The sequence below is a fragment of the Balaenoptera physalus genome (genome assembly GCF_965194825.1).
Source record: "Balaenoptera physalus genome assembly, chromosome: 2".
Classification (NCBI taxonomy): Eukaryota; Metazoa; Chordata; class Mammalia; order Artiodactyla; family Balaenopteridae; genus Balaenoptera; species Balaenoptera physalus.
Genome location: NC_138883.1, coordinates 145,749,791 through 146,208,083, shown reverse-complemented (window position 1 = coordinate 146,208,083; position 458,293 = coordinate 145,749,791). Strand labels below are relative to the sequence as shown.

Sequence of the window (458,293 nt, the reverse complement as noted above, 5' to 3'; positions counted from 1 at the left end):
GTTCTTCTCTTAATGATTTCCAGAAAGCTTCTGAGGCTCATACACTGGACTTTTAAAAAATCTATGCTCCTAATATATGTGTGTGTGTGTGTGTGTGTGTTCAGTCCACTTAAAGCGGCTGGCACCAGATTGGTGCTATCAAATTGTCAATAAACAAATACAGTCGTCTCTCGGTAACCGCAGGGGATTGGCTCCAAGACCTCCATGGATAACAAAATCCGAGGATACTCAAATCCCTTACAGTCTGCCCTCTGTTTCTGTGGGTTCTGCATCCGGGAATTCAACCAGCCTCTGATTGTGTGGTATTTTCCATCCGCGGCTGGTTGAATCTGCGAACACAGAACCTGCGGATATGGAGGGCCAGCTGTCCACCTGGCAGAGCAGCCTGAGCATCCTAGGTCAGTGTGCAGTGGAAGACACATGGCCCCTGCCCTCAAGAAACTTCACCTGGAGGGAGAGGTCACATTTGTACACTCATTCAACAGCTATTGTTGGGCACTTGCTCTGTGCCGGCGCAGCACAAAGAGGAGCATAAAGGAGCACCGTGGGGACCCGGCAGTCCTCACGCCCAGTGAGTGGTGTGGCAGAGCTCCCAGGGCAGGGAGGAATTACCAGCTGCAGTGGTCAGGGGTCAATGAGCAGAGGTGGGAGTGGAGTCAGCCTGGGAGACAGGGTCAGACGAGGGATGGGGCCTTTTCATAAGAGGCACAGCCTGCGGGCCAGGAAAGTAACCAGAGGTGTGGACTTGAGGACGGCCGGGCATAAACCAGAGAGCAATCCTGAGAGGGAAGGTGGGTTGGCCAGACATTGGGCAGGTTTTAGGGACCCCTGGATTTGACTGTGGGAGGGGGTCCCTCGTGACGCGTCAGCCAGCAGTTTCGCTGCTTGAGTGAGTGCACAGCCCACTGGTTCAGTCGGTGAAGTCGAAGAGGCATTTGGGAGGATTGGGAGACCAGGCTCAAAGGAAGTGTTGGTTGAGCAACAGGAGACTGTAGCCAGCTCAGCACAGGGCGCACGGAGCAAGAGACAGCCCAGAGTGGAGAGACAGGATGGACTTGGGGGCCCCTCCCACACTTGTCTCTTCAACAGTCACCAGACGCCCAGGGGAGTCACTGCCAGGCTGTTACGTGACAAGGTGAGCACACCTAGCCCCTGTCTGCATGGAGACAGCCATAAAGATATGGACGCAACCTAAGTGTCCATTGACAGAGGAATGGATTAAGAAGATGTGGTACATATATACAATGGAATATTACTCAGCCATAAAAAAGAATGAAGTAAAGCCACTTGCAGCAACATGGATGGACTTAGAGATTATCATACTGAGTGAAGTAAGTCAGAAAGAGAAAGACAAATAGCATATGCTATCACTTACAGGTGGAATCTAAAAAAACAGCACAAACGAACTTATTTACAAAACAGAATCAGACTCATAGACACAGAAAACAAATTTATGGTTACCAAAGGGGAAGCGGCAGAGGGATAAATTGGGAGTATGGGATTAACAGATGCACACTACTATATATAAAATAAACAGCAAGGGCTTACTGTATAGCACAGGGAACTGTATTCAATATCTTGTAACAAACTATAATGGGAAAGAATTAAAAAAGAATATAGATATATACATATATATGTATAAACAAATCACTTAGCTGTAGACCTGAAACAAGCACAATATTGTAAATCAACCATACTTTAATTTAAAAAAAGAAACAAAATAGAGGAAGATAGGAAATTCAGAAGAGTGGAGTATGCTATGGGGGTTCCCCTCTCTTAAGGGCTCATCCCTAAGCAAGTGAGGGGGGCCAAGAGAACCCCTCGTGGGGAGATTGGGAGTATCTGCAGGAAGAAGAGACTGACATTTTACTTCTCAGTGCTTACTGAGCCCCTAGACTCACAGGCCACCGGACCACTGCCGGAGCTGGGGATGAGAATTCTCTGGTGTATAACTTCCCTGTCATTTGGGAGAGTAGAGGCTGAAGGTGCCTCTGCTCTCGTCCTGGGGTGACAGAAGGTGGATGCAGGCTGGAGCTGCCCAAGGTTCCCAGGAGAACAGCCTCTGGGTAAATGCCCCTCCACCCGCTGGCTGGGTGAGGATGCATGAGGTTTCCATGCATCAAGAGCACATCATGGAGGGACTTCCCTGGTGGTCCAATGTTAAGACTCCGAGCTTCCACTGCAGGGGGTGTGGGTTCGATCCCTGGTTGGGGAACTAAGATCCCACAAGCCGTGCAGCCAAAAAATGAATAAATAAATTTTTTTTTTTTTTTTAAAGAGCACATCGTGGAGCTTAGTGCAAGTGAGCTAGCTTGAAGGGACCCTGCCCCAAACAGCTGCCTGCTCAGGTGAAGGGATACCTGGCAGAAAGAGGCTATGGGGCATCTCCAAAGGCAGGAGCTGAAAAAGGAAGAGGCGCCACCCGTATTCAGCTGGGAAATGTACTGCTCAGATCCAAGTGGGTAAGGGAGCATTTGGGAAGAAACCAGAAGACATCCGGTGCCAAAGAGCCATAACACCTGCCATAACAGAGGGCACTTAAGGACAGTTTGCAATAGCACAAATTACTGAAGACTTTTTACCCCTTTTCCCCTAATCCCCCCCTCTGTGCCCCAAACCAGTAGGAGCCAGCAGGAATGGGGAATGATGGGAGAAGTGGAGTGGGAAGCAAGGCGGAAGAAGAGAAAAAATAGCCCCACTTCTCCACCCCCATCTCCCCTGCAGGGGCTCAGACAGGGCCCAAGTAGGTGGAGAACAGGTAAACTCACTTTAAGGAGCAGGAGGAGAGAGCCCTGGTTTTTAGCCTTTGCTGATGTCCATGGTGTAAATACTTTCATCGGCCAATTTCCAGCTACAGTGGTTTAATAGCCAGATCCCAAGATTCCTGTCTATTTAACCACTGGTTCTGCAAGCTGGTACTTGCTGGCTTCAGCGAAGGCTCAGTCGACAGAGGGGAGTTGAAGGCGGCGCTGAGAAAAAATACAGCTCTGCTAGTTTGTATCCTTCAAAATCATCTCCTTCAACAAAACAATTACAAGGAGTGGAAGGGAAGAGTATAAGGATTATACTCCCCTGGAAAGTGTCATGTCAACTCCCTAGAAGAAGGAAGCTGCTCAAATAGAGTTTTGCTTGTTTATAGCTTTTAAACAGATCTTTTTTTCCCCTTCCGACTCTAGAGGGAAAACACTACATCAGGTTGAATAATGCTACAATGTTGGGTATGGAGAACGCTCTCCTAAGCAAAACCCCAAAGGCGAAATCACCAAGATTTGTTCATAGGATGACATAAAATTATTAAAATTTAAAATTGTAAAAAAATAAATTGAGGAAATGAGTTTAAAAAGACCAAAAAACTCAACTGCCACTTTTGAAGAGCCTGGAGCAAAAGCAGGGTACTGCGCATGCCCCCTGCACACAACACCACCTAAGGGGTGGGCAGACTACCTAAGCCACCCCCCTGGCCTGACCCCTGGACACACCCCTACCCTCACCCCATACAAGAAAGAAGCTTGCCCTCCCTCGGGGAGCGAGCAAGCAAGGGCACCTGTTGTTTGTTCTCGCTCCCCAGCCGCAGCAGGGGCCCCAATAAAGCCTTGCCTGAGTTGCTTGTCTGGCCTCTGGTCAATTTCTACTGTTTGGGGAAGGCCAAGAACCCTGGTTGGTAACACACGTTTGCAAGCCCAGGATTATGGCACGATTATCCTCCTTGTTGGGGTCCCTAAACTTTATTCGCATAATTTGCAAATGGTCCCTTCATTAAAGGATTGGTACGATGCCATCTGCTTTCTACTGGGACTCCGCTGATATTTTATATATGAGACACTCTTACAAAGCAGTAAAGGGAGGGTGGGGAACACCAAAAGAAAACAGGAAGGCGTCAGTTCACAGAAAAAATATTTAAATGGGAAATAAATATATGTATTTATATAATTTTCTTTATATAATTTATATAAAGAAAGAAAGAAAGAAAGAGAGAAAAGAAAGAAAGAAAGAAAGGAAGGAAGAAACTTTAGTCCGGGGCGGGGGGGAAATAAAAAAATAAAATAAAAGAGTCTCTAGTCAGAAAAAAAAAAATTCAGCCTCATTGGTAATTATAAGATGCAAACTGAAACAACAGGGAGATACTATTAATCACCTATCAAACTGAAAATATTGCAAAGAATGCTACAAGGCAAGAAGAAACAGACATTCTTAGATGAGGACAGAAAAATAATTTGGTGCATCTTTTCCATAAAGCAATTCTGTACTATGTAAAAGTGAATTGAAAATTTGTGCAGACTCTGGCTCCAAAATTCTGCCCAAGAATTTATCTCAAGAAAGAGCTGGGACTTCCCTGGTGGCACAGTCATTAAGAATCTGCCTGCCAATGCAGGCGACACAGGTTCAATCCCTGGTCCGGGAAGATCCCACATGCCATGGAGCAACTAAGCCCATGCGCCACAACTACTGAGCCCACAAGCCACAACTACTGAACCTGCGTGCATAGAACCCATGCTCTACAACAAGAGAAGCCACCACAATGAGAAGCCCACGCACTGCAACAAACAATAGCCCCTTCTCGCCGCAACTAGAGAAAGCCCGCGCACAGCAATGAAGACCCATCGCAGCCAAAAATAAATAAATAAAATTAATTAATTAATTAATTGATTTTTAAAAAAAGAAAGAGTTTACAGTAGTGCACAGCATTTGTGACAAGGATATTCACTGCAGCATTTTATATGATAATGAAAACTTTGAAACAATCTAAATAGTCAGCAATCAGATTGGCTACATCGAGATACAGTCCCTTTCCCAAAATGAAGATTAAAAATGACTGTTGAGGGCTTCCCTGGTGGCGCAGTGGTTGAGAATCCGCCTGCCAATGCAGGGGACGCGGGTTCGAGCCCTGGTCTGGGAAGATCCCACATGCCGCGGAGCAACTAGGCCCGTGAGCCACAATTACTGAGCCTGCACGTCTGGAGCCTGTGCTCCGCAACAAGAGAGGCCGCGATAGTGAGAGGCCCGCGCACCGCGATGAAGAGTGGCCCCCACTCGCCGCAACTAGAGAAAGCCCTCACACAGAAACGAAGACCCAACACAGCCATAAATAAATAAATAAATAAAATTTTAAAAAAGACTGTTGAAATGTTGATAATTATGAATGCTGGCTGATAAGGAACGGGAATTCATTATACTACTCACTCTAGTTGCATATTTGTGTGTACATTTAAAATACTTCCTTAATAAAAAACTTCTGAAAATTGGAAATAACTATTTAGAAAGTACTTAGCATTACGGATCAAGAGCCTTAGAAATAGTCCTTTTCATTGACCTACTAATTATTTATCTGGGAATGTAGCCTAAGGAAACAAAGCTTAGGTATAAAGATGTTCTTTATGGCATTATTTATAATCATTTGACACGTTCAAAGAACCTAAACGTTTGACTCCACGGGAGTGACTAAATAAATTACAGTCTCATTTGATGAACTATTACACCTCACTGAAATAATATTGACAAAGAGTTTGTAATAACAAACTGCACATTTGCAAAGTCAGTTGCAAAATCGTTGTGGGTTCTGTAAGTCACAGAATATTACAGGCTAAAAGACCTTGGAGCTCAATTGGCCTGGCATTCTGCAAGTGAGAGATGTTCTCAGACATACACACACACACACACACACACACACACACACACACACACACGCACCCCTCCAGCCCTGCCACCTCCACCAAGCCCACACTCGCGTTCCTTCTGAGGGTAGCAGTTCCACAGCCTCCACGCTGGTCCCTCCAGCCTTTGTGCCTCCTCCTCCCTCCCCTTCTCCCTCTTTCCTGATCCTGCCTCTCAAAAGCCCAAGGAACTAGCTTGCGATAGCAAAGTCCTCCTCGGTGGCCGCTTCCCTTGGTTAAATTCCCTTGGTGAGAGCTGTCTGGTCCATCTGAGGTACAGAGAGGTGATCCATTCTAGCCCGGGGCATACATTGATTTAAAACTAGAAGTAGGAGCCTAAAGGCAGAAAACGCCATCTTTGCCCAAGAGAATTTAAAGGAGGAGCAAAGACCTTAGGGCATTTGGAAAGAAGCTTCTCTACTACGGGTTCAGGGACCTCCTTGGCACTGGAATGAATTCCTCTAGTTCAGTTTCTTCCAGACCTTGGTATGTGGATTCCAGGCCTGGCAGAACTTGTCACCCCTGTTTATAGAAGAGGTGAGGCCCAGGGACATCAAATTGGCACTCAAGGTCATCCAACGTGGGCTGCAGCAGGAGGCCGGGATCAAAGGGGCCTCAGTGTTTCCAGGCCCATCACTGAAGCCTCGCTCCCCACAAGGAAGAATGCCGGTTGGCGGGCCCAGCGGATGCAAAGCAGGCCAGATGTCCCTGGAATTCCTGACATTCCAGGAGGGCAGCCCTCCTTGCGGCCCCAACTCCAGGCCTCAGATTTGTGGGCTCAGAAACTTCACCCTGGCAACTTCGGCAGACTTCTCTGGAGGAAAAAAAAAAAAATTGCTCTGAGTGTGCTAGGGCACTGTGCACTAAGATCTAAAAATCCTGCAAGGGGGGCTGCTCAGATCCAGGGTTTGACAGAACTTGAGTGATGGGCTCATTGACAGGCTTGAATCAATTCAACAAGATCTAGGGAGAGTTTACCACGTGGTCCCGGCTGCCAGCTCAGATTTCCCCAGATGCTGGGCCAAGTGGAAAGGGCCCCGGAGTTCCTGGCTTATGACACTTGGATGAGACCTGAAATCTGCCCCCTGGAAATTTCCTTGTCCTAGCAAACGGCACAGTCAGCCTGCAGTCCATCCTGGACTAGGGCAGCTCTGCCCCTAGTCATTTTCAGGGTGACGCCACATGACCTAAGCGTGAAGGTCCTCAACCATGCAAGTATCTGGGAGTGCAGTGCCAAGGAGGTGGGAGCGGTGGATGTTCCCGCCTGAACAGAAGGAGACCCACTCTGCTCTTGCATACACTGCACTGGGCAGATGGCCACTCTTCCAGAACAATCTCTGCAGCCCATGCAGACTTCTATCCCATCCCCCTCCTTAGGCTGTGGTGCTCCAGTGAATAGAGCACTGCCTCCAGAAGGGAAGGATGCCATTCCTTCCTTGTTAGCAGTGACCTTGGGCCAGAGGCTTAACCCTATGAGTCTCTGTTTAATCATCTAAAAAAACAAAAAAGGGCTTCCCTGGTGGCGCAGTGGTTAAGAATCCGCCTGCCAATGCAGGGGACACAGGTTTGAGCCCTGGTCCGGGAAGATCCCACATGCCGCGGAGCAACTAAGCCCGTGCGCCACAACTACTGAGCCTGCACTCTAGAGCCCACGAGCCACAACTACTGAGCCCGTGCACCACAACTACTGAAGCCCGCGCGCCTAGAGCCCGTGCTCTGCAACAAGAGAAGCCACCACAATGAGAGGCCCGTGCACCACAACGAAGAGTAGCCCCTGCTCGCCACAGCTAGAGAAAGCCCAGGTGCAGCAACGAAGACCCAACGCAGCCAAAAATATAAAGAAATAAAATGAATAAATTTATAAAAAAAGAAAAATACAATAACAGTTAACACGTACAGGATGCTGTGTTAAGCACTTCACGTGGATTCACTCATTTAATCCTCACAACACGTCTATGAGGCAGGAACTTTTATTAGTGCCCATAGCCTTAAGCGAAGAGCTTAGATGATGTGCCCAAGATGATACAGCTCCTAAAATGCAGGACCTGGCAGTGCAACTCCTAAGCTGTGCTCTAACGGGCCTCACACTAACAGCTAACGAATTGCAACCCTGCAGGGCTGTGGAGAGTAAATGAAATAAAGTATGTAAAGAGCCTGCACACAGTGGATGCTCAATAAACGGAAAGGGCCATTGAGCATCTTTTAATGCCGTTTGTAAACACCAGGAGGGCAGGGGCTTTACTGCCTTGTTCGCCTTCACCCCCATCACCGGCTCAATTCCTGGAACTTGTAGGTGTTCAGTAGGTACATACTTGGCGAGCGGGTGTGCAATGAGGCCAGATGGACAGGAACAGCCCTCTTTCCAGGCAGAGCCCCACGACCCGAGTTCAAGTGCTGGCTTTGACACTCCCTAGTGGTGCGACCGCGGAAGAAATACTTAACTTCTCTGTGCTTCAGTTTCCCTGTGTGTAAAATGGGGATGATACTATAGTATCGACTGCACAGGGTTGCTAGGAGGATGACGTAAATTAATTTATGTAGAACAGGACACACGGAGCAGATAATCTTTTAGGTTTCAAAGAGAAATCCAGAGAGAGGCGTATGCAGATGTTCACAAATATTTGGCAAGCACAGATTGAGTGATTGGTTCATTAAAATAATAGCTGAAGAATTCTGCCCGAAGGGTGGGTGGCAAAGTCAGAGCTTCGAGCAATGTGGATGCCGTGAAGCATGCCGGTCTCTGCTGCCCCCTAGTGGGCATGTCCCTTAACTTTTTTTAAATTAATGAATAAATGAAATTTTATTTATTTATTTTGGTTTCTTTGTTTTTTTTAACTTTTCATTTTATATTGGAGTATAGCCGATTAATAATGTTGTGATAGTTTCAGCCATACATATACATGTATCCATTCTCCGCCAGACTCCCCTCCCATCCAGGCTGTCACATTAACACTGAGCAGAGTTCCCTGTGCTATATAGTAGGTCCTCGTTGGTTATCCGTTTTAAATATAGCAGTGTGTACATGTCAATCCCAAACTCCCTAACTATTCCTTCCTTCCACCCTTCCCCCCTGGTAACCATTAGTTCATTCTCTAAGTCTGTATGTCTGTTTCTGTTTTGTAAATAAGTTCATTTGTATCGTTTCTTTTTAGATTCCGCATATTAGGGATTTCATACGATATTTCTCTTTCTCTGTATGACAATCTCTAGGTCCATCCATGTTGCTGCAAATGGCATTATTTCATTCTTTTTTATGGCTGAGTAATATTCCATTGTATATATGTACCACATCTTCTTTATGCATTCCTCTGTCAATGGACATGTCGATGGTGTCCCTTAAATTTTTGACTTATTTTCTTTCACAGGAAGATGCTAATGGTCTCTTCAGGGGGACCCCTGTTCTAGAGGGTTCTGGCCAAATCACTTTCCCCAGCTGTGCCTTGGTTCTCTGGATGGTAAGGTGGAGAGAATGAACATTTCTACCTCACCTGATAGGGGTTTTATGAAACAGGCAGAGCACTGGCTGGTCCTGTGATCAGGGGCAAACCCCCTCCCCCCCCCCCCCCCCCCCGTTTCACCTGTGAACAGGGACCGCCCACACCTCCAAGGCAGAGCAGGTGTGAGGTTCACACGTGGTGGATAATAATGGGAGGCCGGTGGAAGTTCTCAAGTCCAAAACGTGTTTGTTGTAGTCATTACCATCCACATCTTCCTCCTCTGCTCCCCAGCTGAGTTCAGCCTGGCCTGTTCTTCGGGACTTTCCTCCCAGACGTCCACCCTCAAGGACCCCCGAGTGAAGAGCCCAAGCTTTGGCTACTGTAAAGGCCCCTCAGCTTCAAGCCCTGGCCTCACCCAGCCTGGTCAACAAGGTACCTCACCGCATCATCACAGGAAAACATTTTTTTCATCAGCTTTCAGTCAAAGGGTTAATTTCTATGTTTAATAAGGAGCACACACATTACTAAAACTGGAGTTGAAAAAAAAAATTGGAGTTGAAAAAAAAAATTGGAGTGGACAAAGACGCCCTCCTTGAGCAAACTTGAGTCAGGTTCCTCTGAAGCCTCATCTCAACTAGGCCTCAACCTCAGCCTGCTGAGCCCTCTTTTAGCAAAGAATCCTCCCAGGTCAGGTTAATCCTCCCCCGCCTTGAAAGCTCAGCCTTGGGCCAGTCTTTGGTAAGAATCCAGTGAAGCCAGTTTAGCAAGCATCCCCCTACCCTTGATAGATAATCTAATTCTCCATCCACTGACCCTCTCACTCTGCTCTTTGACTAACTGCATTCAGACTTGAATTCAATCTCTTTCCCCTTTTGCAACAGTCGTAAATAAAATCTTCCTTGCCATTTTTAGCAAGTGTCTAGTACAAAATTTTCTTTAACAGAGTCCACCAAGAGATTGAGAAGCATGCAAATTAAAATAAATTAACATTTTATACCTCGAACTATGCCTGCCATGTAGATGATCAATAAATATTTCTGAATGAATAAATACATTAATGAATTAAAAATAATGCCCAATTCTAGTGAGTTTTTGGCAGAATGGATGGGTCTGCTCATATACTGCTGGTGACCGTGCAAATTGATATAATCCTTTTGGAAGTAAAATGACAACATATAATAAAAACATGTCCTTTGTTCCAGTAATCTTGAAAACACTACTAAAGGAGTCATCTTAAGGCAGGAGAAAAACTAATTTCAATGAAATTGACAATTGTGGGTAACTAAAAAGAACCCAAATATTCAACAATATAGGAAGAGGTCAAGAGAGTGGCGATACAGCACAGAACGAGGGTCCTGACATCTTTGCTTTGTTTCATACCTTGTTTAGACAGATAAAAACAGAGAATAAAAAAAGTTAGAGTGGGGAGATCAGACCAATTGCAGAAACTTCTTCAAAGTAGCTCTAGTGAAAAGCTCATAAGGATCTAGAGCTCTCAGAATCCAGAGCTCTCAGAATCCAGGAACAACCAGAATAATCAAGACCCAGGAGGTCAGAAACTCAGGGCAAGTCCAGAAATTTCACCAACAGAAGTTCTGAAACCTTCACTCTAGTTGTCCCACTGCTGATGACTCAGCTACCAAATCATTCAATCTCTAGCCGAGAGGATCTGATTTGCCAACCAGGTGTGTGCCCAGGGTGAGGTGCCCACCTCTGGTCCAAGTGACTGTGACCATCCAAGGTGGGTGGGATAGGGGAGTAGGGTCACTCCTGGGAACAGGGCAGCCTTGGGATGAAGCAGACGCTCCTGGAAGGGGATGCGGATGAGACACAGATTAGACTCTTGCCCTTGTAAGTAGCAGTGCCACGTCTGACGCTGCGGTCTGGCCCAACTTTCTCTGCAGGAAAAGGATGGGACAGTTACTCAGCCACTGAAATGTTAAATGTGAAGACCGTATAGCAACAGGGAAGCTTCATTATGATACAAGGCTAAGTGGAAAAAGCCGAAAACAAAATTCTATTTCTGCTATGATGACAACTACGTGATTTTAAAGTTCAGGGATAATAACCTGAAAGGAAGCTTGGTCAAATGAACAAGGCTTGAATAGCTGGGAGGCTGTGCAGGTGGGTGAATTTCTTTCTTTCATGGAGATCTTGTAACATCTGTACAATAAGGCTTTCAAGTCTTATTCTGAAAGCACGAACCTGGTAAGTCAGGGAATATGAATTCTTAAAATATGAAGAAATACTACTTAAAGACCGCTGGTTTAAGACCTTAGATTCGACCCCATACCTGCATAGCCTCACTGTCTCACCCTCATCCTTGCTCTGACTGCTCCTGTTTTTAACATTTTCATCTTTTCATCATCAGTTTTTTTTTTAACATTAACTTGATTTTTTAAATACAGAATTAAAATATTATTTCTCTTTACTGAGTTTTGTGATGCCCCTTACATCACGTGCCTGTAGCAAGTGCTTCACTGTCCATGCCTAGCCCTTCCCTGGCCAAAAGCAGCATTTGGCATGGCCTTTCCTCCTTCTACAGGGGCGGGAGAAACATGGTTATTAGATAGAGAGGAACACTCCAGCCTGACCCTCCCAGAGGGCAGCCAGGGCTCCGAGGTCCATTGCTAATCAGAGGGACTCTCCGAAGGCTGGACAGGAAACCTTCTAGGAAGAGTGTTACTCCCCACCCCACACTGACCCCACCAAGGTCTAGGACATTTGGTAAAAATCACAGGAGGGCACAGCCTACTCATCAAGCAAGGCCACACAGCCTGAGCCCCCTCCCTTTCCTGTTAGGTTATAGAAAAGCTGAGAAAAAGCAATACTCAGGCCTTGAATTGCAGCTCCAGGAAAACAAACAATGCTCAGATAAGGAGGGAAGGGAGTCAGGAGAATTCACCAAAGACAGATGGTCTAGGCCAAGGTCTGGGAAAGGCTGTGTCTACAAAGCATGAACAAGAGGGGAAAAAACAAAGACGTGGTATCTATCCAAACATGCTGCAACTAGAAAACAACCACCACAAAAGAATATATGTACAAATATAGAAAAATATTCTATTCTGGGAAAAAATATAACACAAGGTGTAAATCAACTATACTTCAATAAAATTTAAGAAAATAAATAAAAAGCAAACATGAAAAAACATGAGATACAAAAACAAAGTTGGCAGTTTCTTGCAGAAAAGCAAACAAACAAACAAACAAACAAAATCCACAAGGTACAGAGTCTCCATTTGGACTTCCTGAATTCACAGAATTTAATAAAAACTCAGTTTCTAATAAAAACAGCTCAATAAAAACAGATTAAAAACAGAACGAGATTTAAAAAAACTCATTTCAGAGCTAAGAAAAAAATTGGTGCCCAAAACACCAACACAAAACTGAAAATAAATTAACAATAGAAGATAATTTTTTTTTCACATGATGGGAAAAAAACCACCTAAATTGCAGTTGGAAATGACACACCATATTCTAGGAGAATAAAAAAAGATTTTGAAAAATCTTTTTAGCAAAATTACTGAATGATAGGAATGAGGCAGGCAGGATCCCCAGGATCTGATCGAAAAAGCAGTCGCTTCTAAGAGGAAAGATAAGGCTGGCCTCAGACCACTCCAATGGATGTATTACACAACTTGTCAGTGTACAAATAACACTCTTAAAGAAGAATCAGGAGACGGAAGGAAGTTTGAGAATTCCTCCACCTTGATGAGGGATTAATACATACTAAGTTGGTTTAATTTAAAAAGAAAAAGAGGTTTAACATTATAAAGGAAACAAGTACTAAAAACCACAACCTAACTATCAAAAACCAGGGGGGTGGAAGGATGTCTAATTATTAAGTTCTCATGTTTCATAGTTTATAGTCAAAGATGTCATGTGAATGTATTAAGTCAAGAGACATGGAAACAAACATGAAAAAGTAAAATTGGGGACTTCCTTGGTGGTTCAGTGGTTAAGACTCCTCGCTCCCAGTGCAGGGGGCATGGGTTCGATCCCTGGTCGGGGAACTAAGATCCCGCATGCCGCGCAGCTCGGACAAAAAATAAAAAAATTTAAAAAGTAAAAATGAATTTATATATGTGCATGTGTACATGTACTATATACCCCCCGCCCCTCCCTTAAACATGACATTTCTCTTGTTCATGAATCTGCAGACTGGGCGTGGCTTTTCTGCTTCCTGCATGGCTGGGACGTCTTGAGGGCTGGAAGCATTTGAAGGCTCACTTGCTCACCTGTCTGCGCCTGGGCTGGGATGACTCCTAGCTGGGGTTGGAACAGGTGGGGCTCTCTGAGCATCTCTCTCTCTCTGTGGCTCCTATACGTGGCCTCTCCACTAGGGTGGCTTCAGGGTAGCCAATGAAGATGTGGTTTTCACGTCTATTAAATTGGCAAGTGTAATGCCCAGTGCTGGCCAGGATTTGAGGTCTACCGTTAGCAAAGCTAAGTTAACAAAACCACATTGGAGGGTCATTTGGCAGTCTACATGGGAAGGTTAAAATTTGTTTCTTCTAGCAATTCCACTGCTAGGAATTTGCCCCTCAGATATAAACACAAGTTTACCAAAATAGTTGGTAATATCTGTTAAAATGTCCAGTGCAGCACTGTACGTACTAGCGAGACCCTGAAAACTCAATGTGCATCAGCAGGGACTGTGCAGGGGAACCGTGGGTCAAACCTCACCACCACCCAGCTCATCCTGCGCCACCTTCAAGCAAGGCCTGCACTACTCAAAGACCCTCCCAACTTGCCTCTCACACCAACCACTGCCCGCTTCCAATCAATTCTCTGGTGTAGCCAGTGCAAATCAGATTACCGCTCGAATCCACCCCACCACAGCTAACATCCTTCAGTCCTCCTGAATCTCTACCAGACCCTGTGCACCCGACACAGATGCTACAGTTCCAGCTTTCATCCTCATTACTGGAACGTACAAGGTCTAGGGCTTCCCAGGGGGAGCGGGGGAGGATAGCCAGGGAGACAGGAGTCAGGACAGCAGGCATTTAGCTTTATCGCCTGGTAAGGCAGTTCCGTACCTTAACAGCTGGCTTGCAGAGGTGGATTTTCTAAGTGAATGGGCCCCTCTTACATAGGAATCTTCCAAATAAATCTTTACTTTTATAATTCTTATTCATAAAGGTGTACTGTTTCTTTAAGAGATCCCACAGACTTGTATAAGCTCTCGGCCCCCATAAAACCTCCATAACTCACCTGTCCAGCCTGGTCCTGTGCTGTGCCCCAGCCTCTTCATTGGCCTTCCCGCTGTCCCTCCTCTGTTCCATCTAACCACAGGGCCTTTGCATGGACTGTTTCCTCTGCCTAGGTTACTCCCTCCTCCTGCCTCAGAGAGGTCCCCTCTGACTATCCCAAGATTCCTCCACTTCTTGGCACTGTACTTCTTTCCTATTTCAACGGTTGCCATTTCACTTTGTATAGGATTAATATTTGTCTTTCCCCACCAAATCACTGTTTCACGATGGCAGGGGCTGTATCCACACTGTTGCTGGCATCTAGTGGTGCCCAGCATGTAACAGAAGCTTAGTCAATACAGGCTGATGTGGCCGCATACCCCATAGGAAGCAATGAGACAGACGTGTACACTGTGACACGGAAAGCCAGCTAAGTGGAAACACAAGGTCCTGGGCAGGGTGGAGGGTGTGCGCCCTTCTGTTTAATGAAGACAAGCATCCAATCAGGACGGCTGCCCTATATACGAGGCCATCACGGCTACAGATGACAGAAACCCAAAAAATCGCCCAAGTAAAAACTGAAAAAACCCAGGGACAGGGCTGGTTTCAGACGAGGCTGGATGCAGGGGCTTAGGCGATACCACCAGGACTCGGCTCTCTCCCTGCTTCTCCCCACTGCCGGCTTCATCCTCAGACAGCCCTCCCCTGGAGGGGGCAAGAGGGCGGCAGCAGCTCCAGCCTCACTTCCCTGGGTTCAGATTGTATGAGAAACACAGAACGCCTCTTCCTGAGGTGGCTCAAGCAGACTCACCCTGGGATTAATTCCTCCCTGGAGTGGGGGGCCTGCAGGGCAAACATCCCCTTACAGCACAGAACAGAAAACGAAGAGGGCGTGGATCACCATGGGGAGATCTGAACAGTTACCAAAAGAAGGGGAAATAGAGGCTGTAAGGCCAAAACAAATACATATCACTATAAACCAGTAAGTGTACCTTTCTTTTTTCTTTGAAAACAAATTAACAGTAGCTTCCACTGGGACAAGGCAGTGGCAGCAGGGGAGGCCAAGGCTTTTTGCTTTGTACCGTTCTTTAACGATGACGTTTTCTAACCGTGTGCGTGCTGTTTTTAATTTGTTAAAATCACAATGGGAGACTTTTTGAACAAATAATTTTAGTTCTTAAAAATGACACCTGTGTATAAATTCTGTAACTCTTAGAGTAGGCTCTGATGTATGAATAGCAACATCAGACAGTAACAGGTAGCACATCATATTAGTACCACACAAAAACACCACAAATTTAGGCACTTTATCAAAGAAAAATGTTTAGAAGTGAATGAGGTTACTGAGTCTTCCGCTACACTCTGCAAAGAACTCTGCTGATGCCCGATTTACACCCTTGAAAATCATCACATTAAATGGAACACACAACTCTCAACACCGGCATTACTCTTTCCTAAATAAAGTTCTATTCTGACAGAACCCCTGGCCTTACAGACCACGTGAAACCTGACAGATACCAAGAGTTCTCTATAACTGACGAGAGGGATTCAAGTCCAAGAAACTCAAAGTGAATACTTAGGATTTCCAAGTTGCATTATTTTCTGTTCTCTGCATTTTCTGCACAGATTTGGGGTTCACGCATCCTGGCGTCCTGATTGTATGTTGAGATACCGGAGCTCTGTGCAGTGCTCCTGTGGAGCGTTTTTAATCTCACAGTAATGAAGTGATGTCTGTGGCATGGAGAGCCTGATTCAATTAAGTCAGGAGTCTTAAGTTTGTCCGATGAGAACCTGGTATCCTTTCAGTTAACAGAAATAAAAAGCATGGATATAGCAGGCTGCCGGATGAGAGCAGGTGCAGCGAAGGGAGCGGTGCCACAGTCCGGCCAGAGACTCCCCACATTTATGGGAAAGAGCAACACCGCCAGGTTTCCATTTAAAGTGATTTTATAGTAAACGTGAATTTGTCAGTGTCCCATGTTAATTACAAAACCTCTGACTTGAAGCCTTTTCAACAGTAATTCTTACACTGACCAGAAACTGGTCATGTGGCAGACCTTTTCCAGCAGAGAACTCATGGTTTCCCACGCCCGCCCCCGGCCCAGGCGCCCTGGCTGAGCTCCCCGCGCTCCTCTGCAGAGCCCGCAGCTGCCCTGCTACAGCTCTTCTCTTTCACTCCCAGCTCGATTGCCTTCCTTCGAAGCCCGGGGTTTCGGCTCTCCCCCCTCCTTCTTTTTGCCTTTCTCTTGCTTGGTTTTATTTTTCTCTTTGCTTCCTCTTCCTTTGCCAGGGTACACCTGTCCCTCCAGAGTTACATCGGCACACCTGTCTTGACTGACCAAGAAGTCCTTGATCTCCCAGGCGTAGCTGCCGTCACGCAGCATGAAGATGGCACGGTCTGACCCCACGATGAACCTTGACAGAGAGACGGGACCACAGTCAGCTCACCGCTAGTACAGGGCTAATGGGTCAGAGTGGTCCTGTGGCACTTAAGTGAGAAAGCTTTTTCAAATTCTACATGAATACAGAACAAAACATTCTATTTTCGAAGGTCTGACAGTCACTGTTTGAAAATACTAGCTGGCTGAACTATTTAACACCTTGGCTCAGATCAAAACAAAGGAGAACCTGGGGGGAGGTGTGTGATGTAGAAGTGGCTGCTCACATGAAGGGCGGGATTAGGAAGAGGGCCTTGGGAGGCTGCAGACGGGCTCAGGGCCTCCGCCGGGGCAGCGAGGGGGCGGCTGCCATTTAGGTCCGTTTTACATCCTGAAGGGTCCAGCTAAGTTTTCATTTGACAAAAGGACTCTGCTGATAAAGGCTGAAAAACACCAGTTTAGATCAGGTCATAAGAGGCCCATGAAGGGTTCAGGAGGATGCTCGGCTACAGGACAGAAATCCTAACCCTGGAAGTTGCAGCAAGCGTCCAAGTACGTCCACACTCACCAGGCCCCGAGGAGCAGAGAGGAACAGGATGGAGCCTGGGTGGATGGACCACTAGTGCGGCCAGTGGGCACAACCCTTCTGTTCCCGAGGGGCTACACCTACGACACCACCCTTCCGTTTGTAACGCCCCACCACTCCAGAGATCGGTGAGAGCTCTGGACCAGTAACCACCACAGCACTGATTTGTTCCCCTAAGTGTCTACTTAAGCTAACAAAAGCATTCTGCCATCCTAGACACGCTCTGAGTACTCCTTCGTTCCTTTTCATTCCTTTTACATTTCCCGAACTAAGACATTTGAAGACCCTAAATTTCAGAACTGTTACTGGGGAAGAAAAAGGAAATTCCTTAAAATTGCATCTTAGGAGTATATTGACCTCTGACAACTGGGCTCCTTCACTTTAAAGTAACAGTCTGGTCCAAGTTTATGTGTAAACATAGCTACACAGAAAAGCATTCTCTGACAACCAGAGACTTCTAAAGGAAGAGGCACACTACTGTCAAACTGCAACTAATTTGCCCCCCACAGAGGCTAAGCTATACAGCTTCTTACTCAGATAAAAGAAAAGTTAAAGACACAAACATAAATAGCTTTAGGATCAAATGAGATATTAAAACAAACAAATAAATAAATTTACTGGCTTTGACCAAAAATGAATGCTCTTCTTCAAAGAAAAGAAAAAAGGTAAATAAATAAATGTAAAAGAAGACAGACTAGATAGGAAAGGTCCAGGGCCCTTATAAGTACTGCCAGGAAGGATATGCCATTACACAGACACAGAAAAAGCCCCAGCACAGCCCCCATTTTCTCGGCAAGGCTGTTGCTGCTTTACCTCTGGACGTCGTAGTTGGCGTTGAAAAGACTGCCCTGCCAGAGGCTCGTGATTCCCTCCGTCTCCTTCTCCGTGGGGCTTCCTGATACAGTGACAAACATCATGAGAGTCTTGCCCTTCTTTGTCATCTTCAATATGCTCTCAGGCTTGCCCGGGTCTATCCGTGAGAAGTCTATAGGTGCAGAGGGTCTTTTGTGCTCTGGGAGATCTCCTTCTTCTATGTCGTCATCTTTCTATAAGGATGGGGGAAAAAAAGCATCACGTAAAGTGTGCATTTCAACTGGCAAAGGCAAGAACATCTGCGTATGATGTCGGGTGTAGGTTTATGATCTAAATTGTAACAGAAAGAAGTAAACCCAGGGGATTCCCTCCTCCACTTGACTTTCAAGCAAAGTCTAAATTTCAGGCAGCACTCATCACTCCAGGTCACCAGTCACAGAGAACCCCACGCAATGGGTTTCTAAAGCTTTTTCACCCTCAAAGAATCTACCCAATATGGTAGATTATAAGAACGGCCACATTCGGGTTGGGTCATACAATTAAATACTACACAGCGACGAAGAAAAACAAATACTGATACATGCAACCAATCTCAAAAATACTGTATTGAGTGACAGAGCCGGGCACAAAAATCAGACACGTTATACAATTCATTTATTTGAAATTCAAGAACAGGTAAAATTAATCCAGGACGACAGAAGTGAGAACAGTGGCTGCCTCTGGGGGAGAGGGTTACAAGGTGGGACGGACTGAGAAGGGACACAAGGGTGCTTTCTGCAGTGATGGGAATGCTCTGTATTTTCACAGGGGTGTGGATAACTTAACAGATGTATCCATTTGTCAAAACTCATGAATTTTCACTGAATACTGAGAATCTGCATTTCATGTACATCAATTCCACCTAAAAAATAAGAACCATAAACAAATATTCAATTCTAGGTAGTAGGTTTGGTTGTTGCAGTGGTGTGAGCTAGCAATTCTGTGCCACAATCTGTGAATTCTAGGCTTGAGCAAAGGAGTAACTGTATTGAGACTAATGAGAACCAGGTTCCTCCCTTTGGGGAAGGGAGCTACAAATACAGAAGGGGGAAGAATGCACCTGAGGTACTGGGCTGGCATTGGAGGCAGCAGAAGGAACTTATGATTTTTGATAGACAGATAGATAATAATATTTAAAAGAACCACGGTTCCGCAGAGAAAAGGCTAATTCCAGCAAAGAAAACAGAAGATGAGTCTGGAATATCGTCTTGTATCAGAAAGTGAAAAAGTGCTCGGAGAATTATGGGATGTGCCAGAATGACACAGAAGCCAACATGAAACAGAGCTCATGGGCCTAATCTGAAATAATCTGAAAATCAAAATAATGACAGAATGATTTATAACTCCCAAATAAAATAAGAACCACTGAATCCAGACCCATATAAACAAACAAGTGAGTTAATTGCTAATGGTAGAATGCCAACCAATAAATAGAAGATAAATGAATTAAAACCACGTAAAAGAACCTGTGTTCGTTGGAGAAAAGGCTACTCCCAGCAGCAAAAAGAAATGCAGGGACTTCCCTGGTGGCACAGTGGTTAAGAACCCGCCTGCCAATGCAGGGGACACGGGTTCGAGCCCTGGGCCGGGAAGATCCCACATGCCGCAGAGCAACTAAGCCCGTGCACCACAACTGCTGAGCCTGCGAGCCACAACTACTGAAGCCCTTGCGCCTAGAGCCCGTGTTCCGCAACAAGAGTACCCACCGGAATGAGAAGCCCACGCACCGCAAGGAAGAGTACCCCCGCTCACCACAACTAGAGAAAGCCCGCGCGCAGCAACGAAGACCCAACACAGCCCCCCCCCCCAAAAAAAGGAAGTGCAGTACTGCTCGATGTTATCACATGGATGACCCTTGACAACATTATGGTAAGTGAAAGAAGCCAGACACAAAAGACTACATACACATTGTATGATTCTACTTATATGAAATGTCCAGAGCAGACAAATCTATGGAGACAGAAAGATTAGAGGTTGCCTAGGGCTGGGAGGAACTCAGGGAGGGGTGACTGAGACTACGGAGTTTCTTTTCGGGGTGATGCAAATGTTCTAAAATTGACTGTGGTGATGGCTGCACAACTCTCTGAATATTATAAAAACCATTGAAATGTACACTTTAAACGCGAACTATATGGCATGAATTATATCTCAATAAAGCTGTTATCAAAAAAAAGAAAAAAATCACACGAAAAAACCCAACCTAAAATGAAACAAAAAGCTCCTATATACTACTTGGGCCTCTTGACAAATCATTGAAGGGCCAAGGCTTAAGACACAACAATAATGTACTGTAGTAAACATATTTTTAATAAAAGATGAGAATGAAAGCATTCTGAAGCAGTGTTTGAAGGTGACCCATATTTGTATCCGGCCTAGGCTCTGACTTCAGCTCCACCTAACTAACCTGTGTGGCCTTGGACAAGACTCCCTAATCCTCGAGGCCTGTTTCCTCGTCCGTAAGAGGAAAAGCAGAACTAGGTGATCTCCAAGGCCCTAGCAGTGTGAGGCCAGCCTTTTCCTCAACTCCGCCACCCTCTCAACTGACCCACTTCTTCCTCATTTTGCTCTGAAAGAGCTGCTGGTGACCTGCAGGCAGGAGCATGGGCTGCACCGTCACAGGGACCTGGGTTCAGCTCCAGGTCCCACCCCTATAGCTTGGAGAAGTGGAAAATCACTTTCCTCACCTATAATGGGGGCAGAGGGTAATGACGGCATCTCCCTCCTAAGCTTGTTTGGGGGATTTAATGACACAAAGGCAAGCAGTAAATACTTAATACATGTTGCCTATTACCACCTGGCCCTCTGTAACCTGGCCTCAAGCCGACTATGGAAATCACCCTCTCAAAGTACACAGGAGCTCCCGGTGGCCAGATTCACAGGCTGTTTCTGACTGTATTCTCTTCTATTTCTCCATAACATCTGTTACGGTTGCCTTAAAATACTTCAAGACGTCTAGTTGGTTCAATTACCTAGAATATTTTTATTTTTCAAGCTGATCCTACTAATGGTCATGACATTCACTCAGTAGGTCACAAGCACCATTTCTTTTTCATGAAAATATAATTAAATAATCAGAAGTCTAGTGCATACAGCCAAGGTAAGGATCGTTTCAAGAACTTTTAATTTCCATTTTATATGTTTGAGGGTGAGCTTCAGTTACAAAAGGAAAAGAAAACCAGTACCCTAGACGCAAGCAATTGTCCAGGTCTATTCTTAGTTCCACCGCTTCCCTGAGTAAGCTTACCTGTTCTATCACTTTCCCTAAACCGAAAGCAATCAAACGCTTACCCCCAAGCAGGGCTGGGGCTGGGGTGGGGGGGGGAACGACCAAGCGGCCGGCCCTCCCCACACCCTACCCAGGCTTGCCTCTAGGCCAGTCTTGCATTTCTGACTGGCTTCACCACTTCTCCACTGCTGTTTGTCAAATTAAACAGCTACAGAGCTGAACTCCCTTTTCCTGTAAATCCTTTTCTTCCTCCCAGGGTCCTTGATAATAATACCAGCTACCATCTACTGTGTAGCTACTGTGTCTCAGGCATTTGTTATTTCCCACCTCAGGACAATTCTGCAAGATCCCCATTGAATAGAGAAGTGGATGAGGCTCAGAGAAGGTAAGTAACCTACTCGAGGCCACAGGCTTGAAGGGGTTGATGCTGAAGTACAGACTCACAGTCTGGCTCTGGATCCCTCCCCACCTACCCCTCCGCGGCACCTGGTTACAGTAATGTAAGAAGGAATCACCTTCGGTTTTCCTATACCAACCGGGACTCAGCAGTAGTTGCAACACGGTGGAAGTGGAAGGAGTTCTCCCCTTCCTGCCCCACTCCACCCCCGAGGCAGGCCTCTCGCTGCGGGTATGACGCTCACAGTAGCAGAGGAGTGCGGGAAGAATTCAGGGATTGCCAGCAGGGGAGGAAGCACTGCTTCCTTCAAAAAAGCGACCAGAGATGGATCTGCTCTCCCACCGAAAAAAATCACTGCTACTGGGGAAGGGCGCTCACGCTTGCAGAGCGTCTGCAAACATGAGCTCATTTCATCTGCAAGGAACCCTGCGAAGTGGGATGTTCTCTGGCTTTACGGATAAGGAAAATGAGGATCACACAGTTACCAAGAGTTAAGGCTGAGTTCAAAACCTCTGTCCTTTCACTGCATTATCCTTGTCACCTTCCTGGTTATGCAGTCAATCAACTGCCAAGTCGTGTTAAGAGCATAAAATCTCTCACATATCTTTCTCCCTTCTAATCCATTACTGCAGCTTCTAGCTTAACCCAGGTCCTCCTCATCTCCCTTGTTTGCACTCTGTTCACCAATCTGTATGGCAGTGTAGTAAAATGGTGAAAAGAACAAGCTTTAAAGTCAAGTGACTGAATTTAAAATTAAGCTAATTTGCTGTGTGCCTTTGGGCAAGTTACTTAACCTCTCTGTGCCTCAATTTCATCATCTAGAAAACAGATAAGTACCTCCCTCCACAAACAGGTAAGAGGATTAAATGAGATAAGAGTGTTTAGCCTTGTTAGCTAATGAACACTCAATAAATATTAGGCTGTCTCTGCCTTCAGAGTTTCTCCTCCATCTTAAACTTTGCTGACCAATTAATTTTCCTGAATTTTAGCCCTAATCATGATATTCCACTATTCAAAAACGTTTGACAGCTGAAACAACCACTCTAGGGCATACTCTGAAGCCTTTTAAAAATATTACAAGGATTATGCAGTAACCTGGGGAAATGCTTAATATATAGCAAAAGAAAAAAAGAACAGCAAAAAATTCTATTGATGCTATGCTTTCAGCTGTAAAAACTATGTCTGAATACAGAAGCGGAACCAAAAGACTACAACACGTGTTCTGGGATGAAGTTATGGATGATTAAACATGCCAGTATTATAACATTTGGGTAACACAACTTTTCAAACTCATCAGGGACTACATTTTTCCTTCTAAATAAAGTCCAAACCCCACAGGATTCAAGGCCTAGCAGGGCTTGGTTCTCACTAACCTTCACTAACCTCACTAACCACCCTTACCTCTCACTATGTGGCTTCAGAAAGTCTGTTCCAGCCAACCTAACCAATTATTATATCAGCGTAGCTAATAGTTAGAGCTGCACTATTCTAGGTTCTTTCCAAGTTTTCTCAGTTAATCCTCACAACAACTCTGAAGTGGGTACTAACACCTCTATTTTGCAGGTGAGGAAACTAAAGTCCAGAGAGGCTCTTTACCAGTCCAAATTTCCAAGCTGAAGTGGTCTGAACCCAGGCAGTCTAACTCCACAGCCTGGGCTATTAGTATTTACACCATTCTGCCCAGTCCCCTCACGTCCCATCCACCTCAGCTCATGCTACTGTTAGTAATGCCATTCTCCCACATTCCCTGGTCTACCTAAAACACCATTTCCTTCCTGAAACCCTTTGAGATTCCCATAGCACTTTCTTTTTATAGCACTCAGCCATTTCTACTGTGTACTGCAGTTATTTTTACTGTTAACTGCTATTCCTGATGGTTGGATCCCTTGTACATCTCTGCAGCACCCTTTTTTGTCTCGCTCAGGGTCCGAGTATTTCCAGGCTAGGGTTTCTGCATGAGATGCGATTCTCACTTTGGTGGATCAAAAACTGCATTTGCCAGAGTCCAAAAAGAGATTGGGAGATTGCAAGGGAGATGGAAAGTGGGGAAGGAACTGCTGCACCAAGTTCCTTTTTCCTTAGTGGTTGGCAAACACCCAGATCGACCCCGAGCTTTCCTTCAGCTGCAGGTCAACATAAAAACTGCTTTCTTCCAGTCAAATGCATCAGATGGTACTTTAAACTCATGTCTGAAAGCCTCTATCCAATACAAACACACACAGATAAACCACAAAATAACAAAACATCAGTGTTGAAAGAAATCATCCAGTAAAATTTCATTCTGCACATAAGGAACCAGAGGTCTAGAGTGGAGACCTACTTGCCCAAGGTTACACAGTGAGCAGAACCCAAGCTTCTGACTCTGGTTCGCCAGCTGTGCAAATGAACCAGGACAAGACACCCACCTCTGGATGCAAAACAGGCAGCAACGTGGTTTTGGTTAGTCAACCTTACCTAAAAAGGTTATTACCCACTCCCTGTAATGACACACTCCAGTGCATTCAAGTAACAAATCAAAAAACTGACTCTCACAAAAACAAATCATTGCTCCCTTAAGCGAAAAATGTGAGCTCCATGAGAGAGCGCCACTAGCCTCTGCTACCGCCTCCCACACCACTCCCCCCTCAAATTAAAGCCACTCACAAAATTACAAAAACTCTCAGCAGGGACATATAACCAAAATGGGCACTCTGAATTCCTACTAATTTAGAACACGGGAGAACTATGAAAGCTGAAACGGCCCTCTTGAAAGATAATCCTCACCATGCCCCTCTCCCATCCACTCGTCCCATTCTTCAGGAGTGTAATGGAAAAGGTCTCCCTCCCCATTAGCAGGGCGCACTGACCACGGGGAGCAACGCGGCGGCGACCAGGGCACAGAAGGCAAAGTAGGGCTGAATAGGGAGAGGCTGACCCGTGATTGGAGTGGCCCGGGGAATGGTGGAAGAGGACACTGGGATGAATGGCCTGGGACGGGGGTCGGCAGGGTGATCGGGGGTCAGAGGAGGCATGAAGATTAGCGGTGGCTGGAGTGGGTCAGTAAGGGCTCATGGCATGCGTAGAGAGGAGGTTAGTGGGTCGGAAGATTCCGAGACGGAGGTCTAAAGGGTCCCAAGACGGAGAAGGTAAGAGGTCACTGGGAAGGGGCCCGGCACAGAGAAGAGCCTAGAGGGTGTGCGCGCGCCGCGGACCTCCCACTGTTCCAAAAGACGAGCCATGTCCGCATCATTGTAGTCGCGAATATCCTTCTTCTTCTTCCGGAGAGGTGGGGTGGCCTCGCCGGGCGTCTCGGCTGGGCCCTCAGCGGCGAAGGCCCTCAGCGGCAGCAGTAGAAGCAGCAGCAGTTCAGAGGCACAGAGAAGGACCACGGCGGCACGGGCCCAGCCGGAGGCCGCCATCTTCGTCGCGCAGCGCCGTGCCGCCGCGGGGACCGGACCTGCGCGAACCGCCGGCCCCGCCCCAGGCCACCACTTTCCCGGGCCCGCCCTCTGCCGTCGCCTGAGCGGGACACGCCTCCAGCCCCGCCTCTACAGGCTGGAGGCCCCCGTGGCTCCGCCTCCCAGCCCTCGGTAGCCTACCAGACCCCGCCCCGGACCATTTCCTCCAGCCCCGACCTCCTGAAGCCCCGCCTCCTCCGCCATCTTGGCCCCGCCCCACGAGTTTCTCCCGCTGGTCCGGCTGAGGCTCTCTGCTCGGGCTGGTTCGGACCCGGGTGCTCGTCTTCATTTTCCGCCAGAGGCCGACGTTTTTCTCTCTAACACGCAGGCCAGGTCCAAAAATTCCCTCAGGGCCTCTAGGAATCTTCAAACAGCGCTTCACGAGGCCTCAGGTTTTCGCCTGTGAAATGAATTAGAGCTGGAACTTCTAGGAGCTTCCTTTGCTCTAAGAAAGCCGGTTTCACGAGGTCACACGTTTCCTCCCAGTCCCCTGCAATTTCCTTTGAAAACAGCCTGTTGAAAAGGAGTGAGTGGCAGGTAGAGCAACTTTCTTAAGAGATCGTAAATAGATCGGGCCCAGGGCTTTGCTGCTCAGCAGAGAGTTCAATTCGTCTCTCAATATTACTGTCATCTCTTGAACTTGAAAAAGCTTCTTAAAAAATCATTACTTCTCATCTGTAAAACAGCTTCAGTATCTCTTCTGATTTTAACGTAATACTGTCGGCTCTGTTTAATCCTTTTCAAGGTTGAATCATTCTGTTTTTTGTTTCTTACTTAAAAAGATTCAGCCCAGAGATGCTTTAAAATTCCACGGATTTTAAATGGCTGATCTGCTGACTTCTTTTAAACTTTTAATTGGATAAATAAGACACGAATCACTTACTGAAGCTGTAAAATATTCGACCATTGTACAAAAACATTCTACTCTATTCCACACCAGTCACAATTCTGTTTCACACCAAACAGTTATCAGCCTGTCGAATACTGTATACATTTTTCTATACATTTACAAACATCAAAGTGTCTCTAGAAATGGTTTTGTTGCATTTATATGTGTGTTTATGGCAGCACACTACAAATCAGTATGCGTATTAGCTCTTTAAGGGTTTTCCACTTACCAGTATGACGTGATGAACTTTCATTCTTTATACTGCAGTATAGTATGTTTTGGTATTAATATGCCAATAGTTTATTTCCTTATCACCCTACTGATGGGCATTTACTACCAATTCTTCTGCTATTACCAAAAGAAAAAAAAGAGCCATAATAAACCTCTTTATTCATGCCTTGTGTTATGGGCTGAATTGTATCCCCCCGAATTTCATATGTTGAAGTCCTAACTCCTCAGGACCTCAGAATGTGACTGTATTTGGAGATAGGATCTTTAAAGAGGTAATTAAGTTAAAATGAGGTTGTTAGGGTGGACCCTGATCCAATATGACTGGTGTCCTTGTAAAAGAAGAGGAAATTTGGACACAGTCATGTATAGAGGGGAGACCATGTGAAGACACAGGGAGAAGATGGCCATTTACAAGCCAAGGAGAGACGTCTCAGAAGAAACCAACCCTGCTGACACCTTGATCTGGGACTTCTACCCTCCAGAACAGTGAGAAAATAAATTTCTGTTGTTTAAGCCACCTGGTCTGTACTTTGTTATGGCAGCCCTAGCAAGCTAATATATCTTGCTTGGATAGGATTACAGGCTACATATAAGAGAAAACTGAATTTGTAAAAAAGTGGCTTAAACAAGGCAAGAGAGTGTTGTTGTTATTGTTTGATTTTTCTTTCACAGAAACAGTTGGATACTAAGCATCTAGGGCTGGTATTTTGGCTCTTTGGTCATCTGGCACCTAGTCTCTTTCTCATCCTGTTCCATCATACTGGCCTGTGGCTTCCATCCTCAAGGTCACAAGTTCCTAAATAGCTACTGGAGCCCTAGCCATCAAGATGACGTTCATCCAGAGGAAGGAGGAAGGAAGGAAAGCCAATAGGAGCACACCTTTTAATGGAGTCAGCTTCTTTTCAGCAGCCTACTTGGATGTTCCACACAGCACTTCTGTTTACATCTCATGGGCTGGAACCTAGCCTTCTCAGGGAGGCTGTCTTCTGGCTGTCTACATTGTCACTCCAAATAAAACTGGGATTCTGTTATTAAGGGAAAAGAGGAAGTGGACGTTGAGCAGGTAACTATTAGTTAACAATGTCTGCCTCACCTTCAAGCTTAGGACCACTGAAGTTTAAAGCCCTCCCACTGTAGGGTGGCTGAGATTGTGCATACATCTATATGTACACACGCTATGCCATTTCCTATTGACGTTGAGCAGAAACAACTCATAAGGAAAAAATCGTTTTTTTCTTCTCTTTTCTTTTCTGAAATCATAGGGGAAATGTCATAAGCTTTCTCCCCAGAGCGCATTGCTCCACCCAGTGGCTCAGTGCCCTGTCCTGGTGCAGTCATGCTAAAAAACATGCACAGCTGTGGCCGATCATGTGCTCTGCTGGGAGGGGTCACCCTGGTCATTTTGCCAGCTGCCAAGTTAAGGTGCAGAAGTGCTGGGATTCCTGGTCCATAGTATCTAGTGATACAGAAAAAAAAAAAAAAAAAAGGCGTTTAGTGTTTTACAGAAATTGTTGGAGTTGTGTAAAACAAAATTCCAGGGCTCCTTTCATCTAAGGAGGAAATCAATTCAGTTTATTATCCAGTGATGTGCAAACATCTGGATTGATTGCATTTTCACCAATTTGAGGTTTGGAACTTGATTCAGTTCAACCCTGCGAGAGTGTAGTTTTACTAAGGGTCTACTGTCAATCAAGAACCACATGGGGGCACTGATGGAAAGATTACTATAAGAAGGTCCCTGCACTAAAGAGCCTGCAAACTAGCAGAGGAGATAAACAATACACAGTAAGTATAATGCAGATTGCAGGAGGTCAGGACCTGAAGGGATAATACGATGATAATAATATCCTTATTTTAAACAAGAGGAAACCCTGGTTTTGGAATGGCATCATTTGTCTGAAGTCACACAGCTTGTGAAGTGTCAGGCAAGAAGCCCAGCCCAGGTCTATTGGATGACAAGGTGTATCTCTCTCCCAGCGTAGCACCATCTCCATCTGGGTTAATTGTCGAAGCACTCAGGAGAGTTAAAGTGGAGGCCAGATGGAAGACCCGTTGAAAAGGAGCCTGGAGGCGGGAATGCTCAGATGGGATGAGATAAGAGTGTGAACCTGACCTGAGGCCGTGTAGTAGGGCAGGAGAGGAGGGGACAGAAGTGAAAGAGATTGTGTGGTCATGGCTTAAATGCGGCCACTACTGCCCCGGGGTTTAATACTAACCGGACCTCTAAGTGGTTCAGTGACTGCAGATGGTAAAATCAAGCCCCCATCTACTCTCCATCTTAGGTGGCCTCAGCTGGGCTCCTCCTGGCTTGTGTCATGCCACAGCACACAAGGATGTCTAGCAATATCTGTAATCAAGCAGGGATGATATTCAAAATACTGAAAAACTGGAATGGCACAGTTTCCAGCTATTCAGAACTGAGTCCTACGACCTGAAGGGTACAGCTCGGTTCTGGAGGCTCTGGGGTGCCAAATATTAACCCTTTAAAGACTGAATCATGGGGAATCATGGAAAGAGGGTCCTGAGCTGGGGACTGAGGTGGAGACAGGGGAGGCCATGACTATTTATCATTCTTTACTTTAGTACTTTTTACCTCGGTGCAAGAAGAGTCACCACCTATCTCCTGAGCTTTATATTTACTCACATGTAGCAACTAATTGATTATCTTTTGACTACAATTAACAGATTTCCAGGAGAGGATGTGATTGGCCCAGGCTGGGGTGGGTGTCTGTTCCTGGTCACCATCATTACTTGTGAACAGGAGAACAGGACTCGTATCATTAAATTTAACACTTAAAACTTGTGTTTGCAAGAGGGAAAGGGGGGGTGGGGTGGGAGGAATTGGGAGACTGGGATTGACACATATATATTATTGACACTATGTATAAAATAGACAGCTGATGGGAACATACCTATAGCACAGGGAACTCTAGTAATGCACTGTGGTGACCTAAATGGGAGGGAAGTCCAAAAGGGAGGGGATATCGGTATGTGTATCGCTGATTTCGTTTTGTTGTGCAGTGGAGGCTAACACAACATTGTAAAGCAACCATACTCCAAAAACAAACAAACAACAATACTTGTGTTTGCCAAACACCATGAAGAAAAGTTAAAAGGCAAATGGTAAATTGGGAGGAAAACTCCAACATGGCAGAGACAAAAATAGCTTACAAATCAGTACGAAAAAGATGAACTCCTTGATTGAAAAATGGGAAAGGAGATGAATAATATTTTTATTTCTCCAAAATAAATGAAACTATTTATACATAAAAAAAAGTGCAGAAGTGATATCTCACGAGATATCAAAGAAACGCAAATTCAAATAAGATATAATTTTTTGCCTATCAGTGGGGCCAGAATAAAAATAAAGATACTGTACATTGTTGGCAAGGCTCAGTAAAAAAGCATTCTCATTCACTTATGGGGATGGGGACTTTCTGTGTGAAAATTAGGTGAAATGTATCAAAACTCTAAAAAAAATGCGTAATTCCACTGCCAAGAATGATTCTGCGGAAATAGACAATGAAAACAATAGAAATGGTAATAATACAGAGCACTTACTACGTGGCAGGCACTCTTCTGAATGCTGTACGTGTATTTCTTCATTTACGCATTGTAACAATCTTATGTAACACTCTCCGTAAGAGGAGAAAGCAGGAATCACCCTAAATGTTCAGCCATAGTAGGCTGTAAAATCCACATTTACAAAGCAAAACAAAGCAGTCGTTAAATATGATGTCATAGATGTATATTTGTTGATATTAAAGATGTTTATTTTATATTATTAAATGACAAAATGTTATAACATGGTATTAAAATGATATAGATATGTATACGTATGTATGGGAAAGTAGCTGCAAACATGTACATCGTGGCTGCCTCTGAGCATGGGATTTCAAATCAGTTGTATTTTAAAAGGGGTGGGGGACCCACATAAATGCACCGATGCTCCTAAAATACTGATTGATACTGTTCTCTTCACCAACATGTAAGAAAAAAAAGTCTAATTTCAACTGAAATTCTCAGAATAATACACTTAATTCAAATTGTCTATAATACTGCAATTGCCTTGAAAATTTAGGGAAGTGATTTGAATTCCTCTCCTAAGAGGAAAAGGTAGGAATTTTATCTGTGTTATCTGAAACATCACCTATACGTTGCAGCACAGATATATGCAATTACGTTTAGAGAACTCACAATCTCTGTTTCCAGAGAATTAGCTTCCTGGACCCTCCAAAACAAGCTGGTAAGAGAAATGGGGTGAACACACTTGCTAAGCAAAGGCCAAGCATTCAATCTTAGAGCTGTGAGCGGTAGATCATGATCACACACAGGCCGCGCCCCTGCTGTGGGTTCATGAATGTCCATGACTCTCTGTTCATTACTGAGTAAGAGCTGCGGGCAACAGGATTTTGGTTCAATGAAAGGATGCCTTCCTTGCAGAGAACTTCAAATGAATTAATTCATTAATTTATTACTTCCACAGACATTTATTGACAACCACACAATGCACTGAGTGTGGGGAAGAGATGAACAGATCAAATCCTGTCCTTAAAGAGATGACAGGGTGGTGGGGAGAGAGTTAAGCTGACAGTTACAAATACACTATGCTCATGGCCACACTGAAGCTGGGCACACAGCACAGTAGGCACAAGGGGGCAGAAATGCCTGAGTATGTCTGGGGGTCAGGGAGGCTCCATGTAAAGGAGCAATAAAGCTAGTCAGTCTGTAGCTATTGACTAATTATGTGCTAGGCACCATGAGAGATATCAAAAAATGGTTAGGCATAATTAGTGTTAGGAGTCTGGGGAGCCTAGATCTCAGTACTTATTTTTTCTCCCCTACAGAATTCTGGAAAATGGAAGATACATCCAAAGATCATTAACCAGTAGGGAAATGGGGTAGAGAATTTATCTGTGAAAGCAACCTTCACCTCCATGTAGGGCTCCGTGGTAAACTAGATCACAGAAAGTTCCAGATCTCCCAGACCTTGGGACCTGAAGGCTCAGGTGTGCCTACCATGCTATGACTGGCCCTGCACACAGGCCTCTCTCGCACACTCAGCTTCAGGTGAACAGAGAGACATCACGGAGGGAGGGAGGGTGGAAGGTGGGAGGGTGGGAGGTTGGTATCTGGGAGTGATGGATGAGATCCTGCCCAGGTGCTCTTACTGTATGGAAACAAAATACACCAGAGAGAAAGTGGACATGCTGGGTTAGGAGAGTGACCTGTCACACAGTGATCCTGCTTCTTAAATGAACTGTGGTCCAATGTATGTCAGACTGTCATTCATCACCTGTGGGGATGAATGAATCAGGGAAAAGGAGGGTTAGGGGTAAATTTTTGCAGATATAAATTTCTCTCCTTTAGAAGAGACATTGAAAGGAAGATATTAAGGATGATGCTTGGCCACGTGTAAGAAAGAATGCCTGAGAATGAACTGGCCCACCTAGGAGCACAAAAACAAAACAGAGCGACACTGCTGCAAAGGAAAGATACATTAGGGCAGAGAATGCCCCTTACTGACCACCAGGTGGCACCGTAGACCAGACACAGCTTGGTTGTTAGTCTGCTAAAGTCTGGAGTGCAGTGTGAAAGTTGGGTATCAAAACCCAATAGGGCTAGATACATACAATGGAAAATTATTCAGTCTTAAAAGGGAAAAAAATTCGGACACGTGACAGTATCAGTGAACCACGAAGACATTATTCTAAGTGAAATAAGCCAGATAGAAAAGGACAAATATATGATCCCACTTATATAAGTTACTTAGAATAGTCACATTTATAGTGATAGAAAGTAGAATGGTGGCTTCCAGGGGAATGAGGAGTTAATTGTTTAGTGGGTTCAGAATTTCAGTTTTAGAAGATGAAAGGTTTCTGGAGATGGATGGTGGTGATGATTGCACAACAATGTGAACGCACTTAATACCACGGACCTGTGGCTAGGTTCACAAAAATGGCCAAATGGTAAATTCTATGTTATGAATATTTTACCACAATAAAAAAAAAATCAGAGACTCATACTGTTGTTTTATACCTGCTTAAAGTCCAGGTGGAAGATGCACCTACTGGAATAGGCAAAGAAGGAAGGAAAGGATGTTTCCCTAATCTGGCCTTTGTCATTTCCACCTTTCCTCCCCAAATCCTCAGTCAGCTCTCTATTTGCATCTTGTTCATTCATTTATTTATTAAATGCCTACTACGTGGGCTTCCCTGGTGGCGCAGTGGTTGAGAATCTGCCTGCCAGTGCAGGGGACACGGGTTCGAGCCCTGGTCTGGGAAGATCCCACATGCCACGGAGCAACTGGGCCCGTGAGCCACAATTACTGAGCCTGCGCGTCTGGAGCCTGTGCTCCGCAACAAGAGAGGCCGCGATGGTGAGAGGCCTGCGCACCGCGATGAGTAGTGGTCCCCACTTGCCGCAACTAGAGAAAGCCCTCGCACAGAAACGAAGACTCAACACAGTCATAAATAAATAAATAAATAAATAAATAAAAGAACGTGAATTTCTTTAAAAAAAAAAAAAAAAGCAAACTGGGCTATTCATTTCAGTAACAGTCAAGTGGTCTTAGTTTGCATTCAAAAAAAAAAAATGCCTACTACGTGTTGGCCCTGAGCTGGGCACTGAGAATACATTCTCCAGTGGCCAAGCCATTTTCTGTACAGCCCCCAGCTTCCTCCTGTCTGTTCTATTCACCTTCCCCCAGCCAGTCCTTCAGCCCACAACTTTTCAGCTTGCTTCTGTCAATTTTCACTGTAATGAAAAATACTTTGCATGGTACCTTTGGTTCATATCATATTTGAATTTTAAAAGAGGATTAGAAGAAGTACTGGGTGGCGTTTTCTACAGAAAAAGCCCTTACTGCTGTGAGTCTAGGGATAGATGCTGCCTTCCTCTGTTAACCCAGTTAGACGAAAATATGCTTCAGCAACAAACAACCCTCAGATCTCAGTGGCTTCACGGTTGAGTTTACTTTTTGCTCATGTTACATGTTCCACACAGTCAGTAGAGGGTCTGCTCCACGGTCACCTAGGCTTATGGCGGCTCCATCATCTTTCAGCTGCACCACCTAGAACAGTCTCCCGAGTAGCTGCAGCAGGGGAGGAGAGTGGACAATTACGGATTGGCTTTCCACAGCCTCCGTCCGAGATAACGCACATCACCACCACTTACATTTCATTGCTCAGAACTGATGACGTGGTCCTGCCTAATTGCAACTGGACTATCTGGTGAGCACCACTCTCTCAACTCTAGTTTCTGGACTCTGTGCTCTCACTGTACCAATAGTGAAGCTGTGGTGACCTGTTCTCCCTGTTGCTCTTTCTGGACTCTACTCTTCTGAAGGGGTAGAGCCCTCACATTACTTATTCTCTAACAGGGCCTGGCACATGGGAGGTGCCCAGTGTTTGTAGAGTGGATGAAAGATGGCAGAAAGTAAAGGTGACCTAGAGGAAGGTGGAGTCAGTATCTGGAAGGATTAGTTTAGGAAGAGATGCCATATCTGAAAAATGAAGCAGGGAGGGCCAAGAAACCAATCCTATCCGATTTTAAAAGCTAAACCAAACGTCACTGAATATAGCGAGACATTTTACGTGTCACACAGCTCATGGTTGGGGTACAAGATTTCCAGCAACACCAACCAAAGAAAGTGCCTATGTAGAAGAAAAGGAAAATAGGACCCCAGGGGCACCAAGTGGCTTTGGAAAAAAAATCCCCTGATCCCAGAGCAGTTTCATGAATAAACTAGGCATGGAGGGAAGGGTCTGACTTTCTCATAAGTTTTCAGAGCTAAGTCGGACTAGGATGCTACTCCGGGGTTACCATGGGAAGACCTTGACTTATCCAACTGTTTTTCTCTGGTAGAAAAATAAAAGGGATTAATCCTACAGGAATTGCTACTAGTTTAGCAAATCAGCAGTATTATTGGCCTTGGTTTGCAAAATAAGTGGGTTCATTTAGATTTTAGAAGATATATAAGGACCCTTTAAGTTACTGATATAAGCAGGGTGACTATCCATTTAGGTTTGGATCTGTTGTTACCGGTTAATTTATTAGTAACATGTCTCACAGGCACTCTCGAAACTGTTTCGGGTTGGACAATAAATTGCAAGGTCATCCTAGTTACAAGTGACATTTACAACGGGTTGAAAAAAGGTGACACCAGGTCCGAGGAAGGGGCAGAAGAACAAACATTTCCGTTGGCTGTACACACCCAGCTTGTGCTGGGCTGGGCAGCTAGACGTGTTTCAGGACTAAGAGGTGGGGGGACCCCTGGGTGGGGGGAATGGGGGAAGCCTAGATGCTTCAACCACTTCCTGAAGAGTAAGGACTGGGTAAAATGAAAATGAGGTTGGCGGTTGGCTCCCTGCTCATGCATTTGCTCTCTTCTTGACCTTAGGAAGGCACTTAAGGCACCTGAGCATCACTTTCCTTATCTGTAAAATGGGAATAATAACGTTTACCTTCAAGGGCTGTTTCTCTTATTTCACTGTGGCCACTATCATTCCATTATACAGCTGGAGACACAGAAGTTATGAGAGGGCAAACTGTGCCGGTGAAGGCTCACAAGTCTAAGAGCTACATTTATGAGCCAAGTACTCAGGCGGTCAGTGCACAGTATCTGATTTCGAAAGGAGAAAACGGAAACTTGGAGAGATAACTTGCATAAGGTCACACAACTCATAAATGGCTAGGGGAAGACTGACCCCAGGAAGTCTGGTTCAAAGTTCGCGCTCTAACTATACAAGGGCTATTCAGTTAAAGGACGGAAGCGGGAAGCGTCTAGCCCGGCTCTGCGGGCTCCATCTCTCATCCCGCACAGCCCCTCCAGAATCCCACCGTGGAAGAGGAGCAAACACGACAAAGGGCGGGGGAGAGCTTGGCAAACCGGTCGACGTCCCGCAAAAAGCGATGACCGGACCCCAGCAAACCTCTAGGGGATGGTATCCAGTGTCCTCCTCCCTTCGGTCCAGAACACAGGCCACCTTTTAGACTTGCTCCCTGGGCGGGGAGGAGGCGTGGAGCCCCCCGGTTGGGCTGAGAGTTTACGTATGGCCAACTGGCGGCTGCGCCCCGGTCTCCCAAGGGTGTGCTCCGAGCCCCCGGCCCGGGCGGGCCTGCCTCCGGTCCGCTCCCCACGCCTCTCCGCCGGGGACCACCGGCCGGGCGCCGCCGGCGTCCGCGTTGGGCGGGGGCGTCCCCCCGCTGCCACCCAGCTTCCCGGGGGAGGAGCAGCGCATCGCGCAAGCATCCGGGAGCGGCGGAGGGGGCGGGAGGAAGGGCGAGAGGAGGAAGCGGGATTTAAACGAAAGGCGGTGACGCCACACAAAAGATTTCTATAGGCTCCAGGGAGGTTACGGCCGAGGCGGCGGCGGCGGCGGTGGCGAGCTGGGGGGCGAGGCGCGGCCGGGAAGAGGAAAAGCCTCCAGCAGCCCCGGCGGGCGAGCGGGCGGTGGCGCACCCACGGCCGCGCTCAGAGGTGAAGCCGCGCGGGGAGAGGAAGCGGGTGTTTTCCCCTCTGCTTTTCGGCCCCCGCCCTTCCTTTCAGTTTCTCCCGGCTCGCTCGGAAGTTGGAGGTTGACAAAAATGGCAGGAGCCGGGGCCCGGGCGAGTTGCCGCAGCGCCGCGGGGACCTTCTGAGTTGGCCGGGCCGCCGGGGAGACGCGCGCGGCGACGTCCGATGCGCAGGGCCCGGGGTCTCGGGAGAGCTCAGCCGCTGCGGGCCCAAGGCGAGGAGGAGGCGACGGGGATGGACTCGCGCCGACAGCCGGCGGCGGGCCGCGGGGCGCGCGGTCCGGGAGGGCGTGCCGCCTCGGCGCCGGGCCGCGCTCTGTGAACCGGCGAGGCGGGAAGGGGCCGCCGCGGCTCCCGGCACGCCCGGGCGTGGCGGGCGGGCGAGAGCGCGAGCGGGGCGGCCGCTGAGCGCAATCAGTGCAGGCTCCCGCCCGACTCTGACTCGGCCGCGCCAGCATCGGCCACACCCTCGGCCCTGCCGCCGCCGCCGGCGCCGCTTCCCGAGAGCGGGAGGCAGGAGATGCCCACGGGGTGGCCGCGCGTCCCAGAGGGCCAGCCCCGGCCGCCGTCGCGGGGAAGTGCCGCCTGGCGGTGTCTGGGCGCCTGAAGCCCACGTGCGCCGCCGAGCCCGAGGTGGCTGACAGCAGAGCCCGCCTGAGACGCCGCCCGCGCTCCTCCCCGAGGAAAGGATTTTGATTTCAAAGGAAGGAAGGAAGGACAACTCCCAGCTTCCCTCTCCCGCCCCACTCCCCCCCCCCCCGCCCCCCCGCTCGGGCGGTCGGACCGGGCCATGCCCAGGAAGGCGGCGGCGGCGGCGGCAGCCCAGCAGAAGGGACTTTCCTGGCAGTCCGGCGACGAGGAGCGCGGTCTGTGAGTTTGCTTTGCTCCGGTTCATGGTTCCTGTAAGCCCTCCAAGAGGCCGAACGCTGCGCCCCCTCCCCGCGCCCCGAAGAGCCTCCTGCGTTCTTTGGCCCCCGGGCCCGCTCCGCGCCGCCCGGGCTCCGGCCGCCGCAGCCCAGTGCCCTCTGCCCGCGGCGGTGGATGGCATGATGGTGCGGGGAAGGCACCGCGGCCTTGGCCAGCTGAGTCGCGACGGCCGCGGGGGCGGCGGCATCGGCAGCGGCGGTGGTAGCGGGCTCCCCAGCGGCATGCCAGTGCCCCCCGGGCGCGATGGCTAGCGGCAGCGCTGGGAAGCCCACTGGCGAGGCGGCTTCTCCGGCTCCAGCGAGCGCCGTCGGCGGGGCTTGCTCGCAGCCCCGGAAGAGGCTGGTGTCTGTCTGCGACCACTGCAAGGGCAAGATGCAGCTGGTGGCCGACCTGCTGCTGCTGTCGAGCGAGGCGCGGCCCGTGCTCTTCGAGGGCCCCGCCTCCTCTTGTGCCGGTGCCGAGTCCTTCGAGCAGTGCCGGGACACCATCATCGCGCGCACCAAGGGGCTCTCCATCCTCACCCACGACGTGCAGAGCCAGCTCAACATGGGCCGCTTTGGGGAAGCGGGGGACAGCCTGGTGGAGCTGGGCGACCTGGTGGTGTCCTTGACCGAGTGCTCCGCCCACGCGGCCTATCTGGCGGCTGTGGCCACGCCGGGCGCGCAGCCCGCGCAGCCGGGCCTGGTGGACCGCTACCGCGTGACACGCTGCCGCCACGAGGTGGAGCAGGGCTGCGCAGTGCTGCGCGCCACCCCGCTGGCCGACCTGACCCCGCAGCTGCTGCTGGAGGTGTCGCAGGGCCTGTCGCGCAACCTCAAGTTCCTGACGGACGCGTGCGCCCTGGCCAGCGACAAGTCCCGGGACCGCTTTTCGCGCGAGCAGTTTAAGCTGGGCGTCAAGTGCATGAGCACGAGCGCGTCGGCGCTGCTGGCCTGCGTGCGCGAGGTGAAAGCGGCGCCCAGCGAGCTGGCGCGGAGCCGCTGCGCGCTCTTCAGCGGGCCGTTGGTGCAGGCGGTTAGCGCACTGGTGGGCTTCGCCACCGAGCCGCAGTTCCTGGGTCGCGCGGCGGCCGTGAGCGCCGAGGGCAAGGCGGTGCAGACCGCCATCCTCGGCGGCGCAATGAGTGTGGTGTCGGCCTGCGTGCTCCTGACCCAGTGCCTCAGGGATCTGGCGCAGCACCCCGACGGGGGCGCCAAGATGTCGGACCACAGGGAGAGGCTGAGGAACTCGGCCTGCGCCGTGTCTGAAGGCTGCACCCTGCTATCTCAGGCTTTAAGGGAGAGGTCTTCGCCCAGGACTTTACCGCCAGTGAATTCCAATTCTGTGAATTAGCACCCTCCCACCCTCATCCCATTCTTCCACCCCCCCACCCCCAGGCTAAAGGAAGATACTTATTCTCTGCCCCTCTCCATTTATACCAAAGAAATCAAAAGTGAACTCCCCCACCCTATGTTAAATGCTCGAGAGGAATCTTCCAGAAGGCAGGGCCATGCAGACCATTTACACGCGCACTCGCACTCGGAGGGCCCCCGGTGCCCAGCAGCCCACGCCAGGAGATGGAAGATGTGTCATCTGCTGGGTGCGGTATTACCCCTGCCCCCTACCCCGGCTCCTCTTCCGGAATTCCTCCACTAAATTTTATTATTAATTGGGCAGGAAGGAGGTCATGGGTTCATTTCTTTTCTGGTCTTTTTTTTTTTTTTTTTTTCCCCTAATTAAGAGAAAGGTTACCTCAGTTTTCACTCCTTAGACATGGATGTAGCTACCTTTTTTGTATGTTGTTATTTTTTTAAGCAGTCGTGATGGGTTAGGCGTATACTTGGTGTGGAAAGAGTATGACTTTGCCATGTGATTTGCAAATGGGGGGAAAAGCTACTGTGAGTGTGTGTTTTATTTTTTAATTTACACTATAGAATGATTTCCCCCCCGCCCCCAATGTCAAGTTTTTACCTTGCATGTACTGGAGTATTTATTTCATCTATTAATAAAATGTTATGTTTCTCAGATGGCTTTTTGCAAGTATTGTTGACTTTTAATCATTGTAATGTTGCAGGCTGCATGTCATCTGTGGAAAGGCGCCCTGGGAAGTTTGCTTGGGAGCAATGAGGTGGGTTCCCAATCTTCAGCCCTTTCTGCTTTTTCCTCAAGAGTTAACTTCTTTGAGCAGCCTAGAATTCAAGAAGAGAGAACTGTGTGTAACACTCTCCTTGTAGAGGCAGGGGACACATATATGGTTGGATTACGTATAGTGCTAGAGTGGGTTTTTTTTCCTGTTTCTCCTGGAAAGTAGTTTTGCTTCCTTTGTCCCCTCTGATTTTTCTGTCCTAACGAACAGGGTTCAGACTGACTGCAGTCTGATTTGTATTCCGCCTGTCTTTTTCAGGGTAAGGCTCTTCCTAATCCTGTGTGGAATGCCCGCCTTCCCAGGTCAGAGAATCTGTGTATGGACCTGCAGAAGTACTGTATATCAAGCGAGAGTATGTAGACAGGTCTGTTCAGACAAGATCCAGTTGCTCATGATTTTAGGAGAAAAAGACAACACAAAAACGTAGAGTGTTCTAGACTGTTTTAATAGAGGGAGAGGTATTCTGGAAAGTGTGAGAAGAACTTTCTAGACCCACAGCATGATTGCAGGCAAAGGGCTTATTTTTGTGACCTTGATCTGATATGCCCCAGTTGATTGTATGTTGGAAGGATGCTTTGTTCAATGAAATTTGGAGTTATTTTAAGGTAGTTGGTCCCTTCTGCAGACAATTATAAGAAAATCTTTTGGGGGAGGGGCTGTATGGTTTTGCTGACCCTAGCTGAGTTTTGAACATTTTCCCACTGAAAGAACAACAAATGTATTTGCCGTGCTTATCCTGAGAGAGCCACATGGATAAAACTCATACATGCTTTAAATTTGCTCCGTTTACATTTTTCTTGGGATTTGTTGTGCCTAAGCATTTGCAGTTCGCACAGATCTGAAAAGAAAGGTTTTTCAACAGTGATATGTCGGAGAGGAAAGTTGTAGTGACTGGTTTTACTTGAATGGCTGTATTTATTATATGAACATCATGTTCAGCCTATAGAACCTCTTAAACCTGTGTTGGGTTTACTACAACTGTTGAGCTCTGAAGTTTGAAAAAGTCTTCCAAGTGGTCGAGTGTATACATTCTTAAAAACGGTCAAGGGAGCAGTTGTTTTGCTCTCTTAGGTCCTGGTAGATTTAAGTTTCTGAAGTCTTTAAAAGATGAAAATGATCTTGCATGTTTATTCCTCTCCCCCTGCCCTTCTTTAAGTCTAGATCAGTCAGGTTCAGGAAGTATTTGAGGGAAGGAAACCTACCTAACCCGCGTGCCAATGACAATCCTGCTTGCATATAGAAATTTTTACTTATTTTTATCCATTGAATTTACATAAGTAATGCTGAAGTTTATAATTGTATGGTTCCTTTAGCCTATGCAGATCACAAAGAGTCAACTGAAAGGAACAAAGTAAAATACAATCAGAGCCAGAAATCTGCAAATTTGGTATCTGATTAGGAAAAAAAGAATTGCCAATTGTTTCTTGGACTCATTCCTTGCAGAAGCAATTTTCAGGACAGTGCAAGCCAAAAAAATCACTTTTCCTATCTACTTGGATGCAGTTAACTAGCTAGTCACCAAATTAATTTTGAAACTCTTCCTCTTAGCTAAGTGGTAGTTGCTTTTAACATTTCTGTATATTAAAGGTTTTTTGACTTGTAGTCAAAATCTCTGTCCTCTGAAGTTAAAAGGTTCAGTGATGTGTTGACCTCTTTTTTCCTCCTTCTGTCTCTAAGATAAAGCTTAGGATTTTTCATCCAGCAGGTGGCTTGAAGTGAATTCTGCTTGTGTGTTTTCAGCAGGCTTCAGGAAAGCAGAGTGAGGAGTGCACAGTGTTTCCGTGTGTATCACTCACTTAGCTGGGCACAGGTCTTTGACATTTTAACTTTTCTCCCAGTGTACCAGGTGGCTAAACTTGTTTTTGAAATAGCCCTGATTTTGTAAAAGGAACATCTCAGACCTATTTCATTGGGTTTAATAAGGGCAGCAGAGATACTGTTTCCAGGAATAAAATCAGAGTGGCCTGATTTTTGTTGTTGTTGTTGTTAAATTAAACCACACGGGTTAATTTAAGACATCTATCCTTGGGCTCTTCTGACTTCCGAGGGCAAGTTTTCTTACGCGGGCTTAATGGGCACCATCCTGACCAGGGATGTTGAAAAGCTTCCTCTGAATGGTCTTGAGAGAAGGAAATCATTATGGCTGTGTGTTCTTGGAACAAAAGCCATTATTTATGACAGTCCACCAAAGTCAACGGGACAAAAGGCTTTCAAACACAAGGCTTAGCTAGAAAAAGCACAGCTCTGTCTTTCCTTGGCTGTTTAAGCTTGGCCTTTTTCTGTTATTCATTCTGGGTTGATTTTAGGAAATGCAAAAATTATGTGTGTGTGTGTGTGTGTGTCTGTGTGTGTGTCTGTATGTGTGTATGTTTCTCCCCCATCCTCATCTCCACCCCAGTTTTTTTTGTTTGTTTGTTTGTTTTTCTAATTTCGGGTCATGTTTCTCAAAAATTATCTAAAGAGTTTGTAATTCTGGGAGCATCACTTACACCTGATTGGTTATTTTACAAATACTTTTTTTTTTAAAGCTGGCATAGGGATCTAAAATATTTGACAGTTTGAAACGGCTAATTTTAACAGAAACACCTGTTTTTGTCGGAATGAATGTGACTATGGTAACATGCCAGTCAGGCAGAGGATTTGAAAAACGCCTGCCAAAGCCCCTTCTGAGCTTTGCTTGGTAAACAGGAGTTAGAGAAGAAATCTGTGAAGCCTTAGTAGTGCTTTCACCTATGGGGCGGTGCACTGGCTCCTTGGTGCCTAGGTTTCCAGCTCCTGGAAGAGCCCTGAAGGAGGCCATCTCTGGGTTTCCAGCGTGGACACAGATATTTGTGTTCCCTCCAGGCAAATTCTTGTCTTGATGAAAAAAAAATATTTTTTTTTTTGCATGAGTATGTGTGAAATGAATTGGCTTATTTTACTGAAGTAGGGTTTTTCTTTAGGGTCGTTTGGATAGGTGAGTTGTCTGGCTCCACCTCAGTGGCAGAGGCTCAAAGATTGAACTGTTCCCATAGTATAGGGGAAAATTGTGTTACTTGTATCTATGATTGGAATTGATTTAATTGAACTGTAAAGCCCCTTCAGGTCATGGGCTGTCATGCCTTTCACATGTGTAGTTTTTTTTAAATGAATGTGTGTACAAGATGCCTGCAGCAAGTGTACTAAGCAAGTAGTCAAATTGTTTCTGGAAATGAAAGTTATAATGGGCATTCATTCAGCAACTATTGATTGGGGGCCAGCCACTGTACCAGGCCCTGGGGTCCAGATGTGAGGGGGTCATGTCTCCTCCCCTTGCAAAGACTCGGTGCTGCTCCAGACTTGGTCAGTGGTCTGGCAGTAGCAACCACAGCGTAATCCTGGACCCTACCTCAGGCCTATTTCTATCAGAAACACAGGGTGTGGGAGCAATCTGAGTGTCATCCAGCCCTCCCAGGTGATTCTGCTGCAGACCCAGTCTGCAGAACCACTGGTCTGCAGGGCCTGCTGGTTTCTTTGTACTCCCTACTGCCTCTGTAAGACCAGAGAGCTTCTGTGTCCAGAGGCAGCAGCATTTCTGCAAGTTGCTTGTTTGCTCAGGTGTTTTTTTTCTCCTGGATATTTTGAGCCCTTTTCTTCAGTTAGAAAAGATAATTTAGTCTCTCCTGCCAATTTGGAATTGGCAGGTTTTTCTTTTGTGTATGTGTGTGTGTGTGTGTGTGTGTGTATTTATAAGTACAGTGTCCTCCTTCTCTTACCTCCTTTTTGAGATGAACTGAAGTCATATACTAGTAAACTGGCAACTTAGCTTTCTATGTTTTTGCAATGCTGTTGACTCTTGTCCTAGAAAACTGGAACTAGCAGACAACCTAATTAAAAACCAACCCTTTAGCTCTTTGGCTGCCCAAGAAAGAACACTTTGCTGTTGAGTTTGTAAAGTACTCTATTCAGATCCAAATGAAGCATACAGACTTATTTGCTTATTCCAAAGCTCATTTTAGGGATAACCAAAGTTTGTAATATACTCAGGAAATGTGTCCTGTAAGGCCAACCGTGCACCAAGGATTAGGATGGTCTTTTAGAGCCTCCATACTCACGCGGGTGGTTCCGGGAGCTGGCATTGGCATCGCCTAGGAACTTGGTAGATAGCAGAATCTTGGCCCCATGCCAGACCTACCCAATAGAATTTGCTTTGGCAAGATCTCCCTGTGATTTCTGGGCACACTTCACTTTGAGAAGCACTGTTGGAGGAGATGCTGTGTAGTAGTTATGACCAAATCATTGCTTTACTCTTTACTGTGGGAACTTAGGCATTTATTATGCTTATTTAGATCTTTTCCGTTTATAAAGTGTGTTCATGTATGTTATGTAATTGGGTCCTTAGAGCAGTCTTGTGAAGTAGGCAGGTCTTACTCACTGTGCATGTCATCTAAACATTTGTACTTCTGTTTTCCCATTGTAACAAATATTTATGATGAATTCCCATGAAGTGCAAGACCTTGTGATGAGCTCCATAGACTAGACCTATCCACTTACAAGATCATCAAAAGTATTATCTGAAACACTTTATGTTAAAGTCAGTTTCCCCTAATGATCTTGCTTTTACCCTTCCGGTAACTTGACACAGCAGCTGTATTGTGATATCCTCAAGGATGGCCCAAATAAAGAGCATAGCCCTGTCTTCTAAGTCTTCTGTTATTCCATGTGGCAAGCCTATCCAGGTTCTTGGAAACATTGGATGTCTTAAGTTCTTCAAAATGTCAAACTTCCGGGAAGCATTTAAATGCTAATTTAGATTTTATTTTTTTTAACTTTTTTTTTTTTAATTTTATTTATTTATTTTATTTATGGCTGTGTTGGGTCTTCGTTTCTGTGCGAGGGCTTTCTGCAGTTGTGGCAAGCGGGGGCCACTCTTCATTGCGGTGCGCGGGCCTCTCACTATCACGGCCTCTCTTGTTGCGGAGCGTGGGCTCCAGATGCGCAGGCTCAGTAGTTGTGGCTCACGGGCCCAGTTGCTCCGCGGCATGTGGGATCTTCCCAGACCAAGGCTCGAACCCGTGTCCCCTGCATTGGCAGGCAGATTCTCAACCACTGCGCCACCAGGGAAGCCCCTAATTTAGATTTGTTAGCGTAGTTTAAAAATGAATCCATGTACTAATTTCAAACTTTTCTAAGTATTCACTAATAACATACATGTATCCTGATTTATGCTGAAGTGGGACACAGAGAGGGAGCTTTAAAAAAAAAATGCTCTGTTTCGGGAAGGGAAATATATATGCTATGCATGCAAGGTTAATGAGCATATTGCCCTGAAAAACTTATGCCACAATTGCAATGCATCACCTCAGTGTTAATATTTAATAGTTTCTGACTTTTTTCTAATTTGCCTAAGTTTTAGATGGCAGTCAAGATACTGATCAAGTGAAAAATCACAAACTGGTGGCCTTGGGTATAGGAGACCTGGATTGATGTCAGACCTCTAGAAATCAGTAGAGAGATATTGTAGGAAACCTGGGTCAGTTTAGTGCTTACTGATGCCCTTTCCATTTCGACTTTTTTTGATGACCATCAGCTTCCTGTTCTAAAATGAATAGGTAAGTCATTCCAGTACCTTCCTTCAGATAGAATTTTGGTATAAAAATTTTCCTAAAAGTTCCCTTGGAGGCTGGGTTTTACTTAAATATTCCTTCTTTGGTAAGTTCCATGATAAAGATAGTTGTAAAAACATGAATATGATTCTAGTTTTATTATCACTTGGAACTTAATTTTTAAGGTGTGTAGGCATTTTGTGTCAGTTAATGCTATGGAAAGTTGTCCATAGAACTGACAAAAATAGATCATCTGATATTTCACCTGTCTTGATGGAGTCCTATACTCCATACCAATTTCCTTGATACCTCCTGTAAATTTAAGTGGAGTCTCTGCAATGGACATTGGGTAGATGAGGCCAGTGACCAAACATAGTCCCATGGAGATGGCTTTAAATCCAATGTGGCTCAGCCACAATGCTCTGATAATTCAGGACAAAATAGAAGTTTTTCCACCTAGATTACTCACATAACTGAAGTGGAACTGAATGGATATGAAATCTGAGATAATTTGAAACATGCATCCTTGCAGGTGGCTCAAGTGTTCTAGTTCCTTCGTCCTTCTCTTTCTGGAGCTCAACTCAAACCTTCTTGCCCACCATGGTTTTTAGGAACAGGCAGTTCTTGACCTCACTAGGACTTCTTGCTTCATCCCGGACAACCACAGAACACCTGATAGAGCCGCAGTAATAATAGATGAGGGTGTGAGACCATTGTCACATAGGATCAAGTTGTTGATGATGGCACTCTCATTAGTTGGGTCTAGAATAGTGTCAGGTTTAGCAAGTCTGATGGTAAAACATTCCTGATTTAGTAGACGTTGACTCAGCATCTGGGACAGTATTTAGGCACATTCTTTATATTACCTTATTTAAGAGGAATGACTCAAAGCCACACAATGTTAGAAACAGACCCAGAAGCCCCATCCTTTGTCATCCTCAATAAAATCTATTTGTGATGTGGTTTGTCTTCCAACAGAGATGTTTTCCAAGTCCACCATCCTTTTGTGTTACATCTATATAACTGCAAAAGACAAGCCTGAGAAAGCATGGCTTTCAGAGGACTCATTGTTTGGATGACTGAGGATTAGTATGTAGGTGCTGCCGTGATTCACCAGAGCATCTTCCCTTTCAGATACAGTAAATGGTTTTGGTATCACGGGGGTTGATTCCTTCCTGGGTATCTGAGGGTTATTCACTTTAAATGCTCCAATAAAAGGTTTTAAATACATATTAAAAATGAGAGGCCTTTTGATCTTTTCCCATGTAAACATGTTCATGAAATTCCATATGGTGTGCATGTCTATGGATTGTTAAATATCAGGGCTGAGACACTTTAGATGTTTCTATCCTCCTAATACTTTGAGAAGTGAATTCTGCAGTGTCTATTGGGAATTCATTTAGATTTTTTGAAGCACTTCCTAATTGCCTAACCTAGATTGTTCCTCCTACACTGTTTTGACCCATTTTTTTTCTGGCTGAAAAGAGAATGTCTCACAAACTCCTCACAGAGGACAAGACATTAATTGGTGCCTCGGGGGATGTCAAGATACTGGGAGCCTTTCTCTGGATTTTTCAGCCATCTCCAGTGGACATTTCTTAAGACTGATTCTGTACTGGGAGCTGGGAATATGGAGATGAGCTTAAAATGTAGTACAAGTGATAGAAAGGGAGAACAAATTACATGAGACTGGGATAAGCATCATAATTAATGTTAATGAGGATCCTCTAGTCTAGGTCTTCGGCTGTTTGGGACCTTTGTAGTTCCTAGAGTTGATCAAAATAGATATATTGTCGTGGCGAAGGGGGAATGATGTTGGCATCAGAACTGGTCTTTCCTACTCTCGGGTGCCAGGTGACTGAATATAATTTAAGTGGGAATTTCATTGAATTTATTTTTGGTAGTTTTCACCAAAAACTACCAAAACCGGAGGGTAGTTTTCAGTTAGAGATTGCAGGTGCCTTCAAGTGTGGGCCTTATTCCAAGGCTTAAGCATCATTTTCTTTTTCTGCTCATTAATTTTGAGTAGTGTTGATGCAGGGTGTAGGGCTATTCCTGGACTAGCTCTGCTGTACCGGAAGCAGAACAGCTTTTTCTCTCTTCATTAAGCTGCTGGCCTGGCCTTGGATCAGGAGCCCTGGGTGGGGCTGCTGGGACCAGCTTACCTGCAGAGGAGTCCTGGGCCTGGCTGCTCATCACCTTTGGGGATCACCTAGAGCTCAGATGGGGGTACCTGAAGATGTGTGTGGTCGGGAGTAGGGGCTGGCTGATAGACTTGGGAGTCTTCCAAGGCAAGAACCGGGGCTTTTTCATCTCTGTCGTCCCTAGCAGGTGGCCAGCGTACTCAATAAATGTTTGTCCAGTGAAAGAAAAGCAATAGCCGACATTTTTTGAGCCCCTGTGTATGCTAGGAACTTTACATTGTGTCTCTTTAAAGCAACCCTTCGAGGTATGAAGAGTTGTTCTCATGTTACAGTTGAGAATGCTGGACTGAAATCACTTGCCCAGAGTCCCAAAGCTAGGAAGTAGTGGGATAAGGGTAAAAATCAAGGTCTGTCTCATGGAGCCTAGTATACTTCGCCACTTGGCTACAGTGAATGAATGAATTTCTAGGATGGAGTCCCTCTGCCTTTTGAGGTCGAAATGCTCCCCCCCATTTTTTTTTAAACTGTATGAATGACAATTTGTGCGGGTTTCCTCCTGAGCCTTTGGTCCGAGCCCTTCCTTGGCCTTTTGCAGTGGGCCCTAGATGCCCACAGCTCCCTCATAAAGCCACAGACTTTCTACCTGCCGCATGATCCTGGTGTCCTAGAGAATGCTTGAAGATCGACCTCTGGTTTGTCAAGTAACCTCCACTTGGATTTCTAAAATGCAAATATCTTTGTTATTTGCCCACTTGCAACACTCCATGGTTTCCCCCTTGACTTTAGGATAAAAGCCAAACGCCTAATTGAGGGATTTCTAGCTAGTCTGGTCCCTCACAGCTCCCCGCATACTGCATTCCACCCGCGATGGCACCTGCACTGTCCCTCCCGTTGCCGTGCTTGCTTTTTCACCTGAGCTCTATGCACAGCTGTGTCTTCTTGGGCAGCTCATCCTGCACCCAGCTTTTCTCCCCACCTCCCCTGACTCCAGCCTGGGTGGCAACCCTTCCCATGGGTCCCTGTAGTACCCCTTACTTCCTTTATATGAGTACTTACCAAGTTCTTGTAACCCTCTGTTTACTTACCCACATTCCCAGTCTGTATCCTCATGGGGGCGGGGGGGGGAGAGTCATCTTTTTGTCTCCAGTGACTAATGGAGTTGCCTAACACATAGTAGGCCCTAATAAACATTTCTGCATGAACAGATGTAGTGTTCATGAGTCATATCAAGCTTTTAGAGAGGAAGAGCCCAGAGGTAAAAGATATCATTAGCCTTTCCCTTTGTCTAGGTCCCCTTAAGTTAGTTACGAAGTTCATCCAAATTCTCCCTTCTAGTACCCTCAGTTTCTGTTCCTTTCCCCCAGTCCAGGTCCAGTCCACTGGCCTCCATCTGGACGATGCTGCAGAATGAATCTCACTGGAGATTGGCTACAGCTTGGACCGTGCAGCCAAATTGGGCCTGCTTTTCCTCATCTCCCTGCCCATCATTCATGCCTTTGGTGCAGCAAATTTAGACCCTAAACTGCGCCTTCAAGTAGCCAATAGCTCAACACATTTCTTGAGTACCAATGGTGTGCCACTGGATGGCTCCCACAGCGGATAGGACCAGGCCTTACTCAGGCTGTGGCCCTCATCTACCACCCCCAACTCAAGCCACTGTCCTAGCATAAGGAATCTCAGGCCATCCCACGCACTCTTATTCCTAGCTCTGTGCTTTTGCTTTTGTTGGCCTCTACGCGAAACGTCTTTCCCATCCTTCTGAACAGTTACTGACCCCTTGAGTGCAGACCGCTTCCAGGGTCCTAAGATTGGTGGTACTCTTGACTGCTGTATGGGTTGGCCCAGACATATCTGGCCTTTTGGAGACCCTCCAGGGATTTGTGTGGATTCCAGAGGGGTGCTTGAGAGGCCCTGGATGGACCAAACTCTCTTCTCTCTCTTACCTCAGAGCCTTAGCTAAGTTTGGGCTCTGGTTTGTGAGAGGCAGGAGTGGGTGCCGACCTGGTGAGGATTCTTGGAAGCCTCCTCAGGGTGGTGCTGGGCCCAGCGGGGATGTGGAAATGAGGCACCGCCTGGAGAAGTGAGTTTGTTTTTTTTTTTTTCCCCTCCCCCCCACAAATGGACTTAGAACCATATTCCCTGGGGAGCCCTTGAAGCCAGCGTGAGAATTGACTGAGGGAGTGGGTTCTGGCTTTCAATCCCATAATTGTTATAATACAAAAATTACTCACGGCTTTCCATAATCAGGTTTGGGCTGTAATAGTGTACTTAAGTAGAGCTCTGGGGTGAGCGGACGCTCAGCGGAATCCTCTGCCTACGTCTTTCCTGCCCAGGCTCTTGTGAATGGAGAAAAAAAAGCTGAAGCCTTAGGGAGGAAAAAGGAGGTGCTGCCCCAAAGCCCCCTGGAAATGGGGGCCACTAAAAGCCTCAAGGGCCTCAATGTCGGCAGCAAACTGGCACCTGGGCCTTGGGGTTGAATTGCTATTTTATACCTGCCCTTTGAGTAGCTACATTAAATTTGATTTGTTTTGCATTTGATTGTTGACACTACCTAAAAAATATAAAATGATGGTTGTCTTATCAAAATTAAAGGAATTGCTTAAAACAAAGGCATTACATCTACTTACTTAACTTTTCCCTTCCACCATTGACATTCCAGTGTCAGTGGAGTAATAAGCAGGTAGGGTTACCGTGACCACAGTGAATTGCCGTGACAGTTTCCACAAAAACTGAACTGAGTTGCTCGTGTCCTCTTTCTGGTGACGCGACACGGATCATAAGAGCATCGGGCATGGCTGGGGACACTGGGGTGTGCCCGGAAGCCTTGCTTTTGTCACAAGCTGAGCGGCTGTGGTGTGGAGCCATGGTGTGAGGGTCACCAAGTGACCCTGCTTCTCTCAGATGATGGGGTCAACTTTGAAAAAAATGCTGAGAAGACTAAGTGAAAAGAAGAACAATTTTAATGGTCCCACACACAGAAACTTACCAGAGGGCTCAGGCACAATCTAGGGTCCTGTTCCCCCAGCCAAAGGAGGAATCACCATTCACAGTATGAAAGCGTGATTGTGATCGGTGAAGTCTGTGCTTTCTGTCTTTGCACCGCCCTGCCCACTCCCCAGACACTCCAAATATTTCCTATCCTAGGATGCCTGCTTCCTGATCCTTAGAGATTAGCTCCTAGCAGCAGAGCCAGGCCCACCGACCTTCTCAGAACAACCCCGCCTTTAATTTCTTGGAGGGAAGCTCTTCTCAGCTCACTGCCTGACTACCTAACACATGACTGCCTCTCTTTCTATCAAGCGGGTCCTTCTAATATACCAGGCGCCTCTCCACTGCCAGCCTGGATCTGCTTGAGTCATGTCAGCCAGCAGCTCCCAGAAACCTACTCTGGGGTCAGGCATCAATGATACAAAAGTAAGACTCACTCCCTATGCTCAAAGAAGAATGAATGCTGGTACAACATAACTTGCATTTCGGTAGCAATCCCTGAAACTCTCAAATCCTGCAAGCCTCAGAGGAATAAATCTGAGGTGGTGTTTTTGGGGGCAAAACATATTGGAATGGAAATCTGGACTCAGCAACCCTTGAATTGCTCAACTGACATCTCTCTGCCCTCCCTTTATACTTACAAACTCATCTCTGAGCATCGATTTCAGGGCCTGACCCCCTCCCCCCGCCAAAAAGGAGGATGTCATATTTGGTTCCCAGACAATCCACCAACTCATAACTGAAAGTGATTAAAAAAATGATTGAGATTGTACTTGGTGACTTGTCCCCTAGGAGAGATGTCCTCTGTCCCTTTAGTGGTGGTGTCTTCCTGGGGTGGCAGTGAGGAGTTGGACTGAGCATAACTTCTGTCTTTATAAATGGGCCTTACTTATGGACATTCTTATCAACATGCTCTGACCTGGTCATTGTTTTCAATATTGAAGATTGGGGAAATATGTGAATTATGCCATGGATGAAATAGCTAAGCTTTGAGGCCTACACAGAACAGGGGCATGGGAAGAAACAAGAATTTGAGAATTGTAATAATTTAATGCTGAAGGTTACAGCAATGCTTAGACATTTCAACTTCTGGTACCATTTGGAAGGCTTTGGATGTTACATAACGTCCTGAGGAATAGAGAGTTGGCCTTAATTGTCTCCTAGATCAGTGGTTCCAAGATGCTGGTTGAGGAGCAGAGCCTGCCTGTGACAAAGATTTCACCAGTCTGAGCAAAATGGAAAAAGAGGACAGTGAAATGTAAGGTTCCTAATAGGACTTCCATTGACTTTTCTCTATTCTGAGATTATATCCTTCCTTTGTCTTTATTGTCAAAATGTCATCTTATGAAAATAATGGTGGTAGGTGGTGGTAGTTGCAATTTTAAAAAATATTCTTGCATTGCAAAATTAGCCATTAACCTTATTTTGGTCCTCCCAACATTAAAAATATATATATTGTGTGCTCAAAAATCTCAAAGTCTGAGAACCACCGACCTTGACCACCCATGCAATATTTTGAGTTCTAGGGTTTTTCTTTAGCAACATGTTTGAGTTAGTGCAATCATTTTTGAAAAAGTATATGCAAAAACACTTTCAAAGGTAAACCCAAGCAAAGAAGCACTTCTGAAGAGCCACGGCGTACCTTGTTATAACAAAACAACTACTTAATTTTATTAATACATTTATTGTCATTTAACCAACTTGAGGAAATATGACTATATTACTCAAGACCAAGGGAACCAGGCCACTGGTCCTCAAACTTGGGCATGCAACAGAGTCACCTGGGGGGCTTGTTACACATGAGTTGTTGGAACCCGCCCCCAGAGCTTCTGAATCAGTAAGTTCAGATGGCGCCTGAAAATCTGCACCCATAACGAGTTCCAGGGAGATGCTTATGCTGTGCTTGGGTCCACATTTTGAGAACCACTGGAGCAGGCCCCTGATTCTCAACCTTGGCTGCACATTGGATTCACTTGGGGAGTTAAAAAATAATAACAATGATGATGCCTGGGTCCTACCCGCAGAGATTCTGATTTAATTGTTTGAGATACCTCGGGTACTGGGATTCTTAAAAGGGTCCAAGTGATTGGCCAAGTTTGAGAACCACTGGACTGGGTAACAGATGTAACTCTAAAAATCTTTGTGACTTAACCACAAAAGTTTATTTCTCATCCTGTGCATCCAAATAGGATGTAGAGAAGAGGGAAGTGTTCTGATTCACACAGTCCCTCAAGTACCCGGGCTAGTGTGGTCTACACCACCGGGAACTAATGCTCTCTGTCCCTGCAGCAGAGAAAGAAGTAGGCTGCTAGTTCCTCGGTGATTCAGCCCAGGAGTGACACAAAGTGGCTGAGCAGAAGTCATCATGTGCCCTAATCGTAAGAGATCTGGGAATATAGAGGAGCACGTGGCATTTGGGCAGGAGTAAGTTTCTCTGGTGCATTGGTAGTTCCCTGGTAGAGTGAGACCTGATGCACCTACTCTTCTAAAAGCTGGCTTCTCGATTGTTACTTCTACAGTGACTTTTTTTCTGTCGTAAAATGCTTACTTACTGTAGACAATTTAGAAGACACCAGAAAATCTAAGGAAAAGAAATCCCTACAGCCCACTACCTAGGGATAACCGCTCTTTGTTTCTGGTGTGTATCTTTCCAAGAATTTTTTTCTATACACATTCTTTAACACGGGTAATTGTTTTAAAAAAATTATTTTGTAACTTGGTCTTTTAACTTAGCATTTTCCCGTTTTGTTAAAATTAAGTTAAATAAAATATGATTTAAATACACTATCATTGCTATTGCATGGATATACTACCATATAATTGGTCGTTCCCTCATAGTTAGATATTTTGGTTATTTTTTGTCAATAGTGTACAATTACAGGTAGTACTTGCATGGACATTTTTATGAGTGACTTTTTTTCCTTCATCCTTTTGGTCACTTGGATAGATTTCTAGAACTAAATGAACAGCTTTATTTTAATGATCTGTTATTGTACAGAAACTGTCTCTACACTTAGCAACATGTATTTAGTCAGTACAAGGCACTGGTGGAGAAATTATTGAACTTGCTTCCTGCCTTCAAGTAGCTCAGAGTCTAGGTAGAGATACAACCAGCTCTGATCTCAAAGAGAAGGAGAACTCTAGTTATCTCTACAAGCGGTTTCCGAAAAACCTTCCTTCTTAGGGCACATGAACACCTAGAAGAAGAATTCAGGGCTCCCTGGGAGTCAAAGACAGGGGTTCTAATCAGGGCTTGCCTTCACAAGACTACGTGACCTTGGGTGAGTTGTCTTTTCTAGGCTTTGGTTTTCTCATCTTTAAATGAGGTCATTGGATTAGGTCACTTCTGGAGATGCTGTTTTAGGCCCCTTAAATAGTTGAATGGTGTGGGTAAGCATGAGTGTATACTTTCCTTTTTTAGGTATCTAATTATGTCTAACAATCTGGGACAGTTTCCATGGGACTTGCTGGAAGGCATTGAAGTTGCCCAGGGTCCATTTCTGACTTGGGCTGTCTAGCATGACACCTTTGTACAAACCAAATTACTGATGAAGGAGCACGGTCCAGGCTTCTTGCAAAGAGGAGCTGAGAAATGAAGAGCTTTTAAAAGGAGGAATTTTTATTTATTTATTTATTTATTTATTTATTTATGGCTGCGTTGGGTCTTTGTTTCTGTGCGAGGGCTTTCTCTAGTTGCGGCAAGCGGGGGCCACTCTTCATCGCGGTGCGCGAGCCTCTCACTATTCGCGGCCTCTCTTGTTGCGGAGCACAGGCTCCAGACGCGCAGGCTCAGCAATTGTGGCTCACGGGCTTAGTTGCTCCACGGCATGTGGGATCTTCCCAGACCAGGGCTCGAACCTGTGTCCCCTGCATTGGCAGGTAGATTCTCAACCACTGCGCCACCAGGGAAGCCCAGGAGGAGCTTTTTAATGAGGAGCAATTTAGTTGGCATTGGAAATGGCTATTAATGGTAACAATATAGCTCTTACCAGCTGTGTGTGAGGTATATCCAAACTCATTACATACATTATTTCATTTAAACCTTCTAAAGCTCTGGGAGGTGTTTTTTTTTTCCACATAAGGAACTTGAAGCTCAAAGAGGAGACATGAACTGCTTTAGGGTGTTGCCCCAGGGAAAGTGAGGTCATGGCCAAATGCAAAGAAAAGCAAAAGAAGCTAATTTTGGTGTTCTGAGTCTGAAGGCTTAGGTCAAGGTCTAATAAGGGTATTTTATGAGATTTTTTTAGAAAGATAATTGTGTTAATAAGAGCTTTAACCTTGGTGTTGTGTTTATAAAGTAAAAACCTCCCCCCCCTCCCCTACCACCTCCTCTTAACACCAGTACATTTTTTTTCTTCTGTCACAAACTTGTATCTTTTCCCTCCTGCAGTTTTTTGTTTTCATGGGGATGCTTTAGGATGAGACAAATGAGGCCTTGACCCACAAAAATCACTGGTAAAAGTTTGGAGTCTCAAGTACATTTTGCCTATGGAAAATGTACAAAAACAACTGCTAAGGATCCTGGGGCAACCCTACACTCTTGTTCCCCCAAATGTGACCGAGCTGTAGTAGAGGAGCCCTTCCCTGTGTTGACAGCAAAGAACTATGGAAATGGAAATGGCCAGGTTGCAGGGAGGAACAGTGATTCTGGCCAGGCCCCAAGTTTGGAAATGGAAGAAATTTGTCTTTGGCATCATCTTGCTTGTCCCTCAGTAGCTTTTGCCCCATATTCCCTAATTTCTTAATAATAACCAATCTGTCTATGATACTTACTATATTCTAGGCTCAGTTCTAAGCATTTATATATAATAACTCATTTAATCTTCATGATAACCCTATGATCATCATTCCCATTTTATGGATGAGGAAACTGAGCTCCAGAGAGTTCAAGTAGCTTTCCCAAGATCACAGTTGGCAGTGATGAAGTTGGGATTTGAACCTGAGCAGTGTGGTTCCAGAATCCACAGTCTTAAGAATGCTGCTACCCAAAGTCATTCAGGGCAAGCCCCATCTGGCCCAGTCCTACCCCTCTGAATGGTCTGTGTTCCTGAATTAACCACAGCCTTCAGCTCCCAATCAAAACCCTGAGTCCCTTATTGTAGCAGGTTGCTAATTTGCCACTGGTATGTGAGTGATGAATACAGAGACTTCAACTTCATAAAAGGGCTTCTATTTATTTATTTATTTATTAAAAACGTTTAATTAAAAAAAATTTTTTTTTAATATTTATTTTTATTTGGTTGCACTGGGTCTTAGTTGCAGCAGGTGGGCTCCTTAGTTGAGGCACGTGGGCTCCTTAGTTGTGGCTGGAGGGGTCCTTAGTTGTGGCATGTGAACTCTTACTTGCGGCATGCACGTGGGATCTAGTTCCCTGACCAGGGATTGAACCCAGGCCCCCTGCATGGGGAGTGCGGAGTCTTAACCACTGTGCCATCTTCACTTTCCACTGAACATCTGAACCACTGAAACATCTTCACTTTCACCTCCCAGTTTTCATAGGGGCTTCATCGTTTGCAAGGATGCAGGGCAAAGGAAGCAAAAAGTAATGAGGGAGGTTTTGTACATAGAGTGTTAATAAATTAAAGATATCAGGACTTCCCACAAGCGCATAGGACATAATAGCTATTTACTGAGCTCTTGCCTTGTGCTAGGCTCCTTATTCTCATTCTACACAACACCTGTATGAAATATGCACATTGTTATCACCATCTTTCAGATGAGCCATCAGAGTCTCAGAGACTTTAGGCAACTTGTCCAAGATCACACAGCAAGTGAATAGCAGAGCCAGAATTGTCCTGACGCCAGCGTTTGCATACTTAAGGACCCTTTCTTTCACTGTCCTTTTTCTGGCTTGTGGCTGTTAATTACATTCTGCGGAGGAGCATCTGTGCAGGATCAGAAATTCTGTTTTGACTCCTATTGTTTGCATGCAAATTACGGCTTGCTGCTGTTGATTTGCTTCCTTTCAAGCTCAGTGCTGTGACTGCAACCGGGACAGAGTTTTTTTCGTTGGCTTCCTTGGCAGCTGCCCTGCCAGCATTGCCTCATTCGAGTCCTACTGCCGCCTGACCTGGGAGGGAGGGCTGAGAAGTGCCCAGCCCAGCTCCGCAGGCCAGGAACTGCCTGGGCAGTGACTCTAGCTTCGGTTCTCTGAAAAAGCGGGGTTTTCTCAGAGAGGCTTAAAGACCCAAGAGGAAGGAAAAATATGGCAATCGAGCTTCAGCTGCCCTTAAACCCTGTGATCTTAGTCCCTGTCATTTAGTGAATTCCACACATTACTCAGCTTCTCCATTGTGTAGCTGGAGGAAATACTCATGCTGTGTCATCTTTAGTCGTCAGTGGGCAGTTTTCTCCCTGCTGAGTTTACTTTTTTGTGTAGTTTGAGGTTTCAGGACCAGATTGGGTGTCTGGGTACAAAAACAGTTCAGAAACTGTTTTCTCTCCAGCCCCTTTTCAAGGAGTAGCCCCTGAATGGTTTGGGCAAGTAAGTGGGGATGGCCGACGCTCAGGGGAGAGAGGGATTAGATGAGGCTAAGGTCAAGTTCTCACCAGGAAGGTTAAAGAAATCTGAGTTGGTGCTTCTGGGAAGAATGAACAAGGTTCTGGGCTTTTTCTACTTGGAATGTAGGCAGCAAACACAGGAGGTGGGGAGACAATGAGGAAACCATTTGGCTGGAGAATTGGTTCATTAGGGAGCAGAGGGTGGACTAAGTTGGAAGGGACCTCGTGGCCTGATTTTATAAAGAGGATGGACTTGGGTGCCCCGCAGAGGGACTGGGTTTTATCCCGGACTCGATGGTGGCGCGGGCACCGCCGTTTTGAAAAGGAAGGGTCGTGATGAAAGCAGGGATGTAGAACAATCACTTTGGAAGTTGCTGGAGGGAGAGACAGGAAGCTGGGAGGCTAGCAAGGCAGCGATTTCATTCATAACAGGTCCGAGGGGCTGAGGCCCCGGCGGGGGAAGTGGCTGTGGAGTAGGAAGCGAGGAGACAAACGCCAGTCACATGGAAGAGTCCACAGAGAGCCGGACTGTGGTGAAGGCAGGGGAAACAGGATTCGGATGCCTTCCAGCGGCTGCTTTGAAATCATTCACAGAAAGGAGGTTTTGATTTAGAGGGGAATGCGCAGCTTTTTCTTCTTTAAAGTAAACTTTTAAATTCAAATATAACATCTGTCCGTGGAAAGTACACATCCCGTGAGTATACACCTTGATGAATCTGCACAGTGAACACACTTGTGCAACCAGCATCCAGATCGGGACCCTGAGCATAGCCAGCACCCCAGCACCCTCCCCTCTGTGCCCCCTGCCTTTCCCCCTCCCCTCCTGCCGAGGAGACCACCATTCTGACTTCCCACATCTTCAGTTATGTTTGTCTATCACTCCATAGTTGTGAAATCCATTTATATGGTTGCATATAGTTATGATTCAGCCAGTCCCAATATTCCACTCTATAAATTTAGCACAGGGACTCCCCTGGTGGCGCTGTGGTTAAGAATCTGCCTGCCAATGCAGGGGACACGGGTTCGAGCCCTGGTCCGGGAAGATCCCACATGCCGCGGAGCAACTAAGCCCGTGCGCCACAACTACCGAGCCTGCTTTCTGGAGCCCTAGAGCCACAACTACTGAAGCCCATGTGCTGCAACTACTGAAGCCCGTGCGCCTAAAGCCCGTGCTCTGCAACAAAAGAAGCCACCGCCATGAGAAGCCTGCGCACCGCAACGAAGAGTAGCCCCTGCTCGCCACAACTAGAGAAAGCCCGCGCGCAGCAACGAAGACCCAACACAGCCAAAAAAATAATAATAAAAATTAAAAAAAAAAAAATTTAGCACAATGCAGTTAGCTCATCTACTGTTGCTGTGTCGACGTCTGAGTTGTTCCCTGTTCAGAGCTATCAGGACTAGGGCTCCTAGGAGCAGCCTTGTTTGTGTCTTTTGTGCACACGAACACATGACTTGCTGGGTCATAGGGCATATACGTGTGCAGTTTACATAGATGCTGCCAAACACGTGCTTGGGTTTTGACAGGTTGAATTTTAAGTGGCAGCTGTAAAACAAGTTGGGAGGTGGCATTAAAGCTGCAGATTAGAGATGAGTTCAGATGTAGTGTCATGAAAGAAAGCCATAGCAACATCTTACTTTTGAGATGCAGCTCAAAGCCACTTTTGTCCTTGAGCAGAGTATTGGAGCTGTCAGGAGAGGGGACCACACCCATCCCAGCAAAGAACTGCCAACAGTCCTTTTAGGTTTCCTAGACTCTAAGCTAAGAGTATCCCTAGGCCAAGTTTCTTTGCCCACCCCACCACCCGTCCCCTCTGGAATATGTGCAAAAAAAATTTTTTTTTTAATTTTTGTTTTTCCTGAAAAGTTGGACTTTTCCCTGGGTTTATGACATGTGCTCCATTGTACTAATCCATTCCTCACAGTTCCATCTCTCAATTTGCATAATTGCTGTAATTTTAACATTTTGGAAATCATGCCGTGGGGGAGGGATGTGAAGAGATCAGACAGTTTCTGCTACAGCTTAGCTGATGACTGACTGATCAGGGTGCCCACAGATCAGTGCAATGACACAGAGAGCTGGGGAGTGCAGAACAAGCTCTGGAAGAAACAGGGTCCGGCAGGAGATGTCTTCTGTCTCCAGGGAAGCTTTTGCTTTCAGACCAGAAAAGGAATTTTCAAACTCCTTTGCATCTTAGGGAAAAAAAAACCAAAGAGTTGTGTTCTGTACAACTAAATACTTATGTAGCCCAGATGTTAGCTGGAGGCCTCCCTACCCCACAAGAGCTCTGTAAAATTAGCTCAAACCTCCACAAATTCCATGATCCACGAAAGTCAAAATCCCTCCCTAAGACTGCTCCTAAGTCTTGAGGAACCAAAGCTCTCAGGGCCACGTTGTCCCCTAAAGTTTTGTTATCCAAGCTGGATCTGGAGACAGGCAGCATCGACATCACCTGAGAGCTTGTTATGAATGTGGCCTCAGTTCCAACCCTAAGGTTTAGACCTACTGATTCAGAACCTGCTTTTCCACAAGGTCCCCAGGTAATTTGTGTGCATGGTACAGTTTGAGAAGCCTGGCTATAGGGGAAGAGAAGGGGCTCTGGAGTCTAACAGATCTGGGTTCAAATCCTACCTCTGCCATTCACTGTTAGGTGACCTTGACCTTGAGCCTGTCACTGAGTTTCAGCTTCCTCCTGAAGGAAAGGAGGAGCATGATGATTCCACCCCCAGTGCCACAGCATAGGTAATTCACCGGATTGCCAGTTGTGCACAAAGCCTGGCACATGGAGATTCTCCAGAAACATTCTCCCTGCTTCCCAGAATCACCCGGCCCCAGAAGCAATGGAATGCCTTCATTCTCCCACATCACAAGGCTTCTAGTGGAAATGTTTTGGAATATGACCCAGAGATGCCCTCTTGCCTGACTTCAGCAAGGCAGGCGTTTGAATTGTTCTGGAGATGGTGACAGATGCGCAAAGCTGCTCACACACTCCTGCTTCCCCAGCTCACTTGTCTTGGTATCTAAGATTGGAGAAGGGACAAAGCTTTTCTTCCCTTAATTTATGGATGGGTTAGTCCCAGTACTAGCATCAGCATAGGAATGCAAGTTGTCATGCTTCTAATTTCCACCGTGTTTAAAATGTTCCAATAATATCACATGTTATAGTGAGGGTAGGGGCCTATCCAGAGAGGAGTGCCTAAGGAAGGAGAGGTGAGGCCTTAGAGAATGACTTTGGTCTCTTGGTTCCGGGCAACAGAAACCAAGCTTGAACGAGTTTGTACAAAAGGGGGTTGGCTCATGGTCTCTAAGAAAGGGCTGAGTCCAAAAGCAGATGGGTAACTAGGCCTCAGGAATGATACAATCTTGGAGCCTCGAATGTTAAGGAACTTTCTCTCCATTGTACGCTCTGCCTCTTTTGGTATGTTGGTGTCATTTTCTTTTTTAATCTTGGCTGCACCACTCGGCTTGTGGGATCTTAGTTCCCCAATCAGGTATTGAACCGGGGACCATGGCAGTGAAAGTGCCAAGTGCTAACCACTGGACCACCAGGGAAGTCCCGGTGTCATTTTCACTGAGCCCTGGATTTTTCCACATGGTGAGAAACATGACCACCATTTACAGTCCACATAGTGGGAAACATGTTCTATATCCATGTATGAATAAATATCTATATCTATGTCTATATTTATATCTCTACCTATGACAGTATAAAGTTGTTCTTCAAACCAAAAAATGAAACAAGCCTGGCAATTAGAAGTGCAGAGGGCAGCCCTTCCTTTGCGAGAAATCTGTTTGCCTTTCATCTGTTCATTTGGGATTTGTTCCCAAGTTGCCCACGGCTCAGATGTCTCTCAATGCCAGTAGAAAGTAACCAACCCAATGAAAGGGTGAAGAATAGTTTGTAAATTTGGGGTTGTGATCTCTTAAAATGAAGAAGAGTGATGGTACTGAGACAAGGGCCACCTGTGCGGTGTAGAGAAAGGAGACCTGGGGAGTTGGCAAAAAGAAAGTTTGGAATTTGAAAGTGACAGAACAAAATGCTATAACCTCTTCAACTTCAATCAGCTAGAGCAGGATGGATAGTTTGATCCTGACACCTCCAATGGTAATTTATTTTTATTTTAAAAAATATTTTATTTATTTATTTTTTCATTTTTGGCTGTGTTGGGTCTTAGTTGCAGCACATGGGATCTTTGTTATGGCATGAGGGATTTTTCATTGCAGCGCGTGGGCTCTTCATTGTGATGCACCGGCTTCTCTCTAGCTGCTGCATGTGGGCTTAGTTGCCCCATGGCATGTGGGATCTTAGTTCCCCGACCAGGGATCGAACCAGCGTCCCCCGCATTGCGAGGCAGATTCTTTACCACTGGACCACCAGGGAAGTCCTGGGAATTTATACTTCAGCACGTAAGGGCTAAAGAGGCAAGTGGACCTTGGGAAGCCATTCCAATATTTGCACTTTTACTAAAATGCAACACTAAATTAGGAGAATGTCAGTAACATTTGGCACACGTCATAATCAGCAATGATAAGTGTTACATAAGTAATTCCCGTTGATTTTTTCCTTACTTGGTAAAAACTTTTCAGGATTTCTTTCCTCCCTGGTTTTAACAAGGTGCTTGTAAATTCATTGTGTTTTGCTGCTGAAAATATGTATATTATGCCAGCACCACTGATAGTCTTCATACCCTGTGACCGTTTAATACCTCTTTGTTTTTGAGGTGTGGGGTTGTTGAATTCTGTCTGCTAGTTCTCACTGAGACTCAAAGATCTTTTCCAGGGAACTCCCTGGTGGTCCAGTGGTTAGGACTCTGCTTTCATTTCGGAGGGCACGGGTTCAATCCCTGGTTGCGGAACTAAGTTCCTGCAATCTGCACAGCACAGCCAAAAAAAAAAAAAAAGTCTTTCCAGGTCTTTCCTCCCAGCAGGTGAAGTCCCTGGGGAATATAGTTAAAATGCAGATTCTGGGACTTCCCTGGTGGCGCAGTGGTTAAGAATCTGCCTGCCAATGCAGGGGACACGGGTTTGATCCCTGGTCCGGGAAGATCCCCCATGCCGCGGAGCAACTAAGCCCATGCGCCACAACTACTGAACCTGCGCTCTAGAGCCTGCGAGCCACAACTACTGAACCCATGTGCCACAACTACTGAAGCCCGCGTGCCTAGAGCCCGTGCTCCGCAACAAGAGAAACCACCACAATGAGAAGCCCGTGTGCCGCAATGAAGAGTAGCCCCCACTTGACGCAACTAGAGAAAGCCTGAGCGCAGCAACAAAGACCCAACGCAACCAAAAATAAATAAATAAATAAAATTAATTCTTAAAAAAAAAAAGTAGATTCTGACTCAGCAAGTGTGGGGTGGGGCTGAGATCCAGGTAATGCAGGGGCAGCTGGTGCAGGGACCACCCTTTGGGCACCTAGGCAGGGCTCCAGCATGACACTTTCCTTTCCTTAGTCTGCTTTCTCTCTCCCCATCCTTCAGCAGAAGCCTCTACTTCTTCACCATCTGCTTCACTTCTCTTCCTAGCCCCCACATTCTTGTCTTCTAGTTATCCCCAACAGGGCCATCTTGCTTGAATCAAATTTCACTCAAATTTACCCAAAAGGATATTCAGGAATAAAGTCAGAACAACTAGAGTTTCTCACCATTGAGGATAAGGAGTGAAGAAGGGAAAGTCTGGGAGTAAGTGGACATAGAACACAGCTCTTAGGAAAGGAGAGTCAGCAAGAAATAGGTGTGGTCCTAGGGTCAGGGGATCTCAAGTGGTCCAACTGCTTAAGGACTGGGAGGGTCTGAGAAATGAAATTCTAATTGTGTGATTGTGACTCAGCCTGTGGTATGAACTTCTTGCACTCACCCGTAACTGCTCTCTTCTCCTTGGTACTCACTCCCACCCCCCACCCCACACAGTGACATGGAGCCAGGTGGCAAGTTCCGTCCATCGGTGTGTGAGTGGAAGTGATGTGCATGCATCACACCCCACTGCTGCATTTACCTGCTGGCGTGAGACCCTCAAATGTTCTCCTCCCCTGCTTCATTGATGAAGAGACCACATTGTCCCAGTGGTGCAGAACAGGACAGTGAACCTTTGTCAGCCTGTTTTGCTGAGTCATCATTGGCCCAGTGAACAAGAATTAAACCACTGCTTGTTGTTGCTTTTAGACATGGGTGGTGTTTGTTACTGCAGCAAAAATGGGCTTAACCTGACTAATCCCCGTCACAGTAAGAGAGGAAAGGGAAACTGGTGCGGGGCACAGAAGCTCTCCCTAGGCATAGATTTAGATCAAAGATAAAATGTGGAAGTGGGACGACCTGCAGAAATAGAACTGGGGAGGAGCAGAGGATTGGGGAAATGCTGAACTCATCAGAAGGGGCTTTTTAAGGCTCTGCCTAGATTGTGAGGAAGAATAAGACAAGGAAAATCTCATTGCGTAGAGGAAATGATGTAAAATGGTCAGGGGACAAAGAGGAAGCAAAACCACTCAACTCCTACTTTGATTCCATTTTCCACAGCAGGGGGAATCATCTTTAATCTAAAAAGGATGAAACAAACGACACGCAAAGGAAATGATGTTTATGACATTAGACCACGAGCTTTGTCTTGCCATCATCTAGCTAACACTGTACTGGCGTAGTGGTCTTACTCAAGAATATTTGTTGAATGAATGAATAAAGGTATCTGATGGCGTAGGCAAAGAGTGTCTAACTACTGTAATTGGATTCAAGCCTTTGGGCTCAGATGCATTAAATTCCAATGGCTTGAGGGGAAGCGCAGCTGTGAAAGCAGAAGCAGTGTTAGTGATCTTCCAGAAATCAAAGGCAGTGGGAAAGGGAGGGGTCACATTAGAAATTAGAAATGGTCAACGTAGCTCTGAGTTCTTTTAATAAAGAGAGAAGAAAAGGGGGAATCCGGAATCTCTCTTAACAGTCAATTACTGTTAACTTCTGGCACCTTTCTAAAAGGGTCTATAAAATTGATGGCTTATGAATAACTGGGAAATAAAATAGATATTACTGAGAGGCTACATGTATTTAGAAATTAGAATAGTTTATTTTTATTGAGGGCTTACTTGGTGTCAACCAGTGTACTGCGTGGATTGAGTCAGTGTTCATCATTAAGTTAACGAGGAGGGTACCCTTGGTCACCCATTTCTGCAGTTGAGGACATTGATCATAAAGAAGACCAGGGTTGGGGCTTCCCTGGTGGCACGGTGGTTGAGAATCTGCCTGCTAATGCAGGGGACACGGGTTCGAGCCCTGGTCTGGGAAGATCCCACATGCCGCGGAGCAACTAGGCCCGAGAGCCACGATTACTGAGCCTGCGCGTCTGGAGCCTGTGCTGCGCAACAAGAGAGACCGCGATAGTGAGAGGCCCGCGCACCGCGATGAAGAGTGGCCCCCGCTTGCCACAACTAGAGAAAGCCCTCGCACAGAAACGAAGACCTAACGCAGCCAAAAAGAATAAATAAATAAACAAATGTGGGGTTTAAAAAAAAAAAAGGGGGGGGGGATGAGAGCCAAAAAATTAAAAAAAAAAAAAAGAAGACCAGGGTCCACAACTGCTCTAACTCCAAAGATAGCACTCTTTACCCTGATGCCACCACCCTTCATATGTCCAAACTCACCTCATTTCCTCGGGCTCCCCAGCTGGCAGAGGAGCCTTTGGGAGAGGGGAGAAGACTGGGTAGAGGGTGAAAGTAAGTTAAAGTTTCTCCACCCGTGGCCACGGGGACCACCGTAGATGCTGCCCTAGACCTACTGAATCAGAGAGGCCCAGGAATCGGCGTCTGTATACAGTCTCCCTCTTGACCAGGATGTTCAGAACTGCTGGAAGAGGATGGGAAAGGCCGTCCTCTCAGATCCATTTGCGTGAAAGGGGAAAAAAGGAAAATATGTTAGCTTCAAATAGCCAGTTTCCCTCTTGTTGATTATTGTCCGTCTGTTTTCTTCCCTGTAGCCTTTTTCCATTAAGGCAAAAGCATAGGGCTTATTTGCCCAGAGGGAGGAGAGGACAGATACATAGCCGTTCATGGGGCAGGGAAGGAAGAGTGGGAAATTACTATCAAGCAGAAATGGAGCATAAAAGCCCTTTGGTGCTCAGAGGAGAGAAAGATGGGCAAAAAGGTGAAATGCAAGTGTCCGGCCAGTGGCTCCCCCTCCCTCCCCATCCAAAAACACGACGAGGGTCTAATCCTTGAATAGCATGGTGGAGAGGGGGCAGGTAGACACAGACACAGGTTTGAGAGAATCCCAAAGCTATTTGCAGCTTCCCAGGCCATGACCTGGACAATCCCAAGCCCTTTAAGACCCACCCCTCGTTCCCCAAAGCCAGTGACATATTAACATCTGGTCATATATAAGATGTATAGCAAGCGTTCCAGAAGCCTCAGTGCAGTTCTAAGCTTTAAAAACTTCAGAAGTATAAATTTAACAGATGTATCAAAGAGATGCAATGATTTACAGATGTAATGATTTAAATTTCATTTACACTTAATGAATTTGTGAATTTGGAACAATACATTTTAAAGTTAGAAATTAGAAAAAAAAAGAGAGAGAGAGAGATTGGTCCTTCCTGCAGCTGGTAAGCATTGACTGAAACAAAAAATTTTAAGTGCATTGTTCCAAATTCACAAAACTAAAAAGGTTTAAAGGAAACTTAATTAAAAATTCAGATTATTTTGTGGGGGGAGGGGGGTACCTTTGCAGCATTTATTGACACTTCTGATAAGATAAAAGCTTAACACTGCTCTAAGACTTTGGGAACACTGTGTCAGAAGGCAGTTTCTCATCTTTCATTCTGAAGTTATGTTGCAGTCTGTGTCTGGAGGGAGCTACAGGGCTGGTTGCTGTGTGTTGCTTATCAGTGATCCACCAGGACTCTGAACTTTAAAATTCTATAATTACCGCCAAAGCCTCATACGTATTTGGGCTTTTTGTTTCTCTGGCTTTTTTGTTTTTTGTTTTATAAATTTTGGGTTGTTTTGTAACTTCTTATAAGAACTCTGAGTGCTAGGTAAACCTATTCCCATAGTGAGGCAAAGGACCTTTTGGGTTTGTTTCTTAACCGAGGAAGCTTTAAAAAATACAAAAATACAACGAACCCCTGTCACCCAACTTCTATCTCTACGATCACTTTTCCTTTTTCAGTTTTTTGCTAAAGTGTTCAAAGCTAATCCTAAATGTGAGATAAGTGAAGTTTTGTTGGGCTTAAGAAGACAGCTTCAACTGGGGAAATAGAATCAAATAGCGTTAGGGTAATTGGCAGGGAGAGAGAGACAGAGACAGGGACAGAAAGAGCAAGGGAGGGAGAGAGCAGAGACTGAAATAGAAGAGCATCTAGAATGAGATCACTATATTTATCCCTGTGCTCTTCTCCTGCCCCATTTCCAGTTTTCTCTACTTCCCACCTACTCTGTTCTTTGCTTTGAAACATCAATGACCGGGGTGACCAGAGGCATCTCTAAGTAGAGGGCTTTCTATTAGAGTAAAACAGAAGGGAGTCTGCACCCTTTCCCACCTCCTATTCCTCCCTCCCTCCTGTCTGCCTCCCCTGCAAGTTCACAGCCTCGCTGCCAATCCTTCAAAGGACTGGGTAGCTTCCTTCTCCTTTTCTGCACAGAAGGAACTTGACTCTTAGTCCTGGAATGCAGCCATTTTTCCTTTGCGAGCAAGGCTTGGGAACACGGAGGGAAAGGAAGGGATAGAGAGAAAGGGATCTGTTACTCCTTAGGGACACCTCACCCTGGAACAACATTTCCCCCAGACTCTCGTTCTACAAATGTCTAGAATTTTGAGTAATGAAACTAGGATTTCCACAAATAAAGATCCTCAAATTAGTGTGGGGCATAATATTTACAATAAATAGTAGCCTATTAAAAACTCTGAGATGATTTACAATGATGATAACTTGATTTAACTCTGCCTTATCCACTTTAGTAGCAGAACTTTTTTTAGATTACCTATTAATATCTCATGGGATGCCAGCATTGTATAACATGCAGTTTGGGGAAGGCTGAATGTCCTGAAATGATTCCTTCCAATCTGAAATCACAGGACGGGATATATTGCCTCTCCTAGCTTGTTGAGGGATAGCTCATTCCGTTTGGAGGGTCAGGGGAGATGGAATATCAGAAAGAGAGTCAGAGCAACTAAGGGGATGGCGGGGTCAGGCTAGCAGGAGGACACATGGTTCCTGAGGGCCATTGTGGCTACTGGTTAATGCCGGCAAAGTTATCAGACAAAACAGAAAGAAGGGGTTACCTGGGTCCTGGGTGACAGCTCTAGAGCTCATGTAAGATCCTTTAGAGACCTGAGATAGGGCCATGCAGGCCATTATTGGTGGTTTAGGACACAGGCTTCTCAGCTAGGGTGACCTCAGACCTGCTCCTAGAGCAAAGACAACGTCACTCCCGATAAAGGAATACAAAGACCACCAGCCCAAGGGAGTTACTCATTGGCCCAGGAGTTAGAAAAGCAAAAGGAAAAATAATCCAGCATTTATATATGTACGTAATAATTATTTTTACAACAAGCATCGTCTTTAAAGAACTATCTCTTTACCTTTGCCAAAAGACAACTCAACGTTTAAGTGATTTCATTGCTCACTTTTAGTACTTTCAAACTATGTCTTTCCCATAGATCTGAACTTTGATTCATCCTCAGAATTTTGTAAACACCACTCTGTTCCCCGCTACATAATTTCTTTTAAAAACCTAGATTCCAAAAATAAAAAAAGAATAGATAAATAAATAAAGCCTAGATTCTTATAGAAAAATTAAGAAAAAAATTGAAAACGTGTTAAACTTTTAATTTTGAAATAATTATAAGTTCACAGGGAGTTGCTAAAATAGTACATAAACTACAGTGTATCCTTCACGCAGCTTCCCCCAATGGTGACATCTTTTATAACTATAGTACAATATCAAAACAGGACATCAACATTGCTACAGTGCTGTTAACTAGACTGCACACCTTATTCAGTCACCAGTTTTTATATGCATTTGTGTGTGTGTGTGCAGTTCTTTGCAATTTTAGATTAGACTCCAATGTTTTACAAACCCTTTCCTTCCTTTGAGCCCTGTAATCGTTGCTTGAGTTCAGATCTCAGTGTTTCTCGCATGGAGGATTCCAGTAATCCCAGCATCCTCTACACTTCCCTGTACTCTCTCTCATCTATCATACACTCTGCTGGCAGAATTATCTTTCCAAACTATAAACCCCATTTATCTTCCTGCTTTAAAGCTTTCAAGAACTCCCCTGTTCTTCCAAAGATAAAATCTAAACTGATTTCTGATTTTGCCCTTGGATGTCTCTCCCTGGCTCCGTCTCTCTCTCACTCATAATCTGCACTCCAATCTCACTCCTTGCTGCATTCTCACTAGGTCTGTGCCTTTGCACAGGCTGTTCCTCCATCCTGGAGTGCCCTTCTTGCCTTTGTGCATCTGAAAAATTCCAACTGCTCCATCAAGATTTGCTCAAATGGTACCTCTTTCTGCGAACCTTCCTCTTCTTTGCTCCCATAACTTGCTTTTCTTGCCTCTTAATTCAGCACTTCTTGCATAGCTGTTATACTTATGTAGGTATATGTCAAGAATATATTCAAGCCATAGACTCCTGACTATAAAAAGTGGCTTAAACTAGTGGGGGTTATTTTTTCATAATAAGATATGAAAAAGCAGGCAGTTCATGGATGGGAAGTACATGCAACAATGTCGTCAGGAACATGGAAACTTTCTAAATGACTCTACCATCCCCAGAGTCTGGCTTGTCCTCTCTTCCTCACAAGGTGGCTGCTGCATCTTGCCTACATTCCAGACAGAAAGCAAAAAAGTTCTGTCTGTATCTTTTCATACAATGGCAAACGCTTTTCCAGAACACTGTTCAACAGACTTTTGTTTATATTTCATTGACCTTAACCGTATTACGTAGCCATTTCTAGCTAGAAGGGAGGGTAGATGAGTGAGTATTTAGCTCCCCAATCTCTATAACAGAGGAAGGCAAAGGGAGAAAAGAGTTGGAATTAGGTGTATAGTGAGTCAACCTATAAAACAGTACCCCCAGTAGACTAAGGACCATCTCCCAGAAGACAGGAATATTCTATTAATTTTTGTCCTGAATCCCTAGTGCCTAGAACAGTATTTGCCCTTGGAATACACTTATTCAAACTCTCACAGTATTTGAATGAACACATGCATGCAACATACCAAGGATTAAGGAAAACATTTAAGAGTTGTCATGTTTTTTTTTTTTTAATCAGGCAAAGAAGGTTGTTTCCCACCCAGCAATCTAATGCAATGCAATGCATGGGTATACAAGCACAAAGAGGCAAGGATTTGTGCTATAAGGAAGAGTTCCAGCAGCAGTCAGGGCATAAAGTCTCAGGTCCATTCTCTGCCTTTCTCTGTAGGTTACTGTGTCTTACTAGTGGGAGGAAAAAGGAGGGCAGATTATAGGGCAAAGCCAACAACGTTTTAGAGTATCCAGTGAGGGTTAGAAGCATGGAGGAGAAAGGAGAAGAGTAAACTCAGAGAGGGGGAGCAAGCCTAGGAACTGGCATGAAACACTGGAAATTTCTTTCTCTACATTTTAATTCCCTTTAGTTACCCAAGCTCTTCAGTAAAATGCACCTCGCATATACAACCCTATGAGATGGTGCTATGGGGGCCTCTGGGGTGAGTCTCTACGGGAAGGTTGGGGTTCCCACATCAACCTCCAGAAGGCCGGCATGGTAGTAGTAACACTGCATGGACATGGATAAACCTGAACTTGCTGGGGCTGGACCAACTGTGAAGGGAGTGATGGCCAACAGCAGCACTGACAGAAGCAGGATGGTGCACCCTGCCAAAAGGATGACTAAGGACCAGACTTGGGACTTACGGCAAACCCTATCATCCCAAAATATATTGAAGAAGGGAGTCACTGGCGTGGGGAGTAGGGGTGGAAAGAGGGATGCTAGAATTCAGCTCTGCATCGTGACCTTCAGCAAGTTACCATCCTTTCTAAACCCCACAGGACCTATATCCTAGGGCTATTGTGAGGAGTAGATGAAAAAATGCATGAGAGACACTTAGAATATATTTTGTGCTCAAGAGTTACAACTACTGTCTTGGAAATATCTTAGAGAGTTCTATTGCTATTCTTACCCTCATTATAAACAAGGGGAAACTGAATGAGAAAGGTGTAAAGGTACAGCAAAATATTGCCATAGTACTCTAGGATAGCTCTGTATTAGCCCTTATCATATTATTCAAAAATTTTTTTTGTATCAGTTTCCGCCACTAAGACCATTATGTGGAGGTAGAGGGCTGGCTAAGCCATCTGGTATACCCAACACACACAGCACAGCGCACAGCACACAGAATTGTCCAACCAAAGTTTGTGGAACTGCATTGTCACACAGCTAACCTCTTCACACTGCCTCTCTTACTGACGTGACCTCTCCCCAACCTCCAACCTCCCTTCTGGCCATTTGGAGTGTCCTGGGAGCCCTGGAGCTGGCGTTTTCATTAAACAAGGACTTCCAAGGGACAACCACCCTTTCCCTTCCTGTCCATTCTTGGGCAAGCCAGAAATTCTCAGTTCACAACAGGAAACCAATAGCTTTGTGCTATCAGAAGACATTTCCTTCACAGCACAAAACGTCTGAGTAATAATTTTGAGCCAGGCTTCACCCATTTCCTGTGGAAGGAGGCAAATTTGCCTATCCCTGTCCTGCAGAGCCCTTACTTTCCAGTCCTGCAGTGATGCAATGCCTTCTGCACTGGGAAGATGGGCCTCTCTTTTCCTTTTGCCACACCAGATCCAGCATCCTGTCTAGCAGACTCATTTGGGACGGTTTTTCAACATTCATGCAAAACAGAGTCACTGTGACTAATTTGTACTGTTGCCTGAGTATGCTTCATAGGCAGCTTTGGGAGTAAAAACTCCTGGTGTAACGAAAGTCATCGCTGGGACTTCCCTGGTGGCACAGTGGTTAAGAATCAGCCTGCCAATGGAGGGGACACGGGTTCGAGCCCTGGTCTGGGAAGATCCCACATGCCGCGGAGCAACGAAGCCCATGTGCCACAGCTACTGAGTTGGCACTCTAGAGCCCGAGAGCCACAACTGTGGAGCCTGTGTGCCACAACTACTGAAGCCCGCGCGCCTAGAGCCCATGCTCCGCAACAAGAGAAGCCACTGCAATGAGAAGTCTGCACACCGCAATGAAGAGTAGCCCCCGCTCACCGCAACTAGAGAAAGCCCGCACGCAGCAACAAAGACCCAACACAGCCAAAAATAAATAAATAAAATAAATAAATAATAAAAAAAGAAAAAAGAAAAGAAAGTCATTGCTTTCTCTGAAAGTCAAGACCCAGTTTGGCAACCAGGAATTCACAGATGTTGGAGGCCACGAAACGTCTGTGGGATGATTCTCAGTAGCTCCCTTATTACTGATTTGGTCTGTAGGGGAAAGTGACCTTTAGACTGTGGGGGAGAAATTAGCTTTGTTCATCCCACTGTCTCGGGGCAGGGGTTAGAGCACCTGGCACAGATGACACTGTATAGTCTAAAACCGCTAAAAGAGAAGACTCTAGTCCTCCTTTGTGATCACATTAGATCTTTTAATATTAAGGCTGGAAGAGTTGAGACATTCTTGTTCAGTTGCCTCCATTTTACAAAAGGGAACACTGAGGCCTGAAAAGGAAAATAACTTCCCCAAAGCTGCAGAGCAAATCAGTGGCCAAACCAGGTTAGAATTCAGGTTTCTTGATTTTCAGGACCATGGCATCCCCAAAGATGAATATTTTGAATCCCTTTCTTCTAATACTGTCTTACAAACTTCTTATGTGGACGCCAGGGGCTCACTTACAAGGTAACAGAACTCTGCGTGTTTCTAAAACGAAAAACCAGCAGGAGCTCCCAGGTTCTAGAGAGAATTTAGACCAACCTCTTTCTTCCCACATCATCTTAGGCAGGAAGCAAAGGAGCAGTGGTATGGCTCTGGGCTTCTTCTGAGTATCCCTCGCTGGAGATATTTAATGTTTCCTAGGAAGTGCTAATGACAAGGATAGTTATCAGTGAGCTCACCTGGTAGAAGGTGACCCTGTCAGAAGGCAGTGAAAGCATCCCTCCTGTCGTGATACCAGTGGTTCACCACATTGATGAGGGTTCAAGTTGGAAAGACAGAGCAGGAGCGTCGAGCAGCCCATTTATTTGTGCGAAAATCAGCATTGGAAACATTTAGTGTAGATGGCAAGGATGCAGAACCTGTAGAAATCAATTGACTTAAAGAAGCACATTGGGCAGTGCAAGAGCCAAGGCTAAAAGTCCATGATAAGTTCCCTGAAGCAAAAAGGGGATGTCCCACACCTGGTGGGACAGTGATGGTGTAGAATGCACAGGCGATCATATGGACTAGATCAGAACCATTCTTCCCAGACTGGTTACAGGTTCTCACCAGTCCCCTAGGGGAAGAAGCTTGTGCCACGGTTGGATATAGGTATGTACATACATTTTCTCTAGTTTTCAATTCATACAGTGGGCTTCACCATTGTCTTTCATTTTTTTCTTTTTTTTGGCCACGCTGCGAGGCATGTGGGATCTTAGTTCCCCAACCAGGGATTGAACCTGTGCCCCCTGCAGTGGGCTTCACCATTTTCAACATGTGCTTTTGCCTTTACATAAAGTCCAGAGATAAACGCCCATCCAGGTATTATTATTGATAAACACTTTATCAAGCAGGTTCCCAAAAGGGAACGAATGGCACACTCAAATTTGGATAATTTGAGGAGGATTTGATAAAGGGAGTGATTATATAGGGGTGGAGGTTAGGGGAGTGGTGCAGTGATCTGGGGCTTGTACAGCTCAAAGGGACAAGGAAAGATATCAGTCACAGGAATTGGAGGGAGAGGGTCTTATACAGAAGATGCTTTGAGAGGAGCAATGACTTTTGGTCAAGAGACACAGTCAATTGCAGGCAAGTTCAAAGGGAGAAACCTGGAGTACAAATACACTGACCTCACTGTCTTCCTGGGGTCTCCCACTGGCCAAACCCAGGAGGAAGGTAGAGGGCCAGGGGGCGTATTGATGCAGTGCATACAACTCAGCTTCCTGGGCACAGATGAGGGTGGGGAAGGGTGGAGGGCAGATCAGAAGGGCCAACAGGGACTTCCCTGGTGGCACAGTGGGTAAGACTCCATGCTCCCAATGCAGGGGGCCTGGGTTCGATCCCCGGTCAGGGAACTAGATCCCACGTGCATGCCACAATTGAGTTCACATGCCACAATTAAGGAGCCCACCTACCACAACTAAGGAGCCCATGTGCCACAACTAGGGAGACCGCCTGCCACAACTAAGACCCAGTGCAACTAAAGCAATAAATTAAAAAATAATAATAATAAAAAAAAAAAGAAGAGCCAACAAGAGGCATCTGGCATAATCACTTGGACTGGACAGTCTCTAGCTGACACTAGCTATTAGCTGTCACATCTGCCATGCCTACAAGTCTTTTAGGGAGATTTGTGCAAGAAGGATGAGGCCAGACATGTTTCCCTTATTTTCAGTGAGGACCTTGGACCCAAATCCCTCTGTGGACCCTGGGGCCCTGGCGAGCTACCCAGGCCCACATGTGAGCCACAGAACTCTCCTGGCTCCTGTGCTCTAAGCCAGAAGTAAATAAAGGCTGAGTAGCCTCTTTGGCCCCTTTCCCCAAGGCCCACACCCTAATCTTGGCCCTTGATATCCAATGGTGAGAAGAGGCAAGGCAGAACAAGGAGGAACGTCTCATTAAGGGGGAGAGAGTGTTTCATTTCTTCCTAAAGTTTGGAGCAGCTGGCCTAAGCCGCCCACTGCTGTTCTTTCCTGGGGTGGGACCCCTCCCAGGTGGGAGACAGCCCCAGGCCTGTCATACTCCAGGTGCACCAGAGTCAACTTCTCCAGCGTGGAAAGCCCAAGAGAAAGACCAGGTCATTACAGAAAGTTTAAAAAAAAAAAAAAGATTGAGCTAGTTTTATAAATTATAAAAGTAATACATGCTTGAGGTAAAATTTTCAAAATTAAAAATACAGAATGGTCTAAAACAGAAAGAAAACTTTTGCCTCCCCATCCTCCCGTCCCCAAGGCCCACTCACCGTCTTCATTTCTTAGAGTTTAAAACTGTCCTAGGTTCTTATGTTTCCTTCTGTAACTTTATATATGATTTTAAAAGTTTTAAACATTGGCAGGATCATGTTATGCATGCTCTCCTGCATATTGTTTTGTTTCATTTTAGGCACCCGACCAATATCTAGGCTGCTGTTAGGCTGCTAGAACTATAGTCACTTTCTTTCTTTTTAAATTAATTAATTAATTAATTGATTGATTTTGGCTGCGCTGGGTCTTCGTTGCGGCGCGTGGGCTCTCTAGTTGCGGCGCACGGGCTTAGTTGGCGGTATGTGGGATCTTAGTTCCCTGACCAGGGATCGAACCCGGGCCCCCTGCATTGGGAGCGCGGAGTCTTAACCACTGCGCCACCAGGGAAGTCCCCCTATAGTCACTTTCCGAAGATGGTCCAGTCTTGGTGAGGTCAGGACTGCTGTGGTCCCCACTTCCTCATGTAGTCGTCCACTAGCACCTCCTTCCTCTAGCTGACCTCCGTGGGTCTTTATTCTTTGGAACTGAAGAAAGCCCCATTGATAGAAATTCTTATGTATCTTCCATCATCAGGTACAATCCATTTGCTTGCCTACTCAGTCCACAAGCTTGAATGTTTGCTACGGTTCAAACACTCTTCTAGACAAGGGGACTACGGAGGTAAATAAAGCATAGTCCCTACTCTGGGCTTTGTCTGAGGAGGGAACCAGACAAGTACGGGTAACTCTAATCCAGTGTGACAGATGCCTTGATAGATGCCCTGAGTGGTCTACCACTATCTTAGTGATAGTGAATAAGATAATATGAAAAACCAGATGTTGAGCACCTTATCTAGGTTGGGGAGGAAATCAAGGAAGGCTTACTGGTAGAGGTGATTCTCTGCGTTTTCTCTTAAAAAAGTAAATAAGAATCAGCTGCAAGAGGGAAGCGGTGGAAGGGTCAGCCCTGATAAAGGGGTCAGCAGGAGCACAGGCCTGGAAGCAAGAAGCAAACCTATTGATGTTGGAACATAGTGTGTGAACTCGAAAATAGCAAAAATGAGTTAGAGAGGTAGGCAGGGGCCAGACCACAGTGGATGTTATAGGTCATGGTAAAGAATTTGCATTCTAACTAGTAGGTAATGAGGGAGATATTTAAGGATTTTCTGCAAAATAAATAAATAAATAAATAAAATAAACATAATGGTCAGTATATTAGTCAAGGCAGACTTAGGTTATCCTATAGTAACAAATTAACCCTGACCAAGTCCCAGTGAGGTAACACAACAAAGGTTTACTTTCTGTTCTTGCCACTTGTCCAGAAAAGATCATTTGGGGGCTCTGTGCCATACAGTCACTCAGGGATCTAGGTAAAAAGAGGCACCGTTGTCTCGTAGCAACACCATTTGGAACATGGTGGTCACACTGACAGGGGAAGAACAACTAGGCTTTTCAGTGCCTGGAGCTGGAGCTGACTTGCATTCCTTTGACTCGCATTTTAAGAATTAAAACTAGTCACATAATGCTGCCGCCTCAACTGCTGAGAAATCACTGAGGAGCAAATGGAACAAGGAGGAGAACCACCAATTCTGCCACAAAGAGAATCTGGAATTCCTAAAACACGGTGATCAGAATACATGGAAGATGGATTTCAATGGTTTAAACCCAGTGGGGGAGGAATTTGTGGCAATAACCCAGGAAAATGATGGCAATGTCCTGAATGAGGGAGGCAGTAGGAGGGATGGAGAAGAAGGGAAGGAATAAGGAAATATTTAGAAGGTACAATTGACAAAACGTGGCATGTGATTTAATGTGCAAAGGTAAAGGAATTGAGGGTGACCTGCGGGTTTCGGTCCTGGGTAACTGGGATGGGAGTGAGGCCATTCCACGTTGCTAGGGAACACTGAGATGGGGCCAGCTGGTGGGAAGATGAGTTCAGTTTTGGGTATGTGGAGTGTGTGGTACCACTGGGATGTCTGGTGGGAGGCGGGCTTTCTAGCAAAATTGGATATATGGTTCCAGAGCTCAAAAGAGAGGTCTAAAGAGGAGCTATCTAGATGTTGAAATCATGAGTATAAGAACTGGTATAGGGACTTCCCTGGTGGTCCAGTGGGTAAGACTCCATTCTCCCAATGCAGGGGGCCTGGGTTTGATCCCTGGTTGGGGAACTAGATCCCACCTGCATGCTACAACTAAGCAGTCCACATGTTGCAAGGAAGATCCCACGTGCCACAAGTAAGACCCGGCACAGCCAAAAAGAAAAAAAAAAAGAACCGCAATACACGACAGTGGGTGAAAAATACATACGCACTGAGGATTTACTGCGTTGCTGATCTGCATATTTTGTATGTATTATTTTATGCAAACTTAAACAATCCTAAAAGGTATGCATTATTATTATCCTCATTTTAGACTTGAGGTAACTGAGTCAGAGAGGTTAAGTAGCCTTCGCAAAATCACCCAGCACAGCAGAGCTAGGATTCACACCCTGGCATGTCAAACCCCAGAACTTGGACCCTGGGTTTCCTGAAGGGAAGGAGATTGATCTCGGTTGTAGCTGACAAACAGAGGACAAAGAAAGCCTTTTCAGATTGGAGCAATTGCATCAATAAAGGCCAGGAGCTGGGAATGAGAGTGGCAGGGGTGGTGAGCTGGGGATATATGACTGAGGCTGCAGTTGAAGCTTCATCTTGATTTTAGGCACATAGCACTGCTTGGCCTGAAACTCTGAACAGGGCCTCCGCTCCTCCAGCCATGAGCTTTTCTCATCATATATATAAGGCACGGTTCAACATCTCTAGCTTGAGTGCATGTGCCAGGCAGTCTGTTGTTAGGTGTTAGAAATGCAAAGAATGAAGTAAGATACCTAGTCAGGTGTCCTGCCTTGTATTTGAATCTAGATGCCGAAGTTTGTGTTCCCTGCCTCTCATGTAATTGGTTTGAGGCTGCATCCGGGTGTGCTACGTGATACAGTCACCCTCAGTCCAGCGAGTGCTAGGAGCGGGCCAGCTACAAGCTCAATGGCTGGCAGTAGACATTCTCTGCAGGATGTATCGGAGGGACTTTTAGGTTTGGAATTAGGAGATGTGGCTCCCCCGAGACACTCTACTCCTCAATAATCATGTGACCTTGAACAAGTGAGCTAATTTCTCTGCCTCTCTACCTTTGAATTGGGCATAATCGCACTTACCTAAAAAGTACCGTTGTGAGTATTGGATAGGATGGTGTGACAACCAAAGCAGGGTGCAAAGAAGCCGGGGCGGGGGGGCTTCCCTGGTGGCGCAGTGGTTGAGAATCTGCCTGCCAATGCAGGGGACACGGGTTCGAGCCCTGGTCTGGGAAGATCCCACATGCCACGGAGCAACTGGGCCCGTGAGCCACAATTACTGAGCCTGTGCGTCTGGAGCCCGTGCTCCGCAACAAGAGAGGCCACGATAATGAGAGGCCCGCGCACCGCGATGAAGAGTGGCCCCCGCTTGCCGCAACTGGAGAAAGCCCTCGCACAGAAACGAAGACCCAACACAGCCATAAATAAATAAATAAATGAATGAATGAATGAATGAATGCATGCATGCATGCCAGGGGAATCGATTAAAGTTGTTGTTCTGCTCTTTTAATTCCGTACGCAGGCCTCATGTGGGCTACTTGAGACCTTTTGCTTCTCTTGGTTCTCAAATCAACACTCTGCCTGCCCAGCTGATGGTCTTGCCTCCTAGTGCATGTCCAGGCGTGAATTACAGTTTATAAACTTACTGTAGCACCACTGAAAAATTTAATTGGAGACTGTTAAAAAAAATGATGGAAGAAGACAATTTTGGTGATACAAACAAACTTTATCTAAATTTCGTGAAGCAGACAGTCACCATACGGAAAGCTGCAAAATGGGGCGGAGGGTAGGAAGCTTTTACAGGATAAAGAATAAAGAACAAGGAAAAGAAAAATAGAAAATATCTAATTGGCTGGGGCCACATAGCCCACCTTGTCTGGGATGAGAAGGAAGAAGGAAATAAGCAAACAGTCCAGAGTTGGCTTGGCGTTTGGGGGCTGGCTGACTGGATATCCTGCGTTTCTGGTCAAGCGGAGCATTTACAGGGACACGAAAGTCACCTAAGTTTTGGTTTGCTGAAGTGGCACCCTAGGCAGGAGCGGCTCCAGCTTGGTGGTAGAAATTTATTTCAACAAGATGGTGCTCTCAGGGCCTGCCACGATTTACCCAGAATCACATGTCCAGGAAGTGGACCAGGACTAAGCCCCCATCTGTCTGATGTCCAGCCTGTTTTAAAACAACTGAGGTATAGCTGATGTACAATTGACATCTAGCCTTATCCTTTCTATACCTCATCTACCTTGGCTTCCAAGTCCTCAGTTTCTTCTTCCTTTTCAGAGACAAATGTGTTCTGCTGGCTCTAAATTTCATCTCCCCTTGCTGACCCAGATCTGCTGAGTAAGTCTTCAAACTCCTTGGTCAGATATTCAAGACCTTTCAAACATCTACCCTCAATTGCCCTTTCTCCCACCATCACCTGCTATTTCCAGGTACACACCCTCTTCTTTCAGGCTCAATTCTCGATGTATCCAGGGACAGTGGCCAAGGCTGGCTTCCAAGGTGGCCCCAGGTGCTGGGATGGTATATTCCCTGCCAGTGCCCTTCAGGGAAGAGCTCTGTGGATGGGCTGCCCACAACCTGGGATAGTGACCATTTTCATCTCAGAATAGAGAGGCATGTACTCCAGGCAGCTTTGCAGACCACCCATGGGCATATGAGACAGTCTCTGAGGACCCTCTGGCAGCTCAGTCAGAGGACAGGGTTGGGGTAAGCTCTGGACTAAGATTCAGGAGTGTCCCTCGGATTTGTTAATAGAGCAGCAGAATAGCAGAGCTGACAGGCCCCTCAGACTCTCCTGGTCCAACATCCTTATTTTGTTTTTGGCAAAAAAGGAAAACCAGAGAAGTAAGAGCCTGTTGTTTTTCAAAAGTTATTTTTGAAAGTCCGTTTATTTTTGCATTTATGAAATTGACCCTATTTGGAAATGACCTTCCTGGCCCATACCTGCCTTGGTGTTTTGTGTCAGTTAATTCCTTGGGACATTGAAACTCTTTTCTGATCTCAGAGTTTGGAGACAGACAATTTGGTCTAGACACAGCTGCATTGTCTGTGTGGGAAGCTGAGCTCAGTTCTCTCTACCCTGAGGCTTATGTTCTGGCTCAGTTAGCAGCTTTTGCCATCACCAGCGTCTTCAGCTGTCTTTGGTCAGGTGAATCCTTACATGTAAGCACCTCCTAACAAGCCACCTAAGGAAGATCCTTCATGAAAACAAGTTGGGCAAATGAAGTGTTTAACTAATAACTAAACAGAACCTATTTTTCTTGGACATTTCTCCATAAAGAATTTAAAAAGGACACCAATCTGACAAACGCTCCTATAGCAATGCCTCTTTTGGGGTATGTGCATCTCTATTCTGAGATGAAAACGGTCACTGTCACAGGTTGTGGGCAGTTGACAGGGGCAGTGCATCCCCACAACCCTTTCTGAAGGGTACTGGCAGAGAATCCGCGAGGACAGCCAGTGGAGAACAAGATAGCTTTTAGAATAAATAGCTTATTTTTAGAATAAATAGCTTAATTAAAGCTTGACTTTCAAATACATTTATGGACTTTCAGGAGGCGAGAAATTTAAGGTACCTCTTAAAGAGCCAAGAAACCCATCTTCCTGTCATTCTCTATGAATCCAGTCCATGGAGCATGGATACCAGATGCCCCATTTTCCATTTCAGCAGGTACTTGAATTTGATGCCTGGTTATGCTTTTTCTTTAAATAGGTGATTTTAAAAGATTGGCCAAATTATTAAACAGGATTTAAAACATTACATCTGGTACCATCCCCATATTGTTTTCTGGTGGTAGACTGTCAAGGAGAAACCATGATACAATTTACAAAAATTTGCTTTGAAGACAAACTAGCCAATAAGAAGTATGCATCTCTTGGAGTTTGATGGGAGATTCTCTGGATGGGCTCCATCAGAGGCTCTGTGATTACAATGCAGGGTTTGTCCCTACCCCCGAGCTCCTAACATATGTGGTGTTGGCCAGAAGGCCTGCAAAGGAGGCATCCGCCAGCTGAGTTTCTTTTCTGTGAAAATGAAAAGGGAAACAAGTGCTCTTGTCAAGCAGACACCCTTATTACTGATGCCAGTAAATAGGGGTTAAAGGAGGGTTAGCTGTCTGGACAATAAACAATTTAAGATCATGTCAGAATGTAATAGTTTTGGGGAAAGGCCAAGCAAATAATAGGAATAATGGTGTTGCCTTAAGATTGTTTATAACATCTCTTAGTTGTTTTTTTTTTAATTACAGGAAAGTAGAAAATAAAAAGTATGGCTTTAGACATACCCCCCACACATGAACAAACTCACAAAGAATAACAAATAAAAATCTCGGAGCAGATGGAAGAGTGTGGAGTATGTGCAAAGGTCCAGGGGTGGAGGTAACATTGTGAGTTTGAGGGAGTGAGATTGAGGCTGGAGTCCCGCTCAAGATAAGCCTGGTGGGGCAGGTAGACCACTCTATGGCAGCATCTTATAGACCATGGTAAGACGTTTGAGTTTTATCTTGGACCAATGGGAAGCCTTTGAAGAGGTACCAAGCAGGCTGCATGTGGGTGTAAAACAATCAGAATTTTCAAAATTTGCATTTTGAAAAGATGTCTCTGGCTGCAGAATGGGGAATGGACTTGGGATTGGAGGGGTGGGCAGGAACAAGAGAGGGTACATGAAGTACCATTTAGAGGGACTTCCCTGGCAGTCAAGAGGTTAGGATTCCGCACGTCCACTGCAGGGGACATGGGTTCAATCCTTGGTCAGGAAACTAAGATCCCGCATGCCATGCCCCAAAAAAGAACCATTTAGAGGCTCCTGAAAAATTCCAACCAGAGGTCATGCTGGTCTGGTTCAGGAAGACATAGTGTGAATTATTTAATCTGTTCCTTGCAGCTGGATTCTTTGGTTGTTTCCATTTATTTTGTCTTGCTTTTGCCTTGTTCTCTGTTATAACCGACAGCACTGCAATGAGCATTCTTACACACATATCTTGGTAATCTTTGGTCTGTGTAATTGTAGGGCAAATTCCTAGCTGCAGGACATGCATGTGTTTCACAAATAAGTGAAATGTGGTAGCTATTGCAAAAGTGCCATTCCAAAATGTTGCATCAGTTTATGCACTCGTGATAGGAGTGCGAATGTTCTCACACCCTCGCTAGCATTTGTATTTTCCCCAATCTGAAGGATGAAAAGTGGCATCTCTTTTAAAAAATTTTCCTTTTTAAAAAAAAATTATAAATGAGGTTGAACACTTTTGTATGCTAATTTGGTCATTTGTATCTATTTTTCTGTGAAGTGTCTCTTCACACCCTTTGCCTTCACACCCTTTGCCTTTTCAGTCAGATTGATAAGCTTTTTAAAAATTGATTTGCATTCATACTTCATAAGTGAAAAAAAATTATCTCTATTTCATATGTGCTCCAAATATTTCGCCCAGTTTGTCATATATTTTGTTTTATTGGTAATTTTTCTTTTTGTTATATGAAAATCACACATTTTTACATAATGATATGAACCAGTTTATTTTTTTCTTTCTTTATGGCTCTGGACTTAGTAGGTGTTCATCACTTCGCGAATATAAGACAATTCCCAATACTTTATTTTAAATCTTATGGTTTAGTTTTTGCTTAAAGCTTTGATCTGTCAATTATTTATTTTGATATAAAGAGTAAAGTAGGGATTCAGCTTAATTCTCCCCAAAGACTTAGTTATCTCTACATCATTTTTGGAATAATTTCTAATTTCCCCATTAATTTGAAATACCAATTTTATTGTAAATTAAATTCTATGTGTAAAGTCTATTTATGAACCATTTGTTCTAGTCTTTAGTAAAAATATATATATATATATATATATATTTATTATCATAGCTTGATAATATATCTTAGGGATAGTTCTTTCCCTTCCCTCTACCAGTCTGTTACTCTTCTTTTTCAGAAATTACCTGTGTTATTCTGCATGAATATTTTTCCAGATACATTTTACTTCTTAAGTTTCGAAATAATCTTTTTGATATTGCATTTGGAAACTCATGACCACAGATATAACTCTAAGAAAAGAATAGAAATTTTCAGTCAAAGAGCAAGATGTGTCTTTCCATTTACTTGTATTTTATTTCATTATATAGTTTCTGCACAGTTCCTGCCTAGTTTATTACTAGGTATTTTATCTTTTTAGCTGGTATTGTACATGGGAGATTTTCTCCCATTATAGTTTATTATAGGCTATTATTTCCACAGAAAACTACTAATTTTTATGTATCAATTGTGTAACTAGTCATCAAATTCTATTTTTTTAAAAAATATTTATTTATTTATTTGGCTGCATCGGGTCTTAGTTGTGGCATGTGGGATCTTTTGTTGTGGCACACAGGCTCTTTGTTGCAGCGTGGGCTTCTCTCTAGTTGTGGTGCACGGGCTCCAGAGTACGCAGGCTCAGTAGTTGCAGCGCGCAGGCTTAGTTGCCCTGCGGCATGTGGGATCTTAGTTCCTCAACCAGGGATTGAACCTGCATCCCCTGCATTGGAAGGCGGATTCTTATCCACTGGACCGCCAGGGAAGTCCCATCAAATTCTTTTTTTTTTTTTTTTAATTAATTAATTTATTTATCTTTGGCTGTGTTGGGTCCTTGTTTCTGTGCGAGGGCTTTCTCCAGTTGTGGCGAGCGGAGGCCACTCTTCATCGTGGTGCGCGGGCCTCTCACTATCGCGGCCTCTCTCGCTGCGGAGCACAGGCTCCAGACCCACAGGCTCAGTAGTTGTGGCTCACGGGCCCAGCTGCTCCACGGCATGTGGGACCCTCCCAGACCAGGGCTCGAACCCGTGTCCCCTGCATTAGCAGGCAGACTCTCAACCACTGCGCCACCAGGGAAGCCCCAAATTCTATTTTTTAAAATTAATTTTCTTATTAAGATATGGTTCACATACTACAAAATTCACCCTTTTAAAGTGTATAATTAATTCAGTACACTTTAATATTCATAAAGTTGTGCAACTATCACCACGATCTAATTCCAGAACATTTTCATCACTCCAGAATGAAACTCAGTACGCATTAGCTCCACACCCACCCCTCTATCCTCCCCAACCCCCGGCAACCACTAATCTACTTTCTGTCTCTATGTCTGTGCTGGACATAATAGAATCATACAACATGTGACTCTTTTTAAAAATTTTTTTTTAACATATTTATTGGAGTATAATTGTTTTACAATGGTGTGTTAGTTTCTGCCTTATAACAAAGTGAATCATCTATACATGTACGTATATCCCCATATCCCCTTCCTCTTGCGTCTCCCTCCCACCCTCCCTATCCCACCCCTCTCGGTGGTCACAAAGCACCGAGCTGATCTCCCTGTGCTATGTGGCTGCTTCCCACTAGCTATCTATTTTACATTTGGTAGTGTATATATGTCCATGCCACTCTCACACTTCGTCCCAGCTTACCCTTTCCCCTCCCCATCTCCTCAAGCCCATTCTGCATCTTTATTCCTGTCCTGCCCTGCCCCTAGGTTCTTCAGAACCACTTTTTTTTTTTTTTTAGATTCCATATATATGTGTTAGCGTACGGTATTTGTTTTTCTCTTTCTGACTTACTTCACTCTGTATGACAGACTCTAGGTCCATCCACCTCACTAAAAGTAACTCAATTCCGTTTCTTTTTATGGCTGAGTAATATTCCATTGTATATATGTGCCACATCTTCTTTATCCATTCATCTGTCGATGGACACTTAGGTTGCTTCCATGTCCTGGCTATTGTAAGTAGAGCTGCAATGAACATTGTGGTACATGACTCTTTTTGAATTATGGTTTTCTCGGGGTATATGCCCAGTAGTGGGATTGCTGGGTCGTATGGTAGTTCTACTTTTAGTTTTTTAAGGAACCTCCATACTGTTCTCCATAGTGGCTGTATCAATTCACATTCCCACCAACAGTGCAAGAGGGTTCCCTTTTCTCCACACCCTCTCCAGCATTTATTGTTTCTAGATTTTTTGATGATGGCCATTCTGACTGGTGTGAGGTGATACCTCACTGTAGTTTTGATTTGCATTTCTCTAAAGATTAGTGACAACATGTGACCTTTTGTGTCTGGCTTCTTTCACTTAGCATAATATTTTCGAGGTTCATCCATGTTGTGGCATAAATCAGTATTTCATTCCTTTTTTATGACTGAATAATAGTCTGTTGTATGGATTGACCACTTTGTTTATCCATTCATCTGTTGAAGGAAATTTGGATTGTTCTCACTTTTTGGCTATTATGAATGATGCTGCTATGAAGATCTGTGTCCAGGTTTTTGTGTGGACATGTGTTTTCATTTCTCTTGAGTACATACCTAGGAGTGGAATTGTTGGGTCTTCTAGTAACTCTGAGTTTCACTTTTTGAGGAACTGCCAAACTGATTTCCAAAGTGGCTACACCATTTTACAGTCCCACCAGCAGTGTATGAAGGTTCCAATTTTCCACATTTTTGCCAACACTTTTTATTGCCTGTCTTTTTGACTAGAGTGGGTGTGAAATGGCATCTCACTGTGGTTTTGAGTCTCATTTCTGTAATGACTAATAATGTTGAATATCTTTTCATGTACTTAACTGCTATTTGTAGAAGTGTCTATTCAGATCCTTAGCCCAGTTTTTAATTGGGTTATTTGTCATTTTATTATTGAGTTTAAGAGTTCTTTATATATTCTAGATACAAGTCCCTTACTAGATATAGGATTTACAATATATACATGTGTCCCAAGCTAAGTCAACTAGAATCCACCTTGGAACTTTCCTACTAAAACTGTGGGGAGAGACATTCTTTCTTTTTCTTGCTACTCACCAACTTAATTAATTAATTTATTTTGGCCGTGCCACGCCTTTCAGGATCTTAGTTCCCTCACCAGGGATTGAACCCGGTCCCTTGGCAGTGAAAGTGTGGAGTCCTAACCATGGGACCTCCAGGGAATTCCCTCTTACAAACTTTAAATATGAATTAGGTGAGAGCTTCTTGCAGTCATCTTTTCTAGCTACAAGGAGAAACCCACATGTAGTTGGAGAGAATGAGGCCAACATGAAGAGAGTAGAGGTGTCATGGCAAACTAGTCAGTTCTGACCTGTTTAAGCTCTGGTTTCCAGCCAGGCCTAAAGCAAAGATACACCTGGACTTTTCACATATGTGAGTCAATTAAAAAAAAAATTCCTTTTATGTGTTTTTCTTACGATACTGAGTTGGGTTTTATCTCTTGCAATCAAAAGTCCCAAGCAGTCTAGGAAATCTAAGCATTTCTGTTCTACTAAGGGTTATTTTTGTTTTAAAAAATCAAGAATGTATATTGGAGTGTGTCAAGTGCCTATTGGGGTAGTCTTATGCTTTCTCTCCTTTGATCTGTTAATATAATGTATTATATTAATAGATTTCCTAATACTGACTAGATATTTATTCCAAGTATGGGTCCACTTGGTCATTTAAAATTATTCTTCTAATGTACTGCTAAAACATATTTGCTGATTAAAAAAAATACTTTAGGTCAATATCTGTAAGTACAGTTTGTCAGTGGGGAGGGATTGGAAAACTGTTAGATCATGATTCACATCCAGGTGGCTGATAAATTTTGTTTGGCCTTTAATATTTCAGAATTGGGGGGTTAAACATAAAAATCCAGCTCTTCTTGAAAAACCAGGTCGATCCTGTGAACCTGAGTCTCTGCATGGAAAAGACTGTCTGGGGATTGGAGTGGTGGCCACCTTTAAAGTGGACATCCTCTCCAATCCCTGCAGGACCCAGCACTCACAAGTGTGCGCTCCGTATTTTCAGTCAGTCAGTGTCACCCATTTTAGTCACCTGTCTGGTCTGTGAAGTCATTTGAATTTGTGACTCCTCCGTTTTCTTTTTGTTCTGTCCTTTTCAGGTATTCATGGCTCTGGAAGGGAATGATGTGTTCTTTGGAAGGGTGACAGAATTCACCTGTGCAAATATTGGGCGTTGATGCTTATTATTAGTACCTCTTTTATTCTTTCCAGAACTTTTTCCCCTTCCCAAATTGTCTGAGCCCGTTGGCCTACCCATCATAGCTACAGTCTGAGAATAGCTCACTGTATCCTCTGCCTTCCTGTGGCCTGAGGGCGCGGCGTGGGGAGGGAGATGTCAGTTTGTGGGCAGCCTTGCCCCAAGGCCTGGACTTGACTTTGATCTGAAATGTTTACTGGACCTTTCCAGGGCTCACTCAGCAAGCCGGAGGGTGTGCATCTGTTTCCTGGCGGTGGGAGACCCATCTTTGACCTTCACGTCATTTTCCCAACTCAGCTCTGCGCCTGGAGACTGTTTTGGCAGCCTTAGACCTCTTTCCAGCTCCACTGGCTGCCCAGGTGGTAAGTCAGGGCTCCTACTGGCAAGGGTTTTGCACATTTTCCCCAGGCTATGCAATCACCGGCTTAGGTGAACTTCACTCCAAGTTGGAGGATATTAGTGAGAATTCCCAAGCTTCTCTGCAACCCACCCAGCTTTCTCTCTTTCCCACCAGCTTGGAAGGCAGAGGAGAGAAGTTGGGATTTATGCCTAATTGCTCCAGCATCTTCCATTTTTTCCCTTTGTCATCATTTTTGGAAGTTTGCGCTTTCCAAAGTTAAGGAAACTGAGTTTGTGGAAGTTAGTGTAAAGGCAGCAAATGATCATAAATGCTCTTCATGGCAGAGATGCTCCTGCATTGGTCTGGAATCAGTGAAGGAACGTTGACTTGTAATCCATAGCGATGACTTTTAGTCATCCTGTAACCACCTGAAACAATTTGTTTAGATAAAAATTCAGCATCCAGACAAAGTGTTTTGTAAAAAAATGACTCAGTTGTATAGATTCATGCCTGCTTGAGAAAGGACTCATGAGTCTCTGAGGATGGAACAGAGATGAAGGAATCTTGGATATTTACGAGATTGGACCCAGATCTTATGCTTCTGTGGCCACTATAGCCAGAAAGTACAGTTCAGGGACCAGTGACTGTATAAACATGGGCTGTGACTGCAGGGAATTGTAGTGGACATCTACTGCTTTTGTCTGCTCAGCACTTTTCTTCATCATATGCTAACAGAACTTGACCTCCTGCCCAAAAAGTTGAACACATGATCCAAGCCAGGGAAAACACAGTCCTCTTATGGGGTTTTTCAAATGGGATCTGGAAGAGAGAAGCCTGATTTTCTTAATGTCAGAGTGCTGTGGTCAATGTGAAAAGTGAATCAGAAGGGGATGAAACCAACATAATAAGCCACGAGAGGAAAAAAAGAGTTCAGGGTTCCACTAATTTCTGAAGCTGGCTCCACCCTGCCTTTCCCATGATTTGACCATTGACTTGATAGATTCCAACTTTACTAAGCTCATTTGAATTGGGTTTGGAGAATCTGCAGAGTCCTGACTAATGGACTACTCCTTGGGGACAGATGTGAGGGGTTGCATGTAATCACAGATTTTCACATTGGCTCCACACCTCTGAGTCCTAAAGGATTTAAGTCATTGCTTTGTCATGGAAGATGTTAGAATAGATTCTCTGAGTTAGAATTTCAATGTGACTCCTATTGCTTTAGTGAGCATGGTTTTTATTTTTGGTATTTGAATTTAAAAAATGGTAATTAAGGTGGATGCTTGAGAGAACAAGGAGCAGGTGAAGGAAGGATTCATTCAGAGTTCCCTTGCAGAGGAGGATCCCAATATGCATGAAGGGTTGGCGGCGTCAGGATGCTGTGACTAGCAAGAGCCATGAGGAGCTAGTCTGCTTCTCCTCAAAGCCTCTGCAAACCATCCATGGGGACCCAAGCCAGTCCTGGTCCTCGTGATTGGTTGAGGAATCAATCCCTCAAGGTCCCTCGGGCTTGTTCACCTTGCCTTTTTTTCCTTGCCATGTGTATCTTTACTTGCTATTCCCCTAGATCTTAAGCCATGTGGACAGTAGAGGCTCATTTATTGAGCTTATCACCAACAGCATCGAGTCACATGACTGGGCAGGGAAGTGTGGATGTGGCACCGCCTGAGAAATACCGTTTTTTTTTTTTTTTGGGCGCGCCACACGGCATGTGGGATCTTAGTCCCCTGACCAGGGATCGAACCCGTGTCCCCTGTATTGGAAGCATGGAGTCTTAACCACTGCACTGCCAGGGAAGTCCCACAAATACCCTTTTACTAGAGGGGATCTGGGAAGAGATTTCTTCCACTGCCTGATTCTCCTGACCCAGGAGTGGCATATGACCCTTTAGCTATTGGTAGGGAAGCAGTCATTAACGGATAGGATAGTCCAACCAATTTGGGGAAGGTAGAGTCATGCAGTCCCTCTTCTTTATTATTTGCATTTTTTAAAAGTTTTTATTTATTTACTTACTTATTTTATTTTTTTATTTTTGACTGCTTTGGGTCTTTGTTGTTGTGTGCGGGCTTTTCTCTAGTTGCAGCGAGCGGGGGCTACTCTTCGTTGCAGTGCGCGGGCTTCTCATTGCAGTGGCTTCTCTTGTTGCAGAGCACGGGCTCTAGGTGCACGGGCTTCAGTAGTTGTGGCACTCGGGGTCTAGCTGTTCCGCGGCATGGGGGATCTTCCCGGACCAGGGCTCGAACCCGTGTCTCCTGCATTGGCAGGCAGATTCTTAACCACTGCGCCACCAGGGAAGTCCCTATTATTTACATTTATTTCTACCTTATCTCATTCTAAAAATACGCAATAAAAATAGTAACAGCCACCATTTTTGAACATCCACTATATGCTAGGCCCTTTATATGTATATTACTACTCTTCATTATGGTCTTGAAGAGTTGTTTTGCAGTTGAAGAAAAGTGTGAAAGCTTACCCAAAGTCTCACTGTAGGAAGCTTAAAAGCTTAAAAGTGTGAAAGCTTACCCAAAGTCTCACTGTAGGAAGTGGCAGAGCAGGGATTTGAACTCAAGTGGTCTGATGCCTAATCAGTGTTCTTTGTACTCATCCAATGGTTCTCTCCTTTGGGGAGCTTTCAAATAACCCCAGTGCTGGGGCCCCACCCCAGACCAATGCAACAGATTCTCTGGGAGGTGGGAGCAGGCACTGATAGGTTTTGCAAGCTCTCCAGATGATTCCAATGGGCTAGCTGGGTGGAGAGCCATTGTGTTATGCCATGCTGTCTTCCCTCAATGCCATTTCCAGTTTCTCAGAGTCATCCTCATCTTTTCTCTTTTCCTCATACCCCACATCCAACCCCTTAGCATGTCCTGTTGGCCTTACCTTCAAACTTGTGCCTAGAATTGCATACTGCCCGCAGTTTCCACTGCTACCCTCCCGTATGCATCTTCTGGCTGGACCATTCAATTGCCTCCTTTCTGACCTTCCTGCTTTTGTCTTTGCCTTCCTCCAGGCCATTGTCAACACAGCAGCCAGAATGGTTCTTGTAATATATGTCAGATCATTCCATACCTTGCTCAAAACCCTCTGATGGCTCCCTTCTCTTCAGAGTAAAACCCAAAGTCTTTTCCAGAGTCTACAACATCCTTTCTGATCTGGCTCGGCTACTCTCTGACCTCAAGTCCTACCAATTCTCCTCCTTACTTATTTACCTGCAGCTAAATTGGATTCTTAGCTGGTGCTGAAATATGCCAACGGTTTTTTGTGATAGGGCCTTTGCACTTATTCTTTCCTCTGCTCAGATCAGTCTTCCTCCAGATAGCGTTGATGCTCACTGATTCAGTCCTCTTGTGCCTTTGCTCAAATGTCCCTTATCCAAGAGGCCTTCCCAGACCACCCACCTAGGATAGCTGCCTCTTACCACCTCCTTCACTCTGCATCCCCTCCCCCTACCTCATGACACCTGACACTACCTAATGCATTTATTATTGTTTTTTGCTCTGACTTTCCTCACTAGAATGCCAGTTCCATGAAAGCAAGGACTTGGTTTTGCTCATTTTCCCATCCCTAGCCCCTGAAAATGTGCCTGTTCAATGAATATTTGTAGAATGAATGAAAAAAAAAATAGAATGCAACATTTTCTAATGCAAGAAATTAGAAGAGGCAATAAGACTAAGAAAAAGAAAATAAAGCTGTGGGTAAAGATAATGTCCAGAATATGTGCCTTATATCTTGTATATTTTGCTCGAAGGTTGAATGCAAATTTGACTTTTGGTCTCATAATCAACCAATGCAAAAAGGAAAACAGCATTAAATATCCTTAAGAAACCCAGAAGCCTGCTACACAGGTGGAACCCAGATATTCCTAATACTAAGATCTAAGAACAAATGACCAATGCAATCCTCATCAAAGGATACAGTGTGAGAAAGTGGACAATAGACCTACAATAAATACAAGGAACTTCACAAATTCTCTGAGCTAGAATTTCAGTGTTACTCCTGTTGCCTGTTTGAGGGAAATGCTCTACTTGTTGTTGACAGTACTGAAATATTTACATTAAATCTTTATCTAGCTTTTTCTAGCTGCTATTTTTTCAAGATTCCCATGATATCCAGGCCTTTGTCCAATTAATCACCAAGCCCTTCTGAGCATCATGACGATGCCCTATCTTCCTGCCAGAGGATTTTGGATCCTCCGCAGCGTGACCAACTGTTCTGGTTTTTCTGGAACAAAAGGGGTTACGGAGATGTGGGACTTTGGTGCTAAAACCAGAAAGCCTGGGCAAACTGGGACAAGTTGCTCAGCCTGCCTGTTTGTCTCCAGACTCTTGTCTGTGTTCTTCTCTTGTGAGGAATTCACAGAGTTAAAGAGGGGGTTACTTTGATCTCTGTGATGCAAGGTATGTGATGCAGGTAGGCAGAGTTGTTGTTTTCTTTTTCTGACCTAGAAATAAATAAAAAGAGCAGAGTTTGAAATGTGGGATGACATTCCGGAACTCATGATCAAGAGTTCAAGGAAGTGGGTAAACCGAAGGGGTTTTCAGGAGGGTTTGAGGTGCCAAGGCCTAGAGGTCTGCTCCAGTTAAGGAAGACGTACAGCGCGTGGTGACCGGACAGCAGGGGAGAAACAAGGATTTAGGAAGCCAAGGAGGAGAGAACACAGGCCCCAGAAAAAGAGGCCACCGATTGGTTGTTGGTGGCCGACTGGGGAGCTCTGGGGAAGGAAGCAAGCCTCCGTTTGAGGGCCTCCAGGCCATGGAGACATTGCCTTTCTTCCAGCTGTGAACACAGATCAGCTTAGAGAGGCCTGTCTTTTTTTCTTTTTGTTAATCGAAGTATAATTGACATATAACATGATGTAAGTTTAAGGTATACAACATGTTGACTTGTTTATTTATTTACTTGACTCGTTTATTTATTGCAACATGCTTAGCTTTAGCTAGCCCCTCCATCACTTTATATCATTATCGTTTCTTTTTTTGTGGTGAGAATGCTTAAGATCTAGTCTCTTAGCAACTTTGAAGTTTATAGTAGTCTGTTGACTATAATCTCTATGCTGTGCATTAGCTCTCTGGGACTTATCTATTAGTTGAAAGTTTGTGACCTTAAACACCATCTCCCCATCCGCCCCCGACGCCCCTCTCCCCACCTCCCAGCTCCTGGTAACCACTCTTCTAGTCTCTGCTTCTCTGAGTTCGGCTTTTTTAGATTCCACATATAAATGAGATCATGCAGTATTTGTCTTTCTCTTCCTGACTTATCTCACTCAGCATAATGCCCTCGAGGTCCATCCGTTTTGTTGCAAATGGCAAGATTTCCTTCTTTCTCAGGGCTGAATGATATTCCATAATATATAGATAGCACATTTTCTTTATTTACTCATCCACTGATGGACACTTAGGTTGCTTCCATGTCTTGGCAGGATGGGCAGAGGGAAAAACTGGGCTGTGAGTCATTCTCAAGAAGCCCCAGCCAACCCCACAGAGGCCTCTGAAGCTAGGAGGACCCTTCAGAGTTGTGAGTTGGGGTCAGTGACATACCTCTGCATCTAACAGTCATTGGATATTGAGGAGCCCGAGAAAGGGAGTATGGCCTTGGACAAGGCAGCTGTCATCAGCCAAGCCTCTTTCAGAAGAGGGCTGATCACTGGCAGCATGTCCAGCAGCTGGGGGACTCAGTCCATCCGTCTTTAAGGGGGATCTGGGCTGCCTGTCTCAGCGTCCACTGCTTATCTTGTTATTTTTACTTTTCTTGTTAGTTGTCTTTTTATTTTACTGCCTAGAGAATCAAGCACTTTCTGCAATTTTCAAGGGAAACTTTGCCATGGATGGCTCTCTCCTCCAGCCCCTACTCATCCAGGCTTGGGGTGTTTGTATGTCTGCTGCAGATTTGATCTTCTTCCATCCTGGGAGTGCTTTTTCACAGGTTCAACACGATTTGGCCCTATCTGAAGTGTAGATTGCAAGAAAAAAAAAAAAAGACACTACTGGCATGTAAATTAATTGACTCATTCATTTGTTCCTTCATAAATATTTATTGAGCACCTACAGTGTGCCCAGGCATGGTTCCAAGAGTTGCAGATACAGTACTCAAAACTTACATTCTAGAGGGAAAGGCAGACAGCAAATGAACACACAAATATATAATATAGTGATAGATAAGGATACATTAAGTGGGAAAAAAGTCAAATCAGGTTAAAGAGAGAACGGGGGAAGTAAGGAAGGGAATATTATTTTAAATAGGGACCTTTTCTGATAAAGTGACATTTAACCAGAGACAGAAGGAAATGAAGGTGTAATAAATATGAGTCTCTGGGATAAGAGTGTTCTAGGCAGAGGACACAGCATAGGCAAAGGTCCTGAAAGCTTGGCATGTTCAAGGAACAACAGAAACATCAGTATGGCTGGAGTGAAGGGAGGGAGGGATGGAGGGAGGCATAGCAGGAGATTAGGTCACAGAGGTAGCCAGGGTCAGATCAGGTGGGGCCCCATAGATTCTCATAAGAAGTTTTGTCTTTCACCCTGATCAGGATGTGAGCCATCATTGAGTTTGAGGAGGCAAGTGAGATGATCTGACATGGGTTTTAGAAGGAGGGGAATGTAGGGCGACCAGACTGGAGGCAGGGATGGCAGTCCAGGAAGACAGGAGACCCATCTGGGATGACGACTGCATCACATATAGAGCCCCAGGGCTGGATAGTCAGTATTGACTAGAGAGTCAGTATTGGTGGTAAAGGGGTTGGGACTGAGCCCTACAGCTCTCCAGCATGTAGAGGTTTAATTCACTGGATGGAATGCTGCTAAGAGCTCACCTTTCCCAAGGTACTACTGCTCATGTGGTATTTCCCAGATTAAAGCAATGTTTTTTGTCGTTTCATTGAAATTTGGGGGAGTAGGAAAATTAAACACAAACTCAAATCTTGTTTTTTTTTTTCTCATTAGTTGTCTATTTTATATATAGTAGTATACATATGTCAATCCCAATCTCCATTTCATCCCACGCCCCACTTCCTCTCTTGGTATCCATACGTTTGTTCTCTATGTCTGTGTCTCTATTTCTGCTTTGCAAATAAGATCATCTATACCATTTTTCTAGATTCCACATATATGCGTTAATATACAATATTTGTTTTTCTCTTTCTGGCTTACTTCACTCTGTATGACAGTCTCTAGGTCCATCCACATCTCTGCAAATGACAAAATTTCATTCCTTTTTATGGCTGAGTAATATTCCATTGTGTATATGTACCACATCTTTATTCATTCCTTGGTCTTTCTTTTTATTGAAGTATAGTCAATTTACAACGTTAGTTTCTGTTGTACAGCAAAGTGATTCAGTAGTACATATATATATTCTTTTTCATATTCTTCTCCATTATGGTTTATTACAGGATATTGAATATATTTCCCTGTGCTATACAGTAGGACCTTGTGGTTTATCCATTCTATATATAATAGTTTGCATCTGCTAATCCCAAACTCCCACTCCATCCCTCCCCCAAACCCTTCCCCCTTGGCAACCGCAATCAAATCTTGGTCTTGACTGGGATGGTTAAATAAGATTGAAATGAATTGAATTACTTATTTTGAAGAAGGAGGTCAATGTACTGGGCTTTTTTTCTTTTCTTCAGACCCTTCCAAGGATTCTACATGTCGGTTTCAAGGCTAGTCCCTCCCACAGCAATGCCTGCCTTTCCATTTGGAACGTTTACAGACTCTGCCATTCCTTCATCCTTCTGGCTGCACTTGTTCGTGGCGTGGCTGTTTTCCTTTGCTACGAACTACCTGTGCTCAATAACTCTGTTGTTCCCATCTTCACATCACTCATGGCTGGAGGCCAGTTTCCCGTCGTCCGTGGACTCTCATTTTCTGTGAAATGTAAAATTTTCTATTCCTGAACATAATTTTTTACTTTATTAAAATACTGTCTAATCCAGTTTTTGGCAGAGGATGCTCTGGGCTGTATTTATTGGCAATATTATTATCTACTTAAGCAAAGGAGAAAGAAATCAGAGCTATTTAATGAGGTCCAAAGCCAAGGCAGTCCCTGGAGTTCCCTTTGGTCTCTGCCTTTTCAAATTACAATCGAAACTATTATTGTGTGTAAAGAGAAACAGAACACAGGATCCCTTTGAAGAAGGGAATTGCTGTGTTTCTTTTGGGACGTTGATTAGCCTCTGTCATGTGGGAGTCAAGAGCTCCCCTGTGTCCTGTCAGGTGTTAAGTTCAGCCCCTGAAGTATTTGGAAGAGTTTGTCTCTGTTTGGAAGCCAACACTAGCCTAACTCATCCTAAGTCTGGGGCCTAGAGTCGCGTTTATCCAGATCACCCCTCCTACAAGATTTCTTTGCAAAGAAGTGTTCCCATAAGGTTCAATTTATTCTGTCTGGTCAAACTGCGTAGTTCCCTGGCAGGTTAAGAAAGGGGGAGAACAGAGCTTCAGGACATGGGGAAATTATAACATTAGACTTTGAGAAAGTGACTGAAACCCTCCATATACATATACATATACGTTACTTTATATTTTTGTAAAGCTCACCAGTGCTCTCCTGCCCTCACATTAGGAAATATATTGGTTTCCATTTAAGACAAAAACTGTCTGCCTTCTTGGAGAGTGAGTGGCATGTTTCATAAGAAGTCATGATTGGGACTTCCCTGGTGGTCCAGTGGTAAAGAATCTGCCTCCCAATGCAGGGGACACGGGTTCAATCCCTGGTTGGGGAACTAAGATCCCACATGCCGCAGGGCAACTAAGCCCGCGCGCCACAACTACTGAGCTGGTGTGCCTCAAATAGAGAGAGAAAACCCACACGCCACAACTAGAGAGAAGCCCACACACTGCAAAGAAGAGCCCGCATGCCTCAACGAAGATCCTGCGTGCCACAACTAAGACCCGAAACAGCCATTAAAAAAGAAAAAGAAGTGATGATTTCTTTTGAGGAAACACCTTGATGAGATGAGGTGGAGAAAGACAAAGCCCTCTGAGCACAGCCTGGGTGGCAGGGATGAGTTGAAGGAAGCACTGAATTGCTCTGCCTGATCATGTGGGAGAAATTTGGGTTTCCTAAGTTATCCCCAGAAATAGAGAAGAGCAGGGGGGCTTATGTATACCTGCAGGATTCCTTTGTCTTGTTCTCTGCTTGAATGTACTTGGCACATAGTAGATGCTCAATAAAATGTTTGCTGACTCCACGGAAAGAAGGGGGGGATGTGAAGAACTCTTGGGGAAGGCCCTGATTGATTTCTCATAATTTAGGGTCTGGGAGCTCAAGCCATTCAGCTTGAATATCAGAGGAATGAGGGACCCAGAAAAGTTGGAAAAGACTGGAATTGGAAACCTTTGGCTTACATTCATTTTACAGATATGAAAGCTAAGCTCAGAGAAATTAAATGATCTGCCTAAAGTTATTATGAAATTTGAGTAGGAGCATTAGGACCTGACCCAAATCACCCTTCTCTGAGTTTTGTCCTGATTATTTGTTGCACAGGTGGTCACCTTTTGTCTGTCCCTTCCTAGGCTCTAACTACTTTTTTTTCTTTTCCATTATGGTTTATCACAGGATATGGAATATAGTTCCCTGTGCTACACAGTAGGACCTTGTTGTTTATCCATTCTATATATAATAGTTTGCACCTGCTAGTCCCAAACTCTCAATCCATCTCTCCCCTACCCCTCCTCCCCCTGGGCAACCACAAGTCTATTCTCTATGTCTGTGTGTCTGTTTCTGTTTTGTATACGTTCATTTGTGTTGTATTTTAGATTCCACTTATAATGATATCATATGGTATTTGTCTTTCTCTTTCTGACTTGTTTCACTCAGTATGATAATCTCTAAGTCCATCCATGTTGCTGCAAATGGCGTTATTTCATTCTTTTCTATGGCTGAGTAGTATTCTATTGTATATATGTACCACATCTTCTTTATCCATTTATCTGTTGATGGACATTTAGGTTGCTTCCATGTCTTGGCTATTGTAAATAGTGCTGCAATGAACATAGGGGTGCATGTATCTTTTTGAATTCTAGTTTTGTCGGGATATATGTCCAGCAGTGGAATTGCTGGATCATACGGCAACTCTATTTTTAATTTTTTGAGGAACCTCCATATTGTTCTTCATAGTGGCTGTGCCAGTTTGAATTCCCACCAACAGTGTAGGAGGTCTAACCACTTCTTTTGGGGCCATAGTCTCACTTAATTGAAGAGTAAAAGGAAATGGAACCATGCGGTGGGTTCCAAAGTGACTGAACTGTTGTGAACGCTCTGTTCTCCAAGAAAACTGTATGTTTTAGAAGGGAGTAAGGTATCAATAAAGTCAAGTGGCCATGGATTGCCCAATGATCTATTTCAAGGGGACTCTTGGCATGAAATATAGATCCACACCAGCCCCTGCTTATGGTTCATTCGTCTCCCTAATAGTCTCTCAGTCTCAGTGACTGTTAGTGAATAATAGGTGTTATTTTCATGCCTGGTAAGTGATTCCACCAGATCTCAGGGCCGTGTCCTACCAGGAGAAAGGAACCAACGTGCTTCTCAAAAAGTACATTCACTGGGGCAGTGGATAAGAAATGAGAGGAGTGAAAGTTAGCTGTGATTAGGAAGTTGCTCAGAGATATGGCCCAGAAACTATAAGGAATAAAAAGTAAGCGTGTTGACTTGTGCAGTTGTCTCATTTGCCTCTGGCTGGGTTCTTGCTGGGTGAAGGAGCAGAGGTGGCAGACGCTTCAGCTGGTACCGATGTGGGCTCAGCAGTTCCTGATGAGCGAGCTGGTTGTGTGGTGAGGAGAGGGCTCCAGCAGGCTAAGGAAAGAAGTGACGCCTAATGGGAGCTCTCGGGGCCCCATGGTCTTGGTGGGAGAGCTGGTGGGAGAGCGGGGAGAGCTGAAGAGGAGGGAGGGAGTGGTTTGGATTCAACCAGAGAGAAAAGAGACAAAGTCGGTGAAAGGGAGCAACTGGAGGGCGGGATGCTGGAGGGTGGGCACTGGAGAAGAGGCAGGAGGGAGGGATGGGGAGACTGGCACAGAGAGCGAGGAATTCTGAAGTGGAAGAGGGGAGACGGTTGGAATGCTGCCAGATGGAACCCCATGGTGGATGCATTCAGAAGGCAGGATGGCCAAGCAACACTGTGGGAGCGCCCAGCCAGGCACTGGCCAGTGTTCAGATCCGCAGCGCATCGAGACAACACTGTGGATTTCAGCGGCTTTTCCCATACCCTGAGGTAGCCTGAGAGAGGTGCAGAGAATAAACGTGGTTAGAAGATCAGAGAGGCTGGGACAAGATGGCAACAGGGTCCCTTTGCAGGAACTTTTCGTGCGTGGTGCAGTCAAGCCATTTTCCTCCACCCTTACCGTGTCTGGCCTTCCTCTAGGGCCTGTTCTTTGTATTGACAGAGACGAGCATGGAGGAGCCTCCAGAGACTTTTTTTTTTTGGACTTTCCGAGCGGCACGTGGGATGTCAGTTCCCCGACCAGGGATTGGACCCGCAGCCACTGCAGTGGAAGCGTGGGGTCTTAACCACTGGACTGCCAGGGAAGTCCCTCCAGAGACTCTTAAGATCAAGTACCCAAGGAACAGATATGGCCAAGCTGGGTGATTCTTGTTCTCCAGACCTTTTGGCCAGATCAAATTGTTAGGAATAAACATACCATGGATTCTAACTGGCTTCCTTTAATGGATTTTTTTTTTTTTTAGGAGAGGAGCAGATGCTTCACACAGCAAGAAAGAATGCTTAAGGTTGTTTGCAGGTGGAAAGAGATTCGCGTTTGGGCACTTAAGGGCACTCTTACAGAAACATTCACACACGTATGTTCCACCAAATTTTTGTTTGATGCTGACGTGGCATCTGAGGGCTTCCTGCATCGCCAGGTTTCCCAGGTGTCCTCTGGGTGTTGCCCAGCCCTTCAGCTTTGCAGGGCTACTCTTTAATGTGATATCTGTCTTAGTTTGGGTTCCAGCAGAAGTCGATCCCGAGACAAGGATTTTGGTGCAGGTATTTTATTTGGGAGGTGAAGAGAGGGGCGTGGGGAAGTGAAACAGTGAAGGGAAGAAAGCCAGTGAAAGGTGCTTTCTCAAGCCCATTGTCACCAAGAATGACCAAGACTGAATCCAGCAGGAGACTCTGGAAGCCAATGTAGAAACACACCTCGGAGTTATCCCCTCTACTAGGGGCAAGGGAGCTGGGGTATTTATGCCCTGGCTCTCCTCACTCATTAGATGACGGTTATCAGAGGGGCAGGAGGGTGTACATTAATTTCCCTTGTTCTTCCATGCTGCTGCCATGTTGGTCACAAAGGCCACAGTGATGAGAGAAAGCCCTTAGGCAAAAAATGCAGGGCTGGCACTTGGAAGTCAGCAGGTGGTGTCCACGGAAGTGGTTAGGGTGAAGGTCCCACCAACCTCTGCTAGGATAGCCAAAGAAAATAGCTGGCACCCACCTTTCCTGCAGGCTGTGGGGAGTCCTGTGGGAAAGTCTCGAGACCCTGGGGAGTCTCGAGGGTCCTGGCTGGGAGGAGGGATTTGTATGCTGTCAGTCACTTCTCACACCTGATGTACTTTCATGACTCTGTTTGCCAAATCTCCTGCAATGGGTGTTGTAACTGCTGTTGTCTTTGATTCGCTTTATCAGACTTATGGGACAGCTCCTTCCCCTGCATCCCTCAAGCCACGGATGACACCTGTATCTACAAGAGCCATTTACAAAAGATGTGGGGATGATAGATGGGATCAGAGGACAGCACAGAAGAAGTAATAACTGCCCCACCATGCCCCGCACCCCGGCCCTCCTCACAACCATTTAACCCTCTAGATTCTGGACCGCTAGCTCATAGCTGGGATCCATTCTCCGCAGAGATGGTTCTCTATCTTTCCTCTTCTCTACAACTTGGGGCCCCCATAGGCCCTGTCTCTTGCGCGAGGGAACAACCCCAAATTCCTTCAGTAGGTTATACAGCTCAGTTTCTCTCTAGGCTCACCTTTCGTAGCTGAAGAAGACCCATCAAAGTGTTTTTATAAACAAAAAGAATCACCTTCTCCTTATAAAGCACATAAACAAAAATGGCTGAGATTGCAGCCAGCCTTTAAGGCAAATTTTTCCTCCCCTGCCACAGGTGGCATGTTGCCGGGTGATGGGTACATTTTATCAATAATACTATTGCTATCCCTGGTCAACCACACCATGAAAGGCATCATCCTTCACTTTCTGCTTTTTTCTATTTCCATTTTTCTTTTACTTTGAAGGTTAAGTGGGTTATCATGGGAGCTACTTAAGTGAATGCTGAGGCGCAGTTTCTGTTTGCATGGTGCATGGCTTTTATACTCATTCTTTTAACATTTTCTGAGCTTCCACTCAACGCCAGGGACATTGACAGGTGTGGTACACAAATGTGAAAAGACGTCATCACCATCCTTCAGAGCCTACAGACCAAGGCCAAGAAGAGACGCACGCCATATAGGAATGGCCGCTAAAACAGAGGTATGTGCAAATTCATTTGGAGTTAGAAGACCCAGTTCTGAGATGTAGGTCTGCTTCTCGCTAATCTGGAAACCCTGGAGAAGTCATGCACCTTCTTTGAGACTGGGGAAAGTCTTTGCCAGAGAGGCGAAAGTTTATGCTTGACAGCCGACAGGGTAGGACCTGGAACGCAGGTATACCAAGGACTGGTTCACCGCCCCTTTCACTGGACCATGTGGCCTCTCACTGTTTGGACGTTCAAGAGAACTCCAAAAGGAGGAAAAGATCATTGCACGTCTGAACTTCCTGCTATGTATGGAAGGCTTATGTATGATAAAAGTTAGAAGCACCAATTTTCTTAAGCACCATTTTTTATGACTATCACTCTGATGAATAAACCAGAGATTTGTTAGAGAAACCCTTTTCCACTAACTGGGGAACTCATTAGACCAAAGATAATAGTGACAGCTTTGTGCCAGCACATCTGTGGGATGTGGAGGAGAACAGAGAAACCTGTTAGAAGGATGATTCTTGTCCCACAGCAGATTTCCTAATCTGTTTTTCCTAGTTCTTCAAGCTTATGAATAATTCACTGAACAGTCTGAACTTGCTGTAGAGACAATTTTTTAAGAACCTCCACTCTTTGCCTTCAATTGTTCTATGACAAATTTCTCATTCCTTTTCCTTAGTGGCATATCAGGCAGATCTGAAGCCTTGGTATAAAACTTCATGATCATGTTAAATCGAATGCCCACTCCCCTCCTTGCCCAGCCTGGCTCCAGCCTGAGCGACCTGGAGTGGATGGGATTGGGCTTCTCTTTTACACACCTCTGCTCCCTCTTCGGGGTCACTTTCTCCTCCAGTGCATTGAGGATTGATGCTACTAGGGCCCTCTCTCTGTTGATGGTTGTTTCTCCATCATGGCTGTCTGGGTAGCAGGTGCTCAGAGAATGGCTCCTCTGTGGGGCCCATGTATGAGTCTTGTGGAAGGTCCTTTTGGAAGGGGCCTCTGACCTTCACAATTCCCTGATATAGGAGATCCATTCTGGCCTGGCCTGACCTCTTTTTATTCCCCTAAGCTCCGACCTTGATGATCTATCCAGAGATTCCCACTGATGAGGTTCTTCTATCTGCTGGCCATCCCTTTTGAATGACATACAAGCAAGAAGACGGTCTTGACTGCTCTTGTTGTGTCTGCCCCTCTATTGGAAATCCATGTATCCTTGACCCTCCAGACTGTGGGAATTCAAACAGCCACTCCCCACCCGCTTTCCATCTGCCATTCCTCTCCAGTTCTCTTTCCCTCCCACTCCAATAGGCATGGAAGCATGTCACCACTACTCTGACTAAGCAACCATTCAATGGGAAGAAGATGTCAATTTCCCCCTTTTCAAGCCCCCCAGGCACTATGTGTGGTGCTCTGGGACCACCCAACATTTGGCATTGGGAGTGGAAAACCCCCAGAACTTCCCAGATAGTTCGGTGACTTCTGATTCCACCCAATTTTCCAGTTTCCTTCCCTGTCCCCTGGTCATTGTCTGCTTGATAGATAGAGTGGGGGGAGGGTGGGTGATGGGACTCAGCTTCCTCTTAGTCATCTCTGCAGGGGGGATGATAATTATTTGAATTGCAAACTATGTTTTTCCTCAGCAGAATTTCTCAGTTGCAATAAAAATCAAGTTCCACGGAACATCCTACTACAATTAAGGTAATTAAACATTCTCACTATATCAAACAAATGTATGAATTAATTCAGAGTAATGCACCGATGAAGCAAATGAAGCTTCAGCCTCAGGTACTCTTCCTCCCATGGACCCCTTCCAAGGCCCTAGGAGGAGCCCTGGAAATGTGTTCGCATGGTCATGTGTGTTTACACAATTTAAACAAATATGACATTTTAAACCAAATTTGGGTAGAATGACTGTCTCTTTCCACTTTATCTTCCTCTCTATTCATTTCCCCTTGTGTCACTTGGCGTTAGAGTGACAGGTCTACTTGGGATCTGTAATTGACTTAGAGATACAAGTAGTTTGGGTTTGGTGGGATACATTTTTGTGATACACAGTCCTTCCAAGTAGAGTTAAATCGGTTGCTCCCCACCCTCTGTAGAAGAATGGCTTTTAGGAACACTCATTGTCTGATTCATCAGCCCTATGTTGTCACCAAGTGTAGGGCCAGGGGTTGTACCCCATGTGAATATACCCTACAGCCACCAGCACAGGACGTATCTGGGTATCGGTAGAGAAACAAAGTTTGACATACACTCAGACTCGGCCTAGATTATTTTCCACATGCAACTGTAAAATACAGTCAATTCCAAGGGATCTGCCCAAATCAGGAAAATAAATTCCGGTTTAAACTTATGATAAAAGCAGCATCAATTAATGAAGATGAATTTTTCTCATATTCAAAAGAAATTGGACCAAGAGGTTTTCCCAAATTTTACAATTCTAAAACTCTATGTGATATTGCTTTATTTATTTATTTATTTATTTATTTTTGGCTGCATTGGGTCTTCGTAGCTGCGCGCGGGCTTTCCTCTAGTTGTGGCGAGCGGGGGCTACTCTTCTTTTTGGTGCGTAGGCTTACCATTGCGATGGCTTCTCTTGTTGTGGAGCATGGGCTGTAGGCGCAAGGGCTTCAGTAGTTGTGGCATGCGGTCTCAGTAGTTGTGGCACGTGGGGCTTAGTTGCTCCGCAGCATGTGGGATCCTCCCAGACCAGGGCTCGAACCTGTGTCCCCTGCATTGGCAGGCGGACTCCTAAACACTGCGCCACCAGGGAAGTCCTGATATTACTAATAATGAGTTGTGAAGCTGAAAAAAACTTTTATAACCCATTAAGAGTAATAAACAATTTTGATCAGCCATGCCAGAGGAAAGACTGAATTCGTTTTCTATTCTTGCTACAGAAAAGGATACTGAAGATGGTCATCATATGAAGAAGATACCAAAGAGCATGCAGCCAAAGACATAGGGAAAAAGGTATTAAAGAGGGGTGTCAGGCAGTTAATGAGTGAAAACTGTGTTATTTTTTTCAGTGTTGTGAATTTGTTGCATTTTTGCCCTTTAAACAATGATGACTTGTTTTGATTCCCACTCCTCCCCCCGTTTGAAAAGGTCACTTTCATACCTAGTTTTGTTTTGGTGATTTCATATTCTTTCTCTTAAAGATGGTTCCTTAATTTTAGCTTCAGGTGTCACGAGCCTGGATCAGCCTTGGTTATCTACTATGTGTTTGGTGTTGCAAGACATTGCTGGAGGTGCCAGACTTGGTCCTTGCATACAAGGGTTTTACAGTCTTGTTAAAATAGTCGTTTTCCTTGCCTGAAGAGTCTTATAGTGAAATGGAGTCTCCTCCTTGCTACAGGTAGGAGTATCATTGGTTGGAACTCTTTCGGGTTTGACTCAAAACACTGCCTAATCTTTGACCTACACTCCTGGAAATTATCCTAAACAAATAATTTGTAAGGAGAAAAAGCTCCACCTTCATCATTGTTTTACTATGTAAAATCTGTGAGGAATCTTAAATATCCAACCTTCAGGGAATTATTTAGAAAATGATGGTGCCTGCATTTTCATCTTCTCTTCCAAGTTGGGCAATCAACTTGGAAAAAATGCTTATACAGTTGTCCCATATATATCCTCAGGGGATTGGTTCCAGGATCCCTGTGGATACCAAAATCCACAGATAATCAAATCCCTTATATAAAATGTCATAGGGACTTCCCTGGTGGCGCAGTGGTTAAGAATCTGCCTGCCAATGCAGGGGACACGGGTGTGATCCCTGGCCGGGGGAGATCCCACATGCTCCGGAGTAACTAAGCCCGTGTGTCACAACTACTGAGCCTGTGCTCTAGAGCCCACAAGCCACAACTACTGAGCCCGCATGCCACAACTACTGAAACTGCTGTGCCTAGAGCCTGTGCTCCACAACAAGAGAAACCACCGTAATGAGAAGCCTGCGCACCGCAAAGAACGGTAGCCCATGCTTGCCACAACTGGAGAAAGCCCATGCGCAGCAACAAAGACCCAACACAGCCAAAAAAAAAAAAAGTCATAGTAGTTGCGTATCACCTAGGCACATCCTCCCATATATTTTAATACCTAATACAATATAAACGCTAGGTAAATGATTGTAAATACAATGTAAATGCTATGTAAATAGTTGCCAGCACAGGGCAAAATCAAGTTTTGCTCTTTGGACCTTTCTGGAATTTTTTTCTTTTCAAATATTTTTGATCCTTGGTTGGTTGAATCTGCAGATGCGAAACCCGTGGATACGGAGGACTGACTGTATCCCATATTGAGTAAACATATATTATGAAATGATTTGCACACCGTGACAACAATGTGTGAAAATGTCTGCGTTCAGACAGTGATTGGAAGGGAACAGGAGAGTGGTTGTTACATCAAAGTGATAGGACTACGGGGGATTTTGTTTTCTCTTTGCTTTTTCTTCAGTGCAGCCATGCTGTTTCTTACATTTGTTTTCCAAGGGAAGAGAATCCAAATGCCTTGGGCGCCTGCTGTCTGGGCTCTTCCCATTTGACTCTTTTCTTTCCTCTGCACATTCTGATCTCCCCAACCATGCCCACAGGAGCACACTCGTGTGCACACACACACACACGTACACACACATTCTCATACACACTCACATGCACTTTCTAGCCACTTTAGTCTCTCCAGGCCCTGGCATCTACAGTGCTGGCTCCAGAAATCAAAACCCCTCACACCCACCCTCCCACCCTGCAAGGGCTGACTTTTCTGGCCTGAGCTGAACCGTGTCCTACTGGGCATGGCCCAGGTCTTCCCAGAACAATGAGAATGCAGGCTGCCCTTGCCAAGAGTTGCCCCTACTTCCATTATTTTCTTCCAGAAACTTCTGCCTAACTCTGCCTCATTGCCCACATAGCACCTGTACATGCTAGAAATGCTTTCCTGTGTCTAAGTTTCTAGAAGGCTCCATTCATTTCTTCAGGTTACTAGAAAGGTGACCAGCATATCTGGTATCATCCCAGCATATTCCTTAAAATGATGGCTTCATAGCTGGAGGGAAATCAGCTAAAAACATACCTTGCTGCTTGCTTGCTGGGTGACCCGGGCAAATCACTTTCCCTCAGTTTCTTCTTTGAAACATGGAAAGAGCTGGGCCAGACAATTTGTAAGATTCTTTCTGGCTCTGATTCCATCACTTACGATCCGTGAATACTTCTTATTAGTTCCGTTTTGGGATTGGCTGCCACGCTGTGCCATGTGATGACGGATGACCCGTTGGGGAAGGTTTCGGATGCTATCGGGACAGCAGTTTGGGGCAGATCGGGGGAGTGTGTATTCCTGCCTCGTAAAGTGCATGGCTCCAGGGAAACCACTTTCTATACAAGGAGTTATTACTCATTTTGTTTCTTGAGTGCAGAGCAGAATAACAAAGCTAGAGTTCTGCTTGTGGGTAAAAATCACATGCTTAATGGAACAGCTCAGGGCTCTTGTGATGAAGGGGCAGACTTCAGGATGGAGGCAGGGATGGTGAGACAAGGAAAGGAGACTCCTTTTCCTCTTACTGAGCAATGAAGAGAACCCAAAGCATGAAATCAGGGAGCCTATGGGAAAACTGTTAAAGATATTGGGGAAGATGAGGGCTTAGTGAAACTTGCAGTTGATGAAAGGGTGCCTTTTGCTGATGGGATTATGGTTCTAGAAACAACATTAAGAAAATGGAAGATTTTCTTTAAGGAAGTGACACTTCCTTTATTTTGTGGTCAGTACAGTCCATTGAGCTGGGTATACAAAGTCAGCCTCTGACAGAGACAAAAGAAAAGGTGGTGAGAGGGGCCTCAGGGAGAACGCAATTGTGATTACCTGAAAGGTGGGTACCCAGGTGATGGGACAGTTGAGGGTGAGTCTGGGACAGCCTACAGTTAAATGACATTGGACAACTTCAGTAGGTGGTATTTTCCCCCTCTGGAAAAACCCAAACGAACTTTTTGGCCAACCCAATATTTAAGGTGAGGGCAGGTCTTGATCATGGGTCTTAAGAGGATGTGTCTTGGCTCAGGACCAGGAAGGCAGTACCCTTGTTTATGGGAAAGGAGGAGCCAATGCTTTGGGAGAACTTATCTCTCCTTCTTCCCCAGATGGAGTCAATGTAGCTTATTGATTAATTTATTTATTAGTCTTTTTTTTTGTATGTATTTAAAAAAATATTTATTTATTTATTTGGTTGCACTGAGTCTTAGTTACGTCAGGTGGGCTCCTTAGTTGCGGCTCGCCGGCTCCTTAGTTGTAGCATGCAGCTTCCCCAGTTGTGGCATGTGAACTCTTAGTTGCGGCACACATGTGGGATCTAGTTCCCTGACCAGGGATCAAACCTGGGCCCCCTGCATTGGGAGTGCAGAGTCTTAGCTACTGTGCCACCAGGGAAGTCCCTATTTATTAGTCTTTATTGAGCCAGGCCTTATGCTGAATGTTGGGGATGTAGAAATGAAGTGTCCTTCAAGAAGCTCTTGAGAACACTGTGAGAGTTCTATGAGGTCATAGCATGAGGTACATGCAAGAAAGTAAGGCAAGACTCACTGTCCCTGAGGGGAGAGACAGCACAGATGAGCCCAGGTGAGAGATGCCCCCAAGGAGGTACCACTTGCTAATGCACACATGCTTTCCACTGGGAACAACTGAGTTGCCCAGGACACACACATGACAAGACTCAAGAACAGGACCAGTCACTGGTAGAATTAAAATTCAAACCCAAGTTAGTATGCAGCAGTTATGACATACTACACGTTCAGTGCTAAATTTTTCAGAATGGATGTAGAAAATCCCTGCCCAGTGAGCTCACAAAATTAAATTTAAGGAGCTTTCACATTGAGTTACTTGCACTATCGACCAAATGTTCAACAGCCTCACTGGGGAGAAAGCATGAAGAAATGGGCTTGTGTTCTAATGAGAAAAACATTCAGGTTAATTGTAGGATGAAGACTCATTATTAAGTAACTAGAAGGTTTGCAGACTTTGTTCCAGGAGATCTGGGAGGATGGAATAAAGAACTCTCAGGGGTACCAGCCTCGCTTGTGGCAGGAAACATGTTAAATGGCTTCTAACTTGACAATATAACAGGGATCACTGTGGCCTTGAGTTCCTTTTCCACATTGTGGGGTCAGGAGATGGAGGCTCATGAATTAAGGGTCTTTTCCACTGAGCCCCAAAAGATGAGGTCTGGACAAGTGTAATGCAATGGAAACCACCTACTGAAGGGCCAGCAATAAGCTGAGGGTGGGTTAGAATCTTCTCTGTCTCCCAGACACCACGTTGCCATCTATTTGAAGTTAAGAACCAGAAAACTAAGCTATGATGATAGAAATCAGAACTGAGGTGAGGACTCGGGGGACGCATTGGAAGTGGGGAGGGGGGCACATGATGGAATTTTCTGGGGCCGAGGACATGTTCTTTACCTCCATGGGGATATACATGCTTTTCAAATTCATGAAATCATACGCACAAGAGGTGTGCATTTCACTGTATGTAAATGTGACCTCATTAAAAAGATACAGAATTAGTAGGGAAAATTATTTAAAAATATGCCTGATGGCTCATACCTCAAAAGGGAAAGAATATATCCTCAGGCTACAACCCTAACCTTGAGAGGGTCACAAGACAGGTAACACACAAGACCAGATGCCAGAGACGCTGGGTCGATGCCCTGGCTCTGCTGGCCATTCACTGCGGATAGCTGTGCTTCGCTCTCTTTGCCTCTGCCCTTGTTTATAAACTAAGGGAGTTTTACAAGGAGGTGGCTCAGCTCCGACCATCTGAGACTTCCTGTCCCCACTTTCTGAGACAGAGGCTGGGCTGGATGAGCCATGGGTGTAACCTGATTTGGTGATTCCTGTGATCTGAATCTCTTCCACATGTCTGGTCAGCCCAGTGCAGGGAGCGGGGAGAGCACCAGCAATCTGATACCTCCAGGAAGTCCAGTGCTCCCTTGTTGCTAAAATTAGAACGCGGCTGCAGCTCAGATCAAGGCCATTCCTTTCCCAGCCCCTCGGTGAGCTAACACTTCTCCCTCCGCCCTGAACCACACAAATGCGCTCATAATTAGAGCAACCATCATGTGAGCGCCAGATGACCCAGTGCCCGGGAGAAAGCAAGCAGCAAGGGAGTTCTAGCCTCGCAGAGACCCTTTTAGACAATTAGGAGAGGAGTAGGCGGAACAAGAAAAAAAAAAGAGGGAAAGAAAGAAGGAAAGAAGACAAAAACCATACTTAATGCCTTTGCTGCTGTGCTGTGTGTACCTCTCGGCTTCCCCAAAGACAGCAGTGCATCCTTTTTTTTTTTTTTTTAAGAAAAAAACTCAAAAAAATGAAATTATGATCTTTCCTGATCATGCATTTCAGTAGCTGGCCTCTATCTGTGTGCCAGCCAGGAGCAGGTGATCAGGCCGGGCTTGAATCCTAGCATTGTTATAGATTAACCAGGATCTTGAGCAACTTACTTAATTGTTTGTACCTCTGTTTCTTTATCAGCAACACAGAGAAATCTAACTCAAAGGGTATTGGGAGGAGGGAACGAAGTGAAATATATGAGAGCACGTTGGAGGTACTTGGGTAGACTGACTGAACCCAAGTCTAGCTGGAAACAGTTGTAGATGATTTTCTGGTCTGGCTGGTTTTGGATTCGGCCTTAGGGGATCTTACTTCATCATAAGCTGCTCTAAGGGTAGTTTCTTTATTCCATATTTTCCCAATCATCCCCTAGGTTCGCATGCGGAGAGCAGCACGGAGGGTACCTCTGACCGGTACCTTTCTGGTTGACCACGAAATGATGACAAGTAGCTTCTTAAGAGCTGCTTAACTTACCTTGGCCCTGTGGTACCCAAGCTCTCAGTGCCATTTCCTCTACAGTGAGAGGGGCTAGATCTGGCCTGCAGAGTTGTTGTGGAGATCAGAGGCAGTCTCTATGGAAAGTGCCTAATAGAGTGGTGGGCACACAGTGGATGCTTAAGATGATAGTCATTTAACGGGATGAGTTATTAAGGAGTTTTTTTTTTAGGAAACATTTAATCAATTGATTAATTTGCTGCTCTGGACTTTTCAGCTGAATGAAAACATAATCTAATTTCTTTTGGGGAAACACATGCTGCAGTTTTGTACTTGACTGCCAAGCTGTTCAGACCCATAACACCACTCTTACGTTGCTGCCGTCAGCAGTGGTAATGACAATGGCAATGATGAGAATGAGAGGTCGGGGTCTGCACTGAGTTCTAGCTTTGGGCTCAACTGGCATCGCATCTTCAACCTTATCAACCACACACTGTTGAATACAATGGAATCAGAACTGCCCTGGCGTGGCTGCAGAATGTCCACACCGGGGCTACCTGGGATAAAGCTACAACACATACACGGGAAGAGGAACACAAGATTACTTTTCCTTCTGGGCATCCTGGTGGTCCCCTCCTTGGACCTTTCCATGCTCTGCCTCTGAGCTCTCCTTTTCCATGACAGCTACTAATAAGGACCACAGGAAGTCTATCTTTCCCAACCCCGTGATGTCTGTGGTGGTCTGAGGTGACCACGGGGTTTCGATTCTCAGGTTTTACTGGAGGCAAATATACTGAGAGACCAGCCCTTCTTCTCATCCAGAGTGCCTTCAGAGAGAAGGGTCCAGGCCTCTGGAGTCACGTGAGTGAGAGGGACTAAGCCCACCTTTCGGGAGGTGCTCTAGCTGCAGTAAGCACAGAAAGGAAAGAAAAAAGATAGAGACAGTTCCTTCTAGACATACAAATCTCAACCTGAAAACCCTAGTGGTGTCTCAGCTGTGGACTTATGGTGAGGCATTGCCGTTCCTCAGGTGCAATGAGGCCCCAGAAGGCAAATACTCCCCTCTTTATGTGGAGACAAAGCAGCCAACTTAGGATTGAAGATGGTAAGAATTTTCTCTGTGGTAGCCACAGATGGGAGCACTTAGATTTTAGTTTCTCTGGGCCTCAATTCCTCCCATACAAAGTAGATAAGGAGGTGAGTTGAAATGGTCAACTCCCACCTCTCTTTCCCGCCTGTGAAACTCACAGATGGACACCCCAATGCTCCCAGCCTCGCCTAAGGCAGGAAGTCGGCATCCGTGTCCGCCATGTTGGTGGTCTCGCATTTAATTGTTCCCTGGGGCTGGGTCCTGGTGTTACTGTCCTTTTCTTTCCCCAGGTCTCTTTTGTTGCCTGTCATGACATCTGTGTGGCTCCTAGATTTCTCTCGAGTCTCCTTTGAGGTTAACCAGGGTGGGGCATGCCCTCCCGATGAACAGTGTGGGTCCCTTGACTTCATCCATGGAGGGACACATACTGTGTGCTTGAACACAGAGCCGTGCCCACTCAGTGCATAACTGCCCCTCTGGAGTCTGCCCCCTGAGGAAGGGGTGGGTTTCTTGTCTGAACTCCTGGCTCACTCCCTGCTTCTACCAGCCTTGAGCTGTTGCAAGCTGGCCACCAAGTTCTTTAAGATGGATCTAGGTGGGGTCTTTGAGATCTGATATTAAACGGACTCATACCAACTTTTCTTTTCTCTGAGTTCTCAAAACTTCTACAAATGTAGGGAAAGCCCTGGATATGGGCCACGCTAACTCATTTTCTCGCGGAAATCCCTTCTCTCTTTGAACTGCATTCGAACACAGGAATTGTCCATCTGAGGACATTTGTGTCCTTTTGCAAAAAGCCAGTTGGAGCTGCTGCTCCTTGGGTTACCTCATGTCTGTTATATAAGGACTCACTTGATAAATTTCTCCTTGAACATGGTGCCAGGAAAAATTTCTCTTTCCAATCTGATTCCAAAGCTTTTGTACAATGCAAAATACACGAGCCAGTGCGTTTCCCCTTTCATCCAGGAAACTCAGAGATAAATCCAGCAATCAACTGTAGTAAACAACTCCTCCCAGGTGCCTTTAAACACATTGTTCTCTTTTACTCTAGCTTTTGCTTTGAGTTGTGTTCTGTTTCTAAAGTTTCCTTAGATTCTTTGAGGAAATAACGAGGTGTAAATGTCCCCTCAATAAATCCATGCATACATACACATGTACATGACACAGATGTACCCCACCCCCCATCCCTTTCTTACCATCACCATGCCAGGCCCTGGGAGTGCAATGATGAAATGGTGCCGCCTGTGAATTGCTAACAGTTGGTCTATTGGGAAGATAAGCAGATGGACAGAGAACTTGAATGTAAGGCAGAATAGGGTCAACGCTGACATCAAGGGACGAAGAAAAGGTTGGAGGTGGAGTGACTCCAGAAAAAGATACCAGAATGGGAGAAGGCTTCTGGAAGGGAGGAGGGCATTTCAACTAGATTGGGAATGATGGAAAGGATTTCAAAGGCATAGATAGAGAAGGAAGAACATTTCTGACTGAGCGAACAGTTTCAGCAAAGACCAGTACAGGAAAAAATAAATTGCACCTCCCACATTTGGCAAAAACATCAGGAATCTAGTTCAGTTGGCAGGTAAGACCCGTGAAGGAGGCGGTGGGAGGGAAGGATAATATTCTTGTACAGTGATATGTACTTTGCAATGGATAACCAAAATTTGGCTTCAATATATCCTTTCTTTTAAAGTTTCACCTCTGGAAATACAGGAGGAGGGGTTCGGAGGGCCAGGCTCGTGAAGTTTACCTTGGACATAAGAACCAAAGTTTTGTTGCGTTTTTTCCTTAAGGGGTGGGTGGGGGTGTTGATGAGGAGGAAAAGGAGGAGCCCGTGAGTGTAAATTACAGCAGCGGTTCCCTTAACAACGCCTGCAGATGGGTGAGTTTCCGCGCAGCCGGGTTCTCGGTTCCTTTTCTGTTGCTGAAGAGGAACCATGAGGGAGTGAGGGATAAGCGGTGATGTTTATCTTTCCAGCTCTGAAATTTCAAATGCTGGAATCCCCCAGGGTTGGGAAGAGTGGGTGTGGTCACTTCCCACCATTGCTGAAGGCGGGGAGATGCAGCCGCTCCGCTGGGGAAGAGGGGGTGTGATTTCCTCCCAAATAGGAAATTTATCTCCCGAACGGGAGGCTGCAGAGAGTCATCAAGGACTTATCTCCAGAAGCAGATGACCAGAGAGGAGCCCTGCCCAATCCTTTACCCCAAAGGGAATGAGTTAGCCGGAGGAGGGAGAGTGAGGGTCACCAGCTGAGGACCAGTGACATGGAGATCACCACTTTCATTTGTGTGTTAAAGAAGAATTCTTCCTGCCAGACTCTTCCAGCACCCTCAGCAGGATCCCAGCAGCCCCTCTCGAGATACTCGATTACATTGGAAGTGGAGGACGAAGGTCACTTCTGTAATTGAGAGCAAAGGGGAATTTTGGTCCTTTCTTCCGACTGAGTCCAGAATTCTGGGACAATCATCTCAGGTCTTAGAAATCAAGCTCTGGAGACTCCAAAAGCTCCACAAGTCGCCTGATGTGCGTGGCTGCTGAGATGAAGCATCCTGTCCCTCTCAGCACCCTTAGAACATTACAGTGGGGGGGCTTCCCTGGTGGCACAGTGGTTAAGAATCCGCCTGCCAATGCAGGGGACACGGGTTCGAGCCCTGATCCGGGAAGATCCCACATGCTGCGGAGCAACTAAGCCCTTGCGCCGCAACTACTGAGCCTGCAAGCCACAACTACTGAACCCACGTGCCACAACTACCGAAGCCCTTGCGCCTAGAGCCAGTGCTTCTCAACAAGAGAAGCCACCGTGATGAGAAGCCCCCGCACCACAATGAAGAGTAGCCCCCGCTCGCCGCAACTAGAGAAAGCCTGCGCGCAGCAACGAAGACCCAACACAGCCAAAAATAAATAAATAAATAAGTAAATTAAAAGAACAAAACAAGACATTACAATGGGAAGGAAGTCCCATCCCTTTTGACAGAGGAGGAAACTGAAGGCCAGAGGGGCTAAATGTATGTTAAGTCAAACTTATTAATGATACCATTTCAAAAATCCTTACTTTTAAAAATCTATTTTATTAGACATAAAGGTATGTCTCCTGCCCTCCTCATGTCTGTCATATTTCTAATTTTTTTCCTTTTATGCATACAAGTAATACACTTCTGTGCAACCATGTTGTCATCTATGAAATGGGGGTGATCTTTACCTCATAGATCTGTGAGCTTCAACTAAGTAAGACAACACACACAGGTAAAGCATTTAAAACAGTTCTCGAACATTCAATAAAAGTCATCACAGGGGAGAAAATTTCCATTTTTAATTTCTTTCACCTCTGCCTGCCTCCCAGGTTTTTGGTATAGTCTGGGATTCTTGACTATGAAAAAAAAATTAAAGGTTAATGCTTATTATTATTAAGTATTTCTTCTTCAAGAATGATGTAACAGGACATTGTTTTGTCACTCTATTCACTATAATTATTTCATCTTAGTTCTATGCTTAAGTTATTTTATGCTTATATAATACATATTCTTTCAGTGTTTCTATAATAAGTCCCTTTGTAAAACAGCCTCCCTGTTATTGAGTTCTTTAACTTGATTTATAGCCCAATTGCATAATATTTTTCAGGAAAGTTACCTAAGAGGCGTTTTCTGAACTGATACATACCTTGGAATGCCTTTCTGTTGCTTTAAATCATGAACAACAACTTGCTGGGTTTTGAAATCTTGCTTTCCAGACTTTTCTCCGCTCAGAGTTTTATTGATCCAGTAGACGAGGAGTTTCAGGCCAGCTCCCTTTTTATTCCTTTGCCTACAAAGTTTTATATGCCTAGATGATTATAGACATCTTCCCTTATCCTTGAATTTAGAAAAAAGTCTCCACCTTTTCTTTCTTAGGAGTTCTCCTTCTTACCAAAAAGAGGTTTAAGTTGGCCAGGTATTTTCTCCCCAGATATGCACTTGTGATCCCCCTGGGCCCCCAGTTGACTTGTCCTGGATGTGGATGTCTCTTGTTTTTTCCCATGGTGGAGGGCTGGCTGATCAAGTCTGTGTTACAAGTTCAAGGATTTGGCCCCTAGCTTGGATGGCTTGAGGATGGAGTTTAGGAAATCCTTAGATCTGTATGTTTTGTTTTTCGTAATGCTTACTTTACTGGAGAAAAGTTTCCATATCAAATTTCTGATCCATTCACTCTTCCTTTTGTGAACCAGTCCAGCCAGGGCTGGTAGCCAATATATTGACAGCCAATATTTAACAGCCTGCCCTGACCAATCAGAAAGAAGCAGGTAGTACAGTGGCAGAGGCCTAGGGACCGCCTCTTATGCTAAGTATTTATCCTTAATTGTTGATTAATGGTGGTGAGGGTGACGTTTGGGTGGCCTGGGCGGGGGGGGGGCGGGGCGGTCTGGAGAAGCCACTGCAGCAGAGGGGCACTAAGGCACTTTGGGGTTAACAGCTATTTGCCAATCAGTATGGAAGTGAATCAATGTGATAAAACTGGTATAGCAATGCCAGTCCATGCCCAACCCCTAGCGTCAGGGATGACTCCTTTGGTCTGTTCCCCCAGGTTCTCCGTTAGTGCCTCTGCTTCCTTGGGGCCCTTCTGGCAGGGATGCTTTGCGATGCTTCTTGAATACCAGTAGCATCCTCCCAAGCTCAGAGTCAGGACAGACAATGATTGGACTTTCTCCAGGAATCTAAGCATGTGCCTGAACCGAGCCCATCACACTGCAGCCGGTACCCCTGCTCTCTTCCGTGATAAAAGGTGTAACTCTGAGGGTAGTTTGGGGGATGGCAAGGACCATCTGGATATTGAACGGAGATTGGCATTTAACCGTTACTGAATCTCATCCTACCCTAAACTGAGCCAGAGAATGGCTCTGTCACACCGCAGCCAAACTGTCAGGAGAATGGTGCCAGGAATTACAGATTTATTCGACAAAAATAAATCCTCACCCAGGGAGAGGGTCAGAAAAATAGTGGCCATAATCTTGGCACCTAAGCTTTGGGGTGAAGGTTGGGTCGGAGAAGGTGCTGGGACTTGGGCCATGGCCAGGTTCTCTAGGCCAGTTCCTGCACAAGACCTTTTGCAGGAAACATGGGAGGAGATTGTCTCTGCAGAGTATTACATAAACCCAATATGGGGGCTTCCCTGGTGGCGCAGTGGTTGAGAATCTGCCTGCCAATGCAGGGGACACTGGTTCGAGCCCTGGTCCGGGAAGATCCCACATGCCGCGGAGCAGCTAAGCGCGTGCGTCACAACTACTGAGCCTGCGCTCTACAGCCCGCGAGCCACAACTACTGCAGCCTGTGTGCCTAGAGCCTGTGCTCCACATCAGAGAAGCCACCACAATGAGAAGCCTGCACACCGCAACAAAGAGTAGCCCCCACTCGCTGCAACTAGAGGAAACTCGCGCACAGCAACAAAGACCCAATGCAGCCAAAAAATAAATAAATAAATTTATTTTTTTTAAAATGTTTTAAAAAAAATACCCAATATGGAATTGGCCCCCAGAAATTCTGTAGGCATTTGGGTTGCTTCTGGAGAGGGCAGGCTGCTGTCTTTGGCAGGCCAACCCAAAGGGACACTGGTTTATGCATGCACGTACTCCAAGACCCAGGGCTGATAGGCTAGGACATGTGATGGGTAAGGGATGCAGGTGGTGCTGGATTCTTAAATTGGGTATTAATTCAGGAGGGAAGAATTGGGATCTATGGGATTGAGGAAATGCTGTAGGCATGGAACATCCCAAGGGTTGAGAATAAACGGGGATTCCTGAGAGTTTGCCAGACAGGCCCTCAGAGAGTGCCTGGGTTGAAGAACCAAAAACCTCAGTTTACCCGCAGGACTGTTAGCTGGAGGAAGGGAGGACAGAGGAAGCATGTCCTGATGACGGCGATGGTGATGTTGCAACAGGCAACGTTTATTGAGCGCTTAGTGTGAGCCTGGTACTATTCAAATCCATTGACTCACTTGTTGGAATGAGTGGACAAAAAGGTAGTGTTACTATCCCATTTTGTAGATGAGAAAATAGAGGCATAGAGGGAGGCCAAACCCTGCTCAAAGTCACCAAACATATACGTGATGGAGTTGGTTGTCAAGTCCTTTTCTTCTGGTGAAGAATGGGCGATCAGAATGGGCAATCCAGTAATAAAAATCAGGCATTTTTCTGCAAAGCAGAGAAAACAATAGAATTTAGTATGAAAAATGGGGATTGGCTCAATCAAATACTGCCAGGGGCATCCAGAGACAGGAGCTTGTAGCCAACTCCCTCTCCCAGCTCTTTATTCTCTCACGAATGCAGTGCATCTGGGTGGCCAGAAAGCTGTGGCAGGGGCATGGGGCAGTGGACGCGGCTTCATGGACGTTAATCCAGTTTTTTTGGCAACTGAACAGAGGCAGGCTGAAGTGCTGGTGGCTACTTTCAAGACAGGGGATTCGGAACCCCTTAGCGGAGCAGGTAGGATTGAAATGAAGTTTAAGGTCACCCACAGTGAGGTACACCCATATTTTGTTACTAGTGTGGAAGAAATGGCATGGGTTGGCAACCTGAAATCCCTCAGAGAATCTCTCCTCGGTGTGGACAAGTCATGCCTTTTAGGAAAGAGTTGCAGATCATGGGCTCTGGCTGGCTGGAGTCATAGCCCATTAGGTCCAGCTCTGCCCAGCTGCTCCAGATTCCTCTCACACAGCAGCTGCCCGGGGAACCTAAGCCCTTCCCACTGGGGTAGGCAAGGCTGTGGGCAATGACCCAAGAACAGATGGAGATACTTGCCAGGCAGAGCCGGACTGTAGGTCATTTCCAACTCAATCTGTAGGAGGTCATTGGTCCATGTTCCCCGAGAAGAACTTACCGGGAAGGTATATGTTGGTGAATCTAGAATTTCTGGACAAGTTGTGTGAGTGAGAGAAATACTGGGCAGGTTGTGTATGGGCTTGGTAGGAGTAGCTGAGTACTCCTCTCTGGAAATTCTAGACATGCTGTTATTGCCAACAGGCTGTGGAGTTGGGATCAGCCCTGCTGCCAATTCCTGCTTCCAGGGCCAGCTAGGGTGTGAGGTCAGATTGGAGCTGAGGACAATGGGAACTGGTTCCCTCTGTTCCCTCCTTGGGGGTGGGGTGAGGAAATAGGTTTAGAGAGCCCTAGCCTGAGCCGTGGAAAGTCTCAAGGCATGGAAGGAGACATACAAAGGGAAGCTGGAAGCTACAGGGAAGGTGTTGTCTCCCACAGGTGGGCCTTAAGCTGTGCCAAAGGGATGCAACCCATGAGTTACAAGGCACACTTTTGACCATCTATGGAAGGTTCTAGAATGATTGCTTTTGGACCTCACACACTGAGGAGCCATATAAAGGAATTCTTTCCAAATGCCTTATATTGAAGTCTTACACTTTTCCAGTCTGGAAGTTTGGAAAAGTTAAATCCGCCCACCGTGACCCCCAGTCATGGGCTAGTGAGGATCTGATGATTTTTAGTGTTAGGTTGAAGGGCGGGGTGTATTAGCTGTTGAATCCAAGGGGGCTTGGGCACATAGACTGGCCAGAGGGCTACTCACCAGGAAGGATGCAGTGGGATCAGGGCCTTCCACCAGCCCACGTGGGGGTCGGGAAGAGTAACTTGTTGGGAATATGAACTTTGAAGATGGAAGGATGTTAGAAGTGTGAGCAGGATAGGGATAGGCTATGCTGGCATGACCCGCTTCTTCCCTTGACATCCAGACATCATCAAGGAGTCACTAAATTCACAAGAGGGTTAGAGTTGGTGGATTCTTTTTTCCCTAACACAGGGCAGAACTGAGAAGGCAAGCTCAGGGGACCCATAAGTGTTTTCAGACATCCCTCTAAGCTTCTGTACATGGGTATTAATTTGTATAAAATTGTGCATAAATAGTGTCATACTGTATATGATGTTACTAGTTTGCGATTTACATGGTGGATTAGTTTCCTACGACTGCTGTAACAGATCTTCATAAACTCTGTGGCTACACGAGAAGTGTTTTGCCCCACAGTTCTGGAGAAGCCTGAAATCAAGGTGTTGGCAGGGTTGCTTCCTTCTGGAAGGTCCAAGGGAGAATCTGCTCTGTGTCTTTCTTCTAGATTCTGGTGGTTTCCGAAAATCCTTGGTTTCCCTTGTCTTGTAGATTCATCACTCAAATCTCTGTCTCCATCTTCACATGGTGTTTTCCCTGTGTGTCTGGATCCAAATTTCTCTCTTATAAAAATACCAGTCTTTGGGCCCCATTTTGTAGTCTACTGGAACACAGTTCAAGTGTTTCTTGGATCTGTGTCTCCTGGCCTTCAGTCCTAACAAACCCCCAATAAACTCATTTTTTGGCCTCAAAAAACCCCCACAAACAAACAAACAAAAGCAAACACTGGTCATTAGATTAGGACCCTCCCTAATCTAGTATGACCTCTTTTAAACTTGATTACATCTGCATAGACCCTATTTCTAAATAATGTCATACTCATAGGTACTAGGTAAACATGAATTTTGGGGAGACAACATTCAACCTAGTACACATGGGCACGTCTTCATGTAAATAAATATAGATACTCATTATTATTATTATTATTATTATTAAAATATTTATTTATTTGGCTGTGCCAGGTCTTAGTTGCGGCATGTGGGATCTTTTAGTTGCGGTATGGGGGATCTTTTAGTTGCGGCATGCAAACCCTTAGTTGCAGCATGTGGGATCTAGTTTCCTGACCAGGGACTGAACCCAGGCCCCCTGCATTGGGAGCATGGAGTCTTAACTGCTGGACCACCAGGGAAGTCCCACTCATTATTATTTTTAAGGGCAGTATAATATTTCACTGGAGATGTGTATCATCATTTACTTAAACCAATCTCCTAAGGATTGATATCTAGGTTATATAATTTTTCTTTTTGGCTATTTTCAGCATCTGTTTGATATACACTCTTACGCATAGATTTACACTTGTATAGTTATTTTTCTTAGAGAAATACTGTAAATAAGTTTGGTGATCCAAAGGGCATGCACTTTTATTATCTTGCCATCACTCCTTTTTTTTTACATTTTTATCTTGACATCTCTTGACCGAGATTCTCACGGAGATAGCCCCAGCGATGGATGAGAGGGACCGTAGGCTGTGGGAACTTTGCTCTTACACATGGAGTGTGGGAGCCTCCAGAGCATTCCATGGCCTCACTGGAAGCTCATTTCAATGCCACAAAAACTTCTGTATCTGACACAGAGCAGGCATTTCATCAATGTTTATCAAATGAACATGGGTATTTATGGAAAACAGACATTTTCCAGGGAAAAACTAATAGACTTTTTTGAGTGCTGCGTTGGTAGAGAGAGGACATTTCTGTATGTTCGACAGTGAGTTTTCTTTGGGAACTAAACACACGGGGAGGATGGGAGAGCAGATGTTTCGGGAGGCGGGAGCCGGGTCCTGTTCTGGCACTGTCGTTGTGGTGGGGCCTGTAACCAGCATCTGTGGGGATGCTCTGTAAAGAAAACAGCTCCTGCTGTGAGATGTGTTCTGACTTCCGTTCACAGCACGGGGATCTGACCGGGGCGGCAGTCCCATCTAGGGCTCAGCGTGGTTTTCAGACTGGATTGGGTCACAATCTCTCCATCTGCTCAGCCTGTCCCAGGGCACTCAGGTTACAGGAATGGAGACATGCATTGATCAAACAAACACCAGCCACCTTCTGCCCCCAGAGTCGGGTGGAAGGAGTGTGTCTTGGTTTGTGGGTGTGGGGAGAGGGCCTACTATGAGCCTTGGAAGACATCATGGGTCTTCAGGAGGTGAGAAAGCAGCGAGCACAGGACGGGGACTCTGGAAGCTGGCTGGCAGAAGTGAAGGAAAACAATTCACCTGGGACGAACAGGAGAGGGCTTCCTGCCCACCCCTAAGATTCAGAGCATGCGCTGAGTAGGAGAGGAAGGAATCTTATCAATCAGGCCATGATGCTGGTGGGGAAACCGAGGCCTGCCTGATGCCTCAGGGATCTCATTCCAGGGTTCATGTGGGATCTGGGTGGACAGTCTTTCAAAGACAGTAGCAGACAGGAGATGGCCAAGTCTGTGTGCAACCAGTCTCTGTGTTGGGTGAGTGTTGGGTGGGTGTAGCTGGGTATTTTCAGTAAATAACATTTATGACTGTATCTAAGGGTAAGCGTGCTTGTGCTGGACTGTACTGAAGATGGCCCCAAGGGAGCTGGGAAGGGGGAATACGTAACCGAACAATTCTTTGATTAACGTGTACTTTTGGATGCCTATGTATCAGGCATTGTGCTAAGTGCTAAGGATACACCAATGAAACAAAAAGCCACCGTCCTCATGGAGCTTACACACTGGTTCAAATTGCCCATTGCCAATAAAAACTTCTAATCATAGCAACTTGCAGAGAAAATACAAAGTGCGTTGAGAGCCAGGAGAGGGGTGACTGGCTTTGTCCAGTCTGGGGATGTTATTGAGGGAGATGACCTTTGGGATGGTCTTGATGAATGAGTAGAAATTACATGGGGAAGAAGTGTCTTGAGTAAGGAAATTCAAATAGAGGAAACATCAAGGGCAATAAAAACATCCTGTTGGAAAGCCTCAAATATCTTGATACTCTTAGAACATACTGTAAAACAGTATTATTTACAGGAGGGGAAGCTGAGACTATTATAAGTAGACAGTGATTTAATAGGCTTTTGACATTTGAGTGGTTCTTAACCTCAATGTTTATCACTTCTAGGGAGATGCATTGTAATTTCTAGAAGCCCAACTTAACAACTCCCTTTGGGAACAAAGACCCACTCGTAAACTGGGGTCTACAAGGGGTCTCCTGCCTTGAGTCCATAGTTTCCTCGTTACGGACAAAAAGCTGTACCCAGGAGGTGCCACACGAGGGCGCAATTGCCCAGTTATCTAATCCAATTCACCTCCAAAGAAAGGTCAGAAAAGACCTTGTCCTCGCAAGCTCTTCTGGCTGACAAACCACCAATGAGCACGAGAAGTGGACCACAGTGATTATATAAAAGCTGCCAACATCTGCTGAGTGAGGTGCTTGGAGGAGTTCGAGCAGAGAGTTGGCTCCCATTCTTGGTCCTAACTTCTCGAGCCACTGAGACCTTTTATCCACTAGTCCTGCTGTTGGGACACAGATCAGAGCTTTAGTTTAGGTGTGGATTACCCCTGGGCCAGAATGTCTTCAGAGGGTTTTCTTTTTTTATTATTGCAAAAAATTGCATGCTCATTATAGAAAAAAAAAAAAAAAAGCATTCTCATATGCAAAGCCTAGGCAGGGACTTCCCTGGTGATCCAGTGGCTAAGTCTCCACGCTCCCAATGCAGGGGGCCCGGGTTTGATCCCTGATCAGGGAACTAAGATCCCACATGCCGTAACTAAGAGTTCGAATGCCGCAAATAAAAGATCCCGCGTGCCGCAACTAAGACCCGGAGCAGCCTAATAAATAATTAAATATTAAAAAAAAAAAAGAAGCCTGATGCCCCCTCCATATCAGCTATGTATATATATGTGTATAGATTATATATGTACAGATTATGTAGATTATACATGTGTATGATTTTATATGATATTATATATTGTATTATATATAGCATGTATGCATATTTTACATATAGATGTACAAATAGATCGTCACGCATGTTTATAAATTATATTATTTTTCCTATGAACATATATAATAAAAATACACATTTTAAACGTAAAACGGACATCTTACATTATAAACTCTTTTGTAATCGCATTTTAATTCACAATGTTATGAACATCTCCCAAATCATTAAATATTGCTCTTATATCATGATTTTTAATAGTCACATAGCCTTCCAAAGCACACATGCTCTGTAATTTACTGAAACAACCCATTATTATTGGATACTTGGGTTGTGTGTTCTTTGCAATTTTTTCCTGTTAATATACACATCTCCTTGGTATAATATCCTTAAAGTGGAATTTAGAGATATCTAGTATATTTATTTTTAAGGCTTTTGATGATGTAATGCAAAATTGCCTTCCAGAATCATTGTTGCTGTTTTCCTTCTCAACAGCAGCAGATGAGAGTGCTTCCCAGAAATTCTCAGGGTATTTATCAGATTTTGATAAACAGAATAACCCTACCCTAGTTGAAGCTACAGTTTAGTGCAGCTCACAGAAGTCCCTAGAAGGATATTTGAAGGAGAAATTCAACAACTCAAGGATTGTGGTGTGTGTAATTTCTCTCCCCGTTTCTTAGAGGGTGTGCTAGTTGTATGATCCAGGGAGCACTGGATTTGGAGGCAGTGGGTCCAGGGCTCTACCCAGGCGATGCACTGGCACTGCCTCTGTGCTTCTGGGCAGTTCAGACCATCCTACTGGCCCACAGAGCTCACCCTAAGAGAAGGGAGAATGATACCTTTATAGGTAATTAACTCCCCATATGGAATTTTTCTACCACACAGAGCCATAATATTAAACATAACCACCTTTACTGTCTATTTGGGAATTATGTACTGAAGACATGCTTCATCTTCTAGCTTCTTACTTGGAACCTTAGCGTCTAACAGAAGAAATTAGTAGGAGTCCTGGAGTCACTAGCTGTGTGACTTTAGCCACTTCTCTTCCCCTGGCTGGGTCTTTGTTTCCCCATTTGTAAAATGAAATATCCCTTGAACTTGAAACTTGTGAATCTTGCAAACAGAAAACTCCTTGGTCCAGCCACTCCTGATGTCGGTCTTTCCAGTTCAATAAGCAGCAGTAGCTACTGACCGCTTGCTCTGTCTTGGACACTCTCATTTATGCCTCCCAATAACCATATGAAGTGGGTTTTATTATTTCCTCATTTTACAGATGGAGAAACTGAGCCACAGAGAGGTCGTGACTTTACCTGAAGGTCACACAGCCTGCCAGTGGTTAGTTCTGGGATTTGAACTAGGAATGTTTGACTCCAGAGCTTGTGTTTTAAACCACAGAGCTAGCCATAGAACATAGAATTATTTTCCAACTTCCTGTAATGGTAATGCTCAAATAAAATGTTGTGTGGAAAGCGGTGTAACACCTGGGGATGCTATGAAAATACAAGGCCCTATTTTTCTCTGTTTTCTCTCCTTTCTTTCTTCCTCCTCTCTTCCTGCATGCTTGTGGTAGCTTTTAGTTACTGGCTCGGATGCTAACTTGGGTATTCCCCATAACCTCTCTGTGCTTCCGTTTCCTCATTTGTGAATCGAAGGGACATTCTATCTTTTCCCGTCACATTAAAGGAACTGGAAATGCTGACCGCTTGGGGAAATGTGTCTTTGCATTGACACCCTCCAGAATTTCCTGGAACTGGTTCATTTCTCCACTGTGTCCTAGGGTACTGTTAAGTGTTTGCATGGTTGCCTTGCTTTCAGAACACATTTGTAATTACTGGCTTTCATATTGCAAAAGAACAGGAGAAATGGACCCAAACGGATTTATCCTTGTTGCATTCTAAATCTTGCCTTCAATGTGTAAAATGCTTCTATGTATATCTTTCTGGAGCAATAAAGGCCAGAACTTTCTTTTGACCAGAAAGACAAGATTAACGGGTCAGTGGTAAAAAGATGAGTGGTCCCTTGGGTGGGGACCTGTGAGGGCTGAAAAGTAGAAAAAGCCCTGGACTGAGAGAAAAGTGGCATCGATTCCAGCCGCTGCTTTTCTTCCTGAAGAACTCCTGGCACTGAGTCCCGCTCTGTAAGCCTCACTTTCATCACCTGTAAAGTCAGGCATGAGACAAAATAGATCAGCTGTTTTCTTTTTTTTTTTTGAACTCAGATCACGTGAGACTTTAATCGTTGAACAAACAGACAATTAATAGCAGTTATACCGTTGAAATGTCGTGATCCAGCATCAAGGTCATAAACCATATTGCCCATATGAACTCCAGAATACAATTACACTGTTATCCCTAGTAAAACTTGTTCCATTGACCAGTGTTTTAGAAGAACAGGTGATAAAGCATTTTGACTAGCTGGCCTAAATTTTAATCACTCAGAAGTGGTTTTATTCTCCAAAAAATAAATGGCGCACGGGCTCAAGACACAACGGCTTCAGTAGTTGTGGCGTGCAGACTCAGTAGTTGTGGCCCACTGGCTTAGTTGTTCCGTGGCACGTGAGATCTTCCCGGACCGGGGATCGAACCGGGTCCCCTGCATTGGCAGGCGAATTCTTAATCACTGCATCACCAGGGAAGTCCCAGATTCGCAGTCTCCCTTTTAATATACCTTAAGCCCAAAGAATCCATGGAAAATTGTTACAGAAAATAAGACAATAAAATATTGTAAGGACTATAACAGAAGCATATAGTACACAGTTCATATAGACACATCCCAAGCAGTTACAAAGTATATTAAAAGGGAGGCTGCAATTTTAAAAGAATAAGAAAAATTATACCCACAAACTCCCAATCTTTCCTGAAACGTTGCAATGATCAGCTGTTTTCAAACTAGGCTCTGTAGACTCTCGGTGTCCTCCAGGGCGACAGGGTGGACATTTGGGGCTCGTCATTTGAGTCTCTCTGTTTTCTGTAATTCAGTTCCGTCTTGCTTTGGTTGGAAAAGGGGGCTCCTCTACTTTAAAAAGGGAGAAAGAGTTGGAAATGAATTTCTGGTACTTTTAAAACAGAATGACACTCCTAGAAGCTAAACATCCTCCTTGTGCTTTGAGATCTAGAAGAGACAGCTGGCAGCCTTGCTTCCATGCCTGTGGAAAGTGCAGAGTCCTGCCCAGGGAGCTTCTTTTCTCCTGGGCACCCCTTCCCCTGGGTGCTGGTGCTTCTCCAGACTTCCCCGCCCCGACGGGGAAGAAACTGGCTTTCTTCTTGCTCTCTTAGGCAGGCCATTTGGTTTTTCCTATCTCCTGCCGCCAAATCCTGCCCTTGGCATTTCCAAGCCCAGCAGGGAGAGGAGTAGAACAGAAGGGCTTCCTCTTCATAGGGTACACCCTCCTCCTTCTGTAAACAGAAGGAAATTTCTTCTGCTTCCAGGACTTAAGAGTACATGCAAGCCTGTCACCCAAGAGGTCAGCCTAGATGGAGGGGGACGGCAGGTTTTCTGCAAGATTGCCAAGGGCAGTAAAGAGGGACTGAGAGACTTTAGTCCCGCAGGTTTGCCCCTGGGGTGAAGGCTGGCTTCTGGTGCTTGCATCTGGACAGGGAGAATTACAAGTGCATTGTGGGTGGTCTTTTCCCCAGGGATCTGGTGCAACCAGAAGGGAAAACAAGAGGGGGAGACACTTTTCTGGTCACACGCCACCCTGTGGTCTTTGGAGAGGATAGAGTAAATGACGCACCAACAAAATGATGATGTATTATAGTTCCATCAGGACTTTCAGTAGCCTGCCTACTTGTCCAAGGATGGTTATTTGCTGATATCCTTTCGGAGAAGTGTTTCCCGCACTGACCCTCTGGCACCAGGCCTCCCATGTGTACTTATTTGCTCAGAATTGTGTCCTCCTTTTGACTCTCCACGAAGGCAGGGCCCATGATTTCCTTATTTATCCCTGAGCACAGGGCTTGGGGCTCGGTGACTCTTGGCTGGGTGAACAAAGGATTCTGCCACTGCACAGTCGTTTTCCAAGAGCTCACCGTCCTGACTTGAGCTATTTTATCATTCCTTTCTACCTCTCTACTTAAGCACACCCATCACTTCTCCCCAGGCTGTCTCCTAACTGGGACCCCTGCCCCCTACTTGGCCCATCTGCCTGAAATCCACAGCCTATAGTCCCAGCAAATTTCCAAAGCTCGACCCTGCCCTTTGTCAATTTCCTCTTCGGAAACTTTCATGGCTCTCTTTGACTTAAAGAAGAAAATCCACAACCCTTGCCTCTGTACCACAGGTTCCCCCCCCCCCCCCACTAGCTTCTCCCCACTCATGTTCATTACTGTGTGCCCCTTTCTGACCCCTAGAGATTCCAGCTTCTTTGCCCTGCTCCATCCTGTTTCCTCTGTCTGTCAAGTGCTTACCTTGATTCTTTTATCTACATGTCCAAATCCTACCCGTTTTACATAGTGTTATATCATTTGAGCCGCACAAAACCTCTTAAAAATTATTGTTGCAAGATGATTCTTTTTTTTTAAATTAATTTATTTTATGTATTTATTTTTGGCTGCGTTGGGTCTTCGTTGCTGCGCGCGGGCTTTCTGTAGTTGCAGTGAGCGGGGGCTACTCTTTGTTGCGGTGCGCGGGCTTCTCACTGCGGTGGCTTCTCTTGTTGTGGAGCACGGGCTCTAAGCGCGTGGGCTCAGTAGTTGTGGCTTGCGGGCTGTAGAGCACAGGCTCAGTAGTTGTGGCACACGGGCTTAGTTGCTCCACGGCATGTGGGATCTTCCCAGACCAGGGCTTGAACCCGTGTCCCCTGCATTGGCAGGAGGATTCTTAACCACTGTGCCACCAGGGAAGCCCCAAGATGATTCTTTTTGGGTTTTTTTTTGTTTGTTTTTTTTTAATTAATAGATTTTACTTTTTTTTTTTTTAAAGTATTTGTTTATTTATTTATTTATGGCTGTGTTGGGTCTTCATTTCTGTGCGAGGGCTTTCTCTCGTTGGGGCAAGCGGGGGCCACTCTTCATCACGGTGTGCGGGCCTCACTATCGTGCCCTCTCTTGTTGCAGAGCACAGACTCCAGACGCGCAGGCTCAGTAATTGTGGCTCACGGGCCCAGTTGCTCCGTGGCATGTGGGATCTTCCCAGACCAGGGCTCGAACCCGTGTCCCCTGCATTGGCAGGCAGATTCTCAACCACTGTGCCACCAGGGAAGCCCCCCAAGATGATTCTTTTTAAAAAGTATTCCACAGTGAACTTAGCTTGGGCAATGCCGTATGTATCATCTTTCTGTGGGTTTATAGAGAGCGCCGAGACGTTCAAGGCTCTGGGAAGGACTACAATAAGGATGCCTATTTAACCCAGCCTTTCTCAAACTGATCTACAACAGAACTCTTTCCCTCTCCACAGCTGTTAACATACACAGCGTATTTTGGAAATGCTTGCTAGAGAGTTAGCTGTAAAATTATCCTTGACTCGTTTTTATTGATGGAGATGCTGAGGCTCGGAGACAAAAATGGTTGCATAAGCTGAGTGAAAGGAACTTCAATCCCGTTTTTTTCCTTTAGGACACAGTGATCACTTACAATGTTTCTTGCCCAATGAGGACTTGTAAACTTATTTTCTGCAGCCTGGAAGTTACTTGCTTCTAAGATGATAACTCTCATTTCTCTTTCTCAATATCTGAACTTTATCCTAAAAGTTCTAAAAATGACCTTTTCTTTTCTAAAAATGATCCTGTCCAAGTATTTCTTTGGCTTTTGTTTTCCTGCCAGATGTTTCACAAGTAAGTAACAAAAGGCTCCAATTAACTTTTTCCAAGAGCCTCATCAAATCGTGAAAAAGAAATAGCAAATGAGTTTTCCAGTATATACCTGGTTTATGTCAAAACTATAATAATTCTAAAAGGGAGGGAATGGTGTCCTAATTTAAACAGATATTTATTGCTACACCATGAACTGAGTAAATTACTCAGAGTCTAGCAATGTATGTGTGCATTTCTGTTTTAATAGTAGTTTTGAGCAGTTTTGAAGAATATAAATTTAAAATACTCTATAATTGCAATAAAATGAAGATTTCATAATTTTTCAAAAATAAAAGCAAAAATCAGTAAAAAGCTCTTTCAAAAAACTCCTTGTATGTTTGTTTATAGTTTTGTTATTATCACCTGGCTTTTAAATCCACCTGTGTTGTAAGTTGTGAGATGCTTCTTTATGTTACTTTATCATATTAAGATTTATTTAGGGGGTCAGGGGACCTTGTGCATGTTCAGGGCTATACCCTTGAAGAGTGACATCAGAGGGCTGCACCCTGTTGGGGAATAGACCTTACCTAACAAGTCTAGCCAGAGTCACTAAACAGATACACAAGTGGATAAGCAAACAACAGCAACAGGCACTGGGGGTGGGGAATCAGTACCCAGAGTTCCTACAATATGTCATCTAAAATGTTCAGGTTCCAACAAAAAATTGTGAGACCTGCAAATAAACAGGAACACGTGATCCATCCACAGGGAAAATAACAGGCTTTGAGAGGGCCCAAATGTTGGACGTAGTAGACAAAGACTTCAAAGTAATTATTATAAACATGTTCAAAGAACTAAGAGAAACCAAGGTTAATGAATTTAAGGAAGGTATGATTACAATGCCTCCTCAGATATAGAATATCAATAAAGAAATGATAAAAAAAAAAAGAGGCAAGTGGAGATTCTGGAGTTGAGAAGTATCATAACCAAAATGAAAAATTCACCAGATAGATGGAATAGTAAATTTGAGCTGGCAGAAGAAGAAATAAGCAAACTTGAAGATAAATCAATAGAAATTTTATGCAATTTGAAGAACAGAGAGAAAAAAGAAGGAAGAAAAGTGAATATGGCCTTACAGAAACAAGGACATTATTAAGTGCACCAACAATAAGGAGTTCTGGAAGAAGAGGAAAGAGAGAAAGGGAGCAGAATAGTATTCAAAGAAAGAATGGCAAATCCCAAATTCTATTTAAAAAAAACAGTAATCTACCCATTCAAGAAGCTCAACAAATTCCAAATAGGATAAATGCAAAGAGGGTGCCACTCAGACCATGGTCAAAATGATGAAAGACAGGGCTTCCCTGGTGACGCAGTGGTTGAGAGTCTGCCTGCCGATGCAGGGGACACGGGTTCGAGCCCTGGTCTGGGAGGATCCCACATGCCACGGAGCAACTGGGCCCGTGAGCCACAACTACTGAGCCTGCGCGTCTGGAGCCTGTGCTCCGCGGCAAGAGAGGCCGCGATGGTGAGAGGCCTGCGCACCGCGATGAAGAGTGGCCCCCGCTCGCCACAACTAGAGAAAGCCCTCGCACAGAAACGAAGACCCAACACAGCCATAAATAAATAAATAAATAAATAAAATTAAAAGAATATTAGCTAATTGATAAGACATATTGCATGACTTCTAGGGAAAAAAAAATGATGAAAGACAAGGAGAACATCTGGAAAGCAGCAAGGGGCTGTACAACACACTTAGTAGACAAACAAGGGAACCCCAATAAGATTAATCATTGACTTCTTATTAGAGACAATGGAGGCCAGAAGGCAGAAGGAGGGCATATTTGAAGTGTTAAAAGAAAAAACTGTAACCAAGAGTCTTATACCCAGTAAAACTATCTTACAAGGATGAAGGTGAAATAGGCAGACAGGTAAAAACTGAGACAATGTGTTGTTAGCAGACCTGCTTTACAAGAAATACCAACAGAGACTCTTCAGGTGGAAAGCAAGTAATACCAGGCTGTAATTGGTATCCACATGAAAAAATAAAGATAATTATGTATGTAATTTACAAAAGAGTATAATTGCACATTTTTAATCCTGACTGATTTAAGAAGCAATTGCATAAAGCAACATGTATGTAATGGTATTGTTGATCCTGTAACATACAGAAGTGTACAATGCTTGACCATAATAGCACAAAGAAAATAGGTGAGAGCAAAGCTGTCTTGGTGTAAGGACTTAAGCAAATAACTGAATCATTAGAACCTTAATAAATCATATGGAGACCAAAGTTGCCTTATCATACTCCCAATTTTGCAGGGAATATGGAAACAAAGAGAAAAAACATGGACTTTGGAGTCAGAAAATCTGAGTTAAGTCCTTGCTTTGAGCAACTGTTAGCAGTTTGAACTTGGATACGCCACCAGCATCTTTGAGTCTCAGTTACTTGATTTATCAAGTGCAGTTAGTGATATAATATCTGACCTACCTTCTTTGTCCCATTTATCCTTTTGAAGGATGCTAGCATGTGATGCTGTACTGACAAAGCTCATGGATTCACAAATGTGTGAGAATGTTCCTATTTGTATCCCAAGCTGCAGCCTGCCAGCTCAAATCCAAGTTCTTCTCCAAAGTCCCCCTTCCCTCAGTTACCACCCATAGATCTCCTTACTCTCATTCTCACCATCCCCCAAGGCAGAAATGAATCTTTCTTTAAGTGCCTATGGCCCTTCATTGGCACATCTTTAATTGCACTCATTCCATTCTTTCTGAAGTAATTTGTTTTCATGAACTCTCTTCTCTTTTAGACTGAGGTTGCTGAAGGGAAGAAAGGTCCCTGTGTCTTTCATTTCTGTCCTCTCTTAGTAGACACTAAATAAAGGTGAATTACTGAATACATTCAATCAGCATCAAGCCCTGGGGAGTCCTGCAGTAACTGTTCACCCTTCCTACTCATAAAATTATATTTTGTTTTAAAAAAGTTGGCTCCAGTATATTCCAGTTTTATCAAGACTTCTTGCAAATCATAGGCTTGTCCTTGCACTTGGTATCTGGGGGAGGGAGGAGGAATGCTGTAAAGTCTATGAAAATAAGAACCACCTCAGAAACATATAAACACAAATAGGCTAGCATGACATATTTCTTACTTTGGAGACAGTGAAAATTTTGAGTAATTTTCTCTTCCACCTTCTTTCTATATTATTTTGGTTTCCAAATTTCTACATTGAGCCAGTATTATGATTAGGATGAAATGGCTGCTTTCCGATAATAAAAGTAGGCTGCAAGGAAGCTATGCTTCCATTTCAAAGCTCCTCTTTGCTGCCCCCCAAAGCAAGGGATACTCTACTTAAAAGCAATTTTCGTTTAGATTCTAAAAGAAAAAAAAAAGTTAAAAATTTCTCTCTAGCGAGCATTTAGGACAGTGAGGTCTGTAGGCTCGAGTTTTTTCTCTTGCCTGCTTTGCAATTAAACTCAAGAAAAACCTAAGAGGGGAAGTGAGGCGCAGGGTGCGGGGGGCGGAGAGGGGGCGGTGACAGCCCCTGAGATGGGGCCGCACCAGAGCCCAGCGCAACTCGTGTGTCGTCACTTATTGGCTAGCAGGGTCCCGGACCTTGGCCAATCGCAGGGGACCGGGTCGTCATGGCGACGGGGAGGCTAACACAGGCGCTGTGCCCCGGAAGCTTGTTTGTGGGAGAGCAGGGGACGATGGCTCAGAACCTGTACGGTCCAGGAGTCCGGATGGGCAACTGGAACGAGGACGTCTACCTGGAGGAGGTACGGAGGGAGTGGCCGGGCACGGCCCGCCCACTGCCCGGGGACTCCCACCCCTGGCCTAAGTTCGGGCCCCTACACTGAGCATCCCAAGCCTCCTTTCGCACCCAGCACACACCCAATGTCCCTAAAATCCCAACTCCCTCTGAACGCCCTAAGAATCTCACTGGCTGACCCGCAGGTCTCACGCCCTTCTACTCTTTACCCGCGTCTCTTGGCCTCCCAAACTCTCAAGGCCCCTGCCTGTGTCTCTCCCTTAGTCTAGAGCCCCACTAAATTCCCTCTGTTCCGCAGAGACTTACAGTCTCCGAAGCTGCGGTCCAGGTGAGCAGGTAGACTCTAAGCAGAAATACTGCCCCCATCCGCCACCTTGTCCCACATCCCCTCCCGAGTGTCCCTGTAGCATCCCTTTTACTGACCTTATACTCATTGCCCTGAATTGTCCTGTGGCGGTCTTAACAAGACCCTGGGCCATCCTTTAATGGAACTAGTTGGGTGGGGAGACACTTTCGGTGTCCATCATCATACAACTAGCAGAGACCTCAGTAGGAGGGGATATATGACCTCCAAATGTTACTCATCATTGTCACTGGTTGGAGTAATTACAGGTGATGTTTCTTTTTTGTGTCTTTCTCATTTTTCTAAACATTCCACAATGAAACAGAAAATAAAGTAATGCTAAAAATGTAATGCTAAAAAAAGTCCCCCATTCCCATTATGCTCACATTTCTTTTTACGTTCTCAAAGTTTGCTTTTACAACTTGTCGTGCTTTGGACCTAAAAGCTCTCAGTATCTCTATTATTCAGGACTATTGTTGACCCTTTGGGTTTCATTCATTTTTCTCTTTAACCAGGAGCTCATGAAAGACTTCTTAGCAAAGAGGGATAAGGGACAACTTCTCATACAGAGAAACAGAAGACTGAAAGAGAATCTTTTGAGACCGGTAATTTTAAATTCAAGCGTTGTTTTCAAAAGTCTATCAAATTAAATGTGAGAATATGTTAAGCAAGCAAAAATTCCATAAGTGAGTTGTCATTTGGAAAATACCAATTCTTCTCTTTAGATAACCACAATGTTTAAAATTCCCTAAGATTTTAGAAACATGAGAAGTTTGCTATTATGTTCACCTGCATTTTCCAAATTAAGAAATGAATAGATTGATACATGCACGAGTAAGATGCCCTTTAGTTGGTGCTCAAGAAAATTTCTAGGAATGTTGAATAAATCAATAATGGAATCAACCCATGTAATTTTTCATCAGCTTTATTTTACTTCGTTTGGGATTATCAGGGGCATTGATGTGGCAAATTGGGAGCAGATTGGTGGCAGGAAAAGGAAGAAGAAAGATTTCAGGAAATTCAAGTCAACCCCTTCTTAAAATAGGGTACATCTGCAGTGGCCTCGGCACTGGCTGTGAAGGAATCGCATGGTTTATCTGAAAAACTCCTATTTAAATTGTAGATGCAGCTTTCCATATCTGAAGACGGATACATTCGCTATGGCGACAAAGTGATGCTTGTGAATCCTGATCACCCTGAGACAGAAGCTGATCTGTTTCTGGGTGGGGACCTGAGCTTGTGTATGACTCCAGATGAAATTAAAGCCCATCTGAGTGACGAATTAGAGGTGCCCTGTGGCCTGAGTGCAGCTCAAACCAAGATCCCGGTTGGCAGAAACACTTTTACCATTTTGTGGTAAAGATACTTTAATTTTAGGCTCATTTTCATCATAAATATCTGTTTTCACTTGCAGTTTAAGGATGCCCTGGGATTAGAGCAGTGCTGATTGGAGGCAAAGGTTATGTGAATATTCTCTGTGATTCTCATCTTGCTTTCCTATCTTGAGAATGATTGTCAAGGGGCCTTTACAATCCTGTTACCTTAAACATCAGGATAATGGGTAATTTGATTTCAATTCACATCAGGATAATGGATAATTTGAATTCAATTCAAAATGCTTAATTCAAAAGTATTGGATCCAGGGAATTAAATTCAGAATCTGCCCAGAAGCAAAGTGGGTTTTCCAAATAACATTTCATAATGCTTTGAGCTCATTTGAGTGCTTTCATTGTTTTTAATGCTACTCTGTTATTTCTACGTCAGAAATATATAGTTAAATGCAAGGTAGCAGTACATGGGGATTTGCTGTTTTAAAATTAATTGTCCACTAAAAATGTGCTTGAATTTTTGGAGATGAGCATTTAAATCCTTAGAGAATAGATACATAATTACAATTAAAAGTCATTGCTTTCAGTTTGTTACTAAACTATGATAGCAAGTTTATATGACAGGGATATAACTAGTCCTTTAAGTCTTTAGATTTTTTGAATACACATAATTTATGTTAAAACAGCTAAAAATTGATCACAATTTCTGTTTCCTGGAAGATTAAGAGGGAAGAGTGTATTAAATGTCTACAAATTTGTTACCTTGCTTCTCTCTAAAGTTGTCAGTGTATGGGGATGTCATATATAGAATAGGGAATATAGTCAGTAATAGCATAATAATTTTTAATGGCAACAGATGGTAAGTAGATTTATTGTGATCATCCAACGTGTATAAATATCAAATCATGATGTATACACTTAAAACTAAATATAAGATTATATATCAATTGTACTTCAGTTAAAAAAAAGATGTCAGTGGACTTGGACCAATTCATTTGTGTAGGACAGTATGACTTGCTCAGTCTACCCTAGGCTCACAAAGTGGGAACACTGTGTGTTCCGAGTGTGTTGGAAGACAGTGAGTAAGGTGCCAGCAAGACTTGAAGGCCAAAAGAAAAGACCTTTTGGTAAGTGACTTATTTCAGTTATGGTACATGAATAGACATTACTGAGAAAATTATAAACAAAAGTGCATACACAAAAAATAGAGCTGTAGAATGATCCTAATACAGAGAATTTACGTTCTATTAATTCTCCACTGACAGTGCAGCTGGAGAGGTCATTGGTCAGGTCCTTAGATACGGGCAGAACTTTCGCCTCGGGATAGCAGGAGGATTTGCAGACAGAATGGTAAGTCGTAACACTGCACGTCTACTTTGGACCAGTCATTTTTGTTTCCATGTAGGCTAATGGCTACTTACTGAAGTGGACAGAGAACTCTATGGGCATGGGCTCCATCTCTGGCCTCATTATGGTGTCAGCCTGCAGCTTTTCCAAGGCAGTTTGGGGCCAATTCTTTCCTTCTAACCTCATGAATTACAAAAATACATCCTTAAAAGCTAAAGAGTAAGGGGAAAAAAAAACACCTCTTTGCAATGCAGCTGGTAAAAAGCAAAAATTTATACCACCTCCACTTGCAAGTTAAATGATCAGATTATGTAATAATAATCTGACAGCTGTTTAATGTCACCAATGCTAACACATTTGCATAAATCGGGGAGCATAAGTCTTTGATCTTTACCTCTACCTTGGGAATTAGGCAGTGTAATAGAACCAGACAAATATGGATTTGAATTCCAGCTGAGATGCATAAGGGTTGGGACTTTGGGTAAGTTATTTAACCTTTTTGAGTCTTTCTATAAAATGGAGATTATTTACTTACTACGTGTTTAAGAGCTTCACATATGTTAACTCATTTATTCCCCCCAACAAGTCTTTAAAGTAGGGACTATTTTACCCCTGTTTTACTGATGGGGCAACCGAGGCACAGCAAGTTGAGTGACTTCGCTCCAAGTCACTTGGCTACTAAGTGGCAGAGCTGGTAGTATATATAACATTTTTCATTGAATCAGAGATTCCATTATTGTATGATGTGGCATCATCACCAGCAGCATCATTATTATTTTCATACTACCAAGAAATCAATGCTGGCAATTAAATTCTGACACACCGTAGATGGTAAGCTGTAGCCTGATTTTAAATGTGAAAATTAGAGGAAATACCCAGTTGTTGAAAGAGGAAGTAAATCATCACTGTCTCATCCAGAGAGTAGCCCTACTAACATTTTAGCTTATTTTATAGAGGGAAAATCTTAAAATATAGGGAAAATTACAAGCATTACAACATTTAGATATTATTTCTTTTCTTTTCTTTTTTTGTTTCTCTCTTTCTTTTTATTTACCTTCTTTTCCCACCTCTCCCTTCCATCTCTGCTCTCCTTCTCTTTCCCCTAAATCATCTGCTCTTTGCCTGTTTATTGACTTGGGCTTAAATATCTGCTCTTCCACAGATGATAAACATTTGTCATGTTTGTTGTTAATATTTCCTCTCATTTGTTAACTTGGCTTTTAAATTGTAGTTGTTCTCATCTATTTCTGAGTAACATCTATCAGTGCTTTTCTCTGTAATTCCTTCCATTGCTCAGAGCCTTTGAAGTCTGCTCCAAAGATATGATAAAAAGAATAACTTGTATTAATTTTTAGATGTCTAAACTTGAACTGTTGCTTAAGTTTATTCTTTCCTCCACTTGGGATTTATTTTGATAAAGGCCTTGATGTGAACATCTAAATTTCCCCCAAATGACTGGTCAGTCATATCTGTGTTATTTTTTGAATAATTATTCCTTTCTTCACTGACACATGCTGCATGCATTAAATTATTAGACATGGCTTTCTATTCGGATCCTTTGAACTGGAGTTGTTTATTTTTATTCCAGGTCACTTTGATGACTTTTAGGACTAGTTCTTTATCATTACACTTCTTTGTCTGAATTATGTTAGGAATTAATCTTTCAGTTAAATGCAATAATAATTTTTTTAAGTCCCTCTGCCCCTGTTGGGGGGAAAGTCACTTGGTATTTTGATTGGCATTGTAAAATTAAGTAAGTTCACATATTTAGTAGCTTTACAATATTTGTTCTTCTGAGATGTCTCTCTATTTCTTCAATTATTCTTTTCTATCTCTCAGTAAAGTTTTGTGTTTTCCTTCACATGGATCTGACACTGATCTCGTCAAGGTTATTCCTTGGTATCTTCTATTTTGGAAGCTATTGAAGGTAGGTCCTTTTGACAGTTGCAGCAAAAATAGAAGATAGACATTGATTTTTATACTCACCTTGGATGAAATCACTTACTCTTATGAATTCTACCTGATTCTCTTAGGACTTCTAGGTAGACAGTCATCTCATCTTCAAATTATGACAATTTTATCTCTCCTCAAATTCTTATACCTCTTATTTCTGTTTCTTGTCTTTGAATTAGCAAGCTCTTTCAGGGTATTTATGAAAAATCTGGTGATGGTGGCCTTGCAGAGGCCTGATTTTTGTTCCTGATTTCCTTATTGTTGTTCTTTATATGAACAAAGCTACGTTTATGGTTTGAGATAGACATTATTTTCCATTTGCTCTGAATGGCATTGTCATTCTCCCAATCAGCCAGGCCAGAGCCGCAGTGCATCTTGGACCCATCTTCCTTTCCCACCCACATCCAGCTCCAGCGATTGTCAGGTCCCACGGCTCTTCCTTCACGGTGCAGTTTGGCCCATCTTTGCACTCCCAGTGCCGGTACCTCAGTCCACGCCCCCATAGCTTCATCCCTTTAGTCTATCCTGACTTCATCTCATACTCGCAGCGTGCTGTCAGGTCGATCTTTTAAAAGCTCAGATTTGCTCACCTTCCACCTCCACTGAAAAGTCAGTAGCGGTGCCCCCATTGCCCTCTGCACTAAGTGCTGCTGTTCACTGTGGCATTTAAAGCCCTCCCTATCCACACTCATCCTCTCGGGCTCCCTGATACCACATCACCTCCTCCTCGGAGTCTTTCCTGATCCCCCGGGAGAGCATGTGTTCCCATGTCTCCCCTCCTATAGCTCTTTGCATCCCTGCTGGACGCCATACCTTACAGACGCTTCCAGTTTCTATACTCAATCATCTCTCCTGTTAGTCGGAAATCTTCTTGAGGGCAGTACCTCATTTCTGCCTTCCCCAGAGCGCTTCATGGCATAGCTTTGTATAGAAAAGGTGTTTAATGAAAACCGATCAAGATATGCAGAAATGACCTCCAGGTGCAGGGCGAAGGCCAATCAGTAAACGGCTAACGAGGAACTAACATTATGGACCTTTCAGCAAGATGGCGTGCTCCTTGGCGAAGTTATAGGCAACCAGAGAGCTGACAGAAGTTCCAAGTGTGGACATCAATTCCAGAGGGGCTGAGGCCCCCTTGGAGGCTCACGTATGAATATCAGCTGTGCTGGTATTGGTTTTAAGAGGACTTCACTTCATGCAATAAGTTTCATGCAACATTATTTATAATGAATAAAATATTGCTCCAGGCCTGATGCCCTGAAAAAGAGGAGGAGTCGGAATGGGAGAAAATATTTGCAAACGAAGCAACGGACAAAGGATTAATCTCCAAAATACACAAGCAGCTCGTGCAGCTCAATATCAAAAAAACCAAACAACCCAATCCAAAAATGGTCAGAAGACCTAAATAGACATTTCTCCAAAGAAGATATACAGATTGCTAACAAACACATGAAAAGACGCTCAACATCACTAATCATTAGAGAAATGCAAATCAAAACTACAATGAGGTATCACCTCACACTGGTCAGAATGGCCATCATCAAAAAGTCTACAAACAATAAATGCTGGAGAGGGTATGGAGAAAAGGGAACCCTCTTGCACTGTTGGTGGGTATGTAAATTGATACAGCCAGTATGGAGAACAGTATGGAGGTTCCTTAAAAAACTAAAAATAAGACTACCATACGACCCAGCAATCCCACTACTGGGCATATACCCTGAGAAAACCATATTTCAAAAAGAGTCATGGGGCTTCCCTGGTGGCATAGTGGTTGAGAATCTGCCTGCCAGTGCAGGGGACACGGGTTCGAGCCCTGGTCTGGGAAGATCCCACATGCCACGGAGCAGCTGGGCCCGTGAGCCACAACTACTGAGCCTGCGCGTCTGGAGCCTGTGCCCCGCAACAGGAGGGGCCGCGATAGTGAAAGGCCCGTGCACCGCGATGAAGAGCGGTCCCCGCACCGCGATGAAGAGTGGCCCCCGCTTGCCGCAACTAGAGAAAGCCCTCGCACGAACCAAAGACCCAACACAGCCAAAAATAAATAAATAAATAAATAAATAAAGTAAAAAAAAAAAAAAAAAAGAGTCATGTACCACAATGTTCATTGCAGCACTATTTACAGTAGCCAGGACATGAAAGCAACCTAAGTGTCCATCGACAGATGAATGGATAAAGAAGATGTGGCACATATATACAATGGAATATTACTCAGCCATAAAAAGGAACGAAATTGAGTTATTTGTAGTGAGGTGGATGGACCTAGAGACCGTCATACAGAGTGAAGTAAGTCAGAAAGAGAAAAACAAATACCGTATACTAACATATATATATGGAATCTAAAAAAAAAAAGCGTTCTGAAGAATGTAGGGGCAGGACAGGAATAAAGACACAGACATAGAGAATGGACTTGAGGACACGGGGAGGGGGAAGGGTAAGCCGGGACGAAGTGAGAGAGTGGCATGGACATATATACACTACCAACTGTAAAATAGATAGCCAGTGGGAAGCAGCCGCATAGCACAGGGAGATCAGCTCGGTGCTTTGTGACCACCTAGAGGGGTGGGATAGGGAGGGTAGGAGGGAGACACAAGAGGGAGGAGATATGGGGATATATGTATATGTATAGCTGATTCACTTTGTTATAAAGCAGAAACTAACACACTCTTGTAAAGCAATTATACTCCAATAAAGATGCTAAAAAAATAAATAAATAAATAAATAAAAAAGAGGAGGAGTGCATGAGATGGAGAGGGAGGCTGGGTTTGGTATCCCAAGGAAGGGAAAACAGCTGCAGGTGATGTGAGGGCGGGTGGTCTCAGCCTCTGAGATGGCCTTTCTGAGGGAGAGGAAAGTTGAATGTTCTTGTACAATCCGTAAGAACAGGGTTTTTGAAAACTGCTTTTGAACACACTGGCCGTCCAGCCAGTTGACTGCTCCCTGCTTCCCCAGCCTCTCGGATAGCTGTGAGCTAGTCCATCTGCTGGCTGTCGTTTGCAGTTATATTTATCCAGTGACCACAGGACCCTCACGAAGTCATCTAAGAGGTCTTGGCTCCAGGAGGTGTACCTGACGGATGAGAACTCCTACCTGAACTGCTGGCAGGCGGCCTTCCCTGACCCCCAGCTACGCCTGGAATATGAAGGCTTCCCCGTCCTGGTGAGCGCGGCCTGGGGAAGACGGACGTGTGCGCGGATGCTGTGAAGTGGGTGCGATTTACTCCTGTGTGTGAAATGGAGGCTCGTCAGGGCTCCGATGCCTTATATGCCTCACACACTTTCACTCTCTCTCTCTTTTTCATTTCTTTCTTTTTTTTTTTTAATATTTATTTATTTATTTTTATTAAAAAAAAATTTTTTTTGGCTGCACCGTGCAGCATGCAGGATCTTAGCTCCCTGACCAGGGATCGAACCTGTGCCCCCTGCAGTGGAAGAGCAGAGTCTTAACCACTGGACCGCCAGGAAGTCCCGCTTTTTCTAACTCAAGTTTGGGAGGCACCATTTTGCCTTGTGGCAGCATCCTGCCTTGGTGTTTCTCGACTCTGGTGGTGCACAGAATCACCTACAGAGCTTCATAAAGATACCGAGGCCCAGGCTCTGCCCCTGAGATCAGGCTGAGAACCACTGCCCCGAGATGGTAAGGGTGATGACACTGCTTTCTTTCAGGCCTCTGTTAAGTCCTCATTTCTAAAGAGACTGGGTAATCTGGGGGAAGTGCAGGACAGGGCAGGGCAGACGCACAGGTGAACACATTGCTGGACATTTTCTCAGGAGCCTGGGCCCTGTGGACAGGAGCACAGTTCTGGATGGGAAGGCAGGTCTGGTGGGCACAGAGCTGTTTTGAGGACCAGAGGCCATGCTACTTGCTTGTGAGACATCCAGCAGACGGAGACTAAGGAGTTGTTGGAGGTTATTGGGAGAGTTACTGGATTTACAGCCAGGAAGGACTTAAAGAGTTGGCCATCTAGGAAGGGGCCCCCAGTTACCAGGTACTCTGAATCCACCTGATGCAGTAGGCTTCTCTCCCGAGCTCTGCAGGCAGACCCAGGTTTGCAAGGGTCTTTCTCCCAGCACGGAGAATATACACGTGGTCCACAATGATGCACGCTTGACAGATTTCCTCTCTTCCACTGGTCTTTGCCAAGCTTTGTTCTCCTTGGAATTGCCTCTCATTCCCATGATTTAAACTGTCAGTATCTCAGCTTCATTGTCTGTAAAATGGGGACAGACGATGATGCCTAACTTACGAAGTTTTGTGAGGATTAAGCGGTTAGTACATTTACAGTGCTTATTAGAAAAGCGCCTGGCCCAGACAGCACTCCCAAGCATTCACTGTTGTTAATTTAACGGTGGTTGTTCTATTGTTGCTGTCATTAGGTCAGAGAGGTTGGGGAGTTCAGGCACCAGGAGCTCGTTTCTCTGTTGCTAACTCAGTCCACAGCCCGAGACAGGTCTCTGAGCCACATTCAGACACATCTGCAGAATGGGACATTTCATACCCGTCCAGCTGCTGCCCACATGTCAATACCCTCCAGTCAGAGACCATCAGGAGGACCTGAGGTTGAACGAGTCGGCTTTATTACTTGTTGCAGTGATGGAGAATGCGTGCCATGGAAAACCGTGGGGCGTCTCAGTAAGAGGCTGTTATACATGGTCCGAAAGGATACACGCACCCCCGTGTTCATAGCAGCACTGTTTACAATAGCCAAGACATGAAAGCAACCTAAATGTCCATTGACAGAGGAGCGGATAAAGAAGATGTGGTACATATGTACAGTGGAATAGCACTCAGCCATAGAAAAGAATGAATTAATGACATTTGCAGCAACATGGACGGCCTAGAGACTGTCATACTGAGTGGAGCAAGTCAGACAGAGGAAGAAATATGATATCGCTTATATGTAGAATCTGAAAAGAAATGATACAAATGAACTTATTTACAAAACAGAAACAGACTCACAGACTTAGAGAACGAACTTACAGTTACCAGGGGGAAGGGTGGGAGGAAGGGATAATTAGGGAGTTTGGGATTGACATGCACACTCTGCTATCTTTTAAATGGATAACCAACAAGGACCTACTGTATAGCACAGGGAACTCTGCTCAATGTTACATAAGAACCTAAATGGGAAAAGAATTTGAAAAAGAAGAGGTACATGTATATGTATAACTGAATACGTTTGTTGTACACCTGAAACTAACACAACATTGTTAATCAACTATACTCCAATATAAAATAAAAAGTTTTAAAAATAAAATAAAATAAAATAGAAAGAAAGGACAAGTTACAGAATTGGGGCTGTGGTTGGGAGATTTTAGTGAGGGTCTCAGGAAGTGGGGCTTTGCCCTGGATAGGAATCTGTCAGGAAGCAGGGCTGTCTCAGTACATCTTATCTATAGAGGGCAGGCCAGAGCACGGCCAAGGCTGTCATGAGTAAGGAAGCAGAAGTCACTCCTATTCTCTAGGAGAGGAGGACATTTGGTATTTTGTGGCTTGGGCAATGCTCATGTCTTTGCTGTGTTCAGACATGATCACAAAGTGGTCTTCTTTTTGTCTTGACCCATCGTGGTCACAGCGTGGCCTTGTCTGATGTGCGCACTGTGTGAAATTGATTATATGCCACAGGGGAACACTAAGGCAGAGCCCTGGGTGCCAGGCCAGTTCCCAGATGTCAGGGGCTGCTTTTCACCATCTCACACTGCTTTTAGTTTACATGAGTCAGGATTTTGAAATAATATGTCTTTTATTTTCTGATTGTAAACAATATATGTTCACTTATGGAAAGTCAGAAAAGTACAAAAAATAATATTATGATTACCAGTAGTTCCATCTTCTAGAGAAAGCCACTGTTATCATTTCTTTTTCACTCATATGTTTTTTTTTAAAATTTAGTTTTAATTAAAAAAAAATAGGACATCAGGAATATTTTTATTTTTTCCACTTAACACCACTGACCGTATTTCAAGTTGTCAAAGATCTTCTCCAATATGACTTTAAATGATTGTATAATGTTTCATCATATGTGTGTCTATAATAATGTATTTATTAATCTATTATGGCTTGGCTTCTAGGTTATTCCATCTCTTTCTCTCTCTCTCTTTCTCTCTCTCTCTCTATATATAAATGAATATATACTATATTTCCAAATTTTTGCTTTTAGGAAACTGGAGGCCTTAATTCATAATTCAAATAACATACTCTCTTTATCTTTAAAGGCAAATGCAAAAATTCTTATCAATCACTGCCACACGAATCGGGGGCTGGTGGCCCACCGGCATCTTTTCTTAAGGTATTGTATAGCAGGGTACAAGAAAATGCCATGCCAGAGGGCAGGGGCTGAGAATATAGGCCAAGAAGTTCAATTTAAAGTGGATGGCCACGCACAGAAAAAGTCCTTTGATGACGAAATATCGCCACATAGAACTTTGATGATGTGAAAACTCCTATTAGAGCCCCTTCTATTATACACGTCCTTCCCCACAGAGGACTTTAGCTATAACGGGATCCTATCTCCCTGGTCCTTGCCCAAATAGGATGAGTCTTGTTGGCAAACACACAGTGTTTTAGAGACGCCCCCCCAAGAGCTTTATATAGCAGTGTGTTGAATTAGGTGCTTTGAGATGAACTTAACAGCTTACTGAGGGTTGTAATTCCATTTCCAACCAGTGTTAATTCTTTCTTGCCCCAGTACCTATTTTGGAAAGGAAGCAGAGGTCGCTGCACACACATATCTGGATTCACACAGAGTCGAAAAGCCAAAGAACCATTGGATGTTGGTGACTGGGAATCCCAGGAAGGACTCGTCCACCATGTTGGACCTGCCTAAACCGCCGGCGGAGGACACCCGAGTCCTGGAGCCGGTGGCGGAGCCGGGGGCCAGGAACGCACCTGGTGCGCATGCGTGCACTCGTCCGATGTAGCTTTACAGGAAATCTATCTTGGTCATGCCTCAAGCTATTCTTAAGGAAGGCACAGAACTCTCTGAACATTGTATTAAAACAAAGGCTGTATTCAGATTATTGAATTAACGGTGGAGGTCTAGGACACAGGAAAAAACAAACAAACAAAAAACCTTGCCTTGGGCCATAGCTCAGAAATGGTCTTTGAAGGTGACAGATGATATTCCTTTGTTGATGACCAAATTCTGAAGACTCAGCTTCCTATATTTAGATCCTACAGCAGCAGCTTCTATAAGGACTGTAAAAAACTCGTTACTTTTTAAAAATGTTACTTTTTAAAGCTATGTCTGTGTAATGAAGCTATCGGAACTTTACTGAATTTCTGGCACCATTCTCTTTCCCCCGACTCTGTACAATGTACTAAGAAATCAAAAATGGGTAGCTGTGGACTGTGGCCTTACTTTAGAGTTGAACATTTTCCCCCTTGTATTTTTGTGTCTCCTTCTGGCTTGCGAGGGTGGGCTCAAGACCTCTATTTGACCTCCATTATTTTGTAATGATTTTCATGTTGCAGAATCTCCTTATTTCTACCTTATCTTTGAAACCAGTACATTAGTTGTGGCATTCACATCATCAGACAAAATACATATATATCCTTCCATGTGTTTGTCCATCTACTCATTCTTTGTCGAGTACGGAGCACCTATGATGTGTAAGGTGTTGTAATGGGATGAAGAGATGCCCAGCCCAGGAAGTAAAGGTCAGGGCTAAGGCTGGTTCGCTTTTAAATACCGTTGGCCCTCCGTTTCTGCGGTTTCGCATCCGTGGCTTCAACCAACCGCTGAATGTGTAGTATTATGTTTATGATCTGCGGTTGGTTGAATCTGCGGCTACGGGACCCGCAGATTCGGAAGCCATACTAAGGAATTTGAGCATCCTAGGATTTTGGTATCCTCGGGGGCCCTGGAACCAATCCCCGCGGATACCGAGTGACGACTGTATACCCAGAGGCGGAAAGTAAGTCACGGGTTATGTAAATGCATTTTAAATAGATGCGGCTTCAAGCCATTGTGGCTTGAGCCTCTTCAAGGAGACAGGCATTTGCCCTTCACGTGCAGTAGGAGTTAGGGCGGTGGTTCCTGCCCTTGGCTGTGCACTGGATTCAACTGGAGAACTTTAGCAATTACTGATGCCTGGCCCTAGCCCAGAAATTCTGAGTGAACGGTCTGGGGTGCAGCCAGGGCAAGGAGCATTTTCAGTGTCTTTCGGTTGGCTCTAATGTACTGCCAGAGTTGGGATTCACTGCATCAGGAGAGAAGGAAGCGACGGTTCCTTGGGGGTGGTCAGGAAAGGCTTTTCTGAGTGGGCATTAAATCAGAATTTCTGGGGTGGGGCTTTAAAAAATACAGATGCTTGGACCTACCTCTGGAGATTCTTATTTAATTGAATTGGATTGGAGCCCAGGTATCAGCATTTTAAAAACACTCGCTACTTTTTAAAAAATGTGCCGCCTGGGTTGAGAACCGCTGACTTAGCTGAGCAGAATTTGGTTTGCCTGTGTATCTCCAAAGGGTGTAACCAGGACTGGAGGCAGGTAGATTTGGGCTCCATATGGTGAAAGAATTTCTTGAACAGTTTAAACAGTCTGCAAGCGTCTAGACCCGTTCTGGTGCATTCTTGTCCCGCCATGAGGTGCCCACGGAGAGCTTTCAGACAACATGGGGACTCACATTGCTTCCTTGAGCCATCTTTCAATGGTTCCTTGACTGAATCGCCAAAGAGTTTTAGTCCCCCAGGAATACTGACCAAGTTTGCAAGCATATAGTTAGTGACAACTATGGTGTGACTTCCACCTGGCTGATGGCAACTGTAAGGCCCAGTCATTTTAATTCAAAGATGTTAAAATATGAAAAAGAAATCCCTGTATATCTTAGAATAGGTGAAAGACGATCAATCACTAGAAAGCTAGTGCTATTGAACTGAGCAAGCACTCTCACCTGTATATTACCTTGTGTGATCACATCAGAGGTGCTGCCTTGGGTCTGCTGAGTGCATTCAAAACTAGTAAGGGGTTTTTATACTCATTTCCTTATTCTCGCTATTTTCTGGGCTTAGATTGGATTTTGTTCATTGCCATAACCCCATTTCTTTCTTTCTTTTTTTTTTTTTTAAGTATTTGTTTTATTTATTTATTTATGGCTGTGTTGGGTCTTCGTTTCTGTGCGAGGGCTTTCTCTCGTTGCGGCGAGCGGGAGCCACTCTTCATCGCGGTGCGCGGGCCTCTCACTATCGCGGCCTCTCTTGTTGCGGAGCACGGGCTCCAGACGCGCAGGCTCAGTAATTGTGGCTCATGGGCCTAGCTGCTCCACGGCACGTGGGATCTTCCCAGACCAGGGCTCGAACCCGTGTCCCCTGCATTGGAAGGCAGATTCTCAACCACTGCGCCACCAGGGAAGCCCATAACCCCATTTCTTGAGGAATATCTGTTGACTGAATGAATGAATCCATATCCTTTGCAGAGGTGACAATAGGCTTGTAGAAGTTAAGTGATTTGCTCAAGGTCACATAGCTCATAAATAGCAGAATTGGGCAGGACCAAGTCAGATCTTCCAGACCTTCTTCTAAACCAAAGTTTTCTAACCGCACACTCTCAGTCTTTGGGGGTCCAGATAATTCTTTGTTGTGGGGGACTGTCCTGCGCCTTATAAGATGGTTGGCAGCCTCCCTGGCCTCTACCTACTAGATGACAGTAACACACCTCCACTTGAGACAACTAAAAATGTCTCTTGTCGTTGCTAAATATTCCCTGGGGAAAAAATATATGCCACTTGAGTACCACTGCCCCTTGGTCTTCTAGATCTTCTTTATTTGCCATTGACAGAGGATGCTGTAGAGGGTTTTTCCTTTCTATTTTTTTAATAGAGGTTAGAATATATGGTGTCTAGGTAGCTTCCAGGTTTACTAATAATCTGCTTTTAGCAACTGGCCTGAGCTTTGGTGGAAACCTAGAATTTTGTGTAGGTTGGGCCTCCAGGATAAGGTTGCTATGTGGACCTATGCATAGTTCACCTTGATACACACAGCCAAGAGTGGTATTTAAATTATTAAACAATCTGCACAGTTTTTCCTGAATATCACTGGGCACCAACCTAACAAAACAAACTCCAGCCACACTGCTGGGGTAGCGTCCTCGAGGCACCCTGCTGGGCCAGACATTTACACTCTAGTTTCTGAATTGCAGGGAAGTCCAAGGGTTCCCACCCCACCAAGGAGGTGCCAGGGTTGCCAGGGGCATCTGAGGAACTTGGGTCAGTAGCTGTGTGAGAGGCACACAGTTCCTTAATAGTGGTCTCCAGTGTGGGATACACAAGCTGGCCCATTGAGATGTGAAAGGAAAAGTTTAGAACTTCTATGTAAGTCATTATTTTACCCTGTAAAATACATTAATGTGTGTTTCCTACTGTTCAAAATGTTAGTTTTTTTTAAATGCACATATAGTTTAGTAGGCATGAATAAAATTTGTAAATATAAGTGTGTGTGTGTGTGTGTGTGTGTGTGTGTGTGTGTGTGTGTAGTTAATGCTCAAAACTTACCAGGAAGGGTGTACAATAACACAGTGTGGAGACCATTCTGTGTGCTGTGTGTCGTCGTTTGTTATACAGAATGTGCCACGGAGTCAGTGTTGCTGTGTAGCTCTGTCCCCAGTCATGGACTACAGGTTCCCCCTGCCCAACCCAAGGTTCACTTTTGCTCAATTGAACAGATTTCTATCCATCCTCCACTGTGTGCCATTTCTCTTACTAGGATGGTGGAGACAGCAACAAATAAGGCAAAGACCCTGCAACTGGGGGCGAAGGGAGAGGGAAGAAGAAACCACCAGTGATTATGCCCCGAGCCTTCTACGATCCCTGTGGGAGAACAAGGAGATGCTCGGGGACCAGGAAAGGCTGCCCTCGGATGACACTTGAGTGAGAAAGGACACCACAGAGAAGAGCATTCCTGGCCAGGGAGGCCCGAAGTGGGGGGCGTTTGGAGCAGTGGTGAGAGAGAGGCACTTGGCGAGGGGCCAGTTCACAAGGGGCTGTGTACAGAGCTGCTATGCAACAGGTCCACCCAGTAAGTCTGCACTGGCTGTTAAGATAGTGTATCCCTCTGTATTGGTTGGAAAATAGCTACTGACCCAAGTCCCTGAGATGCCCCTGGCAACCCTGCCACCTCCCTGGGGGGGACCCTCAGACTTCCCTGCAATTCAGCAACTACAGAGTTAATGTCTGGCCCAGCAGGGGACCTCGAGGACCCTACCCCAGCACTGTGGCTGGAGTTTGTTTCGTTAGGTTGGTGCCCAGTGATATGCAGGAAAAACTGTGCAGGTTGTTTAATAATTTGAATACAACTCTTGGCTGCGTGTATCAAGTTACTGAATTTTAATTTTATCTGGAAGGTGGTGGTCAGCCTTCGAAAGAGTGTGAGGAGGAAAGTGGCATGATTTTGCTTTAGAAAGAGTATTACGGAAGCAGCAGGGAGGTAAAGCGGTCCCTGGGGACAGATGAGCCTCTGAACTAAGGCAGTGTCAGGGGCCATGGACAGAAGGGGATGGGTTGGAGAGAGATCAGAGAGAGAGAGAGACAGGACTCCAAACCTGGTGTATGTAAGACCAAGAGAGGACGAGGAGGTGGCACGCAGGTTTGGGGGGGCGTGCCCATCCCTGAGACTCAGGACCCAGGAGGACCAGCAGTTGGGCAGGGAAGTTGAGTGGTTGCCTGGAGACAACGTGATGTAGCCTGTTTGTCTGTGGGTCCAGCTGCAACCTTGCTACAGTGCCTTCCTCAGCCTGGTGATGTCCTCTGCCAGGCTGGTTGGACCCACCAAAACCCCAGCTAAATCCTTGATAATTGGCAGCAAATAAAACTTTAGGATTGAGTATACCTATAACTCCCTGCCAGGGGAGCACGGAGGAGTCCGGCAAGCCTGGTGGCCAAGACTGGCCACTTCCCAGCTGCAGGGATGTTATCTCTCTGAGAATCAGTGCATCAGCTGTGAAATGGGGAGGGTACCGGCCCTTGAGGGCTGCTGGGAGAACGGGATATGTTCAGTTATGTGAAATCAGGTGCTCTGCGTGTGTAAGTGCTTCCCTGTTTCCCCTCTGCCTTCAAACGTGAGTTTAGTACGTGGACATCCAAGTCAAGGAGTGAGTTTGTCTCCATCTCCACAGTTGGTTCCAACCTGGGATTGGACCCCTTTTCTTTCCCACACACAGTACACCTTTGTGCATTCAATCAAATCCAACAGACCTCATGACTTTTTTATATCAGGTACTGAGCTAGACCCTGGAAAGTATAAACGTGTTCTTACCTTCAGGGCCTCAACTGGGAGATGATGCTTAAGAGATGAAGAGAGTTTATTCCTGTTAAAGAAAAGAAAAAAAAGGCATAAGCCAAAGCCATTGACTTGGGGGAAATGCAAGATGCATTAGGAAAGCAGACGGAAGTTCACTTTGATTGGAGCCTTGAGTAAGAGACAGGAGGTAAAGCCTTAAAAAGAAAGGCCAGGAGCTTCCCTGGTGGCACAGTGGTTAAGAATCTGCCTGCCAATGCAGGGGACACGGGTTTGAGCCCTGGTCTGGGAAGATCCCACATGCCGTGGAGCAACTAAGTCCGTGTGCCACAACTACTGAGCCTGTGCTCTAGAGCCTGCGAGCCACAACTACTGAGCCTGTGTGCCACAACTACTGAAGACCATGCACCGCAACGAAGAGTAGCCCCGGTTCGCCTCAACTAGAGAAAAAGCAACACAGCAGCAAAGACCCAATGCAACCAAAAATAATTAATTAATTAATTAATTAATTAATTAATTAAAAAAAAAGAAAGACCAGAGTGTGGAAGTTTGCATTTAATACAGTATGTAAGGGGGAGCCACTGCAGGTTTTGGAGCAGGGGAGAGATAGGACAAGAAAGGAAGGTTAATCTGGGAGGGACAGGTACAAGGTAAGTTAAAGGCAGAGGTCATTTCTGAATCCATAATCACAGATGATGAGACCACTAAGGCTTGAACCTATGGAGAGCAGAGCCGATGTTCTTACTGATGGGTTTTAGCAGATGAATTAATCTTTTTCTATTATCCCTTCACCAAAGGCAAAAATAGTAGAAACATTGCTTTTTCCATTAGTAAATTCGCTCAACATCTCTCAATATTATCTGGAGCTTTTAAAAAGGAAAATAGCTGCTTTATTTTTAAGAATAACCACTTAGAACCATTTATAGATTTGATAATAATTCAGCAGAAGTTCAGTTATTATGGTTTAACATAAGGAGAGTCAATTAAATTACTGGCTTTGATTCCTAAAGGGAGACCATGTTGTAAAGAATACAATTGGTTAATGTATAAAGAACTCTTATAAGTGAAAGAGAAAACCACAATCATCCCATTAGAAATACAAGGTGCTGGGGCGGAGTCAAAATGGCGGTGTGTGAAGACGCCTAGTTAGTGTCTCCCCACAACTAGGGCACCTGCCAGCCGCTGGTGGGGACCCTGATGCCCAAGGAGACAGGAGGAACCCCCAAGTGAACTGGTAGGATGTGGGGGGACTGAGCGGGGAGGAGAAGTGGAGGCCAGACAGGATTAGTGCCCCTGTGGCCAGGGATATCAGGAGAGGCAGGTGGGAGGGGCCCTCCAGGAGGAGCAGGGGAGGAGAGGAGGGTGTTTGCCCTGCCCACTCGAGCCCAGGAAGCCTGCTGGGCTCCCAGGTGAGGTCCCCCGCTCTCTGTGACCAGGGGTGGGGGTACGCCTGGGCCCCTTCTGTTCTGCTGAGTCTAAGCCCCACCCTCCCATGGCCCCCAGGGCCTTTTCCAGCCCTGTGGGTCCTAAGCATAGGCACCACCCACCACCCAAACCTCGCCCTTGCTTAGGCCCCACCCTCCACAGCCAAGGCATTTCCCCCCCTTTTTTTTCTTTTTCTGTCTTTATTTTTTGTCTCTTTTTTCTTTTCCCTCCTCTTTTTTACTATTGTGGTACTGTTGTACCTTCCTGTTGTTGATTCATCTATATTTTTATTTTTATATTCTTTCTAACATATCTGTTAGTTTCCTAGTCTAATTTTATTTTTTACTTTATTGTTTTCTCTCTCTCTCCTTTTATTTTTTGCCACCCCATGTGGCTTGTGGGATCTTGGTTCATGAACCGGGGGTCAGGCTGAAGCTCGTGTGGTGGGAGCTCCGAGTCCAAACCACTGGACTAACAGAGAACCTCAAACACCAGGGAATATTCATTGGCGTGAGGTCTCCTGGAGGTCCTCATCTCAGCACCAAGACCCAACTCTACCCAACAGCCTACAAACTCCAGTGTTGGAAGCCTCAGGCCAAACAAGTAAGACAGGAACACAATCCCACTGATAAAAAAAAAAAGAAAATGAGACGGCAAAAAATATGTCACAGATGAAGGAGCAAGGTAAAAACCTACAAGAGCAAATAAATGAAGAGGAAATAGGCAACCTACCTGAAAAAGAATTCAGAGTAATGATAGTAAAGATGATCCAGAATCTCAGAAATAGAATGGAGGCACAGATTGAGAAAATAACTGACGAGGAGCAGAATAAAGAAAAAAGAATGAAGAGAATTGAAGACAGTCTCACAGACCTCTGGGACAACACTAAATGCACCAACATTCGAATTATAGGGATCCCAGAAGAAGAAGAGAAAAAGAAAGGGTCTGAGAAAATATTTGAAGAGATTATAGTTGAAAACTTCCCTAACATGGGAAAGGAAATAGTCACCCAAGTCCAGGAAGCACAAAGAGTCCCATGCAAGATAAACCCTAGGAAAAACACACCAAGACACATATTAATCAAACTAACAAAAATTAAATTCAAAGAAAAAACATTAAAAGCAGAAAGGGAAAAATAAAAAATAATATACAAAGGAATCCCTGTAAGGTTATCAGCTGATTTTTCAGCAGAAACTCTGCAGGCCAGAAGGGAGTGGCAGGATATACTTAAAATGATGAAAGAGAAAAATCTATAACCAAGATTACTCTACCCAGCCAGTATCTCATTCAGATTCGATGGAGAAATCCAAAGCTTTTCAGACAAGCAAAAGCTAAGAGAATTCAGCACCACCAAAGCAGCTTTACAACAAATGCTAAAGAAGCTTCCTTAGGCGGGAAACACAAGAGAAGAAAAAGACCCACAAAAACAAACCCAAAACAATGAAGAGAATGGTAATAGGGACATACATATCAATAATAACCTTGAATGTAAATGGATTAAATGCCCCAACCAAAAGACACAGACGGGCTGACTGGATACAAAAACAAGGCCCATATATATGCTGTCTACAAGAGACCCACTTCAGATCTAGGGACACATAAAGACTGAAAGTGAAGGGATGGAAAAAGATATTCCATGCAAATGGAAATCAAAAGAAAGCTGGAGTAACAATACTCATATCAGATAAAATAGACTTTAAAATAAAGACTGTTATAAGAGATAAGGAAGGACGCTACATAATGATCAAAGGATCAATCCAAGAAGAAGATATAACAATTATAAATGTTTATGCACCCAACATAAGAGCACCTCAATACATAAGGCTAATGCTAACAACCATGAAAGGAGAAATCGACAGTAACACAATAATAGTAGGGGACTTTAACACCCCACTTATACCAATGGACAGATCATCCAAACAGAAAATAAATAAGGAAACACAAGCTTTAAATGACACAATAGACCAAATAGATTTAATTGATATTTATAGAGCGTTCCACCCAAAAGTGGCAGAATACACTTTCTTCTCAAGTGCACATGGAACATTCTCCAGGATAGATCACAGCTTGTGTCACAAATCAAGCCTCAGAAAATTTAAGAAAATTGAAATCATATCAAGAATCTTTTCTGACCACAACGCTGTGAGATTGGAAATCAATTACAGGAAAAAACTGTAAAAAACACAAATACATGGAGGCTAAACAGTGCACTACTAAATAACCAAGAGATCACTGAAGAAATCAAAGAAGAAATAAAGAACTACATAGAAACAAATGACAACGAAAACATGAGGACCCAAAACTTATGGGACGCAGCAAAAGCAGTTCTAAGAGGGAAGTTTATAGAAATTCAATCTCACGTCAAGAAACAAGAAAAATCTCAAACAAGCACTCTAACCCTACACTTAAAACAACTAGAGAAAGAAGAACAAAGAAAACCCAACGTCAGTAGAAGGAAAGAAATCATAAAGATCAGAGCAGAAATAAATGAAATAGAAACGAAGAAAACAATAGCAAAGATCAATAAAACTAAAAGCTGGTTCTTTGAGACGATGAACAAAATTGATATAAACCCTTAGCCAGACTCATCAAGAAAAAAGGGAGAGGACTCAAATCAATAAAATTAGAAATGAAGAAGGAGAAACCACAACTGACACCTCAGAAATACAAAGGATTATAAGAGACTACTACAAACAACTATATGCCAATAAAATGGACAACCACGAAGAAATGGACAAATTCTTGGAAAGGTACAATTTTCCAAGACTGAACCAGGAAGAATTAGAAAATACAAACAGACCCATCAGTCAAAGTAATGAAATTGAAACTGTAATTAAAAATCTTCCAACAAACAAAAGTCCAGGACCAGATGGCTTCACAGGTGAATTCTATCAAACATTTAAAGAAGTGCTAACATTGATCCTTCTCAAACTCTTCCAAAAAACTGCAGAGGAAGGAACACTCCCAAATTCATTCTACGAAGCCACCATCACCCTGATACCAAAACCAAAAAAAGATATCACAAAAAAAGAAAATTATAGACCAATATCACTGATGAATATAGATGCAAAAATCCTGAACAAAATGCTAGCAAACAGAATCTAACAACACATTACAAGGATCATACACCTTAATCAAGTGGGATTTATCCCAGGTATGCAAGGATTCTTCAATATATGCAAATCAATCAATGTGATACACCACCTTAACAAATTAAGGAATAAAAACCATATGATCATCTCACTAGATGCAGAAAAAGCTTTTGACAAAATTCAACACCCATCTGTGATAAAAACTCTCCTGAAAATGGGCATAGAGGGAACCTACTTCAACATAATAAAGGCTGTATATGACAAACCCACAGCAAGCATCATACTCAATGGTGAAAAACTGAAAGCATTTTCACTAAGATCAGGAACAAGACAAGGATGTCCACTCTCGCCACTCTTATTCAACATAGTTTTGGAAGTCCTAGCCATGGCAATTAGAGAAGAAAAAGAAATAAAAGGGATACAAATTGGAAAAGAAGAAGTAAAACTGTCACTGTTTGCAGATGACATGATACTATACATAGAAAATCCTAAAGATGCCACCAGAAAACTACTAGAACTAATCAATGAATTTGGTAAAGTTGCAGGATACAAAATTAATGCACAGAAATCTCTGGCATTCCTATACACCAACAACGAAAAATCAGAAAAAGAAATTGAGGAAACACTCCCATTTACCATTGCAACAAAAAGAATAAAATATCTGGGAATAAACCTGCCTAAGGAAGCAAAAGACTTGTACTGAGAAAACTATAAAACACTGATGAAAGAAATCAAAGATGACATAAACAGATGGAGAAATATACCATGTTCTTGGATTGGAAGAATCAATATTGTGAAAATGACTATACTACCCAAAGCAATCTACAGAGTCAATGCAATCCCTATCAAACTACCAATGGCATTCTTCAAAGAATTAGAGCAAAAAATTTCACAATTCGTATGGAAACACAAAAGACCCTGAATAGCCAAAGCAATCTTGAGAAAGAAAAACGGGGTTGGGGGAATCAGGCTCCCCGACTTTAAACTATACCACAAAGCTATGGTAATCAAGACAGTATGGTACTGGCACAAAAACAGAAATATAGATCAATAGTACTGGATAGAACGCCCAGAGATAAACCCACACACATATGGTCACCTAATTTATGACAAAGGAGGCAAGAACATACAATGGAGAAAAGGCAGCCTCTTCAATAAGTGGTGCTGGGAAAACTGGACAGCTACATGTAAAAGAATGAAATTAGAACACTACCTAGCACCATACACAAAAATAAACTTCAAATGGATTAAAGACCTAAATGTAAGAACAGACACAATAAAACTCTTAGAGGAAAACATAGGAAAAACACTCTTTGGCATAAACCACAGAAAGATCTTTCTTGACCCACCTCCTGGAGTAATGGAAATAAAAACAAAAATAAACAAATTGGACTTAATTAAACTTAAAACTTTTGCACAGTAAAGGAAACCATAAACAAGACAAAAAGACAACCCTCAGAATGGGAGAAAATATTTGCAAATGAAACAACAGACAAAGGATTAATCTCCAAAATATACAAACAGCTCATGGAGCTCAATATCAAATAAACAAACAATCTAATTAAAAAATGGGCAGAAGACCTAAATAGACATTTCACCAAGGAAGATGGCCAAGAGGCACATGAAACGTTGCTCAACATCACTAATTATTAGAGAAATGCAAATCAAAACTACAATGAGGTATCACCTCAAGCTGGTCAGAATGGCCATTATCAAAAAATCTGGAAACAATAAATTCTGGAAAGGATGTGGTGAAAAGGGAACCGTCCTGCACTGTTGGTGGGAATGTAAATTGATACAACCACTATGGAAAACAGTATGGAGGTTCCTTAAAAAACTAAAAATAGAACTACCATATGACCCAGCAATCCCACTACTGGGCATATACCCTGACAAAACCATAATTTAAAAAGAGACATGTACCACAATGTTCATTGCAGCACTATTTACAATAGCCAGGACATGGAACCAACATAAATGCCCATCGGCAGATGAATGGATAAAGAAGATGTGGCACATATATACGATGGAATATTAGCCATAAAAAGAAACAAAATTGAGTTATTTGTAGTGAGGTGGATGGACCTAGAGTGTGTCATGCAGAGTGAAGTCAGAAAGAGAAAAGCAAATACCATATGCTAACGCACATATATGGAATCTAAAAAAAAAAAAAAAATGGTACTGATGAATCTAGTTGCAGGGCAGGAATAAAGATGTAGACAGGGAGAATGGACTTGAGGACACAGGGTGGGAGAGGGAAGATGGGGTGAAGTGAGAGTAGCGTCGACATATATACACAACCGAATGTAAAATGGTTAGCTAGTGGGAAGCAGCAGCATAGCACAGGGAGATCAGCTCGGTGCTTTGTGTCCACCTAGAGGGGTGGGATAGGGAGGATGGGAGGGAGGCTCAAGAGGGAGGGGATATGGGGACATATGTATGCACATGGTTGATTCACTTTGGTGTACAACAGAAACTAACACAGTGTTGTGAAGCAATTATGCTCCAATAAAGATATTAAACAGAAAGAAACATAAGGCAAAAGGCTTGAAATGGAAATTATATAAGAAATAATTCAAGCATCCAATAAGCATTTCAAAGCAAGTGCAAATGAAGATAATGAGATGCCATTTTTTCATAAGCAAAATGGTCAAGAATATTGTAATAACTTTGTATGGGGACGGATGGTTACTAGACTCATTGTGATCATTCCATAATGTATGCAAATGTCAAATCATGATGTAGTACACCTGAAACTAACATAATATTGTACATCAACTATATTTCAATTGAAAGAAAAAAAGAAAGAAAGAAAGAAGGAAAGAAGGAAAGAGAAAGAAAGAAAGAAAGAAAGAAAGAAAGAAAGAAAGAAAGAAAGAAAGAAAAAGAAAGAAAGAAAGAAAGAAAGAAAGAAAGAAAGAAAGAGACAGAGAGAGAAAGAAAGAAAGAAAGAAGGAAAGAAAGAAAGAAGGGAAGAAAGAAAAGAGACTGCTTTCTCTCCTGCGGATTTGGTCTTGCAGTTTTCCAAAGCGGCCACAAGATGTCAGTATTAAAAATGCTAACACGTCAGTGCTGCCATTGCTCAGCTGCTGAGCTTAATTTCAAAATACTAGGGAGTTTCCAGTTTTCAAAATGTACATTTTAAGAGGGGAAAAACCATAAAGGCCCTGCAGTCAGGGTATCAGTTCATTTTTTTTCCTTGTAAAAGAAATGGTGTATTAGGTGAATGTAAAGGCTGCTTACCAGATGTAAAACAGATAGCTAGTGGGAAGCAGCCGCATAGCACAGGGAGATCAGCTCGGTGCTTTGTGACCACCTAGAGGGGTGGGATAGGGAGGATGGGAGGGAGACGCAAGAGGAAGGGGATATGGGGATATACGTATATGTATAGATAATTCACTTTGTTATACAGCAGAAACCAACACACCATTGTAAAGCAATTATACTCCAATAAAGATGTTAAAAACAAACAAACAAAAAACCACACAGCATTGCAAGGGGTTGTGCCGAGGGGCATTCAGGTTAGGGCACAGCCCCTCTGGGACTCTTCATAGGCATTCCATCTGAAGTCTGGAGTTCTCCCCAGGAAACTGTGCTTGGCACCCAGGCCCAGGACCCTGGGCTCTGCAGCTGCCCTAAGTGAGAGTAGCATGATTTCGGGGGGGTGATTCCAAAGCCCTCTCTGTTCCTTTCCAACCTTGCCTAAGTCCTCCTCATCGCCAAGCCTTATTTTTCTCTGCTGGGTTACTGACTTCCTCTCAGACTTGTTTATAAGACTGAATGAAATGACAGAATGTATTCTCGAGAGAGGCAAGAGGGGATAATGGTTAAAAGCTCCCCTCTGGGGTCAGACAACTCAAGTGAGGATACCAGGCACTTCTTAGGTGTATGACTTTGGAAATCACTGCACCTCTTTGAGCCTCCATTCTCCCATAGGTTAAAAGATGGCTAACATGTCTCCCATCTCACAGGCTTGCTGTGGGATTATATATACTAAGCATTCAGCACCCCATCCAGCACCATGTCAGTAACAATACTAATTATCATTATGACTTGGGTATCTCACACAGATCTCTGCTGTCTGTGTGCCGCCTGGCATTGCTGCATCCTGATTTTTTAATATCCGTCCCCTCCACGTGACTGTGAGCTCTTCAAATACAGAAGCTGCACGTATGCATACATGATCTTCATCTCCGTACCCTCAGCGTTCACACTACTCAAATGCTCGCCCTCTCTTCCCCCTAATTTCCAGGTAAATCAGTGAAAGCTTGGAGAGGTAAACTGTGTTGCCCAGCATTGCACACGAATTAGCACTCCCTCTGCACAGCACTTGCCACTCTGAGTTGTCACTGTGTGTTTACGCCTCCACGTGCCATGCCTGACTGCAGGCTCCCTAAGGGCAGGAAAACCGATCTGGAGTTCCATCCCTAGTGTTACAACATCATCATCATCATCGTAGCTAACGTTTATGGAGCACGAGGTGCCAGGCACTGTTGTAAGTACCTTTTCATGTATTAATCAATTGAATCCTCACATATGACTTGTGAGATGGGCGCCATCATTATCCGAATTTATAGGAGGGGAGACAGACATAGAACGGTTAACTTACCCGATGCTGTACAACGAAGTAGGGGAGCCAGGCAGTCTGGAACCAGAGCCAGAGCACTTAATCAGTGAGTGGTGCTGCCCCTCAGCCAGAAAGCTTTTGATCCATTTCTGTTGGATTGAACTGAATCAGTAAGACTGGAAATTGAGCAATATTATAGTGCATTATGGGGAGCCACCGTAGGTATGCCTTCGAGTTCTGCATTCAGAGCTGCTTTAAAGGTGTCAAACAAGGGGGCCCCGGGAGAGCCGTGCCGGCAGGACTCGATGGAACGCGTGGGAGGGAGAGTGTAAGGAACCTGGCGGCTCCAGAGCCATTCAGTCCCGGCGGCAGCAGGGAGCAGTGGCCGGGGTGTGGAGGAGACTGGGAGCGGCCACGAGTCCACGGCGGGACCACAGCGGGCTCTTCTCAGCAGAAGGCAGTGCTCGGTTCCCTGGGCACCCAGGCTGCCTTGGCACACCTGGAAGCTCAGTCACCCAGCTGCATCCTGCAAACCTGGAGGCGTGGTGTGAGGGCTTCATCTTGGGTACCAGCTCTGGATGAGTCCAGGCTGGAGCCCTGTGCTGAGCAGGACTGGGGACGTGTCCAGTCTCAGGGGAGAGAGCATTCCAGCCATCCCCGTGTGTCCAGGAGGGGGCCGTGGGCCATGCTGGGCAAACCTTCCCTCTGATAGACCCAAATTCCTGCCGCTTCTCCAGGCCCCCCAGGGCAGCCAGGCTGCCTGGTGTTGAGGCTGTGGGTTCTTTCAGGGGCGCTGAGCGCATCAGGCTGACCCACCTAGGGCTCTACCCCAGAATGCTGACACTGTGGGCTCCATACTCTAACTCGCTGCTGGCAGGTCACGCACGAACTCCCTCCCTCCCTCCTCCCCCAGAGGGAGATGGTGTCTCCACGGTGTCCCCAGCTATGGGGCAAGAACCATGTCCCCTCCTCTCTCCCTGCAACATCGTCTCTGTGCTGTGTTATTGTTGGCTGGTGTGAACAAGGTTGAACATCTGCCAAACATCTGCTCATGTCTCCTGTGTGTGCTCCCAAACAGACGGGCAGGAAGCAGCACCACCCCTGGACCAAAGTGCCAGGGGCTGTGAGCCACCGCACAGGCGCACTGCCTGGCTTGTCTGGGGCTGGTGGAATCCCCTGGGGTCTCTGGGGGCTTGCCAGGTGGTGGGAGAGCTCTCGTTCTACGTCCTTCCCCTCTTTCCCGGAAGGGACAGTACTACGGTCAGGGATATCCAACAGAAGAGAGGCCTGTTGGGGATGGCTGGGGGTAGGGAGAGGGGGGATATGTTAGAATTCCCCCCACCCTGGGGAGGCAAAGACAAGGGTGGATGTGGGAAGGAGAGTGGCTTTCTGGGTGCTCCAGGAAAGAGACCTTGAGAAAAGATGTGAGCGCAAGAAGTTTATTTGGTGTGATTCTATTTGAGATGATGTGAAACAAGGAGGAGAAGAAAGTCAGTAAAAGGTGCTTTATTAAGCAGTTATCGTTGGGGGCACCTGGGACTCCATCCCACTGAGGAACCTGAAAGACAGCCTCATTCCCCCACCTGGGAGGTGGGCACGTGGGGAGATTTCTTCTTCACCTCCCCTCTGCTGTCTGGAGAGCGGCCCCGAGGGCATCAGCTTCCTGACTTTTCTGCCTGCTGCAGGGAGTGGGCTGGGAGCAAGCCTGCAGGTGCAGAGGCCCCCGTGCTTGCAGCGGGAAGCCACCGAGGGGGGTGGGCAGGACACGGAGGGTCCCTCCCACCAAGGGAGAAGGAAGGTCAAGGATGAGGCTAGCTGGGCATTGACGGAGTGGTTGTTCCTCTTCCCTCTCTCCTCTTTTTCTTTCTCACTCTCTCTACCCCTTTCACTGTGAGTTGCCCATCTCCTACCCTCTCTGCCTCTCTCCCGCTCTCTCCTGTGGTCCTCTCCCTTCTCCCTCTCTCTGTCATCTCTCTTACTCTCTCCTTTTCCATTTGTACCTGCCTCTCCTCTCTCTTTTACTTATGTAGCCCTAATCCTGAACAAGGAAGGGATGGCATCATAAAGGAACTTCATTCTAGCTCCCAAGGAAGGGCCCTTCCTCCTGTTCTATGGGACTAGGTAGTTCCTCCCTGTCTGCTGGATGAGTACTCAACTAGCCCCTTCAGTGGTAAAGTGTCCTTTAACTACTTTATGTTGCTAAACACTTAAACGTGAACTGAGGTTAGCAATTAAAATGTCATTTTCCCATGTAATAATCAAATTCTGGACTTGATGGAAAATTGAGCCTTCCTTCCTCCTCCAGCTCGGCCCCCTGCTGGCAGGAGGTTTCCCTGGGTAGGTCTTCTCCCCCATCTTACCCACTGCACTTTCTGACCCTTTTGGGGTTGGAGCTTGGGGGAAGAAAAAGAGATCAGGACATCAGGAAAGTTCTTTGCTGACAGGCAGCGCTGGGAGACCCAGCTTCTGCCTTCTCCCATCTTGGCTGATGGCCATGGTGAGTGTCTGTCTTTTTTTTTTTGGCCGCACTGCACAACATGTGAGATCTTAGTTCCCCGACCAGGGATCGAACCCGCGTCCTCTGCAGTGGAAGCACGGAGTCTTAAGCACTGGACCGCCAGGGAAGTCCCAGTGAGTGTCTATCTTGAGGGTGCTGCTGAGTCCTCTGGGCATATCTCCCACTCCTGGGATCTTATCTAGAGTTTCCTGTGGAAGACAAATGCTCTTCTTCCTTGTTGCTTGCTCTCAGCCCCTGGGCATCCCCCATGTTTCTGGGTTCTTCCTTCTGAGGTCTGTTTACTCTTCCAGGACACCTTCTGGACAGAACCTAGGATGCCCACATTCAGTCTCTCTTACGTGATTCACATCTAGCTTACAGGAACAGTCATGCATTCTTGGAATCCCAGCAAATTCTAGGTGGGCAGATCCATCCCAGGGCAACCACCTGTTTAGTCACCGGAATAGCATCTCTTGATCTCCCGGGCAGAGGTGGTCCTTTTGCCCTCCCCCCCGCCACAACAGACCAGCTCCCTGGGAAGCCTCACTCTCCCTGTCCGTGGCCCCTGCAGGGATCTGGTGAGGACGCACCGCCGGACTGCTCACCTCCGTGCCCCTAACCGGCATTGCAGAGCCTGGCATTCAGCTAGTGTGGAGTCAGTGTTTGTTAAGTGGTTGAGCGAGTCCTTTGGCTTTGGGCCGGGCGGGGGGCTCTGGGTGTGCTGGCTGGGCAGGCCCTTGGCACAAGCGCCTTAGAGGAGTCTCTTATTGAGGCTGGTGTTCAAGGTCAGATCCAGCTCCCATCTGCTCTGTGACATTAGATGCCGTCTTTAGCAGAGAGGGGGAGCGTTAAGGGCTGCACCAGGAGACCCGAGTCTGGAACAACGGGAATGCCCGTGACAGCTTTGCCTCCTTTTGGTTTGCTTTGTACCCAATGAGCCATTGAGAGAGCTGGAAGAGCTGAAGGAGAGAATGAAGGCTCAGACAGTCTTTTGCTTCGGTGATTTGTACGGCACACTCAGGAACTGGGACGGCTGGCTTCTCTCGGTACTGCTGTTCATCTTTCACTTGACACAGGGTTGGTATGACACCCTTGTGCAAATTCTGCTTCTCAGAAAGCTGAGGTTTCCTCCTGTCATGGTCTCTTTGCCCCCTCACCGTTGCCAAGTCTTCTTCAGTCCCCTGAGCCTTCTCGCACCTGTTTCTATAGTTTTCCAAGAAAGTTGATTTTCAAGGAAAAACCTTTGGCTAGAAGGTTGTTGGTTCAATAGAGTCCATCACTGTGACTTCTATTGCTTCCCCCTTTGCAGCGAGCAGGGTGGTCCAAGAGAAGAGTCTTAAAATGAAGTATGGTATGAACCTGACTGATACCAATATGTTTAAAAAACATTGGGGCAATTTCCACAAAGGGAGATTATATACTGGGTTGAACCTATTTTTTATAGGCAACCATGGCTCAAAATTGGTAATTTTATATAGCTCAATCTAATATTTTGGTGCAAAGTATGAGCTGGGCATCATGGACTCTTGTCATACTTCAGTGACGAAGGTGTTGTTAAACTTGATCGAGCCATGTCACTTTTCTGGCTCTCAGTTTCTTTGTCTCTTTGATGTTGATACTGAAATAAACTATTGATTCCAAAAAAAAAAAAAAAAAAAGATAGGGGCAAAACAGCTGTTTCAATCAAATGCTTCATTATGAGGTGTGTTCATTTTACTCATTCATTCATTCATCAAGCCCCTGGTTGTGGCCCAGGTGTTGGGGTTAGATATTCCTTGGCTGGCACAGTCCTAAAAAAAGGTTTCATATAGTCATCACCACGGGCCTGCACGCCATGCATGAAGAGGGAGCGCTTGGCCCTCATCATCTCTGGCGGACTCCTTCATTCCACATCCCTGCTCGCACCTTGCTTCACACCCTCAGGCCATTGCCTGCGTCGCTGGCCCTGCTGCTCTTCTTGTCTCTTCTCCATGCCTGCCTTTACTCTTGGTTCCTATCCACAAAGAACCTTCTCAACCTTCCTGTCTTCTTGCCCCTCCCCGGGGTCTCCCAGGACTCATCACTTCTGGTACTTGAGGCTGAAGAGTTCACAGTTTTGTGAAACAAAGAAGTAAATGTGACAGGGTTGGGACATCTACTCACAGTGCAATTTGAATGTGCAAAACAAAGGACTCTTTATTTTTTAACAAATAAAATTTTCCTTTAAAAATATTTCATTACTTAATAAAATGCAGCAGAGGTAGTAGTATATGAGTAACAATATAACTTACAAAGTGCAAAAAAGATTTTTGGTGCTGTACTTTTATATAATACAATAAATAATAATGCTTTCTCAATGTGATATCTTGATTAAGCATGATTTTGTGTCTTTCTTTTATGCAAATTCATTTAAAAAGTCATTAAAATGTATACCTTTAGCAATTTTGTTTTATTTTATTTTATTTAACTTTGTATTTTATATTGGAGTATAGTTGATTAACAATGTTGTGATGGAACAAAGGACTCTTATACTCTGCAGCTACCATGATTTTCTTCACAAAGCCCTGCCTTTGGGTAAGGAGATGATGGGGAGGGGGCTCATTAGATCTAGTGCAACCCTGGGGTCTTATTCCAGTGCAATAACTCAAACAGACCCTTTAGGTAAAATTCTTGATCTCTTATGTTTGTCATCATTGTCTTTCTCTACCCCTACATGGCATGTGGGGTATGCAGAGGGCTTACCAGGTGTGCATGGCAGCAGGGGAGAAGGCAGGTCCTCCAGTCCAAGGTCTGTCCTGTTGGATCCTGGCTGAGCTCTGCCCTGGGACACCTGGCCTGGTAACTGCTGAGGAGTGACCAGCTCCCTCCCCTGGTATTTGTGGACCCTGATGATAGGAGTCTGTGGTTGGAACGATTAGTGATCGGGCCTCTCCTTTGGCCTGGTCAGGACTTCTTGGTCTTTCCTGGTTGGCCTAGCATCACCTCAGTTCTCAGTGCACTGTGGCTGTCTTTTTTTTTTTTTTTTTAACACTTTTTATTTTATATTGGAGTATAGCCGATTAACAATGTTGCGATAGTTTCAGGTGCACAGAAAAGCGACTCAGCCATACATATACATGTGTCCATTCTCCCCCAGGCTCCCCTCCCATCCAGGCTGCCACATCACATTGAGCAGAGTTCTCTGTGCTATATAGGAGGCCCTTGTTGGTCATCTATGTTAAATATAGCAGTGTGTGCATGTCAATCCCAAACTCCCTGACTATCTCTTTTCCCACCCTTCCCCTCCGGTAACCATAAGTTCATTCTCTAAGCATCACCTCGGCATCACCTGAGTTCTCAGTGTGCTGTGGCTGTCTTGATGCCTTCAGGTATGGGCTGCTTTGTCCCTGCAGCAGGGACCTGTCTGGTAAGCTCTCCAGCAAAACCCTCAGCTAACTTCTATGTATCCTTTTTGACAAATTGGAACTTCTCGGTCATGTGTACAGCACAAGGGAATGGGAAGCACCTCGTTAGTGCTAAACTTAAGGGTCTCCCTCCCTAGTCCCACCGTATCTCAAGTTCACTTTGATGTGATTTCCCTCCGGGTTGTTTGGGTTGTAATTACCTGAGAGGTGAGTCCAGCTTGAATTGGGCAAAAGTATATTCCTCAACTTCCCTAAGACATCAGGATCAAGGTATCAAGAGGGAATGTATCCCCTGTCCCTTCTTTTGCCAATCTCTCCTCCTGTCCATTATCCTTTGGGGTCAGAGGTGAGGCTCCAGTTTCTCTACTTCTTCTGCATCGTACCTGCTCCCTCTTGGTCAGCATCTTAGGCCACAGTCTCCCTCGTAGGCCAGAGGAATTTTCTCTCTATTATGGAAAAAACTAAGAAATTTGGTAACCAGACCTGCTTCCTGATAATCTGGGGGGAATGGGGATGAAAAACTTATTGGGGAATCCTTTTCTTGCAACAAATCTAGCTTATAGAACCACTGTGTAACTGGAGATCCAAAAATCCTATGTGATGCGTCAGAAGCTGAATCAGTAGCTTTGCCTTCCTGCTTTACTGGTCCCTATCTGTTTGCCTTTCCTTCCATCTCCAAGCACGGGTGTGTGCCTTAGGCTGTCTAGGAAAAGCACGGAAACAAATATGAGAGAGAAAAGCACATTAGTACATTTAAAATATTACTACCATATCTAAATGTTACCATTAAATACATAGGACTGTGGGAGAACAGAAGAGGGAAGGACTCTAGGATGCTTTATGGGATTAGAAAGACTTCTCAAAGGAAAGGCTAACTCAGGAGAAGGAAGGGCCTGTACACTAGTGCATCATCTTGAAAGAGATTCTTGAAAGACCTATACAGAGAATGCAGATTTCAAATGATCAAGTCAGGTGAACTGTTAAGAACTGTTATCTCCCAAGCAACTGAATTGCCTGTTGATTTAAGTATTTGTAGTTTTCTTCTGATTACAAAGTACTAAGTACTCATTGTGGAAAACTGAGGAAAATAAAATAAGTATCCCTAATTTTTAGGGTGTTCCCTTAACATATATTTTGTATGCCATAGATATGCTGCCAGACTTATCTCAGTCTTTATGTGAGCAAGCAAGTGATGTGTTAAACCACTGAATTTGGGGGTTAATTTATGACCATAAAATACCCTAGCTTGTTCTGACTTATTTAGAAATTGATAGTAGAAGTAAGGTGCTGCAGTAACAAAAACCTACAATACCTGGCATCGATATATTGGTTAGGTAACCAACAGTGAGGAAACAGGAGTGGAGGAAACCACCAGCCCCTCTCATGCAGTGGTGAAATATTTGACTAGTCTCCTGTTATTCCTTGGAAGGCACATTTGGTTCCTACTGAACTTGTAGCTCCAGGAAAAGTGATTGGAACATAGAATGTTGGTAGTCATGTTGGTTGTTACTGGCTCTGTTTAACAAGGTATTACAAGGCAGAGATGCACACAGAAAAGAATCGACTCATTTCCAAGAGTAATAAGAGGGAAAGGAGCAAGGCCAGAAAAGAAGGTTGGAAAAATTAACCGCCTCTAGATGATACAGTCAGAAATGGGATTGAGAAAGACTTCTGAGTGGCCAAAGGCAAATTTAGATTAAGGGTGTGGTACCCAATGTGGTGTCCAGTTGGAATCAGGGCAGAAATCAAATTAAAGGTGTGGGTCTGACACCTATTATTAAAATTTCGCTCTGGTTGTTATGTCTCAGAGTAAATAGAAGAAGGATGTAAACTTCACACTTGCTGCTGTAGGTTACCTTAAGGTAGCCACTGTTGTATTGAGTGAAAGAGGCTTGGGGACGTGAAATAAAGAAATAAAGCAGATCTAGGAACCAAGTCTTGAAAAAACAACGGGTGTGGTTCCTGGAAGATGAAACTGGAAACTGACTACTGAGTCTGAGAGTCACACTGCCAAAAAGAGAACCCTGGTCTTAAAAATCCTGTGATTGTTTGAGACCTTTAACCCTGAAGCTCCAGCCATCTACAGGCAGCAAACAGGCTGAGAAAGCTATGCAGCCCCCAAGGAGGACATACTTTCCAAAGTCTACTTCAGATGTGGCCAAGGAGGCAATGGAAAATGAAGAACTTTCCAAAAGGGGTCCTTCAAGAGCAGTAAATAATTGCAGTGCCCTCCTGAGCGCAGAATAGAGGGCTAGTCAGGGAACAACCCCCATCCTCAGGCTGGAAGTCTTCACAATGGCTCTCCAGTAGGATTTCAGAATTTCTATGGACCAATGAGTACTGGGTTCCTCCCATTTTTCTCCTCTTTGAATGGGAACGCTATGGCTATTGAATACTAGGTGTGTAGAGGGCAGCTAAATTGACTTTTTAAATCAGCATTTGGCAAAAGCCACTGGTCAGATCCAACCTGCTGCTTGATTTTGTAAATAAAATCTGATTGGAGCACAGCCATGCCCATTCATTTACAGATAGTCAGTGACTGCTTTTGCGCTACAACGGCAGAGTTGAATACTTGCAACAGAGACCTTATGGCCCACAAGCCTAACATATTTACTCTCTGGCCCTTAAGAAAAAGTTTGCTGACCCTGCTCTAGAAGGATGCTTCTCTGGGCCGAGGGCAGCCACATCTGGCTCGATACAAGGACCTCTGTGCATCTGCGGATTGGGAGGGTTTTCTTGTTGGGGAAGGAGGGAGAAAAAGGATATTGGTGACCAGACTGTGGCTGAGACATTGAATGCTCACTGAATATCCTTGTGTTCTTTCTAGCTGCCCGCCAGCTGGGCATGGTCAGAGGGTAAGTGCTAGGCAATAGATCATGAATGAAAATGACATGTGTCACGTCTGGCCTGAGGCATTGAAAAGCCCATGTGAAACAGGAGGGAAGGGGGCAGGGCACAACCTTTCAAAGAATGACATAGCCATAGTACATGAAGAAGATAGTGAGAACCAACTAGGTCCGAGAAGGTGGAAGATTTGACTTCTGGTGGACCTTGAGTCTCATTATACGCTCATTGTAATATATTAGCATAAGCTAAGTGACACACCCACCAGTGCCATGACAGTTCTGAGGCCGACCATAAAAGGCCAAAAAGTGGGCAGTGGCCCAATTCCTGGGAATCCCTGCCCCTTCCCCCAAATAATTGGAATAATCCTGCCACTCATTAGCCTACGAAATTACCCAGCCCATAAAAATTAACCAGGCTATATTTTGAAGCCTCTTGCCTTTTGCCTCTTGCCTTCCAAAATGGCCCACCCTCTGTCTGTGGAGTGTTTCTCTCTAAATAAATCTGATTCTCATCTATCACTTCGTCTCTGAATTCCTTCGCGATGAGGAAAGAACCTTGAATTCACTGGGAACCCATGTATAAATCTCTATGCCCTCTTTTTTTTTTTTAATTTTTTTTAACATCTTTATTGGAGTATAATTGCTTTACAATGGTGTGTTATTTTCTGCTGTATAACAAGGTGAATCAGCTATATGTATACATATATCCCCATATCCCTTCCCTCTTGCGTCTCCCTTCCACCCTCCCTATTCCACCCCCCTAGGTGGTCACAAAGCACCAAGCTGATCTCCCTGTGCTATGCGGCTGCTTCCCACTATCTGTTTTACATTTGGTAGTGTATATATGTCAATGCTACTCTCTCACTTCGTCCCAGCTTCCCCTTATCCCCCACCCCCATGTCCTCAAGTCCATTCTCTACGGTTGTGTCTTTATTCCTGTCCTGCCCTTAGATTCATCAGAACCATTTTTTTTAGATTCCATATATATGTGTCTGTCAGCATACGGTATTTGTTTTTCTCTTTCTGACTTACTTCATTCTGTATATAACTCAGCTGTCCCACTCCTGGGCATATACCTTGAGAAAACCATAATTCAAAAAGAGTCATGTACCACAATGTTCATTGCAGCTCTATTTACAATAGCCAGGACATGGAAGCAACCTGAGCGTCCATCGATGGATGAATGGATAAAGATGTGGCACACCTGTGCCCTCTGGTCCTCTGTTCTGGAACTCTGCACACGTCATGTTGAGATGGTGGAGACGAAGGAGACAGCCAGGGTCCCCCCCCAAGTCACCACTTGGAAAGTACTGCCTGGAGAGGGGCCTGAGTTGCATCAGATTTTGTGTTGATGAGAAATAAACTTCCACTGCGGTTAAGATACTGAGAGTTGAGGATTGATTTTGCTATTGCAGCTGAAACTGCTATTCTTTAAAAAAAATTCTTTTTATTAAGGTACCGTTGATGTACAACATTAGTTTCAGGTGCACAATATAAGGATTAAATATTTGCATATATTGTGAAATGATCACCACAAGTGAAATGATCACCACAATAAGTCTAGTTAACATCCAACATCAGACCTAGTTACAGAATTGTTTTTCTTGTGTTGAGAACTTTTGAAATCTAGTCTTCGTAACTTTCAAATGTGCAATGCAGTGTTATTAACCTTAACCACCACGCCGTACATTACATCCCCATGACTTATTTATAACTAGAATTTATACCTTTTGACTCCCTTCACTCATTTTGCTCCTCCTCCCTGCGCCGCCCTGGCTGCCCACCTCTAGCAACCACTAATCTGTTCTCTGTAACTATGAGCTTGGGGGTTCTTTTGCGTTGTTGCTGTTTTTTCAGGCTCCACATATAAGTGAAATCGTACACTATTTGTCTTTCTCTGTCTGACTTATTTCACTTAGCATAATGCCCTCAAGGACCATCCATGTTGTCACAGATGGCAAGATTTCATTCTTTTTCATGGCTGAATAATATTCCATTGTGTGTATGTATATATATATCTATATATATCTCTCAATGAAATGAAATACATATGTGTGTAATATAATATATATAAAAACATAGCATTTTCTTTTCTGTATCCATTCATCCATCGATGGGCACTTAGGTTGTTTCCATATCTTGGCTATTGTGAATAATGCTGCAGTGAACATAAGGGTGCACATATCTTTTCAAATTAGTGTTTCTGTTTTCTTTGGGTAAATATCCAGGAGTGGAATTGCTGGATCATATGGTAGTTCTACTTTTGATTTTTTGAGGAATCTCCATACTGTTTTCCACAGTGGCTGTACCAATTTACATTCTCACACACAGTGCACAAGTGTTCCCTTTTCTCCATATTCTCACCAACACTTGTCACTTCTTGCCGTTTTGATACTAGCCATGCTAACAGGTGTGAGGTGATATCCTGTTGTGGTTTTGATTTGCATTTCCCTGATGATTAGTGATGTTGAGCACCTTTTCATATACTGAAACTGCTATTCTGTCTGATATAATATACATCACACCTACATAATATTGATAATTTAAATAAAATTGAGTTTATGCTTGTATTTAATTATCATTCAATTATACAATTTTATATTTATATAATTAATAGCTTTCCATACTATGTAAAATAATCTTTGAAACATGGCTTTTAATAACTTCCTAATATTTCATTGTATTATTTCATTGCTAATGCGCAACGCTTAGGAAAGTATGGTGAGAAAGACAAGTTTCTGCATTGCGTGTAAAGGGGTAACTTCGTGCAATCTTTCTGAAATGCAATTTAACAACATGTTTATCTCCTGTGATCCATTAATTCTGTATCTGGAAACTTATCATCGGGAAATAATAAGAGAGGTGGACGAAAACGGATAAACAAAGATTTTTGTTTTAGCTTTATAATATCAAAGTTGGAAATAATCTAAACATTCAACAGTAACCAAAGAGTTACATAAATGACAGTGCCTCTCCAGGCGTTGCCTGTTTGTTGATGTGGCTTGTTTAGCATCAGATGCTTCCAGCTTGAGGCACAGAACATAGATCTGATCTAATAACTGGCAGGTTGGATGCTGCTGCCTTTCACATTGTACCTATTCATTCTCTGCTGACTGCCTTGGATCAGGGATGGGGCTGGCCAAGGCTTGTCTCCTTTTCATTTCTTTGGCAACTGATGACTTCTGGCTGCAAAGATTCTTCAGATGGTCTCTTGGACATCAAACAACGACAGCCCAACATTTGGTTACATAAAGTGCAAATGAATCATGAACACGTGGATTATATTTCCGTTCAAATACACAGGGATTTCAATTTATGGGAAATGGGCTGTGGGCTGCACAGATTAGCACTAGGTTTGGGAAATTGGTCAAATCCCTGACCAGATCCTCAGTTTAGTTATGTCCATCTGTTCCTCCCACCAACTCCCCTCCTTAGCACCCTAGAAAGGACAGCTGTTTGGTTCCAGGGGATGCTAAAAGCTAGTCTTTCTTCCAAGAAAGATGGAAGGCCAACTTAATTTGCCAAAGGTTCCTGAAGTTTATTTCTTTTGTCCCAAAGCCAGCGAAGACTAAACAAAATACAAAATGGACCCTCCTTTCCCCTTGGCTTCTGTGTTGGAACTTTCTTAATTTTTATTTCTCTCTTTAGTTTCTTCTCGGCCTTGATGTTGCATGTCTCTTCCATTGCTGATCCCTTAAATGTTGGAATTTCCCAAGGCTTCCTCCTGAGCCCATTGTTCTTATTGTATTTTCTAGGTTATTTTAAACCTGAATCCTTGGCTTTGACTACTTTCTCTACACCTATGATGCTCGGATTTCTATCCCCAGCCCAGATCTCTCTCCTGACCCTTGATTCCTGCATCTGTAATGCCCACCAGGCATATCTACTCTCTGTAGCCAACAGATGTCCAAATTGCACTCATCCTTTTCCCCCTCATTCCAGCCATTCTCTCTGTCTTCACTCTTTTAGTAACCGGAAGTGCCATTCAATCACCAATGCCGTGATTTGATTAGTGCAGAAAACTTTTGAGTCCTCACTGTTTGTCAGCCACTGAGTTAGATAAGGGGACGCAAAGATGATTAAGACCTAGTTCTTGCCCTCAACCTACTCATAACCTCGTGGGGTAGGTGGACATATAAACGAATAATTATAGGACACTGGAAAGCACAGCGTTAGAAATATGCAGAGGCTCTTCCACAGCATGGGAAAGAGGCACCATCACATTGATGCCTGAGCTGAGAATCAAAGGGTGAGTTAGGTGAAGTCGGAGAAGGGGAGAAACAGCAGGGTGGGAGCAGACAACGAGCGCAGTTTCAGTACCGTTGGAGTTTGGAGTCTGATGCAGGTAAGGGCTTGGCTGAGGCTGCAGAGGTGCACAGGGGCCAGATAATGGAGGTCTTACATCTCTTGTTCATAGGTTTGGATTTTATCAGCTAGTTTATGTGGAATCTCAGAGGAGTGGTTTTTTTTTTAATCTTTTTATTTTACATTGGAGTATAGTTGATTAACAATGTTTCAGGTGTACAACAAAGTGATTCAGTTATACATATACATGTATCTATTCTTTTCCAAATTCTTTTCCCAATTAGGTTGTTAACAGAATATTGAGCAGAGTGCTATACGGTAGGTCTTTGTTGGTTATCTATTTTATATATAGCAGTGTGCGCATGTCAATTCCAAACTCCCTATCTGTCCCACCCCCGCACCCTTGCCCCCTGGTAACGATAAGTTCGTTCTCAGAGGAGCATTAAGTAGAGAGTATAACAGTTTGATTTCTGCGGCTGTGGGAGAGTATGAATTTGAGGAGAGTAAGACAGAGGAAGGTGGAGAAGTTGAGATGCCAGAAGTATCCTGGCTACACGTATGAGAGTCCAATCCAGGGAGCATTTGAGAGATGTTTGGAATGTACACTGGCAGGACTTGAATTGAGAGTAGAGATAAGGAAAAGGAGTCAGGGACGGCTTGTAGATCTGGCTTGGGCGATGGGGAATCTGCTGATGGTGCCAGGAGAGAAAACACAGACGGTTTCACAAACATTCTCCATATGCTGGATCATAATTCCTGAATCTCTCCTGTTTCATGTCTCCGTACCACGGTGCGTGCCGGTTCCGCTGGTGCAGACGGGCTCAGCGTCCTGACTCACCTGAACTCACCTGATGAGAGTGAGCTCATCGGTCCAGAGCCTCTCCAACCTGGCTCTGCGTGGTCTGCGCCCTATTCTGTGCCCCCACGTCTCCCAGGACTAGGCTTTATCCCCGAACCCACCCCACGGCAGTGTACCTGTCTCGGTCCCCGCCATCACTCTCCATCAGACAGCCCCTGAGGACGGCAGCTCGGCACCCATCCAGTGGCTGCTTGGCGGATGCTGACTGCATCTTGGGAAGATATGAAAGCCGCTCTTTCTGGTTATCAGATTAAAACTCAACGCATCGGCAAGAGGAAAACAGCATGGGGGGCGTCTGAGCTTTGATTTTATGACTGTTGTTCTGGCGTGGGCTCAGGGAGGTTTGCAGCATGGTGGTGACCATCTGATGGTGTGACCTGGGGCTGTAGCGACTTCTTTGGGCCCTATCTGCCTATTCGGTGAATAGGAAGTTTCACCTGTGCAAGTGGTTGGCCGACCCCTTGGAGGCAGAATCCACTGACCATGGGGTGTGGGCTCAGGCCGTTCAGAGACCCACGTGGGAGGAGAAGGGCTGGTGGAAACAAGGAGCAGCTGAATGGACAGCATGATGGCAACAAGAGGCCACAGAGAGGGGAGCCCAGATACGGGCCCTTCCCTTGGTTCCTTAGCTGCAAATGGAATCCTCGCAGACGACGAGGTCAGCAAATGATTAAGGAGTTGAGGACACAGAGTGCGGCGGTCAGGCTAGAGCAGTGGAAGGAAGAGGACAGGGGACAACTGGCCCTAGCGGAGCAGTGTGCTGTGCCCACCGCAGACAGCACAGGCCTGGAGATAGCCACCAAAAGGCAGGGGGACCGATGGCCTCCCTGGTAGTTCTCCTGACTGTGTGGCCCGTGTAGGGGGAAGGCGGTGTGAAGTGGCCTGAGAGGAGTTGGGAGGGCACCTTGGAGGGACTGAGACTGCCTTTGAGGTGATGCTTAATGCCACCTCCTCCATGAAGTCTAGTCTAGTATGTTGCTATCACTGGGGCTCCTGTCCCCCCTTGAGCTCACTGCAGACCCTTAAGCCAGTCCAGTCTGCCCCCGCACTGTGTCCTCAGCTCCCGATGTCCTCCCACTCTGCCCTTTGGACACTGGCCTGGGGTCTGGTCTTGGCAACTTGGCTCTTGGGCTTCGCTTGAAAATAAGCTCTGGCCTTTGGTGCCAACTCTCTGTACTTCAGACTGCCTCGGAGGGGACACCTGGCCTTGGGTGGAGGCTGGGGCTCTTTTGGGTTGGCGTCCATCCAAGCACATCCAGTTCCCCCTGGAGAGGTGGGATTCAGACAGTGGTCCTTTGTCTCCCTGGCTTAGCGCTCTGTCAGCCTCCGTCTCAGCATCCCCAATGAGCCGCGGCCTCCCCCAGGTTTCCCCAGCTGGACCACTGAGTAATTTCTCCACTGCAAGACTAAACTCGCTCGACCTTCCAAACGGTGGGCTTATTACCTATCCACCCCTTCAAGGGAGAGCAAAGACATGACACCCCTGGGCTTACCACAGGGCTTTCATGTTGGTTCTGGTTCCCAAGTCATTCCTATGTCCCCCTCCTCCCCACTCACTGGGTCCCCTATTGCTTCCTGCATCCCTGCCTGGGCTGGTGCTGGAGTGACTGTCCTTCTTGCTCCCTGTGCTACAGCCGACCGCCTGGCTGAAGCTCACTGGTCAGTCAGCCAGGCAGAGAGTGGCCGCTAGTATCTGTCGATAACTTGTTAGTTTCTTCCCTACCTTCTCGTCTAGGTTGGAGGAGATAATCAAGCTTTGATGAAGCATTCTGCAATGTGATGCTGACCACGCCTGCCTGAAGGACCTACTGTACAGCACAGGGAACTCTGCTCAATATTCTGTAACAACCTCAATGGGAAAAGAATTTGAAAAAGAATAGATACATGTATACGTATAACTGAATCCCGTTGTTGTACACCTGAAACGATCACAACATTGTTAATCAACTATACTCCAATATAAAATAAAAAGTTAAAAAGAGAAAAAGAGCTTTAACAAACAGAAAAGGGAAAAAAAGACAGGTCACAAACGTAACGTGACTAGTACAGTGCCTGACACAGAGTGAAGACTCAGGAAGTGGTCACTGTCATCGTCACCACCATCACCATCCTCACCATCATCATCTCTGTCATCACCACCATCCTCCTCCTCCTCCTCGTTGTTCATTACAATTACTTGCATATAATCTCTCCATTTCCCACTGTCCAGGCCCAGTCTAGGTGATCATACCATCATATGGAACTCAATCAGGACAGCTGGCAGCCAGTGTCTTGAAGTGAAGGGTCTGCTCCCAGAGCAGAGTAAGCATGCTTTATACCCAGAGAGAGAGAGAAGACAATCTGTAGACCAGGGAGTGAAGCCAGGGGCCCTGAAGCTTGGGGGTCACTGAGTTCAGTCCATCCATGGTCAGTCTTGAGTTGGGGAGGGATTACAAAGAAAGAGCAGGACGGGAGCCACAGGGGGCAGAGCTTGTGGGGAGGGAGACAGGAGCAGGAGCAGGCGGAGGGTGGCCTCGTGAATGCTGGTGCCCGCTGAGATGATGATCATGTCCCACCAAGAGTTGGCTTGGGTCAGACCTGTGAGGATGGAAGAGGATGTTGCTGGAGAGAAGGCATATGAGTCACCTGTGCTGGTACGCCCGCAGCCTGGTGTCTGGATCAGCACAGGTGCCTTGGAAATCCTGGCTGCCTTGAACTGACTACCTGATGCCAGGTATCATTGTGAGTTTCTTCCCTGTGGCCTGTGCTTGTTTCTCAGTTGCTCTTGGGGACTCATATAGAGTCAACTTAATATTTGTGGAATTTTGTGTATCGGCTGTGGGTAAACATTGATACATATGTATGTGTGCGTGTGTATACGTAACACACACACACACACTGCAAAACCTTTGCAATAAGATAGGAAAAGTCTTCCAGAATAAAGCCTTTATACCTCTGGGTCTGCAGAAAATATTTTATGATAAATTAAAAATATAAGATGAGATAAGATATTTACAGATGTGCTTTCACAAGGACCATGTGTGTGAAAGATTGCCAAAGCGAGTTCTATCCATCTCTGTGATTGCTGGGATGTCTCCCTGCTTGGGGAGCTCCCATGGACAAAGGAGACTGACCAGGGCATCAATGGGCTTCTCTAGATCATCTTAGTGTGCAGTAGACTGGTCACTAAGGGTGGTTGAATGGGATTCTGGGGGCAGAGGAGTGGTGGGCATGGGTGGCCTGAGGACTCTCACATTTCTGTGATCCTCTGTCCTTGAGCCAGTCCTTTCTGCTCTAGGTCTCAGTATCTCCACGTGTGTGATGAGGGGGTTTCTTTAGGACTGCTGTTTTCCAGATGTGCTCATCAGAGCTCTAGCGGGCTGCTGAAGAGCAGTAAAGGGGGAGGCTGGGGGCCAGGATCACCCTGCTTTCAACCAGAACAACTGGTGTTGCTCTGATCTGTTTTATCTACTGATGTTCCATGTAAGATATTTGAAAAAAGGGATCTGGTCCTCCTAAAATGTGGATTAGCTCATCCCCAAGCCCTTCCACCTCCGACTTTCATGGTTCCATGACTATCCCACCCAAGGCTTGGAGTGGGTACTAAAGATCACTGCCTTCCCATCTGGGGACATGAGGGATTGGTCCTTTTTGCTGATGCAGTTATCTATTTAGTTCTTGATTGAGAAACTGTAATAGGTGTATTTCTTTTTAAAAATATTTTATTGAAGTATAGGTGATTTGCAATGTTGTGTTAATTTCTGCTGTACAGCAAAGTGATTCAGTTATACATATATATGTGTGTGTATATATATATTCTTTTCCATTATGGATTATCAAAGGATATTGAATAGAGTTCCCTGTGCTATATAGTAGGACCTTGTTTTTTATCCATCCTATATATACTAGTTTGCATCTGCTAATCTCAAAGTCCCAATCCTCCCCTCTCCCATCCCTTCTCCCCCTTGGTAACCACAAGTCTGTTCTCTATGTCTGTGAGTCTGTTTGTTTCTTGTAGATATGTTCATTTGTGTCATGTTTTAGATTCCACATATAAGTGATATCATATGGTATTTGTCTTTCTCTTTCTGACTTACTTCACTTAGTATGATAAACTCTAGGTCCATCCATGTTGCTGCTAATGGCATGATTTCATTCTTCTTTATGGCTGAGTAATATTCCATTGTATATGTATATACCACATCTTCTTTATCCATGTAGTAGGCACATTTCTGGCCTTTACATGAGAATACCGGACACCTCACCTCCATTGTTTCTCAGTTCTGTGACCCCAGGCAAGCCTCTCAACTTCTCTGTGCATCCATTTCCACCTCTGTAAAAGGTGGGGGAACAATGAGGATTAAAGGATGCTATATGCTATAGGGTAGTTCTTTCCAATCTGAGAATGGGTGTGGACTGCCATTGTTAGGGGCTTAATAGTTAAGCAGGCTCTGTGGTTTCCAGCTCTGTCACAGGTGACCTGATGGAATTTCAGCACTTTTTTCCTGAAATTTTTGATCACCCAATCTCCCAGTTTAGTCTGTATGTTTGCTCTTCTTTGAATGTTGTAGGAGGTTCAGTTTACCCTTAAAATGAATGTTTAAAAATTATAAAGCATTGTAAATATCAGAAATTGTCACAATAAGCCATCTCTATAATTTTCTGAGTGCAGAAGTAAAATTTAAATGCAGTAAGTGTTTTAAAGTGAATGGGTTGGTTGAACAAGAGAATTGATTTTTAGCTGCATTTACCATCCACAGGGATAAAGGCATTCGGGTTAATGATTACACATGAGATTGAAAAATAGTTTACTGGCTTTCACTGAGCCACCCCAAGCTCCCTTGGGGTCACTGTCATGCAGGCTGTCACATGTCCCTCCATGCAGTGTGGCAGCCCCATCTGTGGGCACGTGTGGAGACAGTGCTGACCTCATCTGAGGATAGAACAGGCCACTTGCTGCTCTGGCCCTGGTGGAGAATGAAGAGGCAAAGCCTTAGAGGTTTGTGACCTTGGGGTGATGCCAGCAGACAATGGCTCAGCTTGTCCTTCGGTGTTAAATGTGACTTGACAATATCAGCAGGGAACCCAGATGCCCAGGCAAAGGGGAAGGGGAGGATGAGGGCTGTGGAAGTTGGTGCCTGGGCTGCTTCAGGCCACGAATCCATTATGTAATAGGGCTCGGGGGAGCTGGACTTGGTTTGGGCTGTTCCCCTTTGGGAAGGGGCCCATGCTGGAACCTGGTGGCGGCAGTGGCGTGTGGCTTGGAAGAATGGAGCAGGGACAGGCCACAGGCCAGTCTTCAAGCTAAAGGCCCCTAAATTTGATGGAACATACAGTCAAGGGTAGGCTCCAGGTCCAGCAGGGAGTGGACAGGCCAGTCAACAGAAGCAAGAGGAAGGCTTGACAGACCTGGCCGATACATGGGGTCTGGGAAGACCCAGGGCTCATCCAGGCATAGCAGATCCTGCATCCACAGCAGTGAGCGTCCTCGTGGGCTCACCAGCCCAGCTCTCTGAGCCTCCGACAGCCTGGCTGCCTGGTCAGAATTGGCTCAGGACGGGGTAGGGCTCACTCTGTAACTGGAGGTGTCTTTGTCTATAACCCTGAGGGGCTGGGGGACACAGGGACCAGCCAGGGAAGGCGACCCTATCCTCTGAAGTAAGCGTGATCCAGAGGGCTTATTAAAAATGTGTGTGTGTGGCGGAGGTGGAGGGCAAAGGGCAAAGGCCTAGGGTCCTAGTACGGGGCCACTGCAGGTAGAGGCAGAGGCAGAGGCTAAGAGGAGGACAGAGAGCTGGAACGTGGGGGTGAGGTGCCATCTCTCCCCAGGTGATTTGACCAGTAGGAGATAGGACCCTCCCATTCTTTGTTGCAGACCCTAGGCAACAAAAAGATATCCTCTCAGTCACCTTATGCAGGGGAAGGATACCAAGAACAAGGCTTTATTTATGGGAAGAGGCCCCCATGAATGTGAGACCCCTCCATTATATTCCCTTATACTTTGCAGTTATATCTGCGATTGTGCCATTCGACCCCCTCTTCATTCACTTGGGCTGGGGGTATCTTCTGAGAGTAAGGAGCTGTAAATATATATGTGTGTGTGTGTGTATATATATATATATATATATATATATATATGTTCACGAAACGTGTTCCTTTTGGAAAAATAAATTAGAAAAGAAATGAAAAGCACTCATAATTGTTCTCACTAGCCAGAGATAACCTCTATTTACATCTTGGCATCTACTAATAGACTATTTTCAGACAAAAGTCATGTATAAACATGCAGTCTTCCTTATTTCTCTGTTGTTGAACTTAACTCTTAATCCCCCATGTCTGTGGATGATAGAAGATTGATTTTGCCAATCCAAAGTAAATTTAGTCATTCCTGGTTTACTCCTGATTTTACTCAGGTCTCCTCTGGGTACCTACTCAGCCAGTTGAGGGTCTCCCTGACTGGTTTCTACGTGATACGGTGGCGCTGGGGAAGGTGCACACGGTCCTTGGTCCCCTCGCTGAGACATTCACGGTAGAGGGAACCGGCCAGCCTCTCCTTTGTCCGAGAGGTTCCATCCCCACCATGCTGGCTGCCGAGGTATCTGGTTCTCTCATCACAAAGGTCACTCTGCTTCCTCCACACCCAACTGTCCAGAGCTCCTGGGTCACCTGGGGCATTCAGGCATTCTGGGTACCTCTTCAAGGCACAGGGAACTTTCAGCTACACTCTCTCCTACCCAACTCTCCACCCTCTCATGGGAGACTCAGGGGACTGTCCCAGGATTTTGGTCTAACTCTCCCAGGTGGACATTTCCACTCCGAGTTGGCTCAGGACAGTCAAAGGAGGCTCTTTCCTCCCAGTATTTCAGGTAGAAAGTGGGACACAGGTCTCTGTGCTAGGTCTTGGCCCCAGTTTGTACTACCTGTGTGTGGCTCAGTGCCAGCCAGGAAGGGGCAGAAATGAGGGGCTCCTTCTCAGGCCCCAACCTGCAGTCTTTGAAACTCATCCTCTCTTCAGTTGGGCAGACTTTCATCATCTTTTAAATAAGAAAATAGCTTCTCTTATGTCTTCATACGTTTTCCCCAAATCTGTGGGTTTATGGTATAAATTTTGCGCTTTGTATCCTCCAGGCTTTGCTCTTTGTAACCAAAGCCAAGCTTCTGGCATTGAAGAAACAAACAAAATAAAAACAAATCCAAATGTGTTAGGTCCTATTGCTGCTGTAACCAATCACCACAAAATTAGGAACTTAAAACAATACAAAGTATCTTATGTAGTTCTGGAGGTCAAAAGTCCAAAATGGGTCTCCCTGAGCTAAAATCAAAAGTGTTGGCAGAGGGCTTCCCTGGTGGTGCAGTGGTTAAGAGTCTGCCTGCCAGTGCAGGGAACCGGGGTTCGAGCCCTGGTCTGGGAGGATCCCACATGCCGTGGAGCAACTAGGCCCGTGAGCCACAACTACTGAGAACGTGTGCTGCAACTACTGAAGCCTGCATGCCTGTGCTCCGCAACAAGAGAAGCCACAGTAATGAGAAGCCTGCGCACCGCAACGAAGAGTAGCCCCTGCTCTCCACAGCTAGAGAAAGCCTGCGCGCAACAACGAAGACCCAACCCAGCCAAAAATAAATAAATTTAAAAAAAAAAGTGTTGGCAGAGTTAACATTCCTTTCTGGAGACTGGAGGGGAGAACCCTTTCCCTTGCCTTTTCTAGCTTCTGAAGGCCTCCTACATCCTTGGCTTGTAGCCCCCTTCTCCATCATCAAAGACAGCAGTGTAGCTTCTTCAAGACTCTAACTCTGACCTCCTCCTCTGCCTCCCTCTCCCACTTTTAAGGACCCTTGTGATTTTATTGGGCCCACCTGGACAATCCGGGATAATCCCTTTATTTTAAACTCATCTGATTAGTAACCTTAATTCCATCGGCAACCTTAATTCCCCCTTGCATGTAACATAACAAGTTCACAGGTCCGTGAGAACAGCATGTGGACACCTTTGGAGGGACAATTATTCTGCTTACCAGTCAAATAATAACTCCTTTGTCAAAGGCTTAATTCATATGATCAAAAGCTATGACTTTCAAAAGTATAGTTTTTGTTATTGATTTAACAAAGTCTACTTAGGAGTTCCAAAGCCAATGACTTGACTTAAAAAAACAATTTTTTTTTAAATTTAAAAATGTTTCTATCATCCTATAGGTGATACAAATTGGAAGCTATTACTGTTCATTGACCTGTGGGGATAACATAATGGGTATTGGAAAGCTCAATGGATGTTGGGAAGCTCATGAAGAAAAAAGAAACCCCTCAATTTTAGGTCTCCAAATTTAATCTTGTTTCATATATATGGATTATACTACACTATCTGTGTTTGTAACCTGATTTAATTCACTTGAAAATGTAAAGCAGATATCTTTCTATGACAATAAATCTTACTTTATTACATCATTTTAATTTCTGCAAAGTAGTCCCCTATTTATCTAGCCGGCTTCCCATTGTTGCTGCTACTGGGTACCACTAGAATGCAAGGCCCGTTTCTGACCCTCATAATTCTGCATGCATAGTATAGCTGCAGCATCCTGCAAGTTCATGACCTAGGCAGTTAGGTGGTTATTCAAAGCGAAGTAGAGCAGGCAGCAGAGAAGTGCCAGCTCTGGATCCCAACCCTCATCCTGGGGTAAGGATGACTCTCAGGGAGCTGTTCTGACTCCAGGTGCTGACAGCAGAGGTTTTTCTGGCACCTGCAGCACTGCCCTGAGAAATGATTATTTAAGGGATGTGAGGGGTGAGGAGGTGGGGGAGGGGTAGAGTGGTCACAGTGACCTGGAGGTGCTTTGATCAAGTGACGGTGATTCGAGACTATGAATGGTGAGAGTGACATTGGTCAGGGGGCCAGAGGCAGCCATGGCAGGGACCCATCCCTGGAAGACCTGGGCCACTTGGCAGGTGACAGGTAACCCAGGCACTGGACCAGGCTCTGTCACGCTTGCTTCCCTGGTGACTTTTTCCCTCTCTATCAAACAGAGCAGCCTTTCCCCTCAGTCTGCTCTCACGTTGCTGCGTCCCAAAAACCATCACATTCTTCTGCAGCTTTCAGCTCTGAGTCTTTGCCCACTTATTGTATATTCTTTTGGTCTTTTTGGTGGGGGAATCCAAGGATTTATTTAACCCAGCAATCAAACTGGTCATTTAAAATAATAGTACATCTTGTCCAAGTCTAAAAATAAATCCCCGTGGTATGGGAAGGCTAGCAAGGGGAAGTTGGGTAGAGCAGGCTGCAAACGTTTTATAGCCCAGTTACCCAGGGCTTGAGCCCACTTTTCTTTCATCCCTCCTTGTCCTGACGTGGGCGGGAGTCAGAGCACCTTCTGTTTGTCTTGATTATAGACTCAGCCTCCACCTTCCCCCAAGCCCAACTGCCCTTCTCAGGACACAGGCTGCATTCACCATGCCTCGCCCTGCCCCAGCCCTTTGCAGATTTTATGAAAGGCGTTTTCACTTGGATTAAACAGGCACTGTGTTTCTGTGCGGCGTGTGTAAAGGAGAAAATGAATCACTTCGACTTCGGGCAAAAGGACTGGAGGTGTTGTGTTTGTCCTTCGCAATTACATAAACACACCAGAACCCATTAAAAAGAAAAAAAGATGTAGGGTGGGGAGGGGGAAAGCCGCGCTGAGGGCTTGGGATGATCTAACAAGTTTAGCACATTTCCCATACATTCGATCTTAGAAAGCGTCGTGTTCTGCCCGCTCACAACAGACTCCGAGGCCAAGGGAAAGTTTGAGGTTTTACATTTCTGTTTGTGGTACCGGAAAAGGCTTATGATCTGAGGGCTTGATTCAGTGAAATAACATCGCCTTCTACACATTTGCTTCGCAAGGAGGGCAGGAGTTGGAAGCGACCGTTTGGAGATGTTAGAGATTTGCTGGCAGAGGGAAAGGGATTTTTTTTCCTCCCTCCCTGCCGAGGAAAAACAGTTCTAACGAGGAGTTACTTTGTAATTTTAACTCCCATTCAAATACTCCCAGCCCTAGAAGCTGCCGTTGATCCCCGGCGACTTCTTGATCCAGACTCAGGAGGGACCGGTCACGGCTCTCCCTCATCCCTGGAGCCCCCGTCATGAGTTTGCAGAAGAGACTCTTCCCTCGAAGGGAGAATGGTGAGTGAGGCTGCTTCTCAGGGGCTTCACGGGGAGGTGGGGATGGAGGGTTTGACTTTTTTTTTTGACACCCTCTCCGAGGGGTAGAAACCTAGGGAAGCATAATTTTGGTTATGCCGTGTGGTGTGTTGTGTGTGGTGTGTGTGTGTGTGTCTGTGTGTGTGCACGTGTGTGGTGCAGCGGGACACAGTCCCTCCCAGTCTGTCTGTGTTGTCCTCACAGAGGCTGGCTGAACGCTCACTAGGCTGCTTGGTGGAGGGGTGAGAGGTGGGTGTATCACAGGACCCCCAAGGGGGATGAGGGTGAGCCCTGGCCAGGGCAGCTGCTTTCTACCTGCCCATTCTTCCTCTGTGAGTGGTCCTGGCAACGCCCAGGGGTGGGGAATATCAATATCTAAATGCCCAAAGCTGTCAGGGTCCCCATGGCAGGGCTCCGCTTCTAGCAGGATGCAGAACAGAAGGGAGAGCTGCTCAGCACCTGGGGGAGACCGGGAAGCAGGTCTCTGGAGCAGGGGGCCCCCTGAGCCTCATGGATCTGAGCCCTGGGAGGGGCGCCAGGTACCCTGGCCAGACTCCCTGCCTTGCTGCAGGTACAGCCCCGTGGATCAGATCGTTACTTACGACAACCTCCTTCTTTTGCTCCAGAAGCATAAACAAACAGGCATCAGGGAAAAGGATTTTAACCCCTCAGCCCAGCTTTTAAAGTCAACACTTGGCAAAACTTCAGCTCTGTCGTAACTTTGGCATAAGAGAATAAACACGTGGTTTTCTTTAAAAAGGAGAGTAAGGCAAGTCAAAGGCACATTCTGACTTTTTCTGCTCCAGGAAGAGATGGCAGAGATGACTAGAACCCTGGGATCCATTTGGTTAGGTTCTGTTAAAGAATTCTCTGAATTCTGAAGAAAGGCAGTGGAGCACAGGGGCCAAGAACCCAGGCTGTGGGGTCTGGCTACCGGTGACGGAATCTTGGCTCTGAGATGAACAGGCTAGTTGGTGTGGGGAAAGGTATTTAACCTCGCTATGGCTCAGTTTCCTCCTCTGCAAAACAGGGCTCATGAATTCCTACCACACAGGACTATAGAAGCAGTAAATGAGATGAAGCTGGTGAAATGGCCCGAGCGGCATCTGTGCGATACAGAGAACGTTTCTACCCTGAAAGCAGCTCCTCCCCTGTTCCGCTGTCATGACACAGGAACCCTCACAGAGCACCCAGCCCTTGGGGATGAAAGAAGGAGTTCTCTAGGGCCCCAAGTGGCCATGGCCTCCCTCTCTTGCAGAAGGTGGGCCAAGCTTCGGAGATAAAGTACAGGATGCATTTTCTTACACTGGGGAATCTTTGAGGACTGGACTTGACCTGGTATTTAGTAGGTGCTTGATGTTTGCCGAAACCATTTTATTCATTTTTATTTCCATGGGGTCCTGCCACTTCCTTTCCCTGGCTGCATCACCATCTTTGGTTGGGTTTCCCTGGTATGTGTAGGAAGTTCACTGGAGAGTGTCCCTGGGCACCTGGGAGGGGTGAGGGAAGCAGGACTGGACCGAGGGAGGAGCTGGGCTGTGACGCTGCTCCAACACAAGCCTCAGCCAATGCAGCCGATCCCATGGGGCTTTGTACCCTTGCAATGACCCATCACTGCATGTGGGCTGCCCTGGGGAGAGGCCGCTGCCTTCAGCTGAGGGTAAGTCCTGGAGAGAGGCTCCGCTCTGAGCTGTCCCAGGCAGCCTGTGTGCCAGCTGTGGGAATGAGTACTCAGTCCTGGGGCAACAACCTACAGCATCACTCCTCGACGGTGATCAAGTCCCTTCTTTCCTCTGAGTTCAGCAGCTGGAAGGTTGGGGGTTCAATGCACGGACACCTGTTCAGTTACATTCTTATACACCATTGCGACCTTGGATAAGCCCCTTCCCGTAACCAGGACTCACTGTCGCTGTCTGTAAGGTGGATGGAAGGTGTTAAGGAGAGACGGTCTCTAAGAAACCTTCCAGCACTGCCTTTCCCCATGTGCAGATTCTGAGCATGTGACAAGGTGGTTGGTTGTACCCTCAGCAATAGTTGGGTCACGTGGTCTCCTCCACAGGTGCCTACGTTCCTTCCGGCAGAAAATGGAATCAAGATACCTGGGGGCCCTTGTGAGTGCCCATGGCCAGCTGTCAGCAGGGAGGGGCTGAGCCTGTGAGATGCAGAGGGAGGGTCTGTGTAGGGCTGGAGGGCAGGGGGTGGGGTTTGAGGAGAATTCTGCTGTATGCTTCTCCCGCCTCACCCCTGCTCTTCTCCCCCAAAGCAAAGTAAAACCACATTGGACGCTGCCATCCATCTTTAATGGTAAAGAGCTATATAATGTTGCCTGGGACAGGCATGGATGTAGCTGGCTTTATTTTATTGCCTTTCCCACCCCACCACCAATTTTCTATTTATTTTTCAATCTACAAAGAGTGAAGTCACTATCTCAAACACTTGGAATTCATTCTCAACAGATTATTTATTTAGAGCAGCAGTCTGTGCTTCAGGCATCGTGCTGGGCTCTGATGATCTGACGGGAGACTTGAGATAAACAATCATACAGGCATCAATATAATGACAAGAGGGTTAGTTTTTTTTTTGGAGTATAGTTGCTTTAAAATGTTGTGTTAGTTTCTGCTGTACAGCAAAATGAATCAGCCACACATATACATATATTCCCTCTTTTGTGGATTTCCTTCCCACTTAGGTCACCACAGAGCACTGAGTAGAGTTCCCTGTGCTATACAGTCGGTTCTCATTAGTTATCTATTTTATACATAGCAGTGTATATATGTCAGTCCCAATCTCCCAATCCATCCCACTCCCACTTTCCCCCCTTGGTGTCCATACGTTTGTTCTCTACATCTGTGTCTCTAGTTCTGCTTTGCAAATAAGTTCATCTGTACCATTTTTCTAGATTCCACACACATATGCGTTAATTTACAATATTTGTTTTTCTCTTTCTGACTGACTTCACTCTGTATGACAGACCAAAGAGGGTTAGTTGCTATGAGAGGCTCTAACCAGGGAACCGGCCTAATCTAGTGGTCAGGGCGGGCCTCTCTGAGGAGGTGCCCTTTGAGCTGTGTGCAGGTGTGTGGGAGTGAGGTCAGGTGCAGAGGTAGGGAAGCAAGCTCTAGGTAAAGAGGGCAGCAGGCTGAAGAATAAGGATGAGAAAAGAGAACTGTCTCAAGTCTTACGAGCTTAACTTTGTCACTGTGAGCTTTGGAAGCCTCCTTCCATCCAGTCTGTTTTCCTTGCAGAATCTTTTAAAAAATCATCCTGGTGGCTTGTTAGCTCAGGGGAAAAGAGATTTTGCTGGTGAGGTCAGGTCTCAACAGCCCTGTCTCCGTGTGTCAGCCGGTTCTCTCTGTTCCCCACATCTGGTGGCCAACCCCCGAGGGTGCCTCCTGGAAATCTCTCTGCAAATACTAGCACCTCCCTCCACCTGGGCGCTTTCAGCGCCAGGCGCTGATTTAGGACCCTGATGGGCACTGACTCACTGCATCTTCCCCCCACAACCCTATGAGGCCAATGCCTTGTCTTTATCGCACAGGTGAGCAGAAATGAGGCCTGGGGAGCTTATGCAAATGGTGAGTGGCAGGACTGAGATTTGAACCCAGGGCAGGTCTGTTTCATTCTAAAGCTTGAGTTCTTAGCATGTGGCTGAAAAATAACAATAGTGATCCTGAGGTACATACAGACGGATTCCCGTGCTGTCGTCTCCACCTGGGGTTAAGGTTCTCAGTTCCTGCAAAGTTTTCAGAACCATCACCATTATGGCCCCCGCATTATCGACTCTTTAGCTTGCTTTCAGTTGTATTTTTTCCAAAACCTTATTATTAAAAACGTTCAAGCATACAGGAAGGTGGAAAGAACTGTAGTCAACAAGCACATACCCACTATCTAGCTTCTACAAGTAACACTTCATTTGCCTTCTCACATGACCATCCACCCCTCTATCCATGCACCCATGCATCCATCTTATTTTTTGAATCCATTTCCAAATAAGTTTCAGGCACCGCTGCACTTCACTTCTAAACAGTTCAGCATGTATGTAATTAAATCAAGTTCAGGATTTGACTACTCTTCTTCTTTTAGGTAAAATTTACACACAGTGAAATGTACATATCTTACGTGTACCATTCGATTAATTTTGACAAACAGATACACCTGTGTAAGACAAACTCTTAGCATGGTGGGAACATTATTCTCACCCCAGAAAGCTCTTCCATGCCCCTTCTCAGTTGCTTTCAGTTTTTCCTGGTAATATATAACATGTCACTAGATTTAAGGGCCTGGTTTAATAAAGTACAGAAGCTGCTTTGTCCTGCCTTGGCCGTGCGGGCAGAACCCTTGGTGGTAAAGGCCCCCAACTCTGCTGGGGAGGCCTCACAATGGGTTCAAGTGCAGATTTTGGCTGGGGTTTTGGGAGAAGGGACCAGCACCAAGCAGGTTTTGGGGGGCTGAGGGGAAGCAGATATAGTTAGTGGTGCAGACTGGGCATGGGCTTAGGGTCTGTCAGTGGGTTTAGGCACAGGCCAGGATGGAGGAGATGGAGCAGGTGCCCTTTCATGGGAACTGGACCCTTGGGTGGCGGGGAGAAACATGCCAAGGCTCTGTATACACTCGTGTGTCCTAGGGCCTCACGGGGGGTCCCCACGGGGTCAGGGTGATAGGGACCAAGCTGTTTTCACTGGGGCTGCCGTATATTTCCTGATGCAGTCCAAATGGGTCCAGGAATTGGAGCCAGTACGTGCATCTGTCACTGGGAAAATGGACATAGAAGCAACCAAAATGGGTACCGTGCAGTGTAGGGAGGATACGTTTCGAGTGTCTGAACAGCTGTGATGGAATGAGATGGAAATGGAGAGGGTCCAGATGCAGGGACTTCTGGCTCCTGCACCCTGCATTCTGTCCTTCCCACTGTGGATGGCGTCTGGGGCATCGCGGGCAGAGTGCTGCTGAAGGAAGGCAGCGCTGATACTTGTGGAAACACCACCGCACGTCAGGCAGTGACAGCATTCTTATTTAAGTTTTATAATCACACATGTTACAAAGGAGACATCTGCAGCTCAGAAGGGGGCGTGGCTTACCCCAGGTCACACAGCCAGTCAGCGGCAGCCTCGTGGTAAGAGCTCAGGCCTCTGGACCCCTGGACCAGTGCTCTTCCCGCACATACCCTGCGGTGGTGCGCATATGCATACCTGGGCATGCAGTCAGTTATATCCATCTGTCTCTACGTCTATATTATATCTGCGGCTATGCATCTGACCACAAAGATCCCTCTCTCCCTCCTTCCTCCTGCCTTTTTGCCCTGTTTCTTTTCTTCTTCTCATCTCTTCTTCTAACAGGTATTTAACATCCACTTTGTGCCAGGGACTGTGTAGGGCGAGAGAGAGAGAGAGAGAGTGAGGAGACCCAGTCCCTGGCATCAAGGATCTCACAGTTACCGGGTAAGACCCAGATGAGAGAGCTTTGAGTGTACAGAAGGGCAGCTCCTTTTTCCATTCATCTGTTGATGGACATTTAGGTTGCTTCCATGTCCTGGCTATATGTGGTACGTATATACAATGGAATATTACTCAGCCATAAAAAGGAACGAAATTGGGTCATTTGTAGAGATGTAAATGGACCTAGAGAGTGTCATACAGAGTGAAGTAAGTCAGAAAGAGAAAAACAAATATTGTATATTAACGCATATATGTGGAATCTAGAAAAATGGTACAGTTGATCTTATTTGCAAAGCAGAAATAGAGACGTAGAGAACAAACATATGGATACCAAGGGGGAACGTAGGGTGTGGGAGGAATTGGGAGATTGGGATCAATACATATACACTCTTGATACCATGTATAAAATAGATAACTAACGAAGACCTACTGCATAGCACCGGGAACTCTACTCCATGCACCGTGGTGACCTAAGTGGGAAGGAAATCAAAAAAGAGGGCATATATGTATATGTATAGCTGATTCACTTTGCTGTACAGCAGAAACCAACACAACATTGTAAAGCAACTATACGCCAATAAAAATTAATTAAAAAAAAAAAGAAATTGCATTCTCCTCTCCACCGCCCCCGCCCCCCCAAAAAGAAGGGCAGCTCCTGATTCCATCAGTGAGTTGGGAGGGAGGTGTCAGGGAAGACTTCCTGGAGGAGATGACTCTGAGCCAAACCTTGAAAAACACAGGAGAGCTGGCCGGGAAGCAGGGGCTCTGGGGGTTAGAAAGCGCAGTGTGTGCCGAGGCGCGGAGGTGGGAGAAGGCACGAAGAGTCTGGAGGAACTTCAAGCCCAGGGAGACAGACGAGTCTGCGACCTCGGGCAGGGACTGAACATTTTTACTTATTGAGTCAGTCATGTCACGACAATAACAAATGAAGAAAAGAAAGCAGGGATTTCTTCAAATTTAAAAATGTTGCTTTCTGATGCAAGGCAGGAAGCGGCGTTCCTCAGATAACTGTGTGGGCAGAAGGAGTGCAGGAGGGGTACTGGCAGCCTCCCGGGCTGGCCAGTCTTGTTCCACCTCGGCTCGCCCCTTGTCCTGTGTGAACACGCTCTGGAGGGGGCCGGGCCCCCCCGGCTGGGGGAGCTCCCGCATCCTGTAAGAGCCAGAAAAGACGGGGCGCTTGACTGTCTCTACAGCCTTGGACTGAACACACGGTTCCTGCCAAAATCTTACTGAGTGGAAACATCCCCAGCGCCCTCTCCTCCCCCTGGGCGTGTCATTCATTAATACCTGGCCTTTTCTTGTGGCCTGGTGGAGGGGAAGCATGCTGTGCAAACCTGATCCTGGCCTTGAAAAAGCACTGCCCAGACACCAAACCTTCCCTCCTGGTTTGGTGTTTAACCCTTTCTCAACCTCCCACCCTTGTGACTGCACTGCCGCGGATGGGTAGGGATTTCCAGGTTGCCCAACTTGGCATGGTTTGTTCATTCAACGTTTATTCCAAGGGCCAGGATTGCCTGGATTTTGTTGTCAGATAACCTTGGGTTCAAAGGCTGGCTCCGTGCCTTGGGAAAGCCGTTTTACGGGCCCGTGCTTCCTCTTTCTCCCTTCCTCGTCCGGAAAATAGGGATAAGGAATGGCACCAACCCTACGATTAGAGCCGGGAGATAGATGCTGTGTTGTCAGTACTTAGTGCAGTGTCTGGCTCACAGCAAGTGCTGCACAAATGACAGTTGGTACTATTATTATTATTATTATTATTACTCTTTTTGTCCGCACCACACAGCATGAGGGATTTTAGTTCCCCAACCAGAGATCGAAACTGTGTCCCCTGCAGTGGAAGCTCAGAGTCTCACCAGTGGACTGCCAGGGAAGTCCCAGTTGTTACTATTATTCATCAGTCAAGGTTCTGTATCTCCAAGTGTTTTTCTTCATCCCACAGCTATGAATTAAACCACGTGACTCCACTTGTCCAATCCAAAGGGTTATTGGTGCTCTCAGAAATAAACTCTTTTCCCTTGCAGAGAACATTCTCACTCTGTCCCCATCAGTGATGTTGAGGAACTAGGAGAGAGGGTGTGAATATGTTTTTTAAGTTCCATCTAAATCTGAGCCTAATCACATAAATTAGATGAAGAAAATGTCTGCCAGAGCTCTCTGTAAATGCTAAAATACAAACGAGTGTAGAAGCTCATTACATGGCATTAGTCATTTATTTATTCATTCGGTTTGGGGTTGATTCATTCAGTAAGTGTTTACTGAGCCCTTCTGGAACATGCATGTCCAAGGGCTGGAGACCCTGCAGTGAACAAAGCTGGTGAATTCCTGTTTGGGGTGCTTGACTGTAGATGGGGCACAGAGGTACAGACTAGAGACCGAATAGACTACAAGACACCTTCAGATGGTGACGAGTTCTATGAAGAAAAGGAAACGTGATGGGGAGTAGCTGAGGCCTAGTGTAGACTGGGTGGAGAGGAAAGGCCACATTTAGGATATCAAGGCAGGAAGGAGACAGCCATAGGAAGATCTGGAAGTGGGAAATTCCTGGAAGAGGAAACAGCTTGGACAAAAGCCTTAGAGGGACATGGGCTTGGCTTGTTCAGGAAAGGGAAGACTAAGAGGGGCAAAATCATGTAAGTCTTTCCGGACACGGTAAAGAATTTGGACTTTATTTTGAAAAAGCAATGCAAAGCCTTGGGGAGGAGTAGTGGGCGGTGTCCAGGGCTTTTAAGGGCAGTGACACACTGCTCTGCATGCCACCATAATGGTAGATACATGATGTGATGCATTTGTCAAAGCCCATAGAATATGCAACCCAGAGAGCGAACCCTGATGTAACCTGTGGAATTTAATCACAATGTCTCAGTATTGATTTATCAATTGTAAGAATGTGCCACATTAATGCAGGATGTTAATAATAGGATAGACCGTGAGTGGAGCCTACAGGAACACTCTGTACTTTCTGGGCAATTTTTCTGTAAACTTAACACTGCTCTAAAAAAAATAAATCCTTTTTTTTTTTAAATAATAAAAAAAAATGTTTCAAAAAGCAGTGCAAAGTCCTAGGAGGGTTTTATGTAGGTGAGTGACCTGATCCATTTTATATTTTCAAAAAACCTACCTGGTTATTGTGTGGAAGTGGATTATGGAGGCCCAGTGAGAAAGGTGAGTGTGGTAACCGGGCAACAGGGAATGGTGGTCATGTTAGGACGGTGGCAGTGAAGATGGAGAGAAGAGGATGGACTTGGGATATCTTCTGGTAGGGCCAATGGGAATTGCTGATAAATCGGATGTGATGTGAGAAGAGAGAAGGAGGAGAGAGAAGGGGCGAATCGCGAGAGAATCAGAGAGGAGGAGGAATCCAGATCGGAGGGCTTATCCTGGCAGGCACTTTCCTGAAAGCTTTACAGTTATTACCACACTTAGTCTTACAGCAACCCTGTGAGGTAGGTCCTAGCGCAATAACCGTCCAATGGATGGGTAAGCCAGTCCACAGAGAGGCGCCCCTTCTTGCCCATAATTATGCACCTGGCCAGGGACAGACGTGAGACATGAATCCAGGAATTCTGGCTTCAGAGCCTGTGTTCCTAACTCCTTGATACGGGTTTGTTTTGTTTTGTTTGTTTTTTTCACTTGTGCAAATGAGTGGGTGATGATGGCAGCTACCAAAGTATGGAAGCCTGGGAGGAATAGATTTTATTGGGGGGAATCAAGAGTACTGTTTGATGGCATAAATTCTGAAATACCTGTTAAACTGTCAGAGGACATGTTAAGCAGATGGTAGGAAAAAAAAGAGTTTAGAACCCAGAGGAAAGTCCAAGGCTGGGATGGGAATTTGGGAGTTGTTGGCACATGGGCTGCTCATACACGCCCATGGGACTGGCTGCCGTGGCTTGTTAGAATCGTATAGTGTATTAGTGATGAAATATTACTTTGAAAGGATACAAGCCCAGAATGGACACAGTGTGAGACAGGAAGCCCAGAGGAAGAGCAACATGGCCTATAACAAAGTCAGCTAGACTTGTCATATAAAGCAGAACCTTTGGTTTGAATCTGCATGTGATGTAGGGTGGCGGGAAGAAAGGAAGGGCTCTGGCGGAGCAGTCAGGAGACCAGCAGTTCCTGACTGCCTGACTTTGGCCGTGGCCATGCAACTTCCCCGGGCCTCAGTGTCTGCGTCCATAAACGAGGGTGGATGACGAAACGGTAGAGTCCTGCCCTCAACCTTGTGTGATGTATGTTGAAAGTGCTAAATAGGTCGAGGATATATTATCATTACAATATGGTGTTCCATTTCTAGTTGGAACTGTTCAATTATATTCTGCATCATGACAGTACAGTTCTCCTGACCTAAAGTTCACAGCATAAGGAATACCTGAGGATTTTCAAAGAATGCTAGATGCCCCTGCTCAGAACTCTGAGCAGGCCGGTCAGTTTGTTGGATTCTTGTTCCCATTTTATGCAGGAGGAAAATGAGGCTCAGAAAGGTAAAGGGACCTGCCTCAGCTGGCAGAGCTGGCTTGTGCAGAAGCTGGGGTCTCAACCCTGCTCTGACTCCAATCCCTGCCCTCTTTACCTTGCTGCTAGTTGATCAGAATAGATGACCCCGTTGTGGTGTTTTAAAAAGAAAGCACTTTTCCTTTTGCCTTCTGACTATTCTGACTTGCTACAGCAAACATGTATTACTTTTGTACTTGAAGAAAAAGGGGGGGGAAGAAGTATCAGAAGAAAATATAGACATACTTAAAAAAAAATGAAAACATCACCGTATAAATAGAACTCTTGGTATAATCCCAGAATATTCTGGCTCTCCAGGGGGGACACGATGCAGGAAAGGTCTCCTGATCACATGGCACTAATCCAATCCTGATGGGACATGCAGAAGTGTCTTGGCACTTTATGCCATGATTTCCAACACGCTCTATGTATTCTAGTTTAGGTCATTGGTTATGAAACTTTAGCAAGCCTCAGAATCCCTTGTTAAAAAGATTTCTGGGCTCCATGAGCTGGAAGGACCAACACAGTGAGTGGCCTTTCCCCTGGAATGTCCACTTCCTCCCAGACCTCGCAGGCAGCTTGGCCTGTGGCTACGTCCAGGGGCTGTGAGGCTGCTCTCACACCAGCTGCTGTGCGCCCCAGGAAGGCAAGCCGCTTGCCCTAGTCGCTCCACCTCTAAAATGGGTATAAAAATAGCACCTAGTTCATGGAGTTGGTGAGAGGATAAAACCAAATAAAGCGCTCATCAGAGTGTCTAGTACACAAAAAGTTATCTGCATATGATAGCCCTTCTTTATATAATTGAGAATGGAGACGCGTGCGCGTGTGTGTGTGCACGCATATGTGCAGGTATGTGGGGAGATCACATGGAGGTGAAGTTTGATTGATTTTCATGCAAAGGCAAAACAGATAATGCTGCAAAGAGCACATGGCTATTTCTTTTTTATGTTTTTACTGTTTGATAATTTATGAAACATTTTTAGATACTTTATTACATTTTTGCAATATGTTGCTATGTTACTACATTTTTACAATATCTGTGTTGAAAACAACATTAATGAAGAAATCCATGGATAATCGAAATTATTTTGATAGAAACTTGAACCATTTCCCTAAAGAAGTAGATATAAGAATAATTATCAGGGAGTGATGTTTTAATTCATTTAAAGCACACATTGAGCTGTGACAGATGCATGAAGGTGCCAAGGTGAGGGAGACATTTGCCCAAACCCTCAATCTCCTTGGTGTCTTGTATTCCAAAAAAACAAAGCAAAAGCATGTGGTTACTTCTAACAGCCAGAATTTGCAGAGCTGTTCACAGGGGCTCCCTCTCCTGTTGTCTCCTTCCCTCTAACACCCTGCGGTGGGAGTTTTTAATTTTTTTTATTTTTTGCTTTTTTGGCTGCGTTGGGTCTTCGTTGCTGCGCGCGGGCTTTCTCTAGTTGTGGTGAGTCGGGACTACTCTTCGTTGCGGTGCACGGTCTTCTCATTGCGGTGTTTTCTCTTGTTGCGGAGCATGGGCTGTAGGTGCTCGGGCTTTGGTAGCTGCGGCATGCGGGCTCTAGAGCGCAGGCTCAATAGTTGTGTCTCATGGGCTTAGTTGCTCCGTAGTGTGTGGGATCTTCCCGGAACAGGGATCGAACCTGTGTCCCCTGCATTGGCAGGAGGATCCTTAACCACTTTGCCACCAGGAAGGTCCCGCGGTGGGAGTTTTTAATTCCATTTGGCAGATGAGTAAACCAAAGCTGAGACGTGACAAGATCCCATAGGAAGACCTTGGCCGAGCTTGGCATGTAGCTCGGGTGGGCCCCATTTCTCACCCAGGTGGGGCTCTCCCAGCTGCATCTTTCCCCCTTTCTTCAGGCACGAAATGAGCTCACCTATGGAGACTGTCAGGGCACAGAGGGAAGACTCCTTTTTCTGGAAGAGGTCCTGGAGGGCACTGATATGATACAGTCTCCACCACGAGGGAAACCACCCTGTGTCCGTAAAGGTCTGGGCAGGAATGAATTCACCTTCTGAGAGTGAGCAAGCATGTATCATCTGAAAATGGAGAGGCAGGGGACTTCCCTGGCGGTCCAGTGGTTAAGACTTTGCCTTCCAATGCAGGGGGTGTGGGTTCGATCCCTAGTCAGGGAACTGGGATCCCACATGCCTCAGGGACAAAAAAACAAAACATAAAACAGAAGCAATATTGTAACAAATTCAATAAAGACTTTAAAAAAAATGGAGAGTAATATTCCATTGTATATGTGGCACATATATACACTGGAATATTACTCAGCCATAAAAAGAAACAAAATTGAGTTATTTGTAGTGAGGTGGATGGACCTAGAGTCTGTCATACAGAGTGAAGTAAGACAGAAAGAGAAAAACAAATACCGTATGCTAACACATATATATGGAATCCAAAAAAAAAAAAAAAGGTCATGAAGAACCTAGGGGCAAGATGAGAATAAAGATGCAGACCTACTAGAGAATGGACCTGAGGACACAGGGAGGGGGAAGGGTAAGCTGGGACAAAGTGAGAGAGTGGCATGGACATATATACACTACCAAACGTAAAATAGATAGCTAGTGGGAAGCAGCCGCATAGCACAGGGAGATCAGCTGGGTGCTTTGTGACCACCTAGAGGGGTAGGATAGGGAGGGTGGGAGGGAGACGCAAGAGGGAAGAGATGTGGGGACATATGTATAGGTATAACTGATTCACTTTGTTATAAAGCAGAAACTAACACACCATTGTAAAACAATTATACTCTAATAAAGATGTTAAAAAAAAAATGGAGAGGCAGGAACTGGATTCAGGTATAGGTGACAAGGTATAGAAGGGAGGCTGTGGGATCTGGGAAGGGCAAGGCTGGCCTCCTCACACCTGGGCTGCCAGATCGCCCCTCAGCCTTTCTGCCAGTGAAACAGCCTGGGCAGTTGATCCCCAGGCCCCAGCCTTGACTACACTGCGGCTGTGAGCAGAGCAGGCAACACTGACCGAGGCCCAGGCTTCCTGCACTTTAGAAGTTACTCCACTGCACCCCAGACCCAGCCCTGGCATGTGGAACTGCCCCCCACACCCACTGACAAAGGCAGCTTTATCCCCAAAGTGCCTCCCTTGTGACCGTGGGCCTTGTTCCCACAGAGTGGCTGGATCTCCAAAGCCTTGCATGGAATTCCCGGGGCTTCCTACGAGTTGCACCTACACCCTCATTAAAGCCCCCAGTCAGCCCTGAAACATTTGGTGGTGAGCAGAGGAAAGCATTCCATTTGTTAGAAGAGAGGGCCACACAGAAGTCCCAGCCCAGCACGTACAAACAGCTCACAGAGACCGTGCTTAGGAGAGATGTGTGGGATGGTCATTAAGGGGCAGATGGGTTAAATGTCACCCTTAGATCAGGCTCTCCAAGGGGACATGCGGGGGAAAAGCACTCTGGTCATGCAATGAGAATCCGGATAGGACACACAGAGTGCCTTGTCCCTTTGTGCTGTGGTTCTCCACATGCTCTACGTAAGTGAAGTCCTCGGTTCTCAAACTTGAGCAGGCACCAGATGATTCTGGAGGGCTTGCAAAAGCAGAGTGCCAGGCCCCACCCCCAGAGTTTCTGATTCCGCAGGACTAGGTGCAGCCTGAGAATTTGCATTTCTAGCAGAAGTTTCTATGGGCTCAAACTTGTTACATAACTTATTTTTTCCAGTGTTTTCCTGGAGGCGTCCCTTTTGATGCCCACAACTGGCTTGGGGACCAGACTGGCTCCTGAGAGCCAGTTTCTTATTTTAAGGACAGCCTGGCATAGAGAGGCAGCGTGATGCCATGAAAAGAGCCTGGGCTTTGGAGTTGGGTGGATCTTGATTAGACTCCCGACGTGATACCTTGCTAGCTAGGTGACCTCTGGGAAGGCGCTGGATTTTGCTGAACCAGTAGTGAGCTATGACCCAGGGTCACCAGGTCTGGCACATAGTAGGTGCTCAGTGAATCTCCGTGCAGTGACCTTTTCACCTGTAAAATGAGTATGGTAATATTTACAAGATCGACGGCGAGATAGTGTGAGCTGACGTCATGCCAGGCCCTTTGGAGGCGCTGAGTAGCGTTTGTTACCTTCCTGCCCTCCCAGCCACTTTCAGGTTATCCAAGGACGGCAGGGGTCAGCTGGGGCCCCAACGAGGAGCCTCGCTGGGCTCTGGGACTCTGGGCGGCGCTGGCCTCCTGGGTGCCTTCTGCCAGCCCAGCAGATGGTGGACTTTGTTCTGAGCCGAGCTTCCCAGCGCTGGCAGCCCGGCCTTTTTGCACCAAGCGTCTTCACACAGAGAAGTCAGATGGCTCAGGTCAGGAGTCTCCAAGTGAGCCGGTGCCAGGTTGGACACATTTGCCCTGAGTCACCTGTCCAGAGCAGGTTGTGAGCGCGTTGTCCGACTCACAGCATCCCAGCCATCAGCGCCTGAGATCTGATTTGAGACCAGCCTCTGAGTGAGAAAGGAGCATCCATTTCTCATTCTTTGCCGGCTCTGACCCAGGCCCGGGCCCTGGCTTTCCCGGGATAAATGGTTCCGTGGTCCCGGCTGGGCAGTTGGAGAGCAAAGCCAAGGAGGGGGCAGCCCCAGGGGCTGTGAGCAGAGAGGTAGGTGGGCCCGGGTGAGAGAAGGTCCCTCAGGCAGCGGTTCTGACCAGGTGGCAGTTAACGGACGCAGGAGGCTGGCTTCTCTGACCTGCATGGGGACGGGGCTCGGTTGCCGGAACTTGGGTTCCTGTTTGGAGGCTGGGTTGGGCTGGGCAAGAGGGGAAGCGGTCACTGGGGTGGGAATCGGGTGCCACCTTTGGTTGCAGAAGGAGGGGGGGAAGGAAGCCGTTCGGGAGGTTGGCGTGGGGAGAGGGCTGTTACTTGTCCTCGCTTTGTAGCCCCGGGAGCTTCTGGTTCTAGGATTTCCGCCTGAACAGCCAAGGCCTCATCCTTGGGACTGGGGATATGGGAGGCGGCGGAAGGAAGGATGGAGAGGAGGGGGCGGAGGCGCCAGAGGAGGCCTCCCCCGCTGCTCGCCAGGCTTCCCCTCTCCCAGGCAGACATAGCGCGTGGGCAGCTCTGCCACTGGCCTTGGGAAGACTGTCAGTCACTCCACTTGCTTTAGGTGAGGGTCCACTTGCTTTAGGTGAGGGTCCACGTGCTTTAGATGAGGGTCCATGTGCTTTAGATGAGGGTCCACGTGCTTTAGGTGAGGGTCCACGTGCTTTAGGTGAGGGTCCAGTTGCTTTAGGTGAGGGTCCACGTGCTTTAGGTGAGGGTCCACGTGCTTTAGACTAATTCCGCGTGGTTTCAGTTGCACGGCTGGCGCTCTTTTGGCTGATAAACCGCTTGCTTTCTGTTGTCGGAGGACCCAGCAGATTCCTTGCTCCGTGAGGACACAGGGCAGCAACCACTTCCTTCTCTTTTTTAAAATTTGAATTAATTAATTAGGCCACGCAGCTCGGCATGCGGGATCTTCCCTGACCAGGGATGGAACCCGCTCCCCCTGCAGTGGAAGTGCGGAGTCTTAACCGCTGGACCACCAGGGAAGTCCCATCCACTTCCTTCTCTTGCCAAGTGAAATCCTCCCGTCTGTGGCAGGACCCGTCAAAGGAGCCGAGCGCCAAGCCTCCCTTACTTCCCCAAGCAGCCCGGGGTGCTGCCCTGTGGCTTCTTTCCCTTTCTCCAGGCTGCTGGGAAGGACAGCATAGCTCCATTCCTTTCCTCTCCTCTGTTCTCTTTTTCATCCTGCAGTTAAGTGGCGGTCAACATTTATGACCACAGTTGAGGGTACCTCCTATATTCCATGCATGATGAGGGCATGAGCTATCAGGGTGCACCAGCCCCCTCCCCTCATTTATTCACCTCCACTGATGCTTATTAATCATACTTAATACCCAATCATTTCCTGTGCACTCTTCCTGCCCCAGGCTCTGTGCTAAAATCTTTTCCTGCATCATCTCATTTAAGCCTTACAGCAACCCTGAGTGAGGTAGTGTATCCCCGCAAACTGCGAGACGAGGTGACTCGCCCAGGGTCACTCAGCTAGAAAGTGGCACCGAACCCCAGCCTGTCTGACTCCAAAATCTACAATCTTAACTGCTCTGCTACATGCCTCAACAGATATTTCTATTTCCTAAACACAAAGATGGTCATATATCCACAGGGTAAAAACCAAAATCTGAGTTGGATTATAATTACCTACAGCAGATGTTTTCTAGTTCTTTTTATCCATGGAAACCTTTTTAGAATTGAAATCTTTCATAAAAATTCATGTGTAAACAGTTTGGAGCAGAATTATTCAGACTGAAGGCAGGCTAGGAGTTTGAGACCTGTCCTCTTGCCAAACTCCCCACTCCCCTTTCTGGGCCCCAGCTGTGGTACCCCCGGGGTTTGGAGGTGAAGTGGGGAGGGTGCACTTTGAAATGAAAGCCACTCACTAGCAGGATAGTGTCTTCATTCCTTAAGCACGACTGCTCAGCTACCTGAATTGGTGATTTGACCCTTTCCCCCCTGCTCACACCCAGACTCCAGTGTTGCCAAGAGATCTGCTCTGATCTGAATACAGGGGGGTCTTTTAGAGCTCTGTGCCTTTGCTTGTTGTTCTGTCTGCTGGAAATGCTCACTCTTCTGTCTTTCCTTCCCACGTGGAAAACCCTCATTCAGCTTTCAAGCCTTAGCTCAGGGGCCGATTCCTTGGTGACACCATCCATAAAATCACTTCAGATGGTGGCACTTGATTCAGACCATTATTATGAAACTTCCCACACTAGGAATATTATCCATGTACACATCTGTCGTTTCTCACTGGCCGTAAAGGACCATGTCTTCATCCTTTACATCATCCTTGCCTGGCACACGACGAATCTCAGAATATAGTTGTTGCAAAAATGAATGAACAATATCAACATAACAACAACGCTAACTCTGACAATAGCACCTTATATTTGCATTGTCCATTTGGGCTGGCAGCCCATTTTAATATATAAGATGTTTTTGATACTAAGACACAAATCAGTGTGAATAGCAACATACTGTTACATGCAGGGAGAAAAATACCCCCCAAGGCAAAATAAACAAACTAAGAGCTTGGACTTTGGCTAGGAAGGCAGCCTGAAATTAGGAATTTACTTCAAGTTCTTCTCCTGGATCCCAGTTTATATAACGACAAATCTATGTTGGTCCTGTAAGCTAGGCAAGTTATGGCAGAAGGATTAAGTGGGTCTGCATGAAAGAATGCAGAGCAGGGTGCTGAGGAAGGCTTGTGGAGGAGCAGGATGCCTGGGTGGAAAGGCAGAGCCCATTGAGAGCTGCTATGCTTGCACCCTTGGAGATGCTGGAAGAGAGTGTGTGCCTTGCGTGGGAGCAGCTCATAAGTCTGGCAGTGCCTCTGTGCAGTGCCCCAGATGCAGGGGACCACCCAGGGTGGGGATCTCCACTGGTCTTGCTTCTGGCTGAGACTTGGCATGCACATCTGGGCCAGAAATGTTTCTCAGGCAGACAGCTCCAGCAGCTAGGACAGGGCTGCCCTACCTGGTCGACGGGAGGTGCCCCCCACCACCTCCCGCAAACGTGCTCTCCAAATGATCCAGAAGCCCTCCTCACTCCTGGGATGGCTGGCACTAGGGCTTCCTCCCTGCTGCTCACAGCAGCTCTCATCTGGCAAGGGAAAGCTCCAGTCAACCTGAGCCCTTCCTCAGTCTTCCATCTGCATATGAAAGATTTGAGCAGAAAATTTCAGGGTCAATCCCACCTCTCAGATCTGGAGAAGCATAGGTCTCTGAGTAAGGACGAGCAAATGCACCCAAATCAACGTACACGTGAAAAGATTCAGAGGCTCAGAAGGGACCTAAATGAGGAACCAAAGCAAATACCCTCAAATGAAAGTACTGTGGGAAATCAGAGAAAACTTTAGAGTAGTGGTTTTCAAACATGACCCATTAGTGGACTGAAAATCAGTTTTGTGGGTTGAGACCAGCTTTTTTTTTTAAACAGAAAAAGAATAGAGTTTATCAAAATGCATCAGGTTCTTAGCGAAATCATTTTAAAATAATTTTTATTGAAGATTAGTTGATTTATAATGTTGTGTTAATTTCTGCTGTACAGCAGTGTGACTCAGTTATTATTCTTTTTCATATTCTTTTCCATTATGGTTTATCACAGGATGTAGTTCCCTGTACTATATAGTAGGACCTTGTTGTTTACCCATCCTATATATAATAGTTTACATCTGCTAATCCCAAACTCCCAATCCATCCCTCCCCCACTCCCTCCTCCTTGGCAACCACAAGTCTGTTCTCTATGTCTGTGAGTCTGTTTCTGTTTCATAGATATGTTCGTTTGTATTGTATTTTAGATTCCACATATAAGTGATATTATATTTGTCTTTTTCCTTCTGACCTACTTTGCTTAGTATGATAATCTTCAGTCCATCCATGTCACTGCAAATGGCACTATTTCATTCTTTCTTATGGCTGAGTAATATACCATTGTATATAGGTACCACACCTTCTTTATCCATTCGTCTGTCAATGGACATTTAGGTTGTTTCCATGTCTTGGCTATAGTAAATAGTGCTGCTATGAATATTGGGGTGCATGTATCTTTTCGAATTATACTTTTGTCTGGGTATATGCCCAGGAGCGGGATTGCTGGGTCATATGCCAACTCTATTTTTAGGTTTTTGAGGAACCTCCATGCTGTTCTCCATAATGGCTGCACCAATTTAAGAAAAATCATTTTTATATTATCTTTGTCATGTTTTCACCTTATTATACCATAGTAAGTGTGTTGTTTCATAAACCTTTTGTTTTGACTATTTGTATTTATTTATATATTTATAACTATTTATATACATAGACATCTTATGTGTTTATGTGGTACATACTATGATGTAAAATGTAAATTCTTACTGTAAGTCAAGATTTACAAAGTTTCAAGAACAGTACCGTAGAAAGAACATTGGGTGGGATTTGGAACGGCAGAGATGTGTTAGGAGAGCATTTTCAGCCCCAAGTATTCCTGATCTTCTCCTTCAACAAGATGGTCTTGTCATCCAAGGCAGGGATTCCAGACCTAAGTCAGCTATGAGGTGATCTTTCCCTTTTCCTATCCTCACCTGTCCTTAAATCGATTAGAGGGGTTTAAGCAAGGGAAAGAGTTGGAAAAAGTGGGAGGCACTCTGGGCTCATGTGCCTTCCCTCTTCTCCTTGCTTCTTCTCATCCTCCAAGGGTGTTCAGAGTCAATTCCATCCACACTGCAGTCGTCCGAGCACCTGGGGCAGCTGCTGACAGAGGGAGGAGACCCATAGCCTTGACTAAGCAATGTCTGGGCACACACTTCCCCTGCACTGAGCTCTTTGTCAAAAGCAAACAGTAAAAGTGTGTGTGTGTGTGTGTTGTGTGTTGAGAGAAATAGAAAATAATATTGAAAGAGATGATATATAATCTCTTACCAAAACCCAAACCCCAAACAATCGTACACACACACACACACACACACACACACACTCACACACACAGACAGACACACACACACACACAATGGCAGCAGTTGGACCACAAAGTCCAACAGTTCTTTTAGGCCAAAGACTCTATGATGATTTGTAGCTGTTATTTTGTTTTTCTTTGAATCTCCTTTCAGTTCGAGTTAAAGATCATTGGGTATCAGTTTAATGCCCCTGCAATTCCTTCCCCAGGAAGGGATCTTTGTTGTTTATCCAGGGGTATGTCTTGAGCATCTTTCTCAATCCAGGTCTTTTAGCAAGTAGGTCATATTTTCAGTTTGTTTGTTTTAAATTTGCTTTTTTTTGTTTTGATCTTTTTTCTTTTCTAGATTGTAATTAAGTAATGTATACAAATTTATCACCAATTTATGATATTGCCACTTTGCACACAGAAGGGCACCTGGGACAGCCCTAGGTCTGGATAAGGGTGTGGTTTTAATTCAAAGAAGTGTTATCTAAAAATGAGATCTGAAGAGTGATGAAAATTTAGTGTCACCTAGGGTTATAGAGAGCAGGTGAGGCATTGGGAAGTGCCTGTGCCTTGGCCGGCGGGTTAGAGAAAGCCAGGGCTGCTCAGGAGGCGAAAGAGCTTAGTTGTGCAGTGGACGGAGTTCAGGAGAGGAGCAGAGCTGAAGAGGGTGGGCGAGGAGGACCCTGCTGACGGAAGAGAAGACATTTGGGCCATAAAAGGAGGCTATAAGTTAAATCTCAATCATTGGCGGTTCTCAACAGGATTTGAAGTAAATGATAAAAATAATTTTGAAAGAGATAATATATAATGTCCCACAAACAACCGTTTGCTCTGAACTGAGAGGTTGGAATCAGGAGGAAGTGAGAGAATTCTCAGCACCTGTAGGGAGAGGCATCAGATACAGTGTCTTTCTTGGAATGGATGAAGAGGAAACATCTACGCTCAAACATCACTTTCAAAAATTCTTTATGGAGCCATCCATAATATAAAAATAGAACGTGAAACCTCTAATTCATTAAGGACAAGAAGGAGTGAATGGCTTGCCTGGAAAGCAAGAAAAGGAGGCAGTAAGAAGCTACATAAAGAGAGCAAAACAAAGCATATCAGAAGGAAGATGTCTCAATTAAGATATGATATAAGGTTGTATATCAAATGTGTTTAAGATATACAAAATATAGTATAAGATATAAGGTTATATATTAAAATAAGAAGTCTCCCAGATTCAGCTTAAAAAAGGGAAATTAAAAAACCCAAAGAAACAAACTCTCCCTCCCACTCCTATTATATCCCACTTGTAAGAGACACGTTTAAAACTAAATCATGTGAAGTTAAAAATAAAGTGATGGGCAAAAACCATGCAAATGCAGATTAAAAGAAAGTGGGGTAGCAATGTTAATTCTGTCAGGCAAAATAAAAACTAAGGCAACTGTTAAATAGATCAAGAAGTACTTTTTATAAAATGATAAAAACACACAAGGGAGATAGGAAAATCAGAGAACTTTATGCACCTAAGAAAGGCATTGAAATATGTAAAATAAAAAATTTTTGAAATATATTACAAATATGGTACCAGATTTCAATGCACACAACTCTAAGCTTTTTCAGATTAATTAGACAAAAATATAAATAGTTGATGACTTATAAGATTGAAGATATACACATATTTTAATATCACATTTGAGTATATACATATTTGAAACTCCAAACAGAGGAGAATCATTCTTTTCAAATGTGCACTGAACATTTAAAACATTTAGTTACATCACATACTGGCTTACAAAATAAACCTCAATAAATTCCAACAAATAAAAAGTGTCCAGGGCACATCCTGTGGCCTTGATGCAATTAAATTGGAATTTTCTAGTAAAAAAATTACAAGAACAACAAGGCTAAATCTTGGAAATTTAACCACAAGAAATTAACAATAGCAACAGCAGTCTTCTAAAAAACTGAGTTTAAATTGGAAATCAAAGCTGCAATTAGAGACCATTTCTAAAATAACAACAATTAGAGCATCATGTTTCAAAATTCATGGGTTGTGGCCAAAGGGATATTCAGAGGAAAATTTCTAGCTTTTTATAATAATGGTGATTATGACAATGGTGGCTATCATAACTAGCGAACAAACTGTGCTAAGAGATTTACATCCAGTATTTCAATTTATTATCTATCACAAAGTTGCTGTGAGGCAGCTCCTACAATCATCCCCATTTTGCAGATAACAAAACTTGAGTCACAGAAAAGTGAAGTAGATTTTCAAGGTCGGACCCTTATTGGACTGGGATTTAAACTAAGACCTAGTTGGGCTCTATGCCAGACCAGGTAATCACTGCATGGTATGCTGTTATTTCTAAAATAGAAAGAATGGATTTGGGGGAACTAAATATTAAACTCTAGAAGATGGAGAAAAGAATAAAACAAATATCAGAAAAACAGGAAGGAAAAACGAATAAAACTTAAGCCGAAATAAATACGTTGGAAAGCAAACTGAAAAGAGTAGATGTTTTTACTAATTCTAAGAATGAGTCCTTTGAGAGGACCAATAGAATAGCTCTCTTCAATCAGGTAAATCAAAGCAGAGAGGACGGAGGACCGGAGGACCAACTGAAATGTACAACACTGGCCATGAGAGACAGAGCATATGTATATAATAGTTCCAGAGAAAAAAATTTAAATTGTGAATATGTAATGGACAGCTCTATACTAATAAATTTGAAAATCTTGATGAAAGGGTCATTTTATGAACAAGGTAAGTGATCAAAATTGACAAAGGAAACGATTTTTGAAAAATTGAATAGACCAATAACCAAGGAAACAATGGAAAGTTTCAAAAGTGATGCCAGGACCAAAAGATTTTATGGAAAACGATTTCAAACTTTTACTGGATATATTTTAAATTAGTAAACTATTTCAGACCCGGGCCCTCGGCAGTGAAAATGCAGAGTCCTAACCACTGGACCTCCAGGGAATTCCCCCAATTCCTTTTATAATAACCTAAGACAGCCCAAAGTGGGATGATAGACCATTTCTTTTTGTGAGCGTAGATACAAAGATCCTAAACAAAATGTTAGCAAACTAAATTCAGTTCTCTATGTAAAGAATTGCACACTGAGATCCAATAGGATCAAAATATTGGGGGCTCAGTCTTAAGAATGCCAGTAATATGTTTCTTCACACTGAGAACTCAAAAGAACGATACACAACATGGCCAAGGAGCTGAAAAAGCATTTAATAAGCAACACCGTTCTTGGAGAAAATACTTCCCAAATTAAAACTAGTAGAATATTTCCTTAATATAATAAAAAATAATTTTATCTCAATATAGCCATCAATATGCTACTTAACTAGAGAATTTCCATTAATATCTAGAAAAAGACATGGAACTCCTCTATTGTAGCCATTATTTACTAAAATTCTGAAAACTTTAGTCAGTAGACTTAGAAAATAAAATGAAATAAGTGGTATAAATATTTTAAAATGAAGCGAGCTTATTAATATTCAGAGATCACATGATTGGAAATGCAAGAGAAACTTGAATAGTTTCTAGATAAGAGAGATCTGTAAGGTTGCTGGTTATGAAATAAATGTGCGAAAGCCATAACTTACATATAAGCAATAACCAATTAGAAAAAATACTTTACAAATGGTCCATTCAAAATAAAAACAAAAGTGCTGACGAATAAATGTTATTAGAGATATTTAAAGCGTATATGAAGAAGAATATAAAAGTGGATTGAAGGTCTGAAAAGAAAAGCTGAACAAATATAAAAACAAAACAAGAGTTAAAAAAATGGTCCTGGATGGGAAGACTTTCTCCCCAAATTCATCTGTAAATATGAGGCAGTGTCAAGAAAAATTTCAACTAGATATTTTCAAATCTGAGAAAATTATTATAAAGTTAATCAGAACTACTAGTTAACAAAAATTAGCCATAAATTTCAATTTTATTCTTCTGAACAGAAACCTTTATTTTTCTGGTTATAATTGTGATACATGATTGTTGTCCAAAGAAATCAGGAATAGGAAATTATTAAGTAGAAAGGAAAAGCTCCTTGTAAATTCCATCTCCCAACATCTTACTTCACCTTCTAGAAAAAATTATTAACAGTTGGGTTTTTATTCATACAAGTACACTTTTATAACCCAAACTAGTCGATACGTCTACTTTATGGTGTTTCTTACAGTATACTGTGGACCTCTTTCCATAGCCATATATTTTATTCTTGATATCGGTCACATAATGTTCCACTGTGTGAATGTTCCATAATATATTTAATAAAATCTCTCATTGATGTACATTTAGATTGTTCCTACTATTTTACCTTTTTCTTTTTCTTTTTTAGTCCATCTATGTGTCAGGCACTCAGTTGAGTCCTTTTCAGAACTATCTGCTTTCGTTCCCACAGTGGGTAGCGTTGTCACTGCCAATTTATGAGTGATCAGCAAGTCATAAGAGAGTTCAACACTTGGCTTGAAGTTGCACAGGTAAGGGGCAGACCTGGCATACAAACTAAGGTCACCTCCAGAGTCTAAGCCCTTGGCCAGGACATTTGTGTACCTGCTTGTCACTCCTCCCAATTACAAGCATCCTTGGGGTAGCTCTGGGCAGCTGACTGCTTATTTCATGGCAACAACATTATTTTTTACCTTTTTTTGCAAACATTTTATTTATAGGTAGATAACATATGGTGGTTTTTTTCATTGAAGTATAGTTGATTTCCAATGCTGTGCCAATCTCTGCTGTACAGCAAAGTGACTCAGTTATACCCATACAGACATTCTTGTTTTTATATTTTCCATTATGGTTTATCACAGGATATTGAATATAGTTCCCTGTGCTATACATTAGGACCTTGTTGTTTATTCATTCTAAATGTAATAGTTTACATCTACCAACCCCAAACTCCCAGTACATCCCTTTCCTCCCCACCCCCGCGCTTGACAACCACAAGTCTGTTCTCTATGCCTGTGAGTCTGTTTCTGTTTTGTAGATAGGTTAATTTGTGCCATATTTTAGATTCCACATATAAGTGATATCATATGATATTTGTCTTTCTCTTTCTGACTTACTTCACTTAGTATGATCATCTCTAGTTGCATCCATGTTGCTGCAAATGGCATTATTTCATTCTTTTTTATGGCTGAGTAGTATTCCATTGTATATATGTACCACATCTTCTTTATCCATTCATCTGTTGATGGACATTTAGGTTGTTTCCATGTTTTGGCTATTGTGAACAGTGCTGCTATGAACATAGTGGTGTATGTATCTTTTTGAATTATAGTTTTGTCCTGGTATATTCCCAGGAGTGGGATTGCTGGATCATATGGTAATTCTATTTTTAGTTTTCTAACGTACCTCCGTAGTGTTTTCCATAGTGGCTGCACCAACTTACATTCCCACCAACAGTGTAGGAGGGTTCCCTTTTCTCTACACCCTCTTCAGCATTTGTTATTTGTAGACTTTTTAATGATGGCCATTCTCACCAGTGTGAGGTGGTACCTCATTGTAGTTTTGATTTGCATTTCTCTAATAATTAGTGATGCTGAGCATCTTTTCATGTGCCTGTTGGCCATCCGTAGGCAACAACATTTACTGAGTGTCTCCTATATGTGAAGCCCTCTTCCGATCACTGGGATTTAATGAAGAATCCGCCTTAGCCAGTCCCTCCAGAACAGTGGTGGGTGGATGTGCCCTTCTTGAATTTGTCTAGGTTCTTTTTGAGGTTAATTATATTTTCGGCCTTTTGCGTCTTGGAGGGAATGCATGCTGAGGGGGAATAGTCCTGTCCATCTTCATCCTTTGGCTCAGAGGCCTGGGTTTTTGAGGGGCATCCTGGTGATCTGACTTGTGCCTGCACGTTGATGGATTTGATCACCTTCCAGGATGCTGAACGTGCAGAGGCCCCTGTGAGGGCCTCCTCTTAGGATCTTCCACACGCCTTCAGGATTTTCCCGAGGAGCAGATTCCAGAATGTCTTTCCAATGGGTCTGACTTGTCATCTACTCTCAGGTGCAACCCACTACGACTCCTTATCACTCTGATGTCAGTCGGTTACCTGGAATCCTTCCTTCTGTGGTACTAGAGGGGATGTTTTCCCTGGTGTTTAGTCACAGTTCTGCAGAGAAGCAGACCAATAGGAGGTAGATAGATACATGGATGGATAGATAGATAACAGATAGATATAAGGAAGGAGATTCATTATGAGGGATTGGCTCATGTGCATATGCAGGCTGAGAAGTCCAAAGATCTGCTGTCTGCAAGTTGGGGGCTCAGGAAAGTGGGTGGTGTAGTCCAGTCCAAACCCAAAGGCCTGAGAACAACGGGAGCCAGTGGTGTAAGTCCTGGTCCGAGTCCAAAGGCCCAAGAACTTGGACCACCGATATCCAAGAGCAGGAGAAGATGGCTGTCCCAGTTCCAGCAGAGAGAGTGGCTTTGCTCTTCCTGCACCTTCTTCTTCTAGTCAGACCCTCAAAGGATTGGATGATGCCCACTCACTTCGGTGTGGGCAGATCTTCTTCACTCAGTCTACCGGTTCAAATGCTAATCTCTCCTGGAAAACCCTGACAGACACAGCCAGAAATACTGAAAACCCTTAGCCCAGTGGAGTTGACACATAAAATTAACCATCACACCTGGGATCATTTCACCTTATATTGGTGTGGGAAAGGTCAACTGAAGGCAAAGGAACTTTTCTTTTTTCTTAATTTATTTTATTTATTTATTTTTGGCTGCATTGGGTCTTCGTTGCTGTGAGCGGGCTTTCTCTAGTTGCGGCAAGCGGGGGCTACTCTTCATTGCTGCACGCGGGCTTCTCATTGCAGTAGCTTCTCTTGTTGCGTGTAGAGTACAGGCTCTAGGCACGCAGGCTTCAGTAGTTGTGACACACAGGCTCAGTAGTTGTGGCTAGCGGGCTCTAGAGTGCAGGCTCAGTAGTTGTGGTGCACGGGCCTAGTTGCTCCGCGGCATGTGGGATCTTCCTGGACCAGGGCTCGAACCCGTGTCCCCTGTATTGGCAGGCGGATTCTCAACCACTGCACCACCAGGGAAGCCCCGGCAAAGGAACTTTTGAGATGTTCATCCACCATTCCTTCCTTCCTTCCTTCCTTCCTTCCTTCCTTCCTTCCTTCCTTCCTTCCTTCCTTCCTTCACTGGACATGCAAATGCCCCTACTCTGTGCTAAGCCCTGTCAAAGGTCTGCAGGCATAAAAAGAGTGAGATATGGTCAGAACAGAGGAAGAAAGACCAAGGGTATAAAACTAACTTCAACACCACCTGCTCACTTTACCAGTTGGGAAAGAGGCTATGAGGTGCTGTGCCATTTGTCTTGTCCTGTGACCAATGTATACAGACATACACACCACCAGTCCCAGCCGCATGTCCCAGGGAATCCTATTAAAGATACTCTTTTAGAAAGAAAAGGAGCCATAAATTTCCTCCCTTCATTTCTTATCTCTGAGTCACTCTTTAGCTGAAGACAAAAAATACCCCCTGGGCAAGACTGACCAAACTTTAAAAATTGCCTTTGATATAGAACACTGTTGGAGAATTCAGAAATTTGAAACACATTTTGTCAACTAGTTCCCCTTTCTCCATATGGTTATTTACCGTCTCAGAGTTCTCCGGCGAAGTGAGTGTATTCTAACCAGATGGAGGTACCTTTCCTCCAGTGGGTTAGCTTTGCCCAACAGATAACAGGCACAGAACAGTTTTGCTCAACGAGTGCTTTCCGAGTGAACAAATGAAAAGGAAGGAAGGAAAGAAGCAAAGAAAGAAGGAGAGAAGGAAGGACTTAACTGATCCTGCCCCTCCCCCGCCTCCAGTCTGGAAGTTTTTCAAGCCCCTTGAAAGGAAGAACCGTCCATTTCTGTGCACTTCAGCTTTATGCTTCTGGCTCTGCATTTTCTGTACAGATGACAGCTAAGCCAAGGTGGGTGTAAACATACATTGGGAAGTGTGATGGTGAGTTGGTTCGTATCCCTTCTGGCCACACGATTTCCTCACACGTGTGATGGGGAGACCCCTTCTGGCCCGAGCATCTGTGGAAGATCTAACTAAAGAGAATGCTATCATGGTTTTGATGGGGAAAGGCCCCTCCCAAGGAGCCGGTTCCTGGGGTGAAGTGGATCCTTTGGATTTTTCTTCTGGGAAGGGGAAGCAGCTGGTCCTTTTAGCTTAGCCATGTTGCAAACCTCAGCTGTGTGCCCCTGGGAAGCCTCTGGAAGAGACCCACAAGACAGTCTCATGGAGGACCCACGGGGGGCAGAGCACATCTGACAAGAGTTTGGCAAATGCTCCTGAGGCCCAGGGTAAAATCAGAGAAAGCTCATTAGTTCCGACCTTTTGGAGATGGCTGGAATCAGGGAATGGCACAGGCTTGCCCCCCAGCTCTGCTGACATTTGGTTCCATTAGGGGGCAAGGGCTGGTTCCAATGTCCTGAGAGCAATTACCAAAGCTAAGCTGAACACGGTGCTGTGTTTTCAATTATTGTCTCTCTCTCTCTCTCTCCTCTCTCTTTCTCTCTCTCTATGCCAGGCCTAGAGGAAACACAGTCTCCCACAGAAGTCCAATCCTGGCTTGTCCTCTACAATCCTTTTGCAATCGTTCCCTTTCTTTTTTACATTTTCCATAATAACAAGGCTCATTTTGAAAACCCTCTTTGCTCCGGACCGAAGGGTTAACCCCTCGTCCCCTGTGCATTGCCCATCCCGCGGCTTCTGTCATCCCACACGACAGCCAAGGCCGCAGAAGTTGCGGTTCTCTCTGGAAAAGCTTATTTTAAAAAACTGACAGTCCTCATCAGACACTCCTGCAATGGTCCCCTGGGATTAGCCCTGTCTCCACCAAGGAATATTATCCCTCTGCTCTCCTAAATCCTACATGCAGCCAACTTTTCCACCACTGAGTGCAGCGCACAGTCTTGTACCTGGTCCCAAAGGACCCCAAATGTTTGTGCCCTGGAAAATGCCCAGTGAGTGAGCTCGCCTTTGCTGGGACAGCTATTGTGGGTTAGGAGAGGACATGGGGGAGAAAGGGAATTGGTTTTGCAGTCTAAGAATCCATGCAGACGGTAGCAATGCTTGGTGAAAAAAGAAGGCAACAGGCCTTTATACCAGAGCCAGGAACTGAAGGGGAGAAGAATGTGGGCCTTGACTGGGGGTGACTGGCTTCTCTCCTAGGCTTGGGATGGGATAAAAGACAGTTTGAAAAAGCCCCTTGGCCCTTGAATGTCACTGTTTTCCGTAACTTATGCCAGTGGCATCAGAGAGAAGAACAACTGTGCCAGCAGGATTTTTTTTAAGCAAAAAAGAAGTTTTATTCGTTTGTCTAAGCGAATAGATAGTGTGGCTTCAGGCATGGCTGAATCTAGGTGTTCATATTGCATTACCTAGGCTCGTCCTTCTCACTCTTTCTCTCTGTCCTCCTTCCTTTCTCTCTTTTTCTTCCCCTGTGTGTTCTGTACCTTCTGTGTTGGCTTTGCTCTCGGGCAGCCCCGTCCATGTGGTGGCATCGGCAACTCTGGATTTATATCCCCTCCGTATAGCACCAGCAAAAGTCCAGAAGGATTTTAAACTTTGATTGTCTTTCAATATTTCAAATACCTAATGGACCAGTGCTGGCTGTGACCAACACACACACACACACACACACACGCACACACACACTTCCTTCTCCATGAGTCCCAGGTGAACTATGGGGAATCCTCATGAGGTGAACAAAATGCAAAGAAGTTTGGATATATTAATCCCTGCAGAGGTGCTCGTGTTGAGAGCTACAAGTTCTGGGATGTTGAATTGGCAGAATGCAAAGGAACGCCGGTGCTGGGGAATGGTGGCAGGAGGAGAACATTTACAATTTGGATTTGAAAGATGACATCCGGAGGTAAAGGCTAGTGATGAGAAGAAGGAAAAAAATTTTTAAAAAGAACTACTCTAAAGGCTTGAATTCTCTGTATTATTCAGCCAATAGATCTGAGCATTGATATTCAGGTTAACGAATCCTCTAGAAATGAAGCAGGTTTCGAGCAAGCAGACCATGCCCTCTGGACTTGGGTTCATGACTTTGGTAAAATGCAGAACTGATTAAAAAAAAAAAAAGAGTTTCAGTGGTTTTCGGGGAAGGAAGCAGACTCTGTGAGCTGTGGCTCAAAGAGGAGGTGAGCCTGAGAACAGAAGGTACAGAGTGTAAAACGTTTGTTCCGGAAGATAGGAAGGACAGAAGAATGGTCCATTGTCAGCACTGTGTCTGTTGATAACAGCATTGGGCTGTACACTTAACAATCTGTTAAGATGGTAGATCTCATGTTAAGTGTTCTTATCATAATAAAAAGGAAAAAAAAAGATATGAAGGGGATAAAAGAGAGGCAGGTAACAGGAGGATAGGGATTCAACACATAGTTTTTAAAAGACAGACAATTTGAGTATGTTTACACGCTGATGATAAAACCCAGAACAGAGGGAGAGAATGAGGTGAAAGAAAGATGCTAATCAATGGCGGTGTGGAGCCGTAGTAAAGATGCAGGCTCCAGAGTCAGACTGCCTGTTTGAATTCCTGCTTTCACTGCGTTCTAGCTGTGTGATCTTGGGGAAGTGGCCTAACCTCTCTGTGCCTCAGTTATCTTTTTTTGTAAAATGAGGATATTGATGGAACCTACAGTAGATTTTGTGAGAACTAAATGGTAAAGCAATTAGAACAGTACATCATAAGCACTAGATAAATGTTAGCAATTATCATTTCTATTGTTGTTAAGTCTGAAGAAACTGAGTGGGATCCCGAGAACAGACGGGTGGGTTGACCTCAATAGGAGGGCAAACGTTTCACTACGAAGGGTATGGACAGGTATGTATGGATGGCAAATGGATTTGTATATTCGATGGTGGAAATTTGGGAGGGATTTCTATCTGAAAACTTCTGTTTCTATGAAGCAGAAGGTGACATTACCTGTTTATGATGAGGAGAGAGGTAAATCTAGTTTTGAAGACAGTGAAGTCTTGAAATAGTCATTATTGAGAATGGATGATCAAGCTAACCATGGAAACACAGTACAGTTGTTGGCCAGAATGTTTCATGGCACCAATCTTCTCAGGAGTGGGAGTGTCCCCTGCAGGGCTCAGAAACCTGCAAGCAGCCATGGAACTTACTGGGGGATTGGATTCATCTGTGCTTGGGGTTTTGCTATTACAGTAAGTCCCCTACAAACAAATGAGTTCCATTCCGAGAACGCAGTCGTAAGTCCAATTTGTTCTTTAAGTCCAACAAAGTTAGCCTAGGTACCCAACTAACACAATCGCCTATATAGTACTGTACTGGAATAGGTTTATCATACTTTTCCCACAAATAATACATAAAAAACAAACAAAAACAAAAGATAAAGAAAACAGTTTTAATCTTACAGTACAGTACCTTGAAAAGTACAGTAGTACCAGCTACATCACCACTGCTTTTACGCTTGCTTCCGGACATCCTGGGCTTGAGATAAAAATACTGTACTCTATACAGTACTGTACAGTAAAGTACACAAAAGCACAACCACTTGTAGAGGATGCACGCACGTGACAGTGTACACCAGACACGTGAACTCACTTATGTGATTGGACAGGCGAACACATGTTTGCGTCTTTGAAAGTTCGCAACTTGAAGGTTTGTATGTAGGGGACTTAGTGTGTTCGAGATGGAAGGACACAAAGTACAGGACTTTGGGATATTGGCCAGAGGGTTCTTGATGAAATGGACCAACACTGAGTTAATTTATACTAAAGCATCAAGAAGAGTGCCTGATGTATAGAGTAGGCTCTCAAACAGTTATCTATTCATTCATTTTAATTCATTGCTATTGGCTGCTATAGATGATTGGTGGATAAATTGATAAAATTCAAAGGCTAATACAGAAAACAATAAAATGGTGCAACTGGGTATTGAAAAACATTGTCTTCTTTTAAAAAGAAGTTCTCTTTGGGGGGATTATATAATGTGAAAGGGCTCCTACTTGATGAAATGCTGGAAGCCCTCTGCTTTTTCTTATTCAATACTAGCTGTGCACAAACAGCAGTACCCATGGTCCAAGAGCATCCCACAATTTGTTATTCTGGCAACAGGCTTGTTTTGTGGCTTGGGCCTGAGTCAGAACTTCTTTGGATGCAGCATCAGGACCCCTTTCACCACCTGCCTCACGGAGACTGAATCCGTGGCAGGCCCCTCAAGGTGAAGTTGAGCTGGGCTGGGCTGAAGTGATGCCGTTGACCTGATGGGTGAAACCAGTCTTTGATCCATCAGCCTGTGAGAGTTTGATCCCATGGCAATAGGTGACAGAGCCAGAGACCCTCAGCCTGGCTGTGATACCGGCCACGTGTGACCTTGGTCCCAGGGAAGGGCACACAGGTTTGCCAGGCACCTGTTGTGTGCTAAGCCTTTTGGCACGAACTGTCCCTGATTCACCTTGTTTTACACTCAAAACAACCCTGGCGGGTCAGCGTTTGGTGAGACTCCCAACCTTCCTGGTTTGTAGGCTCTTCATCTGAGAACTGAGCACATAGACATCAGTGGTCTTCAGCCTGGGCTCTGTGAATTCTCAGGTTTCTGTGGAGAAGATACAGATGCTACCAGGGGTAGCAAAAAGGGACTGACAGGGGCAGCTTAGTCTTCCTCTTTGCCCTGACCTGCTCTAGAGTCTGGAGTTCCCTGTACACTTCTGTCTGAAGAATGGCTTTTACATTTAAAAATCTCACAGAACACAGGTCTCTGTGATCTCTAAAATTCTTCCTGGGATCTGATCACCGCCTCTCCTGCAAATGCTCTTTGTGGCTTTGCATTTGAGCCTCCTTCTCTGTGCCTTGGTGTCCCTGCATGCAGAAAGAAGGTTTGGATAAGAGAAGCTCTGGCCTCCGTGATCCTGGGAGTGCAGGGCGTGGTAAACACTTGGGCTCACTGAACCCCGTGTGGCCGGCACCCTGGAAGGACCAGTGATACTGAAGGATGATCTCTCCATCTGTCCTGTCTCACGGGCACTGCACCCGGCACTCGCGGCTCAGTTCCAGGACTCAGGTCTCTCTCCACTTGTCCACATCAAGTCACATTGCCTCTTCCTATTTTCTCTTTCCTCCAGGGACCCATGAAGTGGTGGCGAAACCCAGTCTGGTCGCCACCCGTCCACCGAGGGCCAGAGATCAGGAAAGGAAGAAGGGCAGCTTTACTTCCTCCCTCAGGATGGAGCCTCACAGCCATTCTGGAAAGAGCAGAAAATCCACAAAATTCCGGTCCATCTCCCGGTCCCTGATCCTGTGTAATGCCAAGACCAGTGACGATGGCTCAAGCCCTGATGAGAGATATCCTGATCCTTTTGAGATTTCCCTGGGCCAGGGCAAGGAGGGACTTTTCCTCTCATCTGTGCAGCTGGCAGACACGTCAGAGGCCGGGTCCGGCAGCGTTCCTGATCTCACGCTGTCCTCCGAGGCCGCTCAACTGCAGGCAGCTGGGAGTGATGGAGGCCAGAACTGTAGGAGGGTGTTCTTCATGAAGGTACGCCCAGGATTTGTGGGGCTGGAGGAGCCTGCGGCTGCCTTCCGGTGCTGTGAATGCAAGTCTTCGCGTCTTTTTATTCCAAAGTCAGGAAGGCACAGAGTTCTCATTCTGAACAAGAGCAGGGAAGAAGTTGAGGCAGGGCCCTCTGGAATGATGACAAGGAGCATGGCAGTGAATCAGGCTCAGTTAACCTTCCTGCTTGAGACATTCTTTGAGATACTGTGTCAGCCCCAGGTAAACTGAGCCTGGGTCCCTGCTGGAAAATGCCAGGTGCAATACACTGGGAAGGGCTCATCTCCAGACAGACAGTATCCAGCACACCACAGGCAGCTCAAATCAAATCCAGTCGAGAACCTGATAGAAGCTGACTTATAGGGCCTGGACTGAGAAGGAGCCGGAAGGTCGAGCAGGGCAAGGAGTACAGCCTGAGTGAGTTTGCACTTGAATGCTGACCGAGAACATTCCCCAGGTGCCCCTTGCCAGTTCCAACACAGGTGTGAGTGAGGGCTGGCAGCAGAGCCGTAAGGGAAGGGGGAGAGGGAAAACAAAGTAGGGTTTGGAGACTTGCCAAATTTCAGAATGTTTTCTCTTCTGTTAGACCATATTTCAATTTTTGTTATTATAGCAAGGTGGAAATTGCAGGGTACTGTGAAATAGAGGCTGATTAAAGAATTTCACTCTCAAATTAGTCTCTATAAGTCCTATGCCCTCAGCCTTCCATCAAAGGCAGGATTTCTCAAGGGTCCAAACAGCCCTGAACCTTGGAGCCAGTGCGGCTCACTCAGGGATGGGCCAGCCCCGAGGGCCTTCTCCCACACCTTACTGCCAAGACCCGCTGGGCACAGTCACGTGACTGTCAACAGCAAATAGGGAAGGTGTTCCAGTACCTTTGGAGGAGATGCAGTGCTTTTGCATCCTTCCTTGAGGAAGAAAATCATTGCTTAACACATGAATAGTAAACACCATCATGTAACATTATATAACAGGTTAGCAGGTCAGGCCCAATAATCTCCAGACACAAGCAGCTACCTCAAGGGACCCACCCAGCCTAGGTGGCTCCATCACCCACAAGGTGGCTTCTGTTGATATGACCTGAGCTCACCCGATAGGGTAGAAGGAGGGACCTGCAGCTCAGTGGGTTTGGGGGAGCCTGGCCAGGCTCCTGGTTTGCCACCAATGATGTGACCAGTATACAATCCACCAACTGAGAGTCAAATTTATTAATGACAATACCAATTTATCCAGGTTAGAGTTCACGTAAATGAAATTTAAAAATCATTTGGAGATTCCAGCGGACTTCAGAACGAACTTTTCACTTGCTTCTATTTAACTGAAGAAGCATTTCCTGAGCACCTGTTACGTGCCAGGCACAGTAGGGATCCAGCCCCTGCCTTCAAGGAACTTGTCTCAAGTGGAGGAAAAAAAATACACTCCCACAGGGCTGTACGAGGCTCAAAAGGAGGCGGCACATCTCTAGGGGTGGGTATCCGTACATTTAGTCAATGTTTACAGAGTACCGACTCATGTCAGACACTGTTCTAGGGAGTAAGCCAGACTCAGTCCCTGCCCTTGGGCAGCTTTTATTCTCGTGGGGGGATACAGATGTTAACGACTTAGCATCTGCTATAATGTTAGAGGGTGAAGGGCTCTGAAGAAATATGAAGCAGGATAAAGGGATAGAGAGTGATGAGGAGGGGTCGCTGCCCTTTTTGAAAAGGTGATCACGAAGGCTTCTCTAAAGAAGTGACATTTGAGCCATGACCTGAACGAATGAAGCAGAGAAGGGAGTCATATGAACATCGGGGGGAAGAGTGTTCCGGGCGGAGGGAACAGCATGTGCGAAGACAGGAAGAGAAGAGTGTGCTTGTGGAATGCTGGAGGAGAATAGGGTGCACGGGCCGTTCAGGGAAGGGGAGAGCAGGGGAGGATGGAGTCGGGTGGTAGCCAGGCACCATACGTGGAGTTTTACTCTCAGAAGGATGGGGAAGCCTTGGAAGACGGAGCAGGGGAGCGACCCGATCCTTTCAAGGAGCACTCTGGCTGCTGAGCAGAGAATGGAGTGTAGGGAGGCCAGTCAGCAGAGCTACGACAATAACCGAGGCCGGAAGTGACGTGGCTGGACTGAAAGGGTCGTGGGAAAGGCACTGAGGATGCTCAGGGTAGGCATTTACTTTCAAGGCAAAGCCAACGGGATTTGTCGATGGAAGGATGGAGGGGGGCAAGAGGCAGCAAGTTTAACTGCAAGTTCTGACCTGACCTACCCCGGGGAAAGGAGGTGGCTTGTTCTAATATGGGAAATACTCAGGGCTGCAAAAATGATCAGGAAAAGGTGCGATGTTGCCAGAAGGACGCAGGACCTGACAAAGCAGGGGTGGGTGGAAGAGAATCCTAGGTGGAGGGAACTGTGTGAGCAAAGATGTGGAGGGGAGGAGGCACCGAGGGCTTATGCGTGGGCCACCGTGCACAGGAGAGGGTGTCTGGAGCTGCGTTTTGGGCGCCTGTCCAGTGACAGGAGGCTGGAGACCCGGGGAAGCTAGATGAACAGGCATAGGACAGGAAACTGGCAAGGGGTCAAGGATAAGCTCCACCTTTTCATCTCTCTGTGATTCACATGTGCACCATAATTTGGTTTAGAAAATGTTTTCACAGCTCTATCTCATTGTCTCCTTCCTGGGAGGAAGGAAGTCACAGCAGCATTTGTATTTCCGGGGGCGAGGTTGGGCAGTATGGCACAGGGGCTGGCGGTGCGGGCTCATTAGTCTGACTGCTTGGGCTTGAGTCCAGCTTTCCCAGTTGTGTGATCCTGGAAAATTCACTTTAACTTTTTATTTTATATTGGAGTATAGTTGATTAACAGTGTTGTGATATTGATAGTTGCAGGTGTACAGCAAAGTGATTCAGTTATATGTATACATGTGTCTATTCTTTTTCAAATTCTTTTCCCATTTAAGTTGTTACCTAATATGGAGCAGAGTTCCCTGTGCTCTACTAGGTCCTTGTTGGTCACTTTACCTTTTTGTGTGCCCATTTTCTCATCTATGCAATGGAGAATGTTAATAATGATATATGAGTTTTCTTAGGATAAAGTTATAAGTATTTACATAAGAAAATCCACAGTGCAGTGCACATAGTAATTGCTTAATAAATACTATTATTATTATTTCTGTTTTAGGATGGGGATACTGACTGGCACTGAGTAATTAAGTAATTAATGAATTCAGTAGCATATATTAAATGTGCCAGGCTGTGGGCAAGACTTGTAGCTTTGCAATGCTCATGGGCTAATGAGGAAGACAGGGATGAAACAGATGATTCCTGCTTCAGGGCGTGGCTACAGATCTGGAAGGGAAGTCGTGGGGCTGCTGAGGAGGAATGTGCAGCTCTATTTGGGGAAGGGCATCCCGGAGCGGGTGAAAGCAGGATCTCCAAGTAGACAATCCAGATCACAGCAGTGCGAACAGGCAGAGGGATGGGTCGGAGGAGGCTGGAAAGAGGTTTGTTTGCTGAGGTGGGGGGAGGAGTGATGGGCATTTGAGTCAAGTTCCAGGCAGGGATGAACTGGGAAGGCAGAGCGGGGTATTGGCCAGCTCAGTACCCAAGACTGTTTTTTTTTTTCTTTTTAAGGAGCACAGGTGATCTTTAACTATCCATTAATGAGTTCTAAGCAAGTAAGTGTTTCAGTTGTCTGTATCAAAAGTGCCAGGGCAGAAAGGTCAAAGGTGACAGCTTGTCCCAATATCCTTTTCTGGAGGAGCCTCTGTGTACTCAATAACACCCCCCTCCCTCTCCCTTCTCACAGGGACACTCTAGCCCCCGCCCGGCTCCTGCCCTGCACCCAGGCATGACTCAGTTGGCCCAGATGGACTCCTCAGCTTCCAGCAATGCCATGGTTACACTGATTTCAAAACAACATCTGGAAAGAGGCCCTGTGACATCAGCCTCTTCTCTAGAAACGCCTAATATGAAAATTAAAAAAGAGGAAGTTAGATAAACAGCCAACTGAAAAAAAAAAAAAGCCTTATTGGATGTGTTGTGTTTGGCACAATTAGGATTAAGTAAATCATCACCCAGGGATGTGACAAAGCCGGGCAGGGATGTGCAGAATCTGGCGTAAGCATTTGGATCTGTGCTGTGCGTTAAGGGACTGGCACGGTCCTTTTTCAGGAGGAGCTTCCAGACCCCTGGGGAAGAATGTTCAAAGCCAGATTCCCCAACCTAATAAACAAAAACGCAATGTATCAGACCTAGACTTTTCAAAGGAGGGAATGCACAGACTCCTTGGCTACTCCAGACCCGCTGTCTTTTTCCAAATGGCAAGAGTATTTTTAAACGCCCTTTAAGTAGGATGTTGAGGCCAAAGGGGAGGGAGCCCACTCAGGTGGGACTGAAGCTTACCTAAACCACCCTGTTTCCTCTCTCTTCTCCTTTCTCCTTCATCCCTTTCCTTCTGTTTCTCAAACATTGGCAAAGCACCGGCTATGAGCTCTCCTCTGGGGATAGAGAAACACATTTGATACTATTCCTTCCCTCAGATTGCTTGCAGGTGTGAACATAATTAATCCTGTTCCCTGTCCCCTCCCCTAAGCTATGGCTCTGCTGGTTCAGTTTTCTTATGGAAAGGGTCCCATGTAGGGGATGAGTAGTCGGGGAATTACATCCTCGAAGGAGCATTCAAGGTTACCTTTCATTTTCCCAGAGCGTTCTACAGTCATAGGATTTATGTCCTTCATTATGGAACCTCCCTAGAGGCGAATGGGCCCAGGTCAATCACTGTGACATCTAAGCAATCTCAAAACAAGAGAATGGCTTAGGTCAAGCTGACCTAAGGGACCTGCTTGTCCCTCCAGGAGGCTCAGCATGTGTGGACGAATGCTGTAGGTAGTGCTTCCTTGGAGGGAGCCAGAGCGGTGGGGTGTGTGGGTAGGATTGGGGCAAAAAATGCAGAGGGGGACAGTGGAGGGAGGGGGGAGAGAGGAGGTGGTGGGAATGGGAGAGAGATACCACTTCTGCATCCCACAAGTCGAGCTTGACTCCAGATTTACTAGGGGTCCTTTTAAAGAAATTTTTGTCTATTGCAAAGTCATAAAGATATTCCCCCGTGATGCTTCTAGAGGCTTTGTGGTTTTATCTTTCACATTTACATCTTTAATTCATATGAAGCCGATTTTTGTATACCTTGTGTACACATTAAAAAATTTTTTTCCTATATAGATATCCAATTGATCCAGCACTATTTTTTGAAAAGCCCGTCCTTGCCCCACTGTACAACAATGTCATCTTTTTTATAAGTCAAGAACTGTATCTGTCTATCTATTTCTGGCCTCTCCATTCTAAGTATTTTTTCTTTTTCTTTTCACTGATATCACACAATTTTAATGATGATAGTTTTAGCACAAGTTTTTTGATATCTGGTAATACAAGTCCTCTAGCTTTGTTCTACAAACTAGAGTTGATAATTCTGGTGGGCTTTTTACTAGAATTGCATGGGCTCTATAGATTTATCTGAAAAGAACTGACATCTTTACAATATTGAATTTTCCAGTCTGCTGATATGATGTGTTTCTTCAAAGTTTGGCTGAAGTTTTTTTGGTTTTCAGCATACACAATTCTTTTTTTTTTTTTTTTGCCATTTTTGAATAATCATAGCTCTATTTCTTCCTTCTAATTTTTATACATTTCCCCCCTTTATTTCACTGGGCTAGGGCCTACAGTATAATGTAAAATAGAAGTGGTGATAGCAGTCATCCTTATCTCATTCCTGAGCTTAAGGTGGAAGTTTCATTATTTTGCAAATAAATATGTTTGCTGTAGGGTTTTTTGTGTGTTTTTGGTTTTTTTTTTTTTTTTGTAGATACTCTTTATTGGGTTGAGGAAGTTTCCTTCTATTTGCAGCTGGAAAAAAAGTTTTATTTTTCCCCTCATGAATTGTTGAGTTTTATCAAATGCCTTTTTTTCTGCATTAATTGAAATAATCATATGGATTTTTCTATTTTATTCTTGTTAATGTGGTGAATTACATTGATTTACTTTTTTAAATGTTAAAACAACGTTGCATTCCTGGAATAAACTCAATTTAGTTCTGGTATATTATCCTTTTAATATAACTGTGGATTTGATATGTTAATGTTTTGTTTGTGATTTTTGCCATTTGTGTTGTGAGAGAGATTAACCTAAAATCTTCCTTTCTTGTAATGTCCTTGTCTGATTTTCATATTATGAGTATGTGGGCCTCATGAAATGAGTTAGGAAATATTTTGTCTTTTCCGTCCTCTGGAATAGTTTGACTAATACTGGTGCTATACGTTTTTATTTTTAAATTTTATTTTACTTCTTATTTATTATTTGTTTATTTATTTTCAGCTGTGTTGGGTCTTGGCGGCACGCAGGGTCTTTCGTTGCGGCACACAGGCTTCTCTCTAGTTGTGGCATGCGGGTTTTCTCTTCTCTAGTTGTGGCGCGTGGGCTCCAGAGCGCGTGGGCTCTGTAGTTTGCGGCACGTGGACTCTCTAGTTGAGGCGCATGGGCTTAGTTGCCCTGTGGCATGTGGGATCTTAGTTCCTGACCAGGGATCGAAACCATGTCCCCTGCATTGTAAGGCAAATTCTTTACCACTGGACCACCAGGGAAGTCCTGGTGCTATACTTTTTTAAATGCTTGGAAGATTCACCCATGAGCCATCTGGGCCTGGAGATTTCTTTGTGGAAAGGCTTTAAACTACCATTGAATCTATTTAATAGATACAGGAATGTTTTGATTTTTAATTTCTTCCTGTATCAGTTTTGATAAGATGCATTTTTGTTCTAGGATTTTTTTATGAGTTTATTCGCATAAAGTTGTTCATAAACTATTAGTACATTTTAATTGAAAAATTTATTGAGATAATTGTAGATTTACACGATGTTGTAGAGAATAATACAGAGAGATGCTGTGTATCCTCTCCCAGTTTCCCTCATAGGTAATATTTGTAAACTGTAGTACAATATCACAGTCAGCATTTTGACATTGATAAACCTACTCATCTCATTCAGATTTCCCCAGCTTTATTTATACTTTGTGTGTGTGTGTGTGTGTGTGTGTGTGTGTGTGTGTGGACATGGATGTGTGTTTGTACTGTAGTGATGTCCATTTTTCATTCCTGATATTAATACTTTGCCTTCTCTCTCTCTTTTTAAAAATTCATCTAACATTCCAGTGCTATATCTATTTTATGTCTTTTCAAAGCTTTTGATTTTGTTGAATTTCTCTGTCCTATGTTTTCTATTTAATTAATCTCTACTCTCATCCTTATTATTCCTTTCTTTTACATTCTTTAGGTCTAATTTTTTGTTTTTATTTTTCTAGCTTTTTGGAGGAAGCTTGGATAATCGATTTTCAGCTTTTTTCCTTATCCAATGCTATAAATTTCCCTCTAAGTTTAGTAGTTTCATCCATAAAACTTGATATTCTATATTTTCATTATTTTAGATAAGTAGGTAAATAGATAAAGATGTGTATATTTTTCTCTTGTGATTTCTTGTGTGACTCATGGTTTATTTAGAATTGTATTGTTTCATTTCCAAGTAGTTGAGGACTTTCTAATTTTTCTTTTTCTCTCTCTATTCCTAGATTGATTATTCTGTAGTCAGAGAAGAGAACATATTGTGGATAACTTTACTCAGTGGGTATCGCTGAGACAGAATATATATATTGTTATTGTTGGATGCAGTGTTCCATATATGTCAATTAGGTCAAGTCCGATAATCACATTTTCCAGATCAGCTTTATCTTTATTGATTCCATTCCTTTATTAGCTACTGAGAGAAGTGTGTTAAAGACTCCAGTTATGATTGTAGATTTACTTCTCCTTTTAGTTTTGTCAATTTTTGCTTTATATATTTTGAAGTTATATTTTTACTGTGCATACACATTTAGCATTTAAAAATATTTTCCTGGTGGATTAACACCTTTATAATTTTGGAATAGTCCTCTTTAGTCTATCAATTACTTTTGCAGAAAAATGATCTGATATTAGTATAGCTTAGCCTACTGTCTTTTGGTTAGTGTTTGCATTGCATATCTTTTTTCCTCTTTTTATCTACAACCTGTGTTCACCTATATAAGGAATATTTCATGTAAACAGCATGTAATTAGGTTATTTTTCTTCCATCTTACAATCTTTATCTTATAATAGTGAGTATTGATACCATTTACATTTAATGTCATTGCAGATGAGTTTGGGTCTATATCTACTCTCTTAATTTTTGGTTTCTAGTTGTCCCCAAAGTTTTACATTTGTTTTTTTTATTCATCTCTTCTTGCCCTCTTTTAGATTAATACATTTTTTTTTTACTGCTCCATTTGCCCTTCTATTAGCTTCTTAGTTATACATTTTTTACTGTTTTTTAACCATTAAAATATACAACCTATGTTCTTAATGATTTAGTCTCCTATAAATTTGTACTCTTATCAGTTCTCAGACAACACTTAGACCTTAGACACACAGCTCCATTTACATGTCCCACTTCTTTTTTGGATATTATCGTCATGCATCTCAAGTCTACAAACATTTAAAACTCAATACTAGATAATTATTATTGTTCTGTAGAGTCAGTATTCATTTCCATTAATTCACATGTTTACCGGTTCCATCATTCTTCATTCATTCCTGCATTTCTGTGCCTCTCATTGCGATCGCTTTCCTTCTGCCTGAAGCAGGCCTGCCTCTAACACGGGCAGGATCTGGGACAAGAGAACCAATGGAGATCTACATGCCAAATATCTCCATGTTTAAAAGTTATAAATCAAGGTAAAAATATGTTTAAAAATATATGTTCTGTCCTCCTCCCTTGACAAACGTACCTTCATAAGTACTTGGACAGCCAAGTTCAAGTAAGTTCTTGGATTTCTCAGCATTTTGCACTGGAATGTGGTGGCACAGGGAGAGACTTTTCTTGGCTCTTGGCCACCGGCCATGCTTCCCTTCTTCTACTACCCACAGCACAGTCCAGTACCACACGAGGTCTTACCTGCAAGAATGTGGACACCTTGCAATTCTCTAATCATCACCCCCCAACTCCAGCAAACAGCCACCCTGGCACCCCTCCAGCCTAGGGCTGTACACATGAGTGGTGTGATTTGCTCTTGATCTGATAGACCCAGGGGAGAGAGACGGGTTGGGGGCGCAAGGTCCTTTGATGCAATCTGATGCCTCCCACCTCATTTGTTTCTCAGTTTCTCTCTAGCTAAATATTAGCAGATCACCAAAGAAGCCTGAAGCCAGTATTTATCTACCCTGGAGCTGGCACTCTTTTTATGGCACTGGATGAGATTGGGTACTGGCACATAGTAGTGGCTCTATAAATATTTGTGGGAAGAACGGTTGTTGCATAAATGAGTATAATGAGGCCACCCTTAAGGCCTAGAGTCTATTGACATAGCCTGAGCTGGCATTGGTTTTTTTGAGCCAACACATGGGTTTACATTGGACATTGCTTTGGGCATTCCCACTGGTTGGGGTCTGGAGTCACTGGACACTCGATCTGGGAATAGGAGAGCAGCAGATGAGGCCAGACGTGTGGGAGGCCCTCCCTCTGGGGCTGCCTTCCTAAAAGGATGCAGAATGCTTTGATGCACATGGGAATGGCCTCTGTAGTGTGGAAAACCCTGCTTTTCTTTACAAATTCAAATTATCGGTTAGGCAAAGTCACCACTCATGCAGAGTGACTCAGGATATGATGAGGTCAGATCAACCGTCTGAATCTCTGGCATGTGCTGTTGCGGGGAGAGAGGGTGGTCAAGGCCCTCTCTGAGCAGACAAGTTTCTTCGTCTTGCTGCCTGCGAGCAGCTCAGCCTGTGGCTTTGAGGCCCAGCCTTCCTTGGCAAGTGGGAAACCCAATCCTTTGGCCGCTTGCCTCTTCCTGCCACAGAAGAGCAGCTTGTGGAGGCTGAGAGCAGCCCCTGGGAGGGAAGCTTGGGACTCCAGGACTCCCACGGAGTAGCCACATCCCCTGTGTGTGGGGAGGGAGCCTAGGGTGGTCCACGTGCAGGAAACGGGAGGGCCGGCCCACAGGTATGTTTAAGGAGCCCTTGCTGTCTTCCAGACATCGCTACACGTGATTTCTAGTTGCTCTTTCCATAGTCAAAGACATTTGGAGCTATTTGCTTGGAAGCTGGTCTTCTGAACCTCATTGGTTCTGACAGGACACCATTTGGTTAGGGAAAGGGGGTTTGGTGGAAAGAAGCAGGAGGAGAAGGTGAATTGGGAAGAAGTAGTAAACCATCTACCCTTCCTACTCTTGTTTCTCAGTATGGCCCTTCATATGTACATTACAGGCCACCTAAGGCTTCTCCCTATTCTTTGCATCCGTCCCACTAGTTACTCTCTCCAGGCTTCTGCCCTTGATGCCCCCGCTGCTTGGAATACCTTCTGCTTGGAATACCTTCTTGACTCTTGTCTTCGTGAATCCATGTCTTAGTCATCCTTTAAGGCTCAGTGTCAACAGAATATCGGCCACGAAGCTTTTCCCGATCCTTCCTTTATTCTTTAGTTTCCACTATCCCTACTTGAAACAACCTTCTCCCTCTGGATTTCTAGGCCATGCTGTGTCTCCTTATTTTACTACAGTAACTTATGACAGAAACACAAATGTATGTGTTCCCATTGAAGAATGAATTCTGGGTACTAGTCACAGGAGAATGTCTGAAAAAATGTTAAAACCTGTGTGAGTTTCCATCACATGGATGTATCATAATTTATTATTTTAGGATCTTAAAAATATTTTGTCAAATACTGAGAATATAAAAATGAATTTATAAAATGTATATGCACTCTAAAAAATAAAGTTGCCCTAAATACCTCTCTATCAATCATCAAGTTGAAGGAACAAAACTTACCATGAACTTTGTGGTCCCTTGAGTGCCCCTACCTGTTGCCATCCCATTCCCACTCCTCAAAGAGGTAACCACTATCCTTAATTGTGGGGCTCTCATTCCCCAGCTTTTCTTTAGAGTGTACCATATCTGTTTATATTCCTGAATGATGTATTCACTAGTTCTAGCTACTTTTTATTCATCTTTTCATATCTTTTTAAAATCCTTTTACTTTTGACCTTCCTATGTCATTTTTTTCAAGTGGACAGCGTATAGTTGGGTCATTTTAAATTTTTATCTACTCTGTCAATCTCTCTATTTTGGATGTATTTAGATTGTTTACATTTAAAGAAAAATCAGTGTGTTTAAATCATTTACATTTCAAGTAATGATTAATATGTTGGGGCTTAAGTCTGCCACCTTATTATTTGTTTTCTGTTTGTTTCCTCTATTTCTTGTTCCTTCGTTGCTTTTCTCTTGCCTTTCTGTGGATTACTGGAACATTTTTCAGAGTTTTGTTTTGATTTATTTACAATATTCTTGAGTATATCACTATTTATAATTTTCATAGTGGTTGCTATGTTATCATATTGTTATATTGCTATGTATTGCCATATTGGTACAACCGTTTCGCTATTTTGAGTGAAAACTGACTTCATTTAAGCCCCTTTACTCTCTTCATGTCTTAAATATTTCCTCTATATCCATTGAGTACCATGTCGGATGACGTTACAACTTTTCCTTCAACCACAAATATGATTAAAGAAACTCATGAAGGGAAAAATGATCTTTTATGTTTACTCCTGTTTTTACCAATTCTGCTGTTCTTTTCTTCCTGAAGTTTCCAGTTGTTTTATCATTTTCTTTTCATTTGGAGAGCTCCTTTGAGACATTCTTTCTTTAAGGGTAGATCTTCTAGCAACACATTCTTTTAGTTTTTCCTACATCTGAGAATATCTTTATTTCCTCTTTGTTTCTGAAGGGTATTTTTGATGAATATGGGATTTATAGTTGGCATGAATTTTTCTTCACTTGAAAAATATTGTCTTCCTTCCTCCTGCCTTCCATGTTTTCAGATGTGAAATCTGTCTTTTGACTTGGTGTTTTCTTGGGGAGGTAATGTATCATTTCTCTCTGGTTGTTTTTAAGAATTTTTTTCCTCTGTCTATAGGTTTTCAGAAGTTTAATTATGAGGTATTTTGTGTTAATTTCTTTGGGTTTCTTGAATTCAGTTCTCTAATCTCCATTTGCTTCTTTTAAAAAAGCTTCTGTTTCTTGGTTGATGTCTTTTAATTTTTCATTTGTATCACGAGAATTTGTCAATGATTGTTGAAGCATTTGTACGATGACTGCTTTCTAATCCTTGTCAGATAATTCTGACATCTGATTCATCTTTGTAGTGGCATCAGTGGTTGTCTTTTCTTATTCAAATCATGTATTCCTTGTTCTTGATGTTAGACATGACTTTTAATTGTATCTTGGACATTTGCATTATTATGTTGGAGTCTCTTGATCTGGTTTAAATCTGCCATTTTAGTAGGCAGCCACCTGCTTACGTTTAACATATAGTTCTGGACTACTTTTGTGGGCTCTTGTTGTAATGACATTTTAGTTTTAAGAGCCCTTGCTATGCTATTCTGGTCTGCTTCATTTTTCTGGCATGGCTAGAGCTCTTGCTTAATCCCTGCAGATCTGCCTGCTGAGATGGAGAGAGCTTCTCTGGCCTGCCGGTATCACTGGTGACCATCTGCTGCTCAGTGTGAGGATGGGCAGAAGCTTCTGGCCCTGTGTCTCCTTTGCCACTAGCTGGAGGGCAGGAATACTGATCCTGCCCACACAGGTGGATCAACCTCCTGCTTGTGCCCCAGTTATAGACTGGGGGCTGGGTCAGCCTGGGGCTTTGCTGCTGCCACTGCTGCAGGTAGATTGGACCACCTGCCGGTGCTCTAGTTGTGGAACAGGGGCTGGGACACCTGCCAGGGTTTGCTGCTGCCAAGACAGACGTGTCACACCTCCTGTTGGTACCCTGGTTGTGGGGCAGGGGCTGGGGATCCCACTAGGTCTTTGTTGGTGTTTCCCGTTTCCTGGTCTTTTGGCCAGACCAGAGAGAGCATTGTTGTTTGTCTGCTTGTTTCTTGTCATTGCCTATTGGCAGTTCTGGGTTGCAGGCCTTTCTAGTGCTTGATTTGGGTATATAGTGCTTTATAAGAAAACACAAAGAATTCACCAGGCTGTCATTCCTCAAGTTCTGTGGTCACTCGCCAGTTAACCTTCTCCTTGCTGGCATTCAGAATCTTTTTATTGTTATCTGTTGAATAATGTCCAGGGTATTTAGTTGTATTTAGCAGAGAGGAGGAAAGTGAGTCGACACCGTCTTGTCCTAGAACCGGAAGTCTCAGTTCTAGTTATTTTTGAAGATGATATGATCGCAATTGCATAGACTTACTTCTGTTACTCCGTGTTATGTTCCAGAAATTTATTCATGTTATTCCATTTTGCTGTGGTTCATTGATCTTCATTGCTTCATGGTATTCTATTTTGTGAACACACAATTGATTTATCCATCCTACTATGGACGGTCTTTGGGGATATTTCCCTTTACTCCTCTTCAGAGACTGTACTGCAACGGTCACTCTTGTACATTTCTCCATGTGCATGTCTGCAAGTTTCACTAGGGCATAAAAATAGATGAGGAATCAGTGAGTCTTAGGGTATGAGTATCTTCATTTGTACCAGATACGCCAAATTATTTTCTAAAGTGATTGTGGCATCTACCCTTCCATCAACAGGTGTAAGTTTCTTGATTGCTCTGCACCTTCATCAGTTTTCTTTTTAAAGATTTTTTTTGATGTGGACCATTTTTTAAAGTCTTTATTGAATTTGTTTCAATATTGCTTCTGTTTTATGTTTTGGTTTTTTGGCCGTGAGCCTTGTGGGATCTTAGCTCCCTGACCAGGGATCAAACCTGCACTCTCTGCATTGGGAGGTGCAATCTTAACCACTGGACCACCAGGAAAGTCCCCATCAATTCTTGATATCATCAGGCTTTTAAACTTTCCAGTCTGGGGCCTATTAAATTGCCTTTCGTATTGATTGTAATTTGCATTTCCCTAATTACTAGAAAGACTGCACATACTTTCACGTGTTTATGGAACTTTTGAATTTCCTCTTATGTGATAGGTCCTCCCAAGCTTTTTCTGTTTTTGTTTTAAGTTGTTGGTCTTTTTCTTTTCCTAATTTTTAGCGTGTCCTTTTACCCCTTTAGGTGAAGAGCAGAAGTTCTTCATTTTAATGTGGGAGTTGTCAATCATGTCCTTTGTACTTTGTGCTTTTTGTATCTTATTGGAAAATTTCACCCTTTTCTAAAGTAAACACATTCTCTTATAATGTCTGTTCTCTTCTACTGTCTTCTGAGCATCTTATAATTTTGTCTTTTGTCTTTACATCTTTAATCCACCTGGAATCGGTATTTGTGAAGTGTAGGGGTACATTATCATTTTTTCCACATGGTTAATCTGTTTTCCCAGCAGGCCTATTGAAGTGACCCTCTTTCCCCACAGATATAAGTATAGTATTAGTTCTCTCACAGATCAAGTTTCCTCATATGAACGTGAAGCTGTTTCTAGGCTCTCTGTCCTGTTCTATTGGTCAGTTTGCTTCTGTTATGCCAAAACTACTGTCTTGATCATTATGTTTTTAAAATAAGTATTGTTCTCTTGTATTGAAATTTCTCTCTCTTCGTGCTTATTAAGGTCTGTGTCTTTCTTTGAGGCCCTTGACTTCTTGATAAAAATTTAAGGATCAGTTTGTGATGTTCTAAAAAACACTTGAAATTTTGGTTAGTACTGCATTAAATCTGTAAATGAATTTGGGGGAGAACTTACATTTATAGAATAGTAAGCCTCCCATTTTCATGAACATAATATACCTTTCTGTTATTCAGGCCTTAGTTAATGACTTTCAGTAAGTTTTGTAATTTTTTTCAGAAAGGGCTTACATATCTTTCATTGGATTAGTTCCTAGGCATTCTTTATTTTCTGGTGCAATTGTAAATGTCATCTTTTTTAATAATCCTATTTTCTAACTGTTATTTTCTGGAATATAGAAATGCATCTTAAAATAGTTTTTGAAATTAAATAGTTTCTAGATTGTTGGAGATTCATATGAAGATATGAGAAAATAATACAAAGAGATCCATATATCTTAGTTTCCCCCAATGGTAACATCTTGTAAAATTATAGTATACTGTCACAGTCAGATTATTGGTATTGAAGTAGTCAGTATACAGAACAATTTCTGTTACTACAAGGATTCCTTATGTTGCTTTCTTATAGCCACACTCAGTTGTCTCCCACCTATACCTCCGCCTTCACCTATGGCAGCCATTTCTATACTTTTGTCATTTCAAGAGCTTTGTGTAAATGGTACCACACAGTATGTAACCTTTGGGGACTGGTTTTTTTTCACTCGGCATAATTCTCTGCAGGTTCATCCAGGTTTTTGCATGTATCAGTAGTTAGTTCCTTTTTACTACCAAGTAGTAAGCATTGCATGGCAGGGGTGTGCAGTCATCCCTCGGTATCTGCAGGTTCTGCCTCCACGATCCCCAGCTGGTTGCACCAGCGAACGCGGAACCCGCAGATAGGGAGGGCGGACTGGACATAAGGGACTCGAGCATCTGCAGATTTGGTATCCTCGGGAATCCTTGAACCAATCCTTCCCTAGAACAAATGTAACACAGTCTGTTTAACCATTCACCCTCGAAGGACATCTTTGGTGTTTTCACTTTTGGGCAATTATGAATAGCGATGATGTTAACATTCCTGTATAGGTTTGGTGTGAACATAAATTTTCTGTTCACTGGGATAAATGCCCAGGAGTGCGATTTTTGGGTTGTGCCATAGTTTTGTGTTTTAGTTTTAAAGAAACTGCTGAACAGTTTTCCAGAGTGGCTGTACCATTCTACATTCATGTAAACAAAGTGTAAGTGATCCAGTTTCTCTGTATCCTCCTTAGTATTTGATGTCACTATTTTAAATTTTAGCCATTCTGAGAGGTGTGTAGTGATATCTCATTGTGGTTTTAATTTGTGTTTCACTAATGGCTGATAATGTTAAATGTATTTTCATGTGCTTATTTACCATCTGTATATCCTCTCCAGTGAAATGCCTGCTCCTATCTTTTCCTCATTTTCATTTTTTGAATTTTATTTTATTTTTTTATACAGCAGGTTCTTATTAGTTATCTATTTTACACATATTAGTGTATATATGTCAATCCCAATCTCCCAATTCATCCTACCACCCCCACCCCCACCCCCTGCTTTCCCCCCTTGGTGCCCATACTTTTGTTCTCTACATCTGTCTCTATTCCTGCCTTGCAAACCAGTTCATCTGTACCATTTTTCTAGATTCCACATATATGCGTTAATATACGATATTTGTTTTTCTCTTTCCGACTTAACTTCACTCTGTGTGACAGTCTCTAGGTCTATCCACGTCTCCACAAATGACCCAGTTTCATTCCTTTTTATGGCTGAGTAATATTCCATTGTATATATGTACCACAACTTCTTTATCCATTCATCTGTCGATGAGCATTTAGGTTGCTTCCATGACCTGGCTATTGTAAATAGTGCTGCAATGAACATTGGGGTGCATGTGTCTTTTTGAATTATGGTTTTCTCTGGGTATATGCCCAGTAGTGGGATTTCTGGGTCATATGGTAATTCTATTTTTAGTTTTTTAAGGAAACTCCATACTGTTCTCCATAGTGGCTGTATCAATTTACATTCCCACCAGCAGTGGAGGAGTGTTCCCTTTTCTCCACACTCTCTCCAGCATTTGTTGTTTGTAGATTTTCTGATGATGCCCCTTCTAACAGGTGTGAGGTGATGCCTCATTGTAGTTTTGACTTGCATTTCTTAATAATTAGTGATGGTGAGCAGCTTTTCATGTGCCTCTTGGCCATCTGTATGTCCTTGTTGAGAGAAATGTCTATTTAGATCTTCCACCCATTTTTTGATTGGGTTATTTTATTTATTTATTTTTTGGTAGTGTTAGAGAAGGAAGGACCTTCAGTGACATGCCAGGGAGTTTGGATTTGATCTTGAATACATCATAGATTTAATTAGGAAGTCTCATGCATACCATCTGCATTTTTGTAAAATCATGCTGTCAGCAGAGTGTAGAGGGATTGAAGTGAGAAAAGACTGGGGGCAGGGAAACTTTGAATCAATGAATGAATGGATGAATATTCCCTTTTAAGTGGTTTTATTAAGATATAACTCACACACCATACAATTCACTAATTTAAAGTATACTATTGAGTGATTTTTAGTGTATTTACAGAGTGGTGCAACCTTCACCGTTATCTGATTTTAGAACGTTTTCATTACCCACAAAAGCAATCTAATACCCATTAGCAGTCATTCCTCATTACCCCCTCCCCACCACACTATTGCTCCATCCTTAATCATCTACTAATCTACTTTCTGTCTCTATAGGTTTGCCTATTCTGGACATTTACTATAAATGGAATCATACAGTATATGGTCTTTTGTCACTGGCTTTTTTCACTTGAGTAATGTTTTCAGGGGTCATTATGTTATAGCATATATTAGTACTTCATTCCTTTTTAATGCCAAATCATATTCCATTGTCTCGATATACCATACTTTATTCACCTGTCCATCAGCAGATGGACACTTGGGTTGTTTCTGCTTTGGGGCTATAATGTATAATGCTGCTTTGAACATTTGTGCACAAGTTTTTGTGTGGATGTATATTTTCATTTCTCTTGAGTATATACCTAAGAAAGGGATTGCTGGGTCATCTGGTAACTGTATATTTAACTTTTAGAAGAACTGCCAAGCTGTTTCCAAAGCATCTGCATCATTTTTTATTTCTACCAGCAATGTATGAGGGTTCTATTTTTTCCAAATCCTCCATATATTAGTGGATGTTAAGTGGGTGTGATGATAGCCATCCTAGTTGGTGTAAAGTGGTATCTCATTGTGGTTTTGATTTGCATGTCCTTGATGGCTAATGATGTTGAATCTGTTTTCATGTGCCTCTTGGCTTCTTGTATATCTTCTTTGGGAAGATATCTAATCAGATCCTTTGTCCGTTTTAAAAATTGGATTATTTGTCTTTCTATAATTGAATTGTAAAAGTTCTTTATATATTCTTTTTTAAAAAATATTTAATTAATTTATTTGGTTACATTTTATTTATTTATTTGGTTGCGCCGGCTCCTTAGTTGTGGCATGCGAACTCTTAGTTGCAGCATGCATGTGGGGTCTAGTTCCCTGACCAGGGATCGAACCCATGTCCCCTGAATTGGGAGCATGGAGTCTTAACCACTGAGCCACCAGGGAAGTCCCTCTTTATGTATTCTTGATACAAGTCCCTTATCAGATATATGAGTTGCAAATATTTTCTTCAATTCTGTGGGTTGTCTTTTCACTCTCTTGATGGTGTCCTTTAGAACACAAAAGGTTTTAATTTTGAAGAAGTCCATTTATCTGTATTTTCCTTTGTCACTCGTGCTTTTGATGTCATATCTACCAAGTCTTTCTCTAACCCAAGGTCATGAATATTTAGTCCTATATTTTTTTTTCTAAGAGTTTTATCGTTGTAGCTCTTACTTGTAGGTCTATATTTATTTTGAATTAATTTTTGTGTATGGTGTGAGGAAGGGGTCCAACTTCATTCTTTTACAGGTGGATATCCAGTTGTCCCAGACTATTTGTTAAAAATATTCTTAAAAATACTTTTCTTAGATCCCATAGGCCATTGTAATAGCCTAATCTAAAAGATATACTATGAACTAGAACATAGCCAGCAAGAATGGATGTGTTGGGGAATTTTGAGAAGGTAGAATTACAAGGACTTTGTGGCTGTGGTCATGTAGGGACCACGGGAGGAGAAGCAGGACTTTTGGAGGACTCCTAGGTTTCTGGTTTCCACCCTTCCTCTCCATATCATGAGGTATGTGGCCTCAGCATCCCACATGACCATGTGACCATCCCAGAACCAATCTGCTGGGGCCAGTTATTTATCCTTATGACTTAAAGATCAAGTCTGCTGCTGCATGATCAGCCCAACCACAGGAAACAAGCCTTGATCAGGAGGGCAGTTGGATTCCATTTTGTGGCTCCCTTAGACTGGAGCAACTATAGCATCTTAGTTCAAAGAGAAAATGGAAAGGCTTGTATGTAAGAGGAATGCAGTCACCAAGCTCCAGAAGCATCAAGCTGTGTCAGCAATGTTAAGGGTCTGTATACAAAATGAACCCTTCTAACAGAGTAATAGAGCCTTGTGACCTTTGGGGAACAGTTTAGACTCCAGAATAATGTTGCTTGTAGAAAAAAATGCCCCAGAATTCTGCATCTTCATTCCAGGTTTATTCCTTGGTTACATGCGGATCATGGGTTTTTTCCATTTCTTGGGGTTGGCTGTTAAGTCCTAGCAGTTACGTGACTGGTCCTTACTTTGGGAGGGCTCTCTGGACAGTCTACCTCATTCCCCACTCAGGCACCAGTGGGACTGATACATGTAGAGACTGCCACCCAGGTAATGATGGGGCACACCACCCACAGAACTGCTGCTCTGGGTTGCAGTCTCTGAGGAGAACAAGGGGAAATGTGTCTGGAAATGACTTTGCCAGCCTCTGACCTCAGTGACAAATCCTTGGCCTCAAGAGCAGCCCCACCTTGGGAGCAAGAATAGAAGAGTTCTGTTCTGTGCAAATGTTCGTAGGGGCTCCTACAGAGACTCCTTTGATGAGAAACCACTCCACCCAGGACATCCTTGCCAGACGGAGAGGGGCCAGGGAACCAAGGGAGGATGTTTTGTCCTTGTGAATGATCTTCTGACGTGTGATCACTTTCAGAGAGGACAGTAGCCCTTTTGCTCTTTAAACATAATCATCAGTTACATTCAGAAGTATAGAGCCGAAAGTGGTTATAGAAGTTGTTTAGACCAACCCTTCACCTTACAAAAGAGGATGCCAAGACCAATCAACTGACCAGTCCAGGGTCATAAGAGGCTTAATGCTGCTGGCCTCATGACCCTTTATCTGCTCTATCCCACTGTGCATATCTCGTGGAGAAACATTATGCTCAGGGTTTTATGATTAAAAAGAATGAATAATACCTTGAGATGATCTCAGAGTCTAGATGAGCACTGGATACTTGTTGATGTCCAGGAAATAGAAGGTCCATAGAACTTGTGCATTGCCTCTATTTTTGGAGCTTTTAGGGGCCATATAGTTTTTTACATATATGTCTGATAGAAAATTGCTACTTAGATCTCATCTTCTGTTTATGGTAGCACATTTCCATTCTTCCCTGTAGCAGCTATCCAGTGAGCAGATTCATACCACAGCCACGTCAAAGTGAAGCACCTCCATTTTTCACAACTATCCAAGAGCTTGACAGTAGCCTGGTTAGATGCAACTCATTGAAAGCTTCAGCTAGTTCAGAGACTGGCTACATGGCAGAGGTTACATGTCTCATGTCTGAGACAGCTTTGGCTGGAGGACATAGAGTTGTGAAGTAGAAGGACTCGTCCATAAACTTTGCGCAGGCAGCAGAGGATCTATGGTCGGCATGTCCACAGTGAGATTACTGTTCCTGGAGCCATGGCCAGAAAAAGCTGAGCCACTGAAATGTAGAGAACAGGGTGGCCGAGTGGTTGATCCGGCTGGCTCAATTTCTTTTGGATAAGGTCTAGAGTCTTTTAAGATTCCCTGTTCTGAATGTGGCGTTAACCATTTCCAGGTAATCTGGACAAAAAAAAAAAATGACTCCATTTCTATGATTCTTCTGCCATCAATTGGCTTTATATGTCAAGCAATTTCTAAATCATGTTTTGGGCAGGGAGCTTTATAAAGAGGATTAAAAGAAAGAAATTTAACAATAAATATACTTTAAGTCTTCTAATGTGACAATGGAAATAAATGTAAAATTAATCACTTGTTTCTGGTCTGAAGTAATACATGCTCATTATAGAATATATGAAAAATACAGAAAGTTGTAAAAGAGAAAATAAGTAACTATAATCCCATCACCCAAACACAATCCTGCCAATTCATGAGAGCAAGACCTTGTCTTTCTCGAGTACTGCCATATCCTCATCCTTGGAATAGTGCCTCGTACGTAGTAAATGCTTAGTAAAATATGGTGAATGAAAGAGTGTTACTATTTTGGTGTATTTATTTACAGTCCTTTTTCTAGGCCTATTTTACATGATTGTAGTCAGACTCTATTCAGATCATAATATCTTTTTTTTCTAACTTACCATGATAATACAAGTATATCTATATCCCAAAAGCTCTTTATAAGCATTATTTTAAAAGATACTTAGTATTCTATGTTTTGTGTTTACCTCATTTACTTATTTATCTTCATCTTACTAGATATTTGGGGGGAAATACATTTCAGTTGTACTTTGCAAATAAGGCTTCACTTCAAACAAGTAGACATACTGGCTGTTTTATCAGTGAATCCAAAAGAGCTACTGAAATAACATGTTATTATTTACTTTCATAGTCTCACTGGAGAACATGAAGAGGTGGGAATAATGCCAGAGGGCAGTCTTGATATTAGAATTAGGACATGACCTTGAGAAACTATTGGAGCTAAGAAATATCTTTTGACTACCATATCGTATGAAACAGCTAATTCAAAGAACCAATCATTTTGCTAAATCCTAGAAATATGGAGTCTCAAGAATTCAACTGAACTAAACCACCTTCCATATAATCCCTGTTCTCTCCTTTAAAACATTTCCTGGGCTACCCTGGTTAGAGAAGATAATTTTGTTCAGGTTAATATAGCGCCATCTGCTGGTGAAAAGGAAAATGAATGTCTGGGAAGATGAGTTCTCTGATTTTAACATTGATGTGTACAAGAAATAAAAGGGAATTGATATGTGGTTTCTTGCAGGATCCCCTTGTGTCAGAACTGGATACAGTTTTAAAAAGAAAAAAAGGCTGTGAGTGGACTTCTGGCTCCAGATGGTTACAGAGTACACTTTATTAACTCCCCCACCTCTTAGAAATTTCTATCAAAAAAAAAAAAAAAAAAAAAACTACCAATAGGGAGAAAAGCATGTCAGAACAGGAAGCCACGGAAAGGGGCCAACCACATTCTGGAACCCATGAGAACTTTCTGCATGACATAGTGCAGGTGAGACTGGATTGAGGGAAGGGCTTGTTAGCCTGCCATTGACCACACGGGAGGGAAAGGCCTGGGGAATGAGTGGGACAGGGGTCAGCTACCCCTCATCCCCAATACCTCCCAGCTCACAATGCCGGGGGCTGGAGGGGAGGATGGGTTACTTGGTGCATAGTGAGAGGCAGCGGTAGATCCTCCCTCCTTCCACTCTGGGAAATGTACCAGGTGCTGGAAGTCGGCAGGCACTTGGCACACGAAATAAACCAGCACTGCCAAGCCTGGCTTTGAACAAGACAGACCTGTCAGAAAAGGGTGGCAGGTACCCCTAGCAAACCTCTATGCTAAAACACTAAATCCCAGGTAGCATTTGAGCCAACTAGAGTTTCTAGATAGGATAACCAATACCCCTAAATTCTATACTCAGCAAATCATTCAAGTGTGACGACCACAGGAAGACATTCTCAGACATGCAAATATTCAGAGAGCTTTCCATCTGCACAGCTTTCCTGAGAACACACACACACATACCCACACTCTCTCTTTCTCTCCTAAGGTTTATGGTCGTGAGGGATAAAACCAACATAACTCAAGAATTAAGTCAAGATCATTGTGGCTAATAAAGTTATGCAATAAAAAAAGATACAAAAAGTAGTTCTGGGAAGAGAAGTAAAATAATTAATACCATTATCCTCATTGTTAACCTCTAGCCTTCTGTCCATCTGTTCTCTGTTTCTAAAATACCAGGGTGAGAAGAGGGAAGTGCGTGAAAGTTGTTTCAGATTCTCATCTTACATGAGGAAGGGTCATATGTTTTCTATTTCATCACTGACCCTGATCGAGAGATGAGTTCAAGTATGTGGTTTAATACATACTGCTTATAGACTCAGTACAATGAGTTCCCAAATTATTAGTATAAAAAAGAAGCAGGGAAAATTGGATCAATATGGCAAGGTAGAAAAAGAATAACAGAATGATAACCAAATTTAACTTAAGACTATTGATTTTTCAAGCCCTAAATGAAATCTTTACGGCGAGAAATCAGCAGTATAAGAAAATTGTAATACACTCAAGAATGCATGGATGGTTCAATATTAAGAAATCTCTTTATATAATATTCTTTCAGTGACTGTTTCTAAGTGCCTATTATGTGCCAGAATGATGGAACTTACTTGATCATCTTCTCTAACACATTCCTCCCAGCCTCCCATTCACGTCAGTCTCTAGTTCTTTTATTGGTAGCACTTATTATTCTCTGTCATTATCTTTCACCTTTATCTGTTTGCTTGTTTGCCGTCGGTCTTCCGTCACGAAAATGCCTTTTCCCAGTGCCCTTCTCTGTCTTGTTCACAGCTAAATCCCTAACGCCTAACAAAGAACCTGACATGTAATAGCTGACATAATCATTCAACATTTATTGCATTAGTTCAACATTTATGCAATCTCTATTCATTCTTTATTATAATTTGTATTCTTTGTCACATAAAGATATTATATTTTCATATTCTTTATTAACTGAATTAATATATCTATGAGTTAATGGATGACAGTAATTCTAAATCCCTGCCCTCATAGAGCCTGTAATTTAGTGGAGGAGACAGACAGTCTGACAAATACTTCCATGGTCAGTGTCGAAAGCTCAGTTTTTCTGTTCTAAGTTGCTGAATAAAAGATGGAAATTGTTTTGCAGGAAGCTTCTACACCTTCCTCTCGAGAAAAGTCCGGAAAACTGGATGCACAAAGTAGTAACTTCCTGTTTCCCAAAGCCTGTCACCAAAGGACACGCAGCAACTCAACCAGTAAGTGTGTCATTGAACCATCTTCAGGAGCAGGGCTTAGATGTTGCTGAATATCGAGAATATCAGTGATGTGGGAGATTTGGGGGAGGGTGGGTCTCTGCTTGTCCAGCTGGACTAGCCCAAGATGGTGGTCTGCTTGCCCCTCTGAGAGCACCTTTCATTGCGTGTGCATGTCCTGGCCAGCTAGAGCACCTCTGCCCTTGCTAACAGAGCTCTCCGTGGTTTAGTCAACTTCTCTTCTAGATGGACTTCAAGTGCCAAGTTGGGAAGACCTGACATAGAAGATAAAAGACGAGGGCTTTACACCTGCTCTGTCATCTAAGATGCTCCTTGGTCTTAGGAAGGCCACTGTCTCTCTCAGGGCCTCTGTCACCTCACCTGGTATAGGATGGGAGCTGGGGCTGGAAGATGTGATTCTTGGTTGTTGCAAAGAGAACGGTGCTAATGCAAAGTCAGGAAAATGTGAAGAATGCAGAAAAGCATGAAGAAATTAAAACAATGCCAAATCCTAATTAGAGACAATCTATGTTAACATTGTCAATTATTTCCCTCCTATGCCTATATATGCCTATAGAAAACACACACACACACACACACACACACACACACACACACACCCTTGACCTCATGTCATTGGGAATTCTTCTGTAAACACTATTTTTAGTGGATATATACTGTTTCATTACGTACATAATCTAGTTAGCCTGCTCCCTATTATTAGATAGTTAAGTTATTCTCAGCTTTTTGCTAACATGTTCAACATTGCTGAGGTTGTCCATGAAACTTTGTTCGAGTTTACGGTGATTTTCTTAGGTGAAATATCCAAGGCAGTGGACTGATGTGTGGTTAGGAGCTCACATTTGGGAGCCAAGGCACTTGGATTTAGATCCTGCTTCCAGAAATAATTATCTCTGTGACCTTGGGCACATCCTTTAAACTCTCTAAGCCTCGTGTTATTCCATTGTAGGATGGACCATCATTATATTAATCATTTCCTATTTTTGGACTGCTAGTTGCCCTTTTTCATCACTTTTTTTCCTTTAGCATAATATCCTAGAAATGGAGTTTCAAAAGGTAAATATACCTTAGATTTTTATCTGTGCTTCCAAATTTCCAGAGCTAATACTCTAATAATGTATACAAGTACCAATTTCTTCAATCATAGCCCACACTGGATGATAATTTAAAAAATATTTGCCATGCAGGTTTTTCTCTATTTCCCTCTTCCCCTTCCCCATTGTCTGCTTTTTTGGTGGGGTGTTGGGGGGGGGGCTTGTTTTGCACCCAGGAGCAGCTTCACAATTTGTGGGGATCATGGTAAGATGAAAATGTGGGACTCCTGTTCAAATATTATGAAGAATTTCAAAATGGTGACAGCAGAGCATTAAACCAAGCTGAATACCTTCTAAGTTTGGGGCTCTGTGTGAATTCACAGATCGCATGGCCGTGAAGCAGCCCTGCTTGCATCCCAGGCACTGACTCTTTCAGATGGCGTCATCCAGGCGCCCTGGCCCTCTGGTTTCTAGTTGAGTTCAGTCAATGAGAGGATCAACGGGAGACTGCAGGGTGGAAGAGAGAACCGCTGGGGTGTTTCTCCCCCTGTTCCCTCTGCCTTGGTGGCTCTGGCAGTGCCCTGGTCCCAGCACTCCCTGGCCTGGTGATGCTGTCTCCTCTCTGTGCCCCTTCAGGTCTGGGATGGTAACAGCTTCCAGCTCTTGGCAATTCCTAGGTACCTCAATAGGCCTTGTTATTTTCTTAAGCCCCATCTACTCTTTGTAAATGGCCCCTTTATTCACTTTCTCAAAGTCCTACCTGAGTGTGACTTTTGCTTCTGTCAAACCCTGACTGGTTCACGTGCCTATGAAATCAGTGGAAAGAACACCTCTCTACACAGGTGCAGTTCAACGTTCCTTCATTTGTTTATTTCCCTTCTTTTGAGTGCGCCTATTTTTCTATTGGGATGATCATTATTTTATCACTAATCTATGAAAAGTCTCTTGGTAAAATTAATATTGGGCTGCTGTATTTGCTGAACATACTTTCCTCAGTTGGTTATTTTTCTTTTAACTTAATTTTTTAGCATGAAGATGTTCTCATCTTTATCTAATCAAATTCATCAAATTTTTCCTGTCTAATGTTAAAAGTTTCTTCCACATCCAGAGAACTGTTAAATATTTGGCTGTGTTTTCTTCTAGTTTTTTCTCATGTATACTTATTTAATTATTACACTATGACACCTTTAATTTGCTTCCAGTTTATCAACATTTACAAAATAATTATAGATACATGTTTGTACACATTTCTTTTATCATATTTGGTTACATATTTAGGAGAGAATCATTGAGGTTATGTAATATGAAGATTATTAAGTATACAACCACATCGATTAAATTATTTCTACATAGTGTTGTTTTTTCTAGTTTTTTAAATGATTTGCCTTTTTTTTCAAACTTACTCTATCTGTAATTTATTTTTGGTATTTGCTATGAAGCAAGAATCTAGATAGATTTTTTTTTCTAAGTGGCTGACTGCAGCATTACTCACTGGTAGTTTCTGCCCATCCTTTTATTTTACACTTTTTGTTTATTTTGTTTATCTCTTGCAAATGATATGCACTTAGATCTCAAAAGCAAATCTGGCAATCTTTTTAAAGAGAGAAGCTTAAGCCATTGACATTAGTATTATAATTAATATTTGCTTTTGCTCATGTTCTTTTTATACTTTCTGTTTTTATGGTTACTTGTCATTTGTTTTCTGCCTCTTGCTCTGTGTATGTGTGTGTGTTTAGTTTTTGCAGTGATTTGGAAGGTTTATTTAATTTTTATCACCACTTCCAGTTTCCTTTAAGCTTAATAAATTAGGTTTAATCAATTAATAATACTTGAGACCATATTAACTTAATTTTTTTTCCAAATTGTCCCCCTAATGGAAGATGGTGTTATTTACCTCTAGTCCCATTCCCATTTATTTTTCCATTTCATAATTCAATGTAAACTTAAATTAGAAACTCACGTTATTATTATATAATCTTCAAAATATATAGTTTCCCCGTCAAAAATTATTTTGGTTTTTGCATTAGATTTTATAACCACATTTTCAATGAACTCACTCAGTGCTACATGTTAACTGATTTCAACTTCCCCCACTCAAGGTGATAATTTTGATGTATTTCCTTGCCGTTGGAGCACATCCAGTAATTTTCTGAAAGAGTAGGAGAGGGCTCAGACCAGTTAGTGCTTTCGAGAGACTGCTCGTCCTGACTCTGGGCCTGTGTCCTTGCTGATTGGAACTCATAGTGGGAGCAGGAACCACAGAAAGCCCGAGGTTTTTTTTTTTGTCTGGATCAGTGAGGGTAGAAGCGGAGTTAGCCTGGCCTGTTCCCCCTGTGCTTGCCCGTGGCTCTAGGTGCTTCTGTCCTGTGGACCAATCCAAGTTGGCCACGTGTTTGCTTGTCCTTATTCCCTCTGAACCCAAACCGTACACCGCTGCCCTTCTTCAGATGGCAGTCACCTTGCACTGCTGTGGGCAGAGACAATGGGAGACTCGTTTCGGTTTCCTCATGATGAAGTAAGGAGCTGAACTCCCTCAAGTTTCCTCAAAAGCAGGACGCATCGCCTGGGGGGCCTGATAAACACACAGACCCCCCCCCCCGCCCCCAGACCCCATCCATGCAGACATGGATTCAATAGGTCTGGGTGGGGCACTGAAATTTGCCCCACTTATGATACACACCCAGATAAACATGATGCACAGACAGATTTAGGACCATCTGTAGCCCCTCCTCCCAACCGCGCTCCAGGATTCTTCGTCCCCTCTTTCTGGGGCGTGGTTTTCTGAACCTCCTGGCTTCCTCTCTCTCCTGGCCCGTCTGGGGTCAGAGGGTCTCTGTGAGTCAGGGAGAACCACCTCCTTGTGTGGAGACGGCTGCTGGGAGCAGCTGTCCTGGCAGGGAAACACTGCCCCAGCCACTTGGAGTGCCAATGGACCGGGACATCTCCTTTCTCCCCCAGGCCTTTGTCCCTTCCTCCTCTTCCCTTAGGGATCTCACATCTCCAGGAATGCCCATTCTGTCCCGTATTCTCAGCCCACCCTGGGCAGTGGCTTCCTTTCTTCAGCCTAAGTCTTTCCCATCCTAAGAATGAAAGCAACCCAAAAGCTCTGCTCCGACCTCCCTTCTTCCCTGTGAACCACCACCCATCTCGTGTCTTTCTCTTGGGGAATTTCCCACCAAAGCCTTCTCTACTCACTTGAGTGGAGGGACGCTAGGAAAATCCGGCCCCTCTCGGGGTGCTTGCTGCCCAGTACCGTGGCCACTGTTCACATCTCGAGCACTTGGAGTGTGGCTCGTCCAAATGCTCAGAGTGTAAAAGATGCGCCCAACTCAAAGACAAAGCACAAAACCAAAAAAAGGATGCAAAATACCTCATTAATAACTTTACGTATTATATGTTCAAATGGCAGGGTTTAGGTATATTGGACTAAATACAATACATTATTAATATTAACCTCACTTTTTCTTTTGACTTTTTTTTAATGTGGCTACTGGAAAATTTCAAATTACATATGTGACTTGTATTATATTTCAATTGAGAAGCACTGATCTAGACAATGAGGGGCCATAGCAGAGAATCTCTGCAGATTTTTCCAGCTGGAAGAGGTAGAGTTCCCGGTTGGGTGAAAGGAAGTCTGGGGTTCCCCCAAAAGAAAAAGAAGATGATGGCTTTGCATTTTCTTAGATCCCCAAAGAATCAAGAGTTGACTCTGCCTGCCTGTGTTAGGGGTGTGTATGTGCCTGTGTGTGAATGTGCATTTGTGTGTGCATGTGTGTAAGAAGCAGTCAGGTGCTGTCAGGAGGTTGGATGTTGCCATGACAGATCCCCCAGGCTCCTGCCCGGTCCCTCCTCTGGCTCTACCTGTCTGGGGGCATTCCTCCTCTCCCTCCTCTCCCTCCTCTCCCTCCTCTCCCTCCTCTCCCTCCTCTCCCTCCTCTCCCTCCTCTCCCTCCTGGGTCGAGATTGAAAACCCCCTGGTAGCAGGGACTGGAGTTGACAGAGCATTGTGGTTTCCTGAGAGCCCAGCATCCTGCTTGACGTGTAGGAGATGCCTTGCCAACTCTCTCGAGTTGAGCTGAGGCGAAATGGAATGACAGTCCCACCTGCACCCTGCGGTGCAGACAGCATGAATGGAGCTAGTGCCGCCTACGTCTTTGTTGGCCCCCACTCTGCATGCTGCACCCAGCACTGGGCGCTCCATGGTTCAAGTTCACTCTGGCCACTGGCTCATGAGGGCTGGACTTTGGCCAAGGCTGATGTTGTTCTCCCTTGAGCTTTGCTTTCTGACAGCACAAATGATTTCTTCTTTTTTTTCCTCTCCTGGGTTAGGTGTTAATCCCTACTGCACAGGAGAGATTGATTTTCCAATGACCAAGAAATCGGCGGCTTCCACAGACAGGCAGCCTTATTCCCTCTGTAGCAGCAGGAAGTCTCTCTCTCAACAACTGGACTGTGCAGCGGGAAAGGCTGTGGTAAGAACGAAGGCAGGGGACCCCGGAGAGCAGGGAGAGAGGGGAGGGGTCCAGACTCAGCGGTGGCTGAAGAGACCTTCCTAGTGGTCTGATGTCCACAGAATTACAGAGGGGAGGGGCTGGCTTCGTGAGTGTGGGCACCTCCAGGCAAAGAACCACATTAGGAATGGTCACCTATGAGCGCCCACAGGTGCCAGGCACGTGTGACCGCGGCTGCTTTGATGCTGTGAGGAGCTAATATGCAGAAGGCATTCCACCCTTGCAGACCCTGAACTGGCACGTTATGTGGGTCCCTTTATTTCATCCGCACAGCGACCCTAGGAGGCGGGCGAGGGAAGTGAAGACAAGTTAAGGAAGGCATGTGAATTCGCATTGCTAATAGGGGTCCGCGCTGGGACTCAAAGTCAGAGCTTCAGGAGTCCAAATCCTGTGCTTTTAGCCCCTGTGATATAGTGACTCGCTTTACACATTTTGCCTCTACAGTAAGTCCCCTACACACAGACGAGTTCTGTTCCGAGAGCGTGTTCGTAAATCCAATTTGTTCGTAAGTCCAACAGAGTTAGCCTAGGTCCCCAACTAACACAATCGGCTCTATACTACTGCACTGGAATAGGTTTATAATACTTTTCACACAAACAATACATAAAAAAAAACAAACACAAAAAACAAAGGAAACATTTTTAATCTTACTGTACTGTACCTTGAAAAGTACAGTAGTACAGTACAACAGCTGGCATGCAGGGGCTGGCATCGAGTGAACAGGCAAGAAGAGTTACTGACTGGAGGAGGGAGAGGAGGTGGGAGATGGTAGAGCTGAAGGATCGTCAGCAACAGAAGACGGAGGGCGAGCTGCGATGTCACTCACGCCTGACGTGGATGGAACACACATCTGAATCTTGGAAAGTTTGCAACTTGCAAGTTCGTATGTAGGGGACTTACTGTAATTCCTGAGCCTAGAAAGGAGGGTAACGTTAGCCCCATTGTACAGCAAGGAAGCAGAGGCTTGGCAAGGGGAGTAGCGGTCTGAGTTCACACATCTTGAAAACCTAAGGGTCCAGAATTGAAACCAAGCCCTGTGTGGCTCACCAGTCTGTGCCCTTCCCACTATGGGGCACCAGGTTGCAGTCTGGGAGCCAAGCAGGTGTGAAGCACAGGGTCCCCTCACTTGTCACCCCAGCCAGCCTGTTGTGTCCCTGAGCCCCGGCCAAGGCACAAGGCACCCGCAGTGCCTCCTGCTGCCACCTGTGAGCATACAGCACCCTCCGTCTGCAGCACCCTGCCCCCTTCCCTCACCTCTAGCCTGCAAACCCTACCCCATCCTTCAAAAGCCTTCCTAGCACTACTTCCGCTGGGAGCTCTCCTGACTCCTCCAAGTGCTTGACCCTTATATGTTTCCTGACGCCCATCGTAACGTGTCCGGGCTCTCTTACAGACTCACCCAACGTGCCTTGTTGGTGTCATTACTTATGTTAGGGTCTTAGCTCCCCTGTAGGGTCCATAGTCAAGCGATGTTTGATTCTCCCCACACGGTACACGTCAGATGCTTGAAGATTTCATTTCTCTCTTCCATTCCCTTCCTTGAGCTATTATGCTTTTCGCTCGCCAGCGGGAAGCATCGATGTTCCAGTGTTAGAAAAAGACAGCTTCCGAAGTGACAGGTGACTTTACAGATAAGGAAGCCGAGGCACAGAAGGGTTAAGTCAGTTCCCCAAGGTCACCAGCTGATAGTTGGAGAGCCAGGCAGCCGGGCTCCCAAGTCTGAGACCTAACCACCATGCTCCATTGCTCCTCCCCGCGGCACTTCCTGTGGGGCACAGGGCGTGTGTCTATTTGGCACCCCTGCTCCTATGCAAGTGGGTAATCCCCTGTCTGCCTCCCCCTGGAATTTACATTCTGAGTTTACATTACATTTACATTACAGAGAATTTACATTCTCCGTAAATGTGGCTTGGATTCTGTTGAGGATGTCCTTGGCTGTTGGCCTCCCAACCTGGGCTGGGGACTCCGGTTATGGGACTCGTCCTGGGGCAGCGTGGTCTGTGCCGTGACCCAGGACCCACTCCCGTGACAAGCCTCAGTGAGCCTCTGGCTGCTGGTCCACAGGGAGATCAGGCTCCTGGGGCCACCAAAACAGCCCCCCTCCACCAGACGCCCACCCACACCCCCCCCATTCACCATGCTCTGGCCGCTATGCTGTGGACCCTCAGGAGAGAGGGGATCGGGGTCCTCTCCTCGGCTGGGCCTTCCCTGTCCCCGTTCCCAGCAAGGCGTGTGCTGCCGTCCTGTTGACTCATCCTCTCCCCACCCTGGTCCCTCGTTCCAGGGCCCGTCGAGGCCAATGCGGTCGCTCAGCACAGCTCAGCTCATGCAGCCCTTGGGGGGCCTCCAGGCGTCCGTCATCTCCAACATCGTGCTGATGAAGGGCCAGGCCAAGGTGAGCAAGGACTGCGGCCAACAGAAGTTACTGGGTCGACACGGGTTCCTGAGGAGCTGTCATGTCACGGGAAAGGTGGTGAGAGGGACTGGTGATTCTGGCTCGGAACGTGAGTGTTCGGATGCTCTCACGCCGGCACAGGGAGGGGCAGTCAGGGTTGCTCTGCACTGTGCAGGTCACAGGAAGACAAATGTTCCCCAGTTTTTCCCTGGCGTAGTATTTTCCAGGAGTTAGTTTTACCTGATGATTGAATTCAAAACTTCATCACAGTCAGTTCAGGCTGCTATAACAAAAATACCATAGACTGGGCGGCTTAAACAGCAGGCATTTATTTCTCACGGTTCTGGAGGCTGGGGGTCCAAGTTGAAGGTGCCAGCAGATGCCACGTATGTTGAGGACGCCTCTCCTGATTCATGGATGCCTCGTTCCCTCTGTGCCCACACGTGGTGGAAGGGGCAAGGGAGTTCTCTGGGGTCTCTTTTATAAGAGCATTAATCCCATTCATGAGGGCTCCACCTTTATTCTTTTTTTTGGGGGGGGGCCAAGGCAGTGTTTTTCTTTAGAATAAATATATTTTGTAAACAAAGCAAGTACATATATAAACAAATTAGCCTTTCTTTTCTTTTGTTTTTGCCTTTATTTTATTTTACTTATTTTTTTATTGAAGTATAGTTGATGTACAATATTATATAAGTTTCAGGTGTACAACATAGTGATTCACAATTTTGAAAGGTTATATTCCATTTATAGTTATTGTAAAATATTGGCTATATTCCCTGTGCTGTACAATATTTCCTTGTAGCTTATTTATTTTATACATAGTAGTTTGTACCTCTTCATCTTCTACCCCTACCTGCCCCTGCCCCCTTCAGGACTGCTCCCCCTTTATGGCCTGGTTACTTCCCAAAGGCTCCCCCTAATGTATTAATTTGGGATGGGGGCATAAACATTCAGTCCGTGTGTCTTACCCAAATTCAGATATTCAGACTGATTTTTGCCCCACAATTGAGAAATATCGAAAGGGGGGGACAAAAGCAGTGGTAATGGTGGGACATCCCAAATGCTCCTTGGCATTGCTTCCAGGACATGCCATCCCATACATGGAGTTGACATGGGCACTGAAGAACTTCTGAAATAGACATGGCAGCTGCTGCAAAGTTCTCAGGCCAGCCCAGGGAACGGAGATGCTTAGATGATGGAAGGGTAGGTTTCTACCCACCTCATATGATTTTGGTGTGTGGTGTGAGGGAAGACCTGTTCACTGATATGGTCTTCCTGGAGGAGGACCCCATATGTCTGGAGTCCTCCCCTCCACCCCCATCCCTCCTGTCTCCTGGGAGCTCAGCAGAGATAAATGAGGAGACACAAGTGGGAAGTACTGACATGATTGTTCCTCTAATCACAAGGGGGTCACTCTCACCAGTGTTGATTTTCTCCAAACAGCCCCTCTTTCTGATTCGTAAATCACAATGCTTGTCCCCCCTTGAATTTAGGTAGAAGCATTTTTAACATGGTTGACTTTTAGACGGTTTGCAATGCTCAAAAGGAGGCAGAATGGAAAAGAGCACCAACACTCACACAAAGATGATCAACAATGGTGTCAGTCATCTTGGTGTGCATAGATTGTATAGTCAGTAAATAGATTTCGTGGGCAGATGTGTCACTGAGTGCATTGAACTGTCCTTGATGGAGAGCCGTAAGGTGTTTTGTGTTGGAAGCCTGGAGTACAGAGCAGGGGCAATGGGTTAGAAATGCGGTGGGTCTTCCACCGTCCTCCTGATACACCTCTACACCGAAGACCTCATCATTAAGAGGGATAAGTAGGAGGAGGAAGAAGCAGAGCTAGAAGGATCCACCAGTGCTTGAGGTAGAGTCAAAAACAATAAAACCAGCAACCAAAACCCAGGCATTGCGCTAAGGGCTTTGCAAGGATCATTCCTTTAATTCTCACAAAACCCTATTATTATCTCCTGTTAATAGGTGAGGAGACTGAGGCTCTGGGACTTACAGGACTAACCCAAGGTCACTTGGTTAGTGAGCAGATGAACCAAGACAATGACCCAAGACTTTCTGACCCCTGGATCTTGTTCTTAACCACTGCACCATCTGGCCTCACCAGGGTGGGTGAAAGTTTGGGTCTAGAGCAATTATTTCAGCCAGGAAGAAGTTGGGAGCCCATACAGGGAGCCCGGAAGCTGCCCTACCTCTCATTTTCCTACCCTCGTGCTACTCCTGGACACCGTTGCTCTTTCCCATCCTGGAACACCCACACCTTCACCAGAAGCTCACACCAGCACTTTGTCCACACAGCTTTTCCTGTCTGGCCCCTGCTGGCCAGGTTCCCTTAGGGTGTTGAAGGTGGCTGCCTGGCCTGCCACCTCTGTGATGCTGGGGTGATGCACGCACTCGGCTCCGAGCAGCTGCTGGCCTCGGGGAAATTGCCCAGGAGCAGTCATGCTGTTACTTGGCAGCCATCACTTGGAGGGGTCTTCCTGGGAGCCAAGTTGCTTACTGCTTCCTGGCACGCTTGCAAGCTGGATGCAAAGGCCCAGCCTCCAGCTGACTTTCGTGTCTTCAGTCAATAACATATGTTTCCTGAGCACCTGCATCCAGAGGGCAGACACTGACAAATAAGTTGAGTTCACCACCTCCGGGGAGCTCACAGTCTCCAGAGGAATTCATTGCGACCCGAGCTAAGCCTTCTTGGGAAGAAGGGTGCGCTCAGTCATCAACCAAGTAAAGCAGGCTGTGTGTGCACCTCCTTCGCTGCTCTCTGGGTCTGCCTAGGTGCTTGTCCTAAGTCACTGCAGGTCTACAGGCAAAGCTGGACCCGCCCGCCTTTCTCTTCCTGCTGTCTGTCGACCTCACTCACATCTTTCTCCTGCTTCCCCGGCCTCTGGCCTCCTCTCTGCTGCCACTTGGCAGCTCCTGACCTCCTGGTACTGCAGGGGCAGGAGGGAGAGCACAGGATTGTAGTAAATTCCTTGAGAAGGGGAGGGGGTGGGATGCGGAACAGAAGGGGAGTGAAGAGCTTTTGGTAGGAGAAGGGATGCTTCTTCCATTGTCAGCTGCTACTCTTATGATTATTGGTGTTGGTGTGTTAGTTGTGGTTGCTGGATGTCTTAGTTAATATTCAAACACAACCCTATGAGTTTGGCGATGTCAGCATCATTTTCCAAGGGGGTAAATTGAAGCTCAGAGACAGGAAGTGATCTGCCCAGAATTGCTAGTCAGAGGGGCAGAGCCAGGGTGTTTGCCGGTCTCCATTCAGACTCCCTCTGCGTGGGGAACATCAGACTCGTGAGAGAGCTCCAGACACGACACAGCCCAGCGTGGCCTTGAAGTCACCACTTTTCCCATTCCTCTGTTAGGTCCCGAGACCTCTAAGACCAAGGGCGCCCCTCTCCTCCCTGAGTCCTTTGTTCAGGGCTGGGGCAGGGCCTCAGGACACGGCAGCCCGGTGAATGGCATGGAACACTCCGAAATCTGACCTTCTCCTCTTCTCTCCCAGGGCCTGGGCTTCAGCATCGTTGGAGGAAAGGACAGCATTTATGGCCCCATTGGAATTTACGTTAAAACCATCTTTGCGGGGGGAGCAGCTGCAGCCGATGGAAGGCTACAAGAAGGTAGATTTCCCGGCCTTTACTAGGTGATGTTGGTGGAGCCAAAAGCAGAATCACTAGGCTACCGGTAGAAGCTACTGGGAAAGTGAAAGGTGTCTTGAGCCTTCAGAATCCAGCTTGCATGGAGTCGGGGGTCTGCGGGCCCCGATGGCTCCGTCAGGCCTGGCACGTTGGCTGGGTGTGTTTGCACACTCGGTCTCGGTCCTGTTACTGGCCTGGGGCAGAAGACCCCTTCCATCCCTCTTGCGCCTTTGCTTGTCAAGACCCCTCTGCGTTGCTGGCAGCCATCGACATCCCCTTTGTTTCGTTTTCTCTGCCCTCCCCAGCCCACAGACACGGGGAACGAGGCCCAGGGCTTCCAGTGAGTCCTCTGTGAGCCTGCCCCGTTCTGGGCTCTAGGGATACAGAGGATTATCAGACAGGTTCCCTCTATTGAGGAGCCCAGGATCCGCCCAGCTGCCGCCCCTCCCCTTCTGCCCACCCTACTCCCATCCACTACCTCCCTCCAGCTTTTTCATCTCTTCCAAGGAGGGAAGCCCCTGGCCATCCTGAGAGGAAGGGGTCCAGGGCGCTGAGGTGTCCCCTGAGTGCCCCTCCCTGTCTCCTTGTTCTGGAGGGGAGGGTTTTCTCCCCATCTCCAATCCTACCCCACAGTCACGTGTAGGCTTGGCCCCAGGAGATCTCCAGGTTCTAACTGGGAGGCAAAATTCCGGGGCAGGTAGTCAGGGAGAGGAGGGAAGATGCTGCAGGCCTGACACTGGGCTACACGTGGATCTTTAAAGAGAAGTGATTTCACAACCTTCTTACCTTCTCTGTCAGGCCAGTTTCTGTAAACTCTGCTGCGAGCCGAACCACCTTTAATAACCTAACTTGTTCAGGGCAGGGTTGACCTGCTACAGCCCGCAGGCCACATCTGGCCCACTGCCTATTTTTATAAGGCTCACGAACGAAGAAGAGTTTTCACGTCTCTTAAACGGCTGAAAAAAAGTCAAAAGAAGTTTGGATTCTTTTGTGAAAATGAAATTCAAATTTCAGCCTCCTTAGAAAAGCTGTATTGGCACACAGCCACGCTCCCTCATTGACCTCTCGTCTATGGATGCTTTTGTGCAGTGTTGAGTAGTTTCGACAGAGAGCATGTGGCCTGCAAAGCTTAAAATATTTAGTATCTGGCTCTTTATAGAGAAAGTTTGCCAACTCTAACATTATGCTAGATTATGCGTATGTGTTTTATTGTACGGGCAGTGGAGAGCATTTGAAGCTTTTTAGAATTTGGGAGGGACCAGCTAGGACCAGGGTTTTTAGTTGATTCAGGAAGCTGAGTGTAAGATGAAGTGGGCTGGCTAGACACCAGAAGCGGTAAAACCGGTTCAGAGGCTATTGTAAGAGCCAGGCTCCAGCTCTTAAGGGTCTGCCCTGAGGCTGTAACCCTGGGAGGAGAAAGATGCTGATGGGGGAAACAACTGGCTTCTGTGGAGGTGGCAAATGAGGTCAGAGAACATGTGAAGATGTCTGATCTTAGTAAACTAGAGAACGATGATGAATTATATATAACAGGAGGTGGAGGAAGAGGAGCAAAAGAAGGCAAATGAGGCTATTTAGGTTTGAACAGCAGAGCGGAGTGAGGTCTCCAGGTGAGCACTAGGTGGCGCTGTCCAGCAGGCGAATGAAAATTTGGGTTCCAGTTCAGGAAGGGAATAAGGGTTGAATGTAGATTTTTAGGGTCATTTGGAAAATAGCTGAAGATATAGAGTGGATGCAGGAAACAGGGAAGAGAGGAGAGAGAAGAGGGCCGAGGCAAGGCTTGAGGGGAATAGCTAAATCAAGAGCCACGCAGAGGAGTCATTGAGAGAAAGGAAGGAAAGTGGGATCAGAATCTTGAGGTGGGCCCGTCTGCTTCATTATCTTCTGTACTTTTCTGTGTTTGACTAAAAGGTGGAGGAGGAATTGAAGTGGCCAGAAGAGAGAAGCCTGCCCAAGACAAGCTTCATTCTTTTTCTTTCTGGCTATTTGTCTCGCTTAGTTAATAGTGATCGTAAGAATTCGGTGAAAAAGACACTCAGCTAGTCTGCAGTCCTTGATTCTAGCCTCAAATAATTGACCAAATTGCCTTTTGTAACTTCTTTCAAAAGTGAAGTTTTAGAATACGCCCTTGAATTCCCGGGGGATATGTCAGTTGCAACATAAGTTTGGTGTCCAGATCAAGGCTAAGAATGTTTTATTTGTATTCCCTTTGCAAAAAAATGATTGTGTAAGATTTATAAGGCAAAAGCGAGGCTATTCACCTTCCACCAGATATGGCCAAATAAGGCTAAGGGCTCTCTGGAGGGCCCAGAGTATGTGGCCTCCTTGGGATGGACATTCTAATAATCTGAAGACAAGTTGAGCCTCTTGTGTCATAAAGAATGGATGTTCCTGAAGTGTGTTCTTTGTAGATCCTGCCTACAGCACGTACTTAGTTATATTTTGATTATCTTTAATTTGTCAGTTGTCACACCTCAACTTGGAATCTTATAAGGACAAGGACTGAGCCTTTTATTTTTCTTGTCTAGTTTTAGCAGCTTAACAGATTAAGCTGATTTGAATATGCTTCCCACCCCTTTATTGTCATAGACACAAGTTGGCTAAAAGAGCACATCCGAACTCTAAAGAAAGAAATGGAAACACCCAGCTTCTAAGAAACAAAGAAACCACTTTAAATCTAAGCGTGACATTCCCAGGAGTTGATGACGTGATAGCACAGGGAGCTGCTTACGGGGCCTAAGGCCCAGGGGCTGGGATTCGATGCCCACACAGGGGCAGGAGAGGTGGTCTTGGGCCCTGGGAACCTCTGAGAACCTGCAGAAAGCCTTCATACTAAAGAGCTGCCCTCATGAAAGGCCAGCAAGCCCAGGGAAGCAACGAGGAAACGTAATTTTGTCCTTGGCCCTTGGGTGGGGAAAAGCCATCTCGCTCGAGAAAATGAAGAGCCAAACCCGTGTCAGGGTGAGTGTGCGACCTCAGCCGTCAGCCCTTGCAGCTCAGGACTCCCAAGCTGAGGACCTAATGTTACTACTGGTCCTGAACCAGGCCTGAGAGCCCGGGGTGCCTGCTGGAAATAAGGGAAAAAAACCAAAGTAGCCACCTGAGAGGTGCGGGACTTCCACAGAAAAACAAGCTCCCCTTAAACATCAGTTGAAAATAAAGATTACAATTGTTCAGCCACAAAAAGGAATGAAATCCTGCCATTTGGGACAACATGGATGGACCTTGGAGGCATTATACTGAGTGAAATAAGTCAGAAGAGAAAGACAAACACCATACAATCACACTTATATATGGAATCTAAAAAAACAGAACAAAACAAAAAACCTAACTCATAGCTATAGAGAACAGATTGGTGGTTGCCAGAATTGGGGGGGGGGGAGGGTGAATTGGGTGAAGGCAGTCAAAAGGTATAAATGTCCAGTTATAAAATAAATAAATCTTGGGTGACTCTAGTTAGTAATACTGTATTGTATGTTTGAAAGTTGCTAAGAGGGTAGAGCTTTTCTTTCTTTTTAAATTTTGTTGAAGTGTAGTTGATTTACAGTGTTGTGCTAATTTCTGCTGTACAGAAAAGTGACTCAGTTCTACACTTATATATTCTTTTTCATATTCTTTTCCATATCACAGGATATTGGATATAGTTCCCTGTGCTCTACAGGAGGACCTTGCTGTTTATCCATCCTATATATACTAGTTTGCATCGGCTAATCCAAAGTTCCCAATCCACTTGGGCAACCACAAGTCTGTTAAAAGAGTAGCTCTTGAAAGTTCTCACCACAAGGAAAAAAAACTTGTAACCAGGTGTGGTGACTAATATAAACTAGACTTATTGTGGTGATCATTTCTCAACATATAAGATCTTTAAAAAGATAAGAGAAGGAATAGAAAAACAATAAGGAAAGAACAGAACACAATGAAAAAATAGATGGATGTGAAGAAAATAACTTTTAGAAATTAAAAAAAAGCAAAGTCATTGAAAAAAAAAAAAAACTCAATGGATGGGTTAAACAGTAGACAAATGCAGCTGTAAGGAGAATTTGTGATCTGGAAATTATCCAGTAGGCCACACAGAACAATAGAGAAGAAAAAGATGAGCACTAGAGAAACATGCAGAATAGGTTGAGATGGCCCAAAATAATCTAATGGGAATTCTAGAAAGAAAGAATAGAGTGAAAGAGGGAAAGCGAGAGGCGATGAGATCGTGGTTAAGAATTTTCCAGAATTATCCAGAATTTTCCAGAATTATGCAAACTTCAGTATGAGGTAGCACCCTAATACATCCTAGTGAAACTTCAGACTATCAAAGACAAAAAATATATATATATTAAAAACAACCAGAGAAAAAAGATGGATTCTCTACAATGGGACCATAACTAAGTGACAGCAGATTCACCCAATAGCACGCAGGCCAGAAACCCGTGTAAAAAATAATGTTTGCATCTGAATTTCCCAGCACAGTGTTGAATACAGAGACAGTGCTCTTTGTTTATGTATTGAATAGATGGAATGAATGGGAGAAAGTGGTTTTCCATCCCCATAAAAATGGATCTCTGGATACAGAAAAAATTCTTCTCTTAGGTGTATAGGAGGAAAAAGCTCTGAGTCCTAACTCTTTTTACCATATGAACTTTGGACTTCTCTGAGCTCACTTTCCTCTTCTGTAACATGGGACCTACATTGCATTCTGGAAACATCACATCCAACCCACATTTACTGTGCACTGTGGAGGCCTCACCCAGAATTGGCCCTGGGGTTACAGCCTCTGATGTTACAAAGCCCCATCCCCAGGGAGAGACTCACAGTTCATCGATGACCACCGGGGTGACAAGGGCTCTGAGAGTGGTAGGTTCTGGGAGCCACAAGAGGGCAAAGTCAGCAGAGACCAAGAGATTAAGAAGTGGTAGGTGAAGAAGGTAGGAGATGTACATTTTAGTTAAGAAGCTGGCACGGAAACAAGCATGGAACTGCACAGACCACTGTGGGAAAGGCAGGTGTGTGGCATCAGGAAATGGTCCAGGGGAGCGAATGGCATGAGGGGCTGAGAGGCAGGAGGGAAAGAGGTGAAGCCCAGAGGTGGGCAGGGAGCCGATTGGGCCAGGCCTTGTGTGCCTGGCTAAGGACCCTGGATCTCACCCTGGAAAGTAAGCGGTGCCAGAGAAGGCCCAGCACTGCTGCCTTGCCCACCTCCCAGCGGGAGAGCCCTGAATGAGAAGATGTTCTTTGTGATGCTTTGTACATCTCACAGAAACCTGGACGGGGGTGGGGGCACTAGAGTTTAAGGGATAACGCCTCCTGATGGGGCAAAACTCTCCTCAGCTACAATTTCTCCCTCTCCCAACAGGTGATGAAATTCTGGAACTCAACGGGGAATCGATGGCTGGACTCACACATCAGGATGCTTTGCAGAAGTTCAAGGTGACCATTTATTATCAATATGTGGCCAAGCTCTGGGGCCTTCAGACAAAGGAAGCAAGCTCCCAGCATCACCCTCCGTCCTTCAAACCTACAAATTCCAGACGTGGGCTCCTTTACGTGGGGCACCTTGCTGACACTGATCTAGGCACATTGTTCAAAAAAGGCCTTACTCTGAAAATAACAGTGTAATCAGGACTGGTGTTGGGAGCTGCATCAACTATTTGTGGTTTATAGAACGGTTTTATTTTATTTTATTTTATTTTTTTAATTGGAGTATAATTGCTTCACCATGTTGTGTTAGTTTCTGCTGTACAATGAAGTGAATCAGCTATACGTATACATATATCCCCTCCCTCTTGGACCTCCCTCCCACCTCCCCCTCATCCCACCCATCTAGGTCATCACAAAGCACCGAGCTGAGCTTCCTGTGTTTTATAGCATGTTCCCACTAGCTATCTGTTTTACACATGGTAGTGTATATATGTCAATACTAATCTTTCAGTTTGTCCCACCTTCCCCTTCCCCACCTGTGTCCACACGTTTGTTCTCTATATCTCTATTCCTGCCCTGCAAATAGGTTCATCTGTACCATTTTTCTAGCTTCCACATATATGTGTTAATGTACGATATTTGTTTTTCTCTTTCTGACTTACTTCACTCTGTATGACAGACTCTAGGTCCATCCACATCTCTACAAATGACCCAGTTTTGTTCCTTTTTATGGCTCAGTAGTATTCCATTGTATATATGTACCACATCTTCTTTATCCAGTCCTCTGTCATTGGACATTTAGGTTGTTTCCATGTCCTGGCTATTCTAAATAGTGCTGCAATGAACACTGGGGTACACATGTCCTTTTGAATTATGGTTTTCTCAGGGTATAACGTTCTATGTATTTATATTACAATCTTTAAAGTTTTGAAGACAGTCACTAAAAGATATTTTTTGAGTCTCCATCTAGTTAGTTCAATTCAAGACTATCTCTTTGGCATATATATGTATATATTTCATATATAAGATGTCATATCCATATCCAGGCATACAAATATATGTCATGTATATATATACACACGTTTCTGTATTTCACACACACACACTCCCACATGTGGCCACATATCTTTTTTTTTTTTTTTTTTGATTTAGTAAGTTCACATTTTTTTTTTAACATCTTTTTTGGAGTATAACTGCTTTACAATGGTGTGTTTGTTTCTGCTTTATAACAAAGTGAATCAGTTATACATATACATACGTCCCCATATCTCCTCCCTCTTGCATCTCCCTCCCTCCCACCCTCCCTATCCCACCCCTCTAGGTGGTCACAAAGCACCGAGCTGATCTCCCTGTGCTATGCGGTTGCTTCCCACTAGCTATCTATTTTACGTTTGTTAGTGTATGTATGTCCATGCCACTCGCTCACTTTGTCACATCTTACCCTTCCCCCTCCCCATATCCTCAAGTCCATTCTCTAGTAGGTCTGTGTCTTTATTCCTGTCTGTGGCCACATTTCTTTAAAAAGTATTCTACTATCGTTATCCACAAAGGCCCGGGTTCTTCACCTTGCCCCGAGCTGCTGCTGGAAGCCATGGCCCTCTCTCTTTCCTTTCAGCAAGCCAAAAAGGGGCTCCTCACCCTCACAGTGAGGACCCGCCTGACGGCGCCCCACTCCCTGAGCAGCCACCTGTCCCCCACACTGTGCCGCTCCCTGAGCTCCAGCACCTGTGTCAGCAAGGACTGCAACTCCTTCATCCTGGAAAGCCCTGAAACGCCCGCCAGCAGCGCCAAGCCCAACTACAGGATCCTGGTGGAGGTGTCCCTGAAGAAAGGTAGGCTGGCCTCCCGGGGGCCCTGCTGTCCTCCTCCACCCTCTGCCTGGGCCTCCCTCCACTGAGCTATCTCCCAGACTTTCTTTGGCTGGAAACAGGCCCGGGCATTGTCCTTTAACAGATTTTACGGCTGCTGTTTAGCCCCAAGGTCTAGGGCTCTGTTTGTTAACAGAAGCCCGGGACACACCATCCAAATTCAGTCAACATGTCCCAGTGCAGTGGAAAAAATAAAACAAAAGGAAGCAAACACAAATCTCTCTCACACACACACACACACACACACACACACACACACACACACACTAGACGAGGAGATGTAGCTCTACAGCTAATCTGCTAATAGACCTTGGGCAGGTCACTTGCCCTCTCTGGGACTCTTTTTTTCTCACTTGCGCCAGAAAATTGAGATCCTCTCAAGCTCAGACATTTGGCGATCGGCATCCAGTCCCTTCACCACCCACCCCCCCAAGTGTGGATGCTGACTGCAGGGGGCTCAGCAGGCCCCCCCCCCGCCAGATTGCAGCTAGGCTGAGACCCGGAGAATGAAGAAGAGGCGGCTCCCGCAGAGGGACCAGCTCAGATTGTAGGGACAGAGGGAAAGCCAGTGTGGCTGCAGCGAGGTGGGCAGCGTGAGAAGTGGTGTTGGAGCACCTGGCGGAGGCAAAGAGACAGACCCTGTGGGACTTGGCCGCTAGATTCTCTTCTAATTGCAATTGGGAGTCCTTGAGGGATTTGTAAGCACAGACGTAATCAGCTTATGCTTTAAAAGAAACATCTCCGGGCTTCCCTGGTGGCGCAGTGGTTGAGAATCTGCCTGCCAATGCAGGGGACACGGGTTTGAGCCCTGGTCTGGGAAGATCCCACATGCCACAGAGCAACTAGGCCCGTGAGCCACAATTACTGAGCCTGCGCATCTGGAGCCTGTGCTCCACAACAAGAGAGCCGCGATAATGAGAGGCCCGCGCACCGCAATGAAGAGTGGTCCCCACTTGCCGCAACTAGAGAAAGCCCTCGCACAGAAACAAAGACCCAACACAGCCATAAATAATAAAAATAAAATTAAAAAAAAAAAAAGAAATATCATGGAAAAAACATTTAAAAAAAAAAAAATAAATAAAAGAAACATCTCCTAGGTGTCTCTGTAGAGAATGGCCTATAATGTGACAAAAACGGAGGCTTGGGAACCAGTTGCAGCCATTGGATCAGAGAGGATGGAGAACGGTAGGTGGAGAGGGGTGGGTGGCTTTGAGATCTGTTGTAGAAGGAGAATGAGGAATGAAGAGGGTAGACGGCAGGCAGCCTGAGGGCTCAGACATCCCTGAGCCCCCAAGCCTGGCAGGAACACTAGACACAGGTCAGTACGTGCTGGCACACACCAGCAGCTGTGTCCAGGACTCCCGGCGTGAGGTCACTGGGCAGGCGCAGGACATGGGGAAGACATGGCTCTCGTCCTTCCCCTGTTGGGCTCTGTGGTCCCTGGCCTTGGGGTGGTGTTTCCTCTAATCACTGGCATCAGAAATACCATAGGCAGGGTTTTTGTTTGATTGCCGTATGTATATGACACAGCTTCTTAATCTCTACCCCCAGAGATTTCGCTTCCACAGTATTAGAAGAGAGGCCCAGGGATCTATAACTTTTATATAAGTACCCCAGGCAATTCTGATGCCCACAAGGCTTAAGAACTCTCACTCCGGTCAGGAAACCTGATCTCGGCAAAGGGCTCTGACCTTTGTGTGGGGGCCATATCACAGCCAAAATTCTTCATCCATCAAACAGGGTTGCTAACAGTTGCCTATGGCAACCCTCATGGGACGTTGGGAGGACCAGCATCAGAGGTGAAAATACTCACAGCCGTGCTTTATAAATCACAGGTGCCAGGAGCAAACCATAAGAAGGTCTTTCTCCTACTCCTTGGCCACGCCATCTGGTCCTTCTTACCGGCTACCCCTCATTCTCCAGTCCTTTTGATGCTGGCCAGCCCCAGCCCCTCCTCTCCCACACACTCTGGGGGACCCATCCAGCCCCATGGTCCTAACACCACCACCTCCACGTTGATACTTTCAAACTTCAAACTTCCACCCTGCCTTCTCTGCTGGGTTCCAGATTCATCTACCCAACTATCTACTCCCCATGTCTACTTGGCTACTTCATAGGCATCTCAAGAGTGACGGGGGCAAAACTGCACACCTGGTCGCCATCCTCATGACTCTGGTCACCCACAGGCATCCTGTTTTGGTAAATCAAATCATCATCCACCCAGTTACTCAAGCCAAAAAGTCTCAGAGTTCTTCAAGCTAAAAAAATCTCTACGAGTTATCTCCATTTTAGTTTATGAAATCCCCATATTGAATCCATCAGCAAGTCTGTCTTCAAGATGCGTTCTGTGCATATCCATCTCTCTCCAATTTCACTAGCGGTAAAGTCCAAGTCACCACTGCTGGGTGAAGAGTAGCCTCTTGACTGCTCTCCTTGTTCCCATTCTTGCTTGACCCTTCATAGCTCTTTCTTTTCCCAGCAGCCAGTCATATTTGGGAAAATAGAAATTAGACCATGTCACTTCCTGCTCATAAGTCTCCTATGGCATTCCTTCTCAGTGGAGAATAGCGTCCTTTCACTGACACATCCTTGTTGACAAGGTTCCATTTAAGCTGGCCCTTGCTTCCCTGTCCTGAATCCTGTCATACCGCTCTCCCCGTGATGGGCTACGTTCCGGCCACACTGGCCTCCTTTTTGGTCCTGCAGCATGGCCTGCTTCCTTTCACCTTGGGCCTTTGCATTAGCTGTTACCTCTTTTGGGAATGATCTGCCCCCATCACCACATCCCTGGTTCCTTCTTGTTATTCTTACTTTAGCCTAAATGTTGCCCTCTCTGAGCCCTAAAGTGGTCATCCTTTTGTGTTCTAGTGCATTCCCTATTAATTCTCTGCATAATACTTATCACTCCCTGACATCTACCTCCCTCCTTCCTTCTCTCCCTCCCTCCCTCCCTCCTGCCCCCTCCCTCCCTCCTTCCTTCCCTTTCTGCCTCCCTTTTCCTTTTTTCCCTTCCTTCCTTCCTCCCTCCCTCCCTCCCTCCCTTCTTTCCTTCCCTTTCCTTACTTGGCCTTAGCATCCTCATCTGCCTTGGTCACTAGTCGCTGACCCTAGAGCAGTGCCTACTCACGGTGCTCCTCCATAAGCATGGGTGGAATGAACGCATTAATGAACAGGAGACACCAACTAACCCAGGACAGGTTTGGCACCTAATAGACTAGTGCAACCCTGGGACAGCTCAGTCACCAGTCCCCCCACCCCCATCCCGTTCTGCCTTCCAGAGGCTGGCGTTGGGCTGGGAATCGGCCTGTGCAGCGTCCCCTATTTCCAGTGCATCTCAGGCGTTTTCATTCACACGCTCTCTCCGGGATCCGTGGCACATCTGGACGGACGACTCCGGTATGTCCTGATTTCTGTTTTTGAAAAGACCCCTGATTTACAACAGAGGGAAGGAATTCCTTAGTGCATCAGGAGACTGACTGGGAGATGAGATATTTAGAATGATCCGGGGAGAGCTCAGAGCCTTTGTCCTCAAAGTGTGGTCCCTGGACCAGCGGCATTGAAATCACTTGGGAGTTCCTTAGAAATGCAGAATCCCAGGGCCCTCCCCAACCCACTGAAGCAGAACCTGCATTTTAACTAGATCCCCGGGAATTTGTATGCACGTTGCAGTGTAAGAGGCATTGTCTCAGAGAATATCAGTCCGAAACAGAAAACATGAAGTTAAACATACTTTAATTCAGATGTAAACAATACAGACTGTAGAGTGACATAAATAGGAACTTCAAGGAGGTTTACCTGTGGAGTCAGTCTGTATGGAAAAAGAAGCTTACTAAGCAAATCAGTAGTATTAACTCCATTTCTTGGTAGCATAAACAGAATATTTTCGGGCATTCCACACATATCTTTTTACGAATAACTTCTAAGAGAAGTAAAACTCTAAATTTTATTTTCAACAAGGGATCTGAGTTTGGTAATTACATTTTATTCCAGTTTAACTTGTTACAGTACTTTATACTCAGTCCAACACTCATGTGCGATATAGCTTCTCTCCTATAGCATGAGAAGATATATGCTATATATTTTTATGTATCCCAGATCGTATATCTTCACGTATATCTTCTCTACTGGGCTTAGGTTTTGCTGAATCAGGAGAGTTTTGCCATATGTTAAAACGTTTTCCTATCATTGTAGTATTGGGGTTGGCTAAAAAGTTCGTTGGGGTTTTTCCATAAGATGTTATGGAAAAGCCCGAACGAACTTTTTGGCCAAGCCAATATAGGCAAGCCCTGCTTAGGGTGGTATCTTGATGGAGCTTCCGAATTAGAGGTGGGCTTGCTGCTGTCATGGGCAGGAGGGTGACAGCTGCTTTGCTGAGCTGCTGTGCTGTTACCTGGGACCGAGTGGCTCAGTCAGAGTGATGGCCTTAGTCCTAATATCTTTAGACAGAGTCTTCCCTCCTGGACCTGCAGCTGGGTAGGGACTGTTTTGGAAGCTTCCACTTTCTTTGGCATCAGGTGCTGTATGGTCTTCAGTTACCTCAGTGAAAATGTGTACTTTCTTAGCAAGAAGGAGAAGGGGAACCAACTCAGTGACAGAAATGTAGAAGGAAGGGGCAGCCAACCACAGCAGGAGGAAGTGTGAAATCAGCCACAGGAGACCTGATTTCCAATCCTGGCCCTGCTGATAACCAGCTAGGGCAGAGGAGGGCAAATGGGGGCCCACCATCTGTTGTTTTTGTTAAATAAAGTTTTATTGAAACAAAGCCATGCTCATTCATTTACATATTATCTAAGGCTGCTATTTTTAGGCTATGACATCAGAGTTGCACAGTTGCCACAGAGATGGTATGGCCTGCAAAGCCTAAAATATTTACTATTTGGCACTTTCCAGAAAAAGTTTTTTAATCCCTAAGTGACGTCTTACTGAGGAGATAATGTCACCCTCTCTTGCCTCATTTTCCCCATGTATGAAGCAAGAGGATTGGATTGTACAAAATCCTCTGTGTATCGATGCAACCTTATTTTTTCTGCCTCATTTTTTCCCCCATTTCCCACCTTACAAGAATGAATTCCATTGCCTTCCCTCTTTGTTTCTTTTTGCAAGAACCTTGGCTGCTCCCCCATGCAGTTATTTCTTCTTTACCTTTTAGCACGTCCCATCTGCTCTTCCTGTTAACCATTCTGCATACGGGAACATTGAAGCCCCAAGAGAGGATGTGAGCAGTTAAATTGTGGTTAATTGGTTAATCCATTACATTGGTTAAACGACGCCCTCCATCTCGATCGAGCTTAAGTTAAATGGAAAGGGCAGAAAAAAGTTACAAACTTCCGTGAATGTTGCCCCCCACTCGGTATGCATTGTCTCCCACTTTGTGGTCATGCGTGAAGGGGGTGTGCGATGTGTCGCTTTGGTCGGCCCTGTACTGAGTTTCAGTCGGGGGGCAAAGGAGGTCTCCTTATTGCTGTGAATTTGAGGTCTCATCACACAGCCCAGGCAGGACTGGGACCTCGGGAAAGCACAGGTCCTGCTGATGAGCTTGCTGATGGCTTCCTGTTGATGCCTCTGCAGGTGTGGCGATGAACTTGTGGAAATCAACGACTGCCCCGTGCACTGCATGACGCTCAATGAGGTCTACGCCATCCTGAGTCACTGTAACCCGGGTCCAGTCCCCATCATGGTTAGCCGACATCCGGACCCACAGGTGATACCCTGCTGGGCATCCTCTTCTTCCCAGGCCCATTCTCTCAGGACTCAAATGAACCAAGTGTCTGTCGTAACAAGTGTCTGCAGAGACGTCCTCTGACAAACTCCTAGACACAGAGGCGATCGGCGTTAGCTCAGGGAAGCTCTTGCAGCTGGGTAACAGGCTCTAGGGCAGGAAAATATAGACCCAGGGTTCCTGCTAGTAGATAGAAGAGATTCACTCATGCATGCATCCAGTGGGTCCCCACTATGTGATTGTCTGGACCCGGGCGCTGAGCACACAGGAAGAAGTGAGCTCGTAGTGCGCAGCCCTGCCCTCCAGAAGCTTACGTTCTCGCTAGAGAGACTGACAGAGAAATCATTGCAATACAGAGTGGTAAGTGCTATGAGAATACAGGGATACAGAAGGGAAGGTGAGAGAAAGCAAGAAATATCAGAAGTTAGTTTTCTCCAGGCAAAGAATTTGCGGAAGGCCATTCCAGGCAGTGGGAACACAAAGTTAAGCTGCAGAGTCGTGAAGGGACCTGTCGTGGAAGGAGAGGGGTAGGTTCTCCGGGCTGGGATGTAGGGACTGGAGGAGAGCATCGAGAATGGAGTTTGGCGAGGCATTGGCGTTAACGTGGCAAAGGGCTTTCCACAGGACGCTAAGGTGTTTGCATTTTATTCCGTGAGTGGTAAGGAGCTAGGGGACGCCTCTAGCTCTATATGTAACATGTTCAGATTTTGTTTTTACCCTTTGATTGCACGCAGAGGACGGGATGGAGTAGGTGGAACTCAGAGCTTTTCAGAGGAAGGAAACGGATGGTGAGGGCCTGAGCTAAACAGCAGATGTGGGAAGAGAATAGAGAAGAAGGGGCAACAAGAGGCAGCCTGGGAAGAATCAACAAGATCTGTTGGCTGATTAGCTCTGGGGCAAGAGAGGGGGGAGCCTAGGAGGACTGGAGTATTTTTAGATTAGAAGACCGAGTGATGGCAACACCACCACCGAAGTAGAGAATCAGAGAAGGGAGGTGGGCTTGGAAGGGAAGAGAAAGATCTCAGTGTGGGATACAGAGAGATGGAGGTGCCTGGGGGAAGTTTAGTTAGAGATGCCCGTAGGCAATTAGATTTAGGACTGACAGTAATGGGTAAGTGAGATCCAGGTGTGAGCAAGACTCGAGAAGTGCAGCCGTGGGCGTGGGCGAGATGACTTTGGGGACCCTGGTGATGATCACCGTCACTATTTATTTCATCCTTAGTGTGTACCAGCTGGGTTTGCCATAGACCTGACATATACAATTGCATTTAGTTGCTATACATCCCTCTGAAGTCGGTATGATTTTCCCCTCCAATTCCTAGATGAGGAAACTGAGGCTTAGAAAGGCAAAGGAACTTGCCCAGTGGTGGAGCTACGAAGTGGAGAAACGACGATTTAAATCCACAATAGCCTGTGTTCTTAACTAGCGGGCTCCCAAACTCCCAGCAGAGATAAGACAGAGAATGGAATGATGGGCAAGACCCACCTGTGCCTGTGTGGTGGGGTTCAAACCCAGCCCTGCTCAGTTATTAAGCACTGACAATAAGCACACTGGAGGAAAGTGAACTTCTCACTTAAGGTAAACAAGTAACTCGTCTAAACCTCTGGGCAGTAGAAGAGAAGGGAAAAAGAAAGCGGTCTCGATTCATTGATCCGTGCCTCTTGCTGCCCTGGAGTACCATGGCGAGAGAGCAGCGGAGGAGGACGCAGGGTAGGGGGGCGAAGCTGTGGCCCCTGGACTTGAGGGGCTTGCATTCTGGCTGGAGGGGTGAGGCGTCCACACAGAGCGTCCACAGGAGGTGAGGGCCCTGGGCGTGAGGGGGTCAGGGCCCCAGCTGCTCAGCCAAGGGAGCCAGGTCGTGAAGGGCAGGCAGAGCTTGGAGCAGCAGAAAGGCTAAGGCACTGCAGGCAGGGGAGACCCAGGGACACACACAGGCAGCAGGATGCCTCGCTCATGCCCCGCTTTGCTACTTACTTTGAGTGACCTTGGACCTTCATCTAACCTCTTAGAGCTCTGGCTCCTCAACTCTGAAACGGGGGTGTGGTCTTTACCTTACAGGACTGCTGTTGAGGGTAAATCTCTTCTACTGAGAGTTTACCATTTGGCAGGAATTGTGCCCAGCACTTTTAATGATTTATTTAGTATTATTTTTTTGCGGGGGGGTAAAATTATCTAACATGAAGTTTACCATCTTAGCCTTTTTTTTTTTTTTTTGGCCGCAGCACGCGGCATGTGGGATCTCCATTCCCCAACCAGAGATTGAACCCGCGCCCCCTGCAGTGAAGCGCGGAGTTTTAACCACTGGACTGCCAGGGAAGTCCCCCATCTTAGCCATTTTGAAGCGTGGAGTCCAAAATGAAGCGTGGCACGAAGGACATTCACATTGTTTTGCAGCCATGACCACCAGCCATCTCCAGGACTCTTCATCTTGCCAAACTGACACTCTCTACCCCTTAAACAACTCTCATCCCCCCACCTCCCAGCCCCTGGAGATGACCATTTTACTTTCTGTCTCCATGATTTTACTACTCTGCATACTTCATACAAGTGATGTCATACAGTATTTGTCCTTTTGTGACTGGCTTATTTCACATAACATAATGTCCTTTAGGCTCATCCACGTTGTGGCGTGTGTCAGCATTTCCTTCCTTTCTAAGGCTGAATAAGATTCCATTGTATGTATAGACCATATTTTGTATATCCATTCATTTGTTGATGGACACTTGGGTTGCTTCCACCTTTTGGCTATTGTGAATAATGCTGCTATGAACATAGGTGTACAAATATCTGAGTCCCTGTTTTCCATTCTTTCTGGGTATATATCCAGAAGTAGAATTGCTGGATCATATGGTAATTCTATTTTTAATTTTTTTGAGGAACTGCCATACTGTTTTCCATAGTGGCTGCACCATTTTACATTCTCACCAGCAATGTACAAGCGTTTCAATTTCTCCATATCCTAGTCAACACTTTTCATTTTCTCTTTTTCTGATAGTAGCCATCCTCATGGGTGTGAAGTGACATCTCATGGTGGTTTTGATTTGCATTACCTTAATGATTAGTGATGTTGAACATCTTTTCACATGCCTATTGGCCATTTGTATATCTTCTTTGGAAAATGGCTATTCAAATCCTTTGCCCATGTTTTACTTGGATTGTTGATTGTTTCTGTTTTTGAGTTGCAGGAGTCTGATTTGCAAATGTCTACTCCCATTTCCTGAGTTGCCTTTTCACTCTGTTGATTGTGCCCTTTGTTGATTGATACACAGAATATTTTCATTTTGACATTGTCCAATTTATCTATTTTTTTCTTTTGTTGCCTGTGCTTTTGGTGTCAAACAATGTATTTCTTAAAACCCTCTGTTCTTACTGTGAAGTAGGTTCTATTGTTATCATCATTTTACAGAAAAAAAATTGAGGTTTAGAAGGTTAAGTACCCTGTGCAAGTGTGTGCAGTTCGAAAATGGGGGCGCTGGGACTTGAACACAAGTCTGTTTGGCTCCAGGACTCATACTTTTAACTATTACTCTAAGGTGATTAATTACCTGTGACAATAAGATGGTTAGGGTGATGGTTATGACGTCTTCGTTGTTGGTAATGATGATGATGATGATGTCATGACAGCCTTAAGAATGGAATAGCTCCCAGAGGTAAACTCTGAAATGGTAGCTTTGCCTAGTTTTGCAGCAAGTAGTGGAGAGAAGGTTGGAGAGTTGAGAGGGGCCGTCTTGGGAACCCTATTATTGACAGAGTTTGGACTTTACCTAGAAGATACTAGGGAACCATTGATGCCCAGGGTGTTTTTGGAAATGGAATTTGTCGGCTCTTTGTAGAGTGGGTGTGAAGGAAAGAAACTAGAATCCAGGGGCTCAGCTTGGGAGCTGGTAAAGGACTCAGATCCTGATGCAAGAGTTTCCACTGTTTGCTTGAGGAGGTGATGGATATTTTCTAGGTCTCTGAACAGCAACTCAAAGAAGCTGTGGCCCAGGCTGTGGAGAATGTCAAGTTTGGAAAGGAGAGGCATCAGTGGAGTCTGGAAGGTAAGGAAACAGTGAACTTGCATTTGCAGTATCTTTGTCTTCTTAGAAAGCTTTGAGTTTAGCCATTAACTCACCCTCTCCAATGGATCTCCATTTTACAGATGAGGAAATGGAGTGTGGGAGCCTGGGTTCCCCCGGAAGCCGACTCTGAGATGGTGTTTGGCCTGCAGGATGTTTATTCAGAAGCATCCTGGGCTCCACACCTGTGGAAGGGGAGGGGAGTCACAGGGCTGGGCAGAGAGGTGAGCTGAGCTGAGATGACACCAGACAGCTTCCGCCAACCCCTGGAGCTCAAATGGCCCATCAGACTTGTCCTGTTGGCAGAAATGGCTGGGCCTTTCTAGCGCCATCTCCATCAGGCTTTGGAGATGGGCTGCCCCTCGGGCGAGGTGGCTCTCTGTAGCCGAGGCGGTCCCTGGAGGGGCTGACAGCTACAGGCCATCTGCTATCAGCACTCGGCACAGCTAGGACATCAAGCCCTTCCTTGAAGGGCCATCTAGGGGGTGCATCCCAGTCTCCATCAGATGGAGACTCAGAGAGTTTGAATGATTTGCCCAACCTAAAGTCACTGGTGCTGGGCACCGGACCCAAGACTGCCGAGCTCCAAACCAAAGTGACCTCAGAGGAGAATCGGACAGCCTGGGCAGGCAGCGTGCCACCCGCGGCTCACCTTGTGAGCAAGGCCAAGGGTGGAGGTTCCCTTGTGCTTCCAATGCAGGTGTCAAAAGGCTGGAGAGCAGCTGGCACGGGCGGCCGACCTTGGAGAAGGAACGGGAGAAGAACTCAGCTCCCCCGCATCGCAGGGCTCAGAAGGTCATGATCCGCTCCAGCAGTGACAGCAGCTACATGTCGGGGTCCCCCGGGGGCAGTCCCAGCAGTGGCGGAGAGCAGCCGCCCTCTGACTTGGAAGTCAGCACGCACAGCCCCAGCCTGCCCCTGGGGCCGGAGCCAGGGGTGCCTCCTGGGGCATCATCCAGGCCGCCCCAGGAGAGCCCGCCCCTCCCTGAGAGCCAGGGCGGCCACCCGCCACTGAGACTGAAGAAATCCTTCGAGATCTTGGTGAGAAAGCCTACGTCCTCCAAGCCCAAGCCTCCACCCAGAAAATACTTTAAAAGTGACAGTGACCCTCAGAAGAGTCTAGAAGAGAGAGAGGACTCCCTGCGCCCTTCTGGACACACCTTGCCCACCTGTGGCCAGGTAAGAGTGGTGTCCGATGGGTTGAGCGTTCTCCCGCGCCAAGCAGGGTTGATCTTGAGCATTCGCAGAGCGTTAGCCATGGGCAGAGGAGGATTCTCCTCCATCAGAGAGAAGAGGCTGGGCTCAAGCTTAGGGCCGACTGCGGAAGGAGAGGTTTGAAGCTCGGCAGATCTCACCTGAAGCCCCAGTCTTGTTGATTGGCTTCTGTGTTCCCATCCATTAGACGCTGGAATTCAGGGTTGTTTTCACAGCTCTCTAAGCCTCAGTTTCCTTATCTGTTAATTGGGGCCAAGTTTAGAGGCTCCATCCACGGGCTAACATGTGTATTAAATGGAACCAACCAAGTGGATGCCTAACAGACTCTCAGGCATGATGGTGTTCATTGCTATATTGGCTCTTCCATCTCACCCCTAAACACCTCCATGTCCTGCCATCCGACTCCCCTACGGGAAGACGGGCTGACGGCCAGGCAGCTTCTACATCTTGGGCCGTTTTTATGCCCAGGCGCTGTGCTTTGTCTCAGTTAAGCCTGACAACCACCTGGGGATGAGGGTACCCTTCATGCAAAGAGGAAACCGAGGGACTTGCTCAAGGCCACGTTGCCAGTGGGTCACTTTATCACTAGGCTACGCTGTCTTTCACTTCTTCCCCGACAGCTGCCTTCTCTGGGCAGGTGGAACTGGGGACTCTGGGAATCCCCTCTAACGATCTGTAAAGGAGGGTTGGTAAAGTTCAGCAGGAGTAAGAAACCCCAGGGAGGAAGCTATTGAGTAGGAGGGGTGAGAGTGAAGAAGGGAGAGGAAGCCAGGTTACTGAAGAGGAAGCACAGTTTTGCAGAGCCGGCAGGATGTGGCTGGTTAGCAATTCATGATGGAGTTGCCGAGGTGGATCTGTTCCCCTGCTCCTCCTTTCTAAGCAAACATTTCATTTTCCTTCGAGCCTGAGACCCTATAAGTCCAGGAGGGCAAATTAGGAACAGAGAGGCTGAGAAGCCAGGCTTACGACTTTGTTCCTGGAGACCCAGAAAAGGAGCAGATTTGCCAGAGCAGGTCTGCCCCAGTGATGCCCTTGGGCCACCTGGCTGGGTTGGACCAGATATGGGGCAGGGGAGTCTCCCCAAGTGAGGGTGCTGGAGGAGGAATCGGGGTTCCTGCTTCAAACCTCCTTCTTCTTCTTCCGCAGAAGAAGGAGATCTGCTGCAAGCAAAAGTCCCTTGTCTTTGCCACGCTGTGCTGCCTCTTCAGCATCTGTCGCTCCTGCCTGCACCCTCCCACCTTCTGCTTTGTCCCACGTGGCCCACAGACCCTTCTACAGCCTTTTACAAAAGCACAACCAACACCACGTTATTTTCCTGGGCGTTGGGGGTACAGAGAAAGGATTATAGCACAGCAAAAACAGGGGGCTGTTTGCTGCATGTCATTCTTCTTAAAAATCTCCACCACCATGCCTGGGGATTTCTCACTGGGTGTTTCTCTCCCTGGCCCCAGTGTATAACATCTCCCCATCCTTCCCTCCCTCCCTCCACCTCCTCCTCCTCCTCCTCCTTTTTCTCTCTCTGTCTCTGTGTGTGTGTCTCTCTCTGTCCCCCCACCTCCCCCTCCCCCAGTCTTTTCTCTCCAGGGTCTCAAGACCCTTCTCAAGCTTTTATTACAACCCCCAAATCTTTTTCATCTACTGTAACTCAAGGGGACTTAACTTTCACTACCAAAATGACCTTCAGGGTATTCCCTTCAACAGAAGACCAGTCCTCTCCCTTCTAGAAAATCAGCTTGAACTATCACTTGTGGTTAAAAATCACTTTCTCCCCTAAGTCCACATCTCTGTCTTCTTTCCTTCTTTCCCTTCTGTCTCCCTCTTTCACCAAGCACTGTGCCAGGAAATACTATTTAGAGCAAAATTCAAGTAAAATCAAATTTATTTCAGGAGCTAATTAAAAAGAAAACAACTCCCATGAAGAGGGTGCAACATCAGGTGTGTTGATGAAAAGACAAAACACATCTGTGTCTGTTCCAAGATGCAAAGTTGCTTTGACGACTGTGGTTGGTACCCAGAGCATCGGCCTATGAAAGTGTCAACCAATCATGGATATAGACAAGCGTCACCTCATCTTTCAGAGTTCCAACTGGGTGAAATTAAATTTCAGCCACATATCATTTTTTCCTGCTGATGAGTGTCTTAGATACCGTCAGTCTAATATTTTAAGCTTCTAATGCCATGGCCAAGCCTTGCTTTTACGAAGGACTCGTTCAAGAAACGCAATGATTCCTTTGAGTTAGTTAGTCTCCCAGTGTTTCCAAAATGCCTCCCTATACTCAGTTCTACACTAGGGACCTTGGGCTGGGGCAATGCTTTGTGAACATATTTCTAACTTCCGTAGAATTTTCATTCCTAAAGAATGTTTATTGACAAAGTAGGTATTAAATCTCAGGCCACAGACATTTTCAATGTCTTTTTTAGTCCCAAATGGTGCATTTGTTCTTCCTTCCTTTCTTCTTTTTGGGAGGAAGCCTGCAGCCTTGTCAAATAGCCAGGCCATCATTCCACCTGACCCTGGAATGAGCAGAACACAGATGCCATCCACGGCAGCATGGCAGAGTATTTCCCTGGCAGAAAAATTTAGGCAGCATCATTTTGATGATGTCTGCCTTTTTTTTTTTTTTTTTCTGGGTTGGTATTTTGCTTATTCCTTCTACTGTGTATGTCTATGTGTCTGGAATACTCTTCCTCAGCTTCTCTGCCTAGAAAATTCTTACCCTTTGCTCAAGAACCAGACAAAAAGCACTTCTCTTGGGAAGCTGTCAGCACCTCTCTGGGACAGAACTGGTGCTGGCTGCTTCCTCTGGGCCCTGACAGCATCTCTTTCATGCTGTATGGAAACCCAAACTCCAGTCAAGCATTGGATGGTTACTTGATGCTTGAGCCATTTCATCCCTAGGCTGGTTTGTGAAGGAGCCTGAGTCCACATTCAGGCTCAGTGGGGAAAACGATTCTGCCCTAGAATGATAATATCACTCCGGGGGCTGCAAAGGGAAGTGATGGCACAGGTCCTGAGTATCTGTCATCCTTTGCAGCATGCTTTCTAAATAACTGAATAATGAATCACAATGTAGAAAGCGATAGACACGTTTTCCTCCAAGTGTTCTAACCTTAACTTAGTGAAGACTAGAGGGCAGTTCTTTGCCTGGTTCTCTTCCCCCCTGGGACGGGGGGTAGTTTGGCAGAATGCAGTGGTAAATGAAGCAGTGACAGTCCCCCGTCCCCACTCCCAAGCCTCTTCTCCCTGTCACAGAGAGCCCAGGATCTTCACATATGTCAATAGGTTGAGTCCGTGATCTGGACACTGGCTCGTGGGAAGCAGAGGGATGTTCTGGGCCTCCAGGAGGTGCCGGCTCCCTGGATCAGCCATGCAGGCACCACAGTGGAGGAAAGGCCCTTGACTGACAGGGCTGCTGAACTTCTCATTAAAGCATCTCAACGTCAGCTCTCCGGTCCCAATCAAAGTGCGCCTTGCCTTCTCACAGCTGGAGGCTACCGTTTTGACACGGTCTTGCTTCCTGTTTACACCACAGGAAGCCAGCGAAGTACTGCCACCACTGCCTGTGCGGGAAGGCGCAGCAGGGAGAACCCCCCGCGCCACTGCCTGCAGCCCAGGACCTGCTGTCGGCCCGCAGACGACGTCCTCCTCAGAGGGCCAGCCGGGGAGGAGAGGAGCCAGCCCAGGTAGGTTTTCAATTAGATCTGCCAGGAGGAAGGAACTTCCGGATCAAGGTCCAGTGCTAAGGGAAGAACGTGAATTTGCCCAGAGCATTGGAGGGTTCTGCACAACTCGACAGCTGGACTTGGGCCAATGAACGGTCAGGAGTCCCCTGAGGCGGTGGCACTGCAGGACCGTGGGGTTGCTGTGCAGGGTGGGAACCTCCTGGCTGGATCTGTGATGCTGTGATGGGGGTGGGGGATGCAGGGGGAACTCGGGCCAATCCAGACAGTCAGCTGGAGAAAGGGGCCCTCGGGAAAAGGTCCAGGACACGCCCACCCAACTACAGTGAGCAGCTGCTCCCTCTAGGGTGACAGCATTCTAGTAAGCTGCATTCAGCATTTCCAAGTCCAGGAGCGCGGGGTCAGAGAGGGAGGAATAAACAGCATGTTGCTGGTGGTCACTGCCTCCTGCGGGGGGAGGGGGGGCGTGGATGGAAGGGGTGTGCCCACATGGTGCCCCTGGAAGTGCTGAGACACGAGTTGAATATGCAGAGCTTTGCTAGAAAGAGCATCGGACTTGGGGTCAGGGAGACCAGGGTAGGAAACCTGGCTCTGTCCTTCACGAATGTGATTCTGGGCAACTTTCTGTACTTTTCTGAGCCTCAATTCACTCATCAGCAAGCGGGAAATCACACAGCAGCCCAACATGTGATTCAATTCAGCAAGCGCGTACTGAGTGCTGGCTTCGTGAGGCCCTGTGCTAGCTTCTCGGGAGGGAGGGAGGGAGGGAGAGGAAGAGATAGAGATAGAGGTAGAGACAGGGGGAGAGAGAGAGAGAGAGAGAAGATATGAGAATGAAAGAGAAAGAGAATGAGAGAAAGAAGAAAGACCAGCTCCTGCCATCAAGGAGCTCCCAGCAGTGGCAAGGTAATAACTATGTAGGTTACAAACCTACATGTTTATTACTCGACCTGTTCGAGAAACACTACGTGAAAAGCACACGGAAGGCTCTCAGAGGTTAAGGGACATTATGAGTGGAAATAGCTGGCATGTCTCACCCAGAGCAGGGGCCCTACCACTGGAGGCTCCTCCTCCTCCCCATCCCTCCCCTGAGTCATCCCAATTGAGGAACTTGCCAGGGAATGCCTTGGTGTTCTACTGGCAAGAGCTCCTCACCCCAGTTTGCAGAGGGCTCTCCTGTAGCACGTCTGACTATTGAGTCTTACGACAGGCCCTGCAGCAGAGCAATATGTAAATGCAGAACCAGGCTGAGGGGGCTGGACTCACTTGGTAAAGCCCCTGGAGTCGGTACTAACCACCCTGGCCTCTGGGGTGATGCAGAAGGTCTCTTTGGAATCTTCAAGGCTTAGTGCTCTGCATGGTTTGCATACCTTGAGGGCTGGCGTTGAGACCAGGGGCAGGAGGAATCAGCCCTCCTTAAACTGGGTTGCATTCTGATACCAAGCATCCCCCAGAGCTGGAACCAGAGCAGCATATTCCTAAGCAGGTAGAGATCAGACCTGGGGTGACCCAAGGGCCACACATCTATTTGGCTTCTTGGCTGTGCAGGACTTGGGGGCCGGCCTCCCTCCGTTCCTGGGAAAGAGTCCGGGCAGACTCCCCTGTTCTGGCTTGTTCAAGACTGGCTTCCAAGAAAGACTTCCATGTGCTCCCCTCCCCACCAGTGGTGAGGGGCTGAACTTGACTGGGCGTGCCTGATAGAGCAGGTTGGAATGACCTGGGGGGCTGCTCCAACACCAATGCCCAGGCCGCATCCCAGGTGTATTAAATCAGAACCCAGGGCTGGACATCAGTATTCTTTAGGTCCTCCAGATTCCGATGTGCCAGCCAAGTTTGGGAATCGTTGTCACAGAGCTTCTTTCTACCTGGGACCCTCTCACCAGCTCTTTAGGTAGGGGGAATGCTCCTTTGCTGAGCAAGCTAGTTAATTCTTTGAGTAGGGAGAGTAGCAAACTCACGTGACTTCAGGGACCAGATGGATGCTTTCATGTGTGAAATGCTGACCTGGTGAGGGTGAGGGCTGTAACTGCGTAGAGCTGGGGTGTGCCCCGTCTGAAGGTGTGCAGGCCCACTTTTGCTTTCTAATGACATGGTGGTCCAAACCAAATACGGCTGCCAATTTGTGACCCTTGGCTTAAAAGTTTAAAAGGTAAGAGAATTGCTTTGGCCTTTAAAGTTTTACTGAGTTATCTAAGAGGCTATTTAGTACAGTGGAAAGAAAACGAAAGTGGGGAATCAGGAGACAGGGGGTCTCACCCTGGCTCTGCCAACAGATGACCCCTTACCCTTATGAATGTTGGGTTCCTCAATCATACAATGTCAGCGATCAGACTAGGTATTCTATGCGAACCCTTCTAGCTCTAAAATGCTGGGATGCTGTGTAGTTAACTCACACCTCTGGTCCTCTGGTTCTGTGTCCCCGCCTGTTCACACTTAGCCAGGTAATAGCACCTGGGGTAGCAGCTCACCCAGCAAGGGATCCACCACTTCTGCTTATCGTCTCCTCTAGAATCCTTGCTATTCATCTTTGAAACTAGAACTTAGGAAGAAAACGCACGATCAGGTGTAACGCACAGCGTTGGCCTTCTTTCTGCTCCCCAGTGACGCCAACGTCTCCGATAAAACACCCACTGCTTAAGAGGCAGGCTCGGATGGACTATACCCTTGATATCACCGCCGAAGACCCTTGGGTTAGAATTTCTGACTGCATCAAAAATCTTTTTAGCCCCGTCATGAGTGAGAATCATAGCCACACGCCACTGCAGCCCGTCGTCACGCTGGGTGAGGAAGATGGGATTCAGGGCTACCCAGATGGGACTGTGCCCAAGCTGGACACCACCAGTGGCGGTCCCACAGTTTACAAGTCGGCAGACGGCAGCACCGTGAAGAAGGGTCCTCCAGTGGCCCCCAAGCCCGCCTGGTTTCGCCAAAGCTTGAAAGATTTGAGGAATCGTGTCCCAGGGCAGCCCCCAGAGACAGCCTCCCCCAGCCAGCCGACACCCACCTCCAGGGAGCGCCCCGGGCCACCCCTACGGGCCTCCTCTTCCATCAAGCAAAGGATCAGCTCCTTTGAAACCTTTGGTTCCTCTCACCGGCCTGACAAAGGAGCCCAGAGACTGAGCCTCCAGCCCTCCAGCTCCTCCGGGGAGGCAGCAAAACCTTCTGGGAAGCAAGAGGGAGGACAGGCTTCTCGGGCTCCTGGTGTCTCAGGGCGAGGGGCTCCCCCCACCGTGAAGCAGCAGCAGCGGCCAGAGCCAGAGCAGCTGCCCCCAGCCTCCCTCGCAGCCCTGGAGGCCAGCGACCCCGGTGTGCCGGCGTCCCCTCCCCCCGGACAGCAGCCAGGTCAGAAAACCCTCTCCTCGGACCCCGACCCTCTGTCAAGGCTGCTGGCGACGCAAATGGAAGGAGCTCGAGGCCCAGGGGTCAAGATGCCAAGCCAGCGGGCACGGAGTTTCCCCCTGAGCAGGACCCAGTCCTGTGAGATGAAGCCACTGGATGAAAAGACCAGTAAACTCTACTCCATCAGCAGCCAGGTGTCATCGGCTGTCATGAAGTCCCTGCTGTGCCTCCCGTCTTCCGTCTACTGTGGCCAGACCTCCTGCAGCCCCAAGGAAGGGGCATCGCCCCCCACAGCGTCCAGTGAAGATCCTGCCTCAAATAGTTCTGCTGAAGCTCCTGCCCCGGACACGGGCTTCTCGCTCAAGTGAGTGTCTCTGCCCAGTGTTGACCTTTCTTGTCTTTCTTCCTCTTATAATCCTCTATGTCTTGTAAAAAATCGCTCAGGTTTGCTAAAGGATTGTTCCACCTGTTCTTCTATGAGCGCATGTGTGTGTGTGTGTGTGTGTCACACCTCTGCCTTCTGTATTAAGGAGTTTTCACAACACTCGGCCTTGGGAGGGGTGGGAGGTGGGGGACAGAACTGGCCCCCTGGTGAATTACACGTGTATATTTGGAACTAATGCACCTTGGACATATCCGGCCATTGCCCAGGAAGACCAGAACGAGGCCAGGAGATGATCCCTTGGGGGTTCTTGCTACCTCCCTCTCTCCAAAGAAATCCACCTGTACTCTGCACAAGGATTCAGCCCCCTGGAGTGGGAGTTTGGACATCTGAGGCCCAGACCCATCTCCCACACTGACGCCCTGACCACGAGCTGGTTCCTTCCACACTCCCCCTCGGTTTCCTCTTCAGTTGAAATTAGGAGCTGGGCAAGACCTGCTCCACAGAACCGGGGGTGTGGGGGGCTCCCAGCAATGCCCCAGAGCTCCTGCTGCAGGGCTGGGGTTCAGTCTTCCCTCTTGAATCAGAACAACTGTGCATTGATCAGTATTATGTATTGTTCTTATATTGCTGAGAAATGTTTGAGACTCACTGACCCAGATGTTCCATCAGGTTCCAGCTACTGTGATGTTCTATCAGGTGCCAGCTACTGTGAGGGAACAGGAGCGATCCTTCGAAACAGCGGTCCCCAACCATTTTGGCACCAGCGACCGGTTCCGTGCAAGACAATTTTTCCACGGACCCGGGGGGAGGGGGAGGTTCAGGCGGTAATGCCAGCGATGGGGAGCAATGGGGGGCGGCAGATGAAGCTTCGCTTGCTCGTCCGCTGCTCACCTCCTGCTGTGCGGCCCGGGGGTTGGGGACCCCTGCACCAAGACACACCCGGGTCAGGGGCCTGAAGAGCCAGACCAACTCAAGCATTAGAGTTGGTCAGTGGTAGAATCGTAGCCTTTAATATTTAGGCTTCCCAGGAGCTTGCTCTTTCTGGCTGAGAGTCTGTTCTTCTTCTGGAACTGCAAGGCTCACCGTTAGAATTTACTGCTGTGAGACCCCCTCCACCTTTTAGCAGTAAAGATCTGTCAATCAGAGGAAGAAATGATCCCTATCACCCAAACCACAGTTTCACGCAAAATATGAAGTGTCATTGCAAAAAATAGCTACAGGTGCCAAAATGAGTTCAAAAGAAAAAGGAAGGCCAGCTGCTAGCTAAGTGGGCACCATTTGTAGTGATTAGGTGCTAAGGTAGGATAGGCAGCTGCTGACAACATCTGTGAAGGAGGCCAAGGTGTGTGTGTGTGTGTGAAAGGACATCAGTCTTGGTGGCCATCTAGGTGCAGATTTGTCCAAAGCATCAGTTATACTCTGGGGTGACGTATTGAGGTTTTGAACACAGACTTTGGAGTCAGACACACCATGATCTGTGATTTCGAGTCCCAGATCGCGGCCTCTCATAACCACGTGACCATAGACAAGTTATTCCCCCTCCCTAAGCCCCAATTTCCTCATCTCTGTAGTGGAGGGATGCTGGTATCTATTTGTGGATTTGTTGCACCAAATAATAGAATGAACATTAGCACCGTCTTGGAATAGAGTAATTATGCTAAGGATGTTAGCTCTTATTAATATCACGATTCATACCGTGTGCGGGTCCTCCCTATGAAAGCCTTTCAGAGCTGAGAGAATACACAGAGGGTCTCAGTGAGCCCACGGAAGCCGACGACTCAGACCACTGCGCTCCTCAGTCTGGTCAATCAGTTATCTCCCTGCTGAGCTCCGAGGAATTAAAGAAGCTCATAGAGGAAGTGAAGGTTCTGGACGAAGCAACATTAAAGGTAGGTTTCTTTTATAAGCACTTGAAGAGATGAAGGCCTTGCTATAAGCAGCGTGGTCACCTCAGGTGGGCCGGAGGGGAAGCAGCGCACATTGCCCTGGGCTCCTTGAGGTTGAGAAGGCAGTTCCCAGGGGCTGACACCAGACTCGGGTTGTATCCTGCCCGGGGCAGAGGGGCGCTGTATCACTGGACCACAGTAAGACCTTCCGGTGTAGGGAGCTTTGTAGCTCATGAAGTGCTTTCAATCATAGACTTATTGTATCTTTTTGACCCTTTAATAAATGAGAAAGGCGAGCTTCAAGGTCGCAGAGCCTAGGTTTTCTATCTCCACGTTCCGTGCTCTTTCCACGTCCCACGGGCTGCCTGCCCAGTGTGCGTCTCCGGGGAGATGCTGCGTGGTAGTGAGCCATCCATTGCAAGTTCTGACCTCTTGCCTGAAGACTTGCCCTGCACACCGAGAAGTGACGGATCCCAGGGCTCGTAAGGGTTCCCACACTTCAGTCAAGTCATTCTGAAAGTCCCGCTTCCCCTATGCCTTCTGAGCATGACCCAAAGGTGCGTGGAGAGGAAGTGGTCAGGCAGAGCTGAGGCCCATTCAGCTCAGATGAGCACGGGCTCACGGGCCTTGCATCCGCCCGGGCTTCCCTAGTCCATGCAGGCTTTTTATGCTGGAATCATCCAGACTGGGATGAGAGGATAAGGAGGCACCATAGCTGGTGTTCCCTACATCCAGGGTATGGGTGAGTCTGACAAGATGCCCCGGGCCGGGATTCATCCTCTGGGGCTCTCACTCATCACCTGTGCACTGGGACCGTCATCCCCAGGGCCTAATTCAAATGAAATAACAGAGGCAAAATTGTTGCGTAAAATACAAAGAGCGGTCCTGCCTGGGGTGTTCCTAGGACAGTATTTGCTTTTCAATTTGACAAAGGGCTCTTATAGGGCAAGTAAGCTGACACTTGGGTAAAATTTGGGAGATTTGGACCAGTGCTGGCGTAGAGGCGGGACAGTGAGGTCCATTCATCCCTTCATCTTTCCTGGGTCTTGGGGACTCCAGGTCAAATGATCATAGAGCCAGCTGCGCAGCAGATGCTCTGGTGGTGCCAGAGCAAGCGAATTCTTTGACATAAGGTTATTCCCTTGCGCTAAGGCACAAACTGGTGGCCCGAGAGCCTGCAGGTATATTTTATGTGGTCTGCATGGTGCTTTTTAAAAAAGTATTATATTCTAAATATTATCAAACCTGAATCAAAACCTAGATTTCTGGCTGCTCTCTTTTTATAAAAGGAACGAATGATCTTGTAGCACTGGGTCTGCATTCCTATGTAGCCGTGGGTCCTCTTAAGCAGATGTGCTCTCAGTTCTCTGCAGTTCCTGTCGCTCACATCTGCCCATTTTGCTCTTTTAAGTGATCTGCCTGGGTCCTGTATGCATTTGCGTTTGAGACCCCTCCACCATCGAGACCGGAATGAGGGTCTCTGACTTTAGACACTGCAGAGCGATTGTTCTGGCTCCAGCTGAGCCCAGGTGCAGGTCGGGAAGTACTGTGTGTGCCTGGGTGGGCTCGTGTGTGTGTGTGTGTGTGTGTGTGTGTGTGTGTGTGTGCGTGTGTGTGTGTGTGTCTGTGTGTGTTTGTGTGTGTGTCTCTGTGTGTCTGTGTGTGTGTGTGTGTCTGTATGTGTGTCTGTGTGTGTGTCTGTGTCTGTGTCTGTGTGTGTGTGTGTCTGTGTGTCTGTGTGCACGCATGCGTGTTCTAGGGCAAGGAGTCAGCTGGGCTCCTTCATGCAGCTGCTGTGCCACACAGAGCAGCAGGTGTAAAGATGGAGCAGCCAACTTCTGCAAAACAGTGTTACCCACAGCTCTGCTGACCCAGAGTCCTACAGGCTGACCTCATCTTGTCCCACACCCAAGTGCCAGAGCTGTGTTATCTCACACGCGGGGATTTCCAGCTGACTTAGTCGCACCCAGCCCTGTCTCCATACAAATGTGGATGTGGATTGCATGAATAGGAGAGGAAAAGAACTCTATTGGTTGCCTTATGCACATTTTTTTTTTTTTCTTCTGAGCTTCCCATGACTCCAGAAAATATAGTCTTCTCTTTACAAATGATGAAATGGGTCTGACGTACCTGGGAGCGTGGCCAAGCTGGGGTTTGAGAACGAATCAGCCTGATGTTGGAACACTTGTTAAACTGCTCACACTGTTGCAATAAAATGCTTTTTAATATATATATTTCGTTCTGCAGCAATTAGACAACATCCATGTTACCATCTTGCACAAGGAGGAAGGGGCTGGCCTTGGGTTCAGCTTGGCAGGAGGAGCAGATCTAGAAAACAAGGTGATCACGGTGAGTGGCCCAGCCATGGGGGCGCATCAGAGCCAGAGGTGATGGCCCTGGGAGGGGGGCGCACTTACTAGGAGAGATCAGAGGAATGCATGACCCCAGGCCACTGGGTGTCAGGTTAGGGCAGGAGCTCGAGATCCTTTTCAAGAAGCTTTACAGCCAGGATTGAAGACCTGGCTGTGATATGTAGCATAGCACACCTAGATGGAAAGAGGCCTCACCTGGACAGAAAGAGCCCTTGGGAAGGCAGGTCCTGTACAGGAGGCTGTTTTCCTGGGTTTGCCCACTGGGAGATTGGGGATGTTAACAGGGACGATTGCGAAGCAGATCTGATGGTTGACTGAAGGCAATGGGGCCCAGCGGGAAAGATCTGGAACTGCACAGCGCAACCCAGGATGCACATGAGGCTTCAGCTCTCACGGTCGAGCCCCTTGTTCTCTCGGGACCAACTAGAGCCCGGGGTAAGACTGGGGAGGGCAGCGGTCCTGGGTCACCTGCATCTTTCCCTGTGGACCCTGTTTTCTTGGTCCACACAGTCTGATCAGCATTGGCTGCTGCCCTCTGCCCACTATTTAGGCTACCTGCACCTGACCCAGATGGTTTCTGGTCATCCCATCTTCATGGACCCAGCTGCGACATGACCGCTGCATCCCTCCAAAGCGGAGTGCACTGGTGTCACCCCCAGGGCTCTGTTGTCTCAGTATATCCTTCATGTGCACTCATCTGAACTCCCTTGCTCAGCTGAAAACAAACCCTCCAGCTCACAGGAGCAGCCAGCGTTAAACACACCACACCCCTTGGCAGTGTTAACTTGGCCCATTCCTATTGGTCACTTCAGAGTCAAGTTGTGTGTGAGCAGCAACTTCCTTCTTTGTAAGCAAGCTCTCTACCGCATAAAAGCACATAAAACCAATGAGGACCTGTTTCTGACACTAAGCACGTAGCAGAGCATCATAAAGACGTTCCTGATGGTGCAGTTTGCTTTCTATTTGAAGAGAAGAAAAGAGAGCTTGCCTGTGGGAAGAGTACGTTGGATCTGTGGGTCTTTCCTTGAGTCGGGACTTCTCTGCACCCCATTTGCTCGCCACCCCTGAGACACTGCCTCAAAACCCAGGAGCAATACACACCAGCTGATCATATGCACCAGACTTCCCCTTTCTCCTTCCGTGTTTGAGCGCTTCCCTTCCTTTCCAGATTCATTAAAAGAGAACTAACATTGAGCACCGTCCATGACCAAGAGCAAGCTGGGCTCTCACTGGCATGTTCAAGTCATCTTCCCCACACCTCAGGATGGGGGATTGGTGGCGTGTCCGCTTCATTTATAGAGGACAGACTGAGATGCAGAGCAGAGACTCTGCTTCCTACTTGGGTCTTACAACCAAGGGATTTTGACCACATCTGACCCCACAACAGACTTTCTAACACTGAAACAGTTTAGAGAAACAAAGAACCTTGTTCAGATGATAACAGCAAAACAACACGTAGCACAGTTTAGTGATTGCCCATCCATGCTGTCATTCAATCCTCTTAATTAAGCACATTAGAATTTACGTCATTAAAAAGGCTGAGGCAAAGACATTAGATTTTTTTAATCCCACATATTTTTCAGAAAGGGAATGGGGGTGGGCGATGGTCCCTTTTAACTAGAGTTAAAGGATCAGAATGTCTAGGGTAGGAGTTTTAAAAATGTCTAGACTTCCTAGGATAGGAATTCTGCATTCTGCAGAAGATGGGGCCTGAGAATTTCTCTATGGAAAAAAGGATGCTTTGCTGAAACTTTTGGGGATCACTGTATTATACGGCCTGTTCTTAGAGAATTATCATGCCAAATAGCACTGTAGAGTCTCTAGTATTTTTTTTAAACTGTAGGCATTTTCAGAGCTTGTGTTTTATCCAATGTTCTTAATTTTCTTAGACTTCAGAAACTTTTCTTACACAATACCTATTAATATGGCACAGAGTCAGTGCTTGAAGAAAATTACTCTGGGAAATGCTGATGTAGAGCACGTAAGGCGAAAGATTTTAACTGAATGTTAACTAAGATTGTAGTGATATAGTCTCGGACGTTGTGTTGGGAAGGATTCTGAGGGCCAATCTGGCCATTTTTGCTAATGATCTCTGGTCTGGGTGGAGGAGGGAATGCTGGCTAGTAGCCCTAATCTAGGACACATTTCGTCTTATTTTCTTTGGCCTAAGGATCTGCTGGGTTTGATTAACTGGTCCAGGTCCTCCTGCAGCGAGAATCCAGATCCGATATGCTGATTCCTGGCTCCTGACTTCCGTTGGTTTGCTCAGGTTCACAGGGTGTTCCCCAACGGGTTGGCCTCCCAGGAAGGGACTATTCAGAAGGGCAACGAGGTTCTCTCCATCAACGGCAAGTCTCTCAAAGGGGCCACACACAATGATGCTCTGGCCATCCTTCGCCAAGCTCGGGACCCCAAGCAAGCTGTGATTGTCACAAGGAAGCCAACCCCGGAGACCACGCCCGACCTCAACTCTTCCACAGATTCTGCAGCCTCAGCCTCTGTGGCCAGTGACGTTTCCATAGATTCCTGTAAGTTCTCCCCACATGGTGGAAGCTCCGTGGGCCACATCACCTTTGGACAGGCGAGGCCCATGCCGGCAGGGCTGCGCAGTCGTTTGTGGCCCCCAGAACACGTGGCCTGCCTTGTATGCCGCCCGGCACGCATGGCTGGGTTTATCCGTACACATGCACAAGCTTGCCGGAGCATCAGCCAGGCTCACTTGAAAGCATCCCTAACAGCCCCCCTGTGTTTTCTCAGCAGCAGAGGCCACAGTCTGCACAGTGACCCTGGAGAAGACCTCTGCAGGCCTGGGCTTCAGTCTGGAAGGAGGGAAGGGCTCCCTGCAAGGGGACAAGCCTCTGACAGTTAACAGGATCTTCAAAGGTGCGGTGTGCATCTGCCTCTCAGCCTTCGCTCCAGTTGCGGGTGTCCGGCCAGGCCCCCCAAAGGCTTCTGAGCACCTTCTAGGCCATGTCAGTTTCCCACAACCCCAGGCCTTTTTGGGAGGCAGGCAAGCCTGTTAAGGACTCCACTTTGCTTTTTCTCCCTGCTCTCCTTGGCTCAGACATCCCCTTAATCCCCCTATTTTACTGGGTCCTTGTACATGACCCAGCCCTGGGCTTGGTTCAGCTTGGCAGGGCCAGGGCTAGGGTGAGGCAAGTGAGGCACTGCCCTGGGTGCAAAATTGAAGGCGGCACCGAAATATTCAGTAATCAAGATACATACCGTTTCAGTGCAATATTTTTAAAACTCGAAATTAATTCAAAAAGTCTACAATGAACAAAATATCAAGTTGTAAAACAGAGTCCGACTTTCCAGGTGCACGACTCAACCTTACTCACCTCACCCTAATCCTGGACCTGTCAGCTCCTACCTTTATTCAGAATTTTGAGATTTTGTTCATCATGGATTGGGAAGCAAGCCAGCCTCTGGTGGGGGGGGGTCACTTGGGTTTTCCTGTGAAAACCATGAATGGCCTGCAGCTGTCACATGCAATCACCCCGATTCTTCACTGCCTCTCATGCTGGACCCCCTGAGTCACAGAGCAAGGAGCTGTGGACAGGGGGTCACGTGGCCTGGGCTCTGGTCTAGCTCTGCTTCTAACTTGCTGAGTGACTGTTGCCTTGTGGGCCTGAGGCTCCTTATCTATAAGAAGAGGTGTGGGTGTGCGTCTGAGGGCTCTTGGTACTGGGACCCAGAGGCCCTCTCAGTTCTGCTCCCCGTCCCCCAGGAGCCCTCACTGTGGACTGGTTTTATTAGCGGGAAATCTGTTACAGCTGCTGAAAGCCAGGGGGCAGACCAAGGCTCAAGTGGAGCTTCCCCAGAAATCCATGTTGACTCCAATTCTGCGAAAGATTTTTTTAACTTCGAAGGTCAACTTGGAATGAGCGTAGGGCTCAAAGTCGAGAGACCTGGATTCCAGTGTTAGTTCTGCCACTAATGGCAGCATGACCCTGGGCAAGTCCCTTCACCATCTTGGTCCCATTTGCTTACATGGGGATGGAAGGGACCAAGGGAGGTGGATTCTACAGCTGCACCACTCAGCAGCTTTGGAGCTTGTGTGAGCTACTTGAGTCCTTGGTTTCCTCCCACGTGAAAAGGGAATACTAACAGAGCATACATACTTCATAGGACTATTGCCATAAACGCCAAGTGTTAACACAACGCCTGTTATATATAATTGCCCAATATATTTTAGCTAATTTTTTTTTTTTTTTGAGAAATGTGTTTAGATACTTGGCCCATTTTATTTAGTTAGTTATTTATTTCTCAGCATGCGGGATCTTAGTTCCCCGACCAGGGATCAAACCCATGCCCCCCGCAATGGAAGCATGGAGTCCTAACCACTGGACCGCCAGGGGAGTCCCTAGCTATTTTTTTATTATGATCATCATTACTATTATCTTTTACTCTTATTAAATATTTGCAGATATCATTGTGTCAAACAGATGGGAAATTTTCTTTCAACATCAGCAGTAAAAGAGCACTCTTTCCCTACGTCACTCTGAAAGAGTGGGAGCCGTATGTGATTATGTCCTCTTTATGTGGATCCAGGGGTCTTCTCCAGGCCATTCAGAGCCAAAAGTACTGTGCAGATTGTTCCGTGAATGTCCCACCAGCTCCATTCCCACACCACCCAATGCACGGCCATCCCATTAGGAGTAGAGAGACCACATGTGCGGGGGAGGGGTATTGGGGTGCTATCCAAGGAGGCTTAGAGGAGGACCCGGTTCCCCGGGGAAGTCTCCCCAGCCAGGCTCTGGCTTGGAGCTGCCCGAAATCTCCCTTCTCTGGGGACAGCATGGGCCTCACCTCTCCCAAAGGCCACGGAGAGCTGGAGCCTGGTGTACCAGCCTTGAAGTCACCGTTTTAGGAGATGTCTCATTTCAGAATGACCACCGAGTTCTGGAGGGATGGGCGCCAGTTCCCTTCTGAGCTGTCCCGGCTCCTCAGAGACCAAGGGTAGGAAGTAACTGCTTGTTCCACTGTCACTTGTGGGACCCATTCTCTTCTCTCTCATCCCAGGGGCGGCCTCAGAACAAAGTGAGACGGTCCAGCCAGGAGATGAAATCTTACACTTGGCCAGCATTGCCGTGCAGGGCCTCACACGGTTTGAAGCCTGGAACATCATCAAGGCGCTGCCTGATGGACCTGTCACTATCATCCTCAGGAGGAAGAGCCCCCGGTCCAAGGGGACCACAGCTGCTGGAGAACCCTAGGCCCAGCACCAGAGCTGACACCAGAGCCAACTGCATGCAGCTCCCCATAACCGCTAATTCTCAGGGTCACTGCTAACCCCACCCCGATGGGGGAAAGCACAGGCGTGCTTCCTGGTGGCTGCTTGCCCATGTCTGGACGGACCTTCTGGAACATCACCCAGCAAGCGGGTTGTCCCAGAAAGTTAGGGCAGAGTCACACTGGGGTGGCTGATACAAACTACAGACTATGTCTAGAGAGAGCTTACTGATAATATTGTGGTGCTGTAAATAAAATGGATATATGACAATTGGATATGAAATCCATGTTTTGCTTTGCAGATTTTCTAAGGACTATCACTCTGTCCACCCCAAACAGCACCCTTTGTTTTTCTCATGACTCCGCAGTGGTGGCAGATTTGGAGGGAGACAGTTCATCCTGCTCCACTTGACATCAGCTGGCCCAACTCAAAGGCCGGAGGCTGGAACCCCCCGAAGGGTCACTCACTCACTCACACATTGGGCCGCTGATGTTGGCTGCTGGCTGGGAACTCAGCTGGAGCTGCAGGCCTACACATTGCAGGAGGCCTCTCCCTGTGGCCTGGGCGTCCTCACAACATGGTAGCTGGGTGTCCCCCAGAGAGTGTGAGAGCCACGTAGGAGCCGCATCCTTTTGAAGACCTTGCCTCTGACATCAAATAGCGTCACTTCTCCTATGCTCTGTCAGTCAGAGCTGGCACAAACCTGCCCCGGTTTAAGGGGAAGGGAAAGATGGCTGGGGCTGTTTTTGGAAAATACAATCTAGCACACAAAACATTTGCAAAACTGGATTTGGTTGGGTTGGAGAAGTGCTCCTAGCGAGGGTGGCACCCGGTGGCAGAGCGAGTAAGCAAACAACGGAAGCTCCACGTGTGCTCAGCTGTGCCAGCAGAATGGACTAGCGTGAGTCTGAGAGAGTACAACACGATGGCTGCCATTTAACTCCCACGAGCCAAGCACCGTGCTGGGTTAAGTGGACACTGTGTTTAGTAATCACAGCAGTGTCTACAGAGCGTGGTATTGTCCCACTGTGTAGATGAGGGTACTGAGACCCAGAGATAAGAGGCAACTTGTCCAGCTGGTAAATGATACGGAGAGTGAGTCCTTTCTTCTGTGGTCTGGGAGAGACTAACAGGCCAAGGTGCTTTTAAGTTTGATCATCGCTTAATGCCTGATTGTCAAGCTTGGGACAAAGAAATGCATTAGCAATACCCAGCAGCCCCTGACGAGGCCTGGACAGTGTGTCAGCCCTGCTCCTGCCCCTGCTCCCGTGAATAACGGTGTGAGGGAGGACCCGGCAAGGACCACAGACACGACACAAAGAGTCCTTACTCCCAGGCCAGTATCAGAGGGGCCATCTTAATGTCATCCAATAGCTTCTCCAGGGTCCATAGGAAGCTAAGAATCTGTTTCCTGGCCGTGAACTCTTAGGAAACTCTCCTGGGGAATCATAATCTTCATGCAAGCCCCTTTAGTGACTTCACCACAGTGGGTGCCAGCTCAGTGCCCTATTCTTCCTGAGAAATAATGTGCTCAGAGTCATCTGTGTCGAGCTCTAGAGTAGACAAGAACTTGGAAATAACCATGTGTGTCAGCTCCTTAGGTTTAAGAGAAAGGCTGAATTTGAACATGGTCTGACAATGAAAGGTATGACCCCATTCAACACCCACCCTACCGGATCTTACTGTGTGCCTGTCCAGGGCCGGGCACCCAGGCCATGGGATTCAGCGGGCACACCCCTCGCCCCCGCAATCTCACGTCTGCACACAGTGATGTTTCCTATAATCGGGTTACTGTTTTGAGTCTTATCAAGCAGCCAGGTGATGAAGGTGGCCCAGACAGGTGATGAAGGTGGCCCAGCCAGGTGATGAATGCGGACCAGCCTGGGGAAGGAGAAAGAGTCTTTCCATCAGGACTGGGAGATGGTGACACGGATAAGCACAGTGCCAGCCATGGGCCTGGGACACGGAGAAAGCCTCCTTGGGAGCTCAGATGAATCAAGTGAGTGAGTGGGGTTGTACGAGGACTCACATGCAGCCAGGGCGCGCCCAGGCCCTCCCAGGAACCCCTTCTGTCTCTGAAGACCCCCTTCTCCCCCAGCTCAAATAGAACCACTGAGGACGCTGCCACTGCCAGCTTTCCAGTTTCAAATCAAGAATCAGCAAGAAAGGGACTTCCCCGGTGGTGCAGTGGTTTAAGAATCCGCCTGCCAATGCAGAGGACACGGGTTCGAGCCCTGGTCCGGGAAGATCCCACACGCCGCGGAGCAACTAAGCCCGTGCGCCACAACTACTGAAGGCTGCGCTCTAGAGCCCGTGCGCCACAACTACTGAAGCCCGCACGCCTAGAGCCCGTACTCCGCAATGAGAAGCCACCGCAATGAGAAGCCCGCACACTGCAACGCTCGCTGCAACTAGAGAAAGCCTGCGCGCAGCAACGAAGACCCAACACAGCCAAAAAATACATAAATAAATTTATTAAAAAAAAAAAAAGAATCAGCAAGAAGGTCTTAAAACGAAAGCTCCTCCGTTTGAGCGTCATGATGCTGCAGTTTACAGGTGAGGTTTAGTACACCTTGGACACCTTCTTCAGAGCTGACAACAGGCAGAGAAAACAGTGCCTTTGCAAACAATGATTCCAGTCATCCCCAACACAGCAAACACACAAACAACAATCCCGGATCTACTTTAACTCTCCAGGGAAATGAGTCCATCCAAGAGTCTCTCCCAGGCAGCCCTCGTTCCTGGCTTTGTACAGCATCTCACTGATTCACCATCATCATCTCATTTGCATGGACTCTTAAGCAGGCTACCCCAGGACTGGTATTCATGCCCCCAGATTTTCTTTAAAGACAGGAAGCCAAAGCACAGGAGTGTTAAGTGACTGTCCGAGAGCATCATTTCTAACTGGCAGGGATGGGACCACTTGCACATTTTCTGACTCTTGGTCCAGTGCTCAAACCAGTTTAACCCACTGCCAGCAGATGCATGTAGGAGCAGTGCAGGCGCGGTCCATGCAGTGGGCCCAGTGAGACATGTTCTTGGGAGGCTGACCTCCCCTCCTGGCCAGATGGGGCAGCACAGGTGGCTCCATCTTGGTAAGACCACCACCTTCCTGGGGCTCCTGGGATGGCGTGCCCAGAATCGGCTGGGTTTGGGAGATCAAATTGTGATAAGTTGATACAGAACGACTTCTGGCACAAAGTAAGGACCCATTAAGTACTTGGCGAATGAATGAATGAAATCTAAGTACATAGAAGAGTCCTGTGAAGATTTCTTGACGAGAAGAGGGAGTTACCTGGATGATCTTCATGGCATGATTGTGGGATCTGCAGCTGCATTAGAGCTCAGAAAGAAGGCTTTCTAACCCCGTGACACTGAGCTTTCACGTTTTAAAGCTTGCTCAGACCTCGGCACATTCAGAAGACAGGCACCCCAGGACTCAAAGGTGGGGAAGCAAGATACTCGGTTACAAGGGGAATGTTTTCCATCTGGAGGCGCAAAGGCTGAGGACCCTGGAAATTTTCTGCTAGTAACCTGAGAAACTGCAATACGAGTGCACTCTGGTCAAACACACGTGGGGCCTCCCTCACCAGCAAGTTGGTGGGCCCATGGAGGAGCTTGTGAGGGAATGTTGGAGAACTCCACACAGGACTGTGTGGCCCTGACCGGAGTGAAGGAAAGGGAGTCGTGTGCCCGCTGAAGCCCCTTCCAGGTGGCAAGGCCGTGCTCCCTGGTTCCGATAATGCACCGGACTGGGCATACCCCGTTCGGGGTCGTTTCATCTTGCAGCAGAGCCTGGGGGGGATTTTAGCCAGCACTGCTGGGGGTGGGGCATCTGCTCTTCCATCCCTCCCGCTGACAGCAGTACGGGCTCACCAGGTCCTCGAGGCCAGAGGACTCCTGCTCCATCTTCTATAACAGAACAAGTTCTCCTCCAAGTTCCCCTTGTAGGTGCCCTGAGCCCAGAATCAATTCCAGAGCGCTGCCTGGGCAGATTCAAACTGCCAGGTTTCACTGGGGCGCCTGAAATTTAACTCATGCGGGGGAAAAAGAGAGAAAAATGACTTGAATAGAAGAGACAACAAAAGGAGTACTGGAAGTGTTTTTTCCTGAATGCTTATCTCATTTTTTAAGCATCATTTTGCCAAGCTGACATCTTTTAAGGGGGAAAGTCTGGCACGGTATCAGAAACACACATCCGGGATCTGTGGCACAGGACTGAGAGCTCGAATGCCACCAAGGGGCTGAGCCAGGTTTTCGGGATTGATGGTGATTCTTCTCGACAAACGGGGAAACATGGTCTCAGAGAGATCGGCACAGAAAGGCTTTGGACCCGAGAGCATTGCACGGTGCCCAGGCAGAATCCCTGTCCGGTGGCCGGGGGGTCTTGGGGGGCACCCTGCTGGAAGAGGGGTGCTTGGGTAACGGCAGCCCCGCCCAAGTAGAAGGAGGAGCAGGAGGGCTCTGAGCAGGAGCAGCTGCCTCTGGCTGATGTCCCTGGAGATGAACTGGTCATTGGTGGGTTCCAAAGGAGCCCGTGTTCTCCCAGGCTCTCCAGCTGTGTCCCCAAAATGGCATCTCCGCACGAGTCATGGCAGTTCTTGGCCCACCAGCCAGGATGTCAGCCGTAGAATTTCTTCACTGCTTTCTGGAGGTTGGCGTAAAACCCGGCCATGCTGCGGGGAAAGAAGGAGTCCACCACGCCCTGCGGAAGGTAACCGCTGAGGTCGGTCTGGAAGAACGTGACCAGGCTGGTCTTGTCGGGCTCCCTGTGAAAGCAAGGCCAGGGCTGTTATGTGTCTGGAGCAGAGAGCCCGCCCAGGGAAATGGTCCAGACCCAGGGATTTCGCTGGGTTCACTGCCCAGGGCGTCCCTCTGGACCTGCTTCTTTTCAGGATGGAAGTGGGTCCTCTCGTGGATGCTTCCATGGCCCCACCAGGCCGTTGAGCGAGGACGACCCCCCCACTTCCAGCCCAGGAAGGTCATTCGTTCCCTGTGCCCGATTCACTTGGCAAAGGCTTTCAGAGAACTCACTCCTGTACCGGGTCCTGGGAGGAACAGACACGATGCTGCCCTCTGTCCATTTAGGGCAGCGGTTCTCCAAATGGCCTGGCAGCTCCTGGGGGTTCCTGACACCCTTTCAAGGGGTCTGCAAGGTCAGAGCTATTTTCATCACAGCACTAAGATGTGATTTGCCTTTTCCACTCCCATTCTCTCAGCGTGTACTTCATTCTCACAAGTTTTCTCTTGGCCAGGACCATGAAGGCATGGGCTTCGTGGAGACCACTGAGCATTTTATTTGAATGGAGCTGTCAGCAGCTTCCGGGGGAGGTTTCCAGAGGCTACATGAGGTGTGATATCACAACAGACTGAATGCAGAGGCAGATATGAGCTTCTGTTAAACCTGACATTAAAGAGATTTCCCAAAATGTCAAACAGGGCCACTCTTCACTATTTTTCCTCTTTTGAAAAATATGGTTACTTTTCACAAAAATATTTATGTGAACATATAATACACGTATTATCATTATTTTAAAATAAATGTTTTTTAAATGTCCCGGTTTTAATTTCAAATATAGTAAATACTGATGGATATAATCCACATGAACAAAAGCGCTTTGATGCCCTGAATAATATTTAAGAGTGTAATGGAGCCTCAGACCAAAAATGTGAGAATGGCTGACTTAAAGACCTGACACATAACTTGCGCACATGTGAAGGGGCTTCGGCTGGGGGTGGCAGAAGCCCCGAGGGAGGCCACAACATGGAACATGGCACAGACCCATGCTGAAGTCGAGAGGCAGCGTCCGGTCACCAACCTAGCAACTCAGCGGACCTCCCTGGGCTGCGGATGTAGTGGCCTCCTGCTCAGGGGCACAAGGGCAGTGAAGCCCACCAGCGAGAGCCAGATTCAGTGAGGGGCACGCACGGGAGGAGACGGGACCCAACTTGGTAGGGACAAGGGGTCTTCAGTGTCACAAACTTCCCAATTGCCAGGACCACAAAGGCACGGGCTTTGCGAGGACCATTTGGCGTTTCATTTGAGTGGAGCTGTCAGCAGCCTCAGAGTCTCATCAGGAACCCCACGGAGCATTGCACCTGCCCATCAAGTGTTTCCTGACATCCTGGAGGTCAATGGCTGAGAAGTGGAGACCCTTTAGAACCTCGCCCTCCCTCCCAGATGCACAGACAGGGCCGGGGGCCAGCAGATGAACGACAGTGCAGGACGGCGCTGGCTGGGCAGGCTTCTCTACTCTGCTCATGCCTTCTCTGCACAGAGCCTGAACTCGGGGTTCGGGGGGCACAGACTGCCTTCCATCCCAAAGCCTCAGCATCATCGGACTCTGTTCCTTGCTCACCAAGCCCCAGCCCCTCCACCTGTGCTGGGACCTTCTCTCTTCTCCCTGCTCCTCCTGCCCTGGGCTCACTCAAGCCCCCATACTTCTCAGTGCTGCCCTCTTCGGCCTGAACAGGTGAGGGAGAAAGTCTGCTCAGGGACCATGCTTTCCTCCGGGTGAGGACGGGGCTTGGTAGGAGGTAAACACGCAACAGGCCGGGTGGAAGAGGCAAACTCGGTACCTTACAGGGTGGTCACGGTGAAGAGCGCTTCTCGCTTGGACATCATTAACAGAGCGGGCAAAGGGGGGCTCAGAGCGATGTTGGAATCACCTGGTCTCCCCATGGAGAAGGCTGGGCTAGATAACGGCGTCCACCACTGGTCCTTGTTGTAAGGATTCGTGAGATAACACGTGCAGAGCACTCAGCAGACTCGCTGGGCACAGAGCAGGGCTGCATTCACGATGTGATTATGCTGCCCCTGCTACAAACACCAACCCCCACCCTCCCGCCTGGAGAACAAGCAGAGCCCGACAGCTCTGCCCTGTCCGCTGCAGCCACTCGACTCAGGCACCACCATCCCTCACCTCTAATTAGTGCCCTTGCCCTGGCTCACAACCTCGCCCACTCCAGAGGCATCACAGCACTGGACACCCAGCCCAGAGCACATCCTGCTCCAGACTCCCCACCAGCTCCTCGTTCGATTCCGAGCACAGCGCCCACGACTCCAGGGTGTGGGCCCTGCTACCTCGGTGACCGGATCTCCTTGCCTTTCCCCCTGCTCACTGCCATCTGGAACAATGGCCTCCGTGCCATTCCCTAAATGCCCCTTGCCTGCCCCCACCTCAGGGACTTTGGACCTGCTTATCCCTCTGCCAGGCACACACTCCCCCCAGCCCCCTTCCATCCCCAAGGCTCCCTGTGCTGTCCTTTGGTCAAACGTCCTATCAGGGGGGCCTTTGGTGACCCCCCAGATGTCTAGCTCCCCCATCCCTCCCTGGCACCTTTATCTGGTTTCAGTTTTCTCCAAATCATTTAAAATCGATCATTACAAGCATGTACATCTGATATAATTATGGTGCTTGTGTTTTGTCTGTCTACCCTGCTCCCACTAGAATCTAAGTTCCAAGAAGGCTTATCTGTTTTGAGGGGTCAATATCTAGATTAAGAGCATAGATTTTGAAGTCAGATGCTATAGCTTGACCAGCTCCTTGCTGTGTGATCTTGAGTAAGTTAGATAACCTCTCTGTGCCCAGAGTCCTCATATAAAAAAATGAAGGTAATAACAGTACCTTAGAATTGTTATAAGAATACAAATGAGTTAAATTATAAAATATAAAGAATATAAGAGTGCCTGACACACAGGAGTGATGTATAAACATTTGCTGCTGTTCCTGTCACGATTAGTATCATTTCTTGAATCCATAGCACCTAGAACAGGCCTATATTCATAGAGTGATGGGAACCATCATTGTCACAGGTTTCAGATCCACATAAAATGCTTTCAAGCGAGCTGAGTCAAAACCTCCACACTGGGCTTCCCTGGTGGCGCAGTGGTTGAGAATCTGCCTGCCAATGCAGGGGATGCGGGTTCGAGCTCTGGTCTGGGAAGATCCCACATGCCGCGGAGCAACTAGGCCCGTGAGCCACAATTACTGAGCCTGCGTGTCTGGAGCCTGTGCTCCGCAACAAGAGAGGCCACGATAGTGAGAGGCCCACGCACTGCAATGAAGAGTGGCCCCCGCTTGCCGCAACTGGAAAGGGCCCTTGCACGGAAACGAAGACCCAACACAGCCATAAATAAAATAAATAAATAATAATTTAAAAAAAAAAAAAAAAAAAAAAAACCTCCACACTAGGGACTTCCCTGGTGGTCCAGGGGTTAAGACCCAACGCTTCCACTGCAGCAGAGGCAGGTTCCATCCCTGGTGGGGGAACTAAGATCCCACATGCTGTGCGGTACAGCCAAAAGATAAAACAAGAAATAAATATATATATATATATATATATATATATATATATATATATATATATATATGGAACATCTTGGGAAGAAATATTTGTAACATATATAATAAAAAATGTTTTTAAAATGTCTTAAGAAAAAAACCTCCGCACTAGCTGGGTTTTGTGGGATCTTTCTGGCGCTAAGTGACCCAGCTACAAAGTCTGTGCAATCAGGTCTTGCTATCTGGAATGAGGCATAATGATACTCATCATATTGTGCGTTCTCCCCAAGGAAGATATCCATAGAATTCAGCCCCTAAGGGGAAAGTGCTCTGACTCTTACTCTGAAAATTCCTGTGTGTGTGTGTGTGTGTGTGTGTGTGTGCGCGTGTGTGTGTGTGCGTGCGCATGGTGAGGGGAGCTGTGTTGGATTGCAGCTATGCTATTATTTTCAAACTCATAAAGTTTTGCTACGTTTAACAGAAGTCTGCCACAAGATGTGTGAAAAGCCAGCTTAGTCAAAAGTGTTACGTGGAGGTGTGGGATGTGGGTTTTCGGTACAATGCTATGGCACCAAAACCCTTCTCCTGGGATTGTGTGGTGACAGCATCGATGTTTTCCCCTGCTGGTGTCTGTTTGTGGGTTGCAGGGTGACAGGGACAGACCCTCAGGTACAGTTTCTTTCTTTGTCAACTTGAGTGGTTCCCAGGATAAACCAGTGACCTTCGGATTATTATTACACGGAAAGCTCCTGGTAAAAACCTGGCCCCAGTGGTCCAGTGGTTAAGATTCCACGCTTCCACTGCAAGGGGCGTGGGTTCGATCCCTGGTCAGGGAACTAAGATCCCGCACGCTGCTCGGTGAGGCCAAAAACAAAAACCCCAAAAAACAAAAAGAACCTGGCCATGACCTGCGAGAAAATGGGGCCAGAACCATTTCTGAGCTCAGTTCTGGGGCTGACCCACGGTGTGCTCTGAGAATCGCCCTTTAGCCCCGAGCATCTCCACCCCATTCCTCGGTGGGGGGTGAAGAGCACCGTGTGGGATTCGGGCTGAGGCCAGCTAAGCTCTTGGCTGCTCCAGGCTGGTGGAGAGCACTCAGAACACGGAGGAGAAGACTGGGTGCCCAGGGCCCGCACGGCCAGCCTGGGACCCTGCACAGACCACCTAACTTCCCCGAGCCTCAGTTTCCTCATTTGCTAAATGGCACCGTGACATTTGCCCAGCTTGCCTGGGGCCGGAGGGAGGGATCCCCACATCAGAAATAATGACACCTCCCCACAATTCTTTCCCAAGTGCCTAGAACTTTGGCGTGTTACGGCACCAATGTGTATGTATAGGGTTCTGTAACATCAAGGCCTACAGAGTGGTGAGGCATTTTTATTACTGCAGATCATCATTAATGTTGCCATTGAGTAGAATGTCCTCAGTTAAGCCACAGTTAGGTCTGGGCACATCATTCAACCCAAGAGGTTATCCTTACCCTGGCAGAGGTCCACAGAAGCAACCGCAAGGATGGTTAAATCCTCTCACGTAACCTGGCTTTGGGGGACATAACAGATGCTCCACGCTGGTAGCTGGAAGACACAGAAAGATGGTCAGTGAGCTACAACTTCGGGCAGTTGGGCCACTGACGCTGAAGGGCCTTACCGGGCACCCACGGTGGGTACAGACCAGTCACCTGGAGCCCAGGCGTCGGAAGACGACCCTGCCACTTGGCCCTGAGCTCTTCCTACTGCCACCCCCCCGTCCCTCACACTCACACACACGTTCACACATACTCGTGCTCACGCACACACGCACACACGCATGTCCACAGCTTCCCCAAGCCTGCTGGAATATTAGAGAAAAGAACATTTCAGACTATGAGGCTTGGGGGCAGGAGAACGAAGGGACCCCTCTCAAATCGCAGCCGAGAGAGGTGTGGATGGACACACAACCTATCCCCATGCGGAAGATTCAGAGGAGTGGCAGGAGCTGTGGCTTTCAGCGGGAGGCACCACAGAAAGTGCAGAGGCAGGAACTCTGCTCCTCGCGGGAAGGAAGGGGGCGGACAGCCCCACAGCCCTCGGGAAGGTGCCCCGTGGGTGCAGGGAATCACCGCACCCTGGGGTTCCCTGAAGCCAAACCGTACCCCGCATGTCTAGGGTACAAACTATGCGCCTCAGCAGGGATGAAAACGGGGTGCTGATGAAATCTGCGATTTACAACTAAAATTACTAGTGTGTGGACTCTCCCACCTCAGACCTCCCTGGCACAGAATCTCCCCAAACCTGACAAGGGGAGGCTGGCACAGAAAAAGGGACCCAGGCTGTGAGTGCTCCAGGGATTTCCAGCTGGTCGTCTTTCCTTGAGGAGCTGGGCGGGTGTGGAGGAGACAGAGCCCAGCGTCCCACGAAGGCTTCGCAGCAGCCCTGCCGTCTCTCACCATTGGAACTGATGGTCCCATCCTCATACGTCTTGACCAGCACCAGGTCCACAAAGTCTCTGGGAGAGATGAGCTTCATGACGGCCGAGGGGGTGGTGGTTCTGCTGACGCACTGTGTCTGTCAGAGCAAAGGGGGATCCAGCTGCGTCTGATGGCCGCGCATCTGCTCCCCAACCCAACTCGACTCGGAGCTCATCCACTCTGTCCCAATACCCCAGGGCCTGGAAAATGGGAATAGCACTGACAGCAGGGTGGCGCTGTGACCTGGAGGGTCTAGAATGAACTTTCCTGGACGGGCCAAGGGTCATGGCAACACACCCAGCTCGTAGAATCTAGGGTTGTGACACGGGCTGCCCATGGCTGATCAGGACCACTCTGAGCTTATGTCTCAAAAGATCATGAGAGTTGCCATTAATTGAGCACGTAGTTAAGAGCCTGGCTGGACAAAGCTCTCAGTGGTCCTTTGCAACTGAGAAATAGGTTTCATGAACCCATTTGACAGGTGAGGAAACTGAGGCTTGGAGAGATGAAGGAGGAATTCACCACAAAGCTCAGGGTGGAGATGAGGCTTGAATAGGGCCAGGAGTAGGGTGAGGCAAGAGAGGCCATTCCTTCCTAAGGCCGACCCGGTACTTGCCTAACCCTGAGAGCAGTGCCTCCTTAAATGTGTGTCCTGGGCAGCTTTCTGGTTTCTTCCAGCCCCAGCCCTGGGAGGGAGCACCGCTTGAACTGCACCCCATCTCAGAATATCCCACCAAGTCCATTCTCCCACTTTACAAGCCAAGGGCCCTTCAAACCCACCCCACGCTTTACCCCATGATTCCCCTCCTCCAGCAGGACCCCGGTCCTTTCAAGGTCACAAGGTGCAGGTGAGGCCCGAGGATGGGACAGTCCTGGGGAGACCTCTGGGGAGCAGGCGAGAAGGCCTCTTGCCTCTTTGGCTATTAAGACTCGGGGCACCGTGTGTGGCTGAGAAAAGGCTGACCCTGGGTATGAGTCTTCCAGGTGGGCGTGCAATCCCTGGGGGCACTTGAGAACTTTCCAGTGGGCTCTGGGGGCGCTGGGGATCAGTTTCCAGATGGCTCACCCTCCACGTGTCCTTCCTAGAATGACCTGCCTGAGAACAGCCTGCACCTTCACGCAGGTTTCCCTTTCCCACTTGAAAAAGGTGCCCCATACCCCACCCATCTGGAATCTTCCAATCATACACTGTCCTAGGGTGTAAAATCCCCCAGGGGGCCAAAGGGACACTGAGGGATGCTGATTTCAATATTTAACCAAGGCACTGCACACTGGAGTTAAAATTTCCATGTTTTCCCCTCTCTTAAAGCATATATTCTTTTCAAAGGCCAAAGCTTGTTGCTAGAAACAAGGTAATTTTGCCTTTTCTGAATTCTAGTAGTTTGTAGTAGGAATGGCAGAAGTGATGAGATTTAAAAAAAAAAATAACTATACAGCTTCCACTCCTGATTATTGCTACAAAACGCATCAATTCTGAAGGAGAGTGTCTGGAGAACAAGATGAAGAGGACATATTGGTAAGAAAGCGGCAGCACGTGTTATAACTGCCACAAACTTGTGGCATGGCTCTTTATCTCAACCATCCATCCATCCACCCATCCATCTACTATCTATCAATCTTAGAATTAGGATATTTGAGATTTGTCAAAATCACGCTGTCATTCTGTTATTACATTTCCATTATGTTTCAGAGGGCATTAACCCATGTTTCCTCAACTTCAAGCATTTGTGTATAATTATTTGTACACTATCTTCACAATTTTTTCCTATCTCTGGTAGCACCTATCCTGTTATTCACTTAATATTTTTATCTAAATGTGCTCACTTTTTAAAACTTAAACTTATTTTAAAAAGGAAGCTATTTAACTACTGGAAATGAAAAAAAGGTACTACTTGGCATAAATAAAAGACAACTGCAAATATATATATATATATATAGTTCTAATTCTGAGCCTGAGGCCAGCTGTCTGTTTGTTATAATGGAGATTCACAAGTGTTAAACAGGTGTCAAAAGCACATTAGCACCTCTCCCAGACTTTTCCCTTCAAGTTATCAGAGAGATTGAAGAACATTTGAAATGGGGTGACCTCGCTATGTGTGATTCAATTTCAGCTTTGACTGTTAAAAGACCTAATACACTGTATCACCTAGTGCCCCAACATTATGTGCCCCACCCTTCAGGAAACACTGACATAATTTGTGATAATGAAATGAAATGTGAATTCTTGGTCAAGCTTAAGAACACTTGGGTCCTACGGACTGACCAGTAAAGAACTATGGCTTGAGGTTTCGCAGCACCATCTACAGAAACACCCAAGAGGGTATACCATGTCCACAGATGTCAAAATCAAGGCACCATTCAAATCAAAAAAAGCTGGCAACATTTCCCCAGGGCAACTTTTTAATTTGTTTTGGCTATGTTTTGTTTTTTTCTCCTTAACTTCTATAATCAAGAGGAGGTACATACTTAATACTACAGAGGATCTCAGGGCAGGACAAACTACATCTTTGCTGCCCAATATGGTAGCCACTAGTTCCATGTGGCTATTTAAATTTACATCGAGTCATGAAAATTAAATAAAATTAACAATTTATTTCTTCAAACTAGACACCTTTCAAATGCTCTGTGGCCACGTGGGGCTAGTGGCTACCGTACTGAACAGCGCTGTTGTAGAATATTTCCATCATAGCAGAAAGTTCTCCTGGGCAGCGCTAGAGTAGATACCACACATTTTACCAGTGGAGCAACTGTCATCCGGCATCTGCCACCTGGCACAGCGTCATAGCTGGCAGAGAATCCTGCCTCTTTGGCCAGGACTCAATTCATTACCATGGTCCCAGTAACGGGCAATACTTCAAACTAGAGCTGATGTGTCCAACCCAGGCACTGCTTCAGCATCCTCAGAGCTCATGTTCACTCTGCACTCCTGCTTTCATCATCCGCTGCTATGTTCTCTCAGCTCTGTTTAGGGCAGCTCTACCTCTCTGGGTCTCATCGTTACCTACCTGTACCTGGGCCGAGGCTGGGTTTGAGTGTCAAGCAGTGGGCAACCTGTTTTCTGGGCACCAGGGGCTCACAGTGTACTCCTCTTGCCTAAAGGTGTCACTGACCCCCCCCCCGCAGAGGGAACAGAGTCAGCTTACTGTCTAGCGATAACAGTGCTTGGAAAGACTTACATCAGTGATGCTTTCGATAATTTCAAAACTGTTCACATTTTCATCCCACTTATCTCGTAGGGTCCCAGCAAGTGGCTTCACAAAGTCCCACACCTGCTCTGGTGTCCCATTCACAATGCCTTCTCCTCGGTACCTGGAGCACAAAGAGGAATGTGACCCCAAGGCATCAAACTGGTTTATCCTGGGATTACATATAAGGACTAGAAGTCATGTCTGTCACTGTTAAGACAGCCTTGCAGAGAAGGGGCTGACATTTACCAGCCCACCTCCCCTCAGGCCTGCAGAAACGGACGGACGGCAAGCTTTCATAAGAATATAGTTTGAGGAAATGATGTAGTTAAACACGGAAACTTTTCTGGAAGATAACTGGCAAGTTGATTCCAGGTGCTAGGGTTGACTGGAGTCTCTTAGGAAGCAAACCCACAGAAACAGCAGGAAAGGTGTGGCACCTTTGACAAGCTTTGAACAAGGGGTGCACTTACAGGTTCCCTGGAAACTCCACAGACGGCCTCCAGGAAACTGAAACTCCGTTCTGTCAAAAAGCACAGAATCGCAAAATTTTAGAGCTAGAAGGGCCCTTGGGAGATCACCAGGCCCAATCCCCTGTTTTATGGAAGAAAAGTCGAGAGCCCCAAGAGATGCAAATCTCCAAGGTACCCAACTGACATGTAGCAGAGTGGGGACTGGTCCAGGACAAAGCTGCCCCCAGGAGGATGTGATGGACAAAGCAATCTTATGTGGCTGACTTGAAGAGCGCTGGGGAGTTTTCAAACCACCTTAAAAACCACCATGCACCTTGTTTCCTCGGGCAATTTTGGTCTGTTTGTTAAAAATCCTAAGTGTCCAGTGAGCAGCACCATCCCTCTGCCACCCTCCTGGGAACGCAGAGAGGGGCTCCTGCTCCGAGGAACGGAGTAAAGGCTTTGGAGCCTGGTGCTTCCGGTTCCATTCTAATCATTTACCAGCCAGGTGACCTTGGCCAAGTCTTTCAAAGAAAGGGGCGGATACTTATCTCTCGGGGGGGGGGTGTCATTGTGTGCAAAACAGGCCGGAGGATGGAACGCAGAAAACCTCCAGGAGAGGGGCAGCCTGGGGGCTTCTGGAATCCCGGCCCCACGGAGCAAAGGCCCTTCGACCCCTTCCTGCCCAGCTCCTCACTCACGCCTTCCCGGCAAATCTTCCATCCTGACTCGTCTCGCCTGTACTGGAGCATCTTCTCCGCCACCGCCTCGCTTATCTGCGCGGCCAGCGCCGGGTCCATTGCGCCGAGAGCTGCGCGAGGTTGCTGGGGAGCAGGTGCCGGGTGCGGTGTGCGGTGGCGGCCGGGCACTTAGGTATGGGAAGCCGGAAAGCCCGGGCCAGCAGAGGAGCCCGGAGTCCCGCCCAAGCCCCGCCCCCGCTCTAGGATTGGCCTAGACCGTCAGACAGACCCCGCCCCGCTCTGAGATTGGCAGGGCCGGAGATCCACCGGCCGGTCACTGCAGGACGCCCTTCGCCCCGAGGGGTCCAAGGCGCTCCCCGTAGGTCCTGCAGGACCTGCTTTTCGCCTGTCCCAGCTCAAGGAGGGGCTTGGGACGCCGGAACTTGAGAAAGCCAGTGGTGGAGAGCCAAGTGGGCTGGGCCAGGTCGTGGGCAACGTCGTAGACTTGTATAAGGAGCGTGGAGCTCTGTCTTGAATGCACAGAGGCTTTCAGCCAGGCTGGACGACGGAGAAATTTCCATCCGAAATACCTTTTTAGGGCGGCTGTTGCAGGTGTGCAAGAGGGAATGAGCGTAGAGACTGGGAGGCCCGTTAGGAAGCTGCAGCGATAGTGGGAGAGATGGAGGTGGTCTGGAGCAGGGGCTGGGTGGTGGGGGTGGGGAGAAGAGGACCCCCCCCCCCGTAAAGCGCTTAGAAGGTAGAACGTAGAGATCTCTGTGACAGATGGTGGAGGCCGGAGGAGCAGGAAGCATCGTGACTCCCACCTTCTGGCTTGAGCTACGGGTGGCTTAGCTGAGCTCGGGACAAGACAGGCTGGAGGGAGAACGTGGTGCGTTCAGTTCTGGGCATGTTCAGTTGGAGGTGCCTGAAAGACCTCTATGTGATGTCCGGGAGACAGTGGGATACGCTGGCATCTGGGAGAGAGCTGGGCTCCAGATAAGAGGTCGCAGGGTTCTGTGCCTCTGGGTGGCATCTACCTTGGAGGGTGAGTGGGGGGGTCACATCCCTCCAGCCTCCTATCCTATCCTCCTCTTCAGTGCTATAACCAACTAAATATTTGAAAAGGTCAACACTGAGATCAGTTTGTATTTTCTGTTGTGTGTGCTTATTATTTCATTTAAAGGTTTGAAAAAAAATGGTGTAAAGAAAATGACTACTTGAAACCCCTTTTTGGAAGATGTGATGGGCTGCCAGGTGTTAAGAAGCCGGATGGGGAATTAGGGAGTCCAAGTTCTAGACCTGGTTTCACCCACACTTCGCCGTGTGCTTTTGAGCAAGTCACTTAGCCTGTTTGCTTGTAGGTGAAATGGGACCATAATGAATGTCTCCCCATGCCACTGTGATAGGCAAGTGAAGAAATGCATGTGGATGTACCTTGGAGCCATTAAAAAAAAAAAAAAAGGACCAATAAGTTAACCATGGCTAAAAAATTAAGCACATCAAAATCTCATAAAAAGTCAGATCATAGTCTGAGGGAAAAATTAGAGCATATTTTAACTAAAAGGAAGTTTTCTTAATGTACCAAGTGCTCTTACAAATCACTAAGTCATTTTCAAATAACCCAACAGACGAAAAGAACCCATCAGATATGAACAGACACTTTGCAGAAAAATTAATTAGCATAGCTAACAAGGATATGAGAAGATGCAGAACCACCCTCATAGTTAGGGAATTACAAATTAAAACAAGGGGACACTTTTTACACCTATCTGAGGGACAGATCTGAAGAGGTTTGTCCTTCAGAGGACAAACAAAGGACAAACAAGAGGCTGACAAATCTGACAGCGGTTAATTCCATGTTGGTGAGTGTATGGAGAAACAGTTGTTTTTACACAACTTTATACAGTTGTTTTTACACAACTTTATACAGTTGTTTTTACACTCTGTGGGTGAGAGTGTAAATTTATGTAACCTTCTGGGAGCAAAATAATATGTATTAAAATTTTAATTTACTTGTTTTCTGACCCAGCAACTCCTGCACAGAGATGTATAAGATTGATCTTGCAACTGGAAACAACCTAGTGTTTGTCAATAGATTAAACAAAGTTACAGGATATCCATTTATTAGATTATTATGTAGCCATTAATATAGTGTGGCCCAGATGAAAAAAGGTGGGGCTGGAACAGACAGGAAATGCTCAATAGAGCCTAAGGAACTAGAAGTATGAACGGATATGAGTGGACGGTTTTAATCAAGAGCAATTCAGTGTCTATGAAGGAAACAAATGGTATTTTCAAACTTAACTTTAAAATAACTTAAAATTATTTAAATTCTTACCCCACCAAATAAAATGTTTATATGTGTACTAACAGGAAAAATATACACTATATATATTTTAAAAATGTAAATTGAAGGACAGCAGTACTGTAGATAAGAATAAGAGTCAGGGCTCAAGTCAGAGTGCCCTGGTTCAAATCCCAGTGTCACCATTTACTAGCTGTGACCTTGGTGAATAACTGACCATCCCAGACCTTTGCATCCTCATTTGGAAAATGAGAAAAATAGTAGTACTAACTCATAGGGTTGACATGTGGGTTAAAGGATTTAATGAATGAATAGCAATGAGAATGGTGCTTGGTATACAGTAAATAAATATTTATATATAATATCATAGTATGAGATATATATCATAAATATATATCTTGAGTGAGAAAGAGAAATAACTAGAGATGTGCTTATATATGATTATATTTTTATGTTTACATATATGTTATGTATGTTTATATATGTACTATAGGTTTGGAATACTCACTTCTAGAAAGGTATAGAATAAACTGTTAACAGGAGGGGGTAATGCCACAGGACACTTCTTTTTCATTTTATATCATCATATACTGCTTAATATATTAATTACTAACATGTAGGTTTTCTTAAATTTAAAAAGCGTTATTGGGACTTCCCTGGTGGCACAGTGGTTAAGAATCTGCCTGCCAATGCAGGAGACACGGGTTCGAGCCCTGGTCCAGGAAGATCCCACATGCCGCGCAGCAACTAAGCCCGTGCGCCGCAACTACCGAGCCTGTGCTCTAGAGCCCGCGAGCCACAACTGCTGAGCCCGTGTGCCACGACTACTGAAGCCCGCGCGCCTAGGGCCGGTGCTCCGCAACAAGAGAAGCCACCACAATGAGAAGCCCGCGCACCTCAAGGAAGAGTGGCCCCCGCTTGCTGCAACTAGAGAAAGCCCACATGCAGCAATGGAGACCCAACGTGCCCCAAAGTTAAAAATATAAATAAATAAATTTTTTAAAAACTTATTAAACAAATAAAAAGCATCATTAAAAAATTCAATGCAGAATATTTCTAGAAAGCTGCAGCTCCGGACCCTCTCAGTCTGGAACCTATTAGAATTTTGTTTGGGGATAACACACTATGAAAACAAAGCTGCAGGAAAGTTAGTCTTGCTGTAGAAAGCGACTTTTGCTAGACATCGAACGTTTAAGAGATTTTTATACTTACAAAACGGAGCACAGGTTTTAAAATTTTTCTAGCATTATAAGAGACTTTAATCTTTGCTGCCAGAAAATGCCAGTCCTGGGTATATATGAAATATTTGGAGAAGCAAACTGTTTATCCCTGAGGCTGGTACACACTGGCAGCAGGAGACGGGTGAAGTTGGGACAGCTGTAGGCAGGCCTCTGGTCTGTTTTGCCTCTGGAGGCCAGGACAGGGCAGGGAGAGCATCTGGCTAGAGCCGGGGAGGGTGGGAGCTGCCCACAGAGCTGCTCAGCCCAGCTTGGGGTCGCTCTTTATTTAGCAATCTCCTTGAGGCTGCAGTTCAGAGCTGACAGGGTAGAAGGAATAACTGACGTCTGTAGATTCCATTGATCAGACCCCACCCATGAGGTCCTCGGGCCTCAGTCTTACAACCTCAAGGAAATGAATTCTGCCAATAGGCACATGAGCTTGGAAGGTGACCCCCTAGCCTGAGATGAGATGTCAGCTCTGGCCGACACCCTGATTGAGACGCTGAGCAGAGTACCCAGCTAAGCCATGGAAACTGAGATGATAAATGAGTGTTGTTTTAAGCCACTAAGTTTGTTATGCAGCGAGAGAAAGCAAGTACAGTATCTGTTATATGTCAGGTACCGGGGCTGCAGAAATGAATAAACACCATTCCTCTCCCAAAGGCACTCACCGTCTGTTGGAGGAGACAGAAAACTTAAAAGACACAATTTAAAGCGAAAAGTTACCATGGAAATAGGAATAGGGGTGCACGTCTGGTTAACCACGGAAGGCTGGACACTCAGGGCTGCCAAACCCCCGCATATGCCAGTGAAAGAGGCATTGACCATAAAGGTGAAGATAACGTCAAGTGGGGAGGGGCAGCTCTGTTCTTTCCCCGGGGCTCACTGGCTGGGTGCCATCAACCTGGAATTTTCTGTGGCTGTGCATTCCTCCTCCAGCTACCACATGGAGGAAGCCTGTCAGCAGTAGGAGAAAACAAGGTCAACAGACAGACATAGAGTTGAGAGGTGGAAGAGAGAATCCTGAAGATGTTTGACACCTGGATCCAACTGAGCCTGAAGCCAGCTTGATGCTCAACCCTCCCAGTTAAAGGAACCAGTAAACCCTGGGGATTTTGTTACCTCCAACCCAAGTATCCTGACTAATTAATACAGATAGATAGTTGGGTAAACAGTATGGTAAGCTCTCAGTAAATTTTAGTTACTCTGGTCATGACTAAACTGATTATTGATATGAAGTAATTAAGCACTGTGAAATCTTTAAGGGCAGCCACCTCATTTCGGGGTGCTTAGCAGGGAGGACTGAGTTTTGTATGCTGAAAGAGAACATTACAATACGATCAGGCCACTCCTAAGATTCAGGACAAGGGCAGACACGTGGGGTGAGTCTTCTGTAATTGGATCAGCTGTCTGGCTTGCCTATGATTTGGGGTCACCCTGCATGGAGGTCAAGGACTGAGGTTTTTTGAAATGATGGCCTAAAGTGGCTGGACCCAAAGAAACCCCCCGGAAACAGACCCCCCCCCCCGACTTGTGTATGGTTGCTGTAGATTAGGGAGTCATAGCCCTGTGGCTCTCAGGGCCGCAGCCAGCAGGCCACGTGCCTGGATACGCCCCACGGATCTCAACTACTGGGTGTGTTTGTCTCTCTTCCCAGAAAGGGAGGGACCATACACTTGTCACGCTACACCGCATTCCAATAGGCCTCTGATCTCTATGAATGGGACGCCAGAAGAAGGCCCTAGACATTTGAACAAATCAAGTCATTCAGATCTGTGGTCAGCTCCTGCCTAGATATGGCCTTCCTCCTGCCAAACTGGCCCGCAGACCTCGGAAACTTGGGCTGGCTGCGGGTGACCTGGAGACACTGGTCGGTGCTGCTGTTCTGCTGGTCACTGCTGGATGCTGCCGACATGGAATCAGATTCTGTGACGGATGGCTCGAACTTGGCCTTAACTCTGGGCTTCAGAGGGTGCTGGGGGTGTTGGAAATTCCGGTAGCGTGGCTTTTTATGCACATACATTGGCCGGTCAAGCTGACCCTCAACGCCATCATTCCAAGATTTGTAATGCGTCCGTCTCTGGAGCTCAGGAGTCAGGCCCTGACTTTCTAAACTTTTGCCAACATAAAAATGAGGAGCCCCGTGGAGGTCGGTCAGGGAGCGTGGGTAGAAAGCCCGTCTGCTCACTTTTCTCCTCTGCATCTCCTCCTCTTCTTCACTGAGCTGTGGAGAGGCCCAGGGCATACACTGTTGCATGTTCCTGGGGTACATCTCCACAGGGTCCCCAAAGATGTCTATCTTGAAACGTCTTTCTGGCCAGAAAGTTGAATGGTTTTTTTGGTGAGGGTCACGTTCATTAACCATATAGTATCTGGGGGCACGGGACCTACGACCCCGTGGCACCAAGGCTGAGACCCTTGATCCATGGTCGATTTGCTGAAGGTCTTTTGGGAAAAGAGGCTCCGAGTGAACGTCTTCGATGTGCTTTGTAAACATTCCAGGTGTGCAGGATCTCTTCCTGTAAAGATCACCTGTGCTTGCACACAGGCCGCGTGGATACCTGAAAGACAGAGGTGGTTAAACACCTGCAGCCTTGGTGCTCACAGACCCCTATGCTGTCCCAGCACTGCGAGCCAGAACAGCAGTTCTCTGCATTTCCACTGAAACTTGTTCTGAAATGTTAATGGGTGTCCAGTGGGGAATTTCCCAGTGGTCCAGTGGTTAGGACTCTGTGCTTCCACTGCAGGGGGCACGGGTTTGATCCCTGCTCGGGGAACTAAGATCCCACATGCCGTGCAGTGAGGACAAAAAAAAAAAAAAATTTCCTAATGGGTGTCCAGTGGCTTGCATGCACAGGAGGCTTCGGGGAGCTGGGTTAAATAGATTTCTTTACTGCTGGAATTCTCAGAACCCTTAACGTAATGATGTGCACCGTGAATCTCCATGGAGGGCAAAGAGTGTTGTGCCGGTGTATTTCATCACGGAGACCTCCTTTTGTCCAGGAGCACATAGTGGGCCTAAGAACTGTGGAGCACATGCTGGGAACACTGCCCCTCACTATCTCTGCCATGCAGCTGTCCAGGTTCTTGGACACTTCCTCCCCATAGCCTATGTGGACAAAGAATGTCACCTGTCATTTCAGAAAACAGAGGATGTAAAGCCATCGGTCACTGCGGCTGCCCTGACGGTGTACCCTAAGGGGAATTCGGGATGGAGAAAAACAAGACACTGGCCCTAGATAGTTAAGATGTGTATCAAAGGAATAACTTCAATGAGCTCAGACTCTTGCATATTTCCCTAGAAGATAGAAAAGCACTAAAATCATTAACTTGAAATGTCTGTCTGTTTTGTGATTAGCAGTAAGGCTTTGATGTTCAACCACGTGGGTTTTTTCAGCAAAAACTGCTGTGTCTCCTGGCTCCTTCTTTGGAACGGTCCTTCAGAGCCATCTGAGAGGCCATGTTCCAGACCATAGTCCTCAGTAAGTCCGCCAAATAAAACATAACTCTCAAATTTTAGGTTGTGCATTTTTTTTCAGTCGACACCTAGCCAGGACTATTGGAATCTCTCCTCCGTACCAAAGCCCAATAGATACATGAAGACATCTCCTAATATAGCAAGATTTTGAATTCTTTGTTCACTTAGTCATTGTCTTTAAAAACAAAACAAACTTACCCCTTACCCCTGCCAAACAACTCTCCTATATATTATCTATATTGCTTTCACTGTGTTACATTCAGATCAGATATAATTCTCCATGTAAGTTAGGGTCAGTGCATCCTTCTAGATGTCCTACCTCCCTGAAAAGAGCGCAGGGTTCTACTGCTTTCTTATGTGTAGGTACAACTGAAATAATTGACCCATGCAAATGCAGAAATGATCTTGCCCATAACTTGGCCAGCCTGGAACTAAAATATAAAAGATCTTGCCGATAATATAGCCAGTCTGGAGTGAAAAAATGAAAAGATAAAAAAAAAATTTAAACAACAATGTCCTACTGTATAGTACAGGGAACTATTGATATATTCAGTATCTTGTAATAACCTATAATGGAAAAGAATATACAAAAGAATATATATGTATATACATGTTTATATAACTGAAATGTGTTTGAAACAAACACTTGAAACTAACACTGCTGTGTAAATCAACTATACTTCAATTAAAAAAAAGAGAGATAAAGTCCCAACTCCAAAGAGACTCAAAGGCCTTAGTGGTCCGTATTACACTTCTTTCCAGCATCATCTCTGGCTTCCCTCCAGGCTCCCTTTGCTGCAGTCATTTCCCAAAGATGCCTCACTTCTTCATAACATCATACCTTTGTTCATGCTTATTCTCCACTATGGTACATTCTTTTTTTTTCTTTTTGGTTTTTATTTTTTTATTTTAAAATTTTTTGTGTTTTCTTTATAACATTTTTTCTATATCCCCCCCAAAAAATATTAAACGGAGATTGGTTAAAGAAGTCATAGCGTATCTAGACAGTGGAATAGTAATTGAGCTTTTCCTCCCCATCTTTACTGAAGTATAACTGACAAATAAAAATTGCATATGTTTAATGTGTACAACTTGATTTAATATATGTATCCACTGTGAAATGATTACCACAGTCAAGCTAATTAACATACATCACCTCACAGAGTAACCACTTTTTTTTTTTTTTTTACGACAAATGTCATTGTCTCCTTTTAATAGAGGGAATTAATTGACTAAGAGCTGCAAACTTTTTTTAAAAAACTGGTATATGGCTTAGGCAATACTGTCTGTAACCAACCAAGAATGCTCCGGAACATATTCTAGTTTCTTTCTTAATAAATAAAAAGAATCGTACACTGTGACCAAGTGTCGTTTATCCCAGAAATACAAGAATTTTTTTTTAAGTCTTAATTTTAAAAAATGACTTTTCATTAATACCAGTTTATTACTCAACACTATGGTACATTCTTGATTCTTCTCCATTTGGTGAGCTCTTACTTAGTTTTTAAGGTCCAAGTCCAATATGATTTCTCCTATGAAATATTTAGGCATTCTCCACATAGACTTTATCTCAACACCCCTTGTCCTCTGAAAACATACTGTTTATCACAGAAGCATAGCATTGATCACATTATCTAATATTTAACTACATCCCTCTCTCACTATACTTTCAACTCTTAGAGGCAGAGATGTTTCTGATTAATCTGTAGTATCCATCACAGAGAGTACGATAGAGTTGATTCTCAATAAAAGTTTGTTGAATTAGATACTAGAGAATTCTTTACAATACAAACGTGTTTGGATTATGCTAATTTGGAATTTTTTGAGTTAGAGTGTTGTTGCCATTGACAAGCAAACAACTAATATTCTAATTAAAATTAATCCCTCCATTCATTAAACCAGGTCCCCAATGGAAAAAAAAAATTTTTTTAAGGCATTTTCTTTTCTTAGGCTATAGAAATAAATACCCTAGGTTGGCAGGAAGGTTTGCTTATAGGTCATATGGCAGAAGGCCGAGGAGGAAGAATTTGTCCTGTTTGACAAACTTTGTCCCCTCATTTCTTCTCAATACCAGCTGTCAACAGGCAGAAATGGCCTTGTGGCCTTCAGGCAGAAATGGAATTTAATGGCTCTTACTTCCTGAACCTGTTAGGGCCTTTGAAGCCCTAACGGTTTTTTTGTTTTTGTTTTTGTTTTTTGATGCACAAAAACTGAACTATAACTTTATTTTATATTTGGAAAGAAACACAACAAAAATAAGAACTAATTTTTATCCTTCTAAAACGCTCCATCAGGTTTGGATGACTGGGACAGTCTCCTCTGCTCTGAAAGATCTGCGTTCTTCTCAACGGGAAAATAATGCTTTGGTCTCCTGCTCTTTTTCATCACCTAATCCTTCCTTATCCGTTGCTGTCCCTAACATTTCAGCATCCCTAATGGCTTTTTATCCTGCTCTTAATGGCTCTGGGCCATCACTGGTAAGTATTACCCAGGAGGCAGATTTCCTGCCAAGCTGCAGTTAACTCACCTGGTAGTGTTGCGCCCCGATCTGGAGATGCCAGGAAGAGGCAAGCTGGGACTGCCTGGTCCTGGCTGGGGACTCGGGGGCGTGGGCTGGGTGATGGTCTCCACCCTGCTACTCTTGCTACTCGATGAGTCGAAATTGACCACATTGCCATTGTTTTGAGGTGTCGCCGAGTGAGCCGAGGACAGCTGGCTGCCGAAATCGCTGTCCTTTGGAAACCTCTTGGTGCTTTCGTCTTGGGTTTGGATGCGGGCTGCAGGAAGAGAGAGGGTGAGGGGAAGACAAGCTGAGGGGGGACACGCTCAGGTTGGTTTCGCTGCAAGTGTCCTGACTTCCAACAGGTGGGTCTACAAACAGTTGTGTGCACTTGCAGATACTCCTGACCCCATGGGTGACAAACATTTCATAATTCAAATCATTTCTTCACTGACAGTTGGAGCTGGAAGGGAGTGTAGGAGGAATCAAATGAACCCCGAGGCTTTACACATGCACCATCTGATGCCCCCATTAGCAAAGTGGGTTATTCACCAGCTTTGGGGCTCTGGTTCTTTATCTATACAATGGATACGATGAAGCTTAGATGATAATTAGGATTTTTTGGAAACAGTTCACAGAGCATTCTGAAAAACAGTGTGGTCTTGGGCTTGAAAAACATTAGATGACAATATTGTTATCCTGAGAAAGTTTATAGAAATCCTAGTTTGTGAAGGCAACCTGAACTAAATTATGCTTCATTGGCAAATAATACTTGATAATTACAGTGGAATTTTATAACATGAGCTGCAGTCTCTTTCCATAGCAGTTTTTAAAAAATTTTTTATTTGTTATTGGAGTATAGTTGATTAACAGTGCTGTGTTAGTTTCAGGTGTACAGCACAGTGATTCAGTTACGCATGTACATGTATCTATTCTTTTTCAAATTCTTTTCCCATTTAGGTCGTTACAGAACATTGAGCAGAGTTCCCTGTGCTATAGAGTAGGTCTTTGTTGGTTATCTATTTTAAATATAGCAGCGTGCACATGTCACTTTCCATAGCAGTTTTTATCTGTAGGCTTGCTCTCTGAAGAAGTGGATGGAGCAAACACAACCCTTAGGCCTCATGACTCTTACTCAGGCATTTTCTAGGAAGGAAACACATCCCTCCCAATTAGCTCTGCATTAAAGCAGACAAAGGAGTTGGCCAACAAAGGCTTTTTGGGTCTCGTTTTTGTTTATCTTCTGAGGAAGAATATGGACTACGTATGCCATGTTGCCATTGCCCACTGATCTTATTAGTGGCTCCAAGTGGCAGACATGTTTCCTTTGAGCTGCACCTGCCCACTTTCCCCTCCCTTCAGCCCACACCAGACTTGTGCTCCTTGTATTATCATTCTTTCTACAGGGAGGCTCTTTCCTTTTCCCTCGATGAGCCCAGATGGGAACAAGTGTGTCCAGGTGCTGCTGGGGAAGATGGGAAGAAGTGTGCCCGTTGGGTTTGGATTTCATACCAGGGAATCTCTTTTCATGGCTGGACCTGCCCACCTGGCATTGCTCTGCAGGCAGGGCCAGAGAGGACATGACCTAAGGGGCAGAGAACTGGGGAGGGGGGCTTGCAAGGAAAAAACGGGCCATTGAGAGGAAGTACACAAAAGTGAATAAGGCCAAGATGTTCTTACGGGTTTTCTTCAGATTTTTGTGCTTCTTTTTCTCTCCTACTTCAATATTTCCTTGTGATTTCAGACGTGTTTTGGGGTTATTCACAGGCCTGGGTGTGATGTAAAAATTGTAGATATAAACCAACATTTATATCCCTAGATTTTTATTGTGTCTAGTTAATCGTGAAAACCGCAGTGGAGTAGGAATTTTTATTCGTGATGAAGCTTAAACTGCTGTTTTTTTAAAGTGCTCACCAACTGAGACATCAGGAATTTTTGTTTGTACTTACCTTCTACCATTTGGGCAACCTTTTTCTTATCTTCAGATCTTGCCTAAAATATAAATGATAACCATATGTTTGTTTTGGATTTAGCAGGAAGGAGTAACAAATACAGTTAAGCCCCCTACATATGAACGGGTTCCATTCCGAGAGCGCGTTCATAGGTCCAATTTGTTCGTAAATGCAACAAAGTTAGCCTAGGTTCCCAACTAACACAATGGGCTATATAGTACTGTATTGGAATAGGTTTATAATACTATTATAAAATAATACACAAAAACAAACACACACAAATAATACATTAAAAAAAACACAAAAAATAAAGAAAACATTTCTAATCTTACAGCACAGTACCTTGAAAAGTACAGTAATACAGTACAACAGCTGGCATACAGGGGCACGTTCACATCTTTGAAAGTTCTCAACTTGAAGGTTCGTATGTAGGGGACTTACTGTACTATTCTTGGGGGTGGGGGTGGGGAATGATGTAGGTATCACTGCTAATCCTTTGGGCCATGGCTGAGCTACTGCCATTACCTGGGGACGGTGTGCTCTGGTCCTAAGCCTGTTACTTGAATGAATAAATGCTGACACCTGAGAGCTGATGTTTTATCTCTGGCAAGTTTCATTTTTAGGGGCAGCTCTTTGATAGACCATGTTGAGATTCTGCTAAGCATGGTTTGGCTGAGACACAAAAGAGAAAATATGGATCAACCACATGGGAGATGTGTGTTTCCATAAAAATGCCTTTTGCAACTCCAGATGCATTTCTTTCTTTTTTTTTTTTTTTGTGGTCATGCCATGTGGCACGTGGGATCTTAGTTCCCCAACCAGGGATCAAACCTGGGCCCCCTGCAGTGGGAGCACGGAGTCTTAACCACTGGACTGCCAGGGAAGTTCCTAGATGCATTTCTTTTTTGACTATATATGAAATGAATTGGTGTTTCTTTACATGAATTGATATTTGTGAGAGTTGTTTTTTTTAAAATGGAGAAAGGTGGAAGTTTTTTGCATGGGGTTCTGGGACTGAGTGAAGCAAGTGAGGTATCCAGGGGTCAAATTTAAGGAGGTGCTCACTATTGGGGCTGTGGGAGTGCAGGGTCGGCGTGACCCTGAGAGTCTGTGCCTCTAAGTTTGGCAGCCTGGTGCCTCGCTTGCCTCGCCCCAGTCCTGGCCCTGGGGGAGCACCTGGGGTGTGCAGAGGAGGAGAAACTGTGGAAGGATTGGGGAGTGTTGGTTTCCCTCTGACTGTTCTGAGATCTATGGTTTGAGCCCCAGATGGGAGAGAAGGTATAGTAAGTCCCCCACATATGAACCTTCAAGTTACGAACTTTCAAAGATGTGAAAGTGCGTTCCATCAACGTCAGGTGTGAGTGAAATTGCAGCTCGCCCTCTGTCTCCTATTGCTGACGGTCCTTCAGCTCTACCATCTCCCACCTCCTCTCCCTCCTCCAGTCAGTAACTCTTCTTGCCTGTTCACTCGATGCCAGCCCCTGTATGCCAGCTGTTGTACTGTACTACTGTACTTTTCAAGGTACGGTAGTGTAAGAGTCAAAATGTTTTCTTTATTTTTTGTGTTTGTTTTTTACATATTATTTGTGTGAAAAGTATTATAAACCTGTTACAGTACAGTACTATGTAGCTGATTGTGTTAGTTGGGTACCTGGGTGAACTTTGTTGGACTTAGGAACAAATTGGACTTAACGATTGCGCTCTCGGAGCGGAACTTGTTCGTATGTAGGGGACTTACTGTAATGACAACCAGAATTTAAAAGATATGAAAAAGGTGGGTCTTTGGGTCCAAACAGTGTCTTTGGGCTCAGATGTCCAACTCGACGTGGGATTAGGGAGGGACCCTTTCTTCCCGCCCAGTCAGTGCAGCCAGCAGAAGAGCCCAGTACATTGCAAGCTTGGTGTGGCCACAGGAGTGGAGCTGAAGCACTGAGGGCATGAGCAAGGCCTCTAGGAGAGGAGGCTCATTCTGGCAGTTGAGGGCCTGGGTATTCTTAGAAACAGCCCTGGGAGATCCTGGCCGGGGAGGGGTGGTCTTGCACTCTAGCAGGTGGCCAAGAGTCCTAGTAATTTGAAAATGTGACCTCACTGGTATTCCCTGGCCAGGGAAATCAGTCAGATGGTTGATGCACATTCACGATAGCAAAGGTTACGTAATACTTGCATTTTGGATCTGCATTCTGAGCTGGTGGTTGCTGAGCTTTAAGGATCTTGCGATGCTCTGAAGGTAATAGATGAGCATGCTAGGGCAGAACAGCACAGGGCGGTAAGTGTACTTCATCCCCCTTGTCGGGCTTCTGTGTTCCCTGCCAGATGTGGGCTACCCACTGACCGCCCCAACCACCCTCTGAGGACAAAATGTATCAGTGAGTTTTCAAGCTGGCAAGTGCTGGGAAGGAGCTGCTTTGCTTTTCTCTCTCCTGATTTTCAAAGCAACCTCCACTGACCTGGAATTCTGCACGGATGACAGAAATAAGGAAGGAGTGAAGATGGGAGAGGCATTTTACAGTGTATCATGGTAGGAGTATTGGATCAACTATTTGATGTTATTTCCCCTTTAAGTTAAAACAGACGCAAGTTAGCTGCACTGTAAAATTCCATGTTGAGATTAAACTTCTGGAAAATAAGATAATGATAATCACATTCAACCCCATGATCATGGCCACAGCGATCGCCGAAATGCCGTTGATGAATCAGTCATGCTCTACCTCCCTGGCCCCTGTGTGATTCAGCGTCCCTGCTCAGATCATCAGGCTCCGTAAGTGACTTTTGAATGAACTCATTGAATTTATACAATTATTGGAAAGCAGTGCTTTCTTCTTGGCCAAACATGCAGAAGTCCCCCCACAGCAGGCAGGAAAGTACTCACAAAAGAAGCAGCACAGCTGGCAGGATAAACACAGGGCTACTGACGTACCCAACCACAGAGCCAAACCACGCAGGAAAATCCTTCTCGATCGTTTCTGACACGATGTCATAAATCTTCTCTTGTCCGCTGTGAGAAAGAAAACCATAATTCCAGATTATATTGCTTTTGGCAGAAGGATCCTGCAAGCCATTAAAAAAAAAAGAAAAAAGGCTAGCTAGCTAGAGTCCAATCCTCAAAGTCAGTTTCAAAGCTAAAGTAAGTATCTGATGAATGTGAAAGATACATAACATTCCTGAAATGATTTCGTCTGAAGTAGTCATTTAATTAACATGTAGCTTTGAAGATGGGGTCAATAACCACATGGGGTATGTGTGTGTGTGTGTGTGTGTGTATAATGTGGACAAAGATAGACTCTAAATGTTATATATACATTGTATCAAAACTGACTTAAAGCAAATGCTAGGTGAAGATAACTCAAGGGACTTCTGTCTTGATGCAGCTAGATACTGTAGAATCAAAAGTGACATGGAGGGCTTCCCTGGTGGCGCAGTGGTTGAGAGTCTGCCTGCCAATGCAGGGCAAACGGGTTCAAGCCCTGGTCTGGGAAGATCCCACATGCTGCGGAGCGGTTGGGCCCGTGGGCCACAACTACTGAGCCTGCGTGTCTGGAGCCTGTGCTCCACAACAAGGGAGGCCGCGATGGTGAGAGGCCCGCGCACCACGATGAGGAGTGGCCCCCGCTGGCCGCAACTAGAGAAAGCCCTCGCACAGAAACGAGGACCCAACACAGCCAAAAATAAATAAATTAATTAATTAAAAAAAAAAAAGTGACATGGACTATCTTTTAATAAAAGCTTTCTGAGTTTTGGAAGGGAAAGATTGACCAGGTACAATTTCCTTCTAGCCTTGGAGCAATGCCGTTTCCCGTTTTGATTTGGAGTGGGCTGTATCTTTTAATTAATTCATTAATTAATTTATTTATTTTTGGCTGTGTTGGGTCTTAGTTTCTGTGTGAGGGCTTTCTCCAGTTGCGGAGAGCGGGGGCCACTCTTCATCACGGTGCGTGGGCCTCTTACTGTCGCGGCCTCTCCCGTTGTGGAGCACAGGCTCCAGACGCGCAGGCTCAGTAGTTGTGGCACACGGGCCTACTTGCTCCGCGGCATGTGGGATCTTCCCGGACCAGGGCTCGAACCCGTGTCCCCTGCACTGGCAGGCAGATTCTTAACCACTGCGCCACCAGGGAAGCCCGGCTGTATCTTTTAAAGATGAGCACAGAGATGATCATACTTGAGGGCAGCCTGCTTAGCAAGGAAAGGGCAATGGTCTTGGATTCAAAAGACATGAGTCTGAAGTTTTTCTCTGCTGTTGACCTGTTTGGTGGGCCAGAAGGAGAATTCAGTTCAATGCAGGGGTCCTTCCTCTATAGCTGTCAGTAGCTCCAGGCAGAGTGGACTGAACTAAGAAAACTCACCTAAATGGCCCGCAATTTAGAGATGGCTTGTACCGGACAATAGCAAAAATGGTTGGCAGCATGCATAGGAAGAGCATAAACAGGAGCATTGCCAGGTAGAAGTTGTTGGATCTGTAAAGAAACCAAATGCCAGGCGCTGAGTTCACTCTCTGGCCAGCTGCCGATGATGTATGTGCACCGCCCCCTGCCCCCCACCACCAAAAAAAAACAACACAGAAACCGTAGCCCTGACTCTTTGCAAACAGAAAAATCTTCCTCCCATCACTGCCTAGGAAAGGGTCTGTTGTAGGATCACAGGCAGTTTAGCAAACTAGAAATGGATGCTCAAAGGGGATTCGTGGATGACTCAGCCCAACCTGCTCATCTACTAAACGCTTGCTGAGCACCTGTCCGCCTCAAACCAAGACAGGGGCGACCTCGTGGCCATCGCACAGTAAACTTAATTCATGGAAAAATCTTAGCACCTTTGCCCCACCCAGCTGAGTCCTTACCTAGTGGTTCCCTGTCCTGTTCCCAGCCTTGAACTTGTCCCCTATGTCTGAGGATGGTTTGACTCTTTTGTTATGGTTCTTGACTCTCTCACTTGGATGTCTCTCTCACTTGGATGTCTCTCTCAACCTCTTATCTGCTCTGCTCCTGGCTGCTCAGGATGAATGATCTGCCTGAGTAAGCCCTGGGCCCTGGGCCCTAAGCTGGTCTGAAAGCTCGGCTGCCCAGGCTTCCCCTGAGGGCAGCACAGGTCTGTTTGGTGTGCAAGGCCCTGTATATAGTCCTGAAAAGAGAATGAATGGTCTGTTAACCTTGAGACTCTCAGCCAGCATGCTCTCTCTCTCTCTCTAATGAAATAGACTGGACTAGAAGAGAACAGAAAATATCAGGGCACATACAATGTGGTTAAGTAGGTGAGTGTTAATTTGTGAAACCTTTCTCTATTTATATACACACATTCTCTTTATATATAAGTATAGACACACACACACATATATATATACTAAATATATGTGTGTATCCATTTATATGTATGTTTGTGTTATGTATATTTATGTGTGTGTATATATGTATGCATGTATTTTTATATATAGGCATACATAGATGTCAATGAATATACACATTCATATATAAATTATATATAAAACGTATATATGAATATGTGCATCTACACTGGTCACTAGGTGAAAGATACATACACTGTCATGCTGGTTATTGTCAAAAAGTTTGAAAGACACTGATACACACCCACATTGATACCTATTATGTCAAAATAAAATAAATGAGTTCTAATCAAGGTGTTCAAAATGTGATATGAATTCACCAAAATGGCTAAAGTGAAAAATACAGAGAAGAACAAGTGTTGACAAGGTTGTGGGACAACTGGAACTCTCACATGATGCTGGTGCGAGAGGAAAGGGCGCCTCTGCTTTGGCAAAATAGTTGGCGCTCTCTACTAGAGGAGAACACGTGCGTGGCCTGTGAGCAAGCAAGCGCAGTCCTAGGTATGTACCCAACCAAGGACATGCGTGAGAATGTTCAAGGCAGTGTTATTCATTATAGCTAACCACAGGAGGATGGATAAAGAAATTGGGGGGTGTGTCCTCAATGAGGTGATTCTCACAAGCACAATATTGAGAAGAAGACAGGAATAAAAGAGGTCATACTGAGTGTGATTCTATTTACATCAAGTAAAAAACAGTGCGGCAGGGGGAACGAATTACGCTGTTAGAAGCTGGTAGTGACTGGAATCGAGTACAAGGGGGCTTCTGGGCGTTGTTCTTGCTCTGTTTCTCCATCTGGGGGCTGGTTACAGAGTTGTGTTCAGTTTATGAATATTCATCAAGATGGATATTTGTGATGTGTGCCCTTTCTGGATGATTATTAAACTTCAGTAAAAAGTTGTAAAAGATGTGGCATGAGCTTAAGAAGAGTCACGATTCATTTGAAGGGTGGGGTATTGGCAACGGCTTCAGGGAGGAAAGGCAACTGGAGGGCGGACAAGATTTTGACAGGCAGGGAGTTGGGGAGACCCCCTTGCTGGAGGTCACTCTGGCTAAGGCGAGTGTGGGTGATGTGAGTTCTCTCTGCGAAGCGGACTTGACGCTCACTGACCTGGAGGCTCTGAAGACTTGCTGGTGGGGCACGTTGCAGGTCAGCACGGCCCAGCTGCGCAGGTACATGAGCCCGATGAGTTTGAGGACATTGAAGGCAGGGAGACATGGCGAGAAGAAGGCCCCCATCCTGAAACCACAATGGGAGGCCAGTTAGCGTCTGTTCTCCTCTGGTCTATCTTTGTTCTGAGAGCTTGAGATTTATACTCTGTGCTTAAAGAACTGAAGAAGCCCCTGGAGATCTGAGACCCCAACCTTTCCATCTGCTGGAGATAAGACAAGTCACTTCTGCAGATGAGCAGGGAGTCTGTTTTAAAATATCCCCTTGGCACAAGGATGCTAAGCGTCTCCTGCCTTTTCACACTTAGCAAAGGAAAGGCCCTCTTCCGGTCAAGAGGCAAATAGATAACTGCGGTTTCGGGCAAGCTCTAGATTTTGCCTGTCTATGGGGCTGGTGGGGCTAGGTTAATAAATTACTGACTTTCCAATTTGATCAACATTATGTGGAGAAGAGCTACTTTTGTTGGACCTTGTGCTAAACATCTTCACACATTTTGGCCCATTTAACCTTCTGCAACCATAAAAGGAGGGGTAAAAATCCAAAGCTTTTAGACATGAAAGGTGGGTCTGGGAAAAGTAGGTGATTTGCTCAGAGACTAATAAAAGGGTGACCCTATATCATCCAAACTGAGAGACCTTTGAGAGTGACAGATGTGGGATAGCATCCCAGGAAAACAGAGGTATATCTACCCTGCAAATAAGTGCCAAATATGGAATGAAACCCAGATCTTCTGACTTTAAGGCTAAATCTGCTTATACTGGATGTTCATTCAATACAATACCTGTGAAGTTTGGATTTAGCAGCAGGAAAATAGATACAAAGAGAGGTTTAATAAGTAAAACTCTTTTTCAAAAAAACTTCTGGTTTCTCACATCAGGCAAGACACTTAGCTTCTCTTTTCCTCAGTTTCCTCATATTTAAAATGGAGAAAATAATACTAATTACCTCACAGGGTTTCTATAAGGATTAAACCAGTTATTACAGGTAAAAACGTGCCTGACATTCTGGCAAACGTTAAGTAAATGTTCTGTATTATTTTTAGTACTGTATTTGTGAAAATATTTTTCAAAATAAGTGGGCTCTAAGAATACAGAATTTGAGTCAAGCGATATTACTTTATATTCCATTCCTCCTGCATTTTACTGAATGATTATGAAGAGAGACTTTGTCTTCTGAAGGTATGGGACACCCAGGTTCTTCTTCTTTTTCGTCATTTGCTTGTATTTTAACAAATAGCACTTTTTGTGGTCCAGCAGGGAAAGCCAGAGATGGAGGGATGGTTAGGGAGCGCTCCGCCGTGTCCCCATGGACACACACGTCCATGTCGATCAGATGATCCCTTTCAGCCCTTAGTATCTTTAGGAACATGATTGCCTTGGCTGGGAGTTGCCCTGGGTGAGCAGACTTCCCCTAAGATGGGTCTATCTGTCTGGGGGATGGTCTTGCACCTGGGCTCAATGTCCACGTGAGAGTACGGAAGGAGAGTGGGTAGCTGAAGGCAGGCTCCCCAGCTGTGACACAGCCACTGATGGAGGTCCTCCTCGGGGGTCAGCAGCCTCTCCTCCTAGCCTCCCCGCAATCTTCCCCAGCAGCTTATTCGACTGGTTCTTGTGCAGTTTCGTTTGTTTTTCAGTGACCGATAGTGGCCTAAAAATGGACTATTTCCTTCCTCATTCCTTTCTGCAAAATGCTTAGAAAACCATCACTGAAATTACTACCTATGTGAAATAGTTCAATTAGAAACTGTTTATGTCCTTTCTTGACTCTTAGGACTGTGTTTATTATGGTCATGTCCCATCCAGACTCGGTCAATTAAAATCTTAGCCCAGATTAGATGTAAGCACAGCAGGAAGAAACTTTGCTACGTACCAAATCATTCCTTGGTTGTAGACTAAATGTAACACGTTCTCTGCTATTTTGAATTCCCCGTATTCAGGCTACAAGAGAAAACGACCTTCATTAAAAAACGTTCCAAATTTCTTTGCATAAACCGCTTCATTATAGTCAAATACACAGAATTCTTTGCTCGCCTAGATACGTAGAGATCATGGTCTGTGAGGCCATCCCAGCAAATGGTACATGTAAGAAAGAAATGGAAACTCAAGCTTTGTACAGCCTTTCCCTCTTCCCTCACGTATTTTCTCTCAGCCATGTCAGTTTCCCAGCCTGGCCATCAGAAAAGGACGGATCTGGCCATACGAACTTCCCCAATGGACACGGCATCTTACTTACAAACTTGCTCTCCAGGTCCCAACACCAGTAGTCACTTAAGTACCGAACGAAAAGTCCTCGGAAGAAGTCTATGAGCAGAATGCTGGCCACGGTGAAGAGCATGTCAATGATGGACAGCTTCAGCATCTCCTGCAACACAAGGTGTCCTTGGATGCCACCACGCCCTGCCCTTCCCATGGTCCACCTCTTCCTTGGGGCCCTCCCTTCTCTCTTCATTCCCACGGCTTGAGCCACTGGGCCCCCTCCAATGGCGACTTCACTTTTGGCACATAATGGCTGCTCAACAAATACTTGTTAATTTGAATTTTGATATCTGAGGCCAGCTTTACACAAAGCCAGGGGAAAAGTCTATGGTTCTGAGCCACAGGAGACTACTTGAGGTGTTATCATGGGATATAGTGAAGGTGAAAGGCAGAGGGGTTCAGAGCACAGAGTTTGGAGCAGATGCCTGGGTTTAGGGCTTCATTCTGCTTTTTTTTTTTTTGATGTGGATCATTTTTAAAGTCTTATTGAATTTGTTACAATATTGCTTCTGTTTTATATTTTGGTTTTTTGGCACGAGGCATGTGGGATCTTAGCTCCCCGAACGGGGCTCGAACCCTCATCCCCTGAATTGGAAGGCTAAGTCTTAACAACTGGACCACCAGGGAAGTCCTCTTCATCCTGCTTTTACTATCTGTGTTTTGGGGCAAGTTACTTAAACTCTTGTGCTTCAGTTTCCTTATCTCTGCTTCTAAGGATGATAATAAGATTCTAGACTAAGCACTTAGAACAGGGCCAAGCATATCGTTAATACTGCCTGAGTCTTTACACTGATTATGATTATTCATTTTGAGACATGGAAAATCCTAATCCCCACTGAACTTTATTTTCCTTTTCTATAAAATAGATAATGACACTTCAGAGAGTCGCTAGAATTAAGTGATGAAATGGACATGGAAGGGCTTTATAAGGGAACGAGGGAGCCACCTGTCCAACGTATGTCTCCCAGCATTGGCCTTGCGGACTCTGGGTGGAAACAGTGGTCTTGTTGGCCTCTGAGAGAGGCGAGGTGTAAGTCAGAACACTGGCTTGTTCCAGGGCCCAAGTGCTGTTTCTCCTGAGCCCTATCCCAGGCCCAGGCGTGGACCACTTCTCTTCTCCAGGGGCTGCCCTGGTGACAAAGAAGATGGTAGAATCTATCCAATGACTTGTGCTATTTGGGGGAGCAGTTTCCTGTGGAGAGAGGGAAGGAAGAAGAAAAGGTTGTCCAGTTATGTGTAAATAAGAATCTATCATGAACACCAAGGATATCACTGCATTGCTTGGGAATAATCTCTCTTTCTTTATCTCTGTTTCTCTCTGTCTCCAACTCTCTGTCTCTCTCTCTCACTATCTCTAGCTTGGTTGATAGCCACTTGACTAGAGTTGGTCCAGTAATGAACATATAGAGTTGTAATGAATAGCATTGATTGGTCCCTGGTAAAGTGTCAGAGCCTGTCCTAGGTTACAGCATGTTATATTTCTCATTCTCACAAGAGTGTCAGGTAAGAATGATTATTCCATGTTACAGATGAAGGGACTGAAGCTCAGCTAGTTGAAGTCAAATGCTCGAGGTCATGTTGCTAGTAAGTGGCAGGTAAGAACCCAGTCTCTGCAACATCAAAGCCCTGATGCAGAACCATTTCTCCCTGTGGCCTCTTCTGTCTTGTAAGCAGCAGGATTTGATGCCAGGAAGGTATGGCTTGGGCAAACAACCCTAAAGAAACCTCCTACTCCCTGCCTCCTCTTCCCCTACCATTTTGGGATAACCTCACAGGTGGGGCAGGTTTCAAATGACCTCCAAAACTACCCTAGGCTGGGATGGTGGGGCCTGCTCTGAACTGCTCTCCATAAGATATTTACTTTCTCCTGATTTTCTAAGTGAAAATTAGTCCCATGGTCTGCCATTCTCCTGGAATCATTTACAATAGCTGTTGATAAACTTTCCTGATGGAATTCCAGGAAAGAGAGTCAAGAGACCCAGGTTCTCATTCCAGCACTGTCACTGACTAGCCATAAATTCTGGCCTCAGTTTCTTTATCTTGGAAATGAGACCAAATTTCCTATCCTTTGTTGAGAAGACCACAAATGAACTGATTTTTGAACATGATGAACAGAGTGCAAATACAAGCAGTGATACTGACAACACTGAGGATGACTCTGTATCTGTGTGTGTGCATGTGTATATGCGTGTGTATGTGTGTGTATGTCTATATGTGTGTATGTGTGTATATGCGTGTGTATGTGTGTGTATGTCTATATGTGTGTATGTGTGTATATGCGTGTGTATGTGTGTGTTTATATGTGTGTATGTGTGTGTATGTCTATATGTGTGTATGTGTGTATATGCGTGTGTATGTGTGTGTTTATATGTGTGTATGTGTGTGTATGTCTATATGTGTGTATGTGTGTATATGCGTGTGTATGTGTGTGTATATACGTGTGTATGTGTGTGCATGTCTATATGTGTGTATGTGTGTATATGCGTGTGTATGTGTGTGTTTATATGTGTGTATGTGTGTGTATGTCTATATGTGTGTATGTGTGTGTATGTCTATATGTGTGTATGTGTGTATATGCGTGTGTATGTGTGTTTATATGTGTGTATGTGTGTGTATGTCTATATGTGTGTATGTGTGTATATGCGTGTGTATGTGTGTTTATATGTGTGTATGTGTGTGTATGTCTATATGTGTGTATGTGTGTATATGCGTGTGTATGTGTGTGTTTATATGTGTGTATGTGTGTGTATGTCTATATGTGTGTATGTGTGTATATGCGTGTGTATGTGTGTGTTTATATGTGTGTATGTGTGTGTATGTCTATATGTGTGTATGTGTGTGTATGTCTATATGTGTGTATGTGTGTATATGCGTGTGTATGTGTGTTTATATGTGTGTATGTGTGTGTATGTCTATATGTGTGTATGTGTGTATATGCGTGTGTATGTGTGTTTATATGTGTGTATGTGTGTGTATGTCTATATGTGTGTATGTGTGTATATGCGTGTGTATGTGTGTGTTTATATGTGTGTATGTGTGTGTATGTCTATATGTGTGTATGTGTGTATATGCGTGTGTATGTGTGTGTTTATATGTGTGTATGTGTGTGTATGTCTATATGTGTGTATGTGTGTGTATGTCTATATGTGTGTATGTGTGTATATGCGTGTGTATGTGTGTTTATATGTGTGTATGTGTGTGTATGTCTATATGTGTGTATGTGTGTATATGCGTGTGTATGTGTGTTTATATGTGTGTATGTGTGTGTATGTCTATATGTGTGTATGTGTGTATATGCGTGTGTATGTGTGTTTATATGTGTGTATGTGTGTGTATGTCTATATGTGTGTATGTGTGTATATGCGTGTGTATGTGTGTGTTTATATGTGTGTATGTGTGTGTATGTCTATATGTGTGTATGTGTGTATATGCGTGTGTATGTGTGTGTTTATATGTGTGTATGTGTGTGTATGTCTATATGTGTGTATGTGTGTGTATGTCTATATGTGTGTATGTGTGTATATGCGTGTGTATGTGTGTTTATATGTGTGTATGTGTGTGTATGTCTATATGTGTGTATGTGTGTATATGCGTGTGTATGTGTGTTTATATGTGTGTATGTGTGTGTATGTCTATATGTGTGTATGTGTGTATATGCGTGTGTATGTGTGTGTTTATATGTGTGTATGTGTGTGTGCATGTGTATATATGTGTGTATGTGTGTATGTCTATATGTGTGTATGTGTGTATATGCGTGTGTATGTGTATGTGTGTTTATATGTGTATGTGTGTATGTATTCAATATGTATGTGTATATGTATATATGTGTATGTGTGTGTGCATGTGTATGTGTGTGTGTATGTGTGTGTATATGTGTGTATTTGTGTATATGGGTGTATGTATATATATGTGTGTATGTGTATGTATGTGTGTATGTATTCAATATGTATGTGTATATATGTGTGTATGTGTTTGTGTGTATGTGTGTGCATGTGTATATGTATGTGTATGTGTGTATATATGTGTGTATGTGTGTGTGTTTGTGTATGTGTATATATGTGTGTATGTGTGTATGCCTATATATGTGTGTATGTGCGTGTGTTTGTGTATGTGTGTGTATGTGTGTATGTATATATGTGTGTGTATGTGTGTATGTGTATATATGTATATATGTGTGTATGTGTATATGCCTATATATGTGTGTATGTGTGTGTATGTCTGTATGTATATATGTGTGTGTATGTGTGTATGTGTATATATGTATATATGTGTGTATGTGTATATGCCTATATATGTGTGTATGTGTTTGTGTGTATGTGTGTGCATGTGTATATGTATGTGTATGTGTGTATATATGTGTGTATGTGTGTGTGTTTGTGTATGTGTGTGTATGTGTGTATGTGTGTATGCCTATATATGTGTGTATGTGCGTGTGTTTGTGTATGTGTGTGTATGTGTGTATGTATATATGTGTGTGTATGTGTGTATGTGTATATATGTATATATGTGTGTATGTGTATATGCCTATATATGTGTGTATGTGTGTGTATGTGTATATATGTATATACGTGTGTATGTGTATATAAGTGTGTATGTGCATATGCCTATATATGTGTGTATGTGCATGTGTTTGCGTATATGTGTGTGTGTATGTGTGTATGCCTATATATGTGTGTATGTGCCTGTGTTTGTGTATATGTGTGTGTGTATGTGTGTATGCCTATATATGTGTGTATGTGCCTGTGTTTGTGTATATGTGTGTGTGTATGTGTGTATGCCTATATATGTGTGTATGTGCGTGTGTTTGTGTATGTGCGTGTGTGTATGTGTGTATGCCTATATATGTGTGTATGTGCGTGTGTTTGTGTATGTGTGTGTGTATGTGTGTATGCCTATATATGTGTGTATGTGCGTGTGTGTGTGTATGTGTGTGTATGTGTGTATGTATATATGTGTATGTGTGTTTGTGTATATGTGTGTGTATGTGTGTATGCCTATAAATGTGTGTATGTGCGTGTGTTTGTGTATGTGTGTGTGTATGTGTGTATGCCTATATATGTGTGTATGTGCCTGTGTTTGTGTATATGTGTGTGTGTATGTGTGTATGCCTATATATGTGTGTATGTGCGTGTGTTTGTGTATGTGCGTGTGTGTATGTGTGTATGCCTATATATGTGTGTATGTGCGTGTGTTTGTGTATGTGTGTGTGTATGTGTGTATGCCTATATATGTGTGTATGTGCGTGTGTGTGTGTATGTGTGTGTATGTGTGTATGTATATATGTGTATGTGTGTTTGTGTATATGTGTGTGTGTATGTGTGTATGCCTATAAATGTGTGTATGTGCGTGTGTGTATGTGTGTGGGGGGCAGTGGTTGGCTGGGCACGTCCCCAGGACGGAGCACTCACCTCAGTGCTCATGCTGTTAACTTTGTCCAGGAGGGCGATGATCAGACTGTAGAGGTTTCCCAGGTACAGCACAAGGACCCTGAAAGCCACAAGCCCACCTTGAATGACCCGACCACCACTCCATGCTCCTAGACTGACCACGATTGGGGAGTGACCACCATGTTTTGGCTAAGACAGTTGTTGGTTGCCACACTTGGTTTCCTTCAGAATCAGACTGTGGGCATTAAAAAAAAAAAAAAAACAGAATTCCAGAATCTACACTGTTTCTAGAGGTCTGGATGGGGTCTGGGAATCCTTTTATCGCCTTACCAGGTGATTCCACTATAGCCGATCTCTGGATCAGTATTTCAGAACCACTGGTACAGCAGACAGTGTGTGAGCTTAGGAAGCGGGGCTCTGAAGTGTAGTGTGAATTATACGTGTCCTGTGTCATGCCTTCTGGTTTATAAAGTGATTTTCCAGGCATTATCTCATTTGAGTCTCACAGCTCTCTGAGGTCCATATTATTATAACCCCCACTTAAGGGACAAGGGTATTGAACATGGGGAGGGCTTAAGTCACCTGCTTGGGTTCACACAGTTAAAAAGAGGCAGGATGAGATTTCAGGATCTCAGTGGTCTGGTTCCGAAATACAGGCTGAACCTGTCAGACGGGCTGAAGCAGTGAGGGGCTGTGGGCACATCTACACCTGCTCACAGGTGGGCAGCCGTGAGCAGATGGCACCTGCCCACAGCAGCCTCTATCAGCCAGTGATCCAAGACTTGATGCCCGTTTCCCCGGAGTTGGAAGGTTTTGGGAAACACGTCGTGGAGTTTCCCAGGCTGCAGCCTTGGGTCTTAACAGAAACATGTCTGGGAAAATGAGATGAGAAAGGAAAATGGCAGGTTTACAAATCTCTCATAGGACAGTGGTTGGCACTTGGGGAATCATGAAGCCAGTGCCAGCTGGTGAAAAAGAGAAAGCAGATTTAACATGAGGAAAAGACTCCAGATAGGAACTTTGCGTCGCCCATCCCCACAGGCCTTCATCTCCTCAGGTGTAGAGTTTACCACCTGTGGCCACCAGTGTGGAGGAGTGAGCAGGGAAACAGGGGCTAGGACACCTCCGGGGGCATCATTCTGACTCATCTTGGCTTTCCCTGTGCACTGTGGAGGGATTCCCTTCAGCTCCCCTTTCTATCTCTGTCTTCACCTAACACAGGGCAGGACCCTCAGAGTCAACTTGGCACTTGTTGGCTGAAGGAAGGACCGAGAGAATTTAACCTTCTGCCGTGTTCGTATCGCATGGCTCTGGTTCTCACTGTGCCCTGAATAAAAGGTAACTTCGTCTGCTGGTGAGTTAGTGGAACTAAAGTAATATATCCTACTCTTATTTCTAGAATTAGCCGGAATTCATCAGAGGCAAGTCTCTTGAAGCCTCTGTTTCTCTAGTTTTGAACGAGAATAACGAGGCCAATCTGTATAATAGGACTGCTGTTAGACCAAATGCAATCATAGAAACGATCCTCCCCAATGCCTGCCGTGAGGGAGTTGCTGAGGACGGCACTTCTCTCTCCTAGGTCAACAGAGGAGGTGCCCAGCAGAGCACAGAGACCAGGGTTCAAGCCTGGGGGGCTGGGAGTCTCTTCCAGAGCTACCCTGGGTGAGGGGCTTCCACACACCCCTTGATCTTTCGAGTGACGTTTTTCTATCTCTGTAATGACAGTTGGACTTCAAGATCGTGGCAAACTACAGCCTTTTAGCCAAACCCTACCCTCTTCTATTTTTGTAATAAAGTTGCAAGGAACTCGGCCACACCCTTTGGATGAGGTATTGTCTGTGGCTGCTTTCGTGCTGCAACCTCAGAGTTGAGCCACAGAGACCGTGTGACCCGCACAACCAAAAATATTTACTATTTGGTCCTTTACGGAAAACATTTGCCGACTCCTGAATGACAGCCATTCTCCCCAAAGTGATCTGTGGGCAATTTGTTCTGTGGCATGTGATCAAGCATTACAAGAGAAAGCACAATGCAAACGCTGTAGACCCGGGAGGGATGGGAGGTGAATCAGCGGGGCTTGGGCAGTGCCACCCTCTGCGACAGTCACCCTAACAGAGACGGGGATTTTTCGGGAAGACAGTGATGTTGCCAGAGCTAGAGAAGAAGTGTGGTTTCAGGGGGCTGGCCCCCCCTGACCTCCCCCTCCCCGTCCCCCGCCCCTACTCCCCGCCTGCTGTGCTCACGTCTGCATTGACCACCTGTATTCACACCCACTGACCATCCCAGCACAGTCCCGATGCGCTCGATGCTCCCTGACTTACTCACAAGAACCGCTTTGAGCCTACGCTTTGGGGGATTATTAGCAAAGCATGATGTTCATCTCACGGCTGGAAAGACAGCATGGGTCTCTCGCCTCTCACGGCCAGTCCACTGAGGGACCCAACGTGAGCAATACAGGGCACACTTTCCATCATCTTCTTGGTCCTCTTTCTCTAGTATCTGCTTTTCCTGCCTGCTCTCCCCTCTTCTCCTCGTCCTCCCCCTCCCTCTCTCCCACCTCCTCTTCCTCCTCTTGTTCTCATCACCACCTTTTCACCCGTTTCTTCTGTCCTGTACTCCTGGTCCATCCTCTCCAGCCCCCTCCTCTCTCCCTGCTTCCTCTTCCCCCTTCTTCCCACCATTCTCTCCTGTGGTATCCTGCTTTTCTTGAGATGCAGCCATAGCGGAAGTCCTGTGCTAAGTTTTGGGGGGAACGAAGCAAGCCCTGGCTCCCGAGGGACGGAGTCCCCACAGTGGGTGGCCTGACGGGTAACCCACAACAAACCATTTCCCAGCGGGGTGGCGGTACCTTGCCAGCTGGAAGCGCAGTGTGGTCCGTGGGTGGTACATCTCCAAGGCGGCGATGAGGTCAAAGGCTGATGGTGCCAACATGGTGACGAGGGAGACCACCACGCTCACCTACCAAGAGAGGGTGTGCCCCACTGAGCTCCTCGGGGCCCCGCATCCCAGCCTCCCTCACCTCATAGTTGGTCTGTAGCCTAATGTTTGGTCGGGGAGGGGGGCATTCAGAGGGTCATGCAGTTCTTACATGGAAAACCTCCCCCAAATCTTGGCTAATTAGCTGTTTTCAAAAGGCCACTTTGCCATGGGTTTATTCCTTCTAGGAACACTCCTTAATCTGAAGACACTTGTACATGCCTTTTGGGATTTACTGGTGTTTCTGCCACCTTCTCCAATTACCATCTCATTCTATTTCTACTTCCCTTACCTTGGATAGAAGAAGGAAATAACTGTAACTGTTAAGAATAGAAAAGGGAAGGCTGAGAGGTAATTTAATATTCTTTCTGCACATGGAAGATTAATTATCTAGAGAATTATGCCTGGCTCTTGTTTCTCTGTACTTATGTACTTTCTCTGCAAATGAAAAAGGAGGCTTGGCTGGTACACAAGAGGTGTGAGCTAAAGGAAGAAATAATTTCTGAATTTATCTTTAAAATATCTATCTACACACAAGCCCATATTTATCAATATATAACCCACTTAATTGACGTAAAACACAAAGAGGTATGGGAAGAGATTACCTAATGCAGTCTCAGATTTTGAAAAATTATTGTACATTCAGGATAAATTGATAAGTATCATCTTGCCTGCACACTTTGTTTTTTAAATCCCAAGGATGATAATCATTTTCATACAAGTGGTCTGAGAGGTAGCATTTGTGCTATTTCTACCACTCAAATCTTTACAGGTAAATTGAGCCAAGTGTTCAGGACAAGAGTCTTGCAATAAATATTAAGAATTATAAAATTGTTTATAACCTTCCTCTTGGTAATTTTCTATTCATGGGAATATTCCCATAAATGGAGGGGAAAGAGCTTTTTAAAAAAATAAGCCATTGGTGTGGGGCTGTTTGTGAAGCATTATTTGTGATTTAGAAATATGGAAACCACTTAAATGTTCAATAACCCCCACATGGTCAACTTTGACACATGCAATGAAAGACAGTGCAGTTGCTAATGCAAGTCTAGGTGAGGTCAGTTTCTGGAAACGTGTATATAAAGAAACACGAAGCCAGAAAAGCAAAGCAGAGTCAGCAGCAAAACTCAAAGGTAAAGACTGTGCAAATGCCTGAAGGTGTTTTTGAATCAAAATCTTCCTCATTAAGACCAGTGAAATCATTTAGCCAAGCCTGGCTGTTGCCACTCTTGCTCCAAGCTCTTGCAGTCCGTGCTCTAGAAGAAGAGGACTACAATTTTTCCGTGGAGATGTTTCCAGGGAACCCACTTAAGAAACACCCAGGAAACAGAGGGGCAGCTCCTGTTGTGTGGGTACCTCGTTCTTTTCCCAGAGCGTCAGCTCCTTCTTGGACTGTGCCAGCTTCTGGGACCGATCCACCACGAAGTAGATGAGATAGATGCTCCCAGCCAGCGAGAGAAGCACCAAGATGTTGGCGACGACCCTCAGGCAGATGGTCACTGCCCTGCGGGGAGAGGCAGGTATGAGGACGATACACCGGGCTCTGCACAGGGCACCCTGATGCACAGAAAAGGCCAGTGAAGGATGGGAAGACATTTACTGCCAAGTGGATTCTCTGCCCTGAAGAATCAGTGTTCTTCCCCCACCCCCAGAATCCCTCATTTCCTAAGAGATCAACAGTGAGTTATAAATCTAAGCCACTAGCATCAGTGGGGTTTTAAACACACACACACACACACACGTTCTGGAGTCTGAGTATTTGGGCTTCAGTCTTTGCTTTGCCACTTAAAATTGGAGTCCTGTGGCATATGCACATTTCAGTTATAGGAGCTCAAGTACGGGTGTTCAGGAGAGGGAGGGGGAGAGGAAGAAAGGAGGGGAGGTAACGATCCTGCCTCTCATTTCACACCATGATTTCGATATTACACCACGTATTTACTTGGAATTTGTTATCTGTCTGTTCCCTCTAGAAAGCAAGTGCTCAATTGTTAAAGTCTTCTTCACGGCTGTATTCTCAGCTCTTAGAACAGGCCCAGTACATAGAAGCACTTCATAAATATTTGCTGGAGGAAGAAATAAAGAAAGGGGCTGGGACACAGGCTCCTCTTTCCTCGCCAGGTCTCACTTCCCGAAGGTCTCTTACAATCAACCGTGATGCTACTACAGTAAGTCCCCTACATGTGAACCTTCAAGTTGAAAACTTTCAAATATGCGAACATGCATCTGGTTCCAGCAAGGAACCTATACCAGCAACGTCAGGCGTGAATGACACTGCAACTCGCCCTCCGTCTCCTATTGCTGACGATCCTTCAGCTCTACCATCTCCCACCTCCTCTCCCTCCTCCAGTCAGTAACTCTTCTTGCCTGTTCACTCGATGCCAGCTCCTGGGTGCCAGCTGTTGTACTGTACTACTGTACTTTTCAAGGTACTGTACTGTAAGAATCAAAAAGTTTCGTTTTTTGTGTTTTTTATGTATTATCTGTGTGAAAAGTATTATAAACCTATTCCAGTACAGTACTATAGAGCTGATTGTGTTAGTTGGGTACCTAGGCTAACTTTGTTGGACTTACGAACAAATTGGACTTACGAACGTGCTCTCGGGACAGAACTCGTTCGTAGGTAGGGGACTTACTGCATTTACAGTAAGTTTCCAGTTTTAACTGAAAAAAACCCACTCTTCCTGGAGGAAGACTCACTGACTCCAATTGGCTTATCTTTAAGGCATCTGCTTCCGACTTTGGGGTCAGTCTCAGTCCGTTTTCCCTGAAAGCAGAACCGCAGGCAAAGGTGTGCTTGCGAGGAGTTTTTCTGGGAAGTGATGCCAGGAAGTGTGCGTGGAGTTCTGGGGAGTCAGACCAGAGAGACGGGCAGGCGGTACGAGGTGTGAGTGGAGCCGGCCACAGCTGGAGGCAACTGCAGGGCCTTCTGAGGGGCCCGTGAAATGGCATCTCAGAAATGCCCGGCTGGGGTGAAAATGAGAAGCGTTTATCATCAGCTCCTGTTCCCTGGCGGTCAAGGGCCACTCCAGAGCACTGACTCCCAGCGTTGCACCCAGTCTTTTGGTTGCATGCACGCATGTGGATGGGACCTTGTGGGTGCCCCACACTGCAGCCTCAGAGGAGCCCTGGGCAGCGAGCAATGGGTACCAGTGGAGGCTCTGAGGGGCATGTGTGCAGCCGGTGGCAGCCTGCACAGCCTGCCTGGTGTCAAGGGCTGGAGAAAGAGGTGTGGCCAGGAGGATTTGGAGGGGCACGCGAGGGCTGTACCACCCCCTCCCCACCCTCTGGGTGACCTTGGGCAGGTCACAACATCTCCTTCTGCATGCATCTTAGCCTTTCCTCTGTGCAAAGAGGAAACTCACTCCCAAATGCAATGGTAAGTGTCACCTTGTCTTCTGGCAGAGGAGAGCTTTAGATAAGGCGTCATAGAGCACCAGAGATGGAAGACTTGAGAGTGAGGTCCATTAACACCACCTTAGTGCTTCTTCACTTCCTCCTGTCCCCAGATCACGCTGTCATCATTTGTAGGGTCATGCTACCCACGTGGTTCCTGAGGCAGGTCCTGCATTTCTGGTCCCCCCTCCCTGCCTCCAGCCCTGTTGGTCCTTGTGGCAATTACACCAGAAAATGCCCATGATGGGCTTGCAGGGGAAGTAGGCTGTCACATGCTAGTTTTCCCCTGTCTCCACCCTCTTCCTTCCACCTCCTGTTATAATATCCTGGATATCCCAGAATACCTCTTACACATCTATTTTCCTCAAGTTTTGACAGAATCAGGAGGACTCAGGATTTGTGTGTGGAAGAGAGATGAGAATTTGGTTTCTTGTTGATTTGTTTGCTTGTAATAATGAATCATTGAATGAGACGTTTTTTTTAACTGGAATGCATTTAGGACGGCAGGAGCTTCCAAATTTGAGGCAACATAAAAACCACCTGTGAGTTTTGCTTTGCGAGACCTGCTAAGAATGTAGAGCCTTGGCTCTCACTCCCAGAGACGTGAATTCAGTCAATCAGGGTGGGCGCCAAAGGGGTCTGCGTGTGCAGTGCCCGCGGGTGATTCTGATGTGGGTGGGTTCTCTCTTTCCTCTGAGAAGCACGGATGGAGTCCCATCCTTTCACTTCATAAGTGAGGAAGTGGAGGCCCGGAAAAGTCAAGGGAGTTTCGGGGTCATAGAAGTTAATGACAAAGAGAGGGCTAGAATCCATCTTCTGACACCCTATGGAGAGTCCTTCCCACCACGACACCCTGCTTCCTCTCAGGGGCTGGGTGTTTCCTCCACCCCCCAGGTCTCCAGCACTCCCCAGGACAGGCTTTCTGCATTGTAGGAACTAATCGTGGAGCTTAAAGAACCAGTGAGGATGGACCTAGAGACTGTCATACAGAGTGAAGTAAGTCAGAAAGAGAAAAACAAATACCGTATAATATCACTTATATGTAGAATCTAGAAAAATGGTCGAGATGAACTTATTTGCAAAGCAGAAATAGAGTCACAGATGTAGAGAACAAACTTATGGTTACCAAGGGGGCAGGGAGGGTAGGATGAATTGGGAGATTGGGATTGACTTATATGTATATAAAATAGATAGCTAATGAGAACCTGCTATATAGCACATGGAACTCTACTTAATGCTCTGTGGTGATCTAAATGGGAAGGAAATATAAAAAAGAGGGGATATATGTATACATATAACTGATTCACTTTGCTCTACAGCAGAAACTAATGCAACATTGTAAAGCAACTATACTCCAATAAAAATTAATTAAAAAAAGGAACCAGTGAGGATATTGGATGAGCAGGCATGTCTGGCCCAAGAGGACAGGGTCATTGCCTTTCTGTGTCGTCCATTCTGTGGCCGAAGGGCCTCACCTTCACCAAGGAAGCCCTCACAACCTTGAGAAGAACTCCAAACCCGAGAAGTCACCTTAGAAGTTTTGTCAACAAGCATTGGATACTATTTGTGTCCTAGGACTTCAGAGATCTGTTGCTAAATAAAATTAGTCTTTGCTTAGTTTAACAAACTAGAAATTGGTGCTAAACATATCTTTCATTATCTAAGTAAAAGAATAGGAAGCTGGTCAGCCTCAGACCTCTCACCCTACTACCAGATCCATGGAAGGAGGAACAACTCTGAAATACTGCTATTGAAAAATTATGGGGTTCCCACATTCCACATTACCAGAGGACAGATTTTAAGGAGAAGAACTGCCTGAAAAGGTGTGAAAATGAGATATAGTCTGGTGATTTTTCTACTAAATTAAAACAGCTTATCAATGAATTCAGGATGGGGAGTGTTCATACATACAGGTTTTTGTTCTTCTTCTTCTCCTGTTCTTCCAGTATAGCCTCCTTTAAAGAAAGACACATGTGGTATCAAAAGCTTAGCATCATCGTTAATCATAAATATGTAGAAATAGTTTATGAAAGAAATGACTTATCCAGTATTTTTAATCATAACTTCAATGTCTAGACTTCATCCAATAAGATTCTATTGATATCAGTGCTTTATATGATAATAAATAGACAAAAAAGCAAATTGGGGAATGGGAAGAAGAGGGGTAGGAGTAAATTATTTAGGTCCCTGAAATGATCTAAATAATTTTTTCTCAAAAGGGGGTACCCTTTAACTGTCCGTGTTGTTCAGTAGATCCAGGTCTCCGAATGCCTTTGACTGCATTATCTTCTAAGGTAACACTAAAAGCTTATATCCCTCACATATATGTATTTATTCATTTACAAGTTATGTACACGCAACACGGTATTAATCCATTATGCAAATGAACAAAGATACACACACTGAAATTTTAGAAGGATGAAATTTTAAAAAAAAAGAGAAGTTCCCATATTTTTCTCCAGTACACCATCAGATTGTTTGGTGCGTGTTGGAGGCGCATTACGTCACGTCTCGGTGGAGACTGTGGCTGCCCTGGTCTGTGAGCGCCGTGGGAAGGAGACCACGCTGACTCTCCCAGCAGAGGGCCAGCGGCTCGCGCTGTGAAGGCTGTGATCTGCAGAGCCCTGACTCCTGGCAGGCTGAACAGGCTCGCTTACTCACCCTGATGCTGTTCACGATGGCAGCGGTTTTGCTCTCTGCCGCCTCTGGGTTTCCAATGAGGTAATCCCAGGCGCAGAACACCCGCCAGCAGAACGTGTAGTTTTCATTGGACGCGCTGGCGAGGCTCATGCGGGAATTCTTAGCCATCCTGCAAAAAAAGGCCAGAGAAAACCATAATTTGAAAAGTTACATGCACCTCAGTGTTCCTCGCGGCACTACAATAGCCAGGACATGGAAGCAACCTAAATGTCCATCAACAGATGAATGGATAAAGAAGATGTGGCACATATATACAATGGAATATTACTCAGCCATAAAAAAGAACGAAATAATGCCATTTGCAGCAACATGGATGGACCTAGAGATTATCATACTAAGTGAAGACAGTCAGACAGAGAAAGACAAATATCATGATATCACTTGTATGTAGAATCTAAAAAAAGGCTACAAATGAACTTATCTACAAAACTGAAATAGAGTTACAGATGTAGAAAATAGATTTATGGTTATGGGGGGGGTAAGGGGGGGAGGGATAAATTGGGGGATTGGGATTGACATATACACACTACTATGTATAAAATAGATAACTAATAAGGACCTACTGTATAGTACAGGGAACTCTACTCAGTACTCTATAATGACCTATATGGGAAAAGAATCTAAAAAAGAGTGAATATATGTATATGTATAACTGATTCACTTTGCTGTACACTTGAAACTAACACACATTGTAAATCAATTATACCCCAATAAAAATTTTTAAAAAAAAGGACCAGAAAGGGTCACGTAGGAACAGTGTCAGAAGCAGGCTCAGCCACTAGGGGGCTGCCGCGAGTCCACGCAGAGCAAGAGTCCCATCTGGACGTGGGCAAGCAGAGCGCTGGCTGGGTTCAGCCCCTCTCGTGGCTTGCGTCCTCAGCCAACCCCTTTGAACAGTGTGAAAACAGCAAATTCTTGGGTGAGTCTGGTGCACAAGCTCTCCCATCACTGGTGGTCAGGAGGTCCCTGAAGGTGTGTGCATCCACTGCATCTCTGTGCAACTGTGATTGTGAAACCAAATTCTTTACTCGGAGCTGAATCCATCTTCTCGGAGCCCCTGCCCATTGAAGTAACTACCCCACCTCACCAAGCAGGAGCACCTCGGATCCCTCCCTAACACGACTTTCCCTCAGATGTATGGGAAGGCAGGGGTCACGATCCCTCCTTGGGTGCAAGTTCCCTATCTTTTAGACCATCTCTCCTGTTAGAAGCTTTTACCACTCTGTCCATCCATACTTCCTGCTCCCGAGTTGACATCAATTTGTCTCTTAAATTGTAACATCTAGCCAAGAGCCCGTGTTCTAGGTGGGGTCATGGGGTCTTGAGGCCATGCAGAGGCTAAGCTGGAAAGCTTCATGTGAACTGAAGGTCCTCAAGTCACTGTGCAGCTCCCTAGGTTTTTGTTTGATGATGATGATAATGGTGATGATGATTGTTTTATCTTTTTTTAATCCCAATCCCTTCTACCTGCACTTTGCAAAGATGCCACAAGGGGCAGTGTGATGAAGACGTACTGGTACACACGCATCAGAGGGAAGTAGCAGGTGAGCCAAGAGGGTGGGGGCCCGCTTCTCCTTGGGCTCAGAGCCTCTCTGTCACTCTGCATTTATCTAGCTCCTACACAGAAGCACAGAATGTAACAGCCGTAAGGGAACCTGGTGATATTCTGAGCCAACCTGCCCATTTTACAGATGAGGCCCCAGCCAGTCTGCTTTCTTTGCACTGCGCCCTCCTTTCAATAACCAACTACATGTTTGAACTGCATCACAACACAGACGAGACTGGCCTTTGCGTAATTTGTAACTAGGTCACAGGCAAACATATAGTCAAAGGAGGATGCTTTGCTTTCTGCAGCCTCTGGTCACCTAACCCATCTCGTTCACCTCTCTTTTAGTGCAGTTCCTATGAGACAGGCTGGGACCTGGGACCCTTTGCTGCAGTGCTGCAATGCTTGCACATGGACACACCTCCCCATGAGCAACAAAATACAAAGAAACTGTATGGGACTAAAAATAACTGCGTGCACGTGCAGTTGGGGCAAATTCTGGACCTAAAAGATGCAAAGAAACCAACAAAATCCAACTGCCACTTTTGAAGAGCCAGGAGCAAAAACAGGGTGTCCGGAGCAAAAGCAGGGGGCTGCGCATGCCCCCTGCACACACCACCTAAGGGGTGGGCAAAACACCTAAGCCACCCCTCCGGCCTGACCCGTGGACACACCCCTACCCTCACCCCATATAAGGAACAAGCTTGCCCCCCCCATCGGAGAGTGAGCAAGCAAGGGAACCTGTTGTTTGTTCTCACTCCCCCTGCTGCAGCAGGGGCCCCAATAAAGCCTTGCCTGAATTTCTTGTCTGGCCTCTAGTCAATTTCTATTGGTTGGGGAAGGCCAAGAACCCTGGTCGGTAACACCTACATTGTCTAAAATGACATTAACTGGTAAGTCTATTTGATCCTTGTCTCTCCAGATCCAACACAGAACCTGGCACAAAGCTTTAAGTGTTCAGTCAGTGTTGGTTAAAAGCATATATCTCTTTTATCTGTGGTCTCCTCATCTGTAAAATGGGTAGATTTATGCCTTGACTTTACAGGCTGAGTGACAAGATGAAATGAGATCATATGTATCATTTTGGCATGCATTTTGAGAAACTGAACAGACATACTTTTTTAAGAGAATGATGAAGCTGTAAGCAAACACTGCCATCCCCACCAGGAAATAGGCCAAGGGCAGCCGGTAGCCAGCCCTCCCGATCCTTCTCTCACTGCCATAGTAGCCATAGAAGAGGACTGAGTATTGGAGGTAACCCTGCAAAGAGAGCACTCAGTGTCATTTCTGACTCCCAGGTCCCAGAACATTCACCACCCCCCTCGAAACAAAAGTGTGACCAAGCCTGAACCTCACCCCCAGGGACCAGACGGTGTCCAGATCTTGGGCAGATGCAATGTGCTCCTTGGGGATGGTCTTGCTGGCTGTGCTTCCAAAGGGTTGGCCTGCAATGAGCTGGTGAGAGAGGAAAGGATGTCACACGGTCCTCTGGGTGGGAAGGGACCAGAAGAAAAGGGGCCACTGATCTCCATGCACCTCTGAAGATGCTGCACATATGAGATCCCTAGGGGGTGGATTCTGCTTGATACTCATTGATGAGAAATTAATCATGAGTGACCAGATTTTCTTTTTGCCTGATCGGGGCCTGTCTGGGTGTACTCTCTCTAGGCTGGACATGGCTTCTATGGGTGGATGACTGAAGCCACTGTGTTTCTATAATGGCATGGGACATGGCCCCATTTACTTTACAAGGATAAATTTTAGTGAGAAGTGGTTTTTATTTTAACACAATGTCTGCAAACTGTCCCATAAGCCAAATCTAGCCTGTCGCCACTTTTTGTGTGGCCCGAGAGCTAAGGTTGGTTTGTGCATTTTTAAATGTTTGGGAAAAAAAATCCAAAGAAGAGTAGTATTCTGTGACATATAAGAACGATAGGAAATTCAAATTTCTGTATCTATAAATAAAATTTTATTAGAATACAGCCACACTTATTAGTTACCTAATGTCTATGGCTGCTTTTGTACTACACAGTAGGTTTGAGAAGTTGTGACAAACCATACAGCTCACAAAGCCTAAAATATTTACTCTCTGGCCCTTTGCTGAAAAAGTTTGCCAGGCCCTATTTTAACACACAGATTATCCTTCCCATGAGGATAATGAGTGCGGTTGTCTAATGCTATGGCTCTAAACGTCTCTACTTTTTAACAAATGGCACTTTTAAACTCACCTGAAATAGTTCTTACCTCTGGAATGACAATAAAAGCACCTGTCATAATCGTGAGCACAATATTAATTCCAAATAACCATCTCAAGAATATGAAATAAGAGGCAACACCAGATCCAAAATGACCTAAAGAAAGACAAGATAATGACAACAGTTTATAGAAAATCCTCCCAGTGTAAGAAGTTCTCGGTAAAGCAACACTGTAATTTTTCTTATAGCAGCAGGACATAGACTAAGAATGCCATAATTGTACCTATCAGGGTGTTGTCCCACGCTGATCATTTAAAAGGATTAAGATGTTCATTAATGTCTACCAGTCATATACACAAATCCCTAATGGATTACTTTCCCTAATGTCATATTGATCGAAAATGCTGTAATCAAATTTACATTTCACCTATGTTCAGAAGTATCAGCATCTTTTGAGAATTTAATATATTTCTTTTCCATTTTGCATAGTTCTGAAAATTCCAAGGATATTCTAAGGTTTCTTTTGTCTTAATTTCAAAAGAAATAACAGTATGTTAGATGTTAACATTAACATCTAACATAGTGTTAGATGGGCGAAGGGGTTATGAGAATTCTCTTTGTCACTTTTCCGTACATCTAAACTTACTCTAGAATAAAAAGTGTAGTTAAAAACAAATTTCTATTGAGAAAACAAGGGGGCATAGAAGAAGTTGGATTGGGATATGGGTGATACTTGTGATGACTTTCTGGAGCGAGTGGACTTGTATCATACTTTGGAAGAGTAACATCTTGAAATTTTATTTCAAATCTAGCTTATGTTTCATAATAGGTAGGAAAACACAAAACATCACAAAGAAAACCAAAAAATTACCTATTGCAAGGTTACTAAATTAAAATCACTACCAGAATTACTTTCTAGTAAATTTTTAGGGGAACCCTCCATTTTCATTCTATATGTGTATTTTTTTTGTATAAAATTGGCATATCTCTATAATATGCATCTTGAGCTATCAATATATTATGAGCATTTTCTCATACAAAATATCTCCCTATAAAATGAATTTTATTGTTCCAGCAAACCAATTTTACATGATTGATTTAACTTATCCCCCACTACTTGACACTTAGGAAGTTTCTAACTTTTCACTAGGGTAAATAATTCTGCAAGAATCAATTTCTGTCTAAGGTCAGATTTCCTGGAAGCAGAGCCTGACAAAAGGGTTCAGCTAACATGATATATTGAGGAAGTGGTCTCAGGATAAAGGGGGTGAGGGGGTCAAGGGAGGTCAGGGGAAAGAGCTAAGCAAAGATGTCATCTCAGCTGGAGCCCAGCTTAGCCTTATCCCATGGGGAGCTCCGGAGGGCAAGTTGCATCATAGAGTTGGTTCCACTTTGAACAAAAAGCTGGACTTGAATACTCCTTAGTCATTGCCTCTAGGTTACCCAGTGGGGCTGGGGGAGCAGGTGATGAGTGCCCAACATCTGGAACAATGTGGGCCAAGGCTCATCGTCTAGAGAAGGAGACAGCTATGAGTCATAGCAGCCAACACTCAGAGCAACTGAGAAAAGGTGGACCAGCCAAGTAAAGTGATCTGGGCTGGGCACCAAGTGTGTCCACACAGCCCAGTGCATTGATTTTGTTGTGGCTGTTGTTTTCTCTGGTTGTTAAGGAGTGGAAGAGTTCTATCAAAGAGTATAAACATTTTGAAGACGTTTGGTCCAAATTATAACTTTCCCCTAGAAATATCATCCCAATTGACATTTCCACCAGCTGGTATTTAATTCCACTTAAATGTTGAAATCTTTTTCCCCCTCAATTTGTCATCTTTTAGATCTGTTTATTTTTTATGTATGTAAAATTTCTTTTATGTATAGTTAAATACAACAGTACTTTCCTTGATGATTCCTTGTTTACTTTTATAATTTGACAGGCTTCCATTCTGAGATCACATTACTTATATTTCTTTTAATTCTCTCATGGCTTCCTATTTTCTATTTAAATATTTAATGGAACTTTAAAATGAAAGATCTAATGTTATTCTTTAAAACAGTTGAATTGTTCCAGCATCATTTATGGTGCTATGCTGCACTGTTTCAATTCTCGTAGCTTTTATAATGTATTTTAACATTTTGGTTATACAAGTTCATTTGAGTTTTTCCTTTTAAAAAAGTTTTCAATTAGTTTTTTTTTTTCATATGAGTTCATTGTGTTGAATACAAAAAACATTGCATTGAGAATTTTATTGGAATTGCATTAAAACATAAACTGATATTGAGAAAATCAACACCTTCCAAATATTAAATCATTCTATGTCTCTTCACAAGACTTTAAAAAAATCCCATGGTCCAATTTTACAGTTTCTTTATTTCAGACTTCTGGTTATATTTATTCCTGGTCTTGTGTGTTGCATTTGTGTGTTTGTACTGTGTGTGTGTTTTTAAATGTGACTGTGATGGATTTATTTTTTAGGATATTTTTCTAAATGATTACAATCACTTCTCTCAAAATGCAAATTTCTGCATTTTTGTTTTGCAATTGCCCATGTTATCCTTTTATTCATCTACACAGTTTTCCCCTCTATCCTTCTGAGTTTGTGTTGTGTCTAAGGCATGAACTGACAGAGAACTGCAGAACCACAGTGGAACGTGGGACCGTTTCTATCCTGGGAGGTGGTGGGGACAGGCACTGTGTCTTCCATCTCCACGGACCCATGTCCAGCCTAGGTCAGCACTACGTATGCAAGGGCCCCTGGCTGCTCAGGGTAAGGTCTGGGACGTACCAGACCCGTCTCAGGCCTCACCGTTGTCTGGCTACTGGCCCCGCATCCCCGCCCCACTCCTCCAAGTGCCAACACTTACTCTCGATTTTCTTTATCCTCATTTCCCAGGGGATGAAGATGACCACAAAGTTACAGGCCAGACGAGCAAACTTCCGCCACAGCTAGACAGGAGGGAGGAGGGTTAGAGGACTTGACATTCATGAAGACGGCAATGCCTTGGTGGAACCAGGGTCCTGAACGAAGGCGAGGCCCGCGGACACACCAGTTGATACCTTTCATTAGGATTTCACAGGCCTTTAGGGAGCCCTAGGACCAAAGCAGCCGCTTGTCTTCTCTGGGCCCCTGCCCAGGTGAAGGCTCCTGTTTAGGGCTCTGAGCTGCGGTGTCTGTGCTGAGGTGCATATTCTCTAGGGTTTCAGCCTGCCTTATCCACACCATTCCTGCTGTGAGGACTAAGAACAGGTAAAACTACTTGAGGAATCATGTCCAAATACACCGCCTTGGTCCCCTTGGCGAGTGGGGCTCAGGAATCCGCATGGCTCACAAACTCCCCAGTAATTACAGTTCCCGACCCTATTTAAGGACCAAGAGTCTAGAACATACCCTGAAAATAAGCCCCATTGTGTGCCTCCCATCCTGCAGCTGGAGCTCATCTCCCAGCCTCTCTCCTGGCCAAAGTTGCCAAAATAAGGTCTGGAAATTTGTCTTGGATGTTTAAGACACAATCGCCAAAAGTTCAAAAATCTTTTTTTTTTTTCCTCAAAGGAGAATAAAGCAAAATGTGAAAATGTGCCCTGACACTGGGCTTTCTCTCCCACAACATTAGCAGGTTGTTCATTTTAACACACAAACAATGTGGGTTTGTGTTGGAAGCAAATGATATCATTGCAGAAAGAAGGGTTACAAATGTAATTACAACCTTCTGAACTATAAGACAGCATGTGGTCCTGATGCAGACATGCATGATTATGTTATCCTGAATATGTCTGCTAAGGCCAAAACGGCTGCTTGTAAATGAAAATCTATTATTTGGATGTTATCAGAAGTTGGAATTGTTCACTTTCTGCTCACGATTTAAGACCCAACTCAAATACAGCTACTCGCACGGAGACCTCACACAGATTCTCTGTAGCCAGAAATACATTCTTCCATCTGTAAACTTCCCCAGCTATCATTCTGGTCTCTGATAATGCTTATCACATCCTAGCTTATATTGCCTTTATATTGTTCACCTGGCTTTTTCTCCTGCAGCATTGAGAGGAAGACCATGGCTTTCTGATTTTTCATCTCCGACAGCATACAGAGGCAGAATGCCCAGTATCCTTTGGGGAGGGTTTGGTGTTGAAAGCATTTGAGTTTCTGGTCCATTGTAAAGTCGTTAAGAGGAAGAAGCACCGGGTGGAAGGCCAGAGACCTGAGTTCTAGCTCGACCTCTATCTTACTGTGTGCCCTGGCAAAGTTATTTTCTTTCTTTGAGATTCAATTTCCTCATCTGTACAAAAAGAAGTAGGATTCAATCAGTGGGTTTCAGGATGCTCTTTGAATTTAAATTTCGATTGAATTTCAGTGGGAACTTCAATACACAGAACCCACTAAAGCAGAGTAACTCTCGTAGGTAAGAGATGCAAAGCCTCCTGCCCCAGCCTCTGGTGCTCATTTGAGAAGCCAGGGACCCCAAACTCAGTTTAAAGGGCACTGGACTGAATGACGCCCACCCCAACACTCATTCTGATGAGGAGAATCTACACTAGAAAGGAGCTTCCTAGAGGCAAATGTCAGTGAAAAACACAATTTATTGATGACCAAGATTCGGTAAGGCATGGGGAAAAACACCACACTTCTCTGACGATTTGCACTGAATCTCTATGGCAAAAGCCTTGCAACTTTGGAATGAATGAGTGGCAAAGTGCTCAGCCATAAAAAGGAACAAAATTGGGTCATTTGCAGAGACGTGGATGGACCTAGAGAGTGTCATGCAGAGTGAAGTAAGTCAGAAAGAGAAAAACAAATACCGTATATTAACGCATATATGTGGAATCTAGAAAAGTGGTATAGATGAACTTTTTTGCAAAGCAGAAATAGAGACACAGACGTAGAGAACAAACGTGTATGGATACCAAGAGGGAAGGGGAGGGTGGGACGAATTGGGAGATTGGGATTGACACATATACACTATTGATACTATGTATAAAATAGATAACTAATGAGAACCTACTGTATAACACAGGGAACTCTACTCAGTGCTCTGTGGTGACCTAAATGGGAAGGAAATCTAAAAAAGAGGGGATATGTGTATAACTGATTCAATTTGCTTACAGTAGAAACTAACACAACATTGTAAAGCAACTATACTCCAATAGAAACTAATTTAAAAAAAGAAAAAAAAATAAGAGCAAAGTGAACACAAAATAAGGCAAAACCAAAAACCAAACTTGGAAGAGAACAGGTCCTAATGGTTATGGCCTGGGTTATTGAGTTTTGGTAAGGGCTTCTAAGAGCACCTGCAGCAGATGTGTTCTAACAACACGTGCGACCATTTATGAAAAGTGTGTTCATCCAGAGTGTGTACTGAGCACCTACGCTGTGTTTCCGGTACTATGGATGCAAATCGTGAACAAGACGTGTGAGACGTCAGCTGGTGTGCAGTTTGCATTCATGTCAAGGGGAGACAGCCACTAAGAGTTCAATGCCACATGGGACACAGTCCACTAGGACTGGGGGGATGGCCCTTTGGAACAAAGGGTCAAGGAAGGTCTATCTGGGGAGGTCATACTTGAGCTGAGACTTGAATGAAAATGAGTCAATATTTCAAAAAAATAATAAATTGGTAGAGGAGCTGTCTAGGAGGGGAGAATGGCCAGTAGGAGCCTGGGGATTAGCATGAGCTGGGCATTTTACAGAAGAGAATAAAGGAGAGAGGAGGGAGATGAGGTCCAATAGTTAGGTCATGGCCAGATCAGGTGGGTCAGAGGAAGGAGTTTGGATTTGATTCTAAGTGTAATGAAACTCTGTCTATCTATCTATCTATCTATCTATCTATCTATCTATCTACCATTCATTATTATTATTATTTTTAAAAATAAGTTTATTTAATTTATTTATTTATTTTTGGCTGCATTGGGTCTTTGTTGCTGTGCGCGGGTTTTTTCTAGTTGCCGCAGCAGGAGCTACTCTTTGTTGCGGTGTGCGGGCTTCTCATTGCGGTGGCTTCTCTTGTTGCGGAGCATGGGCTCTAGGCGCGCGGGCTTCAGTAGTTGTGTCTTACGGGCTCTAGAGCGCAGGCTCAGTAGCTGTGGCACACGGGCTTAGTTGCTCCGTGGCATGTGGGATCTTCCCGTACCAGGGATTGAACCTGTGTCCCCTGCATTGGCAGGTGGATTCTTAACCACTGCACCACCAGGGAAGTCCCTATCATTCATTATTTTAATTAAAGGATGGCATGAGTAGTTTACTGTTTCAAAGATTTCCCTGGCTCCTATGTGGAAGAGAATGGATGATGGCGGGACATGAGTGGAAACAGGAAGATCTGTTATGAGGCCAGTCAGTCTATATACCATCCTGGGCAGGTACCTTTAGCTTCTGCACAGAGGAAGCCTTCTTGCCAAATCACGCCATGAAGGCTCTCAGGAAGGATGACGTCCCTTGCTGGTATCATGTGAGAAACCAAGGGCATAGACTATTAGAACTAGAAGACATCTTAAGAAACAAACATGAAAACCTCATCAGGTTCCAAGTCATTACCCAGAGCAGGGAAACAATGGCAGAAGGACCTAGGTGTCCTGACTCTTGGTGTTTGGTGTTCCATGTGCCCAGGGTAGCATTTCTGCCTATGTGACTCCTTGGTTCCTGGTGGTCTCACATGCTCAGACCTTGCTTTCTGATGAAACATAGAAATAAACTGGTGCTAAAGGCAGATTGTCTGTAACAATGTGTTTTCCTGCTGGAATCAAGGAGAAACCCATGTGCACAGAGGATGCAGGTGGGAAACAGTGGGAGGGGCTCCAGAGGATGACTTGTGTTCTGGAACAGTGCTTCCCAAGAGAGGATAGAGTGGCAGCCCTGGGGAGTGGAGATCAGGATCTCAGTCATGGGAATCATGGGAGAAAGTGTACAGTGGTTATATTATACAAAATTTACTATTTGAAAAACGAAGTTGTCATTTTTCTAAGAGAAACCAGAGACTGTAAATAGAGACAAAACTCACTGGGCTGCAGGCAATAGCTAGATAGCTTCTGTTTTCTCTACTTTGGAGTGGTTGCTGATCCTCAGGGGTCCGTATTAAAATTTCCAGTGTAAAAAAATTCTAAATATAAAAAGGTAGAGGAATGATGTTCAGAATGAGGAGGGGGAAAACCAAGTGTTAGGAAGACAAGGTGGGAGGATGATTTGCTTTGACATTTTGTTGTGTCTCCAGAGGGCAGAAGACACTGTGTCTCAGCCATCTCTTTACCCTGAGTGCCCAGCACAAAGCTTGGCACATGGATTAAGCTGAACTGGGTTGAACTGCTTTGTGCAGGGCCATTGGTAAAATGGAAAGGACTGGGGCAGCTGCGTCTGTTAAGTGCAGGCTGAAAACTTTGGGACAATCTGTAGGTAAGACTGAACATTTGGATCACCTTTCTCATTTTAAAAACTCTGACTCTAAGAATTCAGCCCATTATTAACTTACACCTTTAATCCACTTTGAGCCCACTGTCACTAAATGCCCCAGGACCTTTTCATTGTTATATATATTACAGGTTGTCTGAACCCAAGTGAGAGACCTTACATTATTTCAGATATTTTTCCATAGCATTTCATACAGTTTATTTAGAGAAAATGAGAGAGCTTGGTAGCACATATGCTTATAAAAAGATAATTTTGTTTTATATATTTATTCCATAAGCTCCATCATAGTGTGACAGGCATAAAGAGTTATGGATAATTTTGATCATAGGAGTGGATTAGCGTCTTCAGGCAGATTCTGTGAAAAGTAAGAAGAAAGAAAGCCAAGGCAGAACCTTGGGGATTTTTGATATTTTATAACTATTCAGTTATGCAAAATTTACGACCAGCTTTAATTTAAACTTTACTAAGAATATTTTTTGTTTCAGAGAATCTAAAAAGAGTGTGTCCGTCAGTTTTTGTCTGTAAACTTGAAAAAACTACAATATTCAGCATTAGTGGAGATACTATGAAGACAGCAAATTCTTTCATTGTGGATGGCAGAGCTTTTGGAAAATAATTGATTAGTATTTATCAAGAGCCAAAAAACATGGCTTATACTCTTTTCTACAGAGGTCATAGTTTTGACATTTATCCTAGAAAAAGAATTTTAAAAGATAGGAAAAGCCATCTGTGCAAAGACAGTCTTTGCAGGGCTGTTAATACTAACGAAAAATTAGAAGCTATTTAAGGATCACCAGCGGGCACGTAACTAATTAAATTAATAGACATTTTTCTGATGGAATATTACACAGTCATAGAAAACAATAGGTATAAAAACTACATAGCAACATGGAGAAAAATCCTTGCTATGGTGTTAAGTGAAAAAAAAAGCAAGACAAAAATATTTGTATACTATAATTACTCCGATGTGAAAATGATATATACAATGGATGAAATGTGAAATTTTAAAAAAGATTCCATCTTGGGAAGTAGGGGATTATAGTAGGAGAAATGATTTTTTTCTTTGTCTTGGAAACATTTATGAAAATTATTGGAATGTCTATAAACAGATAATTTCAATGTATACTAAAATTTAACTGCAAGTAACTGAATGGGAAAAATAAACAAAAATCTTAGCATTGTATTATAAAATGAGCATAGGAATATGCCTGTAACTTTCTCATTATAAGACATACAGTAAGTCCCCTACATACGAACAAGTTCAGTCCCGAGAGCACGTTCTTAAGTCCAATTTTTTCGTTAAGTCCAACAAAGTTAGCCTAGGTACCCAACTAACCCAATCGGCTATATAGTACTGTATCATAATAGGTTTATAATACTTTTCACACAAATAATACATAATAAACACACACAAATAATAAAGAAAACATTTTGACTCTTACAGTACAGTACCTTGAAAAGTACAGTAGCACAGTACAACAGCTGGCATACAGGGGCTGGCATCGAGTGAACAGGCAAGAAATAAAGATACTGTACTACTTTACTCTACACAGCACTGTATAGTAAAGTACACAAAAGCACAACCACTTGTAGGGGATGCACGCACATGACGGTATATGCCAGATATGTAAACTAACTTATGTGGCTGGACATGTGAACGCCCATTCGCATCTTTGAAAGTTCTCAACTTGAAGGTTCGTATGTAGGGGACTTACTGTACAGTGAATGAAACCTACACACATGGGTGGGCTTAACTCAGGAAAGAGGCTAGATGATTCTCCCAAGGGCAGATATAACCTTTTTCTGATGAGTTGGGCTTACCCAGGGTCACACAATTTGGTAAGTGACAGCATCGGGAACTAAAATCCAAGTTTGGGGACATGCAGACCTTCAAGCTCACCATACTGTTCTACAGCTATTAATGATGGATGTTCCCAACCTATGTAGTACAGCAACTGCAAGGACAAGTACAACTTCCCGGGCTCGGAGACCACAGGAAGGGTGGGCATGTCCACGTGTGGGCTCTTTACCTCTGCACCTGCCGCTTGGTAGCCTCGGGTCCTGGTCAGCCTCCCCTCAAACTTCAGCACAATGTCCTTCGCTCGCCTGAGAGAAGAAAAACTTGGTGGTGAGCGCAATTTTATCACCTTGATAATCTTGGCAAAACATGTGGAAGTGCAGCAGGAATAGACAGTCAAACAGTGGTAACCAGAAAACTCCCTTAAAATATTTTCTATAACACTTAAATGCATGAATTCATAGGAAATGATGAGTGAACACTAAAATCAGTTGCAACTGAATTTCTTAACGCCCTGCCCTGATTCTGGCTGTTGGCTGGGTATTATGGGCTTTGGAAATCCTGGTATCAGGTACCAGCATCTCAGCTCCTCCACTTAAATCTCAGCAGCCTTCCTCCTGCAATTAATTCTTTGGAAGTGAAAGTCAGACCTAGCTCAGAGAATCTGCTTTGAGAAAAGGGTAGTGTCTGGTTAATGTGAGCAAGAAAGTTGTGTCTATGTAGCCATGAACAACCTGATTTAGCCCAGACTAACTACTGGCACACTAGCTGACCACTTTGGTGAGTTGAACTGATGGGTCACCTAAATGGCTAATCCTTGAAAATAGACTGAATTCATTAGGATAGATGGTTAAATTCACACTTAAAGAACCACAGGATTAGGAAAAAAATGTTAATTCCATGGAACGGACTGAAGTGAAAAACTCTTAGCGAAGAATGTCACCTTCAAGGTGACCTCATCTGTGACTACACTGATGAGATCTTCATTAATCCATGGTTGACCACTTAATTATGCTCAGTGTTGAAGAACTGCTGAATCATTCAGTTTGTTAGTTGGAACAGTGTACTGGGTAGGGAGTTCATGCATGTATATCCCAAGTAACACCCATAGGTTCCTAGTCTTTCGTTGATTGACACAAGGAAGTAGCTGACTTCCTTTTCCACAAACAGCGTGATCGCTTCAGAACATGCCTAACCAGAGTGCTGAGCTTTGACCCTCCCTGCCCTCACTGCAAATACTCCACCTTCATAGCCCCGCCAATGTGCTGGCTTCATTCTGGTCAGAACCAGAAATGCAGGCAAGGGTGAGGGTTGATGTTACACCTTATATAGCATCTAAAAATAGGGACCTATATAGGTGAAATAATAATTCATTTAATTTCATTCATTATAATTTTTTTCCCTGCAAACATCTTCTGCACACTTGTTTGGGTCAAGTATAGTGGAATACAGGGGTGCATAAAATAGAGTTGTTGCCCTGGAAAAGCCCACTAGCTAATAGGGATGATAGAGACCTGAAACAACAATAGGAGTGGGTGGGTGTGTAAGTGTTGGGATGGGGAGCTGAGTAGGGGGCTGAGGCAGCAGTGAGACAGGCTGGGACCTGGGACCTGGGACCCTTTGCTGCAGTGCTTGCACCTGGACAAACATCTCCTTGAGCAACAAAATACAAAGAAACTATAAGGGACTAAAAACAACTGCATGCAAGTGCAGTTGGGGCAAATTATGGACAGCAAGATACAAAAAAACCAAAAAGCCCAACTGCCACTTCTGAATGGTCAGGAGCAAAAGCAGGGTACTGCGCATGCCCCCTGCACACAACACCACCTAAGGGGTGGGCAAACCACCTAAGCCACCCCTCCGGCCCGACCCCTGGACCCGCCCCTACCCTCACCCCAGATAAGGAACATGCTCGCCTCCCCCTCAGCAAGTGAGTGAGCCAGGAAACTTGTTGTTTGTTCTCACTTCCCCCTGCTGCAGTCGGGGCTCCAATGAAGCCTTGCCTGAACTCCTTGTCTGACCTCTGATTAATTTCTATTGATTAAGAAGGCCAAGAACCCTGGTCAGTAACAGCAGTGGGGACAGTACCTAACCCAGGCCCCATCATAGACCAATGCTGACTCCACGGCACTGACCACTTGCCTCCCTACAGGGGAAACAAATATATGCTCTGTCCCCCCATAGACAGACCTCGCTGCTTTATCTGTGTCAGCAATGCTCCCCTGAGCCCCAAGCAGTCAGGGTCCCGTGCTCTGCGCCTTCCACAGACCTGATGAGTCTCGCAGGCCCAATTAGTGAAGCACTGCTCCAGAAGCTTCTCAAGGTGACGGGGAGGAGAAGTGCGACACAGGGATGACAAATGCAGGTCTCAGAGGGCGAGCTGTTCCCTGAGAGCTGGACCACTGGCCTGTGCCTCGCTGGTGCTGGTGTCTTGGAGCCCTGGCCGAGGTCCCTGGCTTATGCTTGTGGAGGAAGGCCTGGTTTGTTCTTTTGATTCTAACAGAAAAGTTATCATTTGCTCTGCTCTGCCCGCAGGTTAAAAAGACTCACTCTCTTACAGTTCAGAGAGTCATTAATCATCAGCATTTCTGTATGATTTTTACAATTCTGATAGAATACATGACTTTTTTATCGCTGTAGAGTTGATTTACCATGTTGTGTTAATTTCTGCTGTACAGCAAAGTGATTCAGTTATACATATATGTACATTCTTTTTTATATTCTTTTCCAGTATGGTTTATCACAGGATATTAAAGATAGTTCCTTGTGCTATATAGTTACATGGCTTTTTTTTTTTTTTCTTTTAGGATAAATTGGTAGAGTTCCTCTGTTTCAGTAGAATAGAATACTGGAGGTGAGGTCAGGAAGCCCAGCTTTAAAGCTCAATTCCAGCACTCAGAAGCTGTGTGTCCTGGGGGAAGCCACTTAATATCTCTGAGTATCAGTCTTCTCATTTGAAAAATGTCATCCTTACTCAAAGAAATGGAAGTGACGAGAACTGATATCGGACATGGAGAATTAACTGGAAATTTCTGGGAGTGGAAACTATGGGTGACCTTAGCTATCTGCCGCGGCCACCTGGGGGGCAGGCTGGGTCTTTGGCCAGACTGGAGGAACAATGCCTGGAGTGGAAACCTAATGAAGGCATGATTTGATGGGAAAGAAATGCAAACCTAATAGTGGATTGGAGAGACAGGGCAATGTGCTTGGCATCTGGAAAGGGGCACTAAAACGTAAGATACGACAGTGGTTCTAATCCTGTCCACACAGTAGGTGTCCGATGATTACGTGTAATGTCTGTTTCTCTAGGAAGGTCCACTTCATGGGTCAGAGTAGCTCAGTGGCACTGGTCATTAAGAGCCATTCTACTCACTCCCCTTGCTGGGATCCCAGGGATCTACATCATCAGTTACTACCCACTCATAGGGAGTGACTACTATAGCCCAGATACAAGGCTTAATATCATATGGTTTACCTCATTTAACCCTTGAACTGCTATCAAGGGATTTCAAACTCTAGTTTGCAAAAGAATCAACCTGAATGCATGCTAAAAATGCTGGAGCCCTCTGCCGTAGTTTCTGATTAAGTCCGAGGGCAACCAGGAATTTTTGTCTTTAGCAGCACCCTGATTGCTTAACAGCTTAACAGTGCCGCAGGAGGTAGGTGCTATCCTTCACCTTCACTTCAACTTTACAGAGAAAGGAACTGGTCTTCAGAGAAATTATGAAAAGAATCTAACATGACATGGCAAGGCAATGTCTTCCAACTTTCAGCTCTTCAGTATTATCTAAACAGACTCTCCAATATGACTCTAAGTGTCCCAGTAATCTAGTTTCCCACAGAGATTCCCCCCCCGCCAAGAGGGAGGTAATAGCCAAGCAGGTAAAACTAATATTTATTTTCATTCTAGATCGCATACCTAGTGAGTTTAGTTATTTTGTTCATCTCTAGGCATAGTGCTAAAATCTAGTATTTGAAAAGGAGGTAGAAACCCAAAAACTCTCTACCAAGACACACACCCAACTCAGACACACGTACACAGACACGCGCACTGAGACCCTGTCTGGACCAGGTGGATCCCTCAGACGTGTCTGTGACTTCTCTGAGTCAGATCAAGAGCATCCGACCCACCACTCCAGTGTGGATTTTTACGCTCGTTTCCCAGGGCAGGGCAGGGTGGGTGGTTCAGTGGGAAGCATACTTGCAATAACCCAAAACCCTTACCTCAGTGCCCTCAGCTTCTGTCCCATGGTCCAGGGTCGGCAGCGAATGTTTGCCATGAGATCTTTCTGGAACTGTATATTCTGGAAGATTTGTTCTGGATCATGGCTGTCCCCTGTTTCATCAGCAGTAAAGCTGTCATCCAAGTTGCTGAAATGATCAGGGCATTAAGGAGGAAATCTGATTAGTAGAATTGCTTCCATCCCAGTACTTGCCCTGGGGAAGTTTAGCATCTTGCTGCCTAGGGGTCATCTGTATGAAGTTAGTGTGTACAGAAGGAAAAGGGAGGGATCCAGGAAGTCAGAGAGAGAATTCCACAGTTGTTAGCAGCCACTGGAACACATTCACTGGGTTCTGTTACTTTGATGGGTCAGTGAAAGAGAAAGGCTTCAAAGGATAAAAGGTACTATCAGAAGACATCATAAAAGGAACCAAGAGAGTGCTTATGTAGGATTGCTGAATAGCAGCATCTTTGGTGGCAAAACCATTTCTTTTTCAGGCTCATTGAAATAATCAGCCAATTCCAAAGAAAGGACGCCTCCTTTCCCCTAACTCTGGATGTAAAATAAATAAAAACCAAACTCTCTCATCCAGAGATCCCCCGCTCCCTGAACTCCTGTTTTGATTCATTTGAAATCAGAGATAACAGAGGCAAACAGGCAGCAGTTTCTATGAACGAGAAATTAGCTAAGCAAATTTACATGCACAAATGTTTCAGGGAAATAGTTACTCCCTAGGAGAACAACTTTTCAACACATAGCAACACTTATTCCCAGTGAAAATGAATACACTAATCCTAATGCAACTTTTCCGGAGGAGTTAAGGGTATTTTGCTGTGGCTATTTCATCAATGATGCACTTAAAAGTAAGGGAAAATAATTCCTTTGCTTGTCTCTAATTCAGCTTGTTTTTACTTACTCAAAGGAGAATTTTCTCCAGTTTCTCCAAATTAATGGAGATTTTTAATATACCTTTGTAAATATTTAACAAATTTGAATAATACTCCCCACTTCTAACCAGCCTGTAGCCTTTTCCAACAGAAACCTCATTTATTACGACAGATGTATTGTCTGCTCTCTCTTGACACTGCTGATTGAGTAAACAGAGAGAAAACAGATAAAGCACGTCTGTGGGTTTGGCCAGCACTAAAGCCAGGTTGGGGTACAGGCTTTTGAATTCTGATCAGAAGCAGGTAGAGCCATCAACATCTGTGTACATCGCTGAGGTTGCCACCCTTGTTGTACGGTGACCTGGAAAAAGGAGTTTCGGAGTTCATTCTGAAGGAGAACCGAGCAGGATGGGGACTTGGTCCTCTGGTCAGATGCAAGCAAGGGTGACCCAGGCTTTCCCTCCTCACAAACCTGCCCCAGTGGATGGATGGGACTGGCTCACCTGAGCAGCAGGGACTCCTGGTAGAAGTAGTGCTGGCTGGCATTTCTCCGGATGCTCCTATAACGCTGGGATGCCTTTGATGGTTTCATGGCAGCAGACTGGCTGCCAGTGATTAGTGCTGGTGGGCAGGGTGCTGGGAAGCCGGCAGGCAGGAGTCTGCTCCAACGGAGGTTTCTGAACTGGATCTGCGAGGTGCTCTGCCCTCCGGTTCTCAGGAGCTGGACTGCACGTCTGTAGCCGATGCTCGGAGCTGGGAAGAAGGCAGGCAGCCAATCATGCATATGTATGTCAAGGTGGCTGTGGCAGCAGAGATTGGCTGGAGTCAAGACAGACAAAGGCAAGACGCTTGGCCAGGTGATCTAAGAGCACTTGGTGCTGCCCAAATAATCACATTGGTGACCCTTGTGCCCAGAAAGGGCTCTGTGGTTTGCAAAGCACTTTGCATCTATTACCATGACTGGTGCTCACAAAATACTTAGGGAGAATGCAAGGCATAGGTTTTTGTTTTTTGTTTTTTAACTATCAAGAAAGAAGCTTAGAAAGGGTAAGTATCTTGTGCGTGTTCATGTAACCGGGAAGAATAAATTTAACTCCATATTAGATCTGTTTCTTTTACTTTAACCTTTGTATTCTATTGCTTTGGGTTAAGAATGTTGCCTATAGCCTGAAATATACAGGAGAGCCCATTCTCAAGGCTCTGACCTTTAAGGGTATAACACTTTTCCATTCTATAGAGATACAAAGTTGCAGAACAGAGAATAACAGTTGTCTTGTTGGAGGTTTACAGAAACACCGTGACCTGACCTAGGTGGACAGCTTCAGGAACAGAGGATTCCTACACCAAGAAGTTTGCAATAACCAACCACGCCCCTCCCTCACCTGGCCTTTAAAAATGCTTTGCTGAAACCCTTTGGGGAGTTCTGGGTTTTTGGGGGCACAAGCCGTCTGTCTCCTTGCATGGCCCTGCAATAAACCTTTCTCTGCTCCAGACTCTGACATTTCGGTATTGTTTGGTCTCACCGTGCATCAGGCACACAAACTTGCATTCGGTTAACAACCACACAGCAGAGCCCCAGGAGAGGCACCGTCATAACAACTTATTTGTTTTTATTTATCTATTCTCAGCTTCTTTTTTTCTATTTTGAAAAAAGTCAAACCTACAGAAATGATAGAACAATAGAACAAATATTGTATACTCCTAACATAGATCTACCAATTGTTAACATTTTGCCACATTTGCTTTATTTCTATCTATACACTTTTCCCCCTACACCATTTAAAAGTAACTATCAAGAAAAAAGCTTAGAGAGGGTAAGAATCCTGTCCGTGTTCATGTAATAGGGAAAAATAAATCTGACTCCATATTAGATGTGTTTCTTTTACTTCAACCTTTGAATTCATCCCCAAGTCCAGGACTTTCCCATAGCTTCACCATATAAACCTCCATTTTTTAATTAACACAAGAAACAATTTGCTAAGCAAGGTTGATTGTGCATTAACTGAATGGGCAGGTGCAGGACTGAAATAGAAATGGCCTTTGCTACTGAAGAGGCCTCCTAGTCAGTACACTAGAGATGCCACAGAGGGGTGAGTCAGTGAATGGGGCAGGCACCAGACAACAGGACAGAAAGGAAATCTATTAGCAACTCCAGGTGTGGGGCTTAGGAGGGGGACTTCATTCATGCACTCATTCATTCCTCTATTAATTCATTAGCAAATCATTAGATCCCTCTTACTGTCTGCCATGCACTAGACTGACAAAGGAAGCCAGAGCCCTAGCCTGGGGCATTGAGGTTCAGGGACTACCAGACAGGTATTCAGACTTAGGGCTCTGGGCATGAGAACAAAGCAGAGGCCGGGGCGCCAGAGCTGGCCTTTGCTCAGAGATGGACTGGGGCCTGTGACGTCAGGTCACCTGTCTGCCAATTTGCCTGAGGCTATTTGACCTGATAGTCTGTCTTAATACTAGATAAAATTTGTGTTTATCAAATGAACAAAATGGCATAGTAGCAGAATTATTTCTAGCCTCCTGAGGTTAGTTTTTTTTTTTTTTTTTTGTAGCATTCTTTTAGAGATCTTTACTTACGTGAACTATATCTGCGCATTTCAAAGATTTTTTTCATCCTACTTTTTCTGAAGACCCCTTTGCCTTATTTTGAAATATTTATTCATAAACTGAAATATTTTGTTAATTTTATGCAATCAACTATTTTGAGCATTTTTGTCTCCTTTGCTTATATATATTATACACACATACATGTATATATACACATGTATACATATATATATGCTTGTGTTTTTCAAGGGGTAGGAAAAGATAATAGCAATTTTTGAAGTATACTACAGGGATTTATTAAAACAAATTATGATATGATGTATTTTTATTAACATTGGTAAAATGAGTTTTAATGTGCTCAAATTTGTCTGTGTGTGTTTTTTTTTTAATGGCTTCCTTGGTCTGATTTTTAAAAATTCTTTTTGAAGTCCACCTGGCATTCATTGTGGTGATGAGTGCAAGGTGAGGGGGTCATTGCTACTCCTTGTTCCCAGCACGAGGGACTCAGATTCATTTCCCCGATTCCCCTCTGGGCCCCCTGCTCCTCTGGGCTCCCAAGGGCCAGGCAGAAAGAGGAAGTGCAGGCAGGGGATGTCGCTTTCTAAATGTAAGGGATAAATTACTGAGCGTGCATCTGACTTCCTCTGACAATTTGATTAGAGGTTTTAGATGTGCTGGGTGGCTTTAACTTAAGCCAGCATGTGTATATAGATAAAAGACTAAAAATCCCTTAAATGCGAACAATTTAAACACTTTAAAAAATCAGAAAGGATCCAATGTCAAAATGGGCTAAACTATTATTTCCTAGATGAACTGCTTACAGGTTCTGGGTGGTGGGAGAAGGAAGAAGGTAAAGGTTGAAAAGGAGAGAAGTAGCAAGGGAAGCTCTATTTGTATAACACACAAATCCCTTTCACTTGGAAAAAAAAAAAGAATAAAATTTTGTTATAAATCCCAGGAGGTTTTAACAGAAATCATCAAATGGCTTAGCTTACAGGAACAATAACATTCATTCCCTTAGTCATCAATTAAAGACATTTCCCCCTGCTGCTAAGTGAATAGAATTCTGAGACACGAATATCCCCGAGAGGGTACTGAGTCCCATCAGCAGCGCCAAGCTCCCTTTTCTAAGTTATCAAGTGTTTAGCTCTGGATTTTACAAGAGAGACTTTTCCATTTCTGGGATATATTTACATGCCTGTTATATTGTTTGAGTGACTCTAAAAGCTTTTGTTTGAAGTTTAGAAATACACTTTGGGTCCAGAAAATGTTATTGAGGGAAGACATTCAAGAATTGTTTCCAATTTTCTAAATGACAACGGAATTTGTTGAGACATGAGAGCAAATTGTTATTGTTGAGTTCCTCCTGAAATCACCAGCTGCAAATAAGTTTGAAACTGAGCAGACACTCTGAGATTTCCATGAGGAAAATCGTGATACTCTGTTACTCATTTTAAGAGCTGTGAGAGGTTGACCACAGGGCTGGAGGGTGGGGTGGTCCTTTGCCACACTTGCTCCCTGCAGTGAGTGAAGACAGATTGTCACCACCCCAACAGAATCCTGTGGAAGGAGGAAGTGATCATCATCAGATGGGTGGCAACTGGGATACGAATTATACAGCTTTCCTGTACTGCTCTGCAGTTATGCTTCCTCAAAAAAAGAAATTCTTTTTCCTAGGTGATTACATCTAAACACATAAACTGTCCTAGGAAACAGGGAAAAATCGAGCCTTCTCAAAAACTGGGGTAAAGGAAAGCAGTTGAATTCCTTGTCAAGCAACCATTTAGTAGCTGGCTGCGGTTTTTCTTTAACGATTTTTAGATTGTATTTTCCGTAGTTTGGGGGGACTTTTAGACAGTACAGCAGTGTTGTCTCTTGGGAGTGGTGGCCTCATCTCGGCATTTCCTTCACATCCTTCACAGAAACGTTATGTCTCCAAAAGCTGATGGAAGCCAAAAGCATTTACGGATCGGCTGAGTGAACAGAACAAAGCAGATTCCGCACGAGACATCTTTATAATATGTTGACCTACCACCTAACCATGAAGTTTACCACGTTCTTGCTTTAGTCTGAGTGTGCTATTTTAAAATCCTCTCTTTTAAAAAAATTACATTCGTTTTTCCTTCAATTTTTACTGACATCTCTTTTCATCTTGTTTTTTTTGACGTATCATTTTCACTTCTTGCTTTATTGTGACCTTTCAAAATCCTTTTTCTCAAAGTGCAAAGCAGTTTTTCCCTTAAAATTTACTTTACTCTCCTCAGGCAAGACTTTTAAACAATTAAATGCCCTTCTCTCTTTATTTTCCTTTAGAACCATATCTTCTTTTAGGTTAAAGCATATTTTCGTAGGTCCGTTCATATTTGTTGATTTTCAAATGAGGAGAGGTCTATTCTGACCCATTTATGCTCAAAACTAGTTCATGTACAAATTCAATTCTCATCTTAAGTATTGTACCCACCAGGTGGGTTCCGGTCATTCGGCGGGGGTGAGGAAGGGAGGAATCTCTCTTGTCCTCACTCTCCTCCATTTCACACTCAGCTCTCCTTCCTCACGCCCAGGCCAGGCGACCTAGAGCAACTTCAGCCCAAGAGCAGAGGCAAAAGCAGCACCTTTGCATCGACTTCACCAGCTGCCATGACTGAAGACCTTCTAACCCCTATTCTAAATCCCAGATATTGACTCTGCTTCTCTGGTTGAACCCTGACGGAAAAAGGAAAAAGCTCTCATGGCTGCTCTTGCCTCTGGAGTTTTTCTCTTAAATTAGGAGATGGCTGCATTGCTCTGCCAGAATTATTCGACTTTCTCCCCAATCCCTGCCTCCCCCACTCCTTTCTCAGAAAGGGCAAAGAGCCAAGTGGGAATTGTGATTAGATTCTTTTTATTTATTTATTTATTATTTATTTATTTATGGCTGCGTTGGGTCTTCGTTGCTGCACGCTAGGGCTTTTCTCTAGTTGCAGCAAGTGGGAGTTACTCTTTGTTGCGGTGCGTGGGCTTCTCATTATGGTGGCTTCCCTTGTTGCAGAGCACGGGCTCTAGGCACGCGGGCCTCAGTAGTTGTGGTTCACGGGCTCTAGAGCACAGGCTCAGTAGTTGTGGCGCACGGGCTTAGTTGCTCCACAGCATGTGGAATCTTCCCGGACCAGGGCTCGAACACGTATCCCCTGAATTAGCAGGTGTATTCTTAACCACTGCGCCACCAGGGAAGCCCTTGTGATTAGATTCTTTTTTTTTTTTTTTTTTTTTTTAAAAGTTTTTTTTTCTTTTTTTTAATTATTATTTATTTATTTATTTATTTATTTTTGGCTGTGTTGGGTCTTCGTTTCTGTGCGAGGGCTTCCTCTAGCTGTGGCAAGCGGGGGGCCACTCTTCATCGCGGTGCGCGGGCCTCACCATCGTGGCCTTTCGTTGCGGAGCACAGGCTCCAGACGCGCAGGCTCAGCAGCTGTGGCTCACGGGCCCAGTCGCTCCGCGGCATGTGGGATCCTCCCAGACCAGGGCTCGAACCCGCGTCCCCTGCATTAGCAGGCAGATTCTCAACCACTGCGCCACCAGGGAAGCCCCGTGATTAGATTCTTGATGACCTACTTTGAGTTAGTAGTTTGATCCATGATGTATCTTTAAAAAGCTCATTGAAATATGTATTATATGACTGATATCCTTTTACCATTTTTAAAGTTTTCCCTTATTTTTATAATCCTTGACCTTAACCTTTCATTCAAGGCTATTGAGGGGCTCGGATTACCCTTATCCTATTTCTTGGGATTCTGCTAATACTGTTTTCATTTTGCCATGTCAATTTCCACTCACATTTTCTTAACTCTTCCGGTTTCCTTTATAACTCACTATCTTTTCTTATTACCTCAATTTGCCTCTCGTTTCAGAAAGAATCATTTGATTTTATTTCATTGGGAGAAGTAAATATGGTCTATGATTTATGTTTTGTTTTCTGCAGGAAATCTTTTTTCTGAAATATGCTTTCTCCCTGCCTCTTGCATGCTTCACGTTCATTTCCTTTTTTATGTTGCAGAATTTTTAGTTAATTCTTTTTTCTATTCATGCTCCTTGAATAAGCAGTGTTCTGAACGTTTGGTATTTGCTCCCCCATAATGTTCTTTGGCTTTCCTCGCCGTTTCAGGGATGCCATTGGATTCCTTCTCTCAGCTTGTCACTGGGGGAGACTGCTGGGTGATGACTTTGTGGGGTGAGGCAGTGGAGGGGGGGGTGAGGCAGTGGAGGGGGAGGTGAGGTGGGGAGCATCCTGAAAAGAAGAATTGGGTGTTCATTCGGTTAACTCCTCCCTTCTTGCACCAGAAGGCAGTTCTCTCCTTGTGCTCTTTTGTTCAAAGTGGCCTCTTCCTCAGATCCTTATGTGGCTCAGTCTGCCTCCCTTCCTGCTCTGTTAGGAACTTTTCCACAGCAGGAAGATCTCACCACATTGGAGAGAGTCAGAATCTGTGGGAAATACCCATGCTGGAGACTTCCTGTTTGGAATGGCCACTCTTGTTTTGATCACCTCCGTCCCTACAATCTAATTCTGAATATTCATAATATTTGTCATTGTAAAGCCATTTTAAGTGTGCAATTCAGTGGTATTTACATTCACACTGTTGTGCAACCGTCACCACCATGCATCTCTCTTCATGGTGCAAAACGGAAGCTCCGTACCCATTAAACAATAACTCCCCATCCCCCTCTTCCCCTTGATACTGACCAGGGTTCTTGGCTTTCCCCAATCAATAGAAATTGACTAGAGGCCAGACCAGAAATTCAGGCAAGGCTTTTTTGGGGCCCCTGATGCAGCAGGGAGTAAGAAAAACAACTGGTTCCCTTGCTTGCTCGCTTCCCCCGGCGTGGAGGGCGAGCTTGTTCCTAAAATGGGGTGAGGGTAGGGGTGTGTCAGGGGTTGGGGCGGAGGGGTGGTTTAGGTGATGGTGTGTGCAGGAAGCATTCGAAGTACCCTGCTTTTGCTCCCGACCCCCTGCTTTGCTCGCGGCTCTTCAGAAGTGGCAGTTGAGTTTTTTGGTCTTTTGTATCTTTTTGTCCAGAATTTGCCCCAACTGCGCATGCACGCAGTTATTTTTAGTCCCATATAGTTTCTTTGTATTTTGTTGCTGGAGGAGAGGTTTGCCCAGGGGCAAGCACTGCAGCAAAGGGTCCCAGGTCCTCAGCCTCTGGCAACCGTTGTTTTGCCTTCTGTCTCAATGAATGTGGCCACTCCAGGGACCTGAAAGAATTGGAATCATACAGTATGTCTTTTTGTGACTGGCTCATTTCACTTAGCAAAAGGACCCCAAGGTTTATGCATGTTGTAGCCTGTGTCAGAATTTCCTTCCTTTTTAAAGCTGACTCATACTCCATTGTATGTATTTACTGCATATTGTTTATCATTCTGAATGTTTTTAAGCAGGGAAAGGGGCAAAATAAAAAATGCTCCCATCTCTTGCACTATCCGTCTTCATATCTAGCCCCTGCTCTTCAATAATAGTGGTGTTTGTGGGGCTCTAGCAACTTCCTGTGAATGCACCTCAGCTTGTAACAAGGAAGAGCCAAATTGGCCTACATGTTGGATCTGTTTCTTTTACTTTAACCTTTGCTTCCCGTTGCTTTTGTTCACTAAAAGGATACATAATGGCCTGCCTCGGGGAACCCTGCCCCTCTGCCTGAATGTTAAACCACAGCGCCTTTGTTCAGGGAAACAACTGGACCCTGTTCTACCTGTGGGTGGCTGCAAGAAAGAAGAAATTAACACATCCCCTCCCGGAGGCAGGCCATTCCAGGGGATATTTGCAAAACTTATGGCCTTTTTATTTTACTTCCTCATCTCCTCCCACTCTCTGTGCTATAAAAGAAACTGGCATCCAAACCCCAATAAAGTCATATTCCTTTGCCTCAACAGCTGTGTCTTAATTTGACCTGTTGTGTGGCGAGCAGAGAGAGCTTGGACTCCGTAACAAACTTTCCTATGGACAGGAGTTCTAAAGTGGTCATCAGAGCTTTCCTTAATCTTCTTCCACTTTACCTGATCTTCTAGAAACTTCTTGAAGCACTTAATATGTGGAAGCGTCTCTTTCCTAGTTCCTAGTGCTAGTGCAGATTTCCCCCTAATTAAAAAAAAAAAAAAAAAAAGAAACCTAATATTCTCCGCTTCTACTGGGTGGAATTCCTGCTACCTTTTCTCCTTCAAATCTTTTGTCAAAGGTTAGAGGCTTAGGAGAGAGTTCTCAATATTAACGGTCACTGACTATCCTGGAGGCTTTCTTTTCTTACCTGCAGAGTGGCAATCACCTTGCAAAGTTGTTGTGTGAATTAGTGATAGTACGCATGTTGAGCTTAGCACAGTGCCTGGGGCATGGTGGAAACCTAACAACTGGCAACTACGTTTTACTATTGTGTCTCTAATGGTAGTATTATTTAAACCTCACCATGAAAGCACGGCTAGAATGGTTTGAGTTTAGCAATTATATACGAACTATTGTTATGACCACTATCATCACCATTACTAACATTATTTCAACTTCAGCCTGAAAGCTTAATTAGAATGGTTTTGAAATTATTTATTTCTCGAGACCTGACCTGATTCATGTAGAGAATTTGCAAACAAAGTATATTGCAAATCTGCTTACTAACTACATGACAGACACACACTGTGTGCTCTTTAAACTTTTTAAAAAAATGTTTAAATTTTTGGCTGCATTGGGTCTTTGTTACTGTGCGCGGACTTTCTCCAGTTGTGGCGAGTGGGGGCTACTCTTCATTGTGGTGCAGGGGCTTCTCATTGCGGTGGCTTCTCTTGTTGCAGAGCACGGGCTCTAGGCGCACAGGCTTCAGTAGTTGTGGCGCGTGGGCTCGGTCGTTGTGGTTCACGGGCTCTAGAGGCCAGGCTCAGTAGTTGTGGCACGCGGGCTTAGTTGCTCCGCGGCATGTGGGATCTTCCCAGACCAGGGCTCGAACCCGTGTCCCCTGCATTGGCAGGTGGATTCTTAACCACTGTGCCACCAGGGAAGCCCACACTTTGTGCTCCTTTATCTGGCTACAAATACAATTTTGAAAATACCTTCCCCTTTCTAAAAAGCGTACGAATCTAATAAACAAGCCCAAACGGTAGCCAATTACCAGTGTAGAATTTAACTCTGGGTGTTTGCATTTACTGCAGTCGGCCATGGAAGAGGGAAGCAGCCTGCCAAGGTGGAGAAACACAGGGATTCAGTCTCAGAGCTCCCAGGGAAGCAGGCTGATTGCTGAGAGAGACCTCACTGTGTCCTTGAACACGTGGTCCCAGCCAATCACAGGAAGGAGGAAATCTGTTAAGTGACATCTTTCGTGAGATTTAAAAAGGAAGACGAACTAGGCCTAATTATGATTGGGTCTTATTAAATTTCTACCCTGCAAATTTGGAAACTGTGATAATGCAGACTTGGCATATGTTAAAGAGAATAAAGATGTACGTACGGTTCAATGCTGTCACGTGGAAATTTTATATTAACAGCACACCGCTAGACAATGCAGGCCAATCATTTATGGGAGTTTATTGTATCTCAATTTTGGGTACTTATTTTTGACCCCTAGGTGCCATCTGCTTGAATGTTATTGAGGTTCACTTCCAGTGTAATGCTTGGGCTGCAGGAATAATACCCAAGTGCCAGGAAAGCATCTGAGTGGTTGCAAGATGGAGAGAAAAGGTTCATGAAGGCACAGGCAAGGAAGCATCAGGGGTGGGTTGCAGGAGAGGTGTCAGTCCGTGCTGTACACATCAATCCTAGGAAGAGGACCAAAATCCCAGAGCAGAGAGCTGAGCTAGTGTAACAGAGCAGCACCGTGGTGAGAATGATATGGGAGCCACTCTAAAAAGAATGGCTCTAGGGTGTGTCTGGATGGCCACGGTTCAAAACAGAGAGCCCGTGTTGAGCTTGCTGGGACCCTGGAAGCATCGCCTGCCTGTGACCTCACTGGGCAGTGGCTTAGCGCAGCTGAGAAAGAGAGCCGTCTGTTCCTCCTTGTTGGTTTAACCATATGATACACAATCCTGTAAACAAATTAATTTCCCCCGGGACTTTTGAAAGCATCCTAACTGTATTATCATTTTTTCTGCATAAAGGAAGCTTAGCAAGAAAACAATTACAGAATGGACTTCAAATGATCTCCAAATGGCCATCAAGTAGAGATGGCAGTCAACAGACATGCCGGGGTTGGGGGGGGGAGTGGGGTGAGGGGCGGGAATAAAGTGTCGCTTGCTAAATCCAGACTTGTTTATTCTGAAAGCTGGGTTGACCCTTTCCTGTCCTTTCTCCCTTTGGGGAGAAATTCTTTGGCACCCTCATTGAAGAAAATTCTGTTCCTCTCCTACTGTCCATAGCCTTTCGGCTCTGTCCCCAAGTAGAATTCTCAAACTTGGCCTGTTCTGGGATGAGCTGACATGGCCGAGGCCAGGAGGACGAGCTGATGCGTCAGGATGTAAGATGTAAACAAGCACGTTTATTCCTGTGTTTGCTCACCAGGCATTTACCAACTGTCCGGTTTGTGCCTGGTTCTGCGCACTTCCTTAGGGATGAAACGGAAAACAATACGTGATCCTCTCCTTAAAGCAACTTGATGCTTCGTGGCATGACAGACAAACAAAGCAAGAATCACCAGGCAGTGAGGGAACTGCTGTGTTATGCGGGGGAGGAAAAACTCTCCTCTACCCAATTTGCGTCTCTGGCTGGGCTTCAGAATTACATGGATATGAAACAGATTAACAGGAGTAAAGCATTCCAATTTTACTGAATTTTCACATGTACACTGAAGCCTTCTCAAGAGAATGAAGATCCAGAGAAGTGACCAGAGAAGGAAACTTTTGTATTTTGTAGACAAGGAAACAATAAATTTGTGAACAATTGACAAGACAAAGGGATTTGGGCCAAAGGTAGTAAATGGGGAATAAGTAACAAGGTTTGTTAATACAGCCTTCTCAGCCCTAAATTCCCTGTCTCTGCTGAAAAGGATGCCTTCTATCATCCTGGTACAGGGAGGGTACCTTTCACATGGGAGACTTGTCTCCTGTTTTAAGAGGGACAAAGGAGGGCCAGAGTGTCTTTCTTGTACTGGCTGTTTCTTAAGTGCCTTTAATCCAAAATAATCAATATGCCAAAGTGACATATTTTGGGGTGATATGTTCTAGTCAAAAGAAATGATGACTAAATGTAATGTGGGATCCTGGGTGGGATTCCTGAACAGAAAAAGGTCACTGGGTAATAGCTAAGAAAATCTGAATAAAGTATGGTCTTTAATGAATGATAATGTATCTGCACTGGTTCATTAATTGTGACCAATGTACCATATGAATGTAAGATATTAATAATGGGGGAAACTGGGTGTGGTGTATTATCTTTACAATTTTTCTTTAAATATAAAAGTATTATAAAATTAATTTTAAAAAACGTGGTACTGTCAAGCACTGGGGGGGAAAAAAAGCTCTAAGCTGCCTTTCCAAATGTCATTTCCTCCTTTTATTTTCATGCTATTTCTTTTGTGCAAACCACATATTTACTGTAATGACATGGAATAATAAATGATGACAAAATCTAGCTTTCGCTGAGTACCTCCTGTGTGCTATTTACATCTATTAAATATAATAGTATACCTCTAATATAACCCTGAGAATAAGGACAGTTATGAGGCAACAAGGAAGGGACAACCAGGTCTCACCCATATCTGATTTTGCTGTCCTTCATGGACACACGGGGGAGACTATATTTCCCAACAGCTTTGTGATGAGTCCAGGTCCTGTGCCTGGTTCTAATGACATGTGAACCAAAGTAAAATGTGTTCTCTATATAGACCATTTAAGAGCTGTTATAACCCATCTACATGTCTTATCTCCTTTGGCAGTGACCATGGAGGTTATGGGCTGAGATGGCAGAGCCACAGATGGGAGTAAGCTGCATCTCTGAGTCACTACACGGAGAAGAGCTTCCCTGGAACATCACCGGAACCACGTAAGTCTCGGATATGAGCCAGATACTAATTTTTATTGTGTTGAACACAGCTTCTTTAATGATGATACTCACAGACCCGAGACTTAATGTATAATATCTACTATGTAATCACAATGTAATTATGTAGTAGTCTTTATTGATAGGATTGATGATCTATTTTGTAATAAAAATCTCCTGAAGAATATTGGCTGAAGGAATGACAATCCCTGAGAGAATTACAGCCTTGTTTCAGACCTTTTTGTAAGTCCTTGAAGCAGACCTTTCTGGTTTTTCTAATTCCAATGGCCAGCCTAAAACTTTCAGTGTCATTCTCACATATTCTGACCTCCGTTCTTTCCTGTTGCTCGATGATCTTCCTATAAATTGTATAGGAAATGAAGCAAATGCAATTACAGTGTCCGCCAGCCCTGATGCAGATAAATAGGTGGAAGTCTAGCCAAGTGTCTTCCCGACGCAGCCCTCGGTGTCTGTTACTCAGAACAGAAAGAAGTAGGCTATCTATCGCAGCACTACCTTGTTCCAAAGGTATCATTAGCTCCTGGAGAACAGGAATCACGAGAAAGCCATTTCAAATGAAAAACACAAGTCAACACAAACAAAGCTTCTTTGGGAATAGAGCTATAAATTTGCATTAGAATTCTGACTTCCCAGTGAATAATCTATTGACTCTTTAGGCCACAACCAACCTTTCATTATAACCTTCCTCATCTCTGTGTCACAGGAGACCTCATCTCCAGGCTGGGGCTGGGTCCCTTCATATGGTAGAGGCATGACCAGGCATATTGGGAGGGCTGGTTGCATGGACCAGCCCGAGATTTATCTACATGAGAAACTGAATGATTAGATGGTTTGGAACAGACTGCTGGTCTTTCAGAATGACATCTCCAAGCTACTCTTTAAGCTTACAGGTTGTAGAAATGAACTCTTCTCAAAGAAGGAGTTGAAATAAAGAGTAAGCGAACTAACTCCTTTGTTCTTATGTTTTTTGTCTAATAATATGAGAATAAAAGCAAGGCCTTTCTTTGACCTAGCCCATGACAAAATGCAAGTGGAGAAAGGATTCTCCCCAATGTCTTCACTTTTAAGGCAATAGAAATGAAAAACCAAGAACTTTCCCATCTAGACTGGGTAGATACAAAGAAGAGTTTTAATGTGTGTTTGGACAGCAGGTCAGTACTTGAAGACTGAGGTACTCCAGGAAAATCTGGGAGCCACTATAGAGATGTCAGTGCCAGAAGGCCACACAGGAACATTGGAAGATGACAGCTTTTGAAAGAGTCCAAGGATTCCAATCCTTTAAGCCAGAAGGCAGGATTCTCCCCATCCTTCTTTCACACTTTGAGGCTTTGTTATGCGTTAGCCCCCTATTTCCTAGCCCCACCTCCTGGGCCCTTTGATTCTCACACACTCTGACTTTACCAACCATCACTCTCCTTGTAACTATGGTCTGGCATCGAAAATGGGCACCTCCTACAACCAATTCTTGTCATGATCCTTATTATTTTAGCTGGTGTGTAATAAACAGTACGGCTGACCCTTGCCCCTATAGCTCTAAACGTTTGGAATTTCTTGCATAATAGGAGTGTCTTTGTTATTAAGGTAGGTAGACTCTAAACCTTTGGAATTTCTTGCATGATAGAAGTATCTTTGGGGACTTCCCCGGTGGCACAGTGGTTAAGACTCCATGCTCCCAATGCAGGGGGTCTAGGTTCGATCCCTGGTCAGGGAACTAGATCCCACATGCATGTGGCAACTAAGAGTTCACATGCCACAACTAAGGAGCCCTCAAGCCACAACTAAGGAGCACGCCTGCCGCAACTAAGACCTGGCACAACTAAATAAATAAATGAGTGACTGAAAGAATGAATAAATAAATAAATAAGTATCTTTGTTATTCATGGGGCCACATTTGATAGTTTATGCTAAGCAGATGACTCAGGAAGGGGGCTGGTCCTGTAAGAAAGACCAGCTGTGTGATTAAGTGGGGTGAAGCTTTGAGGCAGGTAATATCAGCCCAATCTCTCAGGAGGGCAGCGGGGCTGGAGGTTCAGTTCAACCGTATGGCCAATGATTCAATCAATCATGCCTACATAATGAAACCCCAATAAACACTCTGGGCACCAAAGCTGGGGTAAGCTATCCTTGTTGATAATATCCTGCATAATGTCACACATTGATGTGCTAAGAGGGTAACTCATTTAGACCCCACCATTCTGTAGGCATCCAGGACCCCATCCTGTGTATGTGGCACAGCTGAAATGTGTTCTGTACCATAGGAAGGGGGATATCCACATGGCATGGTTTGGATGGAGGCTAGGGCGAATTCTCACAACATAGACCGATGTTCTTCTCCTTGGATAACTGAAAGCAGTGATGGCTGTTCTCCATTTCTGGTCTTCCCTTGATGATAAAATGAAAGACAAACGGGCTCTAAGGTTATGCTGACTTGCGAGACCTGCTCACTGTGCTGCTGGAGATCTTTGGATCTTATTCTCTCTTGTCTACCTTGTCCCTTCCTTCTCTGGGTCTCCCCCAGCCCCTGGGATCTAAAGGCAGGAAATAGCAACCCTTCCTATCATTTACTTAGACAAATTGCCCATCTCAATGCCATTGAGCTTTTGAATTTCACAGTCAAGTATACGCAACCTTTGTCTTCTGGTTCTGTAGTGAAGGACTGATGTCTCATTGTCTGGCCTTGTCGGGGGCAGGGGGTATGCAGGAAGGTACAATACAGTCCAGGATACAAGTGATGGAAACTAGGTGATCCCAGTGTGTGTGTGTGTGTGTGTGTGTGTGTGTGAAGGATGTGCACAGACTCATTTCCCTTTCCAGATGCTGAAGCCCAGTGATGACAAGGCCACACTGAGAAGACAACTCCTGCCACCTTGGACTTGGAAAGACTTACGTCAGAATACTGAAGCTAGGACTTCCCTGGTGGCACAGTGGTTAAGAATCCGCCTGCCAATGCAGGGGATACAGGTTTGATCCCTGGTCTGGGAAGATCCCACATGCCACGGAGCAGCTAAGCCTGTGCACCACAACTACTGAGCCTACGCTCTAGACCCTGCGAGCCACAACTACTGAAGCCTGCGTGCCTAGAGTCCGTGCTCTGCAACAAGAGGAGCCACCGCAATGAGAAGCCTGCGCATCGCAACAAAGAGTAGCCCCCGCTCGCCGCAACTAGAGAAAGCTCGCGCACAGCAACGAAGACCCAACGCACCCAAAAATCGTCCAAAAAAAAGAATACTGAAACTAGACTTTCCCTCTTCACATTCACAATCCCCGATTGGGAAGATCTTTCCCTGTGGTTATCAACTGATACCAGACCTTGTCCTACTCAGCGGGTGTGGGTAGGTAGGAGGGATACCTGAAACTTTTAGGGGCTCCCATCCTGAAGACATGACCTTTAAGGCCAGAAAGAAAGCGATGTTCCCCACCCTTTTGCTGCACGCTGGCCCTACTGCTCAGCCCATTACCCCATCCCATTCAGTGGGATGTCCAGGACATGTTGAGTTACCTTGTTAAGGAGACTAAATGGTGCTGTCACCTTCATCCCATAAGAAACTACTCAATTTGAATTCTTCCACATCCAGTCTAAACTCCTGAATAAGTCTGGCCCTACGTGGTCCCCTGCTCTGTGGCCCTCTTCATAGGCAGCTCACATCACAGCTGTTTATTTCTTCAAGATCAGCAGGAGAATCTCTCCTTCCTGTCTGCTGAAAACAGGCTCTATGACCTCTATGTGACCCCTCCATTTAATAGATGGGGCCAGAGGCGGGACTAGAAGTGAATTAAGGTATTGATCCTAAAATTGTTGAGTACAGAAATTCCAGGAGCTGGGGTGCTTTCCAGGACTAGGATAAAGTCTCCATCTTGTGGCTAAATTCAGCTCTGCAATCACTCTTAGTACTGTGAACATCAAGCATCCTAAAAGTCAACTTAGGGGAGCAGCTTAGCTGTCAATGTCTTACACGAGAAACAAACACAGCTTGTTAGCTTCAACTGAGCAGGGCAGGTTTCATTCACCCATTTGGAAGGGGATTTCAACTTGTACAGTGAACTATTATGCAGAGATATCTATTCATTCTTTTACTCAGGGGAGGGCCTACTATGTGCTGGGAAGTGAAGATACACTGGTACATGGCACAGTCCCTGCCCCCAGTGAGTTCACAGTCTAGTGGGGCAGTTGTGCAGACAGGGACATACAGGGTGTTAGATGCTATGCAAGTAGGGTGTGCTCTGGAACACCTGGGATACCTGGGGACTCCAGTGGGTATTGTAGAACAGGAGGCAACTGAGCTGATACCTCAAGGAGGTGTAGGTGTTAGCCAGGGGAAGTGCACTGGGAGGGAGGAGAGAGTGGCTGATCATTACATACGAGGTAAGAGTGGGTAGAATTTTAAAAAGGAACAAAATCTTAGACCACAATGTAAATTACTACCAGGAGCTTCGATTTTTGTCCTGAGCATCAACATTTAAGTCATATGCGTTTAGAAAGAGCACGCTGGTGTCTTAGGAAATGGATTGGGAGGGCAGAGGTGGGTTCAAAGCTAACATGGGCCCAACTAAGATAGTGACAGGCGGGATGGAGAGAAGGATACAGAGGTGGATTAGATCTAGGCCTTGACAAGGTCCTAGGTGCTATTACGATAGTGGTAGCTAAAGTGGAATAAAGAATTTAAAAATTTACGGAAATTGAGATGGTCTGAGAATCTAAAAGGTCAGGACAATGGCTGGGCGGTTCTTGTGCAGGTTGGCATCCGAGCTGCTAAACTGGGTGTCAAAGTTGCATTCGTTTCCTATTCCATGTATTCCATGTAGTTTCCTCTTCCACCACAAATCTAGTGGATTAAAACAACACGCATTTTTTATCTCATAATTTCTGTAGGTCAGAAGTCAACTGGGCATTCTGAGCTCAACTGAGTTTCTTGCTCAGGGCGTCACAAGACTGAAATCAAGTGTCATTTGGGGCTGTGGTCTCATCTGCATCTTGGGGTGCTTTGCAAAGCTCATGTGGTTGTTGGCAGAATATAATTCCTTGCCGTTGTAGGAAAGAGGCCCTCCACTCCTCCGGTTCCCCTGTTGTGTGGCCCTCTCTGTAGCCTGTTCACATCACAGCTGCTTATTTCTTCAGGGTCAGCAGGGGAGTCCCTCCCTCCTGTCTGCTAAGATGGAATTTTACATAACGTAATGCCATCATGGCAGGGCCATCCCATCACCCTTGCCGTAGAACATGACATATCATCAGGAGAGTGTAATCCCATCCTAGCCACAAGTTCTGCCCACACTCAGGGGAAGGGTTACCCAGGGTGTGTGCACCAGGAGGTGGGATTCTTAGGAGCCATCTCAAGAATTCTGCCCACTACAGACGTCTTTGAGGGAGAGGGTAATGAGCAGGGCAAGTCCTGAGGTAACAGCTGGGAAGAAGAGAGGAAGCTCCAGGGCTTTCTGGTCTACCTGGGAGAAACAGCAGGCCCACTGGTGTGAAGGGCCCAAGCTCTTTCACAACGGTGTAACTGTATGACAATTACCACTGTACCTCTGGGAGATGGGAGCTCAGTGGTTGAAAGCTGTAGCTCTTTTAAAGACTCTCAAATATCATAGTATCAGAATTGCAGGAAAAGTTAGAAGGCTGTGCAGACCTGCCCATCTTCCCTGCCTGTTCACGCCAGCATCTTGCCACTATTAGGGGTGACATTTGTCCTCAAGTCAGGTTATTCTCTGTTTCTTTCCACATCTCTCTTTCCAAAGGGAAAGTAATCTCCTATGTAACCATCTGTGTCTTTGACTTGGATGTTTTCTACATCCAAATGTGAAATGAAGCTTTAAACCACATTAAGAAAATTTCTAGCATTAAAAGCTAGGTATGACGTTTTAGGATTGGGGAGCCTCTGAAATGAAAGATTCACAGTCTTTCTTCCTTTCCCTCTCTGTTGCCCAATTCCCTTTCTGTTTATAGCCAGAATTCATTATCACCTGCAGCAACAGTGACTGGAGACAGGAAATATGAGGACCTGGGACACTTAGCTAGCTCATGAAATCAGCCGGATTACTCTTTGACTGTGCACTCAGATTCCAAGGACTGAGCTCCTGCTTTGTTCCTTGTGAAAGGGCCCTTGCCTCCCATGTGCAATATCACATCTCCATCAAGGTCTCCTGTGCCTGCTGCCCTCCTGGGCTCTCTTTACCCCAGCACAGGACTCTTTCAAGTGTCCAAGCAAAATAAAATCACTTATAGGTGGAAAAAAATTCAGGCTGGCTTCAGATTTGTCCATCGCAACCTTCAAAGCCAGAAGACAGCATAACGAGACTTGTAGATGCTCAACAAAAGAAAGGAAAATCCAAGGATTTTATTTCCAAGTGAATTGTAATGCAAGTGTAAGGGCTACAGACATGCTTTTGGGTAATTAAGAACTCAGACTCTTTTGAGGAAACCACCAAAGGATGCATCTCAATGAAAAAAGAAATGGCCGAGGATACTATGACAGAAGGACCAGTGATGAGCAAGAAATATATTTAATTGTAGAACTAAGAGTAAAATAATGCAGAAGTAAGGGTTTAGAGAAGAATAGAAATATTATATTTGCTGACATATAATATTTGATATAAGCAACAGAATTGGGTGAGAGAAATCGATTCAAGGTGGGGAGATAAAACAAGAATACTCAGCACCTAGTCTGTGAGAGTTGGGATCCAAAGCAATTAAGTTAAAGCTTAATTTAAATCAAGTAATTACATTATTTAGTAGTTCAAAAGCAACAGAGAGAGATATAATATTATAAACTAAAATGGGGTTGTAGGAAAGGGAGTGGGGAAAGGAAGAAGAAACTTGCTAATTTATCACTTTTTGTTCTCATTGAATCTAAAGAAATCAAGACATGATGGTATTCAATGATGTCATATAGGTAACCACTAGAACTCACATACAAACCTTTAGAAATACAGGTTTCCCCTGTTACCTGAAAGCACCAAGTAGAGCCTTCCTATGAAACCTTTCTCAAGCTGAAGTGGTGTAAAGTGAAGAGTGTCCCCAGCTTTCCAAAAGTTCAAGTTAGGTCACTTACTTTTAGGAAAGACATACATTAGTATGGCAATGGCTTTTTCGGTAAAAGTAAAAATCCTCTTCAAATTTCTCTCCAGGTACTAATGCAAGGTTTTTCGTAAAATCCAAGTGGCATAAAGCAAACTTTCAGAAAGAGGGATATACCTGTATTAGAAAACCAAACACACACTCACACTCCACATAGCAAAAGACTTTTCAAATGATGAAACAGGAACTATAACAGAAAAGAATATGACAGAACTGAGACAAAACATGTCATATAAATAACTACTAATGGGTTTAAGTAATCTGTAAGGAGAAAAATACTTTGCTGGATCAAAAGCAAAATGCAGCTCTTTTCTGTTTATAAGAGACATACCCAAAACGACGCAATGGAGAAGGTTGAAAGGAAAAGATGGGCAAATGTATACAAGGCAAATTTAAACAAAACCAAACAGGAGTTGCAGTCACAAGACCAGAAAAGGTGGTATTTAGTCCATGAAACATTCCATGGGAGGGAGAAGTGCATATTATAACTCTGAAGTTGAGCAGGGTTAATGCAGGAAACCATTCTCATACCTCACGAGTGAGGCCAGCAGAATCCTGTTTCAGGAAGGCTGTTTACCTTGAGCTGTGAGGAGTGTAGATCTCTTGAAGTGATAAAACACCTTCTTTGTGATACACTGTTTTGGAAAGAAAGCAGATCATTAAAGCTGGTGATGGAAGACAAGAAAAAGAGTCTCAAGAAAGTGTTAAAATGTGGCGGGCCCAGGGGTAGGGGTCAACCAGGTGGTTTTTACCTTTCTTAGGAGATAAAAGTTTTGAATTTTATTAAATTGTGGCTAGATTTTTGGCTAGAAGATGAAAGTTGGAGAACTAAGATATTAAGACTAATATAAAACAGACCTATGCAAAGGACAGACAGGTAAATGTTGCTATCTTGCCATTTGGCAAAAAGGACTTAAATAATATACTGTGTGGATGGAGCATAAATTATTTCACCCATATATTATTTCTACAATTTAATTTTTTTTTGCTGTCATAAAAATTCTACTGAGGACATTTTTGTGGCTAAAGTTGAATGTTACATGAGTTCATGATTATTTCCTAAGGATAAATTCCTAAAGGTAGGATAGCTGATTCAACAGAACACATATTTTAAAGAGATTTGATATTGAATCACAAATTGCACTCCAAAAAGTCTGCACCAGGACTTCCCTGTGGTCCAGTGGTTAAGACTTTGCCTTCCAATCCAGGGGGTGTGGGTTTGATCCCTGGTCGGGGAGCTAAGATCCCACATGCCTCACTGACAAAAAAACCAAAACATAAAACAGAAGCAATACTGTAACACATTCAATAAAGACTTTAAAAATGGTCCACATCAAAATAAAAAAATCTTAAAAAAAAGTCTGCACCAATTTACTTCTCAGTAAGCAATTTATGAGACTGAATATTTATTTCCGAAATATCAGGCAACGATTTTAATCTCGGATGGACAATTTGTTAGGTAAAAATGCAATCATGGTGTGGTTTAAATTTGCATTTGTTTGATTATTAGTAGGTAAACTAACCATATAATGTCTTATATATTCATTAGCCAATGATGTTTCTTCGTTGTGTATTTCCTTTTATTATTGGGGCAATTGTTTTCTTAATTTATTCTTACTTGGTTGACCATCTTTGGCAGGACTTAACTATTAATGCTTAGCTGTCCACAGTCTCTCCACGCCTGTGACTCACCTCAGTCTACAAAGAGAATCCTCAGTGGCAAAGGCAATTTTCTCCCTTCCTACACTCAGCCTCTTCTAGCTCTTAGAGCCTCTCTCTTTTTGACCATTTCCTAGATTTTTGTGTGTGTGCTGCAGAATAAAAAATTACATGGAGAAGGATGTCCTGGAGCATAGAGGAGCAGGGAGAAGTACTGAGGGATGGGCTTGGGCAATCTACATGATGAAGATAGTGGGTAGGATAGGAAGTTGCAGCAGAGATTTGAGTGTGTTTTGGTTAAAAAAATCAGGGAATTGGGGAGTGTATTAGTTTCCTATGGCTGCTGTAACAAATTACCACACACTTGATAGCTTAAAAAAAAACACGTTTATTCTCTTACAGTTCTGGAGATCAGAAGTCCAAAATCAGTTTCACTGAACCTAAATCAAGGTGTTGGCATGTCCACCCTCCCTCCAGAACATCTGGGGGAGAATTTTCTCCTTATCTTTTCCAGCTTCTAGAGCTGTGTTCCTTTATTCCTTGGCTTATGTCCACTTCTTTCATGTTCAAAGCCAGCGGGGTAGCATCTAGCTTCAGTCCTTACCTTGCCTTATTCTTCTGTGTCTAATCCCTCTCTGCCTCACTACTATAAGGATACCTGTTGTTACGTCGGACTCACCTGAACAATCCAGAATAATCTCCCCATCTCAACGTCCTTTAGGTAATCACATCTGCAAAATCCCTTTTGCCATATAAAGTCCAGGGATTTGCCATCCACATATTCCAGTGACTAGGACCTGGATGTCTTTGGGGGTTATGATTCAGTCTACTACAGGGGGGGAAAAGAAGAGGGCTTGGGAAAAGTGTCACCAAGAGTATAGTGGACACTGTTACTGCTCTGTCCAGCATCACTGCCACCACTGGAGAGCAGCCATGAGGTGTCATTCAGAGGGACCTTTGTCCAGTTCCAGGAGCAGGTGCTGACTGGCATAAGCCGTTCACTATGACAATCTCCCTGATTTTAGTCATGTATTCAGGAAAGGTCACTTGAACAAACTCAGGGCCCTCCCAGCCCTCTTCCATGGTGGTGGAAGGAGAATTTTTTTTCCTACTTGGATTTTGTGTCAGCTATCCTGGAGGTTAGGAAAAGAAACCCAAGTGATTGCAGCCTTTATTTTATTTTATTTTTTACTATAAACCTCGCAGTGATATTTGACTTATCAAATTATGCGATTGAATTATATGAAGATTTTTTTGAATTGAAGTGGGAAAAATAATTTGATTTAAAAGAGAGAGAGCTAACAAATATAATGTAATTTCAGAGTATTGCTTATTATTCTCCAGAAAATCATTTGTTTTATTATTATTACTATTTATTTAACTTCAGTGTTCATTGTCCAAGAAGTGCGTTGACTCCAAGAAATATTTTTTAAATGGAATATTCTGAGGACGTCATTGTGGGAAAATGTTGAGTATCCTTGGTCTTTTCTGCTCATTGTGGATGTTTTCTAGAAGATGGCTCATCTTAGATACACTTCAGGCTTCTTATAAATTAGCAGTCAATCCTTTACAATACTGTATTTCTTAACTGTCTTGGTTTTTCTTGGGTAACTCTTGTTGGAGAGAGAGCTCCTGTAATTACCTGTGACATGAAATTCTTTATGGGCCATTTCCCAGCACTAAGAGTACGGTGTGAGTGGCTTCTGTCCAGTCCAGCCTCCAGGTAAGAGCATGGGGATGTCTTCTCTGAACAGGTGTTTTGGGGAAGCTGCCATAACTTCCAGGGATCAAATCCAGAATCTCTTGCAGGACGTGCTTCATGCAGTAGTGGTCAGATCATCACCTGCTGTGCTTCATTGAACTTGGTGCTGAGTATGTCTGAGGGAGACTTCTCTGCCTCTATTGTCATCCTGGACCACAATCCCTCTCCTAGTTCTTGCCCTCTTGTCCCTTTGTTCTGACCCTGTGGAGTGACAGATTCTCCTGGGGAGGACAGTGGTGTCTCCATGTGTCAGCTCCTTTCTTTCCAGGGACACTAGTGGTCCCAGGTAAAGAATGTTCATGAGCTGTGCACAATGAACGGACACATTTTAAAAATGGGACAGGGTTTTAAAGATTGATGAGTTCAATGTCTCATCAAGTGCGGAAACAACTGCCAGAAAATCCCTGACATGCTGTCATCTTGTATCAAACAAAGTCCTTCCAGTGACAGGACAGTCATATGAAATTCGTGGAATCAGATTTTAGGATTCAGAGAGGTCTTAAACATGATCTAAGGTAGTATTTCTCAAGATCAGGTCCATGGATCACTTTTATCAGTCATTTGGGATGTTTGTTGAAGATTCAGGTCCTTGGACCCTACTACCTACTGAATCATACACTATGGGGATAAAGTCCATGCACCTGGCTAGAAGAGATGATTCTCTCTCTCTCTCTCTATTTTTTTTTACATTTATTCAACAAATAGAAGAGCTTATTCTTAACTACACTGACATCAGAGATGAACTATACTAGACTAACTCCCCTATCCAATTCTCAAACAACCTTGACGTTTATGCATGTTACAGATTTTCCTCAGAAAGAGATATATATGCCCTACTCCCCCACCCCATATATCCTATTATATTATTCTTCTTGGGCTGCTATAACAAAATACCATAAGCTGGGCGGCTTAAACAACAGATATTTATTTCTCACAGTTCTGAGAAGTCCAAGATCAATGTGCCAGCGGATTCGATGTCTGATTAAGTTTCCTGTCTTGGGTTGTAGACAGCGATCTTCTTGCTGTAGCCTCATGTGGCAGACAGAGAGTGAGCTCTGTTCTCTTCCTCTTCTTATACGAGAGCTAATGTTATCATGAGAGCTCTACCCTCATGATCTCAGCTCAACTGAATTACCTCCTAAAGGTCCCACTTCCAAATACCATCACACTGGGGATTAAGGCTTCAACATGAATTTGGGGGAAACACAAACATTCAGTTGATAACATTGTGCTCCTGTTCCCCCTGCCCAACCACCACCAAATTCCTGTCCTTCCTACCTCAAAGTACATTCATTCTATCTTCCCGTGAAAGTCGTGTCCCCAAGGCTCTGAGTGGCCCTGCCCCCTGGCTTTGGGAGATCCCACCCCCATGGCTCTGGGCAGAGACTGGCTGGCTTATTGAAGCTGAGGCGATGGCCTTGATGACCATCAAAGACCCAACGAAGACCCATGAAGACCCATGAATTGCTTTCATGGTCAATCTCCCCTTTGTACTGAAGAATAGTGCATGTTTGAAGCCTACCTTCATTCTGTCCTATTGTCTCTGTTTCCTTTAGTCCCAGCTGGCCATGTGTCTGCAGGTATAATCCCATTGCTACTCCAGGATTCCACTGAGATGACCAATTAGGTCTTTGGTTCACATCCACACTAATTTTTTTTAGCAAATGATTGATCAGCCACATTAAAGGCTTCTTCACCGAAGACCATCATAGTGGGGATTAGAATTTCAGCATATGAATTTGGGGAGGTATAAACATTCAGTTCATACAACTATCATTTATCTAGTTGGAGGAGTCAATGTCATGGACTTTTTAAAGCCAAGAGCCTCCTTGAGTTAGGCTTCTCACATTGTGACCTACACATTGCTCTTGGTGTATCAAGGGGTCCTCATGTAGTTTGGCAGTTTTAGAGAAAAAATGATGAAACAATTCTACTTACATATGTTTTATAAATTCAAAGTGTAATATTATTCATAAATTTAAAATTTCATTGCACTCCTAGTTATTCTATTTTAAAGGTTGTTTAAGCGATCCAAGAAATGCTTGTGTGAGTTAGTCTCAGCTCCCATTCAGCTAACAGCCCTGTGTTTCCCCATGTTGTTTGTATTTGACAGGTGGTTAGCCCATTTGTATTTTTACATTAGTACATTGAAACTAATGTCTAGTGGTGGAAATCAGAGGTTAGGAGGGCTGAATGCAAAGGGCCTGCCCAGGAACTACCAAGAGATGGAAGAACTGGCCTAGGTACCCCCCGTCTACCACATCCTTCAGTGTAGGTGAGAATAGGACTGAGGAAGGGAGGGGGCCCTGCAGAGTCATAGCCAAAGCCTGGGGCTTTGCACACTTCTCCCCCAGGCAAAATGAGAAGTGCTCTAAGAATCACAGAGATTTGGACATTCAGTAATGTCTGTGTGACTTCCCTGGTGACACAGTGGTTAAGAATCCGCCTGCCAATGCAGAGGACACGGGTTTGATCCCTGGTCCGGGAAGATCCCACATGCCACGGAGCAACTAAGCCCGTGTGCCACAACTACTGAACCTGTGTTCTAGAGCCCGCAAGTCACAACTACTGAATCTGTGAGCCACAACTACTGAGCCTGCGCACCTAGAGCCCGTGCTCCGCAACAAGAGAAGCCACATCAATGAGAAGCCTGCTCACCTCAATGAAGAGTAACCCCGCTCGCCACAACTAGAGAAAGCCTGTGCGCAGCAATGAAGACCCAATGCAGTGAAAAATAAAATAACTAAATAAATAAATTTAAAAAAAATTTTAAAAAAGTCACATCTATATGCTGCAACATGCTATGAAGAAATTCTGTTTAGATCCAAGTGTAACTGGAGACCATTTTCCTGTAAAGATAACAACAACGACGGCAACAATAATAATAAATTTAGCACTGCCTGTGTGCTAAGTTCTGTCTAAGGTGCTTTGTGTTTATCAACTCAGTATATATAAAATATATATACTTTTATAAAGATAAAAGTTTCTGATGTTCCTATTTTTGAAAATTCTTTACAGACTACAAAGGCTGCATGATTATCAGAAGGTATTACTGATATTGCAAGAATAATGATCGCTAATATAATAAGAATGTTTCCTTGTTTCAGAAGTTGACTTGTGCGTTATGTTAATGTGAGATTAAGAAAAAAGAAAAAAACGTTGTGTGCAGCATGTTTTTAAATCACAGCCTATCTTGTTGCTTCTTCACCGGGCAGCCCGTTGGAGACCATGACACTCTCTTCCATCCCATCGTATCTGGGGATTCTGGGTTCCTTCTGTGTGTGTGCAGACATTTTTTCTTGCGCACCTATGATGGAATTCTCCATACTAAACCTGAATCCTGCCTGTGTTGGTATAATGTCCTCAACTCTATTGTGAAACATGAAAATACTTCTCCTTGGGAGGGATCAGATCTTGTTCACCCTCCAGCTCCATCCGACACATTAAGTCCCATGGGCTGACTTCTCTAGAATTGCATTGGGTGTCATTTCCAATTGCAAATAAGAACTCCAACGATTTGTTTTCAGAAGCAAAACCATCTGCCTATGTCCAGCCTGACCTCATGCCTTGATGATACCCCTCCACACGTGGCCAGTGTGGTCGGCTGAACACTTAACCCTTTCGGGAAGTACTCACTACCCAGGGCTCGCTGTCTTCACTGGCATAGAACCTGCTCCCACCAGCTAGACTAGAAACCTTCATTATTCAGAAGCCTTTGGGTAGAGGGCTCAGAAGGTTCTGGTGCCACCTAATACATCTTAGTGTTTGTTGAGCACTGCACTCCAGGCTCTGTGGTAAGCACTTTACACACATTATATCATTTAATTCTCACAATGACCCTTTAGGGTACAGACTATTAAACTCATTTTGGAGAGAAAAAAATAATGTATATAACTCATTTAAGATCACACAGTTTGTAAGTGGTGGCGGTGGTATCTGAACTAGTGCAAACTGTCTTCAGAACTCACACTCTTAAATAAAAATGCTTTACATATTTTCCTATCGTCCTCCTTACACTTGAACTTGGGCTAATGCAGTTTAAACCCGAGTCTACTCAAGCCCTAAACGGTTGCCTACGAGTCCTTTCAGCGCAGGCAGTGCATCTGTATAGCTCATTCTTTCTCACACTTTGAACAAACGGTAAACCATGCTATTTGATTTTACATCAGGAAGGACGTGTGGTCAAAAGTATCTAAATAATTTCCTCAGCCCAGTGTTTCGCTTCACCTTTAAGGATACAACAAAGAGTCTGAACTGATGAATTACGTACTCATCCCTCTTTGCCACACATTTGGACCTGTTTCGTAGAAAGAAATAATTGGATGTGAATTTAGCATCAGACCTCCAGATGGCACCAGAGAACCAGAAAAACCAGGATTCCATTTCCAAAGATCCTTTGTGTTGTTTACAGGAGTCAGGCAGGCCGACGGAAACCGCCCTGTTTGTCACTAGTCACCATCTGTGACACCCTCCCAGGAAGGGAGGTGATGAGGCTCTTTGCTAATGCCCGTTGCTGTTAAAGATTCGTGACTGTGGAAATCTGATGCAAAAAAAAACGCAAGCTTTGTCTTCTTGCAGGACCCCTAGAGATGCATTCTCTGGGCTCTTTTGGAACAAATTTGCGGAGTGCTCAAAGATGTGTCACTACAGAGCTGACTTATGAAAGTTCTTGTTGCAAAGTCATCAGATATACAAAAATATCTGCTAGAAAAGCAGGAACATAAAAGGTCTACCCAACCTTAGACTTTGTGGTTTATTCTCTTTTAAGATAGCAAGTCGTGCTATGGTTTTCATCAAGCGGCAGAAAAAGACCAGATTGAAAACTGTAGCAAAGAGTCTGGGGGATGATTCACTAACTACCGGGTGAATTTGCATCAACCTGCAATCAGAGACCTGCACACACTTTGTCTTCAAACCAATGAAGGAGAAGGCCTGGCTCAGCTGACAGGGGAACTGGCAGTTCTAACAGACAGTTGCTACCCACCTTACCTTCCTCCATATGTTATTGGCTGATCTTGCAGACACAGGTTCTACCCAAGAAACCAAAGAGGCACCCCGACCTGCACCCTGCCCCTGCTATACAGTAAGTCTCCTATATATGAATGAGTTCCGTCCCAAGAGCACGTTCATAAGTCCAATTTGTTCGTAAGTCCAACAAAGTTAGCCTAGGTCCCCAACTAACACAATCGGCTCTATAGTACTGTACTGTAATAGGTTTATAATACTTTTCACACAAATAATGCATAAAAAACAAACACAAAATAAAGAAAACATTTTGACTCTTACAGCACAGTACCTTGGAAAGTACAGTAGTACAGTACAAGAGCTGGCATCCAGGGGCTGGCATCGAGTGAATAGGCAAGAAGAGTTACTGACTGGAGGAGGGAGAGGAGGTGGGAGATGGTAGAGCTGAAAGATCGTCAGCAATAGGAGACGGAGGGCAAGCTGCAATTTCACTCATGCCTGACGTTGATGGAACGCACGTTCGCATCTTTGAAAGTTTGCAACTTGAAGGTTCGTATGTAGGGGACTTACTGTACTGCACGTCTAGCCTTCCACAAGGAAGCCACACACTAGGGAAGCATGGGTCACAGTCAACCTCCTCACCCCCCAGCAGCATCAGCACCTTTGATCCTACATTCATGGTTGAATTCTGCAACACCAAGACACTCGCCATAGCCAGACTCCAGTGTGCAAGGGGAGACCTGGAAGGTTCTTTCCCTGCCTCACCACCTGGCTCTGTCTCATCTCTCAGTGCATACGTCACCTCGCTGGAGAGATCTCTCCTCACTGTTCTCTCTACAGTGATTCCCAGTCACGCTCTCCATCTCCCTTCTTACTTTCATCTAGCCCTTTCCAAAGTAAGAATCATCTCATTTTCCTGTCCCCGCCCCTGCCAGAGTTAATGGTTGAAGCAGGCAGGAACCTTTTCAGTCTGGCTCCTTCTGTATATCCAGCCTTGGCATGTTGGAGAAAGCCCAGGATGGATTGAATGAAGGATTGAATGATGACTGATAAGCTGGTTCATTTCTTTATTTTCTTCTGGTTATGAAATTGGTTTAAAATATGGTTTGGGATCAAAGCCATTGCCAGAGAATATTTTATCAACATAAATAACTGAATTATGCAGTAGCAAAAGGCAGTGTACAACAAGAGGAGATTGTAGATAGTCTAAAAGAATATATTCACTCCAGTGATGGAGCCATGAGACATGTTTTGAATAGTGATGAAAAAGAGAATCCAAAGGCATAAGGGTCCTGCTGATGAATAGTTGCACAAAAGGGTGTACATTTCTATGAAAATAAGTATATCTGGACTCAAAAAAGAGCAGAGTAACATTGTCACTATCTCAGGTTTATTTTGCTATTTTATCTAGAGTTGCACAATCACATGAAACCTCCACTAACTCCCCAATCCAGAAGGGGTGAGGAACACCTTGGATTCTGCCTGTATTTACAGTCTTGTACATAGCAGATTGCATTCTAACAGCCTTCCAGATGAGCTGGAAAAGATCATCTGTCAGTACCTCCAGAAAGTTTTCTTAGACTCTTAGCTCTGGTTCCTAGGCCATCTCACTCTGTATTTCTCTTTCATTGCACTGATCACAATTGTAATTAAGAAGGGAGTTGTGGAATTTGTGATCTAACCTCTTTCACCTCCCTTGGAATGTAAGCCCCTTGAAGGCAGCGACTGTGTCTGTTCCTGTTCAGTGTTACCTTCCCAACCCTGAGCCCAATGCCTGGGAAATCAAAAGCCATCAATTAAATATTGGTTGAATGAATGAATAGATACATTGAGCACTTTTTATGCTCCAAGTACTTTACTACATTCTTACCCACTTTTTTCGCCATTTCATCTCATACAATACTGTCTAGCAGATGTCAGTTTTACCCTCTTTCGACAGATGAGAAACTGAGGCTTAAAAAGATGAAGCAATATAATTAAACAACAGCTGAACAATAACATTTACAACAAGTCATCCGTTTTAAATGCTACTTCACTGAGTTGTGTGGATTATTTTGGAAAAAGGAGGTCTTGGCAAAGAAATGCCTGGAAGCGCATCCCATCTCGAGAGAGCAACGATCTGTGACACCCTTCAAGGTGTTGAGGATTTGAGGATTAGATAGGATAGAGCACATAAAACACATAGCACAATGCCTTGCATATTGTAAATTCTCTACAAATATTATGAATTAGTAAATGGAAGGGGAGGAAACATCTCTCAATAGGGGATAAAAATGCATTTGATCAAATTTAATATTCAACCTGATGAAAAGTGCTTTTTATACTTCTGCATCCATCAGTATGGTGGTCTAGGGATTCTGAAAACTTCTGCCACTGAAAAATAAATAGTTGCCGGATAAATTAGAACAAGCATATCGTATAAGCGTTGCTGAAGTTTCCAGAAAGTAAAGTGCTAAACTACCCTAGTGGGGACTGAATCCAGGATGTAAAAATGCACAGACCTGGGAGTGTCACTGAGGAGGAGGGGGGATGAACTTGAGACACCCCATCACATCAGGACACTTAAAAGGGATCCTCCCTCAAAAAGGGAGTTAAAACATTTACCCCTGCTGTTGCAGAGCATCAGCAAGGAAATCTGCTCATCTCCACAAGGCTCTGGACTGGGGAGAACAGACAGACAGACAAGAAACCAAAAAAAGTAAAACGAAACAAAACAAAATTTTTCACTCAGAAAAACTGTAACCCAAAGTGAGACCTCATTTGAGCTTAGAGTGTGACTAGTTGCTGCCTACAGGGCCATGACAATCCCCAGCTAAGGAAATGAAATTAAAATGGTATTGGGTTGGTAGTGCCCTTGACACTAAACAGAAGCAAATGCAGATCCTCTATGGAGAAAGCGATCCTCTACCCAGAGTCCTCGGGGTTCCCAGAGAATAAATTTAGCCAAGTACAAACTCACAAACAAAAAATTTCCAAACCAACTGCTATGAATTTGAGGATTGGCAGAACTCTTAAAAGAATAAAAATAGTGGGTATATTTTCCAATAGTAGACAAAAGATGGTAGAATAAGAGTGCATATGTGGGCAATTAATCAAAAGTAAGCAAAAAGAGAAAGAAAAGAATATAAAAATATTAAAATAACATAAAATAATTTCAGATAAATACAACTAAATAATTGAGAACACAAAAAGATGAAGGATCTAAACACATCTGTTAAGAGGCACAAATTATGTTATTAAAAAGACACCAAATTTAGCTATCTGCTGATAATAAGAGACTAAAATACCATATAAGGACATTGAAATGACAGAAATATCAAAAGCAAAAGGTGAAAAGGGATACACCAGGAAAATGTTAACCAAAAGGAAGCTGATGTCTATTAATATCAAACAAAATGGTTTTTGAGACAAAACATCGATGAGTGTAGAACATTACTAACTAATAATGAAAGTGTCACTTCATCAGAGAGAGAGATAATTCTAAACACAGTTACCTAAAATTGCATCAAAATATATAAAACTAATTACAAGGAAACAGTGACAAATTCATCAGTATATTAAGAAATTTCACTGCCCATATCGGTGGTAATTGTAGGCCGAACACACACACAGACACACAAATTGGAAACTTTGATAACATGGTTAATAAGGTAGATTTTAATGGACATATATAGCATCTAACAGGGAATACAATTTTTCTCGAATACACATGGAACAGTTATAAAATTTAGATAAGTCTTAAGCCATAAAGCAAGCCTCAACATGTTTAAAATAATTATTTTCATACACGACACATTGTCTCACCATAGTGCAATGAAACTTGAAAGCAATAACACAATGATAATGAAAAATGCACCATGTGCTTAGGCATTTAAAAACTCACGAATCAATTACCCCGAAATGGAACTCTATAAACACATTAGCATTGAATGCTAATAAAAGCACTACAGTCATATTACAATATGATGTTTTGATTATTTAGCCTATGAGATTATGAAGAATAAAAACAGATTTGGGGCAATTTAGGCAACTCTTATGGACACATTCTTAAAGTCTTGAGTGCTTCCAGATGAGTCTATTTTATCATGAACTGATGCCCATCTTGGCATGATTTTTATTTCAGTATAGCAGCTCTAGTATCACCATTTCTAACTTCCCCTCCAAGTTCTTATGTTGAAGTCCTAACCCCCAATACCTCAAAATGTGGCTGGATTTGGAGATAAGCCAAGTTAATTAATTTAAAGAGGCAATTAAAGTAAAATGAGAATGAAGCCATTGTGTGGACCCTAACCTAACCTGACTGATGTTCTCATGAAAAAAAAACACACACCCACAAACCATGTGAGGACATAGCAAGAAGGCGGCCGTCTGCAAACCAAGGAGAGAGACCTTGGAAGAAATTGAACCTGCCAACACCTTGATATGGTTCACAGCCTCCAGAATTGTGAGAAAATAAATCTCTGCTTTTTAAGCCACCCAGTCTGTGGAATTTTGTTGTGGCAGCCCCAGCTGACTCATAAACTTACTAAGTATGTGCGAGTCCTAGCTCTCCAGGTGGTTTCCATATGTTACTTCATTGAAAAATTAAATATTTTCATGTCCACGTTCTAAGAAAGAAAGGGCATCAACAAGTGCTTCAATGGATCCTATTTAATCCTTATTTCCTTGGATGCACCCTCCTGGCTGGGCAGAGTCTGAGAGACGTAAGAAAAAGACTTTGCTCTGCTAATCTGCCCTTTTCTGCTCAGCTTTTGGCTTCAAACTGTAACCTGAGACTCTGAAATTGCTGAGTGCCTTGACCTCTCCTTACTCTTCTGAGTCTGAGAATGATCTCAGCAAGACTGTTCCTGGCGTTTGCTGTCATGTTTCTGAACATGACCAAGACCAAGAAGAGAAAACATTGGTTCCTGTTGCCGTGCAGCTCAGAGTTCAGACAGTTCACCCTGGTCACGGAAAACTGAGGGCGTGGGCTTCCCTGGTGGTGCAGTGGTTGAGAATCTGCCTGCCAATGCAGGGGACACGGGTTCGAGCCCTGGTCTGGGAAGATCCCACATGCCGCGGAGCATTAGGCCCGTGAGCCACAATTACTTGAGCCTGCGCGTCTGGAGCCTGTGCTGCGCAAGAAGAGAGCCCGCCATAGTGAGAGGCCCGCGCACCGCGATGAAGAGTGGCCCCCGTTTGCCGCAACTAGAGAAAGCCCTTGCACAGAAACGAAGACCCAACACAGCCAAAAAGAAATAAATAAATTAATTAATTAAAAAAAAAAAACCTGAGGGCATGTCTGTTTTCTTGCAACTGCCCCATCATCCATAACATTAATTCCTCAACCGTGGATCTGACACATTGGAAGTAACAAATGTTGGGCCGATTTTGATTGAGGAGATGATTATGGATATTTTAATTAGGTAATTTAAATAATAAAAGTGAAAACTGAGGTGTCAGACAGGTGAGAGGCTAGAGAGGAAATACAAGATACTGTAATGTTTCAGGCTTGTAAAAAATACTTAAGGTTTGATCTAGAATTTGGTAATGAAAAGGACTGAAAAATGGTGCACAGCATTTCAAAAGAAATTGGCAGGATTTGAAAACCTTTTGTGATATAACTGGTGCATTTTGGGAGAAGGAGTAAGCTTGTGGATCTGGAAGAATTGACAGAGTTGGCCCTTTTACCCTATTGCTCTTATTTGATAATTCTAGCTATATTTTCCATTATCTTTTTTTTTTTTTTTTTGCAAAGGGGCTATGGTCAATTTATCAATTTTACATTAAATCTCTTCTTTAACATGCGATAAAAGTAAGTTCCCTTTGATGCCTGTATCTTTGGATGACAGTAGGAGTTCAATTTCCAGGAAAGGTAGCCAAGTTTAGAAGTTTTAAAAAGCTGAAATAACATCATACAACCATGTCCTCCTTGTAGAATCACAAGTGTGTTGAGTTTAAGCAAATGTAATTAGACCTGGAAATCAAATTAAAATATGGAGGACATGCTTTCTGTCCTGAGACTTTTTCCTCTCTGCAAATCAGATAGAAAACATGTGTAATTTATGAGAATGCTGATTAAATTACCCTTCAGCAACCACCTTTTCATGGCATTGCTTCTCCAAAACCCACAAGAGCTGTAATGATCATGTAAGAAAAGTTTTTCATGTAAGACTTTAAGAAAATAAAATTAAATAAAATTTGATAATTGATACAATGAACACTGGAGTCACTGGATGGTATAATCTTGGGGAAACTTGCTGATTTACATTCACAAATCTTTAAGTCAGACTATGCATCCAAAATAGGTTGAAAATTTGGTTTCTCTTGTGTCTTTGGACACCAGTTAATCAATTGTATATATGCTTCTATCGCTGGCTAAATATGGCCTTTGTGGCAAAAGATGTTTGCTAGTGTATCTTTGGTTTCATTGGTTTCTCAGCTTTACACATATTAGAAAACAAAGGGACCCTGGTTTGGTGAGATAGCAGTAGAGAGAGTGGCAAAAACAAGTGTACGTGATCCCCCTAAAATGATAATCTGCTGTTTCTCCCCTGTTCTCTTCCTGCTGGTATGTGAGGGAACTTGGCAGATAGGAGATGTGGAGAGGCCCTGCTACTAGGGTACCGTGTGCAAACGTGATCTGGGCTCAGCAAATTGATTCCACCTCTCCTGCATTCCCACTTAAATCGTGAAAAGAACCTAAGAGGGAAGTATTTTACCAGCACAAGTCTCAGGGAAGCATGCTTCCAACTTCAAGACATTTCAGCACAATTTCTGCAGCCGAGGTCAGATGAAGGGAAAAGCCAATCAATATACGTAAGCCACATGAGAAAGAGAATCCAGTACAAGAGTGGTTGTGAGAGTCTCCCAGGAGAACCCTGCAAACATCCCCAAGCTTAGAGAGATAGACTCAGGGGTCCATGAAAATTGCCAGGCTTGGTTTGAAAGCAACTGTCATTATACTGCAGCCCAGAAATTTCCCTGGATTTCTTGGGGATTGTACAATTTGTAACGATAAAATTTCCAACATTTCACAATGTGTACGTATATCAAAACATCACATTGTACACCTTAAATATATATAATTATTATTTGTCAGTCATACCTCAATAAAGCTGTGGAAAAAAAGTAATACATATTCATTGTGGATATTTTGAAAATAATCATCTATCATCGGACCTCTCTGAGAAAACCATTATTAACCTTTTAGCTTTCTACTTCCTGTTATTTGCATGCATAGGCATGTTTATGCATGTAAAGTTGTTTTATCATGCTTTTCGAACTCATTATTTATATCACAATCATTTTATAATCACAAAAATTATTACCAAATATGGTTTTAAGGGCACCATAAATGTTTGTTCCATAATATTTTTAACCCTTTTGCTATCATTGGATATTGTTTCTAATTTTCCTTTATTATTACTGCAATTAATAATTTTTGAATGTAAATCTAGCTCATAGTTGATTATTTTCTTAGAATATTTTCCAAGAGGTAGAATTGCTGGAGAAAGTGTATAATATGAAGGTGATTGAAAATAAATTTTCAAATCGCCCTTTCGAGTGTTTGGATTCTTTTGCAGTTTACTATTGGGATGTGAGGGTGGTTCTTTAACCATTCTTGATAATCCTGATATATATCATTTAAAAGTCTTTGATAATTGGACAAACCAAAATGACAGTTTTTGTTTGTAACTTTTCACTTATTTTATTATTTTTGGAGTTAAACATATTTTGCACTGTGTTGGGACACTTGTTTGGCTGCTATAGTGAATTTTTGATATTGTGTATCAATTTTTCCATTATAGGAAAGGAGATAAGGAGAGCAGGGGTTCTATTTTGTCCCAGTATTCATCTCTGATTCCTCCCTGACCTCACACCCTATATTTCATCCATCATCAAATCCTAATCACTCCACCACAAAAATGTAAACAGAATCTTCCATTTCCTGCCTTGCACACTGATAAACCCAGTCATAACCACCGTCATCTTGCATCTGCACCAACTCAACAAATTCCCCATCTCCCTGCTTCCACTCTTACTCCTTTATCATGCATTCCCCAGAGGGAGCTTTGAAAAATGAATCAGAAACATGATTCTCCTACTTAAACCCTCATATGGGCTTTTCATCTCTCCTCATTTTCATCTTCATCCAATATGACCGCTGGACTTCTTTCTGAGTCTCTCAAATGTGCCAGATTCCATTCAATTCTATTCAGCAAGTTCAAAGCCTTTGCACTTGCTGTTTTCTTTGTCCAGAAAGCTCTTCCCCAAGTCATCTCATGGGACCTCCTCAGAGAGGCCTTTGACCATCTGGCCAAAATAGTCCTCCTTTGACCCACTCCAGTTACCTCTGTATTTGATTAGCCTATTTTCTTTAAGGTATGTTTCAGGTTATAAAATTATATACATACATATGTGTGTTGACAAGGGTGAACCAGTAATCAATGGTACCAAGAATACACAATGGAGAAAGGAGAGCCTCTTCAATAAATGGTGTTGGGAAAACTAAATATTTCACTTGCAGAAGGATGAAATTGGACCCCTATCTTACACCATGCACAAAAGTTAAGTCAAAATGGATTAGGGACTTAAACATAAGATCTGAAACCATAAAACTCCTGGAAGAAAATATAGGGGGAAATTTTTTTGACACTGGTCTTGACGATGATTTCTTGGATGTGACACCAAAAGCACATACAACAAAAGCAAAAATGGACAAGTGGGGCTATAACAAACTAAAAACCTCCTGCACAGCAAAGGGAACAACTAACGAAATGAAAAGACAAATTTTGGGATAGGAGAAAATATTTGTAAACCATATCTGACAAAGGGTTAATATTCAAATATATAGGGAACTACTACAACTCAATAGCAAAAAACAAATAACACGATTAAAAATGAGCAAAGAAATGGAGTAGACATTTCTCCAAAGAAGACATGGAAATAGCCAACAGGTATATGGTAAGATGATTAAAATCACTAATCACCAGAAAAATGCAAGTCAAAACCACAATTAGGTATTACCTCACATTTTTTAGGATGACTATTAACAAAAAAACCAAAAGATAAGTGTGTTGGTGAGAATGTGGAGAAAAGGGAATGCTTGTACACTGTTGGTGGAAAAGTAAATTGGTGCAACCACTATGGAAAATAGTATGGAGGTTCCTCAAAAAAATAGACATACTACATGACCCAGCAATTCCACTTCTGGCTATATATATCTAAAGGAATTGAAATCAGGATCTCAAAGAGTTATCTGCACTCCCATGTTCATTGCAGCATTTTTCACAATAGCCAACACATAGAAACAACCTAAATGTTCATCAGTGGACAAATGGATAAAGAAAATATGGTATACAGGCAATGGAATATTATTCAGCCTTCAAAAAGAGGAAATCTCGCCATTTGCATCAACATGTATGGACCTTGAGAGTATTATGCTAAGTGAAATAAGCTAGATACAGAAGGACAAATACAGCGTGAGTTCTCCGTTATACGAGGAATCTAAAATAGTCAAACCCACAGAAGCAGAGAATAGAAAGCTGGGCTGGGGGAGAGGGGAAATTGGGAGGTATTAGTCAAAAGGTACAAACCTGCAGTTATGTAAGATAAATAAATCCTAGAGATTTAAATATATATTTATATATATATTTATTTATTTATTTGGCCACGTTGGGTCTTAGTTGCAGCATGTGGGATCTTCGTTAAGGCATGCGAGATCTTTCATTGTGGTGTGCGGGCTTCTCTCTAGTTGTGGTGCATGGGCTTCTCTCTAGTTGTTGTGCATGGGCTTTCTCTTCTCTAGCTGTGGCACGTGGGCTCCAGTGCATGGGCTCTGTAGTTTGTGGCACGCAGGCTGTCTCGTTGAGACGCGGGAGCTCAGTAGTTGTGGCTCGTGGGCTCTAGAGTGCAGGCTCAGTAGTTGTGGAGCACGGGCTTAGTTGTCCCGCAACACGTGGGATCTTAGTTCCCCGACCAGGGATCGAACCCGCGCCCCCTGCATTGGAAGGTGGATTCTTTACCACTGTGCCACCAGGGAACTCCCACTCCTAGAGGTTTGATGTGCAGCATAGTGCCTGTGGTTAACAATACTGTAGTATATACTTAAAAATTTGTTAAGAAGATGGATCTTATGTTAAGTGTTCTTATCACAAATAATAATAATAATAATGGCAGGAGGAAACTTGAAGGTGATGGATATGTTTATGGCATTGATTGTGGTGTTGGTTTCATGGGTGTATGCTTATCTCCAACTTCATCAAATTGTATACATTGAATAGGTACAGTATTTTTTTAAAATAAATATATTTATTTATTTAGGCTGCGTTGGGTCTTCATTGCTACGTGCAGGCTTTCTCTAGTTGTGGCGAGTGGGGACTACTCTTTGTTGTGGTGAGCGGGCTTCAGTAGTTGCAGCACGCAGGCTCAGTAGTTGTGGCACATGGGCTTAGTTGCTCTGCAGCATGTGGGATCCTCCCTGTCCAGGGATCGGACCCGTGTCCCCTGCGTTGGCAGGCGGATTCTTAACCACTGAGCCACGAAGGAAGTCCTGAATAGGTACAGTATTTTGTATGTCAGTCATACCTCAATAAAGTGTGTGTGTATATGTGTATTTGTATTTCTTTCTGTGTTTATGGTCTCTCCTCTCTTTAGCATTATTAAACATGATGAGGGCAGAAACTGTATATTTTATAGGCTAGGGCATATAGACAGTGCTTGACTCATAACAAGCATTTAATAAATAGTTGTTAAATAAATGAACAACTAAATATCTGTCAGGCATAGAGCACAATGATTGCCACATATTAATTGTTCAGTAAATGGCACCTGCCATTATTATTGTTACACCATGAAATGTTATTTATCCATCATTGGGGAGAGATTGAAATCTTGCTTTGTGTCACTTTTATCTTTCCTATCAACTTTTTGGCCCCTGTAATGTTAATCCTCCTATTCAAATAAGAAAAAAATAGTAAAAATGGTGTCTCAGAGTGTATTTAAATGTAAAGCTTATTATAGGCACAATTCATTCAGTAACCAGGAACCCTAGTCTCTAATTAAAATAAAATTTGTGAGTTGAAAGAAGCCTTTAATGGCTTTGCTTGAGGCATTTGTTAGGGATTGACCAAAAGACAACATAGGCTGATGCATTGTTTCTGCCTTGAGAAGGATTTTGGACTTTTATTTCATAGCTTACATAGGAAATCTAACCTTACCATCAATTACTCTTGGTATCTTGGAATAGCTTTACGTTAAATATATATTCACATAATGCAAATGATAGGTTAGAGTGTGTTCGAATTCTTAGCAAAGCTAGGCTGCAAATAAAATTTAGAACAGAAGGAATTACAATAAGAAATGAGCAGTGCTTCATTAACAGCAGGGCTTTTTGGGTTGTTTGTTTGCAAAATATAACAGCCAAGAATACGGCACCTTTGTGTTTCTTTACCTTTTTTGCAGTGTTACTCTGCGCATGTCTGGGTTGGTGCTGTGGAGCATTATGGGTACCTTTTTTCCCCGTAGGAAGGAGAGAGCTACTCACAGGCTGGTGGATAGGAGGGATGCGACTAAAACCAAGGTTTATAACCAGTGATTCTAAAGAAGGCAGTAGGACACGCATAAAGAAAAGGCACCCTGCAATATGGTGGCTAATTTCATGGAAATACTAGTTGCAGAAGCCCCACTTGGCAGTGTTTCTTAACCCTCTGTGGTGATGGAAATTTGTTTCCTTTTTTAAGCAAGATGCACATGTGTACCTACACCAATAATCTGAACGCAATTTTAGGAGACTGATGGGCATATGCTCTCTCCATGGACACTTGAAGATGGGAGATTTCTTACATCTTGCAAAGCATCAATGGCTTCAACAAAAGAGAACTGACCTTTTGTGAGCTTTCAGATAATGCAAAGTAGAACTGAGTTGTCCTTAGGAAGAAAAAAACATTTTTCTATGTAGTGACTTCGATTTTACAATGCAATCTACCTAAGTCTTTCAGCATTTTCGAAATAGCAAAAGACAGATCCAGTAAGTTTTTTCAGGGCCACAGAAAAAGTGTGGTTAGAAGAATATCCAACACTTGGAAATAAAGCCAAAGGATGACTCCATGTCCTTTAAAATGTCATACTGGGGCACTATTTCACAATCCTTCCCCTAAAGGTTATTTATCATCTAGCCGAATACACCTACACTTGACTTTGTTACCCCTTGATTAGAACCCACACACACTGTGAAGTTACACGGTCATCTGTGTATTTCTGTGTTTGGTTAAAAAAATAATTCCAAATATTACTTTTGTTTAATCACCCTGTACGACTCTACAAAGTTTTATATCTATTAGCAAGTTCATTTCAGCCTTTCTTGGACTGACTGACTCCATCAATCGTTACTCCTTGAATTGTTCTCTAAACAGTTTTCCCACCTTACTGGTCTCTCATTAACTGAGTTGAAAAAATATTTGGCGCACACTCATTCTATATTTGTATGAGTCATGTACGCTGTAATTTGACAGTGGGGATGGCACTGCACTGTGGTTTTAAGAGTACTTTGCAGAGTGGAGGTTGCCTGAAAGCCACAGGCTACAAATCTCAGATGCAGAAGCTCCTTCATTATCAGGAGTGCTGTGGATATGGTCCTGAACATTGATGCAGGTAACTAGGAGGGAGCAGAACCAAGCTCACTGCATAACCTGGGCTTGTAATGAGAGATCGTGAGCCTGCTTGAGAGGAAGATGGAAATGCCTTGGAGGGAGAGGGGGTAGCTCACATATCCAAGGACAGAATCAGGATTCAGAAAGGCCTTGGAAAACTGGAACACTGGGTTGAAATAAACCACATGTAACGTAAAAAAGGAAAACTACATTTGAGGGCTCATAGTATCAGTTGCAAAATATTTGAATCCTTTGACTCTGTAGTCCCACATATGTAAATCTATCCCAAGTTAATATTAAAAAATATGGGAGGAGATTTTTGCACAAAAATGTTAATTGCAGTGTTGTTAAGAATAATGAAAAATTGGAAGCAACTGAAATGTCAACAATATGGGAATGATTAAGTAAATTGTAGAGCATCTAATTCATGGGTTTTTTTTTCCTAACAAATCAAAAAGAACATGTATTATGAAATATAACACATAATAGAAAAGTGTATACTACATAAATGTGCAATTTACTGAATTATCATAAAAGGAACAGCAGATAACCACCACTCACACCAAAAAATGAAGCACCACCAGCACCCCGTTAGTTCTCTTCATGTGTTCCCTCCAAACCAAAAACCTCCTAAAATAATCATTAGTCTGAATTTTATAATCATCACTTAAATTTTTTTTTGTTATAGTTTTACCACATAAGTATGTATTCCTCAACACTATAGTTTAGCTTTGCCTTTTGAAATTTATTTAAATGGGATTTTTTTTTTTTTTGGTTTGGATACTTCTGCTTAACACAATTTCTTTCCTTTCTTAAAAAATTGAGAAATAATAAAGATGCCATACAATTCGTCCATTTAAAGTGTACAATTCAGTGTTTTTTAGTATCATCACAAAGTTGTGCAGCCATCATCACTAATTCCAGAACATTTTTATTATCCTCCCCAAAACCCTCTACCCATTAGTGGTCATTCCCTACTTCTCCTTTCCTCCAACTCCTGGCAATTACTAATCTACCTTCTATCCTTGTGGATTTGCCTCTTCTGGATATTTCTGGATATAAAAGGAATTATACAGTATGTGGCTTTTGTATCTGGCTTCTTTCACTTCACATACTGTTTTCAAGGTCATCCACTTTACAGCGTATTTTGGGACTTCATTTCTTTTTATGACTGAGTAACATGCCAATGTAAGGATATACCACATTTTACTTATCCATTCATGAGGTGATGGACATTTGGGTTGCTTCCATTTTGGGGGTTATCAGAAATAATGCTGCTATAAACGTTTGCGTGCAAGTTTTTGTATGCATATATGTTTACATTTCTCTTAGGTATATACCAAAGTGTGTAACAGCTGGATCCCATGGAACTCTGTATTTAACCATTTGAAGAACTGCCTAAACTGGTTTTCAAAGCAACTGCACCATATTACATTCCCACCAGCAATGTGCGGTGGTTCCAGTTTTTCCACATCCTCGCCAACCCCTGTTATCATCCATCTTTTTGATTATAACCATCCTGGTGATTGTGAAGTGGTATCTCATTGGGGCGTTGGATTTGCCTTTCTGTAACTTTGAGCATCTTTTCATGGACTCGTTGCCCATTTGTATATCTTCCTTGGAGAAATGTCTATTCAAATCTTTTGTCCATTTTTTTTCACTCCAAACTCCCGGCAACTAGTGATCTTTTTACTGTCTCCACAGTTTTGTCTTTTCCAGATTGCCATGTAGTCAGAATGCTACAGTATGCAGCCTTTCCATATTGGCTTCTTTCACTTAGCGGTATGCATTTAAGGGTCTTCCATGTCTTTTAATGACTGTATAGCTCATTTCTTTTTTTTAATATTCTTTATTTCTTTTATTTATTTTTGGCTGCGTCGGATCTTAGTTGCGGCACACGGGATCCTCGTTGAGGCATGGGGGCTCTTTGTTGTGGTGTGCAGGCTTCTCTCTAGTTGTGGCGTGCGGGCTCCAGAGTGCGTGGGCTCTGTAGTTTGCGGCACACAGGCTCTCCAGTTGAGGCATGAGAGCTCAGTAGTTGTGGCGCTCGGGCTTAGTTGTCCCGCAGCATGTGGGATCTTAGTTCCCTGACCAGGGATCAAACCTGCATCCCCTGCATTGTAAGGCATATTCTTTACCACGGGACCACCAGGGAAGTCCCTCTCATTTCTTTTTATTATTGAATAGTATGCCATTGTATGGGTATACCACAGTCTGCTTATTTAAGTTAATTGCTTCCAAGTTTTGACCATTATAAATAAAGCTTCTCTAAAAATTAGTGTGCAGCATTTTGTGTGGACATACAGTTTCAGCTTGAGTAAATACCAAAGAGCATTTTTGCTGGATCATATGGTAAGACTATGTTTAGTTTTGTAAGAAACTGCCAAACTGTCTTCCAAAATGACTGTACCATTTTGTATTCCCATCAGCAATGAGTGAGAGTTCCTGTTGCTCTACGTTCTTGCCAGTTTTTGGTATCGAAAATACTCTTAGTGTTTTGGATTTTTGCTGTTCTGATAGATGTGTAATGGTATCTCTTGTCTGAATTTGCATTTCCCTGATGACGTGATGTTTGAGCACCTTTTTATATGCTTATTTGCCGTCTAGGTATTTTCTTTGGTGACGTGTCTGGTCAGATATTTTGCCCACATTTTAATTGGGTTGTTTTCTTGTTGTTGAGCTTTAATAATTGTTTTATATTTTGGATACCAGTCCTTTCAAAGATACGTATTTTGAAAATATTTTCCCCCATCTGTGACTTTTCATTCTCTCCATGGTATATTTCATGCAGGAGAAGTTTTTAAATTTAATGAAGTTCAACTTATCATTATTTTCTTTCATGGATCATGTTTTGGTGCCCTCTAGTTTTTCAAACATATTTAGATAATGGATTTAGAGTCTTTGTTTAACAAGTCCAACATATGGACTTCCTCAGGGGCAATATCTGCTGACTGGTTCTTTTCCTACGTATATATGTCATACTTTCTGGTTTCTCCACACATCTCGTAAATATTTTTGTTGAAAACTGAACATTTTGAATAATATAATGTGGCAACTCTTGAAATCAGATTCTCTCCATCTGTAGGATTTATTATTATTGCTGTTTGTTGTTATTGTTGCTACTGCTTTTTAAAAAATCTCTTTCCTCAACTAATTCTCTAAATTCTGTATATTTTTCTTGTGTGACCTCTGACGTCTTTGCATGGTTAGTTTAGTGGTCAGGTAATGATTGGACACCGATGTACTTAAATTCATGGAATCGTTAAGTCTCCCTGTCTTTACTGAGAGCTCTGCATATGTTGGGGGCATGCTTTCAACATTCAGCCACCTAGCTTACTACTCTGCCTGAGCCTTCTCTCTTTACTGGCACGGAACCTCAAGGTCGGTCAGATGTGAGAGCTTTAGAGCCCTCTTAGGTTTTTCCTGAGCCTGTGCACAACCCCACATATATGTGTGTTCTTCTAGATTCCTAGGAAAGTGTTCAAGCTTTTCAAAGCGCCCCCTGGAAATTTCACTCCCTAGCTTTTCCTTTCAAGTTTTTGGTCTACTTGTTATTTGCTTCAATTGTTATTGTCATTTCAGGTAGCCCTGATGTTGAACAATTGCTGCTAATTTTTTTTTAACAAATGCCACTGGGCAGAAATCTATTGGCATTGTGTGACCTCTGAGTCAAGTCAAATAAAGACAATCCTCGTGTGTGTTGTTTTCCAGGGAACTGCCAGACAGGTCAAATAGCGGTAATTCTCTGACAGTGGGGCTTTGAAAGAGCTTCAACCCTCTCTGGCCCCTTGAGTGACTGACAGGCTGCCACGGTAATAGGGCAAGTTAAAATATCCCAAGGCTCATTATTTTTATCAAGATTCCACCCCCTCCCCCCTTTTTGAATAAACATTCACTTTGTTGCAAGTCTTTGGTTAATTTCTAGAATTTTGAAAAAGTTAATGTTGTCAATTTTTGGTATGTTTTTATTGCTTTTATGGAGAGGATTTTCAGAGGTCTTTAGTGCATCATTCTCACTCATATCTTAATATTATAATTTTAAGATTCGTCCATGTTTTTGATTGGTTTCAATCTTAATATTCTGGTCCAGTGAACCATCCTCCCCTAAGTGGGAAGCACCCCTTTATCCTGCAACTAAGCACTTGATTATGCAGAAAAATTCCACCTGTCTGGCCAATCCGGTGGATGTCCTATCCAGATAATTTCTGTACCCACAGTCAAAACTAATATTCTTTATAGCTACTAAAAATAGCCCAAACAGTATCAGATACCTATTGCTTCATCATAAGATGTAATGGTACACATTACTAAGACCCTATCTGACCATAGGATGATTTGAGGACATCTCAGTTTTCTCCAAATTATGAATTTGTTAAGGAAAAACCTACTCAGTTTTTCTACCTGTGTTTCTCTGCTGGGTATCTCCTCTACTTTTACATAGATGCTTCACTTCTGGCACTTCCGGTCACCAAAGATGTGGAAGTTTTCCCCCACATCAAGCCATTCAGCAACACCATCTGGGTGTGCTACAGTTTAGCTCAGTTTTGACACTACTTGCCTGGAGAGGGCATCAGATCCCACAGGTTAAGGGCTCAGTCCCGCAAGACTGCCCAGCCTGGCCACCCACACACACGTCGGATGCCAGTTGCAAGCCCTGGTTTTCATCTGTGTTTCTGACCAACTGGCTGTAAATTGGAGGTTTCCACAAACCCCTCCTTGGGTTTGATTAATTTGCTTCATTCGGCAGATTTGCTGAGGACTTAGGCTCAGAAGACAGCCTCTCAGATCACTCTGAGGGAACCTCTGAAGAGGTCAGGGAGGAACCAGGATACATAGGAGTTTTGTAATAAAAACCAGGTAGTCGGAGCATCAAAAGATTGCTGTTAATTAAAGAAAACCAGACATCTCAAGTAAACGAATTTAGTGCTTTTCTAGGTATGGCAGGGTGCAAGAAGCTGGGCTCATTGAAAGCATTCCTTTGATAGACACCTCAGCTATCTAGGGCCAGTATCCTGCTTTTCTCCATCCTGAATCCCCTCAGGGAGCACCGTTTGGGGAGGCTGGATGGCCGCAACTTCTTTTGTTTACTGATACGGCAAGAGACATTTTTCATCCACAAGTGGCTCACAGAACTCAGGGAAATACTTACATTTGCCAGTTTGTCAAAGGATATGATAAAGGATACAGATGAACAGCCAGATGGAAGAGATGCATAGGGCAAGCTATGGTGGAAGGGGTGTGGAGTGTCCAGGCCCTCTCTGGGCACCTCCACGTGTTCACCAACATGGAAGCTCTCCAACCCCCATACTTCGGGATTTTTATGGAGGCCTCATCACGTAGTCATGATGGATCATAAACTCCATTTTCAGGCCTCCTCCCTTCTCAAGAGAATGGGGGGCAGGGCTGAAAATTCTAAGCGTCTAATCATGGCTTGGTCTTCCCAGCGACCAGCCCTCAGCCAGGAGCCCACCCAGAGTCACCTCATTAGAACAAAAGACACTCCTATCACCCAGGAAATTATAAGGGTTTCAGGAGCCCTGTGTCAGGAACCAGGGGCAGAGACCAACATAAATTTTCTATTAACTCTCAGGACTGTATGAGCCCATGAAGAATTCTAATCATACTAATAATTCATTACTCACTCCAAACCACAAGACTCTCATCAGAAGAGGAATGATATGGAAACCAAGGGAGCCTTCACCTGTGCTCCTCAAGGTTTGATAATATGGACCCAGCTGTTCTCTTCTGTAGGAATTTTGTAATGAGAGTTAAGTCACTGGGGGTAGTTCAGGAAGATCTAGTTTTTCCTTAGATTTAGGTCACTGGGTTACACACTTGGGTCTGATGCTTACAAGTGCATCTGAACTTTAATCTCCTCATTTGTAAAACTGGGAGAGTATGACCCACCACACAGCTTGTGGTAAGGATTAAATGAGATAATATTTATGAGAGAAGTGAAAGCTATTCTAACACAAGGGCTTATCAGGATGACCTAGAAAATACCCCTGAATCTGGGTCCCAAGACAATGTTGCTGCCAGGGGGCATCGACTTCTGCCATGCCTTGTGCACACCTCACAAGGTTCAGATTTAATTGGCCTTGAATGTGTCCCGAGTATCTGGGGTTTTTGAAAAGCTCCCCAGGTGACCTATCATGCAGTCAGGGTAGCTTCATCCTGCTAAGAATAGTTAAAAGAGAAGAAGACTTCAAAATGATGGCTTACAGATCTCTGTTTATCTCCATGGCTGCAACTGACAGCTTGGGTTTTGCTTCCAGAAAGCTTAAAAAAAGAAACAAAATGAGGGAATGTGTGAAAACAGTTCTTGAAATAACTCTCAGGGATGCTTGAATCAATGCAGGAGAATAAAGATGAAAAGACCAGCAGGCTTCTTTCACTGTTCTGGATTTTTTGTGCTGAAAATGAAATGATCACCTAACCTAGATATGGCTTTTTAAATTCTCTTTTCAAGGTTTTATTTCCTGTAGCAGTTTCTCCTACTGTTGTAAAATACTTCAGCAATAACGAACGTCTGAACACGTTTCAATAATGCAAAACAGGACTATGTTTGTGGCTATTCCTAAAGGCAATGTGTGTCTTCTACACAGAGGATCCACCTGCCTGCACCACACACCTCCCCCTCCCCCGCCACTGTATCCAACATGATTCTTTGTTTCTTTCTTCCTTTGACTCCTTCTGACTCATTTCAGAACTGTTGGTGTTCTGACCTAACAGTGTCACCTCATTGCTGGTGAAGTGAATTGCAGACCCAACAATTCTTCCTTATCATCTCCTTTCTTCCTATTCAGAAAAATAATATAGAAGACATGAAGCCCGTGTTTACTGTATTCAACGATTGATTGAGTCCACCTAGGGCAGACTCATTCCAAAAAAAAAAAAAACTTATATACTTTGACACCTGTTGTTAGTATCTGGAGGAGGAAATAAGGGTCCTCTCCAACACTTGGATATAAATTGGTAAGAGTCATACACACACACACTGGTTATAATTAGTCATCTAAGGGATCAAATTAAAAGATTACCTGTGATCCCGTGATTGCAATTTGAGAGACATCCACAACTCCAAACAAGATGACTGGAGAGTCATCTTAAGGAGGATGAACGTGAAAGTGATTTTACTTAATTCAAAGATACATAAATATCACATCTTCATTTCCAAGTTTATCTTAGAAAATTAAAATCACCTTCTTTGTCCCACTCAGTGCCTTTTCTCTTGAAATCTGTTTTTATCTAGTTTTATATTGCTGGCCTTAGCCTTTATTTTATTTTATATTTTTTATTTATATTTGCTTATGAAAGCTTTCTCAATTCCTTTAATTTAAAATTTCTGTACTCTTTTTGTTGCATTGTTAAAATGTCATAATTCTTTTGCTTTTTAAAAAACTTTTGTATCCAGCCTTCCAACAATTCTCTCCTCCATCCCTATCCCCTCCCCCTGCCCCCAAAAATAATACCTGGGAATATGACTGGAGTTGCACTAAACTAAGAGATTATTTTTTAAGAAAGAACAGGAATTGATTAAGGATATTGACTTTCCCCACATAGGAATACGGTATGTCTTTCCATATCTGTATCAAAATCTTTCCTTTTTTTCCTGCAGATCTTTCATGTCCTCCAGTCTTAAAAATTTCCACTCTAAATCCTGTATGATTTTTAAATTCTGTGAAGTGTTGCCTTTTACTTTGATCCATTTACATTTGTTGTTATGAGCTGGCTCTGAGGACTCTGGCTGCAAGACGATCACAGAACTAGCCAAAGCCACAGCGATGATTCTAGACAAGGGTTTTCAAGGAAACTCTTTTTTTGTTGTAAAATTTGACAGCTTGTGAAACAGGTCCAAGATAAAGTGGGACTATTCCTGTACCAGGAAGGATGCCCTGCTATATCAGGCATAGCATGAAGCACTTGCCCAAAGTGAGGGAAAACTGACCAAAGGAAGGACTGTTACAGGGGTCTCCATGGGCTCCAGGTCCATCACCTCCCTTGGGGCTGGTCAAATGGCATAGGGTCTGGGTATCTGTAGGGAGATCCCCAACTGTGCTTAAGTGATCCAGCGAGAATCCATTCACTTCTGGAGAAAACAGAGGGGCAGGATCTAAGGCTAAACACATTTAAGGACCGAAGGTGGAAATAACAAAAACATTCCAGGGTATAAAAATATAAATAGCATGCAAGTGTCAGGAAAAAAACATACTTTGGGAATTTTTTTTCATTCAGGAAGAAAAGTAAAATCAAGACATCAAATTTTGCTGTGAGGTTTTTATAAAATTAAAAAAATTTTTGCTTTATTTATTTTGAGGATATATCATTCACCGCATAAAAGCTTATGACAATAGTTCCTCATTTCAATTGATCTCTTTCCAATACGTGACTTCGTTTATATCATTGTGATATATATAAATGTGATCAAATATATATAAATGTGATATATATATAAATGTGATATATATCAAATGTGAATGTTTTTCACATTTATTTTCAAATGTAATACACATCTGTCTAACACAAATTTGTTTTCCTTGATTTTAAATATTCTTTTTTAAACAGCATAAACTTAGGCTTATATTTTTGACCCAGTCTATGAGGTTTTGTCATTTACATAAATGTTTTAATCTATTTATGTTTGTTATTTTGATATTTTTTGAAAAGGTTGGCTAGGTAGGTATATATGTGTTATTAGGTCTCTAAATTACTCAATTATATTCAGATTTGCAGTGAAAAAATTTAACTTCTTTAGTTTTTAATCTAGTTTTTCTGGTTCCTGCACTTTCACTGAATAGCTGGGGGCAAGTAAGGAATTTAATAAAATTTCATGCATTTTCCCATTTCTTTTGGTTAAATGTTTACTCTTTCAGATTTCCTACCTACCCATTTACATGAATGTGGGGGAGGAAATATCCTTCTTAGATGGTCTTTGATACTTTTCAAAACGCATAAAAGTAATTTGGAAATAAGTTTCTCAAATAAAGCAATATTTCTAAAACAAAAGCAAAGGAAAAAGCAAAGATGCACTCAAAATAAATATAGAACGATTTAAAAACCTTAAACTAAATGTTCATATTTTAAATAATTATTTCACTTGAAGATGTAAGCACTGCTTTTAAACTCTGATAATATGATATTAGATACAGTTAAGAATGCATGCTCTTCAGTTTTCTTTCTGTTTCTATTCCACAAATATAGGCACTGTTAACAATTTGGATTGCAGTGGATTTTCTGCTTATACATATGAAAATATACCATATATAATATTATTTAAATGTGTTCATATGCTGATATCTGTTGTATTTCCTTTTATATGACTTCATGTGACTTACGTGTTTCATGGTTTCCTTTCGTTTGTCTTTTAGTTCGTGGTATTTATTTTTGTCTTCTCCAGGGATTACTCACTTTAAATTCTTTAAATGTTTTAAATTACTTGCTTTATATTCTGCAAGTGATGGGAATGGAGTCACATCATTTGATTATCCAATTTGGGCAAATTCAACTCTGAGACTGGAGAGAAAGAGGCTGAGAGAATCCTTTCATCTTCTCATTTGCCTTCCCAAGGACTTTTCCTCAAATGCCTGAAGGAAAAGAAAGGCATCACTTTAAATGTACAGAACAATGAAGGGAAAAAAAGATCACATCTTTTGAACTTCAAGGGCCTGATTCCTAGTAATCTAAAGGAGACAATGATTTTTTTTCCAGGGTAGATTTGGCTACACGCTTTTTCTTTTAACCGTTTGCACTGATTTTAGATTCGAACTCCAGCATCAGAGGCAATCCATTGTAGTCTCGAATTCCTCAGAAGCCTTTTAAAAACCTGTTTCTCTGATTTTTGGAGCCAAGACTGAAATGTAACCTTTACTACCCCACCTAATTGAGGCGCACCTTTACGAAGGAAAGAGATGCCAGGGGCTGCGATCAGAGGGCCAGGCCAGGGCCATACCGTGTCTGCCTCCCTCTGCCTGGAGAAACAGGCTCCCTCTTCGAGGACAGGTGGCATGCACTGTCTTCACTAGTGCTTTCCAATCTCCCCAGAAAAATAGGAATTGTGCTAATCTCTCTGCTCCTGTAATATTTCCTGTTCCTCTGATCTAACAGGAAAATACGGTGTTGTAATTAGTTATATAGATTGATACCTCAGCTTTTCTGAAGGCAGAGAATCCATTCTTATATCTTTACATTTCAGCTCTAAACAGTACCCCGACTATGAGGAGCTTGGAAAATATTTCTGAATGTGGGAATTATATACTGAATAAATGGGTAATTAAATAAATTAATGAGAAGAAGTGAACACTATACTCTCTTTCGTTAAGTCTAAGATACAAAAATTTCCACATTTTGATGTTGGAAAGCAGGATGCATTTCATAGTCCATGACGTGTCATGGTTTCTTGGGAAGCTTTTCTTATTTCTTCGTGTTCCAGGGCTGGTATGGCCCAAAGGTTACTGCAGGACAAGGTTGGCCTTGAAAATAGTTGGCCCCTGACTTCCCGTGTCTGAAGTCCCCTCTGGAATGAAGGTTGTTCTCTGATAATGTTCTGCACCAGATTGAACAACAATTAAGTGTAAAACTGCTTTAATCCAGTTTTTAAAGTCTATAGTACCTACCACTGAAAGAGGAGTAGGAAGACGAGCACACTTGTCACAAAGGCAATACGACAATAAATGTGCAGAGTCTTACAACTTTTGTATCTTTTATTTCAGGATATCTGGAATATTTCCTAAGAGAATGATAGCTTGAAAAAAGATCAACATACAAAGAAGTTCAATGCAGCATTATTTATAACAGCAACGTAGTAGAAATAATACAAATGACTGAAAGATAGGAATTGTAAATACAGTAAGAAATAATTACATATATGTATCTATATATATCTAATAGGGCCCTTTGAAGTCATTAAAATAATATTGTAGAAGAATATTCAATGATATGCAAAATACTTATGATGTACCATTGAGTACAAATGGCTGAATGAGAACATTATGTATAGAATTGCCTCTTTTAAAAATAAAATTAGATATGAATTATCTGTAATTATTATATGTGTATATTTATACATGCGCAGAGAAAAATACCAGCTAAAAAGTTACAAGTAGTGATTATTTTGGAGCCTGAAATTATAGGTGATTTAATGAAAAAATATTTAATTATGAGAATTCAAACACAATATTACAAAGAATAGAATAATGAACCCCCATGGACTCAACACCTAGTTTCAGTTATTAACTCATGGTCAATCGAATTTCATTTATATTCCCATATTAACCCTTCCACCTACCCCAACTGGTTTATTCTGAAGCAAATCTAGGCATTGCATAATTTCATTTGTGACATTTCAGTGTACATATCTAAAACATAAAGGGTCTTAAAAAACTAGCCACACTACCACTATCAAACTAACATAATTGTTAGTACTCCTCAATATCAGTATTAAGGGTTCAAATTTTCTCAATTCATTCACTAATATATTAATATACAAAATATTAATATATGTATAATGTAAATATATATAATGAGTATATAAGAATATATATTGTTTGGTTTATTCAAATCAAAATCCAAAGTCTAAAAATGACATTTGGTTGATACGTCATCTAAGTGTACTTTAATCTATAGATTCCAACTCCCTGTCTCTATTTTTCCCCTGCCATTTATTTGTTGGAGGAACTGGGTTGTTCATCCTGTAAAATTCCCATACGCTGGATTTTCTCAGTTGCATCCCCATAGTATGCATAGTATATTTCACTACCTTCTGTATTTCCTGAAACTTGTAGCTGGATCTAGAGGCTTGATTAGATGCAGGTTAAATTTTTTAGCAAGAATACTCCCATTGCTGATCATCACCTACATCTATTATTCCATTAGGGGCTGCAAACCGCTGATATTCTTTCTTCTTTAGCTGGAATAATTCTATATAGAAAAACTTCCCCTCATCAATTATTTGATTGTGCTGAGGTATAGTTTGTATAGCAAAGGCAGGATAAATGCTTGTGTCTTTTCTTTATACACCTGCTTACGGAACAATGAGTTCATCCCCAGCATCTTCCAAAGATGATCAACAAGTTTTTAAAGTGTTATTATGAACACATGGATTTAAATAATTTAGCATGTCTGATCTATTGCAGTTATTACTCCTATTGTTGCTTAAATGTCCCCATCTCTGTCTGGTAAGAGCCACTTGAAGTTGGCTTGTGAGTTTTTCTGACCTGACCTTGTTTTCTGGGAGTGTTGAGAGAGTGACAGAGAAGATGCTGGTGAGAGGAAGACAATCATGTATGCCGTGGTCTGCCATCTTGATATCATCTTGAGGGGGATGGGAAGCCACAGAAGGGACTTAAGCAAGGAATGACTTGGAAGGGACCCAGAGTGGAACTGCAGATGGATTTTGCAGATGTTCAGATCAAATGATGGCAGTGGGGAGGGAGCGGAGTGGGGCAGATTTGAGAGATGTTCTTCTTGCACTCTAAGAGCACCCATTCTCAGGAAGCTTTTTCCTAAATTCTAGTTTTTTAACGGGGTCTCAAAGAGATTTATTCACACCTTCAGATGGTTATCCAAACATGATTTGGAAGAAAATCCTGAACCCAGGGGCTCTCTGATCTCATTTAGCTCATCAGAAATATAGTCGAGGGCACATTATCAGCTCCCATAAATCTGCGGGGTTTAGACAGAGATGGGGACACTTTTATTAACTTTCTAAGTATCTCCTAACAGAGGAGACCTTGAAAGTGGCACATGTTCCTTTATCAGTCATTATCTGGAGCAGTGCTTCTCAAAATAGGGCTTGTGAACAGGAGTCCCTCCTGAACTATTTGTCACTGGTCTGCAATGAGATAAATATAGGAACTGAGAGTAAGCATTAGAACTTTTACAGCAATTGGACAGTGTGAGTAATTTTATGTCTGTTTAATCTAAACATTAAAACAAATCCCTGAGGATTATATTTGGTACCTTTTAAATTTCATCTTTATAACAATTCACTTTCATTATCTTTTCCAAGATGATTGGTCAGTGGTGCGTTGGGGGGATGGGGGGGCGGAAACTTGTTACTTTCCACACAGAATTTGAGAAATGCTGGTGCAGAAAACATTGTAATATCTCCTGACTGCGGCGAAGAGGGAGCTCATAGTTGTAAACGGTGACCTTAAATAACTCATTTGGAAGTCGTTTGGGAAGAAATCCACACACAGAGAAGTTTATGCTAGCAAAAAAGAGACAAAATGTAAAAGCAATTATCTTTGCCATGTAGCACACGTTTATAGTCATTGTTAAGTAGTTCTGTGTTTTCGATTACAAACTTGAAATTGCAGGAGAGGAAAATGCCTCATACGTGATGTCCTGATTGTATCCATTCCACTAACAATTCAACCTGCTAGATTTTTGTACGGAAAATATATGCCATTAGCATAAATTATGTATGCAGATGAAAACGTGCACTAGCTCTTCTTAATAGCCATTTTAAGCCATTTCTGACACACCCCTGCCTAAGTTTCCAAAAAATACATGTGGTAGGAACGTAATTAATCAGGGTCTGTTTTTGTCAGCCTCCAAGAGTCAGAGCGAAGGCAAGCCATTGATTTTGCTGCTTTTCAAAAGTCTTGTTTGGTAAGTCATCCTTGTTAACAGGATAAATGTTGGCTGGCTTCAGGAAAAGCTAGAAGATTTGACAGTGCTGGAATAGAGCCGTCAGACCGCCTGTGATAGAAAAATTCACTTTGAGGAAAAGCCATGTAACTTTGCCCCAATTTCTCCTCTTAGATTATGTTCGACCACGCACAGATGGTGAAGGCTCAGGAAAAAGTGTGCCCAGGACATATTCTGATATCCTTACCCACCAGACAGAAAATGCATTGGAGAGATTTTTATTCTCCCCCAGATTAAATTTGACATGGCTACTTGAAGACTCACTATATTGGTGAAATGAAACATGGCAATGTTTCTCAAGTTTACAGGATTGAGTATTCTTCCCAGGAGAGACACAGCACAGGACAATTTCAGTGGGAAGATGGAGCAGAAACAGAGAGCATCTCTTAAAGGGACACTAGATCCCCTGGTTAGTGCTGTGTACTCTTCCCTTATTGAGTTAGATTATAGGATACCACAAAATTTACATATTTATTAAATGTCATGATAAAAAAGTAGTGGAATGGCTTCATTTTGCATACTGTGGGAAAGTATAGGTGATTTAATATTCAATAAATTTGGAGCAATTTGCTATTCATCTGAAAAAAAAAGAATTGTATCTCTACGTTATATCTATAAAAAATTAATTCCCAACATTGTAAAAACCCTTGAGTGTAAAACAACAGCAGCAACCATTCTATAACCTGGGAATTTGGGGAACCATTAAACTAATACAGGAAATTGCACATCTTTAAAGAAAAATATAGCCCTATTTAAAAATAGCAAAATTTTTTTGCATCACAAAAGATACGAACAAAATCAAAATTTATTGATAACTGAGAAAATATTTGTAGTGACTGTAATTGAAGTATCCGTTAGGATAATTTCAGCTGCAAATAATACACTATCCCCACCCCCAAAATGGCCTAATGCTATTTTCATCAGTTTTTTGAGGGAGTGGCATATCTCTTTCGGAAGGCCTCCATGTGCATAAACTTTTTCTTATATGTTATTGGACATATTAGGACATGAGGCCACTTTCATACCAGTTTCTGGAAAATGGGAGTGAGATTTTCATCCTGGGTTAGGGATCCATACTACTTCTTTACCTGGGCCTGAACACGTTGTCACCTGATACTTAAGAAATTCAGGGTTTTGTTATCAAGGCAGAGAGGTATGTGCAGGGTAGGGGGGGTATCATTGTCACGTAGTAGTAAATAGTTTTAATATGAAAAAGAGCTCCTTCAAATTGGTAAGTGAAAAAGCCCAGTGGAAATTTGGGTAAAGAAGATGAATTAGGCAATTCCAACCAGAGAGAATTTTAATGGTCCCTAAGGCAGAAGAGACTGTCAACCTTACCAGTATGTTGCCACAAAATCAAACTGCAAAAATTAAAAAAAAAAAAAAAAAAGAGAGAGAGAGAGAGAATACCAAATGAGTGGAAATAGAAAATTGCCAGAGCCTTCCCAGAAAGTGATTTTATTGAAATGTAAAATATTTATTCTTTGAATAATTTAACTTGAGGAATCAACAATGTCAATAGACAAGGGTATATGAATGAGAATATCTATTGAAAAGTTGTTTGTAGTAGCCAAATAAAACATTGAAATAACCTAACTTTTCATCCAAAGGAAGAGAGCTGAATAAATTGTGGTACAACTGTGACATGGGATATTATTAGCTAATAAAAGGAATAAGTCAGATCTGTAGTTGGGAAGGAGTTGGGACATAAGGGGAAAAAAATAAGTAAACAAATTAAGAAAGCCATGGAAAAACTGTACAAAAACATACATCACTGATTCTGTTTATAAGGATAAAAATTTGGAACAGAGTTGCAACGTCCAGGAAGTATTCAGTTAACCTGAAGAAGGAAACACTCTAGGACCTAAAACCCCACATTTAGAGACATGCACCAAAGTGTGCACTATTCTCATGGCAAAAATTGGAAACAGCCTCAAGGCCCAACAGTAGTAGAATAAACAAATTAACTTGTAGCATAATGTATAAATATACTACATTTTGTATGGATATTATAATACAGTAAAAAGTGAATACATTACAATTATATATAAAACATATTAACTGTAAAAGATATTGAACAAATGAAAGCAAGTTGTAGAATATGTACAGTATGATAGTTTATATGAAATTTTAAGTCAAGAAACAATTATTTCTAACAAGAGAGAGCTGGACAAAGCTGCATACCAACTTCAAGATGGGGTTATTGCTCCTGGGGAAGAAAAGTAGAATGGACAATGAGATTACGGCTTCAACTCTACCAGTAAAGCTTTGCTTCTTAAAAAATATGGAAAATTGTTAGCAGGTGTCAAATCTGGGTATAGGTGCATGAGATGTCACAATACTATTTTCTGTATCTTTTGAATATTTTAAACCTTTTATAATAAGAATATATTTTAAAGGGGAAGTTTCGATTCACTTGGCTTGTTTATTAATCCATGAGGTTTGTTCCTTTCACCCACGATTTTCCACATTTACTTTAAAAACTCACATCTTTATTAAAGCGGAAAAAACAATATTCAGACAGAAATTGAACTTAGTACCTAATAAATTAATCCATATCTAGGCATCGCTTCATTTTGAAATAAATTCTCTGGATCACCTGAAACATAATTCAGCCTCATGTAGTGAAAAATCCCAATTGTTTCTGAAATAGACCCAGATTTAAACCATGATCCCCAAATTTCCTAACTGTATAATCGAGGAAATTATTTAACAAATTGAGCCTGGCTCACTGAATGTTAACGTGATTTGGCATAATTTGGTGGTTATTGTAAAGACCAAATAAAATGTAGGTTAAATGCCTAGCACAATACTTAGTAGGTATTTGGTATTCAGAGACAATGGTAAGTATAATCACAGATAATATTCACTGAGATCTTAACTATTTCCTACCTCTTTGTGTGAATTTAATCACCTCAACAACCCTGTAGATACATTTATGATGCTCTTTATTTTCTGATGCAATTAAATAACTTGCCAACAGTTAGTAAGTATTTAGAACTTAAACCCAAGTTTGTCTGACACCAAATTCTGTGTGCATAAACACTAAGCTACAGGATGAGAACGCTATATATATTTATATATATATATTTAGAAGAAGTCTGTAAATTTTGTGATTCTGACCTGGATCTCAATGAATATACCTATGCTACACCAGATAGCTCAGAATCCAGTCTTAATAAGACCTGACTCCTGACTGATGTTGAGCCAACCCTGGTTTCTGCATCCTATTTCTTAAGGAGTGAGCAGAGTTTTTGAAAGTTCAAAGCCAAACACAAATAATGAGATAGTCCCGGATCCCCCAGACTTCACCTGTGAGGGTGGGTATTCAGGGGCTTTGAGGTAGAAAATATTGGTGAATCTTACCAGAGGGACTGTTACTCCAGCTCCACGGGCTGCTTCCTTTCCATCCTACTTTCCAAGATGACCACCGCTTACCTTGGAGAACAGGACAGTATCTTCTGCAGCTGCTATTTCTTCTCCAACTCTCTGCAGTAACTTATCAGTTACTCTCCCTACAGCTGACGTGGTCTGAGAGTGGGGCGATGCTCAAGAAGGCTGCTCTCTGTCCTTGTTTCTGTGCAACCGTTTCTTCTCCTGTCTGGTCACCAACAATCTAATGGTCAGGCTTTCCATTGTGTCTTTGCTTCCCCACATCTTCTTCTGAGGCTGGTTGTATTCTCTTTCCAGCTATTACAGTGCTTTCATTAGGCACTAACAGGAGCTTCCCACAATGAGAAAGCAGAACACATATTGACTATAATGTAAGTACAAGGTTTAACTTTTAATGGAACCACTAGAATTACAGCTCCCTCCTTCTCTTCCTGCTACTCCCCTTCCTCCTCCTCTCCCTTCTCCTCTTCTTTCTTCTGCTTCCTTTTAACTTTTCAAAATTTCAAAAATACACAAAAGTGTAGAGAAAGAGAAGTAGAACTAGCCCCCATGAAGAACTCATTCCATGGCTTTAAACACCTTGCCAATATTGTTTCATCTATGTCTCCTTTTTTTTTTTTTTGCTGATTTTAAAGAACATCTAAAGGATCTTTTCATTTTTGCCTGTGGTGCAGCATGTCATCTGTTTGTGCCTTCAAATGCACTCCCTACCTTTTAGCTCCTTGCTCTGTGTCCAAAGAAACTATCATGGATTCCTTTCCTTCTGGCTTCCCATCAGGTTTGGCAAATGAGGAGCATTACCAAGAGATTGGAAGGTAGGAGAAGAGTGAGGTTGGAAATGTATATCCCTAGCTGCATCTGTTGGGTCCCAATGGCTTGGCCACATCCCTTGACCAAAGATGCAGCTCTTTTCAGGCAATCCTCACCATACAGCTCTCCCTGGATTCAGCAAATTATCCAGTTTGTGTGCCATCTTTTCCTACTGGGATCCTGGATGGTCTACCCCCACCCTCATCCTCTGAGCCTGTTTTTATTCCTGTACATCCACGTCTTTGTTCCTTCAGGCCGCTATAACAAAAATACCATAGACTGAGTAGCTTATCAACAACAAAAATTCATTTTTCACAGTTCTGGAGGCTGGCAAGTCCAAGAGCAGAGTGTTAGCAGGTTTGGTGTCTGGGGAGAGGTAGATGGCTGCCTTTTCATCATGCCCTCACATGGCAGAAGGGGCAAGGGAGCTCTCTGGGGTCTCTTTTATAAGGGCACTAATCCCTTTCATGAGGACTTTGCCTTCATGACCTAATCATGTCTCAAAGGCTCCACCTCCAAATACCATCACATTGGGTATTAGGTTTCAAAATATGAATTTTAAGGGGGGGGAGGTGGGACACAGACTTCAGTTTATTGCACTCCCTGTGCCAAGTAAGAGTCACTAACCATATAATATACTAAGACTGAAACTGAATATTAACCCATTCTCTGGCATCCCTCATACCTGATAAGACCTGGTTAAAGCCTCCTCTCAACTACCTATTCTCAGTGACATCGTTCAGAATTCCATGATCTCATTGACTTCAGCCAGAGTTATATTTTTATTTTTTATTTATTTATTTTTTAAAAGTAATTAATTAATTAATTTATTTTTGGCTGCGTTGGGTCTTCGTTGCTGCGCGCGGGCTTTCTCTAGTTCTGACGAGCAGGAGCTACTCTTTGATGCGGTGTGTGGGCTTCTCATTGCGGTGGCTTCTCTTGTTGCGGAGCACGGGCTCTAGGCGCAAGGGCTTCCGTAGTTGTGGCTCGCGGGCTCTAGAGCACAGGCTCAGTAGTTGTGGTGCACGGGCTTACTTGCTCTGAGACATGTGGGATCTTCCCAGACCAGGGTTTAAACCCGTGTCCCCTGCATTGGTAGGCGGATTCTTAACCACTGTGCCACCAGGGAAACCCAGAGTTATATTTTTTAAATGTAGTTCTGGCCACTAAAAGCGTTGGTAGATTTTGGTAATTCTCCAAGGTCTGAAGAATTAAGTGAGGTGTTCTGGTCGATACATGTATGTGTACTAAGAAAGCGCTTTTATATCCTCTAAACAAATGACTACTGTGAAACTTGAAAATTTTCTATTTATGTATAGGTTCATTTTTTTAAATTTTATTTTATTTTATTTATTTATTTATTTTGGCTGTGTTGGGTCTTCGTTTCTGTGCGAGGGCTTTCTCTAGTTGTGGCAAGCGGGGGCCACTCTTCATCCCGGTGCGCGGGCCTCTCACTATCGCGGCCTCTCCTGCTGCGGAGCACAGGCTCCAGATGCGCAGGCTCAGTAATTGTGGCTCACGGGCCCAGCCGCTCCGCAGCATGTGGGATCTTCCGGGACCAGGGCTCGAACCCGTGTCCCCTGCATTGGCAGGCGGATTCTTAACCACTGTGCCACCAGGGAAGCCCCTATAGGTTCATTTTTCTCTTAATATGCTTAGGATCATCAATTTTTATACCAGATAGAAGGAGAGATTAATGAAGTAGAAATAAAGCATGTAATAGAGAGGATGAACAAGGTCAAAAGTTACTTCTTTAATAGATGAAGCCTTAAATGTAGAAGACAAAGCTATAAAACTTTTAGAAGAAAATACAAAAGAATATGCTTATGACTGGCATATGGGAAGAATTCTTAAGCAAGACACATAAAGCACACTCCAGAGAACAAGACTGATAAATTTCACTACATTAATATAAGAATTTATGTTTAACAAAAGGTCCATAAATAAAGTGACGTGGCAATGTATAACATCCAGAATATATAAATTATTTTAACTGATGAATTAGAAAAAAAAATGGCTCATAGAGAAATAGGCAAAATCTTGAACAGGTATCATATAGAAGAAGAAATGAATGACCAAAAAATCTTGTGAAAAGACTCCCAATATTATTTGAACTCAGAAAAGGCAAAGCAAAACTACAATGATATTTCATTTCACACCCATCACATTGGCAAAAATATTCAAATGTGTAAAATCTAATGTTGACAAGGACGTGGAGAAACAGGAACTCTTATAACTGTACCGGAGGAAGTGTGAATTGGTATAGCACGACTTGAATACAATTTGTCATTCTCTAATGCAGTTGAAGATAAACATCCCTCTAGACTTCCTGTTTCCATTTCTAGATACCTAGTTAGACATTTAGAAATAAGTCCTTGCAAATGTGCATCAGGAGACAGAATCAAAATGTTCATAGCTTAGTAACGAACAAAACAAAAAAACCTAACAAAAATCCAAATATACATTATGAATAGACTGGATAAACGTATTGGGTGTATTTGCACAATGGAATATGACACAGCAATAAAAACATAAACCACAGCTACAGACAGCAACAAGGATGCCTCAGCTCGGTGAATTAAAGGTAGTCATCAAATAATGCATACGATATAAATCCATTTACAAAAAGTTGTTTTTAAAGTGCAAAAACCAAATAATGTACTGTTTAAGAATGCACAGGTATATGGCAGACCATGAAGAAAATGAAAGGAACAATGAACTCCAAATTCCCGGTGGGACTTCCTCTGAAGGAAAAAGGAAAAAGATGGCGGTCTCCACTTTCTGACAGATGGGTTCCCGGCCCCTGACTGGCAGCCGGTCCTCACCAGGCAGCCTTGGAGGTCGTGGGCGGCCAGAATTGGTTCTGATTGGTTGATGCCTTTGCCTGAGTCTATTCTGATAGTTAAATAGGCTTAATACTCATCTTGGTATGTGGATATTTGCTGTCTAGTTATTCTTTTCATGTTACAAATATTTTTGTGACTGTTTGTACCAGTAGAATTCAATGGAATAGGAGAATCTATGGAGGAGAACGTGAAGAGGACTTATTTTTGGTTTTCCAACCTCTCCTAAATCATAGACTTAAAAGCCAGATTTAATGACTGGTAAAAAATGAGTAACTAGAAAGATGAGACAGTATGGTAACTTGGAAAAAGAAAGACACTAAAAGCTTAAGGAAAACAGAATTTAAGAATTTAGAAGTTAAATATAAGGCAATGAAGGGGGGGGGGCAAAAGAATGATGTATCAGGACTTTGACAGGTAATATTAAAAGTTTAAAACATATTAACAATCTATGGAGAAATTAAAACAATCACAAGCGAAGAAAGCAGTGGCTCAGAACTTACAGTGATCTAATTATGTCAAACTACCAAAGGGTGATAATGAAAATTAATAGAAGATAAATAATTAAAAAGAAACTTATAAATCAGATTAACAAATGAAAATTAAGAAAGCTGGACGCTCACTCAGTATTCAAAAAATATGAATTTGTCTATGTGCCAGGAAGAGTGCTCACCACTGGAAATTAAAGCTCAGACATCAACGGGCATAAAAATTATGTTGATGCTAAATTATTAAAGGGTAAATAATAAGAGAGATAAAATATTTAAAGGACAAATAGACACAAATTGTAAAGGATTGTGAAAATGAGAGATAAACGGGATTATGAAATCCCGAAAGCTTAAAAGGTTAAAATGAGATGAAACAAATTAAGGTACTTCAAGAGAAATGTATTAGTCCAACATTAAGAAACCAAAAAGCTTAGTGGTAATAGCACACGTTGGGAGTGATCGCTTGCTGGTGGTGTGGCCATAAGCATGTGGCAAGTCTGCCTCCTACTTGCCTGGTTTGTAAAAAGTGGATACTAATGGTTCCTACTTGGGGGGTTTGTGGGGATCAAATGAGGTCACAAGTATAAAGCAATTAACGCAGTGCCTGGCTGAGGTCAGCTCTCAACAGCAGTTAGTCATTCCTGAAAATAAGCCCCAAATGACTAATTTTGGAACCTATAGGACTGGGGAAAGGAAAGGAAAGATAGGATCCACAGGAAGGCAGTCAAGTCTCGTTTTTCCTGCTCAGCCAGGCCTGTGGCTGAGCTGTCTTCGGACCAGGTTGGGGGGGAGAGTCTTAAGAGCTGACCCCAGTGAGAGGGTCATAACCTCTGACCTCTTGCTATTGCCTTTGACCTTTTCCAAGTTTGGGCCTCTGGTGTGTGCCGCCAGATTCTGGAGCACTCAGAGGTGGGAATGAGGCCCTCCCAGAAGGCAGCCGTCTTGCCCTGCTCGTGTCCCTGCCCCTCTCCACACACCCCCCCAATGGCAGTCAGCCCTGTTTAGGTCCACAATTAATTCCCCAATCCCTCAAACCTGCTAGGAATCTCTTCAGTTTCCTCTGGGGTATGTTCTTGACGGGTGGAGAAAAGAGTACCAATCTTAACATCCCAACTCAATGATGACCAGGCCACCCTGGCTTTTTAGTCATTCGCAACAGCACTTAAAAATCTTCCTCTGGATGTCCTGCTCGGTGTCAGCCTGTGAGGAGTTTCACCGTGTAGTCAGGGAACACTGCAGAAACCACCGCTTGTGATACTAAGCAAGCAGAGACAAATGAAAACAATCTGTCTGGGCTTGGTTTTTTCTTTTCCTTTTTCCTAAACTTTACTTTCAGCTTTACAATCTCACGGGGAAAGAAAAGGAGCTTTATTTTAGGATATGGATACTTCTGGATGATTTGCACACTGGCATTTGTATATTGCATGGAAATACGTTAAAAGTGAAAAAAAGAGAGAGAGCAAATTGGCAAAGGTCTGTATCAAATCACAGAGGAGAACAACTTTCAGGGATTGCTAAGTGGGAAAGTAATATCTGAAGTGATCTTACAGTCAGGAATATTGGCAATGTCAAAAGTGTTCCATTTTATCCTCCAGCAGAAGCAGACTTTGCAAGCAAATTTGGCAGAGTGAAAGATCCTAAAGTGCGTTCTTAACTCTGCACATTTTCTTTCATGTAAAGTGCCAATAAAGAAAATGAAAGAATTGAAGGAGGTACAAAGGGGGAATGAATTCTCGTTTGCTGTCCACACAGCACTGGAGAGAATGAAGAAGGCAGTTGTATGCATTGGCATTACACAAGAGAATGTCTTTTCTTTTCTTTAATAGTTTTATTAGTTCTTGTCTATGTCAAAATTCTCTAGAGATCATCTATAAGCCATGTCTAAAGCGGCCGAAATAATCCCAGAACAGAGATTCTGTCCACTCTGTCAACTTAGAGCTAAATGTAATGTAAAAGAATGTAAAAGAAATCTCTTGAATCTGGTAAAAACATGGCAGTCGGGGGCCACATATTCATAAATGTATTCTTCTCACATATCCCCCTTAAAATGACCACGGATGAGGAAGGGTTTGTACCATCACTCGAATTCCAGAAACTTCAAAAACATTTCACGAACCATGATGAAGTTAAGCTGACATGGGAGAAACTTAATGCACAGTTGAATTTCAAGGGAAGGAATTTAGTCCACCTGCGTAAAGCCTCTCCCTTTCGAAGTTCCATTGACGTGACCAAAGAAATATGGAAATAGGAGAGGAAAATCAGTCTCAGTTCTTAAAAAGGGAAAATGTCCTCAGTATGCCAGAAGTTTTGGGGAACTTCTACATGATATACACACGTAGGACAAGATTGAGGGGTGCACCAACCACCCTGCAACTTCTGGGAGCCTCAAGTCCACAGCAGCTTAGACGGGGAATGATGGTGACAATGGGCCATTGGAGAGACGAGGTGAGCTTCTTCCAGTACCTCAGCGAAATGCCTGATGCTGACACGAAGAAGAGGGGTGGCAGCCCTTTTACAGAAGGCACAGAGCAGCAGGCTATGAGGAGCCATCTGCGACCTTAAGAAGGAGAGTTCATTTCTACTTCTTGCCCTGGACGGAGTTTGCGTAACCCAGCTCTGAGGCTCTCCTTTGCAAAGCATCCCTAGCCTCACTGAACTTGGTGACCAGAGTCATGGGCTTTGGTGGACTTGTAAGTGTCCTGGGATGTTGCCATGGGTTTTAAGGGCTCAAGGGCAAAAGGGCATCCTTCTTGCTCAATTACCTATGGGCAAAGTGTTGCCTGCTGTCAGAGGGACACTTGCTAGAAAGGCAACAGACATTGCCTCTGGGCTCATACGGTGGACAGGCTCCCTGCTTAAGTGCAGCTCAGGCAGACTGTAAAAGTCCCTGCCCCAGACCCTGTTGGCTTCTCTGTCCCATCACTTCCCTCCTGGTGTTCCCTGAATCCTTCAGGCCCGGAGTGAATGTGTGTGTGTGTGTGTGTGTGTGTGTGTGTGTGTGTGTGTGTGTGTGTGTAGAGGGTGGGGTCAAAGGGGAAAGAGTTGCCTTCCCTCTCCTATTTTTTTTCTAAAGTCTTTGTCTAATCTTTCATTCTTTCGCTTTTCTCTCAAGACCTGTGTTTTTGATATCAAAGCCAGATAGGAGCTACTTTTATCTCTTTCTGCTGTCACATTCTCCTTCAGAAATAATGAGCAGAGAATAATCCAGCTCTTGCATAGAAAGAGTTGGGGGTGAAACACAAAGATGAAATAAATATTGGCAGGGTGGGGATACTTCTCTCAATATTTCAAAAATATCATTCTGCCACATATTTGTTTGAAAAATACCTATTCTGTCCCCTACATTGACTCTTCTTTATGGGTTTGAAAGCCTAAGTTAAAATCCTATCTATATTAGTCTGGGATCACCAGAGAAACAGAACCAATAACCAATTCCTTATAATAAATCTCTTTATTATATAATATACATATAATAACTATCTGCTCTCCTGGTCCTCCAGCTTGCCAACTGCAGATCTCTCTCTCCCACTCTCTCTCTCTATGTGTGTGTGTGTGTGTGTGTGTGTGTGTGTGTGTATATATATACAGTTGCCCCTCTGTATCCATGGGTTCCACATCCATGGATTCAACTAACCATGAATAGAAAATATTTGAAAAAAAATTCCAGAGAGTTCCAAAAAGTAAAACCTGAATTTGCCATGTGCTATTTATATAGAATTTACATTGTTTTCACAGCTATTTACATAGCGTTTATGTTGTGTTAAGTATTATAAATAATTTAGAGATGATTTAAAGTATGCAGGTAAATGTGTGTAGGTTTTATGCAAATACTGCACCATTTTATATAAGGGACTTGAACATCCTTGAATTTTTTTTTTAAATAAATTTATTTATTTTATTTATTTATTTTTGGCTGTGTTGGGTCCTCATTGCTGTGCACGGGCTTTCTCTAGTTGCAGTGAGCAGGGGCTACGCTTTGTTGCGGTGCGCGGGCTGCTCATTGCGGTGGCTTCTCTTGTTGCAGAGCACGGGTTCTAGGTGTGCGGGCTTTAGCAGTTGTGGCACGCGGGCTCTAGAGTGCAGGCTCAGTAGTTGTGGCGCATGGGCTTTGTTGCTCCGCGGCACGTGGGATCTTCCTGGACCAGGGCTCGAACCCGTGTCCCCTGCATTGGCAGGCGGATTCTTAACAACTGCGCCACCAGGGAAGCCCAACATCCTTGAATTTTTGTATCTGCAGGTGTCCTGGAACTAATCCCCCCATGAATTCTGAGGGACAACTCTGTATGTGTGTGTGTGTGTGTGTATGTATGTATATAAAAAATATATATAACATATTAAATATTATAATATACACAAATATGTTATATATTATTATATATAAATATGTATTATATTAATACTTAAATATGTATCGTATGTTATAGATAATAGATATTTATTTTATATGTATATGTGTGTATATATGTATATATGTACATATATAGTATAATAAAGGGACCACAGAGGCTAATCATAGAGGCTAAGTCTCAAGATCTGCAGTCAGCAAGCTGGCAGCCCAGAAGAGACGATAGTACAGTTCTAGTCCAAGTCCAAAGACCTGCAAAGCAAGAGAGCTGATGCTATAAGTTCCAATCTCAGTCTGAGTCTGAAGGCAGAAGAGACTGATGTCCCAGCTTAAGGACAGTCTGGAAGAGAGTTTTCCTCTACTTGCCAGAGAGTCTTCCTGTTCTTTTCAGGTCTTCAACTGATTGGATGGGGCCCACCCACCTTGGGGAGGGCCAACTTCTTGACTTCGTATACTGACTCAGATGTGAATCTCTCCAGAAACTCCCTCACAGCCACACCCAGAATAATGTCTGGGTACTCGGTGACTCAGTCAAGATGACACATAAACTTTACCATCACACTAACCATGTACCAATTAAATAAAATATTGGTTTCAACCCAAAGAACATTGCCACAGTGAGAAGACCAGCCAGAGAGGGGCCCTCTTCTCTTGCTATGGTTGTACAGTCATGCATTATCTGATGCAAGGTATCTCACAGTGCTACCAAGCAACAGAAATCAAGCTGGCCTTCTGAGGGGGTGGATTAGAGTCTCTGACTCAGGCCACATCAGTAGATTCTTTATGTGGGTCAGTTTTATAGTTTCTGATAAAATGTAAGGGTACCAGCCAAAATTCATTGGTTAGTATAAGCATGTGATTCAATCGTCCCCCAACTGCAGGTAAGTAAAGTGGGGAAAATCAAGTCAGCCATTGGACATTGAGAAACTATGCAACTAGCTGCTGTGATTGCTAGCAGTTGGAGCCACAGATTGGCGTGGGTTGATATTATGACATTGAAGTTAAAGAATAGGATAGTCCAGTACAATGCTTCTCAACCAGGTGAGACTCGGTCCACAGGGGATATTTGGAAATATTTGGAGATAATTTTAAGTTGTTGCAACTAGAACGATGCTACCAGAATCTAGTGGGTAGAGGCCAGGGATGTTGCAAAACATCCTAAAGTGCACAGGGACATTCCCCACCGCTAACAAAGAATTATCTGACTCAAAATGATAATAGTCCAAGTTTGAGAAACTCTAGTCTACCAGAATAATATTCTGCATTCTTACTTTTTTTTGGCTGCTTTGGCTCTTCATTGTTGTGTGCAGACTTTCTCTAGTTGCGGCGAGTGGGGGCTATTCTTTGTTGCGGTGCGCAGGCTTCTCATTGCGGTGGCTCCTCTTGCTGCGGAGCACGGGCTCTGGCAGCATGGGCTTCAGTAGTTGCAGCTCATGGGCTCTAGAATGCAGGCTCAGTAGTTGTGGTGCACGGGCTTAGTTGCTCCACGGCATGTGGAATCTTCCCAGACCAGGGATTGAACCTGTGTCCCCTGCGTTGGCAGGTGGGTTCTTAACCACTGCACCACTAGAGAAGTCCCTTCTGCATTCTTTATTGCTGCCAAGACTGTCTCTCTCTTAAGGCTCTCCCCTACACTTGTCTTGTCATAAGTTCAGGTGCTTCCCATGCTTCATGAAGTGCTTGAAGCCCATTCATGGCTTGGTACTTTGCCCTTGCTCTTCCTTCTCACTCCTGTCTTTGAATGGCTAGTTTCCTTCCTTTATCCTTCAGATCTTGATGCAATGGCATGTTCTCGGAAAGGCTTTCCTTGACCATTTAATCTAAAATAGAATCCCTTCCCCCAATGCATCCATAATATGTTAAATTTCTTGGTTATTATCATCTTTTACTGTCAACCATTAAAACGTACGCTCCATGAGAACAAGACCTTGGAGTGGTTATCACTCGCCTAAAAGAGTGCCTTGCACAACAGAACAAATATCCATTGAATTAATGACGTCTCCCAAGTATTTCCTAGTAATGGGAGCTGGAACCATTTCCGTGGTTCTATAGCCTCTAATTAGAGCAAAGGTCAAGATATATTTTACAGCCTAAAATGTTATAATGATAAACTCTTTAAGATGTTTGAATCTGTGTGTAAGTATTTCCATAATTAAAAAAAACTTATGTGATCAAATATGCCCATTGTTTTCCTTTATTCACTCTGGATTTCTTGTCTGAGTCAGAAAGATCTCTCATAATTTTTGTAATCTTGTTTTTTAAATATTTTAAATCATTTATTTTTCAATATGAACTTTATTTTATTAATCCAAACTGAAGGATTTCTGTTTGGAACTTTATTATATTCACATATCAATTTCACTCAGTAGGAGAACAGTATGGAGGTTCCTAAAAAACTAAAAATAGAAATACCATATGACCCAGCAATCCCACTCCTGGGCATATATCTGGAGAAAACCATAATTCAAAATGATACATGCACCCCACGTTCACTGCAGCACTATTTACAATAGCCAGGACATGGAAGCAAAATAAATGTCCATCAATGGAAGAATGGACAAAGAAGATGTGGTACATATATACAATGGAATATTACTCAGCCATAAAAAGGAATGAAACTGTGCAATTTGCAGAGATGTGGATGGACCTTGAGACTGTCATACAGAGTGAAGTAAGTCAGAAAGAGAAAAACAAATATTGTATAATATCGCTTATATGTGGAATCTAGAAAATGATTCAGATGAACTTAATTGCAAAGCAGAAATAAAGACACAGATGTAGAGAACAAATGTATGTTTACCGGTGGGTGGGGGAAGAGGGGGGAGGAATGAATTGGGAGATTGGGATTGACATACATAGACTACTATGTATAAAATAGATAACTAATGAGAACCTACTGTATAGCACAGGGAACTCTACTCAGTGCTGTGTGGTGAACTAAATGGGAAGTAAATCCAAAAAAGAGGGGACACATGTATACGTATAGCTGATTCACTTTGCTGTACAGCAGAAAATAACACAACATTGTAAAGCAACTATACTCCAATAAAAATTAATAAAAAATTTCACCCAATGAGTTAAGAACTTAATGCATTCTCCTCCTCATGGCCTCCAAGACCCTATGTGACCTGTCATTGCCCATCACTCCATTTCACTTCCTGTCCTCCTCCTTTCTCACTGGGCTCAAGCCTCACTGGAATTTGTTGATTTCCTCAATTACTCCATGCTTCTTACTGCTTGGAGCCTTCACATTTTCTACTCCCTTTGCCCAGAACACTCTTCTGCAATCCATCACCTGCAGGCTCCTTCTCATCATTCATGTTTCATTTGAAATATCACAGCAGAGAGAAGTTCCCTCTGGCCCCAAACTGTGAGAGACACTCCATAAATCTCCTCTCTATCAACTGATTCTTGTTAACTTTTCCCTGCACTTACTACCATCTGAAATTATTCTATGTGTCATTTGTTTACTTGACTGTGGCCTGTCTCCTCTGAACAGAATAAAAGCATCAAGCAAAGAAGAGTTGTTTCTGACTAGTTCACTGTGTGTTTCTAGCATTTAGAGAAAAGACCTGGAATTAGCAGGAACCCATATACTTGTTCATGAGTGAATGAATAAAGGAAGGCATAATGGAATCTCAGCAAATATACTCAAAAGATACAAAGTGAAACTTTAGAAAATTCTATTTTTAAATTTAAAATGGTATTCTGAAGACATTGTATCTCTGAAAAGGAATCATCTTTTCTCCATCACCTTTCTCTTCCCCTTCTCCACTGTACTGAGATTGTCTAGTTAAAGAATTCTCTAATAGCATACTCTGCAACAAAGGAAATGCCTTAGATCTGCACTGTCCAACAGAGTAGCTACTAGCCTTATGTATTTATTGAGCACTTGTAATGTGGATAGTTTGATTGAGGAATTGAATTTAAAATTTTATTTTATCTAAATTTAAATAACTTTGTGTGGTTATGGCTACTATACTGGATAGTTCAAATCTAGAATTTTCATTCTAAGTTAATACAAATGTGTGTTTATTTCTTTTTCCCTTGCTTTTTTTTTGTAGACAAAAATAAACATTACAATCTATATGTTTAAACTTTCTCCTTTATCTTTTATAATAACGTTTTAGATTTTTTTGAAATGGAAAGGTCTTTATTATCTAACATTTATTTTATTTTATTTTTTTATTTTTAATTAAAAAAATTTTTTTTTGGCTGCGCCATGCAGCATGTGGGAACCTAATTCCATGACCAGGGATCAAACCCATGCCTCTTGCATTGGAAGCATGGAGTCTTAACCACTGGACCACCAGGGAAGTCCCTAATGTTGATTTTGAAAGTAAGGAACATAATAAGATCTACAACCTCATATCATTTACGTAAATTAATTAGAAGCAACTTTATGTATAATTAGTCTAACATTTTATAAGAATGTCTTTGATATATATTTGTCTTAGATATGTATAGTGTCTTTGAGATCTATATCTCTATATATCTAACCTATGGATATAGATATACAACTTTGATACACAACATGACAAACATGTAGATGACAGTATCATCTGCAAAACTGGTAGTTTTTTCATCTCTTAAATATTTTAATCTCATTTATTTTTCTTGTCTGATCACAGGGACTGAAGTTCCAAACCAGTGTTAAATAATAATAGTAACAGGAGATATTTGTAACTTAAAATATATATATATCAGAGAAATTAGTCAAACACATTAGGTTCTGTGTCTGTAGGAGTGAAGAACTGACACAAAAAGTAAGGAAAAAGGAAAATCAGAAATTTGCCTTTCACAGACTGTTGATGACAGCTTGTCATGAACTGAGGAGTCTGGTTAACTCAATTCTTCATGCTTTGGATCCAAATATCACATTACATCATTGCCATGCACTAAATTGTGGTCCCTCAAAATTCATATGTTGAAGCTCCAACCCCTAATGCAACTGTTTCTGGAGATAGTAATTCAGGTTAAATGAGGTCGTAAGGGTAGGGCCTTTACCCAATAGAACTGGGGCCGAATAAGAAGAGAACAAGAGAGGGCTCTTTCTCTAGCTCTCTCTTTCTCCCTTATTCTCTCTCTGCCATGTGAGGACACAGTGAGAAGGCGGCCATCTGCCAGCCAAGAGGAGGGCTCTCACCAGAACCCAACCATGTTGGCACTTCCATCTTGGACTTCCAGCCTCCAGAACTTCACGAAAATAAATCTCTTTTGTTTAAGCCACCTAACCTATGGTATTCTGTTACGGCAGCCCAAGCTGACTAAGGCAATCATATAATATTTTTATTCCATGAAAATGTGGTATTTCAAAAGTTTGGATTATTTGATAAGTGGTATTTGTGCAGTTGGCTAAACATTTTTGTTAAAAAACAAAGTTTATTTCTACTTCATATATTACACTAAAGTAAATAAATGTAAACGTAAGTAACAAAGTAATAAAGGAAAATTCTAAACAAAATACAAAACAGAAACAGACTCACAGACTTAGAGAACAAACTTATGGTTACCAGCGGGGAAGGGTGGGGGGAGGGATAGTTAGGGAGTTTGGGACTGACATAACTGCACTACTATATTTAAAATGGATAATCAACAAGGACCTACTGTATAGCACAGGGAACTCTGCTCAATATTCTGTAACAACCTAATTGGGAAAAGAATTTGAAAAAGAATAGATACACGTGTATGTATAACCAAATCACTTTGTTGTACCTCTGAAACTAACACAACATTGTTAGTCACCTATACTCCAATATAAAATAAAAAGTTAAAAAAATAAATTATCTCTTAAAATTGTATCTTCTAATTGTTTGTAACATGCATAAAAACAATAAAGTTGATTTTTAACATTAAAAAATAAAATATATTATCACAGGGTCTTTTTCTACAATATTAACATGGAAGACAAAGTTATAATGAAAATAATAAGTGGAGAGACCTTCAAGATGGTGGAGGAGTAAGACGTGGACATCACCTTCCTCCCCACAAATACATCAGAAATACATCTACATGTGGAACAACTCCTACTGAACGCTGGCAGAAGACTTCAGACTTCCCAAAATATATATATATATACTTTTCCTTTTCCTCTTTTAGTGTGTATGTGTATGCTTCTTTGTGTGATTTTGTCTGTATAGCTTTGCTTTTACCATTTGTCCTAGGGTTCTGTCTGTCCATTTTTTGTTTTGTTTTGTTTTTAGTATAGTTTTGAGTGCTTGTTATCATTGGTGGATTTGTTTTTTTGTTTGGTTGCTCTCTTCTTTCTTTCTTTTTTCCCCCTTTTTAATAATTATTTTTAATTTTTTATTTTAATAACTTTATTTTCTTTCTTTCTTTCCTTCTTTCTTTTTTTCTCCCTTTTCTTCTGAGCTGTGTGGCTAACAGGTTCTTGGTGCCCTGGCTGGGTGTCAGTCCTGAGCCTCTGAGGTGGGAGAGCCGAGTTCAGGACATTGGTCCACCAGAGACCTCCCAGTTGCACGTAATATCAAATGGCGAAAGCTCTCCCAGAGATCTCCATCTCAAAGCTAAGACCCAGCTCCACTGAACGACCAGCAAGCTACAGTCCAGGACACCCTATGCCAAACAACTAGCAAGACAGGAACACAACCCCACCCATTAGCAGAGACACTGCCTAAAATCATAATAAGGTCACAGACACCCCAAAACACACCACTGGATGTGGTCCTGCCCACCAGAAAGACAAGATCCAGCCTCATCCACCAGAACACAAGCACCAGTCCCCTCCACCAGGAAGCCTACACAACCCACTGAACCAACCTTAGCCACTGGGGGCAGACACCAAAAACAATGGGAATGACGAACCTGCAGTGTGCAAAAAGGAAACCCCAAACACAGTAAGTTAAGCAAAACGAGAAGACAGGACAGAGAAATACACAGCAGATCAAGGAGCAAGGTAAAAACTCACCAGACCAAACAAATGAAGAGGAAATAGGCAGTCTACCTGAAAAAGAATTCAGAGTAATGATAGTAAAGATATCCAAAATCTTGGAAATAGAATGGAGAAAATACGAGACATGTTTAACAAAGACCTAGAAGAACTAAAGAGCAAACAAACAATGATGAACAACACAATAAATGAAATTAAAAATTATCTAGAAGGAATCAATAGCAGAATAACTGAGGCAGAAGAACAGATAAGTGACCTTGAAGATAAAATAGTGGAAATAACTACCACAGAGCAGAATAAAGAAAAAAGAATGAAAAGACTTGAGGACAGTCTCAGAGACCTCTGGAACAACATTAAATACACCAACATTCAAATTACAGGGGTCTCAGAAGAAGAAGAGAAAAAGAAAGGGACTGAGGAAATATTTGAAGAGATTTTAGTTGAAAACTTTCCTAATATGGGAAAGGAAATAGTCAATCAAGTCCAGGAGGCACAGAGAGTCCCATACAGGATAAATCCAAGGAGAAACACATCAAGACACATATTAATCAAACTATCAAAAATTAAATACAAAGAAAAAATATTAAAAGCAGCAAGGGAAAAACAACAAATAACATACAAGGGAACCCACATAAGGTTAACAGCTGATCTTTCAGCAGAAACTCTGCAAGCCAGAAGGGAGTGGCAGGACATTTTTAAAGTGATGAAAGGGAAAAACCTACAACCAATATTACTCTACCCAGCAAGGATCTCATTCAGATTTGATGGAGAAATTAAAACCTTTACAGACAATCGAAAGCTAAGAGAATTCAGCACCAGCAAACTAGCTTTACAACAATTGCTAAATGAACTTCTCTAGGCAGGAAACACAAGAGAAAGAAAAGGCCTACAATAACAAACCCAAAACAATTAAGAAAATGGTAATAGGACATACATATCGATAACTACCTTAAATGTAAATGGATTAAATGCTCCAACCAAAAGACATAGACTGGCTGAATGGATACAAAAACAAGACCTGTATATATGTTGTCTACAAGAGACTCACATCAGACCTAGGGGCACATACAGACTGAAAGTGAGGGGATGGAAAAAGATATTCCATGTAAAGGGAAATCAAAAGAAAGCTGGAGTAGCGATTCTCATATCAGACAAAATAGACTTTTAAATAAAGACTATTACAAGAGACAAAGAAGGACACTACAAAATGATCAAGGGTTCAACCCAAGAAGAAGATATAACACTTGTAAATATTTATGTACCCAACATAGGAGCACCTCAATACATAAGGCAAATGCTAACAGCCATAAAAGGGGAAATCGACAGTAACACAATCATAGTAGGAGACTTTAACACCCCACTTTCACCAATGGACAGATCATCTAAAATGAAGATAAATAAGGAAACACAAGCTTTAAATGATACATTAAACAAGATGGACTTAATTGATATTTAAAGGACGTTCCATCCAAAAACAACAGAATACACTTTCTTCTCAAGTGCTCATGGTACATCCTTCAAGATAGATCATATCTTGGGTCAAAAATCAAGCCTTGGTAAATTTAAGAAAATTGAAATTGTATTGAGTATCTTTTCTGACCACGACACTATGAGACTAGATATCAATTACAGGAAAAAAACTGTAAAAAATACAAACACATGGAGACTAAACAATACGGTACTTAATAACCAAGAGATCACTGAAGAAATCAAAGAGGAAATCAAAAAATACCTAGAAACAAATGACAATGAAAACACGATGACCCAAACCTATGGGATGCAGCAAAACCAGTTCTAAGAGGGAAGTTTATAGCAATACAATTCTACTTCAAGAAACAAGAAACATCTCAAATAAACAACCTAACCTTACACCTAAGGCAATTAGAGAAAGAAGAACAAAAAGCCCCAAAGTTAGCAGAAGGAAAGAAATCATAATGATCAGATCAGAAATAAATGAAAAAGAATTGAAGGAAATCATAGCAAAGATCAGTAAAACTAGTAGCTGGTTCTTTGAGAAGATAAACAAAATTGATAAACCATTAGCCAGACCCATCAAGAAAAAAATGGAGAAGACTCAAATCAATAGAATTAGAAATGAAAAAGGAGAAGTAACAACTGACACTGCAGAAATACAAAGGATCATGAGAGATTACTACAAGCAACTCTATGCCAATAAAATGGACAACCTGGAAGAAATGGACAAATTATTAGAAAAGCACAACCTTCCAAGACTGAACCAGGAAGAAATAGAAAATATAAATAGACCAATCACAAGCACTGAAATTGAAACGGTGATTAAAAATCTTCCAACAAACAAAAGCCCAGGACCAGATGGCTTCACAGGAGAATTCTATCAAACATTTAGAGAAGAGCTAACACCTATCCTTCTCAAACTCTTCCAAAATTTAGCAGAGGGAGGAACACTCCCAAACTCATTCTACGAGGCCACCATCACCCTGATACCAAAACCAGACAAAGACGTCACAAACAAAGATAACTACAGGCTAATATCACTGATGAACATAGATGCAAAAGTCCTCAACAAAATACTAGGAAACAGAATCCAACAGTACATTTAAAGGATCATACACCATGATCAAGTGGGGTTTATCCCAGGAATGCAAGGATTCTTCAATATACACAAATCAATCAATGTGATAAACCCTATTAACAAATTGAAGGAGAAAAAGCTATGCTCATCTCAATAGATGCAGAAAAAGCTTTCAACAAAGTTCAGCACCCATTTATGATAAAAACCCTCCAGAAAGTAGGCATAGAGGGAACTTACCTCAAAATAATAAGGGCCATATGTGACAAACCCACAGCCAACATCATTCTCAATGGTGAAAAACTGAAACCGTTTCCTCTAAGATCAAGAACAAGACAAGGTTGTCTACTCTCACCACTATTATTCAGCATAGTTTTGGAAGTTTAGCCACAGCAATCAGAGAAGAACAAGAAATAAAAGGAATCCAAATCGGAAAAGAAGAAGTAAAGCTGTCACTGTTTACAGATGACATGATACTATACATAGAGAATCCTAAAGATGCTACCAGAAAACTACTAGAGCTAATCAATGAATTTGGTAAAGTAGCAGGATACAAAATTAATGCACAGAAATCTCTTGCACTCCTGTACACTAATGATGAAAAATCTGAAAGAGAAATTAAGGAAACACTCCCATTTACCACTGCAACAAAAAGAATAAAATACGTAGGAATAAACCTACCTAAGGAGACAAAAGACCTGTATGCAGAAAACTATAAGACGCTAATGAAAGAGATTAAAGATGATACAAATAGATGGAGAGATATACTATGTTCTTGGACTGGAAGAATCAACATTGTGAAAATGACTCTACTACCCAAAGCAATCTACAGATTCAATGCAATCCCTATCAAACCATCAAAGCCATTTTTCACAGAGCTAGAACCAAAAATTTCACAGTTTGTATGGAAACACAAAAAACCCCGAGTAGACAAAGCAGTCTTGAGAAAGAAAAACAGAGCTGGAGGAATGAGGCTCCCTGACTTCAGACTATACTACAAAGCTATAGTAATCAAGATAGTATGGTACTGGCACAAAAACAGAAATATAGATCAATGGAACAGGATAGAAAGCCCAGAGATAAACCCAGGCACCTATGGTCACCTTATTTTTGGTAAAGGAGGCAAGAATATACAATGGAGAAAAGACAGCCTCTTCAATACGTGGTGCTGGGAAAACTGGACAGCTACATGTAAAAGAATGAAATTAGAACACTCCCTAAATAAACAAAATACACAAAAATAAACTCAAAATTGGTTAAAGATCTAAATGTAAGACGAGACACTATAAAACTCTTAGAGGAAAACATAGGCAGAACACTCTATGACATAAATCACAGCAAGATCCTTTTTGACCCACCTCCTACAGAAATGGAAATAAAAACAAAAATAAACAAATGGGACCCAACAAAACTTAAAAGCTTTTGCACAGCAAAGGAAACCATAAACAAGATGAAAAGACAACCCTCAGGATGGGAGAAAATATTTGCAAATGAAGCAACTGACAAAGGATTAATCTCCAAAATATACAAGCAGCTCATGCAGCTCAATATCAAAAAACCAAACAACACAATCCAAAAATGGGCAGAAGGCGTAAATTGGCATTTCTCCAAAGAAGATATACAGACAGCCCAGAAACACATGAAAGGATGCTCAACATCACTAATCATTAGAGAAATGCAAATCAAACTACAATGAGGTATCACCTCACACCAGTCAGAATGGCCATCATCAAAAAATCTACAAAGAATAAATGCTGGAGAGGGTGTGGAGAAATGGGGACCCCCTTGCACTGTTGGTGGGAATGTACATTGATACAGCCACTATGGAGAACAGTATGGAGGTTCCTTAAAAAACTAAAAATAGAACTACCATACAACCCAGCAATCCCACTACTGGGTATATACCCTGAGAGAACCATAATTCAAAAAGAGTCCTGTACCACAATGTTCATTGCAGCTTTGTTTACAATAGCCAAGACATGGAAACCACCTAAGTGTCCATTGACAGATGAATGTATAAAGAAGATGTGGCACATATATACAATGGAATATTACTCAGCCATAAAAAGAAACAAAAGTGAGTTATTTGTAGTGAGGTGGATGGACCTAGAGTCTGTCATACAGAGTGAAGTAAGTCAGAAAGAGAAAAACAAATACCGTATGCTAACACATATATATGGAATCTAAAAAAAAAAAAAAAATTGGTTCTGAAGAACCTAGTGGCAGGACAGGAATAAAGACACAGACTTAGAGAACGGACTTGAGGATACGGGATGGGGGGGAACGGTAAGCTGGGATGAAGTGAGAGAGTGGCATGGACATATATACACTACCAAATGTAAAACAGATAGCTAGTGGGAAGCAGACGCATAGCACAGGGAGATCAGCTCGGTGCTTTGTGACCACCTAGAGGGGTGGGATAGGGAGAATTGGAGGGAGACGCAAGAGGGAGGAGATATGGGGATATATGTATATGTATAGCTGATTCACTTTGTTATAAAGCAGAAACTAACACAGCATTGTAAAGCAATTATACTCCAATAAAGATGTTATAAAAAAATAAAGAAAGAAAATAATAGGTGAAACTCCACTGAGGACCACAGTCAAAACTCTTCCATCCAGAGATAGCCTTGGTCCCAAATTCAACATCGTTTATTATTGCTATTTTTTAGTATCTTCACAACACTTACTGATGTCTGGAATTATATTACTTTATTCGTTTGTTAATATATATATATTACCTGCCCCATTCCCTTTTGTTTACTTGTTATGTTTTTTTTTATTGGAGTATAATTGTTTTACAATGCTGTGTTAGTTTCTGCTGTATGATGAAGTGAATCAGTTATATGTATACATATATCCCCTCCCTCTCTCCACTCCATCCCACCCATCTAGGTCATCACAGAGCACCGAGCTGAGCTCCCTGTGGTATACAGCAGGTTCCCACTAGCTAGCTATTTTCCATCACTTTTAATGTCACCTCCATAGAGCAAGGACTGTCTATCCTGTTCCTACTGTATTCTCAGCAATAGGGTCCAGCACAAACAGATGCAGAGTCAATATTTTGTTCAGACAAGTACATTTTCTTACTGATTTGTAAGAGTTTTTAAATGTTAGGGGTGCTAAACTTCTATCATCTGTATCAGGGTTTGGCAAACTTTTTCTCTCATGGATCAGATAGTAAATACTTGACAATTTACAACACAACTACTCAGCTCTGTCATTCTCCTGTGAAAGTGTAGACAAAACATACATGAACGGGTGTAGCTGTGTGCCAATGAAACTTGTTTTAAAAATAAGAGGCAGGCAGAATTTGACTCTCAGAATGCAGCCTGTTTTACACTGTCAGTATTTTTCCATTTTGTTGCTTGCCATTTAATTTTATACTTTTTATGTACAGATATTTAAAATTTTATGTAGTCTTTGGTGTCAAACTTGGTAAAAAAATTTTTGCTTTATTTAGATTTTTCCTAGAAGGTCTCTCTTCACACCGAATAATAGAATTATTCTCTGAATTATTAATATAGATATTGAATTCTTATTAAATTCTCTTTTAGTTTTTTATTTTACCCTCTACGACACAGATTCCAAATGTAAACTTTTATCCTGTGTAATCTGTGCATAAAGGTCTTCCCACAGGGATGTTCATCACAGGTTTATTATTATAGCCACTTTAAAAAACAACCTTACTGTCTAATAATTTGGAATTAGATGTATTATCAATATAAAATCATTTTCGTGATTTTTATTCATATTGATCAATATGTATTAACAATATGAATAAAAAACACAAAAATGATTTCATAGAATATTCAATGACCAGGAAATGTGTCCACAATATATTAAGCAAACAAAATCAAATCACAAAAGAGTACCTACCGTATTACTTGTTTAAAACAATATTGGCACCTATTTAGTGTTCAATAAATGTTTGTTGAATGAATGAGTGAGTGAATAAATGAATGAATGGGAAAATAGAGAAAGAAATGTAGAGGTTTTGTTTTTTTTTTCTGACAATATAGCAGCAGACCTAAAATGCTTGATTTAAGACCAAACAAAAAAGTAGGTAAAACACATATTTTCGTATATGTTATTGGCTTTTGGCTCATTTCCATTGCGCCATGACAGTCCCGGCTTGACCATGTAGGGACAAAAAAACTCTCCCCACCTGACATGGAGGAAGAGCTGTGATGGAAACTTGACGTCTACTCAAGAATGAGGAAGAAGGTGGTCTTCTCCCCCTGCCCACTTTCCTATTTATTTATTTATTTATTTATTTATTTATTTATTTATGGCTGTGTTGGGTTTTCGTTTCTGTGCGAGGGCTTTCTCCAGTCGCGGCAAGCGGGGGCCACTCTTCATCGCGGTGCGCGGGCCTCCCACCATCGCGGCCTCTCTTGTTGCGGAGCACAGGCTCCAGACGCGCAGGCTCAGTAATTGTGGCTCACGGGCCCAGTTGCTCCGCGGCATGTGGGATCTTCCCAGACCAGGGCTCGAACCCGTGTCCCCTGCATTGGCAGGCAGATTCTCAACCACTGCGCCACCAGGGAAGCCCCCCACTTTCCTTTTGATTAGAAAACTGTAGCCCACTAAGTTCTTAGGGCAGCTCCCTCTTGCCCTCCCACTTGTAAACCTCACAACCATCCTATTCTAATAAGTCAGTTCTCATCTACCAAAAAAATTAAGTAAAACATTCTTTTCTAAAGCACTGCATGGCTTACAGGAGAGAAAAGGAGTTTTTTTTTGCTCCAGAAGCCACAGCAAATTGGAGTTGCATCAGAATAAACATATATGGAGCTGGTTGTGCCCTGACTGTATCTGGTAACCTTAGAATTTTCAGAACTGCAGTGAGGAGGGGGGAAAGAAAACCTCAATCCAAAAGAGGACTAAAAAAAGGAAAAACAGTAGAGAAGTGGGGCAAAATAAAATGGTTGAAATGCATACAAATATATCAGTAAATGGACTAAATGCACCAGTGAATTAAACAAAGATTGATTTAGTCTTGGTAAAAGAAACTAAATCCAACTCTATGCAGTCTATAAAAAAGATACATAAGCCATAGCAGGTTATGGAAGGTTGGGAAGTCAAGGATGGAAAAATAACACAGGGTAAAACTAAACAAGAGAAAGCTGATGTAACTATATTAATACAAACAAAATAGAATCAGAGCAAATTTCCTATAATTCCAGGTACGGCCCCTGCGTAAAAAGGGAGGGGTATAAATAAGGCTGAAATGGCACATAGGCCCTAGACCCCCCTTTCCTGTTGTGAATGGGGCTGAGCAACTGGCTGTCTTTCCAGCCCCCTCTCCTAGAGGCAGGGAGCTCTGGGTTAGGCCTAAGGAGGCCTGGAGATCAGAGTTCCATCTGTAGGTAGCTCGTGTGGGATTGAACAAGCATATACACAGGAGTCAGAAGGCCCAAGTTCAAATCCTCAGGCGAAGCCTTTAGCTTCCCTAAAAATCCGTGTCTTAATCTGTGGAAGGGAAATACTGACATCCTCCCAATGACCACCCTCCCTCAGCCATATGGGACACACAGAGCTGAGAAAGCAGGGGGAAGCAGAGGCAGATAGGCCTGGCTGGAGTCTCTGGCCTCCCATATGTTTATGACGTGGCTTTGGCCAGTTACCAACATCTGAAGCATCGATTTTGTGCTCTGTAAAATGGGGCTGATGCCACTACCTTATGGGTTGTGGTGAGTATAGAGAAACCCAAGTAGAAGTGATTGTCTCCCAGTAAACAGTAAAGGAGCCATGGCCGGTCATATGTGAAAGTGCTGTAAACCGTAAAATGCTAACCAAACACAGGGAAAACTATAATTAGTTAGTAATTCTAAAAATTATGATTATTACTACTAACCTTGTAAGTCCTCTACATACGAACCTTCAAGTTGCGAACTTTCAAAGATGTGAACGTGCATTCACATGTCCAATCAAGCAAGTCAGTTCACGTGTCTGGCGTACATTATCCCATGTGTGCACCCTCTACAAGTGGCTGTGCTTTTGTGTCCTTTACAGTACTGTATAGAGTACAGTAGTGCAGTATCTTTATTTCAAGCCCAGGATGTCCAGAAGCAAGCATAAAAGCAGTGGTATATAGCCGACTGAGGTAGTTGGGTACCTAGGCTAACTTTGTTGGACTTATGAACAAATTGGACTTATGAACACACTCTTGGAACGGAACTCGTTCCTATGTAGGGGACTTAATGTAGTCAAGTTTCCTCAGGGTGTAGAAGAGTCTTCATGGGTCTGCTCAAGCAAAATTAATTGAGTCTAGGTTTCTCTCTTTCCCACATTTATTTATTTAGTAACTACTTAACACTGAAGGGAAAGCAAGCTGTGGTTTTGTGCTGGGTGGGAAAAGAAAAGAGCAGGGGAGAGAGAACAAGAGGCCACGTGTGCTCACGAGATTAGGGGCGTAAGGTTTAGGGTGAGGATTTATCACCTTTGCTGTGCAGTTTCAAGTCTGGGATTGAAGTTCCCCGGATGTGTGGAAGGGAGAACAGAATGACGCTGTCACTCCCGCAGGGCTGCTGGCCTGGGCATGGGCTGCACAGAGTCGGGGGAGCAGGACAGACTGAAGGCGATTTAGGGGCCCACCAGCTCTCTCCTTCTCTGTTTCTTTGCTGCTTCCACTTAACACACTGGCCCGAGCACAGGTAAGTTCTCTCTGCTTCCAGAACCACTGACTGCTTGTGCCTGTCGTCTCAGACCAGGAGAAAAGATAGATGAAAACATTTTTTTCCTTCTATTTATTTTTCTTAAATGTGATAGGCACTAAAGGAAAAAGGTGAAACAAAATATACAAGTAAACTTAGACCTGTTTCTTTTTTCTTTTTTTCTTTTTTTGCTTCCAAGGACAGTAACAGGATCCCCACATTTTATTTTATCTTATTTTAAAAATTATTTTTGGCTGCACTGCGTCTTCGTTGCTGTGCACAGGCTTTCTCTAGTTGCGGTGAGCAGGGGCTACTCTTCATTGCGGTGCGAGGGCTTCTCATTATGGTGGCTTCTCTTGTTGTGGAGCACGGGCTCTAGGCATGGGGGCTTCAGTAGTTGTGGCACGTGGGCTCAGTAGTTGTGGCACGTGGGCCCTAGAGCGTGCGGGCTTCAGTAGTTGTGGCTCACAGGCTTAGTTGGTCCGCGGCATGCGGGTTCTTCCCGGACCAGGGCTTGAACCCGTGTCCTCTGCCTTGGCAGGCAGATTCTTAACCCCTGCGCCACCAGGGAAGTCTCTGCCCACATTTTAGACACTAAAGTATAGTCATTTTCACAAATCAAATAATTTAAGTAATATAGTATCTTTTTCTTGCTGTGATTTATTTTTTGAAAATTGCTCATGGCTTTTGTAAAAATGATAATCATTGTAAAAAATTTACTATGTGTGTAAAGAACAAAGCAAAAATCACAATGAAATCTACTGATAGAATTTGTACCTAAAGTATTCATACACCAAAACAAAGAAATAAACAAAAATAAACCCAAAACACCTCCCCCCTCCCCCCCAGCAAACCAAAGGACAGTGGCGTTTTCTAGAGTGTTTTTTCTCCCAAGGAACGTGAAATTTTCTCAGAAGAATATTTTCATTCATTTTGACCAGAGATGTTACGTATTACAGGATGGTAATGAAGGTTTCTGGTTTCGTCCTAAATGTGCCACTTAGTGTGTGACCTTGAGACGCTACTTTTTCTTACCTGGGCCTCAGTTTCCTCAATTATGAGTTGAGAGGGTTGGACAGGATTCCCGGATCTCTTCCAAATACACTGGTGGGAGGTTGGAGAGATTTCTCAGTGTTTTATTTTAAATCCCCACTAGGGAGCAGCATTTGCATAGTCAAATGTAAACTCTACCAGAAGCAGAATTGAGCTCAGATCTGCAAAATTGTTAGAACCCAGAATCTATCTCTGCAGAGGATAACAGCATAAGCGGGTAGAGACTGCAGTCCTGCATGAAGTGCCAGGCCTCTGTGCCCGCCCACGGCTCCTCTAGGAGGGCAGCCCATCGTGCCAGCTCCAAGTGTCCAGATGGAGGGAGGCTCTGACACCAGCTTTCAGCCTGTTGAGTGTTGGGTTTGTCTTGATGACTGAAAGCTTTCTGGCTGCATTTAGTATCTTCCGTGAGGATATAGTATGTTTTGTTTCATTTACTAGTTAGTTTTTTCTTTTCCTGGTCCTTAAATATGGACAGAGACATCAGCACGAACTTCACCTCTGAACTTGAGCAATTATCTTAGTGTGTAGTTTTCACAAAGACGTCTGGAAATCTACTAGGTGCTGGCTCTGTGAGATGCTTGGCAAGCCCAGCTAATGGGGAGTCATCCCAGAGCCGAAGCTGTCCAATCCTGAGGTTCTAGAATCCCAGGGCACACCACAAACGAAGTCCACATCTAATCTCCAGGGTGACCCGGGATCCAGAGGCTCTGGAGATTTGGAGAGTTATTTATGCGGTGGAGGCAAATGGGAGAAGGTCAGAACAGGGTTCTGCTACCCAACATTGCCTTTAACTGTGCCCTCCGACCCCAAACCTCCCATCTCTTCCCACCAAAAACAGCTCTAAGGCTGCTAAGGAGCTGGCCCGGCTGCGCATGGCTGAGGCATCCATCAGGACAAGCCATTGACAGTATGTTGGTCCCCTAGTCCTGGCAGGAGCTGCTGCAGGGTATACAGAATCATGAGACAGGTTTGACGCCTGGGCAGTTGGACGTCTCTCATCAACATCCAAACTGTATACACCTATGATCTAACCGTCAATCCCGCGTCAAGAAATTCCCCTAAGCAGAGAAGAACACGAACGTGAGAGGCATATGTGAAAAGCTGGTCCTCACAGAATTATTAATAGTTAAAAAATAGAAAACAATTTTCTGTGGACTTCCAAATGGAACTCAAATAAATAACGGTATACAGGAACCATTTAATGAGAAGTAATATGTATCATGGCGAGGGGTGCATGATATGTTGTCCAGTGCAATAGACAAGTTCTAGAACAGCAAAACACAGTGACACCTTTTAAAAGATGTCTACACGTCGGTGTGAATGAGAATATGTGCCCTTAGAGAGTCATCTGAGAGAATGTTGGCCAAAACATTAACAGAGGTATGTGCTGGTTTTCTTTTTATTTCATGTATAGGGTTCATTCTTTTTTTTAAATTGCAGCATAGTTGATTGACAATGTTGTGTTAGTTTCAGGTGTACAGCAAAGTGATTCAATTCTACATACATATATATCTATTTTTTCAGATTTTTTTCCCCTTTGGGTTATTACAAAATACTGAGTAGAGTTCCCTGTGCTATACAGTAGGCCCTTGTTGGTTACCTATTTTATATATAGTAGTGTGTATGTTAACCCCAATGTGCATGCCATTTTTACAAACGCTTTTGGGCAGTGTATTAGTCACGGTTCCCCAGAGAAGCAGAAACAACAAGATGTAAGTATGTATACATTTATTTATATATATATATATGTATATAATATACATATATGGAGAGAGAGAGAGATTTAAATGTTAATCTCATCCAAAGAACACCCTTACAGAAACATGCCAAATAATACTTGGGAAAATACCTGGGCACTGTGGCTCGGCCAAGTTGACACATAACGTTAACCATCCCAGGCAGTGCCCAGGATACACTGATGTTGGTGCTGGTTGTGGGGTCCCTGAGAGTTTCCAAAGGAGTCATTCCAGCAGCTTCTCAGGAGATGGGGTACAGGGGACATGGAGGGGTCCTGACTCTGGGTGGGCACGTGCTATCTGAGTTTTGCTTTACTTGGCCAGCTAGAGAAAATTGGGATCCCATAGAGAGTTACTGGCTTGAACAAAAATCTATAAAGAAAAATAAGGACTTTGAGCTTCTCCCAAAGCAAGAGGCGCCCTTGGGGAATTTGAGCTCTTTTCCTATATTGGGCAAAATTTGAATTTTCATGTATAATGGCAGACCTCACACACACACACACACACACACACACACACACACAAACAATTGAAAACAAAAGCTTGCCTCCCTTACATGGGTGTGACCTGTTTCAACACCTCCAATATGGTGCCTTTGTCTGCACACCCTTTAAGGTCCTCGTACGTTTCCTTACCTAAGACCAGCACAGCTGGCTAGAAGCAATGGCTAGTTATTGGTTTTAGAGGTACAACTTGCAAAAAATGTAGCCTTTGTTCAAAAAAAAAATTGTGTGTATTCTCAATATTTCCTGTTCCCTTTTGGGGCCTGGAGGCAGGAAAATTAGGACATGACAGCTGGTTCAGGTGAAATTTATTCAGGGTAGGTCATTATGGTCCAATTGGTAGCTCTGCTCACCTTCCTAGAGAAAAGCCCACTCTCCTTTACTCTGATGTCCCTAGCATCATTCTGCAGCCACATTCTAAAGAGGGGCAAGGCATTCTGTGCCATAGCATTCCTGGTCCTGTCATGCCTCCTGAGGATGCCGCAGCCTGGAGGCTTTTGATGCAGGGGGGCTAGCTAGGTCATCGTGGCTCCCCAGGGGCTGGGGGCTCCTCTTGCTTTGGGAACCATAGTGTCAAGCCTTCCCAGAGCAATGTCAGAGGGAGCCCTTTCCTCCTCTCCACCCCTCCATCAGGCTTGGGTATATGTGCTGATGGGAGCAGAGGTCCAGGAAAGAGAGCTAGACACCCGGCTCAGCCTAAGCCAGCCCGCCCTTCAAGTCTTTCCATCTGAAGTCAGGCTCCTTTCCCACGAGCAATTAGTCTTAATGACAAATGACAGAGGTTCTAAAACTGGGATCTGAGTGAGATTTGTAGAAGAAATGATAAATAATCCCAGAAGATAACAAATCATAGCAGCAGGGTTGATTCCTATTAGTATGAGAAGCAGAAAGCACAATGTTGGGGGCTGTGTCCCTTTTGGCATGAGTCTTCTTGTGTAATTATTCGCTCTTCCTGAACACCCTGGGATTTCCATACGGAGAGTTCAGAAGGAGAAGTATTCTGCAACCCCTGCTTAAGGCTCTCTTTTTATTTCCTCATGAATTGTTCAGCCAACTGTCGTCTGGGCAGGGAACTTTCAGTCGCTGAAGCTTCTAACTAAGATCTCTTTTCAAAATGGAATTCGGCAAACATAGATGTGGACCATTCAGTTTGCTTACCCTGGCCAGGCCGCCATGTTCGTGGAAGAATTTCCAAGTTCAATATTTAGCTTGGGAATATGCAAAAAGACATTCATTGGTTTGCTTTGCATCACCTGAGATTGGAGGTTTAGGAAAGAGGCGCACTTGATTTTCGAATCATTGTCGGTCCAAGTTGTGTGAAAGGTTGTTAAATACAACCTGCCTTAAAGATCTGCCTCTTTGACGCAAGAGGGAAGAGATATGGGAACATATGTATATGTATAACTGATTCACTTTGTTATAAAGCAGAAACTAACACACCATTGTAAAGCAGTTATACTCCAATAAAGATGTTAAAAAAAAAAAAAAAAAAAAGAAAGCCCATGTGCAGCAACAAAGACCCAACGGAGCCAATAAATAAATAAATAAATGTATATTTAAAAAGTTAAAAAAAAAAAAAAAAAGATCTGCCTCCCTAAGCTGGCCTTTCGCTTGCTGGCCACACTCATCTAAATGGGCAATCCTTTCTCCCTTTCCTGACCTATTTTTCTTCTTTGCAGTTTTCTCCACCTAACACAGTATGGATGTTTATCTTAGTCATTGTGTCCATTGTCTCCCTCCAATTCCTGCTATAAGATGTCTTCACAAGGGTGAGAAATTTTGTTTGTTTTGTTCACTGTCGTAACCCCAGGGATGGGTACAGGGGCTCTCAAGAAATACCTGCTGAAACACGGATGTACCTAGAGATTGTCATACTGAGTGAAGTAAGTCAGACAGAGAAAGAAATACCGTATGATATCACTTATAGGCAGAATCTAAAAAGAAATGATACAAATGAACTTATTTACAAAACAGAAACAGACTCACAGACTTAGAGAACGAACTTATGGTTACCAGGGGGGAAGGGTGGGGGAGAGGGAGAGTTAGGGAGTTTGGGATTGACATGTACACACTGCTATATGTAAAATGGATAACCAAAAAGGACCTACTGTATAGCACAGGGCACTCTGCTCAATACTATGTTACAAGCTAAATGGGAAAAGAATTTGAAAAAGAATATATACATGTATATGTATAACCGAGTCACTTCCCTGTACACCTGAAACTATCACAACATTGTTAGTCAACTATACTCCAATATAAAATAAAGAGTTAAAAAAAGAAAGAAAAAAAAGGAAATACCTGCTGAAAAATGAATGAATGAACACATTTCAATGCCTTGTCCTAGGTCTGTCCTTTGTCCTTTACACAATAAATTGAATCCCATCTCATTGGAAACAATTCTCTAGCTCTTTGTTATTTATCAGGTATTAGCAAACATAAACTTCCATCAACCTAGGAAAAGCTAGATGATCAGCCTTTACAGGAAGGGAGCATTTATTGAATGAACACTACAATAAAGTGCAGGGAGTGTTCAGGTGCTGTTCTAGGGGGGCTACAAATTTTAGCCCATTGAATCCTCTTAACAACCCTATGAGGTAAGTACTGGTGTTATCAGCCCATTTTACAGATGGGGAAGTGAGGCTCAGAGTGGTTAAGCAAATTGCTTGGGAGCGCATAGCTGGTAAGTGGCAGAGGCAGGATCAGACCTGGGAACTCTGGCTGGAGGGTCCTCCCACTGTGGACTGCTGCCTGGCCCGGCCTGGCTGGTAAGGAGCCAGCAGCCTGCAGGGAGGATGGGAGTGATGGATGTGCAGGAAGGGCCCTGCCCTTTGGAAGAGACAAGACACACTTTGAGCTGAGTGTGTCCATGAATGGCGTAGCCCCGCCCTGCAGGAGGTGAAGGGTATGGACGCCTCCCTGCGGCTACTTCTCAGCTTCCCAGGACGACCACCCCAGGGCTCATCTGGGAGGGCAAAGGAACCCCGTCCCAAGCCCTGCCGTGGCTCTGGGCAGAAGCCACCCTACTCCTGGGTCTGCTTGTCAAGGGAGTGGAGCCAGCAGGGTGGAAGGAAGGGGCAAGGTCATTTGTGTGTGCGGGTGGAGGGTGGTCAGTGTTGAACTTGAGGTTCCCAGAAGCTCACTCCTCAGTCTTTTCTCCTCAGAAATGCGCCAGGGCCCTTGCTTGAGTCCTCCAACTCAATTGACAGTGCCCTTCAGGGTCTTCTGTGCAGCGGGGGCAAGCTGGCCTCGTGGAGGGGAGAGAGAGTGAGGACAGAACCAAGGCTCTTCAGCTTCTGTGCAGAAGCTCCCTCCCACTGCACTGGGGAAAGCCCTGTCACCAGGTCAAGCCCGATGCCAGGGGGCAAGAAGCATTTGTCCCTCAGGGATGGACCTCCTAGGGAAGGACAGTAAATTTTTTGACAGTCCTACCGTCTGCCATAGCAGGGTTTATCTAAGGGAACAGGTGATAGGTTTGATGGGGGCTTTTGATGGCTTGAAAAGAAGCCCTGCGAGATACACTGAAGACGCAGGTTGGGCTAATTCATGGAGACCAACTTCAAGGAGTACGGACTTCACAGGAAGCAACTGGGAGCAGTGGAGGGTTGCTGAGCAGGGGAGTGACACAGTCAGAACTATGTTTCTTAAGGGGTAGGATTGGCCAGTTAAGTGCACTGCATACTAGGCTTGTGCTGTATGATAATAAAATGTAATTCCTTCCACCAAGGGCAGTTCACTCAGAGCATCCTAAGTCAGGATACCTGGACGCTAGTCTGCAAAACGGTGCCAGTCTGGCTACAGGAGAATCTCGGCTAATCCCGGAGGCTGTGCCTCTCAAATGTATCATTAATAGCGTTACTGCTCATCACCTGCACTGCTCTCACCCCAGGAGAGCCACCAGCAGCTTGTCTCTGACTCCTGCTCCCAGCTGCCACTCTTTCCCTTCTTTAGAAGAAGGAATTTACACACACACACACACACACACATACAGAGAAGTAGGCAGACTTTTTTTTTTAAACATCTTTATTGGAGTATAACTGCTTTACAATGTTGTGTTAGTTTCTGCTGTATAACAAAGTGAGTCAGCTATACATATACATATATCCCCATATCTCCTCCCTCTTGTGTCTCCCTCCCACCCTCCCTATCCCACCCCTCTAGGTGGTCACAAAGCACCGAGCTGATCTCCCCGTGCGATGCAGCTGCTTCCCACTAGCTATCTGTTTTACATTTGGTAGTGTATATATGTCAATGCTACTCTCTCACTTCGTCCCAGCTTACCCTTCCCCCTCCCCATGTCCTCAAGTCCATTCTCTACGTCTGCATCTTTATTCCTGTCCTGCCCCTAGGTTCTTCAGAACCATTTTTTTTTTTTTTTTTTTAGATTCCCTATATGTGTGTTAGCATATGGTATTTGTTTTTCTCTCTGACTTACTTCACTCTGTATGACAGACTCTAGGTCCATCCACCTCACTACAAATAACTCAGTTTCGTTTCTTTTTATGGCTGAGTAATATTCCATTGTATATAGGTGCCACATCCTCTTTATCCATTCATCTGTCGATGGGCATTTAGGTTGCTTCCATGTCCTGGCTATTGTAAATAGTGTTGCAGTGAACATTGTGGTACACGTCTCTTTTTGAATTATGGCTCTCTCAGGGTATATGCCCAGTAGTGAGATTGCTGGGTCGTAGGCAGACTTTAAAGGGACTTTGGAGACAATGTGAATCTACGCTACAGAATTCAAATGATCTGAATTCTGTGTGAGATATTCCTGCTCTTAATGTTTTCTTAGCCATTTTTGGACTTTGAGGGCCAACCTCCCATCACTGCTCAGTCTTGCTCTCTTTCTCTCTCTCTCCTGACTCCTCAGTTAATTCTTGGTCATTTCCAGTGCGGACCGATTCAGCCGTATCTCTGGTGCTCCAAATCCACCCCACAAATAATCCTGGTGCCTGCCGTGGTGCTACTTTAATTTTTCCGCCTTCTCTTAGGTTTATGTAGTTGTATCTCTCTCTTCCCTTTCTCCCTATCCATCCAATGCCTTGGTGGAGATAGCTTACGCTGGCTCAGGAGAGCTGATTATACACATTTCTTCCCAACTCTGCATTCAGTGGCATAGTGCTGATACCTTAAGATCGGTCATGGTGGGTGTATTTACCCCAGAGAAAGCAGCAAGGGCTGCAAATCAGGGCTTTATCTTCCCAGAGAGCCGGTTGTTAAACATGGATCACATACCACTGGATCTAGCTATGATCTGTTTTAGTCATATGTCACAATTTCTAACAAAATGGAATCATAATGCTGTTTTGCAACTACTTTCTAGGTGAACAACTGTTTGTGGTATTTAATACATTTCTGTTGAATTTCATTGTATGAGGGCACCATGGTTTATCCAGCCTGCCACTGGCCATTTGTGTGTTTCCAATATTGTCACATGACAAACTACAAGACATTTATAGACATCTGTTTTGGGACATCTTTATTTACTTAGAATCATGATGAAGACCAGAATGGCTGGGTCTCAGGGTGTTTGTAGTTTTAAAGTTCTTGATCTGCATTGCCAAGTCGAACTCCAGAAAGGCTGGAGCTAGTTACATATTCACAGGCAGCATATAACCATGCCCGATTCTCTTCACTTCTCCTGCAGTTTAATCCAGTAATTTACCATAGTCCTATTTCAAAAATATTAAGAGGAGTTTTACTCAATGAACCTAAAGCTGATAAGTAAGTGTGAAAGAATGTTCAGGATAAGGTAGGACTTACCCTGCAGGATGTTAAAATTTATTACCAAGCTTCAAGCAATCTGAATAACTGGCACTGGTACCAGAATCAATTGATCAGTTTCTAAAAATCAGACTAGTGCATGTCTGTTGTTATGTGCACGTGTCTGCTAAAATGTAGTGTGTGCTAAACACAGAATTTCACCAGTTTCATATTGGTGGGGCAAAAGTAGATTCATCAAAAATTAATGCCAGGATAATGATATTATAGAAAGAATTAAGCAAGGTCTCTCTTCAACCTTCAACAAACAAAACAAAAAATAATATATTAAAGTGAAATTTAGACAAAAAAATACAGCATAGGTGGATTTCTGTAATTAGGAGGTAGGGAAGTCCTTTCTAAGCATGATTGATTGATTTGTATTTCATAAACATTTAAAAAACCATAAAGTAATTCTTAAAACAATTGAAAAAATCAAAAATATATTTGTAAAATATATGGCAATGACTCAATTTGCATTCTGTATTAAAAGCTCCTACAAATTAATAAGGAAAATAGAGAAAAACTGGTGAGTAACATAAACAATCAGTTTGCAAGTGAAAAATAAGTTCTCTCATATATAAATAAATGAAAATATTTCTTTATATGTACAATATTCTCTCTGTCATATTTGTTGTAGATGCCTTATATTTAGTTATTTTAATTTTCTTTTAGTTTTTCATTATTTCTTACATAAAATATTTTAGTTTTATATAAATGTAATTCATTGAGCTTTAACCTTGTGACTTTTCTCTAAATTCTAGAAATCTGATGGTCAATTTGATTTAAGTTTTGAAAATATTTTGTTTTCTATATTTTCTGTATTTTTATCATTTAACTCTTTTTTTTAAATGGCCATATTATTTTATTTATTTTATTTTTTAAAATTTTTGGCTGTGTTGGGTCTTTGTTGCTGTGCGTGGGCTTTCTCAAGTTGCAGCGAGCAGGAGCTACTCTTCGTTGCGGTGCACGGGCTTCTCATTGCAGTGGCTTCTCTTGTTGCGGAGCACCAGCTCTAGGCATGCAGGCTTCAGTAGTTGTGGTGCGCGAGCTTCAGTAGTCGTGGCACACGGGCTTAGTTGCTCCGCGGCATATGGGATCTTCCTGGACCAGGGCTCGAACCCGTGTCCCCTGCATTGGCAGGTGGATTCTTAACCACTGTGCCAGCAGGGAAACCCCATTTAATTCTTTAATATATTTGGAATTTATTTTGCATGCTCTGAGATGTAGAGCTAATTTTATTCAAGTTTGGGCCTTAATAGTTATAAAACAATGCATTAGATATTTATCCTTTATCTGTCTTTTTCTATCATATATTAATGGACATTCATTTATTCAATCAACACAATTTATTGAAAGTTTTGGTGGACTATGTGGTTGTTTTATTAGCATAACAATTTTAATTGTTACTGCTTTAGAACGTATTTCTATATCTAGTAATATTATCAACCCCAAATGGACCTCCTTTTCAATTTTAAGTACATCTTTACTTTGTTTTCCTAAGTCAACTTTGTAAATTTTCAGAAGATCTTGATATAGGTGTAGATGTGAGTATAGGTGTAAGTGTAGATAATGTACATATTTGTAGCATATTTGTTAAGCTTAAGGGATGATTCAGTGGTGATGAAATAGGTTATGATTCCAAGAACACAGGGCAAAATTTACTTGGTGATATCCCAGTTAGAATCAGGGGTACAACCAGGTGGATCAGCCTTGGAGAAAATACGTAAGATGGCTTTGGTATCAGGAGAGAAGGAGGCAAGGAAGGAGGAAAGTAGGCGTTGAGCTTGCACAGGAGGGAGTCTAAGGGCCCAGCCTGTGAGAGGACACTCTTCCCAGTGAGCTGGGAGATGAGGTGATGCTCAACCAAAATCAAGAGAAGCTGGTTCCACTGGAGAGATTTTCAAAGGAAGTCATGTCACAAGGGGGACATTTTGCAGAGAAATAGAAGTGTTGTGGGAATGTTAGAGAGGAAAGAGCATTAAAAAAAATTTTTTTTACAAAGAAGCCACACCTGAGAGGGTCTGGTGAGCACGCGAGTGATATTAGAATCTGGAGATTATCTGTCGGGTTGTTGGTGTGGCCTCGATTTTATGATTATATAACATTTCAATAATGCATGTGCTTGCTGCACTCCAAGAACAAAAATTCTGCATTTTCAACGTAAACGAATGAGTAATGGTTACTGCACACCATTTTGGGGTGCATCTTCGGTTCATAATGAACATGCCCCTAGGAAAGATGTAGGGTAGATGCTGAGTGTGAGCCTCCTGAGATGGCCACAGGGAATTTCCTTCTCACTGGGAGTGGAATTCTGTGAGCAAAAGTAGAGAAAAAGAGGTCAGGAGAGAATGGAGAAAAAGGGGATGTGAAAACAGGCTCTGAGCTTCACCTCTAGAGGTTTATTCAGACATGATCTCACACGTTTTTATCAATATAACGTCCTTAGAAGATGAGCAGGAAGTGATTATCATCATCTGAACTAGAAGGAGAGATGAGAGTCCTCAGGGGTCCACAGAGGTCAGAACCTCTCTCCTAAGAAGTGATCTGTTACAATAATCAGGAATATAACGAGGTGGGTTAGTGGCCTCAGAGGTCCACATAGTCTTAAGGAGAGGGGTTGTTATTTTAAAATAAAAGACTGTCATTGTTGAGACAAGAAAGTAAGATGTTTTACAAAGGCAATTGTTTTTATGGCTCTCCCTGAATTTAATCATCTTACTTGCATGTGTTGACAGAGACCCAGAAGAGAGCTCTAACCATCAGTCAGCACAGCCCCATCTCAGGATGAAAGGGGGTTTCAGCTCATGGCTTTGTGCCCAGAGAGGGACTATGAATCCCCACTTAGAGGAAGGTGTGCTTCATCCAGCAACAGGAGCTGCTTTGGAGCTTGTTATTCGAATTTGGCAGATGGTGGACGGTCCGGCGCAGGGGTCAGGTTTGTAGTTGAAAGGGCCGGTGGTCAAGTGATTAGAGATGGGAGAATTTGATGCGCTTTGGGCAGAAGCCCTGGCTGCAGCCTCACTGCAGCGAATCACCCCATGGCACTCTGCCCATCATAACAATCATGGAAATCTGCCAAGAGGCCTGCAGCCGACCGGCTTGCTCATACAGTCTGGTTTTGTGTGTGCACTAAAGAACATTCGCCCTGATCTCAACAGGGAAGCATGTGTTGGGGGCTGAATAAGCCCACGTTATATACCTTTATGAAGGCTCCTAGCACTTCCGCAGCTGAGCAGCAACATTAAATGTGTACTCCTAAAAGTTCAATGTGGATATTTAACCTTTCATGATGGAGGAGAATGTGGGTCTCTTTATCACCACCCCCAAAACCCAAGGGCTCCAATGTCGGGGACTGGCCGCTTTCCCAAAGCACTGGGAGTTTTCTCTTTTTTTTTCCCCTAAGAAACCACAGCTGAGAATTTAACTATATCAGGGCTGGAGACTACTGGAAGAAATTGAGGTTTGATTTTTTAGGAACTGAGCCTATGTTTTCCTTTATTTTCTTTTTCCTTTGTTTTATCCTCCACAGTCCTGGCATGGCTCTCCAGCTGCTCAGCCAGCCCAACTGCATCCCTGAGGTGATAGTTACCAAGGTGCTTTGCCCATAATTGGCACCCAGTAGCGTGTTGACTGGTTGATCACTTAATTACATCCTGTGTAGTTTTTCATTTTTTTCAAGCAGCTTTGTAGTAGACCCAACAACACAGTGCATCAGTGTTAAGGACTAATCATCTCTTGTATTTCTGCAGTATTATTCCCTTTACAAAGTATATTTATTCTCATCTATCACCTTGTTCCACACACACACACAGCAACTCTGCAAAGCCTGTATTAACCCTGGGTCAACAATTTTTTTTCTGTAAAGTCTCTGTGATCAAATGGTCTTTGTTTCAGCTACTCAGCTCTACCATTGTGTCATGAAGGCAGCCCCGGACAATGGGTTAATGAATGGATGTGACCGTGTTCTAATAAAACTTTATTTATAAAAACAGCTGGTGGGCTGGATATGGTCTGCGGGCCATAGTTGGCTAATCCCTGAATATTGATGACCCGATTGCCCACTAGGAATGCAATGCTCCAAGAGGTTCTTTCTTGTTTCTTTGTTTGTTTAGTCTATTTCCACTCTAACTCAGTTTCAAAAGAATTTTTCTTTTTTCGGCTCATTTTGGACTCAGCCGTAATAGTTCATAATAATCACCTTTGGGTAATGACAGTTACTCCCACCCCCACTTCATCTAGATTTCCTGCTCCTTTTAGCCTACTAAAGTCGCTGCCCATTGGGCTAAAAAATGATTAATGCGAGAAATAAGCTAAAGCAGCATCAATGTTGCTCATAACCATAAGCCAAATGATACTGGAAAGGACTATGAAGGCTAGAACCGCTCTGCTTTCTGAGCTTCCGCTTGAGCCAAGACCTGTGCTGTGCCTGTTAGCCTTGATGGACAGTCATTCTCCCTTCATTTAAAGATGAGAAAACCAAGGCCCAGAGCAGTTAAATGAACCCCTCAAGGTCACACACAAGCTTACATGCAGGCGCACAGGGTCCCACACTCAGAAAGGACCCTACCCCCCCACTTATGCTTGGTTTCATGCTCTGTTGTCACCCTCAGGGGAATTTTAATACTTTCTGAACAAAGAGCTGGTCCTGATTATACAGCCCATCAGAGGAGAGGTGGGACCCAAGCCCAGCTCTGTGTGACCCCACTGGCTTTTTCACAAATCTGGGTGCAATGCTCACTCTTAATCCCAAGTGATTGGGCTGAGTGAAGATGTTGTCTTCGCCATCAGGCTCAGCTTTACTGGGATATATATTTGTAGGGGAAAAATAGAAATGTGCTCAAGGGACCAAATCCAGGGGACCTGAATAAAAGATGCAAAACTCAAAATAAAAATATTTTAAAATTATGGGGTCCAAGAGATCACAAAGGCAAAAGATAGTTTACATTTGTGTAGTGTGCTGACTTTTTAATCCGCCATAATCCTTGCAATTTCCCTTTAAATGGACATCATTGTCTCGGATTTCAATGAGGTAACTGAAGTCCAGTAAAAATTAAACAACAAGACAGGCTGTAGATCCAATGTTTCTCTCTCAAAATGGGAAGGATCCCCTGTTCCAGGTCTCATCTCAACATGCAAGATTATAAGTGATTCCTGGAAAGGAAAATAATTACTTCCAGGTCAGGTATGATGCACATTCACCCTCCTCTCTGCCTACAAAGAGTTAAAGAAAAGCAAAAACTGTCCCATTTCCTCTAAAAAGAGTCCCTCCTCCCCTTCATCTGTTGGACTAGATGATGTGGCTTTTGGTCCGATGGGTTTCCTTGGGACAGACTCAACCAGAAAAGCTTTGTGTGCGCTCCAAAGGGGATGTTAAGTGGGACCCCCATAAAACTTAAGTAGAAGCAAGCTTTTTTCCTGGAAAATACCCACTCTGATGTGGCCATACATTATGTTTTAAAGTGCTGTCTCAGCAACAAGAAGAAGAAAAGCTGACGGCTCCCAGATTCGTGGCATGAATTTTAGGCCCATCATTCACAGGGAAACATTTATTTCACCAAAGGCCTTTCCAGAATTTGAAACAAGGCTGGGGTGCAGTTGAGAAGTCTACAGTCTAGGAGCCATAGCTAGCCAGCTGGTGAAAAGTGAATTCTGCATGCCAGATCTGATGGCCACCTCCTCCTTGGGGTGTTGAGGGGTTTAGCCAAAGAGGAGAATGCAGAGCCCAGGTGAGAGGCAACTGCCATGTTGGGGCCCTGGCTCCACCACTTCCTTGCAGTGTGACCCACTTATCTTCCTCTTGTGGTACTTCAATGTCTTCAGCTACCACGATGCCGATAATAGCAATCTCATCCAGTGCTGTCGGGCTAAAGCAAAGCATCAATGTTAGCTTTATTTTGTTTTTGTTTTTAATCCACAGAGAGTACACTGTCATAACATGACATAAATGTTGGTATTGCATTTCCAGACCCTGAAGGCGAGCATATTTGGATGGTAGAATTACCTGCAAGAAAATTACACTACAGGAGGAGAGTACTCAGGGTTCCAGAGGGAAAGAGATGGCACAGTCTGGAGGAGTTTAATGAAGGGCCGATTTCCAAGGGTGGAGCAGGTCATGGAAGCCAAGTGACGGAGGGTGAAGCCTGCTGGGGTTCTCGGTTGCCTAGAGGGACCAGGGTAGGGAGTATTTCCCAGAACCTGGAGAGAGCTACAGCTGCAGGAGTGGGCCAGAGATAGAGGACCTTTGTGGGGTGGAGGGGCCAGGTAAAGAAATGCTTGTTCTCACCTCACTCTCCTCTCACTGTCTCTCCTGGCAATGCCTCCGTGGGCCGAACCCAGTTGGAACCCAGAGGGCAAACGAACCCATTGATGCCGTTGCTAAGAGTCTGCCTGTGGGGTGGAGGAGGGATGAGAGTGGATCTGAGAGGCAAACAGAGAATATCTGGCACAAGAGACATTCAAAAGCAGCGATTTGCAAGTCTGGCTGAGTCTTCTGCTCATGTGGACACACACACACACACACACACACACACACACACTGAGGACACACACATGAACGCATGTTCAGCATATACAGCCTTGTCCTTAGATATGCTAATTTAGAAGATCTGCAACGAGGATGATGTCCCCTGGGGTGATCTTGATGGTCACACAGATTTGGGATCCACAGAAAGATGTTCTCTAAAAGCGCTTTCATCCCCAGCATGTAACAGATCTGCAGCAACACATGTGCTGCAAAGATACGATCTCTTGAAGCGTTTGCCCGACTGCCCCCCACTCAGTTCAAAACAACCAGGCCCAGTTGAACATCTGTGATGGACAAAGCCTGTGGTCGCCTTTTCTGCGTGGAATTTGCTTTCCGTCTCCCACAAATGCATATAAGATAAAAGGTTCTGTAAGAATAAAGTATTTTCATAAAACTTCAAGGCAATGATTGGGGCAATAGTTTAAGAGAGCAGTGAAGTGCAAAGTCAGTTTTAGGCAAATTCCTCTGCTTGAGAAGGAAGTGGCATTTATGTATCCTCATAGCAACTGGTGGGGTAGGTGGTTCTGTACGAACCCATTTCACAGACCAGCAGGGTAAGGGCTTCTGGGGCTTCCAGACATTGCCACCTTCATCAGTCCCTTCCTCCATAAAAAAACATTAGAAGTTATATTTTACAACTGTGTTGGTATAAAGATGAATACAGTAAGTCTCCTACATAATGAATGAATTCAGTTCCGAGAGCGCGTTTGTAAGTCCAATTTGTTCGTAAGTCCAACAAAATTAGCCTAGATACCCAACTAACACAATCGGCTATATAGTACTATATCGTAATAGGTTTATGATACTTTTCACACAAACAATACATAAAAAACAAAAAAAGACAAGAAATAAGGAAAACATTTAATACTACAGTACAGTACCTTGAAAAGTACACTAGTACCAGCTACATCACTGCTGCTTTTACACTTGCTTCCAGATATCCTGGGCTTGAAATAAAGATACTGTACTAGTGTACTCTCTAGAGTACTGTACAAAGTACACAAAAGCACAACCACTTGTAGAGGATGCACGCACGTGACAATGCTAGATACGTGAACGAACTTACGTGATTGGACATGAGAACACACGTTGACATCTTTGACAGTTTGCAACTTGAAGGTTCGTATGTAGCGGACTTACTGTATAACCCAGGCTGGGTTATATTCATTTTTTTCTTCTATTTAAAATAAAATTATAACATTTTTGTAGGGCCCTAAAAGTGTTCAGGTCCATAGCACTGTGCCTGCCGTGTCACTTGGCCCTGAGTATTAAGTGATGTGCCCTCAAGCACACAGTTGGTAAGCAAAGTTCTAATCAGCTGGCAGGCTCTGGAGCTATAGATTTCAACCTTGACCTCACCTTTGGGTAAGCTGGGAGGCTTCCCCATATTCTCATCGTCAGCTTTCACCCCAGACCAATTAAGTCAGAATGTTTGGGGCCAGGGAACACGCACTAACCCGGCGAAGTTCTCAGGGAATCCTGGCGTGTGACAAGGTTGAGGACCACACTTGGAAGTCCTGGCTTTCTCCTCTGTCCCCCGTGCTGCCTTCTACGGGAGCACAGAAGACACAAGCTCTTATCTACCAGCCGCTACTTCCTGGGACTAAGGTGAGGGTGCGTGTGTGCTTATAGCAACATCCCTGCTGTTCTCTCCAGCCTTTTCCTCCCTTCCCAGCCTCTCACTATAGCTGAAACGGGACTCCTCCTGGTCCTGGAAGCAGTTTCCCAACATGGAATCTCCTCTCCATCCACCTGGACACACGTCCAGCCCTACCGCGCAGCGGGCCTTCAGTGGCTGCACTGGCTGATGGACATCTCCGAATGCCTATGCTCAGAGCCAGGCTTGGGGGACGCCAGCGGGCAGGATGGCCTTGGGCTTTCCAGACTGTGCAGCCGTGGCTCCAGGGCAGCATAGGGGCCTGCTCCACACGTGAGACAGGCCTGCGCCCCCTCGGGGCAGTATTTCTCCCTCCACCTCCACATCCCGACTCGGAGGAGGACGCGGGCTGGCCGGCTGCACCCAGCTGCTGTGTCCCATCACTTTCATGTTCACTTCAGTGTTGCTTTTGATCACTTCCAACTCATTTCATCTGGATTCAGATGTTTGGGGAAGGGAGAGGGCCTGGGTGGAGAACAATATTAACCCGTATTTAAGAAGAGAACATAAAACATCAGAACTATGAGTCTCCCTTCAAGATCATCTTTTTTTAAAAAAATACTTAATGAATTAATTATTGAAATAGATTCGATTTACAATGTCATGTTAGTTTCTAGTGTACAGCAAAGTGATTCAGATATATAAATACATATATACACATATATTCTTCATATTCTTTTCTATTATAGTTTATTGCTAGATATTGAATATAGTTCCCTGTGCTATACGGTAGGTCCTTGTTTATCTGTTTTATATATAGTAGAGTGTATCTGTTAGTCCCAAACTCCTAATTTATCCCCTTCTCCCCGCTTTCCCCTTTGGTAACCATACGTTTGTTTTCTATGTCTGTGAGTCTGTTTCTGTTTCTTAAGTAAGTTCATTTGTATCATAGTTTAGATTCCACATGTAAGTTAATAAAGGGAAGTCCGAGGAGCGAATCACTTGGACCTGGTAGCGCTTGTTTATTCACTGACAGTGTCCTCAGTCTCTTTTGGGCGCTAATCAGAAGGCTGAAATAAAGAGTCTTAGGTATCAACTGATCAACTAAGCTGATGGTCCAAGTAATACTACATTTCACTATGCTTTATGCTCAGTTATAGTGGTAGAGTTCCTCTCTTGTGTTTTCCTGCCATTTAAAGCAAAGAAATTAGGAATCTCTTGTCACTCAGATAAAATCCAAAGGTTGTTACCCCTGACTTACGGGACCGGACGTGAGCTGTCTTCCTGTCACTTCTGTGACTCACCTCCTGGGTCCCCTTTTCACTAGACTCCAGCCTCCTGACCTCCTGACTCTTCTCTTGGTGTGTTCCCAGTGCTCCTGCTTCAGGGCTTCTCCCTCGTGGTTCCCTTTGTCTAGAACGTTCTTGCCAAAGATATCCCCACGGCTCATTTCATCACTTCAGTTAAAGTCTCTTCTCAATTGTTACCTTCTCAGAGAGGACTTCCCTGACCACCGTATAAATCAGCATCCTGCACCCCCAAACCCACACTCTCTCCATCCACCCTGATTCTTCTTCTCAGCCCTGTACATGTCTTGAATGGGTTTCTCCCAGCTCACTTTGAACAGAGTACGAGGGCTTTCACCAAAGGGAATGTGAGACACACTGCTTCCTCCCCACACCATGGATAGAATCTAAAAAGAACATGTAGGAAAAATGGCTCCATGATTTAGCCATATCAAGAATATACAAAGGGCAACTAGAGATGATCATACTAGGTGAAGTAAGTCAGAAAGAGAAAGACAAATACCATATGATATGACTTATATGTGGAATCTAAATATGGCACAAATGAACCTGTCTACAAAGTAAAGACAGACTCACAGACATAGAGAACAGACTGGTGGTTGCCAAGAGGGAAGGGGGGGAGGGAGAGGGATGGACTGGGAGTTTGGGGTCGGTAGATGCAAACTATTACGTATAGAATAGATAAACAACAAGGTCCTCCTGTATAGCACAGGGAACTATATTCAATATCCTGTGATAAACCATAATGGAAAAGAATATAACAAATGTATACATGTGTATAACTGGGTCACTTTGCTGTACAGCAGAGATTGGCACATCATTGGAAATCAACTATACTTCAATAAAAAATGTGAAAAAAAAGAATATACAAAGTGTCAGATAGAGTTTTGGGGGAGCCCTTTTTTCCCCCTGTGGGGACAGGTGTGTCACTATGCTGCGAATCCTACTTACCTTCTGGTCTCAGGCCTTAGCGATAGAGGAATCTGAGGGCTTCCTGCAGTCTGGGGTCACGGTGGGGATGATGCATGGGGAACAATACCGACTCCTGCCTGAGCATTCCAAGGTGGCCCAGGGCAGCAGGATGCAGCTGTCTGCTTTGGGATCACATTGCCCTGCAGAGTTTACCGGAATAAATGATGCATGACTATTTGCTGTGACGATGTGGATGAAGGTGCTGAGAGCAGTAGCCGTTTGAAGTCCTCCCCAGGAAGAATGACTTCCCAGGACTCAGGAGCTAGAATAGGGGCCCCTGGACAGGATCTAAGATGAACCTACAGATGCACCCCTGAGAGGCAGACTCGGCTTAACTATCCATCCGCCAAGCCCAGCGTGAGTGACAGGGTCAGCTCTCTCCAGCTCGGAGGGCCTGCCTGAAGCTGAAGTTTGGATCTGGGGAAGGCCACGTGGTTAGAAAGGGGATAACTCTATCTCACCCCCCTCATTGCCATGGCCAGCACAGTCAGCTGCAGCCGGGGCAGATCAGAGAGCTGTGATGCTGGTGCAAGTCTGCAGTTTTGATGCTTGAGTAAGAATAGGCATTCTAACTACTAAACTGAGATTATATTTGTGACTGCAAGGAATCATACGACTTTGTTGGCTTGTTGTTTGTTTTTCACCTGAGTGTGAGCAGAAAAGTCTTGAACTCATTGGAATATTCATCTAGGGGCAGAGGAAGGCTCACTCCTCTCTGAATATATTTTAACCAGGAAAGAGAGAGAATGGACACTGGTACTTTTTCAATACACCAGTTTCACACTTATTACCATCAGACATTTTATATACATACATTTGCTTATTTGTTTATTTTCTGTCCCCTCTACAAGTTTCAAGCTTCAAGAGGGAAGCAATTTGTCGATTTTGTTCTTTGCTCTATCTCTACTGCCTAGAACTTCAGTGCCTGTAGAGGGTACACGTTCAATAAACCTTTTTTTTTGAATAAATGAATAAAATTATCTTACTTTTAGGTCTCTTAAAGGTATCTTATCAAACTACCTTTGCCCATCTGAAATGCAGACTTTTTTACACATGTATGGAAGTCAATGTTTGTGAAACCAGATTACATGAATAACTATGGAGAACAAAGCAGTTCAATTTAATAAATATTTATTAAGAGCCAAAAGCCATGAAAGACAAAGGCTTTGAGTCTCCTCTCTTACAGGAGAGAAGGAGTGCCCTGAAGTTACTGAGAGCTTTCTATGGGCTCCTGGTTGATGCTAAGGCCTCTGCATATGTTGGCTGACTCAGGTTTTGCACTGTGGCCTTGGAAGAGGCGCGGACACACACACACACACACACACACACACACACAAGAACAAGCAAAAGCAAAAGTGAGAGACAGAAGAGGGGAAAACAGGAAAGCAGCACGGAAGCAAAGCTGACCTTGCTTCATAACCACAGTCACATGTGCACTGCAAAAAAGACACTGAAATGTATCTGCAGCAGAGGCTGGAGAAAGCAGTGTGGTCTGGCATAAAGCGTTTCATCCTCTGGCTCTTGCTCAGCTCTGCCAGGTGGAGTAGCTGAACAAAGCTTGCCCCAAACTTTTTTTTTTTTCTATCTTAAGCATCCTATTCATTCTGAGTCTCTGGAGACATAATAAAAGAATAAATGCTCTAATAAATATACATTTTTCTGATTCACGAAGCTATTTAAACACAGTATCTTCCAAAGTATACAATTTAAATCGTGGAGTAACACACTTGGTGAATTATCTTTTTAAAGACTACAGAATCTGTAAATTACTTGAGCTCTTCTCTCTTAAAAAAAAATCTCTGATTGAGCAAAAATATTAGGAGATTTATTAAGCAATTTAAGCTCTATCCATATCAGTCAATACTATGCAGCCATTAAAATTGTATAGAAAGACAAATATCATATGTTACCACTTATATGTGGAATCTAAAAAAATGATACAATGAACTTCTTTACATAACAGAAACAGACTCACAGACATAGAAAACATACTTATGGTTACCAAAGGGGAAGGGGGCAGGGGAGGGATAAATTAGGAGTTTGGGACTAACAGATACAAACTACTATATATAAAATAGATGAACAACAAGGTCCAACTGTATGGCACAGGGAACTATATTCAATATCTTTTAATAAACTATAATGGGAAATAATCTGAAAAAGAATATATAAATAAAACTGAATCACTTTGCTGTACACCAGAAACTAACGCATTGTAAATCAACTGTACTTCAATAAAAATTAAAAAAATAAAATAAATAAAATTTTAAAATTGTATAGAAGAATGTTGGATGATATGGAAAGATGTCCATGGTATATATTGAGAGAGCAAAAGTGGGTCCCAAGGCCACGGCTCTGTGATGATCTAGGACAGTGCTTCTCACAATTTGTTGATTGTGACCCACACTGAGAAATATATCAATGATGCAGTTCCCAGCCCTCCCACGCCCCACACTTGAAAGAGAAATTTTATAAAACTCTGACTTTCTTCTATTAGTTCATTTTTATTCATTGAACAAGAATTTTATGAACTCCCTACTCCCTTCCCTCATCTCTTCCTTTTCAATGCTCGTCACAACACCTAAATCAATTTCATGGCATGTTAATATAGGTCATAGCCTACAGTTTGAAAACCACTGACAGAGAAGCTAAACGGTGACCACTTCCTGAGGGAGGGCCCTGCCCCTCAGCGAACCCAGGGTTCTGAGCCATTTCAGGAATTAAAACAGTTAATTTGGCCACGACTCTATTATGCAGTTAGGACATTTATCTCCATTTTATGGATGAGGTAAGTGCGGCCAAGAAAGTGAAATTACCTGTACAGATCCATGAATCAGGAGAGCAGGGTAGCACAAACTCTCACTCATCACTCTCTTCTCTTCCCAGGGGTATTACTCATGATATTATCTTTAGCCTGTCTTTAAAAAAATACAGGGGCTTCCCTGGTGGCGCAGTGGTTGAGAATCTGCCTGCCAGTGCAGGGGACACGGGTTCGAGCCCTGGTCTGGGAAGATCCCACATGCCGCGGAGCAACTGGGCCCGTGAGCCACAACTACTGAGCCTGCGTGTCTGGAGCGTGTGCTCCGCAACAAGAGAGGCCGCGATAGTGAGAGGCCCACGCACCGCTATGAAGAGTGGCCTCCGCTTGCCGCAACTAGAGAAAGCCCTCGCACAGAAACGAAAACCCAACACAGCCATAAATAAATAAATAAAATTAAAAAAAAAATACAGATGAACAAAGTCTGGAGATCTATACCAGAAAGTAGACAGGGCTTATCTCTCAGTGGTGAATTGGGTGAGTTTAGTTTTCTTCTTTTTGCTTGTTTGCAGAAAATTGCATTTCCAGTTTTTTAAAAATTAAAACATTGCTTTGGTCATAAGAAGAAAGTTCATAGTATTTACCTCATTTACTTATTTCTGAATTTGATACTTAATGTTGTTGGAAAATTCATCTTGTTCAACTAATCGTCATTCATCTAAATTTTTCTAAACATCCTTTCAAGTGGCTCTGGGCAATTCATTTGAATTATCAAGAGAGGTTATACGAAATCTTTCCAATGGTCAGTGATGGCTCCTCTGATTTCTGAGGGTTGTTCATCAACAGAAATCACCTGTCAAGGCCAGAGTTTCTATTTGCTGAGAGGGAAAATTTGCACATGCCCTTTATTTTGTAGAATATCCATGTTGTCATCATGAAAATTATAAGGACCTTTCTGTAGTCTCCAATGCTCATTCTGTTTTTGCCCACTTGTACTAGGAAGTTCTCATTAGAATAGGATTTAAGAAAACAAATTTCATGAACAAGTATCATTCTTCATCTCACAGCTCACATAGGACTTCAGAGAGATCTTTCTCCCTCTACCAAGAAGATGCGACTCCATTATTGCACACCCCCTTAGTGTCTTGCAATTCCTCTTTTAGATAAGCTCTCAATGACAATTATTTCTTTACTACTTCTCTTCCAGGAGCCTGTATGTAGCACCAGGGCAGTGACTGTGTCCCTCTGGTTCCTAGCTTTATCCCCAGCCCTAGTCCATTGTCTAGCATATAGTAGAGCCTCAATAAGCATTTATTGACAGAATGAACATGTGAATAATGAATGTATCTACAGATGAATGAATAAATACATGAAATATGGAAAGCACATTTACAAAAATTCCTTTTATTCCTCGGGTAAGGTCCATTCAAGGTCTTACTTTGAACTGAATCCTGAAAAATTAAGACAGGCTTTCAAATTTGCCTATAAAGGACCATAACCATGGTTTCCAATTTACTCAAAATTCAATAAAGAAGACCACTTTTTAACATAAGAAATGTACAGATTTCAACATGATACTGAAGAACTTCTAACATCTGGGGATGAAAAGCATTCATAAGACATATGGAGTCTCAAATATAATAACTCTTTAGCCCCTCAGGGGTCTGTGGCAATAGGATGGATTCCAGAAGACTCAAAAATCTAACTCTCATTTACCTGCTGAATCTGATTCAAAATGCAATAAATATTTTTTTCTCAACAATTTTCTTCCTTAACTGAAGAATACCAAATCGGGAAAGCTTAGATTTTTTGGTCTTTATTCTGAATATTGGTATAAGTATTCATACAGGCACTGGTCTTAATAAGTTGTGTCCTCCATTTTGGGAAAAAGTAATATGGAAAATAACGGCAACATTGAATAAGCATCAAACCAGAGGTCAGATATAGGATTTTGAAAAGAATGTCAGTATAAAGAAGTACTTTAAAATAATGTTTGAAACTCTCATATGTAAAACTTTAATATTCTTTTAAGCCTGGAAGAATGATCAGATTTATATATCTTGTATCCAAGTAAGACGATTTATGTTCTGCATTTCAACAAAGTACAAAATGATTCCAGTATTTTTGCTTCTATTAAAATTGTAAAAAATTAATGTTATCAGAATTATATCTACATTAATTTTTTAAAGTTCATATATCCTATTGACACATGGTTGCCTTACCAGTGTTTAAGATCTTTCATATTAACATTTTTAACTAATATATTGACTTT

The 458,293-nt window shown here is 44.2% G+C and overlaps 6 protein-coding genes and 1 long non-coding RNA gene across 18 annotated transcripts; 4 read left to right on the top strand and 3 right to left on the bottom strand.

The window, feature by feature from the left end:
- Positions 1–15,255: 15,255 nt before the first annotated feature.
- Positions 15,256–25,186, bottom strand: MESD (mesoderm development LRP chaperone). Its single transcript, XM_082448877.1, has 3 exons — positions 24,911–25,186; positions 18,058–18,290; positions 15,256–16,695 (listed from the first exon to the last, which is right to left on the bottom strand). The coding sequence occupies exons 1-3, from the start codon at positions 25,115–25,117 to the stop codon at positions 16,437–16,439; spliced, it is 699 nt and encodes a 232-aa protein (XP_082305003.1). The 5' UTR covers positions 25,118–25,186; the 3' UTR covers positions 15,256–16,436.
- An 11,633-nt stretch (positions 25,187–36,819) lies between these two features.
- TLNRD1 (talin rod domain containing 1) lies at positions 36,820–38,725 on the top strand. Its single transcript, XM_082448844.1, has one exon. The coding sequence runs from the start codon at positions 36,963–36,965 to the stop codon at positions 38,049–38,051; it is 1,089 nt and encodes a 362-aa protein (XP_082304970.1). The 5' UTR covers positions 36,820–36,962; the 3' UTR covers positions 38,052–38,725.
- Positions 38,726–82,544: 43,819 nt separating this feature from the next.
- On the top strand, positions 82,545–142,451 carry CFAP161 (cilia and flagella associated protein 161). 5 transcript variants are annotated; one of them, XM_082448850.1, is made up of 10 exons: positions 82,545–85,574; positions 97,238–97,279; positions 98,172–100,704; positions 129,757–129,930; positions 130,782–130,871; positions 131,390–131,622; positions 132,860–132,944; positions 137,892–138,050; positions 141,107–141,180; positions 141,580–142,451. In XM_082448850.1, the coding sequence occupies exons 4-10, from the start codon at positions 129,796–129,798 to the stop codon at positions 141,809–141,811; spliced, it is 1,008 nt and encodes a 335-aa protein (XP_082304976.1). In that variant the 5' UTR covers positions 82,545–85,574; positions 97,238–97,279; positions 98,172–100,704; positions 129,757–129,795; the 3' UTR covers positions 141,812–142,451. The 5 variants fall into 5 exon arrangements, with proteins under 5 accessions (XP_082304976.1, XP_082304975.1, XP_082304974.1 ...); XM_082448849.1 differs by having other exon boundaries at positions 129,754–129,930; XM_082448848.1 differs by having other exon boundaries at positions 98,172–101,979.
- Positions 142,452–166,864: 24,413 nt separating this feature from the next.
- IL16 (interleukin 16) lies at positions 166,865–284,041 on the top strand. 8 transcript variants are annotated; one of them, XM_082448545.1, is made up of 20 exons: positions 166,865–175,076; positions 178,268–180,227; positions 212,746–213,158; positions 236,880–236,988; positions 242,370–242,512; positions 244,836–244,946; positions 248,458–248,572; positions 253,935–254,008; positions 255,615–255,831; positions 259,146–259,263; positions 261,436–261,568; positions 265,540–265,627; positions 266,346–266,824; positions 270,394–270,544; positions 273,143–274,244; positions 275,986–276,154; positions 278,399–278,500; positions 280,793–281,051; positions 281,281–281,406; positions 283,549–284,041. In XM_082448545.1, exons 2-20 carry the CDS (start codon positions 180,188–180,190, stop codon positions 283,740–283,742), a joined length of 4,143 nt encoding a protein of 1,380 aa, XP_082304671.1. In that variant the 5' UTR covers positions 166,865–175,076; positions 178,268–180,187; the 3' UTR covers positions 283,743–284,041. The 8 variants fall into 8 exon arrangements, with proteins under 8 accessions (XP_082304671.1, XP_082304672.1, XP_082304675.1 ...); XM_082448546.1 differs by lacking the exon at positions 166,865–175,076 and having other exon boundaries at positions 176,229–180,227; positions 281,284–281,406; XM_082448550.1 differs by lacking the exons at positions 166,865–175,076; positions 178,268–180,227 and adding an exon at positions 194,680–194,784.
- An 87-nt stretch (positions 284,042–284,128) lies between these two features.
- Positions 284,129–299,029, bottom strand: STARD5 (StAR related lipid transfer domain containing 5). Its single transcript, XM_082448882.1, has 6 exons — positions 298,829–299,029; positions 298,149–298,198; positions 297,667–297,799; positions 294,470–294,587; positions 293,525–293,618; positions 284,129–288,528 (listed from the first exon to the last, which is right to left on the bottom strand). Exons 1-6 carry the CDS (start codon positions 298,925–298,927, stop codon positions 288,381–288,383), a joined length of 642 nt encoding a protein of 213 aa, XP_082305008.1. The 5' UTR covers positions 298,928–299,029; the 3' UTR covers positions 284,129–288,380.
- Positions 299,030–299,119: 90 nt separating this feature from the next.
- LOC309654693 lies at positions 299,120–301,792 on the top strand. The gene is made up of 2 exons (XR_014260419.1): positions 299,120–299,419; positions 301,753–301,792. It is a non-coding gene; the product is annotated as an uncharacterized lncRNA (long non-coding RNA).
- Positions 301,793–302,727: 935 nt separating this feature from the next.
- TMC3 (transmembrane channel like 3) lies at positions 302,728–356,526 on the bottom strand. Its single transcript, XM_082448919.1, has 22 exons — positions 352,017–356,526; positions 350,628–350,774; positions 346,636–346,711; positions 340,077–340,158; positions 337,267–337,373; positions 336,379–336,477; positions 336,140–336,282; positions 333,438–333,585; positions 332,688–332,731; positions 328,740–328,887; positions 327,256–327,365; positions 324,429–324,507; positions 319,967–320,212; positions 318,998–319,126; positions 318,635–318,702; positions 316,706–316,834; positions 314,603–314,713; positions 313,132–313,257; positions 312,416–312,505; positions 310,260–310,297; positions 308,338–308,587; positions 302,728–304,893 (listed from the first exon to the last, which is right to left on the bottom strand). The coding sequence occupies exons 1-22, from the start codon at positions 352,295–352,297 to the stop codon at positions 304,074–304,076; spliced, it is 3,471 nt and encodes a 1,156-aa protein (XP_082305045.1). The 5' UTR covers positions 352,298–356,526; the 3' UTR covers positions 302,728–304,073.
- Positions 356,527–458,293: the final 101,767 nt, after the last annotated feature.

Bases quoted from the DNA above. Each gene is read 5' to 3' on its own strand.
- TMC3 (XM_082448919.1), bottom strand. From the start codon at position 352,297: ATGCATGATTGGCTGCCTGCCTTCTTCCCAGCTCCGAGCATCGGCTAC. The intron at 332,732-333,437 runs GTGAGTAAGCGA...CTTTCTTTAAAG, and splicing joins CCATCGTGAACAGCATCAGG to GAGGCTATACTGGAAGAACA. The intron at 328,888-332,687 runs GTATGTATGAAC...CTCTCCCCGCAG, and splicing joins AAGAAGAAGAACAAAAACCT to GGCAGTGACCATCTGCCTGA.
- CFAP161 (XM_082448850.1), top strand. From the start codon at position 129,796: ATGGCGACGGGGAGGCTAACACAGGCGCTGTGCCCCGGAAGCTTGTTT. The intron at 129,931-130,781 runs GTACGGAGGGAG...CTCTTTAACCAG, and splicing joins AGGACGTCTACCTGGAGGAG to GAGCTCATGAAAGACTTCTT. The intron at 132,945-137,891 runs GTAAGTCGTAAC...TGTCGTTTGCAG, and splicing joins GAGGATTTGCAGACAGAATG to TTATATTTATCCAGTGACCA.
- MESD (XM_082448877.1), bottom strand. From the start codon at position 25,117: ATGGCGGCCTCCGGCTGGGCCCGTGCCGCCGTGGTCCTTCTCTGTGCC. The intron at 18,291-24,910 runs GTCCGCGGCGCG...CCATCCTTATAG, and splicing joins GTCTTTTGGAACAGTGGGAG to AAAGATGACGACATAGAAGA. The intron at 16,696-18,057 runs GTAAAGCAGCAA...CTCTCTGTCAAG, and splicing joins GCCAACTACGACGTCCAGAG to GTTCATCGTGGGGTCAGACC.
- STARD5 (XM_082448882.1), bottom strand. From the start codon at position 298,927: ATGGACCCGGCGCTGGCCGCGCAGATAAGCGAGGCGGTGGCGGAGAAG. The intron at 294,588-297,666 runs GTAAGTCTTTCC...TTGCTCTGACAG, and splicing joins TTATCGAAAGCATCACTGAT to ACACAGTGCGTCAGCAGAAC. The intron at 293,619-294,469 runs GTGAGAGACGGC...TGTGTCTTCCAG, and splicing joins TGGGACCATCAGTTCCAATG to CTACCAGCGTGGAGCATCTG.
- TLNRD1 (XM_082448844.1), top strand. From the start codon at position 36,963: ATGGCTAGCGGCAGCGCTGGGAAGCCCACTGGCGAGGCGGCTTCTCCG.
- IL16 (XM_082448545.1), top strand. From the start codon at position 180,188: ATGAGTTTGCAGAAGAGACTCTTCCCTCGAAGGGAGAATG. The intron at 180,228-212,745 runs GTGAGTGAGGCT...TCTTTCCTCCAG, and splicing joins CTTCCCTCGAAGGGAGAATG to GGACCCATGAAGTGGTGGCG. The intron at 281,407-283,548 runs GTGCGGTGTGCA...CTCTCATCCCAG, and splicing joins AGTTAACAGGATCTTCAAAG to GGGCGGCCTCAGAACAAAGT.